Raw genomic sequence first — 541,696 nt, 5'->3', positions numbered from 1 at the left:
AAAGTACTCCTAGATACAACGTCAGAGTGTCTACACAACATTCAAAACCTGAATGTTTCTGTTGACTCTTGGGATCCACTTGTGATATTTTTGCTTGTTCAGAAATTGGACCCAGAGACGCATAAAGACTGGGAAGAGCATGCGTATAAGAGTGACTCTGAACCCTTACCGAAGTGGAACGATTTTAAGGAGTTTCTAGAGGCCAAGTTTCGTACGCTGGAACTATTGACGAATAATACAAAGGAAGTGAAGTCAAACAAGGAGCGAAGTACATGCCATGTTGCCACACCTACCTTTGAGAACAGGAATTGTGTAATGTGTAAAGAAAGTCATACATTATGTCACTGCAAGGAGTTTACCAAGATGGAACCTACGGAGAGAAGCGAATATGTCAAGAATAACAACTTATGTTACAACTGTCTAGTACCAGGGCATTCAGCATCAAAATGTCGAGTACCTGTGTCCTGTAGAATATGTCACCGACGTCATCACTCCCTTCTACATCAACTAAAGCAGACTGAGCCTGTGGCCCCCACGAGTCCCTCACAACCACTGGCTTCATCATTACATGTTGTAGAAGACATAGAAGAAGTGCAAGCAAACACAGTGATCGCGTTACATCTCAATACTAGACAGAACTCAGCACTATTAGCGACTGCTGTGGTGGAAGCAAGAAGCAATCAAGGTCACATCATTCCACTGCGCGCGCTGATAGACCAGGGTTCCGAAGAATCATTCATAAGCGAGAAAGCGGCTCAACTACTAAAGCTTGACCGACAACACGTAAGAGGAAGCATCACGGGCTTGGGTCCCATGAAAACAGAAATCAACCACGTCTGTGAGCTACAAATAAAATCACAGTGGGATAAAACATTTATCCTACCGGTTAAAGCTTATGTTATGTCGAAACAGCTGACCAAGAAGTTACCCAAAAAGCATATTGTTCAACAACCATGGCCTCATCTACAAGGATTACAGCTAGCGGATCCGAACTACAACAACTCGGGACCCATAGATCTCTTGCTAGGGGTCCGAGTATACGCTAGAATACTGCAAGCAGACCTAGTCAAAGGTCCACCAGGTACACCATGCGCACAAAGAACTGACCTGGGCTGGATTCTTTTTGGAGAGAGTGATAGCACGTCACAAGAAGATTCTTACCTCGTTATGCACCATCAAGTCGATATAGAAGACACACTGAAGTCTCTATGGGAAATAGATCCAGACACTAAAAGAAAATACACGAAGGAAGAACAGCTATGTGAAGAAATCTATGAAAAAACAGTCACTCGAAACCAAGAAGGAAGATACATTGTGAAGCTGCCATTTAAGACTGAGAATCCTAAAGTACTTGATGGCAATACAAAAGAGATAGCTACAAAGAGATTCATGCAACTAGAAAGAAGGTTTAAGCGTTCACCGAACCTGAAAACAGAATACACAAAAGGTATTAATGATTACCTTGAAGAAGGTCATCTAGAAGAAGTACCTGAAAGGGAAAAAGAAGATAAAGCGGTATACCTACCACATCACGCTGTAATTCGCGACGACAAAGAAACAACACGCACGCGTATCGTATTTGATGCTTCCTGCAAAGGATCAAACAACGTCTCATTAAATGATGAACTGATGGTAGGCCCACAACTACAAGATGACTTAAGAAATCTTTTAATGAGATGGAGGCTGAAACGAGTCTGCTTCGTGGCAGATGTCCAGAAGATGTACCGCCAAATATTGGTAACAAAAGAGGACGCAAATTACCAACGCATTCTTTGGCGACAAGACGAGTCTGAAGACTTAAAAGAATACCGTATGCTTCGAGTTACTTTCGGTACCGCTCCAGCTCCATACTTAGCGGTCAAGACACTTCAGAAGATTGCCATCGATGAAGAAGAGAAACAACTCGGTAAACAAACAAACAACCATAACGAAGTGGCAATCAAAACAATAAAAGAAGACTTTTATATGGACGATATGCTGTCAGGGGCAGCAACCGTTGAGGAAGCTATTGCAATAGCTAAAGAAGTAACACGCATCCTGAAACAAGGCGGATTTCAACTCATGAAATGGTCCTCTAATAATATAGAATTTATGAAATCTATTGATGAAGATAAAAGATCAGCAAATGCACAGATAGAACTGAACCTTGATGGAACTATAAAGGCACTTGGAATTGTATGGAACCTTGGTGCAGATCAATTTCAATACAACTTGTCACTATCATCAATGCCAAAGACCACAACTAAACGTGGGATATTATCAGATGTACAAAAGCTATTCGATCCACTAGGCTGGATCGCACCAAGTACTGTTATGGCGAAGATGCTGATGCAAAGGTTATGGCTTGAAAAGGTGTCGTGGGACGAATGTGTCAGCCCTGAGCTCGAAGAAGAATGGAAACAGATAAGAGATGATTTTGAAAATGTCAAAGATATAAAGATGGATAGATGGCTTGGCACAACAGACTCAGAAGAAGAAAAGATACAGATACACGGATTTAGCGATGCATCTATGCGCGCATACGCTGCCGTCGTATACATAAGAGTTGAAAGCAAGAATAAAATAACAACCAAAATCATCGCTGCACGAACGAGAGTAGCGCCTTTGAAAACTATCTCCCTCCCGCGCTTAGAATTATGTGGCGCTTTACTCCTGTCTAAACTAATGAAACAGATTGGACAAGCGATGAGAATACCAACAACAAACATGTTCGCATGGACCGACTCTTCGATAGTCATCGCTTGGCTTTGTGGAGAACCCAATAGATGGAAACCTTTTGTAGCCAACCGCGTCGTAGAAATCGTTGAGAACCTAAACAACAAACACTGGTACCATGTGCAATCTAAAGATAATCCTGCAGATATCGCTTCAAGAGGGATGAAGCTGACCACGCTTAAGAACTGTGATCTGTGGTGGCACGGCCCGAGCTGGTTATCTGAAAAGGAAATAAATATTAGTAAACAAGAAGATTTTACAACAGATGAAGAAATAAAAGTACAGAAAATTCAAACTTACCTGAATATTGAAGACCTGGAAAAACAAGAAAAGGCATTAACTACACAATTTGGAGATTTTGATAACCTAACTGAACTACTTAAAAGTATTGTCTATTGCCTAAGATTCTTAAAGCACAAGAAAAATCCAGATGACACTGATAAGGATATTACTACAATGGAATTACAAAACGCCATGAATATTTGCATAAAAAAGGTACAGCAAGAAGAATATCAAGAAGAAATAGAACGGTTGACATCAAATAAACAAGTAAAAAGAAAGAGCTCCCTAAGATCCCTCGCCCCATACGTAGATGAAAACAAATTCCTCAGGGTGGGCGGTCGCCTCAGATATGCAAATATAGACGAAGACAGAAAGCATCCAATCATTCTGGGAAACAAGAACTCTTTAGTGCCATTAATAATTGCTGATGCACATACAAGAACACTTCATGGCACTTTGGCTGAAATGCTATGCTACTTACGTTCTAAGTACTGGATATTACGAGCAAAGTCCTTAGTCAAAAGACACATTCAGAAATGCCTTACGTGTGCAAAACAAAATGCTACATCGAAACCGCAAATCATGGGAGATTTACCGGAGACGAGAGTCACTCCTTCGAGACCATTCCTACACAGTGGAGTAGATTTTGCAGGGCCATACCAGATATTGACGTCCAAAGGCCGAGGAGGAAAAACTGTGAAGGCGTACATAGCTATTTTCATTTGCATGGCCGTCAAAGCAATTCATATTGAACTGGTTGGAGACCTTACCTCAGAAGCTTTCATAGCAGCATTCAAACGCTTTGTCGCTAGAAGAGGAAAATGTACTCACCTGTGGAGCGACCAGGGTAGAAACTTCGTAGGTGCTAACAAAGAACTTGTAGAAGCCTGGAATGAAGCTAAATTGAAATTTACCGGACCAATCGCAGAGACACTTGCTATCGAAGGCACACAGTGGCACTTCATTCCAGCTTACAGCCCAAACTTTGGTGGCCTTTGGGAAGCCGGCGTCAAATCCATAAAATACCATTTAAAGAGAGTTCTAACAACAAATTTGACGTTCGAAGAGATGACGACCGTACTTTCAGAGACCGAGGCTTGTTTGAATTCCCGGCCCCTATGTCCTATCGATAACTCAGACCCTGAAAACGCTGAAATACTCACCCCAGGACATTTCTTAATAGGTGAAGCCCCTATCGTTGTTCCAGCAGCAGATTATAAAGAATGTAAAATACATACCTTGTCACGCTGGCAACTCACGCAGAAACTGTTGGCAGATTTTTGGCGTCGATGGCAAGATGAGTACCTCTCCAGACTCCAACAAAGACCTAAATGGCTGAAAAAAGAAAAAGAGTTTAAAATAGGGGACATAGTACTTATCAAAACTGATAACTTACCTCCAGGCAAATGGTCACTGGGCCGCATCATAGACAAACATCCTGCTGAAGACGGTTTTACTAGAGTGTACAGTGTTAAATCTGGTAGTGCTGTAGTGAAACGATCTATATCAAAATTATGTGCGTTGCCTGTTGATACTGAAACTTTGTAATGTCAATTTGATTCAATTTAAATTGTACTATTGTGAAGTTATGAAAAGGACGTAAGTGTCCTTTTGGTGGGCGGTATGTTGGGTTAAATTTGAACCTTATGCATGTATGATTAAGTATATTCCCGCCTTCTCTTTCTATTTATATCTGTCCTTTAGTCGCTCAATAAACCCGTACAAGATCACACGTCTTTCTGATTTATTTAAATACAAAAATCCAAAAATAGTTAAAGTGAACCTTATTACAACCATCAGCTAGTATAATTGTCCCAGAAAAGAGATGGATATAGTTCTTTTCTCTCCTGTAAAACGCTTCACAACAACCTTACTTAATTTAGTCGTTATAACAGCTTTTAGTCGTTATAAAAGCTGTTACAGATGGGATGGGCGTATTGAATCGCGATCATGGTCGATTGTGAGGAAGGTGTGGTCCGCCGTACCTACATCAAAAACACAGCTATAAGAGAGAGCGAGACAGATATCCAGGATGGGGTAAAACGTTGTACTACGTAACTAGGTAATTCGCAAATCGTGTCGATTAAAAACACTGCCTTCGGTCGTGTTTTAATTTATCACCACTCGTTACGAATTTGATTCTTACTTTCAACACTTGTATCGCAAATTACCTTATAAATTAATACTATACCGACTAGTTATCGATACCACTCATTTTGTCAAGCCCTAGCGTAGCGTGGCGTAACAATTTATGTTTATACACGAAATTATCTTGAGTATTGACTAAAATAATAAAATATTAGCACACAACGAAATAAAAACTTACATTTAACTGTGTAAACCGGCATCTTACACTATTTATGCTTAACAAAATACCTATCACTATCAATATCATACTCATGGTGTGTTCATATACGTGATGACTTCCCTTTTGCATACTTAAGCTATTCTTTAAGCGTAAGCGTCATCGTAGATTTGTGGTCTGCAACAAAATTTTCAAATTTGCCGCCTTTGTATACTGACGGAAATGTGTGTCCAACCTATATAGAATCGATTACATCTATATAAATAGTTAGAATTAACGTTTCAGTAATTAAATATTATGTAAGTAAGTATAAACATGAGTCTGTAATGTCTAAGGACTTTGGATTTAATTTTTTTGCAATTATATAGCTCTCATTACATGAATCGAATAATTAAACATGCCGAAATAAGTATATCTTTATTTATTTATTAGTATACTAGAGTCTGGCTAGCCAAAAATTGTTGACAGATATTTCGTTGTTGTATCACCAATTGTCTATGATTTAAAAAAAAGCTAAAAGTGAGTTGTCAATTTATGTCATTCATTCAAATTGTTTGCGGTTTATAAGGGGTTTATTGTTAATAATATTAATAATTTCCATACTGAGTGATGTTCGCAAACTATTATTTAAGCTCGTAAATAATTACGACAATGTGCGAAGTCGACGTGTAGCGTTGTATAACGAAAAACTGCAATGTTTACAACTCCTAACCAAATGTAAACAAATTAGGAGGTTGGTGCTCTATAAATATTTTGATACTTTAAGTACTAGTTCTAACATTTGCCTATTACTTTGATTAAGTACGTGAATTTATTAATGCCTGAATCTCATAAATAGGACAAGTGTATAAAAAAACGGATAAACTAAAAGTTCTGAAAAATATCTATAAAATCTAAATATTGGAACGTAAACATATGTGTTTGTTGTTGACTGTACTTTAAATAGTGGTAGAAATTATGTAAGCTGACTTTGAGTGCACGTAAACTTTTATTTAGCTTATTTCCATAGGTACCTTACTTGTGCACAGAATACCAAAAATATTATCTAGTATCAAAACTATAATTCCTACTAAGCAAAGTGTGACCAGCCCAAGATTTTTTGAATTTCCCGCCAATAATTTAGGTAAAATTTCAGTAGCCAGACTCTATTTAGGTAAACTTATTTTTACATTAAGTACGTAATAACAATTCTGTAAGACCGATCCAAATCGCACCGATATCATAGTCACCCTAATGAGTTTGACAGTGTTTTCTTGATTGTACACGTGTGTGTGTGTGTGTACACGAAAAATATGTCATCAAGTTGGGGATACCAATTAATATCCAAAGTTACTACAATTTCTACCATATTCAATTTAATGTTTTTTTTGTTATGCACATGCTTGGTTTAATCAGTTAATAATATTGACATCATAATGATTAACAAATTATTTAAAAGATATCGGAACTGTAATCGGAATATAGCACTAAAATAGTATATGAAGGTAATTACTTTCAGTAGTATATTGATATAAATACTGCCACAATGGTATCTTTTTTACATTGGCAACATGTGCGAGTGAGACACGGGGCTCTGGTTTTCTATCTCATGTGGACCGTTTTCTCTAGTCTGGTACGAACAACTTTCTGGCTCGGTGATAAGGTTCAATTTAGTATGACAAAAAAAGTGACAGTTCGCTCCCGATTAATATATAACTTCCTGTGCCAGACACGGTTAATTCAAAAATAATGAGCAATTGATCATTCAAATATACGTTTACTATACTTTATAATATATTTGGTCTATTTCATAGTAGCATTGGTCAAAATGTGACGGTTTATTTATATCATTATCATTAATAAAATAAATGACATACTAAAGTCATCATCTTCATCATTATGATCACATCACTAGATGAACCATAAATCCCGCGGACTTTTTTTGACATGGCTCTATGGCTTCATTATTTTGACATTTCGATGTCAAGCGCTACGTATTTCTTTGAAAAAGTCCTTTTTTCAATCGTTTTTCGCAATTCCTCTCCTTTCTTCATACGAATAAAAGCGTAGGGAGATAAGCTCGACAAACGGTCTACTGAAATTCGCATAAGGGCCCGAGAAATACGTCCACAGCCATGTGACACGAATACGAAAAACTGCTTCCATACCGTCAATGTGACAGAGATGTTTTCTGCCATCGCGACGAGTGAACGCCACCGCGGAGCCGAGACGGCCACGACGCGAGCTACCCGGACGGCGATATAGGGCAAGCGCGTCAAAAATGTGCGCGAGATGGCCAGTCCGCCTCCGAACCCTAGAGCTGGGGACGACGGCGGCGGGCGCGGTGCGGACGACGACTCCCCGCCCGCCGCGCCGAAGACGGTCCTAGCGCCGCCGCCCGCGCCGTCGCCGCCGCTCGCGCCGCACGGCACGCACGGCACGCACGCGCCGCAAGCGCCGCACGGCACCAAGCTGCACTACGTGGCGCTGGCCGCACCCGGGCCCAGCGGCATCAAGCAGTGCTTCCGCACCGTGAAGGCGGCGCGGCGCGTGCCCACGCTGCCGCGCCGGCGCGAGGACCCCGCCGCCCCCGCGCCGCCGCCCGAGCCGCGCGAGCGCCGCGCGCGCCGCGACCGCTCCAAGCGCCACGTCTGCGGCACCTGCGACAAGCGCTTCTCCAGCCCCGGCAAGCTCAGCCAGCACGTCCTCTCCCATACCGGCGAGCTCCCCTTTTCCTGCGACCTCTGCGATAAGCGATTCAACTCTAAATTCAAACTCGTCCGACATAATCTCATCCACAGCGAGGCCCGAGCTTTTGCGTGCAATGTCTGCGGTAAAACATTCAATAGAAAAGATCATCTCACTAACCATGTCAGAGTTCACAATCCCGTCAAAAAGCTATACACGTGTGAGAGGCCAGATTGTAGGAAATCATACACCTCCCTACTTAGTTATAGGAAGCATGCGGCGCTGCATTCGGCCGAGGAGGGCAACCTGCAGTGTAAGATCTGTGATGAAGTATTTACTACTACGCAAGATATAGTTTATCACCTAAAAGTCCATACAGGTAGTCGGACCGTCAAAAATGAGACTGACAAAAAATTTACTTGCACCTATTGCGAGCGACGGTTCTTTACAGCGAAAGACGTGCGACGCCACCAAGTCGTGCACACTGGCCGGAGAGACTTCCTGTGCCCACACTGTCCTCAAAAATTTGGACGAAAAGACCATCTAGTAAGACACGTTAAAAACGCTCATCCCGAAGAATCATGGAGATCCGCAGCCGTCGGCACCTCGAAGGACCCTACACCTGAAGCCTCGTCATTTGATGAAATTGTAATACCTGAGCCAGCGTCTTATACTGAATATGCAATAGAGAGTCCAGATTACGCTTGGAAATCACCCTCGCCGAAAGATCCAACCCCCGAGGGCCCCACCAGGGTGCCCTCGTCTGATATAATCGTGGAGATTCCGCCTGATTTTGATATAAAGATGGAGCCGGTGGAAATAAAGATAGAGAGGCCCACGTCGCCGAGCTGCGAGCTTCTGCCGATGGACTTCCCGGTGGTGTTTATGGTGCCGCCGACTTTCCAGGCCGCGCCGGACTTGCCGTACCTCACGGAGCCGCTGCCCGAGCTGCTGCCCAGCAGTTTGATGCTCGACGATCCCGGGGAAGGGCCGTCGGGGCTGGCGTCGCAGATGCTGAGTATTCTGCCTGAGGAGGAGCCTCGGGAAGAGCCAGGTCAGCAGCGGCAGCGGCTGCCGGCCTTCACGCAGGCGTTCCAGACCGCGCAGAGCCCCAAGCCGCCGCCGCCGCCCCCTCCGCCCCACTAGCACGTATGCTACCTCATTAGGTAAGTGGTCTAGCTATAGAGTATGGAAATGTTAACGGACTCCGTGTGAGACAGGTATGGGACCGGTTATTGCCAAATTGTATATTTGTACGTGTCGGGTATACCAAAATGTTTCCGAATTCTACATGAATAAGTGGTCTAGTCGTGTATGTACTTTCGGAATTGTATATTGTTTTATTTATAGCGTACATGTGGCGTAGCGTTATGGAGTATTATGGGACCAACTCTGAGCTAGGGTGCAGTAGAGTAGTTCTCGAGGGCCTCTGATCAGGCCGAGTTGATACTGAGCTAATTTTGGTGAAACGAGTTGTTGAATCTCCAGGAGCATTAACCAAACACTTGCAATTAAAGTGCAACTGATGCTATATTTTCAAGTTAAATTGTTTAATACAAATGTAGACTACGAAAATGGGGACTATGTTTGTATGGACAACCGGTCGCGAGACGTCCCTTTCCTCTTAACAGTTGGTGCTACCACGATCTATGGGTTGGTAATCCAACAGGTGCATCATCTAGATTTGGCGGACACGCCCAGTAGAATGCGCCTGTTTGCAATTAACTGCTCGCGTTGCGCGCAGTCCGCGAATTGGATCTCGGCCGAGGCATGTCTACACTGGCCATTTTCTGCTCGCTCCGTGTAGCGTCGTTTTAAATGCCTATATGAAGCGATGACAATATAAACCACTCAATAGTTCGACCGCATTGCCTCGGCCGAGGCACGTCTCCATCGACCGAGCTGCTTCGCGCGGCAATATCCTCGCGAGGCGGCTCGGATTGTGTGGACCCGTCTAATTATTTTGGCAACTTATTGAAATATCTGCGCCATTTGTTATTACTACCGTACTCATGATGACCCAGAGGTTCAACAGCTCGTATAAAGGCGGCATGCTATACAATATGTTTTAGAGGTGCTTGCCGTCTTTAGAGAAAATTATATCGAAGCTAGTATCTATTATATAAAAGATTAACTGCTGGAGTGGCATTACATCAGATCTGTTAAGATAAAGAAAATAGTCTTTCTTAAGTATAGTGATCAGAAAACTTTAAAATTGCATTTGTACTATTCAGTTCCACTTGAAAGCATGAGACACTGGATGCAATAAAAAAATCATAAATACCTCAGAAGCGACTGCTTCCTTAGAATTAAGACTTAATTTAATTGGTTCTGAAATTCAGCTACCTATTTGGCAAGCGAGTTTTCGAGCGATAGAAGTTCATTTCAGTGATGAATATTATTGACATGATGGTAATTTCAAACTACCTAATAAAAACATTGTATAACCATCATAAACCCAATAAGTATCATACAGTTTTGTAGTTTTGTTATAATTAGTTTCTTTCGCTCGGAGCTTGCTAGCATACTAGCGTGTATCCGCAAAAAACATTTTTTCGCACCATTTCGTTGCGAATAAGATTCACATAAAGGCTTCTACAGATCTTGCAGTGAATGGCATGCGATTTTCGATAATTGCTAAGTAGGAGCAACAAATTCAATCGAGCGATCAAATGCCTCAATGTATTGTAAATCGCATGTGATTGTCCGTGACGTTTGCAGAGGCCATAAGTCGTGCAGTCGGCAGGGTGCAAAGCTAGTATGCATATTAATCCGAATAGATGTTTCTCGCATATTTTGGATAGGAATGCCACTTTTGGCAAGCAAAATATTACAGCATAACATTCTCATACAACAAATGTGCCAAAAAATATAGAATCAAGAATGTTCTGAAATGGTTGATCGTGTTCTTTATTTTTTTCATGTGATGCTGTGATATCCCTGTCATATTAAATAGCAATGACAATAAGTATGAATGTTCTCTTGAAATAAATGCGATCGGGGATTTTTTTTGCTAATATTCTTTCAATAATTCTATTTCAAAACTGCCGTTGCAAATTGTCTTGGCATGTGTTTTAGGATTATAAGCCAAATTACATAATATACAATGACTCGAGCGTGTCAGATTTAGGTAGGGAAATTACAACTTAGATTTCGAGGAAAAGTGCGTCCATACCAAGTTAACGAACGTTCGCACAAACGTCTGTCTGGCGTCCGTTAGTCGTTCGTTCGCTCGGTTTGGACGCGGCTGAATGTTAGAAATTGTACTGGATCATAAATTCCGTTTTAAATTGCGGACTTTGGTGAAATCATAATTTAACATGTTTTTCGAACGAATCGAGAAATTTCGGTCGATGGATTTTTGATGACGTCCAAATATAATATATCAATCAATCAATCAGTCAAATAAACAGTGGGAAAGTCGAGCTATCCTCAAAGATTCAGGAAGGGGCGCTTTTGTAAAAACTTTGATACGCCAATTCTTAGGATTAAATGACCAAGCGAACCCTTTAGTCAACCATTTATTTAACACTGGCCTATGCCTTCGTTTTGCGTTGAATTATGATGATGATTGATATTAAATATCCTTTGTCCTTTCGCCTGCCTCAAACTATCTCCATACTAAATTTCATCTAAATCGGTTCAGCGGCTTAACCGTGAAGACTGAAGACGCAATAGACATAATTTTGCATTTAAAATTCATTACATAAATTACATTGTTTGTTGTTGGTTATTAAATTTGAAATTGAAACTTGAATTTTCAGTTAAACTTTCAAAAAGCTAAACTTAAAAATGGGCAATTTAATTAATCAAATAAAATTTGTAGCTTGGAGAATGTAACAAGAGCATAGAATTTCTAATTCATATGCCCTTGTTCTCATTGTTCTACCGACTAGAGTCTGGCTACTGAAATTTTACCTAAATTATTGGCGGGAAATTCAAAAAATCTTGGGCTGGTCACACTTTGCTTAGTAGGAATTATAGTTTTGATACTAGATAATATTTTTGGTATTCTGTGCACAAGTAAGGTACCTATGGAAATAAGCTAAATAAAAGTTTACGTGCACTCAAAGTCAGCTTACATAATTTCTACCACTATTTAAAGTACAGTCAACAACAAACACATATGTTTACGTTCCAATATTTAGATTTTATAGATATTTTTCAGAACTTTTAGTTTATCCGTTTTTTTATACACTTGTCCTATTTATGAGATTCAGGCATTAATAAATTCACGTACTTAATCAAAGTAATAGGCAAATGTTAGAACTAGTACTTAAAGTATCAAAATATTTATAGAGCACCAACCTCCTAATTTGTTTACATTTGGTTAGGAGTTGTAAACATTGCAGTTTTTCGTTATACAACGCTACACGTCGACTTCGCACATTGTCGTAATTATTTACGAGCTTAAATAATAGTTTGCGAACATCACTCAGTATGGAAATTATTAATATTATTAACAATAAACCCCTTATAAACCGCAAACAATTTGAATGAATGACATAAATTGACAACTCACTTTTAGCTTTTTTTTAAATCATAGACAATTGGTGATACAACAACGAAATATCTGTCAACAATTTTTGGCTAGCCAGACTCTATCGTGTGGCAAAAGATAATTTACAAATAAAATTACTATCAAAACTATTAATCCCGAAATCGTATGCGATTGACGTCATCAAATATCACAGCGATCGTGTTACCTGACTCTATAGCGCATAGGTATTTCTAAATTTTTAAGCATTTTATACGTAATTTTTCAGGGTTATTACAATCAGATTTTTTGTATTAATACGGGATGTGTCTTTTATCAGCAAGATTTCATTTTATACCGACGGATTTTGTTTTAGATACGTATGTAAAATTTTCAATACATTGAAACAAAATTTAGGCAAAGATATAAAACAGTAACTTGTAGGTTTTGTAACAATTTAATTATGATCCATGTATGTCTAAGAAGGAAGAATGGCGAGATCCAAGTTGTACACGCTTCGTAAATATAGATATATGTAAATAATTCAATCTTTCTAGGTTAATAGGACTGTAAAAAATTTGGTCAGGGCGTCCGCCGCACCATTTGCGTTGACATGCCAACGCGTCACTGTTTAGCTGCTGATATTTCGTTCAGTTGTCAATAACTGCCTAAAAATTGGAGTACCATGTATCTAACTGACACTAACGTTAAGAATGGCACTGATATCTACTGATGTGCGAAAGGCCTCTGAAAAATTGCCAAACTTCCACATGGTAAATTTCGGAACTTCATATTTTTGTATGGAAATCGAAATTTTCCATTTCCATTTGAAGTATCCTTTGTTTCCTGTGAAATTCTCCTGAAAATTTCAAGAACTTGTCGACTTTTTTGGAAACTTTCTGCAACTATTCGATGTCTGAATATTGCGCGTATTTAACCCTCATTATGACCAAAAGTGATTTAGCGTCTATATGCGGTAATTCTAATCTGTGGTCTATATCGTCATGTGACAAGCAAAACTCACTAATTACAAAAAAATAATTAAACAAATTTCAACCTCATGTTAGTACCAATATGCCTATGAACTATGAACTTGTGGTCGTAATTAGTGAGTTTTGCTTGTCACTTGACGATATTCAATGAATAAGACTGACATTCGACTGTCATTTTTGAACTGGCAGTTCAGATAAGGGTTAAGATGCTCAACCAGCGTCGGATTTAACGATTACAGGCGATTTTATACTTTTAAATATGCGCTTTTAGAAGCCCGATGGTTTTTGATTATTTTTACTAGCAATTCGAATACATGTTGATAATTTACATTTATATACCCACGGTTTGGTAACCGTGGGTAAGGCTAAAATTTTAATCTCGACCAAAATAATACACAGGATCAGAGAATCAACAAAACTCTTTAAAACTAATTACATAAACAACTTTAAAAAAATAAAAATACAGAGATTTAGCACCAAGCGGACGCCCTGTTAATCTACCTCAAAGCAAACTTATAATTACGTCTAGATTTTAATTGACTACGTTAGGTTAGTGAGAGTTAGGTTTTTCTATTTCTGAAGCGACCATACCGATGGTACAGGTAACGTAATCTTCGCTGTTAATTGTAATGTAAGTGTGTGCTGCAATGTCAGAAATCTTTATTGATATATCCCTTAATATGTATGATTATATACTTCGCTTTATCCTTATTGTTAATTTGGAATTTTTACTATTGAAATGGCCTCTTTTTTACAATAATACCTACATAATTTGTATTAGGTTCTTTATACATTTAACAAGCATGTCATACGTCTGAAATTTTAAATAAGTAGTTTTTTTATTATTATTATGAATGGGCTTACTCATGGCCACAGACTAGCCGAGGCGTAGACGTGGCCTACGATGGAGCTCGCCCTGAAGGTGCCTGTTCACTCTTGATTTGAAGGTTGTCGGGTTATAAGAACACGGAAATATAGACGCCGGCAAGGAATTCCATTCCTTGGCAGTGCGCATAAGGAAAGTAGAAGCAAAGCGCTTAGTGCGAATTGGCGGAATATCTACCATGTAAGGATTATTAAATTTTTTTACAAATTTTGATCCGTTTTCATAGCTCTTAAATGTATTATATACATTTTAGAAATAACAGGTATGTACCTACTTGAGTTCCATTTCAATGGTCTAAATTTCGTTATTCAAATTATCAATATTCTTGGCATCAAAAAGTCCAGGTTAAAATCACCCTCATTAAAAGATCGCGGACTAAAAACAAAAAAATATCTAAAAAATAATAAAATATATAAGTTAGGACCTAAAAAATTTAATTGCGCATTTCGTTACATTTTGGAAGTAAAAAATACATACATCCCTAGATAAAGATATCAGAAAAGATTTCCCGCAAAATGTTCTACAAGTACAATGTTCCATAATAGTTATTATTAGAGAATATGTCGCATTGTATTTGATAAGCTGGTTAGCCACCGAATGATCCGGTCGCAATTCGAAGATTAAAAGATGCGAGACTAGTGGTATAAAGTTGCCAAAATGTATGTTAAAAATGTTAAAGTGGCATCAAAAGTTGCTAAATTTGATCCGATCAGAGCGCTCTTGATGGTTCGGTGGCTATCCAGCCATAGATGTTTTGATAATTCCTGCGAGGGTGGACCGCGCACACATTATTATATTATCCTATGTGTTCACGTGTGCCGCGGTCTGCCCTGGCCCTAGTCATGTTCAATAGCAGCACATAAATTATTCTCAAATAGGCAGGTACACCAAGTGATATTTACCAATCTACAAGGGGTTTTCAAATTGGTCATACATAATGTACTATTACAGTTCCTTTGCAACAAATTAGTTCTTGGGGTATACCAGAAGGGTTTCGGGTACGTGATGCTATTTTTTTAACACTTATGATAGAGCTAAGAAGCCGACATTTGTCGTATTTAAATTCAACGTTATATCCTCCTAAGGCCCGGCCATACAAATGAAAAATCCATAATTTGCCACTGAAATTTGAACCTATAGTGTAGAAAATAGAGTTGATTTTGCGTTGTTGGAAAATTTAACGAAACAAAGCAAAAGCGTCTCTGTTCCTATTGAATAGGATTGAAATTTCATCGAACTGAGGAGGTACTATAGGTAGGATCCTGGGCCTTAGGAGGAAAAATACCGATTTCTGCAGTTTAATAAAGTAACTGCCATACGTGTCACGTTCCTGACAAAGTAGACCTTTTTGTGGGACTTACAATATGTCATATAATAGTATCTTGTGTCTTATAATACTATATTGTCGGGTGACAAGTAAAACTCACTAAGTACTATCAAAAAATTAAAGTAACAATGCACTTTATTACACTTGTAACACGGTTTATAGTCCAATAATTTCAATGATGTTAGTTAGTGACTTTTGCTTGTCACCCGACGATATGCTGACTTATAATATGTCAAAAATAAGTAGTTTCCAAGATAATACCAATTAGAAAACACCCTATATATGTTGGACGTGTAGTTTACGATTATATACGATCAATAAAAGGTGCAAGCCAGAGTACAAATGTAACAAGATAGCATATAACTCGCATATTAATAATAATTTATGTTTTCCTTGTATTTTATTAGTATTGATACAGAAATATACAACGATATATGCAATATATTTTTGTAATGTTTTAGATTTAATATATACAATAATCGTTAACATATCAAAGATACAACTTTAACAGTTTGTTACGTCTTGAATATTTAATATTGACAGTTCAGTTGTATTTATTGACAGCCGAGCGGGGCACATAGTGCCCCTGCCCTTTTTATTGGTGAAATTTGTTTATATGCATAATTATTGTTAACTTGTTTCCCAGTTAGTTTTTATGTTTAATCTGGTGACGAGTGTGACTCGTTGCATTTAATTACAAAAGTTGTGTAATACCAAATAATTATACATTTACTACGTTTTGTAAAGTTCGAATATTGGTAACTTATATTTTGTCTGTAGGTTGGTAACTGCAACGAAAACCATTTTACCTTGTGGTATAACGTAGGGGCCTTATTCGATAAAAAGTGTATTTGAAACAAATTACAATGAAAAAATATTTTTAGAGGTCTATAATATTTTAATAGAAGGAATCTATTTTTGTTACGCTTTTATGAGTAATTGAATTTTATATCGAATTAAAGATCAAAAAAATATGGAAGATAAATAACATGTTACATGTTGGAAATTGATTTGTACACTCGGACATAAATATAATGAAAATCTTTAGGAGCTTTAGTTAAACATAGACAACAGATTTTCCCAACATATAAAGCACCTAATAACTAAGATCTAGGTAATCTAAAACTTAGATTTTTAAATAGAGTTCTCTGAAAAAAAAATTGATTTTTAAATAGAGTTCTCTGAAAATGACTCAACTCTACAAAAGACTCGGGTCTCTACAAGTCGCAAAGAACTCGAGTTTCGACTTATAATGACTCTGATAAACTGAGTCGAGTTTTAAAGCAGAGAGCGGGTTTGAGTCCTAAACTCAACTCCTAACTCAAAGGAATCATGTCTAAATCAAATCAGTCTGCTTGTTAGTATCAATATCAAGTTATTAATTACTATTTAGGTCACGTGTTAGGACCAAACCAAAATAGCATTTTTTCAAATTACTTATTTTAAATTATTCCTAGTCTCACTGTATAATCAGTTTCCAACAAACAGTTGTAGTAGTGTGGGTAGTAATACTAACACGAACCCAAGGTGCCCGGCGAACAATAATAATTATAAACGTTGTACCTGGTTTATAATAACATGTAATATGGTCTTGTAATAAATATTTTGGACATCATTTTGTATGTTTTAATTGTTCAACCCAATTCGTTTTCAGAAAATAAGGTGTGATTCTATGCTGCTACGCTCGGGATTCTATTATAGAATCCTTCGCTTTTTCAAGATTCAATGTACTGCCATGCAGTGTTGGCCGAAAGTTAATGCGAATTGAAAATGCTGGCCATTAACCATAATAAATTGACAGAGATGTGAAAAATACTTTATAAAAAGTATTTAAATACAAAATACAAATACTTCCTTGATAATACTATTTCAAATGCAAAATACAAAATAAATTTTGAATTTGTATTTAAATACAAAATACGAAATAGGTATTTTCAAAATACTTTTTAAAAATACAAATACTTTGCGATAAAAGATACTCTGAGTAGTGAATACCTATAGTCTGAATTAAAAAGTATTACTCGGAATTTCCGAGTTGAAAAGACTCTATTCTTTGAAATCAATCCTCTATCTAAAGTGCAACTTTCTAGTTGTTTGCTCATATTAACCGGTAGGATGTAGATATGGATGATGGTTTTTAACGGCCAACTTTTAAAGCATTCATTTGTAATGTTTTACAGCTAGTATAATGCCTCTCGTTAGTTTGATGAAAACGTCTCGTTTGTGTTTCACCAGGGCTGAAAAGTGTGTTCTCCTCTCGTGCCTTGAAACCCTCGCAACACTCAAGATTCCACTTTTTTAACCACTCGCTACGCTTGTGGTCACGTGCGACGTTACTAAACAGATTCAACAGTTCCATGTTAAAATAATGAGAGAGTTGCCAGGATTGTAACATCAGAAGAGATTGTAACTTCTACCTACATTACCTACCTACTATAAAGTATTTTGCATTTTGAAAATAGAAAATAGGTCCCAAAAACTATATCATATAAAATACAAAATAGTTTTCTTGAAAAGGTATTTAAATACAAAATAGGTATTTTGTATTTGCATTTTAAATACAAGTATTTCAAATAAGTCACATCTCTGTAAATTGAATCGTAAACTGTAATCGTCCGTTACGGTTTAAGGTTCAATTTATATAATCGTTAATGGCCAACATTTTCAATTCGCATTAACTTTCGGCCAACACCGCTGCCAGGCCGATGTCACCATATTGCTCCCTTGTGATACAATCTACTACGTTGTCTAGTGAGACCATTTTTTGAGGTTCTCGCGTTTGTTCAAAAATAATGTTTTTGTTTAAAAATTACTAATATTTAATGCTTATACTAATGTAATTTAATGTTATATGGTAATACTCTGCAATAACTAAATCCAAATACAAGAAATACCGTTTGTACTGAAGGAAAAAAAAATATGATTTTTTATTTTTTTTTATTTACGGGTAGGATTACAACATATGTGAAAAGGGGTATTACTAGGGAAAACAATAGGGATCTGCCAATGTACTGACAATTTTGTTTCGAGCCCATGCATGAGCAGTGCTGTAGGAGAGCACAATATGATTTGGACAACGTTTTTCAAAAGTAATTTTTTTCAGCAATAAAAGTCGCATGCAATTTTATTATACGGTCAAAATAAACTATATTAAACATTGCTATTATGGTTCCCATTACTGGGTAATTTTATGTTCATTTGTAAAATTTATTAAAATAAACAGAATAGTTGCGTGGAACTAGACGAAATAATTTGCATCGACACTATCAGAATGTCATGAATAATAGTGTTGTTGTTTTTTTTAACCATTTGACATTCCTTTATAGTCATTCGATTTCGAACCGTAATTCTTATAGTAGAGATGCGTTTTTGTTTTAAGTATGATGGTAACATAGACTAGGAATCCTCTAGACCGAGTTTAGAGCAATTATTTCATGCAACCGATGATGCCAAAATGCGGGGGTGCGCGGGACGAGGTGAGCGAATTCCCGTGCCGTGATTGGTCCGTTCAAAGACACGGACGTCAAACAAAGACACTTTCGACTCGAACATGGAGTAAAATTACCGTATGCATGGCAGAGGGGGTAACGCGACTATGCTCAGTTTGGTGGAGTCTGTGGATACGTCTGTCTTTCTTAAGTACGTTGCCGCTACTGACTAAAGGGTTAACTTCAATTTTCCTATTATTTATTTTCATTCTATCACTGTACTGACAGTAAAGGTATTGACATTATTACAGATGGTGTCTGTACCGCATTTTTGTTATATAATGAAATGAATAAGTGCAGCCAATAAATTTTGTAATATATTTTATTGCTGATCAATTCTTTAACAAATAACACATAGACTTAGAACCAGAAACAACAAAATAAATACCTAATCCATGGTAAAACAGAAAGAAATGCAGACAGTAATTTTACTATGAACATGGATATATTATACAGGGTAACATTGTACAGATATACAGGTGTAAATATACAGTATTTCATTCAAGTATCTACATTCGCTAGACTTGAATTTGAACTAAAATAAATTGTACTAAAAATACTACCAACCCCAGGGGGCTCTCAGGCCGCTTGGCCGCTCGTGTGATCCGTCTTTTGTATTTATTAAAAAAAAATCAAACTGTCAAACTTCTTAAGTGGTTGGCAGTCATGAGGCCTCTACAGACTTTGCAACAAATCGTATGTGATTTTATATAATTGCCGGCTGATTAATAATTTTAGGTTCAATGAATTAAAATATTAAATCGATTGATTAACTCTAAAATTGGGGGCACAAGGACGTTTTTCGATCAATCTATCATCAATCTTGTGACTATGGATAGTACAGTTCTTAAATTGATATAAATAAATAAATAGCAATAGGTACAAGGTACAATTATAAACAAACCTAAAGAATAAATTCAATCAAATTCACACAAATTCTTGCATGTTTTTTTTATAGTCGAAATTACCAGGATAATCAGCTTTTAGTGATTCAGTCTGGATTTCTCAGCATTTATTAGATTGTAAAATACGTGTAAATTGTGTTTTATATACAGTTAATAAAATAAATATACGATAATCACCATCTAATTTAGTTAGCGATATTAAAATTTGTCAATGTATTTTTCACCCTGTATACAACAGATGGATCACCCGAAGCGTGTAATAGTTTTTAGAAAAATATATCACGAGACCAGAGTAACACCCAAGTTTAAATGCATTATAGTTTTAACACCTTTCACCGGGAATGTTCAACGTCACACCGTCAGCGCCAGACAGAGACGGCGCATCAGTTTAAACCGTGTTAGACAGAGACCGCGCATCAGTTTAAACCGTGTTAGACAGAGACCTCAGGTTAAATCTTTCGCGACCCGCCGTCTCAGCCTGTGAACGAACTGAAAAGCGAGAAAGAATCATTTCACTGTCCTCTTTCTTATTCTTCTCACTTTCCTGCTCTTCGAGGGTTTGCTCTTCAGCGATATGCTATCGAGATTGGGCAGTTCGACTTCGGGTTTATCGTAGTACACCGGGTTGTCGTTCGCGTCGTGGTCGGAGCTATCGACGCCATTTTCTTTGACCGAATAGTTCTCTTCCATGTCCTCGTCTGAATCATAGTTTCCGTTCTGTTCGAGTCTCTTATACCTCCTGAAGTCCTCATCGGAATCGATTCGGGCCACTTTCGAGTGTCTTAGATTTTGTAGAGATTGGTTTTTCTGTAACTCCCCGACTACTGATTCTCTGATGTTAGTTTCGGAAGTGGATTTGGTGCAGTAGTCCTCCTTGTCCTCGTCGTAGGTGCGGGGGGTGCGGCGGGGGGGTGGCGGGGTGGGTGTGGGCGGGGGTGCGGGGTGGGGCGGCGGGGCGCGGAGGGGCACGGCGGGGCCGCCGCCGTAGATGTCGGTGAAGAAGCGCCACAGCTCCTCGCTGAGCTGCGCGTGGTCGGACCCATGCTTCAGGACGTGGGTTGTGACTCCGTCGATCTCCTGGAATGATACAAATATTCAGTGAGAAGAGTGTATATAATAATAAAATGATCAACAATTCTTCGGAAAGCCGTATAGGCACCGTGCGCGTTGGAGGGTCTACCATCTTGTGGCCTGAATCGGAAACAAACAATCATGTACATTGCCAAAGCGAGTGCTACCATCTACCATTCTCGTACGTTTTCTTGTGCATAGTAAGATCTTGCCATCTTGTGGGCTACATCGGAAGCATAAACTTCACATTTACGCCCGGCGCCAAAAATCAACCGACTCATATGCTGCCCCCTATAGTTCATGCAAGCCCCCTATATCGCATCTGATCGCATAGATCGGGGGCGGTCTTACTTCTGTCAAGGTCTTGGTACTGTAGCCGTGTTAGCGCCTTCAGTAGTAGAACGTCTACGGAATCATACCTGGCTGGTGACAAAGCCCGAGTTGTCGACAGGGGGCGGTGGTACTGACTCCTGGTTCTCACGAAGGCCTGCCATTGGCGGAACCAGTGCGTCTCACTTCTGTCAAGGTCTGGTACTGTAGCCGAGTGTGTTAGCGTCTTATGTGTCTTGTGTTGGACCTGTGTTCAGTAGTGGAACGTCTATGGAATCATACCTGGCTGGTGACAATGCCCGAGTTGTCGACAGGGGGCGGTGGTTGCTGACTCCTGGTTCGCACGAAGGCCTGCCATTGGCGGAACCAGTGCATGCTGATGGCGTAGATCGCGCGCGGGCGGTCTTGCTCCTGCCGAAGGAAAACGTTGCGTTACATAAATCATAAATCCTTTATTTTTCGTGATAAACTTAGTGTACATACAGAAGTAACATGAAAGGCTTTTAATACAAACATAATTACAAATTGTTTACCACGAAATGGGCTCGCCTCAGCATAATGCTGACCCGAGAGTCGGCGCTGGTCTTCCGGCGAGTCCATTTTGGTGGGCCACGATCGCAGCTGTACGGCACGGCCTCGTAGAACTGAACGCAACCACTTGAATATCTAGTCCCACCACGCTCCACATACGTAGATTTCCCCAATCTAAGCGGCCAAAAACATTTTATCGTATAATCGAGTTTAATATGGGATATTTAATAAAAAAACCCTGTATTCTTTTATAATTAAATATTATTTCAATAAATAAGTAAAAAAAAAAGTAATAAATTTTTTTATATCAAAAATTTATATCAAAAATTAATTTAAGCTATAAAAATACACTTTTGCATCTTAGTCATTTTCATATACAGTATAAAATAAATAAAAGTATACAAAAAACATAAAATTTACAGAATATGAGAATACTTTTATTATCTATTCGGCTCAGCAGCCATTAATAATTCCATTGCTTCGCTGGAAAACGTCTTGTGTGCCCTTTTGTTTTTGGTCCTCGTACTGCTCAAAAGTGGGTCCGAGGTTAGCAGTAGCCTGTGGCAAATGTCCAGGTTACACGCTTCCCTAGAAAACTTTCTCGCATAGTTTTGCCTGTAAACTCCGAAAATGCTTATTCCGGGCTTCTGCCGCTTCCTCAGACAGTTGACCGATTGGCAATATCGCGTTTTCTATAATTTTCGCACCATGTATTAATACTTTGTGCATAGTTGGCGTCATGGGATGCCAACCATATTCATTAACGTACAGCTTAGCCGTGTCCAAGGCATATGCGTCGTATTTTGCTGCATCAATTTTGTGCCCACTTGAAATTGTCTCCAAAATCACTTTACACCTATGAATTAATTCGTGATTAATCCCTGTAATCTCAGCAGCCAACTGCGTGTTTTCAAAAAATCTTCGACTTGTGTTTCCGTCGTTAGTATTTCCAAAGTTTGCCTTAGGCATATCTATCAACAGGCCAGCTTCTGCCCGAAATCTCTCCTGAATTTCCGTTTTTCTTTGCTTTTCTAACTCTTTTTCTTCCTGAGTCTTCCTTTCTCTGTACTTTTTTACAGGTAGCCTGTACGCCAAATGTAAAATGCTTTCAAATATACGTATTCTCGCATGTAATACTGAAATGCCAAACTCTATGGCCTCGGCACTTGTAGCTTTACTTTTCGATAGGTCGTTAAAATCGTTTGATGTGGCTCCGCATATGTAACATTTTATGGTAGACTTCGTGTTTGTGGCCGCGTTGCATACTTTGCCATCAACCATTGTCATTTTTAAAATGTGTCCAAAGACATATTCTTGGCCGTTCAGGTTTACTTTTGTTGGATTAAGGGACTTGGCAGAATTTCGTATGTTCCTTATTTCTTCCTTGGTCACATCAGTAGATTCCTTCACAAACCGAAATCTTATAGGACGGCAAAATCGTGAAGATGAAGGAGTTGGATTTTGCCACAAGACTTTACTGTTTTCTTCTCCACAAACAATTTGCAAAGGTACAAAAGAACTTAAAAATATGTTTGCGTCTGAGTCGGCATCGTCGGAAAACGTTTGTTTGAATCGTGCTTGTTGTGATCCGTCACAACCCCATTTGCAAATTATCCTTAATGATTGCCTTTCACTTTCACTGAGTGTTATCAACACATCTTCTAAATATATAGATAAGCGCGTAATAGTATGATCTAATAGGCTTTGAAGTTCCATTTCTGCGCAGGTAGCAGAGACACGCAACGGACTTTCTGGTGGATAACATTCCTGTTTTGCCTTTAACAAGAGATCATAACACGGGTAATGTCTTGGGTTAGTAGCCCTTATTATTTCGTATTGTCGCCGAGTAAGATCGGCTTCCACAAACATCTGGAGTGCTTCAAAAGGAGACAATGGTGCGATTGATTCTGATTCCTTATTACAGCATTTCTTGTACTTAGTGGCTCGTGTTGGAGAATTCGTTATTTCCTTGAGGACTTTTGAAGCATCTCTTTTTCCACCTGTTTGTAAACACACTTGTGCAGCATGGACTATGATATCATCATCTACAGTAGCTCGGATTTCTTCTGTTTTCCTCCTTTTGGTCCGTTCACTCGATTCCGCAAATAATTTGTTGGGACGACCCTGCCGATGAATCGTTTCACAAGGGATTTCGAAGGTTCCTTCCAACCAAGCCTGATTTTGAGTTAAAAACAGATCTTCTCTCCTCTTTGCAGTTATCCACCTTTGCTTTATTTGTGCCTTAAAGTTCGAAAACTTACGTTTGAGGTTCTTTTTACTTTCTTCGGTGTGGCCATAACACTCCAAGAGATTATTTTCCAATTTCTCCAAATTTTCACTGAAACTTGGTAAATTCTGTTCTTTTATCTGTTCATACAAATATTTACGAGTCACTTCTTTAATACCAGAAGCACTGGATAACTCTGAAATAAAAAAAAACGAATTATGTTAAAGTAGAAAAATGTGAAGACGTTTTAGAGTTTTTGCCCTGTTAACTTAGATTGGTTTAGAAATTGCGAGTAGCACGTAGTAGCAGCCGTTTTCACCGGTTTTGTTATGTTTAATATGTAACCAAAATTTTAAAATATTAATGGTCGCTGAGACGGACTAAAATGCATTTCAAAACAACCTTTAAACTTTGATAACTAAGAAAAAGTATCATTAAAAAAGGTCTCAACTTTAACTTATCATTTAGTATGAAAATAAGGTGAAAAGAATAAATTTTATGAAGCAAATACATAGATTCTTACCTGAATTATTAGAATCCATCACGTTAACGTCACTTTAGATCGTAAAAAAATAATTATGAACTTTGTAAGTAAGAGTAAATTTAACGCGCTTAAAACTGATATGCACACTGCTAGCGATGATCTAGTTTTGAATACCTGTTGATAAGCACATGCTTTATCAAATAAGTTAAATAGGGTGGGGGTGGGTCCCCAGGAATGTCAACTATATAAGGTAATTAGTAAATTATACCGATAATGAATTTCACTAATTGGACTTTTGGCCGCCTAGATTGGGGAAATCTACGTATGTGCGCTCCGTGATTGTTGCGCCATTTAGGGACCTAGCTAAATTGGTTGTTGGTTGTTTACGCTATAGATTTTCCGATTTAGCAAGAACCCTAAATGGCATAACAATCCCGTGTGGTGATTGTACAATTGGCAGGAATTGCCAGAAATCGTAGGGAAGGCTCAAAGGGGCCTACCGTGAACCACGTTCGACGTGTTGCCATGTCACACGTACGAATTTACAAGTGCGACAGAGAGGCAACATGTCGAATGTGGTTCGCGGTAATAGACCGGGAGATAGTGACACATTTTACTGGGTCATTTGTACCTTGTTGTTTTGTTGTATTTGTATGGCGGTTCATCAGGGGTCTAAGCACGTAATGAAGGAAAGAAAAATGATGGTCATAGCGCTGGTACCGGCGGCCCAATCGCGTGGGCGTTAGTCGAACGTGTCGGATAAAATACGAGTGTCGAACGATTTGTTCCACAAAAATCCTCGTATTTTCCGATAGTCCATAAAAAAGAAGTAGGCGGTAGCGTAATGCCATACTTCTCCGGTGTGACTTACAGCCCGCCATACTGAGGCGAACACATTAATTTAAAAAAAACAATTCAACCATTTGTGCCAAGCTAATTTTTGCACAGATGATCATCGTCGAGCAGCCATTCATGGACATCACCATGCCATACTTTTCGGACGGTTCCAAATGGCCGCCATACCGCCGCAAGGGAGTTAATTTTTTTTTTTGCTAAACGATTTGTACCAGTATTGCATTTAAATTTTTGGAAAGTATTTGATAAAATGTGACCGTTATTATAATTGCCATACTTATAGTAGGGGGAAAAAGTGCTGCCATACTTGAAAAACTTATTTAATCGACACGTTTCAAAAATACGACTATGTATACGTAAAATATTTTTTTACAGCATGGCATCATCATATTCTGTTTGTTTGGATACAATTATACCTAAAAAAAAATATTTCAGATTATAACTACGGGGCGGACGACTGTGAGACTTAAGCCAAGACTTAAAACAAAAAACAATTTTTTGACGATTTGTACCAGTATGGCATTTGGATTTTTGGAAATTATATGATGCAATGTGACCATTATTATATTTGCCATACTTCTAATAGGGGGAAAAAGGGGCACCATACTTGAAATAAATAAAAATATTGTACACATTTGCCACCTCCTACAGGTATGGCATTATGAGATTTCCATTTATGATCACACAGAAAGTCTTGAGAAAAAATTACAAGATGGTACAAATCGTTTAGCAATAACAAAAAAAATTAACTCCTTTGCGGCGGTATGGCGGCCATTTGGAACCATCCGAAAAGTATGGCATGGTGATGTCCATGAATGGCTGCTCGACGATGATCACCTGTGCAAAAATGAGCTTGGCACAAATGATTGAATTGTTTATTTTTAATTAATGTGTTCGCCTCAGTATGGCGGGCTGTAAGTCACACCGGAGAAGTATGGCATTACGCTACCGTCTACTTCTTTTTTATGGACTATCGAAAAATACGAGGATTTTTGTGGAACAAATCGTTCGACACACGTATTTTATTCGACACGTTCGACTAACGACCACGCGATTGGGCCGCCAGTACCAGCGCTATGAACATCATTTTTATTTCGTTCATTACGTACTTAGACCCCTGACGAACCGCCATACTGGTACAAATGACCCAGTAAAATGTGTCACTATCTCCCGGTCTATAAGCCCTCTGCTTGCTAAGGTACCGAATCTCGGCCGCCGAAATACATTTCAAGTTATAAGGAGCTGGTATAGTTCATAGCATCGTTGCCACAAGTAACTAACTCTACATAGACCTTATTGTAACGTAATAAGAGCCAAGTATTACCTGGAAGATGGCGTGCAAGTCGTAGAAGGCCTTGAGCTCCCTCGCCCGCCGCGTGCGCAGGCGCTGCGCCGCGCGCGCACACACGCCGCACTCGTGCACGTGCGAGCACGCTGGCCCGCCGCCGAATCTGCCGAATAATAGTACATTACTACAGAGGCCGGGACGAAAGGGGTTGCCGGCCGAAGACATATAGACGGCCGAGCGAAGCGAGGCCGGATAGGTCTGAGCGCGGGCAACCCCATTTCCCGCCGAGGTATGTATAGTGCTTTTCTCAAACATGCAATGAAATAAATAAAATAAAAAATCCACGAAACCCAAGTTTTATTTATAGAAAAAAGTAAAAGTACTACACCCAAAATATAACCAACACGTACCTATATCATTATCACGCGTATATTTTACACGAGTCGTGTATTTTTACTACCCGTATATTTTCATGTATCTTAGATTTTTTCGCCTTGTATCCGTCTGACTGTCGTGTTCGTCACATAAGTTTACATAGTCTTTCATGTTGATATCATGTTTCACATACATCGTTGCTTTATGCATGGAGTAAATAAGTATAATTTCCACAGTGTTGACGAATTTGTAGTTACATTCATTTAAAATATGCCACAAAACTGTTTCTAATAAACTGTAAGCCATTTTTCTTAGTTTCTCAAATAATAAAATTGCCATAAGCAACCATATACATACTTCGTCTTTGACTTGGCGGCAGAGGCAGCAAGTTATTTAAAATCAATTCTGCTTACGCTGCCAATTCCAACACCTACGATTACAATTAATATTAATTTCATTATTTCGTCGGAACTCATATTAAACTCAAAAAATCAACAACGCACCATAAATCCAATAAAACAGAATTAATATTTTTCAACTTTACCTCCATAACAATTTAAAAAATATAACTACGCGTGTTTGAGTAGACCTTTTTACCGCTAACGTTTAGATGAAATATTTTAAATGTTGTTATTTGTGTAGTTAAATTTATAATTTAATATTATAAAATTATAGAATGTATTATTTATTAAGTTCATGTTGATTTTATACAAATAAAACTGCAAATCATAGCAAACATTGTTTTTTTTTTTTTTATAGGCGTAGTGGCAGTGTCATTACGAACCATAAAGCAAATACTGCCTCTAGTTTTTTTTAATGGATGAATGCCACGATGCTGTGTCACAAATATCTGTGAAATGAAAATTAAAAAAGAGGACTTTGCCGGCCTAGGCCTGCAAGATGTGTATGAAATTCCATTAACGACCTTTTGTCCTAGCCGCACCTGAAACGTCATACTTCGCAGCCTATTATAAGGAACATAACATCAATATTTCATTGCATGTTTGAGAAAAAGAAGTTATAGTATTAATGTGGAGGCGAAGGGTTGTCGTCTCACAGAAAATTTGAATTTCGCGCTTTTTTCTACTGACAAACTTGATTGACCGAGTTTATTCAATAGTAGAATATTGTCACAGCAGCTATAATGTGCCAACTTGCAGGCGAAATAGTAACTTAAATTGGACGACTTTGGTTCTGGTTAGTGGGTACAGGAAGCCGTTATACTAACTTAGAGTGGAGGAACTCCAAGAGCGGCTGTAGCACTTTTTTGAGGGGGATGAAGGAGGGGGGGGGGGCGCAGCCGTTATCCCTTTGACCGCCAATGACGTCATCAGACGTGCGCGGCGACAGCCCAATTTCAACCTTCGTGCATTCCGACAACGTTCAGCCGGGCTAGTACATGATTGGCGCAAACAGTATCTCGCCGCGAGATAGACTACCCGTCCCGCTTTAATTAATACAGTTAGAAAAAGACGGGTCTACTTCGCGGCGAGATACTGTCTCGCCAATCATGTGGTTAATGTAGAGAGGTACTGACTTCGGGCCGCAGCCCGCCGTGCGCGCACACGAAGTCGCCGTTGTCTATCAGCCCGGCTCGGCCCAGGTGTTGAACCATGTGCCTGGCTACAGAGGTACTGACTTGTCGTGCAGGAACTCCCACAGCGGCTGCGGCACGACGGCGGCGAGGCGCGGCAGGTGCGCGGCGCGGTCGGGCCGCAGCCCGCCGTGCGCGCACACGAAGTCGCCGTTGTCTATCAGCCCGGCTCGGCCCAGGTGTTGAACCATGTGCCTGGCTACAGAGGTACTGACTTGTCGTGCAGGAACTCCCACAGCGGCTGCGGCACGACGGCGGCGAGGCGCGGCAGGTGCGCGGCGCGGTCGGGCCGCAGCCCGCCGTGCGCGCACACGAAGTCGCCGTTGTCTATCAGCCCGGCTCGGCCCAGGTGTTGAACCATGTGCCTGGCTACAGAGGTACTGACTTGTCGTGCAGGAACTCCCACAGCGGCTGCGGCACGACGGCGGCGAGGCGCGGCAGGTGCGCGGCGCGGTCGGGCCGCAGCCCGCCGTGCGCGCACACGAAGTCGCCGTTGTCTATCGGGCCCGGCTCAGCCCAGGTGTTGAATCTGTGCACAATACGCACAAGTGTACTACACAATCAGGAATATTAGAGCATTGTCACACTGACGATTTGCAGGCGAGTTGAAAGCAAAGCGAACACACTTGGAGCGCATGTTACGCAATGCAGATCGTACACAGTGCGAACTTAACAGCACACCACACATTACTGCAAATGGGTACGTGTAACATGATGACGATTAACAAACTAATAGATGGCTACAGATGATGATGGTGAGATGGGTATAGATGGATACAGACAGTGGCGTTTTGTTGTAACTAGGGGATCGACAAACCGCGGCTCTTTGAAGGTACAGTTGCGGCTTCTTTAAGCCACAAAAAAAATTAACACTTGAGAGTTTTTAGAAGACTGAAAACCACACTTGTGGTTATTTGAGCTAAGTTTTGCTGTTTGGCTCTTTTTCTAAATTCCAACCGTTGGCCAATGTAGTTTGTGTTGACTACTTATGCTAAGTAAGTATACTTTTGAAATTAAGAAAATCACGTCAAATCACGGCATACGACGGATGTTTTGTATATTGATTTCTAAAAACGGTTGGCTAAAACATTACAGCTAAAATAGAAAAATACCTATATCATTGACATTTTTGTGATTAAATAAAACCTACATAATCAACACTTACTTGTTGATCCATTGCTTCGAGATATAGAACTTGATGTCATTAGGCTCTACCGTCGTCGACTCCAATATCTCGGCCGCTTTTTGCCGCAGCACCGTCATTTGGGGGTTCACTTTCCTGTAATAATGTCACATTTCTGTGTAACTTGTTTGTTAATATTAACAGCAGCTCATTTAAACGCCTTCTTTTACTACTACTACTACTACTACTACCACAGAATAAATAATAGTACTAGGTACAGAAGAGTGAGCTCTCTAACAAAACGCGTCTGTTACGTTCAGGACATATATGGCCGCTAGGTGGCGACAGCGCCACGCGCGCCACTTATGGCTTTCCCCAAAATTGGTGTGGAACGGATGTACTTTTAGCTACCTGTAGTAAAGCGACGAAATCGCGGAGTGAGCCTCACCTGCTACTACTAACTAAGCTTTTTACTAACTTGCCATGTACAGTCAGCAGCAATAGTTGCTAAGCGGGCGAGGTGTTCAAAATAATCTTGACGCGACTTTATTGTTAAGAGAATAAGAGCGCGTTAAGGTAATTTTGAACACCTCGCCCGCTTAGCAACTTCTGCTGCTGACTGTATCGATGTTTATGTTTATACGGGTCAAATCTTGCAAGTTAAATTTGACCCACTTCCCAACTTTCAATGGAGCTGAAAATTTGCATACACATGTAAGTCGGGTGACAATGCAATATTGTGGTATCATTGAGCTGATCTGATGATGGAGACAGGAGGTGGCCATAGGAACTCTGTGATAAAACAACGAAACGTGTTTGGGGTTTTTATTAGAATTGTCTCGATGAGTACCTATTAGTTAGTTGCCTGTGGAGAGCTTGTACCAATTTGTTTTGCTAAAAACTTATTGTAGTGATAACTTGATAATATCAAGTGCGGTGTGTGTGTGTGTGTGTGTGTGTGTGTGTGTGTGTGTGTGTGTGTGTGCGTGTGCGCGCGCGTGTGTGTGTGTGTGTGTATGTTACTTGTAGAACAGCACGCAGGCCTCGGTGTGGTCGAGCATGGGCGCTGCGAGCGGCGCGACGGCCTGGTCGTCGAGCGTGAACCATCCTCGCGGGTTCCGCGCCACGCAGGTGTAGTGTGTGTGTGTGTGTGTGTGTGTGTGTGTGTGTGTGTGTGTGTGTTACCTGTAGAACAGCACGTAGGCCTCGCTGTGGTCGAGCATGGGCGTTGCGAGCGGCGCGACGGTCTGGTCGTCGAACGTGAACCATCCTCGCGGGTTCCGCGCCACGCAGGTGTAGTGTGTGTGTGTGTGTGTGTGTGTTACCTGTAGAACAGCACGTAGGCCTCGCTGTGGTCGAGCATGGGCGTTGCGAGCGGCGCGACGGTCTGGTCGTCGAACGTGAACCATCCTCGCGGGTTCCGCGCCACGCAGGTGTAGTGTGTGTGTGTGTGTGTGTGTGTGTGTGTGTGTGTGTGTGTGTGTGTGTGTGTGTGTGTGTTACCTGTAGAACAGCACGTAGGCCTCGCTGTGGTCGAGCATGGGCGTTGCGAGCGGCGCGACGGTCTGGTCGTCGAACGTGAACCATCCTCGCGGGTTCCGCGCCACGCAGGTGTAGTGTGTGGGTGTGTGTGTGTGTGTTACCTGTAGAACAGCACGTAGGCCTCGGTGTGGTCGAGCATGGGCGCCGCGGACGGTCTGGTCGTCGAACGTGAACCATCCTCGCGGGTTCCGCGCCACGCAGGTGTAGTGTGTGTTACCTGTAGAACAGCACGTAGGCCTCGGTGTGGTCGAGCATGGGCGCTGCGAGCGGCGCGACGGTCTGGTCGTCGAACGTGAACCATCCTCGCGGGTTCCGCGCCACGCAGGTGTAGTGCCCGCCGCCGGCCGTGCCCGTGTGGCAGATCACCGCGCACAACGAGTACCGGCTTATTTTTGATGTGCAATCTGGAACAATCATATTTATTACATATAAGTATTAAGAACAGGTAACTGACGTATTTCACGTATTTTCGTATTTGTATTTCACGTATGTCACCGTCAACGCAAGCTCCTGATGAGACTCCTCGCTAAGGAGTGAAATATGTCGAGCGTTTCGACTTAAAATACGTGAGTGACATGTTCTTAATATATTTAATGTCTGTGTCTGAAGGAAGTTTTGTTATTAAAATTATGTTTATGTTATTTTTATGTACTGCAATCTCACTAAATTGCAACTTTGGATTTAAAGTAGTTTCTGCCCCATCTTCGTTCGTCTTATCCAAAATCTTCTTCTTCAACCTAGCATTTTTTCGCTAACACCAGGGCCGGATTAAGCATGTCGGGGCCCCTAGGCAGTGCGAAGCTCAGGGCCCCCTACAGTCAATTCTGCACACAGCACATACAGTACAGGGAAATAAAAGTTTGCGTTTTTAATTTCAATCTTTAGGCGTCGGCCAAGCCGATCCAAATCGAACGATGTCTTTTTCGCTCTTATTGCGTGGACATAAAGCTTTATTCTATCAGTTTTTGCCGATTCCGCATCGCGTCAAGTGTGGGGAGAGCCCTTTAGGCTTAAGGCCAATTCCCAGTGGAATACCAAAGATGAGAGCTTCAGCACCACTTTGTTATCTACCTCTAATGGCCAATTTTAAGCGAGGCTAAAAGCTAAGCTCACTAGTAGTAAGTTGATTTTCTCAATAGTCAATATTTTGAGAGGCTGAACAGCCATTGCCCGACCATAAGACCAAACGCCGAGCCACATGATTAGAATCAACCTAATAATAAAGAATTTCCATATATTAAAATTACTTAAATTACTATGAAGACAATTTTAAACGTCAAAACTTCTACGAAATTATGACGTATAATTAACACTTTCTTGGTTTAGGTATCTCTATTAATTCACCAGTCAAGCTAACATGTAGATACAGGGTCAATTTAAAGAACTATAAATAAACGCGAGCGCAGCGAGCGCGAAATTTTTTGAAATTTTTGAGATTTTTTGATTCGCAAATTGTGAAACCGTGTTAAAAGGCCGGGTATCGATCTTCATCGGGCCTAATAATAAAAAATTTACTCATGAATTTTGAGCCTATGGAACTAAATTTGATTTGGTGCGCGCTGAGTCGCCGGGGCCCCCTAGCCGAGGCGGGGCGCCCAAGCCGAGGCGGGGCCCCTAGGCTGTTGCCTACTTTGACTTAGGGTTAATCCGGCCCTGGCTAACACTCGTCGTCTCGTCGTCGACTCGTAACAGTCATTTGGGGAACTCCTTTTATGTTCCCCAAATGACTATGCCATACGGGAGCAAGGTAGAGAAGTAGCCGTAATCCGCACTTTTTGCCAAAAAACGTATTACGGCTACTTCTCTACCTTCCTTATTATGGGTATTCTCATAGCAATCACGAATATGGCAGAGTATTTTGGGGAACATAGTTTTTTACCTTTATTTGTATAGGGCTGCATGTTGTATGCAGAAATACATCATCATGGTTCATGAGATACTGCCTGGTGACAGACAGACAGACGGACAGCGGAGTCTTAGTAGTAGGGTCCCGTTTTTACCCTTTGGGTACGGAGCCCTAAAGCGTGCGTATTACGGCTACTTCTCTACTTCGCTTCCGTATGGCATAGTATTTTCGGGAACATAGTTTTTTACCTTTATGTGTGTAGGGCTGCATGTTAAGGTCATGCAGCGGGAAGGAGACGCGGGCGGCCACCTTGGCGCTGAACATGAGCTCGTGCCGGAAACGCTTCAGGTGCACGCACAGCACCTCCGGCAGCCGGACCACGCCGGACAGCTTCATGCCGTTGCTACTTCTCTAGCCGTAATACGCACTTTTTGTTCTAATTGTTGAGTTTTTACCTTTATGTGTAAAGGGCTGCATGTTAAGGTCAAGCAAGAAAAAACACTCCTTTTATGTTCCCCAAAATATCAGGCCATACGGAAGGAAGGTAGAGAAGAAACCGTAATACGCACTTTTTGCTACCCCTCTACCTTACTTATTATGGGTAATCTCATAGCAATCTCGAATATGGCAGAGTATTTTGGGGAACATCGTTTTTTACCTTTATGCGTATAAAGCAGGATGTTTAAGTCAAGCGGGATAAAACACTGCTTTTATGTACCCCAAAATACTATGCCATACGGGAGGAAGGTAGAGAAGTAGCCGTAATACGCACTTTTTGTTATAATTGTTGAGTTTTTTACCTTTATGTGTGTAGGGCTGCATGTTAAGGTCATGCAGCGGGAAGGAGACCACCTTGGCGCTGAACATGAGCTCGTGCCGGAAACGCTTCAGGTGAAGGCACAGCACTTCCGGCAGCCGGACCACGCCGGACAGCTTCACGCCGTTGCTACTTCTCTAACCGTAATACGCACTTTTTGTTATAATTTTTGAGCTTTTACCTTTACGTGTACAGGGCTGCATGTTGAGGTCAAGCAAGAAAAAACACTCCTTTTATGTTCCCCATAATATCAGGCCATACGGAAGGAAGGTAGAGAAGAAACCGTAATACGCACTACTCCTCTACCTTACTTATTACGGGTACTCTCATAGCAATCTCGAATATTGCAGAGTATTTTGGGGAACATCGTTTTTTACTTCTATGTGTATAAAGCTGCATGTTCAAGTCAAGCGGGATAAAACACTGCTTTTATGTTCCCCAAAATATTATGCCATACGGGAGGAAGGTAGAGAAGTAGCCGTAATACGCACTTTTTGTTATAATTGCTGAGTTTTTTACCTTTATGTGTGTAGGGCTGCATGTTAAGGTCATGCAGCGGGAAGGAGACGCGGGCGGCCACCTTGGCGCTGAACATGAGCTCGTGCCGGAAACGCTTCAGGTGCACGCACAGCACCTCCGGCAGCCGGACCACGCCGGACAGCTTCACGCCGTCGCTACTCCTCTAGCCGTAATACGCACTTTTTGTTATATACTAATTGTTGAGTTTTTACCTTTATATGTATAGGGCTACATGTTAAGGTCAAGCAAGAAAAAACACTCCTTTTATGTTCCCCAAAATATCAGGCCATACGGAAGGAAGGTAGAGAAGAAACCGTAATACGCACTTTTTGCTACTCCTCTACCTTACTTATTATGGGTACTCTCATAGCAATCTCCTTAGCAATCCTCCTCCTCAATAGCAATCTTATGTACCCCAAAATACTATGCCATACGGGAGGAAGGTAGAGAAGTAGCCGTAATACGCACTTTTTGTTATAATTGTTGAGTTTTTTACCTTTATGTGTGTAGGGCTGCATGTTAAGGTCATGCAGCGGGAAGGAGACGCGGGCGGCCACCTTGGCGCTGAACATGAGCTCGTGCCGGAAGCGCTTCAGGTGCACGCACAGCACTTCCGGCAGCCGGACCACGCCGGATAACTTCACGCCGTTGCGACTTCTCTAGCCGTACTTACGCACTTTTTGTTATAATTGTTGAGTTTTTTACCTTTATGTGTGTATGGCTGCATGTTAAGGTCATGCAGCGGGAAGGAGACGCGGGCGGCCACCTTGGCGCTGAACATGAGCTCGTGCCGGAAACGCTTCAGGTGCACGCACAGCACTTCCGGCAGCCGGACCACGCCGGATAACTTCACGCCGTTGCGACTTCTCTAGCCGTACTTACGCACTTTTTGTTATAATTGTTGAGTTTTTTACCTTTATGTGTGTATGGCTGCATGTTAAGGTCATGCAGCGGGAAGGAGACGCGGGCGGCCACCTTGGCGCTGAACATGAGCTCGTGCCGGAAACGCTTCAGGTGCACGCACAGCACTTCCGGCAGCCGGACCACGCCTAACCGTAATACGCACTTTTTGTTATAGTTTTTGAGCTTTTACCTTTATGTGTACAGGGCTGCATGTTGAGGTCAAGCAAGAAAAAACACTCCTTTTATGTTCCCCAAAATATCATGCCATACGGAAGGAAGGTAGAGAAGAAACCGTAATACGCACTTTTTGCTACTCCTCTACCTTACTTATTACGGGTACTCTCATAGCAATCTCGAATATGGCAGAGTATTTTGTGGCACATAGTTTTTTACCTTTATGCGCATAAAGCAGCATGTTTAAGTCGAGCGGGATAAAACACTGCTTTTATGTACCCCTAAATACTATGCCATACGGGCGGAAGGTAGAGAAGTAGCCGTAATACGCACTTTTTGTTATAATTGCTGAGTTTTTTACCTTTATGTGTGTATGGCTGCATGTTAAGGTCATGCAGCGGGAAGGAGACGCGGGCGGCCACCTTGGCGCTGAACATGAGCTCGTGCCGGAAACGCTTCAGGTGCACGCACAGCACTTCCGGCAGCCGGACCACGCCGGACAGCTTCATGCCGTTGCTACTTCTCTAGCCGTAATACGCACTTTTTGTTCTAATTGTTGAGTTTTTACCTTTATGTGTAAAGGGCTGCATGTTAAGGTCAAGCAAGAAAAAACACTCCTTTTATGTTCCCCAAAATATCATGCCATACGGAAGGAAGGTAGAGAAGAAACCGTAATACGCACTTTTTGCTACTCCTCTACCTTACTTATTATGGGTAATCTCATAGCAATCTCGAATATGGCAGAGTATTTTGGGGAACATAGTTTATTACCTTTATGTGTGTATGGCTGCATGTTGAGGTCATGCAGCGGGAAGGAGATCCGGGCGGCCACTTTGGGGGGCGGGAAGGTAGAGAAGTAGCCGTAATACGCACTTTTTGCTACTTCTCTACCTTCCTTATTATGGGTACTCTCATAGCAATCTTGAATATGGCAGAGTATTTTGGGGAACATTGTTTTTTACCTTTATAAAGCTGCATGTTTAAGTCAAGCGGGATAAAACACTGCTTTTATGTTCCCCAAAATACTATGCCATACGGGAGGAAGGTAGAGAAGTAGCCGTAATACGCACTTTTTGTTATAAATAATTGTTGAGTTTTTTACCTTTATGTGTGTATGGCTGCATGTTCAGGTCATGCAGCGGGAAGGAGACGCGGGCGGCCACCTTGGCGCTGAACATGAGCTCGTGCCGGAAACGCTTCAGGTGCACGCACAGCACCTCCGGCAGCCGGACCACGCCGGATAACTTCACGCCGTTCCGCAGCTTGTTGCAACGGGAACAGCTGGGGACAAATGTTTTTATTAACCCTTTGGACGCTAATGACCGATATATCCGCACCGCAGGTTCAACGCCAAAGACGCATTAATCGGTCACAGACCACAGAGCAACATAAGGGCTGTCCATAAATTACGTCATCGATTTTTGATCCCCCCCCCCCCCTAAAATCATCCAAAAATCATGCTTCGAAAGACCCCGTTTCCTCCTACGTCATCCTACCATCATCCGATGTCCAGACCTCCCCCTAATTTGAAATGACGTAATTTATGAATAGCCCCATTCACATCATGAAAAATATTTATTTAGTTTAAGTATATAAGTATCTGGTATAGTTTTCCAGATGATTCAATTGGTGTTGGAGCACAAGTGTTACCTGTACATATTATCTCCTTTTAATTCATCGGCGCTAAAGAAAGCCGCGAGGCAGTCCTGAAGTGAGACAACGGGGCCATAGAACCAGGACCGAAGCCAGCTTAATATCCACCACATCTGTATAGAAACAGTGATATTATTTTATTAACATTTCTGGCCGAAGTGTTTTGAGGGTTTCGGCGCAAACTGCCGTATCATACTAAAAGGCAGGCAATTTAAATGTTGCTTAAAAAGTGTGCGTTAATTTTTTTTTAAATACAGATATATGATAGTTTATATAAGGTAAATTTGTAACGTGGGTGTGATGTTTGGGGTGTCATTCTGAATCGCTAACAACGTTTGTCCTAAAGTCACTTGCCCTAACTGGTTTATCCTAATTTATTTTATTTAACCAACTTTACATTGACAGTTAAACCAAAGATGCAAGTTATGGGTTACAAATATATGTACTTAAAACTAATTATAATTCACTTATCACTAAATTTACCTAATTAATATTAATAGTTTTGGGCGTAGATACTGACTCTAGATAGCGGGCGCCGTGGCTAGGAATTTCGGTTCTGTTTGTGAGAATATGTCAAGAGTGGGATTATGTAAAATAATATTATTAATGTGGTTAAGTGCGACGTATAGTGGACTAGTGACTAGTGTCATTGTGCTGGTCTTGGGAATTACGAATAGGGGTGAAATGCGTGGTCTGAGAGTTGTTCTAAAAAATAGTGATGGTACCTTAAAATGAATATATTATAGTAGCAATGGATTAAATATTGAACCACGTATTAGTCTAAAAAAGTATATTACTGTTGCAAGCTGCCTACGTACTTCAAGACTTTGATATGAGACCATTCCCAATACAAACGGGCTAATAGGCACATGCCCTAACGATCAATTGTCATAACGATTATTTTCCATAATGTAAGGTTCTGAAAAATGGTTAGGTTTTTGAACTTGCTGCCACAAAAGTGGGTTAGGGTAGCATTACCTGCTACGCTGATGACACCCTCGTATCGGCCCGTGGCAGGACCTACAGGGAGGCCGCTTATGTAGCTACAGCAGGGGTTGCATACGTGGTGCACAGGATTCGGGCGCTAGGTCTGGAAGTCGCACTGCACAAATCTGAGGTTCTGGTCTTCCACGGGCCTCGGAACAAACCACCGGAGGGAGCCCAAATTACCGTGGGAGGAACTTCCATCGCCGTCGGGTCGACGATGAAGTACTTGGGACTCGTTCTCGATGGTAAGTGGAAGTTCGAGGAACATTTCAGGCGCTTGGCTCCGAAATTGCTGGCTGCAGCCGGAGCCCTTGGGCGGATTCTCCCAAATCTAGGCGGTCCAGGAGGAGCCTGCAGGCGGCTTTATATAAGTGTGGTGCGCTCAATGGCGCTTTACGGGGCGCCAATATGGGCGGGCACCCTGAGAACTCGAAGTGCGGCGCTATTGCGTCGGCCGCAGAGGGCCATAGCTCTCAGGGTGGCTAGAGCGTATCGCGATAACTCGCACGCAGCAGCCGGCCTGCTAGCCGGGAGCCCGCCTTGGGACTTTGAAGCTAAGGTTCAGTCTGCGGTCTATTGGCGGGTGCTAGCAGCAAGGAGGGAGGAAAACTGGCCCGCCCCTCAAGAAGTTCGCAAGTGGCGGGAAAAAGCACGAGAGGTGCTCTATGAAAAGTGGTCGGAGCGTCTGGAGATCCCGGGAGCTAGCCGGGACCTGGTGGCCGCTGTTCGGCCTGTCCTGAAAGAATGGGTCGAATGCAAGCACGGTGTACCCTCCTTCCACCTCACACAGCTCCTGACGGGGCACGGCTGCTTCGGCTGGTACCTGTGTGAGAGGGTGGGAAGAGAGCCGACGACAGTGTGCCACCATTGTGATGGAAGAGCCGTGGACACGGCCCAACACACGCGCGAGATATGCCCTGCGTGGGCGGAGCCTCGCGCTGCTCTGGCCGCGGCTGTGGGAGGAGACCTCTCACTGCCGGCGCTAATACGCCGTATGATCAGCAGTGAGGAGGCATGGGCGGCAGTGGCTTCCTTTAGCGTCACCGTTCTGACGCAAAAGGAAGCCGCAGAACGATCGCGCGAGGACGACGCGAACTCGCTTCCTCAGCGCCGAAGGAGGCCAGGTAGGCGGAGAAGAGCCTTCGCAGCTAGGATAATGCCGCCTTAACGGGAACCTGCGGGTGATGGATCGGGAGTTCCATCACTCGCCAGAAGAGGTTTCGAGCTGGAAGGCCCTCAAGTGTTCCGAGGTGCCTTCAGCGGAGAACGCTGCTAGAGCAGCCCCAAATGATGGGCTCGCAAGAGCAACGCCGACGGGGTATCGGAGGTCTACAATCGAGTTCCCGACACCCCAGGGGTTTTAGTCCGTGGAAGTCGGACATACCCACTGAGCTTCTCCCGGGCCAGTGGGATCCATAAGGATTCCCCCTGGGTCATCAAAAAAAAAAAAAAAGAAAAAAAAAAAAAAAAAAAGGTTGCGATCCTCGCAAAAAAGAAAATATGCTTAATAACATTAGGATAAGTAATCAATAGTAGGGAAAACAAAATTAGGGTTTTTAGTTTTAGGACAACTGATCATTATGACAAACAATATTAGGGAATGCGAAGATAGGAGAAAACTTTAGGGATTTAGATATAGATCCTGATGTTTGAATCCGCAACAAAATTATAATTCTTACAAAAAGTAAATGTGACCCAAGTTAAATATAAAGAATATACTTGGTCAAATTCATCAATAAAATAAATGAGATATTTATACAAATACATGTGTGCTAAGTTCGTAGCAGATAGTCAGATTATTTAAAGCTATGTGTAGTACCTACAGTTTATATGTGGTGAATTTGTCAGTTTGGGCAGGTGGAGTGAGAAAGTTCAGCAAATATGAGTTCAACGACTAATTGACTATAGTTTGTATCTTTAGGTATTTAAATGAATGTAAACAAACAATATTTACATTTTCGGGTAGTTCTAACATTTATTGGTTAACCAACCAAATACAAAACCACCTGGATCTGTCATTGAACAACCTGACTACCGATTCGGGGCTGACGACACGTCTGCCGTTTCATCAATGTTTTTTACGTGTGGCGTATGACACGGGAGGAGTGTCATCATATTCTATGGCGCATGGCATGGCTGCCATGAAATTATTGTTCCGCGCCACAGCCAAAAGTATTCGAAAATTGAACACGCAACGAATCGGTTAACCTACATTATTTGATCACGTAATGTTTTCATCTACCATTAACTGGCTTGGAGACATTTTAGGGTAGATTTTGTTTAAATACCTAAATATACAGAGTATAGTATAAGAAATAATAACATTGAAGCGTGAAACATTTGAGAGATATCAGACTAGGTTCCCTAATGTTACCCAGGACTCGTGGTCAGCCGGCAGATGGTCGAGCGCGGGCTGCGAGCGCAACACGGCGAGGTGCTCCCGCGACGGTATGGGGAGGGAGAGGTCCTGGAATGTCTCCACCCGCGTTGACACCTGCGTCACAAATTGTAACGCAAATTACTTAATTTGTAAGAATACTACTTAGTTTTCTTTACGGTTTAAATCCAATAAATTCAAAAACAAAGCGCATTATAAAAAAAAATGATTATTAAAAAAACTTGTTGATCTTGACACAAAAACAAAACATATTTTAACTATCAGAGTCACAGTTAGGTGTAGGTATAGACAGAGAGAAAATTCTCGTATCTATAAACTCTATTTGTATATCTTAGACACTATGGTGACAGTACGACTGTAAAATTGAAATTAGTATCTGCGAAAAAATTCAAAGGTGTATGTGAAGATTGTGAAGTCCCCAATCCGCATTGGGCCAGCGTGGGGACTATAGCCCAAACCCTCTCGCGAGTGAGAGGCCTGTGCCCAGCAGTGGGACGTAGATAGGCTTAATTATTCTTCATCATCATCTCAGCCATAAGACGTCCACTGCTGAACATAGGCCTTGGACCTCCATACGTGTCTGTTGGAAGCGACCCGCATCCAGCGTCTTCCGGCGGCCTTAACAAGGTCGTCTGTCCATCTTGTGGGTGGACGTCCTACGCTGCGCTTGCTAGTCGAGCACTTTTCGACCCCATCGGCCATCTTCTCTGCGTGCAATGTGGCCTGCCCATTGCCACTTCAGCTTGCTAATCCGGTGGGCTATGTCGGTGACTTTAGTTCGTCTGCGGATCTCCTCATTTCTGATTCGATCACGTAGAGAAACTCCGAGCATAGCCCTCTCCATAACTTATTTATTATTATAGCTAGCTTAATTATTATTTTCATTATATGTATAAATAAAATTCATTAAGATAAGGTACCCGGTCGCAGATGAGGCACTGCACTGACGACAACAGTTTGCCGTCGAACACATCGGATATTATACTGCGGTACCGCGCGCCACCACCATCGCCTCCTCCGCTCTGTTTCCTGTTCACAAAATCAGAATACATCACATATTACACAAACGGGTCTACCGCAACTCGACCACTACACGACTCACACTCTCAACACAACAACTCAGCTGAAACGTCGGAATTTAAGGTAAAAACAATGAAATTATATCGCGGTAGACCGGTTTGTGTAATTTTAAATATGTGACGTCCCACGGGTAAAGGTACCTTATGCCGGTTGGCGCTTAAGCTATTATTAACGCCGCTCCAATATTTTTGCGGCGCTATGCGACGTAAGCGCCGGCCGCCATAAGGTACCTTTTTCTGTTGAACGTCACATATGTGTGCAAAACGCGAGAGTTCAAAGTGTTATACAGAATACATCAGCATTTAGGCGTCGTTATTTTTATCGAAATAAAGACTTTCAATTTGGAGAAGCAAGGCAATTCAGGAGCATTCCACGGGCTGTCCCGTACAAACGCATTGTATTTCCTGTGTTGCGACTTTTTTCTCGACATTTAAAGCAGGCGATTATTTTTCTGTGCATATTTTTGACCATTTGTCATTGAAAAGGAAACTCTTATACCTTTAAATCTTCAGAAACTTCGCGTTTGTACGGGACAACGGTAGACAATTTCATGGAATGCTCCTTCATCGGAAACTACATTTAAATAAATGTATTGTATCTACTAAGACACTACAATAGGTGGATCTGTTATTATTTACATAATTATGTAAATCGTCGCCTATTACCCATAGTACAAGTTTTGTTTAGTTTGTGGCCAGGCAGGTAGATGTGTGTAAAATCCCGAAATAAAATATAAAACTCACGGTGGGTGGTGTACGGGTGGGTCGGGGGCGTCACTTCGCTTGAACACGACAACGACGATTCTGAGCCGACGTCATATCGTTCCGTCTCACTCGGGCCGATGGAGATAGACAAGGAGAGGTGTAAAGTGTAACTCACGGTGGGTGGTGTACGGGTGGATCGGGGGCGTCACTTCGCTTGAACACGACAACGACGATTCTGAGCCGGCGTCATATCGTTCCGTCTCACTCGAGCCGATGTAGATAGACAAGGAGAGGTGTAAAGTGTAACTCACGGTGGGTGGTGTACGGGTGGGTCCGGAGCGTCACTGGCGCCACTGGAGCAGGTTTCATATCGGTCTTCAGCTTCGCTTGAACACGACAACGATGATTCTGAGCCGGCGTCACGTGACGATGATGCTAAAGCTGTCAAAAATAATTTAAAAATCTGTAGATATTTTATACTTTTTTCAAAAATTCGACATGGTTGTCGTTTTCAGGGTTTTCTGGGGTACGCAATTGGAACTTTGTCATTGCAAAAAAGTTAACGATTAGTTAGTTGCTGTATCGGAAATGGTATAAAAATAAGGAAACTACAAATGTACTAATTAACTATGAAAGCAATCACTGTACTAAGTTCAAGACTTCAAAATTGCCACTATTATAGGTAGTTTTTCAACTATGATTCGTAGTACTTTTCTACAGATTTGTTTTGTTTGTGTGGTCCAATTTTAGTATTGGGTAGTTAATACAGTAAAATTATACATTTTGCGTTTGCGTCATATCCGGTAGTTCTGATTTTTTGCAGGCTTGTTTATGATGTTGGCCCAATGAATAATCCAAGTTTGTGCATGACCTCGAGCGCCGAACGCAACTTTGTCAAAAATCGAATAAACCGCAATTTTTTTAGTTTTTTGCGATTATAACCCTAAAATACTAGTTTTTGATAGTAACTTCCTAGGGCGTTTTTAAAGTAGACTAAATTTGCTACAATAAGACAGTAAAATTGTCTCTGTACATCTAAAATTTTCCGAGATAAAGCCTTTCAAAATTTTATAATTTACATCAGTTCTTAGCTACAATATAAGAGTTAGGTACGTAATTTATATTGAATTCATCACCGGCACGTTTTACAAAATATTATTTTTCCATAAAAAAATGAATGAGTGCTTATTTTGAAAAAAAAAATTTTTTTATGGAAATTCCATTTAAATTTAAATTACCTACCTAACCCTTATATTATACGAGATAAAGCCTTTTAAAATTATAAAATTTTGAAAGGCTTTATCTCGGAAAATATTAGATGCACAGAGACAATTCTAGTGTCTTATTGTAGCAAATTTAGTTCACTTTAAAAACGCCCTAGGAAGTTACTACCAAAAACTAGTACTTTAGGGTTATAATCTCCCAAATCTAAAAAAAATTGCGGTTTATTCGATTTTTGACAAAGTTGCGTTCGGCGCTCGAAGTCACAAACTTGGATTATTCATTAGGCCAACATCATAAACAAGTCTGCAAAAAATCAGAACTACCGGATTTGACGCAAAAGCGCCAGGTTACAAAATCCGACAAATTTACTGGATTAAGTGTAAATGACAAAAAATAAGTGCAGAATAGGAATGACAATATACTAACGGTTCTGGTGATGTACTTGTACAGAGTAGGCTGTTTGCTGCGTTCCCGCGAAGCTCGCCGACCGTCTATGCCTGTTCACGGTCTCCGACTGCCCTACCCTGTAGGAGATAAAATAAACTTACTTATTTATTATTTTACATTTATTTGTTTTTCTTCTTAAGTTAGGTTGTTTATATTATAACATGAATACAAAAGTAAAATACAAAAGCACATAAAAATACATATAAACATAATATAAAAAACCTAACCTAGGGTGCCGCCGGCAGCGGGACAGGGCCCAAGCTGCCGGTGGTCAGGGCCGCAGAGTGAGGAACCAACGTACTATACGCGCCGTGTCCAAAATTACAGCCTTCTGCATCTGACCCTTGATCCAACCACCCAGCGAGAGTCTCTCTAGGTGTTGGTCGAGACTCTTCGCTATGAGACCGTTCGCAGACACGACTATAGGAACAATGATCGTCGAGTCAACATCCCACATGGCGGTTTCTCGTGAGCCAAGTCTAGGTACTTGCTGGATTTGTCCTTCTCGGCTACACATATTGTTACACATATTGGGTTTCACATATTGTTATGAAGCCGATGGTCCCAGGGGTATTTATTTGTGTTATCAGCAGTTGAGCACAGATATTTGCTCCAGAGTCACGGGCGTTTTTTTATGTATTTAAAAAAAAACTAAGTGTACTAAAGGCGATCTTAATGCCATGAGGCATTCTCTTACAGTCTATTTCTATATTACATATAATCTTTTCTAAGTACAATCACCTGCAATAATATGTTACTCTTCGAAGGCCGCAAAAATATGTGACACGCTATTATGGCTCTACAAATAAGCTCGCGTCAGATATTTTTGCGGCCTTCGTAGTGTAATATATTATTACTGACTGTACCCACAACACAAGCCTTATTGAGCTTACCATGGGACTTAGTCAATTTGTATAATATTTATTTATTTATTTCAAAAATAAGCGCAGACTCTTCGATAATCAAGGGTGGCGCCACAGCCATGCACAGAGCAAATAGCATCGCTTTACAACGTGACAGTGCCAACCGGAGACCAAAGGTATTCCTTGGTCCAATCTGTATTTGCATCTCACATTTTGCTTAATGAGAGAGTGAGACGCAATGACATTGGACCAAGAAATTAGACAGGTGGAATACCATCCTAAGGGCCACTTGCACCACCCCACTAACCCGGGGTTAACCGGTTAAATCGTTAACCTAGTGTCAAAGTGTCAAAAACCATGGTAACTCCAGGTTTAACCGGTTAATCCCAGGTTAGTGGAATGGTACAAGTTGGCCTAAGAAGCGAAGTAAACATACACATTTACCTGAGGTGTGGGTCGGGCCTTGTGTCGCTGTAGGCGGAGGGCGCGGGCGACTTTCTCCGCATGCGCGCGAACAGCGGCGCGTCGCTGGCTGCAACAACCATCGACCAATTACACATCTTCTTCTTCATATTAGGGGCTATGTAAGGCTCCAAAGCCTATGTATCACTGCGATCATTCCTGATCTATTGTGATCGCCACCTACTACAACTCTCGATCCAACTCTGCAACTTCAAACAGCTGCAGGATCCTTTTGGTCTCGAGAGACTTTACCTCCTCCGGGCGCAATATGTGTCCGCCCAAGATTAGGTCCCGAGTACGCATTAGGCAAGGGCACTCTGAGAAGCAGTGGTGGCCGAGTGGATATGACGTCTGACTTTCAATCCGGAGGTCGGGGGTTCAAATCCTGGCTCGTACCAATGAGTTTTTCGGAACTTATGTACGAAATATCATTTGATATTTACCACTAGCTTTTCGGTGAAGGAAAACATCGTGAGGAAACCTGCATACATCTGCGAAGAAATTCAAAGGTGTATGTGAAGTCCCCAATCCGCAGTGGGCTAGCGTGGGGACTATATAGCCCAAGCCCTCTCGCGCATGAGAGGAGGCCTGTGCTCAGCAGTGGGACGTATATAGGCTGAAATGATGATGATGATGATGACTCTGTGAGGATGTGCAAGGACGTCTCCTCTGCCTCCATACAGAGTCTGCACCGCCCCATGTCACGTTTCCCCATGGTGTGCATGTGCTTATTTAGGCCGCAATGCCCAGTAAGCACCCTTACCAAGTTGCGCAGTTGGTTCCTAGACAGCGCTAAGGCGTTCGAGGACGCCTTTTTACTGAAGGCCTAATTGTTTTCCATCGTATTTTCTCTGTCCGTCTGTCTGTCACCATGAACTGTGATACTCGTGATAGCTAGACAGTTGAAATTTTCACAGATGATGTATTTCTGTTGCCGTTATAGCAACAAATCGCGCGTCGCTGGCTGCAACAACCATGCACTTATTACACATCTAGTGCTTAATTGATTCCCATCGTATTTTCGCGGAAACGTTCGTATTTTTCATGTTAATTCAGTCAACCTCAGTACTTTTCGTACTTAGACTGACACGTCCGTACGTTTCCGTGAAAAAAAAAAGATCTCTGTCCACTACAGCGTATCATACCATAACCGTGCTGTGAACGTATCAGGCACGGAATGTAACGCGATATGGGCTACTATAAGGGTTTAGTGCCCGTAGTAACCGCGTACTCGTATCATCGCCGTAGCATCCGCGGTTCATCCCCTTAGTACCCGCGTTTTATTCGCGAGAGCAAGAATAGTTATCAACCTGGCAAGAGCGAGCAAGAAATATGGCAACGCGTTTATAACGGACTTAGAACGGTCACCATAAGCGGATATAACCCGAATGCTCACCGTTCTGGCAACGTTGCGTGCCGTGCACGGAGCGTTTCGGCACCGGCAAAATATCCTCGCCGACTATTTTTGCCGGTCCGTGCATGGCACGTGACTGGTATAGTCGGTGATGGAACGGGCTATGTGGGCATAGTTTTATATTTTTTAATACAAAGAATATTTTTTTGCCTGACACGTTCCTACTGCGGTCATGGTATGATATGGTAGTGGGCAGAGACCCGATGAAAAATAATTATCCATACATACGTCATCAAAGTGGATAACGATTGAGCTCCTTGTTTTGAGAAGGTGTTTTCCCCAGACCATTAGCTAGCCATCATGACAAGGCATGTCTTGTGTCGGAGGCCAAGTCTCATTTTGGGTCGCTGAGCCAACGGAGTAAGTAAGTATTAGCTAGCCATACACGTCAGGATTTGCCCGCCGGATCTGCCTGAAGGATGTGTCTGACGGGCACATCCCGACCGTTGGTTCTTTAGCACGGACAGCGGACTGACATCCGGTGGACAAATCTGTGTCTATTTCTCGCCACACATGTGCTGACGGATGACGGATGTGCCCGTCAGACACATCTTTCAGGCAGATCCGACGGGAAAATCCGTACGTGTATGGCTAGCTATTAACTGTCTTTAGAGCAGAATGACAACAAAGATGTTCAAACTGTAGGTACCTCCGGATGAGGCGGCCCGGCGCCGCACATGCACATTCCTGCTCTCCTGGTGGTCGCCGTCCGCGTCCGTGCCCAGTTTGTCTTCCGGCATACTGTCCCATACCTAAACGCAAAAAACTATTTTATTCAACAACTATGGACAAGAAAGTAAAGACAAATAACGCTAAAAAATATGGTTGTCTGTAAAGTCGGTTTACGGACGATAATTTAGCGTGATAAAGTCATAAAAAAACATTTATGAAAAATTGCATACTTTGGCCATTTTTCATAAATGTTTTTTTACCATGGAGATCTGTCCACAACGTTACCATGGAGATCTATCCACAACGTGACGCTTTTCCGTGCATGCTACTGGTGTTCATCGATTTATAAGACGTTATCAGTTGATCAGATTAGCTAAATTAAATGCAAAAATATACATAAACAACCGAGATACCGAAATTCAATAGCGGTTAGTTTGTATGAAAAATATACCGGTATACGGTCCCTGCTATACCGGTACACTCTATTCTCTTTGATAGTGCGGAATATGAACACATACCGGTTCCTTTAACTCCTCATGCAGCTGGTCCATGAAACAGCGTAGGAACTCTTGTGTGTCGTGCTGTTGGTAACCTCGGAACATCGGGTGTACCTAAAACGTACGTTTGGGCATTATTAGGGTTGCGTACTGTCATATGGGGTACTTGGGAATCATTTTAGACAGTTATTTTTTACTATAAACCTTGTTTAATATTATATCCCACATTGACAACAAATGACAGAAAAATACAGGTTGATTTTACATTATTACATTTGAAAATTGTACTTTAAGGGGTATCCAGACGGGACTGACATAATCAGTCGATTTGTTCAGGAAAATAATTCGTCAATCTCATCTAGCGTCCACACGTACACAACTTAAATCACCAATTTGCATTCTGCTATGAAAATTGGCATTTTTGTGTCCGCACCTGCTGATGTGATCGGGGAATAAAATTGGTATTTGCGTCCGCACGGCCCTGTTCGATCGGAGAATTTCATCAGATTGGCGAAAAATTGTCTCGTCTGGATACAACTTTTTCCAACCGATCTGTCATTTCGGTGTCTAGGATATACTTACAATCAGACCTTAGATATTATTGATGTCTTAACTCTGGGAAAACGCGCTTTTTTGAGTTTTTTTTACGTTTTGTTTATGTCACCCAGATATTTATTTATTTGTATACAACAGTACTTACATTTCGAATGCCATATATGATTCCGTTCGGTACGAGGTATCCCCTAGTCTTCCTGCTCCACATTTCTTTTACTAGTTTTTGGTATGCTCTGAAACAAAAATAAAGGTACTATAACTCTAATATTTAAAGATTTTTGAGGGACGTATACAATAGGATTGTTTACTGTAGATACTCAAATTAAATTAACAGTTTTGAAACAATACAAAACAACACAACCAAAACAATACAAAAGGTAATCATCGGTCGATATAAGTCTTAAATTAAAATGTCTCGTAAGGGTAATAAAGTAATTTCTGGATTCAAAAGTCATATGGGGCATTATCTATGAAAAGGTACCTTATCGTCGATGGCGTCGCGGGTGAGGGGGGAGTCAAAAATAGGCCATATAATAGGCCATATTTCTGGACGACCCCTAGGTCCCGGTCACTCACCTCGCTAGTCCAGGTTTCTTATCCCCAGCAAGCACTGCGACCGCCGCAGCACACTCTAGAAAGTACGATGTAAACGGCGCCGTGTTGCTCAGAGCCTGCAGGGCCGCGTTCATGTAGCAGGTATTACCCATGTTCTGGAGACCCACCAGACCTTTAAACCGTATGCCGTTAGAGTTAAGGTTCAATTTCGAATATACTTCAACTGATGCGAATCTATTTGTGAAAAATAGCCTACGAATGACGTTTTCTGCCCTGCTAAGCCAAAGAGCGCTATCTCAAAAGAAAATTCATTGCTAATTTATACTGTAGTTTCTGTTACTGAGAATTCCATTTTCAAAATTATTTGTTTTGAGATAGCGCTATTCGGCTTAGGACGGCAGTATTGTATATGAACGAGACAGAATAAACACCATATAATATCCATGAAAGGTCCAAGTAGATGGCGATTTATTCATTGGTTAGGAATAATACGATACACGAAATAGTTTCCATTACATTTATATTTTGTTGAAATTTGTTTTCTTCTATCTCTATCAGTAAAAGTGACTTTATTTTATTCTCCACTTCCTACATCTCTTGGCTTTTTGAGATCTTGCATTGTAAAGCCAGACAAAATTATATTTGTAAGTGGACGTGTAAAATGTCAGGATGGCCGTGTTGAAGATAATTATATTGCTTTCAGCGCCATCTATAGACGGGGATATCATTATTGTTTGTGGCGTTAATAATTAAATGGTAGTTTCCGAAGATGGGTCATACCTCGTGGACGATCATAATCATCATCATCATCGTCTGTAGTGACAAGGCCCGAGGTGCCGACGCGAGCGCTCGCCGGTTCACCTTCCACTGTTGAGTCTGGACTTATCTGTAATTGGTTTGAAAGGATTAGAAAAAAATAAAGTATAAAAAAAAAGAAAGGATTAGAGGAATATTTTACTGTTCCAATGGCCGATAAAAACTAAACGTAGAAGTTGCTATGGACGATAGTACATCTTTGTAGTCGGACCAAAAAAAGTCTGCAGTGTATTTGATAGCTCACGCAGTGTCATTTATACGACATAATTTCATAGAAGTTTGACGTTGAAATCCACTGCAGACTATTCTTGGTCTGACTCTATACGATTCGATAAAGTCATAAAATAGATTCAAGTTGACAGTTGCGTTTCCCAATTACACAGTGAGCCGGGTATGTAACACTGACTCAGTGTTTCGTACCCTATTGTAGGCGACTGCTGCGCGAACGTGGACTTCCTTCTCACAGATGTAGCACCACACCCGTTCCGTGGACACGTTCATATGCACGCAGTGGGACGGCTGGCTCTGTAATAAAACGAAATTCAATAAATAAATAAATAAACCATTTATTCAGGCGAAATAAACCCTATTTAATTTTGTACAGTTTTATCTTCTGCCAAACTGCAGGACAGTTTGTTGCTAGAGGGAACTCACTTAGAAGATGGGATTAGACTTAGCTGATTGCCTAATTAATTGTTGACTTAATAGATAATCACATTAATCACACTTGCTCATTGTCAGTGGCGTAGCTAGCATGGGTGGCACCCGGTGCGGAAATTGTGGGTGTCACCCCAAAATTCAATCAAAATTGTAAAATATATTTAAAAAGAGTAATTGTACTCGTATTTTTTGTTAAAGTCAGCAGCAGAAGTTGTTAAGCGGGCGAGGTGTTCAAAATTACCTTGACACGCTCTTATTCTCTTAACAATAAAGTCGCGTCAAGATCATTTTGAACACCTCGCCCGCTTACAACTTTCGCTGCTGACTGTACGGTCAAGGAATTTAATTTCAGTACCATTTCGTACCTTGCCATTGTGACAATAGTATGAGGCTATGCGACTTTCATATTGATTAGTTTCTCACTGTGACAAGGTACGATATAGGGTAATTCGCCAGTAACTGGCCACCCTAATTCTCTTCATAAGGTGACTATGTAGTTATTGAAGGCTGGCCAGTTATGACCTTATGCTTACTAAAATGAATTCTGGTTATAGGTGAATAAAATTCATTTTTAGTTTAGGGTGGCCACTGGCCAGTTATGATTTGATTGTACACTTTTTTTCCAACTTCGGAATTGGTATGCTATTTCTACTCAGAATCACGAGCTCAGTGGCGGATTTGCAGTCTTTGCCGCCCTAGGCCCCAGGCCCTGTAGCCGCCCCTTTCAAGGCACCCATAATATTGACTACACCCATAATATTTGAGTTATTTCTTGTTACCATCAGCGAATTTTTTGTCACAATTTGCCGCCCCTAAATATCTTGCCGCCCTAGGCCCGGGCCTACTGTGCCTTAGGGCAAATCCGCCAATGCACCAGCTCCTTTATTACTAATAGGAGAAAAAACTGCCCAAAATATCCATACATTTTTCTTTCCTATTCCGTTACCGTCATACAAAGTCTATAAAAAGGGCAACGGAATAGAAATAAAAATCTTGTCCCACTTTTTCTTTTATTAGCATCGAAAGAGCTCGTGATTCTCAGTAGAAATAATCTAAAAATGTCTTGGTACAACTCAGAATAAAATGGCCCTAACCGTTAGGGCCTAACGTTACTCTTTTCAAAACAATAAAAAACCGGGCAAGTGCGAGTCGGACTCGCGCACGAAGGGTTCCGTACCATAATGCAAAAAAAAAAACAAAAAAAGCAAAAAAAAAACGGTCACCCATCCAAATACTGACCACTCCCGACGTTGCTTAACTTTGGTCAAAAATCACGTTTTTTGTATGGGAGCCCCATTTAAATCTTTATTTTATTCTGTTTTTAGTATTTGTTGTTAGAGCGCAACAGAAATACATCATCTGTGAAAATTTCAACTGTCTAGCTATCACGGTTCGTGAGATACAGCCTGGTGACGGAAGGACGGACAGCAAAGTCTTAGTAATAGGGTCCCGTTTTACCCTTTGGGTACGGAACCCTAAAAAAGCATTTCCATGCAAATTCGCATCTTTTAGACATTCGTCTTTCGTATTCCTCGCAACACTGACCTTCGATATATTCCAAGTATTTCGAACATTCGCTTCAACTCGCTTATCTTATTTGCTGTCTTTAAGACTTGTATTGAGAACGGAAATCCTCTCCGTACTTATATATACTCGTACATAAAGTGCTAGGTAAGTACTTTATGTATGCATATAAGTAAATTATTATAAGTTGTAAGCATACATAAATAAATTAGAGATGCCCCGAATAGTGAATTTGGCCGAATACCGAATATTCGGCCCCACCTCTCGGCCGAATACTGAATATTCGGCATGAAATGCGAACTTTTTGAGTCACAATTATTATGAAAACTGTTCGCCAACAAATCACAACGTTTGCTAACATATATTTTTATGTTGAACAGAATCAATTAATGTAGTTAGAGTCAATCAAATCAGACCCATGATAAAAATAAAATATTCTGTAATCGACAAATGCTCAAAAACGTACCATGGTATTTAACTAACTTTCCAAGAATACATTATATACCTAGTTTTTGGTTATTTTTGTGTAATTTTTCTTTTTAGGTATAGGTGCAACAGGTATTCGATATTCGGCCGAATAGTAGGCAACATTCGGCAGAATACCGAATATTCGGCAAAGTGGCCGAATAAGCCGAATACCGAATAGTTGCCGAATATTCGTGGCATCCCTATAAATAATGTATTTACATTACTCATGCGCGGGAAATTGAGCTTGGTTAGAATAACTTATTGTGGTTCAGTTCAAAGTTCAATAGATTGTGATTTATGTGAATTTGTGTGCATCAATGACATCACTGTACATTTAGTACTATACATAGCTTAGAGCTTATAGAAATCGGCAAGTGCGAGTCGGACTCGCGCACGAAGGGTTCCGTACCATTACGCAAAAAACGGCAAGAAAATCACGTTTGTTGTATGGAAACCCCACTTAAATATGTATTGAATTCTGTATTTAAGTAGTATTTGTTGTTGTAGCGGCAACAGAAATACATTATCTGTGAAGATTTCAACTCTAGCTATCACGATTCATGAGATACAGCCTGGTGACAGACAGACGGACAGTGGAGTGAAAAACGGGACCCTATTACTAAGACTTCGCTGTCCGTCTATCTGTCTGTCACCAGGCTGTATCTCATGAATCGTGATAGCTAGGCAGTATACGGAACCCTCGGTGGGCGAGTCCGACTCTCACTTGTCCGGTTTTTTTGAAGTCAAATATGTTCAAAGAGTATCTGTATATATTTCGCCGGTGCTTCTACACAATGTTCTACACATGTGTAACGAATAGCCATTATGTAACGAGACTACATCACTTTCAATTAAACAACAATAGCTCAATACATCGACCTCTGATAATCTTCGCATAACAATCATCCTTCCGAAATGTATAACAGAAAAGTCTTATATCAAATCTCTGGCTAAGTGAGACAAGGTTTTATTTTCATGTCATTAGAGTCTAATTTTGATAAATCTACCTAATTTATCTTTACCTAATAAGGACAACAGCAACTACCTATCTCTGTATCTTTAGGTACTTAAGTAAAAGTAAACAAATAATTTGTAAATTTTCGGGTAGTTACAACATTTTTTGACTAACCAACCAAATACAAAACCACCTGGATCTGTCACTGAACGACCTGACTTTCAGAGCCGGATTTGCAGTCTTTGCCGCCCTAGGCCCCAGGCCCTGTAGCCGCTCCTTTCTCAGCATCCTTCATATTATTCATATTGACTACATTTTGAGTTATTTCTTGTTATCATCAGCGAATTTTTTGTCACAATTTGCCGCTCCCAAAAATCTTGCCGCCCTAGGTCCGGGCCTACTTGGCCTTAGAGCAAATCCGCCACTGCTGACTTCAACCTACATTATTTGATCATGTAATGTTTTCATCTACCCTCAAATGGCTTCTTAAGCAAGAACGTAATAATGAGTGCTGAATTCTGTACGTATTTAAAGAATGCTGTCCTCGATCGAATGCCAAACTGAGTCATCTAAAATTAGAGGCAATTCACACAAAGATCTTTGTTCATTACAGAGTCCTTGTACCCGTTGTTATATTGTATGCAACATATGAGATAGTGTTGTAGATACAGACATGCAAATTGCGAAGTTTCAAATTTATTGCAAAAATAAAATAAAAAATCTTCAGATACATATATACCATCGGCCACACTGTTAACTGTACATGTGACCTTATGCCTTTTGTAATAAGGATCAATTTACAGTTTTTACAGCTGTTTGTACCCTTTTCGCACGAACTTTGTCACTAAAAAGAAATTAGAGCCAGAACAAGTTTTATACAGAGTGGCCAAAAAATAAGAGCATTCCCATTGCCAGGGAGGTTGTATTGTATTGTATTGTAGCTCGGGCGATTTTCCGCAACTCGACGTCTTGCGCCTATTTTGCGTGATAGGGGGTGGGCTAGTCTTGCCAGCCCAGCTCCTCGAGGAATCCTATCAAACCTTTGATGTTGAGTAGGACCTCGGGGAGGTCACTCGGGGATCCGAGATGTTTTGCCCTGTATGGGGCCAATCCGCTGCATTCCAACACCACGTGAGAGGCTGTTTCTTCTTCCTCCATGCATCCACGGCATAGGGGACTGTCTGTGACACCTGTTATAAAAAGATGTTTGTTAAAAAGTCCATGACCTGTTATGACACTGGTTACCATACTCAGTCGAACCTTTCCTAGTTGAAGGAGCGCCCTTGTGAGCTTACCGTTCATGCTAGGCATGGCCTGCTTGGCCTGTCTGCATCCAGTTTGGTTTAGCCAGTGTTCTGTGTGTAGTTTCCCTGTACGTGCCAGCAGCATTGAGCGTACCTTACTAAACGGTATCGGGAGGATCGGTTCCGGGCCTATCGCCCCCGCACCCGATCCTTGTCTGGCGAGCTCGTCCGCGGCGTCGTTACCTCGGGATCCACTGTGTCCTTTGATCCATTGTAAGGTGATCTTATTGTTCTGACATACCTCCATTAGTCGTTCGTGGCATTCGTGTATAAGTTTGGATGTGACTATATGGCTTTTTAGGGCCATTAAGACTGCTCTGCTGTCGGAGAGTATGCGGATGGAGGATCCTACTACCTTCCTTGCAGTGATGGCAGCCGCCGCGTTAATGATGCCCATGCACTCAGCCTGGAATACCGAGTTATGGGCTCCTAGCGGAGTGGTGATTGACATGTTCAGGTCTTCTGAAAAGGTTCCAGAGCCTGATCCGTAAATTTTTTTTCGCGATTTCGGGGTTGGTCCCATAATAAAAGTTGCTCAGTATAATTTACCCTTCTATTGAAAATGGACCTGCCAAAATGTATGAAACAGCCAAATTTTTTTTTCGTGATTTCGGGGTTGGTTCCATAATAAAAGTTGCTCAGTATTATCTCAAAACCTCCCTGGCAATGGGAATGCTCTTATTTTTTGGCCACTCTGTATAAAACTTGTTCTGGCTCTAATTTCTTTTTAGTGACAAAGTTCGTGCGAAAAGGGTACAAACAGCTGTAAAAACTGTAAATCGATCCTTATTACAAAAGGCATAAGGCTCTTATTGTTTGGTGTTTTAGTATAAGTTAGAATGTAATGATTTAATTTATTTTAATTTTAATGTAAATAAGTTATTTTAATCTTAATCTTAATTTTAATATCAATGTAATATGATCCTAAGTTGGTCGAAATAAACGATTTTATTATTATAATGTCAAAACCTCCCTGGCAATGGGAATGCTCTTATTTTTTGGCCACTATGTATATTGTGTTGTTGTTGTTGTCTGTCCTAGGACACCCCGGAGGTGCATAGGGCCTCCACAAGATCCTTCCACGCCTTCCTGTCTTGATGTATATTGTATACAAAGTAGAAACTTACCCTATTTTCTTAAGTACATATCGTCAGGTGACCACCAAAACTCATTAATTACCACCACAAGTTCATAACCATAGTGAACCATATCAGCACCACAATAAGGTTGATTTTTGTTTAACTATTTTTTGGCAATAAGTGAGTTTTGGTTGTCACCTGGCAATATATAAATTTTTACGACAGAAGCTACCAATCTCTCTTTCCCCTGCCCTTATCCCACGTCATGTGGGGTCGGCACAACATGTTTTTCTCTTCCATTCTCCTCTGTCTTTCGTGTCCTCAGCACTCACTCCTTTCTTTCTCATATCCTCTTTCACACAATCCATCCATCGTTTTTTGGGTCTACCATACGCTCTCCGTCCATCAACATTCATAAACCAGAAACTACCAATATATTTGGAATTATAATTTGTATAGGAGCGGAGCATAAAATTGAAATGAATGTTACCTTTTGGTGCAAAGTACTATGGTCATTGCTGACCTCGGAGCAGCCCACATGATGGCAGTCGGGCTGCAGGCAGATCCATAGGTTGGGGCCGGGACACCCACAGTCGAAGCAGGTTAAGTTCTGAAAAAAAAAACAATGGGTTGCACTCCGGGAGTGCAGAAGTGAAAACTCGATGACATTGTAATAGTTTTTCGATCAGGTCACGTGTCCATTTTACGGCTTACGAATCTTACGGTCACGTGACCTGTCGCGAGTTTAACATTTTTTCCCCATCGCAAAAAGTGCACAGCGCCGCTAAAGCAGTTTCCACTTCAACAACAGGGGTTAAAGTCCCAAGTCTGAATAGTGGCTGAGATTTTTCAAGTCACCTGTACACCATAATGAAGATAAGACTGACCATAGAAAAAAAAGCCATTTGAATTTCAAATTAATAGTGAAGGAAATAAGGCCTATTGCATACTAAAATACAAGATTAACCAATTAAACTGTTAACCCAGTGTCAAATTGTACTAGTAACCATGGTAGCTCCAGGTTTAACAGGTTAACCCCGGGTTAGTGAAAGTGTGCAAGTGGCCTTTGTGATGATTTTGTATGTAATGACCATCGGATTATCTTATCTGTGGTTGTGCACGCAAAGGGACGTCAAGTTGTGTCAACCCTAATAATTACTCGGAGCAATGCCGAGACAAACAGATTTAATTTAGATTTTTGTTAGCTTAGTAATATAATTAAAAATATATATATTATGCGCTTAATAGTTATTATAGTCAATGATTATGTTTACAAAAGCATTTTAACACAATTTTACGTGTAAGGAAATCGACTTTTGAAACGATCGAAGAGGAAACACCAATACTTTGTTGCTGACATGTAGGTGATGTAAACAAAGAATCCAGGACAGGTACTAGGCAGGCATGAGTTGCAAGCAGTAAACACATAGATTATGATGCTTGTTAGCCAGCCCCTGGCGAGTGCACACACGCCAGTGGCGTAACGTTACACAATGATAAACGAAGGTATGCCATAATTGCCCATTAAGTTAACTCCAGTGACATCCTCTTATAGGTTATGTTAGATACGACCGAAATACTTTCCCTTACCTCTTTCGACTGCCACAAATCCTTCCCGAGGAACTCCGCGAGCTTATTCAGATGTTCACACGTCACTCCCTTATCCATTATGATTATTACAACTTTAACACAAATACGTAAATATGAAGTTTATTGCTACACTGAGGACTTGTAAATAAAGGACATGTTTTACGCCAACGGTGCCTTTAACGGATTTTTATTACCGTCCGGGGTAGGAATAAAAGAATGTTGATAATTAGAATGAAACATTTCGGGTTAAAAGACAATAATTGAATTAGATTACAGAAATTTTCTATAACACGAACTCTTTTCGTGACGAGCGAAAAGACAGGCGGTGTTACCTGTGCCAAAAAATAATAAGAATTTAATCAGCTGATACCATGCTGATAAGTTATCGGTATTATTCATGATATAAATAATATTTAATTATAATAACAAATCAATCAGTTTATGTGTAGCATTTATGATTAATTTTAATTGTTCTTGTTTCGTATTGTAGAATATATTTTTTTTTAAATGAAGATTAACACTAATTTCTGGACGCATCTCAAATGTCAGACAAGGAACGTTCAAAAAGCAACCACTATTGTTCCTTCAAGTAAAGCTCGTAAAATGCTTTAAAAATATTATAATGATTTTTATAATTAATTTAATGTAATAAATTAATGTTATTGTATGATTTTTTATAACATATAATGGAATAAAATGTATTTGTTTTATGGAATACTGTAAAAGTAGTGGCAGAGCGAATCGATATCAGTATTAGAACGAAAAAAACATTTGACGTTTTGACACTTGACACTTGACGTTAGTTGAGTGTTGAGACTGTTGAGTTACTTTTACTTTCTGCTGCTCCTTCAGTGCTGCTGCATATCTATATTTTTATATTTGTTTTGTTTATAATCGATACATGATCAAAGAAGAAGAGTTTTAGTATCCCAAATACGTTATTGTTCAAGATGACTTCAGCTTCATCTAGCAGCGCTCGGTCCTTGTTCGCCGAATCGAAACAACGGCTTGCAGAGCGAGTACAAGTGAACATGAACAATATTTCTTCACTAACACGGCAAATACAGCGAGGATCTAGATCTAACGAGGTTGGTACTAACTACAAGTCTTTGAACACCTTTCACAAGGTCTTTTAAGATATATTTTATAGTGTAAACTTACTCAAATATGACATTCAAATTACAGCTCTTGACGAAAGCAGCCCGTGAGTTCGTAGCGATAGAGAACATTATGGAGGGCGCCGAAGAGAACCTGAAGAAGATGAACCTGATAGGGGTCCATATGGGGTACCAGTTTGAGAATATTCACAAATCAGCCCAAGTCTTAGCCGAGATTAATGAGCAGGTGGCATCCATGCAGAGATGATCTACGAGTTTTGATAAAATTCTCTATCGAGTTTGAGTGTAAAGCCCACATGCTGGGCTAAAGATTCTTTTTCTCTCAATTGTATAACTTTAGCCCAAAATGTATGTTCGACAAGACTTGTGTTCTTGTAGCTGCCTAGTATTAATTTAATACAAAGTAAAGTAAAATGATGCATATTGTATACACTCTTTGTAGGGCTGGTATTCCACCTGTCCAATTTCTTTGTACAATTTGTATTTTGTCTCACATTTTGCTTCATGGAGAGAGTGAGACGCAATGACATTGGACCAATATAATGTATTGGAATACCACTCTAAGCATTAATATGAGTAGTAACCTAAAATGTATATAACATGTAGGAGTATTCCACGGGCTGTCCCATAGAAACGCATTTTATTTCCTGTGTTGCAACTTTTTTTTCGACATTTAAAGCAGGCGATTATTTTTCTGTGCATATTTTTGACCATTTGTCACACAACAGGAAACTCTTATATCTGCAAATCTTCAGAAAATGCGCGTTTGTACGGGACAAACGGTAGACAATTTCATGGAATGCTCCTGTATATGTGTGTAAAATGTGTATATGCAAGTTTTCTGTTTGACCCAATGGTTGACTGGTAGACAATGCCGCAAGGCATTAAGTCCGCCATTTGTACATTTTGTTATCATGCAATAAAGTTTAAATAAATAAATATACACCAAAAAAAATGAAAATTTTGGTAATTCATCACTTTATATGTGTCATGTAACTTTCATACAAAAATACAAAATGGCATTAGCAGTTTATAGCATCAATACCATGTTGGTTTGTATTTAATTAACTTTTAAAAAGTAAAGTATCGAAAATTACATTTTGTTCTTAAACAATTATTTCACCAGAATTATAACATTATTATACCATCACTGCATCAGAATTATAACTACCTCTGGAAGAATGTTCTGTCTGCAATGTGGTACCTTTTACTGTAACAATTGTGGTAAATTTATGATTTGTTAATTATTTAGTATGTTTTGGTTGTTACTTAAATTGTATGTGGTTATCAGCTGTAATAAAATTTGGTCTAGATATTGGACAGTGTTTAAATTAATTAAAACTTGTATGTTGTAGTAATACTAGTAATTAGCAGTGGCCACACTGATACTTTTTCACTATTCAAAGCTTTAATCTTAATGCTTTATCTTACGCCGCGCGTCATTGTGAATATTATACTGTTTAGCAATTTGGTGCTATGACAATTATTGTAGGCGTTCGTTTTTAACTGAACTCTGATTACTCGGAATAAGGTTCTCAATACGATAGTAGGTATTTAATTAACTGACACTAGGCGCTGGTGGCCTAGTCAGTACGCTGGTGGCCTAGTGGTAAGAGCGTGCGACTTTCTATCCGGAGGTCGCGGGTTCAAACCCCAGCTCGTACAAATGAGTTTTTCGGAACTTTATGTACGAAATATAATTTGATATTTACCAGTCGCTTTTCGACGAAAGAGAACATCGTAAGGAAATCGGGCTAATCCCAATAAGCTCTAGTTTGTTCTCTGAGTTGAAAGGTCAGATGACGAGATGACAGTCGCTTTCGTAAAAAACTATGAGTGTCTGTCTACGCCAATTCTTGGGATTAGTTGCCAAGCTGACCCAAGGCTCTCGTGAGCCGTGGCAAAATGCTGGGATAACGCGAGGAAGATATTGAATTTATTAACTGACACCACACAGTGTTAGTTAAAATAATTACTGGCTCTGTGAGCTGTAGACCTCACGATTCCCCATGGAGCCGTCATTTTGAAATTTCCAAAAATGTAACCGACAAAAAGCTCTATCTAATTTCACGTAGGTGACCATTAACGATTGCGAGCTGGAAAAATAGATAAAAAAAACTGTTTATGTATCTACAAAGCTCAGAGTTAGGGAAACGTGATAAAAATCATACCTACTTAAGGAGGTCACAAAAAGGTTGAAAATGGTTTAACCTTTCAGCATGTGATGGTCTAAAAGCTGTGGATTCAAATCTCGGTCGTGCCGTATTAGAGCAAAACAAAATCGTCCTCGAAAAAATGCAAAGAGATGACTCTAAATTCGGTCATCCTTATCATAAACTAGCGACCCACCCCGGCTTCGCATGGGTTAACAAATTATACACCTAAACCTTCTTCAAGAAACACTATTGATAGGTGAAAACCGCGTGAAAACATGAAAATCCGTTCAGTAGTTTCAGAGTTTATCGCGGACAAACACACACACAGACAGACGCGGCGGAGGACTTTGTTTTAATAAGGTGTAAGTGATAAACAGACATTCTTATCATCATCATCATCTCAGCCATAAGACGTCCACTGCTGAACATAGGCCTGCCCCTTGGACCTCCATTCGTACCGGTTGGACATTCTTATATGAGCTTAAAACCGTGTTTTCATGTAGGGAGCTTAAGCTACATGGATCTGGAGACTTCGTTATCGATAGGAATTCAATTGGCCAACTGTACATGACAACATTTTGCTACACTTGCGAACAAAACGTGACTAGGTCTAGGACCAGGAAGTTAGTTTTGTCCGATCGGCCGGTGAAAGTCCTAGCTTTGTTGAATAGGTTACATAGCGGTCCAATAATTGAATGTGAACTAGCTATTTTGAATCTTTGGATAAAGTAGGTACCTATAGGACTTCAGGATTCTCAGGAGGTACCTATACAGGGTGTAACAAAAAATGTGGGGATCCGTTTAAGGGAATAAATAAATAAATATTATAGGACATTCTTACACAGATTGACTAAGTCCCACAGTAAACTCAAGAAGGCTTGTGTAATACTTAATCGGTATCGTGTTCAGATTATGAAAAAGGAAAAAAAAATTAAGCGAAAAGTTTTTGGCTTTTGTATGGAGGGATGGCCGTTGGACGACTTGCAACGCCTCATAGAAAAAAATAACCCAACCCCCACCTAAACCCTAAAAACATATATTGAGTTAATTCCTATCAATTATCTTTTCATCTGAAATGCACCTATACCTAATATAAAATCCATTAGAAGCACACAAAGCTAGTACTGAAGTTTTTAACGACCACAGAAAGTTATTATAGCAGAGGCTAACCTACAAACCAGCGTCGAAAATAGGTGTAGTTAATTGGTTATAGCTATATTTTTTCTTTTATACTTGCGTCTTACATCTAGTACCTACCTATAGATGTTTGGTTGTTAGTTGTATAGCTGTAGAAACTGGAAACCAGATGGAAAGGGAGACTCCAGATGTTCATTAAAAGTATGGGCTCGTAGGATCGTCATGATGATGAAGTACTACTACCTATTAGATCAAATAAATGGCAACGGCATGTAGGCTACACACTACAAAAGTTTGTATCGAATAATGTTTATTTGGTGAAATTTCGATGGGAGAATACGGCCCAGATAAAAAGTTAAGACCTCCGCTTTCCCACTATGTCGTACCGTCATGTATGTGAACACATCCGTTTAAATATACAAGCTACAACAGGATGATTTGATACGTACCTACCGTTATCGTGTGAACACCTCCAATTAAATATACAAGCTTAAATCAAGGTATAAAATGTTTGTTGTGGTTCAAGAGGTTTGACTTCGCTGCCATAATCGGCAGTGGCACGTGGCTCGTTAAGCCTGTTGAGGGTAGATTACACGTTCAAATAATTTAGTGACTGATCCAGGCGGTTTTGTAATTGGTCGGTTAACCAATAAATGTTATAACTACCCGGACTTGTACAAATTGTTTCTTTACTTTTATTTAAATACCTAAAGATACAGACTACAAGCGAAGCGAAGTCAAACCTCTTGAACCACATTCTCTGCGGCCAGACATTCGTGCGGACTTTGCCATTGTACCTATTGCCCGCTCTAATTCTTTCACTTTCGTTTTTTTTCTGCGACATCGGCCATTATAGTATCGGGCACGAGGTTATGCAACCACTTTGACGTTTTGATATAATTTTTACAGCACTTCTTGTTTTGTGTAACAACAAAGATAACTTTACCGCTTACGAAATGTTTATAACACTTTTATCTCCCTTATGTCTTTGAGCGACGGAGTAGTTTGGAATTCTTAGCGGTTTGTCAACGGCAAAATGTAAGTTTGTCTTGAGTTTTGGTCGTGACTGCAGAAGAGGCAGGGGTTACGCAAGCTGAAATTATAATTATCTACGTTGAAAGTGCAAAATTGGAGATGCTGGGAGCTTGTGGTCGGGTATATGGCACGGGATGAAAGAAAACTAGTACCTGCGCCAATTCTTGAGTTTTTTTTATATTATTTTTATGGTAAGCCAGCAACCATACTTGAGAAATGGTAAAAATCCGTGCTACAATAGATATCGCAAGTTTCGCGCCGCGCGTTATATCTTTTGTTTTCTTCAAATTTCTTTGCTTTACGAACCGTGTTAAAGATTCGTTTATCTATCGAGCAAATTTTATGTAAGTAACCGTATAAATTGAAACCGCCCACCTCACCTTAAATGCTCTCGTTAAGTTCGTTATGTTATACCTATCGGCACAATAACAGTGAGTAAACATCGTATAATAAGTATGAGAAGTATAATTAAAAATTCCTCCCAGTAATTATATGGCTATACCGCGATCACATGCTTAATGAGATGAATCAAGTTTCTCTAGTGAGAGCTTACATTGAGCAGAGAGATTTGCGGTTGGTAATTACATACCTATACTTATACCTAAGTAAGTACAAGAGCGAACCTATACCTTTATAGGTACCTAATTGACGCCTAATTATTTAGACAGAAAACATACCTACTTAATATAAATTTGGAAAATATTTTTTCGCCACACCAGCTCGGAAAGGCTTACTTTGCACTTCGAAAACGAATAGTTGCATTTTATCCACATGTGAGGCAAAGTAATCAAATGCAAATTTTGAGTTGTTTTCTTATGTTTGCTGGTAGAATTGACTTTTAAATGATGATTTTGGATGATAAATATTAATAACATTCATTTGGATTTGATTTGGTTTGATTTTATTTGATATTTAACATTTGCTTCGGGTTGGTGTGGTGAAAAAATTTGTGTTTCACTCGGGGGCAAATTTTGTTTAACCCTCGTGCTTTGAAACCCTCGCAACGCTCAAGATTCCATTTTTCGAACCACTCGCTACGCTCGTGGTTCAATTTTGGAATCTTTCGCTTGCTCGGGTGTCAATATTAGCACGAGCGGTTAAACAACAACTTTGCCAACTTGTAAAATAAATAACTATTATTAGCTTTGGAAAATACGAGTACCGTCTAGCACATTAAGCAGGTAAGGCCCACTTGCACCACCCCACTAACCCGGGATTAAGCGGTTAAATCGTTAACCTAGTGTCAAATTGTACTGGTAACCATGGGAGCTCCAGGTTTATCCGGTTAATCCTGGGTTAGTGGAATGGTGCAAGTGGGCCTAAGACTATCAACGATCTGATTTTTAGGTACACATATTTATTTACTTCACTTAGGTATGGAGTCACGATCCTCAGCATGAGCAGGCGTGGCTCACTCCGCGATTTCGTCGCTTTGCTACAGGTAGCTAAAAGTACATCCGTTCGACCCCAATTTTGGGGTTTGCCATAAGCCGCGCGTGGCGCTGTCGCCACCTAGCGGCCATATCTGTGCTGATCGTGACAGACACGTTTTGTTAGAGTGAGTCTTCTGTACCTAGTACTATTATTTATATAGTACTAGGTACAGAAGGTAGGTACTCTGTCGCATGAGAGACCGATTGAAGAGAGAGAGAGAGAGGTACCAAAGGTTGATAGAGGAGAAAGAACGAATCCCTTCCTTTCTGACTGTAAGCGAAGTACGTGTAAAAAATGAGAGTACTTGCCCTATGTTGATCTTCCGATTAAAAAAAACAAATGACAGTCTCCCCACATTGAAATATTTTAGCAAAATTCCATAGCTACTTTTAGTCGCTATGCCGTCGGGGCATCAAGTCCAGAAGACAATGCCGTGTTTGTAACAAAACTAGCATGTTCTTGGGATCTATACCGCCATGTGAACAGTCGCCATCAGATATATCGGAGCGGCCAAGGTGTTCACAATATCTGAGCACCCGCTCTAACTCCCTGACAATAGAGGCGTGTTCAGATATTTGTGAGCACCTTGGCCGCTCCGATGTATCTGATGGCGACTGAACAACCCGAACAACCACTAGGACGCTGACGCAACATCTATTGTTAGAGAATCACGGCTCTATTTAGTTCGTCTGGTTTAAACTGATATCTAGGACTTAAATACAAATTATTGAAAAAAAACCGGTCAAGTGCGAGTCGGACTCGCGCACGAAGGGTTCCGTACCATGTGGTCCTTGGTGACAAGGAGATCGGGCAACGCTTAATGGACGCAAAGACTCTTCGACCACGACACCAATCTTCTCACAAAAAAAAACAGTCGCTGGTCACTGTGTCGACCAAACTGTGTAATGAAACTAAAAAAAAATACTTATTTGCGTGATCTTAGGCACATCCGCTGGATTGTACGTCTTCTCTTATCTCAGTTATATCCGATTCAGTGGAAAGGCGGCCTATAACGTGGTTTATCATAATTCATAACTCTCGTAGAATGAAAGGAGACTTATGTATAGCAGTCGGACAACGGCTGGCTGCTATGTGCGAGTGTGGCGAAGAAATCCAGACTATGGAGCATATAATTCAGCGATGCCCTCTGCACTCATACTCGAGACCACCAGAAGACCTGCTGCGCCTAACACCCGACGGAATTGCATGGCTAAACGCACTGAATATTGACATTTAATTTAATTTTTAATTGTAATGTAATTTTTATCCTGTGACATTTATATAACTGCCTATTTTTCTATAAGCCATACGATTAAATAAATAAAAGGCTGGCTTTCTTTAGGTGTCGCATAACTGATACTACAGACACGAGTCAGGACACTTTTAATTTGCATTTGGTCCAAGTTATACTGGTTAGACAACACGTTAGGACGCATTTGAGAATACCGTTGTAACTGCACCGCATACCGCGATGTTATCTGTGAAACAATGTATTGGAGTGGATAGGATATTGTTTTGTCAACATGTTGCTAAAACTGCTTCAGGCTGGAGAAGGATTTCACGGGGACTTTGCTTGACATGTTTCATCATCATCTCAACCATAAGACGTCCACTGCTGAACATAGGCCTCCCCCTTGGACCTCCATTCGTACCGGTTGGAAGCGACCCGCTTTCAGCGTCTTCCGGCGGCCTTAACAAGGTCGTCCGTCCATCTTGTGGGTGGACGTCCTACGCTGCGCTTGCTAGTCCGTGGTCTCCACTCGAGCACTTTTCGACCCCATCGGCCATCTTCTCTGCGTACAATGACATGTATCTTGACATGTTTATTTTGGATGAATTGGACGTGGTAAAGTGTGACCTTAGGTACTATCGGTCTAATTAACCTTCAATAGGGAATATTATGCGAAACTCTTCTTAGGGGGCGCCACTACTAAAATCTATCACAATCTGGGGGTCTACCGCGAATCAAGAATATCGAAATTTCGTTATCTAACCTCTCTATCAATCTTCTATATTCGAGCGACACAGAGGCAGATAACGAAAATTTAGATTTTTGCGTTTCTTGGTAGGCCCTTGTTAACAAACCGCCTTGATGCATCAATGTCATATTTTATTATCTGCGAAAACTTGTCAAATATCTGTTGTCAATCAAGGCACAGTATGTACAAGTTACTCTATGGTATGCTAGCTAGCTTAGTGCTGCAGTCTGGCGGCAGAACATTGCAGTAATACCCCCTATTAATTCTCCACTCCGGCTGTTTTGATTTAACCAAGAATACCAAGATGGTACTCAGTCCATATAATCTTTTCCTTTACCTTAAAGGGGCCCACAGATTACCAGTTCGCCGGACGATATCAGTCTGTCAGTTGTTCGGAACTGTCACCCTTTGCGATTAACTGACAGGCTGATATCGTCAGGCGAACTGGTAATCTGTGGGCCCCTCAGTGGTAGATTGGCAGTTTTTGCTGCCCTAGGTCCCAAGCCCTGTAGCTGCCCCTTTCTCAGCACTTTTTGCATTTTGAGTTATTTCTTGTTATCATCTGTCATTTTTTTGTCACAATTTGCCGCCTCTAATATCTTGCCGCCCTAGGGACCCGGGGGTCTATATATATACTTGGGAAAATTCGCCACTGGGGCCCCTTCAGGCAACACCCAATGTTCCTCAACCAATAACCAAGAAACAGTAGACCCACATAATAGTTTACGCAAGACCAATTAAATCGTAACCGGTCGCGGTTACCGTCCGCTGCAGCGTACGGTCCATTTACGGCAAATCTACCGTGTGTGTGATTCTGTGTAATCGGTGCCAGTAATCGTGTAAGGGCCTGGTTTGATGCGTTTCGAACTCATCGATTCCCTAGCCTGGCCGCATTTACTTAACCTTCAAATCTGGCCAAGTGCGAGTCGGACTCGCGCATGAAGGGTTCCGTACCATTACGTAAAAAACGGCAAAAAAGACACGTTTGTTGTATGGGAACCGCAGTTAAATATTTATTTTATTCTATTTTTAGTATTTGTTGTTATAGCGGCAACAAAAATACATCATCTGTGAGAATTTCAACTGCCTAAGCTATCACGGTTCATGAGATACAGCCCGGTGTCAGGCAGACGGACAGACAGACGGACATCGAAGTCTTAGTAATAGGGTCCCGTTTTTACCCTTTAAACTATACCGGATAAAACTCTAATAAAAGAGCATACATTTTAACCAGGGCCAGCAACCGTTGCTGGCACCTGCAATATCTCTGGTGCTTACCATCAGGTGATTCTTCTGTTCGTTTGCCCCCTCTCTTTGTCAGGCGATATAGTGGCCTACATGATATCTTAAACTCTTTCGCAGTTTGTATAGACGACTCAAAGTTTGCATCAGTTTTTGCCACTCTTGTGGAAAAAATGCAAATGTTTTTGAAGTTCATGCGGTGAAGATCAAATGCCTTTACATAATTCGAGAAGCTATCATCAAAGTAGGTACCTACTCTTAAAGACATACAAAGCACAGGCCGCCGACTGTTTAAAATGCCCTCACACGTCAGGTTAAGGACAGCACACAATGGACACTTAACTTAGCACGTTCCTTTGACGACTCGAAAGCATCGTAGGCAGAGAGCCGCTCGCATGTTCGTCTAAGTCATCATATTTTTTCACAAAACCGTTTTCACTTTTTCATATCACCTTAACTAATACACGATAAAAGGAAATAGCAAATTATGTATAACAGTGGTTCTTAACCTTTTTAGTCCGGTCACCCCTATGACTAACTAGGGAACCTGATGTTACCCCTCCTCCCAATGGTAATAAAAAATAAAACGTGTACGTTTGTTGTATTGTTATATTAGGTTAGCTTATTATCCCCGTAAAATACCAGTTTTACCCCCACGGAGTTAATTACCCCCAGGTTAAGAACCACTGATGTATAAGGTAAGGACGGGTAAAGGCCTTTTCCATATAGGTAGTGAAAAAGTACTGCTCAAAAGTAGGTGCCTAATATAGGTAACTATCATTAAACACGTCGTCATCAACATCGGGAAGACAGTTATATGTTCCATACTCTATGCACACGCAAAGTGGTAAATTGTTATAACATCCACTAATATAGGACATCACAATTAAGTATATTTAGGATTAGCAAAGCAATATTTTTGTTCTAATTAATATGGTTATTCCCGCAAAGTAACGCCTGACACTATTGATTACTCTCATATTTTTACATAGAAAATAAGAAACGCCTTTAAAACTATTTTTGTTTAATTTAAATATAAATAAATTCTAATAACATTATTATCCTACTTCTCGCAGTTCTAGCATGTTTAAGGCCGTTATTGTTCGTGTACTAAACGATGTCAGGAAACTTACATCCGTGTCACTTACTAATTGCTATAATGCATACTATCACAGAAATTACATATTTGAATACCCTTGCCAAGCGATTATATAACTAATTCCCTTTCATTTGTAGTTTAAATTTGTTTGACCATTTGTATCTTTAGCTAGAATCATACGTTGTTTAGGATATTAGCACAGACAAGTGTAAAATAAGGTATGGTAATCTTTCTAAAAAAATAAAGTCCTTGTAAATGTTGTCACATCAACGAAATCTCAATTACGACATTTTGTAGGTAGGGACTGCCATATGCCTCTGCTTATGACTCGTATACCTGATGAATTACAATATCTTATTAGACAGGGAAGTAAGCAGCGTCAAAAATATAATAGCAGTGGTATTTTACTCAATCGCTTACTCGGATCAATCGGGGGCGCGCACATCTAACGACTGTTCCGAGTAGTTCTAAATTTACAAGTATATAATTATCTACATTTTCTTTTAGTAATACCACAGTATATAAATACCTACATATATTTGGAGACAATCGTACACATATTGATCCAGCCCCAAACTGTCAAACGTTGGTTTTGTTTGAGAGTTGGAAGACTGTACGTAGGTCAATTTTCTATTATGTGTCGACTCATGATGCAGGCCGCTGATGTAGGTATGGACTGTGTAAGATAAGAGACAATATGAAAAGGAGAGAAGCGAGTGATAAGATGCCATGCACCACAGCGGAGAAAGGAACGTGCTCCGCTAAATCAAGTAAATGGGACAAGGGCAATTGGATGGTTGCCACTCTTTACTTTTAACTCGTCTCTGCTATTAGTATGAAATATTCGCGAATTTGAATCGGCTAAAAGCTATTTTGAGACGTGCTGGTGTTTTAAGTGATTCATTGTCTTTTAAATTCATAATGCGCCTGAATTAAGTATTGTTACAAATCGCAAGGCGTAAGAATTGGGTTACATGCAAATGGCATTAATGCTCAAGAACAATGAAAATGGGTCATGTTTTATAGAAATGGTGGTAAAGTGATCAAGATTTATTTGTTTCATGTACACATATCTGGAAAACCGAGCTTTGCGCGGAAAAGAATAAAATCTAAAAAATTGGGCGTTTTCCCAGAGATAAGACTTAGCTAGATCGATTTTTCGCCCCCGAAAACCCCCTTAAAGCAAACTTCATCGTTTCAGCCTATATACGTCCCACTGCTGAGCACAGGCCTCCTCTCATGCGCGAAAGGGCTTGAGAAATATATAATATACTTAAATAAATAAATAATATACAAGAATTGCTCGTATAAGGTATGTATACATATAATTGGCATTTGAAACTGTTTCAAAAAGTCGATTTCTTTCCAATTAATGATACACAATTACAGATGTAGTGTACATACTTATTTTCTTTCGTATTTTCACGGAAACGTACGAACGTGTCTTGCTATTTCAGTCAGTCTCGGTACAAAAAGTACTGACGTTGACTGAAGTAGCATGACAAATACGAACGTTTCCGAGAAAATACGACGGAAAACAACGCACTACATCTCTATCAACGGTGTAGATATTTGATTTGGTAGACCTGAATAAATAACGTCATTGGTTACGAATACGTCGTAGGTACTTTATTGGCTCCTCTACACGATGGGCCAGCGCCGGCCTCTCCAAGGGACGCAGCCATGCGGTAGAATGAGATAGCAATATCACTAGCTCCCTCTAAAGCACAAATGCGTCCCTTGGATTGGCCGGCGTTGGCCCATCGTGTAGAGGAGCCATATAGTTTTTAGATTAGAGATTAGAGTACCTATATATCATATATATGACTATAAGTTTATGGATCTCGCGACCTCCTCGCCTCGCCCTTGTCCTCTCTCGTGTGTTGTTGCAAATAAACTCTCAGGAATACGGAAAACACCATAATTATCAACATTAAAATAGAATAAACATTGTAGTATACTAGCTTAAATGATTAGCTACAAACTACACAACCTTCCATACACTATTTACATGCAATTTTATAATAACATGTCAATGGCGATGAGACACCGGAAGAAGAATAATAATGATTAATAATAGTTATTATTGTGGTTCCTAGTTATGATTCAATAATTATAATACCTATGTGCTAAAAGGCTTGGAATCGTGATGTAAAATATTGTAAATGGTTGACTACTTTACAAAATTATGCGTAATATCAATTCTAATCGTCATATAAGGATTATATGACAATAATGGCATAGCATCTCTATAAATAGGCAAGGTTGAACATGTGTGCCCATAATTCCTAGTGTATACCGGGTGTGGCCTGTAACATGAGCAAAAAATTAAACTGTAGGCTGTACTCGTCATACTGACCAACATTTGTTCAGCGACTTTTAAAAATAACTTGTAGTTTGATTTTTAATACACTTTAAATTTTATTCTAAGACGCAACGTATTGCGAATTTTGTTATGTTTAAGGCGTGACAAGCAACGTCAATCATAATGATATGGCGTGGCGATGGCGTCCGTTGAACATACCTAATATTTATTTTGTATGAAAAATAGGGAGTCTAAATACTTCATAATTTTTAAAAGTTGTTGAACAAAAGTGTCACCGTTTGAGTAGTACAAGCTATGTTTTAATTATTTGCTCGTGTTACAGGCCACACCCGGTATAGTAGAAATAAAAGTCGATAAGTATGTCAAACTCATAAATATAACCAAGGTATAGTAGTAACGGATCAAACTTTAACGAGAGACGTCAAACTTAACAAAAAAAATTCTATTTGTAAAAATATTCCAACCGGCGTATTATGGATGGCTTTATCCACGTGATAAAATAACTGTCACTTTTTAACACCGTGGGATAGAAAGTGACGGATACCGTTTTACCACGCTGTCACGTAGACAAGACTGACCATCATATCTGTGCCGCGTTGTTTCATACGCTATTTGATATTGGTGGTAACTGTACCAAACCAAGTAAATCGAAGTATTTTGGCACCTAATATCGGCATAAAGTACATACGAGTATTTCTCTCAATTTTCTAGAGTCGGACCAAGCTAACTCTGCACAGGCTCTGCAAACACAGTGTTGCAGGATCAGCCGGGCTAGCACATGATTGGCGCGACAGTATCTCGCGGCGAGATAGACCGTCCCTCTTTTGTTAACATAGTTAGAAAAAGACGGGTCATGTGCTTGGCCTACAGTATAAAAGTGACATGTCTATGAAACTTTAACGACGAACTGCCTCACTTTTGTTATGTCAAAGGTAGAGCAATTACTAGGTACCAGCCGGCCTAGCCAAGGTTACAATCGCTATCGCTTCGACATCGAAAAGCATTATGTCTCTCTATCACTCTTCCATATTAGCGCGACAGTGACAGTTGCGTTTCGATCGCTACGGAGCGTAAGCGATAGGCATCTTGGCTACGCGGCCTGGGTGTGTCTCACTCCGCGATTTCGTCGCTTTGCTACAGGTAGCTAAAAGTACATCGGTTCGGCCCCAATTTTGGGGTTTGCCATAAGCCGCGCGTGGCGCTGTCGCCACCTAGCGGCCATATCTGTGCTGATCGTAACAGACGCGTTTTGTTAGAGAGTGAGTCTTCTGTACTTAGTACTATTATTTATTCTGTGTAGGTACTTATAAATATATACGGGCTAAATCAATAAAAGCTACGTGCTTAAATTTTTAATCCGTACCTATACCTACATTTAACCAATTTGTACATTGTCAATTTGTCACTTAGTTATTTGTTTTACAAGGGGGCAAAGTTGTTGTTTAACCGCTCGAGCTAACATTGATACCCGAGCAAGCGAAAGTTTCCAAAATTGATTGTGATTTGAATAGTGGAATCTTAGCGTAGCGAGGGTTTCAAGGGACGAGGGTTAAAACCCCTTACTGCATACGAAGCCATATATGGCGGTATTATATTTAACTCTATTGACAGCTATTAAAGTTCAAATTTCAACAAATATTTTCTACTATATGCAGTAAGGGGTTAAACAACCTTAGCTATACTCGTATTTTCTTACGATATTTCATCGCCTCTCACTTAAAAAGTGTGTTTCATGATTTTCTAAGAATATAACTGTTATAATCACAATTGACAACATATTGACGTCCATGTAATTCTGTCGGACATCATTTAACATGTTTGCCTAAGGATTTCCTCCATACGTTCACTTTATAACATATCATTATATTTCCCACATATGTGGTAAGCAGTAATATAATAAAATCTGTTAGAGTGTGTGTATACTGTGTACACAACATTGATATATTAGGTATACACGGTGACCGAAAAATAAGTGCATTCCCGTTGCCAGGGAGGTTTTGGGTTTATACTGAGAGACTTTTACTATGGGACCAAAACCGAAATCGCGAAAAAGAATAGCACTTATTTTTTGGCCAACCTGTATATTCACTACACCTTACAAAACAAAGTCCCCTGCCGCGTCTGCCTGTTTGTGTGTATGTATGTTCGCGATAAACTCAAAAACTACTGAACAGATTTTCATGTGATTTTCACCGATCAGTGGTGATTCTTGAGGAAGGTTTAGGTGTGTAATTTATTTAAGGTTTTGTGTAACCCGTGCCGGGGCGCTAGTTTATATATGTCGGCGGCCGATCGTAAGATCAGGCAGATCGTAAAGTTCCTGTGTAATGTTTTGACGATAGTCACATTAAACCAATATATAGGTAGGATAGGTTCCTAAGGTTGCTTCAGATGCCCGAAGGGCAAACTGCCCAGAAATAGGAGCCCCGCGTAGCGGGGCTCCGTCGACTCAGGGAGCGAGTCAAAGATTTTCAGGTTTCACGATTTGCCTAGGAATCTCACGATATGCCTGATCTTACGATCGGCTGCCGACATCTACATAGATTATCATTCCACTTTATCACATCAAAATCGGTGCATAAAGAATAGGACTCTACCAGTGTAAATAAATACCTTGAAGCCCGTCTAATTGTTTAATTAAATTGATTTGTCTTTTAAACCGTAAAGCGACATCGGAAACGGCGGAAACTTCGTCGGACCTACGGTTAACTCTTCCTCATTGGCTTCAAGTATTATGTTATGCACAGTCGCCACCAGATATATCGGAGCGGCCAAGGTGCTCATAATATCTGAACGCGCTCTAACGCGTTGACAATAGAGGCGTGTTCAGATATTTGTGAGCACCTCGGCCGCTCCGATATGTCTGATGGATGAACCTACCTAGGTATGTAATTTTAACGTTTACGAATCTGGAAAGTCTTGAGACAATGGTTGGCGATTATATGTATCCGAGTTTTTTTTTTTTTTTTCCGGATTCTTTTATTGAGAGTTGATTCGTAGTTCCTTGCGCTTTTTTACTTGAGGGCCATATTGCGCCTTAGAAACTTTCGTGGCCCGTCGATTTTTGCGGGGGAGGGTGTCTGGTTGCTGCTGTTAGGAACAGTTCCACTTTCCATGAATGCTGAACCCCTGGAGCCTGGCTCCCGCGGGCCGGATAATGGGCACTCGCTTTGGGTGTCGGCGGGCTGGATTGGAACGCGTCGCGGGCCGGATATGGCCCGCGGGCCGGGGTTTGGAGACCCCTGGTCTAAGCTAACTTTGCACCAACTTGCATACAAGTCATACAACAAAGGAAGGGATTGTCATTATAAAATGTGTCCAGTGGTATTAACAATTCGGTGGTAAAATCTTATTCATATGGGAATACTACGACTGTGAGCGAAAATTTGGTTAAAATATAAGAAGTTTTGTATCGCAACTGAATTTTGGTTTAAATACGTAACAATATTTCATTTGCACCAATAATCGTATTATAATTTTTAATTGATTCCATGTTAATTTTGTTATACTTACTAAGAAATAAAATTTCAAGGATTATACCACAATTATGTTACTTTACCTACTTACTAACATCGATATAACCCCGAAAATTGGCTTTCAACTTTAGTTTAAGGCAGCAGTGTTGATTTTTCTTCAAAAACATATAACAATGGTTTTACATTGATAATTATTAGCTAATTTACTTTACCTAAAATTCCATTTCCATATAATTACTCGTACTTACATGCAAAGTTAACCCTTTGATCACCAAATGCGACCAGTGTTGCCAACTCAGATTTTGAAAAAATTGCCAACTCAGATTTTGAAATAATCTAGACTAATGTCTAGATTATGCCAAAATTATGCCAAAGATTTTTGAAACACCTATGCTAAAAAAATGCTAAAATATCACTTGAAATTAGACACTTAAAACACATACTTTATTCAAATTTACCGCCTTTTTCTACTGATAAGACCTGCTCGACCAACTTTATATAGTCCGTTGACGTCCATCCGTCCACAAAAGTTAAAATTCATATGAAAATATGAACCACATAAAGCGATGCCGCATATTGTTGCTGCCAAGTTGGTGCAAACTTGGCTTAGACTAAATTATGCTAAAAAATATGCCAGATGCTAAATGGAAAATTTTGATGCCAAAGCGAGTGAAAATATGCCAGATCTGGCATCATTTATGCCAAGTTGGCAACACTGAATGCGACTGCTACATAATGAAAGGCATTAAAACTCGAGTGTGGGTTTATGAAATGAACGAAGTGCCGACGAAAGTCATAAACTTTTTAAACATTTTTTACGCTTTTGCGAATCAAACATGCAATGTAGCTTATTAATCGCTTTATTATTACTTAGGTACTTAGTTTTACTACTTAATTTTACAGTGCATTGGTGTTAGCTGTAATGCTGTAAAATTTGATTTCAATAAATATCAAATAATAGAATCACACGAGTCATACAAGAGATATTCCATATCACATACAGTGGAACCTGGATAATTGCAATCTCAAGGGACCGGCCAGTTTTTGTCAATTAACCAGGTTTTTCATTTAAGCAGGTCGTGTCAATTAACGAGGTTCAAAAAATCGTTGTGTCAATTATAGAGGTTTTCATTAATAGAGGTTGCGTTCTGACAAATTTCTTTTATGGAGGTGCAAATAACCATTTAAAGTAGATTTACACGCTTACGTTCTGGGTTTCTGGTCTATATATTGCTTCTGTCTATACTTGCACTTTTACACTACATTAATTACCACTTTATTTTCTTTTTTATAAATTCCCTTGAATTGTAGAAGAAAGTTGTATCAAAATGTAAAAATAAAAAGCATACTTTGTTTTTTATTGATCAAAACTATTTCACCTACTACAGGCTGTGATAGATACCCAATAAATAAATTGAATTCTGGATGGAGATATAAATAAAATGATCATTGCTATTAAAATATTGTTTCTGCTGTCTACAACAACATTATTTCAATTACAGAGGTAATAAGTAATACTCGTTTCAATAATAGAGGTAAAAACAAGAGCAAAAATAACGGATTTTTTAGAACAGTGTCAATTATAGAGGTCTTAAGTTGTGATGTGGTCAATTACAGAGGCAAAATTACGAAAAGCACTAAAATCTAGATTGCAATTATAGAGGCTCCAAAATTTCAATTATAGAGGCCTTTTGGTCTCAAGGGACCGGGACCGGACTTTTGGTTGCAATTATTGAGGTTTTCCATTTATCCAGGTGCCAATTAACCAGGTTTCACTGTATTAGAACATTTTCACAGATTAAGAAATGCAGAAAAAATCTTAATGTTGGCCATTATTTACGGATTTAGAAGGCATCATAGAGGGTTTATGATATGTGTGTAGATAAAAAATATTTACTAAAGCCCTTGTTGCGTGTGTGTGTACAGTTTGAAATTATACACGATAAGCGTGGCATTCTAAGGGTTATAAATAGGTATTAAATTAAATTATAAAAAAAACTAATACGGTAATTTTAAATAAACACGCCAAAATTAACCTTACTTCGGCATAACAATAGTCTCGGAGTAGAATTACCTAATTACCGTTATGTATGTACCACGTAATATTGTAAGGTCTTGTATAGATCTCGTTCGATCGCGTGATTACGTTTGAAACAATTAAAACTTGTAATCGGCTCTCGGTGACCCAGTAACCGGGCTTGGTTGGGTAAATCTAATCGTTATCGGCATCGCTATGGTCTTCGTTGTACCCATAGCAATGCGGAAAGTTTCTAAAAACTTGAAAACGTTAATGGAAATTTCAGGAAATATTTACACAGGATACAAAGAAATATCGTCGTCTCTTCATTTTTGACAGATTTGGATTAAAATTATAACAGAGGTTAAAATTATTTTTGTATAAAAAATAAAATAGACCCGTAGGTATTTGTGAAAATGAAGCATGGTGAATTTAGGCATCGTATTGTAAATATAAATTGAAAATTGTATATTTGAATGTTTCTTACCGTTACGCATAAAATTTTTAGACGTTAAGTTAAATTTTACCATATTTTAGGTTTCTATCATATTTTTATCTTCCCAGAGAAAGGTGCTATTGTCATCATCATCTCAGCCGAAAGACGTCCACTGCTGGACAAAGGCCTCCCCCAAGGATCTCTACAGCCAACTGTCATTCGCTGCGCTATTATCATAATACTCCTATTGTATATACATTGTGTATACCTATATAAATATCTTCTTCTTCTTGCTTGCGTTATCCCGGCATTTCGCCACGGCTCAATATACAGTGAAACCTGGTTAATTGGCACCTGGATAAATGGAAAACCTCAATAATTGCAACCAAAAGTCCGGTCCCGGTCCCTTGAGACCAAAAGGCCTCTATAATTGAAATTTTGGAACCTCTATAATTGCAATTTAGATTTTAGTGCTTTTCGTAATTTTGCCTCTGTAATTGACCACATCGCAACTTAAGACCTCTATAATTGACACTGTGCTTTTGTGAATATTGTTTCTGCTGTTTACAACTACATTATTTCAATTACAGAGGTAATAAGTAAGACTCGTTTCAATAATAGAGGTAAAAACAAGAGCAAAAATAACGGATTTTTTTATCAACAGCAGAAACAATATTTTAATAGCAATGATCATTTTATTTATATCTCCATCGAGAATTCAATTTATTTATTGAGTATCTATCACAGCCTGTAGTAGGTGAAATAGTTTTGATCAATAAAAAACAAAGTAGGCTTTTTACATTCTAATAAAACTTTCTTCTACAATTCAAGGGAATGTTTTAAACCCAAATGATGAGAAAATAAAGTGGTAATTAATGTAGTGTAAAAGTGCAAGTATAGACAGAAGCAATATATAGACCAGAAACCCAGAACGTAAGCGTGTAAATCTACTTTAAAGGGTTATTTGCACCTCCATAAAAGAAATTTGTCAGAATGCAACCTCTATTAATGAAAACCTCTATAATTGACACAACGATTTTTTGAACCTCGTTAATTGACACGACCTGCTTAAATGAAAAACCTGGTTAATTGTCAAAAACTGGCCGGTCCCTTGAGATTGCAATTATCCAGGTTCCACTGTATTATATATACATAAATATATTAGAGTCAAATTGAAAATCGTATACATGTTTTCAGATATGATACATTATTGTCTGAAGTGCTGACAATATGTAGAATTGGGGATCTGTAGAATTGGGAGTTTGTGGAAATTGGAATCTAGTATAGTTACGAATATGTAGAATTGGGAATCTGTAAAATTTAAACTCTGTAGAGATATACCTGCACACAGACATCTGTAGAACTAGGCCTAAACCCTTCAGCCTACGCTCGAGTTGATGGCGTTAATATTAATATTTAACAAGTTAACACATATCAGTGAGTAGTAATAATCTTCTGTCGAAAGATGACAGTAAATGTAAGTAGCTAGTGTAGCTACATAATTTACCATGAGAGTAACTCTCTATTTCAATTTCTCTTTGCCCATAGCAATCACCGATACACAATCCGTCAGCCAGACGTTACGTGTCTCTTACGCGAGGTTACGCCGGACGCACGAACCAAACCATAATCAGCTCAGATGTATTATACATCGTTGCGTGATATTGTTATCACCTTCGATTGATAACCGTTTAGATTTAGCGCATTCTGAGGGTCGCGGTGAAGGAGATAGGTATTTATTGAAACAAAGAAAAGGAACTAAGAAATAGAGTCGTGGAATGTATGGGGCCCAATACATTTCACAACTCTTCTCTTTCTGCATAGACTCTATAGGCTCCGTGCAGGCGTGCATGAACTATTGGGGGCAGGAGTTGTAGTAGGCGGCGATCACAACAGATCAGGAATGGTCGCAGTGATACATAGGCTTTGGAGCCTTATATAGCCCCTAATAAAGAAGAAGAAGAAGAAGAAGATAGGGGGCAGCATATGAGCCGTCAGATTTTTGGCGCGAGGCCATGGTATAATAATATACTCCGCCTGGTACTCTCTTCCCGTCTTTTCTAGGTCACCTGACTCCTAGAACTGAAGCCTACGTCATCATGCGACAGCGCTATATGACCGTAGTTCTGTAGAAAGCGACCAACTTTTTATTTTTGTCAAAGTGACTTGCACCCTAACTCAGTAGCGTTGGTCGCTTTCTGCATTGATAAAAATATTGAGTTGGTCGTTTTCTGCATAACTACGGTCATATGATAATATGCGATAACGCTATCTATAGCGGCCATGTTCGTGTGACGTAGGCCTGTGTCTCTCTGGGAAGAGAAGACCATGTTTTATTAGACTATGGTGCGAGGCGTAAATGTGTCGTTTATGCTTCCGATGTAGCCCACAAGATGGCAGAACGTATGCACAAGGAAACGTGCCGACGAGAACGGTAGATGGGAGCACTTGCTTTGGCAATGTACATGTGCACATATGTTTCCGATTCAGGCCACAAGATGGCAGCGCCTCCAACGCCCACGGCATAGATTTGTTTATAAGCAACTGTTTCGTACCATTTTTTTATGACATAACATGTGTGGACACCTAACAATTAGATTACTTCTGTCAAATACCGATACTCTGCTTTATCTATGACAAGTGTCAAATTAAATGTCACTCGGAGTTAGGTATGGTTACTTTAAAAAAATTGAATTTCACTATAGTTCGTTTTTTTAGCATTAGAAAGAAGGTAAGCGATCTTGACATGTTTTTTAATTGAAATCGCTTTTTGAAAATCAGTAACTATTACTTATGAAAGCAGAATAATATAAATGATCGTATTAGATTCATAATTGTTACATATTTGCCGTTGCTTATTTTTAAAACGTGTTTTTCAATTATAAGACACTGACACATCAAGATTATTTACCTTTTTTCTAATGATAAAAAAACGAACTATACTGTGACAGTTTTTTTCTTTATAATCAAAGTGCTGTCATTGCGGTCAAAGAGGTTTTATCTGTATTAATTAGATATTGTAGACCGTAGGGTGACCATGAATGGATCATGGGTTATTTCCATTTTAACTCTAAAAAACGACCAAAAATTGTTCCGTGTTCATGGTATCAATAGTTATTTACCATACAAGTGCGGAAAAGAGGAAATTCGAAACGAGTGGCGATAAATTAAAACACGACCGACGGGTGTGTATTAAATCGACACGAGGTGCGAATAACTTATTCGCACGTGTATAGTACAACGTTTTACAATACATAATTTGGCCCTTTAAACTTTTGACATACGCACGGAAAGTGCTGTTGAAAGTAGGAACATATGTGACGTTATCTATAAAAAGGGCCCTTATTGTCGATGGCGCTTACGCCATTATTAACGATGCTTCGATATAAATACAATGCTGCGCGACGCTGTGTGGTGAAGGTCCCTTTTCATAGACAATGCCCCATATGTACTGTAAAATAAATGATATCCTTTAGTATAACTTTCATGTTTGTTTAGGGTTCAGTAAGTTACGTAAGGTAATCATGTCAAACAAAACACTTGCACTGGTAAATTACCTAATTTGTTTACTAATGAGTACCTGATTATTTAAGACAGGTTTTTAGTCGTAATGTATTGTTGATTTTGATCGAAATTAGTCGATAATTAGTTTTTTTTTGTACCTTAAAACCTCCGAACTATAGTCAAATATGGTCTACAAGTTGAAAAATTAATTAAGTAGCTATGTTATTTTGTTAATTTTAGTATTTTTATGAAAATCTATGTATATGCCTTCACTGTTATTACCCCAGAAATAAGTAAATCAAAATATTTTGAATCATAGTTGGGAGATTCTGAACGATACATGAGAATTTTCTCATGAAAATTTCCAGAAATTTTCGGAATATTTGATTATGTTTTGTAACTTGCACATTTATTTATTTAATTTTAATCTTTATTGCACAACACATGAAGGTACAAATTGCGGACTTAAAGCCTTAAGGCATTCTCTACCAGTCAACCAATGGGTCAAACCAGAAAGATTAACACATTGCAAAATCCAGACGTATTGAAAGTGTTATTTTTTAGGCCGCAATGAGTGACTGGATGGGCCGGCTCGAGATCCCGTTGATGTCTTTTCTGTGGAGGACTGAATATTGACTTTTTTCGTGCAATTTATGAATTTTATGGTTTTTATCGCAACAAAATTATATTGGAAAGCTAAGTAAATGACTATCAAAAATATGTGAACAATATCACACTCACTTACACCTATTTAACATACAATAGGATAGATCTATTGACTAAATTAAATAAATTTTATTGCTTTTTGTGAACCATAAAATTGGCCATACAATTCACTGGCCAGTTTCCATCGCTATTACCTATCCCACCAAAAAAAATTTCATGTAAAATGTTGCCAAGACGAAAACATAAGGCTCGCACTGACAAAAAGTTATCAGATCTCATGTAGAGCCAAACTTCTGACTCTACAAGCCCTAACTTCACAAACTCTACAGCTACACCTTAGTTAAAATATGTGGCTAAAATAAAATAAAACAAATACAATTTTTACTGGCCACTTCACGCGGTTTTTTCATAACTCCTGAAAACTCCGCTTCCATTTTCAAAACCGTCGTTCTTTCACCCGCCGCTCGCTATTTCCCCTCTCAATATAATTTCAATTGACTAAATATAAAACAAACCTTAGTAAAAAAAACAAAAACAGCAACATCATACTAGCCCTAGCATGTTCACATGATTTTTCAAATCTAAATATCCTGGAAACTCCACTTCCATTTTCAAAACGACAGTCCCGTCACTCGTCGCTCATTATTTCTCTTCGTAACATAAATTGAATTAAACAAACCTAAATAAAAAAACAATGACAGCGACCTCATACTAGGCAGTTCACGTGATTTTACAAATTTCAATATCCTGGAAACTCCAATTCCATTTTCAAAACCGCAGTCCCGTCACTCGCTGCTCATTATTTTTCTTCGTACCATAAATTCAATAAAACAAACCTTCATAAAAAAAACAATCACAACACCATCATGCTGCCAGTTCTTACTGGCCAGTTCACGTAATTTTTCAAATCTCAATATCCTGGAAACTCCGCTTCCATTTTCAACCCGTCACTCGATACTCGACTTCAAGAAAACAATCCTCAATGAAAAAAAACAATGACAACGACATGCTGCCAGTTCTTACTGGCCAGTTCACGTGATTTTTCAAATCTCAATATCCTGGAAACTCCGCTTCCATTTTCAAAACCTCCGTCCCTTCTCTCAGCGCCAGTCGTCGGCCAGCGCTCGCTCGCGTCGGACGCGGCATTAGTTTCAACGGAAAAATTGTGCCGCGAACGTGTCATGGATTTGTGTGTATGGCTTGTATGTGCGTGATCCTTTACTTGTACTGTGCCCCGGGACCGCCTTGTTGATTCCTTTTTTGAAAACGTGAGTACTTTTTTAAGCGTAGGAAGTAAGCTGTGAAATTTTGCGTGTGCTGAGTTGACTTAGCTAGTTTGGTCAGTAAGTAAATGTAGGAATTTATGTAGTGTAGGAAATTAATGTTAGGTAAACTGCTTGCTTATAAATGTGATGTTAACCTTAGAAATAAAATGCAAAAATAAAAATAGTCATGTAAGAACTTAAATAAAAAAGAAGTTTAGCACAAAAGTTTATTAAGTTTTACTAAGTAATTAAAAGTTTATTAAGATTTTTGTGATCAGTTTATTGAGACTAAATGAATACTTGTTGTTATGACCAGTACCTATTTTACAAAAATGTATGTACAGTGTAGGCCTGTAGGGTTTCATGTTATACTGCACTTATAAAATGTATATTCTGTAATCTGCTCTGTCTATTTTGTTTTATTAAAAACAAACCTAACTTTTAAAAATCCCTCACATTTTTTTACGTTAACTGTCGTCAGAGTGTTACACAGGTTCAAAAATATCTGAATAAGTACTTACATGATTTATATTATTTTACAGTATGTTCGGAAAGAGAAGAGTCGTGTATATATGGGCCCCTTACGTTTCACGACCCTTTTATAACTTGTGGATTAAATTAGATAGAGTCTTTCCGAACAGACTCTATCTAATTTAATCCACAAGTTATAAATTTGCAATGCGAGCTCGTCAGGAGGCTAAAAAATAAAATAAATTCGTAAAATAATTTACTGTAACAAAAATACCTACTGTAGACAAATACCTAGTAACAACATAGTGAAATAACTGGTACTTATATACCTACAAAAACATATTAATCTATATTTAAAACTGGGCATAGCCAGTATAGGTATTGTGGTAACAAATTAATAATTTAATAGGGCGATTCGCTATGCATATTTCTTATGGCTCTTCAAAGTAACTGGCCAATTTTTATTTTGTTTTTCAACGGTTCAAAGTCATTTACCTACTATAAAAAATCAAAAGAGCAATGAAGACATAAGTCGATCAGGTACTTTATACACCTATATAAGTACTTTGTTCTTTTTCTTTTTTATACACCATAAAAATAATTATTTAATCTTATTGTAGGTATTTCAATAAGATTCCTTAACGAACAAAAATAAGTCCAAACTTTAACTAAATTACATACCAAAGACAAATATGAATAGTCTGTCTGTCTTACTGAAACCTTCGAGTCGACAGTTGAATGGTGTCAAAAACAATGGCAAACACTTTTTATACATTTGACAATACACCGTCATCTCAAACATTACAATTCCAACTTTAACACAATGTGCTAAAGTCCTTTTTTTGTTGAAAATCTTTTTAAATTTACAAGGAGTTGAGGATTTAGTGTAGTAACACTGAATAATGGTTACATATCATTGGTTACGAAGTGAAACTCTTGACGCACATCGTTTTAGTGAACACCTAATATTTCGTAACATTCGTACTGTAACGTGTTAATATATGGATGCTTTTAACGTCTTAGCACGGAAAGATTTTACTTAAAAAAATACTTTTAAAAACAAATAAATTTGTCTATGCCCCATAGTTAAAACGGATACAAGTGTCGCAACGTATTATGTAAAGGTCACATATAAACACATAGTGTATGAAATTAAATTGATTGTCAGCATCATTCTAGAAACTCCTTAATTTTTTAAAGCCTCTGTGATACGTAGATATACTAGAGATATACACACTTAGAGTATAAAAATTGATATAGATGGTCACATATCTTGTCAGTAGAAAAAGAGATAGATATATTTATTTATTGTTTCTGATCATACATTGTCAACATTGGTTAAAATTTACAATGAGATTAAAATTAATTACAATTAATAGTAGGTATCTAACTTCAATTAAATGTCAATTATAAAATAATACAATAGCAAATTAAGTCAGTACAATTAAAAATTACAGTTAACGAATTAAAAACAAAAAAATTATTAAACTATGTCAATGAGAATTATGTTAATACCTCGGAGGTTAATTAATACCCACACTAACCTAACAAAATACAAAATATCGCAAATTTCACCTTCAATGGTAAAATGATTTGTATAATCCCAATATAGCTGGAGTTACAGTCAGTATATATGTCGGCGGCCGATCGTAAGATCAGGCATATCGTGAAATTCCTAGGCATATCGTGAAACGTGAAAATCTTTGACTCGTTCCCTGAGTCGACGGAGCCCCGCTACGCGGGGCTCCTATTTCTGGGCAGTTTGCCCTTCGGGCATCTGAAGGAACCTAACGAACATATCCTGCCTATATATTGGTTTAATGTGACTATCGTCAAAAGATTACACAGGAACATTACGATCTGACTGATCTTACGATCGGCTGCCGACATATAAATGTAGACCATGACGGGCGGTCAGACGTTAGGTTCCAATGCTTCACTTGCTATCTAGGATACGACATATAGCACTGCAAGTTTATGTTCGTACAATTATGGGTGAAAACACTCATAAAAATATTCATTAATATGTTCTAAAGTTGCCTGGAAGAAATCTCATGAATTTCGTCTTTTTGGATATGTACATTATTAAATATTATGGGACAATATTACATAAATCAACCTAGACCCACTATAAGCTTAATAAGGCTTGTGTTGTGGGTACTACACGGCGATATAGGTACAGTCTGTGGCCTGTAATATGAGCAAAAAATTTAACTGTAGGCTGTACTCCTCATACTGACCAACATTTGTTCAGCAACTTTTGAAAATAACTTGTGGATTTATTTTTAATACACTTTAAAGTGTATTCTAAGTCGCAATGTATTGCGAATTTTGTTATGTTTAAGAATCACAAATGAATGGCGTGGCGATGGCGTCCATTGAAGATAATATTTATTTTGTATGAAAAATAGGGACTCTAAATACTTCATATTTTTTAAACGTTGTTGAACAAAAGTGTCATCGTTTGAGGAGTACAATCTATCAAACTGCACAACGGGACTTAATAACGGGACTTTCATAATGTTTAATAATCGTGAAAGTTTAAATCAGTGTGTTGAGTACAATCTATGTTTTAATTATTTGCTCGTGAGCTACACCCGGTATATATCACCGATAAATATTTAAATACATAGATAACATCCATAACTCAGGAAAATGAAATTAGGATGATCTGTAATACCATGGATTGCGAGAAATAAATGATTATGATTATGATAAATAGCTATAATTATCTGATAAACACACTTACAAATTATCTTACCAGAATTCGAACCTGAGACCTCCTGCTTAGCGTAGATACTATCGAGTATCGACTAGCCTACAAGTAGGGGCCATTATGATATCAACACATTTTGCAAAACACATCGCCAACAAAATAGTAAAATTGCAAGATATATTCGACAGTTGAAACCAAGGTGAGCGAAACGGATACCGGCTCAAACAACTTTTTACAGTTTTACGACCGAAGAGCGACATTTTTTTAACATAAATGTTATTCTAATAAGATTCATTAGCGTATTAGCATTTAATAGAAAAATCTCGTAAAGGAGAATACTGGTATACACTTGAGGTTTTATGTCATACACGTGATAGGTGTATTATTTAGTAGTAGAAGGTTCTATGTGTTGCTTCTAAAATAATTTTAAATTTAACCATAAAATTAACAAACTAGAATACTTATTACGTAGAGAAACATACCAGCTAGGTTTTCGTGTTTCGGAATTTTTGTATTTATTTCAGGAAAAACAATAAACGACTTCAATTTTTGCACGAACTAATTTTGATTTCTTATACCTAAGTATATAGCATTTAATTGACCATGAGCAAAACTCGGTGATTATATATCTAAATTGAGTACTCACCTACTTATTGTATCTATTCCTTGTAAAAAATTTTTTTTTTTCATTTTGGTACCTATATGTTAAGTAATAAAATAATAAATTATTTTCAATCGCTAAAAATCTGTTCTTCTACACTTTCATATCATATCATAATCGTTTATTGCCAACCATGGTACATATGTTGTTACAGATTATTGAAGTGTCACATGGACCCTGACAGGGCATAGCACGTATTCTTAAAAATAGTTCTTAAAGCTAGGTAGTTCTTAAAACTAATGCAATGGGGCGATAACAATTTTGCCATTATAGATGTTGATCTTCCAGGAACTCTGCAACAGAGTAGTATGCTTTCTGAATTAAAAGCGTTTTTAACTTTGTAGAAAATAAGTTGTTGGTTGTGATATTTCGTATATTTATCGGTATTTGGTTATATATTATTATTGAGCTGTAATATGGGCCTTTTTTGTATATATTTAGTATCGGTTCTGGCGGGATGAGTTTATCATTCCGACGAACGCTATTATAGAATTTAAATAAATGGAGGTTGTTTCTGACAAAAGTGGCTATTTCTAGGATATATAAAGAGGGTAAAGTTAAAATTTTGAAGTTTATGTAGTGTGGTTTGCAGCTAACGATTTGTGGTATGTTTGCAAGTATGCGGATACATTTTTTCTGCATTAAAAATATGTCATGTGCGTCAGTGCTATTTCCCCATAGCATGACACCATAGCGTAACCAAGCTTGGGCGTATGCGTGATAAGCAGAGAGAGCACATTCTATATGAGTGTTGGCCTTTAGTATGCTTAATGCAAAGAGGAAAGAGGATAGTTTCGTTTTGACTTTGGCTACATGATTTTTCCAGTCAAGGTGTGAATCGATTGTGAATCCGAGTAAGGTGGCGTCTGTCTTTTCGTTGATTTTGATCTCCTGTAGCAGTGGTTTTAAGTCGATAGAACTTTTTTGGTATGGTCTAAATTGTATTATGTGTGTTTTATTCGTATTTATTATTAGGTTATGGTCTTGTAGCCATTCGGAGAATCTACTAAATGTTTCTTTAATGACGGTGAAATTGTTAGAGTTATTGGGATGGCTAAACAGCAGCGAAATGTCGTCAGCGAATAGTACACACTTTTGGTTGGTAATCTTAGGGAGGTCATTAATGTACACTAAAAATAGCACACATCCCAAGACGCTTCCCTGTGGGATGGAGCTGTTGACAGTCACCGTTTTTGATCGCGACGTTTGCAGTAGTTGTCCGGAGTCTTCCTGGAGGTGTTTAATTTCCACGCACTGTTTTCTATCTTTCAGGTAAGATTTAATCCAATTGTAAGCGTTTCCGCGGATACCAATTGCGTACAGCTTATTTAATAAGATTGGATGCGAGACTCTGTCGTAAGCTTTTGACATGTCCAACATTAACCCGATAGCGTAATTTCTATTTTTGAGACAATCTAGTATGTTTTGAATATAGTTGTATACAGCTAATGTGGTGGAGTGTTTCTTACGGAAGCCAAACTGATTTTTGTCTAGAAGTTGAAATTTCTCTAAGAAAGAGTAAATACGGTCGGCCATGCATTTTTCATATATTTTAGAGAGTGTGGGTAGGAGGGCTATTGGTCTGTAGTCTGAGAGGTTATTTTGTTTCCCCCCTTTTTTAAGTATTGGCTTGACAATTGCAATTTTCAGTTTGTCCGGGAAACAACAGTTATCAAAAGACTGGTTTATGAGTGTCGTAATAGGTGGTGCTAGTTCGTCACTGCAGGCTTTAATTAGGACGCTGGGGATTTCATCTATTCCGCTCGTGTATTTATTCGGAAAGTTCTTGATGATTTTCTTTACCTCAAGTATAAATATATAAATTTATAAAACTTAGCTACCTCTTACAAAAGCTGTGGTAAATTTTGTCTCTTTTTTATCAAACAGAAATTACCAAAGATTATCAATGGTTTGTTTTTGGCAACATATATTTTTTTTTATTATGAATGGGCTTACTCATGGCCACAGACTAGCCGAGGCGTAGACGTGGCCTAAGATGGAGCGAGCTCGCCCAGAAGGTACCTGTTCACTCTTGATTTATTCTTCAATTCTTGGTTGTTTTGTTTTGCTGTCCTATGTCTGTCTGTCTGTGTGTTCTGGACCAAAAGGAATTCGCTAATTACACTCATTAATAAGTCAAGCAAGTAGCAACGATTCACTGCTCTATTAAGCAAATTAGCAGGAACTGTTAGGGCGTGTACTAAAAGCAACACTTCATTGAGCAAACTTGAACTTTATGCTCATGGCAATAAGACTAAAGTATGGTCACTTTTTGTGGCCATAATGGGTACGTAATTTCAGGTGAATGTGCATATTGCGTGATTAAACATTGTTTGGAGAAATGAATGAAGTTATATGTAAGTAATACTTATTAAAACAGACAGACTAATAATTATATACGTAGATACTATAAGAATTGCTTGTCTATGTTACGATTAAGACAAAACACGACGATTCAACATATGAGTTTCGGCCTGAACAAATATAGTGATTTTAGGGTGTTTATCAACTTTTAGCTAATTGTATAATCCGCAAAATCAATCTGTAGTACCTATTTTAGAACCAACCACCAAAATTACGAAAAAAAGTTGGCTGTTTTATACAAAGTGGGGTAATCAGATTTGATTTAGGGTGACCATTTTTTTCAACAAAAGGATGATTCATCTTCCTGAGTGTCCTCAAAATATTTTTTTCCTTCTTTACTATGTAAATACGACTCTACACGCAGTTTACTTACGCCTCTTTTCGTCCGAATGGCAAAAAACGTGCGACAGTCAGATGTTTTCGCAAGCATTTCGTCTAGTGATACGGATTACGTAAGTGGCGGTCTATGATTTTAAGATGGGTTTGAATTTAGAATCAAGTCGGATTGGCGTCAATCATGACACATGACTCGGTAGTAAAAAAGTTGCTATAGGTCTAACATTTGTCTCAGGAGGCTATTTAAGAACCCTTTTGGTACGGAACCCTAAAAATCACCCCACAAGTTCTGTCCGTCAAACAACCACCTCTGTCCGTCCGGCTGTCTGTCACCAGGCTGTATCTCATGAGCCGCGATAGCTAGATAGATGGTGTGACACCTAGAACAACAAATACTAAAAAGTACGATACCCTCGGTGGGCGAGTACGACTCGCACTTGTCTTGTATAAGTTAGCTGAGTTTTAGCCTTTTTAGGGTTTAAACTTGTCAATACTAAACTTTTTATAATATGTCTTTTGCTTTTGAAAATTTGGTTCTACAGCCAAACAGAGAAGGTTATTTGAATAAACTTATAACATTTTAAACAATTGTACCTAAACAATGATATCGAAATCGATAGTTTTACAACGATAACAGGTAGGTACTTACATCGTTATAATTGATATCAACTCCACGTGTATTTGACTTTTAGGGATTTAAACTTTAATCATAATAAATAAAAGTATCGGCAGGTGTTCATATTTAAATAGGGTAATAAAATAGTTCGATGTAGCGATAGATATAAAGAAACATGTATGTGGTTAAGCATATGAATATTTAACAGTTACATGTAGGTATATAGTTCAATAGGTGATCACTATTTAAGTAGCAATTCGCAAGCTGATTCATTATTAAATAAGTTAATTATTAATCAAGTATGGATCATGTGATTTTGGTATAGATAATATTAAAATATTTAAGTATTAAAGGTGGTGCAGCAGCAATAAAGAAAAAACTATGGATATTAATAAAAAATGTACGTAAGTATATTAAAAAAAAAATCAATATTCTTTTGGCAAAAAATCATTCGTTTATTTTTGTTAAAAGTCTCTCTGGGTGCTACTTCACAAATAGGCAAATTAGTGACGTATGAAATAAAATATTAAGAATATTTGAATATTGATGGCAAATAATTCGCTCATCTACAATTATAAAACACCTGACTAATGTAACTAATTCCACATGCTGTTTTATTTCCACTGTGATATATCATTATCACGAATAACAACTAAAAATCCGTAATACCTACATATAAGTATGTAACTAAATGGGTAAATGGCCATATCAGGTGTTTTTAGATATCATAATATCATAGCTTCGTAATTAAAATATCCAAAATATGAATGGTCAAAAAAAATCGGTTAAAAATTATGACCTGTGGTGAAGAACAACCAAATATACACGGTGGCTAAAAAATAACTGCTTTCCCGTTACCAGGGAGGTTTTGGGATTATACTGAGAAACTTTTACTATGGGATCATCCCCGGAATCGCGAAAAAAAAATACCCTTCCCATAAAAAAAACCAACCAATATGTATGAAACAGCCAAATTTTTTTTCGCCATTTCGGGGTTGGTTCCATAGTAAAAATTGCTCATAATAATTCTAAAACCTCCCTGGCCACGGGAATGCATTTATATTTTGCCACTCTGTATAACATCTCTCATATTGAGCCAGATCGCTTCGCTCGTTCAATAAGAGGCCACATATTGGATGATACAGCCGGCCTAGCCAAGGTTACAATCGCTATCGCTTCGACAACGAAAAGCATTATGTCTCTCTATCACTCTTCCATATTAGTGTGACAGTGACAGTTGCGTTTCGATCGCTACGAAGCGTAAGCGATTTGCATCTTGGCTACAAGGCCTGATACGTCAGATGAGGCGCCAGTGTGAAAACCGCCTCACACCCGAACCGGGTAGAAACCTGACTGACGGGTGACAAAAACAACCTTTGAACTTATTTAAAGGTTATTTTCTCATATCTTCGCAAATATAATGGAGAAATAGGATCCGGGCTAGAATTTTATTGTTTTAAGACTTTTTTAAGGCAACTGATGACGTCAATGACGTTGAGGCGACCGAAATCCCTACTAAAAATAATAATTATGAATGCGAAAGTGACTGTCTATATATCTGTTACCTTTTAACCGCTAAACAGATGTAGATAAAATTTAGTAAGAAAATAGTTACTTAAATACCCAAAGGGTAAAACGGGACCTTATTAAGTTATTACTAAGACTCCGCTGTCCGTCTGTCTGTCTGTCACCAGGCTGTAACTCATGAACCGTGATAGCTAGGCAGTTGAATTTTTTACAGATGATGTATTTCTGTTGCCGCTATAACAACAAATACTAAAAAGTACGGAACCCTCGGTGGGCGAGTCCGACTCGCACTTGTCCGGTTTTTTTCTGAAACTCCACTAAGTAACGAACATGTGTCCGTCGTCATAGTAAGACTGGTAAGCGGTAAACGCTCGGCTTCCACCGTTTCCCAACTCGGTTGCGCACTTCCAACGCTCTGCTGCGCGCGCAACTCGTGTTTTTGCCAATGCTCTAACCTGAATTTGCACATTTTTGGGGTTCCGTCACAGAATAAATAATAGTTACTAGGTACAGAAGACTCACTCACTAACAAAACGCGTCTGTTACGATCAGGACAGATATGGCCGCTAGGTGGCGATAGCGCCACGCGCGGCTTATGGCTAACCACCAAAATTTGTGTGGAACGGATGTACTTGTAGCTACCTGTTACAAAGCGACGAAATCGCCGAGTGAGCCACGCCTGGTTCCGTGCCTGTTATTCGTATAATGACGAAAAGTTTTCAGATTAGCGTAACTTTTCACACGGAGAGACCTTGAAATGTTCTCAAATTTTCCGAACTTTTTCCAATTCCTGTGATATTTTTTGGAAGGTTTTTTTGAAATTATTGCCAACTTTTTTTAAACTTCACACATTTGGCTGCCACACATGTACGTAGTTTCTTTTTATTTAATTTTACCGTGCTATAAAGACCCCGGATTGTACCCAAAAATTTATAATCTACAAAATAGAATAAAGAAAAATTATGGTCATATCGGTTATACCCATACCCATTTGTTCTATTCATTAAATAATTATTTACTTAATTTTGTAAATTCGTATGCAATTATGATAATGTTCACTATACCCTGCCAAACTTAAAGAATTACATACCTACTTATCTTAATAAGGCACGATACGTATTCAATAAGGCACGACATAAATAGTTTAGTTTACTTTTATGAACGGAACCCTTTGTGCGCAAGTACGATTAGCTCTTGTTCAAATATTAATTTAGCACCTAGTCCAAGCAACCAATTATACATTTAATATTATACACAATAAGCCTTTCGGCTTTCCATTTTTTACCAAAATGGTTGCAGTTTTCGCAGTTCGAAATGAAACAAGAAATAGTTGATTTGCGAGACCGAAGTGATCCCATAAATGTTTCGTGAACAAAGTTTTGCACGGAACACTAAAAAATATATGTTTGAAACTATTTTACAAAAATGGTTATTTGTGTATCACGAGAGCAAAGTTCGATATTTATTGCATGTGCTTATTTTAAGCCCTGCCCAAGCGAAAGATACCATAATCAAATCGCATTTTGCTCAATGTTTTTAAGCAGAGAAATACCCTTGACCGAGCAGCTGCAATGAAAAAGAAAAAAACGTAAATTTTATAACTATGGGCTTGTACTTAATTGGGGTTTTTTCCAATAATCATCAAATAATAGCAGGCAAAAGGTAATTTATCTTATGTTTTTGACAGTAAAGGAGTTTAGGACGCATATTAATGCCCTCAAAGTAAATACCTAATTTTTATTTCTTACCGGCATGTCATACATTTCGCAATCCAAAGGGGACTAATTATTAAACATATTTTGGTTTTATTTAGTAGTTATTACTTTAAATTTAGTTTTATTTAATCAATTAGTTAGTTTTTATATATACGTCATTCAAGTTATTTACAATTAATAAGATAAATAGACCACAAAATCGATGATTCTAGCTCTCAAATACGTGACTCATCTTCAAGTCAGTTCAAACATATTGCCCCACATAAATATTGGTTTGATAATTAAATGTCGCGTCAGCACGTGCTAATGATAATCGGTATTAATCAGTGGATGCATTACTTCCTTGATAGATCCAGTTTATAGATGTAAGTTATATTAAATGAAGATGATACTTCAGTCGTCACTGGGCCCGATTCGGATTTTGAAATAGACATCTATTAGATATCTTTTAGACATCACCAAGATACGATAACGATATGTTTAAGATCTAACCTGTCAAATTTGACATTTGCACGATTCTGGAGATACTCTGGACCGATTTCCACAGGATATGACTTAGAGATCCAATTCACATCTAATAGATATCTTACTCTATCTAACGTAAAAGTGACATTGGTTGCCCGAATTGCGATAAAGCAAAGCCAGCTCTAACCCTAAACCTCTGACCTCAATCTAAATCAACTTAAAAAAAAAGCGGCCAAGTGCGAGTCGGACTCGCTCATGAAGGGTTCCGTAGCAGCAAGTAAAATTGTGGTTTACGATTTATGTGTTGTATTAAAAAAAACTATTGACTAGATCTCGTTCAAACCAATTTTCAGTGGAAGTTTGCATGGTAATGTACATCATATATTTTTTTTAGTTTTATCATTCTTTTATTTTGGAAATTACTGGGGGGGGGGGGGGGCACACTTTTTACCACTTTGGAAGTGTCTCTTGCGCAAACTGTTCAGTTTAGAAAAAAATAATATTAGAAACCTCAATATCATTTTTAAAGAACTATCCATAGATACCCCACACGTATGGGTTTGATGAAAAAAAATTTGAGTTTCAGTTCTAAGTATGGGGAACCCCCAAAATTTATTGTTTTTTTTTTCTATTTTTGTGTGAAAATCTTAATGCGGTTCACAGAATACATCTACTTACCAAGTTTCAACAGTATAGTTCTTATAGTTTCGGAAAAAAGTGGCTGTGACATACACGGACAGACAGACAGACAGACATGACGAATCCATAAGGGTTTTGTTTTTTGCCATTTGGCTACGGAACCCTAAAAAACCTAATCACTCAGTTGTTATTCTAAATGAAATAACCGGAACAAAATGTCACTTAATTGATATTAACTATCCGTTATCAAATTTAATAAACTAACCGACATTCACACAACGCAATTAGGTTACAAGCTTATCAAAATTACTGATCTGACATATGTCATGTTAAATCGCTAATGTAGAGTTGTCACTGTAATGTTAATCAGATATTTTGAAATATATTTGAAGCGGAGTTAAATAGAATTTGAGAAAAATACAACAAATCAATTTAGACTCGCACTTTTTACGTGATAACGTCTTATAAATCGATGAACACCGGTAGCACGAAAAAGTGTCACGTTGTGGACAGATCTCCATGGTAACTTTGTGGACAGAACTCCATGTTTTCTTATGACATTATCACGCAGAATTATCGTCCGTAAACCGTCTTTACAGACAATATTTTTTTTAACGACAAGCAACGGTTCCACTAAGCTACCGAGGCTCCGCACGAATCAGCTGAACAGATTTCAAAATCTGAAGCGTATCGTCATAAATTGCAGTAAAAGTCATGAACTTTGCAACAGTTTTCGCCCACAAAGGTAATAAAGCGTCTTGCGAGATTCAGATCATTACGAAAGCAAAGGGCACTGTCACAGGAAAGTTAGTGTCAGAAGTTTAACTAGACACCAGCTTCTTTATTTTTACATACATATTTTGTCCCTGTAATCAAATCAAAATCAAATATCATTTATTATCAGATTATCACCAGGCAACTAAGGCCCATAGATACATACCTTACAAACTAACATACAATAAGTAAAGTCTTACAAGCTAAAATTATTTCGGCGACACGGCGGTTTTCAGTTGTGTCGCATGTTCCGGTGTAGGATTTGGCAGATTCCCACAGAACCGCCGAAACACCACACCCTTCGGCCAGAAGTCCGCGCCCGCGATGGTTTCCAGCAGCGGCCGCGGCACGCGCACGACGAAAGAGTCTAAATAAACGTCATATTTCTAAAGATCATGAATTATGACATCCCTACACATTGTCATTGCAAATGACATGCAGTATTAGCATGGTCTGACTCTATATACTTACTTACTACATACTTTGGCGCGATAGCCCATAATGAGCCCAAAATCTTGACCTCCAACACAACATAATATTGTCTCTATATGAGTCGATTTGTCTATGAAGATTGGGATACTGCTTTCTGTTTTCTGTGGCATTGCGGTTTCGTCAAAGTCATTACGGTGACTTTAGCACTTGAGACTATGATAATAATGGCCTGTCATTATTTTATTATCAAAACGACGTATGTCATGTAAGTTTTTTAAGAAGTCATGACGTTTTGGGCGCAATAGTGCAAGCAAATGAATTTATAAGAAGGTCGGGAAAAACTAGTTTGACTGTATTACATCCATTGGAACTAGGTACGACGAGTCACACATAATTAAGTAGCCTTAAAACTAAGTTACCTACATTCTGTTACATTATGCACATACATTACATTATTAGGGGTCGAAAAGTGCTCAAGTGGAGACCACGGACTAGCAAGCGCAGCGTAGGACGTCCACCCACAAGATGGACAGACGACCTTGTTAAGCCGGAAGACGCTGGATGCGGGTCGCTTCCAACCGGCACGTACGGAGGTCCAAGGGGGAGGCCTATGTTCACGTTCAGCAGTGGACGTATTATGGCTGAGATGATGATGATGATGTTACATTATATGGGTATGTTACAGCTGTTAAATTGTTATGAGTCACACAAGACACAAACCAATGGAAATCACAAAAGCAATCACAATGGAAGTTACCCTCTTATCTTAAAACCAGATCCTTTAATTTCATGAAACTTAGCATGAACAAAAAATTTTATATGTGCAAAGAAAAAAGAGTGTAGGTACAGTCAAGGAATTTAAATTCCGACCCATTTCGTACTTTGTCACAGTGACAACCGTATGAGGTCTCTAGCGGCTTTCATATTGGTTGTCACTGTGACAAAGTACGAAATGGGTCGGAATTTAAATTCCTTGACGGTACAAAGAAAGTAAATATGTAGTTATGTAAAACTTCTACTCGCTTCAATTTCTAGCAACGAAAACTAGTACCAGTCATAAACATAGGTATATTATACCGGGTGTGGCATGTAATACGAGCAAAAAATTAAACTGTAGACTGTACCGTAAAACGGGGTGAGTAGGTTTCGCGGGGAGAGGTGGGTTATGAATGGGGAGAGAAGGTTTGAGAGTGGGGTGAGAAGCGATTTTAAGGCTACTGCTACAAAAATAATGTATTCCAATTTAAAATGGAGCTATAGTAATACGCATAATAAAAAAAAAACGATCCAACAATCTTCCAAAATCACCTTTGTATGAAAAACCCTCTCACCCCAAATACGAGGCACTACGGGGTGAGGTGGGATTTCCTCTTTATCGTCAAAGTTATGAAATGGAACTACCCAAAATAAAATACAAACTAAAATACAAACGTCCGAACCACTTATTATATACACCATTCAGTTTTCACATGTAAAAATAAAATTTTATAGAGGTTTGAAAGTCAAATTTCAGCCAACTCACCCCATTTTACGGTACTCCTCATACTGACCAACATTTGTTCAGCGACTTTTAAAAATAACTTGCGGTTTGATTTTTAATACACATTAAAGTTTATTCTAAGACGCAATGTATTGCGAATTTTGTTATGTTTTAGGCGTGACAAGCAACGTCAATCACAATGATATGGCGTGGCGATGGCGTCCATTGAAGATAATATTTATTTTGTATGAAAAATAGGGAGTCAACATACTTCATAATTTTTAAAAGTTGTTGAACAAAAGTGTCACCGTTTGAGGAGTACAATCTATGTTTTAATTATTTGCTCGTGTTACAGGCCGCACCCGGTATAATATAAGATACTAATACGTCATTGTACAAATTACATGTAATTACTGTGTACTGTTTGATAAATACACGTGTAGATAATGTCAAAGAAATGTCAGTGCAGCTGTAAGTGCCCCAAGTATGCGGTAACTCGTCGATATTGGTCCACGCATTTGCATACACGATAGCCTCAAACATGGCTGTTAATCTTGTAGATTTAAGGGCCAGAGAGCCTCCCGTGAATCACGTTCCACGTGTTGCCTCTCTGTCGCACTTAGAAATTTGTACGTATCTAAGTGAGACAGGGCAACACTTCGAACGTGGTTCGCGGTAGGCCCTATGGATATTCTCATGCGCGCGCAGTTTATGTAAACCAGTCCTCCTGCGACCCAGTAATTGTTTTGTTTTTGAAATTGGAACCATTTGTTGCGCAATAAAAGTTCAAAATAGGTTTTGGAATATGTACAAAAAATTGTACGCAGGGACTTAGGGGGATAATATAACCTCACCACCACCAGGTTCATAATCTGCTCGTCATGTGGGTTCTAGGTCCTAGCAGAATTATCAGTGCTGAGCCCGAAAGAGTGAAGCGTAATGGTAACATTCCATTTCTAACCGTAGCTGCACTCCCGGTACTGAACGCGTCGTTGTCATTGTCAGCTGTCGTTGGAAATGGACTGTCACCTTAATAAGGTAAACGCTCGACGCGGTCCCAGTACATGTCATCTTGAAATTTTATTTATTCTCCTTTTTTAGCTCTTGATTCTTTTTTTTGCTTACCACATTTTGTGCCACAATATCGTATTGTGGCAAACGAATAAATGATTTATATTTATTCGTTATCTATCTTTCGTTTATCTACTACGACAACTTTGCCCTTCTCCATCAGATAAAAGCCTTAATGGCTAATGCCTCCTTTGGGCCCGATTTGGATTTTGAAATATACATCTATTAGATATCTTTTAGACATCACCAAGATACGATAACGATATGTTTAAGATCTAACCTGTCAAATTTGACATTTGCGCGATTCTGGAGATACTCTTGAACGATTTCCAGAGGGTATGACTTAGAGATCCAATTCACATCTAATATATATCTACTCTATCTAACGTAAAAGTGACATTGGTTGCCCGAATTGCGCTGCAAAAGAGAACTAGTTGATATCTAAACTATAACGTATCTGGAATGGATCTACTGCGTGTCGTCTCTTGTGAATGAAGTTCGAATACGGCAGTTTGTCAGGTAAAAAAATAATGAATTATTTTGTTCCATTAAATATCATTGTTTATGCTAGATCTACGGTGATAGATGGACCGACAGCTTAAGTATTTATATTAACGTTGATGTCATCCTCATTGTTAAAAGCTTACTTCCTTATATTGTGTTATTTATCTTAATTCTTTATTAATCTATTACTTATGCTGTTTTGCGAAAAACATGTCCTTCAATATTGAACGTTTAGTACTGCTGACGAAGTAATATGTGAATGAATTAAGTAAAATAAAAAAAAAACAAAAAGTGAATAGAATCAGGCGTTACTTTGCAGAAATCCATATTAATTAAAACCAAAAACCACTGATTACTACACTGGGTTAGTACTGATTGACTAGCACGTTATCTTTTCGCGGATTAGCAATGTGATATTCTTGGTTTTAATCGAAATCAAAAATCAAAAAATATTTATTGCATGGGTTGGGTTTACGAAGGTGGTACAAATTATTGATGTTCTCTGTCTATATCCTGCCTTACCAAGGCGTTTAATATTGGTAAGTTGTCTTAGAACTAAATACCCACAATTAAGACATAATCAAAGTTTTTATTATAGAAAGAGATTCGTTGTGAAAATAATTAAGAAACCTGCGAGATTTTCCACGTAAAAATTTCACATTTTTAACAACTTAAACTATGAATATTTTATAAAAATTCTGGAATGACTTTCAAATGACAAAAATATTGTTTTATTACCGATAATTTGAAGAAAACAAATATGTATACTTCTGTCTATTAAAAAATGGCAAGTGGCGCTTAAAATATTCAAAGTAAATACGATTTAATTACATAGGGCTAGTCTACAATTTAATAAATAATTCGTTGGATTTACTTTAACATAAATTCTACATAATGGAAATAGTTATTTGTTTTACAAGGGGGCAAAGTTGTTGTTTAACCGCTCGTGCTAATATTGATACCCGAGCAAGCGAAAGATTCCGTAATTGAACCACGAGCGTAGCGAGTGGTTCGAATAATGGAATCTTGAGCGTTGCGAGGGTTTCAAAGCACGAGGGTTAAACAAAATTTGCCCAGGAGTGAAACACAAAATTTTTCACTACACCAACCCGAAGCAAATGAAAATATCATACAAAATCAAACCAAATCAAATCCAAATGAATGTTAAATATTTATCATCAAAATTCATCATTTAAAAGTCAATTCTACCAGCAAACATAAGAAAATAACTCAAAATTTGCATTTGATTACTTTGCCTCACATGTGAATAAAATGCAACTTTGCTATTAGTTTTTGAAGTGCAAAGTAAGCCTTTCTGAGCTGGTGTGGTGAAAAATAACTAGGCATAGGCATATAACCAATCATAACACAAAAGTCGATTGATACAAAACCAATTATATTGCTTTTGTATTAAGAACCATTGTGCAACAGTAGAATGTAGTACAGTAGGTAAAAATGTTTGTGCGATTTGCCTTCAAAATTTATTGAAATTATTAATTTAAGCAGCATATTATGTTTCTCTAACAGATCTTTATTGCTAATATTATAATTAGGTAAATTAGCTTGTTAGGGGGCCTTTCTTAACATTGTGTTTTGTATGATTAGTGTTGCTTTATGATATAGTCCGGCTTTTAAGTTGAAAGAGTTCCAACCATAAGAAAGCATGAAACTAGGCATGCATGTAGGTAAAGAAACAAAATATAAGTGGTAACAACTTTTCAAAGGTATGTTTCCCCTAGGATATGTTTTTCATTGTTATTACAAAAAGGGTTGAAGTTACAATAAAACTGCCAATGAACAATATATTCCCCATTAAATTCTCTACAATATATGTCTGTGAAGTACGTTGCTAGGAATTAGTTTCTAACATACAAGCATGCCCAGTTACATGATTTCTTCCGGATGAGACTATAGTTTTGAAGTAGTTGATAGATAAAAAGTGATGCACCGATATTCGGTTACTATCCGGTATCCGGCCTATTCGGCCATAATTTTAATATCCGGCCGGATACCGGATAGTAAAATTGGTTAATTTCGGAGTAAACTAATTAGATTTAAGAAACAGTCTTGATCATAATCATACTTGATAATTATTTTAAAACAATTAAAACATTCCACTGACTTGCACGCGCACTCATTTCGAACCTAGAAATGCGTCCGCGCGAACGTTCACTAGGAAACAGGTCAAACCTGCAGAATGCGCACCTGTTAAACCGAAATGTAGGTATAGTTCCGCTGGCCGAATATTCGGCGGCCGGATACGGGATTTTCGGCCGATGGTCAGGCCAAATATCCGCAATCCGGCCAAACAACTATCCGTTGCATCTCTAATAAAAAGCCTTACTAATAGTATAAAATAAAAGCTAAAATATTGAGTACAGTTCGATCACCTTAGTTGATGCATGTTTCCACAGTTTAACGGTAAACCGCCATATTGGCAAACAGTTTTTTTGTTTCTGGCAAGGTTATTGTAATCTTGGTGTGATATTGATTTGTCATTGGGACCACAAATACCACAATACGCATTACAAAAAATATAATAATATTTACGAGATTCTGTTGATGTTATGTCCAGGTCTCGATCCTTTTCTTTACTTAATTGAAATTAAATAGTCGTGAGTCATACTAACATTAAGCTTATGTTACGGTTTACCCATGTATTTTTAGGCTACATTTGTTGTCGTTGTTGTCCTAAGGCACCCCAGAGGTGCAAAGGGCCTTCACAAGCTCGCGCCACGCCTTCCTGTCTTCAGCGACCGCTCTAGCCTCGCTCCAGCTCAACCCGACCGCTCGTAGGTCATTTGTGACAGACCGCTGTCAAGAGTGTACAGGACAACAGGGCGCCCGAGGCCATCCATGGCTTCCGTCCGGCGGTTTCCAGCCGAAAGCGATGGTTGCGTTATTTGTTTCCCCTCTTCGAATAGTATCTCCTATCCATCTCCATTTCCGTGAGGCTACATTTACCAAGCACTAACAGTGCATATGTATCACTGGATAGTAGGCAGGGAATATATTGGCGAATATATATTATACAATATATTGGCTGGTCCATTTTCTATGGAAGGGTAAATTAATTTTTTGGGATTTCGGGGTTGGTCTCATAGTAAAAGTGGCTCAGTATAATCAAAATACTTCCGTAGCAACGAGAATGCAGTAATTTTTTAGCCACCGTGTAGAGCGGACGCGCCAATATTACGGACACCCTTAGAGACACATATTTACAAGCTTTTATTTAGTTTCACCTGACCGTTGTCTGTCTGTCTGTCTGTCTGTCTGTGTGTAATCAAATCTTGCAAGTTAAATTTGATCCACTTCCCGGTTTCCGATTGAGCTGAAATTTTGCATACATGTATAAATCGGATGACAATTCAATATTATGGTACCATCGAGCTGATCTGATGATGGAGACAGGAGGTGGCCATAGGAACTCTGTGATGAAACAACGCAACCTAATTGTGTTAGGGGTTTTTAGAATTACAGTCAGCGATAAAAGCTTGTATCAAAAATGAAATTTTTGCCAAAAACTTATTTATTAATGTATGCGTAAGATGTTTATGCAGATCTATTTATTGTGCTTAATCCCAGTTAGGTTATCTAAGAGCAATAACTCGACCGATCTGCGCTTGCGCAATGCGAGCGAAAGTGAAAGCACAGTAGATAAAACAGTACGGGCATTTTGCAGGGCTGTTGTGTGTAACAAGTTATTATACATTTTATTAACAGTTCATTATGTAAATTCTTAATGAGGGACAACATTAGTATAGTTTTGAAAACAATAAAAAATAAAACAAAATATAATTGACACATCTTTATAGGTAGGTAGGGTAACCTACCCTATGTACCTACATAGTGTAAATGATATCATTAGGTATTATCTTTAAACGAGCAATTTTTTAAAGATAATACCTAATGATATCATTTATATTTATTTATATATATATATATATTTCGTGGATTTCGGAAACGGCTCTAACGATTTCGATGAAATTTGCTATATGGGGGTTTTCGGGGGTGATAAATCGCTCTAGGTCTTATCTCTGGGAAAAAAGTATTTTTTTGAGTTTTTGTATGTTTTCCGAGCAAAGTTCTTTAAAACGAGAGTGTACTCCTATCTCAAGCCGGCAACGCACTTACAACCCCCCTGGGTGTCTATGGGCTACGGTAATCTCTTACCATCAGCCGATTCGTCTGCTCGTTTGCCTCCTATATCATAAAAATAACCCCAAACATGAGATTTTAGGTGCAAATTAGTTCTAACTCAATATTACCTCAGCTCTGTTTGGTTTAGAACCGGTCATACCGACGGTATCTGTAAATCAACCATTCGTAAACCTTAATTCAAAGCACTAAGGTATATTATTAGTCAACCAAGTTATAAGTGTCGTTATTTGTATATGAAAAACTGTGTCCAAAGATTTCCTTTCCAGATCGTCACATTCTTGTATGATTTTTTTTTATTTGTATGTGAACGTGACGCACTGGAAAAACATTTTTTCATATAAAATTTTGGGACACATTTTTTCATGTATGAGCTGTGAATGTACAAATGATTTGGAGTAAAATGAGCCCAAGAAGTCAATATTTTGAAGACATGAATGAAATGTACACTTTTTTTGGAAATCGCTCATCTATGTTCACGAGATTTACAGCGCGCAGAGTCACATTTTTAATTTCTTCAATGTTTTTTTAATCTTTCAAAAAACAGCTATTTACAAATGAACCCCGATTTGCCGACCCCTGATCGATTAAAAAGAATATTACGACCAATCGAGCGCATATGGAAGATTCACTTTACAATGTTCCCATCCGATCACAATCTTATACAATCCCAGAACCTTTCACTGACCAGCCTATCCTGACCTCTACATCCATATTAATAGGCAGCGCACTTATACTGGTTCAGTTAAGCGTTAGCTACGCCAACGTTCCATGAGCGATTAGAATTAAATATAGAATGTGCAATCGTAGAGGTGAGAGGTGAAGGCTGTCCTTTCATCTTTATCATTCACAACACTAATAGCAACAGAACTGACCATAGGTAGACCTTATGTAGTCACTATAAGGTTCATATTCGGTCAATGTCGAAGATGGCACGGTAAACCAATGTAAGGTTGATCTCTGTATACGTAGACTCGTTAAGGGTTTTGGGGTCTAGTTATATCAATGATATTGTAATCTGGTTTAAAAGTTGATACGTTTTCGTGCGAATCGAGGCTGGATTTTAAGTACGGGTTTATTACTAATTGGATTTTAGGTATACGGACTTACGGGTGTAAATGTATGTATGTATGTATGTATGTATGTAAACAATTTACTGTACATAAGAAAGGTTAAGTAACAAGGTTAGGATGTACCGGATTCTTATATCGATGTGTAAATAATTAAATATTTATGCAAAGAATAGGTTTAAAAAATACTGAACTAAATGAATAGACAACACACACAAAACTGTTGAACTGAATTGAAGAAAACACACAATTAACATATACTTATGTTCAAAATTCAAATTCAAAGAGAATTTTGTCTTATAAGTCAATCCAGACGTGGAATATCTACGTTCGGGTTGTAGGATATCTAAATATCATGATCAAACTGTTAGAAGTATTAGATCAAATTAAAATTATTTTCAGAAAATAATATTAAATATCTAGGCTTAGGGGTGCCTAGGGGGCGACATAAGCCTTCAACAAGAAGTGCATACTTGGAAAAATTCGACCTATGCCCCTGTGACCCGGTGGCCGAATGGCACAGGTACCTGCCGCGATAGCAGAGGACGCTGGTTCGTTTCCACCCTGGGGCACTTGAGGCCTTGGTCACCTTTTATTAGTATAATGTGACGTTTATTTCAGTTTATAACACGATTAAAATTTGATTCTGATGTTAGTGTATATTCATATTGGCGAGATAGATTTTACACATATTATACAATCAATTGATCTTTAATATGAGCCAATACACTGCCTCATGCCCTACTTAAAGCATCATAAAATTACAAAGATTATCCCTTCAAAGTTCAATTGCCACTCATCAGCGAATGGTCACTTATGTCAACCTATAAAAGCGGACTTAACATTTAATACGATTGCGCAAAATCATTAATCTTGCTGGAATATGTCACGGATCATACCTTCTCTGGCACTTTGTCTTCGATTGTGTTCGTAAAAGGTCGTAAAATGATTCTCATCAGACTGGCTAGTATGAGAGAACGAAACTTATGGTTTTTTTTTGACATTTAGATTTTATTCTAGAAATTCTAGACTAGTATTTTTTTTATAATTTTTTTTTTAATGTATGTCGATCCTTTTGTGAAATTCTTAGAATTAAATTTGATATGTATAATAAACCAATTTTATTATGGAATAATATTAACATCAATAAATTGCTCTGATAATTAGATTAAGATTAATTACGATTCATAAAGAGCTTGTTGCTAGGCCTACATGAATAAAGTATATTAAAAGAAAAAAAAAACTCATGCTATAGTCATGCTGACAATTTCGTTGATGAAATGAGTGACGTTCGCCATCGCATTACTGTAGCGATTATGACATTCAAACTTAGAGCATTTAATACCTGGAGTCGCCTTTAAGAGCTTACCCCCCTGCCGAAAAACTTGCACAATTGTGCAAACTTTTTTATGGACTGACATGGCTATTTTTACGTTACGTACAAATCATGTAGAAATAGCAATACATTTGACGTCCCCTCCCCCGCAAAAATCGACAGACTATTTCGTAAAGAAAATGACAGCGATGACATCTCCAGTTACGAAATGCTCTAACTAAGCATTCAAATCATTACTCATTTTATCGAGGATCGACAGATACGAGTATAGCGGCGACAGCAACGCTACCGCAGTACTATTGCAACAGTGAGGCCACTGCAGTTACGATACGAACATCACCTTAAGATCTGCCAATTGAATATATATTACACATTGTGTCAACAACATTACTTTCTAAAACAAGTATTAAAATGCCAGATCGTCAATTGACTAACTGCCGTATTCGAACTTCGAGATATTCACAAGAGACGATACTAGATCCATTCTAGATACGTTATAGTTTAGATATCAACTAGTTCTCTTTTGCAGCGCAATTCGGGCAACCTATGTCACTTTTACGTTAGATAAAGTAAGATATCTATTAGATGTGAATTGAATCTCTAAGTCATATCCTGTGGAAATCGTTCAAGGGTATTTCCAGAATCGCGCAAATGTCAAATTTGACAGGTTAGATCTTAAACATATCGTTATCATATCTGGGTGATGTCTAAAAGATATCTAATGGATGTCTAGTTCAAAATCCGAATCGGGCCCTAAGACAACAATAGTATATGCAACCGGAAAGATGGAGAAATCAGGAAATAATTTCAGATAATTTATCATGTTTGTTTACAACATTTATTTCACCGTTATGTTGCAAACTGAATTACAGCGCAAATAAACATAAGTCTAAATGCCAAAACCTGCGCTTACGTCAATGGCCGTTACATAAGTGTAACCACAGTGTAACCTTTTCAAGTTTTGCAATTGGGAGCTTCTTCGCGTGACCCGACGGCCTGGCCGCTGAAACGCTCTTACTCGGTAAAGGACCGTCCACACAGTTGCGTTGCGTTGCGGTTTGGCCGCGCATTTGGCTTAGTATTGCGCATATGAAACCAAAAACCACAAGATTCGTCTGAAATAGCTGAAACGTAGGTTTATTGTGTAGGTTGGTTTAGAACGTTAAATAGATTCCAAACAAAACTTTAATACGTATCCATAATTGTTTGTGTGGGATTTAGTTTTATATCTCTTCTAGAGTCTATCTATGTCTGCTGAGATTTGGCAGAGCAAGTTAGGCAGTGAAAATTTCTACGAAAGTATGGCGTCCACAAGGTGGCTAAAAATAACTGCATTCCCGTTGCCAGGGAGGTTTCGGGATTATACTAAGCAACTTTTACTATGGGACCGACCCACCCAAAAAAAATTTCGCTGTTTCACACATTTTGGCTGGTCCATTCACGTGAGGGATTTTTTTTATTGCGATTTCGGGGTTGGCTCCATAGTAAAAGTTGCTCAGTATAATCCCAAAATCCCCCTGCCGGCGTATTATGGATGGCTTTATCCATCTTTATCCACGTGATAAAATAACTGTCACTTTTTAACACCGTGGGCTAGAAAGTGACGGACACCGTCACGTAGACAAGATTGACCATCATATCCGTACTGAAAAGGGGAATGCAGTTATTTTTTAACCACCGTGTATAGAGATGCTACTACAATTTATTGTTGCCATGTTGCTCCAAGTTATACTTAGACGGACTCTTATACCAATTTCTTTGCATTTCTATAGTTAGCAACATTCGTGTGTATCAATCAATATAAACATTATAAACTAATCCTGTGTTGCTCAATGACCACGCAGACGTGTGTGTAAACGGCCTTATTACTTGTGTAATAAAATAATTAAAAAAGTATCCGACACGATCTTATTTGTAGACCCATAAGAGCGTGTCACATATTTTCGAAGAGTAACAGATCATTACAGGTGATCGTAGAGATTCTTGAGTATGTGTGTCCATCAGTACACGTTTTCGACTAATACTTATGAATAAGGCATTTTTTGCTGCTAGCTTTAGCTGCTAAGAAAACTATTAACGGTACCAATTTCCCTTTCAAAAGCTAAGTGTTGGTACATTACGTACTTCAGTATTGCATTAACGTCACATTATAACTGTTTTGGAAGAGCATTGGCCTCTGGTTTTGGTAAATAACATTAAGTAGGTATTCATATGAGTAATGTAATGTATCTATAGGTATCCATAGGCGTAGTGTTTAAAAATAATTCGTATAAATTAAAAGTAAAGTAAACTTAAATCATTCTACGGTTTTTTTAATTACATATATACTTACACAAATATCAGAATTGAAAAGACAAGAGAAGAAGAAAGACCTACAATAATTTATCACAACCAAATAAAAATAAAATGCGTCGTAATGAGGAAATTAAAAGACTGGCACAAGAAAGAAATGATTGGCGATTACTCCACCTACAAAAGCAAAAGTTTTAAGTTATGATGATGATGATGACATAAATATTGCATTTACATATTTTTATAATTAAGTACATTTTAAATTGATTCGACATCATAAATAGTTAATTTTTATTTAGTACCTAAATTTTTTTGCTGAAACACTGTCATCTTAATTTTTTAACAATTTGACTACCTATACGAGAGCAATGTCGCTTGCGAACATTATTTGAAATCGGTTCAGACGTTTTGTAGCTAGGTGAAAACATAGAGATGGACATAGGTAACATTAGGTCAAACATATAACCTTCCTATTTTTTATCACGTCGGATCGGATGGTCTCATATTGTACCAGATTATTTGAAAGGGCGCTAGCACAGTAATTTAAACCTATTGATCATTTTCTTATATAAAGGATAAGGATAAGCAGGAGGATTTCTTAAGGGATAAGTCCGCCTTTGTACTTCTTACTAATTGTATGTTATTTTTAATGTCTTTTTGTACAATAAAGAGTTTACTACTACTACTACTACTAATTATTCATAGATATTTTAAATTAAGTACCACCGCCCACACTGTTTAACTGACAGTTCGTAAACCTTATTACCAAAGGCATAAGGTCCACCGATGGACAGTGAAGAGTGTTACCGTTTGTACAAGATATCATATTTGTGTCGATTTCATCCTGATCGAAATCGCTCATTATACGCGACGATAAATTAATTTATTCATATTTGCAAAATTTAAATAATCGTTAATGCTAAAATCAATATTTGTCACGAACAACGTTATTAAATTAATAGATCTATGAATATGATATGACAGCACAAACACAAATAGTTTTAGGTGTGAATATCATTTTTTATTGACATGTTTATTTAATAAAGACATTCATTAAGTATAATTATAAGGGTCCTTTAATGTCTAGAATGTAAACTATAGAACATTCTTGAGATATTTTGTATGTAGAATATTAGTTTTATAGGTTACTAGCCATTGACGTATTATATCTAAGGACTGGCCTTACGGGTACTAAAAATGGTACTAGTTCAGCGGTGTCACTCACGAATTCGAGCCAATCGTGCAGCATAGGAGCCCACTGATTAACAGTCCGCCGGACGGTATCGGCCTGTCAGTCAGAACAAAATTTTGACAGTTGCGAACAACTGACAGGCCCAGTGGGCCCATTAACGCAACTACATAGTTGCGACCAATGGCGCGCGTGACGTGAACTCATCAACTAATCGCGCGCGTGATGCGAACTAATCAACCAATCGCGTTGTAGCGGCGGTGTCACACCGCTGTACTGGCCCCATTCATTCCCCATTCTTATTGCCCGTAAGGCCAGTCTTTAGATATTATACGTCAATGTTACTAGCATATTTAATAGACAATTTAATGATCGTTGGTCAAGTTGATGAATGTATAATACTTATGTACTAATTGATTTGTTTGACATTACAGGTAAGTTGCAGTCAGAAACCAACATAGAGCTTTCTGGAAATGTATTTAGTCAGGTATTTGTTACAAACTTTTTATTAATTTGCAATGTACCTACCTATGTATGTTAGTACGGGTCAAATCTTGCAAGTTAAAGACCCACTTCCCGGTTTCCGATGAAGATGAAAATTTGCATACATATTTAAGTCGGGTGACAGTGCCATATTATGAATATTATGATACCATCGAGCTGATCTGATGATAGAGACAGCAGGTGGTCATAGGAACTCAGTGATGAAACAACACAACCTGTGTTTGGGGTTTTTAGAATTCTATCGATGAATATTAGTTACATGTGGAAGGAAAAGTACAGTCAGCGATAAAAGCTTGTACCAAAAATGAATTGTTTGCCAAAGACTTATTTTAAATGAAAAAAGGTCTGTTTGACAGCCGCGATTGATTGTCTTGGGACAACTAACATAAATATCCGTTAGAAGGATTCAATGACTTTCGATTAAACATAGCAAGTGCAATGACATACACAAAATACACATTACACACTGTTTTTTCAGTCATAACGGACATTTTACCGATATGTTTTTCGCACCTCTTATAAGTTAGTCGACTTTAGTTCTTATTGCAATGGGTGTAAATGTGTTTACAAAAATCGGTAATGTATTTTAAGTATAAGTGATTTATTGATTGACATATGTTTTTTGATTGCGGCAGTCGTAACTTCTTTTTATTGTTTCTTGGTATCTTATTATGTTCAATGAACTAGAATAACTATAGACATCTGACTAAGCTCCAAAATAGCATAGCAATCGACTCCACTCTACGCCAAATATTGACTCTCTTCCTCGCGTTATCCCGGCATTTTTGCCACGGCTCATGGAAGCCTGGGGTCCGCTTGGCAACTAATCCCGTGACATGGCGTAGGCACTTTAAACGAAAGCGACTGCCATCTGACGCAAAGGGTAAACTAGACCTTATTGGCATTAGTCCGGTTTCCTCCCGATGTTTTCCTTCACCGAAAAGCGAATGGTAAATATCAAATGATGTTTCGTACATAAGTTTCGTACTGCGCCAAATATTGTATAGGTAGGTTTCTAAGTATAATTACATATGTATAGCAACTTAATTGTAATATTTCTACGCCGATGGAGGCAGAATATGACGCACTTATTGTAATTTGACCATCATTGTACTACCATATTCTAAGAAATAAACATTTGTATTTGTAATGATTTGTGCAAGAGGTTTGACATAATAAATTGTTAGGGATGATAAAATTTATTAATCATTATTATTTTTAAATGTCGTTTGATTCTTTAGAAAACAATCTAATGACCTGGATACAATACGGAGCGACCTAATTTTTTTCCTATCCAAAAAGCTGTCCTTGAAATTTTGCAACGTCCGGCCATATGAGACTTTCTTAACAATAGGACCACCATCAGACGGTCATTTTCCCACGTTTAACCCATTTTCTCAAAGCCCGCCTTTCAGAAACAAATCAAAACATTACGTACCGTCGCCATCAGATATATCGGAGCGGCCAAGGTGTTCACAATATCTGAACACGCACTCTAACGGCCTGACAATAGAGGGCGTGTTCAGATATTTGTGAGCACCTTGGCCGCTCCGATATATCTGATGGCGACTGTAACTGGGCATAAGCTGGCCAAAATATTAGGCAACAGTTATTACCCATTGAACTCTCTACCCTACTTTTTACCGTCACGAACACTTGGTATCAAACAAAATTGCACTTTAACCGTATAAAGACTAAGTGCATATTTGAGTGCAAGTAACCAGCGAAGTTAGATTTTCGTTATGTCACAATGTTCTTGAGAATTTGCTCAAAATGGCATGATTCATGACATTTCCTATACGATTGTGCGTTGGGAGATCATACCACAATAATTTGTATGACCGTCTGAATTGAAATTTTATGAGTCGGTGATTTTCCTTACGTAATGTAAGAGTAAAAACACCAGACACCACTTTATAACAAGATTTATTAGGGAATCACAAATATGGGAATATAGAGTCTGTGCGGAAAGAGAAGAGTCGTGGCAGAAACGGGAACTAACATTTTAAATTTTATATGGCAATCAAACCTTTGACACCTGTCTTGTAAAAAGTAAACAAACTTCTGTCATTGTATATTTTTATTAACAAAAACCGCAAGTTTTATGTATATAATATTTTCAAAACACGATAAAACCGTACATAAAGCACAAGGAAAATTATATTTAACATTGTTCGGTTTTGTCAGCGGGAAGAAAACGGCTAAAAGCCGACTATCGACTTACAAAAAGTCGCGGAACGTGTTTGCGCTATTCGCGGGTATTGATGTTGTATTTAATATTAAATAACTACCTATTTAATAAGCCCCCTAAGTAACTTGTCTCCGGTACATAATCGGTAAGTATATTCATTCAAAATATATTAATTTTCATAAATATGCAGGTCATTCATGATCTTTAAAATAACTGACAAATAGTCTTGATACTTGCTATTTTATGCATATTTATATGTAATTTCTTTTTCAGGATTGTGTAAAAGTACCTACGGTATCTCGAATAAAAGACCGCTAATTAGGTGATATGCAAGAATTCGTAATCTACGTGCCGGATTCAAGCACATCCAGTTCAGATGAAGATAGTTCTATGAGTGTCCCCGGTTGTTCTGAAGCTAGCTCAAACATAAGTGACATTGAATATTTTAATTCTGAGATCGATTACAAAGAATAAAACTTTTTCTAATAAAACATTTCTTTATTTGTAAGTTCGTTTACTAGGTTCTGAATAAAACTTTTTCTAATAAAATATTTCTTTATTTGTAGGTTCTGTTAGTTACGAAATTATATTTCATATTTAGCAGTGACTTTTCGGCGAAGTAAAATATCGTGAGATGAGAGAACCGGACATATCCCAATAAGGCTTACCTACTTATGCACTATTTTTATTCATATTCATATTTATTATTAATAATGTACACATACATTACAAGTCAAGTTTACAATGGGTGAAATGTATCCCAGATAAAATTACAGTTCTATTGCCCAATTTCTACCCGATCTACCCGGTTTTAACAGTTTTTTAATAACTGTTGGACTGCACAGATTAGGCAGTACTTATGTACTGTATTATGTATTTATATGAGACTCAATCTTGTTTGGTACTAAAATTACAGTTGTATTGGGCAGATTCTTAACTAGTTTTAGCAGTTTTGTCAATCGCACTGTCACTTTTTAGTATCTACAAGTGTGTTTTAAAAAGAAAACTAGTGCCTGCGCTAAATCAGAGCATTGAGTTGACGAGCCGACACCACCACCAGGCTCCGTTTAGTAAGCCGTGGTAAAAAACCGGAACAAAAGGGATTCAAGTATCATGACCTTTAGTGTCGTACTATAATCACGTGACCAGTGTTGTCAGCATAGCAAAAACCATAAAATAGCACTGGCGCGCCCTCAAATCCCACGACTCTTCTCTTTCCGCACAGACTCTAGTTCTGAAATAATATGCCAAGACGCTCTCGCGTAGAACCAATCTAAGATGGACGACCACCTCTAGTGATGTGTCATTGTCGGTTATCGTAGTGATGTCAAACACCGATGGATGATCTCGCCGTTCAGCTATTTGATATTTGTTTGGTATGTTGGCTATTAGCATAATTGATATGGAAATGTGATATTATTTAATCAATAGTAAATATACTTGGTCAAGCAGATCTTGTCAGTAGAAAAAGGCGGCAAATTTGAAAAATGTAGGCGCAAAGGGATATCGTCTCATAGAAAATTTGAATTTCGCGCCTTTTTCTACTGACAAGATTTGCTTGACCATCTATAGTATGCTAGTTTAGTTAATAATAATACATAAATAGGTGACAATCATTGACACTTCGCGAGAGTTAAAACCGGCCAAGTGCGAGTCGGACTCGCGCACGAAGGGTTCCGTACCATTTACGCAAAAAACGGCAAAAAAAGAAATATGTACATCATCTGTGAATATTTCAACTGCGTAGCTAATATAGTCGCACCAATAAAAGTCTGCAGTTGATTTGATAGCCCACGCAGTGTAAGTGTTATTTATACTTCATAATTTCATAGAAGTTTCACGTTTAAAATGACACTTGCACTGCTGGCTATGAAAATCGCTGCAGACTTTTTAAGGTCCAACTCTTTCACTATCACGGTTTATGAGATATAGCCTGATGGACAGAATGGGGGTTTAGTAATAGGGTTTTTGTATCTGTTTTGAAAAAAAAAAAACTTGTGGATGGTTGTCGCACTTGTATGCGATAAAAAACTCACCGGCGTTTATTAATTATTCGAGTCGATTGATATTGTTGTATTTGTAAGATACAAATCAGTGGTACACCTTGGAGGTGACATCACAGTAGTCTAGGTATACAAAAAAATAAAAACGTCGGACTCGCCCACCGAGGGTTCCCGTACTTTTTGATATTTGTTGTTATAGTGGCAACAAAAATACATCATCTGTGAAAATGTCAACTGTCTAGCTATCACGGTTCATGAGATACAGCCTGGTGACAGACAGATGGACGGACAGTGGAGTCTTAGTAATAGGTTCCCGTTTTTACCCTTTGAGTATGGAACTCTAAATAAAAAAAGCGGCCAAGTGCGAGTCGGCCATGAAGGGTTCCGTAGCAGCAAATACCACAATAAAATTGCGGTTTACGATTTATGACGATTAAAAAAAACTACTTACTAGATCTCGTTCAAACCAATTTTCGGTGGAAGTTTGCATGCTAATGTACATCATATATTTTTTTTAGTTTTATCATTCTCTTATTTTAGAAGTTACAGGGGGGAGGGGACACACACATTTTACCACTTTGGAAGTGTCTCTCGCGCAAACTATTCAGTTTAGAATTTTTTTTTATAAGAAACCTCAATATCATTTTTGAAGACCTATCCAAACACGTATGGGTTTGATGAAAAAAAAAAAATTTAAGTTTCAGTTCTAAGTATGGGGGACCCCCAAAATTTATTGTTTTTTTTTTTCTATTTTTGTGTGAAAATCTTAATGCGGTTCACAGAATACATCTACATACTTACCAAGTTTCAACAGTATATATATAGTTTCGGAAAAAAGTGGCTGTGACATACGGACGGACAGACAGACAGACAGACAGACATGACGAATCTATAAGGGTTCCGTTTTTTGCCATTTGGCTACGGAACCCTAAAAACGAAATCAAAAGATAAAATACAATGTTAATCCCTTTTAAGTCCATGCGTTGGTAACCGATATGTTTAAAGACGTGGCTGAGGTAGGTACCAAACATACAAAATAAAACCGGGCAAGTGCGAGTCGGACTCGCGCACGAAGGGTTCCGTACCATAATGAAAAAAAAAACAAATCAAAAACCAAAAAAAAAACGGTCACCCATCCAAGTACTGACCCCGCCCGACGTTGCTTAACTTTGGTCAAAAATCACGTTTGTTGTATGGGAGCCCCATTTAAATCTTTATTTTATTCTGTTTTTAGTATTTGTTGTTATAGCGGCAACAGAAATACATCATCTGTGAAAATTTCAACTGTCTAGCTATCACGGTTCGTGAGATACAGCCTGGTGACAGACAGACGGACAGACGGACGGACGGACGGACGGACGGACAGCGAAGTCTTAGTAATAGGGTCCCGTTTTACCCTTTGGGTACGGAACCCTAAATAGGGTCCCGTTTTACCCTTTGGGTACGGAACCCTAAAAAACCGTCGAATTGATAACCTCCTTTTTTAAATCGGAAAAAAACTATAGTGCAATATAGTATAGCAACAACAATCGGCACAAACGGCCAAATTATGACACATTATCGCGTGATCGAAAGGCGATGGATGAAAGCGTGGGTTGCAAGTTGCAATACTGTTGCAAACTCCCGATTTGTTGCAAAAATGCAACCTAACGTCACTACGGAATCTGAGGGCCTGCCGCGAACCACGTTCGACGTGTTGCCTCTCTGTCGCACTTGTGAATTCGTAGGGAAGTGTGACAGGGAGGCAACACGTCGAATGTAGTTCGTGGTGGGCCCTCTGAGCCAAGCTACTTCGTTCTTCTATGCCTCTCTATCATTCGAATATTAAATAAGAGCGATAGAAAGGCATATCGAAATTTCGATAAGTACTCGATGTTCGCGGTATAATAAGCCGTCTGGCCAAAGTAAGTGGGTGATTCATTTCTAAATCACATTTAGTGTGAGTGCACGATTATTAGAGATGCCACGAATATTCGGCAACTATTTGGTATTCGGCCTATTCGGCCACTTTGCCGAATATTCGGTATTCGGCCGAATGTTGCCTACTATTCGGCCGAATACCGAATATCTGTTACACCTACCTAAAAAGAAAAAAAACACAAAAAAATAACCAAAAACTTGTATATTTAATATCTAAAATGTATTCTTGGAAAGTGGTTATATAAGAAGGCAAGTTTTTGAGCATTTGTTGATTCCAAAATACTTTATTTTTTATCACGGGTCTGATTTGATTGATTCTAACTACATTCATTAATTCTGTTCAACATATACATATATCTTAGCAACGTGCTTTGATGGCGAACAGTTTTCGTAATAATTGTGACTCAAAATGTTCGCATGTTATGCCGAATATTCGGTCGAATATTCGGTATTCGGCCGAGAGAGGGGGCCGAATATTCGGTATTCGGTATTCGGCCAAATTCACTATTCGGGGCATCTCTAACGATTATGTCATTGTGAGAGGATTATATTGTGATTAATGAATTCATTGACTGTTTTGGGCAAGATGGAGAGTACTTGCGAAAGAAACTGGCATCTATTAGTCTTAGATTTTTATCATGAATACTTAAAATATTAAGAAATATCGACTGAACAAAAATACTGCTAAAAAGAATATGTTTTGATGTCACTGCTTTACTAAAATTCACGTTAGAGATAGTATTACATCATGTACACATGATATTAATCTATCTAATTCAGAGAAAAGTAGTGACAGTAAAATATGTGACCTAAATATTTAAACCATTAACATAGACTTACACTTACTTATTCTAAATATGCGGTAGTCAATAAAGTGATATGCATCAACTTATCGACTTATGGACATTAGAATTTAGATTACTTAAAACATACCAGCAATAGCTTGCCTTGCGAGGTAGGTTAAAAAAGTTGAGTTTTACACATTTTTCGCACGGCTATACATAAATATGATTTGGATTAGTATAGTTACGCCATTACGCCATTTCGTATGTTTTTTTATGATAAATGAGGCAAACGACCAAACGACCAGAAGGGTTACAAGTGCGTGGCCGACTTTTAAGAAGAAGACCGTACGTCTTTTCTTGAAGGTTTGAAGGTACTTTATATTCACCGTAACTGTCATTGTTTCTATCATTTGTCATTCAATCGTCCCAATCATTAAACAGTGCAATTAGATACATTGTCATTACTTTGTCATTACTCCATTACTGAAGTATGATATTTAAACATTTTATACTAACTTCATTATTAACCGTCATTCCTTCAATCCAATCATTACACTGCCACTAGTAATGTCATTTCTAAAAAGTAATATCATTCTAGTCGTGATAGACTCTGGCTCGTAAAACAATAGTACATTACTACAGAGGCCGGGACGAAAGGGGTTGCCGGCCGAAGACATATAGACGGCCGAGCGAAGCGAGGCCGGATAGGTCTGAGCGCGGGCAACCCCATTTCCCGCCGAGGTATGTATAGTGCTTTTCTCAAACATGCAATGAAATAAATAAAATAAAAAATCCACGAAACCCAAGTTTTATTTATAGAAAAAACTAAAAGTAAACTACACCAAAAATATAACCAACACGTACCTATATCATTATCACGCGTATGTTTTACACGAGTCGTGTATTTTTACTACCCGTATATTTTCATGTATCTTTGATTTTTTCGCCTTGTATCCGTCTGACTGTCGTTTTCGTCACATAAGTTTACATAGTCTTTCAAGTTGATATCATGTTTCACATACATCGTTGCTTTATGCATGGAGTAAATAAGTATAATTTCCACAGTGTTGACGAATTTGTAATACATAGTTACATTCATTTAAAATATGCCACAAAACTGTTTCTAATAAACTGTAAGCCATTTTTCTTAGTTTCTCAAATAATAAAATTGCCATAAGCAACCATATACATACTTCGTCTTTGACTTGGCGGCAGAGGCAGCAAGTTATTTAAAATCAATTCTGCTTACGCTGCCAATTCCAACTAAATTTCATTATTTCGTCGGAACTCATATTAAAGTCAAAAAATCAACAACGCACCATAAATCCAATAAAACAGAATGAATATTTTTCAACTTTACCTCCATAACAATTTAAAAAATATAACTACGCGTGTTTGAGTAGACCTTTTTACCGCTAACGTTTAGATGAAATATTTTAAATGTTTTTATTTCTGTAGTTAAATTTATAATTTAAAATTATATAATGTATTATTTATTAAGTTCATGTTGATTTTATACAAATAAAAGTGCAAATTATAGCAAACATTGTTTTTTGTATTTTTTTTTATAGGCGTAGTGGCAGAGTGTCATTACGAACCATAAAGCAAATACTGCCTCTAGTTTTTTTTAATGGATGAATGCCACGATGCTGTGTCACAAATATCTGTGAAATGAAAATTAAAAAAGAGGACTTTGCCGGCCTAGGCCTGCAAGATGTGTATGAAATTCCATTAACGACCTTTTGTCCTAGCCGCACCTGAAACGTCATACTTCGCAGCCTATTATAAGGAACATAACATCAAAATTTCATTGCATGTTTGAGAAAATATAATATTGACCCATATAATTGACTATATAAGGCCTATTTTCCGTGTGTACTAACCTTTACATATAATTTTCATGTTACCGATGAGACACCGTTTTTATTGGTGTTACATAATCAAAAAGGCTTACTTTTAACATTCTGCGGCAATTATCTTTGCTAATTGTTCATTATTTAGTTTTAGCGGTCTCGTGTGTATTTCCTTGGTAACATAACGAGCATTGTTTTAAGTATCAGTTCGAAAACAGCTTAAGTATAATGCAGTTCTTATTGTGTTTCTGACAATGCTTTTAAACTGCGTTTTCTGAGGAAGTATCTATGGGAAATGTAATGTTATGACACTGGTATGAACATTTTATGGAATTCAAGTAAATGAGAGGATTTTTTTTTGTTTAATATACCTTGATTCGTGTTTTTGTTTCTTACTTCTTACGCTGAAATTAATTCAGATAAATATTTACTTATGGGAATGATATTCTCAAAAAAATCTTATCTATATTTTGAAGTCGATTTTTGAAAAAATATTATTTTCAGAAGTTAAACTCGGTCAGTATATAAAGAGTCCTAAAACTATTTTGGCTCAGCTATCCAAAGAGAATCTTGGCCTCCGAAACGAGAATCTTGGCCTCCGAAACGAGAATCTTGGCCTCCGAAACGAGAGCGTGCCACCTGTCCCGATCCTGCGCAACTTCCGATTCAGATGTAACGATTTGTTATGGTTTTGATACGACCTTCAAATTCGCTTAGGATGATTGGTGCATGCAAAATTCAGTGAAAGTCGTACAAGAAATGCGCACTAATCGCAAGAAATGCAACCAAGTCCTACAAGAAAGACGATCGTCAAAACCATAATAAATTATTCAAATTAGAACCAACCGTCTAGGTACTGGGTGTTTGCAAAAATCGATTTATTGGTCACGTTTTCCAAACGTGACAGTTCCTTAAATGGTGCTTTTAAGCTTTTTATGTGGAACTAACGGACTGTGACATTATGTATTACGTTAGTTATCATATAGGTACCTATTACCGAATCTCGAAGATAATTATATTGTATTATATTTTAATTGTATTGTAAGACTAATGAAAGGCATTCACAATTTAATGGTGATAGTTAAGGTCTTTGAGACAGACTGACAGACAAACAAACACACAGAGCTACTTACCCTTTCGGCACTATCCCTTTCGGCTATTTAGGGTTGTCAAAATTCATGTCATTATCTTATCTGTGGTCGTGCACGCAACGGACGTCAAGTGGTGTCAACCCTAATAATTGCTCGGAGCAATGCTGACCCGAACGCAGCCGAGTTTGCCCGAAGTCAGGAGTGTCTCCCCACTGGCTATACTTAATAACTGGTTAACCAGATTAAGATTACATTCCTAGTAGTGCTGTAATTTTCTTCATGAATATTTCTTGTTCGCCATAATGCTTTCATCAGTTGCCCAATGCGTTACATTATTCTCCGATAACTGATTACGTTTCAACTTCTTGTTAACTAAAACAGTTAATAGTGCGGTTAGTTAACACTTTGTTTATTAGTTATTGTAAAAACTTAAATTAAGCAATATATTTTATCACTACTTCCTTTATTCTGATATATGTATTTGATGTAATAAAATTATATGAAAAATGTATTGTTTGCGTACTTGTTCAACCGCATGAATACCAGTGCCCGTTTCTCAAAAGCTTGTAACTTGTAATACATACAAGTAGAATTTCCTTTTTGACAGCTTTTGTTAGAATGGGTCTTCCACTTGTATAACAAGTAACAAGCTTTTGATAAACAGGGCACCGGGGGCCGTTTCTCAAAAGCTTGTAACTTGTAATACAAAACGGATGTCACTTTTTGACAGCTTTTGTTAGAAAAGAACTTTCACGTGTATTACAAGTTACATTTATTACAGCTTTTGATAAACAGAGGGCACTAGGGCCAGTTTCTTGTAATACAAGCGGATGTCACTTTTTGACTGCTTTTGTTAGAAGAGGACTTCTACTTGTATTACAAGTTACAAGCTTTTGAGAAACGGGCCCCAGCGTGTAGCGAAGCTACTAATATTGAATTATTATCATATTAATATTGAATTTTCATGTCTGAATGCGCCTTAGGTTTTACGACCGTGGCGTAGTCTGGCAGAGCAAGAAGTTTTCCTGTGCAATTATCGTAAAAAAGTTGCTTCGATTAGAGTTTTTCTTCAGTATATAACACACTTTTATTGAGATACTTTATTTAGCCTGGGTATCGATTTAAAACGTTTAATTATGGTTTTTTACAAATAGGCATTGCAGTTTTTAGTGTCTTTGTTATAGATTTTTTTTTCTTTTTTTTGCGTTGACTTTGTAATGACCGTTCTGTTTGGTGGTATGATATTTATTCGATTTTCAATTGTTGTTCTCAACGTACATAGAGTCCACGCTAAGACGTCTAAATAAAAGTATACATACATATACATATATGACAATATATGTATTTCCAAGTTGACAACTTTTTTTACTACTAACCAATGGGTTTGCCAGACTAGGTATACTTATTTATTTTTCACCACACCAGCTCGGAAAGGCTTACTTTGCACTTCAAAAACTGATAGCAAAGTTGCATTTTATTCACATATGAGGCAAAGTAATCAAATGCAAATTTTGAGTTGTTTTCTTATGTTTGGTGGTAAAATTGACTTTTAAATGATGATTTTGGATGATAAATATTTAATAACATTCATTTGGATTTGATTTGATTTGATTTTCTTTAATTTTACATTTAAATTTGCTTCGGGTTGGTGTGGTGAAATTTATTTTGTACAGTTAGCAAAACTATTGCCATTTTTTTTATATTTTGCATTGTTAGATATATTATGTCTGCTCTATTTTTTTTTCCTGTTTAAAATTTTGATTTGATTAGTAATTTGATTTGAACCAAGTATGTTTCTCCGATGCCTATATACAGTCTAACTGTCTATATACAGTAAAAGTAGCCAAACTGACAACGTTATATAATACCTAAAACAACTACTTTGTAATTGAAATTAGTTCATGCTTATTATTGTCTCCACGCACGCGATCTACACTCCAGAGCTTTGAAAACAGGTAATTTTCTATAAAAATTGCTATGGAAAGTGTCTTGTTTTCAATGCTCTGGAGTGCAGTTAATTTATCGTGTTATGTGCTTTGTTTTTAGCCTACTGAAGAAGGGAGTGTTGTTTTTCAAGTGCGTGCGTGTATGTGTTAGTATGTTTGTTTCTTCATACCCTTTAGCCAAAACTCACTGACGATTTTGGGTGTTGTGAAATTCGTCTTATATATCAATTGAAAGGCTTTATTGGTTTGTTTATGTATTATTATTTGGAGCCTACCGAGTCCCACTGCTGGGCAAAGGATTCCCCCCAATTTCTCCACTGACCTCTATCCAGATCTGCGTCTGGCCACTCCTTCATGGAGTACAGGCACATAATAAATAATAGTACTAGGTACAGAAGACTCACTCTCTAACAAAACGCGTCTGTCACGATCAGCACAGATATGGCCGCTAGGTGGCGACAGCGCCACGCGCGGCTAATGGCAAACCCCAAAATTGGGGTCGAACGGATGTACTTTTAGCTACCTATAGCAAAGCGACGAAATCGCCGAGTGAGCCACGGCTGGTACAGGTCATTAGTCTCAAGGAGGCCAGAGTCCCGATTCGAGTTTTTATACAATATGTTTTTCATTTTTACAAAAGGAAGAGGGATCTTATGTAACCAGTAAAATTACTGATGACATGGTTACCATAATACATTATATTTATTTATATTTTGTCTATACTTTCCGATAAGTCGAATAGGCCCCTCGGATTAAATGTCTGACATGTTAAGTCTGCTGAGCAAATTAATGAAGTAATGGATATTGACACTAATGAAATGATGAATTTATGGTTATATATTCGCAATAATTACTACTTAACAATGACAAATTTGATAAATACATTCACACGGATTTGTTGCTAATATCCAGTCATTATTTAAAAGCAGAAGGTACGCATCCTTAAATACATTTAGAAACTTATATATTATGTATGTATTAGAACTTTATAAGTCAAAGGTTTCATTTAACCTGACTATTTTTAACAAGCTTTTATTAGGTCGACCTGTATGTAACTATGTAATGGAATCTAAGGTAACTAATTTAACCATCTTCCAAGGATCGTAGCGTCATGAAAATTGGCAGCTGTATGTAGTTCTGATGACAATACAATAATATGGTACTGTCGAACTGATCTGATGATGGAGACAGGAGGTGGCCATATGAACTCTGTGATGAAACAACGCAACCTAATTGTGTTAGGGATTTTTAGAATTGTCTCGATGAGTATATTAGTTGTCTGTCGTAAGAAAAGTAGGTACAGTCAGCGATAAAAGCTTGTACCAAAAATGTAATTTTTGCCAAAAACTTATTCATTATTCTTAACTTTTAACTGGTGACTGAAGAGCTGGCGGCTAACTGATTATTATTATCAGCTGAAAATTGTCTTTGTTGAAATAAGCCAGTATCAGGTTTGGTTTAATGCCTTTTGTCATTACCTGCAGTTATCATTTTAACCTTAAACAGTTGCAAGGTGTATTTACTTCACAGCCTTAATGTCTGTGTTTATTTTCATTTCACTGGCTGTTCCACAAACGTGTAGGAAGTATTACAAGCACGCGATCTGCATCTGTGTGCAATTCTTACACTTACATCTGTGTGTGTTAACATATGATACGCCGATGGAACTATGCTGTAAATCCGAAATCATGCGTATTCTAATTTAAACGTTAATACACTCTAAATTCAGTCCAAATTAGCGTAAACAGTAAACAATAAATACGTATATACTTAAGGAGGTGTGTAAAATCCTTGTATAAAAAGCCTTCATTTTTATACAAAACTGCGGCGCTTAAGCCCTTCATTGCAAAAGCGTAAAATCACGTGCGCCAGCGCAAGTAATGATTAGAGCAGACACATCAGTTTCTTTATTAGGGAAATTGTTGGATCACTCGTGCATAAAAACTGTAGCGAAATTTCTATTAACGAAATTGGTAAAGTTATGGTGGGATTTCTCTTTGCGTCGACATCGATGGGCAATTTAATGCAAATAAACCATTATGCAGTTTTATTCTATTTATTTTGGAACGTTGTTTTTTAGGGCCTTGGCCGCTATGTGTACCTGATGAAATTAGTCATGGGTACACTTTGATGTGCACTTTAAGGATTTTAATGAGAAAAAAACGTTAAAGACAATTAAGTAAAATATCGGTGTAAAAAATACCTAAATAAACCGTTTGTTTTTAAAAGGTAACCAAAAATAATCTCCATTTTGATGCGCAGCATCGTATTTATTTTGGTTAGATTTGACCGGGCAGAAGTATAACAGTGTATAAAAGGGTCAAAATATATGTAAATAATCAAATAATTGACTTCCTAACCTAGAAAAATGCGAAATTATACAAAGAGTACAATGAACTTAAAAGTAGTTTGCTCAGCTGTTTTCGAGTACGCATGCGTAGGTTTTGACACTATAATTTGTTTGTACTTACTTAATTAATTAGTGATTAATGAATGTTCTATCGTATTTTAATTGCACAATTGTGTAATGTAGAGTTTTAGAGCGAGTTCGCTACCAGTTTAAAGTTATGTTTAGATGGTCATTAGAATAATGAGGTAATGAGAAAAATTAAATACGTACGTGAAATTGCTCTCGTAATCCAGTTTAAAAACGAAACGAAAGAAGCGTTGGTGGCCTAGCGGCAAGAGCGTGAGACTTTCAATCCGGAGGTCGCGCGCGGGCTCAAACCCTCGTACCAATGAGTTATTCAGAAGTTATGTGTGAAATATCATTTGATATTTACCAGTCGCTTTTCGGTGAAGGAAAACATCGTGAGGTGACCGGACTAATCCCAATAAGGCCTAGTTTATCCTCTCAAGCTTGTACCTATATCTGCCCTATATTTTTACGTTGGTGATTAAAAAGAACCGCACTGTGGTGACCTCGCGGCCGTAAAAGTTTTGCACGGATTCTCTCTGAGACTGGTCCCGTAGACAACATGCCGATCGCTATCGATCCGTAGCGAAAGAAACGCAACTGTCACTGTCACACTAATATGGAAGAGCGATAGTGAGACACAAAGCGATTCGATGGCGAAACGCAAGCGATTCTCACCTTGGCTAGGCCGCCTGGTTCGATCGAGAATAAACCTGGTAGCAAACTTAAAACAATATTATTAAAATGGCATTTTACTATTGCACACATACAGCGGTTCAAGGTCGGGCTAATGACTGACTTGCGACATGCCTTCGCATTTATTTTGGCTCATCGATTATTTATTGACAAACGTGAGTTACCACATTGTTGTGGATTATAACTATTAATTGTAAGTAGGTATTTAGATGTATTGTTATGCTAAGTAAATAGGTATTTATCATAATTGACGGACTAACTAATCAACACAGAGAAACCACTGAAGCTAAAAGTTATATTATTCGGACTTATGGATTTTTCCTTTTTTTTTCTATAGCTGTAGGTAAATCCAATACTAATGGCTCTGTGAGCTGTAAAGTGTCACTCTATGGAACTTGCTAACTATGTAAACAAGCCGCCATATTTAAATTGTCTCTGAATTATTAGTGATTTTATTTTATTAGTGATTTTTATTTACATATTAGCAAGCTCCATAGAATGACACTTTAGGCAATGCGAGTCCAAGCTGCCATTTTGAAATATTTCCGAAAAGTGAATTTACAAACAAATCCATACTATCAAATCTGCCAACAAAACACGAGAATCGGATGAGAAATGCGACCAGGCCGCGTAGCCAACATGCCAATCGCTTAAGCTCGATTTAGACGCGTGCGAGTTCATACCATTCATACCATTGCGGGTTTTGATCGGCCGGTTGAATTGGACGTAACCAACAGTGCGCAATGTAACTAAAATCGCATACGAGTTCGCGCGCCGTCTAAATCAGCCCTTATACTGCGTAGCGATCGAATCGCAACTGTCATTGAAGAAGAGGAGAAGTGATAGAGAGACACAAAGCGTTTCGTTGTCGTAGCGGTAGCGATTGTCATCTTGGCTAGGCTGGCTGTACAGGCCATGCGGTCGAAAGCATTTTTGCCCAAGCTAGCGATAGATATAGACATAGACGCTTCGATTGCACTTCCCGCTCGTTCCGTTAGTTCAGTGTTTCATGTTGGATCAAAGGAAAATGCTAAGCTTTGGTATTTTAAATGTGCCTCAACGAAGCTGGGCTAGCTAGTATCGACGTCATTTAAAACCCAACTGAAAATGCTCTGTTGTAACTTCCTGGACATTACTGTGGTTAGAACGGCCATTTTGTCGCAATAGGCGATAAATCGATAATTGTCATTTGTCTAAAACCTTATACGTTCCCATAGCCTGTTAGTCGAGTTTTCGAACCCAGTGTAACATGACCTTCGAGATCTATAACATCTATGCATAATATGAAAGAGGACTTATACTGGCCCTTTGCCTCGCCCGTACTCTGCAAACGTTCGGAATGAAACAGCTAAGATTTTCTCCGTGAGCTGCGAGTTAGCGCTTAATAAGCATAGATATAGAGCTTGCTCCACCCATAATAGCACCTAGGCAGCCTAATAAATAAATAATAAATAAATAAATAAATATTATAGGACAATCTTACACAGATTGACTAAGTCCCACAGTAAGCTCAAGAAGGCTTGTGTTGTGGGTACTCAGACAACGATATATATAATATACAAATACTTAAATACATAGAAAACACCCATGACTCAGGAACAAATATCTGTATCATCATACAAATAAATGCCCTTACTGGGATTCGAACCCAGGACCATCGGCTTCGCAGGCAGGGCACTAGGCCACCTAGGCCAGACCGGTCGTCAAAGCCTAATGGTTATATATACCTTCTATTTAAAGTTAAAAATCATTTATATATACAGTGGTACTATTAAACTAAATTAATAATTAGCTTAAATCTAAAATAGGCCATTGAGGCATTGTACAAGGAAGCTGGCGGCATTTCCTCCCTGTATCGCAATGCTGATACGTTGTGCGAGGTAGCCGCCAGCTCTTCGGTCACCGGTTACGTCAGCCAGACGCTTCGCGATTTCTGCGAACAACTATAGGTACTGATCTTTCGTCAGAAGTATAGTTAAGTACCTAATTTTATGTCAACGCAATAAGAAGCGATACCTAGTTCATTAGTAATTTTTCTGCATGTATTCTTGGATTTAGATGTTATTTGTTAAACGTCTTTATGATGTTTCTTAGTTCAGTTTTTTTATGTTGTGCATATTTTCCTCAATGTGGTGACCAATTAGTGGAAACTTTGCTGGCTAAATGTACCTTTGTATGTTTGGTTTTCTGAATAAAGAAAATAAATCATGGACATGCACATGAGAAGTACAGTCAGGAATAAAAGTGTGAGTCACAAAAACTTTTTTTGACAGAAATTTGTTAAGAATTTGCTGCGATTATTAAAATTCCTACTAGCTTTTCGATGAAGGAAAACATCGTGAGGAAACCTGCATACATCTGCGAAGAGATACAAAGGTATATGTGAAGTCTCCAATCCGCATTGGGCTAGCGTGGGGGCTATAGCCCAAGCCCTCTCGCGCATGAGAGGAGGCCTGTGCCCAGCAGTGGGACGTCTATAGGCAGAATTATTATTATGATTTTATTAAAATACTGTCTCTTCCAGGGATGTATCTCCGCCCACGTCATTTCCGTACGCAGACATGCGCCCGCGCCTGTGTGCGCGTTCACTTTCGATCGTTGACTCGAGGTTACTATAGACTTCGTTTTGCTCTTGTTTTCATTGATGCTTGTTATAAGGTTTTATGGGTTTTTGTTGAAATCTTTGAAACTGATTATTCCGGTTAACATTGATCGGAGAGTGGTTAGAGTCGGACCAAGCTATCTCTGCATTTAATTTGTGCGGTAATAATCATCGTTAAAGTCTAATTTATATGAAAATATGACGACTTCCTCACTTTGTTGTACCTATACATATTCAAGTCGGAGAAAAATTAGCATTTTTTGAGTTGGTGTAAAAATTATTTATTTACATACACGATATAAGTATATAATGGTACTACTAAACGAAATTAATAACTAGCTTAAATCTAAATAGGCCCTTGAGGCATTGTATCAAGGATGCTGGCGGCATTTCCTCGGTGTATCGCAATGCTGATGCGTTGTGCGAGATAGCCGCCAGCTCTTCGGTCACCAGTTACGTCAACCAGACGCTTCGCGATTTCTGCAAACAACTTGATGATAGTACAGTTTTTTTGTCGTTTCAGTTTAAAAAAAATCTAAATGGCAGAGCTATAAATTTTTTCAGTTTTAAGTTATGCTGGCGAGGTCTACGGCTCACAGAGCCACTATTAGTGTATGTACTTACGTATATAGACTTTACTATATTATACACACTAATACATATATTTGCAATGCCGCAGGGAAATCTACATCCACGTGAGTCAAGATTTTTTTTTTATTGGAAATAGGTAAACAGAGAGTGCGGTGAGAGCGTGCGACTTGCAATCTGGAGGTCGCGGGTTCAAACCCCGGCTCGTACCAATGAGTTTTTCGGAACTTATGTACGAAATATCATTTGATATTTACCAGTCGCTTTTCGGTGAAGGAAAACATCGTGAGGAAACCGGACTAATCCCAATAAGGCCTAGTTTACCCTCTGGGTTGGAAGGTCAGACGGCAGTCGCTTTCGTAAAAACTAGTGCCTACGTCAAATCATGGGATTAGTTGTCAAGCGGACCCCAGGCTCTCATGAGCCGTGGCGAAATGCCGGGATAACGCGAGGAAGAAGAAGGAAATAGGTAAACATTTGACTACCAATCTCACCTGATGGTAAATGCCGATGCAGTCTAGGGTGGAACATGCTTACCTAAGAGATGTCTATTCATTCTTGATTTAAAGAGATCCAAGTTATAGTGGACTGGGAATACATTTCAAATTCATCAATATATTCATTTTAGAATTCATCAATATTAATAAGCATACTCGCATTTTTAGGGTTCCGTACCCAAAGGGTAAAACGGGACCCTATTACTAAGACTTCGCTGTCCGTCCGTCCGTCCGTCCGTCCATCTGTCCGTCTGTCTGTCACCAGGCTGTATCTCACGAACCGTGTTAGCTAGACAGTTGAAATTTTCACAGATGATGTATTTCTGTTGCCGCTATAACAACAAATACTAAAAACAGAATAAAATAAAGATTTAAGTGGGGCTCCCATACAGCAAACGTGATTTTTGACCAAAGTTAAGCAGCGTCGGGCGTGGTCAGTACTTGGATGGGTGACCGTTTTCTTTTTGCATTTTTTTCCTTTTTTATTTTTTGCTTTATGGTACGGAACCCTTCGTGCGCGAGTCCGACTCGCACTTGCCCGGTTTTTTGACATAACAGCCTCTGATTGATGGGTTGAGCATTTAATAAGCGGCCGCATGTTGCCGAAGGCCGACATTCACGATACGCATGATCGTACACGAAAATTCCTGATGCAAGTGTTGCAAACGAACTTGAAGGGCATTGGAAGAGCATTTTCAATTTAGAAATGAAATTAATCACCGTACAAAACGTCTGTGTCAAAAATTTCAGATTTTGTACCTACAACCTGCAAGTTTTTGTTGTTTGGTCAGGCGTGACTCACTCCGCGATTCCGTCGCTTCGCTACAGGTAGCTAAAAATGCATCCGTTCGGCCCCAATTTTGCCATAAGCCGCGCGTGGCGCTGTCGCCACCTAGCGGCCATATTTGTACTGATCGTAACAGACACGTTTTGTTAGGGAGTGAGTCTTCTGTACCTAGTCTACTATTATTTATTCTGTGCAACAACCTACAAGTTTTTGTTGTTTGGTCTATTTTTTTGCCTAAGTATAGTAATAATAAGGTAAGTACCTAAGACCTAAGTGTAGTAATTAAATTAAGTTCAGATTCGTATTCAAAAATATTCAGTAAATTTTGTAAGCACATTTATAATTCCATAAGCCTACTCCACGGCTAGCTCCGACTAAAGGAGGACTTACGTTAGACCGGGCCGTGTCCGGTCCGGAGCTTCGGGCGCTTACTTGACAGGCGATCACGTGATGCTTTCCATAGAAAACGATGCGCCGGAAGCTCCAGCCCGGACACGGCCCGGTCTAACGTGAGTCATCCTTAATTCCGACCCGGTTTAGTCATCCTTTAGCCTACTCCACGGCTAGCTCCAACTAAAGGCCTGTGCACACCGGCTGCGTGTGCGTGACGTGCACGTGCGCGTGCGGCGTTGTAGTATACAGATCCTTATGAGAGATGGCACACCGCTTGCGTAACGTGTGCGTGTGCGGCTCCAACATTTTAGCGCACGCACACGCGCACGTCACGCACACGCAAGCCGGTGTGGCTCGGCCTTAATTCTGACACCCTTCATAAATTTGGACTCGAAGTGTCTGAGGCAATGTCTAGTCATTTCCCAGTCACTTAGCGCATTGCATTTGCATAAGCTTTTGTTGCAGCATTGTGCGAAATTTCGTATTAAACATAAGTTGAACTTTGTATCAAAACATGGTCATTATGTTGCCAATTTCTTGCATACATGTAAAGTGCATTAGGGTTACATCGATAGCGGTATAATTTTAAAAATTTCAAATATTCTTGAATCATTTTCTACTATAACAACAGTAAGCAAGTTTCCATGATACGCATTGCAGTAGCGTAAATGTTGCTAAAGTATGATATGCCTCTGCTTTTATAGGTGTTTGCCATTTTTAAAATTAACCCGCATTCAAACCACTATATTAGTAATACATCATGTTCTTAGATGTTGCACAAATATCAGTTAACACATTCACTGCCCCCGACGCACATGTGCGTCCACCTCATACAAGTTTGTTCCTAGGCCACGCCCCCTGGCGCATAGGCGTACCCAGCATTTTTGAAAGGGTGGGGCAGAAGTAGGGTTACGTGCATAACTGTTCTTAAAAATTTGAAGCTTCTCGTCAGAAACAGAAGTTGCCCCACTTGCCCCACCGTACGTACGCCTATGCCCTGGCATCAGTGATTGCGTTAAGTTTTGAGAACTGTCATAATTTCTTAGTTTACTGTCTTACACATCCTGGTAGAACTGGAACGCCCGAATACCTATACATTAGCAGAACATTATGTATTTTATCATGAAACTCATTATTACAGAATTTGAAAAGAGCATAATAAATAAACTATAATCACAACCAGAGGCCAAAATCGATTCAGCGGAGACATAAGTAAAATCACCGAAATCGTGGAAATTGCTCTATTTACGTACGAAAGATCGTATCGGGCATGTGGTTACTTTGACAATGTTAAGGTTTTGGTGTATTTTGGTAGAGGTTCTTTACCAGTAAACCGACAAAATCAACCTCCATATCTAAAAAAGTAAAAGGAACACATCATATTAACACAAGAAGATGTCTAAGTATAATGTTTACATGCTAACTATTGCATCGCTGTCGATACTTCTTTTCAACAATTGCTTAAACCAACGGTCACCAACACAATACTTATAAACGTCTTTTTCCATAGCTTCCTGCGAAGTTTCGCAACCGCCATGATTATCATTGATTATGTGTGTCCGTCACCTAGTTGCCCACACGGCGTCGCAGCAATTCTTGCAATGTGTCTACAGTCTTTTAACTGACTACACATAACCTTTATTGCTAGTATATTAAGGTTCATGTATGATCAATTAAAAATGTTGCTGTTTGTAGGAGCTCTGCTGTTTTTGGTTAACTATATTTAGCTTCAATTATGATGTGTTTTGCATCACTTGTGAAGTGGAGTAGTTTGAGTTACAGCACTACTGCCTTGACGGTTCAAACACATTTATAATAAGTTTTTGGCAAAAATTTCATTTTTGGTACAAGCTTTTATCGCTGACTGTACTTTTCTTATGACAGACAACTAATACTCTTCGAGACAATTCTAAAAACCCCTAACACAATTAGGTTGCGTTGTGTCATCACAGAGTTCCTATGGCCACCTCCTGTCTTCATCATCAGATCAGTTCGACAGTACCATATTATTGTATTGTCATCAGAACTACATACAGCTGCCAATTTTCATGACGCTACGATCCTTGGAAGATGGTTAAATTAGTTACCTTAGATTCCATTACATAGTTACATTCAGGTCGACCTAATAAAAGCTTGTTAAAAAGTCACTTCTGTGGACATTACATTAAAAGTTAACGACTCTGGTACATATATATATCCCGATTTTCTTATTTGAGTCTCAAGTACTGAAAAAGTCCCGAAAAGTGTAAGGGTGCTTAAAAATTAGCTTTAGATTTTATTACCTTTGCGATGTGAACAGGAAAGACGCGAACGAGTATTGTATATAATAAAATGTATACGACAGATAGCAAACTTCGAAAAATAGTAGAACCCCCCCCCCCCTCCATGCCGTTGTACGGAACAGCGCATACCCTCTCGCTTTCGCAGCTCAAATTTATCGGATGTCAAGCGTGAATTAAGGAAACCGTGGTTTAGTATCATTACCCCGAATTTTACGTAATCTTCTACATGTTGTCTAATTGAATCAATTAAGAGGAATGTTATCCACCTCATTAAGAACTTTGTCTGTCTTTAGGGTTCAAAACCAATGGATAAACTGAGGCTAACTGACGCTTTTGCTTATATATTTACTTACTTACTTCTGTGGCACAACGATCTGAAGTGGATCTTGCCCTCCGATACCAAAGACCGCCATGCTTGTCTATCCGAAGCCGTTTCTGTCCAGTCGACGGCGGCGCCGAGTTCGCTAAGGTCTCCTCTACACAATGGGCCAGCGCCGGCCACTCCAAGTGACGCATTTATGCGTTAGAGAGAGCAAGTGATATTGCTATCTCATTCTACCGCATGGCTGCGTCCCTTGGAGTGGCCGGCGCTGGCCCATTGTGTAGAGGAGCCATAAGGTATTTTTGTCCTTCGTCTCTCCAGAGCGGTAGGTACACTAGTTATGCCACACTTAAAAGTTAAGGTAGTAAGAAATAACGTATTTATTTGCGTGCGCAAAATTATCATTATCTTGTTGTGTATTCCTACACATATACTCTAACATAAATTATGCCTAAAAAGGTCAGAAATGTAAATGACAACTGCATACAGAAAACTTGTGGAGGTGTAAATGCATTATTTCACTACTCAACAAGAGTCGCATACATACATACGTATAGACAGACATACATATATAAATACAATGCTCTGCCTACGCGTCGTCGCCGTCGGTGTTTGACTAATAAGCGTTTTGGTATGTTCCAGTTGTGACTTGGGGATTATATTTCAGGACCCCTATTCGACAAGCGACGTTTGACGTATCGTGTTGATCTCCCGTTGATGTGGGAAAAATCATAAGTTCTCGAATACGTACAATGTCAAAATTTGACATTAACAATCCACAGTTAGGGTAACAAGCAAACCAAACCGAACCACCCTTAGTTTAGAGTTGAGTTTTGGTTGTACCAAATGATATTATCCATCGTTGATGGAATCAACACTCAGTATGCAATAAAATCAACTGTTGATTTTACGTGGATGCGAAATCTGACAGTTGTACATGTCGAATTTGGCCCCAGTTCAACTTAAACAAATCAAATCAAAAATAATTTATTGTCAGGCAAAAAAGGGCCCATAGATACATACCTTTTTTTGGTAGCCTATAAGGTGTCCCACTGCCGGGCAAAGATCTCTCCCCTTGTATACCAAGACTCCCGGCATAGCACCTTCTCTGGCCAGTTACTGAGAAAGGTGTCTAGGTCATCCCGCCATCTCCGTCTGGGCTATCTTATAAACTACAAAAATTATAATCTTAAAAACTAAAAATCATTAAGACACAACAGTTTTTTGCGTCACCTGTTCTGGTGTAGGATTCCTAGATATAATATTTCACTGTAGGAATCAGTGGCAATCAGTTTGAAGAACGCGATAAATATTAGCTTATTATTTTTACCTTATTTCTCTTTCTAGCTAAAGAATCACTAAGTTAAATATTTGTATGAGACTCCTGCAAAAACCATATTTTACATGGAATGTGGACTATTTAACCTTTTGACTCATTAAGACTGCATCGAGCAAAATCAGCGAAAAAGGCAGTCACCGTTTAGTGGCTAGCGTCCACATCTCTTGATAATTTTTTTTATAATAAATATCATTATTATCCCAAAGAGTGTGTTTACAACGAATCACCCTTGAAAATTTGAAATCTTTTACAATATAATAAATACACTCATGCAAAGTTGTACCTAAAACGAGATGAACGAGTGTCAGCGTTTAGTAAAATTTGTATAAAAATTTCGATGCTCAAGCTATAAAATCGAGTGATTTCGAAAGCCAGATAACTGGACTACAACGAATCAGGCTTTTCCTATTTTTCCTCTTAAAGACAACAGAGAAACTCAATCGTAAACGTAAACTTTCGTAAAATTTCCATACATCCGCCATATCTGTCAAATTCTCCTTTGAATCAGATGCCCGCTGTGGGCCGTCCGGAGCGGACGCGTACTTAAAATCTCCCATTTTGACAGTTCATTTATGACATAAATTCATGTCCGTATACGAATGATGATACCAGTGAAAAACTGTGTTCAAAATAAATAGGGTAAATGAATAATGTCACACGGAGATCAAGAGTCATTAAAATTTTGATTTGTTTTTATTCATAAGTCATAATACTTTAAAAATATAACAAATTATATAAAAAATATACGAACACAACCAAATCAGTGTAATTAGTTTCTTCCTAATTCACTAAAAATGAAAAAAGTTTGAAGATTTGTTTTATCTTATTGGAATAAATTTTCATTGTGCTGGCATTCATATTACGTCATTTTAAAAACATATATGACATAATGTCAATATACTAGATAGACAATTTATCAACAAATTTCTTCACATTTTAACGTAAACAATATAAAATAAATTATTAAAATTTTATTTATGAAGACGAAGCAATGTTGTTCACATAATATCAGCAATAAAATTCTTAGTTTCAACCAGTTTTGTTGCTATTCTGAGAGCTATCACGTGCTTTGAAAGTTAATTCAATGATATATCATAAAGAAATTGAAATCAAGACTCGACCTGCAGTCTCAGCGAGTTTTTGTGGCTATATTATCAGTTGAAAGAACGATATTTAAAGCCAATACCGCAGTGGTCTGGTTTACGAGTACCTATATTGGTTCCATGTGACGATTTTTATATAAATGTATCTATCAAATTAACGTGCTTTTATTTCATTGATATTCGGTGCAAAACGATAACTCAGTAACGAAAAATAATTACTTATCAGAAATGCCTTAGGGTTTTTTTCAGTGAACGTTTATTTATAGGTATTTATGAGGTCTTATGTCTTATCAGTGTGGCTTTGGCCTTTGGACATTTTTGTAATGCTTTGTAATAAGGTAGGTGAGGTATCTATATCCCTAATTGTAGTAACCTTTTTTTGAATGAATAACAATTTAATTATTTAAATAAAAAAGTGGTCTACAAACATACATATCCGCTCGGTCCGCTAAAATAATTTAAGTGCCCTACATAATAGGTATATTTAAGATTAACAATCAGTAAACATCATTAATTACGCTCAAATGCTTGTTTCAAAGGTATAAAAGTACAATTTGCTAAGTAAACTGTCAATCTACATTAATTATAATAGATAGACTCCTAGAAGTCAGCTTACTGAAGATTATGAACAACATATATTATAAGTACTTTCTAAATAAAATACAATTTGTTTTTCCATGACTCATGTAGGCCGTATTTTACTATAGACCATTTTAAATTGAAGATGAAATTAATTCATGATAAAAGCTAATAAGGCCCGGTAATATTTTCTATTATTCTTGAACTTATGTTCAAGTCAGTGTTCAACTGTCAGTGCAAGTAACAAGGCCCGGTTCCGAACCAACATGGTATGGTTTTTTTTATAAAACGTGTATTTTTCAAAAGCGCCGGAATATTTTTATAACTATTTTGGTATATATGAAGAAACATTGATTTGGTAATAATATCCTGATTATTAATATAACTATTTCAGTTAAAATAAAGGTGGGCCTTTATTTTAACTGAAAGGTATTTTTTTTTCTCGTGTAGCGGGTTCGATTCCCGGTTTAACCATGAAATTATTTAAAATGCAATTCAACTTGTTTTTTTAAATCGAAATAATGTCTTCTTTCAGTAAGATGTTCATTTACAATAATTAAGGTACTTTTCCTCCAATGACGCGATAATTTTTTTCCATACATTTTTTTTCAAAAAAAATTAAAAAAGTATGAATGCAACTTTACTAAGTTTTAAAAATAAAATGAAGTCTTCTTTCAGCAAAATATGCTATCTATGATATTTAAGGTACTTTCCCTCCATGTGGCATCGCCGTGGGACGCCCTGTATAACACCTTAACTGTACCTGTGTTCCACAAATAAATTTTTACTTTACTTTACTTTACTTTACTTCATACAAATAAACTGATTTTTGCACAATAAATGATAATGATATGTAATTTTAGGACAATTTTGGCCTTTACAATCACAGTGTGGTGATTTGTACTAAATAAAAAATTGCAAAATCTAGGCCTAGCAACAAGCTCTTATGAATCGTAATTAATCTTAATCTAACTATCAGAACAATTTATTGATGTTAATATTATTCCATAATAAAATTGGATTATTATACATATCAAATTTAACACTAAGAATTTCACAGAAGGATCGTCAAACATTAAAAAGATTGTATAAAAAATACTAGTCTATAATTTCTAGAATAAAATCTAAATGTCAAAAAAATAAAAATAGGCACTCATATATTTTTTCTGAATATTAATTAGTAGCGCGTGGCGGTGATGATTTCTATTCAAATTGAATTATGGCCAAAGTCAAACATTAAAAAAAAAAACTGAATCTGGCATTTGAAAAGTGTGAATACAATGTTTTAATATTTTACAGATAAATTACAGGTGATAATTTTGTAGATGTGGAAGGTAGAGTTGTGCTAGGCGTGGTAAGCGGGTGCAGATGCAGGAGCAAATAATAGGCACCAAGCGTTCGTTTTCGCACACCGATTTATTGTCCGTTACGACACACAATACACACATCTATCTATCTTTATACAAACAGAAGGAGAAAGAGCGAAAGCCAAATAATAATTACAAAACACAAATTTAACGGGAAAAAGCAACTTAGTATGACAGCCTCGATAACAACGTTCGTATCTAGCTCTCTGCGCCTGCGGGAAGCGGGCACAATACATCGCTGTCAGCGCTGCAGCCGAGGGCGGATCGTTAGACCGTCAAACACGGCGCGCAGCGCTTACAGCTGCTCTAGGATTACTTACACAAAACAGAGCTCATACATGTGAAAATTATCTAATAATAAAATCGGTCGCTCTGTCCGCGGGTAATTTAATATATTTGGGATTTACAATAAACTATACATTCATCCCTACAATTTTACAAATGAAATGGGTTTCTGCCACCATTGCCACCCTATTATAAAGCAGTAGGCTTTTTTACTAATAAGGGATGCCCACCAAATACGCTCATAAGAACGATTTATTCTATAGATATAGGCTATGAATTATCTAATGATATACAGGGTGTAATCGTTAAGTGTAGCCGGGCTATAAATCCGTAAATATAACAGATATCAGAAAATTTCAAATTGATATCGAAAGTGCGTTATCCAATGAGTAAAATTACATTAATATATTTTTTTAATAAAAGCAGAAATATCCCAAACATTAACTTCAAACCCACCCATACATTTAGTACGACGACTCACCCCTCAAAGAACGTTGGTGTTGTAAGAGATAAATCTGCTTGAGATTCATTATTTGCGATAATAAACTGTAATAAAATAATAAAACTACCGTTTATGAAATAATAAATCTAACATTTATTTTTTAATCACGCCGCAAAGTTAATTTAGAAATATTTAAGGGGGCCCGTCAATGTATCGCACAAGAAGGGCGTCATTTCGAGAAACTACTGTAAACAAAAAATGTACTTCCTTAAAAAATAAGTGTTAGATTTATTATTCCATAAACGGTAGTTTTATTATTTTATTACAGTTTATTATCGCAAATAACGAATCTCAAGCAGTTTTGTCTCTTACAACACCGACGTTCTTTGAGGGTTGAGTCGTCGTACTAAATGTATGGGAGGGTTTGATTGGAAGTTAATGTTTGGGATATTTCTGCATTTATTTAAAAAAAGTTATTAATGTAATTTTACTCATTAGGTAACGCACTTTCGATATCAATTTGAAGTTTTCTGATATCTGTTATATTTACGGAATTGTAGCCTGGCCACACTTAACAATTACACCCTGTATAAGTTAATTCAGGACGCGTCATGGACCAGAACCCATACTATCCGGGACACAGTTCTTTAATATTATGTAGGACTAAAAAGGCCCTCTGTCGGTGCGGGTGACAAGGCCCAGTCCCGGGCCTTATTGAACGTATGAGATGAATTAGTAAATTTAAATATTTTAATATAGGTAGTTATGAGTTATTTGATTTCCCGATAAGTTTTAAGTAAGCATCACTTACTGACTTACAAAAGTATAAGTGTAGTACCTGAATTTTATTAGATGTTTTTAAAGCCTTATTATCAACAGAGCTTTAAAAATTAAGTTATAAGTGAAATATAATAAGCGTCTATAGTTGTAAAAAATGTTACAAGACCTATAACTAATGGAGGGATAATTTTAGATAGAGTCCACTTTTTTCGAGTAGGTAAAGTAGACGATTTCTTATATCTTTAATAATAAAACTCCTAGGTTTAATTTGGTCTATGTCTACAAACCGCATACCTACCATCGCACACCACCACACTGTTAACTGACAGTCCATAAACCTTATTACAAAAGGCATAAGGTCTACCGATGGACAGTTAAGAGCGTCGCCGTTTTGTACCTATCTTAATACAAAAGTCAACAACGAAAATAATTAATTACCTAATACGTCACATACCTATGACATGACATGAACAAACAAGGAAAGCTATATATAAAAAGTGTTTTTTCTCTGTCTTCTCACAAAGGAAAGCTTTGACAGTTTAAATTCCTCAAAGAAGGTCAGTAGTTAACACTAAACTCGAAACAGCACCTTTAAAAAAACATTAGGGGTCACTGACCTGTCCCAGTAAATTGAGGTAGTGTGCGTGAGCTGCGTTTGTGTGTGAAATGGGGTAATTTGACAGAATCTGAAAATTTACCCTCCTCGACGCCCTCTTAAGTGAAATCAAAATCTGACGTACCTATTTAGCGAGAAGATATTACTTATCTCCACATCACAAATCACAACATGCCTCCGAGCGTAAAATATGACTATAATTTACCGAACACTCAGACCGTGAGTTATGTAATCCGATGAACTTTGTAAGGGGGTCAATGCTAAAGTGCAGTGTGGAACTGACTCATCATTACATCTCGCCACTTTCTATCTAGACAATAGAGCAAAACGGTACAAAAATAGATTATGTCAGGTTCTGTTGTTACTAATTCGAAGATAATGATGCATTTTTTTACATAGTTTTCGAATCGGGAGTTCTTTTTTGGTATCATACGAGAGTTAAAAAAACTTGCATGGATTCATCACCCGCCTGGAGAGAGTCCTCTCTATTGCCCTCTCTACATGCTACAGGTACATGTACAACCTCTCTGATCTGTAAGATGGCTGTCTGTTCGGAATGAGAAGAGTCGTGGATTGTATTGGGCACCATACATTCCACGTCTCTTCTCTTTCACAGTAGGTAAATAAACAGACAGAGAGAGAAGTAGGCAGAGTGATGGCAGGTGGACCAAAATGTTGACGGATTGGTGGCCGCTTTCGGATGAAAGAAGCGCCTGGCGTCCGTTGACTCGTTGGGTGGATGACATTTGGAAAATCGCGGGGCACTTTTGGATGATACTGCCAAGGGCCGGGATACGTGGCGTACACGAAGAGAGGCCTGTGCTCAACAGTGGGCGACTGAAGGCTAGAATGATGATGATGATGAGGTAAATAAACTGTCAATCAATTTACTCCTTATTCTACACGTAATGTAAATCATTAACCAGTATCGACGTAATACTATTCTACTTACTTATACTACTTTCTGCCTATAACTCTCTTGACTCAGGCCTTCGAGGTTCGGGGGCTTGAGCTTTCAATAGGCCCGAGTTTTTAAAGCTTGAGCTCTCTATGAAGCCCGAGTCTTAAAGACTCTTAAGAGCTCATAAAAAGCTTGAGTCGTTAAGGTTCTGAACCGTTTCTGAACTCAAACCCAAGGTTGAGTCTTCAAAGCTTAAACCTTCAAGGTTTGCAAGTCTTTAAGGTTTAAAAGTCTTCAAGACTAGTCTTTTAACAACACTACGTAATAGTAATAATTTGCGAGATTCAAACTCAAAACAATGACATAATGGTGTTGTAACTCCTTTCCTTGAGATTGAGATTTTGACAGTGACAGCTAAGATGAATGTCTGTTGTGCAATGTGGAAGGAAAGCATAGCGTTATTCGATTAAAATATAATTAAGGAAGGAAGATATGCTGGTACGTAATGTAAATAATGTCGCAGACGATGTAGAATAATTTAATTAAGATGTGGACGTGAAGCTAGGAAATTAGAAGCGAACAAAAGATATGGCACGCCGCGCGAAACTTGTGTTTACAGTTAATCTCAATTACTTTGAAAATATACATCTCTTTAAAATAAATATCGTCAAATCTTTTGCCTATGTTACTAGCTATTTATAAAATTATATTATACGGGCTTTAAATCTAACTGAAAATGAGTAATGTTTTCGTTTACTTATTTCTAAATATTGTGCTATTTTTAACGCTTTAGGATTTTGTTTGGAGTCTATTCTTGCAAGTATAGTTTAGATTTCGTGTATTTTTTTATAAATAATAGGTATTCTTTCTGATACGCCTAAATTAATTTATTTCCAGTGGATACTTGGTTCTTATTTGTCAAAAAATACTTCAAGAATGTTGTTTGCGGGGCTGTTCTCTTCCATTTCTTCTAACTTCAGTCTTTGTGTCAAAAAAAAACTACTATTGGACTCGCCCTTTACTTTAGGCCAATCCATTAATGTAACAATAACTTAATTGATATTCACAAAAATGGGAGTTGAGAATGATAAAATATGCCGAAAGGTTTACAATCGTCGTAGATTTTACCACTGCAACCTTTATAATGCTGCACGGGAGCTCTAAAATGGCGCTTTGTCAGTCGTTGTTGAGTTGCTGACATTATTTGTGAAGAACATGTTTAGAACCACATTAGTAAATGATAATTTACTTGCTGAAATAAAGTCGAACTAAAAGTAAGCGAACAGAATAAAACAGACAAGCACTTTCCCAGCTTTCCCTCGCGAATATCGTACTTATACAAGATTTAGTGTTTTGACAAACTGGCTTCATGGTCGGTAGTTCGTATTAAATATAATTAATTAAATGATTTTTTTTTTTCAGGTAAGTGGATAATAATGGTGAATGAAGATCAGGACTAAACGTGGTACTTATAATTTTATTTATATGTCAAATATTCGTAATATTTCATCAATATGGCCGAATATGTAACAAGCGTGGTTTAAAAGAAGGTAGATGATAATTATTAAGCATTAGAGTCTGTGCGGAAGGAGAAGAGTCTACTGCATTCCACGACTCTTTTGTTTTTGCACAGATTCTTTGTGTCATGGCTATGGCGTGTAAACAAGGAAGGAAGCGACGAAAAGATTCATCAAGATTCGAGTAATTATTCGTTATTAGTACAGAAACGTCTGACAAACCTGTCGGACTAATGTTACGAAATGTCACAAGTACGAAACTTGCTCGAAGCGGTCCATTCTTAACCGATTTCAAATTTCACATTCATTCAAAAAACACCAATCAAATTTTTTCATAAATAAAAATTCAAAATACAATGGAACGGGAGGTCTTTTGTATCTCTTTGGGTGGCTAGAGTATAAAATAGATGGGATTTTAAACTTTGTAATCTCCTTACGAATTCATTATTTATTACGGTATACGAGAAAAATTACAACGTGTCAACGTAGCCTAAATGTTTGTGTAAAGTTGGTCCTTACGATTATGGTATATACACCGTGTTTTTTTTGAATTCCGTTAACTTCGGGGTATGGTTAAATACGTTTAAAAGAACTAAATGGCATAGTTAATTAAAAAAAAATCTTTTTGCTTTTTATAAAAAAAAAAGTTTAAAAAGTAATCAAATGTAGCATATAACGTTGTTGTAACACGGGCATTAAATTTTACTCAACCAAACAATTGAAATCTGTGACATATCAATGTCATTTCGAACATCGATCGACCAAGATTGTACTTAAGTTTAGTAGCAAATGTATGAACTCATTCTAAACACTAATCAATATGTAAAACGACCTTAAGGCAAATGTGCACGCTTGTAGAGGCCTTATAGGAAAAAAATAAATTATTGATTATCTCCGAAATGGAGTTAATTAGAATATCGGAGTCTTTGGGAAAGTTACTTGATTTAAGCTCAGGAATGCAGCCTTGAAATTAACGATAATAATAAAAAACACGGTATAGAAATGTAATGCGGCATCTTACGGCCCCCGTCAAGATCGTGCGACTCGTTTCAAAACTTATTGTTTGTCGTGTAATTACCGCGTTGGGCAACGACACGTCGCGAAGGTTGTCCATAGGAAGCTAGATACCTCCCACTAGATCCCGCATTGCGGTATGTTCAAAAGCTGTGTTATTCTCAGCAACGACCAACGATAAGCCCCCTCCAGACTATGTGCGTGAATCGCGGCGCGTCGTCGCGGAGCGAACATATCGCGAAGTTGACGTATGACTCCACACTCGCACACTTCATGGCGATTTCGCAGTTTGGTTTGCGGCAATATGGCGGAAAAGCATCAGCTGATCGAGTTTAACTGTTAGTTATCTATGGCATCATACGTGATTTAGCTGTTTTTCCATTTTGTTTTATTGTAAAACCGTAAAATATAGCTGCTTAATATAATATAATCATGATAGAATTAGTATTTATCTTGCCACAGAGGAGCCAAAATATCGTGTAATGTGGAGTCTTGCAAGTTCGCGCTTCGCGTCTCCTTTGACGCAGGCCGAAATACCGACAAAAAACGGAGAACAAGGCGCGAAGGCGTGAACAATCTGCGAAATCGACGCCACACTTGCGTTCGCGGCTTCGCCCGCGATTCACGCGCATAGTCTGGAGGGGGCTATACGTCGCGAAGGTTGTCCAAAGGAACTCCTACTAGATCCCGCATTTCGGTATTTTCTAAAACTGTGTTAGGGTTTCCTTGTCGACGTAACGACTTGTCGGAATTGGCGAAAGCCGATAGAAAAAAGCTTTATGTCTACACAATAAGAGCGAAAAAGACATTTGGCTCGGATCTGCTTGGCCGATGCCTGACGACGCGTCGACGTCGTTTTCGCTCTTATTGCGGAGATATAAGGCATTTTTCTGTCGGCTTTTGGGGTAATAGGTGTCGGATAATTAGGGGGATACCCTTATTATCTACAACCAAACGTCGTGAAGTTTGTTCATAAGAAGCTCGCCACGAGATACCTCCTACTAGATCCCGCGTTACGGCATTTTCAAATCTGTGTTATTATCTTGTTGAGCAACGACACGTCGCAAAGATTGCTCATAATATTACCTCATTTGCTATTTAAAACCGTACAAAGTGAACGAAAAAAGTCTGATGGTGAACGACCCCGGACTCTGAAGCCGTAGTGAGGACGCAACCGGAATAAACGCATATGTGACGTTCCATAGAAAAAGGTAACTTATGGCGGCCGGCGCATACGTCGCATAGCGCCGCAATAATATTGGAGCGGCGTTAATAATAGCTTAAGCGCCAACCGGCATAAGGTACCTTTACCCGTGGGACGTCACATATACATATAGTTAAGAGAGAGATCACTAATTAGCCAAGATGGCAATTGATATTGATAGAAAACGCCAATTGAAACTTAAATAATGTATGGAAATAGTCACACGACTTTTCGTAGCATCTGTCATCTTAGTACATTTCGACCGAATCTGGAAAGTGTGACCCCCCACGCTCAAGCGATATTAGGTATCAATTGACAGTTAAATTATGTAACGATTCGCCAAATGCTCTATCTAGCGGTAAGGACTGATCTGTAGAACATTACCTTCTTTGCTGCAGTCGGTTATGGGGGACGAGGTCTCTATAGCTAAATGACCGCGATTTTGTTTCTCACAATGTTCTAGTTTTGGAGACCTTGTCTTAACGACTTCCGAAAATACTTACCTACATAAGTATATTATAATTTATAATTATAGGTGTGGAATCTTTAGCGATAAAATCGCCTGTTGTCTACCATAATTTAAGGGTCACCGTTTAAGAGTTCGCAAAATTTTATTGTAAGGGAACGGCAGTCCTCAACTTGTGCGTCTCCAGAAACTTCGTGCCTCACACAGCTAAACTATGGAATAAACTGGCGGCCGCGGTATACTCGGATCGATACGATCTTCCGCCTTTCATGAAGAGAGCGTTACTCCCATCTTAAAGGCGGGCAACGCACTTGCTAACTCTCTTGTGTTGCAGGTGTCCATGGGTAACGGCAACTGCTTACCATCAGGCGATTTGTCTGCTCGTTTGCCTCTTATAACTATCATATCTTTCTTAGAATTCTCATTTAACTGACATGACAATTACACTCAGTTTACGACTGACTAAATGTCAATAAAAAATATTGACATTGTCATAAAACTAACAGGATTCTAAGTAGTGACGTGCGCATGCGCATGACCCTCTGTTTATTTGTAGGAAAACATTTCAAGTCATAGACCTAGGATTACATAGATGAGCTATAAGCGTGCCTCCGTGAGGGACAAAACATACGCAAAGCGACAATATTAAAAACACGTTTTAACATTCCTGATAAGATACCAAAAACAATATACGTAATTCGGTCGGGTTATTTGTTGCCCACCATAAACCATACTTTTTTGGTGGGGAACAAAGAAAAAAATGAGACTGTGACAAGGACAAGCAATAATACCGCTTTCTCTGCTACTCCTACTGAAATTTCCATAAGTGCATCTCATTCGATCTTTTGGCCCCTCCCCCGTGTCATCTCTATATTATTGTACCTCTTTGTTCTTGCTTAAAGGCGTGTCCAGACGGGGACACTTTTTCGCCAATCTGATTAAATTGTCCGATCAATTCAGGTCGCGCGGACGCAAAACGCACATTTTTGAGTTTATATATATTTTTCGAGCATAGCCTAGCCTCCCAGATATTGTTTACCTGCTTGTTGGACCATAAAATGTAAAGTGAATTGTCAATGTCAGGTGTGAATAGATGACAGTTACCAATATATGTTGCCTGATAATAAATGATATTTAATTTAATATACGGCTTCCCATCAGGAACCCTTTCCTAATGGAAATACATATGTATGTATGTATAAACTCTTTATTGTACAAAACACAAATTTATGGCACAGGATAGGCATATCGCAGATATGACAGGGTAGAGGATATGGCAGGATAGGATGTCGCATCGACACCTTACAGCGAAGTCAGCAAGTGTTCATTACCTGCAATAGTGCAGTAATTGCAGTCATTACAAAACGATTTCGCTTCCATTTAATTGAGGCTTCCTCCGGCTGACCATCTTAAAACTAGAATACCTAACAGTTCCTTTTCCCTTGAAATAATTATGACTATTTCACGGTTATCGGACTAAAGCGAATAGTCAAGCCGCTCCGTGTGTGCAAGCTTTAAAGAAGAAATGACATTTCGGAACACCGGTCGCGATCGCTCTAATGGCTCCTCTACACGATGGGCCAGCGCCGGCCACTCCAAGGGACGCAGCCATGCGGTAGAATGAGATAACAATATCACTTGCTCCCTCTAACGCATAAATGCGTCACTTGGTGTGGCCGGCGCTGGTTCATCATGTAGAGGAGCCATAAAAGCCGACCACTGACTAACAGTCCGCCGGACGATATCGGCCGGTCAGTTGTTCGGAGCTGTCAAATTTTTGTTCTAACTGACAGGCCGATATTAAAGGGGCCTTAAAGTTGGGTAGCCCAAATTGCTTAAAGGGGCCCACTGATTAATAGTCCGCCGGACGCTACCAAACTACGAGTTTTATTATAAAAAACCGAACAAGTGCGAGTCGGACTCGCCCACCGAGGGTTCCGTACTTTTTAGTATTTGTTGTTATAGCGGCAACAGAAATACATCATCTGTGAAAATTTCAACCGTCTAGCTATCACGGTTCATGAGATACAGCCTGGTGACAGACGGACGTTTTACCCTTTGGGTACGGAACCCTAAAAAATTGTATCGCTCGCATACATAAAGCTTGTTGAAAATTGTTTTTCATACTTGTCTCTGTTGAGTAAAATACTTGTTTGACGCGGCATTCGAATATTTCACAAAAACAGTTATTTTTTTACCCGAGAATCGGGTCAAAGGTCACAGATAATTTAAAATTGCAACTAAAAAGCTCAACCTTATCTAATGCCAAAGGTCGTTCCATCGCCCACACTGTCAACTGATTGTTCTTAGATCTTATTACAATAGGCATAAGGTCCACCGATGGACAGTTAGTGTTGTTATTCGTTCAATAACAGAGTTTTTTGTGAAATCAATTGAAACCCAATGCCCCATAAAGCTAGATTTCATAAAGGTTACCTAATTTTAATTTCTTGGTGCGCTGTCACGTACAAATCGAACAATCGACTGATTGTCAATGATAAATCGTGATCGGTATTGCGTTTTACGCATTGCCATGGGACGTTTTTGGACACAATTACGTGTAACTCCAACTTTCTTGGGAAAAAAATCAAAACAAAGCCGTTTATTAATTGTGTAACTTACGAAATTTCGCATTGATTACTAGGTACTTTAAGCCGACCACTGGCTAACAGGCCGCCGGACGATATCGGCCTGTCAGAACTAAAATTTGACAGTTTCGAACAACTGACGGGCCGATACCGTCCGGCGGACTATTAGTCAGTGGTCGGCTTAATATGTATTTGTAAATATTCTAATGTAAGTAAGTAATTGTTATCATTATGTAATTTGTCGATCTCTCTACTGACTTGGGTTAGATTTAAAAGAAAAAACCGTTTCGGCCAAGTGCGAGTCGGCCTCGCGCACGAAGGGTTCCGTACCATTACGCAAAAAACGGCAAAAAAATCATGTTGTTGTTCAATCATGGGAGCCCCACTTAAATATTTATTATATTCGGTTTTTAGTATACGATGTTGAACCGGTAGTAGAAAAACGTCATCTGTGAAAATTTCAACTGTATAGCTATCACGGTTCATGAGATACAGCTTGGTGACAGACAGACAGACAGACGGACAGAGGACGAGCCTTATGGTAACATTCCATTTCTAACCGCAGCTGCACTATCGGTACTGCACGCGTCGCTGTCATTATCAATTTCCAAAGTAAAATTGACAGTAGTGCAGCTGTCGTTGGAAATGGAATGTTACCCTTAGTAATAGGGTCCCGTTTTTACCCTTCGGGTACGGAACTCTAAAAAGTTACTCCTGAAAGTAATACCGATAGCTATTTTAGTTTCACAATAAACCCCCCAGTTTAGGCTTATTATAGAAAGCGAGCAGAAACAGATTCTAATGCAATTTGTCGCATTAAAGTTGCGCAATGTCCAGCCGTTTCAAGTTTCTGTAATCTATTAATGTTGTGTCTTCCGTCGCGTTGATAATTGGCTTTTGTTGTTAATTATTGATGAAATGTTGCAAAAATTTAATTAAGATATTGTTTAATTTGACTATTGGGGTCGTTAAGATGCTTTTAAGAATAAGAATAACTTTATGAATAAATAATACTTCAGTTTATTTTCAAAAGAACACGGTATAACAGAATATGTCAGGGGTCTTTAGGTATATTAAGGTATTATTTAGGTATATTAAGGTTGTCTGGAAGAGATCGCTCTTAAGCGATAAGACCGCCTGTTGTTACCTCTACTGTCTTTGTTTATGTTATTGTCCATTTATTGTAAACTACGTGTATGTGAGGTGTGCAATAAAGAGTATTGTATTGTATTGTATTGTATATTTTATTTCCAAATATAGTGATAAAACTGATAATTTTGGATCATATATTATTGTAGAGTCACCTGCAATAATATGTTACATAACGAAGGCCTCAAAAATATCTGACACGATCTTATTTGTAGAGCCATAAGAGCGTGTCACATATTTTTACGGCTATCAAAAAGTTATTATTGCAGGTGACTGTACAAATCTTTTTTGTATAGCGAGCTATATTTAGTTCATGAAGTGGCCATCTACTTTTGCGACTGAGTGTACGTTGAAATAGGGTAACTGCCCCAATATTTAGCACTGAAAATTACTAGATATTGACATTTATTTTTGTATAAAAGTCACGACTGCTCCTTAACATTAGGTTGAAAGCGCCATCTATTTGTGGGGTGCCAGCGATAAGGTTCATTTTGCCCTAATATTTATTGCGACTTTTTGGTAGAACAATTCTATTTTTGGATAATTTTGATCCCTGTACTTTTTTGGCGTATTTTATCACTATGTCCCAATTATAAAACTAATGCTCTCTTCTGATATTCTTGGACGTATTTTGATGTTGATTCATTAAAAATAAATACCTATTATATAAGTAATTACACCACGAACCAAACGTTTACATAATTATGAGGAAGAATTCACTGAACTGATCTTGAATTCTAAAGACATAATTGTTATGTTCACTAATTCATTGAATCCTTGACATTCTGTAACTTTTGGACTTCCGCGCCGAACCTTATGTTTGCTATACTGAAAGGTTTTACAAAAAAATAATAATGAATACATTAAAAGTAGATTCGAACTATTAAAGTTGTTCTACATGTTTTATTGTTCAGTGTAGATACAAGCTGAAGTTTGCTACTAATTATTCGTATATAATGAGGATAATAATGAGCATTATAATTACATCATACCACTGTTATAATATAGTGTCACTACAAAACTGCTGGTCCACATATAAGTCGACTAATCGCTCTACCAACATTACAATAACCACTCTCAAGTTATATCAAGTAAATAATACTTTATTGTACACTAGTTAAAAATACAGTACAGAAAATGAAATACAGTCGAAAGCTAGATAACAACAGGCGGCCCTATCGGTAAGAAGCGATCTCTTCCAGAAAACCTTTCGGTAGCAGGAAACTAAGGATTTACAACATTGAACGGGTATTAGTGCAAATAGTATATGTACAATTGTAGTACATAAACATAATATTAACCCCTAGCCCCTTAGAGACTTATAAGGCCCACTTGCACCATTCCACTAACCCGGGGTTAACCGGTTAAACCAGGAGTTTCCATGGTTACCCATACAATTTGACAATAGGTTAATAGTTTAACCGCTTAACCCCAGGTTAGTGGAATGGTGCAAGTGGGCCTAAAAAGGTTTACTACATATTCCATTTTATGTCGACTCGTCATTTTGTCAAATCGAAATTGCATTTGCTTCGTAAGTGTTACATTTGTGTGTGTGTGTGTGCGGGTAGAGATTAAATTTATTTTATAAATATAAGCACAGAAGTGTTGCTCATCTTTTATTGCCCAAATTTGCAATACTATGCGCAAGCTTGATTCATTATCACATCCTGCATGTGGTTTCGATTTTTATTGACATATCAGTGACGTCTTTTCATATTTAGTTTCATGGAACTATTGACGCTTACGTATGTTAATTAAAGGGCAACTGTCGTGTGAAACACAAACATCGTAAGTCCATTTCAACGTTATGGACTTACGCCCATATATTATTAGTTTAGCGACACATCTTTCCTTAGAAAATGTGAATGATACAGAATTGCTTTTATTGGCGAATGATCTTGAAATTGTTTATGGTTATGATTGTGTTTGATAATTAACTGTCAATGACTTCTTTTTTTAGGATCATTCTGGTTCTTTTTTGCTTAATTAGCACAGAGAGTTTTAAATTAATGGCTTCAGGCAAGACTTAAACTTCTTCTCTTGAATCTTTTGGAACACCAATCCAATCGATCTTAATCAACTGAGCTACCGAATCTTACCAGAATCGTGCGAGTAATTATGCCTGCTTAATAAAAAAGGTAGTGATATTATTGCACTTTTGTTTCCTAATAATATATGTAAAACTATGTTTTAATTCAGACTAATATAATAATCCTTCCTTTTATTAATGTCTCCTTACCGTAGCCGACTAACAAATTAATAGATTAATGGTGTTAGACAACAAATATTTCATTTGTGTATGAAAAATGTTTGTTACGTCATTTTGTAAATAACATTTAAAGGTGTTATTACATAGCTACTTTTTGCGGTTTCGCGTTAAAAAATATAAATGCAAAGTAATACAGGTGAGATGTTTGCCAATGTAATACAGTTACGCGTATTTACCTCACGAGTGTTGCTAAAACGTACTAACTGCCTATGAAAGTTTAAATACTTACTCTTTTTGAGATGTAGAGGAGAATGTGCGAAATATTATAAGTTTCGCATGTTATCACATCTTTTGCTCTATGATGTAAGTGGAAATTATGCGAACTTTGCTAATGACTAAAGGGGCCCACTGATTAACAGTCCGCCGGACGGTATCGGCCTGTCGGTTGTTCGGAATTGTCAAAATTTTGTTCTAGCCGACAGGCCGATACCGTCCGGCGGACTGTTAATCAGTGGGCCCCTTAAGGTTGCTAAGGTTTTGTTTTAATTATGTTTCATAATAATGTTCATTTTAAAATTTTTGTGTTTGTAAGTAGCTTTAATTTCCGATTGTGTTTTTCATTGCATAGTTGACGGTAATTCATCAAAATGCTTCGTTCGATTTCATACGAGATGCATTGTTGCGTTTGCTTTTTATAGTTGACTTGGCCATCCTTTCTCTGTCATTAGATCAGCCCAAAATATTCATCGACATCATCATCACTATCTTATATTTTTCTAAACTTGTGATAAATATTATTACGACCTATTTCTTAGTGTTTGTTAAAATTACATTATAAATAAATAATGATAATTAATTCGATTGACGATGATTGATGATCGGCGATGATTGAGTCAAAAAGTAAACTACATACCTATGTAAACTACATATATGTAGTTTACTTTTTGACTTTAATTGCTCACTATAAAATCAATGGGCCCACTAATTTTAGCAAAACTAATTGTAATATGTATATGTCTTGGACTAAAATATACAATATACAATCATAGGTACTTAACTCGATATACGTCCGAACTAAATATGGCATTCCCTATGAAAAGGTACCTTATTGACGATGGTGCTTACGCCGCTCTGCGTCTCACAGCTTTGTATTCGTATCGGAGCATCGTTTATGATGGCGCAAGCAACAATGAGGTCCCTTTTCTTAGATAACGTCACAAATAAGATTAACAGGCCACAACGCGACGTGCTAAGCACTTAACGCATGCCGAACTCATTAGTACACTTTAAATAATTAAACACTCTTACTAATTACGTAACCACTAATAGCCACGTATTTAACTGTTATTAGACCTTATTGCAAGGCAATAGAGTCCACCGACAGTGAGATAATTACTGTTGTTAGTAGGTACCATCGTCCACATTGGTAATTGATAATTTGTAAACTTTATTACATATAAAATAAGGTTCATCGATGTTCAAAGAGCGTTGTTGCTAGTACGGTACGAAACTATTACATAACATAAACAGATTCAATTTAGGATTTTGTGTTTGGAGGTCATTGACTGATATAGATAATTGAATAAATTATTTTTTTAGGTCGGTTTGTGTAGCATTGTCCTATAATATAATATTTATTTATTTATTTTCAGGTAAGTCGAAACAAACGTGTGTACAAGAATTTTTGGACTAAAGTGAAGTGGTGTAAGTTTTGCTCTCAATTAAACTCACTAAAAAGTATGTCTCCATGCAATACGTGTAAATACGGGCCCTGTTGTATAAGTCAGAGGAGCATCTTTGTCCAACATTGTGACATATCTAAATTATTATTATTATAATAAATTTGCGGACTAGACACTGTCAATAGTGTCAATACAATAGTAATGACAAGCACACAGATTATTTCCAGTCCGCAAAAATGGGATAGCGCGAATAATCTTATAATAATATAAACATGGATGCTTCCCGTTAAAAAGTCGACTTGGGTGGTTATTGGAAGTGGTCAGAAACAAATCTACACAATATCAGAATGCGTACGAAGCCTTAAAATAAATATTCAGCTAATAATCATCCGATTGTCCACAAGATAAAATACCCTTTAACCCGTTCAAATAAAGCTTCATTTAGAGTGAGGTCAGGCTGTGAAAAATTGGCAATCGTTGCAATTTTTAATCAGTGTACAGTTAAAATGCACCCTACCGCGGAGAACTATATTGCCATTCGAAATTAAGACGTATTTGTTATAAATAAGGTTTAATTTTGGAATACAGAAATTTAACGTTTGATGTAATAATTAAGGCCTTTAAGCTTTTAAAACTGTGTTCGATGTAATTAAATACGGTATCGGTAATGTTTGAATTCGCGAATGCGATAGCTTTTTGATTGGTACATATTTGTGATTCTGCCGATTCATGTTTTGCAATCTTAATTACAAGTAGATATTATCCAAATTTATAAGATAATTTGGAACGAATTATACCACACAGGGCTTTGTATGTTTCCGCAATTTTGAACGAGATAAAACTGATTCCCAAATGTATTAATTTTAAACTTTATTGCATTTCAAAAAAAGTACAAGGCGAACTTAATGCCTTGTTGAATTGATTAAAAATTGACCTTTTAATGCTTAACATTTGGGTTTTTATTTTGTTTTAAAAAAAACCCTAATGTTGAGTATGTTTTCACCGATTTAATCAAAGTAAAATAAATCATTGCCAATATTGCCATTCCATCGTTTCATCACAATATTCATTCCAATCATTAGGTACACTGTTAATAATGATGTCACTTTTACTGATAGTGTCTGGTCCGTATAAGAATACCTTTGAAATCAATGGATCCATCGGTCAGTTGCTTTTTTATCTTATTTTCAACTTTTTGCTCTGACAATTTTGATCACCCGATAAATCTCTACCAAAAGTCTCTAATTTAAATTAAGCTCTTAAAAATACAGAGTTTCTTTTTTCGAATCCAATCTTCTACGTTTAGTAAAGGCTCCAGCACACTTGTTTAAAGAAAATATAGACCACTTTATTTTTTAAGATTTTCTTACAAAACTAACCCATTTTTAACCGTATTTGACCTTATGTAAGAAGTAATATCAGTCGATAATAGTAGTCTTTTAATTCTCTTTTTACTGTTTTTGTGATTACTCGTACATATTATATAACTTCTTGTATTACTTAACCGCATTTAGTGTATTAATCTCTTTATACAGGTGTGGTTAGCTTATTAATTTATCGCGATAAGGCTTGATTAATGACGCCATATAAACAGCCTCTTCATTGAAAACTGACAAATGATTCGTTTGTTTAAAAGCTTAATAAAGTTCCTTGTTTTTTTGCGAATAAAAAATTGCATGAAGTATTGGGAGCTATTTGCCAGCCATCTGAGTTACTAGAAAAAAAAGCAGTAAAAAATTAGATGTGGTGTAATAATCCAGTGCAAATATTTTTAATAACGTTTCTTGTATGGGAGCCCCACATAAATATTTATTTTATTCTGTTTTGTTACACCATCTGTGAAAATTTAAACTGTCTAGTTATCACGGTTCATAAGATACAGCCTGGTGACAGACGGACAGTGGAGTCTTAGTATTAAGGTCCCGGTTTTACTCTTTAGGTAGGTATGGAACTCTAAAAAAATAAAGGTAGGTATATTTTTTTCCAATTTTAATTCGTAACGGATCTGAGTCTACCAAAATATTGCATTTAATTGTTTCCCATAAAATTTTTAAAATTCCTTGCGTTAACAGACTACCTAGAGCAATGCAATCTTGAAATGATTGCTAATTTTAACCAAGTTTTCAAAAACAGTTGACTAAATTTAATTTACTTTAATTGGCAGAAAACGTTTGTTTATTTGTTATATAATATTTTAAACTTTCGCGTTTTGAATACATATTAACTCACATTATAGACGGGTCTAACGCGAATTATATTCAATTACCTTTATTTACCGACGTTTCGACACAGGTTTCACTGGTCGTGGTCGCGGCTGGCTGAATAAAGGTAATTGAATATAATTCGCGTTAGACCCGTCTATAATGTGAGTTAATATGTTTATTTGTTATTATTACGAGTACTCTAAAGACCCAAGCAAAGATAAAGCATATCTATCAAACACATTTTTTTTGCAGCGTCGGCATAAAGGCACGTTTTATAAATTCAATATGGCGATTGGTAAAATGGACACGTACGAAACGTAATAACCAGAAGCTGTGTTTATTGTGATCGGACATTGGAAAGTGACAAAAAATATAATAAAATTATAGTTCGATACGTTCACAGGGTCAATTATTATGACTTGTCTGGATACTTATTTAATAATGACTCCTAGACTAGACGGTAACGACTGCCAAGCAGCAGGAGGTCTCGGTTTTAAATTTGTCCCATATTTATGTTTTTTTTTGTATACTTATATAACTATACATTGTAAGCATCTAAACGTTTAAAAGTAATCAAAACGAGCAATAACCCCATTTTCTCGATTTAGGACAAGTAGGTATCTCACGGAATACCTACCCAACTGGCGTGAAGTGGCGCAAAATAGGGCAAGATCCTTTTTGGGTCACTGAGCCAGAGAAGTAAGTAATGTAATGTAACCAATCAACCAATTTTTAACCATAATCTTACCTGAAAGCTATAAAATTCATCCAAAAGTATTAATACAAAGCGCCGCGCCGCGAAAACAGTTAAATTCGTACATGGAATATTTAATAAGTAAAATCTCAATATTAACTTTAACGGTTTCTAAAGGTGTTAACACAACGGCGATGATAAAATTGTTAAAAAACAATAATTATGAAGATTTTACACGAATAAATTTTACAAAAATTAATTATTTTTTAAACTCTTATCAGTGTATGATAACAATCTTGACCGAATTATCTTTTATCATTTTTAAAACGGGAAAAATGTGTCATTATGTGGGAATATAATGTCATTTTGTGAGTTTTGTGACGCATTTTCATATACATTTTGTATGGGCCGTTACTAAACAGACACCCAAAATTTGTATGAAAAACTGTGGACACTTTTTTCCTTTGTTTTTAAAACGGGAAACTTTTAATCTATATACTTAACAATATAATATCGATAGTCATGATTCTGAGTCAAAATAACCCAAAAAGTATTAGTTTTTCGAAAGAAAGGTACAGTCAACAACAGAGCAACAACAGAATACAGGCAAAGTGTCAAAAATATGTATACAGTACTTTATTGCCTGTACATTAAGGTCGTGTATACATATTTTTGGCACTTTACCTGTATTCATAGCTCTGTTGTTGACTGTACCTACTTGCTACATTTTTTTCTGAAACCCCCCGTACATAGTTTTTAGCTTTTATGTGCCCTACAATAAAATCGAGCATAGCCCCTATTTTTTTTTGAGAGCCGATAGAAAACTTTTTCGGCAATGTATGGAAGTATGGAGGTTACCAAACGATGTTATCTTTTACCGAAAAGTTTGTTTTTAAATATAAAATTTTTTCAACCATAATATGTAATATCTGTTTATTATTTTATCTCATTTGCAACAGTGTTGCCAGAGTTGCCTCAAATTTAGATAAAATATACCATATAAAAACCAGTCGGAGTGTTTGAGGTTCAGGTTATTTATGTTACGTGTCGTGTAATAGCCAATACAAACAGTTTTTGACGGTGTCCCAAAAAGGCTTGCCGCTCTTGCCCGTATAATACAGGGAATATAAGTAAATTTAAATTAAGCTGTATTCGATACCTTTTGTTTTGCCGACAAAGTCCTGGACCACAGATCACTAATCCATGGACAGAGCATAAGATTACTCGCTCTTACAACATCGCGCATTAACTTATCATACTATTAAAGTATTAGAGCGTGATTTTAATCTCAGTAGCAGTTGGACCCGCGTCAACGACCGGTGTGTGCGTAAAATTAAAAAGCTAAAAAAAAAACAGTTCTAATTAATATATGCTGATGTAATATAAAATAGTATAGTGTGAATAGTGCAATTGCATAGTGTTTTAGTGTTAAAACGTCTACACTCGATAGCAATAAAAACTGGTCAATTTTTTTATACACAAGATGACCCGATTTTATTGCTATTGAGTGTTAGTGTGGTGTTTGTGAGTTTTCGGATATTATGTCATAATGTGGAAAATCGAATAAAAAGACCTATAAGGTGAGTACTTGCACTCTGTGATTAAGTTTTATATAATTATAACAACAGTAACAGTTCATAGTTTAGCAACACTTACGCCGCTGTAACGCTTACATGGCATCTTGCGAACTGTTGCTACAGTAGAAAGTGTTTCTAGTTTATTAGATATTTGCCAGTTTCGGAATTACCCCGCCTTCGCATTTATCCCAATGCACCCTAGTAGATTTTTGTACTCGATGAATTATTGCTGGAGCGATATACACACAGAGTCCGTCTAAGATAACATTGCAATGATTTGAACAAATGACACCCTCGTCATTATAAATGTCATATTTTCATAGAAATTTGACATTAATGATATTGCCACATTTTGTCATTGCAAATGCAATGCTGAGTTAGCTTGGTAGTTTCCAAAAAGTTCGGAGAATCTCGTCGAGAATAAATTAGAAGAATTAAGTAATGTTAGAAATTATGATAAACTTTTGAAATAATTCCACGTGCAAAGTTACCCTATTTGCGGATTCTATGGGAGATCATCAATTCTGCGACTGAATGGGCACCATCTTCATTAAGGTCCAACGGTAAATATTCAGTTAAACTTATCAGGAGGTCAACATTCGCGTAATGGCGGATCGGTAGGGGGTACAAAGTGTTGATTCGACGCGGTATGACAGTAAAAAATACCTAAGGCCTCATGGGGCACTGCTTATTAACATTTTATGAACGTACCGAGATTGTGATTTGAATATGAGGACTTTAAATACAAGAAACTGGGGCTTTGAAATCAACGCTTTTTAAGGCACCATGAATGATAGTTACATTAATATTTTAATAACACAAAAGTGACAAAAAAGGTCACAATATATAAAAATGGCAAAAAAAAAAAAAACGCTCAACAAGACCCTGAACGATAGTCAAATTGACGTTTGACACTTCCCGCACCATTATTTTACATAATTAGTTAACCGATACACCAAGGGCATCGGTGTGTTTTAATGTTTTACCCATTAGCTTTGGAATGTATTTAAAACTCAAATTAATCTTATTATCGATTTAGGACTCCATTACGACACCCTGTCCTATAATAAGCACATTAGGAATTTCCTATTTTTGACACTTGTATAGTAAATAACTATTACCAACTTGTCTATCACACGAATTTAATTTTACAAATAATTTTGTAGTGTTTATCAGTTTTATCTTTTGCCATAACTCATGTTAACGAATATTTAACATAAACAAAACAACATTATGCAGAATATATATCAAGTTTGACAGTATTGATAACTCCGGAGGCCGTGACATAATCGTGACAAGCCCAAAGCCGAAGGGTCACAAGTCTCATTGACAACTCATAATTATTCAGGCAATTTTAAATAAGTTTGCTGTAGGAAGTAATTGTTTTTTTTAAATTATATTTTTAATCAAACGACTATTTTTTATATCAAACTAAAAAAAGCACGGTCGCATTGTATCTATTTTTATCTACTACGAGTACATATTTGTCATGAGTACGGCTTTTGTCGGTTTACAAGCCATAGCTTTTCGGATAATTCAAATCATGTACCTATATTCAGCAGCAGAAATAGCTAAGCGGCTTAGTTGCCTAAAATAATCTGAACGCAACTTTTAGGTTACGACAGTAAGCCTGCCTTTCCACTGAAGGAAGACATGTCTCCTACTTGCGGAAATCAACCAACGAACAGCATTGGGTGTAATTAATCTGTGGCGTCTCCTCTAGCTGTCACTGCCAAAGTCGAGCCATAATCATCTAACAGATGGCGTTAGGGAGCTAGAACGCACAAACTGCTAAGAAGACACAACGTCTAGAACGCAATTAGTATGTGAGACCTACATCGCGCTTACGGAGTTATAATGTCAGTTGCTATAGATATAGGTATCGCCTGGAGATAGTACTCTCTATTGCTTCTCTACCTTCTACAGTGGAATTTGTAAATTGATGTAAATAATATTGTAAATATATTTGTAAATACTCTCAGCGTCTTCTCTTGTACATGACATGGTTTCCCCTACATCATCATCATCTCAGCCTATATACGTCCCACTGCTGGGCACAGGCCTCCTCTCAAGCGCGAGAGGGCTTGGGCTATAGTCCCCACGCTAGCCCAATGCGGATTGGGGACTTCACATACACCTTTGAATTTCTTCGCAGATGTATGCAGGTTTCCTCACGATATTTTCCTTCACCGAAAAGCGACTGGTAAATATCAAATGATCTAATGATTCCCCTACATACCATCTACAAATCTGTTGTTGTACATCTCCTCTCATCTCCGGTCATCTCTGCTTCAGTGGAAAGGCAGCCTAAGAGCGTGTGTGCATTATTTTGAATACCTCACTCGCTTTTCTACTTCTGCAGTGTGTACTGTATTTTGCGTAGGTCTTTAACGTTTATCTTAAACAGTTCACTTTCATTATTTTCACAAAACGGCGAAACTTCGAACGTGTCAAAAATGTTACTAGGCGTAAATTTCAATGACAACTCTATTCCAATTTGAACTCTATTCCATAACAAATAACGTAGTTTTTGACCTGGTTTTTTAGAATTAATAGTAAAGGGATGCGATACATTTGCGGCACTTTGAATCGTATCAAAAGAAAGCCGATTTGGATTCCGCTCACACGAGCGAAGACGCACGAACGTATTATATTCGAGGCAAATGTGAAAACGGGGCGTGTTGGGCATCCTTAAACGTCGCGTTCACTTTCCTGTTTTATCGGCTGTTTTAAATATATATGACGTAAGAAGTGTTAGATTTAGAAAACGAAATGCCGTCCACAATTTTTCTAAATATTTTTGATATGTGGACAATATAAAATCTTGTGAATAGTCCTGAATAGTATGCACGTTAATTATGTAGATTATCGATTTTGTTATCTTGACCCCATGGAACCACCGCCATATTTGATAATGTGTTTCACACAGGATAAATTCGACTTATTGAAATGGTGTACCATCTCTTTCCACGGATAAATGTTCACCCCTTTATTCAATTTTTGAAGTGAAAACTTCTGTAGCGGCGCTGTGCTCTTTTTGTGATGGGGAAAAAATGTTAAACTCGCGACAGGTCACGTGACCGTAAGAGTGACATTCCATTTCCAACCGCAGCTGCAATACTGTTCATTTTACTATGGAAATTGACAGTGACAGCGACGCGTTTCCATAGTAAAATGAACAGTATTGCAGCTGCAGTTGGAAATGGAACGTCACTTTACGACGTAAGATTCGTAAAACGGACACGTGACCTGATCGAAAAACTGTTAGGTACAATGTCATTGAGTTTTCACTTCTGCCGGCACTCCCGGAGTGCAACCCGTTGTTTTTAGGGTTCCGTACCCAAAGGGTAAAACGGGACCCTATTACTAAGACATCGCTGTCCGTCCGTCCGTCCGTCCGTCCGTCCGTCACCAGGCTGTATCTGTACTCTGTCACCAGGCTGTATCTGTATCTGTACCGTGATAGCTACACAGTTGAAATTTTCACAGATGATGTATTTCTGTTGCCGCTATAACAACAAATACTAAAAACAGAATAAAATAAAGATTTAAATGGGGCTCCCATACAACAAACGTGATTTTTGACCAAAGTTAAGCAACGTCGGGAGTGGTCAGTACTTGGATGGGTGACCGTTTTTTTTTGGTTTTTTTTTTTGCATTATGGTACGGAACCCTTCGTGCGCGAGTCCGACTCGCACTTGCCCGGTTTTCTTTTTCTTTCACTCTCATATACATGAAGGTATCATCTTGAGGATAATGGTTTTTTCTTTAATTTTAAATGCCATTTTGTATAAAACTATTAGCAAATAAAAATCCTGAAATTATTTGTCAGGGAGCGCCAAAACCATGGAAGAGTCTTGCCCTTTTCATCTTATCACTGAATGTAACACTAACCGTTGATGACGCAAATCAAAGCTTTTTTTCCCCATTCAATTCATCTCCCATCAATCTTGGATTTAACCGTTTCTAATCAAAAAGAACTTAATTTATATGTATTTTGTCGGCGTTTAAGACCTTTTGCCTTGAGACCACTCGTACGGATTATGGTGTGAATGAACTGTGGTTAATATTTTATTATAATCGTAAAGAGCTGCAAGGTTAAAACAAAGTTTGGGTTTAAACCGAAGTGGCTTTAAAAAGACCATCTCCAAACAACATAAAAAAATACTGACACCTCCAAATAGTTACTATAAGTACAGAACAAAAACAGTCGATAAGTATGTAGTGTAAAGTTTTAAATTAAAATCTAAGAATAGGTACTTTTTATTTTCGACCAGCAACCGGCCCCGGCTTCTCACGGGTTAACAAATTATACACCTAAACCTTCCTCAAGAATCACTCTATTGATAGGTGACCGCATGAAAATCCGTTCAGTAGTTTTTGTGTTCATCGCGAACAGACATACAAGTACACAAACAGACAGACGCGGTGGGGGACTTTGTTTTATAAGGTGTATTGATGTTTATTTTCAATGTCATCCGGTAGTAGCGAGAAGTGCGAAATGTGTAGATATTTACAGAATAGAAATTTTATATATATGTCAGATGCTTTTGCTGCTAATATGACAACTTGACAAGTTCATACGCTTTCTTCCCGTCTCATTATGTACAATGTACAAATATAATCTGGGACCCGATTCTGATTCTGGAATCCGATCATCATGTTATGGTTTTGGTATGAACTTGACAATCGTCTTGGTGAATGGCGCGCACGATTTTCACTTCATTTCTCTTTCTCATGCACCAATCAGCGTATGTGAATCAAAATAAAATCCAAACCGTGACAAGTTGCTAAATCAGAGTCTGACTCCTACACTCTGTATCTTTAGGTATTTAAATAAAAGCAAACAAATAATTTCTACGTTTTTGGGTAGTTGTAACATTTAATGGTTAACCAACCAAATACAAGACCGCCTAGATCTGTCCTTGAACGACTTGACTTTAACCTACATTATTTGATCGTGTAATGTTTTCATCTACATTCAACTGGCTTTAAGAGCCATTTGAGGGTAGATTTTGTGTACTTTTTTTATTTAAATACCTAAAGATACAGACTATAGACACCTCTAGAATAAAGGAAAACTAGTATTGAAAATCATTACGCAACAAAAGTAGCTTCATTCTCGTGATCAGTAATGTCATTAAGTCCAAGACACAGAGATTTTCGAAACAATTGATACGATGCGAAATGCAATACAAATGATGAACTTCAATACGAAAAACAATGAGCCTAGAATCGGCAGTTTCGTAAAGTCGGACGTGTCGTAATGGCCACAAAAGTTCGCTGTTCACACGAGTGTTTTGTAACGAAACTGGTCTTTTGTTTAATGCAACTCTTCGTCTTTAGCGCTGCTGGCGGGATTTTTATTATTATTAAGATATCTAGGCCCAGACACCTAGTTTCAAAAGAGCAATTTTTTCATGAAACCGATGCTGCCAAAAATACGGGGGAGCGGGAGACGAGGTGAGCGAGTCCGGTGCCGTGATTGGTCCATTCAAAGACAAATGGAGGAAATCTACCGTATTTGTGGCAGAGGGGGTAGCGCGACTAGGTATTATGTAATGCTAAGTCTGGAGGATGTCTTGTCTGTGTATCTAGGTTTATATGCTTTAAGCGGCCACGAGACGATCAATCGCGAAATCACGTAAGTAACAATTGCCATTGACTTTTTAACAATCCTGAATAAACGATTGTCAGTTGTCAATCGCAGTTACGTGATTGAAGAATTGAAATTTTGATTAACGGCCACAGACAGATCTGTAAAGGGGCGCACTGATTACAGTGATTACCAGTCCGCCGGACGGTATCGGCCTGTCAGTTTTTCGGAACTGTCAAAATTTTGTTCTAATTGACAGGCCGATACCGTCCGGCGGACTGTTAATCAGCGGGCCCCTTTAGTATCAAATAAAAACAAATTTCCCAAAGCGCTTTAGATATGACGGAGTTCTGTACGGGCTACCATCAGTTTGGCATTGACATAAACGCTATCGTGAACGTAATTTACTTTCTATATATCTCTTTTGCACTAATATGTCAGTACGAGCGAGATGCATATAAAGTAAATTACGTTCACGATAGCGTTTATCGCCGTGTGCCTGCTACACTGCCACATCTCAAAAAACCGTTTTTTCGAGAAATCGCGTCTCAAAGTTTTGAGAGTATAGTTCAGGGTGTTTAATAGGATCTTACTCCTTTAGTTTTAGGTCTATGAATTTAAAATTTAGCTTTTTTTACTCGGAATGATATAACCTTCCTTATGACCACGCCACTTTTTAAAAGAAATGTATATTTTTTAAGACACAAGGCCCGAAAGACAGGTATTTAGAGTTGTGGCCGTATTGCAGAAACGTTTTTTAAAGATTTTGAGATGCGGCCAAATTTAAACACAAAATTATTGGATAAAGGTTACCATGCAAATATAAATAAAAACACCAAAATAGTTAAAATCCCTTTATTTTTACCCGACTACGGCAACGCAAAAGGAGGGTTATGATTTTGACCGGTATGTATGTGGGTATGTATGTATGTATGTATGTTCATTTGTTCCCTCATAACTTCTAAAGTACACATTATAATTTGACAAACGATATGTCATTCGAATTATCTTAATCGTCCGCTGGTTATAGGCTATATGAAGTCACAAAAAAATGAACAAGGCGTCCTCTAGAGGTCATAAAGTCACGAACGAAAAAAAAAAATAAGTAATGATTACGTGATGTATATCATTTGAAAGAGCTCAGTTAGCACATTTCAAATATATAAATATTGTTAGCTTTTGCGACCGGCTTTGCTTGCATGCACCCGATGAAACATTAATTTATCGGGTAGGTAATTCGAACTACGAATCTACAAGCGCTCTGGATTCTATCCGCGTATTACCCGACTACGGCGATACAAGAAGGTATTTGCAAAATAAATTTGTTTGGCCGCTATAAACATAGTGTTTTTTTTAATGACCTGCAATATTTTATAACGTGAATAGGTATAGAAGTCCAGATTAGCCAAAATGTATGAAACAGCCGTACAAGAGACGTAGGAAGCTCGCTGTACGCGTTCCAAAGCCGGGCGCCTTCGGCGCCCTCATACTAGAGGAGTCGGGCGTAGCCTGACGTACGTGGCCCGCTGCAAGCAGTCCAAAGCCAGGCGACTTCGACTTTCTCATAATAAAAGTGTCGACATACGTGACACGCTGGACGCTTACCAAATCCGGGCAAATGCATGAAACAGCCGTACAAAAGACGTGCGGGCACGCTGTACGTGTTCCAAAGCCGGGCGCCTTCGGCGCCCTCATACTCAACGCGTCGGGTGTAGCCCGTCGTCGTACGAGGCGCACTGTATGCGTTCAAAGCCGGGCGCCTTGGGCGCTCTTATACTAAAAGAGTCGGGCGTAGCCCGACGTACGAAGCTCGCTGTACGCGTTCCAAAGCCGGGCGCCGAAGGCGCCCTCATACTAAAAGAGTCGGGCGTAGCCCGACGTACGAAGCTCGCTCTACGCGTTCCAAAACCGGGCGCCTTTGGCGCCCTTATACTAAAAGAGTCGGGCGTAGCCCGACGTACGAAGCTCGCTGTACGCGTTCCAAAGCCGGGCGCCGAAGGCGCCCTCATACTAAAAGAGTCGGGCGTAGCCCGACGTACGAAGCTCGCTCTACGCGTTCCAAAGCCGGGCGCCTTTGGCGCCCTTATACTAAAAGAGTCAGGCGTAGCCCGACGTACAAGACACGCTCTACGCGTTCCAAAGCCGGGCGCCTTCAGCGCCCTCATAGTAATAGAGTCGGGCGTAGCCCGACGTAGGAAGCGCACTGTACACGTTCCAAAGCTGGGCGCCGAAAGCGCCTCCATGCCAAAGGATAGCGCAGCCCGATATATGTGGCGCTCTGCGTGTATTTCTGTACTGGGGATGCCCTCGAAAAAGTAATATAAAGTGACTTCGAATAGGTAGTTAGTAACGAAGTCATGGCCCCAAAATTAATTAAATAAAAAATAAGTTCAAAAACTAAAACCCGACTACTGCAAATCGCGCTCTAAAAGTATGAAACAAGATAGAATTCTTATCTGAAGTTATCAAACAGGAAATATTATAAATGTTATAATTTTTTTAATAAAAAAATACAACGTAATATGTATAATTTACTACATTATTTATATTTTTACAGAGATTCAGAGGATAGCTGTGGTCGTATGCCACTTTACCTTAAAGTTTATAATCGTGGCATACGACCATGCACGGCGATCCTTTGAATATCTCTGTAAATATATCAAAAATGTAATACATTTTATTACGTTGTATTTTTTTATTAAAAAAATTATAACATTTATAATATTTCCTGTTTGATAACTTCAGATAAGAATTCTATCTTGTTTCATACTTTTTAGAGCGCGATTTGCAGTAGTCGGGTTTTAGTTTTTGAACTTATATCAACTTTGATAGGAACAAGATCACTGTACGCGATAATAATAATATGTGTAACTCAGCTAATTATTATTTTCTAGGACGCAACTCAAAATCTTCATTTAAAACGTGTTCTTTATAGCCACAACTCAAAAGTGGCTGTATTGCAGGGAATTGTCTGACAATTTATGGTCAAATGCATAAGGCCACTTGTGAGAAAAAGGCTCTTAAAGACCTTTTTTGCTATGGCTCTCGAAATAAGGTCGTAAATTGAACAATTTTGAATACGAATCTGCAATAATCCAGAAAATCAAAAATTTTGAATTGTGGCAGTATAGCAGGCACACGGCGTTATGTCAATGCCAAACTGATGGTAGCCGTACTGAGGTACCCCCGAAATGAGAATTGAGAACCAGGTTTTTAAAATATTGAAGTCGGTTAATATAACTAAGATATTATCAGCTGGTATAATTTTATTCTAGGCAATCCGGTTGTTGTATAAAAGAGAGAATTCTATTCTCACAATGCCTCAAGGCAAACTTTATTAAATACAAAGTAAACATATTATGTTTAGATCCTATTAGATATTTATAAACTTCCGACAGTACTTCCGCATTTAGCGATTATCTCGTTTTAGGATTTCGCTTAGTTATTCATTAGAATAGCGATGATCAATACTATTGTGATTTATTTTGAAGATTATGTTTATTGGTTTTGTTGTTATTATACAGTATGTGTCTGACCATGGGACTTTAATTCCAGGGCTTGATTTTACTCGCTAAACTGAGCTACTTTTACTATGGGACCAACCCTAAAATCGGGGAAAATTTTTTGGCTTTTCCATAGAAAACGTCGACGCCAAAATGTATGAAAAACTAAAAAAAAATCGGGATTTCGGGGTTGGGGCCATAATAAAAGTAGCTCAGTTTAGCGAGTAGAATCGAGCCCTGGATTTAAAGCCCGATGGTCAGTAACACCCTGTAGAATGTATAATTTTGCTACAATACGTCTATGCAAGTAGGTAAAAAGATAAAATGTTTATAACTAACAATAAATACCTATTTACTTAGTGACAATACTTCTAGATTTAGACCAAGAAAAGTTTGCAGTGATTTAGATAGCCCACTTGGTGTAAGTGTTATTTTAAACGTCAAACTTCTATGAAATTATGACGTATAATTCGTATAAATAAAACTTGCACCGCGTAGGCTATCAAAATCGCTGCAGTCTTTTCTTGGTATGACTCTTAATTACTTTTGAAATAAAAAAATTGAATAATTTATCGGTTCGGTCATGGCTCGAACTTGCGACCTTTTGGAACACCTGTCCTATCGCTCTTAACCAACAGAACTAAGCTAGCGAAGCTTACCGTAGGTAGTGTGCGAATTTATCCATTCCTTCTTTTTTGTTTATACACCTTAGGGAACCGCACATCTATACCGTCAGAAACTCGAGGTTTAAAACAGCTCATAAAGCAACTAGTTTTTTTATTCCTTCTTATAATTCAGTATCCTTAACTTGAAATCATTATCTCGCTCCCACACGATGCTTCGACGCCGTACGAAATCGCGTACCTTTTTATCCTTAAAACAATATCAGTAATTGGATAAGGTTTTTTTGTCCAATTTAAACTGTTGCAAAGCTGTACGGAACCCTTTTTTGGTGCACCTGGTCAAGTGGTCATTGACAATTAGGGTTGGCTCTTTTGGTAACCGGGTTCCTAAAATAATGGTTCTGATTTCGATTATTTCCGTTATTTTCCGGACCAGGGGGCCGATTTTTGAATTTCGATCGCTCGATTTCGTCACTCGAAAGTCGATAGAAAACGGCGAAATGCTAATTTTGGAAATACGAGCGATCGAAATTTGGAATCTAATGCTATTAACCACTCGATATCAATTCTATTAGTAGAATTTAAGTCCCTAGTATTGGAGATATTATTTAACGAAATACACGAAATCGAGTGGTCGAAATTCAAAAATCGGGCCCCAGAGTTTTTTTAGACCAGAGACGTGAAATTAGTTTGAAATCGCGATCCATACCTACTTTATACTGATATAATATTAACCCTTTTTCAGGCATAGTACGATTTATCGACCACATACGCGCCAAGAGAATTTCAACCCTAGCAATCCGATTTAAGGCAAAAATTAGATTGGATTTTCCGGAAATTTGACTTTTTTCAAATGAATGATCAAAGCTGGATTAATTGGAATACATTTGGATTATTCGGGAAAACCTTGTAGATTGGTGTGGCCTGGAAAAGGGTTAAATAGGCGTGATGATATGAGCGATGTAGGTAAATATATCAACACTGGGATTAATGTTGATTGGCCATCTTCGATCATTGTAAAAGTGCCTGAAAATTGCGACACACGAAAATTAATCCAGGCCATCTCTTTTACCAGGCTTACGGCTCATTTAGACGATGCGAGAACTCGCATGCGAGTTGCATTACATTGCGGGTATTGGTCGATCGGTTGAATTGGACGTAACCAACAGTCCGCAATGTAACTAAAATCGCATGCGAGTTCGCGCGCCGTCTAAATCAGCCCTTAAACACTACGATACGATTTAATTTGTAACTTAAGCGAAATGTATTTATTTAACAAATCATCATCATCATCTCAGCCATAAAACGTCCACAGCTGAACATAGGCCTCCCCCTTGGACCTCCATACGTGCCGGTTGGAAGCGACCCGCATCCAGCGTCTACAAACAACAAGCGTATTTAACAAATAGTTCTTTAAAAATAAAACTGATTGTTGGTAACCCTATAGCGAAACACCTGGCCGACCATATATTAATATTTGGTCCCGCTGGCTTCCGAGAAGACTTTGCCGCGCGTGCGTCGACCCCGGCCGGGAAATTAGCATAGAGAATTATTGCCGGCCGAAGAAGTAATGCTGAGATTTTAGATGCTAGTTGTTGTATAGTTTAGTATGTATTCATATTTATTTGTGACGTTCCACGATAAAGATACCTTATGGCGGTCGGCGCTTACGTTCAATAGCACCGTATTATAGTTTATTTAGCATTAAAAAAAAAGGTAAACAATCTTGATGTGTCTCTTAATTGAAAAACACGTTTTAAAAATAAGTCACGGCAAATATGTATCAATTATGAATCTAACAAGATCATTTATATTCTTTTGCTTTCATAAGTAATAGTTACTGATTTTTAAAAAGCGTTTTTCAATTGAAAGACATGTCAAGATCGCCTACCTTCTTTCTAATGCTAAAAAAAACGAAGTACCTATAGTATTGGAGCGTGGTTAATATTGCCGCAAGCAAATAATAGAATCAGGCGTTGAGGAAATCCATATTAATTAAAACTAACGTTTAACGTTTTAATTAATGGCGTAATCGTCGACCGTCACTAAGTTTAACCGTGGAACGCCACATTTTATTTTATTTTCCGTTTCACTCTTGACTTGACAGAGTGGTCGGGGTCATCATTATAAGTGTCTTCACTGCTGGTCGTTTTTTTAAGCTTTTTTTTTTAATACTGTACCGCGTTGGCTGGGTAAATTAAATTAAATTAATTTATTTCATTATAATAGCATATTAAGGGTGACACTTGTAGTCAGTCATCTTTGTTATGAATACGGAGCTGCGGTGCAGAGTTTGGACCACGTTATCCGCGAATGCCCACTCACCAGATACTAGGGCAAACCGGGGGACTTAACCTCTAGCCATACGTCAAACCTTGCCAAGCAAAATGAAACTTTATTTTGTCAACACAAAGTTTAAATTAAAATGGAACAGGAGACCTTTTTATAGGTCTCTGGGCGGCTAGAGGCGCCCTAGACAACAATGTCACCCAAGGATCCAGCAATTGGGCGTACTACTATAACATATTATACTCACATACCTGTTACTTATGTCATATGAACGATTGTATTTTTGCCATACGAATAAATAAAATAATCTACCTAAGTCATAAGCCGATATCCGTTAACCTGGGTTAACGTTCAAATTGTACTGGTAACCATGGTAACTCCAGTTTTAACCGGCTGACCCCGGGTTAGTGTGATAATGCAAAATAAACGTTAAAATTTTCTCAATAAAATAACGTATCAAAACTCTTCCATCCCGCTTATCGGCGTCCGAAGGCCGAGGCGTGGGCCCATTCACCAACGAACGTGACATCGAGAAAAACTCGCTATCGATCGATATAATAGTGATAAGAGAAGTAAGGCATTGGGACATGTCTTATTTCCGCTGATGGTGATTAATGTTAATTTGGTATTGTCAGTTGCAATAAAATCTTATGCAATCAACCAACGTAGTTGTTATGATTGTAATGATTTTGAAGTATACGAACAGCGAATATGTTTTTGTTATTGACTGTAGAATGAATATGATGTAGGTTTGCGTATTTGTTATTCTTAACTGTGATAGTTAAATATAATTTTTTATTTTTTTATTTTATTTTTATAATGAAAACGAACGTAGATAATGTAGGTACCTATTGTACCTATGGAAGTCAATTTGTGTCCGAGACAAACATAAAGGGGCCCACTGATTAACAGTCCGCCGGACGGTATCGGCCTGTCAGTTGTTCGGAACTGTCAAAATTTCGTTCCTACTGACAGGCCGTTACCGTCCGGCGGACTGTTAATCAGTGGGCCCCTTAAGCCAGGAGCTCGTATTATATTCTTTAACCATAACATACTTGGGAAACACAGGGCGAGAGTATCTAAATTAAATTATGTTTAATAAGTAAGGTAGAAGTACTAGTGCTCGACGTTGCACTAGTATTCGACATGGGCACTTTATGTCAAAGTGACAAGGATTAAATTTGAATACAGAGAAATCTTCGCCGTTCAAATTTATCCTATATTACTTTGATAAAATAATAATAAAATAAAATGCCCATGTCGAATACTAGTGCAGCGTCGAGCACTAGTAAGTACTTCTACCTTAGGTTGCTTGTCGTACAAAGATATCAAAATTTGCTTACCAATGAACTGGCCCACTTCGCAGTGTTCGTAAGGACCCGTATTTACGAAGTAAATAATAAGTCAATGTTGTCGTATAGGTACCTACCTTAGAGTTTAAGGCCCACTTGCACCATTCCACTAACCCGGGGTTAACCGGTTAAACCTGGCGTTACCATGGTTTGTACCCAGTACAATTTGACATTAGGTTAACGTTTTAACTGATTAATCCCGGGTTAGCGGAATGGTGCAACTGGGCCTAAGGAGTTCAATGACGTTAAAAAATATGAATGAATCGTGTTATGGCAATCGTACCATATATATTTGTTATCGCCAATTGTGGAAACATCATTAACTATGTACCATCGCCCACACGTTAACTGTACATTGTTGGACCTTATGCCTTTTGAAATAAGGTCCACCGATGTACAGTTAGGAATATTGCTGTGTGTCAGAATGAAATCTTAGACATTTTTATCGATAAACGATACTATTATACGATCAAACAATATTTACGATAACTGTTTCATCGCTAAACGATCTCGTCCCAAAAAGGTTTTAATGACATATAAAGATTAATAGCATTTAACTTTTAAATCGTGTGAGGCCATTAATATGGCGAATAAGGCGTTTAACGATCTGTCAAATATCCATTTTGTGGTGTTACAGTAGAAGGTAAATGCGATTTATCAAATTTAGAAGTATAACGAACTATTCGATCGTTGACTTCTAAATTTACTATAAATTATATTATCTCGTAATATATATCATCTCTAAACAACCACTCAACACATAGTATTGAGACCCACCAGTGGGGTATGCTAAGGGCACTGACCTACTATACCTCGTTTTCTTAGCCTTAGATAAAGTGTAATTAATCTTAAGTATCTTTTTATTGAAAAACGCGTTTAAAAAAATGGCAACTACTACTTATGGAAATATGGAATGAATGGAAATAGGTATATGTCCTTGTTATAATATAATTGTTGTTATATATTTGCTGTGATTATTTTTTAAGTGTTTTTCAATAAAAACACACGTCAAGATTGTTTACCTTCTTCTAATGCAAATAAATACAAATACAGTATGTATAAGTTATGGACCAAGTGATAAATCGGGCATTTTTCATAGTGTCTGGGTCTGGGCATTATGGATAATGACCAATATGAGATGACAATTTGATAATTCTAGAGAGGATTAATGTTATCTAGACCGGGATGCACCAAGTCTGTTTTCTGTAGTAGACATTAGGTAAAAAGTTTAGAATCCCTAATATGTGTTAAGAGGGCGTAGAGGAGGGTAAATTTTCAGATTCTGTCAAATTACCCCATTTCACGCACAAACGCAGCTCACGCACACTACCTCAATTTACTGGGACAGGTCAGTGACCACTAATGTTTTTTTAAAGGTGCTGTTTCGAGTTTAGTGTTAACTACTGACCTCCTTTGAGGAATTAAAACTGTCAAACTTTCCTTTGTGAGAAGACAGAGAAAAAACACTTTTTATATATAGCTTTCCTTGTTTGTTCATGTCATGTCATAGGTATGTGACGCATTAGGTAATTATTTATTTTCGTTGTTGACTTTTGTATTAAGATAGGTACAAACGGCGACGCTCTTAACACGTTCGCGGACGCTCAGTCACACCAGTTGGACACCTAAATTTTGTATGGAAATATTGGGACTGTTATAGCATTCCTGTCACTACAAATATATCTTTTAGGTTTGTATATGACGCGTAATGCTATGCAAGGCGAATGCTATGCAATCCGCGTCAATATGAAGTATATTTTTTATACGCTATGTGACAACAAATGCTATACAATTCGGATGCATAAGCATGTCTGTCACATGACGTAGTCAAGATGGGATTTTATATGACATCGCATGTTATAGCATTCATACATCGTGCTCGATGGACTTGATGGCTGAGACTTCTGACTTCCTAAGGGCGCGATTTTTGCTCTAAAGACTCATTTGCTGACCTCTTCAAACAATGTTCTTCTTCTGTTTTGTTCCCTCTTTGCTTATCATTGTAATATTGAGTCCATCTCATACATGCCCATGCCAAGCACGTTCGCTGTTCATTCGACCTCAAATTATGTGATACTACCTACAAATTATGCGTTGGAGACCGGCTCTAATCTAAAGGCCCAGTCATGGGTCTCATAGCATGTTGTAGAGAGCCGAGTTGCAATGTTGAGCTCTCTTAAAATGAGAGGTTTGTTCTTCTAGCTGTCCAAGGTATACGCAGCATTTTACGCCAACACTACTTCTCAAAAGTGTCAATATGTACCGCATTACACTTTTTCAGTTCCCTGTAACGCACCGCCGCGTTAAGTTCTGGACGTAAAGCGTCCACCACTTTTCCTGCCAAGCGATGATTCACCCAACTTTATATTCTTTTTCGGATGCATCTGCACCAAATAGGTACAAGGCATGAAATATACACAGAATGATACCACAAATGCGTGTCATAAGGTGCTTACCTTGTGGGAGGTGATCATCGAGCGCCAACAGGCTATAATTCACAATTATATGATCAAAACTATGACTAGTAACGTAATTATTTCAATAATAGGTATACACATTCATGCCTCACTTTTTCACATTAATCGTTATCAAAATTTTACTGTTGTATAATTAACAGCAAGAAAACACGTTTGTTTATTAAAACACAATGAAAAACTTAAAGAAATTGTAAGAAAAACGTTAATTACGATTTTATAAAAATACGTCAAAATCGCTATCGCGCACGTAGCGGAAGCAGTTATAAAGTTGACCCAAAATTTTTTTATTAAGCTATGAGCCTCATCACATATGTTCCTTGAGTAATTCTAAGCATTTCAAGCCTGGGAGCCAATAAGAAATGTGTGTCTACTCGGATTTGTAATGGATTCAAACTTTCAACCCCTTTTTAACCCTGTTAGGGGATGAATTTTAGAAAACGCTGAAATTACTTTTCCTGTCTTTTAATAATATCCCCAAATACAAAGATTCAAGTCCCGCGTTCGAAAATTTTTTTGATATCCATACAAAGTTTCAACTCCTTTTTCACCACCTTAGGGGATGAATTTCCAAAAACGCTGAAATTAGTTTTCTTGTATTTTAATAATATATCGTTTTACGAAGTTTCAAATTCCTAGCTTAAAATAAAACTTGAACCCCATACAAACTTTCATCCCCTTTTTAACCCCCTTAGGGGTTGAATTTCTCAAAATCGCTTCTTATCTCTTGTACACTTTATAAATGTAATCTAGTGTGCAAATTTCAACTTTCTATCTTTTGTAGTTTCGGCTCCGCGTAGCAAAAATCTCCAACCAAATTTTTCACCTTTTTACGTTTTTCTTGTAAAATTACTATGAAATTGAAAAAACAAATATCAGCAATGAATTCTACGTCTTTGGTTTATACGAAAATGATACCAAACTTGCCCTAGTACCCACCAGGATCAGAGTAGATTTTTTTTAAAGATGACGGATGGCGGCCGTCTTTGTACCCCACCTTCCCCCCCACTTCAGGCTAGAAATGCTTAGAATCACTCAAATATCAGATGTGATGAAGCTCATAGCTTAATAAAAAATTTTTGGGTCATGTATGGCAGCGTTACATAACTGACTCCAGTAACGAAATTGACCCAAATTACATGTGTCCACTCCCAGACGCACCTGCCGGGCTACTAAGGGAGCTGCCATACAAAGACGAATGCTATAGCATCCGCGTCACAGAAAGGGGGGCCAATTTGGAGACGTCACAGGATAATTTTTAACTTCGATAAAACTATGTAATATGGCAGTACGCATTATTTGACTCTGGTGACTGGTAGAGGAAAAGTTGATGAATAATATTATACTGTGGTTAAGCGGATTGATAAGCATTTCAACGAAGAAATTTAAAAAGAATAACGGATGCAATAGCAGGCTCGTCACCAGGAGGAGTACAAAAACGGATGCTATGCAATCCGCGTCCGCGAACGTGTTAACTGTCCATCGGTAGACCTTATGCCTTTTGTAATAAGGTTTACGAACTGTCAGTTAACAGTGTGGTGGTGGGCGATCGTATGCGGTTTGTAAACATATACTGGAGTCAGTTATGTAACGCTGCCATACATAACCTAAAATTTTTTTATTAAGCTATGAGCTTCATCACATCTGATATTTGAGTAAATCTAAGCATTTCTAGCCTGGGGTGGGGGGGGAGGGTGGGGTACAGAGACGGCCGCCACCCGCCATCTTTAAAAAAAATCTATTCTGATCCTGGTGGGTACTAGGGCAAGTTTGGTATCATTTGCGTATAAACCAAAGACGTAGAATTCATTGCTGATATTTGTTTTTTTCAGTTTCATAGTAATTTTACAAGAAAAACGTAAAAAGGTGAAAAATTTGGTTGGAGATTTTTGCTACGCGGAGCCGAAACTACAAAAGATAGAAAGTTGAAATTTGCACACTAGATTACATTTATAAAGTGTACAAGAGATAAGAAGCGATTTTGAGAAATTCAACCCCTAAGGGGGTTAAAAAGGGGATGAAAGTTTGTATGGGGTTCAAGTTTTATTTTAAGCTAGGAATTTGAAACTTCGTAAAACGATATATTATTAAAATACGAGAAAACTAATTTCAGCGTTTTTGAAAATTCATCCCCTAAGGTGGTGAAAAAGGGGTTGAAAGTTTGTATGGACATCAAAAAATTTTTCGAACGCGGGACTTGAATCTTTGTATTTGGGGATATTTTTAAAAGACAGGAAAAGTAATTTCAGCGTTTTGTAAAATTCATCCCCTAACAGGGTTAAAAAGGGGTTGAAAGTTTGAATCCATTACAAATCCGAGTAGACACACATTTCTTATTGCCTCCCAGGCTTGAAATGCTTAGACTTACTCAAGGAACATATGTGATGAAGCTCATAGCTTAATAAAAAAATTTTGGGTCAACTTTATAACTGCTTCCGCTAGGAGATTTTTTATTACAGATATAAGAAATCGTCTATTTTACCTACTCGAAGTGAACTACTTATATCTAAAATTATCCCTTCATTAGTTATATATAGGTCTTGTAACATATTTTTTACAACTAAACACGCTTATTATATTTTACTTATAACTTAATTTTTAAAGCTCTATTGATAATAAGGCTTTAAAAACATCTAATAGAATGCAGGTACTACGCTTATACTTTTGTAAGTCAGTAAGTGATGCTTACTTAAAACTTATCGGGAAATCAAAAAACTCATAATTACCTATATTAAAATATTTAAATTTACTATTCCATCTCATACGTTCAATAAGGCCCGGGACCGGGCCTTGTCACCTGTACTGACAGAGGGCCTTTTTAGCCCCACATAATATTAAAGAACTGTGTCCCGGATAGTATGGGTTCTGGGCCATGACCATGACACGTCCCGAAGTAACTTATACAGGGCGTAATCGTTAAGTGTAGCCAGGCTATAATTTCGTAAATATAACAGATATCAGAAAACTTCAAATTGTTATCGAAAGTGCGTTACCCAATGAGTAAAATTACATTAAGGGGTCATCCATTAATTACGTCACACGTTTGGGGGGGAGGGGGTCAAGAAAATGTGACATGTTGTGACATGGGGAGGGGGAGTCACAAACACTGTGACGTCACTTTAACTTCACCACTATTCATCAGTAACCGAAAATTAATTTACATTTTTTTATTCGCAGTACATTTCAATAATGAGGTCTTGGAAGTAAGTAGGTAATTTTCGTTCCTAATTGGTTTTGTGTTATAAAATTATATATATTTATTTTACCAAAAATATATATTTTTTTAATAATGCCGAGTTAGTACTGCCGATTTCGTTGAAAACAAAATTACCTAAAATGTGACGTCACACCAGGTGGGGAGGGAGTTGCAAAATGTGACCAAGTGTGACAAGGAGGGGGGAGGGGTCAAAAAACCTAGAAATTCATGTGACGTAATTAATGGATGATCCCTAATAACTTTTTTAAATAAAAGCAGAAATATCCCAAACATTAACTTCAAACCCTCCCATACATTTAGTACGACGACTCACCCCTCACTGTAATAAAATAATAAAACTACCGTTTATGAAATAATAAATCTATTATTTCATAAACGGTAGTTTTATTATTTTATTACAGTTTATCATCGCAAATAATGAATCTCAAGCAGTGTCTTAGAGTAGAGTTAATGTCTGGGATATTTCTGTTTTTATTTAAAAATAAGTTATTAATGTAATTTTACTCATTGAGTAACGCACTTTCGATATCAATTTGAAGTTTTCTGATATCTGTTATATTTACGGAATTATAGCCTGGCTACACTTAACGATTACACCCTGTATATCATGATAGTTCATAGCCTATATCTATAGAATATATCGTTCTTATGAGCGTATTTGGTGGGCATACCTTATAAGTTTCAGTACAGGAAAAAGTACATATGAGCTGTATTTTTAATTGTTAGTACAATCGGTATCAAATAGATAGTGACGGCCAAAGTTACCAAATATAGCTATAGGATCTAAATGTGAACGAATAGTGTAAAGGTTTGCAACCTTTAAAGCCTTTTTAATCGGTAACTGGTTAGTTATGATATTTAAATTTGGAATATCAGCCCGCTGTCAAAGGGAACGCGGTGCGCATTCGGCATTCGATGGGAGGCAGCTACCTAGAATAGTTGTTGATCATTCATGTAAATTCTTTAAAAAACGTATTAAAAGAGGAATCTAAGAAAGTGTTTCCATTGCCCATGGTGTCCTCCTGCTAGGTCGCCCTCTTTACAATAGGGTTAGGTGAGGCATATAAGGCCCACCTTTATTTTAACTGAAATAGTTTTATAAATAATCAGGATATTATTACCAATTCAATTCAATATAGATTTCTCATTTGTTCATGTTTCTTCACATACCAAAATAGTTATAAAAATATTCCGGCGCTTTTGAAAAATACACGTTTTATAAAAAAACCATACCATGTTGGTTCGGAACCGGGCCTTGTTACTTGCACTGTCAGTGGGCCTTCTTAGTCATAGTACAAGTTCAAGAATAACAGAGAATATTACCGGGCCTTATTACCTTTTATCATGAATTAATTTCATCTTGCCCAGCAGTGGGACACGTAAGGCTCCAAATAATAATAATAATAAGCCCGCAGGGCAGCTTGTGGCGAGCTGTTGGGGAGTAACGACCCCACGGACCCGAGTGCTCCCGAGAGTCGGTCAGGGTCTCCGTCTCCGGCGTGTCTTCGTCGGTCGGAGTGGACCCCAAGGGGACCCGCAGGACTCTCAGCTCTGGCTTGCCTTCATTGGCCGTCCAGAGAGGAGTCGTTAGAGCTATATGCTCCAGGGGTGGAAGTGAAAGATGCATAAGACGCGAGTTGGCACAGTGGCTGTTATAACAGCCACTGGGTAGAAAGCGGCGCACACCTCTCGACACCCCTGAGCCGCTTACACCAGTGTTGCTCCTGGTCGTCTTTACGACGACAGTTTCGGGGGCCCACCTAGTTAGTGGCAAGTCACCGCCTGCCTCGATAACGTGTAGAACCATTGTTATGGCAGGTGTCCGGACCTTTCGGCAATAGCCCAATCTTTTGACCAGCCAAACTTCAACACCATAACCGGCACTCTTCTCCACTGCATTTACAATAGCTCCTATGCCAGCTGGGACCGATTTACGGGTATCTATTTGTACCCGTGAATGGGTTCTAGCTGGTGTATTACATAACTTGTCTTAAAGGGCCTCTGTGCTGTTGGCTTCGGCCCCACGCATGCCTCCCAAAGGTCCGGGACCCCATGGTCCCGAGATATGGAAAGACATACAAATAATAATAATAATAATTTCATCTTCAATTTAAATGGTCTAGTAAAATAAGGCCTGCATGAGTCATGGAAAAACAAATTGTATTTTATTTAGAAAGTACCTACCTATATGTTGTCCATAATCTTCAGTAAGCTGACCTCTAAGAGTCTATCTATTATAATAATTAATGTAGATTGACAGTTTACTTAGCAAATTGTACTTTTACCTTTATTTATTTATTTATTTATTTAAACTTTATTGCACAAAGTATATACAAAAATGTACAAATGGCGGACTTAATGCCAAATGGCATTCTCTACCAGTCAACCATAGGGCCAAACAGACATCTACAATTGGTGCAGAGAGAGAAATATACTTATTCAGTGAATAAAAAAAAAGCAAACTATACATATAAACTACATAAATAAATAAAATATATATGAACTTCTACATATTTATACAATACATACTATAAATATAATAATGATGGATATTATTCGAACTCTTGTTTACCTTTACCCTTTGACCTTTAGGTTTTATGTCGGAAATATCTCACCCAATTTGTACTGAAACATAAGCATTTGAGCATAATTAATGATGTTTACTGATTGTTAATCTTAAATATACCTACTTAATATTATGAAGGGCACTTATATTATTTTAGCGGACCGAGCGGATGTATATTTTTGTGGACCACTTTTTTATTTAAATAATTAAATTGTAATTCATTTCAAAAAAGGTTATTACAATTAGGGATATAAGTAGATACCCCACCTATCTTATTACAAAGCATTACAAAAATGTCCAAAGGCCAAAGCCATGCTGATAAGACATAAGACCTTATAAACGACCTCATAAATGTAAACGTTCACTGAAAAAAACCAAAGGCATTTCTCATAATTTTATTTCGTTACTGAGTTATCGTTTTGCACCGAATATCAATGAAATAAAAGCACGTTGTTGTTTGATAGATACATTTATATAAACATCGTCACATGAAACCAATATAGGTACTCGTAACCTAGACCACTGCCTTTCAACAGATAATATAGCCACAAAAACTCGCTGAGACTGCAGGTCGAGTCTTGATTTCAATTTCTTGGTGATATATCATTGAATTGACTTTCAGAGCTCGTGATAGCTCTTAGAATAGCAACAGAACTAGTTGAAACTAAGAATTTTATTGCTCAAATTATGTGAACAACATTGCTCCGTCTTCATAAATAAAATTTTAATAATTTATATTGCTTAGGCTAAAATGTGAAGAATTTTGTTGATAAATTGTTTATCTATTATATTGACATTATGTCATATATGTTTTTATAATGACGTAACATGAATACCAGCACAATGAAAATTTATTCCAATAAGAAATAACAAATCTTCAAACTTTTTTCATTTTAAGTGAATTAGGAAGAAGCTAATTACACTGATTTGGTTGTATTCATATATTTTATTAAATAATTTGTTATATTTTTTAAGTATTATGACTTGTGAATAAAAAGAATTCGAAATTTTAATGACTCTAGATCTCCGTGTGACGTTATTTATTTACCCTATTTATTTTGAACACAGTTTTTCACTGGTATCATCATTCGTATACGGATATGAATTTCTGTCAATATATATTCCAAAACGAAATGTCAAACTGGGAGATCCTGGTAAGCGTCCGCTTCGAACCAAGCCCAGCGGGCATCTGATTGAAAGGAGAATTTGACAGATATGGCGGATGTATGGAAATTTTACGAAAGTTTACGTTTACGATTGAATTTCTCTGTAGCCTTTAAGAGGAAAAATAGGAAAAGCCTGATTCGTTGTAGTCCAGTTATCTGGCTTTCGAAATCACTAGATTTTATAGCATGAGCATCGATTTTTTTATACAAATTTTACTAAACGCTGACACTCGTTCATCTCGTTTTAGGTACAACTTTGCATAAGTGTATTTATTATATTGTAAAATATTTCAGATTTTCAAGGGTGATTCGTTGTAAACACACTCTTTGGGATAATAATGACATTTATTATATTTTTTTTTATCAAGAGATGTGAACGCTAGCGACTAAACGGTGACTGCCTTTTTCGCTGATTTTGCTCGATGCAGTCTTAACTTACAAGTTAGTTGTTTTACCAACATATTAGTAACAACAGGGGTGCGAAACTCCTCCCTTGGGGCAAACTCGGCTCCACATTCAGCATTGTTCCGAGCAATTATTAGAGTTGGCCCAACTTGACGTCCCATTGCGTGCATGACAACAGATAAGATAATGGCTTGAATTTTGACAACCCTAAAAGCCGGAAGGGATAGTGCCATATATTAGAAAGGAACAGCATGATTCGACCCTGAACCGCTGTCAAACTTCGGTTTTGTAGGTAAGGTTACTCGGGTAATTCCGAATGTCAAAAACTGTCGGATAATTCCGAAAAGAGACTTTTATTATGATGGAATTTAGGGTGATTTTCATCTGAATTTCGGAATTAGCCGACATTCGGTATTACCCGAATACACCTTCGTACTATTATTTATTCTGTGGTGACGATATTTTTTGTTGCAGTTCCAACATGGAGCCGACGCGCAGCTCGCCGCACTGGTTGTCGACCTTCGTGCTTCTCTGCTCTTTCTTCTCCACACAATCGCTCAACACTAAGGTAAGCTCTCTCTTCCTCTCTCTCTCTCACTCTCTCTCCCTCTCTCTTTCTCTCTCTCTCTCTCTTTCTGTCTTTCTTCTAAGTAAGGACGCTACGAAGAATTTCGTACATTGAACCGCCTGTTCTTATCTCTATCGCACGCACATAAGGCGTTATGCGGTTAAGTGCGTTTAAGTTACATTCACTCATTCATTCATTCAATGCTGTTTTCGCGATTAGTACTCTGTTTAGCTGTGTGTGTGTAATCATTCACCTGTACTCTCCTGGCGATACCTATATTCTTTGAATTTTGATTAGTTCCGCGTTTACACAGCCAAAATAGTCTATGGTTTAAAAAAATAGAAAAAAAAATGCGCGGGAATCGTCTGTGAAGTTGACAAATGACCTCACATTAGCCGTTTCAAACGGAACTATTCGAACAATGCTACTTATAATCGAGACTTTGCAATCGTTACACCGCATAGTGTTATCCAATTTTGTGACTTAAAACTAAAGTGTTAACGTCTTAAATGGATCTTCGACTTTGAGTAGATAGTGCGTTTTAAAGTTCTATTGCCGCGTTTTCAGCGTTTTTTTTCGGAAGTCCGCGGGCTAGCGTATACATAATGTATTACCGCATTGCTTTCACTGCGCTCTTGCTGGCACTGAGATGTTTTGCAAATTTGTAAATAGACGTCGACGACATACTAAAATTCCTTGCGTTTCTGTGATTTATGCTAATTGTAATGGTAGGCAGTTTGTGAAAAAGTAGGAAGCCGGTTGATGACTAGTAATGTGTCTTAAGGCTTCTACAGACGTTGCAACAAATTGCATGCGATTTTTTTTAATTGCTGGATAAGTAGGAGCAAACCATTCAATCAATAGACCCTCGCTTTCAGCTCGTTTTATAAACACACTCGTATTTTAATGTCTTACATTATGTAGCAGTCACATAAACTAGAGTCAGACCAAGAAAAGTCTGCAGCGGATTAGACAACCCACGCAGTGCAAGTATTATTTTTAAACATCAAACTTCTATGAATTTATGACGTATAAATAACACTGGCACTGCGAGGGCTATCAAAATCGCTGCAAACTTTTCGTGGCTTAACTCTACTATTTAATATTCATATGTACACAATCTTTTACATTCTTCTACACATAGACGTCGTACACTCGCAACATTCAATTCTTTTTATATCTCCGTATTATAGCTGGTCAAGCAAATCTTGTCAGTAAAAAAAGGCGCGAAATTAAAAAAAATCTATGGGACGATATCCCATCGCGCCTATATTTTTCAAATTTGCCTTTTTCTACTGACAAGATCTGCTTGACCAAGTATAGATAAATTCTCACGCTGATTTTCCCATTCGCGAAGATTTTCCATTTATTATCTATATGACTAAACCACAGACTATAAAACAAATATATATTTGCCGTTCACAACCATTGTCACTGGCCAGTAATACACCATGCTACCATATAATGACGTGTATTGTGCCTTTACTAAGTTGCTAAACTAACTTTGTTTATAATAATTGGTGAGTTCAACTTAAAATTTATAGTTATTTTGTTCGGCCAGTTTTGTAGCTAGTCAGTATAAATTGTGAACAGATGGCAAACCGCAATAGTTTTTATGGTGTCGGTTTATTAATGAGTGGTATTATAGTTAATTTGGAATATTCGTCAAATGTATAAATAGGTACTTCTGCTAACGGTCCGATAGGGCTAACCGTACTCCATGTTAAATAATAACTTATTTTTCTGTTATTGTCAAATATGATTATGATTTTATATCATGGTACATTTTTATTTTGCTGTTTTTTTGCCATAATCCGCTATACTAATTCCAACGCTATTCTGAATATAATAAGCGCAAGTTAACTCTATATCCTACAATATCTACGTCAGAGTTACCAAAACTTACTTTTTACATAAAGGTATTATGGACTCAACGGAAAATTACATAATATTTACATGTTTTTGTTCTAAATTGAGAATTCGTATTTATTTTCTAAAGGTGGCTACGGACGAGCCTTCCAACAATCCAAATAGCGTGGCTGCAATCCAAAATCGGTCCGTGAATGTCAAAAACGTACAATGTTTAATATTAGGATGCCGTCCATTTGGATAAATCCATTGTAACGGCATCCATTTGGAAGGCTAGTCAGTGGCCTGCTTTACCAAATTTTAACAAAGCCGACGAATAAAAAATCTACAATATAATAAAAATCGCCCAATAAATGACGTCTTTTAACCTAAACCATCGTAAGTATCGACGCAGTTTTAATACTTTAGAAATCACACAAATAAAACATTATAACAAATAAAAAGGCATATTGCCGGAATATATTAAATAAAATATACCGTCAAGAGATTTAGTTCGCGGTTTCGTCAGAGATATTTGTTTTTTCGCGAATTGCGTCATAGAAAAATACCACAGATAAAAATTCAATTTAAACCTTGAACTCTTTATGGATGCCGAAATAAAGGAAATGTAATTGGCGATGGATTTATGACTTGTAGCGTAGAGTGACCGTTTTGATAACCGGTTGCCATACAAAGATAGAGATACATAATCTAGAGATGAAACATGCGTGTGCCCGTGAGGGACAGAACACGTTTACACGACTAAATTAAAAACACGTTTTGACATTCTTGACAACATACTAGAAACCACCTACGTAATTTAGTCGGGTTCACCGGTGGGCGACAACAATACGTCTATTACCGTTTTGACACTTTTGACGTTGCACTTAGGGCTTTTAGGCTAGGTAGGAAGTTCCATAAGACCATACCGTTCGATCATTTCATGTCTTATCCAGAGATCGTCGGGTGACAAGCAAAAGTCACTAACACCATTGAAATTATTGGACAATAAACTGTGTTACAAGTGTAATAAAATGCATTGTGACTTTAATTTTTTGATAGTACTTAGTGCCTTTTGCTTGTCACCCGACGTTATATTCATGCATACAAACGATTAATTTATAAACACACGTGATGAGTGATACTTTGTAATATATGAGAGCTTTATGGAAAGAATTGGAACAACACATGTTATATTTTATTGTCACTCTTAGGGTTATAAACAGGTTATTTTCCTGCCCCAAATCTTCCATTTCCTTTGACGTTCGGACAGAAATAGTTATTTATAGAATTCTAATTACAGATTAGCTTTGAGGTTTGACAAAAATACTTAAGGTTAATTGAAGGACATTATTTGTTATTAGTATACAGTCAACGGCCAACGGTAAAAATATGGGTGTACAAATCATTTCAAAAATATGTCCCATAACTCTTATGTCAGTGAATTAAGAACTATGGGACATATTTTTGAGTAAGTTGTCTACACCCATGTTTTTACCGTTGACTGTACCTAACGTAACTATAAATTTTCATGTTTGTATGTAGATATCTCTTTATTATACAGAATACCTACACAAAGACACACTTATGGAAACAGGCAGTACAAAGGTGAACTTATCCTTTCATGGTTTGACTCTCTCGAAAATAGATAATTTCGTCGGGTGACAAGCAAAAGTCACTAACTAACACCATTGAAATTATTGGACAATAAACCGCGCTACAAGTGTAATAAAGTGCATTGTTACTTTATTTTTTTGATAGTACTTAGTGAGTTTTGCCGTGGTTTTGCTTGTCACCCGACGATTTTGTATGGCAGCCGGCAATGTTGTTGATACCGTAGAATTTCGTCAGGCGCCACGCCCGGCCGTTTCATAACGAACCGGTACGTAGTGTCACAAGAAGTACAAGCACAACTGGTACAGTAGGGTTGTGCCCAATTCTACCTCAATTAAGAGTAATTGATTGATGAAGTCTAAGGGAGGTAAGTAGGTGCAGTCACCTGCAATAATCTTATTTGTGGAGTCATAAGAACGTGTCACATATTTTAGCGGCCTTCGAAAAGTAACATAACATAACATAGCTTAAGTGGCTCTCCTGTGATGTTGCTTATGTCCATGGGCGACGATGACCGCTTCCCATCAGGCGGCTCGTCTGCTCGTTTGCTGACTATTACATAAATAATAAAATAAAAATAAAAACATACTATTGCAGGTGACTGTACACGGCGACTTTTTGCGATGAAGCCGGGGTACAGTATCGATAGAGTTCGCACGTTAAAATCTTAAGAGCCCTTCAACGTGCACACTATCTAGTTTGATGTATTCAAAAGGTACTTAAATACACAATAGAGTACGTAGCGGCCCCCTTTTTTCAATATCTTTTGTTAAATTTAAATAATCACGATTATTTAGCTGTGGCGCTAGTGTGCACGTTGAAGGGCTCTTAATACAAATTATAATTTAAACGATAAGAGTCTTAGAACAAAGTTTCCAATTCGTTAACTTTTATAATGTGATATCACAGGAAAGACAACGTTTTTCCCAAACGTTTTTGGCTCAAATGTTTTGTGGTAACTAAATGTGACGTTCTCAAAAGGTACCATTTTTGTCGCTTATAATTATATAGGTACCAATTACATGTCAGAGCGTCCTTATGGTAAGCGACAAAGTACCTTCTGATTGAGAACGTCACAAATGTTCAACGTCGACTATTGAAAACCAGAATTACGGCATAAGGCACAAGGCACATTGAACATGCCGTGTAGTGACATCTACTGTCAATTTCGAGAAACGAAATATGTACTCTTAGATTTTTACCTCTTATTACATCGAAACATGGAAACGTCTTAATACGTTAACCGTTACTAAAAATAAAAACCTTTATTTTTAAACACATGATGATAATAAGAACATGTATAGTTCGTTTTTTTAGCGTTAGAAAAAAGGTAAACAATTTTGATATGTCTTTTAATTGAAAAACACGTTTTAAAAATAATTCACGGCAAATATGTAACGATTTTGAGTCTAATATGATCATTTATATTCTTCTGCTTTTATAAGTAATAGTTACTGATTTTCAAAAAACCGAACTATAGTTTACCATCCTTGACAACATCGACAAATTCATGCACACAAATTATACAAACTGATAACACGATGAGACAGCTACTATCAAGAATCGTTTAAGCTCGCGCATTCATACGATTCAATCCCACCCACGCACTATATCGACGCTTATCATGAATAGTGACACAAAACAAAATGAAATGCCATTCGACTTTAAATCTTACCAGTAAAAGATAGAATATTAAATGCAATAGCATTTCATTTTTAGTTGTAGCACTGTTCACGATAAGCAACGATATGTTAAGATTAGTGTGACATTTAGCATCCATTTTGTGTACTTTACTTTTTTGCGGCCGGAAAAAATGCAAGGACCTAAACAACTTGGAGTATCATAAAAAACGTCTAGAACAAATAAACCCATGAGATTTAACTAGGTACCTAATATCATTTGAAAATGTTATATGTAAGTACACATATCGACGCCTATCATTAACAGTGGCACAACTCAAAATGAAATGCTATTGCATTTAATATTCTATCTTTTACTGGTAAGATTTAAAATCGAATGGCATTTCATTTTGTTTTGTGTCACTATTCATGACAAGCAACGATATATGTAGGTAATAAAATAAAGCATTTGATAGCGTCTTCTTTGCGGTTGTTGGCAGAATCACAGGGCCTACTGCGAAACATTAAAATTTAAATTTCGTTATCTGCCTCTCTACTACTCTCTTGCATATTCGAACGATAGGGACGCAGATAACGAAATCTCAATTTTTGTGTTTCGAGAAAGAGAGAAATCGAGGGAACTCTTCAGATGTTATACCTCTTCTATAGTGAATGTGTGAGGAAGACCATAAAGATTATGTCAATTTAAACCGGGTATCAATATCCGTCCTCGCTTAGACCCCATTTCTAAATCCGGTTCGTGTCGAAACGACGCAAACCTGAACGATAAGTTCCATTTCCTGCATTAAACGTTTCAACATTGCCATATTTTACAGGAATTTACAATTTAGAACTGTTTTGACATAAAACGTTGTTTGAATCCCACATTATGCTTATTTGTATATTGAAATAATGTACATTTAATATGAGCTACAAAATCACCGACAAAAGTCAAATAGCGCCATCTAGCGAGTTGAGCGATCTCGACTAACAAAAATGCGAATAAAGACAATCAAATCGATTCGTCCGCTTGGGAACTACAATTATATAGACTAACACAGTTACACAAAAAATATCTGGGAGACCGAGTTTTGCTCGGAAAACTTACAAAGACACAAAAAAGCGCGTTTTCCTAGAGATAAGACCTAGCTACATCGATTTATCGCCCCCGAAAACTCCCATATAGCAAATTTCATCGAAATTCATGACGGTTACGCGTCTAGGTTGCGAGATTCACGCTCCGTTTCAATAGTTTGTTGTTGGCCGGCAAACAACTCATTGCGCACAATACTGGTTCTCTGTGCCGGTTCTATACAGTAGTAATATACACGGTGTAACATGAGGAAACCGAATAATTTTAACAGCGTATTCCTGATCATATTTAGAGACTTAATATGATCTGAATAAACTTTTTTAAATGCGCCTAGTTTCGGAGAGAATATTAATTTAAAAAAAAACAAGCTTTTATTGTTACATAGTGTAAAAAGCCTTTTTATTGGTGATCTTGCTGCTATGGGACGTAGTCTAAATATCCTTATTGATAGATGTCAAAAAGTGACAAGTAACACTTTGCAAAAAGTAGGCTTTACGAAAAAAAAAATGTAAAAATCAATTTTAAGTGACAAGTTTACCAATAACATTTATTTTTATTGTACAAATACATTAAAAAAATTGAAAAATCAAAACAAGAAAAAAATTTTTTTTGGCGAAATTGACCTAAACTCATATTACATTTTTTCTTTCTTTTCACCTCAGAAATGCGTGGTTAAAATTATTCGGTTTCCTCATGTTACATCGTGTACCTATTATAATAGTTCAATAGATAATTTTGGCATAGGTAAATTGTAACGTGTGGTCACATATATTTGCTCCTATGGTTTTGTTGCTTTCTGTCTATATAATATAGGTCTAGATTAATCTAATTTGCAAATCAATTGACGTATTATAACATAGGTATATAAAACATAATATTATTTTCTATTAAAAGCGTAAAATTAATACGAATTTGACATTGAAACAGTCTAAGTTCAAAAGCCTGTTTACTCATGTCGTTGTTATTGTCAGTCTCATTAAAATATTAATCGATGTTTCCAAGAAAAACTAAACTTGATTGATATTGATTAGATCACACGGTCAGAGGGGCCACACAATTCTATTCACGGGACAAATATAACTACCCGATGTTCACAAACAAGCCTTACTGTCTGACGACCGATCTGGTCTAATGGGTAGTGACCCTGCCTGTGAAGCCGATGGTCCTGGGTTCGAATCCCAGTAAGGGCATTTGTTTGTGCGATATCACAGATATTTGTTCCTGAGTCATGGCTGTTTTCTATGTATTTAAGTATTTATATATTAAATATATCGTTGTCTGAGTACCCACAACATAGGCCTTCTTGAGCTTACTGTGGGACTTAGTCAATCTGTGTAAGAATGTCCTATAACATTTATTTATTTATTTACTGTTAAAAATATTAGAATCCCTCGCTTCACTCAAGATAGTACTGAAGACATATTCACTCAATATACTTCACATCAAAATTTTGTTCTATTGTAAAACTAGATCCAACGCTTAAAACTGCGTCGACCGTCCAGTGGCGCCCTCATTGGGGGAATGGTGTTTTCTAATAAACCAATAAATTTCTGCATAAATCAGTACGTTACTATTGTTTTCCTACTGATTCCCCAAGTTTTGGTCTTTGCGTTGCGCATATTGGAAAATGTATGAACTGAAAATGTAGAAACTACCCTCGTTTACCCTCGTTTTTTTTAGCATTAGAAAAAACTCCACAGAAGCAAGCGTGCAGTTTTTATCAGGCTCTTTAATTGTTAATAATTATTGAATTATCTAATGTAGCATGGTCAGTACATATAATTTACTTCAAATTATTACCGCTAAAAGTGCCGGATTTGGAACCACAAGCTTACTTCTGCGAAGTTCTTTCTAATGCTAAAAAAACGGACATAATCATATAAACATCCCCTATGTGAAACCAAGCCACACTTATCCCACAGCCACGCTTATCCATATTAACCTTTACAGTATATGCGTGCGGCTGTCACCTAAACGGTTATGACGAATCGGAAATCATGCGTGTAAATCGTTTGGTCACCATTGACCGCGTTCGGCCCGGTTCGGTTACATAATGCTGGGTCACCGATGTCACCGCGTGTGAAGACGCCCTTAATGGGATTATATTTTTTTAAACCGACAATGGATCTATGGGGCTATTTAGATATGAGAATCGTCTTTCTAATCTTTTAGTCTATACATTTTAAAGAACTGTAATAGACTAAATACATCTCTAAGTATGTATATCAAAACGTTGTTAGTAAAGTCGTTATATGTACTTACGTTATTTCTTCTATTAGGATAATTAATTCAAATAAAGTATTTTTCAAACAGCATGAGACAGTAATACATGTCATCTCCATACATTTTTTCAGTTTGTAAAAGCTTTGTGATTTCGTTTGCAGTCGTTTCTGCTTAATACAAAATTATAACAGAATCCGTTTTATAATTACTGAACCAATATCCGGCACTAGCAATTTTCACACGCCCTCTTGCGTACTTTCCGCTCTAGAGGGATAAATTTGATTTTCGTAACGTTGCGATAAAATAACGTTATATTTATGAAACTGGCTCGTTAAAGAACGGATGTGTAGGAAATTAGAGATATTTTAAGATGATCTATAATGATCATTAATCTTTCCTAAGCGCCGTTTCGTGATCTATTATCACTAATGTGAAGGTCATTACATATGTACTTATCCTATATGGCATGGTCAGGTAATAATTGATTAACATTATATGCTCTATGAACTAAATACGAGTATATAGTCCTTGCGAACCCCAATGGCTATATAATTTTGAAAAAAAAAAGATAACTATCGCTTCGCCACAAAAACTAACACGAAGGGGTTTATGATTTTAGAAGAACTAAGAGTGACATTCCATTTCCAACTGCAGCTGCAATACTGTTCATTTTACTATGGAAACGCGTCGCTGTCATTGTCAATTTCCATAGAAAATGAACATATTAATTTTTTTATGACCGAAATGACATAGTATACATTTGTAAGCAGCTTCTTAAATAGTAATGTTAGGTAATTATCTAATTATGAACATTACTTTAACCTCTAGCCGCCCAGAGACCTATAAAAAGGTCTCCTGTTCCATTCTAATTTGAACTTTGTGTTGACACACTCAAAATTGCATTTTTCTTGGCAAGTTTTGACGTCTAGAGGTTAAAGTCTACGTTTAAATGCCACAGATATCAGTAACATAATACGCTTAATTGCTTATGTCATAACCTCATAACCGTTACCAGATAACAGCGAACCTATGTCTGCTTAGATTAGTAAATATATGTTAAAATGATCATTATGAGTGTGCTACTAGTATCGGGTATCAGTATAATTAGTACTAAAATCCATGTATGATGTGTCATATTACCAACTGTTGTCACTGTAGGAAATATCGTTAATAATTTTGCGTTGTTTTGCGAATAAATTAATTGTTGGTACGCCCATTGGGGTAACTTAGACGACGGGATAATTTTGATAATAGCAAATACAAATTATAATACACTTTGTGCTGTAGCAACGGTAAATAAGATGCTTTAATAAGGGCCACTTACACCATTCATTAACCCGGGGTTAACCGTTTAAACCCGTGAGTTACCATGGTTACCAGTACAATTTGAAACTGGGTTAACGGTTAAACCGGTTAACCCCGGGTTAGTGGGATGGTGCAAGTGGCCCTAAGGCCCACTTGCACCATCCCACTAACCCGGGGTTAACCGGTTAAACCTAGAGTTACCATGGTTACCAGTACAATTTGACACTAGGGCAATGGTTTAACCGCTTAACCCCGGGTTAGTGAGATGGTGCAAGTGGGCCTAAGCGTTGTAGTAGCGTAACTCAAGTCAAAGATAAAATACTACTGGTTTACCAGATATTACCATTTTTTTTAAATTAACCCACTTTCGAAGTTACCCAAAGTTACCTACATCTGACGCTGGATGCGGGTGGCTTCCAACCGGTACGAATGGAGGTCCAAGGGGGAGGCCTATGTTCAGCAGTGGACGTCTTATGGCTGAGATGATGATGATGATGACCTACATCTGATATATAATTCGCAATCGGTATTCCCTTATTTAGATGCCCAATCGGTATTAGGCTTAGAGCATTTAATAACCGGAGTCGCCTTTAAGAGCTTACCTCTCTGCCGAAAACTTTGCACAATTTTGTCAATTGTGTAAACTTTTGTATGGACTGACGTTTATCTGACATGGCCATACATTTGACGTGCCCCTCCCCCGCAAAAATCGGCAGACTGTTTTGTACAGAAAATGACTGTCTCCAGTTACTAAATGGTCTAAGACAATGGAATAGAAATGAAACACACCTACGTGTTTCAAATGCAAAAAAACCGGGCAAGTGCGAGTCGGACTCGCGCACGAAGGGTTCCGTACCATAATGCAAACAAAAAAAAACAAAAAAACGGTCACCCATCCAAGTACTGACCACTCCCGACGTTGCTTAACTTTGGTCAAAAATCACGTTTGTTGTATGGGAGCCCCATTTAAATCTTTATTTTATTCTGTTTTTAGTATTTGTTGTTATAGCGGCAACAGAAATACATCATCTGTGAAAATTTCAACTGTCTAGCTATCACGGTTCGTGAGATACAGCCTGGTGACAGACGGACGGACGGACGGACGGACAGCGAAGTCTTAGTAATAGGGTCCCGTTTTACCCTTTGGGTACGGAACCCTAAAAAGTACTTTAGATTCTTTAAGTACCTATTTTATAATTATTATAAATACTCGTACTACCACCAAGGTATGGTTTATCTTAAGACGGTATAAAACTTTAGAGGATCAAATTCTCATAAATTGTCATCCATATGACAAAATCTTGGCAAGTTTCACCGTAAAATTGTCATGGTGAATTCACAAAAGTCCCATGACATCATCTTGTGTAATATATTGACTTTAATACACGCCGCTCTGACTGGTCATTTTAATATAGATGGCCAAAAATATGTGTACAACTTTCTACCTTATTTGAACTAGTTAAGGTGAAGAAATGTGTACATATTTATGACCTTTTCACTTTTTTAAACTGACGCAATCGAGAAGTCGCGATATCGTAATATTTGTGGGAAAAGTAATAAAAATCGTTTACCTAGGTAATTTTTAATTTATTTGAATCGGGCTTCTTAAAAAAATAGTTCAATATAAGTACATATGTTGTTTGTTCAAATAAAAGATATTAAGTAGTATTTGTAAGTAAGAGATATATATTTCATTAAATCTTTATGCCAGTATCGTTTTATCGTTTTTCGAAGTGACTCAAACGTATCTTATTAGTTTTTACTGGACCACTGACACTTTTGTAATGTAATCAATTACAAAATTATAAGTGACACAAGCGCACTGTTGCGAAAAAAACAGGCATTTAAAAATAAATTATACACCTTTCACGCCTTCCGTTTTGGTATCACCTACTTGGCTGGCTTCAAGTGAATTGGTTAGTCGGTTAACCTGATAATGTGTGCTTAATAACATCAACAACCAATCTCATGAACACCAAAAGAAAACTTATAAACTACCTACCAATATTGACAAGTATTAGTAGTTAGAGTTAGACCAAGAAAAAAAGCAACCATTTTGATAAGATAACACACGCAATACAAGTGTTATTTTAACGTCAAATTGAATTGAATGAAAATATGACGTATTAAATAACACTTGCACTGCGTGTGCCATTCAAATCGTGGCTGACTTGTCTTGTTATAACTCTCATCATCATCAGTCGTTCCCTCAATGCTGAGGATCGTGACATCACGTCCTAATGTTGCTGACCAGTCTCTTCCATAGGCTTCTGTCACCCGCCATATGTACGGCTTCCTGCAGATGTAGATGCAGCGGTGTAGTGACTTGTGCGCTCCATCTAGCGGGGCGGGGATTATAACTCTAGTAGTATTGATAATATTTGATGTACATGTTTACGAGCTGTGGTGTATGTGAATTTTGTTAAAAAGACGTATTTAAGTACTAAAATTTAACATCAATGAGTCAGTAATACTCGTACTGACCCAATGGCGGTTACAAGATAACCACGAGGCTAGTACGATATTATTGTAATGTTATTCCGCCTAAGTATATGGAATTAGGCAGTAAGTGAACGCGAGACGAATAATAAACTGAACACCGTGAAATGGTTCACTCACCCCATGGCTTAGCGGACAACGGAATACAGTAGATCATTTCCAAAGAAATTGATTTGATATACCAATACCTGTCCAAAATGTAATCCTTTAACGGCCCAGAAAAAAAATACACGATTCGCCTTTTCGCCTCTTTTAAGTCCTAAAAATTGTGCATTAAGGTTAAAATAACAGAAAACTGCCGTATAATATCTACTTGTGCGCTATAAAAGGTTAGCTTATTAATAAGTAGCTTTGGCACGTGACTTCGTCCGCTTGAAGCACGATAATCGTAATCACATAATAAACGTTCAACCCAGGTTCTGCCACCAAAAAATTTTACATTTTAAAATACCGTTTTATAGTAGACCTCTACAATCTTAAAGGGGCCCACTGATTAACAGTCCGCCGGACGGTATCGGCCTGTCAGTTCTTCGGAACTGTCAAAATTTTGTTCTAACTGACAAGTCGATACCGTCCGACGGACTGTTAATCAGTGGGCCCCTTAAAAGAATGTGTTTCAAATCTTAAAAGGATGATTTAAAATGTACATTGTCTGTAAATATTAATTATGTAAGTACTGCTTTACTGTATGTTGTTAAATAAAATATGTTAGGTATATAAATATATCTGAAAAAATCTACACGAAACCAGGTTTTTTTAACTGACATGCTGCATCTTTCTCACATGTGTGAATAATTGAATATTGACCACAGATTAATCTGTGACAGGGAACACATTGTAATAATTTAGCGCGTTTTTATTGCGAGATGATAAATTTAAACAGGACTCCGAAACGGTAAGTGAAAGGTCATTAAAGTATACACGTGTATATTATTTATGACAATAATCTGTGTTTTTTCCTTATTTGGTTCGCGGAATAAAATTGATAGATGTAATAAATATGCTAAGTTGCGTAGCGAAATTCTGATGAATGGTATCAATCACCTACAGCTTAAACTGGGTGAGATAGTGATGTCATCGGCCATTCGAAATGTAAATACCTGATGTATATGGAAAAGAATAACTATTTTGGACTGTCATCGAGTTGTCAATCTGTCAAAAAACGCTTGGGATATTATACCGGGTGTGGCCTGTAACACGAGCAAATAATTAAAACATAGATTGTACTCCCCAAACAGTGACACTTTTATTCAACAACTTTTAAAATTATGAAGTATTTACTTACTTACTGCCGTGGCGCAGCGACCCGAAGTGGATCTTGGCCTCTGACACTAAGGAACGCCATGCTTCTCTGTCTGTCTGTGTGTGAAGTATTTAGACTTCCTATTTTTCATAAAAAATAAATATTATATTCAATGGACGCCATCGCCATTCCATATCATTTGTGATTGACATTGCTTGTCATTTATTAAACTTAAAAAAAAAATCGCAATACATTGCGTCTTAGAATAAACTTTAAAGTGTATTAAATATCAAAACACAAGTTATTTTTAAAAGTCGCTGAACAAATGTTGGTTAGTGCGAGGAGTACAGCCTACAGTAAAATTTTTTGGTCATATTACAGGCCACACCCGGTATAACAATCAAGAATATTGGGTACTAAGCAATGTAGGTATACTTATAGCTATCAATCGTCTTAAAAAAATTACCCATGCATAAGGTTGCACATCGCAATCTCTTGAAGGCTTGCCTGTATCTATCTTGAAATCTATTTTTTCGTCGGAAAACAGTTTCTAAAGTACGTACATCAATTTTAATAACAAAACTTCGGTGAGACACAGACATCCGAGTGTTAAATACTTCTATTAAGAACGAGTCACTCACGTGACTTATAATATATGAGTGGTCACAGTGATCATTCTTAATATATTTAAAGGGGCCCACTGATTAACAGTCCGCCGGACGGTATCGGCCCGTCAGTTGTTCGGAACTGTCAAAATTTTGTTCTAACTGACAGGCCGATACCGTCCGGCGGACTGTTAATCAGTGGGCCCCTTAATACGTTACATCAGTTTTCATACCTTTCATACCTTTCAGTTATAATGCCTTTAAATATAGCTTTTCCTCACTTAACTAGGTAATATTTACCTAGAATACAATACCTACTTGTGTATTCTTTGTAATTCGCAAAAGATGACATTGCTTCTTCATATTTCCGGGGGAAAATACACATATGACGTCTAACTAACCGCAATGTCAGTGTGCCTACGCGAAATTATAAATATTTTTAATGGAGCAATAAAATTATGTTTTAGAACGCTTTTGTATCGAAATTTTATTGCATTTAAGTTGTCAACGGTAGGGTAATAAATTAGTATTAATGAATAATCATAAGCTTTAATTTTATACAAAATAGGGAAAAATCACAATAAACGACACCAAAAAAACTAATACGCGAAAATATAAACCATATAAATACATATACAAGGTGTAATTACCAATGGGATCTAAAAGAACTGTGTTGGGTGCGAAATTAATTTTCAACTACCCAAAAGTTTATCAGGTATCTTTATTGGTTCATATATTTATTTATATTCCCTTATTTATGCAGAAATGCTTGTCAGCAATAAAAAAAATTGTGAACTAATCGTAAATAGGTACTTAGATCTAATGTATATTACGGCAAGTTGCATTTATTATGTAAGAATTAAAAAGGCGATGAAATGATATCTGTAATAAATGAAATAAAATGATTAATAAGAGTTAAAAAGTGCTATTTATAAACCAACCTATTATTGAAACTGACGATAGACCTTAGTTTAAATTGAACACGTAAATACCACGTGCGCGGGATCAGATTAAGGTCACAATGTCAACTAAAGTCGAACAGTTTAATACCAGGGGCCCATTCTGTTTTGACAATTTGATATGATCTTCATCTTATTTTGATACGACCGTGAGTCGGAGTGAGCCGCTAACGCTAAAGTGCTGATTTAGACTGCGTGGGAACTCGTATGCGATTTTAGTTACATTGCGGACTGTTGGTTACGTCCAATTCAACCGACCGATCAAAACCCGCAATGTACTGAAACTCGCATGAGAGTTCTCGCGTGGTCTAAATGAGCCCTAATTGATGCCTACTAAGGGTCGATCCAGACCAGCGTGATTTCGTGAGTTTTAAGCTGCTTAATGTCTGCTGCAGAAAATGTAATGTAGGTAGGTATTTCGACTGACAACTCATTTTGCGTCGCCGCGTGAACCAAAAGGCCTTTTGTATGAAACTGGATCCAATAGAAATTAAGCAACCGTAATTACGCGACCCACAACTCAAAAAATGCTCGTCTGGCTTTACCCTAAATGCGATGGTGTCGACTCATAAGGCATTACGCTTGCATTTATTGATGCCTTATGGCACAACTCAAGATCGCGTCAAATGAAATGAAAACCATATCAAAATGTTAGACAGAATCGGACAGTTGGTAAATTAGATAATAAATAAGTTACATGATCCGAATTCCATTAAGTTGTGCTTAACCGGTTGCCAGTCATTTACATATTAATTATAACTAATTAACACTTTTATTGAGTAAGATTGAGTAGTTTTGGCAGAATTGTTGACGAGGTCGTGTAAGAATAAATAGGTCACTAGATTAATTTTGTTTTTCCGCATTTAAATTCAATTTAGCCAGTAAAGTAAATAATAATAGTTTAGTTTAATAATCAGTTAGTTAATATGTCTCATTGAACTTAGTTAGAACAAGCTTTCATGATAACAGATACTTATCTACGTAGAAGCTTATCAATCTGGATAAGATCGTCTGTCAGATAAGACCGTCTGACCTACAAGCTCATTCCTCGCTACTAACTTTGCGTTTGTACACATCTTCACTTACAAAATGGCGTCTTATCATATAAGGGCCACTTGCACTATTTAAAGGGGCCCACTGATTAACAGTCCGCCGGACGGTATCGGACTGTCAGTTGTTCGGAGCTGTCAAATTTTTGTTCTAACTGACAGGCCGATATCGTCCGGCGGCCTGTTAGTCAGTGTTCGGCTTAATACTAACCCGGGGTTAACCGGTTAAACCTAGAGTTACCATGGTTACCAGTACAATTTGACACTGGGTTAACGGTTTCCGGTTGACCCGGGGTTAGTGGGTTGGTGCAAGTGGCGCTAAGTGGGAATTATATTATGAAACGAAGACATTGTGTCCGACAAATCAAGCTAATGTATTCGACCATGATTAATTTAAACCTAAGGTACAGAAATTCTGAAACCTGTCAATAGACAGGAAATTGAATCTATTATTAATAGACGAATCATTGATCGACGAGAAACCGATAGTCGTTTTGTAACAAGGTTTCATGAAGATGTCATATTTATGATCCGTTTGCAAATGATCTTGGGTTAGATTGTACAGAGTTACAATTTTAAACCCGTATTACCGGTCGAAAAGCATCTGATACTGACTTAGGGTCACTTGCACCATCCCACTAACCCGGGGTTAAGCGGTTAAACCGTTAACCCAGTGTCAAATTGTACTGGTCATCAACATCATGGTAACTCCAGGTTTAACCGGTTAACCCCGGGTTAGTGGGATGGCGCAAATGGCGCTTAGTTATATTTATATGTGTAAAATTGTTTTAGATAATGGTCAGAAAGTTACATTGATTGAATGATATAGCAACTTACTCTTAATTGTGTAAAATTAATCTGTGCAATTTTTTTAGTTCCCATAATTTAAATTTTTCATCGGCATAAAATATTTATATTTTTTAAAGGTATGTATTATTAGCAGCATTTTTTAATATATGTCTGGCGGCACGACCTAAACAAGATTGGCTTAATTTTATCATAAAAAAACATCCTGACCGTTATTTACACACACTTATAGATCACGTTTCAAAGTAAGTACTTACATATTTCAGTTCTGACATTTGGACATAAATTAAAAATTCAGAACCTAGTTATTTCACCTAAGGAATAGGTCGATCCTTGCGATTTATACCCAAAGGTCAAAGTTACCCTAGATAGACTCAGAGTTAATTAGTGCATTGTGTGATTAATGGTCCAGGTCCGGCCTCGAACCCTGAACACTTCCTCGTCTGACGTCGAAGGTCGAGGGAAAGGAGAGAAGGCTCTTTGGCAGATTTCGGTTGTAGATCTGAGAGATTGTAATCGATAAGTTCAATACCCGATTGACATTGGAAGGTAATTATAAACGGAAATAGATGTCATATACTAAAGAAAAACCGGGCAAGGGCGAGTCGGACTCGCGCACGAAGGGTTCCGTACCATAATGCAAAAAAAAAAAAACAAAAAAAAGCAAAAAAAAACGGTCACCCATCCAAGTACTGACCACGCCCGACGTTGCTTAACTTTGGTCAAAAATCACGTTTGCTGTATGGGAGCCCCACTTAAATCTTTATTTTATTCTGTTTTTAGTATTTGTTGTTATAGTGGCAACAGAAATACATCATCTGTGAAAATTTCAACTGTCTAGCTATCACGGTTCGTGAGATACAGCCTGGTGACAGACGGACGGACGGACGGACAGCGAAGTCTTAGTAATAGGGTCCCGTTTTACCCTTTGGGTACGGAACCCTAAAAAGTGACGAAGCCCTCCAGTGGCTTAGAGTTGGTCAAAGACGCCTAGTCTTAGTAAGATGGCATATAGTCGAGAAATTGGGACGGGTTCCACCGTGGCGGGGTGGCCCAGGGGTTCAAGACGTTAACTAGCCCGAATTACTAAAGACGCCGGTTCGAATCCGGCCTTCACCACTGGAGGGCGTCGTACTTTTATATGTTATATAATATTTACATAATTACAATATTTGCCTATCAACAACAAAAATTTATTACACTAAAACAATCATAAGTACATAGGCAAAGGGCTAGGTAATACATATGTGGGTAGGGTAGAGTATATAGAAAGGTGGTTTCAATCGATGTGTGGAAGGGCGGCACCGTCGTTGAACCCAAGCCACCTGGCGGTCGACTTAAAACGGTGGCGTGTGCCTCGGATACACATGCTGGTGGCGCGTATAACGGCGGCGTCGTACTTTTTCTTTAATATATGACATCTATTTCCGTTTATAAATTATATAGTAGTGTGACTACTAAAAAAACACAAATCAAAATATTTAATAAAATAATTTAATTTGTTCCCAAAGTTGTGTATTGGAAGATAATGTTTATTCGAGTACAAGCATATATATTTATATATGGCATTAAATATGGCCATATCTTTAAAGGTTCCACGGATTGTAACATACAATACAACCTATTCTTCCTCGCGTTATCCCGGCGTTTTGCCACGGCTCGTGGGAGCCTGGGGTCCGCTTGACAACCCATGAATTGACGTAGGCGCTAGTTTTTACGACTGCCATCTGACCTTCCAACTCGGAGGGGAAACCAGGCCTTATTGGTTTCCTCACGATGTTTTCCTTCACCGAAAAGCGACTGGTAAATAGCAAATGATATTTCGTACATAAGTTCCGAACAACTCATTGGTACGAGGCGGGGTTTGAACCCGCGACCTCCGGATTGCAAGTCGGACTCTCTTACCGCTAGGCCAATAGCGCTGCACAGTACAAACTATTATTGGATCAAATTATAACAACGGCGAACTCATGGTTTTGTCCATGCAAGCGAGTTCATACACAATACGAGTATAATATTATCTCAACGTTCTTGAAATACCTCACGAATGTTAAACCAATTTTAGCGCCGATGCCCGTACCACTTTACGCAGTTTACTTAACTGACCTTTCATAAATCTTATCGCAAATTAATAAGGTCCATCGATGGTTAACCCTGTGACCGTCAAAGATGTCAAATGTCGCGCAAGGCTACAGTCCAATATCAACCTTCGTGCATTACGGCAAGGTACACCATGACATGACACCGCGCACAATGGCACGTGCATGGCATGGCGCGTGGTGTTCAAAGGGTTAATTATAAGACTGTTGTTATTAGGCCCATTGCCAGAATATATATAACTGAATATTTGTTAACCTTATTCCAAAGCACTAAGGTCCAACATTATTAATAGTTGCTTTTACCGGGTTACGCAAAACCCGCGAACCTTCGCGATCTTGGTGCGGATAAACCATTGTGAGTCACGTGGTGACAGCCTTTGAGTCGCCGACGTCGTGTTCGGGTTGCAGTATTGTATTGGGTGACTAATGTACTGTTGTAGTATTTTGCGTTGCAAGATCATGCAGTATAGCAACACGCATAACTGTCCGTCGGTGGACCTTATGCCTTTTGTAATACGGTCCACCGATGGACAGTTGGACACACGGTACACGATATCAATCGTATATGGCTTCCAAATGAACGCTATTAAATATTTACATTCTAAATCATTACTTACTCGTAAAAGTAAATTTAACCAACTTAAATGATAAAACAACTCAAAGTTTTGGATAAAATGCAGCTTATCAGTTTTTGGAGAATAAATCTCTTTATTCTCCAAAAACTGATAAGCTGCATTTACAAGCTGGTGTGGTGAAAAACATTCGTCTAAGATGCTAAGATCTGGCATTGACGTATAATCCCTAAATGCGTATACCATCTTCCTTCATCTCGGTGATGGTAAACAGTGTAATTTAAATTAATAGATTTATGTCATCAGGGATCCTATTAAATTCGTTTTGTCATAGGAATGTGTCCGTTTGTGATAAGTCGCCTTTTATGATCTGTCAAACGTTTGCCATTCATCGTCAATCAAGCTAAAGATAGATTAATTGGGCAAGTGGCCGTGATATTGTTCACGCTTTCAAGTCGAATAATTGCCCTTTAGAATAATAACTGGTCTCACAATATTAACGCATAATTAAGACAATATAATCTCCAATAAAATATAGTGTACAATTTCTTATCAAGTCTCAATTGTAGACAAAAAACTCTTTTATTGTAAAATAAGTTTTATAAAATGAATACAAAACCAAAATTAACTACAACTAAAAACTAAAGCTAAAAATTAAAAATACCTATCAAAATTTTGCGCCCTTGGTAAGGTGCCCATCACGCAGGCAGCAATCCCGCGCTGGATTGCTATTATATTGCTATTGTAGATATCAATAAAACGTATATTTACCTACTCCAAGTCACTGCCAATCTCAATGCCACTATGACTCAATTCCTGTCCAACCACATAATGCTTAGAACAACAGACGTAGCAATTAATGACCAAGAATTGCCCCCTCACATTCTATATAAGCGCATATCGAAAGTTGCCCGTGAGGTTTCACAGGAAATACAACCAGCAACACAAGTTCAAATTATCTGGAAGAGTGCATCAATGTTTACGCGCCTACACCCTTGAAATAGAGATCGTGATTGTGGCATTGAAAATATGTGTCGCCGTCTGTTCACTTGCGCTGGCAACGAATGAGAGAAAATTCGCTATCGGCTACTGGTATTCTGCAGGTTCCGAGATGGATAGCAAGGTTGTATCTTTATAACCTAACAAACAGGTATTATACCTGTGTACTTATTCTAAACAGTATCTTTTTGAGATTTGCAAATACTATTATTACCGCAATGAAAATAATTTCTAAAGCTTTTAAAATTTGTCTTCCTTGTGTGACAAACTGCAAAATAGATCGTTGTGCAACAGTCTAGTCTAGAGCGAAATTTTAAAATTACTTCATTCTTTTAAACCAAAATCCTACTCCCGTCCCGCATAACAAGTTTCGCAAACCTTCAAATGAAATCAAGCTTGGTCATAAAGAAGCGAACATTAACCCTTCGGGTTTGCCACTCAGATAAAACAAGGAAAGGCTTAGGGCCTTGGCGGAATCAGGTATTTTAATGTGCTCTTAAGAAAGTATTAAAATTTAAATGACGCACTGTGTACATAAGTTTTTTTGTGTTGATTTTGCATGGATTCCAACGCGTGTCGACTTGGGCAACTCAACATAAGTGGTACCAGATTAGCAACGTCATGCCATTAAGACCAGTCTGCTCATTTGTGTATGTAAAATATGTAAATTCCTGCAGATAAAGTCATTAATGCATAGAAATGTGCGTATACTTTAACTTTACTGCAGAAATGTGTTGTGGGTAACCTACCGACTGTTAGCTATTAACGATAGCAGTCTTTAGAAAGGTATCGGCGTTTTTTGTTTATTTTTTGTATCCCTTAACTCCTCACCCTCTAGACTCAACTACTAGACTAGACTCAACTTACAACACTAGACTCAACCTCCTCACGTTCCAAATCAGTAGTGGATTTGCAGTCTTTGCCGCCCTAGGCCCCATGTCACCCATAATATTGACTACATTTTAAGTAATTTTATGTTATCATCAGTGATTTTCACAATTGTCAAAGTTAGGGGCGGCAAATTGTCACAATTTGCCGCCCCTGACTTTTTGTCGCCCTAGGCCCGGGCCTACTGGGCCTTCGGGCAACACCGCCACTGTTCCAAATAAAAATCTGTAAACTGTTATATCGGAAATCTATTGAATGACAATTTGGTCAACAATAATCAAAATTTTAGGATATATTAGGGAAGAAATTAATATAAAAGGGCTCTCCTATACTTACGACGTCTTTTCGCTGACTCCAAAAGTTGGTATATACAAACAGCAACACTCTTAAATAACTGTCCGTAGTTGGACCTTATGCCTTTTGTAATAAGGTTTACGAACTGTCAGTTAACAGTGTGAGCGATGGTATATATTTGTAAAGTATTCGGTGCGCAATAAGTTTGTGTTTCCCCGCTGTACCAGCAATATTTTCTTTCTTCTTTTATCTTATCACATTCTTTATCTTTCTCGCAGAAGCTCTTTGTCCCAGTGTCAAGAGTTTGGCGACCAACACGGGACCAATGACCCTACACGACAAACCCTAAGGTCCTCGCCTGCTAATGTTTTCCTCAAATAGCAGAGTCGTAACTACAAACATTTGAAATATTGTGATAAAATTAGCATGGGTCGTGGAATTTTCTGTTTGGATACTTAAGATGGTTTGGCGAAAGAATATTTAACGTTAACTTGGTAAACGGCAATGATTAATTTGGTAGTATCAAAAAAAGGGGTATTAAGGGTTCTTGAGCAATGCACAAGTGGCTCTTTTGATGTTGCTTATGACCATGGGCTACGGTGACCGCTTCCCATCGGTTGTCTGCGCGTTTACTGGTTATAACTAAAAACACAGTATTGCTTGCCTAATCAGTGCAGAGTTAGCTTTTAGCTTACAATTAGATGGACCTTAGAACTAGATATAAGCGCTACTTGCACCATCCACTAACCCGAGGTTAACCGGTTAAACCGTTAACTCAGTGTCAAATTTTACTGTAGCACGACCACCAATTTTGACATTGACATATTCACTCACGTCACTCATTTCGCTCGTACTCGCATAAGTCGCATATTGGTGCAAGCGAGATGTATAGAAAGTAATGGACGTAGACACGAGCTAATACACGTATGTCAATGTCAAAACTGGTGGTAGCCGTACTGGTAACCATGGTAACTTCAGGTTTAACCGGTTAACCCCGGGTTAGTGATATGACGCAAGTGGCAAGGGGCCCACTGATTAACAGTCCGCCGGACGTTACGGTATCGGCCTGTCAGTTAGAACAAAATTTTGATAGTTCCGAACAACTGACAGGCCGATACCGTCCGGCGGACTGTTAATCAGTGGGCCCCTAGATAACTTGTACATTTTATTGGACAAGCTTCACTTTTACTTGAACAACTCTGTTAATAAAACTCCTATTCGACATGGTGACATCGGGCCCTTCCACAATCTGCGAGAAGTTACACTTTTCCCGAATTAAGGTGTAATAAAACTTTTACCGGGCAATTTCATGCGGACGGTCATCTGGCTCAGATGTTAATGTCTGTGATGACAACGTTTCACTTCGCGTTCGATTGTTTTAGCCGACTGTTGAGAATGGTTGTTATGCTTTTAGATATTTTATTTATTTATTTATTTATTTATTTTTAGCCTTTAGTCGGACAATACATTATTCATGTTCGTATATTTCACTTTTTTTCCATTTCTGTGTGTCCGTTTGCCAGGTGGCAAAGGCCTCCTCCAGTCTTCTCCATTCTGGCCTTTCTGTGGCCACTCTACCCCAAGTTGTTCCTGCGACCTGTCTTATGTCGTCGTCCCACCTTCTCTTTGGTCTACTTTTCTTTCTGTTTCCATCTCTTGGGTACCATTGCGTGACTAGTTTGCTCCACTTGTCTTTTCCTCTGACTATGTGACCAGCCCATTTCCATTTTTGTCTTCTTATCTTTCTAGTTATATCCTGAACTTTAGTCTTGTGTCTGATGTTGCTATTTCTTACTTTGTCCGTTCTCTTGATTCCTATCATACTTCTTTCCATCGCATGCTGGCATATGGAAAGTTTACCTGACATGGCTTTTGTTAGAGCCCATGTTTCGCTTCCGTATGTTAGTACAGGTAGGACGCATGTGTCGAATAGCTTGCTTTTAGTTGATATGTGTAAGTTTTTGTCCTTCATTATTTCTTTTAGTCCCCAGTATTTATTCCAGCTGTTCGCTATTCTTCTTTGAATTTCTTTCTTTATACTGTTTTCTGGAGACATTAATTGCCCAAGATATATGTATTCTTCCACATAAGAGATTTGATTCTGGTCCACGATTACTGGATCCTTCTTGCCATTAGTCATAATTTTAGTTTTTTCAGGGTTTAACTTCAGTCCAGCTCTTTCACTTTCCGATGCTAGATCATTAACCATCTTGTTTAGGTCACCAGATGTTCTTGCGAATAACACAATGTCATCCGCGAATCGCAAATGCGTTAGTGTGCGACCACTTACTGTTATTCCTAGATCATCCCATTCCATATTTCTGAAGATCATTTCTAATACAGCTAGGAAAAGTGCTGGTGATAGGGGGTCCCCTTGCCTCACGCCTTTTTGTATTTGAAACATATTGCCTTTCTTTTCTAGTTGAATGCATGCTGAGCTGTGTTTGTAAATATTTCTTATAATCCTTATATAGCTTTTAGATATAAAGTACCTAAATAGAGGCAGTCGAGTCTTAGTACTCTTAGTAAGCCAATGTTACTGATTAATAAATCTAGAAGTTTGTAGTTTGCAAAATAATTTGAGAGGTAAGTAAATAACTACCTAAATACGCGCGGTGGTGTTGCCAATAACATTATGTCAATAAATAAGTAAGTATTGCACTTTTATTCGATTGTAATTGGACAATCAAAAAACTTCTCGATTCGACTTTTACGAAACCAAATTATATTAGGTCACATTATACCGGGTGTGGCCTGTAATATGAGCAAAAAATTAAACTGTAGGCTGTACTCCTCATACTGACCAACATTTGTTCAGCGACTTTTAAAAATAACTTGTGGTTTGATTTTGAATACACTATAAAGTTTATTCTAAGACGCAATGTATGCGAATTTTGTTATGTTTAAGGCGTGACAAGCTACGTCAATCGCAATGATATGGCGTGGCGATGGCATTCATTGAAAATAATATTTATTTTGTATGAAAAATAGGAACTCTAAATATTTAATAATTTTTAAAAGTTGTTGATCAAAAGTGTCACCGTTTGAGGAGTAAAATCTGTGTTTTAATTATTTGCTCGTGTTACAGGCCACACCCGGTATTAAAGAGTTAATTTGACCACCAATCTTTATCTTTGTCAATAAACCAGGAGCCTAATTCAGATTTAAAAAAAATTACGATTTTGGGCTTATTTTGATATGATCTTAAGATGGCTCACGCTGATTGGTTCATGCGAAATGGAGTAATGGCTCCTCTACACGATGGGCTGCGGCCATTCCAAGGGACGCAGCCATGCGGTAGAATGAGATAGCAATATCACTTGCTCCCTCTAACGCATAAATGCGTCCCTTGGAGTGGCCGGCGTTGGCCCATCGTGTAGAGGAGCCATAACAGTCGTGCGCGCCAATCACCAAGACGATCGTGTAAGACGTATCAAAACCAATTCAAAACAAAATAAAAAATTAAACCTCGTAGGTCAGGAAATGAATGCTCAAAAAACGTTGTAGAGGGAAATGCTTGGAACACAATTTTTGACTCCGTAACTTTGTTTGGACTAGTTAGGAGGTGAACATATCAAAAGTCCCCGGTTGTAGCCCCGGTGCTGGGGGGTAGAGGGGGGTAAGAAGGTCGAATTTTTCGGTTTTTCATTGATATCTTGGAAACTTTGCGTCTTAGCGACATGACTACTAAGACAAACCGAAAGCTGATAAAATTAGTTACAAGTTTTATTCAGTCAAGTTTTTCGATATCTTGAATAGTTTTTGAGATACCCGCTCTTGAAAGTTTATTTAGGGATTTTAATTTTATCTTGATATCTACATCAGTGAAGCTGTTAGGCCATGTTTGGTATCATTTTCGTACAAATCGGGGGTGCTGAATTCATTTATGGTATCACATTAACACTATTTCGAAGTAAAACCAAAATTTAAAAAAACATATTTTTTTAAATCCCTCTTCACGCTTAACCCGCTGAACCAATTTCGTTGAAATTTGGTATAGAAATAGTTTCAGTCTCGATACAGGACATAAAATAGTTTTTATAACGAAAAACATCTTTTGAGGGTGTGAAAAGTGGGGTGGAAGTTTGTATGGGGAGTCAATAACCGCTGAACCGGTTTAGATGAAATTTAGGATGGTATACATCTGTGATTTAGATGAAAATGATACCAAACATGACTATAAACCTTACCTTAAGCAGTATTAACCTCAGGAATGCAGTTTCGTCGACGAAGTTGAATTCCCCCCATACTCTATTTCACAACTTTAAAGGATGATTATTGAGATAAAAAGTATCTTATGTCCTGTCTTGGGACTCGTAATATCTGCATACCAAATTTGAATTAAATCGGTTGAGCGGTTTAAGCGTGAAGAGGAATTTTAAAAAAAAGGTATTTGTTTAAAGTTTATGTGTTATTTCTTAGGAATGGTGTCAATGTGATACCAAAAATGAATTCAGCACCCACGACTTATACGAAAATGATACCAAACAGCTTCACTAATGTAGATATCAAGATAAAATTGAAAGCCCTAAATAAACTTTCAAGAGCGGATATCTCAAAAACTATTCATATATCGAAAAACTTGACTGAATAAAACTTGTAACAAATTTTATCAGCTTTTGGTTTGTCTTAGTAGTCATGTCGCTAAGACGCAAAGTTTCCAAGATATAAGTGAAAAACCGAAAAATGAGGTCTTCTTTCCCCCCTCTACCCCCCCAGCACCGGGTCTACGGCCGGGGACTTTTGATATGTTCACCTCGTAACTAGTCCAAACAAAGCTACGGAGTCAAAAATTGTGTTCCTAGCATTTCCCTCTATAACTTCTTATTGCTTGGCCTATCGTGTTCAATAAATTGGCACGGGTACCGAGAATAGGGGAGACCGAGGTGAGCTGTGATAGAGGAGAGTTGGAACATCGTCGATATTTTGGAATCCATTAACTAGAAACTTAGGTCGCAACAGCGTGCGTTTGTTAGCTCGTAACTTGAACTAACAAACGCGCGCTATTTCGACCTAGTTTCTAGTTAATTGATTCCAAAAAATCGACGATGTTTCAACTCTCCTCTGTCACAACTCACCTCGGTGTCGCCTACTGATATATATATTATAGGTAGGTATTTAGTTCTTTATAATGCCCGTAGGGATTCAAGAGGCCAGAGGTCCAAGTTGTCTTGACAAGCTGTGGAACCCCAAAACACTCTCATGAATTATGCATACAATGTTGCAGTCTTGGAGAGCGAAATTATCTAAAGGATTATGTTACACGGTGTGTTCTTAGCCTCTTACACATCGTCTGAACGAACAATTACTAATAGGGCAGTTTAATGAAATCTAAACTTTACATAGCCGTACTTAAGGTCTAAAATGCTTTGGGTGTTTATCGCCAAAAGTGTGAAATATTTTATGATGTTGCTGCAACGCATGTAAGTTTTTTGTGCAAAAAGTAACTTATCATGTTTCTAAGTGTATGGGTAACGTAAATTCACATTCGTATTGAATGAAACGCATCGTTTTCCATTTGTCTGGCAATGGTTGTGTTACTTAATTTTTTTTTTGGTTCAGCTCTGACTCTGAATGAACGGTGTACTCATGGTTGTACCAAGACAATACTTGACAATCTAATGTCAAATATGTCTTCCCTAAGAAATTATCAATTTCCTAAAACCTAAATAGCATATTGCGGCTATTTTCTTAGTTATACAGACATACATATACTCACGCCTATTTCCCGAAGGGTTAAGCAGAGACCACGGATTTCCATTTGCTATGATCCTGACATATCTCTTTCGCTATTCACTTTCATAGCATTCCTCATACACGCTCACCGGTTTAGGGTGATCTTGACTTGGCCTTTCTTCAGGATTTCCCCGATCTGATCAGAGAAAGTCCGCCGAGGTCTACCCCTTCCAACTCCCACTTCTTCTTCTTTCTTAGTTATAAGAACCAAAAAACCCACCTACATGCTTCAAGATGTAATATTGTAAATTTAAATTACATTCGGACGGCAAGATGCAGCTTTCGGTGTCATAGGGTGCCTAACCAAGATGCCAATCGCTCGCTCCGTAGCGATGGTTAATCTCTATCACTCTTCCCTATTAGTGCGACACGGACATTAGCGTCTCGGTCGCTGGGGAGCGTAAACGATTGGTTTAGCTAGGCACCCTGAAAGCCTACCGCGAACCACGTTCGACGTGTTGTCTCCCTGTCACACTTACAAACGAATTTACAAGTGCCACAGAGAGGCAATAAGTCGAAACCCTCTGTTTATCCCGTCACCCGCGTCTACGCTACCAACAGTAACGTTGGTGCAGTCGTCATCCAAATGCTACTTAAAGAACACAGCTGAGAGTGTTATACGCGCTAGTTGCGGTGCGGTTTAAGAAAGCTGACCGCCATATGGGTCGCGGTTTCATATTACACCAGGAAATTATACGCTTGCGAAAGGGACGATGTGCCTTACTAGTTCTAGCCCTCTGGTACTTTTAGTTTAAATTTCAAATAGAAGGTCAAAAATACCTAGTTAATCCAGGATAACTCAGCACCCACTTGGAGAGTTCACTTCACGGTAACTGTGAAGTCGGCAGTCAAAATCCACAGAATGTCACAAATCCGAATATTATGTATATACAACTTGTCATTCATTGTGAAATAAACTATGTATAATTAGTTTTTCTATTTATTTACAGCGACTGTATATATTTTTATGTATGTGTATATTTACGAATATATTAAGTTCGATTATTAATGTTATGATTTTTTCTTTTACAGGTAAGAAACATTGTCATCGCTTCAAAATATTACGAGAAGCCAACATAACGTGGTAAAGTAACAAAAAAAATATTGCTTAGATATTAAAGCAAATGGTCAGTCAGTGGAACGTTAGTAAAAGGTGTTTCCTAGTGGTATAAATATGTCCAGTCGCCCTCAGATATATCGGAGCGGCCAAGGTGCTCAAAAATATCTGAGGACGCCATGCACTTTAACGTCTTGATAATAGAGGCTTTGGTCAGATATTTGTGAACACCTTGGCCGCTCCGATACATGTGATGGCGGCTGTCCCATCGCATTAATGTGCGTATTCATTTGTACAAGTTATGAATGCGAGCTCCGAAAATTTTAGTATATTGTACCATTTAAGGCTGCCCTTCCACCGAGGAGATTAGAAGAGACGTGCAGGAATCAACCAATAGTATTGGTTTTAATCCACATAGCCTCTTATCTTCATCATATTCGGCTAGAACGCCAAATCTTACGTAATATTTACTTACCATTATATCCAACGATACACATCTCGGTCTCGATTTGTTTGCTTAGCCTGTGGCCTTCACCTTAACCATAGACAATATGGCCGGAATAGACGGTTCCTGTTTCCGCTTGTCAAACATATCAACGATTGTCAATGGCTTTCTTTTTTTTAATGTCCTTAAGAGGTGTGGCTGATTAGATCTAAAAACACTTGAGGTGACGAGGTGGTATTGAAAAGAACGGCATTCCTTGATGAATTAACATTTACATAGCAAGGAACCTTCGATGCTCATATTTGTTCAGTGTTAATATAACAAAACGACTCAGTTCCCTATGAATTAGGGTTCAAATTTACATGACAGATGTATCAAATGTCTTTTGCAGTAGCAAATGTTCTTATTAAAAGCTTTAAATGTCAGAATGTAAATTTTACTAATAGTGAAGTTAATGGTTTAGCCTATAAGTGAAGAATCGTCTACGTAGTACGTACGTACAATCGTTATCAAATATATTGGAGCGACTAACTTATTCACAAATATCTAAACTAAATCTCTATTATCAAGACGTTCAAATGCATATTCAGATATTTCAATCAATCTAATGATGACTGTACTTATTTCCTTAGTATTTATGTAAAGAGACTTTACAATATGAGACGTGATATTCCTATTGGATTGCCTATTGATTAAAATAAGGCAGGCCAAATTATCTAGCAACGTACGAATCTATTTTACGCCCTGCCACTGCTTGGTGTATATACGAATTAATCCTGAAATGAACTGCTACTTCAGATAAGGCTTAGAAGACTGCATAATGTGACCGAAGATACATAATCAGAAACTTCCTGCCTCAGATAGTCATCATGTAGTCATCTATAAAAATCGAACCATTACCAAAGTACGAGTTGTGTTTGATGCAGCTTGTTCTTGCATAAACGAGAGTGGGATTTCGCTAAACTAATTCATGATAGAACCTACTTTTGGAGCTGGATTAGTGCCATTGGATATGTATTGTATCCCTACGTATTAGATAAACCCGTACATCTTGAAGGTCGGAAATGCACTTGTAATCCCTCTGGTGTCGTAGGTTTCCATGGGGGACGATCAGACGATTTCTCTGCTCTTTTGCCTCATTTATCGTAAAATGACCGTGTTGAGATGATATTCATCACTTCTCCCATTTTACTATATCTTTTAACTGTGTACAGGGATAGCTTTTTGATAAGAAGCTCTTTATATAGCCTTCTATTTTTTTTAAGTACACCAAGGTCCCCGCAGTTTCAAAACACCATGTTATATTAAATATCTCATAAGCCTACAATCGCAATGTCGAAACTAACAAGCAATTATTTATTGCACTCTTATACACGCTTATACAAAGGTAGTGTGTAACGTCGGTGTAGCATGTCTTTTAAACTGTTTATTGCACAGAGTCGAAAATGGACAGAGGTTATATTATCTTTGTGAAAAAACTAAGAAAACCTTTGCGAGCTTGCAGTTGACCACAAAATGCTCAGAAGATAATTTCCGTATACATACCACGTCAACATAATAACATATTTCTAAAGGGGCTTACAGTAGTTACAGTTAAACCAAGAAAAGTCTGCTACGATTTTGTGCTATCAAAAGCAGCGCAAGTGTTATTTTATACGTCAAACTTGTATGAAATTATGTCGTATAAATAACACTTTCACTGCGTATGCTATCAAAATCGTTGCAGACTTCTCTGGTACAATGCTCCTGATGGTGTTAAATTTTGAATATAAATGAACCGCTGTATCAAAATTTAATCGTATCTTCGCGTAAAATGTATATTTCAATGATTTAAGTAAAGTGCAAGTAAAGTGTAAAGTACATCGCAAACTTACGCCATAATCGTGGCAGCACTTTAATTAAAAAACATAATTTCTCTATGGTCGGTTAACCATAGACTATTCATAGACCAAACCGCAGCAAGAAGCGTTTTTAACGTATAATGGACCGTTTAAACACGTTTGCCCTTTACCCAGTAACACAAATCGTGACGTGCGTCGAATTGTCATTCGAAAACCGACTTTAGTGTACGTGGTTAGGATATATATTTGAACTGGCGAGTTTCGTACGTAGGTTTAGAAACATGACATTGGTTCTTACAAAGCGTGGCGCGAATCAGAAATCAGAATGAAGTTGGAGACATCGTTTCGGTTGGTTGCGTTTCGTTTTCAATGAATTGATTAGGATGTCCCTTTGTTTGCTAATTAAATTGTTAAGTGTGACAAGGAGAACGGGTTCAACGCATGTGCGTGAGCAGGACATGTATAATGTCATTTAGTATAAATTTAGTCTAAAAATATTTTAAAGACTTACCGGCCAATTCGAACGTACACTGATATCAGAATGATATTTGAATCATATTATTTAGTTTAGTTTGACAATGACAAGTCTGTTAGAAACCGGGTTCGCTACGCCACAAATAGTAGGTATACTTACATACCTACTTACTCGAGTTGTTTTTATTAGCCTATTTTAGTGCAGTAGCTGGGAAAATACTTCTTTTTCTTTTCCGCCATTCACTATAGTGCGCGTCCAAGTTAACACTCCGAAAAGAAAACTCGAAATGGTTATAAATAATTATACTAATGAGGGTTTCCGCGATCGAGTTTTTCCCTAGATGACAGCACCGTGGCGAGAGGTCTATCATAATCCACCAATCATGTTTAACCATGTTTTTTTATGGTGGATTTTGACAGCAGCTGTCAAAAAGACCTCACGTCACGGTGCTGCCATCTAGTGAAAATCTCGATCGCAGAAACCCTCATTGCAAGACGTAGGTAGTCTGTGCCGAACAGACTCTAAATTAGACCAAAATCAGAAACTAAACAAATGAGGCTGCATTCCAACATCGACCTAACCAAATTACCTCCATTACAACGGGGTAAAGAGTAATAATCAGCCTGTCAAGTGTCAGCTGTCGGAAGCAGGAAGGAAGGGTTATGGTTGGTTATGACAACGGTTGCGCAACCGCCATCTTTTTATGTGGATGTCGTGTACTGTGATAGGGACTGTGGAAAATCTGCCATCTTGTGGCCTGAATCGGAAACATAAATTTGCTACTTTACGTTAAAGCAGCCGCAGCCCTCTACTTCACGCACGCTACCTACGCGTTGATGATTCTGCGTAAATATGAAACATCTTGTGGCGTAAATATGAAACATAAGGTTGACATTAGCAATTCGCGCCAATAAACTATGCTCTTATGCTGCCACCTACAATTCATGCATGCTCCCTATAAAGATATGACTGCCGCAAAATAAGGGATTGCCGTCCGAAGATAGATTAACTAGCGAATTATTAGATTAAAGGAAAAAATAAAAATACACCGCTTCGGGAAACATCTGCACTTGCGATCTTTTGGAACGTCGGTCGAATCGCTCTTAACTATAGTGGGTCAAACCAAATTTGTCAGTAAATAAGAACAAAAAACTATACTCGCCCTTTTCTTTTGGGTGCTAGTACTAGTGTAAGATAAATATACTATGATTCTCTCTGTCTATGTTTGAAATAAGACAGTCCTTTGACAAACTATATAACTGAGCTACTGAAGTTTACCGCTTTAATAGGGAGGCGCATAGCGTAGAAATGTTCCAAGTTATATTGAGAATTAACTAGTAAAATGTACTAATTTGTTTTAGATATGTTAAGTTAGTTGGTGACGTCCACGTGCTTATTAGAATTGGACTCTGCTGACACGATGGTGACTTTATAGCCTTCATATTTAACATAACATTAAATTTAAGTCTATTTTAAGCATCGGTTGTTGAACCGGACTTAAAAATCGCACCCATGTCACAACCGAAGTCACTTAAAGTTCAACATTTGACACCTTTTGACACGCATCAGGTTTATTTTTATATCAAGTTACTTAATATAATGCATCCTCGAATGGCCAAGGTCAGTTGATCGATTTATGTATCACACCTAAATGAAGAACATAATTTTATATAGGTTTTATCAATCATCATTATCGTTCCACATATACTTAATTCCTAATGTCTGGGAGATCGAGCTTTGCTCGTAAAACATATAAAAACTCAAAAATTCGCGTTTTTCCAGAGAACAGACTTAGCTAGATCGATTTTTCGCCCCGAACATATAGCAAATTTGATCGAAATCGTTAGAGCCGTTTCCGAGATCCCCGAAATATATAAATAAATAAACATATATGTACCTGTGTTTATTAGCATGGTAGGAGGAATTTTACGACAGGGAAGTATAATATAATGATTAGTAAAAATAATGTCTAAATCGACTGATCCTTTTCCGAGAAATAGTTCACGTGAAACAAATTATTTAAATAAATCTATTCGTGTTGTTCTATGTTCGCATCTGTTCCTTCAACTCGTTTTTCGCTACGTCTTATATATGCCTCATGGCATTAAGTTCGCCTTTTGTACATTAAGTTATTCTTTTGTGCAATAAAGTTTTAAATAAATAAATAAATAAATATAAGTACATATAAAAATAAACAATGACTTATTGTATCTGATTTGCTTATTATTTAATGTCAAAGTAGTAAATATTGGTTAAAACATTTAATCGTAGTTTTTATTGATGTATTAAAACAGTATATGTGTAATTTTATGACATATTTATTGTGACGACACTTCCCTGATATAATCTTTAATTATTTAACTGCTCGATGATGCAGAAACGTGATATTATTAAATTGGAGTCCATGCACCACCTGTTACTTTCCATCTCATTGTATTTTGCATGTTCATTTTGCTAATAAACCAAACTTCATTCGTCAAAAATATACCTTTACCCCTAGTGTAGGTAAATTTTATTCGATGGCCTGACATGACGTACGCGTTTGCGTTAAGGAGACACTCCTGACTTCGGTCAAACTCGGCTCCGTTCGGCTCAGCATTGCTCCGAGCAATTATTAGGGTTGGCACCACTTGACTTCCTTGTGCGTGCACGACCACATATAAGATAATCACTTGAATTTTTACAACCCTAAATAGCCGAAAGGGAAGGGATAATGCTATATATTAGAAAGAGATAGCATGATTCGACCCTGAAACGCTGTCAAACTTCGGGATTGTAGGAAGTGTCCTTTCTGTACGGTAGTACTATTATTTCTTCTCTGGTTAAGTGTCATTTTGAATGGGATTTTGAATTTCCAAAAAGTCGCGCATGACGCGCTGTTCAAATTCCCATAGAAAAATAGAAACTCTAATGCGAACGGTAGTCACGTTATCGAATGAAATTAACACTACGAGTTCTTGAATTTGTTTCTGCCTTATACCTACTTTAAATAAATATTAAGGGACTTGCAAGAGGTTGTCTTGTTGTATTGAAATAACATAATAGAAGGAAAGATTGCAGGCAAGAGAGGAAGGGGAAGGCCGAGGATAAGCTACATAACACAAATAAAAGGAAAGGTAGCTGTAATGTCGTATAAGGAAATCAAGGAGGCGGCCCTGGATAGAGTCAAATGGAGAGAGCTACACCGACAAGAGTCCAATTCTTAAATTTACGACGAAGAGGTTGTCACGTAAAAAGTAAAAGTGAAATGTCACAAATATGTCATTCATGTTAGTATGCCAGAATTATTACCATCGCCTAGTCGACTCCACGTATGCAAACCATTTTAAGTCTGAGCCCGCGATCCATAGTAACTGTTCGTGTGTAGAGGCCTTTCGTGTACGTCTGTTTGTTTATATTTAGGAATAAGTGGCCTAAAGGCGGAAAAGCGGTTTATAATGACAACAGTTACACGCCAATCCATTGTATTTAGAACAATAAGAGTTAGCGCTTAGTTATTCGACTTTAAGGTTAACTAAGTCAATGCGGCTTACTAAGACATCTTAATATTATTTTAGCTAAAAAGTTTTAATTTCTTCGACTATTACTTCTTATGAGACTGTAAAGTAGGTATATTAAAGAGAAACATTATACCAACGTTAAACCATAATAATTCCTATTGAACAATATTAAAAACAAATACATTTGATTTAACTTCATTTCTAGTATTTTATTCAAAATGAGAACTGTCAATTGCAAACAGTGTAATTAAATGCCGCAATGGCGGTCGTAATATGCGGTTCCTGATCACATGATAATGAGCTTATGTGTCTAGAACTCTAGATAAAGCAGTGTATGTAACTGTAGATATATTATATAATTAGGCATTATGTAGCAGTCACACAAACTATTAATAATTTACCTGTGTCAAACGGACATATCTACTTTCTCATTTATTATTAAATCCGTAGGCAGACGGCCTACGATACTTAACACAATACTAACCTAATGTAATCGGACCATTATTTAATTGAAAGCCAGACATCTATTGAATAGAGCAGATAAAACCACCGCGAGTTACGAGTATGACATCACAGTTACGTTCTAGCGAATCTAGCGGATCGAAAGTGAGATCGAACGAGAACGAAAGTGGACGTAGACTAGATATACAAGAACGGACAGACGTTACCAGGCTGACAACCGCAGACTTTGATATTCCAAGATCTTCTCTACTCTCTATATATCACTTTTAGCTAGAGATACACGTACAAATATGTCCGTTAAGGGGCCCACTGATGGTTAGTCAGTGGTCGGCTTAAATGGGCCAAATCTGTCAATCTCTAATGATGGCAAATAGCGGAAATCTGTCCGAGGACTCATCTGTATCTGATCCCCGCTAGCCAACGGGGTCATCATACACTCCCCCTTTCTGGGGGTATGAGGAGGCCATTTCTGGACTGGGCCCATTTTGGCGGCTTCTGTGCGGGCCAGTGTTTAAGCTGGCCTTCTGATCTAATCCCCGATATATAATTGTCTGCAAAACAGATCTGAGTATGCTTACCCTAAAGAAGACATATTGGGCAGCGACGGAAACAAAACTTCAAGTTTGAATGAATGAATGAATGAATGGATGAATGAATGAATGAATAAATGAAATGAATGAATGAAATGAAATTTGTTGTTGAATGAAATAAAATGAAGTTTGCGGTGCAACAAGGTTAATGATGAATAGAAATTGGCAACACTTAGGAATTTAATTTTTTGAGAGCCCCTATGGAGTATGGGCGCATATATAAAACTTATTACAGCTTGTCCCGTCTGCTCCGTGCCCGCTCTGTGACGCGGGAAGTGGGCCACGCCCGCGTACAATTATTTGAGCCACATAAAATCGAGTTTCCATATTACGTGCCCGATGGCCTGGATCGAGATTACAACAGATCTTACAAGGCGCCATTTTGTACTTCACTCATTGACCGACGGTGGGTCTTATTGTCTTTAAAATATGGCCTACGAAAGGTAAATGGGGTGCCAGTTTGTTGACAAAATAGATTGCGAGTTTAGTAATTTTGGAGTAATAATTTACGTAGTGTAAGAGTAAAAACACCAGACACCACTTTATAACAACATTTATTAGGGAATCACAAATATGAGAGTATAGATCTGAAAATAATATGCCAAGACGCTCTCGCGTAAAACCAATCTAAGATGGACGACCACCTCTAGTGATGTGACATTGTCGGTTATCGTAGTGATGTCAAACACCGACGGATGACGATCTCGCCGTATAGCTCGGCCATCTTCTGACCCGACCTACGTCCCGTCAGGTCACTGTTATCAAGGCCGCCACTGAAGACTGCCGCAGCCAACGCAGTCGCAGCAAGCTGGGCCTTCACCAGGTGGCGGTAGCCTCCACCAGTTCATTACTGGTTGGCTCCTCAACTGGTGGGAGGCTAACGTGGGACACGTCTCATGCATGTGCATAGTTGCCCTCCAATACAGCACATGTAAACAGTACAAACTCTTATTCACAAAACTTTGTAACATACATGTGAAAAGCCTCAGTTCCTTAATATAACAAGGCGTTATAATTCACCCTAGCGCCATCGACAGGCTTTGACATTAGCATACCACAATGTTGTTCAAAATAATCATGATAAGGTTTCGATGATATATTAATGCGCAAATGGCACAGTTAGACCCTTTGATCACAGGTCCGGCTTGATAGCCATAAAATTATACCGTAATAACCATCACAGTCAAAAGGTCTACTTCTGTAAATACATGAGAAAGATGCAGTTATGATTGGATAGAACTCATGGGCGCTCTTTAGCAATATTGTTAATAAATTACATCATAATCACCCTTAATGGCGACGTAATGAAGTAGGTACTTCATGTCACCGCTTTCTAGCATCGTGAATAATGGCAGATAACCACAGATTATTAAACAAAAGAAAACATTACCGAGTTAAAATACCACATGCAGGCTAGAATACCACTGCCCTTGTAGGGACAGCGACCGTAGAAGTCAGCCCTTCACGATAAGGCTGTCACGGAGCCCATTGCACGCACTCGTTCTACTGGGCATCTTGAACCGGCACTACCTCAACCTCTACTGGGTCCGGAACTGCGCCAGCAATCTCTAAAAGGTATTAGTGCAAGCAACCCTTTCAAGGTAACCTTGAGATCATCAGTATTAAGGTCATTTAAATATCCTTTTGTAAACAAAGTCTCAAGCCAACCTCTCAAGGTCAACAACAAATAGTACGATATAGATAAAACAGTTATCGGTAGTAGAAATAATGGTCCTCTTAAGGATAATCTCATATCACATACAATGGACCGCCTCTTAAGGCCTACACTGCAGATACCAGGAACAAACTAGCATCTTAAGAATAGTACTATGTTATAAGCAATGGACCGCCTCTTAAGGCCTACACTGCGGAAACCAAAAACAACTAGCCTCTTAAGGATAGTATTGTCATCAGCAATGGACCGCCTCTTAAGGCCTACACTGCAGAAACCAAAAACAACTAGCCTCTTAAGGATAGTTAATACTATGACATAATTGTCATCAGCAATGGACCGCCTCTTAAGGCCTACACTGCAGAAACCAAAAACAACTAGCCTCTTAAGGATAGTTAATACTATGACATAATTGTCATCAGCAATGGACCGCCTCTTAAGGCCTACACTGCAGAAACCAAAAACAACTAGCCTCTTAAGGATAGTAATGTCATCAGCAATGGACCGCCTCTTAAGGCCTACACTGCAGAAACCAAAAACAACTAGCCTCTTAAGGATAGTTAATACTATGACATAATTGTCATCAGCAATGGACCGCCTCTTAAGGCCTACACTGCAGAAACCAAAAACAACTAGCCTCTTAAGGATAGTAATGTCATCAGCAATGGACCGCCTCTTAAGGCCTACACTGCAGAAACCAAAAACAACTAGCCTCTTAAGGTTAGTATTATATCATCAGCAATGGACCGCCTCTTAAGGCCTACACTGCAGAAACCAAAAACAACTAGCCTCTTAAGGTTAGTATTATATCATCAGCAATGGACCGCCTCTTAAGGCCTACACTGCAGAAACCAAAAACTACTAGCCTCTTAAGGTTAGTATTATGTCATCAGCAATGGACCGCCTCTTAAGGCCTACACTGCAGAAACCAAAAACTACTAGCCTCTTAAGGTTAGTATTATGTCATCAGCAATGGACCGCCTCTTAAGGCCTACACTGCAGAAACCAATAACAGATAGTGACAAGCAACAGACCGCTCCTTCAAGCCTTTGTTGCGATTACCGGCGCCAGGAATTAGCCTCTTAAGGATAGCATCCCTTGCCAAGACAAAAGTAACAGCCTTTCTTAAAGAGCACACAATAATTAAAGCTCTATAGCAGACATTGAAGCAACCGGTAGAATTATGAACCAGCCTTTAGAGTAAAATGGTTAACAGTGAGGTGGCATAAAATAACATATCGCAAGCATTACCATGGTTACTACAATATTTAATCAAGCACAATGTGTTTATTTTCTAGGTTTTGTCGGCAAACCCGTTAACAAAACACATTAGTATGACAACAGTAACCCAGTTCTAAATCTGGAATAAAACAAAATCACAACTCGGTTCCTAATCCGAGAGTATGAAATATAAATAATAACTCAGTTCTTAATCCGAGTGTTCAATAAAAGTATAACTCAGTCTTAGTCTGAAAATATAGCCAGTTCTTAATCTGAAAACGGTACCTGAAATAACAGCATTTGCCTTCATTAGTCGGGAAACCCGTTAACAAAACACATTAGTATGACTACAGTAACACAGTTCTAAATCTGAAATTAAAACAAAGTCACAACTCGGTTCCTAATCCGAGAGTAAGTAATATAAATAAAATAATAACTCAGTTCTCAATCCGAGTGTCTAATAAAATTATATCTCAGTTCTGAGAATATACTTGTCGTCAGTTCTTAATCTGAAAACGGTACCTGAAATAGCAGCATTTGGCGTTAATATGGAAAATATAGGATAGTAAGCAGTTGCTACTATGCAACCAATGTAAATGATCATGTGCAACTTGGCGTGCCTCTTCCGTGCCCCTAAATAAAGGCAACACTCTTACTATACCACGGTTGAACTACCGTAGAGCCTGAACAGAAGTTCATGTTATCGAGGTTCCTCTGTTACCCAGGTTCGCCTTACCGAGGTTTCACAAATTTGTATTTTCAACCATCATGAAAGTGTATATTGATAATGATCAATCAGCTGAATCAATGGCACATATGCTTAAACCATAAAGCTTTCAATCCCAAGACACATGGTTGATTTTCTTCAGCTGTATATGTGCATTTTATGTGTAGGTAACTCATCACATCATCTTATACCTGCACAAAACTAAATAATTTTGTTAAATGCCATGCAAGCACACATTTAAAGGTAAATGAGTTCATAACATAATAAACCACAGTTTATGCAGTTTGCAAAACAAGAAACATTATAATTATTATTGTTTAATTTTTTTTTAACTTCTGATTTATGAAACCCAGAAGCAATAAGTGTACTGTTTTATAATGCAAACAGTACCATAACACACTACAAGTTCAGACGAAAACCATTAATAACTTCAAACAGTAACTCATGATGACATGATATCCTTCGGTCAATGTTCAGCAGCAGTGAACGGGTTAAAATAGTTACTTAGAAAGCTTTAACCAAGCTATTTACCTTCGTTTGATATTCATCCATTTAACATTTAACTGACCGGTACGTTTAGAGTCCAGTAGCAATTGTATGTAAAAGACATGTACATCATGTAGACCGTCAAAGTCTATATTGACTCCTGAAAGAATTCACCTTGCTTACCATTAGCATCAACTGGCTTTACCAGTGTCATATTCAGCTCAGTAAATAAATATCTAGTTCAATATGTCCATCTCTTCGATAAGATTTAAACATTGGAATCTCCTGTAATCATAATTCATAAGTGCAAGTATATGATTACAACTTATGGTCAAAACTTCACCAGCAATCAAGTTTTGTTATAAGGAAATGCATCTGAAAAATACTGCTAGAACACCAAAGATAATCATTGTCAATAACTCAAACACTTGACAATGTAATGCCAATAAAATTTTCATTAGTTTGGTAAGTCTGTTTAAATATATGTCTTTGGTACATTTTATAACATGACATTTTGTGAAAAATATTTGCAATGCAAACATAAACCAACATCCCTATGAACAAAACAATCACAACACAACATACTATAAGTTGTATGGAACGGTTGGATAAACATTTTATTCATAATTAATAAGATAATATGTACAGACAGACAGAAATTATCCTTGTTACTTTCCTTGCCATTTTTACTGAGATACTATAGCAGTATGTCTCCAACTTAATATGAATTGCAAGGATGTATGAGGTTATATGAGATATGGAACATCTTTTTTTAAATATTCAGCCTGAGTAGGCTCCGGAAACATGGAGTGACTAAACCTGTCACAGACAATACTAACCAGCTACAAATAGATGTCAATAATTCCTTTTGCTTATTCACAAAGTGCATTTTACCAACCCAGTCCATGTAACACATACTAACCATTAGTATCCATGTAAAACATGAACAATAATTTTATTTCTAAATAAATACCTCATTTTCCATGACATCAGAGATTAGTCACTTATCAACATTTTCTGCATATAATGAATTACTTGAACATAATATAACTGGCATCCATAACCAACTAACTTTGAAATATTATCCATGTCGATTTGGGTTCATTATAGAGGTCTGAGCTCTAATGCCTTCAACGGTATGGTAATTCACTTCAAGAATCATTGCTGTCAAATTTCTGGAAATTACACAACTCAAAAACATACTAACAAAGCATTATTTCAGTTGCAATAAGCATGTTTTACACACACACTTATGTGAAACAACAATTCACTTTCCTTACCGGTTTGAGATTTTGAAAACTTGGAATCTATTTTAATTAGACTGTAAAGGGAAAGTATTAAGTAGCACTCATTGTTAATTGTGAGAGCATAATATCACCATACACATAGTATCAATCAAGGCTAAATTTATATTACCAAACTTGTTTGTATGGCTTTTACTTGAATATAATTCTCACACCGGAATACAAATCTTAGAAAATGATTATAGCATTGTGTTAATGTGTCAGGTGTATATAATCACATTATGTTATGTATCTGAAAGCACATGAATCACAAAAATAACACAACATATAAGAGAAGCAGTGAATATTTACCACTATGGCCGGGGCCATTCCGGGGAACGTTCCAGGGAACATTCTTATCTGTTGGATCAACGACTTCTTACCTGAGTTAACTTTAATTCTTACTTTGTAATCCCAAGGATTTCCTTTATTCATACCATACTGTCAGCCTATGTCTTGTAATCTTCTGCTGTGAATATTGTAATACATATTCATCATCATCATGGAATCAGCTTTATTACACTGTCCATATGTATTTTTTTTTTAGCCAGACATGTTCATTTATGATGGACAGTAAACTGAAATAGATATCTGAAAGTAAACACAACAAAAGGCAAAGGTACAGTACGTCGGCAGCCGACAGTGGTTTAGTAGGTTAGTTAGGTTATCCTTGTAGGTCTTGGACGGTAAGACCTTGTATATTTTAATCCCTAACTGATGAGTGGTGTTGATGCGTTTACTCATTACAATCAGTTTCATTATTTTATATAACGATAACGTTCACAACAATGAAACAAGGAATGACTTTTCCGACAAATCATATCGTAGTAGGCGAGGAATCACTATCGCACTTCTGAAGCTGTAAGAGTAAAAACACCAGACACCACTTTATAACAACATTTATTAGGGAATCACAAATATGAGAGTATAGATCTGAAAATAATATGCCAAGACGCTCTCGCGTAAAACCAATCTAAGATGGACGACCACCTCTAGTGATGTGACATTGTCGGTTATCGTAGTGATGTCAAACACCGACGGATGACGATCTCGCCGTATAGTAGTTATATAAATTGTTGTTGTGCGTTACAGTTCAATGGGCAGCGTAAAATGACGAAAATATGAAGTTTTCTGGGAAACGAAAATTTCGTGAAATGGAACGCACGTGACTTTGTCTACCAAAATGAAAAAAAAAATACCGCCTATTGAAATTGGCTGTTTCCCTCAATTAATACAAGAGCAACAAAGTCGGAGATTTAGGTTTATGGCTTTATTTCTGACAGATTGGCTACAGAGACCTTGTTTTACCTTAATATAGGTAATAGTTGTGGTATCGTCTTGGGTCGTCCCATTCGTTTTTCGTCAAGTTCTTAAATTAGTCCTATTCTGCTTTTGTCACGCGTTCTACATTGAAAGCCACCGACGATTGTGACGAATGTAGAATGGGTGACGAAAGCAGAATAGGACTATTTTAAGAACTTGACGAAAAACGAATGGGACGAGCCAAGACGATATTATATTTGTGTTCTTGTATCTGTACCTAACTAGGTAGACAAATGAGAGTTCTATGAGTACAAACCATAGACAAATAATATAAAATATAAACCACATTTTAGTGTTCTGACTTAATTAGCTCTACAAAACTATAAAGTTTCATAAGGACGTTTCGTTCGAATCCGGAAATATGATATTCTTATCAAGGAAAGTATATCTTGTCCGATCGACTTTGCCAAGTATCGCCTGACATATTCCACATTTCCTTTCACGATTATATCGATTACTTAACCTTCACGATTATCGATATAAAATTATTAACTTTATATCTTTATGTCTATGTAGGTCACTGTCGATGCATAATGAATTGTTAAAGGAATTGGAGCCTTGTTGGAATGAATTTAAAGTGACATTTAGCATATGACGATGTGAGCTTTTGAGTAATAATTTCTGTTTCCACCTTATAAGAATGTACGTAATTAGGTTTGCGGCAAATGTCAGCTGCTATTGATTCGCAGAATTTGCAAAAGCCTTTTCTTTATTAAGAAAAATATGGACTAACACTATACAACAGAGTTTTGATAACTTCTTGGTGCTTCCCCAACTGTCCCCGCCGGGCACAGATGGGAATAAGTGTTTTCATTTAAATCATTCCCATTTGTCCCCGCTTTGTGGAGGCGGTCATGTCAATCAACTTCTTTGATTGTAAATATGATCATCAAAATTGTGATGCCTTTTTAAACCAGGCCATATGGTTTAATTCTGGTAAAGTGGAAAAATCTTATATTAAAAAGACTCTTCTTTGTCCGTAAGTTATTTTATTTATTTTACTAATACCTTTATAATACAAATTCAATCTCTAATTCTAATTAGAATCATTACATGCAATCAGTCTGTTGCCTTATTGAGCAAGTCATTGTAACAATACCAATGAAAAAAAGGTAATAAAATTATGAACAAGTTAATATCGAACGCAAAATTGATTCTATCACAATATGATATTAATTATTGTTCACAGTTTTGACACTGATAAAAACATAATGACCTACATACCATTATTTGTTATCGCATCAGGATATAGAAATAATCGAATCATAATCTTTTTTTTTTTACTTCCTGTCTATGGTCGATTGTTTCTTTCTAATTTCAAGACCAAGGTCCTATTGTCATTCGGCCAATTTTATAATTGCACGAAAAGGCACGAATGTGCAATTTTTTATTTAATATGTTGGGCAGCGGAAGTATATTATGTAATAGTAAACGTTATTGACATTGTGTTGAACAATGTAGTCTTGCGGATTATTCGGTTGCATTAAGTAATTTTTTAAATATACAGGTATTTTAAGGGACATGGTAGTGCTCCCGCCAAGTGAAACCAGTACATAAATAGAATTAACACTATAATAGTTGTCAAAAGTAAATCAAAAAGTTCGGACTATTTTTGTGACGGAAGGTTAGCCAAATTTAGCATGATTTTTTAACGACAGACGAGTTAGTATACTTCGTAAGTTTGAATTAGTTTTAATGCGTCCAAGTCTACTTGGAAAAACGTTCTACCGAGTAGTATAAGGAACGTACCTAGTCAAAATGAATTTCTTTTCTTTTGAGAATGAATGAGCTTTCTAACAATTAAATTGGTAATCTATTTAATAAGCTCACGATTAATCAAGCGAATAAATTTCCCTTTGCAACCATAGGCGTAAGCGATTGATCACAAAGCTCACACCTTTACTAGCACTTTCATTCACATTGTCAAAACGTCAGCCGACAAAAGATCGTAATGGTAATCGTATCAATAAAAATAATAGTAATAGTCTATGATGTTATGAAACCTTGTCAAACCTTATTGCGAGGGCCTATTCAGCTTTTGATCGGAACTATAATTAAAACCTCCTATAAAATCGATTTTGATAAAGAGCTTTGATATGTTGTACTGTTGCGAGACAATTGAGTGATTAGAAAAGTACGCAATCTTATTTTATAGATTTATAACAGCTGGAGATGTCGCAAAAATACTTACTAATTTTGTAATGCCTTTGCCGAAATAAGATATTTTGTCGAACTTTACATAATAATTTACCTACAAAAGGAACTAGGTACCTATTTAAAAAGAGTTCAAGGTTAACTGCCTGAATCTTATTGGTATGTGCTTCGAATCCTAGAAACAGTTTTATTACCTGCTCAATCTTAATCGTTTAAAACTTAAAAACGACATTAACAAGTTCGTAACTACCTAACTCGCTTGTAATCGTATGTTTAATGACTATCATTCGGCGACAGGAAGCGGAGTGAACTTGGCCTACTTTTTACAAGACGCCGGCTGACAGTAAAAGTTTTAATATCTGTAGTTGAGACTAGTAAATAATCATTTATGGATCCATGCTTATCTATACATGTAAATATTTCCTTTAATTATATTTTCGTTTTCTAAAAATAATGTGTTTCCCTACAGAATAGATGAAATAAATGAATATTATCCTTAGGACATTTTTGCACAAATTAACTAAGCATTATACTTATGTAAATACATAGAAAAGAACCATAAATCACAAACATATACCTGTGCTCATGACACAAATAAATGCCCTTACCGGGATTCGAACCCGGGATCATAGGCTTCATAGGACCCTGCCAATGAAGCCTATATGGTCCCGGATTCTAAGTGACCCTTCACTATTATTCGTGGGTTGATCCTTACACGAATATTTTTATTACAAGCTTTTATTTAACTTGCATTGCAATGTACCTATGTAACTACTTAAATATGTTAGTACGGGTCAAATCTTGCATGTTAAATTTGACCCACTTCCCGGTTTCCGATGAAGCTGATAATTTGCATATTGTATTGTAAGTCGGGTGGCAATGCAATATGATGTTACAATGGTATCGTCTTGGGGTCGTCCCATTCATTTTTCGTCAAGTACTTAAATTAGTCCTATTCTGCTTTCGTCACTCATTCTACATTCGTCGGTGGCTTTCAAAGTAGAATGAGTGACGAAAGCAGAATAGGACTAATTTAAGAACTTGACGAAAAACGAATGGGGACGACCCAAGACGATACCGTACAATCGAGCTTATCTGATAATGGAGATAGGAGTTGGCCATAGGTGCTCTGTGATAAAACAACGCAACCTAACTGTGTTTGGAGGGGTTTTTAGAATAGTCTCGATGGGTATTAGTTGCCTGTGTAAAGAAAAGTAAAGTATAGTACCGCTTGTACCAAAAATTAAATTTTTGCCATAAACTTAATTAACACTGTTTCTACCAAGAACTCGACCAATGGACACAACCTGATCCTTCTTTATAATATCAGTACCAATTAGCACCTCGCTTCCCTTCATTGTACCAAATACACATGCATTGTTGTACGGTCATTGTCTTCCATACATTTACATACAAACGAATATATTTCTCATAAGACACGTAATAAATTATGTAAACGGACACACAATGTCATCGGTTGATTTTATCTTATGTACAAACTTATCAGTTATCATCGTTGCCATGGTCAGGCGTGGCCCACTCCGCGATTTCGTCGCTTTGCTACAGGTAGCTAAAAGTACATATCCGTTCCACACCAATTTTGGTGGCTAGTCAAGTAGCCATAAGCCGCGCGGCGCTGTCGCCATCTAGCGGCCATATCTGTCCTGATCGTAACAGACGCGTTTTGTTAGAGAGTAAGTATTCTGTACCTAGTACTATTATTTATTCTGTGCCATGGTATCTATTCAATACCGTGACCGATATCCTAATTGATGATGACCCTAAACGAATGACCCTGGATTTGTCGCGGTAAGGGTATTTATTTGTGTGATGACAAAATTCGATTTGATTTTCTCCTTATAAATGGAACTCGAGACTTTAAAGGATGAGTCGGGATTTGAACCTAAAGACCAATCAGCTCACTACTACCTAGTCAGGTATGGCTGTCAGCAAATTTATGTAGTAACGAGTCTTTTGAATAAATATTATAATATATTTTATTCAATTTATGACAGTTTGTATGGCAAATAGATACTTATAAAATAGCTCTAGCTTAGATAAAATTGTAGCAAACCAACATTTAGAGTTATAAGATATACCTACTGCTGCTACAATTATGTACATATAAGTATGCGTTTACAGATATATAATATCATATAGTAATGGTCAATGTTACACCACAAATAATTTCCTAATAAACATTTAAAAATGCCGCAGATCACATAAATACCGCGGTCCCATTCGTCATTTGGCAAAACTCTGTTATCTACATGTAATTAATTATGTGACGGTGCGGTGATATATATGTTTTTCGACATACTCTATATATTCTCTGGTTGCTCACATAACAAGAGATAAAAAGGACATTATGTCATAGACAATAAATAATAGTGCAGTAACTTGACTGCCTTGAGGCAATGAAAATTTGTAGGCGTTCCAATTACACGAAATAACTTGACAACGCGTAGTTATTATATCACTTCACGTTAACGTTATGAATACTTATTATGTGTAACAACTAATATATAGGTACTGTTCGGTGTTTGAACCGTCTGTGAAGTTGTGTTTGGAATTTTGATTACAGTTGTTACGTAACTTATAGCAACGTACAGTTTCCTTTCGGCGATTAGTATTATCAAGTAAGTTGTCAAATAACTATTATAAAAGGTAACAAGAAGGCGGTTCAAATTCAATAAATGCCGAAGTACCATGTCCAAAGTATTAGTTGCGTTGTTCTTTTGTATTGAAATTCCTTCAAACCGGGCTTGAGGATTTTCGATTACGATCTCATTGAAAGACGCGCCAATTCATGCTTTATTAGAACACCTTGCTACTTACGTTCATAAATCATAATTTCCATTAAATATTCATAGTTACAGTTCTGTTCTCTGCAGATTTCTGCTATCCATATAGAGTGGAGACATTAATAGGTCCATTTAGGGATGTACAATAATTACAATAGAGGTTCGTTGACTTGATGCCTTATTTGCCGTGTGTGATATGATTTATGAATTCGATTATGGAGTGCTACTAATTAAATGTGGAGCAAGTTTAATGGTTTATTTTATAATATAAGGCGGAAGGCGGAGTTAATAGCTTCATATTTGCCCTTAGGAAAATAAGTAAAACAGTCTCCATGCAAGCTGCGCTAATTGCTTATAACGGATATGTCAGCTCTGTGCTTCGTTACGGTATCGTTATATGGGGAAATTGTGTAGAAAAGGAGAGAATATTTAGAGTACAAAAACGTTGTATCAGAGCAATTTTCAATATAAAATTAATGGAATCGTGCCGTCCCTACTTTATAGAACATAACATTTTGACATTTGCATGCTTGTACATTTTTGAAGCTAGTGTTTTTGTGCACAAACATAAACATCTTTTTATTCATAAACAAGATATGTGCAATCACGAGATTCGTAACCAATACAGGCATAGAATTTATAGGCCTGCTGTTAAGCTAGCTATAAATTCCAATAATTCCTATATTATGTGCATCGACATTTATAATAAGTTACCTGACGTATTTAAGGATGATAATTTGATAACATTTAAGAGAAGAATTAAAGAATGGCTGATATCGAAATGTTTTTACTCGACCAATGAGTATTTTAGGTGTGAAATAAATGAACTCTAATTAATTTTTAATGATATGCATGACTATGAAATGTACTTTGACTTACCTAATTATTATTAATTTATTTTTATTAAATTCATTGGATTTTGTAGTATATACCATGTAATAGCACTGTTTATTTGAATGGAATTAATTGTTTTGTTAGTATTAGTTTTATGTATGTGTAAATGCCTGAAAAGGTAAGATTTTAGTTATATAAGTTATTAATGAACTTATAGTGCTGTACATACTTAGCTTTAATCTATTACACAATAAATTACAATTACAATTACAAAAAAAGTTCGAGGTCAAATTCGTTACTTAGCTTTAAAATAATCTTGGTCCAAAGTTATTCAAAATAAAAATAATTTCTTGTATTTTACGTGTACGTTACATAAACGGTTACCGGGGTGTTTATGAGTTAAACGTGTGTATCTGTGAATCTGTATGTAACAAACAGATTTTTATATTTTTAACTGACATTTTTTTTTAATAAAATATTATTTTGATAGAGATGCCCGTTATTATTAAATTTTAGATATTCATAAAAATGTAATAATTAAATACCTATTTATTTATCCTGATTTCTATTATATTGAGAAGGAATGGGTAACTTAGGGCAAGCGAGCAGTGAATACAATGAAGAAAATTTACTTTATAATTTACTCCAGTTACTTAAATATCCATTTATATAAAACATAACCTGCTTAGCTCAACTACAACCTTATAAACTTATACATACACATTATGATAAGTGCAAGATTATTACCAAAACGCATCTTGAGATAGATCGATAAAGAGGATTTTTCCCACTGTCTTGCGAAACGAACCGGCGTGTTACTGGAGCAAGGTCACGCAAGATGGCCGCCAAACAACATGGCTGCGAATGTCATAGACTTTGGCACCAAAACCTTTCTGCCGGCGTATTATGGATGGCTTTATCCACATCTATCCACGTGATAAAATAATTGTCACTAATTAACACCGCGGGATAGAAAGTGACGGATACCGTTTTATCATGCTGTCACGTAGACAAGAACGACCATCATATCCGTGCTGGTGTGGTTTCTGTATGAAAAGCGAGCTATTTTTATTAAGGATATGAATCAGATATATTAGGTTAAACGCGGGTCTCACAAATATCTGATCACGACTGTATTGTCACAGTGCCTGTCCAGAGCTTTATTGTGGTTACACCTGAAAAGTTTGGTGCTAACTGTAGCGGTAGCCAAAAGTTGACCAAATTAAGTAGGTAGTGCGTGATTAGTAATGTACAAATTGCAGAAATGTTCTCAGAAATTTCAGAGAAATTACATGAAAGAAACTTAGAAAGTTCTCTGTGAGAATGTTCCCATGAGAACTTTAACGTTTTGTGTAATATATTATATTACACGCCACATAACAGTAAAGCGGGCAGGCGAAATATTTAAAATGGCATGTGTCTACGTCGGTCTTGACACGATTAGATTGTTTATTAAATTTAAGTTCCAGAGAATATTCTTCATAGAAGTTTCGCAACTTAAGAAACTTCTCCTCGGTGCATTGCTATGCGTGATGCTTGTTGGAGTGCGAAATTATAATACAGATTTTAGAAGAGTAGTTAGGTATGCGAACTAATAGAATAAATTCAGCAATCATACGATCAGACAGTTTAATAAACCAGATTGGTTAAAAACAAAAACTGGAGCATAAACCTACATGTATAATTTCAGCATCTTTAATGATTGATTGATTATATTTTTAATGATTGAGAATTAAGTAAATAATTCTAATTGCACAATTTATTCATTTCAATTTCATCCTTGATTATTTTTTCGCCAAAATTAGTGTAATAGCTCAAATTTTAGCATTACAAAACTTCGATCTAGGTCAATATAAAAAGGCGAAATAACCAATTGCGCTGATCAATTAGCGAAATGAAACAAAAGCATTTTCTGTGACTAATGGCGATTTGTTGTGTAACAAGGTCGTTTGACCAGACCTAGACTTAGTTGACTTACCTACTTGACTTATTGTCCTTTTACTATGTCCCCTAGATGGGGCAGAGGGCGTCCACAGTAGACTTAGTTAACTAGTCAGAAAAGATGTGATTGTCAATTATTATTTTATGGAGTTTGATTTTGAACTATTAATTGAAAGGTGTGACGTTACTGGTTCTAAGATTATTTTTTGTAAATCTTTGTTATTAATTTAAGAAAATCTCACGTAGATTCTGGTTAATGATGGGTTACAACTGTAAATTCTGTTCACTATATTGTCGGCATCTTCAACCTTTCAATATCAGCGTCAATCATTCGTATTCTATTATTATTCTCATTAGTTATGTATGGAAATTTCCATAAGTGAATCGTTTTTAGCTCATATTAGCTCATTGAGGTGTATTTCAGAGAGGTGCATTTGGGTTCAAAAATCTCTGTTGTCACGACAATCGTCAGTATAATGCCCTTACTCATAAACACCTGTCAAATATAACATACCGCTGATAATCACTTGTTTCTGGTTCCGTTTCTGTTATTTTCACATTTATGCAAGTATTTAATATATAAACTGCTTAACAATTAAAGTTTGTAACTGCTGTACCTATAGTTTGTTTTTAGCATAGAAAGAAGGTAAGCGATCCTGACATATCTTTTAATAGAAAACGCTTTTTAAAAATCAGTAACTAACTATTACTTATGAATGCAGAAGAATATAAATGATCGTATTATATTCATAATCTTATTTAAAAATAAGTTTTTAAAACGTGTTTTTCAATTAAAATACTCATCAAGATTGTTTACCTTATATCTAATGTTAAAAAACGAACTATATAGATGGTCAAGCAAATCTTGTCAGTAGAAAAAGGCGCAAAATTCAAATTTTCCATGAGACGCTATCCCTTCGCGCCTACATTTTTCAAATTTGCCGCCTTTTTCTACTGACAAGATTTGCTTGACCAAGTATATAATGCCTATTGTAATGTTAGTAACAGCAGGATAACAAGATCGAGACAGACAGGCGGCGCGTGCGCCGATACGTTCGGAAACCAAATGCTTTGTAGCTTATGCTAGTAACTAGTAATGAATGTCCCGCCATATCACGAACTCGAGCTACAATGAGATGGTGTTTAGTTGCGCAATGCTTTTGGAATAGAAACAATGGTATAAAAATTAAAAGTTACTTCTGTGTTAAATATAACAAATAAAAAGGTGTTCTTAGTTAAGGTATGTCCATTCATGTTACCTTAACTAAGAACACATTTTTATTTGTTTATTTACTTGGCTTTTCCAACAAACATGGAAGATATTTCGATTAGTTGAAATTATCCCGCAGTCGAAATTGCCCCGCTGCACCTTAACTATAAGTAATTACAGTTTATTGAATCCCACGGTGTATAATAGTTATCATCGATTTGTTCGCCAGTTGCGTAAACCTCAAATCTAGTGTTGCCCCGGAGCTGTCTAGGCAGCCTTCACTAGAATGTTTTATTGCCTGCCGCTTCCGTTGCGACTAGTACATACGAGTAGTACTGGCGTTGGAACTAGTAGTAGATATTTTCACCACACCAGCTCGGAAAGGCTTACTTTGCACTTCAAAAACTGATAGCAAACTTGCATTTTATTCACGTGTGAGGCAAAGTAATCAAATGCAAATTTTGAGTTGTTTTCTTATGTTTGCTAGTAGAATTGACTTTTAAATGATGATTTTGGATGACAAATATTTAATAACATTCATTTGGATTTGATTTGGTTTGATATTGTTTGATATTTGGACGTAGTTTAGCGTAAAAGATCCATCCTCTAAAATTTGTCATTTAAATGAATGACTTTTCCGTTTGACAGAAAGTTCAAATTTTAATAACTGATTTTTGTGGGTTGGATCTTTTACCCTAAACTACGTCCATTTTACATTTAATATATTGCTTCGGTGGTTGGTGTGGTGAAAAATTGTGTGTTTCACTCGGGGGCAAATTTTGTTTAACCCTCGTGCTTTGAAACCCTCGCAACGCTCAAGATTCCATTTTTCGAACCACTCGCTACGCTCGTGGTTCAATTTTGGAATCTTTTGCTTGCTCGAGTATCAATATTAGCACGACCGGTTAAACAACAACTTTGCCCCCTTGTAAAACAAATAATTATTAATCCATATCGTCTAGACGTAATATCAAAATTCGAATCGAGCCGAAAGTTGCAAATAGCCTAGTAATTATAAAAGAAAACTCTTTCTATCTCTGTAACACTTCTCGCAAGGTCGTAGTTCAATTGAGCAACTATGAGACAAAACATTATTACAATCTAATATAAATCTTATTTCATTATACATAAGGTTAGTATTATAAATTGTTAGCAAGTATAATTAAAGTTAGCGTTGATGTCTAATCCTTAACAAACTGAAATGAACGTTCACTAATTCATTTTAAAATTTAAATTCCATTATAGTTAGTCTGCATAGTCTAGTAAACCAACTAAGTGCATTGCAAATATTATAACAATCAAAAATTGACTCTAAACGTATACAATAAAGTTCACATTACATTGTAGCGATAGAGCAACCGTTGATAAGAAATGCCACTCCAATCGCTGTCTTAACACGCGCGAGTTACTTACTCCGTAAACCAGTATAAAAGCCATTTCATTTTACTCATTGTTTATACAGATCTCCAGATCAGAGTACGCTGGTTTTATGAACCCATGACTTCGACTTGTATATGTTTCGTGTAGACAATAGGACGAGCAAGAGTGTAGTAACTCGTTGGGCAAGGTCGTGGTTCGTAGAAAGTTTGCGGAGATAAGTTGAAACATTAGTGCGGCGGATATGGTAGATTGCAAACTAGTTAATTTTGTATGTGTGAGAGACAATGCTTTATCATGTAATGTACAGTAGAATCCGCTTATAATGACATCGAAGGGAAGTGACAAACACGTCATACTAAGCGGATGTCATATAAAACATAGTTGTACTACTTATTATTTTTGTTATGTTTGCCAAATTAATCTCAAATTCCTTTGTGAGAAATAAGTTTTATTAAACTTGGAACAAATATCAACTTGTCACTGATGATCAAAACTAAAATACCTTACACGCCACGAACGCATTAAACGTTATCGCAGGGAAAGACGTGGTGACGGCCACGAAAACCAGCATAAGTGTCAGTATAACCGGACATAATTTCATGAAAACGGGGTATTTCGGTCATAGTAAGCGATTTGTCACTATAAGCGAAGTCATCTTATCCGAATTTGTCACTAAGAATTTTATATGAAAACCAAACTTCGCACAGTAATTATGTCATAGTAAGCGGTTGGTCAGTATAAGCGGAGTCATAATAAACGGATTCTACTGTATGTTCTTAACATATTCTTTTCTTCTCTACTTTATGGCAACACTTTCATATGTCAATCTCATTTTTAATGCTCCATGCAAAACTTCGTTCAGAGAGCATTTATAGGATCATTCAGAATCATCCTCTAAATAGTTCATTATTAAATTCATTAATATTTATTTTTAATTAAATATGACGCTTATAATGACATTCCCTCACTTTGTTTTATTCAACAAGGTGTAATATTAGCTTAGAATGTTTTCTACTATACTGACTTTACCTATTTCTTAGCTAGTGTAGGTAAATAATACATTTCCACTCCCAAAACCCTGGAGTATGTTGATAACCCCATAGTTATTCTACTGTTTTCTCACTTAAGTATAAATGGTCTATCTGTCTATAGTGTCTATTCTATCTATCTGTCTTGTCTATAGACTATAGTTGCCCTTAGGGTTTGCAATCCGGATCCAAAATGTATGAAATTATCCGGATCTGGATCCGGATCCGCGGATCTTCCCATACATTTCGGATCCGTCGTGCAAACCCTAGTTGCCCTTCTCGCGCACAATACGATAAAATAACAACTGTCACAAACTGACACACTATTATATCGTATCGCGCGATAAACGCCATTACGTATAATATCGCAGAAGCGTCGAAGCGTGTACTTTCAATCTATATCGGACATTTAAATAGCCCGATTTATTTTAATGCCTCCATTAGTTGGTTACGCAACTGCTTTCCCAGTTTCCTGCTCGGTAAATCATAGTTACTATCAATTGTTGTAGGAAATTGCGTCAGTGTTTAATCTAGTTTATTTGTAGCCCTAGGCTGGACTTCGCTAGGCTTGAATTAAACCTTGTTAAATTTTGTTGCTTCCTTGTTTCAGTCAGAATCAAAAGCAACGTATTAAGCCTCCTCCACACTCGTGCGCGTATCGCGGCGCGAAGCCGCGAACGCGAGTGTGGCGTCGATTTTCACAGACAGCGAAATCGACTCCACACTCGCGTTCGCGGCTTCGCCCGCGATTCACGCGCATAGTCTGGAGGGGGCTTTTGACTATGAGTATCTACCATATGAACAAATCAGCAACACTATGGTACCCAAGAGAGGGCAAGAGAAAGAGAGGAAAACCTTTCAGAAGATGGGAGGATGATCTGGTAAAAACAGCTGGCAAAACCTGGAACAGACTGGCACAGAAGAGAGAAGATTGGAAAGTGTTGGGGGTGGCCTTTGCCAAAGGGCACACAGAATAATTACCAATGGAAAATAATTAAACAAACGATACGTCACATATTCTGATACAAGGCTATAAAAAAAAAATGTACCATTCTGTAATAGCTTAATGAAAATATAATATATAATATCTCTCAATATGTAGAGCAATTAGACTGTGGCCGATATTTTTGAACGCAAACTTTAAAGGTACCCTACCTTTAAAGTGGAAAACACTATATGGAAAAAAAATCGAGGGACGGTTATACTTTTGGACGCATATGCGTAAATTCTATGAAGAATTCCTTGAATGTATTAAAAACTATATTATTTTTACCCTTTACCCGAAACTTAAACTATCTCCATAGCAAATTTCATTTAAATCGGTCCAGCCATTAAAGCGTGTAAGATAGCAGACTGATAGAGCTACTTTCAACGATGTCATATAAGTAAAGATATTCCTAGTGTGTGCTTCAAACACAAACAAAAAACTTCGCAATAAATCACATAACTATTGCCTTACTTGCCTTAATAACTTTCAGATACACAATAATTCACATCATTAGTTACATAACTGAGATGATACTGATAGGTACACCAAACTCAATAACGTAATAACACCGTAATAAATACAATCAGTGATATGTAACGTAACAATACGATTCAGGGTTATAATTCCAATTGGTATCGAGGAAAGTGTTACTTAGCTGAACCAGTGTAGAATGATATATATAAGTTCTATGATAGTATTAACTATCGGCACAAAAGTGATGTTTCTTCAAACAAAAACGTCACTTCTGACACTGACATATCCGATCCATATCTTTAGGTAATTTTTGACGTAGGTATCTTAATATTCGAATCAGGCTGTATGACTGTTTTCCACCAGGGGACCGATTTTTGAAATTCGACCACTCGGTTTCGTGTATTTCGTTAAAATGATATCTCCGCTACTAGGCGTTTAAATTCTACTAATAGAATTGAAATCGAGTGGTTAATACTACTAGATTCCAAATTTCGATCGCTCGTATTTCAAAATTTTCAATTTCGCCGTTATCCACCGATTATCGAATGACGAAATCGAGCGATCGAAATTCAAAAATCGGCCCCCAGGTCCTTAAAATGATTATTATCATACATCGTTATCGCGGGAGCAAATACGATTTGACAATACTGAAAGATTATAAAAAACAGTCAAAAACAGAAATGACATTCGTATAGAGAAACGTTTATACCTACGACCTTAAAATGTATAATTATTTTATTGAATATCAATGCTATCTTACCTCCATACTTGACTTGATTGGTACTTAAAAAGATTACCTATTAGGTACGCAACCTTATCAGTCAATTTAGACATTTGTCAATCTTGACTGATCTTTATTTGTAACAACATAATCAAATAGAAGTTGCCTTTAAAATGCCTCGAAGGAAAATAACATGTGATGAATTTGTGGGGTTGTTTATACAGGATTATCCTGAGCTAGAGGCTCGCGATACAAATCTATTTTGCTCGAAGTGCAATATTAGTTTTTGTAAAACTAAATCTTCCGTGAAACGTCATTTTAACTCTGAAAGACACACTTCTCTCAAAAAAGATTTTAGGTTGGAACTGACAAAATTTCTAGTAAGCTGTAACATACCGTGGTCTCAACTAGAGAACCCTGTATTTAAAAATTTCATTGAAGATTGTGTATCTGGAAAATTTGAAAAAACTGTTCAGGTCCCTTCAGAATGTTTGCTAAGGCAGACTTGCGTGAATGAATTATACGACAAAGAGATGGATATAATTAGAGACGAATTAAAAGACGCGTATATATATGTAAGTGTTGATGAAACCACAGATGCTATAGGTCGTCAAATCGCTAACGTTATAGTAGGTGCTATGCTTGAAGATGATGTTGGAACTCCACACGTGCTGTCAAGCAAATGTTTAAATGAAACGAACAATATCAGTATAACTAATACTGTAAAAAATGCCCTGGATGATTTGTGGGGCCCTGGTCACAATAAGCATGACAAGGTGTTGTTGTTATTGACTGATGGTGTGGGGTATATGTTGAAAGCTGGCAGAAATTTGAAAACACTTTTTCCGAACATTGTCCATGTTACATGTTTAGCCCATGCTCTTAACAGAGTTGCCGATCAAGTTCGTGTTCTTTTTCCAGAAGTTAACCTATTAATTTCAAATGTAAAGAAAGTATTTCGCAAATCTCCGAAAAGAGTAAAAGCATTAAGAGAAATGTTTAATGGAATTCCTTTGCCTCCAAACCCAACAATTATTCGCTGGGGAACATGGATCGAGGCTACCACTTACTACAACAAGTATTTTGATGAAATAAAAAGCGTTATAGACACATTTCGTAATTCAGACGCACAGTGCATCGTCAAAGCAAAAAAATCTTTACTCAGTGCAAAAGTTCGAAAAGATGTAAATTTCATAGCAAAGTATCTGCAAGTAATACCAGATGCTATAAATAAACTGCAGTGCCAAAATCTATCTCTTAGTGAAAGTTTGACCATAGTACAAAATACATACAAACATATATCCAAATTAATTTTGAATAAAGATGGAAAACAGATTTTAAAAAAGTTCAAAGTGGTTTTGCAGAAAAATGCCGGATATGAAGTTATGAAAAAAATGTGTGAACTGATATCGGAGAAGGAGATAGTACTAGATTCAACGATATATCGTTCTACATTTGATTACTTCCGTCGTTTTAAAAACGCACCCATTACAACAGTAGCAGTCGAAAGATCATTTAGCCAATTAAAATGGATATTTACTGCACGACGCCGCAGATTAAGAGTAGAAAACATAGAGAAAATTTATGTCGTATATTACGAAAATCACTTAAGATCAACAAAAATTAAATAATGTTGTACAAAATAAATCATGAATATTTATTTGATATGTCGATTCCGGGTCATTATTTACTAACAGAGTGTAAAGCAAGATTTATGAACATTATGCAACAAAAACTTCGTGCTATGTATGATGAACTTCTTGGAGGCTTATAATGTGTAGGCAGAAAGGTCTGTTTTTACTAAACGGGCAGTCTGTTTTACCACTTCTTTAATAAATTTATATTTGCTCCCGCGATAACGATGTATGATTATTATTAACTTATTTAAGAGTTACCTACTTGTCGGTGGGGTATCTTCCAGCTTTCCCTATCTTGCGCCAGCTCTTTGACATTTTGATATGACACGATTAAAATGAATGTAAACAATAATAATTTGTCGTACGTTACCTCAGCTAATGATATAATTAAACAGATACAAAAAGTTGTATCTCATTGGCGGAATAGCTGAGCCGAGTGGTTTAGTTTGTTTAGTTAGAATTTTAGACTATATACGGGGCGTTCTACCTATATAACAAGTGTGGTTACATACCTATACTTACTTAAAATACTGTGGATATTTAGACAGACTATATACCTACGGTTTTAGAATTAAGTGATACTTCATTTAAATAGATGTAAATTTAATTAAATGTGTGAAATCGCCATTTGAAAGTATTGAAGGCCAAACTCATACGAACTATAATATAGTTAGTCATAAACTACGATCAGCCAAGCGACGATAACAACGTTCGTTCGTAACGTTTTTACAATTTGTTTTTATTTTATCGAAAGCGAATCTATTGTAGAAACAACAATAACGCGGAAACGTGTATCGATTTGTCGAACGAGGTATTCTTTAAAATATAACATTTGGAGAATAATATAGTTATTAGTTACAGAAGTTACAGAACGGAAACGTAACGCCATTTTGAAATCCATTGTTTTGCATTTTTTATGCTACTTATCTTAGAGGAAATAGAATCGGTGGATGTTAGTCAAGTCAAGGATGATATCTCTGTATTTGGGCTATAAACCGGCCATTCGAACGTACACTGATATCAGTATTACATTTAACTGATGTTATTCAGTTAAATCAGCCGGCGTATTATGGATGGCTTTATCCATCTTTATCCACGTGATAATATAACTGTCACTTTTTAACACCATGGAATAGAAAGTGACGGACACCGCTTTATCACGCTGTCACGTAGACAAGAACGACCATCATATCCGTACAGAAGCGGTATCATGGTCTCGTTTTTATCACCTGTCATATCATGCGTCACTTTCGCACTTACATATTTGTTAGAAGTTAGAACGTGACAGACAGGGTGACAAATGATAAAGAGCTGACCATCTTAGCCCTACAGTTATCGTGAATTTCGCTCGTACTTGTCTGTAAAAATATTGGTGCGGGCTAGACCCATGATTATTAAATAATATGATTCGAATATCATTCTGATTTCAGTGTAATATCGAATTGGCCTGTAAATCCAGGTTAATGACATATGTGACGTTCCACGGCAAAAGGTACCTTATGGCGGCTGGCGCTTACGTTGCATAGCGCCGCAATAATATTGGAGCGGCGTTAATAATAGCGTAAGCGCCAACCGCCATACGGTACCTTTACCCGTAAGATGTCACATATTGTCTTACACTTCTTTCAGGATGGTCCAAAAATACGTTGAAGTTTTTTAACGAATTTTCTATTAAATATAGACTAAATAAATATAGACTAAGGAATACAGAATTATAGACTAAGGAATACATAATTATAGACTAAGGAATACAGAATTATAGACTAAGCAGTGGCAAAACGCGTAAAAGCATTTTACATATTTTTTGTAAATGGCGTTATATACAAAGCCACACTTTTGTGGTAACTGGATTGTTAAACGAAAACGCTTGACAACCATAATGTTTGGGGCCGTACTGTGTCATCTATAGCTTGGTAATGAAGACTATAGCTGGTCAAGCAAAACTTGTCAGTAAAAAAAGGCGCGAAATTCAAATTTTCTATGAGATGATATCCCTTCGCGCCTACATTTTTCAAATTTGCCGCCTTTTTTTACTGACAAGATCTGCTTGACCAAGTATAGAAATACTGTAGTGTCGTCCCTTTCAACCCAATATACCTATATATGTAAGTAAACGGGACGACACTACAGTGTTGCCATTTTTTAATTTCTATTTTTTTTTACCAAGCGGTACTTCAGCTGTCAAAATGTACGGCTGCATTATTTTCACTACTTTATATTGTTAAGTATGTAACTACATGCATTGTAATACTATTATAGTATACTTAATACATACGAAACCGAATATAATCTAATTTCATTGATAAAGATCTAATCAGCGCCGTAATTGCGAATGTTACATAACTTTGACATTTAAATATGTATAGTAGTTACATGCCGAGACTGTTGAATAATCAACTCTAATACAATAAAAATAATAGCTATAATCACTTAATCGGAAGGAAGTTACTTTCGTTACAATTATCATATAATAACATCTTAAATATTACTACGAACAAGTATTCAGGATGATACGGGCGTAATGGTTCAAGATGTTTATAAACCTTAAGGGGAGTATATTTGATGGATTAATAAATCTTAGGATAAACTTAACCCTTTAATGGAAATATACTTTAGAGAAATAATTTACGAAAGACGACAAGGGGGCTTAAATAACTAAAGTTTATCCTGTGCCGCCTGCAAGTCCATCAGCTGGCATTTCAATATTTCTGTAGATAATCTACGATATCGAACTCTTATTTTACTAAGAACTATATCGGTGAATATTTATAACACCATCTAGCGAACAATTCATGTAGGGGAGACCGAGGTGACTTAAAACAGATACCTCTGTTGAAACAGCGTAATTTTTGAGACATATATAACTGATATCGTGGTGGAAAAAACGATGTTTAGCCGCGTCCTAGTAACCCGTTGGTTCCTCAATAAGTATCCTTGCCTCAAGACGATTATAAATACCGCAAAATTCTCGTTGTTTCAACTTACCTCTGTTTCAACTCACCACGGTCTCCCATACTAAGCTGAACAAACATTTTCCTGGCAACTGTCATACGAGTATTATGGGTTTTTTGTATGCGTGGGTCACCCTGTATGATGGAATGTTAATTGTAGTGATAGTATTATACAATTTGGAGTGTAGGCATAATTTATGCACGTATTTATTAATGCAATGTCAACGGGGCTGTCACGGCTTAATTCAAACTGTCAAAACGTTACTATGTATCTATATTCATTTATAATTATATCATGGTAAATGCGCCTACTTTCGTGTAATTTTTATGTTATTATTTTTATGTTGTTATTTTTATGTGTTGTTTTTTATGTTATTTTTATGTATATAAACTTTATTTTAATACAAGGTGCTTTGTTATTAAGGGTGACAATTTTAGTCGCTCTTAGCATTATAGACAAAACAGTCTTCATTTTACTTGTTTTTAATTGCCACGTTTGAAGATTTGTACAGTCAATTTCCCATTGTCCCATTTCGTACAGTCACCTGCAATAATATGTTACTCTACGATGACCGCAAAAATATGTCACACGCTCTTAATGGCTCTACAAATAAGGTCGTGACAGATATTTTTGCGTCCTTCGTTGTGTAACATATTATTGCAGGTGACTGTATCTTGTCGCAGTCATAATCAATAGGAAAGTCGCTAGCGACTAGCGACCTTATACTCTTGTCACTGTGACAAAGTACAAAATAGGTCGGAAATTAAACTCTTTGACTGTACTTCAACATGGTAGGTATACCTTTTAAAATCTTAATCTCAATCTCAGAATTATCTCCATTCAGAAAGGCGCATTGGTACATAGACACCTTTCGCCGAATGATTTTCAAAAAACAAAAACTTAGACACTGAGTTTTGACACTTTTTGCGTGTGTGACCCTACTCAGAAATATAAGATTTTCGAACTGACCATATATTATTATTGACTATCCCAGATTTGTTTAATAAAGGCATGTTTCTGTTTGAGTTATAAAAAACCCTATGCATGTGAAGACTGTAAACATGCTTACAATGACCGTGACGGTGCCTCGGAAGTGTCAACCCTATGGCTATTAATCATTGACATTCACAGCTGTCAAAGTTATATAACACTAAGTAGATCAGTCGGGCGAGGACATCGCACAATGCGGACGGACAGAGAGACGGACGGACAATGTGTTTCCGGTTATTAATTGATTATCGGATTTGAATAGGCAATGTTTCTATTATATAAAGCAGATAAACAAATGTTGATATGTAGGTTTCCTGCTCAAATGGTGGTATCTACCTATAGGCACAGTCGGTTCGAGTTTACAAACATCTTTACAAGCCAATTCCTAAAATATATCGACCCATCTCTAACCTTCTCACAATATACGGTAGTGAAAGTTGAAAAAGTTTTCACTACCAGGCAGGAAACTTTCCGATACCCATACAAAAACATGAGAAATTTCTGAAATTTGGCATGTGGATATTGTGCTATTTTGGAAATGTTCGATGGCAATGGCACGTCGGTAGGCATACAGTACAAGTTTGAAATGTTTTCATGACATTTGGTCAAGGATATAATCAGTATTATCTTTTATTTACGCCTTAATGCAAAATTTGGCAGTTTCATTGCTGGTAACATATCCTTATAGTATTGATGTTATGACGATGTCACGATTTACATTAAGACATTTGGAAAATGACCCGATATCGTCTTAGTAGTATAAATAAAAGAAAGATGGCATTTCCTTTCTTCCCTCAATATTTCAAAAGCAATACGCAGAAACGTACTTTAAAATTATGACAACAAAGATTTATGTGTATTTTTAATGTTCCTATAACACTACGTTCAAGTACTCTCAACTTTACATGCACACTGTTAAAAAGACAAAGTAATACAAAATATTGTCGACATGGTTATCTGAACATAAACCTTATTGTAATGAAGTAAGGCCTACCTATAATCACTGACTTATGTATCAGGAGAAAGGTATGGCTACTGACCGACGCCAAGGTTTTCCACTTTTGTAGACTTTAAACAATACAACGGATGATTATCAGAACCTCGTATACGCATCAATTTTACAAAGAAATTTATACCTTACGCAAATGATACAAGGTCTTGATTTGTGAGACGGATTTTTATATATAAGGGCTTGAAGGAGTTATGGGATTACCAATACGGATGTTATGGATTGGTTCGTGACTGCGAAATGTCAATTTAATTGTTGGCTTAAGAACTACGGTGCTTTTGTTTACATTTTTTTTTGGTCGTTTGTCATAATCTCAAGATACATCCTTTATGCAAATGTATCGAAATCATCTTGAAATACAATTGTATAAAATGTTATTACACTAAGTATTACACTAACTTATACTGCAAAACGTAATTCAAGACCAACAAAAGTATGACAATGTTGCCACTGCAATAATTTGTTTGTAAAATTGTAAATTCCTTTTGATAAATAATCACGCTAAGATAATTTATTAATTAGTAATTATACTCCTACTAGTTAAAAAAAGTACTTTTAGTTACTTATTTGTACATAAATACAAGACGCGCTAGTAAAAAAGTGGCAACATTTCTTACTTTTTTTGGTTTTGAATTATGTTTTGCAGTTTAGGTACAGTCGCCATTAGATATAACAGAGCGTTCAAAGCGTTCACAAATATCTGAACAAAGCCTCTGTAATCAAGTCCAAGTTTAGTTTTTTTTTTTTGACCACTTTGGTTGCTCTCATGTGTACCGATATTATTAGAATCGACTAATTGTGATATTAGCCACTATATCACTTGTCTTATATTATGTAAGTGTTGATTTGGCGATGGCGGCTAATTTGGCTCCAAATATGTAGAATTATATTTATTGATAAATGTTTATTCTTTTAGTTTAACTCTTTGACCAAAAATATCCACCGCTGATTAAGATCATACATCCCCAATTAAGATATCAAAAGAGAATAGCAAATCTCTACATAGGTACTACCAATAACCATTAACCGTTTCTAATGTTTACATTTCTCTCTTTACAGATTCACGAGCACATGACAACAGACGAGCTGCGCCATGTTTTTCACGTAGAAGACCACAGTAGCGTCCCTCAATACCATCCAGTTCTCCTCACTCACCACCTCGCCCGGCGGTACATTCCTCCCACCAAAACCAACACACTACCAGGCACCTCAGGCAAAGTTCCTCACGAGAAACACCATGTCTACAAAACGGAAACCAGCCCACCATCTTTACTGAACGATGAAATGTTCAAAGTACCCGAATTAAAGGATGAATTAGAAGATTTAAATAGCACAGTTAGTGTTGATTTTGATGTGAAGTCAAGTGAAAGTGTTAGTGATAGTGATGTGCATAGGATCGAGCTTGAAGCTTTTGGGAAGCCGTTGAAACTGGTGTTGAGGAAACAGGAGGGGCTGGTGAAGAAGGAGGGAGTGAAGCTGTTTAAGGTGGTGGGGAATGAGACGGAGCCGCATGGGGTGGACTATGAGGAGTTGTCATCGGTGAGTTGGCCTATCTATTTATCTATAAGCCATTTTATCCTGGGTATGAATCTATAGATTATAAATATCTTGTGCCGCTTGACCAAAGCAGGACTCTTTCCACTGTAGTCTCTGTTATTGGCCAACGGCGCCAGTTAGATACCAAGATGAAAGGATAAACTTAACCTACTGAGTCATTAACATTATTGCAGTTTTGAATTTGGAATCTTATATTCCATTTTAAATCAAAATTCCATTTGGATTAAGTAAATCCTTTATATAGGCCTCAGGGACTCAGGAGGTGATCTAACGGGGGGACCGAAATACAGTGTATTATATACTAAAACTTGTATTATAATAATACAATAAACTGTATTTTATTAGTTTTTTTTCGTACACAAAACTAGTGTTCTAAACTCTTGGGAGCCGCATTTATATGGAAATATATTAAAAAGTAATAGCTATAACACAACTGTTAGTATCATAAAATGAGATGCACAGAAAGAGCACTCTCCAAGGTAGGGAAAAATTATAGGAGCTGATGACAATTATTTAGCAATTTCTCTCCACAGTTTTTGTTCAAAAGTATCTGCCACTTACTGTTTTACATATAGATATTATATTTTTATGAAACGATAACGATAGGCACTGTCATCAGACACAGAAAGGCACCCTTGTTCATTTATGTAGGTACAGTCGACGTCAAAGATATGTTCACACTTTTGCACCTTACTCCTTTGTAATAAGGCGAAAAGTGTACACATATCTTTGACGCCGACTGTAGGTACGTGTTTGGAAACACCTATCGAAACTGTGCCAACTTAAGAAATATATTGTTTCCGACAACCGGAACTTTCTAGACCGGTCCGATCATAGCTAGCTTTATAGTTTAGCTAGGAACTAATTACATCTTAGATAAGCCGGGTTAGCTGTAGGAAATTCAATAAAATTGTATAACTCAATATCATAGGGAAATGATCAATCAACCTATTTATAATAAAATAACTTAACCACGGCTTTTCATTTAAACACCCCCATAACATCATATCTGGCATTATATCACAATACAAATTCCTAAAAATTTACCATGTGTAATTTTAAGTGACATTGTACATTGTGAGATAAATAAATCATATCATATCATATCATACTGATGAGTGACGTATGGTTTATAAACAAAAATGTTTATAATACACGGTGTTTGGTACAGTCATCAGCAATAGTATCTTACACAACTAGGGCCGCAAAAATATGTGACACGTTCTTATTTGGAGCACAATAAGAGCGCGTCATATATTTTTGCGGCCCTAGTTGTGTAAGATACTATTACATCGTGTATATGTACATCGTTTGACAAATTAAAACGGCAGATAGCTTGAGTCCTTTGCTATCTTCTCATGCCTAGAAAAACCAAATTGGCCATGGTTTTTTTACTACGCCAGTAAAAATTTGAAATTTACGTAAAACTGTCATAGAAGTGAAAAATTTTTTTTGCACTAAATTAAAAATATCTAGGCCTGAGAAGATAACAAATGACTCAACCTATCTGCCGTTTTAATTCGGCAAACGATGTACCAAACACCCTGTATACGTGGCTTTAAAGTTATCGATTTGCTCTAGACTGTACTCTCTAGACAGAGCATTTTCTTCGATACTTACTGTCAATCAAGCTGCCACATTTTAATTTACATACATGCAAACTCTTACCCCAATAAGAACTATATTCCCATTCGATAAAATCACCATATGTTACTTTATCTCCATTGCTATTACAAAATCAACCTTACGCTTAAATAACACGGTTCAAATTTATATGTATGTATTACTCTTTTAAAGGATTGTTAAAATAGGTCTTAATACATAGTAATAAGGGTGAATATTGATCGTGAAAAGCGAAATTGTCACGTGACTTGACGATGACAATGGCACTAAAAACTGACACCGTTGAAGAGAGCTGGGAACTACTCTCACTGGATCTATAATGTGTGTGATGTAGGGAAAAGCTGATACTTCTTTAGATGTAGTAAAATCTCGTTAAGATAATTCGAAAAGGATCTCGCCAAAGCATTTTACTCGTAAGCTCAAAAACTTATTAACCGTGAAAAAATGTTGGAATAAATTGCTTTTTCAAGTCGCTTTTCGTTTAAGGAAAACAATGTTTGGGAAAGAGACTATTATTAGTGATCCAAAGGACTCGAGCCTTTTACCTATTTTTTTAGGGCTCGCCTTATCTCTTGACGCCTAAAAGGCTAAAAGCCTATTTAGCCCTTTAGCCCCGAGCCTAGTTATATTTAAGAGCTTAGACTCTCGGGGCTTACTAAGGTTATTAGCCCCAAGAGTCTAGGATCTCGTGGGCTAAAGAGCTAAAATAGGCTTTTTTTAGGGGCTTAATAAGGTTATTAGCCCACGAGTAAATAGAATTTAACTAGGCTTTTAGGCTTTTAGCCTTTTAGGCGTCAAGAGATGAGGCGAGCCCTAAAAAAAGAGCTCCAAAGGCTCGAGTTATTCATCCAAAATTATCCTAATATACGTCAAATTACGTCAATGTTTAACATTTATACGTCAATAGCTTTATTGTAGTCTCTGTCACTAAAAAACCAATGTGGACATTTTACAGCAATTTTTAATTACGTTTTAGGGGTTGCTACTGCACTTTGATCATCGACTCAATTTGAAACACCCAAGAGATTTAAGCACAGGTTTAAGCAAAAAGGAATAAGGGGAGAGAAGAGGCGAAGAAAGCATATATGGATCAAGTAGAAGAAAAACTCAGCATAGTATCGTATCAAGCTGTCAAGGAGAAGACAGAGGATACATGGAAATCGATATACCAACAAGAGTTTAAGGGCCAGTTGCACCAACTACAGTTAACAGACTGATCAACGTCACGCAGCAGAGATCTATGAAACTTCCAATACAATAAAATTTAGCCAACGTTTTAACGGTGGCAGACGGTTTCGTGCAACCGACCCTTTAGTCTTAAATATATGACGATGACGATGATGATAATATCCTTAATACTAACCTAAAATCTGGTGCAAATTCCTTGTGTCACATAAACTCGGTTCAGGAAATCAGTTAGATAACGGCGTGGGAAACTTTCACCGCGCGGCACAATGCGGGCAATTAGCTATGTGGGCTACTGCCTTTAGGATGCTGGCGAATTGTCATCTTATACTCCAATTCGAGTTTCAGATCGCGGGGCGATTCGGGAAATGAATTAGAGATTAACTAGATACGATATAGTAAAGATATGTGACGTCCCACGGGTAAAGGTATCTTATGGCGGTTGGCGCTTACGCTATTATTGACGTCGCTCCAATATTATTGCGGTGCTATGCGACGTAAGCGCCAGCCGCCATAAGGCACCTTTTGTCGTGGAACGTCACATAACTTTACTATTTCATATCTAGTGAATCTCTAATTAATTTCCCAAATCGCGGTGACAGCCGCCATAAAGTACCTTTTGCCGTGGAATGTCACATATCTTTACTATTTCATGTCTAGTGCATCTCTAATTCATTTCCCGAATCGAGCCGTCGATCTGTTTCCGATATGATACGGATCTGCCAGTTTCAAAAGTGATGTTTTTGGTTGATGACATGTTACTTTTGACACTGTCGGATCACTATCATATTGGAAACAGGTCGAATAGGTAACAAAACCCGAATTGGCCTGTAAGCGATTTCCCGATTGTATTCTAAGAGAAATTAAAAGCGTGACGAAACCGGAATGATGTCTTATAGCGTTGGAAGTATTGAATTCAGAATAAAATTACTGTGTATATTATTTGCTTTTTAACCGACTTCCAAATCTCAAAAGGAGGAAGGTATCAATTCAGTTATATGTTTTTAGGGTTCCGTACCCAAAGGGTAAAACGGGACCCTATTACTAAGACTTCGCTGTCCGTCCGTCCGTCCGTCCGTCCGTCCATCCGTCTGTCACCAGGCTGTATCTCACGAACCGTGATAGCTAGACAGTTGAAATTTTCACAGATTTTGTATTTCTGTTGCCGCTATAACAACAAATACTAAAAACAGAATGAAATAAAGATGTAAATGGGGCTCCTATACAACAAACGTGATTTTTGACCAAAGTTAAGCAACGTCGGGAGTGGTTAGTACTTGGATGGGTGACCGTTTTTTTTTTTGCTTTTTTTGTTTTTTTTTGCGTTGTGGTACGGAACCCTTTGTGCGCGAGTCCGACTCGCACTTGCCCGGATTTTTTTTTTTTATGTAACAGTTATATCCCACGATAAAATCACCACGATGGGTGGTTATATGATAACCACCCATCAATATTACCTTAACCTTACCAAACCTCGATAACATTCTATTTTTACATATGAAAACTGAATGGTGTATATACATAATAAGTGTTCCGGACGTTTGTATTTTAGTGTTTATTTTATTTTGGGTAGTTCCATTTCATAACTTTGACGATAAAGAGGAAAATCCACCTCACCCCGTAGTGCCTCGTATTTGGGGTGAGAGGGGTTTTCATACAAAGGTGATTTTGGAAGATTGTTGGATCGATTTTTTTTATTATGCGTATTACTGTAGCTCCATTTTAAATTGGAATAGGTACATAATTTTTGTAGCAGTAGCCTTAAAATCCCTTCTCACCCCCCTCTCAAACCTTCTCTCCCCATTCATAACCCATCTCTCGCCCCGAAACCAACTCACCCCGTTTTACGGTAATGGAAGAGAGTAGATACTTACGAGTATAACGCGTTGTTTCATTCACTAATGTCGATGCTGACTATACTTTAATGTTGTAAATTACCGATATATGTATGTATGTATTAATAAAAACATGGTGACACATTCTAGCTGTCGGCATAAACAGATCCTGTTGAATTTAATTAAATTAACTTACAAATAAATCGTTAATCATGGTGGAGCAAGCGAGAATGCAGGAATGCCAGCCCTGAGATGTGAGAAATCACTTCCACACTAGAGAGAGCATAAAGCCGCTTAAATAAAGTAGAGCGACCGATCCGTTCGTTTTCAATTGCATCGAAGTTTTGGTAAAACCAATATACGAGTTTATTGCAGTTAAAACAAAACCTTTAATTGACTATAATTCGCGTGACCGCGTATTTACTTCTTATCTTAGTGTGCATTAATGTCAGCCACCGATGATTCATTAATCCATGAATACATACACGACACAATAAAACATGTTTGTACTGCTAAAATCGTAAACATCACTTTTGGCATTTTACCCAACTACGAGTACGTAGGTGAGCTACAAAGTATGGTTACAGTGAGAAATAGATCTGTACCGTCTTTTGGAACGTTATGGAATGCAATTGAATAATGATAATCACAGCGTAGTATGTAGTTACGTCTAAAATATGCGGTATAGCCCATAAGAAATGACATTAAAACAAATTAAAATATTTTCTGGAAATAATTTATTCTTTTTCTAATACTTCTAATAGCATTAAAAAATCCTCAATTGGAAGTGTCATTTATGTGATTCATGATACTTTATGTAGGTAGTCTTAGGTATACTGCGTAAGAGCGCGTATGTGTGGTGAACGCGAAACAGCATAAGCATAATGCGATCTCTAAAGTAGGTAATCTGTTGCTATGAGTCAAATTATGGTTAACTATGAATGTTCGTTGTTTCGATCGCGGCCTTGGGACCAAATTATTGCCTTCCCTTTGGACAACTGTGATTATGTCCCCCGTATAAACAGTCTTTATGTGGCCTTATTATCATTATAATAAGGTTTATTTTTAGGGGTGGTTTAACTTTCTTTTTTGTTTTGAAAATGTTTACCATTGACAGCTTATTAGTTTATACATTTCAATCATATATCAGACAGTCAACAATAATATATTAACATAATATTGAAGCATCTCGTCATGAACTAATGAATATGTCCCAAGAACGGGTCTACCGCGATATAATAAAATATGTAATTAAATATGTAGGTATGTATATGTATGTGTATATGTATGTAATAGGTTTGTGTATGGGTAATTAAATATGTGTAAAAAACGCGAGAGTTTAAAATGTTATATGTCCCAAGAAATTAGGAGGACAAAACCGTGTGTTATTGACCCACGTACTGGCTGGAGATTGGCCCTTAGTTTCATTAGGAAGGTATTTTATTTTCGAAAATATTTGCTTCTGCCTCATAACTATCATAGCACAGCGTATTTCGTTATCTTAGGATATACCTAAAGTATTTCATTACACAAACGGGTCTACCGCGATATAATTTTATTGTTTTTCCGTGTCAGTCTTTCCGTGAGCTGGTGCAACTCAGCTGAATCGTCGGAATTTAAGGTAAAAACAATGAAATTGTATCGCGGTAGACCCGTTTATGTAATTAAATGTGTGTACAAAACGCGAGAGTTTAGATAACTAAAGTGACGAAATATTCACGTACAGTCGCCATCAGATATATCGGACCAGCTAAGGTGTTCACAATATCTGAACGCGCACTCTAACACCTTGACAATAGAGGCGTGCTCAGATATTTGTGGGCACCTTGGCCGCTCCGATATATCTGATGGCGACTGTACGTCGAAACAAATAGTACCTACTTATCTTTATAACTCTTCAGTCGTAAATACTTAACAGCAAAACTCTTAAGAGCCAACAGGAGTGGTAATTTCTCCATACAAACGTACTCCTCGTTTTCCTCCGTGGTTTTTGAAGCTAGAGCAATAATTTTTTCAACACAGATTAATATTGTCAATATCTGTGTCGGACCGTTATGCTTTTTTTGATATTTTTGTTTTTTAAGGCGCTAGAGCCCTTCAAAAATGGCCAAAATGGCCTAATTGACTATGCCGCAATGAGAGGCGTGGCATTCAAAACTGATATCAATTAGCCAAAAAAGCAAAAAAGAAAATTTCATAATCATTTAGATTTCCAAATTTGGGAATGATTGGTTAAGTTTTGGAGGAGGAAACAGAGGAGTACGAAACCTCGATTTTTGAGATTTTTACGCAGGATTTTTCGCCTTGTCCTTATCGCACTACTTTTAGGTGCCGCTTCCGTTAGCGAAACGGGTATATTTACCTAAAATATTTAAAACTCAGCTCCTGTTTCGTCTTAACTGCCCACCAGACCCATCAATCGACCTTCTTACTTCGAAATAAGGTTTAGACACGAACTATCAGTTATCAGTACATGGTTTCAATTGAGGCCTGTAGTAAAATGATCATGGCTGAACAATAAACCTAAATCGTTTTGGCACGTATGGTCGTAGGTATCGTATATGTAACTGCGTTCTGTGAAATTTAAGTAACTTACATGTAACAAAACTTACCAACTTCGCTTCGAGTCAACTAAGTTCACGTAAACAAAGCTAAGTCGGCCTTGCAATGCCCTATTTCTGACAAGTAAATTATTTACTACATCAGATAATTCTGACATTGCTCGAAATATACATTTATTCATAGCGATGCAGTTTACGGCTGATTTAAAGCGATCATGTTATTATGTTGTATTTTTGACGTAAATCGTATAAACCCTAGTTTATAACCTAGAACGGTATTCGACTTGCAAAATCTGTTATTAATGTGTTGCTTGCAGCGCATCTCGCTCGTACTTATTTATTGGGTTGGCTCAAAATGAGATCAAATAATAGACTCCTTTTTAGGGTTCCGTAGCCAAATGGCAAAAAACGGAACCCTTATGGATTCGTCATGTCTGTCTGTCTGCCCCGTCCGTATGTCACAGCCACTTATTCCGAAACTATAAGAACAACTATACTGTGGAAACTTGGTAAGTAGATGTATTCTGTGAACCGCATTAAGATTTTCACACAAAAATAGAAAAAAAAAACAATAAATTTTGGGGGTCCCCCATACTTACAACTGAAACTTAAAAAAAAAAAAAATCATCAAACCCATACGTGTGGGGTATCTATGGATAGGTTTTCAAAAATGATATTGAGGTTTCTAATATATATTTTTTCTAAACTGAATAGTTTGCGCGAGAGACACTTCCAAAGTGGTAAAATGTGTGCCCCCCCCCCCCCCTGTAACTTCTAAAATAAGAGAATGATAAAACTAAAAAAAATATATGATGTACATTACCATGCAAACTTCCACCGAAATTTGGTTTGAACGAGATCTAGTTAGTAGTTTTTTTTAAAACGTCATAAATCGTAAACCGCAATTTTATTATGTTACTTGCTGTTGCGGAACCCTTCATGGGCGAGCCCGACTCGCACTTGGCCGCTTTTATTGAAAGATCGAATCGGTGTAAAGTTTATGGAGGATGATTGTAATATAACAATTTTTTAGCGATAACATGGAACATTGGGCTTTAAAGTTAATTCATTCTCGATGTCCACAAGAATCACATAGGTTACCTTTTTAACTCAAACGACCGACCTTATGTGTAACCAGTCATCATAATTATAATCATAATCATTTTATTCGTAAAGCTAATTTACATGTCAGTCTGGATACAAATCTAAAAATATACGGAAAAATAAATAATCCTTACATAGCAAGCATAATCCGATAAAATATCAATTATACAATTCTATATTATTCTAAATAAAAAAGTCAATTATATAAATCTAATAATAAAAAATGTCAACACTTTCAATAGAAAATAATCAAAATAATTATTACAATAAGTATACGTGAGCGATTGTCAAGGGCGTATCAAAACAAGATCAAAACCTTATTAGTTAGATCAGAATCGACCCCAGCTCTAGTTGGCTTACAGAGCGAGTTTATGCGTCTGTCGGTCTTTATGTAAATCTATGTCGAATTAACTCCATTCGTACTTGCAATTTATGGAATTACGTCTTAATGAAAATTTAGTAGAAATGCTGGGAATTAGGTCACTCGTTTAGTAAATCAGTGGGTATAATTAATATTATTCCTAACAACACGACGAAACAACAAAAGCATCACTGTCTGTCTGCTGTTACTTAGAGGATTTAACCAACGGAGACGCCATGTCTATAATTTGCGGTACAAAATAGTCTGCCGTTTTTTTTGCGGTGGAGGGGCACATCAAATGTATAGGTAAGTACGTCATGTCAGATAAACGTCAGTCCATACATGTGGTTGACACCTGGTTGACCATTGGCCGCCTATTTTCGACAGAGGGGAACGCCTGTTAATGACCGCTCCGTTTGGTTATATTCTCTAAGGTTTGTTAGGTACTTGCCTCTTCACGCTTTAGACAAAATTTGGTATGGAGATAGTTTAAGGCCTAGGGACATAGTTTATGTCAATCATCATCATCAGCAAACTAAGTCTGAATACCAAATTTATTTTAAACTGGTTCAGCCATTTAGGCTTGACGAGGTAACAGACAGACAGTTACTTTCGTATTTATAATATTATTAGGGATACATAAACCTACTTTGTTTGTATCTTAAAGGTTAATTCGAACTTACTGTGAAATCAGAATGATATTTGAATCATGTTATTTGTCTATCGTGCTTCTCGCCCGCGCTAATACATGTACGCCCAAGTATGAGCGTAATGCAAGATAACCGAATGACATCAGTTAGATGTCATTCTGATATCAGTGTACGTTCGAATCCGCCTGTTAGCACAATTATTTTTACAAGCACGCGTTGATGTCACTTACTAGAGGGTTTCGCTCAAAGTTACACAATGAGACAATAGTTACTTAAGATACAAGTGCGGAAAAGAGGAAATTGAAAATTACCTATTCGCACATGTATCGTACAACGTTTTACAGTAGGTACATATGGCCCTTTAAACTTATGACATACGCACGAAAAGTGCTATTTTACGCACTAATGCGGGAAAATAGAACCATATGTACTGTAAAATTAATTTCTTAACTATTTGCTTTCATGCTTTGTACAATAAGGTTTAAAATTAATTTATATACAGGCATACATACATATATATTAAAACTGGTTTCTGCTTGTACCTTCGTTTTCGTGTGATAATGATAATGATTGATATAAAAAATATCTTAAAGGTCCATCCTCGGGCCTCAAACTATCTCCATACCAAATTTCATACAAATCTTTTGAACGGATTAAGCGTGAAATATACAGACAGAGTTATTTTGACATTTATAATACCTATAGGTATTACGAGTAAGTAGTAGTGATAAAATTCGATACCATTTGCCTCTAGAAAACCTGCATGATAGTTATAAAATAATAGACGCGGCGACTCGCGATTGGTCAAACACACATAAAACGAATTTGGTAGTCAAATAACCTTATTATAATAATCAGGACACTTTTATTCCATGTACCTGCCACGTGCCCTAACTTTATGGGATTTTTGTGAATGGATTAAAGTTTGTAACCGTCATTTGTTTATAACCGACTTCTAAACTTGAAATTTCAGCCTTAGGATTGATAGATGAGGATAGGAGGGATAACCTCCCTGCTAATCTAATCTAATACCTTTAAACGAGGAATTCTTGTTTATTTATATATCTCGGGGATCTCGGAAACGGCTCTAACGACTTCGATGAAATTTGCTATATGGAGGTTTCGGGCGATAAATCGATCTCCCAGATATTATTATAAATGCGAAAATAACTCTGTATGTCTGTCTGTTAGGTACCTCTCTACTCTAAAACGTCAGAACCGATTGAGGTATGGAGATCATTTGAGGTCCGGAGTCCTAATAATATCTTAATAAAATTATCATAAAGATACCAGGACGGATGATGGTCGTTCTTGTCTACGTGACAGCATGATAAAACGGTATCCGTCACTTTCAATCGCGCTCTGTTAAAAGAGACGGATATTTAGTCATGTGGATAAAGCCATCCATAATAGGCCTGCTGGACTCAGTAGAACGAATAAAAGGTTTTTTTCAAAAATGTCCTCTTATTCTTATATATGTTTATTTTTACGTCTATGACTGACGTCATTTACAATAAATTATTTCCTTTTATATTAAAACGTTATTCATTACGGTAAGAACAGAGACAATTAAATGATAAAGACTGCAATCACCATATACGTACTCCCGATTGTAGTGAATAGCTACACTTTGACACCACTTAAGCGCAGAAATAAACACGCATCGCCACCATTCTAGCGTGCCCTTTTTGTGTTAAATTCGATGGAGAATCAACAGTGATGAGGCATGCCTGTGTTTTTATGATATAGGAGGCAAACGAGCAGACAGATCGCCTACTCGAAAGCGATTACCGCCGCCCATGGACACCCGGAACACCAGAGGGGTTGCAAGTGCATTTCCGACCTTTAGATGTACGGGTTTGTCTAATGCGTAGGAACACAATACATATCCGGTGGCGCTAATCCAGCTGCAAAGCAGGTTCTATCATGAATTAGTTTAGCGAAATCTCACTCTCGTTTATGCAAGATGCATCAAATACGACTCGTACTTTGGTAATGGTTCGATTTTTATAAATGACTACATGACGACTATCCGAGACAGGAAGTTTCTGATTATGTATCTTTTGTCACATTATGCAGTCTTAATGCCTTATCTGAAGTAGCAGTTCATTTTAGGGTCATATTCAAGATGGGAAGACGCTCTGAACAACGCGTATGCGCACGCGTCTTTGTGTGATCTACATCGCATCTTCAGATTAACAGTCATTTTAAGCAACTTGTCTTTGTAAATATGTAATTTATTAAGATACCTATCGTCTGACTAATCATGAAATATCTGATGCAAATTGTTGTCCTGGCGACTATTTACGACTAAGATGGGTCACGTGACAGGTCACGTTTAATGCTCATCTTTTATCATTATTGTAATAGACTAAGAGAGATCTTTAAGAGTCATTTGTGGGATCAATCGAAATGTTGTTTTAAAGTTTATTCCCAGATTACTCCAAGACAGCTGGACCGAATTAAAAAAATACTTTTGGACAGAGCAAATGCAAAGGGTCGGCAACGCTCATGAAATATCTGTGGTGATACAGGCATCCGTAGGCTACGGTGACTGCTTACCATCAGGTGGCCAGTATGCTTGTTTGCCTCCGACGTGGCACTTAAAAAGGGATCCATACAGCTGGGGCAAGTATGCATTCGCATGTCTTTCTGGCTGTGCTCCTCTATAGTTTTTCAAAATGGCGGGCTTGATCCCGCAAGCTGCCGGAGTCTCTAGTTTATCCTATTTGTTAATACTTATGTTATAAGATGCAGTATATGATCATAAATTATTTTAATGGCATCTTAAACTGTTAAAGTCTATGTTTTATCAAGCAATTATAATACATAGAAAATGCAAATATCTAAAGTCATCAATGATGATTGAGAGGACAATTATATCCACTTCCCGATGAGTCACCGGTCATAATGTATATTGGTTTAATTATTTGAGTGGCATATAATGCAGTCACAGTTTTATTTACCTGATGACACAGCTATAGGTTTTTGTTTGTATGTCCCACTGCTGGGCGTATGTCCAAAAGGGTTTGGGCTATACCCAAATGATCAACGTGAGTTCAGGAATTCACATACACCTTTAACCTTTTGAATTCGTACCTTATTGTATATACCTAGTATTGGGATGAATAACGGTTGTTTGAGAAAGCCATGAAATATAAGAAATGCTAGTTTATCTAGCTAATACCTTTAAACGAGCAATTCTTGTTTATTTTTATTATTTGAATGAAATTTGCTATATGGGGACGATAGATCGATCTAGCTAGGTCTTATCTCTGGGAAAACGCGCATTCTTGAGTTTTTATATATTTTTCGAGCAAAGCTCGGTCTCCCAGATATTTTGGCTTATGAAAGATTCTAATAAGATAAGATTGAGACGAAGTGTACTTTGTAATGCTCACTGGGCTTTACGAGGTTAATATTAAACAGTAAGTACTCACGCCCTTCTGTGGCCATCTTTGCTGGTCGAAGGGGTACATTTCTTCGCAGATATACCCTACTCAAGTTTCGTCACGATACTTTACAAAATCTCATCAAAGCATCAAAGGCAAACGGTTACAAATATCAAATGATATTTTCATTTGTATAATTAGGCGTTTTTTATAGACTACTATCACTTGGCTACGATTCTGATGGTCCTCTTACTTTTGGGCGTCAAGTGAATAAATTATAAGTGTGGCAGTTTATTTCCGAGAGCCGCACGCAAAATGCCCAGCATCTGATAGCGGGGTCGACATTACTTAGAGTCGTGCCGCGATACCAATCTTGTTAGAAACTGCTGGCTATAGTGGCTATGCAGTGAATCTGCTGGTGAATCATCATTTAGGATAGCAAATAAATTTAGCTTTAGTACTTTTATAGAGCTAGTTATTAAAATTATTTCTTTTCACCACACCAGCTCGGAAAGGCTTACTTTGCACTTCACAAACTGATAGCAAAGTTGCATTTTATTCACGTGTGAGGCAAAGTAATCAAATGCAAATTTTGAGTTGTTTTCTTATGTTTGCTGGAAGAATTGACTTTTAAATGATGATATTGGATGATAAATATTTAATAACATTCATTTGGATTTGATTTGGTTTGATTTTGTTTGATATTTTACATTTAATATTTGCTTCGTATCAATACTAGCACGAGCGGTTAAACAATAACTTTCCCCCGTTGTAAAACAAATAAATATTTCCTCGTCAGACTCCATCCACTTTACTAAAAGTAATTCTTCCTACTTTTTAAAATTAAAAATGTATTTTTAACAAAACTATTAATTACAGAATACAGCGATGTAGGTTTTATCTAAACTGAAAATCGTAAATCAAGACCAAAAAAAGTAGGACAATGTTGCCACTGCAATAATTTGTTTGTAAAATTGTAAATTCCTTTTTATAAATAAACACGCTAAGATAATTTAGTTATTGGTAATTTTACTCCTACGATTATAAAAGTACTTATTTTTACATAAATACAAGACGCGCTAGTAAAAAGTGGCAACATGTTCTTACTTTTTTTGGTCTTGAATTACGATTTTCAGTATATCACGGGGAACCAGATATAAAACGATTAGCAGAACCAGAACAACATTACGAGTACAAATTGATATCTTATACTTAGATTTAAGTATCGTCTTAACTGTGCTATACATATCATATTCTGTAACCTACTGTTGGCGAGATCTCTATATATGAGGGTATACTTAGTGAAAGATATGGCGCTGTTATTAAAATATTTTTACTTATTTTTCTGGTAATGTGACAGTTCCACGTAAAACAGACGTTATAACACTGGAGTCGACATTACTTGAGTCGTGCTCTGATACCGATCTCACGGAGGTGCGGAAGGCACGCTGGCGATTTTATTGCCACGCATATACAATCGTACGTCATCTGTGATCAAATCATCCGTGCAAAGTCAGGCGACGGAAGTTAGGCAGGTATATATACTTTTAAGACTGAACTTGGGACCAAATAAACTGGTTTACTTTGCTATAAAATTAGGAGTGGAGCTTTGGGATAAATTCGAAACCAGTACGGATATGATAGTCGTTCTTGTCTACGTGAGAGCGTGATAAAACAGTGTCCGTCACTTTCTAACCCACAGTGTGAAAAAGAGACAGTTATCTTATCAAGTTATCACGTGGATACAGATGGATAAACCCATCCATAATACGGCAGGTTTAAGAAATTGGTCCCACCTGGCACAGATGAAAATAGATGCATATTCCGTCCACGCCTCGTGTATAGCACCCAGATACATAAATTAAACGTCTTTAATGCCGTATTCTTTAACTATTGTTTTTACGAGTGTTCGTAACGCATTTAACACTTCACCATACATTTTAGAACCTAATTACATAAGCATTAAAAACCGTATTTGTTTGTATAATCATTGTCACATTTAACCACAAAGATCGTGTTAATAAGACTGAATTTCCTTTAACAATCTTCATCCTTAATAACCAAACAGCTTATCGTTCCTTTTCAATTTTGAACTTTGTAGCTATTAATTTAAGGTCGAATTTAGAATGGTAACGTATGGCGTGCGCACGAGTTCGTGTTTATCACGTAATCGCAAGTGAAATGGTTGTATTCAAGCACGCTTCCCACGATCAGCTGTTCCCTATTAAAAGACGTAATTGTTTGAAAAAGTGCGCATTGTCTCCGTGTATATGTTTTGTGGAAGTAACCGTCCTGAAATAATATGCCAAAATGTATTATTATTGCTAGTTTTTAACTCCTGACGCAAAAAGAGGAGATTGTAGTAGGTAGTAGTAGTAGTAAACACTTTATTGCACAAAACAAGTACATAACACGTAACACAGAGAGATAAATGTGTATAGGTACAAAAGCGAACTATTCCGATTGTTTATTATATTTCTGCCATTGGGAGCAAAGTTTCGTTTAAAACAGCTCTAAGAAAATGTTCACGTTTGATCCACTTAAGAGGACAAGTGTAAATAAATAATTAATAAATATTATAGGACATTCTTACACAGATTGACCAAGTCTCACAGTAAGCTCAAGAAGGCTTACATACATAGAAAACACCCATGACTCAGGAACAAATATCTGTGTCATCACACAAATAAATGCCCTTACTGGGAATCGAACCCAGGACCATCGGCTTCACAGGCAGGGTCACTACTCACTAGGCCAGACCAGTCGTCAAGTATTAACCTTAAAATATGACCTCATAAATATTAAAGGATACACCCGAATCCCTGAACAGATCAAAACAGGGGGGCTACCGCGAATCACGTTCGACGTGTTGCCTCTTTTTCGCACTTGTAAATTCGTCATCAATGATTATACATGAAAGTCATGAAACGCCTTGTCTTGGACGCTTATCCATGTCTTGGACAGTTTGTACAAAATGAATCATGTATTGATTGTCATTTAACCTTTCGTGTGGAGTGGTCAAAAATCGTGGGTTCAAACCTCGATCGTTCTATAAGTACCTGTAGCAGAAAAAAAACATTCTCGAGAAAAACGCAAAAAGTTGATTAATAATTTGATCAGCAGGCGTATTATGGATAGCTTTATTCACGTGATAAAATAACTGTCACTTTTTAACATCGCGGGATATACAGTGGCGGACACCGTTTTATCATGCTGTCACGTGGACATAAACGACCATCATACATATCCGTACAGGATCCTTATCAATCTTATCAATATCATACACAAAGGAGAGGTTAAACGATGCCTCTGGTTTCCTGCTAATTAACATTTCGGTAGTTTTAATTGTAATGTCTCTGGCCTCGTCATTTCTTCCGCCAATTGTGAAACTTGTCACCTTCCTCATTTAAGGTGTTTTTGTCACCTTTCTTCAAAAGTCGTAAGTGTATCATTTTCCCTTTGTAACATAGGACCGTTTGAATTGAGAATGTGTTGAGTGTGCAATTTATATTTTGGTCTGGTAGCTGAATGCAACTGGATCGGAATTATTTTATGCAGTACTGTCAGTATCAAAACTACCTAGGTTTTTATGACTCTTTTGAGTCTAGAGTCCGTCTAAGCTAACTTTACACCGACTTGAACAGGACTAACAGGGAGGAAAATTATGGATATTTAATACCTTCAAAATTATATTTAATTAGAAAGCGCTGGAGCGTGCGACTTTCAATCCGGAGGTCGCTGGTTCAAACCCCGGCTCGTACCTATGAGTTTTTCGGAACTTATGTACGAAATATCATTTGATATTTGCCAGTCGCTTTTCGGTGAAGGAAAACATCGTGAGGAAACCGGACCGTTTTCAGTTTCTCGAGTAGCTTAATACTAATGCGTTGAGCGAGGAAGCTACCATTGCCAGCTCTACGGTCACATGTAATATTGTAATATTAGGCCACTTCATGCTTTAGACGTAAACGTTTTTGTCACCGACTGTACAGTATGATCGCAATAGCTGTATAGCAATGTAACTTCATCAGTCTTCCTCCTGCCGCAAGGTCGGTTGCACTCGAAGGAAATGACCAAACGGAATCATTAAATGCATCATTCTGCATAGTCGTAAGGCTAGACGAGAAAGTGTATATACCTACGTCACAATTTTTTTTTACGATGTTGTGTTGAATACTTTATCTATTTATATAATAATATCTTTAAACAACCAATCCTTTGTTTATTTATTTATATATAAATTATATAATAGGATAAATAATTCGGGGATCTCTGAAACGGCTCTAAAGATTTCGATGTAATTTGCTATATGGGGGATTTCGGCGGTAAAAAATCGATCTAAGTCTTATCTCTGAAAAAACGCATCTTTTTTGAGTTTTTATATGTTTTCCGAGTAATTCTCGGTCTCCCAGATATTTAAATTATCATAATAAAGCATTTATAAACATGGTTAGCCATATAACTTCGACATTCAAATAATAGCCACACCTGAGCGAAGATGTTCGAGTTAATTTTGGACCATACATTGAAAGTTTTTGGACTCAAGTTGGACGGTTTTACGATGTAAATACTGACGCAAATATAGGGGTATTCTGTCTCTAACATTATAGCGTCAAAAGAAACTAGTGGCTCCGTGATATCTAAGCTTAAAAAAGTTAAAAAAAATTAAGTAACTTCTTTGAATTATTCACATCACAGCCAACTCTCAACAATTTTAACAACCTAGGTGTGTTTTTTATAGACAATCTCCTTATTTTTTTCTTGTTAACAGGAAGGCGAGGAGGAAGTCGGCGACCTGTACCAAGATGAGAAGAACGGGGCGGCCCTCCTCATCAGGAGACATCCCAAGCACGGCAAACTCATGGTGGTGAGTGTCTAAATACTACACCCTTCGGCCAAAAGTCACAAACGCTAAACTTCAGAAACGAGCTTACATATACGGTACGGTGAACGCAGCTACCCTCAGCAAGCACAAGCAAACAAAGCAAGGGTATCCAAATTACGGATTGCTCCGAGTCAAATTCCGATTAAAGAAGAAAATCACCAATTATAAAAATCTAGGGTAACTATTTAAAGACGAATGAGACGATGCAGTTCGCATTCTGGGGTTTACAGAGTTCTGATAGATTATTTATTTTAATATTTAGTTTGATTTGGATAGTTCATCCACGTCCATGCCCTAAACTCTTTATTACAATCGTTTAAACCAACAATAGCTTTATAAGTTCTTTAAGCCGTCATAACAAAACAATAGCCAAACGCTTGTAGCGCTGAACGAACGTTGCGTAAGGCGACCTTACTCCAAATGCAGGCATCATTGCTACTGCTTACTGAACCGCTGTGTCGAATGCTTGGGAAAACCAGTCTACAAGGACTTACTGATTGAAGCTTTAACCGCCGATTTTATGCCAAAAATGCCTTACATCATTTTGGAAGGCCGCTGATACTCTTCAAACTGCTGGATCGATTTTTATCAGACGTAACTTAGAAACACCGAAAGGAACTGGTTTTCATGTTTAAAACCGCATGGTAATCGGTCCAACCGTTTGAGAGCTAGGATGCCACAGACATACAGATTACAGACACTTTTGGACCAGACCTATTTAGTAGAACTGTGCTTGCGAATTACGCGAAAAATACACATCAAAGAACGTTGACGTGCACCCAGAAAGTTCATGTAGTTTTACACAGATTCGTGCGATCAAATAAGAATTAGCGAACCGACAGCCCCTCATGAATAAGCGTGCAAACATTCGCATTCGCACAATTTCTTTCTCTTCCTACGAATGTAAATGCCCGGATACAACTATGCAATTTTCGGATGTTCACTTTTTTTCCTTGGTCAAAGAACCAATTAGATCCTGGCGTATCAAATCTTATATGCTATTGATGGTTAATGAATTTGATTCATTTGTTCATTTCTATAATATTTCCAATAAAAAGTGCAAATATACTGGTCCATTCTAAATGTAGACTCACACATGCTCGCTCAGCTATTGAAATATTCTTGGCCATTCTTAGCCGTTGCAAGCCGTTATCTACTACTAGCATTTTATGATCTGTGATTACACTAACACCTTAACGAACTTCGTACAATGACACGCATATTCTAATATTATGAGGTAGATAAGGTCAGCCGGCAGTTGCAACTACTCTAAAATACAAGAAGTGAGTCTAAAGGGGCCCACTTGCCGGACGATATCAGCCTGTCAGTTAAACGCAAAATTTGACAGCTTCAAACAACTGACAGGCTGATACCGCAAGGCTTCCAGCGCTTAATGGTAACATTCCATTTCTGACTGCAGCTGCACTACTAGTCCTCAACGCGTCGCTGTCATTGTCAATTTCCATAGTAAAATGAACAGTAATGCAGCTGTCGTTAGAAATGGACTGTCACCTTAATGGTAACATTCCATTTCTAACCGCAGCTGCACTACCGGTACTGAACGCGTCGCTGTCATTGTCAATTTCCATAGTAAAATGAACAGTAGTGCAGCTGCTGTCGTTGGAAATGGACTGTCACGCTAATACTCCTAGTTTGTCAAATTACTCTCATTTCCATACATCGGGGTTTTCGGTGCGGGAATGATTTCGTGTAAGTATTTATAACTTTGTTTATTGTAAAATAATAACCAAACTATGAATTACACGTAGGTAGTAAGGTCCAAATGTGCTTAGAAATGTTAAATTAGTATCGTTTTTTACAGTTTTTACCTGTTATTAGGCTAGTTTAAAACATTCCCGCACATGATTGAAATGAGTCATTTCAATCATGTGCAATAGACAGAGAGGATATAGTACATTTCGATGCTAGTGCGGAAGGTATGTCATTACTTCACGAGTACCGAGATATCTTGCCACGAGCCGCAGGCGAGTGGCAAGACTCGGGACGAGTGAAGAATGACATTTCCGCACGTGTATCGAACGACGTTTTTTAATACAGTTGCGAAAAAATAAGAAAAACATTGTTAATCGTACACTAAACAAAAGTGGTAACAGTGACAGCTCGGTTAGACGTCGTCTTTAAGTATATTATATCTATGGGCGTTTGGCAGCTATTCCGTTCCATTCCAGTCAACTTATTAAGAACGGAATTTTCAATATTGAATATTAAAAAATAAACGTGTTATAATCATGAAGAGGTAAGTAATTAAATATGAAATATGTAATATTTTTCGTATTCTTACATTAACGGTAGGTTTTTATGCTGATTACGACGTTTAAAGGAAAGTAATATTAACACTCATCAATAAGTAGTCGTGAATTGGAACAAGTATAAATTTAAAAAAATTGGAAAAGTAAAAAGCACTAGAGTCTGGCTAGCCAAAAATTGTTGACAGATATTTCGTTGTTGTATCACCAATTGTCTATGATTTGAAAAAAAGCTAAAAGTCAGTTGTCGATTTATGTCATTCATTCAAATTGTTTGCGGTTTTTATGGGGTTTATTTTAAATAATATTAATAATTTCTATGCTGAGTGAGGTTCACAAACTATTATTTAAGCTCGTAAATAATTACGACAATGTGCGAAGTCGACGTGTAGCGTTGTATAATGAAAAAGTGCAATGTTTACAACTTCTAACCAAATGTAAACAAAATACGAGGTTGGTGCTCTATAAATATTTTGATACTTTAAGTACTAGTTCTAACATTTGCCGATTACTTTGATTAAGTACGTGAATTTATTAATGCCTGAATCTCATAAATAGGACAAGTGTATAAAGAAACGGATAAATTAAAAGTTCTGAAAAATATCTATAAAATCTAAATATTGGAACGTAAACATGTGTGTTTGTCGTTGACTGTACTTTAAATAGTGGTAGAAATTATGTGAGCTGACTTTGAGTGCACTTAAACGTTTATTTAGCTTATTTCCTTAGGTACCTTATTTGTGCACAGAATAGCAAAGATATTGTCTAGTATCAAAACTATAATTCCTACTACACAAAGTGTGACCAGCCCAAGATTTTTTGAATTTCCCGCCAATAATTTAGGTAAAATTTCAGTAGCCAGACTCTAGTTCGAGATAACCAACTTTCCGCACACTAAACAGCTACGTAAAGTAGCACTTTTTGAGCAACTGTATTAAAAATACTATTTTTGTCTTACACCAGTACTAGCACCCAAACCCATGAGTATAGTTTTCCTGATTCTTACTGAATGACAAATTGGTTTGACCAACTATAATTATCACACAAATTCCGTTAAGTTTGACATTGATCGGTACGGATAGGACAATCTAACTTTGTTTGGAAATTCGTCAAAACCGTATGTTGCTGTGTCTAAAATTAAATCAATGGGAAATCCCATCAAGCAAGACTTCATTAACATAATTATATCACATGTAAAAACTAAATTATTATTCGACCCAGACATGATGTCAACGTAGACATTACATTCAGAGCACGTCCCAATGACGTGGTGGACTTTAATGTAACGTCTCCTAAATCTTGGACGTGGTCTCGAGATTTAGCTAGATCTTAGATTATCTGGAAGCGCGGCAGTGCCCCCGCCAAGTTGGGCATACGACAGGCATAGCCGTAAAAACCTTTATTCGAAGAAACTGATTACGCCTTTCCACCCTCTGACGGTCTAGCATGAGCTTTGTTCTCGCGCGCTACTCCATGCATCAAGCGCGACTTCAAGTATGGACTCATGCGCAACAACGCAACTTATTCTAGACCGCCGATCTTTGATGTAATTAGAGATATTTTTTTATTAAGTACCTACTAAGAACACTTATATACTGAATTTATCTAAATAGATCCCACAATCCTGGTAAAGTTCACTGCCCCCTGGTCACTAACACTGTCACTCATTACCACCATTCAAGGATTCTCATTAAATATCGTTACGTAATTGATACTTTATTTATACGAGTAGTTTTGTGTGTAAATAATAACTTCAACTCTCCTGCTGATATCTATACTCGTACATATATCTATAGCACACAACAAACTGTCAGACCGCAGTTTTACCATTTTTTTTATTATGGCCCATTCTTACTCATGGCCACAGACTAGCCGAGGTGTAGACGTGGCCTACGATGGATACGTGGCCTCCATAAATAAATATGACTAAATAAATTTCGTGACTATTATGTTGTTGTGTTACTTGTTGTTTTCTTTTATTTTTTGTCACGAACAAACGCTCTCTACCGAATTCGTCATGTGTTTTAGATTTTTGTGTTTTGTGTTCAGGAAGGTTCAATCGGGCACGAGCTGGTTATCCGACCCGTGGCCGACTCCATGACGACTGCGGCTCAAGACGACGAGATGTTCTTGGACCCCTCCAGCATGGCTGATATGGTGTCCATAGACACTGGTCTGCCACTAGGTAAGGAACTCCTCATCATTGGCATTTGAGTCTATTAGGGCCAAAGCGAAAAAACGTAGTGACGTATCAGGAGCTCAAAACAGTGGCAGAGACAAGAACGGAATGGCGATTGCTCCACCGACAAGAGCTAGGCTCTTAAGAATAATGATGATGAGGGTCACCCCAGTCTCCAGAGCATCGGCGTCTAACCAACTATATGGCTGCTGCTCGACGCAATGTTGGCGCAACTGCGCAATGACTGCATTTCCCATGGTGCTGACTAGACGCTGACGCTAAAAAACGCCAGTGCGGGGTTGTCTTACAGACGATTTAAGTAAGACAGTTTTTAAAGACTATAAAGACCGATACCATACGATCTTTTATACTTCTTGTAGAAGTTCACCACAAAGGCTCCATCAGCGGTTAGTTTTCTATGCACCTTTCCGCCAAGTACTGTTTCATACCAGGATTTGTCACAGATTTTTCTGCCGTCCATAATACGATTGCAACCGTTGCTACCCTGGTGGTAATTAACCCCTGGTAGTTATACCTAATCTTTATACTATTGAGGAGGTTTTGTGTAGGTAATATTTAAGTACTTAAATATCTTCATTCCCCCCCAAAAATTGATGTCCACTGTCCATATATACAGGGCCCGCTTCGTCCATTTTAACAGTAGACTAGAACTAAATTTGTATTTTTATACCTCGTACGTTTTACGGATGGTCATTGCAGGTAGTTCGAACGAGTATTCATGATTTGAATATCTATGGTCTCTGATTATGGTCAATAACAGATTTCCTTGGCCACAGACAATTCTAACATATTCATGAACCATAGACATTCCGATCATGAATTTATGGGTGTACACTCCCGAGATCCGGAACATTAAAGGTAACAACAAATAGTGTATTGCACTGACTCGAGAGATATAGATGACATTTTAACCGGTTCAAAAAAAAGATTACGCTAATTTTTTTATAGTAACTCATTACTCGTGCATTTGCTCTCTGAAAGCATAATTTTGAAAAGACTAAAATAAAATGATGGCATTTTAAACTGTTTTGTGAAGTCGGTTTCGGTTCTTTATTTTGAAAGTTATAATATAGTCTGTCAAACAACTTTGTCAGGAGAAAATGGCGCGAAATTCAAATTTTCTATGGGACGATAACCCTTCGCGCCTACGGTTTTATAAATTTGCCGCTTTTTTCTACTGACGGAAATGGCTTGACAGGCTACATTTATAAAATAACATTTGCTAACCCGTAACTTAGCCTTCTGAGGCTAGGGTTGCCATATGGAAGAATTAAATGTCCTGATAAAAATCCTGACATCACCCTAAAAATACGGACATCTCTTGTAAGAGAGATTTGGCGTAGGCGTGTGTAAACTTTGTGATAATTATATCACGTAAACCTTTTTTTATAAGGTCGTTCCTAAAAATCCGGACACTTGCCAAGTAATGCCGCAATCCGGACAAAGGGTCAAAAATCCTGACATATCCGGACAAATCCGGACGTATGGCAACCCTACCTGAGTCCCTGAGGCCTTTGTAAAGGATTTAAATCAAATCGAATTTTGAATAAAAAAGGAATATAAGAAGGTTCCAATTTCAAAACTGCAATGACAAGGGTGGCTCAAGAGGTTAGACAAGTAAACTCCTAGTCTTCTTTATCCAATGCTTATGTACCCAGTTGATAAAGGTATATTTGTGTGTTGCAGTAAAAAGAAAACGGGAACAGCAAGCGGAGCTCCTCCGTGCCCTGAACGGAGCCCACCACGTCATCATCAAGCGAGACCCCGCTGCCGGCGACCACGAGAGTGACTACGGTAAGACCTACCTACAGCTCGTCTTTATTTATTTAAACTTTATTGCACAAAATATATACAACTATGTACAAATGGCGGACTTAATGCCAAATGGCATTCTCTACCACTCAACTATAGGGCCAAACGGATTTATGTATCTACAATTGGTGCAGAGAGAGATATATACCTATTGAGTAAATAAAAAAAAGCAAACTTATATACATATAAACTACATAAATAAATAAAAAGGATTACATTTTATATTACATTACATACCTGGCCATAAACCTAATTTTGGTAACCGGATGTAAATAAATAGCTACGAAGTGTTATCTGTGAAAACTTTAGGGCTGCATATTTTTTAGAGTAGACACCAAACGATTTAGATATAACGGCGAGGACATTTCCAAATAACCGAACTCTTATAATTTGTTATTATAGTTAATACCGGATACAAATTATTAAAACGCAATAAATCAATCAAGAAGTTACAATTATTCAAATGATCCGCACGTTGATGCACGTGTCTCACCAGATGGCGCTAAATCAAAGCGAGACTATCCGTGACAGATCAGCCGATCGAAGCACAGATAAAAACAATCGGGTGAGGTTGTTTTTCATGCAAGCTTCTGTGCTAATTTTAATGAGGTAATAATTAATTCATTTGCCACTCGCCTTGTGATGATTAAATCTAAATAACTTTATTTTAAATGCAGTGTTTTGTTATTAAATTTATTCATTTATTCGAGATCGATGATGAATTCAGTTAGTCTGGTTAGGTATTTAATAGTCGTTGTGTTGGTATTATCAAACTATTTTAATGGCTGGCTAGTCAAAATAAGCATTTAGGATCTAATAAATCTAGTGAGTGTTCGAGATAAACTAAACTGAACTTTAATTTGGGATGATAATATATTCTGTGAATATATAATAATGAATACCACTCATAGTTTATCAAATGATAATACATTAATTTCGCAAATTTGACAGGTCTTCTGAGCAATGTTGCGCCATGAAGCACTGGGCGCAAACATTCTAAGATAATTTTAATGGATACATATCAAATATTCATAATTTTATTCAGTATTCCACCATAGAAATATTTAGTAATGTGGTTGTGGTACGCACCGATAATTTGATTAACTATTTAGGCCAAATCATATATTTATTAAGCAGGTATTTCAGTTGCAAATTATGTACCTAATACCTAAAGATATGTTACGCATAAAGGACTACTGTGAGCATTTGAAATTCGAAATTCGTTGATAAATGGGAGACGAAAACGTGCGAATTAGGAAGGGATAAAGTCGGAAAACAATCCCTTAACTTAAAGCAATCGGGGTACTCCCATCTTAAATGCCGGCAACGCACTTACAACCCCTTTGGTGTTGCGGGTGTCCATGGGCGGCGGCAATCGCTTACCATCAGGCTATCCGTCTGCTCGATTGCGTCGCGTAACGCGTTACGCGTTACGCTGTCTCGAGTTTATCATTTTTTCCCCACCTCAAAAAGTGCTCAGCGCCGCTAAAGAAGTTTTCACTTTAAAAACCTAAGAGCGTCTATTGAATGTTATTACTATGTAAAATAGTAGTGACGTATGAGAACTGTTTACAAAACTCTGTGATCGGTTATGTGTTCATTATCGTCTCCGTAATCCGTAATGCCTCTTTTGAGTAATCAACCTGTTTGATATTTACATATTTGTCACCGATTCATTAGAGCGTCTGTGACCCAAAGTAAATACCTACTGGCTTCGTTGAAAAGAAGTCGTCGAGTAACATACAGCTCACACACGTGTGTGAGCTGAAGAATCTTGTAGCTGTATGTATATAGACGTCAAAGTCATTATGTTTACACGTTTAGCTTACCCCTCTGTAATAGGGCGAATAATGTAAACATATGATTGACATCGACGATAGTTTTCATCATTTTACAAGCTTTTATTTAGTTTCACCTGACCGTTGTCTGTCTTCTGTCTGTGTGTAATCAAATCTTGCAAGTTAAATTTGATCCACTTCCCGGTTTCCGATTGAGCTGAAATTTTGCATACATACGTAAGTCAGGTGACAATGCAATATTATGGTGTCATCGAGCAGATCTGATGATGGAGACCGGAGGTGGCCATAGGAACTCTAACAGTGTTTGGGGTTTTTAGAATTGTCTCGATGAGTATTAGCTGTCTGTGGAAAGAAAAGTACAGTCAGCGGTAAAAGCTTGTACCAAAAATGAATTTTTTGCCAAAAACTTATTCAGGGATAAGGACACTTTTGTTTAGGCTTCCGATTTATTTATTTTTTGGTTGGAAAAAATAAAAGCTAGTTATTTCATTGCACCGTTGGTGGCACATTTCTTTTTCAGTCCCTGAGACTCGAATAAGAAAAACTTGATTATGTACCCGGGTCGTTAACTTTTACTGTATTGTCAAAGAGACGTTTTTCTACAATATGTGTTTGGCCCAGGAACACTGTTAGACCTTTTTCTACAGTGTGTTTGACCCAAGAACACTATTTGAACTAATAACTTAGTTCAAATAGTGTAACTTAGTTCAAAGAACACTATTTGAACTAATAACTTAGTTCAAATAGTGTAACTTAGTTCAAAGAACACTATTTGAACTAATAACTTAGTTCAAATAGTGTAACTTAGTTCAAAGTTCTTAGTTATATATAGTTATATTTGAACTAATAACTAAGAACTTTGAACTAAGTTACACTATTTGAACTAAGTTATTAGTTCAAATAGTGTTCTTGGGTCAAACACATTGTAGAAAAAGATTTCTTTGACACTTTTGTTGTTTATTAAAAACATTGGCCAGGATAAGATTGTTAAACAAATTCTATCTATATGTAATCATCAAATATTGTTGCAAAACCGCCATTATTTCGCTAACAATGATAAGCTTCCACCCGGATATATTGAGTTTATTAATTTGCATCAAAATATTAAAATACAAATGTCGTCGTAAAATATCATAATAATAATCATAATAATAATAATATCTTTATTGCGTTCATGTTGGTACAAATAAATACAGGTGGAAACTTACAAAATTATGGCGCAACATGAGACCCTGTTAGGGTATTGCAAAACTATAACTAAAAACTTACACACAAAAAATCTATACAATAATAAATAATACAATTATTTTTGAAATTTATATAGGTCAAAATACTCTTGTATGGAATAAAAACAGTTCTCAATTAAATATTTTTTCAAATTGTTAACAAATTTACCATATTTTTCCTCTTTGGTTATCTCTTTAGGTAGGTTATTGTAAACTCGTATGGTTGTCATGTGAGGGCTCTTACTACTCATTTGCAAGTTACTACTTGGTAGGGCTAATCTGTCTTTATGACGCAGGTTCATGTGATAGGTGCAATGATCTTTGGCCTTAGAATATAGGGTTGGGTGCTTTCGGATGAATTTACAGGCTTCTAAAATATATAAAGATGGTAGAGTCAATATACCGAATTTCTTGAAGAACGGTCTGCAACTATCGGGGGTTCTTATATTGGCGAGGATCCTGACGCATTCCTTTTGTAGAACAAACAGGTCTGAAACCTCGGTGCTGTTACCCCATAGAATAATCCCATACAGGAGCCAAGATTGTGTGAACGCGTAAAAAGCACTCATGGCCGTTTTTAAATCTGTTGTTTTTTTTATGTTTCTAAGAGCATAGGTGAAACTAGAGAGTTTTAAAGCAACTTTTTCTACATGCGCTTTCCAATTAATGTTTTCATCAACAGTTATACCCAGCAGACTACAATTGTTTATTTGTTCAAATTGGAAATTTAAATATTTGTAATTTAATTCTAGTGGTTCTCTCTGATAAGGTCGAAAATGAATTAAATTTGTTTTTGTTAAGTTTAATTCAAGGTTATGATCGCCAAGCCAATTTATTATGATATCGAGCGTAGTATTTAATTGGGAAACTGCGGCATTTTTATCCTGGCTAGATAATACAATGGAGATATCATCTGCGTACATAAAACACTTAATATTATTTGTATTCAATATTTTTGGTAGGTCGTTCACGTAAATCAAAAATAAAATGCACCCCAATACGCTGCCCTGTGGGATAGAGCATGAAATTTGTCTCTTTTCCGATTGTACTTGTGCTATCGTGTTCGTGTTTTTATCGTGATGGCTTATTTCAACATACTGTACTCTATTTTCCAAGTAAGATTTAAACCAATTATGAATAATACCACGGACTCCTATCCCATACAGCTTATTTAGCAGGATGTTGTGTTGGACCCGATCATATGCTTTGCTCATATCGAGCAACAAACCAAATGCATATTGCTTTCTATCGATAATACCAATAATTTCCTGAATAAATTTGTGGACAGTTAAGACGGTTCCCCTTTCTTTTCTGAAACCATATTGACCATCATCAAAAATATTAAATTTATCACAAAATGATACTAATCTTTTGGCCATGATTGTTTCAAATAATTTCGAGAACGTTGGTAACATAGCAATGGGACGGTATTGGCCAGGGTCGGTCTTGTCACCTGTTTTAGGGATCGGTTTTATAACTGCTATTTTTAGGGCTTCTGGAAACTTTCCTGTCGAAAACGATTGGTTTATCAAAAATGTCAATGGCACAGTTAGCTCGTTCGCACATTTCTTTACGAGCGATGGAGGTATTTCATCTGTCCCGTAGCTGTGTTTGTTTTTTAGTCCGCGTATACATTTGTTAATTTCGTCATGAGAGGGCGGGAATAGATACATGGTATTATTTGTTGGATTAAGAACTGGGCGTCCATGCGTATTATTGTTGTTAGCGTTTACCCCTATAGACGAAAAGTAGGTATTAAAGGTATCTGCGACAACAATTGCGTCCTTGATTGACTTATTATTGACCTTAAGGGTAATATTTTTAATCGATTGTAATTTTGATTGAGGTTTTTTTCTTAGTTCCGCTATTATCTTCCAAACTGTTTTAATTTTGTTATTTGAACTATTTATCCGTTTTTTGTTCCAAATTTTTTTAGCAATTGTCACGGTATTCTTAAGAGTTTTAGTATAAGTGTACAGATACTTTTTTAGTATTGGGTCATTTGACTGGGCGGAGAGAATATTGAGAAGGCGTTTATGCAAGCAAGATTTTTTTATTCCTTTAGTTAGCCATTGCCTCCTTCGCTCTATTTTTATTCTTTTAACTTTTTTAGGAATGCAAGAATTAAGTAACGTATTGATTTTACTACTAAACTTATTAAAATTATCATCAATAGTTTTGTTAGGAGAGAGAATTGTAAGCCAGTTAATGTTTTGTAATTCGTTAATATGTAATGTACATATTAAGTTTCGCTCGAAATTAAACCTTAAATACTCGGATTCTATTACAAAGTTTAAATGTCAAGGTTCATCCTTTTGTTTTTAGGGTTTCGTACCCAAACGGTAAAACGGGATCCTATTACTAAGACTTCGCTGTCCGTCCGTCCGTCCGTCCGTCTGTCTGTCACCAGGCTGTATCTCACGAACCGTGATAGCTAGACAGTTGAAACTTTCACAGATGATGTATTTCTGTTGCCGCTATAACAACAAATACTAAAAACAGAATAAAATAAAGATTTAAGTGGGGCTCCCATACAACAAACGTGATTTTTGACCAAAGTTAAGCAACGTCGGGCGTGGTCAGTACTTGGATGGGTGACCGTTTTTTTTTATGCATTTTTTTCCGTTTTTTTTGCATTATGGTACGGAACCCTTCGTGCGCGAATCCGACTCGCACTTGCCCGGTTTTTATTTTCGCTGTCACAGAGGCGACAGAAAAAAAATATTTAGCCTAATATGCCAATGACACTGTATAGAAGAACATTTTGATGACTTCGGGGACGGGTTTAAGAAAATTGTATAAATATATTTTAGTTTTTAGCTCCCCATGTTATAATAATACAGCATCACATAATAAATTGTATACGAGTACAGATGTGTTAGTCAGATCTATTACAGACTTTCTTTTACTTTTGGTACCGTCTTACATTTTTAGCTACTTGGATTCAAGTTTTTGTTAATATATTTGGTTATCGTCTCTATACCTACATATATCCTAAAAATGTATCATATAGGTAACAAAAACCGGCCAAGTGCGAGTCGGACTCGCGTTTCTAGGGTTCCGTACATAAGTCCGACTCACGCTTGACTGCACATTTGTAATAGGTTTTCCTGTTATCTACAGGTACAGAACTATTTTGTGTATTTTTTTCAAAATTTTAGACCCAGCAGTTACGGAGATAAAGGGGGGGTGGTCATTTTTTGGCTAATTAGGGTTCCGTACCCAAAGGGTAAAACGGGACCCTATTACTAAGACTTCGCTGTCCGTCCGTCCGTCCGTCCGTCTGTCACTAGGCTGTATCTCACGAACCGTGATAGCTAGACAGTTGAAATTACCCGCATCCAGCGTCTTCCGGCGACCTTAACAAGGCTTAACTTAATTGGTCCTGCAGTTTCCGAGAAAATAACCTGTGACGGACGGACGGACAGACAGACGCACGAGTGATCCTATACGGGTTTCGTTTTTTCCTTTTGAGGTATGGAACCCTAAAAAGCATGGTTTCCATACTTACACGTGAGTTTACACATAAGTATGTATACTTTATCTAGTATTAACTATACCTACCTAGTAACGAACGACATCAATCACTCGTCAAAATCGCAGTTAGTTGGGTCATCTATGAGCTATTGTGTCATTATATTATTAAATATAAATACAGCCTTACACGTGTAACAGTTTCCTAGTCCGCAGTAATTTACTTGATAGTTTCAATAAAATGTTTAGAAATGTATTACTAAATACATTTAAAAATCTAAGGATTTCATTTTTTTCATGACATCAGGAGCGAGTAGCGACATAGCAGATCGTTTTGAACGTTCACGCTTTAACATTATGTAGCTAAGTTACCTAATTAATGTTTATTTTAAATACTTGATAGTTTTTTGTTGAAATTGCCATATCGTTACATATACGGAATATACACGTGCCAAAAGTCATGTCACGAACGTTCAAAAACAAACCGAAATCCGGTCCTCGTATACGTAATAGGCGACAACGTCAACCTATTTTTGCACCACCAACCAAACAAATTGCAATAAATGGCACGAAAAACATCGACATCAGCAAGCCTATTATGGAGCGCTTTATCCACATTTATCCACGTGATAAAACAACTGTCACTTTTTTAACTCTGCGGGATAGAAAGAGACGGATACACCGTTTTATCACGCTGTCACGTAGACAAATACGACCATCATATCCGTACAGGCCGCGTAGCCAACATGCCAGTCGCTTACGCTCCGTAGCAAACGAAACGCATGAAACTAATATGGAAGAGTGATAGTTAGACCAAGAAATGTCTGCAGCGAATTTCGTAGCCCATGCAGTGCAAATGTTATTTATACGTCATAATCTCATAGAAGTTTGACGTTTAAAATTACAGTTGCACTGCGTGGACTATCAATATCGCTCCAGACTTTTCTTGGTTTAACTCTAGAGACACACAAAGCGTTTCTATGCCGGCTGATCAGCTAAAATTGTATAATACCGCCATTTTTTACTTACCTATAGGAAGCGACAAAAAATTTCAAGGACATAAAAAATAGTACTTAATTAAATGGTGAACTGCTTTTAAAGCGTATGATAAGATCAATGACAAATAAACATGATATTTTAATGAATCGAGGAAAAAACTGGACAGTACAAACAGATCTATATTGTTTGCCAATATTCCGACGCGTGGTTATGATGCTGATAAATCTAATACATTCCTTTAAAAGCAATTCTTGTTTTTATATGTTTCCCGAGCAAAGCTCGGTCTCCCAGATATTAAAATCATTAAACTAAACAATAGTCTGTTAGGTAATAATAGTGTTTTCATGATTTCTTGCAGTGAAAATTCCTTAGATTAGTTACTATATTTCTCCATTGATAAATTATCAATTTATTTGTATAAGGATTGAAATTTTCCATTTACAAAGTGTAAGTTTCCTTAATTTTGTATAATTTTTTCCTAAAATTTCCAAGGACTTTATCATCTTTGCGTAGGTTAACTTGCTTGCTTGTAGTTTAAATACCGTTTTACCGTAGCATCATATTTTACCACCTCGAACGCCCGGAACGGCGGAAAAACATCACAATGTAAACAGAGGAAAATCTTACCATCAGATACGTACTAGACTCAATTAAACACATGTTTACAAACAAGCCCCACGACAAACATCCATAGCCGATCAATTAAGTAACCATCCATAAGTAAATATAGCCGTGACAAAACAACAAGCCGTGCAATAAAGATGGCCGCTGTATAATGTGACAGCTACATGCTTTCGACGCACGTGAGTCCATCTGTATAGTCTGCATTAATATTAGTGGATTAAACAACGCTCCAAAATTATCTGCCGTCCTGTACGGATGATGGTCGTTCTTGTCTACGTGATAGCGTAATAAAACGGTGCCCGTCACTTTCTATCACGCGATAATAAAAATTGACAGTTATTTTATCATGTCGATAAAACCATCCATAATACGCCGGCTGGAATTATACGTCACTTTATTTGCTATCAAAATTGGATCTATCACCGACCAAGACAGATAGTACCGCACCGGTTACAGTATTGTCAGAATTTGAGATATTGACTTACAGTAATGTCATTATTGTGTAATGACATCGCTCCCAACCCTTTAAGGCGCAATCTGTATTGTAAGGCAAAAATGACCACCCTATAACATCTTTTTTACGAAGATTTTTTTAGGACTATCAATAGAAGCAATCCTCAAGTTTGACATCTCTTTAGGTAACACTTTGGCCTTTGTACTCGCTCCGGAATACAAATATACCTCTGCACGTGAGTCAGCCTGTAGGTAGTTCTAACGTCACGTGTTAATATCGGAACTGGTAGCGTATAGGTGTGATATATCGCCATGTTTGACCACTACTCATAGACAGCAGGTTTTTTTCGTTTGTTGCAAAAATGTAATCCATCTGATTTTTAAAAGAGCTTTTTGTGTTTTTCCGTAAACTCTGGCTATCTTAGGGCCACTTGCACCATTTACTAACCCGGGGTTAACCGGTTAACCGGTTAAATCTGGAGTTACCATGGTTACCAGTACATTTGACACTGGGTTAATGTTTTAACCGGTTAACCATGGGTTAGTGGGTTGGTGCAAGTGGCGCTTAGAGTGTTATTCCCAGGGCTCAGAACCGGTTATTTTTTAAAACCCTAAATAGCCCAATATTTTTAATTATTTTATGCCCGTTTTTTATTAGCCTGTTCAAGTGTCCCACTGCTGGGCAAAGACCTCCCCTCGCTTCCTCCACTCAACCCTGTCTTTTGTAGTTTCCCGCCAATCCGGACAGAATACGTATAAGTCGTCACGCCATCTCCTTTTCGGTCTGCCTGCACTCCGGCTAGCACCATCTATGGTGTTCCGTGGGTCCCACTCCGTAACCATTTTGACCCACCTTTCAGGGTGCATGCGGCAGACATGTCCAGCCCAGTCCCACTTAAGCTTCACGTAGGACTGAATCATGTTTTTAGGTAACAACTTCGTATTATTAGACTGAATCATTAGAAATGAAATAATAAACTAAAGAACGAAAAAGAACCTAATAATACCGGTATATTTGTATGAAGAAACCGGTTCCGAGCCTTAGTTATTCCATCTGTCCAATATGTATATGAGTCTCACGTTTTGCTTATTGAGAGAGTGAGGCAACGCACATTGGACCAAGAAATAGGACAGGTGGAATAGCAATAACCTTACTCAGAAAAAAAATACCTACAGTTTGGTTGTGGTCTTCTTGAAAATGGATGTCTCCGATATTTATTTGATAGGTATTTGTTGTAGTTTGTTATAAAATTGTAGGTTTAAATATTAACATTTTAAAAGCATATAAAACTTTAAATTTGTATTTTTACGATTACGATATTTACGATACAATAAAATATTAACAAGAATTATAAATTCGTCATTAATATTGTCGCGACCTTTAAATAATACGATCGAAAAGTTCATGCATTTGTTTTGATTTATTTAAGTTTTTCATGTTGGCCATTCTTCAATAAATTTATTAGTTTTGCTACCTACGAAGTCGTGTTCTCCGCACGCAATAAAATAGGTATCCGGGCTATAACCGCGAAAATCGAAGTTCGCAAATTGCGGGGATTTTTCTCTGTCACTCTAATTACGCCTTCATTGGAGTAAAAGAGAAAGATCCCCGCAATTTGCGAATTTCGGTTTTGGCGGTAGCCCCTCCGTTTTACAAAGTTTTTACGGGCTTTTATTTAGCTTCACCGCGTATATTTTGTATTAGATAACTATAGAGGTAAGTATATAATAAATAAATGCTTCAATCCTTAACATAAATACACGGTGTAACATGAGGAAACCGAATAATTTTAACCACGAATTTCTGAGGTCAAAAGAAGTAAAAAATGTAATATGAGTTTAGGTCAATTTCGCAAAAAAAAATTTTTGGTTTGGGTTTTCAATTTTTTTAATGTATTTGTACATAAAAAATAAATGTTATTGGTAAACTTGTCACTTAAAATTGATTTTTACATTTTTTTTTCGTAGAACCTACTTTTTGCAAAGTGTTACTTGTCACTTTTTGACATCTATCAATAAGGATATTTAGACTACGTCCCATAGCAGCAACATCACCATCAAAAAGGCCTTTTACACTATGTAACAATAAAAACTTTTTTTTTTTAATTAATAATATCTCTGAAACTAGGCGAATATCAAAAAAGTTTATAGGACATTTTTGTCTCTAAATATGATTAGGAACACGCTGTTAAAATTATTCGGTTTACTCATGTTACACCGTGTATGAATATTCCTCAGGGTATCAGATACCTCTGATACTGTTGCAATTTGGTTTGGTTTGGGGATTTGTTTACTTCGTTAATTCCGATGACAATGCAATATTTGAAATGCAGTGCAACATATAGGTACTTAGCTGTCTTAGCTGTTCTGATGATGCGGTCGGAAGGTAGCAAATGAAACTCTTCGGCCGAAAAACATACCTAAATACTTATATCGAGTTTAGGCTTGTTAGAAAAACGTCTTGAGAAGTACCTACTTAGCCTAGTGTGGGGGCCGCAGGATACCTATTGATATTTGTAAAGGTTCTTTTCAAATACTTAAATATTATTCTTATTCTTCTTAGTAGAGATGCAACGGATAGTTGTTTGGCCGGATACTGGATATTCGGCTTGACCATCGGTCGAATATCCGGTATCCGGCCGCCGAATGTTCGGCCAGCGGAACTATACCTACATTTCGGTTTTTCAGGTGCGCATTCTTCAGGTTAGACAGCCTGTTTCCTAGTGAACGTTCGCGCGGCCTCATTTCTAGGTTCGAAATGAGTGCGCGTGCACGTCAGTGGCATGATTAAATTGTTTTAAAATAATAAACAAGTACGATAATGACCGTGTCTGTTTCTTAAATCCAATTTGTTTACTCCGAAATCAAGCAATGTTACTATTCGGTATCCGGTCGGATAGCAAAATAAAGGCCGGATAGGTGTAGAGTAGGTACGAGATATAGAAGTGTGTGTCAAAAAATATGTTTGACAGTAACTTGTTAATAAACTTTTTTTTTTGTTCACAGCATTCATGGAGCCAGACCACATCGGGAAAAGGTTCAGGACGAAACGGTCAACGGAGCATTCGCGGAGAAAACGGGACGCGCCTTACGTCATCTACCCGGAGATCCTTGTCATAGTAGACTATGACGGTTACAGGTAAGTGGAAGCCTGTTCCTGGTGTTCTATGGTATCCCCTATTTGTTCTAGCTAGTACTTAATACCTCGTATTTGTAGGTCTTGTAAAAACCTATCCCATCTTTGAAATGACAGCGTTTTACACAAAAATAAAACGCTAATTAAATAACTTACCCTATTCGGAACCTAATAATAATATTGAGAATGGCAACATTGCGTTGTTGGTCGTATTGTCCTTTTCTAGCATATACGTCCCTCTCTCTCCCACGCTCCCACCACACAGCAGTTTGCTTTTTGGCGGTTGTCGCAAAAAACAAATTTCCAACTCATTGTCTCAAAATTATACATATTTACACCAGGCAGGATTAAAACTTTAGGTTCCGAATAGGGTAAGTTATTTAATTAGCGTTTTATTTTTGTGTAAAACGCTGTCATTAAACAACTGTACCGCTATTCGGAACCTAATAATAATATTGAGACGTGTTTGTTATCGCCTGGTGGTGGGAAGACGCCAAGCCAATGTGATTAATATACATGTACTTATTATGTATATTATGTAATATTATTATATTATGAGTGTTTAATTAATTATGCAGTACACCCTTTATTTTAACACCTGTGAGGAGAGAGGTATTTAGTAAAGCATACAATTTGATATTCATATTTCATATTCATTTTTATTATTAATAATGTACACATACATTATATTATGATACTAACTTAACATTTTATATACGTACTTAATGTACTTATAAATGTTCAAAAAGAATAAGTGAGTCGCAACAAGGGTACTTAATTACATGTATGTGAAAACTAGGTAAAACAAGATGTGATAAGTCAGTCTACTCTTCAAGGAGCATACAACATCTGTTATAAAGGAGTAATGTAATTCAAGTGTGAAAAGATAAAAATAATAAAGTACTAGAGTAGTATTTATTTATAAGTAGCAATTATTATCAAATTTGATAATAATTATCTATAATAGTAAAGTGAGCAGTTGCAGGAATATAACAAGGACAGGACCTTTCCTATTTCCAGAATCCCTCGGGATTAAATAGACGAATATTTTAATTATTCGTTATATCACTACCACAAGCAAAGTTAATAAAATTAGATACTTGTTGAAATGTCATAGGGAATCACTAAATTTCTTTAATGACTGTAAGCCATATACTTGGTTATAGGTTATAGTTATAGCTATAAAATGCATTTAACCCTTTTAAACGCTTTACTAACGAGAACGCGAGTCAATGTACCTAAATAAACCTTAATTAAAAGTGTAAAGGTTACTTTGAGAGCTTAAGCCACAACACTCAATGTGTTCACTGCGCTGTGGCACTAGTTATGACGCTTTTTTGGTGTTCTTGGCGTTCAAATGGTTAATGTAGAATTGCCACAGGACTTTATCAATAATATTTGCCGAGTTATTCTAATTAAATTAATGTTTAGCTATCATAACCTTAATTTTACTCATTAATTTGTATATATGTAGTAAGAGTAGTTTCTCAGTGGTTTACTTTATCTGGTGCCTACTGGTAGACATAAGCCTTAAAACTTTATTGGTTCTGACCGCTAAAGTGGCTTGATTTCTGTAAACTATTCATAAACATTGCTTAATTCTGAATATTCAGTGTGTAAATTATAAGGAATAAGATACTTAATTCGAAACCCTAGCTCATCGCATAGGTGCTTTTAACCGAAATACAAATTTATGTGCTTATTTCGTGATTTTACGTTATTTGCTCTGGGAAACCAGGGGGTCCCCGACCTTTGCCGGGCGCCCGTGGCCCCAAAGCCAACAGCGCAGAGGCCCTTTAAGAGGGACCTATTTCATCCAATGCTAGAATCAACACTTTGTCGAATCTATTAGATATTTAGGTATACTTATCCTCCTTATGAACTAAGGATAATTATATATTACTTGTTTATATTTCAATAATAGCAAGATCTGAAATATAATATTACTTAATTTGGGCCCATTGTACTTTTGTATACTATATCTCTGGCCTACTATATAGGTTAGTCTAATAACATCCCGCCTTCTGGGAGGCAATATACAGAGTTCTTGGATATATATTCACAATAGCGCTAAGTGTGTGGACCTAGTTTTCCGACACGTGACTGCATGAAATTATAGTGTAAATTTTTTACAGGTCTCGTGCAAGAAGGGTACCTATATATAGGTTGAGGTCCTTAACTTGTAGATTTGGTAATAGGAGCAAGACACAGACGGGGTGTAAATTAATTGATCCACCATGTTTCAAGAGATTCATGTGCATTGATGCCTTTTTAGGTTACACTGTACATACAGACTATATGACTCTTTGGCAGAGTTTTGCCAACATATTATAATAAATGACTGCATTTGTTTGGGTGTACTTGTTCCACGACAAAGACATATTTATATGTATAACAATGTATTTTTGGAAAGTACTCGCGTTTCAAAATAGCTTCGCCTTTTCGCAAGGCTTGCTTCTGTTTCACATTGTGCAAAGCAAATAGTATCACAATGCTATAATTTTGTATAAATTGAGAACTAGAGGGTCATGCTCTAGACGTGACCGCCCAGAAGTTATACTAGAACCGTTCGTGCAAACCGTTAAGTCATTGTTTCTTAAAAACCTTATGTAGTGGGTACATTACATTCCACGGTGGGTACATTTGTTAAACGTATAGAATCAAACTATGACGAATAATGACAAGTGAATTAAGTGATACTTAACAATATTTGGTCCGTGCATAGAAGCACGTGCCCTTGAGATTAGAGCATGGGTAGTTTAAAATAAACTTAATCTGTGCATAGGAGCACTTACGATCAAGGTGGTTCGAATCCTCAAGGGTCACAAGGCAGACATAAGGGTGAAAAATAAATCATTCATAATCGCCCCGTTAGGTCAGTTTTGTATATTTTTATTTCCAACATGCTTGTGCAGCACATGACAATTTTTCTATTCCATGCCAGTCAGGGATATAATAATTAAATAGGTAACCTTGGTTATGTCGTGTACCTACATAGGTAGGTACTCGTAAACATGTTAACTGAAAGACTAGTGCTCTCGAGGCAAATATAATTTATATTAATTTCTAATCTGCCATAGCAGGCATAGACTTCAAAGGTTTTTAGATATTCATAGGGCCGCTAAACGGAACCCTTTGTACACCTTGAGCAGGCTGTTTGTGCTCTTGTAATTTGATTTTCACACCATGGGTGATATTAACCATAGCTTATTTCAGAATTGAACCGTAAGCTATGTCGTGCGTGAGCTTAGTGAGCCCGATTTAATTAAGAGTCCACAGGTTATCTGGACCTTGGAGGATTGACCACACCTTATTCTAATTATCAATATTCTGCCTGGGCTTATGGTTGAATTTAGGTGACTAAATCTCTTACTATTATCTATGCCACCCACGTTATGAGGCTTAGCGTCTCCAGACCACAATTTTATATTTTTCTTCTTTAAAATAAAAATGAGTCGAGATAGGCCCGGAATCTTAGATTATTTTATACCTATTATAATTTTAGAAATGTTCAAATTTGGGTTTAGCCAATAGGGTGTTCGGGACCCTTAAAATAGATTGGTAAACAAAAATGAAACCTCGAATAATGAAGCCTTGCCTATTTCGACTGATTTTTACCCAGAACATTATTTTGTTAGAACCCTTTTCACTTTGTCTAAAAGGAGGTATTTACATATTCATCTTTGTTATATTTTATGATTGTGGCCTATTCGGTCGCCTGTGTTATGACCATATCATTTAATTTCTGACATGCCTTGCGCAGGCTTACATAGGTTGTAATATCATCATCAATAACTTGAAATCAGTTCGTGAATGAATCAAAGATTCTTTGGCACACCTTACGCAGGTGGAAACATGGCAGCCTTGCGCAGGCTTAGATAGGTACACAACATATTGGTTTCATCACAAACAACTTGACGTTAGTTTGTGACTGAATAAAAGATTCTCTTAGTGGAACCGTAACAGACATAGGCATAAGAATATCATTCAAATGAAGTTTATGGGTAATATTCCCTTAGTTGCGAGTTCTTCGCTCAACAAGGGGAAAGGATTTACTTTAAGGTGGTTCGCCTAGGTTACTCAAAACTTAACTCTCGCTAGATGGCACCACTTTTGCAAAATTTCAGATTTTATTTTTTTGTGAAATGGTCTTGGTATTTGTATACTTAAAAGTATGTTTCGCGCACTCTTTAAGTAAATATTGAACTATTAAAATAAACATTGAATACTTCATTGTGCAAAAACCACCTTTTTAATTCGACGGAGTGTTGCTGTCACGCTTTTTCCTACTATTACTCACACATGCAAACAGTGTTTCCGTGATCCTTGTAGTAGACAATTTCACACAACATAAGTATGTTGCAATAGCGTAACGGTATGTTCGTGGAAATGGGTCAAACAGATCACTGTGTTACGTTCTTTCCTGTGGACATACACAAAGTTAAGGGCTATAAAGGTTAATTTTCTTATTTAACCCTAACCCACGTAAAAAGGTCCTCCTTTTATTTACAGAACTATGATAAAATCATTACTTACATGCCCACAAGCTGTTAACTATTGCCCACAGGGGAGAAAAATGTACAGTTCGCGCGAACACGCTAGTTTTCTCTCCTGTGGGCAATAGTTAACAGCTTGTGGGCATGTAAGTAATGATTTTATTATAGTTCTGTAATTAAAAGGAGGACCTTTTTACGTGGATAAGGGTTAAATAAGAAAATTAATCTTTATAGCCCTTAACTTTGTGTATGTCCACAGGAAAGAACGTAACACAGTGATCTGTTTGACCCAAATACGTGCAAGAGGATTGGGGTTCAACACTGGTGGCGAGTAGGTAATTTCTTTTTGTTTCTCCTTTGTGTTATCTTACCTTTAAACGAGCAATTATTAGATATATAATTATTTATTTATATATTTGGATGATATCAGAAACGGCTCTAACGATTTCGATGAAATTTGCTATAAGGGGTTTGATCTCTTAGCTAGGTCTATGAGAAAACGCGCATTTTTGAGTTTTTATGTTTTGTAAGCTTTGGTCGGTCTCCCAGATATTCAATCTCCGCTTGGCAACTAATCCCAGAATTGGCATGCGCACTAGTTTTTACGAAAGCGACTGCCCTGACCTTCCAACCCAGAGAGTAAACTTATTTGGATTAGTCCGGTTTCCTCACATTGTTTTCTTTCACCGAAAAATAGGTATCGGTGTATAAATAGGTAGGTATCAAATGCTATTTCGTATAAAAGTTCGAAAAATCATTGGTACGAGCCGAGGTTAGAACCCGCGACCTCCGAATTGCTTTCCGCTAGGCCAGCAGCGCTTCCCCCACATACTCAGTGTTATCAGGTTTTTTAAAAATCAAAAACGATTACTTATGAAAGCAGAAGAATATAAATGATCGTATTAGATTTATAATTGTTACATATTTGCCGTAACTTATTTTTAAAATGTGTTTTTCAATTAAAAGACACGTCAAGATTGTTTACCTTATTTCTAATGCTAAAAAAAACAAACTATAGTAATAATTGTGTTTTTCATTCATAGACAAAATCCATTATTTTTAACCACAGGAAATTTTATACACTTCTTTTTAGGGTTCCGTACCCAAAGGGTAAAACGGGACCCTATTACTAAGACTTCGCTGTCCGTCCGTCCGTCCGTCCGTCTGTCACCAGGCTGTATCTCACGAACCGTAATAGCTAGACAGTTGAAATTTTCACAGATGATGTATTTCTGTTGCCGCTATAACAACAAATACTAAAAACAGAATAAAATAAAGATTTGAATGGGGCTCCCATACAACAAACGTGATTTTTGACCAAAGTTAAGCAACGTCGGGAGTGGTCAGTACTTGGATGGGTGACCGTTTTTTTTTGCTTTTTTTTGTTTTTTTCTTGCATTATGGCACGGAACCCTTCGTGCGCGAGTCCGACTCGCACTTGCCCGGTTTTTATTGCAGTGAGGATGTCCTGATTGTAAAAATCAGAGAGATTAGGAAGAGTATAATTTCTAATTATCTTTGTAAAAATAAAAGAATACGTGTAGCCCATACTTAATAATCGATTTATGATAATAAGAAAAATTTAATAAAAATAAAAAAACAATACGAAATTTAGGTGTAACAAAAATACAAAAAGTTATGTTCCAGCATACAATGACTGGGGATCGAACCGGGAATCTTCCGTTTGCAAGCAAAAAAGCGACTGTTTGCATAACACGCCATGATAGTTCTTAGCTAAGCTGACGAACTTCTCGCTTAGGTCAATTAACTACCTGTCAAATATCAGTGTCAACAAAATTGCACTAAACATGACGGCACTCCAAATTCGAGCCGTGGTCAGCCCGGCAACGTCGGAAATGGTATGGCAACGTCGCAAATGTATCTGTACACGACATTTGTGACACACACATACGTAAAATTGATGAAAAGTTAACTATGATTTTTGCATGATTTCTGTATGAAACATTGTTTTCCTGTTAATTTCGCGCAAACGAATATTCGAAAGAAGATAAATGCGGAAATATTTGTGTACTAATAGTGTGTAGTTACTTAATGAGCTTTGATTGAATTTTGTATGAAAAGCGAACCACCTTAATAGGCACTTTTAGAAAGTGTCATTCACGGTGACGCGCAGATTTGCCATAACTAAACTTTAACTCCACAGTTAGGTTAGCGAATAGATAATTTGACAATATGAAACAAACCATGCGTCTTCGTCAATGAGTCAATCTAAAGATTCCCATATTGTTAATGCCCTTTCAAGTCACAGGCTTCCGATTTTATTTAAAACGTTTACCAGTGTAGGTACTATTTATGTAGGTAGGTAGGCAGGCTTAAAGATTGACCCTCTTGTATGTAGTTACATATAGCATGAATAATCAAGTTATTCAAATCCAAAATAATACCAGCACATATAGCAACTACATGCAAGAGTTCTTTTCGTTGACCTTTTAAGCTACCTGTTATTTATTTAAAGATATACCTATCTACCTACATTTTAACTTTTTTTTTTTCTAAATCAGAGATCTAGTTAGAGAGATATAAGTTGGAAGATAAGGAGTGAAATACTTAAGGATTTCCATGTAATTCTTGCGCAGAGCCATGCTAATCTCTCTCTTCGTCTAGTCAGATTTAAATTTACGTACTGCCAAAGTACTCACTTTCCACAAAAATAAATGCAATGCTTGCGATGTAGGTTTGTTCGTTACCTTGTGTCCCTTAGAGCGGAAATAGAAGCCCCGCGAAGCGGGGCCTCGTCGACTCCTAAGCGGGTACACGTTATTTATCAGCAAGTTGATTACCAAAAAATTCATTTTGCAATATTATATTTAACCCGGAACGGGATAAAACGAAAGTTGCTGATACATACTTAGACAGATAAACCCTACACGTCTATAAGCTTCTACCTTAATACGTATTAGGTTCTACGTAACACGTATTAACTATCCGATCCTTTCGAATTCGAAAACACAAATCACTTGAAAACTGAAGGGTATGCCTCCACACATCACCATTTAAGCGTTATAATTTTAACCGTTATTATAGACACACAAAGATTTAAAGTAATGAGTAATAATTAAGGCTCAGGAGAGACTTAATGTAGGTATAAAATTAATTAAATTCTAATGGTGACAAGTGCATGCTTTACCAGCTCGATGTGTTTTCTAATAACATTATGTGTTTTAGTATTTTCATTAGCATAGCCACGGTGCGCGCAGGCAGCCTTTGAAAACTTACACATTACTATTCCGGATCGTTTTTATTTGCTAGATAGTTTAACGGACACTAAATTTAAATATTTATTTCGAACGGCAAAAGCCGTTAGAAACTGTTTTTCAATATAGTCAGCTAAACTGGGGTACAAATTCAAAAACTCACCAGCAGTTTAGCTTCACGACCTTCCAGATGGAAAAACAGCAAGCCAATGAGTTGGAAATTTGTTTTTTGCGACAACCGCCAAAAAGCAAACTGCTGTGTGGTGGGAGCGTGGGAGAGAGAGGGACGTATATGCTAGAAAAGGACAATACGACCAACAACGCAATGTTGCCATTCTCAATATTATTATTAGGTTCCGAATAGCGGTACAGTTGTTTAATGTAGTATATAACATTAACAACGAGTAGTAACTTGAATAAAATGAAGAAATTCGAGTCTTATTTAGTGCTTTTAATTTTTAACAATGTAGTCTTCTACAGGCTTAGATCATTTAGTAACTGGAAACGTCATGGCTGTCATTTTCTGTACGAAACAGTCTGCCGATTTTTGCGGGGGAGGGGACGTCAAATGTATTGCTATTTCTAGATGATTTGTACGTAACGTACAAATAGCTATGTCAGTCCACACAAAAGATTGCACAATTGTGCCAGTTTTTCGGCAGAGGGGTAAGCTCTTAAAGGCGACTCCAGTTATTAAATGCTCTAAATCTGCAGGCCATGTGGTTCATTTAGGCGATTCACACACTGACGCCGCAACCTAACGCAACGAGCGGAGCCACATTAGAATAGAAACATATTTAGTCCATTTGTCCTTTGTATGTTTACAATCTAATTAATATAAGTATATATAGTTCGTTTTTTAGCATTAGAAAAAAGGTAAGCGATCATGACATGTATTTTAATTGAAAAACGCTTTTTATAAATCAGTACTTAAGTATTACTTATGAAAGTAGAAGAATATAAATACTTAATTGTACTATACTCATAATTGTTACATATTTGCTGTGACTTATTTTTAAAACGTGCTTTTCAATTAAGAGACACATCAAGATTGTTTACGTTTTTTCTAATGCTAAAAAACTAACTATAGTTACTAGCTACTTACCTACTTACATGCATACTTACATAAGTAGGTACATTGTTAAATGTCGCTTATTTGCTAGCTTTTCAGTGTGCGAAACACCTTAAACCCTTAAAATAAATAGTTACGTCTGATACTGCTGACTATGCCTAAACCTACCCAGAAGATAACACTACTATCATACCTTAACAGCGTAAACCTTGGCTTGCTAAATAGGTACTAATCCTACCCTATAAATATAGTTATTTTTACTATACTACACTATAGTCACAGAATAAATAATAGTACTAAGTACAGAAGACTCACTCTCTAACAAAACGCGTCTGTTACGATCAGCACAGATATGGCCGCAAGGTGGCGACAGCGCCACGCGCGGCTTATGTATGGCAAACCCCAAAATTGGGGCCGTACGGATGTACTTTTAGCTACCTGTAGCAAAGCGACGAAATCGCGGAGTGAGACACGCCTTCTATAGTTAGTTACTTGTCACTTTTCAAGTAGCTAATTTAAATAGATTTCGCAATTTTACCTAAAAAACTCGTAATAAATTTATAAGTTAACCTACAGAAAATTAATTAGGCAAGTTCGATTAAATGCATACCTATCTAGACAGACAGTCTGCGTTACTTTATATTCAAATAGGTATAAAAGAATGACCTATCCAAAGCTTATTAATTATGCCCAGTTGAAAACCGCAAAATGATATATTTCCAGTCCTGATTCACACACCTGTTCTCACCGCATTTTCCTTGAATTGACCATTTGGGATTCCCGTCACACTTTAGTACAGTCAACGGTAAAAATATGGGTGTAGACAACTTACTCAAAAATATGTCCCATAGCTCTTAATTCACTGACATAAGAGTTATGGGACATATTTTTGAAATGATTTGAACACCCATATTTTTACCGTTGACTGTATCTAAAGCCTGACCAGTAATATGATCATTGTCAAGAGGGCGCTGTTATTTTCATGTATAGGATGACAGTTCAGTATAGTATGGAAAAATTAGTTCCAGTGAAATTCCGCAACATGGCGCGTGATCATATATTTCTGGTCAGACTTTACTAATATATTATTATACATTTTGCACTATATTTTAAGCTCGATTAGGATTTAAAGTGTACAGTGAAACTTTGTTTTAATGAAAGCAATTGCCAAAACTCCCTTATCTTTTAATAAAATGTAGGTATCTTATCTTTTGACGACCGGTCTGGCCTAGTATAGTGACCCTGCCTATGAAGCCGATGGTCCCGGGTTCGAATCCTGGTAAGGGCATTTATTTGTATTATGATACAGATCCTGAGTCATGGTTGTTTTCTATGTATTTAAGTATTTATATATTATATATATCGTTGTCTGAGTATCCACAACACAAGCCTTCTTGAGCTTACCGTGGGGCTTAGTCAATTTGTGTAAAAATGTCCTATAATATTTATTTATTTATTTATCTTATCTTTTTATAATAGGCAGTCAGTTACCCGGATACGTGTGAATCCACAACTGACAGACAGATTGGTAAAACCGGCGCCCTAACTCTAGCGCCCTATGTGAACTATATCGCCATTAATTTTTTTTATTACAGATTACACAATGGCGACAACGTTCAAATAAAACGATACTTCGTATCGTTCTGGAATGGCGTGGACCTGCGATACAAGCTGCTCAAGGGGCCCAGGATCCGGATATCCATCGCTGGAATCATAATATCTAGGGTGAGTCCTTAAAACACAGAATAAATAATAGTACTACCGTACAGAAAGGAAACTTCCTACAAAACCGAAGTTTGACAGCGATTCAGGGTCGAGTCATGATGTTCCTTATGGCACTAACCCTTTCGGCTATTTAGGGTTGTCAAAATTCAAGCCATTCTTATCTGTGGTCGTGCATGCAATGGGACGTCAAGTTGTGTCAACCCTATTAATTGCTCGGAGCAATGCTGAGCCGAACGGAGCCGAGTTTCGCATCCCTGCCTAAGCTATAAAACATGACGCAATATAGCGATAGCGCCATCTATTTTGGCTGTTTAACTGGGAGAACGATTTTTTCTCACATTTTACAGCTTTTCAATCAATAATAGGTTGCTAGTAGTAAATATCAAACGATAATATTTTGTATTTATCTAAGTACAGAAAAACAAGTAGATATTTAAAAAAAATGTCATGCTATCATTACTTCAATTCAATCAATACTTTTATTACAGTAAATCCTCACATAACACAAATTAACATAAGTACATAGTACTTTTCCAAATTAATTCATCAATTTAAAATTAGCCATTTCGTCTGTCTCAATACAAAGTTCTTCCAGCAAACTCTTCTTAGATTTAGGATAGCCCTCCAGTACCGCCTCGATAATGTCGGTCGATATTCTTTTACGGCTCCTGCAAAAAAATTAAGGCAATGTTACATAAAGATTATCATGACACATAGAAGTAGCATCCTATAGAAGTGGTATACGCGTGCCTCCGTGAGGGACAGAACATACGGAAATGCGACACTGTGATTGATCGAATTCATTTGTTGCCCACCATTATCAATACTAAAAAAAAGGTGGGGAACAAATAAAATGTGAGACTGTGACAAACAATAATAGCGCTTTCGCTGCTACTCCTACTGAAAGATACATAAGACTATCCCGTTCTGTCAGTTATCCCCACCACTCATGCCCAATCCAGTTTAATACTAGATTCATGTCATGACACTTCGCTTACCATTAGCAGGCATAGGTATTATTATTCATTTCATTCATTTCATTCATTCATTCATTATTAGAGCGCTTATCAAATTATCACCCATGATAAGCCCGCTCCACACTATACGCGAATCGCGCCGCGATTCGTGCACGAGTGTGGAGCGAGCTGTAAGTCTATTTTAGGTCAATGGGATTGGGATTTGCAACTGTGTAAGGTTTGTATAGATGGCGCTAGCATAGGTTTTCCCTGTCTCTAGAGTCTGTGTTCTATGAGATTTGGCTGTAAGGGCTAGCTAGGACATATAATTAAAAAGAAAAGAATTTGACACTTCCTGGGATTGACAGGTAAAGGCCGAGCCACACCGGCTTGCGTGCGTGTGCGTGACGTGCGCGTGTGCGTGCGCTAAAATTTTGGAGCCGCACACTCCACGTCACGCAAGCGGTGTACCATCTCTCATAAGGATCTGTATACTACAACACCGCACGCGCACGTGCACGTCACGCACACGCAGCCGGTGTGCACAGGCCATAAAACTATGCTGGCGCCATCTGCAAAATGCTTCGACCGACCAACCTCATTCTATAATCACGTTATTTTATGGATATATCCAAGGATTCGCGGTGTTAAGGGATACAAATATGTCAAATAAAGACAGGGAGCAATCTTATACCTTACACTAATTCTAATAAGGTCTAAAATTACTTGAAGTGTATTTGTTGCAAATTATATAAAAATATAAATGTGGAAGACTAATTAAGTTATTTTTAAACGATACACGCTTTTTCCAAGAATCTTCTTTAAGTTTTCATTAACTTGTTAATAAAACTGTTTACATTTTTAAATTTTTATGATACCCATTTTATGGTCTTTGTCAGATAACATCAATAAAATGTCTTTTCTTCCTTGAATTTTATAGCTTTCCTTATGGTGTATATTAGCCAAGACATAAAAACATTCAAGTGTAAACCTTTACAGAGAATTAGTAATTTTATTACTTACTCTGCATATTAATTAAACCCATCAACTAATTAATTATTCTATAAGACTATTAAAACTGCATAAAACAGCAAATTAAAATTCATAATAATTTTACAATGTTCCGTGAAGTCAGATATAAACATTAGATATTTCAATATGATTATTTTCTTGTTTGAATTTAATAATTAAGTATATTTTATTTCTATTTTACTAACATGCTTAGACACAATCTAATGTGGAGAATATTTAATTCAACAATTTTGGGAGTGTATTATATTTTCCAACAATTTTGGTGACATCATAATTTACAATCTTATATAAATAAATTGAATACTTAGTCTCACTAACTTAGCAAGACAGCATAATACTATGTATGTGCTAGGGTATCATGGTCTGTTACATAAATGCTTGTAAACTGTAATAAAAGTAAGGCCTTGTAATAAAAAAGATTTAAAAATAAGCTTGTATTTGTTTTACATATTACAAGCTTAAAATTAAAGGACCTTCCTTGTATAATACTTGCATTTATCATAAGTAAATATATCCTCCTCAGTCCCCCTTGTCATTATTGCAGTTTTGAATTTGAAACCTTCTTATATTCCATTTTAATTCAAAATTCCATTTGATTTAATCCTTTATAAAGGCCTCTGGGACTCAGGAGGACACAAGGACAATAATTTCATATATCTTTTACCTTAATCTTTTGAAGGACCTAACTGATTTATTACTGGGTAAATTCCATGTACAATATTGCCTCAATAATACCTATAATGTAAAGATAAACACTATTTATTTCTTACCTGTACTCTTTCAAGAATTTCTCATGCTGGCTCATAATAGCAGCCTTTTCCTCAGCACTAATCACATTAGTAGAAGTACTCAACACTTTCAACTTGTTGTCAAAACCCTCTATTCTCCCTTTCAGCTCCTCTATTTGGGACTTGGCTGAATCTGTTGTGGGAGCGGTCAAGATAGACTTTAAGTTTACTTCTGCTGTTTTTAAAGTGTTGGTTTTTTCCAATAATTCTTCAGTTATTGACTTGCATTGAGCATCATAGTCTGCAAAAGCAATAACTAACAATTAGGTTTTAAATATTTATTAAGTTATGACTGAGAATCCCCCGAATTATTATTGTTTTTTTGTCTGAACTGAATACAACTAACTTTGGCCGAGACATTTTAAACGTCAAAACATATTACCTTCGGTATCTCCCTCTTCTATAACATTCTCCGGCTGTATGGCTACGTAAACTTTCTGTTTTCCATACAATTTACAACGAATTTTGGCATTTTCACTCAGATAATCCAACGCCTTCTGAACAGCGGATTTCGAAAAAGCACCACGGAGGTTAACTGTTACGTCTGCACACGAATATGGGCGATTGGTGTCCACTAAATATTTTAGCACTGCCTCATTGGCCATTGTTGTATAATATTTTACCAAGTATTGTCAGAAAGCAAGATTCGCCTCGACAAAAGTTTTAACCACAAAACTTATTCGGAAAATACCGCCATTTGTAGGTGACAGTTGACGTTTTTACATCCTTTTTACATCATGTGACTAAAGCGTGAGTCAAACTGCCAATTTTCTCGATTTAATTAAATCATAATCGAAAATTATTAAGATCGTTATCGAAATAAAAGAGCAATAATATTTTATCTAAATGTCTCGCAATGGTTATTGTCTCAAACGCGTTTATGCATATCAATAATTTTATCGATAGGTTATTACAAGAAGACGTGCATGCATTTGAATAAATTAAAAACAACTGCAATTTTGATGAAATAATTAACGTCCGAGTGCTCGTTACTATCCCGATACTTGGCATCTCTAAACTTAAGTAATTGTCAATAGAGGTAACAACAGGGTGTCTTTTGGGCATTAACATGCCGAGCACTACCTTAACGTCTCTTTGTAGTCATTCATATAGTTTAGTTGAAAAATATATTGTAATCGGTGACATGATATGGATACAGTTTCATTAAACACACCAGTTTTAAATATGTTTAGGAATACAATGAAGTATTTGAACAAATTAAATTATTTCCAGGAAATATTTTAATTTGTTTTTATCAAGTAGAAACACTACTATATAAATTATAAACTGAAATAAATGTCATATACTAAGAAAAAGTGACCAAGGCCTCCAGTGCCCCAGGCTGGAATCGAACCAGCGTCCTCTGCTATCGCGGCAGGTGCCTGAACCACTCGGCCACCGGGGTCACAGAAACGTTAGTCAAATTTTCCAAGTATATGCACTTTTTTACTGAAGGCTTGTGGCGCCCCCTAGCCATCTCTAAGGTAGAACAGTATGGTTCGAAACCACCTTACCTTACTTACCTACCTTAGAGATGGCTAGGGGGCGCCACAAGCCTTCAGTAAAAAAGTGCATATACTTGGAAAATTTGACTAACGTTTCTGTGACCCCGGTGGCCGAGTGGTTCAGGCACCTGCCGCGATAGCAGAGGACGCTGGTTCGATTCCAGCCTGGGGCACTGGAGGCCTTGGTCACTTTTTCTTAGTATATGACATTTATTTCAGTTTATAATTTATATAGTAGTGTTTCTACTTGATAAAAACAAATTAAAATATTTCCTGGAAATAATTTAATTTGTTCAAATACTTCATTGTATTGATGGGCAGCGCCATCTCTCTCGCTAGCTCGGTATCATCATGGGAATGATCCAGCTAGAAGGGTTCGAACCATACTGTTCTACCTTAGAGATGGCTAGGGGGCGCCACAAGCCTTCAGTAAAAAAGTGCATATACTTGGAAAATTTGACTAACGTTTCTGTGACCCCGGTGGCCGAGTGGTTCAGGCACCTGCCGCGATAGCAGAGGACGCTGGTTCGATTCCAGCCTGGGGCACTGGAGGCCTTGGTCACTTTTTCTTAGTATATGACATTTATTTCAGTTTATGTTTAGGAATATTAAGAACACGAAAATGTAAATTGAGATTGATGTCTTTTATTTATAAATAACATTCATATTTTTAAACATTGACAGGGCCGTGATGCCACACCCTACTTGGAAAGAAATAGAGTTGGCCGTGACGCTATTGACTCGGCCGCCGCGCTCACTGACATGGGCAAGTATTTGTTCAGAGAGCGGCGGTTGCCAGTCTACGACATTGCTGTTGCAATCACCAAGTAAGTACCTTTCGGACTCGACTTTTTAACCAGTGTAGTAGCCATCAATCATTATTAATCAGGTGCGCTGAACGCGACGTATCTATCTAATAGAATAGAGGGTTATATACATACCTCTCGCTCTAACAGATATTATACATCCATGCACTGCTCATCTGATAAGTAATGAATGATGCTCAACTGCTAAAAAATATACAAAAGTGTTTATGCCAGATAATTAGCAGAACCTTATAATCGTTACCGCCGGTTTAATGGCATTAACCTGGTTAAAAAGTCGAGTTTTATTTTATTTTATAAACTAATAATAGTGTTGTGAACATATCGTAGATTACACACACGTAAAAATATTTTTACATATGTGTAGCTACACATTATTGTTTTTTTTTATATATAAATTACACAATGTTTTGAAGGAGTTAAATAGAAATGAAATTACCTTTTCTCATGTTACACTTAAACTAAAATTGTTATAGATAATATTAATACATTATTTTAAAAACTATAACTATACTGAACATTTGTTATCGTTCACGCATCACGCACCAGGATTTCAGGTAAGTATATCTAATATTTTAAACTTCAATTTGGCGCCATTATTAGAATATTAAGTTTACATTAAAATTATGCCAATGCCTGGCAATTCGAAGCAATGAAATGAAGACGTGGCAAATGATTTCATCAACAGATACGACATGTGCCGTCGACGCAAGGGTGGTCGCTGTACCAAAGGCACCGCTGGTAATTCATTTTAAAAAGAGGTCTTTAAGGATTGCGATTGGTTTTACAACAGGCGCGGCATTAACAGCTTAAGAGTGAATATTAAATGCTTCATAATTTATAATCTAAGAGGTAAAGGATTTGGTAATGGCGCTAAATGTAAGACACGACACATTAGATTAACAAATTAGGATTTGATAGGTCCGAATTGTATTGAACTTGTGTTGAGTTATATTTTCGTGCGCTTTCAGACTAGACATGTGCAGAAGACAATATGCGAATGATGCGTGCAATAGAGGGACAGCAGGTAGCGTGTTAAAACCTAAAAGATCCATCCAAAAGCACGCCTGATTCATCTAGTCCCTCACCTATGTGTACACGTCACTTTGACCCCACCTGTCACTTTTGCCCCTACCTAAATCCGAGTCATTTAGCACCTTGTGAATAATATCTGTCTTTCCGCCGCAGTTCATTCTTCTAGATACATGTAAAATGAACTTTTCCAGTTAATGTTTTATATGTATATAATTCTGTTTTAGATCATTCGACTGTACTGTAAGTAGTTTAGATTCATAATGCATATTTTTTATAATGTTTCTTCGTTCATATCCATTAATAGTCTCAACATGTAATTTTTCTGTGCTGAAGTAGACTTGTAAAAAGTAGTGGTTTCTATCGTCATCAATTTTAATATGTAATCTAAAGCATGCATATCTGAGACATATTTTATAGGTATTTATGTTATTTAGTATGTTGTCATTATAGTCATTCATCACCCACTCGTAAGAATATCGTCGTTAAATTCGCGGTTTGACTGACATACTGACAAAAAACAAATCATGTTATGCCAGCCAAGTATCCCTTGCAATGACTATTCTGACCTTTATTTAATCAAAATGAAGTACCTACTTTTATGGCAACAAAGTTGTTTTCTTAATGAAAAACTATAAATCACCTGACCATAACATCGTAAACTTCAAGATGATCTTTAGCTTTTGACTCCGCCGCATCCAAAGATCACTGGAATACTCACTTGTATCTTTTGCTATTACAGTAAGAAAGTTGCGTAACATAGAGACCAGTCGGCCCAACCTTACTTAAATGACAAGGGGTCAGTGGGTACGGAGTAATGCGTAAATGTAGACATCGTAATCGACGCTAAAATAAAATCTCGATTTAACACCGTTCACAATCGAAACTTTAATTTGTTAATTTGGACCGCAATAGAACTGTCAATGTGAAATAAAAAAACGCGGGAAGTTTTATTCTAAATAGCCATAAACAATAGAAGAATGTTTTACTTTTGGTTTAAAAACGTTGGTTTTGAGCATGTTATGGGTTTATACTCTGGCAAGCCAATTTCATCTGTAGAAAAAGGCGCGTAATTCAAAATTTGTATGGGGATTGATATTTCACGCCTACTTTTTTTAAATTTTCTGCCTTTTCTACTGACAAAGCTGGCTTGAAGTAGTATATTTAAATGCTGCGTGCTTGTATAAAAAACATTAACCCGCTTGAGCTTTTGCATGTGTGCTAACACTAGTATTAACTTCCTACTTCTAATATTTTGTACAGCACCAATTATTAATTATACGACCTATTTTTAAGTATAATAAGTACCTATTATAATGACTTTTTCTAAGACTACATGATCTGTGTAAGTACCTATAGAACTTATAAGTAGATAAGGATGCTTACCGGCTTTAACCAAAACCCTTACAATCCCATTACCCTAGCCAAAACATCCACTTGCTACAAATGCTTTCAATTCCCTTTAAATTTTAATTAGTACGTGCCGATGTTTTACTTAAAGATTAAAAAAGAAATAATTTCTCTAGAAAATATATTTAACTATTAATGAAACAATAACGTGGTCGTAATGCTTTAATTTAGATACCTTAAAAAAGTCTTTTTCGGCACTGTTTTCTTTATTGCCGCGTCCACACTAAGCAAAGGAACATTTTTTGGGTACAGCTACATAATATAGCTGCATCCTTATTTAGCTTTGTTGGCCTAATGTGGACGCACAAAAAAAAGTTCGAATATTAAAAAGCTCTATGAACAGGTTTTGCGTACGTCGGTGGCGCATGCGTGGTGAACAAACGACTGGAGAAGGTCAACTCTGTGGCCATTATTGAGGATACTGGTGGATTCTCAGGCATCATAGTCGCTGCCCATGAAGTTGGTCACTTGTAAGTATAGTCTGCTAAACTCTGACGGTAGAAAATGGTGCTTCTTCGCTTGTAAAAAAATATCTTCAAGAGCGACTTTTCACGTCCGTGTTTCATACAAAAGGTTTACCAAATAACACGTTAGATGGCGCTGAATGAAGCGCGGAGGTTGCTACATCGCGCTAACGACGTTTTTATTTGATTGTTACGAGTCTCGATTGCCTCTGGAGAGTTTATCAATCACTACGGCCATATGATATCGTCGTGAGGTTATCACGTATTTAAATAAAATAAAATCACTTTATTTCAGACACATGTTCATATAAAAATTATGCTAATCCTTTTACTATACTATACTATTTACTAGAGTCGACTAAGGTCGCGTTATAAGAGTTTGTTTCTAATTAATTCCAAATTAAACATTCAAAAATCCCACAGATTAGGAGCTGTGCACGACGGCAGCCCCCCTCCTTCGTACCTCGGCGGCCCCGGGGCCGAGAAATGCAGATGGGAGGACGGATTCATCATGTCCGACTTGCGACACACCGAGAAAGGGTTCCGATGGTCGCCGTGCAGTGTGCAGAGCTTCCATCATTTCCTAAAGTAGGTTAATTATACATATATTTAGCGTTTAGTCCGCCGATAGCTTAAAAAAAGTTGACATTCGGTCAAAGCCGAACAAGATCACCTGAATTATTCAGACCCGTAGACATTGACGTCGTAATTTATACTGATATCAAACAAACAAAGGTACCATAACGGAAATTTATTGCTCTTGCATAAGCGGTATAGAAACAAATAGACAAACCAACGACTGAAAATGAAGATATACAGGGTTATAGCCATGGATCCAAATTTTGAAGTCTGTGGTGATCCGAATGGGGTTAGCAACTGTCAAAGGTTTGCATAGATGGCGCCATCATTCATTCCCCTCTTTTTATGAGATTTGGCTAAAAGGGCTGACATCCAGGGCATAACATTCCATTTAAAAAAATTGACACAATTCTAGGATTGATAGGGCGCCATCTGCTAAATACTTCGACTGGCCAACCCCATTTCATAAATATTATCATCCATGCAAAATGCATTTGTGTATTATCGCATGCCACATTGATACCGCAATATGTCAGACTTTTTCAAGTGAAGGCAGGATCAAGTTTAAAAGTTATCGAAGACTTTTAATACTCTACTGAGCCCCCATTCGCACGAGAGCTTTTCCAACGCGCGTTAAAAAAGCGCTTGTAACTGTCCGCACTCTAAATTTGATTTAACGACCAAGGCTTAAAGTCGAAAATCTAACAACGCTTAATAAAAAGCGCCACCGCCATCGTGTGATAAATACACATGTATCCATTTGTGCCATTCGAACGCTTTTTTAACGCGCGTTGAATAAGCTGTCGTGCGAATGGGGGCTAAAGCCCGCTCCACACTCGTGCGCGAATCGCGGCGCGTAACGGCTTGATAATAATTTCTTAGTGGCTTTAGTTTAGCTTAACCAAGACTTGTATAATTCCAGTGGCGACACAGCGACGTGCCTATACAACTCGCCGCACGAGGACGACTCGTTGCCGCGCGTGTTGCCAGGCCGTTTGCTCACGCTCGACGCGCAGTGCCGCAAGGATAGAGGCACCAGGTGAGATACAGTTTATATAGGTACCTAGTCTGACAAACTAGTTTTCAGTAATTTTTGGCAAAAATCAGATCAGCTCGATGGTACCATAAAATTGCATGTCATCCGATCCGCAAGCAAAATTTCAGCTCAATCGGAACCGGGAAGTGGATCGAATTTAACTTGCAAGATTTGATTACACACAGACAGACAGACAACGGTCAGGTGAAACTAAATAAAAGCTTGAAAAGCTGTAAATATGAAAAAGTAATTTGACCATACAAATTTTGAATTGCGCGCCTTTTTAAATTTTTTACGAGGAAGGCTTGTTGCGTTGCCAGGCCAAGTTTTTTTTAATGGCCTGGTTACGAGACCTTCGTGCCACCAGGCCATGTGGTTGGTGCGTAGTGCTGCAAGGATATAGGCACCAGGACTAGTGATCCAAAACACTCGAGCCTTTTAGCTTTTTGTAGGGCTCGCCTCATTTCTTGACGCCTAAAAGGCTAAAAGCCTATTTCTATGTAATTAGTAAAATAGGCTTTTAGCCTTTTAGGCGTCAGGGATGAGGCGAGCCCTAAAAAAAGAGCTAAAAGGCTCGTATCTCAAAACTTAACCTAGGGTGCCGGCGGCATCGGCAACTACCTATCATCGTTAATATTGCTTTAAAAATTGACTGAGTTGCAGAACTATAAATACTACTTACATAGGCATAGGCACGGTGGGGCAAGTGGGGCAACTTGCCCCACCCTGGTCTGTCACACCACAGTGGTCTGACAAGAAGCTAAAAATTTTTAGGAACAATTAAGGCACGTAACCATACTTCTGTCCCACCCTTTAAAAAATGCTGGGTACGCCTATGACTACTTATAAGCTTATATAGACACTGTCTAAGAAGAATTAAAATTGAAACCCCTCCTTTCTGTTACAGCGCGTGTTTCAAAGACGAGCGAGTGTGCGCGCAGTTGTTCTGCTTCGACGCCGCCAGCGGGTACTGCGTCGCCTACCGACCGGCCGCCGAAGGGTCGCCATGTGGCGACGGACAGGTACCTGTCTTCGTATTCTTCATGTTGAGCCCACTCTACACTCGTGCGCAATTTGCAAAATCGAGTCCACACTCGCGTTCGCTGATTCGCACACGAGTGTGGAGCGGGCTTTACTTCAGTCAGGCGTGGCTCCCTCCGCGATTTGGCCGCGTCGCTACTTATGGCTCCTCTACACGATGGGCCAACGCCGGCCACTCCAAGGGACGCATTTATGCATTAGAGGGAGCAAGTGATATTGCTATCTCATTCTACCGCATGGCTGCGGCCCTTGGAGTGGCCGGCGTTGGCCCATCGTGTAGAGGAGCCATTACATGCGGTTCACACCTATTTCGGTGTCTAACAGAAATAGTTGCCGCACACCGCTACGGAACGGGCGACTGTTCGCGTTTGCTCTGTGCCGTCATAACTGTCGTAATAGACGCGTTTTGTTAGAGAGTGTACCTAGTACTATTATTTATTCTGTGCTTTAGTTAACCTTAGTACTTCTTGTACTAAAGATTGCTTGTAAGATTGACTGAAATAGCATGACACGTTTTAACGTTTCCGTGAAAATGCGATGGTACTCGTAAAGGATTAGGCACTACATTCAATTTGTAAGATAGTTCCCAAATTAAAGTAGAATATACCAATATTAAATAATTTTACGGTTTAGACTCATTTGTTTTAAGTCACTCGCGCGACATGTGTGTGTGTCGCACCCATAAGTGAGAGCAAGAATCAGATATCTCTTCCTCGCTCTCACTTATGGGTGTGACGCATCAAGGTCGCGGTGCGGTGCGATAGTGTTGTACCACTTCTAATTCGGAAATTTACCAATGTCAGGCGAGGCTCACTCCGCGATTCCGTCGCTTTGCTACAGGTAGCTAAAAGTACATCCGTTCCGCCCCAATTTTGGGGAAAGCCATAGGTAAGCCGCGCGTGGCGCTGTCGCCACCTAGCGGCCATATCTGTCCTGAGGGCCTACCGCGAACCACCTTCGACGTGTTGCCTTTCTGTCGCACTTGTAAATTCGTACGTAAGTGTGACAGGGAGGCAACACGTCGAAAGTGGTTCGCGGTAGGCCCTTTGATCGTAACAGACGCGTTTTGTTAGAGAGCGAGTCTTCTGTACCTAGTACTATTATTTATTCTGTGCCAATGTGTTTGTTTCAGTACTGCATAAACGGTAGATGTATAACCGAGCACGAGAACATAATACCGGACTACTCGCAGCACACGCCGAGCTACGTCCGTCCGGACACGAGCCCGTTCTACGGCAATATTACCAGGTAATTATTGCACACACATTTTATTACCTGTGGTAATCATTATTACTACACGTGGTATACAATATTAACAACTAAGGGCCACTTGCACCATCCCACTAGGGGGCTATTCATAAATTACGTCATTTCAAATTGGGGGGGGGGTCTGGACATCGGATGATGGTAGCATGACGTAGGAGGAAATGGGGTAATTTGAAGCATGATTTTTTGATGATTTTAGGGGGGGGGGGTCAAAAATTTATGGACAGCCCCTAGCCCGGGTTATCCGGTTTAACCTGGAGTTACCATGGTTACCAGTACAATTTGACACTGGGTTAACGGTTTAACCGCTTCACTCCGGGTTAGTGGGATGGTGCAAGTGGCGCTATTGCCGTACGCATTTAATACCGGTGTGGTAATTAAGTATCGTACTTTATTACCGGTGGTAATCATTATTACGAGGTTACTCACTTTATTACCAGTAATTGTACCATGAGTAATTAAGTATATTAGCATATTATTCCTGTAAGTATGAAATAAATTTTTAGAGTTTTGGTATTTGATTAGTTGATAAGAAGTTTTATATTTTAACCTCATGAGGTTCTATGTAATTCAAAATTTTACTTTCGATGGCATGAATAGTAGATAATTTCAAATTAAAAAACCAAGCCCTTTGCTTCTGGAACTCAACTCAGGAGGTTAAAAGATATTGAGTACCTACCTACTGATTTCATATTTGTAAAAATGAAGAATTTAGCATGAGAATTGATAAACAAATAATTAAAAAAACACAACACTGACGTCATAAATGAGAACACAGCACACTCTCGTTTAAGTCAGTATGTGGACAAGCATTCACACAACAAGTCAACAACATACTAATACGACTTATTTTACAATAGTTACGAAGAAACGACTCAGCCAATAGTACCTAGCACGTCGACATACAAACCAAAATACCAAACATACAAGACCACAAACTCAATATATACAACAACGACCACTTCAACAACAGAAAACCCGCCCATATACTACTTCTACACGACAAAGAAACCAATAGAATACACAGAAAGACAAACAGTCACGCAACCAAGTAGTATAACATACCCGCCATCTTTCAATAAATACTCTATATCGACAACGAAAAGTCCATATGACTTCCACGATTTCTTCTCAAGAACAACGAAAGAAGTCAACAGAAGCGAACCGAAGAGAGCCGGATTTTACAGCAAAGACGATTTCGATACCTATTTCGGAAGATCTACGACAAAGAATCCTTATCCAGAAAAGGGTTCAAGGTCTAGCTACAAATTCGGGACTCATTACTCCCTAGCGAAGTCAAGTGATAACTCCATAAGGCCAGACGCAAACGTCCAACAAGTACAAATAGAACCAGCGAGATTGGTGTTCTCTTACCAAAGGAATTTGACGAGTGGGGAGATCATACGACAGTAGTGCCAAAACACAATATTGGTAAGGAACGGGTCTCACCGGCGGCATTGGAGTCATCCTTCTACCATCGATGTTTCTGTTACATAGCTCATTGTGTCTTCTACATCAGTATATCACATGTCTATACTCATTGCAACCAAAAACCAATAATGAAAATTACAATTTGACTTCTGTACACGATTACAATTGTTATCTAGGGCTAGGCTTGTACACGTACAGTCACCTGCAATAATATGTTACACAACGAAGGCCGCAAAAATATCTGACACGATCTTATTTGTAGAGCCATAAGTGCGTGTCACATATTTTTGCTGCGTTCGAAGAGTAACATATTATTGCAGGTGACTGTACCTACTAACCTACCTAAGGTTTATTAATCGATAATAGTTTTAATCAGTTAATAAGTACACTTAATTCTGTTTTTATGCGACTGCAATACCAATGTAATTAAAAGTGTCAAATTGTAATTTTTCTACCTCAATATCGTGTACATATTCACACATTACAGATCTTTCAACGTTGTACATTCGACTCAACACATTACAATCTGTGAATGCATACGTGTTTGTATATAACTTATCAATCAGGACATTTATTACCTATCACGTTTCCAACCTTATAATAATTAATGTGGCTATAATTTTTATATCGATACATATCAAGCTTAATTAAATGCATGTACAGTCACCACACGGGATTGTTATGCCATTTTGGGGTTCTTGCTAAATTGGAAATAATACATATAGCGTAAGTATTGTACAACCAATTTAGCTGGGACCCTTAATGGCGCAACGATCGTGGAGCGTGATGATACTTACATTAAGTACATAATAAGTACCGAATGGACTAAAACTTAATATTGAAAAAACGTAAGGTCCAGTAGGACCACCGATGATCATTGTTTCTATCAGTATTGACGATAATTTCGATTTTAGAGTATTTTGATATGCGTCGATACTCACTCATATTTAATTACTTTGTAAATACATCCCAAGTAGTTCAGTTTATATTAATTACAGTAATTGTAAAATAAAAACATTTGTAGATCTTTATAAAAGTATGTTAAGTTTATAACTAAATTCATGTTGCGTTAGAGAATTTAATTCCTAAATTGGTAATCCTTTGGAAAAAGCCAAAACATAACTGTACATAATTAATTACAATAAGTAATTATAAAGTCTTTAGAGTACGTGTTACTTTATACACTTGTAAATAGTAATTTTAATTACTTACCTAGGTACTTATTGTCAATATTAACGCCTGTAATTATGTTTCAGCCGCCATTAGCGAGAGCGAGCGGGCCGAACCATGAAGACTGCCAAGCTGGATGCCAGAGACTATTAGAGCGTACTAGGTCTAGACTCTAGAACCTAAAGCCTACCTGGATAGTCCGTTTCCAGCCTCTAAGCTACAATTACAGATTGTGAAACGAGCGCATGTCCCGTAGTATTGAATATTACACGAATATTAATTCCTGTAATCTATAAAAACCTCGAAATAAATGCAAGCAGAATTATTACTTTGCCTGCATTTATTTTCATTAATTACGAATGGTAATAATTAATATTCAGCGGGTAATTACGGGATGGCGTCGTGTGTGTGTCAAATGTGTCTGAAGACAAAACTTTTATGTGTGTCGGACACAGTTCTGTGTGTGATATTACAATGTGATTGTGTTACTATTAATATTGAAGTCTATAAGTACATTAGGTTGTAGTTTTGTAAAAACTGAATGGACGACGATTATTTTTTTAATCCGAAATAGATCGGTTTTTGGATTCAATGTAGAAATACTCCTTAGACTATTTTTTTTGTTGGTTGTAAAAGAAGCCTCTTTATAAGGTTACTTAAAAGAAACTGCCACAAAGTGCCTTTTATACAATTATTTTTAAGATTGTAATTGATTTAAGTTTTATATGTATTTGACTGTTGAAATAAAACTAAAATGCGACTGGCTCGCGCTTCGAAAATAGAACAGTCCACTCAAAAAGTATTTTTTATCTATGGAACACATTTTTATAAAATAAAAATAAACATTCCCATAGTTTTTGTAACTATACTTGACACGAAATTTAGTTTTCTAATTTTAAGCCTTTCTATATTAATAAAATTATTTATGGCACCTAGTTCTTTAAAAAAACAAAGTTACCAATAGAATTAAAGAAAATGACGGTTGACTATGACCAGTCACATCACTTGCCGGAAACTTTACATCACTGCTATTTATTATGTTCAAACTATTTATGTATGGTTTTTAGTTTTCCCAAATTGTTTAAATATTAAGAAGAAAATAGAAAATAATGAAATCTGTGTACGTTGTTTTATTTCCATTCAATATTACCATATATCATGTAGGTTGATTACTTTAGTTATTGACCCCCTAATAGCATTTTCTTGTAGGGATTTTGTTGGGCCTTTGTTTACGTATTAGTTGGGCAACCGTTATATTTGGCCGTACGATTTGCTGGAGGGCCCTCGACAAAGGCCCTCCCGAAGATTCCCAACAGAGGGCCATAAGAGTAATTTTTTCGTTGGGCCTATTTAAATAAATCATACAATTATTCAACGGTGGTGGTTTTGGTTGGGCCGTGGTTGGGCCTATACACATTTGTTTGATGGTTGGTTAATTGTTACATTTGGCCGTACGATTTGCTGGAGGGCCCTCGACAAAGGCCCTCCCGAAGATTCCCAACAGAGGGCCATTAGAGTAATTTTTTCGTTGGGCCTATTTAAATAAATCATACAATTATTCAACGGTGGTGGTTTTGGTTGGGCCCCGTGGTTGGGCCTATACACCTTTGTTTGATGGTTGGTTAATTGTTACATTTGGCAGTATGGCTTGCTGTAGGGCCAACTGCAAAAAAATAAAAAAGGGCAATTTTTTCGTTGTGCTTCTGTTTGCAAATTCAACAATTACCCAACGGCAAGTCAGGTAGGTCGGTAGGTAGTCGTGCACCAGGTTGAAGGCCCAACACAGCTTGTCCCACAAAGGGCCAACATTGTAACTTTAACGTTGGGCCTTGTGTAGGATTCTTACAATACTACCGTAGGTAAATAGTTGTGTAATTTATAGTGTGCCTACAGTCTAATTATGTAATGGGCTTTTGTTTACGAGTCCTACAGTTACCCTACGTTAAGTAAGTGGTTGTGTAATACGACGTTGGGCCTTTGCTGATAAATATTACAATTACACTACGGTAGGCATTGGTTGTATCCACATGAAGGCCCTAGGCAGCAGTTGTTGTTAATCTTCTCTGTATCGTTCCAATTTTAGTATATGTACTGCCGAAGCAAGTACACTTACTATACACTCTAATTTGTATATATACTAACCGCCCTTCGAAACTTCGTAAGCGAGATTTATGTTTTTTGAGATTTAAATTGAGGAAATGTTGGTAAAATACAATTTTTTAAATTTATGTATAAATTTTATAGTTATAGCTATTAGATTTATAAGTTACTTTAAAAAAATATTATGATTATATACGGAATAATCGAAAAAATAACTATAACTTCGATGTTTGGAGACAGTAACGCCATCTAGTGACGCCACAAGCAAACTCAACTGGTATTGTTGGGCATCAGTACCACAGCCAATGTTGGTAAACGCGATATATGTGCTCACTGGGCCAACGAATGTTATCGTTGTTTAGCCACCGGTACCAAAATACACAAAGGCCCATTGTTAGGCGTCAGTGCCACAGCCAATGTTGGTAAATACGATATTTGTCATCATTGGGCCATCGGATGATATCTATGACTAGCAAACGTTACCAAAATACACAAAGGCCCATTGTTGGGCATCCGTGCCACAGCCAATGTTGGTAAATACGATATTTGTCATCATTGGGCCATCGGATGATATCTATGACTAGCCAACGTTACCAAAATACACAAAGGCCCATTGTTGGGCATCCGTGCCACAGCCAATGTTGGTAAATGCGGTATTCGTCACCATTGGGCCAACGAATGTTATCGTTGTTTAGCGAACGGTAGCAAAATACACAAAGGCCCATTGTTGGGCCTCAATGCTACAGCCAATGTTGGTAAATGCGATATTTGTCGTCATTGGGCCATCATATGATATCGTTGATTAGCCAACGTTACCAAAATAAACAAAGGCCCATTGTTGGGCATCAGTGCCACAGCCAATGTTGGTAAATGCGATATTTGTCATCATTGGGCCATCGGATGATATCGTTGATTAGCCAACGTTACCAAAATACACAAAGGCCCATTGTTGGGCATCAATGCTACAGCCAATGTTGGTAAATGCAATATTTGTCGTCATTGGGCCATCGTTGATTAGCCAACGTTACCAAAATAAACAAAGGCCCATTGTTGGGCATCAGTGCCGCAGCCAATGTTGGTAAATGCGATATTTGTCATCATTGGGCCATCGGATGATATCGTTGATTAGCCAACGTTACCAAAATACACAAAGGCCCATTGTTGGGCATCAATGCTACAGCCAATGTTGGTAAATGCAATATTTGTCGTCATTGGGCCATCGGATGATATCGTTGATTAGCCAACGTTACCAAAATACACAAAGGCCCATTGTTGGGCATCAATGCTACAGCCAATGTTGGTAAATGCGATATTAGTCGTCATTGGGCCATCGGATGATATCGTTGATTAGCCAACGTTACCAAAATAAACAAAGGCCCGTTGTTGGGCATCAATGCTACAGCCAATGTTGGTAAATGCGATATTTGTCGTCATTGGGCCATCGGATGATATCGTTGATTAGCCAACGTTACCAAAATAAACAAAGGCCCATTGTTGGGCATCAGTGCCACAGCCAATGTTGGTAAATGTGATTTTTGTCATCATTGGGCCATCGGATGATATCGTTGATTAGCCAACGTTACCAAAATACACAAAGGCCCATTGTTGGGCAATTGTGCCACAGCCAATGTTGGTAAATGCGATATTTGTCATCATTGGGCCATCGGATGATATCGTTGATTAGCCAACGTTACCAAAATACACAAAGGCCCATTGTTGGACATCCGTGCCACAGCCAATGTTGGTAAATGCGGTATTCGTCACCATTGGGCCAACGAATGTTATCGTTGTTTAGCGAACGGTAGCAAAATACACAAAGGCCCATTGTTGGGCATCACTGCCACTGCCAATGTTGGTAAATGCGATATATGTCGTCATTGGGCCAACGAATATTATCGTTGTTTAGCCAACGGTACCAAAATACACAAAGGCCCATTGTTGGGCATCTGTGCCACAGCGAATGTTGGTAAATGCGATGGTGGGCCAATACAAAATTAATGTTGGGTACGGAACGAACCTCATCCCAACGTTTTCCCTACCGTTGGCACCGTGGGCCCCAACGAAAATGCTACTAGGGCCACTCTTAACACATTCATTACCACTAAGTGCTACGGGTTACGCTCGTAGCGCGTAGCCACGGTTTCGCCGTATGTAGCGCGTAGTCGCTACGAACAGTGTACCCGACAGTCGGGTTCTTGGTGTTGAATGTGTTAACAATAAGACTTCTTTTGGCTTGTTTCATTCTGATTTGTTAGGAAAGGCCACTTACTATGTAGTGGCCAATAACTAGCAGTCACCCTATGCAGGTATCTAGGTAAGGTAAACTATCCAAACTATATTGAAAAGCGCCATTGGTCCCTATTTCTGTTAATACATATAGTGCGACATAACATAGGGGCTATTCATAAATTACGTCATTTCAAATTAGGGGGGGGGGGGTCTGGACATCGGATAACGGTAGCATGAAGTAGGAGGAAATGGGGTCATTTGAAGCATGATTTTTGGATGATTATAGCGGAGGGGGGTCAAAAATCGTCAAAAATCGATGATGTAATTTATGGACAGCCCCATAGTAGAAATTAAATAAAATTGAACTAAAAAAAATCCATACTAAATTGTTGCCATGTTTACGTCACAAATATGACAGTCACGTAGAAAGTGGCGCCCTCATTTAAATTCTACTATTTTATGTCACACTGTAATTAATGAACAAAACTGTTTTCAGTCCCAACACCTTTATTTGCCTAATTTCGAGATATAAAAAAACATCAGGCTTCTTCTGGATCACCTAGAAATAACGTCATAAATAAACGATACAGTACAGCCTGGCAAAAAAAGAGTATAAATTAAAAAGTGGCAACACTTTAGTGTCGTCCCTTTCAAACCAGTATACATAAGAAAACGGGACGACACTACAGTGTTGCCACTTTTTAATTTCTACTCTTTTTTTCCAAGCTGTACAATTAATGTGAAAACTACAGAATACAAATGCAAAAAATAAAAATATACTCTTTGGACCATCCTATAGTCTGTATCTTTAGGTATTTAAATAAAAGCAAACAAAATCTACCCTGAAATGGCTCCTTAAGCCAGTTGAGGGAGATAAAAACAATCATGATCAAATAATGTAGGTTAGTCAGGTCGTTCAGTGACCTGACCTGAGTTGGGTAACCAATAAATGTTATAACTACTACCCAAAAATGTACAAATTATTTATTTCATAGAGTATATAACCAACGGAGACGCCATCATGTCTCTATAATTTTCGGTACAAAATAGTCTGCCGTTTTTTGCGGGGGAGGGGCACATCAAATGTATACGTACCGTAAACATAGCCATGTCTGATAAACGTCAGTCCATAAATGTGGTTGACATGTGGTTGACCATTGGCCGCCTATTTTCGACAGAGGGGAACGCCTGTTCATATGACCACTCCGTTGGTTATATTCTCTAAGATTTGTTTACATATATTTAAATACCTAAAGATAGAGTATAAGTTTCACCAATGGGACGATTTTAATAGATTTAGACCAAGCTAAGGTGACAGCGATTTTGATCCCATACTGCAAGGGTTATTTAAACGTCATATAATTTCATAAAAGTTTGACGTCTAAAATAACACTTGCACAATCTGTGCTATTAAAATCGCTGCAAACTTAGCTTGGTCAAACTCTATTACCGTTGGAATTGGAATGGACTAAGACATACAACTTTAGGGTCAGACAACAACAAAAAAACTGTTGTGCAAATATCTCTTAATGTTTAACTTAATCTACATAAGTTCAATAATATGTCCCAATTATGCTACGAGTACAGTAAACTAAATTATAGTAATAATATTACATTATGACATTTACAAAAGTCAGAAAAGCTGATTGGTTATTAAATTTGATCTTGTGCTGAGTTTCAAAATAATTTTTACTTTCTCAAATCTAAAATACCGAGTTTGTGTCAACTTTGCCCACTTTGAAAAAACCTCAGGAACACATTTAACAGGAAAACATTGTTCAAAACTTCAAAACTATACTTTAAAAGCGTTAATTAGCACATAAATTAATTTAAATCACTGGGCATTGTCACAGTTTGGCCAAAGAGAATAGAGTGTATAGAGACGGATTGTCAAAGTAAATTCTGTATCCGCTGTAAATTTACTGCCATCTTTCGACAGAACAGAAAACTGTTAAAACGCCATTTGAATTTAATTCTTACAGTAACTCTATTTCAAATTCTCTTTGGTATAGCAAAGATGGCAACAGTTCAATTTAACCAGATTTGATGGGTACTGGCGACGAGCCGACATGCTTGGTGAGTATCTTGGCTAGCATCCCGACTGACAACACGAACACTATGCCCGCTGGCATGAACTTTCTGCTGTTGTAGAATCTGAAACATGGAAATGTTCGTAAGTATGAGTAAGGCTGCACTAATATTCGACATGGGCACTTTATGTCAAAGTAATAAAGGTTAAATTTGAACGGCAAAGATTTTTCTATATTCATATTTAATACTTGTCACTTTGACATAAAGTGCCCATGTCGAATACTAGTGCAGCGTCGAGTACTTCTACCTTATACGGCCTCACATGATAAAAAATGGAACGAAAAATAAATGGAGATTCTAAATTTATAATGGCGTATAAATTTGTATTTACGTCTTTGTGGTGTGAGTTAGAGCCAGAAAAGTCTGCAGCGATTTCGATAGCCCACGCAATGCAAGTGTTATTTATACGTCATAATTTCATAGAAATTTGACGTTTAAAATGACACTTGCACTGCCTGGACTAACGAAATCGCTGCAGACTTTTTTTGGTCTAACTCTAGTGCATAATTATTTTCCATCGTATTTTCACTAGGGCATGCTCCCGGGAATTCCCGAGACTGATTTTTCTCGAGAATTCCCGGGAACGGGCACTTTCAGCCAGTATCGGAACTGGAGACAAAATTCCCGGGAAAATATCGAAATTTCGGGAAATTTATAAATGTTATGTTATATCGATTTATGTCTAATTGCGAATTGGCTACAAGGGTCATTCTAAGTTAAGAGGTAATCGCTTGTATGAAAAAGTGGCACAACATAAATGTTAAAATTTTGATCTAATTATACAATATTTTTATTGAAACAACTCTTTTATGTATATTTGTAAGCTTATCAGTCATTTTTTTAATTTTTTACCATTTTAGAAGACACCAGGGGAGAGACCGTACTTTTTCTATGTAATAAAGAGAGAAGGGTCTCTCCCCTGATCTCTTTAAAAACATAAACAAAATCGAAATTTTGACAAGCCGTCTTACAAATTCCAGCAAATTAAAGTGTAATGATTCATTTAAACAAGAATTCATACCTGCACTGTACATTTTGGGAAATTATGCGCCAGGGGAAAGACGCCAGGGGAGTGACTTTTTCATGTCAAAACACATATAATTGTGAAAGTATTTATTGTAAATAATTAAAATAAGTATTTATACAATCTATGCATAAACTATAGTAAATATACAAATACAATTAAGTATTTATATCAATAATTTTGAAATAAAACTGACCAGGGGAGATACCACTTTCATAAAACAACATTGTCAAGTAAAGGGGTCAATGATCAAAATGACTGACAATTTGGAACCAAAAGATGACTGTCGCAGGGTTGGTTGTTAGTGTTGAATCAAATGCATTGTTATTGGGATTAAAATCTCAATAATTAAAATGATAAACCCAATATTTTTACATTTACATAATAACCAGGGTAGGAGACATAGAATTTGGGGGACAAACTTTAACATAAATATTTTTTATGAAAATGAAAAATTTAAAGGATTTTATTAATAACATTACAATAAATATTTATTTTAATTTATGAAGTATACCAAATTTAATGGATTAATGGGAATTACATCTGGATAAAATTACTGATTTATTGTAAAACCTGCAAAGGGACAGGCCAGGGGAGGGGACTTTTGCATGTTTGAGGGGCAATTGTGACAGAACTGAATTAATTAATTAATTGAAATTGAGTGTCTATAGAGGAAATGCAATCTTTTAAGGGAAATTACCATAATTTATTTAAATAGTTTAAGAAAAGTATGAATATGTATCATGGACACCGTTAATACCTCTTAACTTAGAATGACCCACAAGCCAAAATTATGTTGTACATATATATATATATATATATATATATATATATATATATATATAAATTTTTTTTTTCTAAAACAATACTTTGTTCAACAGAGCAATGGTATATGAGTACGTTTTCTTCGACTGGTTACATTTGTAACAGATTAAGATCCAGTTTAAGTGACAGAGTTTAGATGCGATCAGTTATTTACCGTCAGTGTCATCTGTCCAGTCCACAAAAAAGGCTCGAAAAAGAGATGCTCAAACTATCGAGGAGTCGCTTTACTCACTAGGTACAGCGTAGAAAGTTTTGTCCGACGTAATGCTTAAGAGGTTGGAACCATATTCTGAAAGAATCCTTGGGGATTACCAATGTGGTTTCCGCAGAAACCGCAGCACGACGGACCAGATTTCCTTGCTCAAAGAGATTATGAAGAAGAAGTGGGAGTACGCCCAAAGCGTTCACTCTTTGTTTTTGGACTTTACTAAGGCCTATGACAGCATAGATAGGGACACTCCGTATGCCATTCTTGTACATTTTAATATCCCTAGAAAACTAGTAGTACAGCAACAAAAGAGTGTAGGATGCGTGTCAGGGTAGGCGGTGAGCTGACCGAGGAATTCAAGGTGATGACCGGTCTAAAGCAGGGAGATACCTTATCACCCATGCTTTTCAACTTAGCCCTTGAACATGTTGTCCGAAAAGTGTTAACGTTGGACATAAGGCTGGAATTGAGCGGCAAGCACAAAGTGATAGGGTACGCGGACGACCTGGCTTTATTAGGGGAAAGCCGCGATGAAGTAGTACAGGCAGCCAGTGTCTTGGAGAGAGAGGCCCCTAGGATAGGTCACAGGGTTAACCAGTCAAAAACTGAATACATGAAGCGCTACAAAAATACACGAGTTCAGCGCGGAAGTCTCCATGTTAGGGATAGGAGGAGATCAATATTCGCATCTAAAACGCCATGCGATGCAGCGCAGCCCTCCATAAAGTGTTGATGTCCAGGCTTCTCAGCAGAAATACTAAGTTAAGGATATATAAGACCGTTATCCGACCAATCCTTATGTATTGGTGCGAGGCCTGAACACTAACACAAAAAGAGGAAAGTCAGCTCCTGGTAGCGGAAAAAAAGATCTTTCGCAAGATCCTGGGACCTATCAAAAGAGACAACGGCACGTGGAGGATACGGGAGAACCCCGAAATCGAGGAGTTGGTGGCTGGACCCAATATCATCGTCGAAACGAAATCCCACAGACTTCGCTGGTTCGGTCACCTATTAAGAATAGGAGAGGATCGGGCTACCAAGAGGGCATACCTGGGAAGACCGACTGGTGGCCGCCCGGTAGGTCGGCCCAAGTACCACTGGGGAGACAGTGTGGAAGCAGATCTGCGTCAGCTTTAAGCCGATAATTAGCAGGAAACGGCGCAGGATCGGGAAAAGTGGCGTGCTTTCGTTTCGGAAGCCAAGACCCTCTTTGGGTTGCTGAGCCGTATTACTCGTATTAGTTACTTAGTTAGTTGATTCTTAGAAAACGTCTGAATTTGAATATTGACATTATAGATAGGTATATTTTAGTCGAAATATCAACCGTTAAGTATGATTTAGTTTAAAAACTAATAGAAATATTAACTAATCATTTAGTTATAATAATTTCAATCAAAATGTTAACTTTATTAATTTTCCCGAAATTTCCCGAATTCTCGGAACTGGTCCTGACCCAATCCCGGGAAATTTGAAACCTTTCCCGAGACTGACATTGCATGCTCTAATTTTCACGGAAACGGACACGAACGTGTCTTGCTATTTCAGTCAGTCTCAGTACAAAAAGCACGTATGTACGAAAAAGTAGTAAGTACGTTTCCGAGAAAATACGTTACACTATGTTCGCGTACTAGAATATTAAATATACCTACTTAAATTAAGAAAATTTCTTTATGGCAGGCGTGGATCACTCCGCGATTTCGTCGCTTTATTGCTACAGTTCCATAATACAGTACATGCGTAGCTAGAAGTAAGTACATCCGTTCCACGCCAATTTTGTTGGCTAGCCATAAGCCGCACGTGGCGCTGTCGCCACCTAGCGGCCATATCTGTCCCGATCGTAACAGACGCGTTTTGTTAGAGTGAGTCTTCTGCACCTAGTACTATTATTTATTCTGTGACTGGTACAACGTGTGAATAACCTACCTGTATCCCATAAGACCTCCCAAGACGGTGGTGGTTCCAAGCATCAGCTGGTAGTTAGAGGGATCCCTGCTGATTTGATATGCGCCAATACCTGTTGATTTAAATATTTAATTCACTACACGTACTTGTTTATTATTTTATATATTTCTATAACAATACCTCAATACGTAGAAAAATAGAAGGGAGGCCTATGCCCAGCAATGGGTCAATCATAATAATAATAATGTCTTTATTCTTTTAATTTAAAAATTAATTGGTTAATTTCCATAGACAGTGGATCTTCGAGACCTTTGAAAAATAGGCCCAAATGCCAGTATATTTTTCACACAAATTAACCGGTATTCAATTTCGATATCTTGGTTGTTTACGTATATTTTTGTACTCAATTTAGCTAACCTGATCAATTTATCCTTACCTAAATACTATTCTATAATACCAAAGAAATAATGTGAAAGCTATGAGATATTTTGATTTTTAGTTATACCGGTAACAATCTTTGAAAATAGGTAATTCACTAGTACTGTGGTAACTGCATGGTGTCCAGAATTAAATTAAACAAACACCGTTTTTAGACTTATGATAAGAATAATAGTTGATGCACATAAATGACAATTTATATTCTTACCTAAAATGGAACCAAAGATGAGGCCAGCACCAAGAGACGGGATGGATCCTGGAAAGAAGAACAAAGTTTGAGGCAATAAAATCTAAAAATATCCTATTTTTACTATTTTACAACTTTGCCCACTATGTTTACGGACAGATGGAAGTGTTCCTTCTTGATTTTATAATCACACAACACATTCATTGCCACCCAGCCAAACAAGTAGTCCGCGCCAGGTATCAACAATTTCGTCATATAAAGCAGTGGTACCACGATCCCCATTATCGGGTCGTCCAGCCTGGGAACGAAATCATAAAATACCCGATAGTCGGGTTTTCGGCACTGAATGTGTTAAGCTAGGAAACTTTATCTATTATGCAATAAACCAGTTTGTTCTAGTCTAGTGTACAGTAATTTATTTTTAGTTTTCCTTAACAAACACCTCATAAGTATAAGTCACTACTATCTATGGTTACTTCTCTTTGTTATATTGTAGGTATAGGTAAGTGTAAGTAATGCAAGAATGACTGTTTCAATATAACCCTCTTATAAAACAATGCACTGTTATGCCTTGAATGTTATCATGAGTATGACCACACATTCAATTAAGTTTGTTTTCATTGAGACTGCATAGACTAATCAAAATTATTGTAAAGTCTATATTACCACACGGCAAAACTTGCCAAGACAAATGCAATTTGGATATTGATTTGTTGAATTATTTTAAAAAGTACAGTCGCCATCAGATATATCGGATCAGCAAAGGTGCTCAAAAGTATCTGAACACGCCTCTATAATCAACGCATTAGAGTGCGTGTTCAGATGTTTTTGAATACCTTGGCCACTCCTATATATATGATGGCGACTGTACTTTTTGAGGATACTTAGAAGAGGATATTCATAGGGATTTCATGGGGACTTACAAGGTTAAAACTTTTATTCAAATAGTATAGGCTAATATTTAGGTAGGTACAGTCACCTGCAATAATATGTTACACAATGAAGGCCGCAAAAATATCTGACACGATCTTATTTGTAGAGCCATAAGTGCATGTCACATATTTTTGCAGCCTTCGAAGAGTAACATATTATTGCTGGTGACTGTACAATAATAGATAAAACTTAACTCAATTTTTTTAGGTCACAAAAAACAAAAAAACAAAAAGGAAGGAAGGAAGGAGGGAAGGTGACAAAGGCCGTCAAAATACCATCCATTATCATATATATCATTGACCGTCTCCCTTCCACCAGCTACGATATAGCACGTATGATTTGATACACAATATATCAAAACTCGCAAATGCCTGAGAATTGGTGGGTTTTGATGTTTCAAAGTACTATATAGTTGATCCAAACAGCTTGAGCTCTCTTTTACGAAAGTGAACTTAATTAAGATAAGTATGCACTTGTATAGATAAGTTATCAAAGATTCTTCACGCTTCAGATATTATGATCAGTATTGAAATAGTGTAATATTACCTAAACACAAAACATCACTGTAAAACCTCTTTCATAAAACTGGTACAACTTTTTTTTTTCTAGAAAATTCTTAATGTTTTGATGAAATGCTAGTTTAATGGACCGGAATAAATTATAATACTAACCTGCCTTTGCGTAACCCATAATACCGCCAGCGGCAACAGTTGCGGCGTACGCAAAACCGAAAAAGTCAACACCCATGTTTAGTTTTATTTAAAATTATAAATTCAAAGTTTTAGCAATTTATTATCTCTTATCAAATCTATCTAGAGCAGTCCGATAACCACAAATTCGCTGAATGAAGTGATTTTCAATATTTGCGAGACAATCAAATCAAGCGATTCGCTGTGATGTTGTGACGTTTGCACTTTTGACATTGACACCTGACTTGACAGCAAACCAGAAGTTTGTTTAAGACCTAGCTTATATCGCCGATTGGCAGATTTGATGTGACAAGATTTGTACTAATTTGTAATTTACTCATTTTGTGGAGGAGAGAGTAGTATGAATTTATTTCTCTAAGTTAGACTTTAAACCCTTGAAATAAGAGGTAAGGCAGAAGTAGAGTAAGCATTTGAAGTTTTAAAGCACTTACTGAATAAAATCCAACCAAACCAAACGTCAAATACAAAATTCCAGTCCACAGTTTTTAAATTCCTGCAAAATCTTCACTAAACCATGCCTATCAGTTAAACAATCCCGCATAGAATGCACGCGTCTTTATTGACCATTGCTAAGTAAATTCCTTGTCAGTAAAATAGGCACTGACAAAAAATTTCATCATAATTTCTTATCAATACTATACCTACGTCACTCCTATTTCTTTCACGACTTAAAGTTGTGTGTTTCACTGAGCAAGGCCACCGTTTAGTTATCCAGTGTTGCTGAGAGTGCTCGGTCGCTTTGGATTTATAACAAAAAACGTCCGATCTTATTTCAGTTTTTTTTTCTTAGTGTCTAAGCCCGGTAACCTTGGTGTAGGAACGCGAGTTTTTTCTTAAATTAGTGTTTAATCTATTCAGCCACGATGTTGAAAAGTGCTTCGAAGGTGACAATAAACACTGGAAATGTGTTGAACTTAATTGATATCAAGAAAAAGGCTGGGCAGAATGTTACAGAGGAGGTTAGTATTAACCTAGATAGTTACTTTAAGTTACCATTACTTTATCACTTTAATTAGTATCCACTGAGTTAACCACTGACGTCGATAATTGCATACCATACTATTTAAGTTAAGACAACATGTCACATATTTTGTGATTTAAAGAAATGCTGGAATTATTTTGGGTTCCATACCGTAGAAGGAAAGATATCCTACAATACTTCATTTATAAAAAAAAAACACTTGGTAATGGCTTATAAAAACCTTGAAACATAAGATGAACAATGAATGTATTATATGCAATGAATGTGCAATAATTAATAAATGCTTAAAATGAAAGAGGGTCAAATAACTCATTACAATCAATACAAACATTGTGGTCATTCATTCAGACCAATCGTACAAGTATAATAAAAGTATTATATTGGGTGGCGTGAGTATATACTTGAATCAAAAGTCGATTGTTCAAATTGTCTATGTTATTAATTCTGTACATGTGTCTGTATTTTTAAGAGCAATAAATATTGCAGATTTTTTCTGTGTCAAAATAAGCTATTTTGTGTGGACCCGGCTACTATAGTTGTTTTTTTTTAGCATTAGAAAGAAGGTAAGCAATCTTGACATGTCTTATTATTAAAAACTATTATTATTAATTAAAAACGCTTTTTAAAAATCAGAAACTATTACTTATGAAAGCTGAAGATTATAAACAATCATATTAGATTCGACATTGTTATTTTTAAAACGTGTTTTTCAATAAAAAGACACATCATCATTGTTTACCTTATTTCTAATGCTAAAAAAAAACGAACTATAGGCTGGTAATGATGATAAAATAATACATGATCATATATTTTTGGTATTTTAACAGTGACTGTGCACATTCTGAGACATATTATTAGCTATGACTAAGCTTCAGTAAAATTGTTGTCAAGTCACTCATGGCTTAATGTACGTTCAACAAATCAATACCCATTAATCTTTATGCCATATCCTTAAAATAACTGACCAAGTGCAAATCAAACACACACTTACACATTAGTACATAGCATTGTTGCACTTAACAAATCTTATATGTGTGAGATCTTAATCAGATGAATTAATACCTTATGTATTTTGTTGCTAGGTAACTATTTGTCAATCAAAAATCGAACACATATCAGCTTTGGAAAGCGCAACGACGATAGCCAAAATGGCAAAAACGGAACCCTTATAGTTTATGTCCATCTGTCCGTCCAGTCAATCAGACATTTAAAAATGGTGTTCAGCTCAACATAATCATCCCCTAGTTACACAGGCCTATAAAAAGGTCTCATGTTCCATTCTAATTTGAATCTTTATTTTCTTCGGCTCGAGGTTATTTCAGAATTTTAAAAGGAAAAAAGACATTATAATCAAAGCAGGTATTTCTTTATACAAAACTTATCCTCAGTTGCAGGTAATAATTAAATGACATAAATTTATATTCCGAATTCCCCAAGTGTTTCCTATACACTACATTAAAAATACATTATTGTTGAATATAAATAACAATTAACATTATAGAATGACTAATTAAAATATAACAATTAACATTATACGGCATGAGTATTAAAATAAGGGGTGTAAAAACTACAAAAGGCTTCTGTTCTTTTTTGGGAATATGTATATTTATTTTTATTCAAAATAATTAGCTACATGTTTCCGCATTGGGCTAGCGTGGGGACTATAGCCCAAGCCCTCTCGCGCTCGAGAGGAGGCCTGTGCCCAGCAGTGGGACGTATATAGGCTGAGATGATGATGATGATGAGCAACATGTTTTTTAGGGTTCCGTACCCAAAGGGTAAAACGGGACCCTATTACTAAGACTTCGCTGTCCGTCCGTCCGTCCGTCCGTCCGTCTGTCACCAGGCTGTATCTCACGAACCGTGATAGCTAGACAGTTGAAATTTTCACAGATGATGTATTTCTGTTGCCGCTATAACAACAAATACTAAAAACAGAATAAAATAAAGATTTAAATGGGGCTCCCATACAACAAACGTGATTTTTGACCAAAGTTAAGCAACGTCGGGAGGGGTCAGTACTTGGATGGGTGACCGTTTTCTTTTTGCTTTTTTTTGTTTTTTTTTTTGCATTATGGTACGGAACCCTTCGTGCGCGAGTCCGACTCGCACTTGCCCGGTTTTTTTGATATTAGTTTTTATTGCTGACAGTACTGTAGCCTAGTCAGTGTTGTGGCCTACGAAACTGGTGGGTTCCGGGTTCGAATCCCAGTAAGGGCATTTATATGTGTGCTGGTCAACAATTATGGTCTAGTTATATCTAAATATTTATTCTAAATAACTAGTGTTTATCTGTGCATATACAGCTAATAGCAAAATACTACTTCATATAAAATGAACAGACATACTAACAGTAACAAATAAATAATTGCTGTCGTTAATTATATACATAGAAACATTTACCTACTATTAATAGTTACTATGCATTGTTACCATATTGCTGTCACAATTAACTGATCCTTCATAAACCTTATTACTAAGAAAATAAGGTCTACTTAAAGTAATTATGTAGCTATTGGTACGTGCTTGAAGTTAATTACATAGTAGTTATTATCTACATCTACCTATGCTTACCACTACTGCAAACGGGAAAACGCACCAATCAACCAATTTTGAACTTTATTACAAGGAATTAACGTATAAAACGTCTAGTGTCGGTAGTGCTTAATTGCTTATTATTTACCTAGTTATTCCTACGACTACTGCACAAATTTAATGGGGAAACACACATTAACCAAATTTGAACTCTAATGCAAGGGTTTAGAGTATAAAATTATAGTTTAAATATGTCCTCGGTTTTACTAACAGCAGCACTTTTTGATCATTGTTGGACCTTATGGCTTTGTGATAAGGTTTAAGAATTGTTAGTTAATAATGTGGAAGAAGGTAGCTCGGTAGGTAGGTATGTTATAATGACATGTATTGTGTAAATTGTGTAATGTAAATGAATGAATGGGTACATTTTAGTATTATTTATTATGCTGTTTGGTACTTAATTGCTTGTAAAACAAATAATAATGTTTTTTTATTGAGCTATAACATTGAAAATGCTATAGTACCTAAGTACCTACTTTATTTGGTAATTAAAAGTTATTAAGATCGATTCACTGTAGCGTACCCTGATTGGAATAAATTAAAAATACGAAATAAGTACAAACATACCCACCAATATAGACTGACAACATCGAAAACAAAAAAAACCGGGCAAGTGCGAGTCGGACTCGCGCACGAAGGGTTCCGTACCGTAATGCAAAAAAAAAAACGGAAAAAATGAAAAAAAAAACGGTCACCCATCTAAGTACTGACCACGCCCGACGTTGCTTAACTTTGGTTAAAAATCACGTTTGTTGTATGGGAGCCCCATTTAAATCTTTATTTAATTCTGTTTTTAGTATTTGTTGTTATAGCGGCAACAGAAATACATCCTCTGTGAAAATTTCAACTGTCTAGCTATCACGGTTCGTGAGATACAGCCTGGTGACAGACGGACGGACGGACGGACGGACGGACAGCGAAGTCTTAGTAATAGGGTCCCGTTTTACCCTTTGGGTACGGAACCCTAAAAAAAAGTATCGATTTCACGAAATAGTCCAGTTGGACAAATGAAAAAAAAAATGCAATGTTAATAAAAAATGTTGGAAATGGTGGCAAGTTTGCCATCATTTTATGGTCTTCATCAGCAGAATTCGACTACACAAAATGGTGCATTCAATGAGAAAATCCACGAGTTACTGACAATAATATACAAGTCACTGTAGGTGTATCTGTAATACCTATTAGGTCATAACTACTACCTATAATATTTGAAGAATACTCAAGAATACTCTAGATTTATACAAGATCCTGACCTGACCTTATAGGAACAGGACTAATTGTTAGAATATCCTTACAAAAAATACAGAAATTATTATCGAAATCTGCCCAGACGTCTCCAACGAATCGAATAAAAAAATCCAAACAAATCAAGAAACTCCTTCGAAATTTTGCATTCAGTTAGTCGGGCCGAACCACGCTAAGTTGTCATATCAACTGCTATGTTAAATATGGAGTTTATAGTGGTGTATGCATTCTTACTACCAAGTTTGTACAAAGTTAGCGTAAAATCGTACTTAATATGACTGTAGAAATCTTGGCAAGTTCGTAATCTGTTGCCACAGACTTCCTACAGCACCTACCCACTGTGTCAACACAGTAAGTTGACAATGAATGTTGACAAAACATATCATTACAGCGCTTGCACGGCGCTGTATTACAATTAACATGGCTGTTTTATCTAAAGCCGCGTTCAGATTCACACTTAGTGTAAGGCCTGAGTGGACGCTCGGAGCGGAGCGTTCGGCGGAGCGTGCAGCGTGGCGTTAGGCTCACGTGTGATTTGAGCAGCGTGCACTAAGGCCGCTCCTATACGTTTGCATTTGGTTAACATGCACGCCCAACTCGAGCGTCCACTCAGGCCTTACACTTACGCACAGGGCCACTCCACACTAGCGTCTTTTGAACGTCGGCATCTAATCAGCGCTATGGAAAATGACGTCGCTGTGCAGTTGCGTCAACTTTGAGTCGAGCTCTTAAGTACCAAATTCTAGCTATAAACGTTAAACTTATTCTCATTCCAGCTATCAGAGAGCATCAAGCTAACCCTCTCAGAATGGGGCTCCCAAAACGGCGTGAAGCTCCAAAACGGCACCGCAGACCCGGACGCCACGCAAGACTCCGACTACGAGGTCCAATCCTCCGTAGTCACCGGCACCAGCTCCGAAGTCGTAGTCAATATCACGAGGCCACACGACGATGTGCAGATAAAGATGGCAGAGGAGGAACGGAAGAATCTGAAGATTGGTGTGAAGATATTTATTAATGAAGATAGTACGGCAGCGCTCGGTGAATGTTTGGAGAGTGGTATGTTATTGTTTGTCAAAGGACTGTCTCATTTCAAACAGACAGAGAGTCATACTATCTTTGTCTTACACTCGTACTAGCACCCAAAAGTAAAGGATGAGTATAGTTTTCCTCGTTCTGACTGACAAATTAGTTTGACCAACTATAGGTACTTATGGTGGTAATTTTTGCTCAACGCCAAGTACCAGACAAAACAGAGGGCCTAACGCGAATTACGTTCGATGTGTTGCCTTCTTGTCACACTTACGAACGAATTTACAAGTGCGACAGAGAGGCAACACGTCCAACGTGGTTCGCGGTAGGCCCTCTGAAAACTCACTATAAAGACTGGCCATTAGCAGTCAGCATCTAACCAACTTGCACGTCTTGGCCTCGAAAGGCACGCTCCTAAGTGTAAGGCCTGAGTGGACGCTCGAAGCGGAGCGTTCAGCGGGGCGTGCAGCGTGGCGTCGGGCTCACAAGTGATTTGAGCAGCGTGCACTAAGGCCCCTCCTCTCCTAAAGTCGGGTTACTTTACCCCTAGGGGGTAACTTTGGCCATTGAGATTTACTCGGTCTAGGTTAATTATGTATGGAGATATGCCATGAGGTTGATTTTAGCTAACCTTTGGCGTTTTTATGTTTTTATTAGACACTTTTAAATGACGTTTTCATGTGGATCAAAGTTACCCTCCATTGGGTCAAAGTAACCCGTGTTTGCGGTACGTTTGTTTGTTTAACATGCACGCCCAACTCGAGCGTCCACACAGGCCTTACACTAACGTATACGTTTAACGCTGACATCGACCGCCATACATTTGTTTGAATCAATGAATGGCGGTTAGCGTCAGCGTAAAGCGTACGTTTTGATTAAGGCTCCTATATAATTGTAAATAAACAAGAATATATTGAATACGTGTCTCGATTATGCATTTATATTGAAAATTGCCTTTTAATAAGAGTTCATATTAATTTATTATTTATCGGTAATCTCATAGCTACACATTGTCCGCGTGTGGTTTTTTTTTTAGTTATTTATTTAGTTTCTCTTAGAAATATGACAGCCCTGGTACATATATGTACATGACTTTGCCTGCATTTTATCAGATATTACCTAATGTTAATAAATTGAATCATGAATCATGAATGAATGATACATGGAATAATTGATAATTGATTTTTATCAGCTTAACGTATGCAGAAATCTACATCTAGGTATGTCACTGATTTGTAAATCGATATCGGTATTCGATATGCAACCCGGAACCCCCTAATGTATGTTTTTAGTTTGATAATATATGAAATTCAAAGAGAACGTTAAAATTTAACGAAATCTTTTAGCTAAGGAAATGATGAGTGCCGAAGTGTTACTATTAGTTAAAATAAATAAATAAATATTATAAGGACATTCTTACACAAATTGACTAAGTCCCACGGTAAGCCCAAGAAGGCTTGTGTTGTGGGTACTCAGACAACGATATATATAATATACCTACTTAAATACATAGAAAACACCCATGACTTATAAATATCTGTGCTCATCACACAATTCACACAAATAAATGCCCTTACCGGGATTCGAACCCAGGACCATCAGCTTCACAGGTAGTTTCTAGTATCTATTATAATTATACCTACTGTTGCGATACTATTATAGTCACACGTACGTATTTATAGATAAAGTACCTAATACACTTATTATGTTCTCTTCAGCTGTTATCATTATCAGTGTAATAAACACTTATCTTACTGCTTGGATCAAATAGATAAAATCTGAAAAATCACTCTTCAAACAAAAATATGTCGTTTTCCTTTGTCATAAAATCTTATTTCCAAATATTGTAGTTTAAAATATAATTCGTGTGGGGTATGAGTGTTTTGAGAGGATTGTAAGAATAAAAATAAAATGTATTAACAAGATGCGACAAAGAAATCTAAGTTATTCTCTTCGCAGTTCAGGATTTAAATAACCTACATCTAAATAAAATAAATCTTAAAATAAATAAATCTGGTAAACCAGGATTTACCAGAGGTAATTGTTTTAACACCTTTGTCGTCACGATTCTTTATTGTTGAGTCATTTAGGGTTTAACCCTTTGAACGCCTCTCGTGTGCGTCGCGTCATCGTCAACCTTGTAAGAATGCACGAAGGTTAATATTGGACTGTAGCCGCGTGCGTAAGTTGACACCTCTGGTGGTCAAAGGGTGAAGCTAATTTGGTCCAGTGTAAAGAAAACCTTAAATGACAGTTTTGAATGATTCACGGTTAGTCTCACTAGACTTATATCGACCGGGATATGAACCGCGATTACCTTTTGTATTGTTTTCGAGCTCCCGATAACTGCGTCGAAATATCGGGAGCTCGAAAACAATACAAAAGGTAATCACAGTTCATATCCCGGTCAATATAAGTACGAGTATAGTGAAACCTTAATTGGCATGATTACAGTCAGTGACTGATTTTAGCCAATAGTCCCGTAGTCATCTCTTCTCATGCCTGCTGTTAAACTACATTAAAATTCTAACTTAAAACTATCTTATTCCAGTGTTCACGGCGCTACACACAACAGTGATAGACAACGTGATACTAGCATATAACCCGGAGGTCCCTCCCAAAGAACAGACGGAGCCCAGGACAGCATATTCCAATAAGGCATCGCCTATATCGCTGAGCAATAATGTTGGTAAGAATGGCAGGGTCGCCCTGTAAGGCATAGATAACCCGGACACACCTCTCAAAGACCAGACTGAGCACATGGCAGCATATTCCAACAAGGCATTGCCTATATCGCTGAGCAATAATGTTGGTAAGTATGGCAGGGTCGCCCTGTAAGGCATAGATAACCCGGACACACCTCTCAAAGACTAGACTGAGCACATGGCAGCATATTCCAACAAGGCATCGCCTATATCGCTGAGCAATAATGTTGGTAAGAATGGCAGGGTCGCCCTGTAAGGCATAGATAACCCGGACACACCTCTCAAAGACCAGACTGAGCACATGGCAGCATATTCCAACAAGGCATCGCCTATATCGCTGAGCAATAATGTTGGTAAGTATGGCAGGGTCGCCCTGTAAGGCATAGATAACCCGGACACACCTCTCAAAGACCAGACTGAGCACATGGCAGCATATTCCAACAAGGCATCGCCTATATCGCTGAGCAATAATGTTGGTAAGAATGGCAGGGTCGCCCTGTAAGGCATAGATAACCCGGACACACCTCTCAAAGACCAGACGGAGCCCAGGACAGCATACTCCAACAAGGATCGCCTATATCGCTGAGCAATAATGTTGGAAAGAATGGCAGGGTCGCCCTGTAAGGCATAGATAACCCGGACACACCTCTCAAAGACCAGACTGAGCCCGTGGCAGCATATTCCAACAAGGCATCGCCTATATCGCTGAGCAATAATGTTGGTAAGTATGGCAGGGTCGCCCTGTAAGGCATATATCACCCGGACACACCTCTCAAAGACCAGACTGAGCCCATGGCAGCATATTCCAACAAGGCATCGCCTATATCGCTGAGCAATAATGTTGGTAAGAATGGCAGGGTCGCCCTGTAAGACATAGATAACGTGATACTAGCATATAACCCGGACACACCTCTCAACGACTAGACTGAGCCCATGACAGCATACTCCAACAAGGCATCGCCTATATCGCTGAGCAATAATGTTGGTAAGTATGGCAGGGTCGCCCTGTAAGGCATAGATAACCCGGACACACCTCTCAAAGACCAGACTGAGCCCATGGCAGCATATTCCAACAAGGCATCGCCTATATCGCTGAGCAATAATGTTGGTAAGTATGGCAGGGTCGCCCTGTAAGGCATAGATAACCCGGACACACCTCTCAAAGACCAGACTGAGCACATGGCAGCATATTCCAACAAGGCATTGCCTATATCGCTGAACAATAATGTTGGTAAGTATGGCAGGGTCGCCCTGTAAGGCATAGATAACCCGGACACACCTCTCAAAGAACAGACTGAGCCCAGGACAGCATATTCCAACAAGGCATCGCCTATATCGCTGAGCAATAATGTTGGTAAGAATGGCAGGGTCGCCCTGTAAGGCATAGATAACCCGGACACACCTCTCAAAGACCAGACTGAGCCCGTGGCAGCATATTCCAACAAGGCATCGCCTATATCGCTGAGCAATAATGTTGGTAAGTATGGCAGGGTCGCCCTGTAAGGCATAGATAACCCGGACACACCTCTCAAAGACCAGACTGAGCACATGGCAGCATACTCCAACAAGGCATCGCCTATATCGCTGAGCAATAATGTTGGTAAGTATGGAAGGGTCGCCCTGTAAGGCATAGATAACCCGGACACACCTCTCAAAGACCAGACTGAGCCCATGGTAGCATATTCCAACAAGGCATCGCCTATATCGCTGAGCAATAATGTTGGTAAGTATGGCAGGGTCGCCCTGTAAGGCATAGATAACCCGGACACACCTCTCAAAGACCAGACTGAGCACATGGCAGCATACTCCAACAAGGCATCGCCTATATCGCTGAGCAATAATGTTGGTAAGTATGGCAGGGTCGCCCTGTAAGGCATAGATAACCCGGACACACCTCTCAAAGAACAGACTGAGCCCAGGACAGCATATTCCAACAAGGCATCGCCTATATCGCTGAGCAATAATGTTGGTAAGAATGGCAGGGTCGCCCTGTAAGGCATAGATAACCCGGACACACCTCTCAAAGACCAGACTGAGCCCGTGGCAGCATATTCCAACAAGGCATCGCCTATATCGCTGAGCAATAATGTTGGTAAGTATGGCAGGGTCACCCTGTAAGGCATAGATAACCCGGACACACCTCTCAAAGACCAGACTGAGTCCATGACAGTATTTTCCAACAAGGCATCGCCTATATCGCTGAGCAATAATGTTGGTAAGTATGGCAGGGTCGCCCTGTAAGGCATAGATAACCCGGACACACCTCTCAAAGACCAGACTGAGCCCATGGCAGCATATTCCAACAAGGCATTGCCTATATCGCTGAGCAATAATGTTGGTAAGTATGGCAGGGTCGCCCTGTAAGGCATAGATAACCCGGACACACCTCTCAAAGAACAGACTGAGCCCCGGACAGCATATTCCAACAAGGCATCGCCTATATCGCTGAGCAATAATGTTGGTAAGTATGGCAGGGTCGCCCTGTAAGGCATAGATAACCCGGACACACCTCTCAAAGACCAGACTGAGCCCATGGCAGCATATTCCAACAAGGCATTGCCTATATCGCTGAGCAATAATATTGGTAAGTATGGCAGGGTCGCCCTGTAAGGCATAGATAACCCGGACACACCTCTCAAAGAACAGACGGAGCCCATGGCAGCATATTCCAACAAGGCATCGCCTATATCGCTGAGCAATAATGTTGGTAAGTATGGCAGGGTCGCCCTGTAAGGCATAGATAACCCGGACACACCTCTCAAAGACCAGACTGAGCACATGGCAGCATATTCCAACAAGGCATTGCCTATATCGCTGAGCAATAATATTGGTAAGTATGGCAGGGTCGCCCTGTAAGGCATAGATAACCCGGACACACCTCTCAAAGAACAGACGGAGCCCATGGCAGCATATTCCAACAAGGCATCGCCTATATCGCTGAGCAATAATGTTGGTAAGTATGGCAGGGTCGCCCTGTAAGGCATAGATAACCCGGACACACCTCTCAAAGACCAGACTGAGCCCATGGCAGCATATTCCAACAAGGCATTGCCTATATCGCTGAGCAATAATATTGGTAAGTATGGCAGGGTCGCCCTGTAAGGCATAGATAACCCGGACACACCTCTCAAAGAACAGACGGAGCCCATGGCAGCATATTCCAACAAGGCATCGCCTATATCGCTGAGCAATAATGTTGGTAAGTATGGCAGGGTCGCCCTGTAAGGCATAGATAACCCGGACACACCTCTCAAAGACCAGACTGAGCCCATGGCAGCATATTCCAACAAGGCATTGCCTATATCGCTGAACAATAATGTTGGTAAGTATGGCAGGGTCGCCCTGTAAGGCATATGTGACGTCCCACGGTCAAAGGTACCTTATGGCTGGTATGGAGTTATGCATACCCCAGTAATCTACAATAAATAAGCTATCGATAACACAAAGGATCAACCTCCTAAGTTGTGTAGTTACAGAGATATGATTTTTTGAAAATAATGTTGTGAAATGAGCAACTTTACGATAGAGAAGTTTTAAGTTTAGCCGCCTAAAAAACTATGTTCCTGAAGTAAGTTACATAGTTGACTACAAATAATAATACCTTATACATCGGAGATTAAAATAATGTTGCGACTTGTTCTGTAATGCGAATTGAAATTTAAGCAAAAAACAATACCGATTTAGAGGTGAAAATGTATTTTCTGACTTTTTCATGTAAAATCGCAAAATTGAATATTTTTACTTTTAATGTGACACACAATCAATTTTTCTGAGCACATATGAAAGAAATTCTGTCATTCAAATGAAATAAATCCTAAAACCCCAACTAAACACTATATTTAACCTCTTAATGCCACTTTACACTTACATAACAATAACAGTATTTGCTCCATACATTTACGAGAAGGTACCTTATGGAAATAAATCTAAAATTAGTTTTGCAGAATGCTTTTTTGGGAATTTTAAATTTTTTTTCCATAAGGTACCTTTTCTACTAAACTCTGAGACGACATTACTAGGCTTATAATTAACTTATAACAAAAATAAAAACAGGTAAACAAACGTTACGTATTAAGGTTTCAGATCACACAATAAAAAAAAATTGAGCATTTTTTCACCTTTTTACAAAACATTTCATATCTCCGAAACTAGAAACCCTCATAAGGTACCTTTTCCCGTGGAACGTCACATATATTATATAACCACATCAATTTGCCGAAGTGGTTTACCAAAAACTCTCGTTCAATTGAGAACTCTATTTTTAAGCTGTTAAATCACATTTTCCAGGAGCCAAAAACCCAGAGGCGGATGCAGATAACGAAGCCGACGCGCGCAAGTGTGAAGCCATACTGCCCGGGATCAAGGTGTTGTGGGCTGTGTTAGAGGACTATGTCAAAAACGGTAAGTTTCCTGCGTTTTAAAGGGGCCCACTGATTAAAGGCCTGTGCACACCGGCTGCGTGTGCGTGACGTGCACGTGTGCGTGCGGCGTTGTAGTATACAGATCCTTACGAGAGACGGCACACCGGTTGCGTGACGTGTGCGTGTGCAGCTCCAACATTTTAGCGCACGCGCACGTGCACGTCACGCACACGCAAGCCGGTGTGGCTCGGCCTTAACAGTCCGCCAAACGGTATCGGCCTGTCGGTTAGAACAAATTTTTGACAGTTTCGATCAACTGACAGGCCGATACCGTCCGGTGGATTGTTAATCAGTGGGCCCCTTTAGTACTAATCTTTCAATCTTTAAATCCTCAATCTTTTAATCTTTCTTTTTTTTCAGTTTTCTTTTGTATTGTTTTCTTTTACTGAGGTGTGCAATATAGAGTATTTGTATTGTATTGTAATGTTGTATCTCCAGGTCGAGTGAGCCAGCTAGGCGTAGCAGATGTGGGTGGCGGATGCCTGTACAAACTCCACGCGTGGGCCAAAGTTAAGCCGACCATCGCCCAAATAAACCTGGCCTCTTGCTGCGTCGTGCCGCCTTCCCTGCACGCCTTCTGCCGCGCCAACGACGTGCAGCTGCTGACACATGCTGACCCCCCAGGTTTGTGTAGTGCCCAGTATTAGAGACTGAAGGGCTGCCTGTACAAACTCCACGCCTGGCCACACTTAAGCCAACCATGGGCCAAAGTTAAACCGACCCTAGTCCAAATAAACCGGGCCTCTTGCTGCGTTGTGCCGCCTTCCCTGCACGCCTTCTGTCGCGCCAACGACGTGCAGCTGCTGACACATGCTGACCCTCCAGGTTTGTGTAGTACCCAGTATTGGACACTGAAGGGCTGCCTGTACAAACTCCACGCGTGGGCCAAAGTTAAGCCAACCATGGGCCAAAGTTAAGCCGACCATGGGCCAAAGTTAAGCCGACCATTGCCCAAATAAACCTGGCCTCCTGCTGCGTGGTGCCGCCTTCCCTGCACGCCTTCTGTCGCGCCAACGACGTGCAGCTGCTGACACATGCTGACCGCCCAGGTTTGTGTAGTGCCCAGTATTGGACACTTAAGAGCACCAGTCATGGACACTATTCAAAAACTATTAGCGCGCGCTGGCGCACCAATCTGGTCAGCTTTGTTTATCAGGGCTAAAGTTTTACAAGACAATTTTTTATCAAAATTCAATCACTACACCTTATATAACAAAGTCCCCCGCCGCGTCTGTCTGTTTGTGTGTTTGTATGTTCGCGATTAACTCAAAAACTACTGGTACCGAACGCATTTTCATGAGGTTTTTACCACCCAAAATATTCAAACTTCTATATTAGAATAAGTAATTCCGTATTTTATTTTACAATACATATTATGGTCCTATTTTCCCGCACTAGTGCGTGAAATAGCACTTTTCGTGAGTATGTCAAAAGTTTAAATTGTCATATGTACTATAAAACGTTGTACGATACACGTGCGAGTAGGTAATTTGCTCTAACGTAAAGGTCGTGTTTTAATTTATCGCCACTCGTTGCGAATTTCCTCTTTTCCGCACTTGTATCGTAAATAACTATAATCCCATCTGGTATTTATTTCAGATCTACTCTCCCTGGCTGCCGTAAAGACCCTGTCAGATGCCGGTGTGGGCTGCGACAACCTGGACTGGTGCGCGCGCTACCAAGTGCACATCAAGTGTCGCGGCGTACTCGCCTTGAAGGGGTACGTGTGTAAGGCCACGCTCGGCAATAAGGTTAAATAGGTTTATTTTGTGTGATTATACATTATACGCTACCAAGTGCACATCAAGTGTCGCGGCGTGCTCGCCTTGAAGGGGTACGTGTGTAAGGCCACGCTCGGTAAAAAGGTTAAATAAGATTATTTTGTGTAATTATACATTATACGCTACCGAGTACACATCAAGTGTCGCGGCGTACTCGCCTTAAAGGGGTACGTGTGTAAGGCCACGCTCGGTAAAAAGGTTAAATAGGTTAATTTTGTGTAATTATACATTATACGCTACCAAGTGCACATCAAGTGTCGCGGCGTGCTAGCTTTAAAGGGGTACGTGTGTAAGGCCACGCTCGGTAAAAAGGTTAAATAGGTTTATTTTGTGTGATTATACATTATACGCTACCGAGTACACATGAAGTGTCGCGGCGTACTCGCTTTAAAGGGGTACGTGTGTAAGGCCACGCTCGGTAAAAAGGTTAAATAGGTTTATTTTGTGTGATTATACATTATACGCTACCAAGTGCACATCAAGTGTCGCGGCGTGCTCGCTCTAAAGCGGTACGTGTGTAAGGCCACGCTCGGTAAAAAGGTTAAATAGGTTTATTTTGTGTGATTATACATTATACGCTACCGAGTTCACATGAAGTGTCGCGGCGTACTCGCTTTAAAGGGAACGTGTGTAAGGCCACGCTCGGTAAAAAGGTTAAATAGGTTTATTTTGTGTAATTATACATTATACGCTACCAAGTTCACATCAAGTGTCGCGGCGTGCTCGCCTTGAAGGGGTACGTGTGTAAGGCCACGCTAGGTAAAAAGGTTAAATAGGTTTATTTTATGTAATTAATATTGACTGAAGTGATATAAAGTAGACAAAAGTATACTGAGACGCGTGAAGTGTTATATTGTAACCGTAAATTTGATAGCTAAAGAGTAACAGCACCAGGGGGCCATTCAAACTTACATCGTGACATCAAATTGATATCAGTCGCCCGTGCGTCTCGCTCGTGTCAATACATGCACGGACAAGTACGAGCGAAATGCACGCGCGACTGACATAATTTAGATATCATTTTTATGTCACAATGAAATTTGAATTGGCCTTGAAGTGGACCCGGGCTCAATGATATTATTTTGCGTTTTTTTAGCTACAGATCTTTTATAGGTATGACCCTATGATATTTGAATTAAGAATGAAGTGTCCATCACTGGTGCTTGAAATATTAGTGTCCAAAATTGGTGCCGTTACCTTAGATAGTATACAGGTTGTATTTTTTACTCTCATATTTTACGATATGAATATTATTATGTCATACTGAACAACTTTTAATATGGGACCAATGCAAAAATCTCGAAAAATATTGCCGGTAAATAAAGAACCGCCTGTTTATAGTACATAGTACAAGTATTGCACTGTAAGGCACTATTTACTTAAAGCTGTTAAATTTGCGAATACATACAATATTTAACAAACTTACGTGTCTTACTATTACTCTGTCTATGATTAAAACAAAAGCAATGCAATAAAGCTATAGCCTCCTAAGGCCCAAGGTCCTACCTAGTACATCTTCAGTTCGATGAAATTTCAATCATATTCAATTGAAACAGAGTCGCTTTTGCTTTGTTTCGTAAAATTTTCCAACTACGCAAAATCAACTTTATTTCTTACACTATAGGTTCAAATTTAAATAGCAAATTATGGATTTTTCATCTGTATGGCTGGGCTTTAGAATTTAGGAAGTTAGTATTTTCAAACTCGATGGGTAGGATGACAGGTCATCTCCATATAATTTATAACCTAAAAACGCAAAATCTCGGAAAATTGTATTGAAATGACAGCTGTCATCCTACCCATCGAGTTAAAAAATAATATAAGAAAGCGGCCGGTTACATATGTGTAGGTATTGGACTTTTTTTTGGCTAACTGTATCAAAAAAATTACATGACAGTAAATGCCCACTTCTATTATTGTATCCATACCGACATAGGGTAATTGCGTCAGTTTACCGTCCGGAGTCAGTTTCCGTCCACTTGACGGATTAGCAAATAATATGTTTCATTTATAATTTGCTACTAGCGACATATTTTTTTTGTAGATAGATAAATTGTTTAGATATTAAGTATTGCACTAAGTCCAAATTTGTGCACCAATGAAGGTTTACTTTCAAATTTCGTCAAGTGGACGAAAACTAGAGCCGGACGAAAACTAGCGCAATGACCCTATATACGGAGAAAATCCTTAAACAAAAGTGTAATATTTTTTTATGTTAGTATTGGTATGGAATAGTACTTAGACATGTAACGTTAATGCCCCAGTGCTGGACACTGTCCCAATAATGGACACCTAATCTTTATTCCAAGTTTGTACTACAACCCTGTTTTTATCTAATTTCAATTTTAAGTAAACTAAAAATGCAACTTGTATTTAAACTAAATGTAAATGTTATATACTTGGTCAAGCAGATCTTGTCAGTAGAAAAAGGCGGCAAATTTGAAAAATGTAGGCGCGAAGGGATAGCGTTTCATAGAAAATTTGAATTTTGCGCCTTTTTCTACTGACAAGATTTGCTTGACCATTTATAACTACCCGTAAACCTACAAATCGTTTGTTTGCTTTTATTTAAATACCGAAAGATACAGGCTATACTTTGTCAAATACCTACATATAATACACCCAAATTAAATTAAATAAAGTTGTGATTAAAATAAAGCTTGAATCTGCTTTATTAATGTGATATAAGTTATATATTTATTAAAAAAACGTACAAAATACACAAAAAATTAATTTAGTTTTAATTTCACATTTGACAACAGTTTTAAGGTGATATAGGATGTTTTGTTTTACATGAAAGTGCCAGCAAATATGATAATTTAATTTTAAACTTATTATAAATTACTAGTAAGTATTAATTTTAGTTCAAATTAATATTGGTACTTAGATGGATGCCAATATTCTTTACAAATGTAATCTCATTAAAATTTAGGGGATTCCTAATGGGGTCCATATTGGGTCGCATAATAATTGATTGTCCTAATGTAATGTTACGCATAAAACTCATTTCGCATAATTGTTATTGTGCTGAAAATATTAACATTTCTGAAAAATTATAACACAAACCTAACCTAACCTACCCTATTCTACACAACCTATGCAAAATATTTTTTAATACAGTTGCTCAAAAAGTGCTACTTTACGTAGCTGTTTAGCGTGCGGAAAGTTGGTTATCTCGAACTAGTGCTTTTTACTTTTCCAATTTTTTTAAATTTATACTTGTTCCAATTCACGACTACTTATTGATGAGTGTTAATATTAGTTTCCTTTAAACGTCGTAATCAGCATAAAAACCTACCGTTAATGTAAGAATACGAAAAATATTACATATTTCATATTTAATTACTTACCTCTTCATCATTACACACGTTTATTTTTTAATATTCAATATTGAAAATTCCGTTCTTAATAAGTTGACTGAATGGAACGGAATAGCTGCCAAACGCCCATAGATATAATATACTTAAAGACGACGTCTAACCGAGCTGTCACTGTTACCACTTTTGTTTAGTGTACGATTAACAATGTTTTTCTTATTTTTTCGCAACTGTATTAAAAAACGTCGTTCGATACACGTGCGGAAATGTCATTCTTCACTCGTCCCGAGTCTTGCCACTCGCCTGCGGCTCGTGGCAAGATATCTCGGTACTCGTGAAATAATGACATACCTTCCGCACTAGCATCGAAATGTACTATTACAGTACATATGGTGCTATTTTTCCGCACTAGTGCGTAAAATAGCACTTTTCGTGCGATGTCAAAAGTTTAAAGGGCCATATGTACTGTAAAACGTTGTACGATACACGTGCGAATAGGTAATTCGCAACACGTGTCGATTTAAAACACTCCCTTCGGTCGTGTTTTAATTTATCGCCACTCGTTTCGAATTTCCTCTTTTTCGCACTTGTATCGTAAATACTATTCGAAAATACTATTTTTCTAAAATACTATTATACTTTTTGTTTCTTTTTGTTTTATTATTCGAAAATATTTTCCGTTTCAGCTGGAGAAAAAATATGCGAAAAGAGATTTATGCGTAACATTACATTATGACAATCAATTATTATGCGACGAGATAGGATCCCTTCCTAATGAAATGTTCTATTTATTAGAAACTTCTAGGTTTATGTTTTATCATAAGGTAAATAACGATTGTAAATTATACGCCGAAGAAAAGTTAAGTACTAGTACTTAATGTTGTAATTTCTTTTTTACAGTATTTTAATATGTAGTTACATTCCTATTTAATATTTCCACAATTCAATGAAGCGTTAAAATGCGTATATCGCCAATGGCAATACATATAGTTTTCGGTTAAAATATACCTTAACGTTGTGGTAATAAAGACGCATGTGGGTTGACAATGTTGACAAATATTATGGTTACTTAGGCCTACTTGCACCATCCCACTAACCCGGGGTTAAGTGGTTTAACCGTCAACCCAGTGTCAAATTATACTGGTAACCATGGTAACACCAGGTTTAACCGATTAACCCCAGGTTAGTGGAATGGTGCAAGTGGGCCTTACTGTTTAACTTCTTAAACCCCCAGTCAATAAACGACCTTGTTGTATGAAATTAGAATTTAATTTTGTAGATCAGATAGAATCTACAAAACTGATACATTTGACCATAGAAATATATACGATATAGGTAGTAAAAACATTGTATTATAATAGTATTGGTTGATCCAATAATCTTTAGAACGAATGATTGATTCTGTATCAGTAATGGACACATATTCTGCCCTGCTAAGGCCCACTTGCACCATCGCACTAACCCGGGGTTAAGCGGTTAAACCGTAAACCTAGTGTCAAATTGTACTGGTAACCATGGCAACTCCAGGTTTAACTGGTTAACCCCGGTTTAGTGGAATGGTGCAAGAGCGCTACCTCAAAATAAATTTAATTGCTAACTTATATTTAGTTTCTATAACTGAGAATTCCATTTTCAAAATCATCTGTTTTTGAGATAGCGCTATTCGGCTTAGGCCCACTTTTATCACCCCACTAACCCGGGGTTAACCGGTTAAACCTGAAGTTACGAGGGTTACCAGTAAAATTTGACACTCGGTTAACGGTTTAACCGGTTAACCCAGGGAGGGCAGTATTGTAGATGACGTAATAGCATACAATGAATGATCGTGTACCAGTAATTGACACATAAACATAACCAATGCCGTTGTAATACGCATTTGAACTTCCAATTTTAGGAGCAATATTTTAACTACTGGTATCAATTTCGAAATACTAGCTATTTTTGACTGTGTAAGAATAAAGTCACAAATAAACTGACTGATATCCTCCTAAGGCCCAAGGTCCTACCTATAGTACTTATTCAGTTCGATGAAATTTAAATCATATTCAATTGGAACAGAGTCGCGTTTGTTTTGTTTCGTTCAATTTTCAAACAAAACCAAAATCAACTCTATTCCCTCCACTAAAGGTTCAAATTTCAGTGGAAAATTCTGGATTTTTCATTTGTATCGCTGGTCCTTAGGAGGAAGCAGAGCGAGTAAGAAAGGCTGTTAAAGTTCTTACAGAGCAATTTCCGTACAAATCTTTTTACATAGGTTGTTAAAATGTATGTATTTACCTAAGTTATTTTATTTTCCCAGAAATAATGAAACGCGCATTTCTTATTAAATTTTGTAGGTACTTTTCATCTCAATTGTCGATTTTTGTGAAGAATTTCAAGATGACAACTTTTGTATGGAAATTTGGCTGTTTAGAACTGAACATTTATAGTCGAAGTATGATCATACAACTTATGAAATGTCAAATAGGTACAGGTTTTCTTTTACCAAAAATATTGCGGCATTATATAATTTTCGTGAAAAAATACTTCATTTAGAAACAATTAAATACCTACGTGCACTTAAATACTATTTAAAATAAGTTATGTTTAAATTAAATATAATATATTTATTGTACAGCATTGGCTTTGTTTTATTTACCTAGGTGAAGGCACCTTATTAAAAGGGGACAAATTAAAACCGGACAAGTGCGAGTCGGACTCGCCCCCCGAGGGTTCCGTACTTTTTGGTATTTTTTGTTATAGCGGCAACAGAAATACATCTGTGAAAATTTCAACTGTGACAGACGGACAGTGGAGTCTTAGTAATAGGGTCCCGTTTTTACCCTTTGGGTACGGAACGCTAAGAACAGCCTGCTCCTAAGCATACTCGTACCAAGGTTAAATAAGAGGTCATCCATTAATTACGTCACACGTTTAGGGGGAGGGAGGGGGTCAAGAAAATGTGACATGGGGGAGGGGGGAGTCACAAACATTGTGACGTCATTTTAACTTCATGAGTAACCGAAAATTAATTTATATTTTTTTATTCGCTGTACATTTAAATAATGAGGTTTTGGAAGTAAGTAATTTTCGTTCCTAATTGGTTTTGTGTTATAAAATTACTATTTTTTTTTACCTCGGTTTCCATCCTTACTTGGTAGATATTCCACCAATTCGCAACAAGCGCTTTGCTTCTACTTTCCTTATGCGCACTGCCAAGGAATGGAATTCCTTGCCGGCGTCTATATTTCCGTGTTCTTATAACCCGGCAACCTTCAAATCAAGAGTGAACAGGCACCTTCTGGGCGAGCTCGCTCCATCGTAGGCCACGTCTACGCCTCGGCTAGTCTGTGGCCATGAGTAAGCCCATACATAATAAAAAAAAAAAAAAAAAAACCTAAAATATTTTTTTATTAAAAAAATAATGCCGAGTTAGTTTTGCCGATTTCGTTGAAAACAAAATTGCCTAAAATGTGACGTCACACCAGATGGGGAGGGATTTGTAAAATGTGACAAGGAGGGCGGGAGGGGTCAAAAAACCTAGAAATTCGTGTGACGTAATTAATGGATGATCCCTAAGGGTAGTTGACTACGGAACCCTAAAAATAGATAAGTAAAGTATTCGATTTTAAAATACGAGCCCAAACCGACCACCCTCACCTTATTAGTCAATTTAAATTCAACACCCCGATACCGAATCATCCGAGACAGAATTACAAATTCAAATAAAAAGGGTTCCATACCGGATATTACCTTCCGACCCCGGCTTCCGTTGTGGCGATTTCTTAACGGACTGTCCCAAGTAGCATTGCAAGCTGTATATAAGCTGTATTGAAGTTTATTTGTATACTATAAGCTGTACAGTTAGGCTGTACAAAGGCTGTATAAGCGCTTATACAGCCCTTATAAGTTAAAAAAGGGCCCAAATTATACAGCCTTTCGCGTTATTAGAGCTGTAGAGTAGCTGTATAAGCAAAACATAAGCTGCATAATAGCTGCATTACAGCTATATTTCGGTGTAACAGGAAACCTTAACACTACAGATAATCTCTTATAAGTACAATATAAGAATATGAGTTTTAAATGAGTTTTTAAAAATGATTACAAGAGAATAATAATCATTTAGGAAACTAAAATGTCTTAATCTTGTTCATTCGTAACGTAATATAGTAATGGCGACAATAAAGTGTTATAGTGGATGGTAAAAGTAAAAGTAAATATTATAGAGGACTTAAGTGGAATATTATACTATTTGTAAGTGCCGATTATTATTTATTGTGAACCTATGTATCTTTTCTGGCAAAATATTCACGCGCCTGCAAAATAACAAAGAGAAACCATAAGGAAAATATCAAAAATCGGTAAAGTTAGTGTTTGTTTTTAACAAAAAGTTTTATAAATATTAATTCTAAGGCTAAAGTTAATTTATTTTAGCTGGTAATCATAACACGATATTAGTCTGCTTAATATTTGCAAGTATTTCCTTAATTATATTTACAAATACTTTTTTTTTTCATTGGAAAATGGCGACAATTTTTAAACAGCTTACAGGATAGTTGGAGAGCATTATAATCTTAGTAGCTGTGCTGTGTAATAAATGGAGTGTCATTTACAGCTTTTGTAATTAAAACAGCTTTAGAATAGAAGATTTGTATTCGTTTGGCTGTATTTCGGTTCTCCGTACATAAGTTATACCTAAGTCTCTTTAGAGATCCGTATAACAAATAAAAAAACCCGTAGGTCCAAATGTATTTGGTCTATTCTTCGTTCCATTTCATAATTTTCTAAATTATTAATTTTGTTCATTACAATTTTTTATTTTCGTGGTCGAAATATATACTTATACGAGTGTAAAATTACGCAGAAATAAGCGACTCTGTCAGTAATACAGAAAAAAGCTGTACTATAGCAGCCATTTATTCGTTTAGTTTTATAATACCCTTACAGACAGAAGTTATACAACTACTATTCTTATAGGAGAGTAAAATTACGCCATAAGAAATAGCTTTAAAACGGGGTTGACAGATACATTTTGTACAGCTACAAGTGCCAAGTGATACTACAATACAGCCTGTATACAGCTCTTACGATAAAATCAGCTTGTAGTGTTTCACAACACTTAAAGTTTTAAAACGGAGTTGACAGATACTTTTATACAGCTAAAAGTGCCAAGTGTTACTACAATACAGCCTGTATACAGCTTTTACGATAGAATTAGCTTGTAGTGTTTCACAACACTTTTAGTTTTATAGTAGATTTTCTATATTCTGATAAAGCACCCCATGATTCCGCAGAATCCTTTATAATGATTTTATACAGCTTGAACTGTATAATGTCTGTAAAATACCTTTTATACAGCTTAAATCTTTTATGACACTCTTATACGTCTCTTAAATCACTCTAAGTTCTAAATTGGCTGGTATATTGATGTTGCCGACACTTCCATGCTACTTGGGGTGGTACAGACGTCAAAGATACGTTTACATTTTTCGCCTTATTACAAAGGAGTAGGGTGCAAAAGTGTGTATCTTTGACGTCGACTGTACCAAGTTAGAAAAAATTGTTTCTTTTGTGACGTCTGTACCTATACCTACTTGTACAGGTAGGCATCGGGACAAGTTTTGCAATGAGCACCACAGAATAAATAATAGTACTAGGTACAGAAGACTCACTCTCTAACAAAACGCGTCTGTCACGATCAGCACAGATATGGCCGCTAGGTGGCGACAGCGCCACGCACGGCTTATGGCAAACCCCAAAATTGGGGTCGAACGGATGTACTTTTAGCTACCTGGGGGCCGATTTTTGAATGTCGATCGCTCGATTTCGTCACTCGAAAGTCAGTGGAAAACGACGAAATACTAATTTTTGAAATACGAGCGACCCAAATTTGCAATATAGGTAGTGGCATTGGCCACTCGATTTCAATTCTATTAGTAGAATTTAAACGCCTAGTAGTGGAGATATCATTTAACGAAATACACGAAATCGAGTGGTCGAATTTCAAAAATCGCCCCTCTGTAGCAAAGCGACGAAATCGCGGAGTGAGCCACGCCTGCCTATACCCACTTGTATAGGTAGGTATCGGGACAAGTTTTGCAATGAGCACCTACAGTCGCCATCAGATATATCGGAGCGGCCAAGGTGTTCACAATATCTGAACAAGCACTCTAACGCCTTGACAATAGAGGCGTGCTCAGATATTTATGAGCACCTTGGCCGCTCCGATATATATGATGGCGACTGTACTAGGTGAGGTTAGGTCTACTAGGTATACCGTTTAATTTAGCTGAGAGCTGCTATTTTCTGTAGTATGCATGCAGGATCCCGCGAACAGAATCCTTGTGTGAAAGTTACTATTTAGCACCTATACTACTAAAACGGGATCCTGCAAAAAACCGTACCCGCAAAAACTGGGAAACAGCTCTGATGACGTCGGTATGAACAACCCACGAAGTCAAAGGACGCATATCGCAAAACCCATCAGCAGTGGCGGATTTGCCCTAAGGCAGGCGTGACTCACTCCGCGATTTCGTCGCTTTGCTACAGGTAGCTAAAAGTACATCCGTTCGACCCCAATTTTGGGGTTTGCCATAAGCCGCGCGTGGCGCTGTCGCCACCTAGCGGCCATATCTGTGCTGATTGTGACAGACGCGTTTTGTTAGAGAGTGAGTCTTCTGTACTTAGTACTATTATTTATTCTGTGCCTAAGGCCAAATAGGCCCGGGCCTAGGGCGGCAAGATATTAGGGACTGGAAATTGTGACAAAAAATTCAATGATGATAACAAGAAATAACTCAAAATGTAGTCAATATGACGGGTGCTGAGAAAGGGGCGGCTACAGGGCCTGGGGCCTAGGACGGCAAAGACTGCAAATCCGCCAATGCCCATCAGAAAGTTTTCTGTATCTCCGTGCTGTATATGGTAAGTATATCCGATATTTGTGGTTATGCAGCCATGTCAACGGTGTGAACAACCCAACAAGCGAAAGGACGCATATCGCAACCCATCAGAAAGTAAGAGTGTTCACGGTGACAGACGCGCGTGCTGAACTTGAGCTAATGTGTACGGATAGCAGAACAATCTAAGCAAAATAATAAACGTTTTCACCACACCAGCTCGGAAAGGCTTACTTTGCACTTCGAAAACGAATAGCTAAGTTGCATTTTATCCACATGTGAGTCAAAGTAATCAAATGTAAATTTTGAGTTGTTTTCTTATGTTTGCTGGTAGAATTGACTTTTAAATGATGATTTTGGATGATAAATATTTAATAACATTCATTTGGATTTGATTTGGTTTGATTTTGTTTGATATTGTTTGATATTTTACATTTAATATTTGCTTCGGGTTGGTGTGGTGAAAAATTTTGTGTTTCACTCGGGGGCAAATTTTGTTTAACCCTCGTCCTTTGAAACCCTCGCAACGCTCAAGATTCCATTTTTTAAACCACTCGCTACGCTCGTGGTTCAATTTTCCCCATATTACCTACTACGTACACCCAGTCAACACTGACAAGAACCCGAAGGTGGACAAGAAGGCTCATGACAATGACTTCCCATATAACCATTCCAGTCGCAGAATCATCAAAGTGGTAACTAAATGTCAGATGTGTCATAACAGAGTCCACACAATGTGTCTAGAATTGTTTCGAAACAAAGTGTCGTCGCCGTGTCTACACTTTTCCGTAACAAGGTGTCGACACATTTGTGTGCACTTTGCGTGCGGTTTGCGACTAAATCTGACAGCAAATTTGTGACAGCAAATGTCAATATAAAATACCTCTTGAAAACCAAGGTGTGTCAAACTACTATTAGTGTCTCGTGTGCTCATAATTCTAGTAAGTCATCATGGGCGATGCGAATGATAAAAATCGACCAAAACCATATAAACACCCAACACCCGTCAACCTTTTACAGAAAAGTTTTTAAAGAAATGCAATACGCTACTAGGTCAGGCAACGAATGCCCAATAAAGTTGTAGAGGGAAATGCTCGGAACACAATTTTTGGCTCCTTAACTTGGTTTGGACAAGTTAGGAGGTGAACATATCAAAAGTCCTCGGCCGTAGCCTTTGAGCGGGTGGGGAGAGAGGGGGCTTTGAAGGTCCCATTTTCCGGTTTTTCGATTATATCTCGGAAACTATGCATCGTAGCGACATGGCCACTTATACAAAATGAAAGTTAATTTAATTTGTTACAAGTTTATTTAGTCAATTTTTTCCATATATTGAATAGTTTTTGAGATATCCGCTCTTGAAACTTTATTTAGGGCTCTCAATTTTATCTTGATCTCTACATCAGTGAAGGTGCTAGGCCGTGTTCCACAAAATTTAAAAACAATTTTTTTAGGGTTCCGTAGGGACCCAAAGACGGACAATAATAATATAACGTAAACAAATTGATTTTATACCCAAAAAATTACCATTGCCCCCCCCCCCCTTTATCTCCGAAACTACTAGGTCTTAAATTTTGAAAAAAATACACAAAATAGTCCTTTACCTATCGCGATTATTAAGATGACAGGAAAACCTATTAGAAATGTGCAGCCAAGCGCGAGGCGGACTTAATGTACGGAACCCTTAATACGCGAGTCCGGCTCGCACTTGGCCGATATTTTTTAAACTCCTCTTGACGCTTAACCGCTGAACCGATTTCGTTGAAATTTGGTATAGAAATAGTTTGCGTCCCGGAACAGGACATAGGATAGATCTTATAACCAAAATCATCTTTTGAAGGTGTGAAAAGTGGCGTGAAAATTTGTACGGACAATCAATAACCGCTGAACCGATTTATATGAAATTTGGGATGGTCTACAATTCTACATCTTTGATTTAGTTGAAAATGATAAAAAACATGACTTCAAACTTCAAACCTAAACTTAAACAGTAAGTATTAACTTCAAGAATTCAATTCTGAATTCCCCCCTGCACCACATTTCACACCTTTAAAGGATGATTTTTGAGATAACTTATTATGTCCTGTCTCGGGACTCAAAATATATGTGTACCTTTAAATTAAAACTGTTCAGCAGTTTAAGCGTGAAGAGGAGTTTAAAAGAAAGTATTTTAATAAGTTTATATGTTTTTACTTCGGAATGGTGTCAATGTGATACCATAACTAAATTTGGTACTGTGAATTTATACGAAAACGATACCAAACATGGCCTCGTAGCTTTACTGATGTAGAAGTCAAGATAAAATTGAGAGCCCTAAATTCTTATTACTTGGCCTAACTTGTGTAGAAGGAAAAGGAAAAATAAAAGTCTTCGGCAGGAATATAAGACACAAATATAATTTTTAGAGTTACTATTTCAACCATCAAACATAAACATACCTTGATTATATTATTCTAGTGAGATACGCATATATAAACAAAAACATAAAAAAAATTAAAAGGTCGAAATGTCACGGAGCTTGTGTGAGTTATATGTGAAAAATAAAAACTTTTATGACAAGAAAATCTGGACACAATTTAAGAATCATCCAATTGCGTCGAGGAATCATCAGTATTTTTGCTTGTTTCATTACCTCCTTGCTTCTTTTTTTGTCCTTTGTATTCTGTAGCAATTGGTTAGATCTGAAAATAAAGATAACTTGCGTCGTCACGGATGTCGATTTATAGGTTTTAAGGAGTGCAGAATTCGAAAATGATGACCATTTTATAATCCAAGATGGCGGCTACGCATGTTGTCATAAAAGTCGTCATGAATATTGTTTTATAGGTTTTAGGACGTGACAGGTCCAACAATAGGGTATATTACTGCAATGTTCTGCCGCCAGAGTGCAGCACTACCGACTCAGTAAATTCATAGACTAACTTATACATACTGTGCCTTAAACTGTTTTTTGACAAGTTTTCAAAGACAATAAAATATGATATTGATGCATCAAGGCGGTTTGTTAACAAGTGCCTACCGGTAAACGCGAAAATCGAAATTTAGTTATCCGCCTCTTTATCGCTCGAATATGCGAGAGTGATAGAGAGGCAGAAACCGAACCCTCGATTGTCGTGTTTCACGATAGGCGATATGTGAGTGACGTAGTGACGCATGCTTGTTTACTGTATGTGTACTACTAGTGCCACCTACGCAGAGCTTTGCCTAATATTCCCTATTGTCTACATCACTGTAATTGAAGTCACAGGCCTCCATGGGCTACGGTAATCGCTTACCATCAGACGGGCGGTGTGGTTGTTTGCCACCAACATGTTAATTAAAAAAAAAACTCCACTATATCGCCAGTTAATAAGTACTTATTTTGCGAAGCTAATGACATTTGTCACAAGAAATACGACAATTGTCACGAAATTCCGACACAGAACTCAAGAATTACCGAAAGTTCTTTGAAATCTTGTGACAATTTCCATCATTATCATCATAAACATCGCAAAAGAAATACCTGTTTTTGCCGATATAATAAAGTTTTTAAAAATAATACAATGATGGTGACAAACAGGAATACGGCCCGCCCGATGGTAAGTGATAACCGTAGCCCATGGATGCCTGTGACGTCAACAACAATGAGACTTGTCGAAATGTCGCACCTGTCACGTTACGTCACATTGTCACGCCAGGGAGTCCATCTGAAAATAGTGTGTTCCCATTTGTCCCCATCCCGATAAGGTGGGAAAAAATGGGAAATATTTACATGCAAATCCTATTCCATCTGTTCCCTACGGAAATAAATGGGAACACATCCGAAAATTGTGTGTTCCCATTTGTCCCCACCCCGATAAGGTGGAAAAAATGGAAAATATTTACATGCAAATCCTATTCCATCTGCTCCCTGCGAGGATAAATGGGATTACATCCGAAAATTGTGTGTTCCCATTTGTCCCCACCACGATAAGGTGGGAAAAAATGGGAAATATTTACATGCAAATACTATTCCATCTGTTCCCTGCGGAGATAAATGGGATTACATCTGAAAATTGTGTGTTCCCATTTGTCCCCACCCCGATAAGGTGGGAAAATTGGGAAATATTTACATGCAAATCCTATTCCATCTGTTCCCTACGGGGATAAATGGGAATACATCTGAAAATTGTGTGTTCCCATTTGTCCCCACCCCGATAAGGTGGAAAAAATGGGAAATATTTACATGCAAATACTATTCCATCTGTTCCCTGCGGGGATAAATGGGATTACATCTGAAAATTGTGTGTTCCCATTTGTCCTCACCCCGAAAAGGTGGGAAAATTGGGAAATATTTACATGCAAATCCTATTCCATCTGTTCCCTACGGGGATAAATGGGAATACATCCGAAAATTGTGTGTTCCCATTTGTCCCCACCCCGATAAGGTGGAAAAAATGGGAAATATTTACATGCAAATCCTATTCCATCTGTTCCCTACGGAGATAAATGGGAATACATCCGAAAATTGTGTGTTCCCATTTGTCCACACCCTGATAAGGTGGAAAAAATGGGAAATATTTACATGCAAATCCTATTCCATCTGTTCCCTGCGAGGATAAATGGGATTACATCCGAAAATTGTGTGTTCCCATTTGTCCCCACCCCGATAAGGTGGGAAAAAATGGGAAATATTTACATGCAAATACTATTCCATCTGTTCCCTGCGTGGATAAATGGGATTACATCTGAAAATTGTATGTTCCCATTTGTCCCCACCCCGAAAAGGTGGGAAAATTGGGAAATATTTACATGCAAATCCTATTCCATCTGTTCCCTACGGAGATAAATGGGAATACATCTGAAAATTGTGTGTTCCCATTTGTCCCCACCCCGATAAGGTGGAAAAAATGGGAAATATTTACATGCAAATCTTATTCCATCTGTTCCCTGCGAGGATAAATGATAAATGGGATTACATCCGAAAATTGTGTGTTCCCATTTGTCCCCAGCCCGATGAGGGGGGAAAAAATGGGAAATATTTACTTTCAAATCCTATTCCATCTGTTCCCTGCGGGAATAAATGGGAATACATCCAAAAATTGTGTGTTCCCATTTGTCCCCGCCCCGAAAAGGTGGGAAATATTTACATGCAAATCCTATTCCATTTACGTACAAAAATGTCCCCCTGTAAACTTTCAATCGAGATTTAATCGATAATTTATTCGATTAATATTCAGATTAATGCAATTTCAATCTATGTTAGGTCGACTAAATTAATCGCGATTAAAATATGAGGATTAACTTTTTTTTATTCCACGGCATGGCTCTTACACTTTGAGAATATCTGAAAACGAATGAACACAAGGAGCCATTTTGCAAATCCAGTAACTTTGTTATTACTTTTGACAGCGCGTGTCATGTGTCAACACAGAGTCGACACAAAGTCGAAACATTTGCGACTACTTTGTGACTGCAATATTTCTCAGCCTTAAACCATATTTATACATCATAATTAACAAGTTTCGTAGTATGTAAAGCGTTATTTCTGTTATTTAAGTATAGTATACGCATCGAAGTACTAAAAATGCATCAAATAATATAGTTATGAACACAGGCACTGAGAAGTAAACAATTTCATTTCCGGCTAAACTAAAACAATGTGGTGGCGCGTTGATTATATTACACTTAGTTTATCAAATCACTCGAGCAGTTTAATTCCCCATAATAATTTAAGTCCTATTGTAATATAAATGCAAACAATATATAATTACGTCTTGTAATCCGTTTTAGAGATGGCGTATTAATGTCACTTATTTTTATTTAAGCATTTTTCCATCTGACAGTTTCCATTTGACAGGAACAAAATGAACGAATGAACGAATGATTTTGGCATAAAGTAGTCGCAAACCCGAAACAATGTGTGCACACGGCGACCACACTTTATGTCACTGTGTGTCATGTGTCGACCCTTCCCCATTTCTGGTAACTGTGTCGACACGGCGACGACTCTGCGACTGGAATTGTGACCGAAACAGACGGTGTCGACACAAGATGTGTCAACACCGCGTCGTAACGGCGACTAGAAATGGTTGTATGGGTTGAATCCGTTGCATCTTTTCGAGCGGTGGCGTCATACCTTTGGCCCACTCTCGAGTAGATGGCGATTCTTTTTGACATTTAAGGCCCTCCCCCCCATCTGGCGTCTTTCGAGCATCGGCGTCTGTCGGCGTCGGTCCAGCGCTATGGAAAATGACGTCGCTGCGCAGTTGCGTCGACGCTGCGTCGACGTTGCGTCGACGTCGGCCATAGAATTGTAGACGCCGACGCTCGAAAGACGCCCTAACACATATCAGTGAAAAAATAAGGATGAAAGTCAAATGGCGTTCTAAGTTTTAATCATTTGTGTCGAAAGATGGCAGTAAATCTACTGACTACCGTAAATTGGTCCTACTTTGCTCCTTTGTGGGTAACTATGCTCCAATTTAAAAAAATACTTAACGTCTTAAATATATCCAAACATAATTTATCTATATTATTATTTATATACTCAGACAAAAGAAATTGTAGGTATATATTTTTTGAATTGCTACTTTAGTCATAAAAATAATCTCTCTTTTCGTGGTGGGACCTATTAATTTGGCACACAATAGGGGTAACTTTGCACCCCTGAGTGAACTATAGGTAGGAGCAAAAATACCCCCAACAATGGGTATCTTGTGTGTGCAGAGCTTCCTTTTATATAAAACAAAATTTCATAAAGTTGATTTACCGATAAAATATGTCACATGTTATGTTCTTCTTCATATTCAATTTGTCTAAATATTTAAATAATGAACAGTTTTAAAAATATTCAAAATATCCTTAAAGTGGAGCCAATTTTGGAGCAAAGTAGGACCGTTTTACGGTACATTATTTACTTTGACAATATTCCTTTAGTCTAAATTCTCTTTGAATAGTGAATAGAATCAGGCGTTACTTTGCGGAAATCCAAAATATTACTTTGCTAATCCGCGTAAAAAGATAACGTGCTAGTCAATCAGTGCTAACCCATTATACTTACTTGTTGCTTGTTAAATTCTCTTTGGTAATATCAGAGATATATATAACTCCGTATAAGATAAATAAAGTCTAAGAAAAAAACGTGCCTCGGACGGCCAAGGAAAAGTCGTTCTCGAATAGATGGCGCCATTACCTTTTTACTATTCTCGGCTAGATGGCGTTAACGACACCGTTTGGTATTTGACAATTTTAACACATATCAGTGAAAGAACATGGGTCAGTAGGGAACAATAAAAATTAAGAATCATTTATCCGTAAACATATTTTGATTATTTTATACATTTTCAATTTTATTTTAAGTTTTAATCTTGTGTCGATAGATGGCCGTAAATGTACCGTGACTACAAAATTGACAATGACAGGACCCCTCTATACTATCTATTCTTTTTGGTAATATCGAATAGTGTAAATATCTGTCCCCTTTAGAAGTTTACGAGTAGATGCCATGTGTCGATGTACGTTGAAATTAGCCTGTAACTCTACTAAATGAATTTCGCCAGTCCATTCTGCCGGCGCCAGGCGTGGCTCACTCCGCGATTTCGTCGCTTTGCTACAGGTAGCTAAAAGTACATCCGTTCGGCCCCAATTTTGGGGTTTGCCATAAGCCGCGCGTGGCGCTGTCGCCACCTAGCGGTCATATCTGTCCTAATCGTAACAGACACGTTTTTCAGAATCAGAAAAATATTTAGTTTTGTTAGAAAGTCTTCTTCATCTTCTTTACCTAGTACTATTATTTATTCCCGGGCCCGGACCCGGGTATGTCCTTAAACCACATCCAAGACCACCGGTGGACGGCCAGCAGCGTCCCTCAAATTCGATGTACTCAACTGCGATCGCCAACCCGCCTGCCAAGCGTGGCGATTATGGCATTCACCCCCCAAAAAAGGGGGAGGCCTATGTTCAGCAGTGGACGTCTTAAAGTGACATTCCATTTCCAACTGCAGCTGCAATACTGTTCATTTTCTATGGAAATTGACAATGACAGCGACGCGTTTCCATAGTAAAATGAACAGTATTGCAGCTGCAGTTGGAAATGGAATGTCACTCTAATGGCTGAGATGATGATGATGATTATTTATTCTGTGCCGACGCTACCCGAGGTGCCGCATGCGCGCGCAGATCTCGCCAAAATTGTCCCCGCTCAATTTCCCGCGGCTTTCCATATTGTGTGGCTTGCGTAACGCAAGTAATTCGATTACACAAGCCTCAAGAAATTGGAGCAATGATTACATTAGTTCAGTTGCGAATCGTCATTATGTGGATGGACTTTTCAATATGGGAAAATAACTTACCGCCTTGAGCGACACTCGGCCCAAAGTCCGACTAGCCACTTTAGGACGCAGGGCCACTGCTCAATCTCTCTCAAGAGCAACGGTTGTTTGTTTGCATCTCTAATGGTGTTAGGGGCTGTCCATAAATTACGTCATCTATTTTTGACGGTTTTTAACCCCCCTCCCCCTCCTAAAATCATCCAAAAATCATGCTTCGACTGACCCCGTTTCCTCCTACGTCATGCTACCATCATCCGATGTCCAGACCCCCGCCCCTAATTTGAAATGACGTGATTTATGAATAGCCCCTTAGACGTAAATTGCCGATAATGCCGATCCTACTCGAGCTTATAAGGATTCATCATTGGGAGTACTGGCCGCTGGCGGTTTTCTATGGAAAGCACCACATCATAGAAATTAGAAAATGTCATGTCGGACGCCTCGGCTCGGACCCGGTCCGGTCTAGTGTGAGTCATCCTTTAGTACCTATGTATGAAGGGCGCCGCGGGCGCACTGTATTGTAAGAGCGCGCTGAATGTCGGGCTTCGCCCGACCAGTGTGAAGGGCGCCGTGGGCGCCCTGTATGTATAAGCGCGCTGAACGTCGGGCTTCGCCCGTCCTTTTAGGGTGACGACCTGACGCCCCATTTTTGCTGGCCAGTCGCTGACTATAAATGAGACCAGGGGGCCTACCGCGAACCACATTCGATGTGTTGCCTCCCTGTCACACTTACGTACGAATTTACAAGTGCGACAGAGTGGCAACACGTCGAACGTGGTTCGCGGTAGGTCCTCAGAAAGAACGAACGTGAAGAACTGCTTTGTCCTTATGAGTTTATAATAATTATAATGTAGCTAAAGGTACATACGTCATGTAAAAAACCGGGCAAGTGCGAGTCGGACTCGCGCACGAAGGGTTCCGTACCATAATGCAAAAAACGGCAAAAAAAACGGTCACCCATCCAAGTACTGACCCCGCCCGACGATGCTTAACTTCGGTCAAAAATCACGTTTGTTGTATGGGAGCCCCACTTAATCTTTATTTTATTCTGTTTTTAATAGTAGGAGCATTCCACGGGCTGTCCCGTACAAACGCATTTTATTTCCTGTGTTGCGAGATTTTTCTCGGCATTTAAACCAGGCGATTATTTTTCTGTGCATATTTTTGACCATTTGTCATAGAAAAGGAAACTCTTATACCTTTAAATCTTCAGAAAGTTCGCGTTTGTACGGGACAACGGTAGACAATTTCATGGAATGCTCCAGTATTTGTTGTTATAGCGGCAACAAAAATACATCATATGTGAAAATTTCAAGTGTCTATTAGCTATCACGGTTCGTGAGATACAGCCTGGTGACAGACGGACGGACGGACGGACGGACGGACGGACGGACAGCAGAGTCTTAGTAATAGGGTCCCGTTTTACCCTTTGGATACGGAACCCTAAAAATGAGGATGGTCATGGTCATAAAGTCGTACGATAGCGAAACCCTGACGTGTTCTGACGTTCTTACGATTCATTTTTACCTTACTCATCTAAGGAAACTTCACATCAATCTTCAATCGTTAGCTATAGTTGTGAATTAGCTATGTTATTTCTTGCGATGTCTTCTTCTTTAAGTTAGTTCAGCGAGTTTTAAGTAACATAGTCAAGATTGACTTCTGATGATGGATTCCAAGAGGAATTGAGGGAACTCCTTAAACCTTATAAACATAGGTACCTTCTTAGGTACTACTTAGGTAATAAAAAAAAACCGGGCAAGTGCGAGTCGGACTCGCGCACGAAGGGTTCCGTACCATAAAGCAAAAAAAAACGGAAAAAATGCAAAAAGAAAACGGTCACCCATCCACGTACTGACCACGCCCGACGTTGCTTAACTTTGGTCAAAAATCACGTTTGCTGTATGGGAGCCCCACTTAAATCTTTATTTTATTCTGCTTTTAGTATTTGTTGTTACTTATAGCGGCAACAGAAATACATCATCTGTGAAAATTTCAACTGTCTAGCTATCACGGTTCGTGAGATACAGCCTGGTGACAGACGGACGGACGGACGGACGGACGGACGGACAGCGAAGTCTTAGTAATAGGGTCCCGTTTTACCCTTTGGGTACGGAACCCTAAAAACTATAGATAGAGTCACTCCAAGAAAAGCTTCTGCAGCGATTTTGATAGCCCACGCATTGCAAGTTTTATTTATACGTCATAATTTCTTAAAGTTTGATGTTTAAAATGACTTGCACTGCGAGGGCTATCAAAATCGCTGCAGACTTTTCTCGGTCTGACTTTACCTACTTAGGTACCTAATTAGGTAAAAACCAAGCATTTGCATTTAAACAGTGCTATTTGGTGAAATGTTCTGCTCATTAAGCCCCATGGAACTCATCCACGACACGACAAGTATTTTTTAACGTCTTGGGACTACTTTTATTGTAAATCTTAATAATTTAAATAGCATTTAAACATTGTGAAGTCAGTTTGGCGTCAAATGTATAACAGTCCTCTTAAACATAACTGCTTTTAGGTGTCAGGAAGAATGGCAAGTAGAAAAAAAATTACCTAACTAATAACTGCAGACATCGTAAATATTATAGCATTTTCGGTGCAGCGGAGTAGTGTTAACGGAATTGGTATAAACAATTTCAACCCTAATGATTAATTAGCGTTAATTACGTTAATATTAACCTTAATTTACCATTTCAGTTAATTATCTATACCAATTCCGTTAACATCACTCTGCTGTACCAAAAATGCTAGAAAATTTACCTCCGATCTCTGCTATTAAGCAGTGATCGGACAATTTATCGCAAAAATAAATATGGTATGGAACATGTTACAATTTTATAACATATTTGAACTGCAGTTTTTGAGTATAATCTGGAAATTTATAAAGATACTGTGTACACACACAACAACACACACACAAGGTGGACTGATGACCTGGTGAAGGTCGCGGGAGTCCGCTGGAAGCGGGTGGCGCAAGACCGGTCATTGTTGGACTCTTTGGGGGAGGCCTATGTCCAGCAGTGGACGTCCTCTGGCTGATATGATGATGATGATGATGACTGCATCATCATCATCATCATCATATCAGCCAGAGGACATGTACATAATCTGAGTTTCATAAATCTTGTCCTGTTTTGAGATATAAATGTTTTGTGATGGTTTTGCGATGATTTGTCCGATCACTACAAAATAATAAGTAATTTCCTTAGTTATATTCTCGTCCACCCACAAAGGTAAAGGGACGGCAGGTTAACGCCACCTCGTCATTGCCCGTCCTGATCCGCGATAACATATCACATTATTAACGTTATCCTTATCTAAATAATTTAATAAACAAAACAACATGTCTGGAACTCTGGACATTGGAAAGTGTAAAGTAATTTGTGTCCTGATGTTTTCTTGAAAACAAAATAGCTTACGCCTGCAGCTTCCTTTCCTTGCAATGTCCTTTCTTTGGACTCGCACCTTTTCTTGCACCATAACTAAATTTTCGAAAGGGTCATTTTGTAAATCAGACGGATATAAGGGACTAAAATGGGGGCTATTTAGGGCCGGTACAGACGGACTGCACACCGACTGCAACTTGTATGGGAACTGTACACCGACGTTGCAGTTGGCGTGCAGTTCCCATACAAATTGCAGTCGGGTTGTAGTCCGTCTGTATCGCCCCTTAGAAGAGAGATTACCTACACCTTTACAAAACCTAGGTAAGTAAAAAGATTAAATAGAAACCTGGCTGGCGATAATCATGGTTGTCAATTATCTGACGTGCTGTGAAAGTTGTTTACAAACATCTAAAATCTTATCAATTAATCTTTACAACTTAATCAATATACTTAGCATTAACAGTTGTCAACGATTGATAAAGTTTGACACGTCACAATTCAATGGAACATCCGTTACACTTTCTTTTCTTTCTTTTTTTTAATAAATAAATAAATAAATATTATAGGACATTCTTACACAGATTGACTAAGTCCCACAGTAAGCTCACGAAGGCTTGTGTTGTGGGTACTCAGACAACGATATATATAATATACAAATACTTAAATGGGAAATATTTATTCAATTTTACATATTATGTATGTATAAAACTTAACAAACTAAAATACATAGAAAACACCCATGACTCAGGAACAAATCCTTCCATTTACTGGGATTCGAACCCAGGACCATCGGCTTCGCAGGCAGGGTCACTACCCACTAGGCCAGACCGGCCGTCAAAACTCCAGTTTTTTCAGAACTCCAGAATGGTATAGTCGCACCAATAAAAGTCTGCAGCGGATTTGGTAGCCCACGCAGTGTAAGTGTTATTTAGACGTCATAATTTCATAGAAGTTTGACGTTTAAAATGACACTTGCACTCCGTGGGCTATCAAAATCGCTGCAGACTTTTTACGGTCTGACTATAAGCGAAAAGCGGTGACCAGTACTTGCAATATAGGTAAATATGGATGTTCTGAAAAGACATAGAGTTAGACCAAGAAAAGTCTGCAGCGGATTTGATAGCCCACGCAGTGCAAGTGTATTTTAAACGTCAAACTTCTATGAAATTATGACGTATAAATGACACTTGCACTGCGTGGGCTATCAAATCCGCTGCAGACGATTTTTGGCCCGACTCTATGAAGAAATGCAAACAGCCCTCTGACAGCGAGTGGAAGGCAGCGCAGCGGCCCGAATGGCGGCGCCTCATTCATGGTGTCAGCGATTTTGAGACTGAACGCCGCAGTGAGCTCGACAGAAAACGAGATGAGCTTTTTAAGGCCCGGTCGCCAACGTCAATTCCCTACAACTATGTAGGTGGTGTGCTGACGTGCCTAGGGTTACCAGATACAAATTTAGAATTTCCTTACGAAATTCCTGATTTCCGAATATTTTTCCTGACATTAGCGATAGCGTCAACGCGGTACGCGGCCCTAAAAGCATGAGTAAAGATGTTAATTAATAATTACGAAGTTATTGATAAGTTGAGTGGATCTCATAGTTATTATTTTTCTACAATGTTTTTGGATTAATTTAAATCAGTAAAAAGGTACTTTATACAAAAGTCTATCAATTCAAAAAAATCCTGACATTTTCGTGTTCCGACCACATTCCTGACAAAAGGCCAAAATTCCTGACATGTCAGGAAAATTCCTGTCATCTGGTAATCCTACACGTGCCCAAATTGCGCTCGAGTATTTTGCAAGAAGATAGGGTACGTCAGCCACCTAAGGGCACATCAGAGAGCTACCGTGTCACGCCTCTGTTAACTCGAGTTACATGAGTTAAGCTTACGAATAACCAGTCTAAATCGTCTTAAAAACCATTAAAGATGGATTACTAATATGTTGCATAAAATTTATTGTCATATTTTACTTTCGCATAGCAACCCTTGGCAGAATCATCATTTCGCAGAATTACTTTTTGCATAAGTTTCATGGCATACTGTTGTTTCGCACAATTTTGTAAAGCAGAATAATGCAATGGCATAATCTCAATTTGAAGAATAATACTATAATCGAATAATTGTTTTGCCGAAAATTGCGTCGCATAATATGTACTTGGCATACTGTCTTTTCGCACAATTTCCTTAGGCAGAATAATTCATTGGCATACTATTGATGAGAATAATATTTTGATGGATAGTTAGTTTCTCTACCCTACCCTACTACACCAATGAATACCTACTCCAACAGTACCTATTGAGCAGGGGTCGCAGTTCTAACCTAACCTAACCTACAGTTCTGGAAGCAGTTTCTTTTGAGTAGGGGTCGCAGTTCTAACCTAACCTAACCTACACTTCTGGAAGCAGTTTCTTTTGAGTAGGGGTCGCAGTTCTAACCTAACCTAACCTACACTTCTGGAAGCAGTTTCTTTTGAGTAGGGGTCGCAGTTCTAACCTAACCTAACCTACAATTCTGGAAGCAGTTTCTTTTGAGTAGGGGTCGCAGTTCTAACCTAACCTAACCTACAGTTCTGGAAGCAGTTTCTTTTGAGTAGGGGTCGCAGTTCTAACCTAACCTAACCTACACTTCTGGAAGCAGTTTCTTTTGAGTAGGGGTCGCAGTTCTAACCTAACCTAACCTACAGTTCTGGAAGCAGTTTCTTTTGAGTAGGGGTCGCAGTTCTAATCTAACCTAACCTACAGTTCTGGAAGCAGTTTCTTTTGAGTAGGGGTCGCAGTTCTCACCTAACCTAACCTACAGTTCTGGAAGCAGTTTCTTTTGAGGGGTGTGTAATGATCCGTATAACAATTTTTGATATATTTTCAAAATATATAATAACTTTTGATATCATTTCATGGTGTATAATCACTTAAGCGGTATAATGAACTTTTGATATAACAACAAAATAACTATTTTCATGGGATATAATGTTTAATCGATATAAAAGCTATTCGATATAACGTTTACTGGATATAATGAATATTTGTTATAAGTATTTATGGTATAATGTATTCAAATGTATAAGTTGAGGTTATAATAAAAAAAGTCGGTTCTGGCGCTTCGCCGGCCGCTACCGCGGCACGCTCGCTTCGCTCGCTCGGCTCGCGCGCTGTAGGGTCGCAGTTCTACCTAACACTCCTCCTCGCTTCGCTCGTCGTCGTACCTAACTGAGACCTGCCTTAAGTTCGAATACGTAGGTTGTTATAATAGTAGTAAATATTACAAATTATACCAGTACTACATTATGCCAACTGAGCGTTATATCGAACTTAATTATATACGCTGTTAATGTTAGATTAGAAGTTGTTATATTACAAGTTCATTATACTTGACGATAGTTAGACTCTTTAAGAATATACCATGTATTGTTATAGCAAAAGTGCATTATGTCCCTCAATCGTTATATCGACTAAAAATATATCAAAAGTTGTTATATGGACCGTTACGCACCCTCTTTTGAGTAGGGGTCGCAGTTCTAACCTAACCTAACCTACAGTTCTGGCAACAATTTCTTTTGTGTAGGGGTCGCAATTGTAACCTAACCTAACCTATAGTTCTGGCAGCAATTCCTTTTATGTAGGGGTCGCAGTTCTAACCTAACTTAACCTGTAGTTCTGGCAGCAATTCCTTTTGTGTAGGTTCAGTCAGCGACATGAGTATTATGCGGTAACAATTTCGGCAGAACTTTTATTCTGCTGCATAACATTCTGCGAAATTCAAGTCTACAATATGAGCAATATGCCATAAGAAATTCGGTGGAATGTAATTTATGCTACATACAATTCTGCGTATGTAAAATCGACGATAGTAGTATTCTGCTATTCAAAATTCTGCCAAATGAATGTTATGCGACATGACAGTTATGCTAATTATACAATTATGCAAAAGTATCATTCGGTTAAAAATGTTTCTGCGAAACCTGCTATGCGAAGTGTATTTCGGACAATCGATATTATGCAAGATAAAGGGAAGCCGTTTTTACGACAATAATATTGATCAAGTAATACGTGTCACGATTGATCACGCGTATGCCATGTAACTTGACTTACATGACTTCGTGTGACCACTATAATATGGAAGAGTTGATCATGCATCATGCGGAACCATTTAAAAATTAAAGGGCCTATTCTGTGACCATATTTCCTACTTAAATGTAGATTAGAAAAATTAAAAAATTACATCGAACCGTCAACGATAACAGCATTTGAATCTTAAAAACTTTAAACGTATGTACACAAGACCTGTCATCGTATGTCAACTTTCTCAGCTGAAACCATGTTTCGATTTCGTATCGGGTGAAGACGAGTGTGAAAATTCGACTTGTCGGCCACGCCCTAGATAACATCTTGATTGTGTTATGTTCGGCACATTGCCACGATGCATTGGCAATTCGTTGGAAATGGTGACTTAGGCTCTCTGAATTATATGTTGCGTTTAGAGGCGGTTAGTTAGTTTTGCTGGGCATTTTTCGCAAATCGACATCCACTGTGCCTATTTTGCGTGAAACGAGGTAGCCCTAGTTTAGAGACTACCTACATGTAGTATCTAGGCGTATTTATGTTTCACTAAAGTTTAATCTGATTGATGAACATAGTCCTTAAAACGCAGCAAGGGACGTCCAATGCGGCGCTTTTGAAATGTTACCAACCTAAGTACTAAACCTATTCTAACTTTGCTTTAAAAAAAATAGTTTCTATTATATTCACAGGTATTCTAATTTCTAAGTCGATTTTATTCATTTCCATAAGGTAGTTAATATAACGATAAAATAGTATGTATACCTACCGCCTACGTTTACAATTTAGGCTATTATACTATTTATTATTATTATTTATTAAAACTTTAACCGGGACACGGGACGTGTATGGGATAGGTACGCAATGCCTATAGCTAGAGTTAAGAGCATATTACTCAATCCAAGATTTTTTGTCAGCCAGTGGAAACTTTATAACCTTTTGATTTGTCGTGTATTACCTATTTTATTTTATTAAGTTTAAGTTTTAAATGCACGCTGCATGTCTTTTGTAACTATTTGTATGCCATACCATATGGCGAAGCATAGTGATACATACTTACTATACGTAAGGGGGAGGCCTATGTTCAGCAGTGGACGTCTTATGGCTGAGATGATGATGATACGCATATTTAGGACCTATGTTTAACAATAAATAATTTGGAATTGAAATTGGATAAAAGTATAGGTACAACTTTTTTTTTAATGTAATAGTCAGCAAACGAGCAGACGAGCCGCCTGATGGGAAGCGGTCATCGTCGCCCATGGACATAAGCAACACCACAGGGGCCACTTAAGCGTTGCCGACCCTTGAAAACCCTAAACTTTAAATAAAACGGCGCCTATCACATCATATCTTCACAAAGCTCTGAGGACTGACTGAGGACTTTTAACCACATCAGTGTGCGGGTGTGCAGTAATGGGTGCGCGTGCGCAGGGCTCGAGAAAGTGGAAAATCACCCGTAATGCGCCAGCGACATCGCAGATGTTTATATAAATACCTTACTATGCATACATTTTACTGTACTTATTGTTGGATAAATAAAATAACTTTCAATTTAAAAAAAAACCTGCATATCAAGGGCTCTACTGTTAGTACCTGAAAAATAGCTCTACTTACAGTACCGGTATACCGTAGCTCTCACTGATGGACAGATTTCGATGCGGTTTTTTTACGTGAAAGCGAGTTTCCTAGGGGTGGTTAAGCTATGTTTGATAAAAACTAGTGATGTACCGACTATTGATTTGGCCGACTAGCCGACTAGCCGACTAATCGGCGCTCGAATGGCCGATTAGTCGGCCGACTAGTCGGCTAGTCGGCCAGATCATTAGTTTCGTATAATTTCAGGTGAAAAACAATAGTTTTGCTCCTTTGGTTGCGCTATTCATCATATTATATTATTAGCTTAGCTAAAAGGTGTTCTCTACAGGTTCAAAGACCTATCACAAGAATCCTCGTTCGATTTCTGTATTTTTAGGGTTCCGTACCCAAAGGGTAAAACGGGACCCTATTACTAAGACTTCGCTGTCCGTCCGTCCGTCCGTCCGTCCGTCCGTCTGTCACCAGGCTGTATCTCACGAACCGTGATAGCTAGACAGTTGAAATTTTCACAGATGATGTATTTCTGTTGCCGCTATAACAACAAATACTAAAAACAGAATAAAATAAAGATTTAAATGGGGCTCCCATACAACAAACGTCATTTTTGACCAAAGTTAAGCAACGTCGGGAGTGGTCAGTACATGGATGGGTGACCGTTTTTTTTCTTTTTTTTTTCTTTTTTTTTGCATTATGGTACGGAACCCTTCGTGCGCGAGTCCGACTCGCACTTGCCCGGTTTTTATTTTTATTTTGCGATCCTGAGCAGACCGTCAGTATAACTTGTAGGAGGTATTTCCAAGGCTCTATTTCCCGTACGTAGTCGCCAGTTAAGAACCTATCACCTATGGTCAGCGTCTTTACGAGATTACGAGCAACGTGCCCTGTTTATAAGTCTCTAAATTTTGCAATAACATTAACAGTTCCCCATGGCTCCACCATTTAAAAAAAAAACAAAAACGGAATAATAATAAAATCATTTAACTTTAGAACATGGCCATGAATTTACACGAGAATCAGTTGAGATCGACAACACGAGAGGAAAACACCAGCCCACCAACATACGATGATGATCAAACGGCCAAATTATATGAACAAAAGTTTTCGTCTGCACCCTGAATAGGTATTTTGGTAAAATAGACACAAAACGGTTTACTAACGAATGGGCCAAAATCGTTTCCCAAAGTATCACATCCCAAACTATGTTTCCCAAATTATCATTTCCCAAAAAAATGTTTGGCAAAACAACTTATCGCAAATTTTCAGTTAGCAATAGTCTTTTTTGGCAAGTTATTGTTTAGCAAATAATTACTTGGACAAGTTTCATTTTACCAAATATTATTTAGTCAAATGTATCATTAAGCATAACTTACATGTCCCAAAATATTGCATGGCATACAATTTACATACCAATAAAGTGGAGGCTGCAGAATTTTATTTGTCTAGTATTTAACTGATCATTACATATACATAATAAAATGTAACGTCAAAAAAAAAACATTCTTACTGCCAAAAATATGTAGTAAATGATCAATAAAATTAAAACTCCATTTTAATGTAAAATGACAACGAAATTTGTTACATCTTGCTATTCTATTAAAACAAATAACACCAAAGTAATCATTGTAACCCAAAAATACTAAATAACCACCAATATTCAAACCACATTTTAGTTTAAAATGTCATGCAATTTTCTTACATCTCGTTATTCTATTAAATTAATTAATCCAATTCGATGACCTTTTTTTAGTACATAGAATTTCGTTTCTGTAAGGACCGCAGTTCTAACCTAACCTAACCCACTTTTCTAATAGCATTTCGATTCTGTGAGGGTGACAGTTCTAACCTAACCTAACCCACTTTTCTGATAGCGGTTCCGTTTTGTGAGGATCGCAGTTCAAACCTAACCCAACCCACCCAAATTACGTAGAACTTAACGTACCTATTATAACATAACAAAAAGTACTTTAAATAGATATGCCTATTTGTCAAATTTGCGAAGTGACAATTTTGACCAAACATCTTTTTGGAATATAATATTAGACAATAAAAAACGTTTGCTAAATAAGTTTTTGTCCTAATAACATTTGACAAAGTAAAATCATGCCAAATGATAATTTGACCAAATAAATTATATGCGAAGTGTAACTATGCTAAAGGTTCCTTTGGGAAATGAAACTATTGCGATAAGTTTGTTGGGAAGTGAAATTTGGCGAAATGTATTTGGCCGAAACGAAAGTACACCACACAAAACATATGGCAAATATTGACTGTTGATTTCTTTTTTTTCTGTTTTCTTTCACTAATAAAGTGCCGACTAATCGGCCATTTTTGCCGACTAGTCGCCGACTAATCGCCGACTACAAATGTGGCCGGATAGTCGGCTTTCCCGACTAGTCGGCGACTAGTCGGTACATCCCTAATAAAAACCGATCCAGTCCAGCAGTTTGATGAGTACCTACCTATCAGTTTAAATGATGTAAAGTATTTTTAGTAAGTACAAGTATATAAAATGGATATTTTTGGTTCGTCAGCGCTATGTAGTTCTGAAAAAATCTCTTCGTATCCTGGGGCACTATTCTGATTTTAGTTTTTTATTCTTGATCATGATCATCAGAAATGACACTTTTGACCATCGGCTGTATTCGGGAAATGAATTAGAGATTCACTAGATATGAAATAGTAAAGATATGTGACATTCCTCTGCAAAAGGTACCTTATGACGGCTGGCGCCGCGATTCGGGAAATTAATTAGAGATTCACTACACTATGAAATAGTGAAGATATGTGACGTTCCACGGAAAAAGGTACCTGATGGCGGCCGGCGATTACGTATCATAGTGCCGCAATAATATTGGAACGGCGTTAATAATAGCGTAAGCGCCAACCGCCATAAGGTAGTACCTTTAAGTACCCGTGGGACGACACATATCTTTACTGTATCGTATCTAGTTAATCTCTAATTCATTTCCCGAATCGCGCCGCATATCTGCATAGAATTGAGCGTATAATAACTTACATACATACTTACGTACATACTTGTAAGTACTTGTACAAATTCAGTCGAAACTCTGAAAGGCAGTCGGAAACAGTGGTAGCTCCCCTAGAGACTTTTGTTAAGGACACTGAAATCTTCATATCAAAATTTTAAGATATTTTACTGAAACCACATTTTCCATACTTTAGGTTCGGGGTCCTTTCACCAACCATGTTAATGTTACCTACTTTTAAAAGTTTTAGACTACATTGTTTACTATTGAAACTTAAATTTTAAACTTTTTAACTAAGCTTTTAATTAATAAAACTTTCTAGTAGCCCTGTCCACGGCTAATATAAATATACTCCCGTTTTGCGACCTGTAGAGGAGAACATCCGGATATAGGTACCAAAGCTGAAACGAAGACCTTAGCTAACGCTCGGTCAATAAATCATGGCTATAAAAGTAAAAAACCGGGCAAGTGCGAGTCGGACTCGCGCACGAAGGGTTCCGTACCATAATGCAAAAAAAAAACGAAAAAAAAAGCAAAAAAAAAACGGTCACCCATCCAAGTACTGACCACTCCCGACGTTGCTTAACTTTGGTCAAAAATCACGTTTGTTGTATGGGAGCCCCATTTAAATCTTTATTTTATTCTGTTTTTAGTATTTGTTGTTATAGCGGCAACAGAAATACATCATCTGTGAAAATTTCAACTGTCTAGCTATCACGGTTCGTGAGGTACAGCCTGGTGACAGACGGACGGACAGCGAAGTCTTAGTAATAGGGTCCCGTTTTACCCTTTGGGTACGGAACCCTAAAAAACAAAGCGTATCTTCAGTTGAATCTGATGAACCGTTAATGTGTTCAGTACCCAACAAAACAGACAAAAAAATATTTATCACACATAGGTAGGTATTAGGTACAACTATGATGATCATTGCATATAGTATTAAAAAAAAAATGCTTTCAACAAATAATAAAAGCTTAGTAACTCGTTAACAAACTGTATCATCTTATTACAGGCGAGAGCAATTAACTGACACTATTTATTAAAAAAAAACCGGCCGGCAAATAAGATAGCCGCTCCGATAAATAACATAAAAACTGGCCGCTATGTACGTAAACTACAATTTCCTCCTACCGAAATTATTGGGATCGTCCCTTCACTGGTCCACGGTAAACTTGGTGTCGTTTCGCTCTAACGCGGGCTTAAATGATCTGTGGAAGCGAGACGAAGCGAAGATGCAGTTTCATAGCTAATCAGACGTGTCCACTGTCCGTCGCGTGCGCATCTTTTACGGATTTTTAAATTTAAACCGATTTTTCAATTGGAAAAATGATTTTCTGTATTTATTTGGCTTGAGAATGGAGTTTAAGATTGTTTTGAAAGAGTTTAGACTACTTTCCAATAGTATCTTAGTGTTTAACTATCTGTTGCTCACAACTCTTAAAGTAGAGATGAGCGTAACATAAAATAAGCTCTACATCGTTTAAAATACGGTTTAAAATTGTTTGTGTCAAGGTGATTGGACTTAGGATGTTCTGATGTTGTTTGGTATAAGTAAGATCAGTATGAAATCACCTGTAACTGTAGTGCTGTCCCTTTCTAAACTGGTATCGCTTGTGGTACTAGTGAGGTGGATGGCTATATTTTTGTATTTGTGCTTCATACTCTTGGTGCGTACATTTGCTGACTTAACAGGTTTTTACAGGGGTAATAAACTGTTGATGTATTGTTCATTAATATTTTAATTATTGATTTATGGTAAAAGGTGTCGTCGTATATTTTGATTAATTATTCATTTAATTATTTAATGAATAAGATTAATGTTTAATGGTGTAGTTATTTGCGGCCACTACTTTCATGGTCAGATAGCAATTTCAAATACCTACTTGAAACTTAAATATAGTTTGTTGTCATATAAAAATGAGGTCAAAAGAATGCTTCAGATATTATTATTATTATGTGGGTAGGCCCCACATTTATTAAATTTCTTTGAATATAATAGTGACACCAATATCTGGAAAAACTATATTTAAATACCTGTATGTAGGCATGAATATGTAGTATATTTTTGGCAGGTTTAGAGTTAATGTTTTTTTCATTTTGATTTCTATTAACCTTTTCATCAGTTCTTAGAGGCTTATAAAGTGTTGAAATCAGAAAAGTAACTAATAAAACGAATAATTTACATTTTTCTTAAATTAAATAACAAATGGTAGACAGTAAATTATATAGGCTTAGTTAAGAAAAGATGAAATAGATAATTAATATACTTACATTACTGTGTGTGACTGGTAGTGGTATGCACTTAAATTTAAGTCAATAATTCCAACACTCATGCATTTCTCATGCAATATAAGATGCGCAATGCGACTAAAATTCAATTAGCTGCAATAAAACAGTCACACTATTGTCGCTAAAACTGCGCATCAGGAAAAGGTTGGCGACACCTGCATTCAGCGCAAGCCCCCGTCTGAGCCGCGTGCGCCGCCAGTCGCTCGTGTCCCGCGCAGCGCCGCGCAACGTTCGAAATTCGAATTCAAATTTCAAATTTCGAACTCCGGACACTTCGAATCCGTTATATTCGTATTCAGACTCTCGTGTGTGTTATGTTTAGAATTAGACCGTTTTTTGTGAATTTGTGATAGTCAGTTTGAAATTTATTGTGACAAGTTGACAACTGAGTGGTTAAAGTTCAATTCGCGACCTTTGGGTTAAATGGATATTTAGATTTTAAAAAACTTTGTGATATTACATTTCAAGTGGATTGTGTGTGTTTGAGACTAAAGTGACTTGCTCATTATAATATTTGGACAGGTTTGTACTAATTATTTATAATACAATAATAAATATACAAATAATAAATACAAATACAAATACAAATACAAATTCTTTATTTGCCAGAATACAGTGAATATGTAGATGGTGACTTAAAATTAGTAGTACAGTGTACTCTACTCACAATTGAGCATGCAAAACTTATAATAGGTACATAATGTCATGCGATCAAATTAAATAATTGAAATAGCAGAAACCACAATAAAATAAATTACAAATCATTAAGTCAATCAAGCTGGATAAATTATTCTGAGACATTTAAAATTACATACAATTAGTCAACATCATACTCGTATTCGTCATTATTCATATTCAAGAATTCACTTATGGAGTAAAAGCATTTATTTAATAGCCATTTAGATAGTAATTTTTTAAACTGGTTAGGCGTGCAATTTCTTAAATCGCTCGGTAACTTATTATAGTTATAATTATTATAATTAAAATATAGTCCGACAAAAAAACTAGAAATTAAAAAGTGGCAATACTGTACTGTACTGTCGTCCCTTTCAAATCAATTGTATAAGAAAACGGGACGACACTACAGTATTGCCACTTTTTAATTTCTACTTTTTTGTGAAGTAAAGTAAAGTAAAGTAAAGTAAATTTTATTTGTAGAACACGGGTGATACAGGTCTTAAGTAAAAATAGGTAATCTAAGTCCACTAATTAAGTAATTATATCATTAATTATAAAAAATAGTTCTCAAACAAATAGTCGAAGAGTCAACCGTTAATTCATGCAACCTCATGAGATAAGCCAATTTATTGCTTAAAAAACAATTTATGGATAAAAATGGATTTCTCAACTATTAAATACAAGTGTTCTCATTAGGAAACTCCATTGCGTTTACTTTTAATAGTTTTCGTAACGCCATTTTGATAAAGTTAAAATTTTCTTATTGCCCTTTTCCGCTTATTTAAGCGTAAAATTATAGATTATTATATAAAAGTTAATGTCTGATTTAGTGATAACACAATCGAACGTATTTATACAAGTATTTATAATATTTCAGACATTATACTGTATTTAAACAAAATAAATAAATAATAATAATTTATATGACAAAGCTCTCCAAAGGGCCTCTACGTGTTTGATCCTTGGATCTATACTCGCATGCAAGCCTATCTAAAGAGTGGGATTTATAGGTAAGGTAAGGCCCGTAAAATCCAAAATGGAGATACCAATACAAAAATTTAAATTATTGGTTATCAGTGCGTCGCGTTCTTACATTTATTTGACAGATCACTAGCGATAGATAGCGCAATCAATATGTTGTGGATAAAATCTTAATGCGACATTATTAGAGGATTGAAGATTAAAAGATAAGCAATATGCTTAGGTATAGTAAATATTGAACATAGTGAACCTATTCTGTAAACTAAGATTTGAAACTTCTGCGTTTCACCTGCCGACGGCACTCGTCCAAAAACTTGCGTGAAACGGAACACAAAATCTGTAGGTATAAGGCTTCTACAGACGTTGCGATAAATCGCATGTGATTTTGTATAATTGCTGGCTAAGTTGGAGCAACGAATTTAATAGATCAACCGAATGCCGCAATGTATTGCAAATCGCATGCGATTATCGGAATTTGGAGAGGCCAATAGGTATTCTACTTATGTATATCCTTTCTTATGACTTTTTCTGCTGAGAGGGACAGAGATATGTTGCTTCCTTGTCCCTCTTGGCAGCAAGATAGCAGAAACTGCCCAATTCAATTCAATTCTAACTTAATCTGCGTGATATGATGATGATGACTGATAAAAACCTGCTAAGTGCGAGTCGGACTCGCGCACGAAGGGTTCCATACCATTACACAAAAAACGCTAGCTAGCACGGTTCATGAGATACAGCCTGGTGACAGACAGACGAATAGACAGACAGACAGACGGACAGCGAATTCTTAGTAAAAGGGTCCCGTTTTTACCCTTTGGGTACGGAACACTAAAAACTATCCTACGTCCTTTATCGGGCCTCAAATTCTCTGCATAGAGTTAGTTATTTTTGCAGTTTTTAGTAAGGAAAGGATTTAGCGAGTCCGTCGAAAAGATGTAAAGTCAGACCGAAGCTAAGTTGGCAGCGTTTTTGATAGCACGATCTATGCAAGTGTTATAGTAACATTCCATTTCTAACCGCAGCTGCACTACCGGTACTGAACGCGTCGCTGTCATTGTCAATTTCCATAGTAAAATTGACAGTAGTGCAGCTGTCGCTGGAAATGGAATGTTACCCTTAAGCAAACGTCAGAATCACTACACCTTATAAAACAAAGTCCCCAGCCGCGTCTGTCTGTTTGTACACTATGTAAGTTCGCGATAAACTCAAAAACTACTGAACAGATTTTCATGAGGTTTTCACCTATCAATAGAGGTTTGGTGCAACGCGTGCGAAGCCGGGGCGGGTTGCTAGTTTCATATATGCTTGTCGTTTCAAATAACACTTGCACAGTCTGTGCTATCAAAATCGCTGCCAACTTAGTTTGGTCTGACTCTAATAATAAGATTAACCCCCTAACTGTTAAGGCCGAGCCACACCGGCTTGCGTGTGCGTGACGTGCGCGTGCGCTAAAATGTTGGAGCGGCACGCGCACACGTCACGCAAGCGGTGTGCCGTCTCTCATACGGATCTGTATACTACAACGCCGCACGCGCACGTCACGCACACGCAGCCGGTGTGCACAGGCCTTTAGTTGTCACTCGCAATTAATGTCGTCAGCTCACTTGTGACATATTTAGAGTTTGAAGCATTTATAAACTACGGTGTCTTCTTACCATCAGATGAGCCGTGCGCTTGTTAACCCATACCGTTTCGTACTTACCTTGTCACAGTGACAGTCAATATGAAAGTCGCTAGAGTCAGACCAAAAAAAGTCTGCAGCGGATTTGATAGCCCACGCAGTGCAAGTATTATTTTAAACGTCAAACTTCTATGAAATTATGTCGTATAAATAACATTGGCACTGCGTGGGCTATCAAAATCGCTGCAGACTTTTTGTGGCTTAACTCTAGTCCTCATACGAGTACTATTGTCACTATGACAAGGTATGAAATGAAATTCTGAAATGAAATCCCTTTGAAAATGATGCTTGTTCTCTGTTTGGCTCGACGGTTAACTGGTAGAGAATGCCTTCTGGTATTAAGTTAGCCTTTTTTATAATTTTTACTGTGCAATAAAGTTAAAATAAATAAATATTACTTACATTTGCAAAGTGTAAAGTGAAATTGACATATAGGATGAGCGCGGTGGGTCCGTGTACTGACCCCTCACCTATATTTGAATAATGAATAAAAATAAACGTTACTTTGTACATTTTGTGACGCCACGAGTGAATAAACTTTCATGTTGTGTACCTACAATACCTATATAGTTTTACATTGAATATTGGTTAGTGTAACTAATAAAATCTAAAAAAATAACTATTATGTGGACTTGTAGAGTTAGTTATCGTAGAGTTATTGATTACACTATATAAGATAAACGTACTAGTGCTCGACATTCTAATGCCCAATAGATGACACCTTGCTGTCACCTCTAAAGACAATGACTTAGGTTTCAAGATGACATGCACTAGGACCGCGTCGAGCACCAGTACGTTTACCTTACCTAGAAACAAAAAAAAATACCACATAAAAGTTTAACGGCTGAAGTAGATGGCGTTGTAGGTACATGTTTTGTGGCGCCTGAATTATGAAATGTCAATTTTTGATAACCACAATTACCTAAATCTTTCACAATCTTCTAAAACAGCGGTTTTAGTTAAAATAACTATAGTTCGTTTTTTTTAGCATTAGAAAGAACTTGCAAGAAGGTAAGCGATCTTGACATGTCTTTTAATTGAAAAACGCTTTTTAAAATTCAAAAACTATTACTTATGAAAGCAGAAGAATATAAATGATCGTATTAGATTCATAATTGTTACATATTTGCCGTAACTTATTTTTAAAATGTGTTTTTCAATTAAAAGACACATCAAGATTGTTTACCTAATTTCTAATGCTAAAAAAACGAACTATAGATTTAAACCAAGAAAAGTCTGCAGCGATTTTGACAGCCCTCGCAGTGCCAGTTTTTTTTTAAACGTCAAACTTCTATGAAATTATAACACTTGCACTGCGTGGGCTATCTAAATCGCTGCAGCTTTTTCTTAGTCTAACTATACCAACTTACCTGGCCTAGGTTAGTATATAAAAAAATGTGTAGTTTATTTTAAAATCCTCGATTTGTAGGAATTGTAGGTTTCATGTGAAATGAGATTCAAAATGACTAGGGTCCGATTCGGATTTTGAAATAGATATCTATTAGATATCTTTTAGACATCACCAAGATACGATAACGATAATATGTTTAAGATCTAACCTGTCAAATTTGACATTTGCGCGATTCTGGAGATAGGTACTCTTGAACGATTTCCACAGGATATGACTTAGACTACTTAGAGATCCAATTCACATCGAATAGATATCTTATTCTATCTAACGTAAAAGTGACATTGGTTGCCCGATTTGCGCTGCAAAAGAGAACTAGTTGATATCTAAACTATAACATATCTAGAATGGATCTAGTACGTGTCGTCTCTTGTGAATATCTTGAAGTTCGAATACGGCAGTTTTTCGTAATATGTTAAAAGACATCAACGCGCAACACCGAATTTTGTTTATAACATTTCTTCTTAACACCTACCTATAATGCTAAGCTAACCATTTTGCTGACCGGCCATTTGGACAGATTTATGTTATAAAATCAGCACAAAACATAATTAGGTACAACCTTGGTCAACTATAGGTACTGAATAAAAACTAGGTTTTTGCCTAATGTATTCAGAACCTCAGGTAAATTGCATTACTATCTGATGCACCTTGATTTTTTGCACCGACAATTTTATTAAGATTGATATCTGAACAAGTTGTACAGCGAAAAAGCTATAATGCGTTTCTTGTGCGTTGCTGCTTATGGCAGAAATATTATGATTATTTTTACCGTATTTCAATGTGATAAAGTACAAAATGTAACTACAAATCATAGCTCAGAGAGTTGCCAGACTTAACCTTTTCGACGCTGTGTCAAACACAAAAGATGTCACGCGGACGCCACGTCACCGAAGTGTCAAAACTGAAATTGAACTTTATGCATATGCATGTAGGTCTATGTTGCTCTGTGGTCTGTGACCTATTAATCAGTCTTTGGTGTTGAACCTGCGGTGCGGATATATCGGTCATTGGCGTCCAAAAGGTTAACCTTGTAAGGCCCAATAGTCCTACCCGCGTAGCACTAATTCCTTCTATGAAATTCAAAGTTTAAACCATTTTAAATTGGAACAGTATTATCTTTTGATTTGTTCGATTTCAAAACAAAAGAAATTCAACCACATTTCCCTCATTGCTTTTAACTTCAACTGACAATTTTTGTTCTTTGGTGGGCCTTTAAGAGGTTAAGCGTTATGTGGCTATGGGTAGGACATTGCTCATAGAATCATGGCCGCTGTGGCTGAATGGTTCTTAAGCTACGACCATGAACTGCAAAACAGCAGGAAAACGCCGATGTCTGCTGACAACTGTTTCAATTGAGATTTCAGATAGGATCGCCATATGCAAAATGGAATATCTTGCCAAAAGATTGTTTTTTACCCAAAAAAACCTGAAATTTCCTGGACCATTCTCCATCCATCTCTTGTCGATTTTATCGCTGACTGCAGAATATTCATAATTTGTTAATTTCGAATCGTTTATCGATAGATAGGGAAGGTCTCCTAAGACCATTACCGCGTACTTAGTTGCACGGATTCAGATGCGCCTTACGCCTTCGTGGCATATGGTCTAACCGCCTAAAAGGAGCTTAAAACAGTTAAAACCTTCAATGAGGGAATGTCTTATAGAAATAAAAACCGGGCAAGTGCGAGTCGGACTCGCGCACGAAGGGTTCCGTACCATAAATAAAAAAAAACGAAAAAAAATGCAAATAGAAAACGGTCACCCATCCAAGTACTGACCACGCCCGACGTTGCTTAACTTTGGTCAAAAATCACGTCTGCTGTATGGGAGCCCCACTTAAATCTTTATTTTATTCTGTTTTTAGTATTTGTTGTTATAGCGGCAACAGAAATAGGTACATCATCTGTAAAAATTTCAACTGTCTAGCTATCACGGTTCATGAGGTACAGCCTGGTGACAGACGGACGGACGGACAGCGAAGTCTTAGTAATAGGGTCCCGTTTTACCCTTTGGGTACGGAACCCTAAAAAGTCGGATTTCCGCTCAAGCGAAGTCACGGGGCACACCTACTTGTAAACATATGTACATAGGGCATGCATGAAGTCATTGACATGAGAACAATAAGTGTCTTGTGTCTCATTGTAGCGTCGAAACTCCGACATTTGACGCTTAATCGCGATTTTGAGCGCTCATCGGCCATTTTAGCCACGACCTAAAGTGTCAAATTGACACGATGCGATACGACATGCGGTTAAACGTTATGAGTGGTGCTAAAAATAGATGTTTTTCATATATATGTACATTTTATAAATAAATAAATATTATAGGGACATTCTTACACAACTGACTAAGTCTCACGGTAAGCTCAAGAAGGCTTGCGTTGTGGGTACTCAGACTTGGGTTCTGTTGTGTTGTGTGTGTGAGGGTTTTTGTATACACGGTGTAACATGAGTAAACCGAATAATTTTAACAGCGTATTCCTGATCATATTTAGAGACAAAAATATCCTATAAACTTTTTCGAAATTCGCCTAGTTTCGGAGATATAATTAATTTAAAAAAAAACAAAGTTTTTATTGTTACATAGTGTAAAAGGCCTTATTGATGGTGATGTTGCTGCTATGGGACGTAGTCTAAATATCCTTATTGATAGATGTCATAAAGTGACAAGTAACACTTAGCAAAAAGTAGGTTTTACGAAAAAAAAATGTAAAAATAAATTTTAAGCGACAAGTTTACCACTAATATTTATTATTTATGTACAAATACATTCAAAAAATTGAAAAAACTAGACAAAAAAATATTTTTTTTTTGGCGAAATTGACCTAAGCTCATATTACATTTAACTGTAACTTCGTTTAGTTGTACCACTGTATATATATTGTTTGTAAATAAATGATTTTATGTAAAAAAAAAACTGTAACTTATATATCATGTATATAAGTTATAACTTATATGTAACTCATATTACATGTAACTTAAATACATAGAAAACATACAAGACTCATGAATAACTATCTGTGCTCATCACACAAATAAATGCCCTTACCAGGACTATTTAATATTAAAAATAATGAGATTGTCGTCTTGACATTATTATTTTTAATGCTGACTTTTTTACGAATTGGTGTTTTTAAAATTCGGGTCCACGTCTATTATGATCATCATCATCATCTCCACTAGTGAACTGTGATAGCTAGACAGTTGAAATATTCACAGATGATGTATTTCAGTTGCCGCTATAAAATACTATAAAGTACGGATCCTTCGGTGGGCGAATTCGACTTGCACTTGTCCGGTTTTTTACGTAGGGTAACTTGTTGATCAATGAAACACCAAAAGCTCAAACCTTCCTATTCCTGGTGTTTTTAAAGTTATTATATAGGGAGGTGCTGGGGGTCCCTGAGCCTGCCCTTGCTTCACAGGCGGCACTAGCTTGTAACAACTAGTTTCCGAGATATCGTAAAGTTTCACTGTGTCCGCCGGTTTCAATGTTGGACAACTGACCCTATATCTACCTAACGGTACCGTTCAGAAGTTTTTCTTCACCGTCCGCGGCTTACAGTTTATATAAAATGATACATTAACATTATACATCCCCGCCCTACGCGGATGTTTTTAATTTCCTTGTATTCGCTTATCAAAACACGAATGTCTGCCATGACACCGTGATTAATAGTTTGACATATACATGTATATGGAATGACATGTATTACCAACATCGTATAAGATGAATAAAGTCTAAAGAAAAAACGTGCCTCGGAAATCAAGAAAAAATCATTCTCGGATAGATGCCGCACACACCTTTAGCCTATACTCGGCTAGATGGCGTGACGACACCGTTTCATATTTAACAATTTTAACACATAGACATCAGTGAATGATCATGGATCAAAATGATATAAAAATAATAAAATAATTTATCCATATATATACTTACATTCTTTTGATAATTTTATACGTTTTCATTTTGAGTTTTAGTCGTGTGTCGATAGATGGCAGTAAATTTACAATGACAGGACTCCTCTAGTGCATGAACTATAATAGGGGGCAGCATAGGAGCCGTCAGATTTTGGCGCGAGGCGTAAATGTGTCGTTTATGCTTCCGATGTATCCGACAAGATGGCAGAACCTACTATGCACAAGGAAACGTACCGACGAGAACGGATCTACCGTACTTGCTTTGGCAATGTACATGTGCACATATGTTTCCGATTCAGGCCACAAGATGGCAGACCCTCCAATGCGCACGGTCCCTATATAGTATTACATTTGTTTTGATTACATTTGCTTGTTGGTTTTTAACCTCCGACGCAAAAATGGGTTTGTGTTAATATAGGTAAGTTTGACTGCTATGTGTGTGCGTATGTCTGTGACATCGTAGCTCTGAAACGGGTAAACCGATATGGATGTTTTTTTTAAATAGAAATCGCTCAAGTACTGTATCCAATTTGCACAATAACTACATATATATGAGTAGCAGCCACCTATAACAATAAGCCACTATTAACAATAAGGTTTCAATTGGCTTGTTTCTTCCTGATTTGCTAGGGGTGGCCAATTACTATGTAGTGGCCAATTACTACAACAGTCACCTGGATTATTTCTTAATTTTCGGATCCTTCGTTTAAATAAATACTTGTGACAAATCTTGCAACGACATCTTACTTAGATCTTAATATACATATGATACTTAAGTCATTACTCATTAAACAAAGACCTCAATCCTATTTCTATGAATGAGTATGTTTGTATGGCAATGGCAACCCTATATTATATTGCGATAATTAAACTTTGGCTTAAAGGTCTCGTAACCAGGCCATAAAAAAAAAAACTCGGAAACATTATTTAGAGCATAGATGGGCCCCTGTTGTATGTAAGCATGTAAGTAAGTAATTACATATTGTGGATTCTATAACTAGGCCATGAAATTTTACTCTTTAAAATAGGTGCACCTAATTAATAGCTTATTCACGAACATCTGCTGACGTTATAGACAGTCTCGTTATATAGCATACCATAGACAAAAACGCTGCAATTTTTTCCCGCGTAATAAAGGTAGGAATTCTAGTTACACGTTGTCTAGATGTTATCTGTGGTAGCGTAGTGCTGTGACGGGTTGTCGATAAGTCAGATTTTATCGATGGAGTGACCAGGTGATGAAACCGAAAGTGGGCCGCAGCTGTGAGATATCGGATTGAACTATGGTTATGGTGATTGTTATGCACATTTTTTAAATTGGGTAATACTTAAAGGAAAATGGGAACTTAAATTTGTTCGTAAGTGCATAATTATGCGTGGTCACATATAAAAAATATATATATACTCGTCGACTTGAGAACCTCCTCCGTTTTTTTCGTCGGTTAAAAATAAGCTTGATTTAAAAAAAGTAAAACTCTTAGAGCCAAGAATTTGATAACTCAACCAGATTTTAGTAATCTAGAACATTTTTTTTGTTTTGGTTAAAGGTGATTAGTACAATATTTCTAATACTTTTTTAGGTAGGTACCTTACCTAGTAGATGTAGGTTGGCCTACTTTTTTCCAATTGCAATATTCTCAGGTAAGATCGAAATTTGGTAATTTCTTAGCTTAAAATTTCAATTATTAAAATGATGATCAAAATATATAATTATAAACTTAGTTCTCTTTTTTGCGTAAGTAATAGAGTAGTGCTATCTATTTAGTTTAAGCTAATTAATGCCGTTATCTACCTATACATCTCTTCTTCTTCCTGGCGTTATCCCGGCATTTTGCCACGGCTCATGGGAGCCTGGGGTCCGCTTGACAACTAATCCCATGATTTGACGTAGGCACTAGTTTTTACGAAAGCGACTGCCATCTGACCTTCCAACCCAGAGGGGAAAATAGGCCTTATTGGGATTAGTCCGGTTTCCTCACGATGTTTTCCTTCACCGAAAAGCGACCTATACATCTATTAAATTAAAATCTTATTAGTTTTTAAACGCCTTCAGAGACACCCCTCAGTTTTCAGGCTACATTTGACAGTTAAACACAAAAAACAGCAAAGTAATTGATATGTTTACGTTTATGCAAAATTCATTTTTTTGAGTAGGTAGGTACCAATTTTTTTGCCAAGGCGTCATTGACTTTGAAAATCTAAAAAGTTAGCTTTTTGCAGTCTAAGGATTTATTTAGGAGACATGGGGGCGTGGCTCTGTTACAACCATGCTAAAATTGATTTGCTTGATTACTTTTTTTTAATTAAGTACTTGCTTATTCAATATATTAAGAACGGGTCACTCAATATATCTAATAATATATTTAATATGTAGGTACGTCTGTGTCTCACAGTTTTGTTATTAAAATTACTTGCTTGGTTTTGTTTATTTTTTAATTGTTAGTAAAAATATTTCAAGGGCTTTATGCTTAGGTATTTTTGATTGACATCGAATATAGTACAAATTATGTATTATATTTAATACATTAAATTTAAAATATATACCTATGTACTTATGTGTTTTAAACGTCATTTTACTTAATTTTAGAAAGTTATTTAGGCCTAATTATAAAATTATGTACGTAATAAATATTCAAAAAAATGGTTTAGGTAGTCATTTTAATAATGAATAGACCAAACTGTACCTAACTCGGCAAATTGCAAATTTAAGGAATTCAATAGACTTCATGAATTATATTACATGAGGTCATTGACACCAGTTGAGACAGTATTGATTCATCCACGAGACAATGGGGTGTAACTGAAGCCTATCCATAGTATTACGAATTACGATCTTAGTTCTACTTTTCGATGTTCTTCGTTTGTCCTCTTCTTTTTTTTTTTCGTCCATCTGGACAGGCTAAAGCTCTAAGCCATACTGCCTTGTCATAAGTAGATTTTTTTGTCTTTTCAGTATGTTCAATCGTTTGTCCTCAACTCTTGGGCTTAATTTACTTCAAAACTTTTTTTTTACTTTTTTTAATTGGATAAATGTAATTATTTGACCACAACCTCTCCTGATGATAAGTGCCGATATGATCGAGGATGAAGAATCGCTTTTTTTAAATTAAATACGTATATATAAAATACATGTAGGTAATGTCTATTTTTTAATGTTGAGTGCTTATCAAGCGCCGATTGAGGGGATAAAACCGCAGTAAAACATTCCTAGAACCAGGTATTCTGGCCATCCTGATATTGACATGACAATGACAATAATGGCTCCCCAAAGATTAACATATTGGCCTACACCTTTACAGCTTTCGGACGCCTTTAGGAGTTTCTTTAACAAATTATTTATTATATTATATTATGGTCTTGTTTTCCATGCGTATATAAATGTAGATGAATAAGTTATAAAAATACGGTCAAAACATATTTCTTCAATTATTTTTTTAGTGGAAATCAAGGGGAGAGGCCTTTGCCCAGCAGTGGGACACCATAACGGGCTAGTAAATAAATCAATAATAATATTTTTTTTAAATTAAGACCAACTAAAAGATACTTGAAAATATAATTAGGTATAATATAATTAAGAGGACGATAGGGGAAATTATGCAAATGAAACGGAGTGTAGGTACTTTTTTGGGTTTTGGCGTGACGAAGACAGAAACTCCCCACAGCACGTGCGAGAGTGATGTCACTCCAGCAATAAAATATTATTTATTAAAAGTAATAAAACGGTAATTTATCGAGTGGTTTTCCTCTATTATTAATTATTTATTTCCTTGCCAATAAATCGCAGCTCTGAATTATATCATGTGTGAAATTAAGTCTAAGTGTATGGCTATTACGTAGGTAAAATTAAATAAATGAGGTTGTTAAAGGGGATTTCCTTTTAGAGAAAAAAAAACAGTTTAATTCCTGTATTAAATTTTGTTAGGAAAATAAATTGGCTTAACTAAATAACCTGTTGTTGCGTAGTTATCTTGTGTACTGTTTACAACAAAATTTCAACATCCTTATTTTATAAATTGAGAACTTATAGTTTTACTTAACAAAGCGAAACAACTTCGCTTAACTTAACAAACGTCTAGGTTAAAGAAACAACATTAAAAAATAAATCTCATTTCCACCAGCGCAAACTGTCACGTCACAACGCCGTAAAAAACTTAGAAAAAGTTTAGACCATCGACAAAAAGCATTTTTTCTATACGCGCGCTTTGTAGCGCTGCGCGCAGGCGCGGCGACGCGTCGCAGGGCCGCCGACATTGACAGCTGTCAATCAGATTCAATATGGCCGCTCGGCCGGTTACACGGGCCGGTATCTCAAATCTGATACTGGTCCGTGCGATGTTAGATGTATTTTTTCTTAGTTGACACGATTGAAGGAAAAACTGCGACTTTCATGGAACTAGTTATGGATTGCTGGTGTAATAAGCGCTTGGCCATGACTTACGAACACGCGATGTATTTCGAGTCTAAAAGACATTTTAAACAAATAAACGCGTAGATTATTATGTTTATACAGCTTATAAATCCAGAATAACACACTTGGAGCGTGCATAAAAGTAAAGAATGTGCTATTGTAACTTCAAACATGGTTAATAATTACCCGAATCAATGGAAATTTTTAGATTTTTTTTTTCATATTTACTTATTTTATTATATTAATACGTGAAGGCTCCAATCCGCATTGGGCTAGCGTGGGGACTATAGCCCAAACCCTCTCGTGCTTGAGAGGAGGCCTGTGCCCAGCAGTGGGACGTATATAGGCTAAATTTATATATATATATATATATATATAATATTATATATTAATACGAACTCCTGTGGTAAGTACGGGTCCTTTCTCCAACTCATTAACATTGCCTATAATAGTACTGCTGAAGAAGATGTTTCATTTACGTCAGGTACAGGTTTTCTAAAGTTTCTGTTACTACACGGAAAAAAAATATAGGTTTCAAAAATAACCAAGTCTACCGTCCGTCGTATGCTTCACAATCGTGACATTATGCTTCACCATTCATAGAATAAGCCATCGTAACTCTAATTTTAACCACACCACTGTAATTTGGAACAGAACTTAGTAATTGTCTTATTATAACGTTTTAAATCCTACTATCCTACATAAAAGCTAAATATTTTATTTTACACCAACGTGAACAGAACAGGATGTGTTTATTATAAATACGTCAATGTTTGATAGAAATTTGACATTAATGATGATTTTTTCAGACTTTGTTATTGCAAATGCAATGCAAACTCAACATTAGCCTAGTCTGACTCTAGGCAATAAGGAAGCAAATAAAATTCGGCTGCTCTAGTTACTCGTATTAATCGTAAATCATCCGACATTTCATCTAGGGTTGCAACAAACGGAATTCAACAAACGGTTTCTCACGACCCAACTCTTAACGAGATTGTACTTCTACTTATATAATTGCTCTCAGGGAATGTTATTCTTTAATTTATCATAACAATTTGTCAGAGATTTATGTAACAATTTTGTAATGGAAATGGATCCATTCGAATCTCACATAGTTCATGTTTAAAGCCACTTTTAGGGTTTGCACGACGGATCCGAAATGCATGAGAAGATCCGCGGATCCGAATCCTGATCCGGATAATTTCATACATTTCGGATCCGGATCGCAAACTCTGGCCACTATCAAAGAGGACATTATTATTTCCCGTCTTACCGCAATAGCAGTAAGTACATATAAATATTAAGTACATATAGCATTATATGTTTTCTAATTTCTTGTTTTTCTATACAGAAGTATATACGGCTTAAACAAGCCCTTGAAAAACTTTCCACCAAATACGAGACATTTCTCAAAACCAGAGAGAAATAAATCTACCCTTTTTTTTTCAGACATGGGACGGCCGCTAGTGACGTGACATACGCGATGCAACGCGTCTCCGTGACGCAGTTATCGACCGTCGAACTAGTGTAGTGCTCCATCGATACGTCAGGCTATACCACGAATGAACACACTAATGCTGACGACGACTGGTACGGTAGACGATCAGCCTTTGGACAGCAACATGTCATTTTCATCATACAAGTAAGTTCTTCTCTCCGTATTTTTTTAATAAGGCCAATTCGAGCGTGCTGATCACATCATCGAACCGATATTTGAATCATATTGAAATATCACTTAGGGCCGCCATACACGGACTGCTTTGAGCAGTCAGTGCCAACAGTTTCAAGCGGTCGCCGTTGGGTGATCTGCAGTTTCAATACAAAATCGTCATTCGCAATACACGAACCGCTCAAGCAGTTGCAACTGCTTCGGGCGGTTGGCTGCGCGGTGAAATTTCACCATGCGGCCAAGCTGCAAAAGCAGTCCGTGTAACATGTTGATCACTGGGTTACTGCTCGAGCAGTCCGTGTATGGCGGCTCTTACTTGTCATTGGCGCGGGCGTCTCGCTTGCACTAACACATGTACTGGACAAGACAGAGCGAAATGAACGACCGAATGACAGCTAACTAATATGATTCCAATATATTTTTAACCGACTTCAATTTCATAGAAGGAGGAGGTTATGTATTCGGTTGTGGCTATATTCTTTTGTTTTCAAATATAGGTTTGATGTTAGGTGCACGTTTAAATTGGCCTGAATATCGTGATGACGTAGCTCGTCGGGTACACATCGTATTTTATTTAGAGATATTCTTGTGACTTGACTTTCCGAAGTTAGTAAAACTATTTTCAACCGTCAACAATGATGCGATTAACGTATATCAAGGTAGTATTTATCTAGAGGATAATCGCTTCTATGAATTAATAACGGCGGTAATTTTCTTTCAGTCTTGGCATAATTTTACACGAGCTATATTTAAACTACGATTTTATAGGGCATGAACCATATTTGGTCAATACAAGGATTAAGATTATATATACACTGGGTGGAAATTTTCATGAAAAAAAAGCAGATTGCTTAAATAAAAAGGTGGACAATCCATAGATTTTTAAAGTTGCTGCCTTTTTTAACCGACTTCAAAAAATGAGGAGGTATTAGCAACACTAAATATTTTTCCAGACTATCATAAATTCAAATTCTCCTTGTTAATGACTTTATAACTATCATAATAGGTACCAATAAACCGTGAGCGTGATGTATTATGTGTTAAGGAAGTATGTACTTAATGAGATACTTTTGACTACCGACATTGAATAAACATAATATACTTGTGGCAAAAATATGTAAACTTATCCTCCTACAGCTTTGACTTGTCTTCGTAATAAATTTAATCGTTATGGTGCATTTTTGTGTTACGTTCAATCGAGTAAACAATCCGGACAAACAATAAAAGTACCATGGTTCCCCAGAAATCGCACGGAATCTTCATTTTCGTTCCAACTTCATTCCGATCACGTTTCCTCATCAGGAATAACTTTTTAATTATATTTTTTCATTATCGTAACTGTATTCTTAATGATATAATCAGCCAGTGTCGCTTTACAAAAAAGGCATCATGTGATCGTAAGTTAAGTCACTGGCTACTTGCTAGTGAGGGATGAAGCCATTTATTCAAAAAAACATACGAGGACCTTTTGGGCAATCGAATGCAGAATTCAGATGACAAGATTACTTATACTTGGAAATGGTCACAGGCTTGGGTACATCATTAACAGCATTACTCGCATTTAATTATTTTTTTGTCATGGCAACATTGCCGTCCTATGTTGATGAGTCTGTGGCGTTTCCCGCGCTTCGGTTTCGCGCGGACGCCCATTCCATTTTCAAATTTGTTAAAATTTAATTACGTTGTTTTAAATGTAAGATCAAAGATGACGTTGGTAATATTAATATGGCATTGGATGTTATGTTTTCAGTCATAAGAGACGAGATTTTATTTGCGGTTAGCCAATAAATTCATGTTTATAGCTGGCTATATAAATGCTTAGCTTCGAGGTTCTTGTAATCATCCTTGATGTTTTAAACGCACCTATACGAACATATCTATGTGGCAGCTTAGTGACATTAAATATGTATAGGTACCATATCACAATTTTAAACTTGTGGTTACCATCTTGTGATTGATGAAATAAGTATAAACTTACGAATAAAAAAACTCATTAGAAGTAACTAATATACTGAGTAATCTACTATTACATATTAGCAATAACAACTGAAAGACTAAGGTGTAGAAATGTTTTGTTGATTTGCTTGGTTTTTATTACTTATAAAAAATAAATTGCTATCGGACATTATCGGGATAGAATGTTTGAACAAATAGGTTATTGCTCCTATTAGTTTGAGTTAGCTTCAACTTATCAGACAAAGATGCTGGTTACGTATAAGATTGCGTTCATTGTGCAACTTTAGGGTAAACGTATGATTCTCACTTCTTAGTTATGACATGATGAGTGTTCATTCACCTACAATAAAGAATATAAACATAATTAAATGCGTAATTTGCAAGAATTGGAGTTACTTTATACATTTGAAACTGTTTAATGTGTTATTTGATCTGAACACTTTTACCAATGCGTGCCTTATTTGAGTCTGCGGGCGCTACTCATGTCAAACACAAAAATGATTTCGGAGCAGGCTCTCAGGTAAGTTTTTTTGATACCACGCTTGGAAGTTTAAGTGTTCTTCATTTGAACTTTTTCCTCTGCGAATTTGTTAGCGATTTGAAGTGGCTGAATCAGCAATCTCAGATGACAGCCGCTTTCGGGAGTCTATCACGCTCCCACATCAATTTCATAATCTATAAAGTAATACAGTAATTACGGGCCGCAAAAAGCCGTTGCCCGATGAATTCGTCAGACGGTTACAGTCCTCAATCGGGCACCTTTCATTTAAAAAAAGAACCATACGCCATTTCATGTCAATTTTTGAATTATTCATTGTGCGAATGCGCAGCGCGAGCGCATCAATTGATGCAAACAAAAACTCACGCTCGCTAATCTTCGCCCGCTTTCGCCGCTCTTCGGGCGTCTTCGGCTCCCAGTGTTGCCAGACTCGGCGTTTATTATTCAACTAGTTTTTGCAATCACGCAGCGCAAGGACATAACAGGGAATGCATTTATTTGATAAATGATTATTTTTTCCCGGCACACAGGCTTCGGGCATTTTTTTTCTGTAATTTTTCGGTGTCAATATTGGGCGTGCTGTTAATAATAGCTTCATTCATGTCCATTCAATCAGAAAGGAAACATTATGCCGTGTCATAATAATCTGCCGCTCTCATAACATACTGTGATTTTTATCGGAGTTTTAATTTTAAACAGATTGATTCGATAAGATAAATGGTTTACTGATTCGAAGTGTCAATTTATACTTTTTAAAGATCAGATATGGGTGTGTCGATGATTAGCTGTTTTATGAAAGCTCGTTTATGCTTTAAAAGTCATAATCAAAATTAATTTCGGGCTACGTTGGTCGTCAAGCCAATTACAAGTATCATCGTAATGCTTTAAGTGCAGAAAAAATATTCGAATTTCCGACCGTTCATCCCCCGGCACCCGCGCCCGCCGCGCCGCGCCGCGTCGCGACCGTACGTGATTGGTTTATTAATTAGACGAATCATCGGCGGGTTCCATTTTTAAAAATAGGCGGGATTCTTGCTGTGGGACTTTTCTTTTTAATTTCGGCCGGCGTTGAGCGCAATTAGACCAGCCAGTGTACTTTTTTGGCGTCCCCTTGAGGCTGTAAAAGTCGTTATAAGCGCTGTTTAACATACCTAATTAATAAGGCAATCTCGCTTACCGGCTTGTTTCTTGCGTTTCCATTGTCAGTTTGCCTTGTGATTCATCATTTGATATCCAGTTTGGCATCTTACATGGTTTGCGGAAGTTATGACCATTTTTTTGCGAAATGCAGCGAGGCACATAACATCTACTAACTCTCGATTTTAACTAGGAAAGAAATACACTTCTAATTATGCTTATATTATAGCTTCATGTACCGATCTATTATTAATCAATCCATAACGAGATTTGAATATGTATCAATAATATTTTACATACAGGTATGCAAGTAGGTATGCATTTTTGACATGTGGTGGGTTTTTTTTAAATTGAGTAGGTATGTACATATAGATATACAAATATAAATTTAAATTAAAAAAAATTATACATACCTACATATTTATAATAATGAATATGATGTTTGGAAATGAGTTTTAACTGTTAAAAAACCGGGCAAGTGCGAGTCGGACTCGCGCACGAGGGGTTCCGTACCATAATGCAAAAAAAGGCAAAAAAAACGGTCACCCATCCAAGTACTGACCCCGCCCGACGTTGCTTAACTTCGGTCAAAAATCACGTTTGTTGTATGGGAGCCCCACTTAAATCTTTATTTTATTCTGTTTTTAGTATTTGTTGTTATAGCGGCAACAGAATTACATCATCTGTGAAAATTTCAACTTGGCTAGCTAGCCTGGTGACAGAAGGACGGACGGACGGACGGACAGCAGAGTCTTAGTAATAGGGTCCCGTTTTACCCTTTGGGTACGGAACCCTAAAAATGTACCTACGTGCTATTTAGAATTAACTGGGATTGTTAAATTAATTATTGTAAGTCAGAATTATCTTAAAAAGATTGCCAGTTACAATGCACTCATATGCGTCATATGGATCAAATTATCATTGAGCGTCAGTTAGCAATATTTCAGCACTCATATTTTATGTTTTAAAACTGAGCCAAGTCGACGACGATTAAAAAGATAGATTTCAAAAATCGAACGCAGCCGAGAGTTGAGGTCAACAGCAAAATAATATAAAAAGTTTGTTCGCGGACCGTCCCAGAGTTATGTCTCCTGGTGAATACCGTTAGGATGCCTTCCAAACTTAAAAAGATTAAAAAAACTGAAAACTATTCCAATTGCCAGTATTCGGAATCCGTTTTGTCTGCCAAAGAGATTTTTAGAAATGTTTTGATCATAGTTTTGATCGTGATACGAAGTCTCAGGTGTAAAACAAATTTTGTTGTCTAGAAAAGATCGAAAACTTCACAATATGAGGTTATTTAATGACATGAACTTGACTAAAACCTTTTTAAATTTGCCTTGAAACGTTTTATAGTCTGGCAAGCCAACTTTCTCAGTAGAAAAAGCTGAAAAGGCGCAATCTATGAAAACTGATGTCGTGAAGGGTCAAACTCCTAGGGTCATTGCGTCAGTTCACCGTCCAGTGCCTGTTTCCGTCCACTTGGCGCAGTTGCCACAAAGAATTAGTATAATAACTACATATATATTATCATTTTAAATTTAAGTACGTAATTTCCTACGACAAATTGGTTTGCCGGACTATAAATATATTTTCTTAAATTAAAAGAAAAATGAGAACTTTTTGCCACTTCAGCAATATGGCTTTCTGTCGTCCCTGCTCAATACAGAAATTAAGTTTTCAAATGTTGTATTTCTCAAACAGCAGGAAAACCTTAGAATAACACAGAGCATGAATCCATGTTGCCATTTTCATGTAAGTAGTAATCATGCCTCCTACGCACATGCGTATTTTCTTAATGTATTCCAAACGATTTCAGTGGCCAGCACAGATTAGCAAAAAGACGCGCTAGCGCGATCAGATAAGTTTGTCATGCTACCCGGAGCCGCAAATAATACCCTGTAGTGAGTGTAGACAATCCAGCCAGCGAGCGAAACATTTCTGCGAGTCGGGCACCCGACAGGCCCACTGACCGCCGTTACTAAGTAAGACGGGACATAAATTCTTCAAAGGGCTAAACAAAAATAAAAAATCACAGAAACCCCTTTAAGAGAGCTACCGAACTATAATTTATGGGAGGGGACCCGCGATGGTCCGCAGAAAAATAAAAAATAAACACAAATTCAAAAAAAAGAACGTTACGTTTCCGAACGGAGACGCAAAACGGTGAAATTGGAAATAATTTTGCGATAGCATCGCGCTCGCCGGTACCTTTCAATTTCTTTATACGTTTGCAAATTTGTTTTTTGTTTTGTCGCAAAGTGGAGTTATGGTCGGGAGCGGTCAGCACGAGTCGCCGATATTAGTAGTAAAGTTATTTTTAACTTGGCAACATTTTATTTTGTCGTGGCAACACTGACATCCGCCGCCGTTGCGAAATAATTGTGGGTAATTATCGTATCTTTAACATTTAATACTCGTAAATACGAGTATTTTAGACATCATAAAAATAAGTAATTAAGTTTTTGTAGGAAACTTACTTAGTGGCTCTATTTTAAGGACTGTATCGTTTATTATAAATACAAATAAAACCTGGTCTAACTGTTGACGTGTGTATTATTTTGTATTACTATGTTCTTAAGGTATACTCTGGGGGTATTTTTAAGCCATATCTGATATAAGAAGGTTTTACATTTATTTTATTTTAGGGACTTTATGATGATTTTAATACCGTCTAGCAATTGTAATTTGGACAAGCCTATCGAGCTTAATTTGAGACTATTTCACCGATTCCTTGGTACGATTTAAAGAAACAAAAGGTTAATATGCTGCCAAAATATGCCATCTAAGTGTCCTTTTCATGATTGCTCAATTGAACATCCACAGAATAAATGTGATGATTTTTTATCTTTACATGAAAACGACTTTTTATGCAACATTTTGGATGCCCGTCAATTTCTGACGCCAGCGAAATGAGGGAAACAGCTAAAAGAATCTACCGAAATCCAAAGCCTAACGGACATTCATGGCGTTGAACCATGGCTAGAACAGGTCGATAGAAACGCTCCATGATGGTTATATTGTATACCAAAGTCGGGGTTGTCGTAAGTAACATGCCATATTCTCTAAAAGGCCACCAAGCACAGATCCAAAACTTTTTTTCCAACTAAAAGAAATGATTAGACTATGCCCAGATGTTTCGCTTTACGAATCATATGTAATTGCTGTTTACATAGTACGATTTTTTTTGTGTAATATCTCGTCTTGTTCGCAAACCGTAAATTTTCTTGTAGTATTTGTCCAAAATCGTTGTAGTTACTCGGGAGGATTGGGTAAATATTGTCCAAACCATATGCTTTACGTGATCTCCCAGGACGAAATGTTACTTATTATTAAAGCACTAATTAAACTATATGTGTAATTTTTTAATAAAAATATAATACCAGAAAAAACGGCTAAGTAAAGTTGTATTTATAATAAACGATACAGTCCTTAACATAGCACCAGACACTGAAGTATGTACCTATTTTAAAAAAGGTGGTTTTATTTTTTAAATGCAGGACACGTAGGTGCCTTCCGTTCGTTTTATCATCTTCCTTTTGGTTTAAAGTGAAGTTTCGAACATCGCATAGTACGCAATATATTAGCAAAGTATTTCGATCAAGTATCTGTAGTTGGTCAAGCAAATCTTGTCAGTAGAAAAAGGCGTTATATTCAAATTTTATATGGGACGATAACCCTTCCCGGCTACATCTTTTAAATTTGCCGCCTTTTTCTACTGACAAGATCTGCTTGACCCAGTATAACTTAAATATTTACTTCTTAACTATAAGTTATAACTATGCCATATTCACGTCAGATATTTTGAGTACTTCAGCCTCTCCGATATATCTGATGGCGACTGTACCAACAATATAGTGAATTATATTGCAACCTATACATGTAGATATTTTCATATCTTGCATAAAATGTCAACCACACTGGCGAAGAGAAAGTAATTCTTTTTTAATTGCGTCTAAACGGCATCATTATGCCATTACACGGACAGATTTAGATCTAGACAGTGACAGTGAAGGGAATTTACACGGTAAGGTAAACGCCCCACTGCCGTATTCGAACTTCAAGATATTCACAAGAGACGACACGTACTAGATCCATTCTAGATACGTTATAGTTTAGATATCAACTAGTTCTCTTTTGCAGCGCAATTCGGGCAACCAATGTTACGAGATAGAGTAAGATATCTATTAGATGTGATTAGATCTCTAAGTCATATCCTGTGGAAATCGTTCAAGAGTATCTCCAGAATCGCGCAAATGTCAAATTTGACAAGTTAGATCTTAAACATATCGTTATCGTATCTTGGTGATGTCTAAAAGATGTCTAATAGATGTCTATTTCAAAATCCGAATCGGGCCCCCAGTGATTGACACTGCCCCATTAGACACTTTCAATCATTTATGGCATTCCAGAAAAGTATCGGGACGTCGGGTACACTATTTTCTAACACTTCTGATAAAGCTAAGCGGATATTTGGCATGACGTTTGATAAATTAGCTTTCAATTTAAATACAACTATAATACCGAAATCTGCAGGTTATTAAGGTAGCTGCCATACGCGTCACGTCCTTACAAAGTAGACTTTTAGAATACCAAAGAGGTGACAAACAGGGTTTCAATGGGATTATAGTATTTACAAACTTTTATTTACCTATTAACTCACATTTATAGACGGGTCTATCGCGAATTTATTTTATTACCTTTATTTAGATACCGACGTTAGCCGCGACCACGACCAGTGAGGCAGGGAAACATGCCGGCCTAGCCAAGGTTACAATCGCTATCGCTTCGACGACGAAAAGCATTATGTATCTCTATCACTCTTCCATATTAGTGTGACAGTGACAGTTGCGTTTCGATCGCTACGGAGCGTAAGCGATAGGCATCTTGGCTACGCGGCCTGTGTCGAAACGTCGATAAATAAAGGATAAAATAAATTCGCGATAGACCCGTCTATAAATGTGATATGTGTTCAAATCGCGAAAGATTCAAATATTTTATTTACCTCTCAATGTTCGTTGTATAATAGATCAAGGCGTGATATCAAGTGAACTTTTCGGGTTGGGCTGATGAATTGAAAATAAGATGCATTTGGGTAGTTAACTTCAAAAATTGCCAATGTGTACTAAACTAGAATCACTTTACTGTAGCAGCAGTAAGCAAAATGCCTTGGTAAGGGTTGCAATAGTAAACTTAATATAAATTAAATACGCTACCAGCCATCATATCACAACAATAAATTGTGTAATTTTCTTAGCAACTTCCTTACCTGTTATGTTATAGGTACTAGCACAGTATAGATATAGATAAACGTTGATATATTGCATGTAATGCAGGAAGGACAAAGAGTGTTTGCCCTAACAAGTGCAGTGATAACGTTACACAAGCTATGTCAATACCGTCCGATAAGGAATATGGACCTTTTGGCAATCTCACTTGGAATTACGACACGAGGAAATAACCTAAAGGGCTATTTTACTTCCGACGAATTTTCATATAGTGTTTTATTTAATAATATTTTCTGTTAAATTAATAGATCCCCACGTTGTCAGGCTAAGCTTAATAGTGTGAGGATCACTGTACTGCCTCTCTTGGAATGCTAATTTATAGAAATAAATATATTGTGTAATTTTTGAATTTAACACTTTATTCTCGCGTTTTGTACACATATTTCTTTAATTTACATATTTAAAAGAAACCTTTATCAATAAGCCATGACGGCTCCGTTGGGCCTCTACATTACCTACAGAGTTACAATAAGTGTTACTAGTTATCAAAAAACTGTACACATATTTAATATCATTCTTCTGTCAACCTTCCGTGACTACAGCTATTAGTGCATTCAAAATGCATTCGGGCAAACAATAATTCTGCAAACGAAAATCGGGGAAAGATTTTTCGGAACATAGTTCCTATGATTACTCCGTGGAACAAGTGATGATGACCTGAAATAACTATTATATACTAAGAAAAACCGGGCAAGTGCGAGTCGGACTCGCGCACGAAGGGTTCCGTACCATAATGCAAAAAAACAAAAAAAAAGCAAAAAAGAAAACGGTCACCCATCCAAGTACTGACCCCTCCCGACGTTGCTTAACTTTGGTCAAAAATCACGTTTGTTGTATGGGAGCCCCATTTAAATTTTTATTTTATTCTGTTTTAGTATTTGTTGTTATAGCGGCAACATAAATACATCATCTGTGAAAATTTCAACTGTCTAGCTATCACGGTTCGTGAGATACAGCCTGGTGACAGACGGATGGACGGACGGACGGACGGACAGCGAAGTCTTAGTAATAGGGTCCCGTTTTACCCTTTGGGTACGGAACCCTAAAAAGTGACCAAGGCCTCCAGTGCCCCAGGCCGGAATCGAACCAGCGGCCTCTAAAACAAATTAGTATATTTTCTGAAAATAATTTAATTTTTTCTAATAGGTAAGTACTTCTAATAAAGTGATGAAAACGTTGCTATGTCGATACTGTCCGATAAGGAACTTCATAATAGGGACCTTGCGCGTTGGAGGGTCTGCCATCTTGTGGCCTGAGTCGGAAACCTATATGTGCACATGTACATTGCCAAAGCAAGTGCTACCATCTACCGTTGTCGTGGGTACGTTTCCTTGTGCATACTAGGTTCTACGTACGCCTCGCGCCAAAAATCTGACGGCTCCTATGCTGCCCCCTATAGTTCATGCACGGGGCAGATAGTCAGTAGTCGCAAATCTAATCTGACTTAGATGCATTCGGACAAACAATAATTCGGCAAACGAAAAACTTATTCCGTGGAACAGTAGCTATTTGTTTTACAATGGGGCAAAATTGATTTTGAATGACAAATATTTAATAACGTTCATTACATTTAACACTAAACATGCTGATAATTGTCAGAACTCTCTATGAATGCTTGGATTCCACGGCTTTCCGCGAAGAAGTTGTTGACACTCCGTCTCCCAGTAACGCATGTTTTGATCGCGCAACAATGATGTTTCTCTTCGCGGGGTAAACTGTATTTCTTTAATATACGTGAATGATAATCTATGTTGCGCGTCAAGTGTTGCTGGGTATTAAACAGACTTTTAAAAGGAAAGAGGAGATCGTCAGCCTGCCTTTTCACTGAGACGGAGATAAGAGGAGACGCGCGGGAGTCAAACAATAGCATTGGTTGAAATCCAGCGGAGTTAGGATTACCAGATGACAGGAATTTTCCTGACATATCAGGTATTTTTGCCTTTTGTCAGGAATGGGGACGGAACACGAAACAGTCAGGAATTTTTTGAATTGATAGACTTAACTAATAAATTTAAATAGAGCTACGCGAACGCGGCTATCGGCTCAATCGGGTGGCCATCGTAACATTTTGTCAGGAAATTCTAAATTTGTATCTGGTAACCCCAAGCGGAGTGGATATGAGATGTGGATAAATATCAAATGGTTGATTTCTCAAATTTTAAAGTTTATTTTCATTAATTAATGAAACTCACTGATGAAATTTATAGTGTAATGGAAATAAGAAAGTACTTACATAATATAAATATCAATGGCGGCGCGTCAAATATATCCATAAGCAAGCCGGGGCTAAGGGGTCATCCATTAATTACATCACACGTTTAGGGGGAGGGAGGGGGTCAAGAAAAAGTGACATATTGTGACATGGGGGAGGGGGGAGACACAAACTTTGTGACGTCACATTAACTTCATCAGTAACCGAAAATTTATTGAAATTATTTTATTCGCTGTACATTTAAATAACAAGTTTATAACCGATAATCGTTTTTAGTCGTTTAATTTTCTTTCCTAAGCAGTTTTGGGTTATAAAATTACTGATATTTATATCGTCAAAAATATTTTGATAAATTATTAATAATACTTAGGTACTTACTTAATTCGATTTGGCGATTTCGTAGTAAAAATGTGACGTCACACTAGGGGGGAGGGGTTTGCCAAATGTGACCAAGTGTGACAAGGAGGGGGGGAGGGGTCAAAAAACCTAGAAATTCGTGTGACGTAATTAATGGATGACCCCTAATTTGTCTTACATATTTCATTTACAACTATGCTCAAACGTCCAAAAACAGGCAAGCCGGTGGGCTTTTATGGACGCGCCGCCACTGATAAATATTAAAATTAAAACTAAAGTTAAACCTAGACATAAAATAAGTAAAAGCACGAACTACAAGTTCGTTCCTACATGTCTTCTCTCATCTCTACCTAAGAGAAAAGTCAACCTTAGTGCAGTGTGCCGTGTGGTGCCGGCATCAGAAAAGAATAGCACCACCCCATTTCGTCCCGTGGGTGTCGTAGGTATAAGGCGACTAAGGGAAAACTGGCGACAGATATGCATATGAGCAAGGCTCGCCCGTATCCTTAGCGGGGTTCTTGCCCACAAGAGCTGTGCGCGCGCCACATCAAAAAAAAAAAAACCTTAGTTTGTTGGGCTTTTTTGTGTATACCTATATTTTGTGATATCTTGAAAGGGTTTTATAGTTCGTCTCATTGTAAGTAGGTCAGGATCTGATGAAGATCTGATGATGAAGATGAAGGCGTCTGTCTGTTTGTGTGTTTGTATGTTCGTTCGCGATAAACTCAAAAACTACTGAACGGATTTTCATGCGGTTTTCACTTAACAATGGTGTTTTTTTTTTTAGGAAGGTCTAGGTATAATTTGTCAACTCGTGCGAAGCCGGGGCGGGCCGCTAGTTTGAATATAAGAATCATTGGGTATTCTGTGGCCAACCATTTATAAATGTTTAATACCGTAAAATGGGGTGAGTAGGCGCAAAGCTGACATTAAAACCTCGATAACATTTTATTTTTATATGGGTATGCAAACTGAATGGTGTATATAATAAGTGTTTCGGACGTTTGTGTTTTATTTTGGGTAGTTCCATTTCATAACTTTGATGATAAACAGGAAATCCCACCTCACTCCGTAGTCCCTCGTAATTGGGGTGAGATGGGTTTTCATGGATCTCCATTGTTTCCCAAATAGTTTTAAGTCATAATGTATTGTTTGTCCGAATTTTCGTTAGTCATAATTGGTTTTTCTCAGAAACGCGTAACTTTTCAGGATTGCCATAAAACAAACCTAACCTAACCTAATCTATCTACAGAATAACCTTACGAAAACCCTGAAAAGTTAATGGTTTCAGTTTTATGAGTAACGATAATATGACAAACAATACATTATGACTTAAAACTTTATGGGAAACAAAGGGACCCCGGGTTTTAATACAAAAGTGATTTTGGAAGATTGTTGAATTGTTTTTTTTTTATTATGAGTATTACTATAGCTCCATTTTAAATTGGAATACATTATTTTTGTAGTAGCAGCCTTAAAAAGCCCCCTTTCATGCCTTATCTCCCCATTCATAACCCAACTTTCCCCGCGAACCCTACTCACCCCATTTTACGGTATAAAATATAAATGTCGTAACGTTACATATTCATCTCTTTAATAAGGGTTCAGTCGTTGCATATCCGTGCTTTAAAATAATATTTATATTACAGTAAGTTTAATATAAACTTTGACAGAAGGTAGAACCAAAAGCAAACGATGTGTAACGTGGGAAACAAAATACAGGTTTAATTATAATTTAATTGATAATCGATTAAATATTCAATATACGATTTATTCATTCATTCATTCTGCGAAACATTCTACCCGAAATGGTGGAGAAAAGCCGATGACAGGGTCGAGTGGAGAAAACGAGGGGACTGAGGGGAGGCCTTTGCTCAGCAGTGGGACACCAAATTGGCTAAAAAAATTAAATCTAGTAATAAATTGTAAACTAGGAACTCTGTAATAAAACAACGCAACCTAATTATGTTTGGGGTTGTAATAATTGTCTCGATGAGTATTAGTTGCCTGCGGAAGGAATAGTAAACTCAGCGACAGAACCTTGTATTAATTTTCATTCATATTCTTACTTTCTGGCGACTACGTACCGGAAGGCGCAGCGTGGGTAGACCCCCCACAAGGTGGACTGACGATCTGGTAAAGGTCGCGTGAGTCCTCTGGATGCGGGTGGCGCAAGACCGCCAAGACCGGTCATTGTGGCACTCTTTGGGGAGGCCTATGTCCAGCAGTGGATGTCCTCTGACTGAGATGATGATGATGACTTAAGGGGCCCACTGATTACTTCACCGGACGATATCAGCCTGTCAGTTAAACGCGAAATTTGACAGCTCCGAACAACTGTCAGGGTGATATCGTCCGGCAAACTGGTAATCTGTGGGCCCCCTTTCTATTACAGTTTAGGAATTAAATTCTCCAAGTTATTACGTTTGAAGGAAAATATGGTGGAATTATAATATCAAGTGATATACAATGGTTAAGTATGGCGAGTGCAATGTGCAACTGATAAGGTATCAGCGAGATAAGCATCTGTTATCAGGGATGCAGCGGAGCACGACGTATAGTTTAGACAGCGGGTGATGGTCATGTTTAAATGGTATTATAGGTACCTACTATATATGTAATATGCACCGATAGTTCGTTTTTTTTTAGCATTAGAAATAAGGTAAACTTGATGTGTCTTTTAATTGAAAAACACATTTTAAAAATAAGTTACGGCAAATATGTAACAATTATGAATCTAATACGATCATTTATATTCTTCTGCTTTCATAAGTAATCGTTTTTGATTTTTAAAAAGCGTTTTTTAATTAATAGACATAAGATCGCTTACCTTCTTGCAAGTTCTTTCTAATGCAAAAAAAACGAACTATAGATTTAGGCTGGTTTTAGTGTCACGCGGTCCGTCCGTGCGGATCGCTCCGCACCGGACCAATATGTATTAAGTTCAGGGAGCGTTATAGAGTAAAGCTGACGGGTCCGCGCGGACGGCTGTCTCATACATTTTGGCGGTGCGGAGCGATCCGCACGGACGGTCCGCGTGACACTAAAACCAGCCTAAAACCACCCTTACTAGGGAACAAATGTCCTTAAGGCACTTGTCCCACCAAGAGCGAGTAAGCGATTAACTATCGGCGATTTTCTCGCCCAAGAAACGAACAAAGGATTAGGATCCTGTGTTAGTAAAAAAGACACATATATTAATAGTTCATTGCTGGCTGTTCACACTGCCAGGGAGAACACTCGCTCTACTAGTTTGTCGCCGTGATAAGATAAAACTATTAGCTCAGCGGTACTCGCTCGGCGATGCTCGCTTCGTAGTTAGAACTCAAGCTGCGAGACCAATCAGTCTGCGTGTTCGGCTACGCTGCACCGCCCGAGCGAGTGACGCGAGTAGTAGCCACTCGCCTATAGCCGAGCGACAAAACTAATGGAGCTAACACTCGCTTTTCGCCGCTCGCCCACTCGTTTCTAGTTTATCGTTCTACTCGCTCATCGTCGGCGGTGGGACAAGTGCCTAAACTACGTCCAAAAGAGAGGTATGGATACTGAATGTCATCTCGCTTTGTGTGGGTGCACAGCACAGCGGATGTCATTCCAGATCTGTGCAGAGATCAACTGGGAAAGTACCTTACAGAAAACCGCATAATATTAGCAGGAGAAATTAAATAACAATTTTGCCCCTTGTAAAAAAATAACTAAGAGAGCCTTTATCCCAGTTCAATTGAGTTCATGTATTAAAAAAAACCGGCAAGTGCCATAAAGTCGTACCATAATGCAAAAAAAGGAAAAAAAACGGTCACCCATCCAAGTACTGACCCCGCCCGACGTTGCTTAACTTCGGTCAAAAATCACGTTTGTTATATGGGAGCCCAACTTAAATCTTTATTTTATTCTGTTTTTAGTATTTGTTGTTATAGCGGCAACAGAAATACATCATCTGTGAAAATTTCAACTGTCTAGCTATCACGGTTCGTGAGATACAGCCTGGCGACAGACGGACGGACGGACGGCCAGCAGAGTCTTAGTAATAGGGTCCCGTTTTACCCTTTGGGTACGGAACCCTAAAAACGATATTAGATATTATCCAAGGAACCAGGGTATTACAAAAAAATCTTGGTAAATGCTGATTTACCAAGAATAATTTCATGGCTGGATGACTCACTGTGAGTCCGAATTTCAAGAGATCTCAAATTGAGTCATCACACGTAAGTGAGTGTCAGCTAAATTGTGGAACAATCAAAGTTTTGTACAGTCAATCATAAATAAATTAGTAGGTAGTAACTTAAATTGGTGTGCGAAAATTACTGATCTGCAAAATTAACTTCAAAATTTACGAAATTTCTGCAGAAAGTTGAACATTTCCGTTGTAGTTGAACGTTGAAATGTTGGGAACATTTCCGAAACTTTCCATATTATTGTATTGGCATTGAAATTTTCCATTTACATAAAATGATAGAGCCCTTTATTTCTTTTGTCAATTTCCCGTAATTTCAAAAAAAAAATCAACCTTCTTAGGAATTTTCTGCAACTTTCTTCTTAAAATGTAACAAGTGTAATTTAGGTAACTTAAGGGGCCCACTGATTAACAGTCCGCCGGACGGTATGGGCCTGTCAGTTAGAACAATATTTTGACAGTTCAGAACAACTGACAGGCCGATACCGTCCGGCGGACTGTTTCAGTGGGCCCCTTTAAAAAAGTAGGTTTTTTCTGGATATTTCCATACATTACATTACCTATATCTTTATCGAGAATCTGCATGAATAATATATTATTACGAAGGCAATTTATTTTGTATTAAAGTAGTTGTAAAGTTAATACACAGATAAGCAATATAATCGGAAGCGAATATCTTTTAAATCAACTTCAGCGCATAATATATATAAAGTACCTATGGAGCTGCAAGATTAATACATATTTAGATATAACTATGAAAACCATGACACACATTTTAGAGCTGTATTTATTAAGTGTAGGTATATATATATTCTGCTTTTGAAGGCCTGACTATTGCACTAAAGGTTAGTATATATTTAAAATTTAACCTAGGGGGCCTCTGATTAACCCCAGTTATTATACTTATTATACATACGGCGTTCTAACGACTATCAACGACTGGGTTTTTGTCTGAAAGGGACAAAATTTAACAGTCTTGCTAAAGGGGGAAAATGATAGTCAGTTCCAAATATAAATAACCCCATTACCCCACTTAAAAAAATGTTTGTATATTGATGTCCTGGGCTAGCGTGGGGACTATAACCCAAGCCCTCTCGCGCATGAAAGGAGGCCTGTGCTCAGCAGTGAGACGTATATAGGCTGAAATAATGATGATGATGATATTGATGTCCGAATCGTAGAAAAAACCGGGCAAGTGCGAGTCGGACTCGCGCACGAAGGGTTCCGTACCATAATGCAAAAAAAAAAACAAAAAAAAAGCAAAAAAAAACGGTCACCCATTCAAGTACTGACCACTCCCGACGTTGCTTAACTTTGGTCAAAAATCACGTTTGTTGTATGGGAGCCCCATTTAAATCTTTATTTTATTCTGTTTTTAGTATTTGTTGTTATAGCGGCAACAGAAATACATCATTTGTGAAAATTTCAACTGTCTAGCTATCACGGTTCGTGAGATACAGCCTGGTGACAGACGGACGGACGGACGGACGGACGGACAGCGAAGTCTTAGTAATAGGGTCCCGTTTTACCCTTTGGGTACGGAACCCTAAAAACAACATTAGGACATCATGAAAGATTCTAAGAATACGCGGCATTTATTTAGCAGGGGCTAAATAAATATAAGACACTGTGGTACATCGATATCGCCGATGGCCTAGCGGAGGGGAGGATCATACATTGTATGTAATGGTTGATCTCTGCTGCCCCCTCTGGCGACGCCCTTGGCCATACTTTAGGTATTAAAAGACACGTTACTCGACCAAGTGATGTACCAATCATTCGGAATCTGCGCGTCTGCTCTGATTGTGTGCGATGCTGACACGGCGCCGTCAACAAAGACCATTGTCTCCATGTGATCCGTGTTTGAAAACACGCACCCTTCCACGTCGCTTTTTAATTTGATTGATCTTTTGCTGCGCTTGTTTTTGCGGAAAGCAAATTTTATCTTGCGAATTCAAGGTACGGTTCACGGCAATATTTTGCGCAGTACCGTAAAATGGGGTGAGTAGGGTCAAAACTGAAATTCAAACCTCGATAATATTTTATTTTTACATATAAAAACTGAATGGTGTATATAATAAGTGTTCCGGACGTTTGTATTTTAGTTTTTATTTTATTTTATTTTGGGTAGTTCCATTTCATAACTTTGACGATAAACAGGAAAACCCACCTCACCCCGTAGTGCCTCGTATTTGGGGTGAGAGGCGTTTTCATACAAAGGTGATTTTGGAAGATTGTTCGATCGTTTTTTTTATTATGCATATTACTATAGCTCCATTTTAAATTGGAATACATTATTTTTGTAGCAGTAGCCTTAAAATCCCTTCTCACCCCCCTCTCAAACCTTCTCTCCCCGCGAAACCTACTCACCCCGTTTTACGGTAAATGATTTGGGGTCCCTTTGTTTCCCATACTGTATAGTTTGTCATATTATCATTAGTCATAAAACTGACTATCTTTTCAGGATTTTCGTAAGGTTATCCTATGGATAGGTTAGCTTAGATTTGTTTAATGGCAATCCTGAAAAGTGACGCGTTTCTGAAACAATAGAGACCCAAATAATTTGTTTGGAAAAACCATCATTCTTGATACAAGCTTTTATCGCTGACTGTAATTTTGTATTAACAGGCAACTAATAGGTACTCATCGAGACAATTCTAACAAACACAATGATTGCGTTGTTTTATCACAGAGTTCTTATGGGCTTATGGCCTCCTGTGTCCATCATCAGATTATTAAAAAACATATATAGTAGTGGACCCTATAATGGACGTGGAACCAGTAATGGGACAAAAAACCACAATTCCTCTAAAATAAGTATCTTAAAGTAGTTTATAAACACTGGATATATTTTTATCATAAATAAGAGTCCTAGAGCTGTTTATGTTTCAATTTTTATTAAATTCGGTTATCTTTTAAGAAATTGGCATCAACCCAAAAGTTGTCGTGTCACTGAAAAAAAAGACCACTACGAATTCTTAACAACTTCGCTAAGAGAGGTGAGTTAATTTATTAAATTTTAATTAATTAATACTTGATGAAAACTAGAATGTGTTTTTTTAATTGCATTTATCATGAGATAAGGTATACAACACACTATGTTGTGACTCCACAGATGTAAAAAAATAGTGGTATTTGGCCCAATCCCATTATAGGAGCTGTAAAACTGCATACCTCCTATGATGGGACAATTGACATAATGATGCTTGCCATGCCATAATATCATGTTTTTAAACAATACAGAAGTAAAATGTAGTTACGAAATATGTCAACCAGGAGGTATTCTCGGACTTCGGATAAATTAATATCGTTTTTCCAAACTTTTATTTTTTAACTTGCCCTGTTAGTTAGTGTAGGTCAAATCTTGGTAGCTGTATTTGATCCACTTTTCGATTTCCGATTCAGTTGAAATTTTGTGTAAGTACGTAATTAAGTATGCAAATCGGATGATAATGCAATATTATGATAACATGGACCTGATCTGATGATGGAGACAGGAGGTGGCCATGGGAACTTTATCGCAATAAACCCTAACTAATTTTGTTTGGGTCCATTAGAATTGTCTCGACGGATCTAATACAATAATAATTGGCTGTGGAAAGAGAAATACATTCAGCAATAAAAGCTTATACCAAAAAATTATTTTTTTGCCATAACTTATTCCCCATTTCAATATTTTATACTGATAGAGCAATGTCCATTATAGGGGGCCCATTACTGGATCCACGTCCATTACCGGGGGCCCATTACTGGAGCTTTGGTGTCCATGACTGGAGAAAAAAAACATAGTTTTAATTTGTTAAGTATGTGGAAACTCCTTGCAGTATCTTTGATACAACACGCCTAAAACATGAAAGACGGATAGGACTTTCATCTTTTAATACGCTAAGCGGTAGACCATTTACATTTATAAGATAAATACGCCAAATTTCTTCTTAAATGTCCCATGACTGGTGCTGTTACTATATGTATTTGTAATTGGCACATAAACCCTTTCATTTTATAGGAATACATTTATAGCTACCAAGTTAAAAACAGCAAGGGGTAAAATTTCGAGAGACACGAAATTACATTCAAGAGCTACGAAAGTGGGTCGGTTTGTATAGAATTGTCATACATACATATTAACCTGATTTAGCTGTTCTTGACCAACTGGGTCCCACATCAAACCCGGGGTCGCGGCAAACCTCGACGGCGCTGGCGAGATGACCTTGAAGCCTTTGATAGGAACTGGTGGGAGACGGGTCAAGACAGGGATACGTGGAAAAGGAGGAGGGAGGCCTTTGCCCAGCAGTGGGACACTCTAGACTCATATAAATAAATAAATAAATAGCTGTTCTTGACTGTATTCTACAATTAGGTATAACAAGTTAGCATAGTTTAGCAAAATGAAATAATAATTCCGTCATAGTCTTTATTTTCCCAGTTATTGTAAACAACAAGCGGCATCTCTATTGTATTATTCTATTTACACATAAACATCAATAATAAGTCAACACGATAGTTTACTCATTAGAAAACTCGCATTCCGTAACGTCTAAACAAGAATTTTATAAAACAACATCTTTTATTATCTCATGGGTGTATAAAATAACTCTAGTTGAAAATGTAGGTAGTATAATAGATATATATATAATCGTGTTATGTTGTATGAGTATTTACCTAGCAATGTACAAGTTGCAGAACGTTCTCAAAAATTCAGTAACATTCTCGGGAATTTCCGGAAACTTACACGAGAATTTAAATTAAATTTCCAATGAGAACATTCCCTATGAGAATTATCAAAAAATGTACTATTAGTATTATTTTAATAAACTCGTAAATAAGACAATCAGTTAAAATAATTGATAACGGCGGTGTCGAGAGACTTCTAGAATAATATTTATGGTTCGTAAAATTTAAGTTTTGAGAACATTCCGTATGGAAAATTTCGAAACTTTGGAAACTTCTCTTTGGTGCATTGCTATATCTACCTAGTCTTTTGTACCTTTCACATAGCTACATGAAATCCGTGTTTAAAGGTAATAGGGCAAATACTTACATATACATTACAACTATTTTAAGTGACACTGTTATTTTATTAATTTTTTCTACTCCCGTACTTCTATTTGTCATTTAAAGGGTTGTGCACATACCTTTAAACCCCTATCTTATAGTTGTCAAGACAAGTCTTTAGTCTATTCCCAAAAAAAGTATTGGTGCATACACGCAGTATCTTTTTGGCACTTTTACGATACTTCGTGTAATCATCACTTAAAAAATATTGTATGAAGTACATTGTTGCCAACCTAATTTTAATTGCCATCTTTGACAGATGAGTGAACCATAGACATGTCTTGTTTATTTAATTCATTCTTTTCCCGCCCGTACCCTTCATTCTTTGCTATTTCTTGAATGAAAAATATTCGTTAAATTTATAATTTTATTTCAAAGTAAGTGATTTATCGTAGAAAATAAATTTTTTAGGCACCGTCTTCTTCTTAATGACCCTTTTTTGGATATACGTATGCCTTAAAACCTATAATTATTGTATCATAATTTTTTTAAAGTCGCAGTTTTGCACATTGTAATTGTGACAGACGTTTTTCCCCAGTCTCCCATTGATCACGAGCTCTGTCCCGACGTTCCCGTCGTGTGTATTAAATTAATTATACTTACGCGATATAATCCGTATATAGATTTCTTTATATAGAATACTTAATTAAAAATACCTTTACCAAAATATTTAACATACATAGACAACACGTACGTAACTAAGTTGCTACTAGTAAAAGGTCAACTGAACTTTGAATTTGCAACAAAATACCTGAGTGTAATGCCATAGATACTTATCTACTTAAACTACGTAAACGTTTAAGCCAAGAATATAAAACTATAAGAAATAAAATTAACTTACGTCATCTTAAATATCAGCTAAAACTTATAATGACTGAATATAAAAACCGGGCAAGTGCGAGTCGGACTCGCGCACGAAGGGTTCCGTACCATAAAGCAAAAAATAAAAACGGAAAAAAATGCAAAAAGAAAACGGTCACCCATCCAAGTACTGACCACGCCCGACGTTGCTTAACTTTGGTCAAAAATCACATTTGCTGTATGGGAACCCCACTTAAATCTTTATTTTATTCTGTTTTTAGTATTTGTTGTTATAGCGGCAACAGAAATACATCATCTGTGGAAATTTCAACTGTCTAGCTATCACGGTTCGTGAGATACAGCCTGGTGACAGACAGACGGACAGACGGACGGACGGACGGACGGACGGACGGACAGCGAAGTCTTAGTAATAGGGTCCCGTTTTACCCTTTGGGTACGGAACCCTAATAATAGGGTCCCGTTTTACCCTTTGGGTACGGAACCCTAAAAAGGAATTCTGGCCAAGATGGGACACTCTGACAACACCGATTGCCGTATGTGTGATGAAAAGGAAGATACAGTGAAACACTTAATGTGTGAATGTCACGCCCTCGCCAGACAAATAATGAAGGACTTTGGAGCAGGATATCTGGAACCAAAGGACTTTAAAACGCTACCCATGAGCTCCATCATCCGACACATGGATATGGTGGGAAAAGCTCTTGAGTAGCTGACGGATCTTCTCTAGGGGGTAACTGCACAAAAGATCCCTATGGGTCGAAGTGTATCCGCAAGGGCCCCCGAAAACAATAAGATAAGAATATAAATAAGCTCATAGCTTCTACAGACCTTGCAATAAATAAGCATGCGACTTTAGATAATTGTCGGCTATGCAGGAGCAAATATCAATAGGGGGTATTACTGCAATGTTCTACCGCCATAATGCAGCAGTAGCTCCTCTAGTAAACCATAGAGTAACTTATAGTTACAGACTGTGTCTTAAGCTGTTTTTTGACAAGTTTTCACAGACAATAAAATATGACATTGATGCATCATGGCGGTTTGTTAACAAGGGCCTACCGGCGCGGCGGGCGGAAAAATCGAAATTTAGTTATCTGTCTCTTTATCGTTTGAATGAGCAAGAGTGATGGAGAGGTTAGATAACGAAATTTCGGTTTTCTTGTTTCGCGGTAGACCCCCAGATTGTGACGGATAGTGGTAGTGGCGCCTCCTACGCAGAGTTCCCGTAATATTAGAGGCCATAACTTTTATATAGTATTGCTAAAGTTTTATTAAAATCGCTATTCAAACAAATAGCAACTTTATCTCCAAAGACATAAGATAGAGATTGTAATATACTCGCAAATTGACGGTCAACTCAAACAATTTCAAATGCTCCTCAAGTGATAAGTTATAATTTTTATTGCACAATAATTTCAACTGTATGTGGTAAAGTCAGTTAATTTCTTGCTGCTAATTGTCTGACACTGTACTTTAATATGTTGTAGTTGTTAGCTAGTTGTCGTTTAGTTCTTCATTGTTTTAAATTAACTTCGTAGTTATTTAAAGTTATTATTCGGCTTCTCTTGTTGATCATAACCGCTATGTCGACGTGGACAGTATATCTATAAAAGCTCTCATACACATTAGTGTATCTGTCGTAGTCAGATCGTATAATCCGCCGTATTACATTACGGCTAGCCGTTTTCAAAAACAGGGGCGTTTTGAAATGCGGCGGTACGACGATTAGCCGGATTGTCACTGCGATACGTTCTTCAATAAGGCGGCCCACGTTTAGCCGCATCGTACATTGTAGAGTGACCAGTTCTTTCGGTCGCCTACGTAACCGGAGTTTGACAATGTTTGCAATTTAATTTATTTCTACCATGGTCCCACCGCACTACATGTGTTTCTTTTCCAAAACATTTCCTTCACAACTTAAATAGACGGAGCCCCGCAAGCGGGGCTCCTATTTCTGGGCGGTTTGCCCTTCGGGCATCTGAAGTTACCTAACGAACCTAACCTAATTACCTACCTACGCTTTTTTCCCCAAAGTGTAATGTTTTCACGGACGTCTCACTTAATCAATAGGTAGGTAGGTTAGGTTCGTTAGGTAGCTTCAGATGCCCGAAGGGCAAACCGCTCAGAAATAGGAGCCCCGCGAAGCGGGGCTCCGTCTAGTTAAGTTGCGAAGGAATTTTTTTTTTGAAAAGATACAGTCCGACAAACTCAATTTGATGGACACCCCAGCGTTTGTCAGGCAGCGCCACGAGTGTTAAAAATGGGAACTAAAAACTGTCAAAGCGGCGGCTAATGACTCGCTGTATTACATTACGGCTAGCCGTGTTGAAGAACGTATGGCGCCGAATACATTCCGGCGGATTCTCATTCAGCCGCATTCAATACGGCTAATCGTTAAACCGCCGCATTTCAAAACGCCCCTGTTTTTGAAAACGGCTAGCCGTAATGTAATACGGCGGATTATACGATCCGACTGCGACATATCTATTAAAGCTCTCATACACATTAGTGTATGAGAGCTTTTATAGATATACCTAGCTTTTATTATGATAAACAACAGAAGCCGAATAATCAAATCTAATGATTCTGATGGCAATTTACGTGTTTTTGGAAATGTAGGTAACCCTTCGGAGGGGGCTGACGCAAAAATTTATCAAGGGAGAATGTTATGAAAAAATTCACAAAAATGATATTCTGGGCCGACTCCAATCAAAACTTGAAACGGCTAAAGTTGGCCCGATAAAAAAAAATCACGAAACCATGACTAATTTTCATTTTTTTTTCCAGTTGTATATCGTTACCCTACATTGAGAGACTTTTATAACAAAAACACACTTAGAATTACAAAAATAAAACTTAATCCGGGGACAAGGAGAGTTAACTAATAGGAACAAATTGACTTTTGCAATTTCTATTAGTTCTTGAAATTTCTATTATCTGTTTGTTGAAATTAGATTTAGGATTACTGAGCTGTTTGTAGAAATAAATAAACTTTATAGAAATAGTGAAACTTCCATAATTATTACTAAACTTCATTTTTTCCCCCAGTACAGAGCTGTTTTTTAATGCCTGGTGATGATTTTTCTCTCAGTGTATTATTGTTGATGGATCTGACAAGCAAATCAAACATATTATCGTGATTTTTTTCTATTAAGCCAACTTTAACTTCTTACAAGACAGATATACTCGAAAAGCATAACCCTCCACACTTCGTCAGTCGAGTAAAAAGCGTCTTTATGTGTCTCCGTTCCCACCGTGGCGCCTTCGCGGAACGGCTCGAGTCATGTTCCATTACTGTTAGCAGCAATTTAGGAATTACTCATTTCGTAGGTAGTAGGTAATATGTTATCTGTAGACTTAAGTGAATAATTCAGTAATAAAAAAAACATTAAAACTAACTATGGATTAAAGATTCAAAAACTAAACTAAAATTAAAATAAACCTACTTAAAAATTAAACTAATACTTATAATATTATATAAAAACTAAAATATACTAGTAAAATATATGAAAATAAAAAGAAGTTATAAAAAGAATACCTCTTCTAAAATCTCCGCCTGCGGCATTGAGCCTATAACGCTGGCTGCGTTACCTCTCTGCCATATTGCCAGTAGGTAGGTAGTTTTATAAATAGTCCCTGGGCGACCGAGCTTTTCTCGGAAAATATATAAAAACTCTAAAATGCGCGTTTTCCCAGAGATAAGACCTAGCTAGAACGATTTATCGGCCCCGAAAACCCCTGTATAGCAAATTTCATCGAAATCGTTAGAGCCGTTTCCGAGATCCCCGAAATATATATAAACAAGAATTGCTCATTTAAAGGTAGGATTAACTAATAACTTAGAAAATTTATTAGAAATACAGCATTTAAAACTTAAGAACTTATTTCGTATAGTTTCATTTTGACACTTGGAGTACCTTTACACCTCAAAATCTTGTACTATTATTATTCGTATTTCTTTGACATTGGGGACCTTTTACATCTCCAAATTTAATGTATTATCATCTATACATCTCTGTTATGTTGTAGAATTATTGATTTTAAGATATTATAATGTACCTAATGTTCACCCACAGGTGATCTATAATTAAATTAATTAATATAGGTTTTTATATTGTGTTGCTATGTGTTTTTCACGTCACTTTAGATGCTGTGACTGTAAATGTAATATTGACTTGTAAAAAAGCCCTCGAAGCCTCATTACAGAATACGTTTTTGACTTTGAAACATATCTCTGGTACCTGTACCTATAATTACCTATTCAAACATACAGATTATCTAGTAAATCGTGAAAATTATTAAGTATACTTAATGCGTATAACTTGATGGCCATTTCAGGCTCGGACTAATGACGCTCAAGGGGCCCACAGATTACCAGTTCGCCGGACGATATCAGCCTGTAAGTTAAACGCAAAAGGTGACAGTTTCTAACCACTGACAGGCTGATATCGTCCGGCGAACTGGTAATCTGTGGGCCCCTTGATTGTATTCGCGCCAAAATATCTCAATTGCAATGGGTGCCATTTAAATCTCAGTATAAAACCTAACTATGGGCTTCTCTTATTCCAACATAAAAAAATATTCATAACATAAATACGTGCATATATTGACCAGGCCAAAGAGAAAATCAACTAGGGATTGCAATCCGGACTGGTTTTGAATCCGGTCGGATCCGGCCGGATTTTGGCCTCAATCCGGCGGATCCGGCCGGATCCGGCCGGATTGGTATTGCGGATAAAAATTCATCAAGTCACGTATTTTATCATGTTTTTAGCGATATATGCGAAGTTAAGGATATTTTTTAATGGATTAATAAAACGGGTGTCTTAACTGGAGACCTAGGCTCTCCGAAACATGTCGCGCGAGTGACTAAAAACAAGTGAGTCTAAACCGTAAATTATTCAATGTTAGTATGTCTCACAACAGTTTAATTCGATGACTGCTGTTTTAAGTTTCAAAAATCAACGTTTTCATTCTTCTTCTTCTACTGCCATGCCCTAGCGGGCGTCGGCGGCCACCTTTGCAAAGTCTTCTCTATTCTCGGCCAGTCTTGTTAGCGTGGCCGCGTCTTTGATGTTTGTCCATTTTTTGATGTTGTCGAGCCAGTTCATCCTCCTTCTTCCCCTTCCCCGTTTTCCCTCTATTTTTCCTTCTATTATAACTTTTAGCAGATTATACTTTTCATTTCTATGTAGATGTCCAAAATATGCAATCTTTCTCCGCTTAACTGTGGCTAGTACTTCCTTCTTCTTCTTCATTCTTTTTAAGATCTCTATATTCGTTATTCTTGCGGTCCATGATACTCTCAGCATACGCCTGTACAGCCACATTTCGAAGGCCTCTATTTTCTGTTCTATTTTTTTTATTCAAGGTCCATGTTTCAACACCATAATAAAGTATGGATAATACATAGCATTTTACTAGTCTCCACCTTAAATTTAGCTTAATGTCTTTATTGGTATACAATTTTTGCATTTTAATGAAAGCATTACGGGCTATTTCTATTCTCACCCTGATTTCCTGTTCTGGATCCCAGTTTTCACTCAGCCAGCAGCCCAGGTACCTATATTTAGAAACTCTTTCTATTTGTTTACCATCAATCAGAAGCCTGCCTGTTGGAAATGTTGTTTTGCTTATTACCATCAGCTTGGTCTTACTAACGTTCATTTTAAGGTTGTAGTGTTTTACCTTGGTATTTAAGCGGTCCAAACGTTTTCATTACTTAACCACAAATAAAATCTTCTTTTTCTCTTAAAATATCTATAGCCCAACCCACATTTCCAACAAAAAGGTGCTCTCAATTCAACCATTTTAGTTTTAGCAAACAAAATCAATAAACGTGTATACCTATACAAGTACATTTAGTAGCATAATAATAACAAAATAACGAACGAACGGTCTCATAGCGAAGAGTCTCGACCAACACACCTAGAGAGACTCTCGCTGGGTGGATGGATTAAGGGTCAGATGCAGAAGGCGGTAATTTTGGACACGGCGCGTATAGTACGTCGGTTCCTCACTCTGCGGCCCTGACCACCGGCAGCTTGGGCCCTGCCCCGCTGCCGGCGGCACCCTAGGTTAGGTTTTTTTATAATGTGTTTATATGTATTTTTTATTGTTGTGTAAGTGTTTTTATATTTTACTTTTATATTCATATTATAAATGACCTAGCCTAAGAAGAAAGATAAATAAAGAGAATAAGGGAAATACAAAATAACATATAAATAATAATAATAAATAAATATTATAGGACATTTTTACACAAATTGACTAAGCCCCACGGTAAGCTCAAGAAAGCTTGTGTTGTTGGTACTCAGACAACGATATATAATATACAAATACTTAAAATTAAATACATAGAAAGCAACCATGACTCAGGAACAAATATCTGTGCTCATCACACAAATAATTGTCCTTACCGGGATTCGAAAACCCAGGATCGCGGCTCCACAGGCAGGATCACTACCCACTGGCTAGGTCAGACCGGTCGTCAAAAGTCAACATATATTTCTCTATTTAATTTTATAAATATTTATTCATTATATTTTAAATGCAGGTAACACTTATTATAAGTACAAAATAAAACGAAAGAACATGTACATTAAATTACAATGTAACAACACAATAAATTGAATATAAACCAATCCAGTACTTACGGTGCACGGAAATCTCACGACACATATTTCGTCGGCTAGAAGACTGGCGTCAACTAACAAACAAGTTGTTGTGTTGCTGTTTGCGAGCGAGAAAATTCGAATACTGGCGAGAACTTTTAAATTTTAGCAGTGTTTTAAGCTGTTATTTTATATTTTAGCGCTTTATTTCACTTTACCGGATCCGGGACCGGATCCGGTGAATTTTGCCGGATCCGGTATCATGAAAAATGTGCCGGATCCGGCCGGATTACCGGATCCGCCGGACCGGATTGCAATCCCTAAAATCAACGTAGTGACGTACCAGGAGCTCAAAACAGTGGCAGAGAGAACGGAATGGCGAGTACTCCACCGACAAGAGCTAGATTCGTAAGAATAATGGTGATGTAAATAAATACAAGGAATTTCCGTTGAAAAATACATAAATGTATTATTACTATTTCATTAGCTAGTAGTTAATTCGGTCACGGCATCGTTTGTAACCTAAGACGTATTAAACGATACTGCCACCCAAAGTTGGCTCCTATTTCACGTGTGTCTTATGACGTGTCGTTATTGCCCTATTATTTCTTGTGTTCCACGGCACGCGCCTGACATTTCAAATAAATATTTTCAGTTTGTGTCGATACATGTAAAAATTCTAGTTTTTTAAATGGTCCGTCTGAAATGTAGCTAGGTATGTAGCTATACCAACGTAACAAAATCTTTTCAGTAGTTGAGACTCAAGAACCGGACAAGTGCGAGTGGGATTCGCCCACCGATTCCGTACTTTTTAGTATTTGTTGTTACAACGGCAACAGAAATACATAATCTGTGAAAATTTCAACTATCACGGTTCATAAAATACAGACTGGTGACAGACAGACCGACAGACGGACAGTGGAATCTTAGTAATAGGGTCCCGTTTTTACCCTTTGGGTACGAACGAATATGTACCAGAGTCGTTAACTTTTACGAGTATAATATTGACCAGAGAAGTGACCTACTTAGCTGTTTTTCTAAAATGTGTTTGACCCGTATGCGTGAGCTCAACCCTGGTGGCGATACATATAGGTACAATACACTACCAGATATCAATATCCGCTTATCAAGTTATCACTAGTGACTTACGACGTTCCGTCCACGGGAATCGGTACACGGAATCTGAAATGTCCAAATGGGGTGTCGTATGCGCCAGTTAACGCGAACGTGGCGGATCGCAGGAAGGTAACGGGAGTCCGACACCTAACGCTGGACCTGCGGGTGGCAGGCGCCTCTAGTCTAATGATATTTTAATCGTGCATACATAGGTAAACACTTTTTTTTATGATATTATATATATATATAGTCCTCCATGTCGTGTTCGACAACGGCGATCTTTACGAATTCCTCTGATGAGCACGGTATATGGATCGCAAAACCGAACTTAGTTTTAAATGATGATATGCCCCTTATGATATAAGAGGCAAACGAGTAGACGGATCATCTGATAGTAAGCGATTACCGCCGCCCATGGACGCCCGCAACACCAGAAGGGTTGTACGTGCGTTGTCGGCATTTAAGATAGGAGTACGCCTTTTCTTGAAGGTTTGAAGGTCGTATCGGTCCGGAAATACCGCAGGCGACAGTTCATTCCACAACTTCTTCACGTCATTTTACTTGAATAAAGGCACTCTTGTGTTACAATCTTGTAGTTTGCCCTTAAACTAAAAGGCAAGCCAAATTAATAGAGACCTTTGGTACCTGACTTATTTCGGAGTTATATTTTACTAAGCTGTATATGTATATCCCAACTAGCGAGTCGCCCCGGCTTCGAACTAGTAGGTACACAACACCTTAACAAATTATATACTTTTCACCACACCAGCTCGGAAAGGCTTACTTTGCACTTCAAAAACTGATAGCAAAGTTGCATTTCATTCACATGTGAGGCAAAGTAATCAAATGCAAATTTTGAGTTGTTTTCTTATGTTTGCTGGTAGAATTGACTATTAAATGATGATTTTGGATGATAAATATTTAATTACATTCATTTGGATTTGATTTGGTTTGATTTTGTTTGATATTTTACATTTAATATTAGCTTCGGGTTGGTGTGGTGAAAAATGTTGTGTTTCACTCGGGGGCAAATTTTGTTTAACCCTCATGCTTTGAAACCCTCGCAACGCTCAAGATTCCATTTTTCGAACCACTCGCGACGCTCGTGGTTCAATTTTGGAATCTTTCGCTTGCTCGGGTATCAATATTAGCACGAGCGGTTAAACAACAACTTTGCCCCCTTGCAAAACAAATAATTATTAACCTTCCTAAAGAGTCACTCTATTGATAGGTGAAAACCGCATGAATATCCGTCCAGTAGTTTTTGAGTATATCGCGAACATACATACAGACAAACAGACGCGGCGGCTGACTTTGTTTTATAATATGTTGTGATAGTAAAATGATAGCACAATTGAATACCGTAAAATCACCCGACGTCAAAAATTTCCCAACTATGATTTATAAACCGAACAAGTATCTTAATTTAGGTGAGACTTATTTGAATTTGGCAATTCTAAGGCGAAATGTTTTTGTAAATGAGAGAGGAGACAAAACTGAAAACAATAGTGATATGGATACTTAATTACGTATTGAAATTACGGACTATAGTTGTAGTATTGGACAATACCTACCTTGAAGTATTTTTAGGTTTAATATTTAAGAATATTTACTTCTAGATACCTACGTCAATGAATTTTATTTTATAACGTCACACAGAAATCATATTCCAATCATACCTCCAATCATGGTATAATAATATAGGTACTTACTCCGCCTGGTACTCTCTTCCCGTCTTTTCTAGGTCACCTGACTGACACAAGCCTACGTCATCATGCGACAGCGCTATATGATAATATCCGATAGCGCTATATGTATATAGCGGCCATGTTATTGTGACGTAGGCTTGTGTCACTTTGGGAAGAGAAGACAATGTTTTATTGACTATGCCTCCAATAAACATATTTCCACAGTCACGTTTCTCTGACATTAAACTCCCCCTCTTTTCCAGCATGATGGATTCCGGCGGCGCCATAGACTCCCCCCCAACCTACCACCGGAGCTACGAGCAATACGTTCAGGGCGGCGTCGAGAACAGCACCGACTCCACCCAAGAACAGACCAGCCCTGAACTAGTCGTCTGGTCTACCCTACCCTACGGCCTAGACTACAGAACGCAGTACGACTACCGGCCCTATGAGACTAGAGACTATTCTCCGCAGCAATACGTCCGGGCGCCATTTGCAACGAAGATGGGGCAGTCGAAAGCGCTCAAGGAGGCGAGGATACGGAGGCCGATGAACGCTTTTATGGTGTGGGCGAAGGTCGAGAGGAAGAAACTTGCTGATGAGAATCCGGACCTCCATAATGCGGATTTGAGTAAAATGCTAGGTGAGTTTTTTATTTATTACATTGTATAGGGGCCCACTGATTACCAGTTCGCCGGACGATATCAGCCTGTCAATAAAACGCAAAATTTGACAGCTCGAACAACTGACAGGCTAATATCGTCCGGCGAACTGGCATTCTGTGTGCCCCTTAACATTTTTAGTTCTCCATCCGTACAACTTTTCACGGAACACTTATGGGACCACTTCGAGCTTACAAATCGGATAAATGCATTTTTTTTCAGAAACTGTTTGACGCAGATACGTACTTAGCTAAAATTTGGAACTATCTAATAGGTACTAACCCTATGAGTAGGTACCAAAATAAGTCATAGTCGCTTAAAATTTCTTATCATTTATTTCGTATTTGAGTACTTTAATGGTATTTGAGGTGTTTTCTTAAAGGATCACGTGATTACCGATCACCCATCATAGTAACTTTTTTCACTATTTTCCTGAAAGCTTAAAACATAACTAAAAATAGTCTTTGACATTTATTCAAACTCATTCGCTTACCGTTAAAAAAGAAGGATACAAAACAAGGACTGTACAAAAAACCCTAATACCATGACTCTGCATAAAGTGGCAATCTTCTTTGGAGCATATTTGTAATTCAAATCAACTGAACACCATCGGTTAGATTTAAATGTTAAATTTAAACCCTTTTTATTACATTTTTAATTTTGTCTTTTAAAAGTTAAATTCATTTAGTCAGTCATCAGTGTCGCATGATCGGTCGTTGGTAGAAAAAAATGTGTAGGAAAAAAGCAAGGTAAGCGCGTTCTATAGCTTTCCCATCAGCTTGTCTATTTTAGACTATTTTACACCTTATAGTATAGGTCTAAAAGAAAAAATCAGGCCAAGTTACTCAGCTATTACACAATGAATATTAAAATTGGAAAGCCCACGAAATATCATTTTTTTTCACGTCGATCGATCATAGCTCTCCCACCATTCAGTTCGTACCAACATTTGCGTAATTTAGTTTATGTGTCACGTAGAAGCATACGGGGTTTAATATTAAAAAAAATCTTAGTGTGGCTCCTACATCATTAAAAGAATATGTGCCTCCAATGTCAACCTTTAAGGTTGCGCTTTGTCTGTCAGTGTACGGGTGTAATTTTTAGGGTTCCGTACCCAAAGGGTAAAACGGGACCCTATTACTAAGACTTCGCTGTCCGTCCGTCCGTCCGTCTGTCACCAGGCTGTATCTCACGAACCGTGATAGCTAGACAATTGAAATTTTCACAGATTATTTATTTCTGTTGCCGCTATAACAACAAATACTAAAAACAGAATAAAATAAAGATTTAAATGGGGCTCCCATACAACAAACGTGATTTTTGACCAAAGTTAAGCAACGTCGGGCGGGGTCAGTACTTGGATGGGTGACCGTTTTTTTTGCTTTTTTTTTGTTTTTTTTTTTGCTTTGTGGTGCGGAACCCTTCGTGCGCGAGTCCGACTCGCACTTGCCCGGTTTTTTTTAGGTGATACAAGATACGAAAATGTACAATTTATTATTGTACACTGGCGTTTAAAAGTGCAACCGTAATATTAAGGCATTAGGGGTCATCCATTAATTACGTCACACGTTTAGGGGGAGGGAGGGGATCAAGAAAAAGTGACATATTGTGACATGGGGGAGGGGGGAGACACAAACTTTGTGACGTCACTTTAACTTCATCAGTAACCGAAAATTGATTTAAATTATTTAGTTCGCTGTACATTTAAATAACAAGTTTTATAAAATGAAAATAGTTTTTAATCGTTTAATTTTCTTTCCTAAGCAGTTTTGGGTTATAAAATTACTAATATTTATATCGTCAAAAATATTTTGATAAAATATTAATAATACTTAGGTACTTACTTAATTCGATTTGGCGATTTCGTAGAAAAAATGTGACGTCACACTAGGGGGGGGGAGGGGTTTGCCAAATGTGACCAAGTGTGACAAGGAGGGGGAGGGGTCAAAAAGCCTAGAAATTGGTGTGACGTAATTAATGGATGACCCCTTACGGTCGACATCTATCCATTCACTTTTGAACGCCACTGTACATAAGTGACTGTACGTGTACTCATTAGTGTAAGAAAACTTTTTCTATTATTAGAACTGTCCTGATACGAGTATCACAAAAAAAAATACTAAATATGTTCTATACTAAAGTTCATTTCGACAATTGTATGGATACCAGCATTTTTATGTGATTTAAGAGCTACTGCTTTAGTAAAAGGAGCATTCCATGAAATAGTCTACCGTTTGTCCCGTACAAACGAGATTTTCTGAAGATTTGCCGATATGAGTATTTCCTTTTCTATGACAAATGGTCAAAAATATACACAGAAAAATAATCGCCTGCTTTAAATGCCGAAAAAAAAGTCGCAACACAGGTAATAAAATGCGTTTGTACGGGACAGCCCGTGGAATGCTCCAAAAGTTGCTTATAGCAATTAGTACAATCGTGTGCTTTTAACCTAAAAAATGTCGCTCAGCAAAGTGTCATTCTATAGAACTTGCTAACTGTGTAAACAAACCGCCATATTGAAATTGTCTCTGAATGATGAATTTACTACTGACTTTTGTTTACATAGTTAGCAAGTTCCATAGAATGACATTTTATATTAAAATAGATAGAGGGTATGCCCAGAAGTTTTTCGCTCTCAGGGAACCCTAAAACCGTTAATTAAAAGTAAAACCTTATCATTGCGCCCTTATTTGGGAGGCGCTCCGAGTCGCATTCTGGAGCTACAAATAGCGAGCTAACAACTTCATTAAAAACCTCTAGGTGCCAGTTTCATAAAAGTCTAGAAGTTGTAGAGACTAGTAGATGATAGACTATCAATCTTTATAATATACAGTGTGGAAAGATAAGTCGGGCCCTGGAGGGAAACTACCTTAAATTCTTAAGCTAGCTCATTTTACTTAAAGGAGACATTCCTTTATTTTTAAAAATAAACAAAACTGCATTCAAAGATTTTCTAAAACTTGCTTGCCTCGCCCGGGACTCAAACCGACTAAAGATTCCAAAAAATAAACACTCGCAATTTTATTCTACTAGTCGATACAGTTAATGTTAATGATAACATTTCTCCAAGTAACATTAGGTCTTACACTCGTCTGTCATACAAAATATCCATAAAATCTAATATTTTAGTACTCATAATTTTTTTAGACAAGCCTAATTGAAGAAAAACACGAAAAATCTTTGAATGCAGTTTTGTTTCTTTTTAAAATTAAAGGAAGGTCTCCTTTAAGTAAAATGAGTCAGCTTAAGGATTTAAGGTAGTTTTCCTCCAGGGCCCGACTTATCTTTCCACACTGTATATGTCTCAACATCGTACATTTTTGACAACCCGTAGACGGAAAGAGCCTAACGGACGCCAGTGCCCTGTTTATCAAAAGCTTTTAACTTGTATAATACAAGTGGAAGTCCCTTTCTAACAAAAGCTGTCAAAAATGGACTTCCACTTGTATTACAAGTAACAAGCTTGTGATAAACAGGGCACTGGTAACCGGAGCGCTAGGATCCATCGGTGACTCAGTGTATTCCTGAGTCATGGTTTGGTGAGTGAAATTCCTAGGCATATCGTGAAACGTGAAAATCTTTGAATAGTTTCTTGAGTCGACGAAGCCCCGCTACGCGGGGTTCCTATTTCTGAGCAGTTTGCCCTTCAGGTTTGGTTTAATGTGACTATCGTCAAATCATCACACAGGAACATTACGATCTGCCTAATCTTACGATCGGCCGCCGACATATATAATAATACCTAGCTATTAAAATGTATAATTTAGTACGTTGTCATGTCGGTTAGTAAAATTCAATAGGAGTGAGTTTATAAAAATAGCCAATCTAACCAAGTAATATGCTTCTATAATCCCGATACACGTGTAATTTTTCGATTGACGTTTGTCATTAAGTTTTCAGTAAATCAATCAAAGCATTTATTTTTAGGCTACTAAGGTCCATAGATACATACCTTACAAACTAACATATATCTATATACAATCATAAAAATAAATATAGTTTTCATCTGAGCTCCGGCCCAGGTGTGCCACATTGAATGTCTGCTGTAAGATATGCGTCTTTGCCGGTTTTAGATCAGTATTTTTCATAAAATGGCATACCGATAAAATTGCAGTCTATACTCTATAGACAAGGAATAACTGCCGTTTTTATTTTATTCTGTTGATGAATTACAAAAAAATATAAGTTTTTAGGGTTCCGTACCCAAAGGGTAAAACGGGACCCTATTACTAAGACTTCGCTGTCCGTCCGTCCGTCCGTCCGTCCGTCTGTCTGTCACCAGGCTGTATCTCACGAACCGTGATAGCTAGACAGTTGAAATTTTCACAGATGATGTATTTCTGTTGCCGCTATAACAACAAATACTAAAAACAGAATAAAATAAAGATTTAAATGGGGCTCCCATACTACAAACGTGATTTTTGACCAAAGTTAAGCAACGTCGGGAGTGGTCAGTACTTGGATGGGTGATGGGTGACCGTTTTTTTTTTTGCTTTTTTTTTTTCATTATGGTACGGAACCCTTCGTGCGCGAGTCCGACTCGCACTTGCCCGGTTTTTTCCTTTGGCACATAGTTTATCATGATCTGCCATTCGGTAGCGAAATTGTATTTAAGAGGTCTTAAACAAAACATAGCCCCAGTGTATTGTAGTATAACTGTGTTGACTGTACATACCTTGGCCGGAATAGGGATTACCAGTCTCGGGTTACTGACGGCCTCGCTTCTCTCGCTCCTTAATATCACACTTGGCGGGTAATTCGGAATATAAAATGAGAGCGTAACTTCTATTGAACCGTTAGACGACCGGTCTGGCGTAGAGGTTATAGTGACCTTGCCTATGAAGTCCCGGGTTCGAATCCTGGTAAGGGCCTTTATATGTATGATGATACAGATATTTGTTCCTGTGTCATGGTTGTTTTCTATGTATTTAAATATTATATATATCGTTGTCTGAGTTACAACACAAGCCTTCTTAAGCTTACCGTGGGGCTTAGTCAATTTGTGTAAAACTGTCCTATAATATTTGTGTCATTTATTTACTGAATGGCGGCGGCTACAGATTCTGTCTAGCAAAACCACCAAATGTCAATAAGCAAAACAGCTGTAGCTACACGAGTTGACCGTGACATGTCGTATGACAGCAGACATTACGTTTTATTGTTCTAATTAACTTTCTCCGATAAGCCCCAGTGTAGTATAACACCGTACTGGCGCGCTCGAAAGTGGACTACCGTATAATGTGCCTCATTTGCCCCAAAATTGTAATGTAAATAATATGTAGTAGATATGCTCATGTATATATTCCATTTTGAAGTAGACGATCACTACTATCATGTTGTAACACACAGATTGTTATATAGGCCCTGTGCATGAACTATAGAGGGCAGCATAGGAGCCGTTAGATTTTTGGCGCGAGGCGTAAATGTGTCGTTTATGCTTCCGATGTAGCCCACAAGATCACAAGATGGCGGGATGTAATATGCACAAGGAAACGTACCGACGAGAACGGTAGATGGTAGCACTTGCTTTGGCAATGTACATGTTTCCGTTTCAGGCCACTAGATGGCAGACCCTCTAACGCGCACGGTCCCTAATAGTTTTCACATCTAAAAACCGGGCAAGTGCGAGTCGGACTCGCGCACGAAGGGTTCCGTACCATAATGCAAAAAAAAAACAAAAAAAAAGCAAAAAGAAAACGGTCACCCATCCAAGTACTGACCCCTCCCGACGTTGCTTAACTTTGGTCAAAAATCACGTTTGTTGTATCGGAGCCCCATTTAAATCTTTATTTTATTCGTTTTTTAGTATTTGTTGTTATAGCGGCAACAGAAATACATCATCTGTGAAAATTTCAACTGTCTAGCTATCACGGTTCGTGAGATACAGCCTGGTGACAGACGGACGGACGGACGGACGGACTGACGGACAGCGAAGTCTTAGTAATAGGGTCCCGTTTTACCCTTTGGGTACGGAACCCTAAAAACTATTGGAGCACAAATTATGGTATTACGTCAATTGAGTAGCGAAGGAATTTATAGTAGCAATGGTTTAGTAAAAGCACTGTACATAACTACATAGTATATCCTTATATGCCGGAATAGGGATTACCAGCCTCGTTTTACTAAACGGCTTCGTCTCTCGCCCTTTTATAACACATGGCGGGTAATTCCCTCTTTCAATTTAAACTAATTAAAAATAGTGATTTCAATGGTAAACTTTTGCTTAGATCAATATTCTTCTAGTACATATTTGATGGCTCCTCTACACGATGGGCCAGCGCCGGCCACTCCAAGGGACGCAATTATGCGTTAGAGGGAGCAAGTGATATTGCTATCTCATTAGTATGCGGTAGTCCGCATGGCTGCGTCCCTTGGAGTGGACCCCTGGCCCATCGTGTAGCGGAGCCATGAGCTTGCTAACTAGTTTTTAACTTTTCACGTCACAGTCATTTTAGACGTCATTTCATACTAGTCCTTTGTTTCACTTATCTTGCCAGGAGACGTCAATATGGCGTAATATTATCATATCCTACCCTAGGTCATTTTATGACAGCCGTATGAACGTCAATATAGGTGATTGCATTTGTTATTTACCTACAAACCTACTACGACAACTAGTTATACATAAAATGTTAAACGAAAGACGCACTTAAGTAAGTGACCATAGTTAGACTTTTTCACATTGTGTTAAGGTCTACAATTAGCAGATTTGTGTTACTCTTAGTTAAATGTGGGATGATTTATAATTATAATGCTTATATTTTGCGGTTATAATGTGACGCGGGGATCGCCTGTATTATGAAATGTGAACAAAGGGGAATATGAATAACTTTAAGTTTTTTGCAGTTGAATTACTTCGGTCAATTTGACGCGCAACTCAGAATATGTAGTCGTGCGACACAATTTTAAAAATACCAGGTAGAAGAACACCAAAATAATATACCGTCAGGTGACAATCACAACTTACTCGTACTAATTTCTATCACAAGTTATACCATAGTGAACCGCGCCAAGTGTTGGTTGTCACCTTCCGATATTCTCAAAAGATATGCTGCGCGTCTGTCCTGACTCTTATCTGTCACCTCTTCATATTAGCCGTTGAAACTAATATTAATAATTGGCATGAAATATTTTGAGTCCCAGAGAACCTAGGATAGTTTTTATCTATCACGGAAATCATATTTCGTCTTCTTCTTCTTCTTCGTTACACTCTTGACAGAGTGGTCGTGGCCATTATGTAGCCTTTTGAGCGACCTGTTTAACGACACGTCGCCATTCCTCCCGTAGAGCTGCTTTCCGTGCCGTGGCCGACACACTGGCTTTGATTTGGTCGGTCTTTCTCTAGCCATGCCCTTTTATATCTATAATCCTAAATCATATTTATATAATCATAATTCCTAATCCTTATTAATTAATAATATCCATGTGGCTTTCGTCCGCGACTCTCCAGCATCTGTTATGGCAAGTCATTACGCCGCGTGGGTGGCTGATCTTATCAGTCTTAATGAAATAAAAGTACTATAAAAAATGCTAGGCATGGCTTGTACGGAGCCTAGTTGAGATTATTGTTGTAAAATAATAGCCACTGTGTATTAAATTGACGTAAATTGTAGGCGAAACGGGCGTTTTCGAAGATTTAGAACGTCCCGCTCTTGTTTTCGCGCGTATTAAAGAATTTATAAGAAAAAAAAGAATAAAAAAACCCCAAAGCATGCATCAATAAATTTTCCGATACTCTAACAAAAAAGTTCACAACATTTTGGCTTCAATAATATTTTATGCAACAGTGGTGCAAGATAGGTGCAACCTAACCTGGCACTATCGTGATATAAAGGATATCCACGGCGATGTAATAGTCTAATAATACAGCTCAGTCATGTATTTACTAAAGATGTTTTATATATGAGTAGATAATAATAATATTGTAATTGTAAATGACCAACATTTTTTTATGGGTAAAATTGGCTAACGCGTACTTGTTCGTAACTGACGTGACTACCTATTTGTTTTTGTTTTAAGCTTGTTTTTGCATTATGAATGACGCGTGTAAGGATAATCCTATCTTAGGTGTACTAGTTTATGAATGAATCCTGTTGTTTTCTTGTTAATATTGACGTACTTCGGTTCCTCTCGAGTTTAACCTCAGAAGAGTCGTAAGATATTTTTAGGACTGTAGTAAATAATCTACAATGCGAGCGCGAGTAGGAATTCCCCTGACTATTGTGCTTATCATCAGGCCTACCGTTAACCACGTTCGACGTGTTGCCTCCCTGTCACACTTACGAACGAATTTACAAGTGCGACAGAGAGGCAACACGTCGAACGTGGTTTGCCGTAAGCCCTCAGGGGTGCGCCCTCGTGATTCGACAGTAGAAATCTAAAGTATGCCATGAATATGGCGTGGACATCTGTAGATATGCTATATTTGGAGTTCAATCTATATGCATCCTACTACTAGGCACAGAAATCCCTTCAATGTATTTACTCCCGGTAGGGTTGCCATTGGAACAGGATTTTCCCTGACATTTCTGGGTTTTTGGTCCTTAGGATTGCGGGAGACTTGGCGAGTATCAGGGTTTTTACAAACTTTAACTAATTGCTATTAATACTTAGAGAACTTAGCCAAGTCAAATCATCTTTTGCGGCTCCTTGGCATTCCTAAAACTGATGATTTCTACTGTATTTGGCTCTTCTCTTCAAAAGTTTGCCGATTCCGTGTCTAACCAACTACCAGGGCTGTTCACTAAAAATATTCATAAATATTCACTCGCGTAACACCACGTCCCTTCAATAACAAGCCTCGACCTTGAGCCATCCTCCACATTAATTGGCTAAATTGCACGCCTTTTAAGGCGGCTCCACACTCTATAATGACATCCTTGTGGCGTGCCGCTCGTCGTACATACGCAGTGTTTAATTAAATGGGTGAGCAATCTGGTAATCAGTATCAGAGGTTGCAAGGTCTATGTCCACCTTTAAAGTCAGGTGCAAGCATCCCTACGGCCTACGAGCCTGTAGATGACAATCGTTGATAGAAAAGCAATCGAAACTTAAATAATACCGGGTGTGGCCTGTAATATGAGCAAAAAATTAAACTGTAGGCTGTACTTGAAGAAATGTTGGTCAGTATGACTGACCAACATTTGTTCAACGACTTTAAAAAAAAACTTGTCGTTTGATTTTTAATACACTTTAAAGTTTATTCTAATACGCAATGTATCGCGAATTTTGTTATGTTTTAAAGTGACATTCCATTTCCAACTGCAGCTGCAATACTGTTCATTTTCTATGGAAATTGACAATGACAGCGACGCGTTTCCATAGTAATATGAACAGTATTGCAGCTGCAGTTGGAAATGGAATGTCACTCTAAGGCATGACAAACAACGTCAATCACAGTGATATGGCGTGGCGATGGCGGCCATTGAAAATAATATTTATTTTGTATGAAAAATAGGGAGGCTAAATACTTCTTTTTTTTTTAAAGTTGTTGAACACGTTTGAGGAGTACAATCTATGTTTAACTATTTGCTCGTGTTACAGGCCACACCCGGTATATGGAATTAGTCACGTGACTTTTCGTAGCATCTGTCATTCTGATATAATTTTTCTTTTCGTTTGGCATTTATCGATGTACTGTTGTTATCTTGGCTAGGCCATCGGCCGTCTTGGGATTAGCCTCGGATTTTGCCAAGCACAGATCAAAACTTGCCAAGGAAAAATACAGTTTTGATATGTCAATAAGTATGTGGATTCAAACTAAGGCTTTTTATAGGCCTCAGGGCAGCTTGAGGCTGTAGCTAAATATTTGGCGACAATGTTATACAGACAATATTTTGTGTAGGTATTTACCTATGTACCTACATTGGCAATACTTTCAGTAGCAGTTTGGATAAAAATGGCGCGCGCTCAACATATGGTCAACTTACAAAATATTTCCGTCTTGCTATAGGAATTTATCATTATTAAGCCATAAATCATAGCATGAATTGTAACATATGATAAAAACTAACCGTCCCGATGTATGTAAGTGGACGCACTATATAAAGACATAATTTAAATCGCTGCCGACCGTATTAAGAGAGCTTTTATTTATTGCCGACTGAGAAGCAACGAGAAATTACTTATAACAACATTCTTGCTTGTACTTAATTGTGTCATTTATTAGGGTTCTGTGATGTATAAACAAAGGAAAACTTATTGGAAATCTTCTTCTTCTGGAATCGTCTCTGCCGTTTCTTTTCGACTTTCTACAGTCTTCAGCAGTGACTTTGTCCACAACTCTACAAGGCATTTATGAAATGGGACCAAAACCTGTGTGTCCCTGTACTGATTCTTGTAATTGTAGGTTGAGGCATACGTTATCAAAACAGTTTGCCTGTCTTTTAATATGTAACGCAAAGTCAGTTGACGAAGGATCATTAATATCTTAATTTTGATTAGGTGCATTGAGGTAATTACGAAAGCGGGATAATTTTAAACGCGGCAAATAGCAATAAAACCAGAAGCACTTCATACGTTAGTAACACTTACGTTAAAGCAACGCTTACTTTCTTCCGAAGTTAACCGAAAGTTTCCTTTTGAAGTTACCACTATATACCTTACCAAATAATTTACTTACTTATTACTTCCTTCTTTCGATTGAAAATTACTTACTTACTCCGTTGGCTCAGCGACCCAAAATGAGACTTGGCCTCCGACACAAGACAGCGCCACTTTTCTCGGTCTGGTTGGTTTTTAGTCGGTCGGTTTTGGTCGGTATAGAAAATTATTTTATTTTATTTCGTATGAATATTACATTTTCATACTAATTTTAACCTGTTCACTCCCCAACCTACCCGATAGTCTTGTCAGAGCGACGAGATTGCGAAGTATAAATTATGATGCCTTATAGGTAATATAATGTAATGTATGTGTGATTTATTAAAGTCAATTAAGTTATTATATAATTCTTCCTTCCTTCATATGCGTCATACGTTCATTCACAAAGAGGATGTTTACTCACTTATGCCAATTTATCCTCTTTTCGTGGCCCTATGAATCAATATTGAATCATATACATAATATACTATACTTACATATGTGACATAATAATAGCAATATGAATATAGGTAATTTGTTATTTTAAATTGGTATTAAGTAAGTTATTTCCTTCCTTACTCAATACTTAATGTGAGAAATTTATTTCCTTATGTAACTGTGTTTTCCTAAATTTGAAAACAAATAAGGAAATTGTGATCTTAAAAAAAATCAAAAATCAGTTTAAAATATGAATAGTCATATATTCTTTTGATTAAACTAATTACAAGACATTTCACTGCATTTAGTTTAAAGCAAATCGCACATGATATATATTTTCCTTAACTCGTAACGAGAGCTAAGCAATTAATAATAAACCTACTTCCATATCCCTTGATAATAAGGTCGTAACATGGTAGTAATTCCCTACAACTTACTACCATTTTCTTCTAAACATCTCGAGCTACTGTTTAGGCGTTATCTCACAAACTACCCATTTTGGGGACCCCGTTTTTACTCGCCTTGTAAGGCAGTCGCTTAAATGAAATTAATCTTGATAAGGCACCTTAGAGTCGTCACTAGCAGCGTTTTGGTTTATCGTTGTTGTAATATCTGAGTTGCTGCAACGGATATGAGACCTAGTTCTTTTTGGGATGGGATTCGTAGACTTTTACCACCCAAAGCTTTTTACGCGTTTATCACATAGAAAAACTTACTCCTTACTGTGTAGAGTAAGTATGTGTAGAACGTTGTCTGAGGGAGACAACATAGACTAGGAATCCTCTAGACCGAGTTTAGAGCAATTATTTCAAGTAACCGATGATGCCAAAAACGCGGGGGTGTGCGGGATGAGGTGAGCGAAGTCCCGTGCCGTGATTAGTCCGTTCAAAGACACGGACGTCACACAAAGACACTTTCGACTCGAACATGGAGTAAAATTACCGTATGCGTGGCAGAGGGGGAGCGCGACTATGCTAAGCCTGGAGGATGTTTTATCTGTGGGAGACAACTTTTCCTTGCCAACAAGCGTACGGTTACGCGGAAACCCTAGTCCTTAGGTTCTTACAACCACAGGTGTCACTAGCTCATTGCTAAGTCTACATATGTGGCCGAAGATTGTAACTGATAAGCGTGTATCTAAAAATTGTATAAAGTCTTTTTCTGTCCATATCATAAACAACAAATGGTTCTAATACTTTTAATATTTACGCCTCGGGAAGATATTTTGACTATACGTATCAAAGTGACATTTCATCACGTTACGCACAGATTATTTCTCTAGAAATCTGTATCTAAGAATTTTGGACAAAACTATACGTGAATACATATCACCTAGGTTCGATTTCCGTACCAATAGCAAGAACGAAACAAAAACGCTTCTTCGAACTCTACAGACAGACCGACACACGGCTTATAATTCTACACACGTTACATTTAATAATACAATTAATTCCGTTCGTCGTATCTGATATCAACAAACACAATGTTATTCTTACCGTCACTGAGGACTCTATTTTAATGCGCTTAGAGTCGAATATCCAATGGATGCGTGTGCGCATAAGCTGGTTGTGTCTATAAAAGAAAATCTATATAGGTTGGGAGCGACATGGGAGGTATTCCCTAAGGAAAATTTGATATCTGCGTAGTAGCTTCCTTGATTAGAAGGTCATTCAGAGACTTGTATGAAGTGTTTATGCCAAAATTTTATAGTATTAAATGAGTACCGACTTACTATAAAATACATATTTGTATGGATTGTGTTGTCTTCCAGTAAAATCGCTTTTTTAGAACACGGTTTTGTAACAAAGTTTTTATAAAATTCCCTTCACCGAGAAAAAAAATCGTTTAAAACAATTGCATTTGCATTAACCTTTAATGTTACATTGGAGCCTATCAAACCAAGCAGTAAAGTTTACTGTTTGTACCTACGTTATGTACGAACGAACGTACATTAGTTGATATTGTAATACCAGTCACTTAATCTTAATGAAATTATTTAAATGTGTGCTCGATAGATCATATTTCTTTCAGTGTTATATCAATGACACGTAGACCAATCAGAAAGCCGCTTATCACTGCCTCAGTAGACTCAGAGGTCCGCGTTAGTCAAATGAAACTGCTTATGAAGACCTTAAAATACTGACATTTTAAATAGTGCAGTAATGTCGGTATTTTAGTTATTTTTGAAGTGAAAACTTCTTTAGCGGCGCTGTGCACTTTTTGTGATGGGGCAAAAATGTTAAAACTCGCGATAGGTCACGTGGCCGACAGATTCGACAGATTGAAAATTCGCAAGACGGAGACGTGACCTGATCGAAAAACTGTTACAATGTCATTGAGTTTTCACTTCTGCCAGCACTCCCGGAGTGCAACCCGTTGTTTATTTTTAATCTTAGTGGTTAGAAAAACCAGGGGCCTTTACAAGGCAAGAATCCCTATTATTCAGGTTAATGTTTGCACTATCTGCAAGGGAATACCGTAGCGGTATGATTGAGCACGCTTGGATATGTCTCGGTCCTGTTTCCCAAACAAGTGAATCATAGAAATACCAATGTAATATTCCATGCCTATGTTACATAATTTAACTATGCTAATGTTCAGAAAGTGTCCGTTTTTGTGAGTCAACATAGGCACCTACTCGTCACCTAGTGATGTGCCATCGGCAAGTTTCCAAAATTGCGAAAAAATCCACACAGATGACACGCGATTTTGGAATTATTCGTAAAACAGTGTTGCTAACCCGCGATTTTTGAAATTTGCCGCCTTTTGCTACTGACAAGATTTGCTTGACCAAGTATAATATTACAGATAGCTAAAAGCACTAATATGTAACTGACGAACCCACAAACTAGGGGCCTGCCAACATAATTAACTAGGTGTGTGCGTGGGCCAAGTGTCTGCAAGCACCACTTAACGGCGGCTTAATTGATCGCAGTTTGCATATTGAACGGTGACGTAATTATTTAATATTTCAGCCAAGTTTGCATTCTGGTTACATTAACTGTCAATAGGTTATCCATCATATCAGCCGAAACAAATTTGTTTTACTTAGGAGTCACACGAACGCAGCGCCAGAAAGACGCTCCTATACAATCTAAGTTACGCTCTTATTATAAAACGACATGCTTAATTAATAATTGCATGCAACTATAGTCTGTATCTTTAGGTACTATTTAAATAAAAGTAAACAAACAATTTGTAAATTTTCGGGTAGTTATAACATTTATTGATTAACCAACCAAATATAAAACCGCCTGGACCAGACACTGAACGACCTGACTTTAACCTACATTATTTGATCGTGTAATGTTTTCATCTATCTCAACTGGCTTAAGCAGCCATTTGAGGGTACCTTTTGTTTACTTTTATTAAATACCTAATGATACAGACTATACAGTCCGTTTTTTTTAAGCATTAGAAAGAACTTCGCAGAAGTAAGCTTGTGGTTCCAAATCCGGCACTTCAAGCGGTAATAATTTGAAGTAAATTATATGTATTGACCATGCTACATTAGATAATTCAATAATTATTAACAATTAAAGAGCCTGATAAAAACTGCACGCTTGCTTCTGTGGAGTTCTTTCTAATGCTAAAAAAAAAACTGACTGTAGGCATGAACAATTACATAACATACACCTACTCGTATGTCTGATTCGTTGCTAAATTGTATACAAAGAAATTAGATGATTAGTATCAGATCAAAAACGGACTAACATTTATAGTTCGTTTTTTTTAGCATTAGAAAGAAGTTGCAAGAAGGTAAGCGATCTTGACATGTCTTTTAATTGAAAAACGCCTTTTAAAAATCAAAAACTATTACTTATGAAAGCAGAAGAGTATAAATGATGTATTGGATTCCTAATTGTTACATATTTTTGCCGTAACTTATTTTTAAAATGTGTTTTTCAATTAAAAGACACATCAAGATTGTTTACCTTATTTCTAATGCTAAAAAAAACGAACTATAAAACTAAATTAGGTTATATAAAATCAATTGTTGCTCCTCAGAAATGTGACAAGATTATTATGGGTCAAACAGAAAACTGTGTTACGTCTTTCCTGTAGACATACACAAGAGTAAGGGCTATAAAGGTTAATTTTCTTAATTAACCCTTATCCACGTGAAAAGGTCCTCCTTTTATTTAGAGAACTATGATAAAATCATTACTTACATGCCCACAAGCTGTTAACTATTGCCCACAGGAGAGAAAACTAGTGTGTTCGCGCGAACTATACATTTTGCTCTCCTTACCCTTATATTAAAAAATGTAATCTATTTAACCTACTTACCCAATGCTATTGACTGTAAATATTTAATCATCCTAATAGAAGTACCTAACAAACAAGATCCTTCCAAAGGTCTTTTCGCATAAAGGGGCGACAACAAAACATCAATCGATATAACTATCGATTACTTTATCGATTAATTCGCAATAACAATTTGTCGTCGGCGTCATATCTATCGAGTCCTACTTACAATATGAATGTATTCGGGCCTACGTGCGGCGTAGGCGCACGTAACTACGACGGGATCGTCTTGATACTTGATGACAGCTAAGATGGCTGACAGCCGACCTTTTTTTCACAACGTTGGCATGCAGTCACGCTAGATTGTAAGTTTTATTTATGCAGGATGGTAAAGAAAGGAAATTTAGTTCTATTCCATTATTGAGATCTATCTCGTCTGTTTATATATTAAATTAAAATAAAGATTTAAAATGGGATACTCGTAAGAGACCTTTTAATAGGCCTCTGGGCGACTAGAGGTTATTATTAAAATCCATATTTTGATCAGTTAGTCAGTAAACTGGTCAGTTAGAAATAAAAATTGCGTATTTTGTAGCCTGTACGAGTGTACGTACACAGCAACTTAGGTTTAATTATATATTAAACCGTGTACAACCTAGGAGTTGTAATCTATAAAGTAATAATCCTTAAAATCCTTAGAACGAGACAGAAATACGGGTAATGGCCAACAACAGAATCATCAAAACCTGTCAATCCGCGTATGTACACTTACATAAGTTTTCAACTAGGCTTCGCCTGTGCATTCCCATGGCTCCACAAAACGAGCGAAAGTCACCAGTGTATCCTAACCTCTACATCTCTACAAGGTGGCACGGCACGGCAGTATGTTTCTGTTGACCGTTCATTTTTAGGGTTCCGAACCCATAGGGTAAAAACGGGATCCTATTAATAAGACTCCACTGTCCGTCTGTCTGTCTGTCACCAGGCTGTATCTCATGAACCGTGACAGCTAGACAGTTGAAATTTTCACAGATGATGCATTTCTGTCATAACAACAAATACTAAAAAGTACGGAACCCTCGGTGGGCGAGTCCAATTCGCACTTATTATATAGAGCAGCTGTCCCTTAAAATGTTTGAGTGCCATTTTTTAATTTAGCACATTCATTTATGTAGAAATGTAATAGTTAAGTAATAAAAACACAGTAAAGACATATTCCTTAAATTATTTTTTAAATTAACCGAAAGTGTTTTGAAGGAACTGTCACAGGGGGAACTGTCATCATCATTTGTCGCGGGAGCAAGGGTGCGAAATAGGGAATGCAAATCGGTTATTTTTTGTATGGAAATAATCGCTTTTTACCGAAACCGCGGTTATTTCCATACAAAAAATAACCGATTTGCATTCCCTAGTGCGAAACTCCTCCCTTCGGGCAAACTCGGCTCCGTTCGGCTCAGCATTGCTCCAAGCTATTATTAGGGTTGACATAACTTGACGTCCCTTTGCGTGCACGACAGACAAGAGAATGGATTGAATTTTGACTACCCTAAACAGCCGAAAGGGATAGTGCCATACATTAGCCTCGTAAGATCCATGTACATTTTTACGCTTTTGAATTTGGAACTTTCTTTTATATCTATAAGAGTTTAAACTCGAATTTAATTTGTAGGTACTTGTACAAGTATGCGGGGACTTACGAGGATAGAAAGGGACAGCATGATTCGACCCTGAACCGCTGTCAAACTCTAGTTTTGTAGGAGAGAGCTCACTTACACTGGTAGCATGGAAGCAGTTAGAATAGCCAGAAGAGTGCAGCCATGGCGCTGTGCCCGTGTAGTGACCCTAATATTGCGTGTGACTCATGTAGCGCGTGCGCAACCGGCGACGTTTTAAATTTCGAATCCGCGTTCGATTTAAAGTTTTTGACGTATTTTACGCACTTTAATTCCTCTATGCTAAAACAGTTATTTACGATACAAGTGCGGAAAAGAGGAAATTCGAAACGAGTGGCGATCGACCAAAGTGTTTTAAATCGACACGAGTTGCGAATTACCTTATCGCACGTACCTATATCGTACAAGTTACAACGTTTTACAGTACATATGGCCCTCTAAACTTTTGACATACGCACTAAAAGTGCTATTTTACGCACCAGTGCGGGAAAATATGACCATATGTACTGTAAAAAACATTTGACGTTGCTCGTAGAAGAAACATTTGAGGCAGTTGCTAGTTCCAAGGGAAATTTTATCTTTTTTAATAGTATTAATTTAAAAAAAAAGCTTTATCACTGACTGTACTCATTTGGCAACTAATACCTTCTCATCGAGGCAATTCAAACCCAAACACAATTAGGTTGTGTTGTTTTATAATAGAGTTCATATGCCCACCTTTTTGTGTCCATCATTAGATCCCTGTTTCACCAACGTGACAGGTACGACGAATTGTAAAATCACTGTTGCTGACGTCACAGGCATCCATGGGCTACGGTTACCGCTTACCATCGGGCGGGCCGTATTCCTGTTTGCCACCATCATTGTATTATTAAAGAAAACTTTATGATATCGGAAAAAAACAGATATTTCTCTTGCTAAGTTTATGACAGTTGTCACAAGAAACACTACAATTGTCACGAAATTCCGACATATAACTCATTACCTGTCAAAAATTACCTACAATTCTTCTAAATCTTTGACAATTGTCAGAAACTTCGCAGGAGAAATATCAGTTTTTTCCGATATAATAAAGTTTTTTTAAATAATACAATGATGGTGGCAAACAGGAATACGGCCCGCCCGATGGTAAGTGGTAATCGTACCCCATGGATGCCTGTGACGTCAGCAACAGTGATTTTACAATTCGTCGCACCTGTCACCGATGTGAAATTGGGGCCTGCTCGATGGTACCATAAAATTGCATTGTCACCCAACTTACGTATGTATTTGTAGTTTCAGCTCAATCGGATAATAGGAAGTCGGTCTTATTTAGCTTGCAAGATTTGACCCGAACATAGGTACAGACATCCATACAAAAAATGCAAGTTAAATAAATTAAATTTCATTTTTGGTACAAGCTTTTATTTTTTTTATACTAATCGAGACAATTCAAAAAATCCCAAACACAATTCACAAATAGGTTTCGTTGTTTTATCACAGAGTTCCTATGGCCACCTCCGGTCTCCATCATCAGATCAGCTCCATGACACCATAATATTGCATTGTCACCCGACTTACGTATGTATGCAAAATTTCAGCTCAATCGGAAACCGGGAAGTGGATCAAATTTAACTTGCAAGATTTGATTACAGACAGACAGACAGACAACGGCCAGGTGAAAGTAAATAAAAGCTTGTAAAAAGCGTGAATTATTGTGATGTATTTAATAAAAGTCTTGTTTCCTTGCATCATTTGTTTTGTTCTACGTGAGACCTCTAGTGTTTAATTAAAACAAATGAATCTAAAACATGCTAGCCTAGCGGATAGTGGAATATCTTTGTTAAGTACGATCGCATACAAGTAGGTACCAGACAATCAGACAGACAGACGGACAAAGCTCTCCAGATATCGTCATTGCCATTACATTAGATATCTGCTACCGTTTAAGCATTCATCCACCGTATCCTGATAAGATCAAAAAATTATCATCCAATGCTTTCACAAATTCACAAATGGAAAAACCGATATGCAATGCACCCAAATTTCCGCATACCAAGTGACAATATTTTAAAAATAAAACGAAACTGACAGCTGTCACCGAGGACTGAATACGAAACAACTTTTTAAATTTTTGTTTCTTAAAAAACACGATGTGTGGTCTATAGTGGCTTTTGGAGAATTAAGATTTTTTGGTTTGGCCTCTGTGCAGGTTCAGAATGTGTTTTGCATAAATTATGTTTCGTGTATGTTATTTATTTTGGCATGTGTGTCACTGCCATCAAATTGTAGATGAACTGTTGTACTAAGTAACGGTTGAGACTGGTGTCTAAACTGTCTAAAATCTAAAATTGTGATACTATATTTTACAACTTATAAAAACTTATAAATCCAAACAAGTATCCTAAATCACCTCTAGGATTTTGAAAATTTGTAGATTGGAGTTCGGATCAAGCTTATTGCATACATTTGCAATAATCAGGCGTGGAATGTCATCTCAAATGTAAAATTTATATGTAAATATATGACGTTTAGGCCGACTTGCACCATTCCACTAACCCGGGGTAAAGCGGTTAAACCTGGAGTTACCATGGTTACCAGTACAATTTGACACTGGGTTAACAGTTTAACCGCTTAACCCTGGGTTAGTGAAATGGTGCAAGTCGGCCTTATAATGATATTAAAGTATAAGTACTTACTTTACTTTTTGGATATCACTGTTAGTGCGAAATTAGATAGAGACTCTTATCTTCAATTGACTTGCGTTCAATGAAAAATGTAATGAACTTAAAACATAAACGGCCGTTTTAACTTTGGGCGCATAGATTGACGAATCCAGCAACATAAAAACTAGTTTGATGTATTCAAAAGGTACTCAAATACAAAATACAGTACGTAGCGGCCCCCTTTTTTTAAATACCTGTAGTAAAATTTTAATAATCACGATTATTTAGCAGTGGCGCTAGTGTGCACGTTGATGGGCTCTTAAGTATAAATCGGACCGTCGTCGATAAGAATGTTTGACAATTAGGAGTTTATAGACTAATAAACCGTTTGTTTAAATCATTTATAATATTCTTTCCGTACTGCTGCGATAGTTTATTTATTTATAACAAGCCTCTATATATATACAACAATGTTAAAATAATACTAACACAAAACCTAAAACTAAATATAAAAATATATTACTAAATATAAAGTAATTGACAGTATTTATAGTACAAGCAATGTAACATCTAAATTGCAAGAACGGGTCTCTAAATAAGTCAGATAGATGGCAGTAGTTTCCAGGTTTCTCCCTCCATATATTCGTAATGTTGCCATACCAAAAAAGCAAAGACGAAAATCGAAAAAAATATATAAATGAACAAACGGTATATTAATCTTTGCACTACAGATAATACCAGTTGAAACTGTAAATCACAATATTATTATCCGCGTAGGCGCCGACAAATCGGGCTTATCACCGGCTCGGGACGAAACTATTATTAAATATCGATTATTGTAACTTTCGCGTATTATCGACTCGACTCGATTGAGTTTTATCGAGGTGGTTTGTGGGTTTCGATTTTAGATACAGCTTGATCTAATAATTATTGGAACATTTAGGTATTATTAGTAGGTTTACTGATATTATAGGTATAATTTGTTTTACGGATTGTATTTAAATTATTTTTGCTCCCGAGCTAAAGAATTGTTTTTATGAAGTGAAAACTTGTTTAGCGGCGCTGTGCACTTTTTGTGATGGGGGGAAAAAGTTAAACTCGCGGCAGGTCACGTGACCCTGACCATAAGATTCGTCAGATGTAAGACCGACACGTGACCTGATCGGAAAACTGTTACGTCATTGAGTTTTCACTTCTGCCGACGCGACACTCCCGGAGTGCAACCCGTTGTTTTTTTTGTTCACATAAAGTTCAGGCATCCAGGGATGGACTGTTACTAGCTAGAGTTTGTAACAATAGTAGAAGGTCATAGATGATCCATGGATATATCAAATTAAATCTGTTCGAAGTGTTCATGAAACGTTTGAAAATCTACAATTTAAAAAAATACCGTGTGTAGGAATATTGTCATCGTTGTTTTACGTTATGTTATGTTAAAATATCTCCATTAAGTTTGGCGTAAATCCGTCCCCCACTCATAAGTGATAATAATTTGAAGATATTATTTTATATGACGGCAAGACATGTAATAGTTGAAGGTCACCACTACTACATTAAATAAAAATGCCCGCGTTATATCTACAGCGGTTAACATTAATTTAACACAACTTAACCTCACACGAACACATGTCTAGCAAACAATAGAAATTACACAGAAGTTAATGCCCTAACTCACGTAGTAACATGAGTCAAACGCGAACCAGACAAGCCATACAAGCACTCGCAACTTATCAATTCAAAGACAGTGCTCCGTCGCGTGCCAAACCAATGCTATTCGCGATGGCATACGATTAATTTATTTATTGAAATCAATACTAATATCTGAAAACAATGGACCCAAATGAAAATGCGTACTCTGTTATGGCACGTCGGAATGCTAAACGGAGCCGCGTCATTACAATACGCCATTTTGCATTTGATTTTGAGGTTATTAGATGCAATCGGAATGCGTGCGGCCATATTTGAATCCGTTCGGCTTTGTTCGGACGCCGTCGGCTTCTGTGGCCGCCGTTTTGGTGACGTTTGACGTATGTTGTGTCAGTGTTGCCATAGATTTCGTGGAAGATTGTTAATTTGATGTACGGCGAAATGATGAGACATTTTATGCAAATTTATACGGTGTTGGTGACTTGTGACCACCGAGGGGCGCTTTGCTTATTTGGAAGCGTCATACCATTTACATTAATGAGGTGCTAAAGAACTATGAACGGGTAGTTTAGAGTTCAATAGCTTGATGAAAATACTTAATGAGAATTTTTCTCTTGTACCCACTTCCAAGAGCATATTTGAGAGCATAAGCAAATGATATGGGGTATACTTACTATACTTGTAAACATGCTCCAAACACACTGGTTATAAAGATTTCTCGACAATGGGCTAGAATGTAGCAATGGCATCAATTGCCAGTTTAAATTTTGAAATTATAACTTGAACATAAAAATAAGAAGTTTAAGTAAAACAAAAGATCTCTGTAAGATTTGACATCTAGTCGATAATGAATATGAAGAGACTCCACAAGATTCCTGATTCCATTCTACTCCTGATATTCATATAAGTTTAGCGATCTTATTTTTTTCCATACTACGGGAACAGTTATGTTATGTTATGTTATTTTAGCAGACTTCGTATGTTCGTATGTATCGTGTGCTCCACCTTAGCGTTAACAGTACAGAGGGATTTTGGTGTCTCTGGATCTGTTTTTTGAAATGAAAGGTTAGTTTGATTCCTAGTCGTTAAAGGGTTTTCTTGTAATTCTACAGATAATATCTGCGATCTATTACTGTCAACCTTAGCCTGGTTGTAAACTCATCTCTGACGTCACCACAGTCCTTGCCGGGCTGAGATTAATAAACATGGTGATTAGCATGAATTAATTCATAAGTGGCCTGGGTACTTTGTATTGGCGCACGCACTTGACTTGCTGATCATTTAAAAGTCGTTCAAGCTAGTTTTAACCCCCGACGCACCAAGAGGGGTGTTCTATGTTTGACGCCAATGTTGCCAAAGATATTGGCGTCAAACATGGCATTGTAGCTCTCCAACGGATGGACCAATTTCAATGCGGTTTGTTTAACGTCAAAGCGAATTTCTTTGCGGTGGTTCTTAGCTATGTTTGATAGAAATCGACCCAGCAGTTTCAAGAGTCTCTTTTGTAAAATGATGTACGGCATTTTTGGCATAAAATTTTCAATTTTATCCCGGTTTCGAAAAAAAAATTAGTATTACATTAGAATTTTAACTTATTTTTTTTGTAATTTTTTTTATTTCAAATTCCTTACTTATGCTTCTCAATTGGTCCGATTGTTAATAATGACCCATCATAATACAGGGTGATTCAGGAGACGTGAGCAGGACTAACACTGCGCATTTCGTAAATTATAAGCAACTGTTTCGTATCAGTATTAGTAAGGTTAACGTTAATTTTCTAGTCGTGTTGAAAAAAAAGGTTATTAATTTATTTACGACATGCATGGGCACCCTACAATTAGAATCCTAAACTACCGATATTCTGTGTCAAATTGAATGTCATCACGGTCTGGTTACTTTTGAAAACTCGTATCTCACTCAAGTTTGACAGTTTATTTTCTTCGTAATCATAATGCTGTCATTACGGTTAAAGAGGTTTTATGTTTATTAATTAGAATTAGGTCTTGTAGGGTGACCATTATTGTAGAGAATTAAATTTGCCCTCTGCAAAAAGTAAAAAAATAGGAAAAAGTATGGTTGTTTCACCTAAATACGACGGTGATTGATCAATTATCAGTTACTGAGTGTGCAGGATTAGTCCTGCTCACGTCTCATGATGATCACCCTGTATAGTATAAAAAATACTTTTTTGGTACTGAAACCTTAATTATTAAATTCAAAGATTATCTTGGCCGTTCAATTATTTACGTATTACACAGCGATGTTATGAAATGGATATATAATATGTATAATATACAGTTACATATACCGAAAACATTCAGCTTCGCTTGACTTTTAACATCGATATTTACATTAACCCACGTCAACCAGACGTCGGTCGTGACTCATGCTAGTGATGTATGGTTTTCTTTATGGTTATGGGAGCCTGGTAATTTAACAGCTTTGATTTTGTGATACGCTTCCAAATATTTGCGATAAGGCTCCTGTTTCATTCATACTTAGCAATAAATGCAATTGAGCTACCTACCTCTAGAGCAGCGGTCGGCAACCAGCGGCCCGCGAACCTCTCACTTGCGGCCCGCGAGCCTGCCTGTCAATTTTGTATGTAATATTGACAAACTACAATGTCTGCTAAAATCACAAATATTACCAAAGTGCGGCCCGCATCAACTTCGTTAACTACTATGTGGCCCTTGGCTGTTAAAAGGTTGCCGACCGCTGCTCCAGAGTCAAGAGTGATAGGTGTGACTAAGGTTGCCGTTCAGGATTTCCCCTGAGATCTCCTTTACTTGGCTCATATAACTTTTCCTTGGTCTTCCCCGCCCTCTCCTTCCATTTGTTTTGTCGTGTCGTAGGTGGCCTCTATCATTCTTCCTCTTCTATTTTTTTAGTAAATTAGGGGATGAATTTTCTCCGAACTGTTCGATATATCATTTATTTACATAATATATATACAGTGGTACTACTAAACGAAATTAATAACTAGCTTAAATCTAAAATAGGCCCCTGAGGCATTGTACCAAGCATGCTGGCGGCTTTTCCCCGCTGTATCGCAATGCTGATACGTTTTGCGAGGTAGCCGCCAGCTCTTCGGTCACCAGTTACGTCAACCAGACGCTTCGCGATTTCTCCGAACTGTTTGGTTTATCAAAATGGGGTTTAAAGAAGTCGCTCGCTCGCAGAGGCTATTATAGTATAATAATGGTACTTTACTAAGTACTTAATGTGTTTTACCTACTGTTAGTACAGTGAAAGAATTTAATTTCAGTACCATTTCCAAATGGTACTAAATTAAATTCCTTGGCCGTACTTCACTAACTAATGTACTCTTATATGCTTGGAAATTTCCAAAGGGAAAGTAAGGAATTTTAACCCACGCGGACATAATCGCAGCTCCTTATAAAGTTAATAAGCTAAACGCAGCAATAAATAGTAATTTGAACGTAAACTAAGTGCACTTTGGTGTTTAATATTAATATAACTATGTCCATATAATTAACTTACAAACACTTACGAAATTACAGTGTTCGATATTACTCATTGGAGAAACGATGACGTAATGACAAGTGTTTCGATTTAAATTGTCCCATGCTATATTGCAAGAGCAATTGCCCCATTTTAGGACTAGATGCACTGTTATGTTAGTTCGTTTTCCTGGGTATTTTGTAAGTCTCCATTAGCGTGAAAGGAGGTAAGTTTTAAGTCATAATGTATAGTTTGTCATATTATCATTAGTCACAAAACTGAAACCGTTAAATTTTCAAGATTTTCATAAGGTTATCCTATAGGTAGGTTAGGTTAGGTTTGTTTTATGGCAATCCTGAAAAATTACGCGTTTCTGAACCAAATAAATTATGACTAACGAAAATGCGGACAAAATACATACATTATGACTTAAAACTTTTTGGGAAACAATAGATACCCTTAGTGCTATTCTTACCTAAGCTAAAAAGCTAGTCTAACACAAAGCTCTAGTATAACCTAAAATCCACGAAGCATATTAATGATTACACTTATTAAATTAATCAGTAAAATGATTTTTTTCACCAAATTAAGAATTACTTAATTGATCGATAAGTATTAATTGCTATTCAATTCATAATCTATATTTAAAAAGTGCGTGTTCAAGAACTAATTATATACGAATTATATTATGGTCAACGAAATTACCTGTCGGCCTTTATAAAGCATTTCTACAGAACTGAAACCAGCTTCTTATTTACAGTACATTATTCTATATAACACACAATAAAGGGACCAAAGGGAGCCGCGTCGACACTCCATCCGATAGTACACAATTAGACCGAAGCCAGGCACAGATAAAGGGCTATATTCCGACCACAAACCTAGCAAGCCCTTCAAGACAACCAGTATACCATGATCTCTGTACAATCTATATTTTTGACATGTTTTACATTTCCTTTTTTTTTAATTTAATTGGTTTGATACTGTGTATCCACTACTGCATGGCCTATAGTTAGTTTTTTTTTGTTTTTAGCGTTACAAAAAAGGTAAACAATCTTGACGTGTCTTTTAATTGAAAAACACGTTTTAAAAATAAGCCACAGCAAATATGTAAAAATTATGAATCTAATACGATCATTTATATTCTTCTGCTTTCATATGTAATAGTTACTGATTATTAAAAAGCATTTTTCAATTAAAATACACGTCAAGATCGCTTGTTCAAAGACACGGACGTCATACAAAGACACTTTCGACTCGAACATGGAGTAAAATTACCGTATGCGTGGCAGAGGGGGTAGCGCGACTATGCTCAGTCTGGAGGATGTTTTGTCTGTGGTGTAAGCGATCGGAATACAACGGCAGGCTAAGATAAAAGCCGACATGTGGAGACAAAACACGATCGTATCGTCAGGGCTGTCGTTTAACGATACATATCTGATAGGCTTTTTAATGTGTGTAATTGACACTGGATTTTTGCCGTAAAGGTCACTGGCTTTTTTAGGTTTTTTAACGGTGTTGTGAACGTCAAGAGCGGATTTATTTTACAATAGAAAACGATAAAACTCTGCCATACATCGCTCTAGCCACCTCGGCTACTATGCTATACAAGCAAAGTTTAATCTCCAACCACTAAAGGTACCGTTCGAAGTCACACTGCTGTAGTTACGCGCCACATTTCTACCGCCAATGTCAAGATCGCTGCCCGAATTTCCAATATTTGCAGTAACAACGTCGCGCTGCCATAATGCCGGTGCAGTCTGAATCCGATCGGTACTTCAAGAATTTATGGCAGTCTTAATATAAACATACTGCAAAAAACATGCCAATAACGATTAATATCAAAGCATTAGGTACCTTGTTTTTTCGTATTTACGTTACCTGTCATAAAATTTTCCATGAGGTTATTTATTAATAGTCTACAAAAATAAAATGTTATTAATTTTATTATAGTAGGTGTAACTTCCTTCACGAGATGAATTTTATAACAGGTATAGTTAATTTAAAATACAGGTCATCCACTAAAGAACACAAAGGCCTCCTAAATCCTAATTGTGTATACGGTATACGGTTGTTTTCGATTTAAACACCCAATTACTCCCATATAACTGCAATACCCTGCAGCATCCCTGTCGGCCATTGGGCGTGCGCGCGCGCCGCCATTGGCGCGCTGCATCAAAGGCAGGGAGTGTCCGACTGTCACTGGCCACTATGAATATGGATGCAAGCGGGCATTAAACGCAATTTCTTGATAGTGATATTGAGTGAGGGTAATGATTTTGGTATGTTTATTTGGGTAGCTTAAACCGCTTAAAAGATATGCATCGTAGTAAACGCCGCGTTGCGAAATGTCAGCTATTTATGAGGTCTTTTTAGATAATTTACACTGTGTAAGGCGCAGACCTTGTTAAAACCCTCTAAACTAACCTTCCCTCCCTCCCCTCAACCCCACCCCCTAACCCTCTAAACTTATCTGCTTTGCCTAAAGGTTGACTGGTAGAGAATGCCTTATGGCATTAAGTTCGCCTTTTGTACAGTGTATTTCCTTATGTGCAATAAAGATTAAATAAATAAATAAATAAACCCTTAATCGAGATGCTATACTCAGATTTTCTTAAAATAAACCATATATGTGAAGCCTAGGACTCGTGATTGGTTTAATTATTTTAGTGTTGATGGTTCGCCATGAGTTCTAAATTGGCCAACAGGTTACCAGTTCGCCGGACGATATCAGCCTGTCAGTTGTTCGGAACAGTCACCTTATGCGTTTAACTGACAGGCCGATATCGTCCGGCGAACTGTTAATCTGTGGGCTCCTAAAGCTCACGACAAAATTAGTAGTGATGTAGTTTGCCTCCGATAAAGCTTCAGTTTCAAAATTATAATTGTATGCTTCCCGTTTAAAACCGATTTTATAATAATATGTCCATTTTACAAATGGATCCTTCAAACAAATTCCTCTAAAATAGCGAATACTTACGGCGTGATACCATTTCCTGTATATTATTTGCAAATTTAAAAATCGTTGAAAGCAAATTTTCGTTTTGTTCAGTGTATTTTGTGTGATTTCATGAATGCTAAGTAACATTAAATGTACCTGGGCGACTAGCTTTTTAAAATCCGAAATTTAATTTAAAATAACAACCCAAGGAACTCCCATAAACCCTTGCGCGCGCAACTCGATTTCCTGCTACGTCACCTGACCGTTTTGAATTGCAAATGTGTTCGGATTTTGAAATTTCGAACGCCTCTCGCGTGGGCGTGTATGAGTTTTTTTTTCGTGACTCGGGCGCATGCCACCAGCCGTGTCGGGAAATTAAAAATATGTTTTTGACGGTTCTAAGGTCAGTTTTGACATGTTTTAAATAGGTAAGTACCTTTATTTAGTTGACTAAGTTATATATTTTGTTTTTTTTTTTACGCCCTTAATATGCTGGCCCTGATTAAGTTAAAATATGTAAGCCTACCTAATTATAATGTGTACTATGTATTATTTTTCTATTGACTTTTCTCCTTGTCTCGCTAATTACCAGCCAAAAGAGATCAAAATTTTGCTCCATATCTTTAAATTACACTTACAAACCCGTACATATAATTACTACATTTTCTCCGCAGCGTCTCAAATAACACCCGCCATATTGCCTTCGTGCCGTTGACTCCACGCATACATTACCACACACGAAAACTATATGTTTAAACGAAATAAAATATGCAAATGGTCGCATATTAAGTGTGCGTGGGTGTATGTCAAAACGTGTATGAAAAAGTACCGTTACGGAGTGGGAGGTGGGAGGGGGACCTAATTGGCCGATTTTATTGGAGATATACGCGTGAGCCAGTTTTTGCTCGGTCTGTAGAACGTTATACGGTAACTACGTACAGTAAATTCATTTAAATCAGATAAATAATTGACATTAGAGTTAGAACAAGCTAAATTGGCAGCGTTTTTATAGCCCAGGCGATGTCATACAAGTTTGACATTTAAAATAACACCGTCTGGGCTATCAAATTCGCTGCCATCTTAGCTTGGGCTCTACATACTTTAGAAGCACAAAATGTTGACTGCGGTTTTTTTTTAATCATTATGTATAAGCTAAGGCATCTTCTGGTATATATTACAAAGACTTAAATACGTATGTATAAATAAAATTGTTCCAAATGACTTTAAATAAAAATAAACTCTGATTCACTAAAACATAACCTTGCTCTACTTATTCTTTCTTCTCAGTAAATAATTAAAACCTAGTTCTTATCTAATAGTTTTAGTTTAATAGTTTTTATTGTAGGTAACATAAATGCATGTCTATGAGAATGCAGAAAATGTAACTTTATAGATAAGCATGTATAATGTAACTATTACTTATGAAAGCAGAAGAATATAAATTATTGTATTAGATTCATAATTGTTACATATTTGCCGTGACTTAGTTTTAAAACGTGTTTTTCAATAAAAAGGCACATCAAGGTTGTTTACCTTATTTCTAATGCTAAAAATACGAACTATAGTTCATTTTCTGTTGATCAAGCTGACCTTCATTCATCCTCTTGACATTTCAAAGAAAAAGAACCAATTTCACGTTTATGAATTCTAACAATATCCAAAGCTAACGGAGCTTAAATAAGTTCACAGGTTGCATACTAAATGGGTTCTTAATAACAATAAATATTCATTCCTTAATGCACGTACATAATTTTAAACTTCGGTATTTTTTAACATTAAGTAAATTATATTAAAATGTAATTTAGATTCAGGTTAATATGCTTACATGGTTTGAATTGCTAAGTCCTCTTACTAGAAAGTACTTATTCAATTACACAATATAATGTTTAATACGAATAAAAACTAAGTTTCATTTGAAGTAAATAATAATTTTCACATGTTATTGTGTTTTTAGGGTTCCGTACACAAAGGGTAAAACGGGACCCTATTACTAAGACTCTGCTGTCCGTCCGTCCGTCCGTCCGTCCATCCGTCCATCCGTCCGTCCATCCGTCCATCCGTCCGTCCATCCGTCCGTCCGTTTGTCACCAGGCTGTATCTTACGAACCGTGATAGATAGACAGTTGAAATTTTCACAGATGATGTATTTCTGTTGCCGCTATAACAACAAATACTAAAAACAGAATAAAATAAAGATTTAAGTGGGGCTCCGATACAACAAACGTGATTTTTGACCAAAGTTAAGCAACGTCGGGCGGGGTCAGTATTTGGATGGGTGACCGTTTTTTTTTTGCCTTTTTTGCATTATGGTACGGAACCCTTCGTGCGCGAGTCCGACTCGCACTTGCCCGGTTTTTTTTCCTTTTCATTAATAAAAATTATCAGCCATTAATCAGTATTTTACATTAAAACATTCTGTGACTGTACGCTAAGCTTTATGAACTTGATATTAGAAGAATTTTTCCAAAAAGTCTTTCAATAAGTTGTTGGAGCATTTTCTCCCTTGTTATCCTTCCTTTTATTAAAAATTTGAGGTGAGTTTTGTAAAATAAATCATATAATATGTACACTTACGTTACTTAGTAGAATGTTTCTTGGTAATTTCTACGCACCATATCTCTAAGCTCAATATCTAAAGGTGTGAATACTTGACACAGATGACTGTCACTACTGTCAGCTAACAGCTGTCAAGTGTCAGATTGTCAGATGGTCTATAAAGGTGCAGACAAATCGGGCTGCCGTCCATTGTTTCCCAGTGAATTGATTATGACGTAGATACTAGATACACGCGCGGGTCGTGTTCATTGAACTAACTTGCTGTGGAGTCGTTTTCATTGAACTATCTTCAGTGTTAATAGTTCCTTGGATATTTTTTATGCACTTTTTAGGGTTCCGTACCCAAAGGGTAAAACGGGACTATATTACTAAGACTCCGCTGTCCGTCCGTCCGTCCGTCACCAGGCTGTATCTCACGAACCGTGATAGCTAGTCAACTTCTTCAACTGACAGTTGAAATTTTCACAGATGATGTATTTCTGTTGCCGCTATAAAAACAAATACTAAAAAGTACGGAACCCTCGGTGGGCGAGACCGACTCGCACTTGTCCAGTTTTTCTAGTAAAGGGGCCCACTGATTACCAGTTCGCCGGACGATATCGGCCTGTCAGTTGTTCGGAGCTGTCAAATTTTGAGTGTAACTGACAGGCCGATATCGTACGGCGGACTGGTAATCAGTGGGTTCCTTTAACTATGATTCATTTGATAAACCGGAGTTATCTATGGCAATAATTACGTCAATTGAGTATACCGTATACTAAAAATGGAATTGGCTTTCGCAGTATTTCTGTATTTATTACCTATAAGTACTTAACTTAATTTACCTACCTAGGACCTACTTGTATTAATTATTATCTTTATTTATTTCAGGTAAGTGATTGCTTTCTCCAAGGCTACGGTACTTTGTGAGTTATTACATTAAAAAAGTTCTCAAAATTTTCATGTCATACTACTTTTGTGGATATCGTACTTCGCATATAGCGTCAAACGTCTAATTTTATAAGAAGACAACAACGTTTTAAGGGTCATTATCTGAGAATATATCTGCGGTTGCGTCTAATTACCACGACTCTATTCATACATTTTGTATGGGTTACGGCAATTATATCGCAGACATATTTTTTGAGAACGACCGATAATACAATATGATACTGTATGCAGCGTACGATATCAACAACACAACGACGAGCGGAGCGGCAAGCGTCCAGCGGAGCGTTTTGGCCGCTCGCAAACATTTCCATGTGTTTCAATTGAACGCCACTCGCTCCGCTGCATCTACTCAAGCGTTCACTCAGGCTTACTAGTAGGGTAGGTACAAGTTACTCATTATAAAACTTTCCATAGACGTGCAAATAAGTTCGCGTGCGAGGTCGCGCCAAGGCCACAGTTCAATCAGCTAAATCGCTGTGATTATGTCTGAATTAAATCATCGGACCGTCTCTGACATCTGGACTGTTCTAAATTGATTAGATTAGATTTGATTAGATGATTTACCAAGAAAAAAACTAAAATGCTTATTACTATGAAATTACGCTTTAAACATAGATTCAAGAGGAATGATGATGTTATTAGGTATACTTATGCATCATCATAATATGGTATTTTATATCTACTAGGTAGGTAATTATTACTCGGTACAAGCTGAAAATAGAAATAAAGAGAATCATAATTTGCATTTTATTTGTTTACAATTCTTTTACGGCAGAGTTATGAGAAATAGATAAAAATGAGTGTCTTACTTAATATGTAAAGAAGTAATAATAAATGAAATCTTCCTTTATTAAGTTGTGTGCATCTACTTAGATACGACACACAATACGAGAATTAAGAATATTTAATTAGTGTTTAAGGAGAAATTACAATTAATTTATTTGCTTGCAATCTTAATTTTTGGCCAACCTTATGCGGTCTCTGGGTACCAAGTGCGGTCTATCAGTCATTTTATTTTTTATACTTTTAAGTCCTATATATAACTGATAATTATTCATCTTAAATCGATTAAAAAAACCCTTATAATATCTAAAGATGGCAACAAAAGCCATTCATGACAGACACGCGTCACTCGTTCTGTCGGACTCAGCACAAAATAATCATAACTCCATTTGAAAAGTCGTTTAATTTTCTACCTTACAGTGAAACAGACAAGGTGCAAGTTCGGATAAATTTTCAAAGGCACATATGGTTACGCTTGCGCTGTGTGTTCTAATGAATGGGTCGCCTTAACAAAGGTTGGAGGTTACCTTTTGTGGGATCTGTCAACTGCTCGTTGGGTTTCATGTGGAAAGTTTGAATTTGGAACATGCCTAATCGAGGTTTTTTTTTAATTTGAATATGGCTTTAGCTATAGGTTTTTAGAAGTTAATGCATAGCTACTTTGACTAAAAAAACTTAGATATCTGAATAGTAAAAAGAAAACGCGGGATGCAATAATATATTTTCTGTGGAAGTATTTTGAAGTGGTAACATTCGAACATAAAAAAACAACTCAAACTGTTAATAGTTAGTTTGTTATAGGTAAGTAAGTAGTTATAATTTACACAAACCATACAAAACCTGTGATTTGATAGATCGATATAAACAATTAAATAGTAAAATAAGTACAGAATTATTTCGCAAATACGCCAGCAAAAAGTTACGCGGGTCAATTTACATAAAACTTTTGCTAATATAGATTTTTTAAAAGTTATGTTTTTATTTTACTGAAATCCACTTACCATAACATAATATTAATATCATGTTTATATAATCAATATTATGTTTAAAATACCTTACTCGCTAAGACGTTCTAAATACCCTTCAGTTAATTTTAACATTCATTAACATTTTTCATTCACTCCCATACTGACACGCAACGCCGCTCAGGTTTCGCTCATTCATTTGAGATCAGTCTAAACACAGCTCCTGTATGTATAAACATTCGTTCGATATTTAAATAACCATGTGACGGTTAAATTATAGGAAGTGAATGAATGATTATATTGATTACGTTATTCAGTCTTGAGTGCTGCAAGGTGATGCCACACATTTAACTTACAGGCCAATTCGTACGTACACTCATATCAGAATGACATCGTATCGTGCATTTCGCTCACACTTGTCCGTACATGTACTGTTCATTCTTCAACTAGGCCTAGCAAATAAAGCTGGAACATAAATTCGATGTACTTAAAAACTTAGTTCGACTTTGGGCCCGATTCGGATTTTGAAATAGACATGTATTAGATATCTTATAGACATCACCAAGATACGATAACGATATGTTTAAGATCTAACCTGTCAAATTTGACATTTGCGCGATTCTGGAGATACTCTTGAACGATTTCCGGATATGACTTCGAGGTCCAATTCACATTTAATAGATATCTTGCTCTATCTAACGTAAAAGTGAGATTGGTTGCCCGAATTGCGCTGCCAAAGCTAGTTGATATCTAAACTATAACGTATCTTGAATGGATCTAGTACGTGTCGTCTCTTGTGAATATCTTGAAGTTCGAATACGGCAATTTTATAGTAAAAAGCGTAAAGTTAAATCACGACCCACGACGAGTCGCTTCTTTGACGCCCACATCACTGGTAGTATCACAGTTGAGTATCATGCGTCCTTTAGAAAAATAAATGGACCTCTAGCCACAGAATAAATAATAGTACTAGGTACAGAAGACTCACTCTCTAACAAAACGCGTCTGTTACGATCAGCGCAGATATGGCCGCTAGGTGGCGACAGCGCCACGCGCGGCTTATGGCTTTCCCCAAATTTGGGGTCGAACGGATGTACTTTTAGCTACCTGTAGCAAAGCGACGAAATCGCAGAGTGAGCCTCGCCTGCAAAGAAGGAAGGTCCCGGGTTCGAATACTGATATTTTGTGTGTTTATTATTAGTTATCCCATATATTTGTTCCTGAGTTAGGTTATGGTCATTTTCTATGATTTAATTAAGTACCTATATACATATCTTTAACTATTCATTATTGTATATATCATCGTCTAGTATCCACAACTCCCACAACATGCCTTATTGAGTGTACTGTGGGACTAGATCGATTTGTGTAAGATCATCCTATGATATTTAATATTTATTTAAAGTAAGTAAAATGACAAGTTAACAACAGAAGAAGTACTTATCTAGTTAAAGTACAAGTATTTGACAAAGGAAATATTTTAAATATCATAAGTATATATTATAATAAATTTATGTTGGCTAGACTTATTTATATGACCAATATTTAACATTGCCGGCGAGATCTATATCAAACTTAACAAATGAGTACCATCTCATCATGAGAGGTGTCTGTCCATCTGTCACAGGCGAGTTTTTACGCGTCTAATAAAACTAAACGATAACCATTTAAATATTCTAATAAACCTAATAACATTTCTCATAATTATATGTGAAACGTCCAAACGTGCCTGGAGAGAGCAAAGGGGCAAAAAGGGGCAAAAAAGGGGCAAAAGGAGCGCAAATGACCGCGCCGCGGTGTTAAATTAACGTGCAGTATTTTGCTCAAAAATGGCGGCAGGCGTCGGGTTGCGCTGTTTACTGCCGGGACACACGGGCGCGGAAAATGGTGAGCTTAATTCTTAGAAAATTTATAATCATTTTTTTTAATTCTAATTAATATGAATTCATCAGAAACCTACTATATGTAAAACCTTGAGTAAAGTATACTTATGAGTTATGATGGTCTCTAAGAATTACTCCTAAAACCTTATACCTATATATGCACGATATTTAGGGAAAATGATTCATTTCACAAAAATCTATCATAAAATTAGAACTCTCTGCCAAAAAAAAGTCATTCATAGTGACAAATTATAGAAGAAGGAACTACGTCCATTTTAAGCCAACAGTGGTGACTTTCCTTTCTAAAATCGCCAAGGACGCTTAACGTATATTTCCATTATTTTCAAAAAAGGTTAAATAGTTCCTTAACTACCTTGAATGCAAGTTAACACGTCGAGTTTTAACCATGTAGATCCTCTTTTGGTTAGTCAACCAAAACTCCTCCACTACACTAGTCAGTGTAGAAGGAGAAGGAGATGAAGCAGGACTGCCTAACTACTCAGGAAATCTAGAACAGCGGTCACCTGTGTTTATCAGGATACCGGATCCCAGAAGTAAAATGTCGGCCAAAGAAGGTAATGTACGAGTACCAACAGAGGCACTTTCCTGACTATTGGTAGACACGGTTGGCGATGATACAATTGCATATAATAATAAATAAATAAAAACCCTTTTTATTCTGTAACCACTTACCTATACTAACTACTATGAAATTAAATACTATTTTATGCCAATTTAATAAAGTGTTAAGACCCCTTCCGGGTATAGGTCTCCTCCAACCTCTTCCACCGTTCTCGGTCTTATGCCTCTGTGTGCCAGTTGCTCGACACTCTATGTCGTCTGCCCAGCGAGCGTGGGGACGCCCAGATCCTCGTTCCCCACATGGTCCCTTCCAGTTGCCTATAATAGCGTAGATAGATAGAATACTCTTTATTGGCACACCTCAGTAAAAAGATACAAAAGAAAAATACAATTGATTAAATGTAGAGGCAGACAACAGGCGGTCTTAATAGTGTATCAAAATGTCCGCTAGTTTACATCTCCGTATGTCCAACCAATAACTAAGTGAACGCTCACCTTTCTTACGAACGGATTAGGTACGGACCCGTCGCCTTTTCGCAAGAAATTACTTCAAAACCACTCCATGCCCTCTTTCCATTTGACGTTTTTATACCGCGACGTCAGTCAATCGATAATCAACCGAAACTGGTCACAGTGAAGGCCGATTTTGCATTGGTTGGCGGAGCGAGGTGGCCGTGTGATATTTTATAAGGCAGTATTTCCGTCATTCCTGCCGTATTAGGGATGTCACTTGCAAATTTTCTGACGTCCGCAAATTGCAGGTTAGTAAAAAATAGCAGTAGTTAGAGTTAGACCAAGAAAAGTCTGCAGCGATTTTGATAGCCCACGCAGTGCAAGTGTTAATTATACATCATATTTTCATAGAGGTTTGACGTTTAAAATAACACCTGCACTGCGTTAACTTTATACCCATAGTTCCAAATACAAGGCTACTAAAACAAAACCAACAAAATATACAGGTTAGCTAAAAAATAACTGCATTCCCGTTGCCAGGGAAAAAAAATTACCCTCCCATAGAAAATAAACCAGCCAAAATGTATGAAACAGCAATTCAAGATAGTTAAGTGTTGCTATTAGTGCATAATAATATGCACTGTAAATATGATGAAATGTTCACCCCTAGCCGCTACCTAGTGTGAACTGTACTGTATTAACGGAAAGCCGAGGTTATGGCCAACTGAGGTGGATTTATTAAAATACTTATGCACGCCCGTTTCCGAGAGGTTTTAGAGTTCCGTGGCTAGAAAGTTAAAAAAATACAGTTTATTAACAAGTATAGCATATTTTCTGGGTTGGGGTTGATAGTATTGATAGTCAAAATTAATAATTAAAATTATGTTTATCATTTTTCATTACGAGATTTCTGATCTCTAAGACGAAGAATTTGAGAGAGAACATTTTTTCATTAAGCCCTTTTCAAGTGATCACCATTAGGTATGAAGCTCAGAGATACAAGGTACAGTTATGTCATGAAACGCAACGCTTTCCCTATCTATGTTTCAACTTGATATCAAAATTTAAATACCTACCTACCTATTTACCCAGGTCTTGGTACCCAAATGTTAGGTTAGGTAAATACCTACATATTTATTCTCTTTCTCGAAACCTTACCAAAATCAAGTGGTTGTCATACATAACACTAAAGAACACCCAACCAAGTAATAACTAATTAGTTTTAAGTTACAGCCACCGTAATAAAACAGAATAAACCCAACTTATTACACTTCAACATCAATCAAAGAAATTCGCCTACAAAGTATCCGAACGCACTCAGTGTTGCCATTTCATTGCACGGCTCGCTATAAATCACGCTACGCGCATGGCAACATTGTTGCACTCGTAAAAGCACACATAAAATTATTCAGGAGATAATTCGATCGGTTCCTTGAACGGGTTTCGGTAAAAATGGATTAGTTTTGACAGAGGATGTATGATGTTCAGGCTGTCAAGTTTGACATTAAAGTCAGAGCTTTGCACACTTTAGCTCCTTCGCCTTAAATCATTGATTATGCAGCACAAGAAATGCTAAAATGTTTTGTTACTTGTTTAAATACATTCACCGTCAATATACAATATTTTTTTAAATTACAGTGGGCGTTTAATTTGTATTTTCTTCAAGTAATTTATATCATTTGGTTCCCGAACAGAGACCTCGCGACGTATACAGGATGATGATCTTTCTGGTTTCTTAACTCCTAGGTTGAGGTTCTTTTATAATTAAATTGTATATAGGTATACTATCAGCCTCAAAAATTTGATGAATTTTGATTAAAAATATTGTTTTACGATCTATGAATATAATAATCCGGAAAAATGTGATAATTACTTAATCATTTAAAATCATAACAATGTCCGGTTTGTTCATATGTTTACAATAATTTAACAGTCCGAAACTCATAATTATACTTGCAACACCAACGCCGTCGTAAAAGAGTGGCAGTTTAGTATTTGGGGTTGGTCTCTGTCAATATATCAAGATTTACGTGTGGTGTGACGTCAATGCCAGGTGGTTTTACAATAAAGTAAGATATTTGACTGCTTAAGAAAGTGTTACTTTAATAGCTTTTCTTGAAATAACGGTTTATTTTGTCAAAAATGGGTTCTTATTCGTCATTTTGAAATAATCTTTTAATGTCATGATTGAGCATTATTCTTAGCAAATCTACTGTAGTTTTGGCTCGTTTTCACTACATTTGAGATTTAATTTCAAAAACACCTCATAGTGGAGCTCTACATCTTGGCTTAAAGGACTCGCATCCATGCCATAATTGTTAAAAATAAGTTTTTGGCAAAAATTTCATTTTTGGTACAAGCTTTAATCGCTGACTGTACTTTTCTTTCCACAGGCAATTAATACTCATCGAGACAATTCTAAGAACCCCAAACACAATTAGGTTTCGTTGTTTTATCATAGAATTCCTATGACCACCTCCGGTCTCCATCATCAGATCAGCTCGATGACACCATAATATTGCATTGTCACCCGACTTACGTATGTATGCAAAATTTCAGCTCAATCGGAAACCGGGAAGTGGATCAAATTTAACTTGCAAGATTTGATTACAGACTAGGGTCAGGTGAAACTAAATAAAAGCGTGTAAAAAGGAGCTCTACATCATTTGAAGAATAGTTTATGTTCATAGCTGGTATTATTCAGTAATTACAGATATTCTAGAAACTTCAAGGCGACGTAAACAGGCGAAGTTTACCTACGCTCAGGTCATATGTGAGTTTACCGTTGTTGACGAGCGGAGGTGTCGGTGGAATATGTGGGAATTTTACATGAGTCTGACTTTATGTTGAAGTACAGTTCGGATTGGAGGTCGTTTCGTGTCGTTTTCAAGACTTAACTTTCTTAACTCGCTCACACGCACCCTTTTTATTTACAAGGTTTTATTTAGTTTCACCTGACCGTTGTCTGTCTGTAATCAAATCTTGCAAGTTACATTTGATCCACTTCCCGGTTTCCGATTGAGCTGAAATTTTTCATGCATGTACTCGTATAAATCGCATGACAATTCAATATTAGGTATGGTACCATCGAGCTGATCTGATGATGGAGACAGGAGGTGGCCATAGGAACTCTGTGATGAATCAACGCAACCAAATTGTGTTAGGGGTTTTTAGAATTGTCTCGATGAGTATTAGTTGTCTGTGGTAAGAAAAGTACAGTCAGCGATAAAAGCTTGTACCAAAAATGAAATTTTTGCCAAAAACTTATTTACAAGCTTTTATTTAGTTTCACCTGACCGTTGTCTGTAATCAAATCTTGCAAGTTAAATTTGATCGACTTCCCGGTTTCCGATTGAGCTGAAATTTTGCATACATACGTAAGTCGGGTGACAATGCAACATTATGGTGTCATCGAGCTGATCTGATGATGGAGACCGGAGGTGGCCATAGGAACTATGTGATAAAACAACGAAACCTTTGTGTTTGGGGTTATTATAATTGTCTCGATAAGCATTATAGTTGCCCGTGGAAAGAAAATTACAGTCAGCGATAAAAGCTTGTACCAAAAATGAAATTTTGCCTAAAACTTATTTTCAAGCGTAAGCGTCATTGTGGTACTGTGTCAAAATGAGTTCCGTCGGATGCCGCGACCAGACACCAAAGCCGTAGTACTACAACCATTCACTTACGTAACCAGACAAAACAATATACCTGACAAAGACAATGCAAAGTTCACTACCACATTCTCTTTCTATCAGATCATCTGGATACAAACGAAACCTATTTAAGTTGATGTGAATGACCCGCTCCTTGGAAACAATGGCCCTATTGTTGGTGACGTCACGGATATAGGTCAGAAGCCCGAATAACAGCTGATCGTTCCTTTGTTGATGTGATTATGATCGCGGTTTAATACAGAGTTTTTGCGCGAAAAGTTTCACGCTTTTTTTATGCGTTGGAAACAAATGAACATCTCTCATCTCCTGAGAATTGTCTGCAATGCAGACACGGTAAGTAAATATTCCTTAAAGTGGACCGTTTTACAAAAGTATATGTGACAGATGCCTTGATACAGTCGCCATCGAAAATATCGGAGCTGCCGAGGTGTGCAAATATATCTATGCACTTAAACGCCTGGATACCTAGAGGCTTTTAACAGATATTTGTGAACACCTTGGCCGCTCCGATATAGGTATCTGATTGTGACTGTATCAATTATTTACAATCTTAATCTTGATGTGTTGTAAATGGAATACCGAGTGGCAAAAGTGCATACTCATTGTATGAATGAAATCCATAGTACATGTCGAGCAATCCTCAACTTACTTCCGTACCTATACTTAGTTTTAATTCCAAAACTTAACAACTCACAGTCCAACGCCTGTTTAGAATTACTTAAAATCATCGACGAAAAATCGGCGTAAACTGCAATTGGCACTTTAGCACCAAATCGACCGATAAAATGCCCTTTAATAACACTAAATCACTTTTTTCACACCACACATAAAACGGTCACATTTCAGTCCCGATTCAGATAAAATCCGAACAATCGCATTCAAAAAACGCATAAAACTCCCATTAATTGCAACAATCACACCAGCGGACCAATTAATATTCTTCTCGCTCTCCCAAACCCTCATATCGCCCAATTAAGCCGAAAGATTCTCGGGAATTTCGAGTTTTCGCGCCACAATTTCTTCGTCGCAACACAATAGCATTGTTCCGAGCAATTATGGCCACGTGGTTGGTTGTTTACCAATTGTTCTTATCTGTGACATCTAGGCACGTCCTTGTGACAGCTTCCGACAAACGTCAGCCGATTGTTTTCCGTTTCCGTTAATTTGAATTTTTGAATGTGTGTGATCTGATTCTATGACTTGAGGTTATTAATCGATGCCAATGTACTGAAATTTAATGAAAAGGGATTGAGTTGCGATTCGGTTTTGTTTTACCTATGTGATTAACAGTTCAGATTATTTTAATTTATTGCCTGCAATGAAACAGAGTTTGTCAAAGGACTGTCTCATTTCAAACAAAGACAGAGAGAATCATACTATCTTTGTCTTACACTAGTACTAGCACCCAACAGGAAAGGATGAGTATAGTTTTTTTTTTTGTTCTTATTTACTGACAAATTTGGTTTGACCGACTATATTAACAAAGATGCTATTGTAACTTCTGAAAACGATTAGACTAAGGTAGTTATAAAGATTATAAAACAATACTTATTTATAAATAAAAACTTTCCTTGTTCAATAAAGTAGCTACACACCCGGTCACAGAAGCCCGAAACTTTTCAAATTTCGAATCTAATTCGAACTATCAATCCCAATCAATTCGAAACTCGAAACTTTTATTTTCTCGCTGGCCAGCAATCAATTCTGTCGCCAGGTCTGCGCGTCCCATTGCCCTCTGACCAAGCGAGCATTCGCTTGACTGACCAGTATAAGTTACTGTCAGTTGACCACCAAATTTCACTAGAGAATAGTAGGTACCTAGTGTTCATTTCTAAACTTGCAACTTAAAATTTACTACGCGAGATGGCTTAAAAGAGTTCCATCCAGGACATAATTGTTTAAAAAAAATTCAACACAACATCGTAAACAGTTGAAGAAGTTTTCGAAGGTCACGCTTATGCGTTTTGTTTTTAAAAACAATTTCGCTCTGGATGAGAGTCCTTTGAGCCATTTTATGCGTCCTCCGGCATGTATGTAAGGCGCGAAATTCAAATTTTCTATGAGACAATATCCCTTAGCGCCTACTTTTTTCAAAATTGCCGCTTTTTTCTACTGACAAGATCTGCTTGACCAACTATATTTAGGTTTGGTTTCTAAAAAGGGATGAAGTATGATTACCAATCGTTACAGTGCGACACAAAATAGTAGAAATAAAATAAAATGCAACTAAAAAAAAACATACTAAATTGTTGCCATGTTTAACCATTTTACGTCAAAAATGTGACAGCTACGTAGGAAGTGGTGCCCTCAATAATTTTCTACAATTTCTTGTCGGACTTTAAAGTCACGAATACGCTGGTTAACAGAACCGCGTGTTTTTTTAACCGTAGCAACACAACCAAACAAGGAGGTCGTCTAAAGAGTGAGTGAATGATAAATAGTAGTTGTTAATCCGGCGTTATCGCGGCCTCCCGTGCGGTCCGAAAATGAGAGATGGTCCGTGCTGCTAGATAACGCTTCTGGGTAATGGGTTTTATGATATTATGATGCGTGGAGGCGACTGTTTGGTTTACTATGATTTATTAAAAAAATACAGTAAGACTAAAATGAACTTGGGAATGAACTGTCGCCCGTATTTCCGGACAGATACGACCTTTAAACCTAAAAAGCTCTCGAAAAGAGCGTACTACGTCTAAAAATCCAGCAACGCACTTGCAACCTCACTGGTTATTCACTTGCTTCAATTCAACAAAGACTTAGTGCCAGTTCAGCCAGTTGCACCATCCGCACCATCCGCACTTGACAGACTGATCAACATCACTGGGCGCGCCGCGGCGGTTTACAATGAAAGTTCGCTAAATTGTATTATATGAGAATTTTCATAGTTCTCTGCTTATTGGTGTTGATCAGCCTATCAAGTATGGTTGGTGCAACTGGCCCTTATTAATAAAACTTAGAAAACCCCAGTTAAATTTGGTCCCTTTCTAGCATCACAAGATCTCTTGTATGAACACCGGCGCAAAAAATGCAAGGGATGATTAAGCGCTTTCAGTTACATATGTTATTTAATGTTGACTAAAAACTCTTTAAATAAAAAAATACGTCACTACCTAACTAGAACTTCACTCACAATTCCTCTGCTTTACTGTCACTGGTGGTTAAATATAAACCTCATTATATTCAAATATTTTATTAAAATAAATAATAAAGGATTATACGTAGTCTCCATACTTTCCAACTGCAGCTATGACAAATGTAGTGAATGTCGAGTTAGCGCGGCCGGCGAGCGCTATCGACTAATTGTATCGGTATGTGCCTCCAATAGTGACGTCATTATATCGATAAAACAACATATAGTTTATCGTTAAAATACCACAAATAGTTTATTGTTAAAATACCGTAGTGTAAGGGCGCAACTGAGGAGCATGCAAATTTAGAAGTACTAATAAGGGTACAATAATTTGTACCCATAACACACGTTGGCCAATTAAAATCAGGACATCGCGGTAGATGCTTCATCAAAACTTTTGTTAAATTCTGTCTCTTTCTAACATGAATAGAAATGTCAAAATGACGGATTAGGAAAAACGATTATCAACGGTTTGTAATAACGCCATAAGTACCTCTTAAACTCTCCTTGTATCGCTAGAATTTGCCTTATACTTACATAGTAGTAGTTAGTCGTTTCAACGAAACGAAACGTAAACGTCGAAGTTGTCAACTAAGCTAGTCCGCTTAAAGTCATATTTAAATTATTATTAGATTTGTAACAATAACTCATTTCAACAATATACCTACTTCCATTGCTTACTTGTATTCACTCACACTCTAGATCTTATCGATATCGGACCGCAGGTACCTTTGACGGATTACGGAGCATCGACTCGCGACTACCGACTGTTATCGACTGATCTGCCAAATCGATACGTCATTTTTATCGACATGTCGGTAAAACGGTTTCTTATCGATGCCATTATAACTTTAGGTTCTATATTGCAAGGAAAGTGAGGTTTTTTTTTTTTTTCATTGATATAATAACATAAAATAATTTTACACTTTTATCATTTAATCCTGGTAAGCATTTATTTGTGTGTTCATCACGAATCTTGTTCCTGAGTTATGGATGTTAATCTATTTAAGTATGTATTTATCTATAAATATGTATATCGTCGCCTAGTACCCATAGTACAGTCGCCTGCAATAATATGTTACACAACGAAGGCGGCAAAAATATCTGACACGATCTTATTTGTAAAGCCATAAGAGCGTGTCGCAATTTTTTGCGGCCTTCGAAGAGTAACATATTATTGCAGGTGAATATATAAGTTTTGCTTAGCTTGGGGGCTTAATTTGACGACCGCTCTGGCCTAGTGGGTAGTTACCCTGCCTGCGAAGCCTGTGGTCCTGGGTTCGAATCCCAGTAAGGGCATTTATTTCTGTGATGAACACTAATATTTGTTCCTGAGTCATGGGTGTTTTCTATGTATATAAGTATGTATTTATCTATTAAAGTATGTATATCGTCGCCTAGCACCCATAGTACAAGCTTTGCTTAGTTTGGGGCTAGGTTGATTTGTGTAAGATCCCCAAAATAAATAATTATTATTCATCTATTAATATTTATCGATATTTCCCCTCCCTAGCATGATTTGTCGACGGTATCGGGCGCGCGCGGATCCATCACTGTTGAGATAGCCCCCTTATTAACTGCCGCGTCCGCTGCTACCGCGAAAGAACTACACTATTAATTTGAGACTAAATCTCGCTTCTGAAACGTCATAAAGGCTAATTTATGGTAACATTCCATTTCTAACCGCAGCTGCACTACCGGTACTGAACGAGTCGCTGTCATTGTCAATTTCCATAGTAAAATGAACAGTAGTGCAGCTGTCGTTGGAAATGGACTGTCACCTTTAGACGGCGCACGTATAGTTGGCATCAAAAATCAGATATGCGTCAAAAGTATCCACCATTCTCTAAAAAAAAAGAGAAGTAATCAGTTATTTTAACTGATAAAACCATGAGCGATATTTGCGAGATATATGATTTTAAGACACAGTAATCTTTATAAACGATATCGAAACCAAAAAAAGGCCAAGTGCGAGTCGGACTCGCGCACGAAGGCTTCGGTACCATTACGAAAAGAACGGCAAAAAATCAAGTTCGATGTATGGGAGCCCCACTTAAATATTTCTTTTGTTTTGTTTTTAGTATTTGTTGTTATAATTAGCGGCAACAGAAATACATCATCTGTGAAACTTTCAACTGTCTAGCTATCACGGTTCATGAGATACAGCCTGGTGACAGATAGACGGACAGTGTAGTCTTAGTAATAAGTTTTTACCCTTTGGGTTCAGAACCCTAAAAAAGATGAACACAGTTACTTATTTGAACCGATAAAACTATGACCGATATTTGCGAGACATATAATTTTAAGGCACAGTAATCTTTATAAACGATATCAAAACCAAAAAACGAGTAATCGTCTTACACCTGACCGTGACTTTCAATATCGAGACCCCCTTCGAGTTAGAGTATTAATATAACCCCTGAATGACGTATCGATTTTTTTGTATGAACCTTTTATATGGAAATAATTGGATAAAATGCTAATAAAAGCCACCTCCTTATGTTTGAAAACATTTGAAGGATAACTTTTTATTGATTTATCGATCGGTACCTGACTAATCAGAAATTAGTGGGGAAAAAAATGATGGGTTGACACTTTTGCATAAATACATTTTTAATAAGATAAGCAAATGACATTCTGTAGTACATCATCATCATCATCAGGCTATATTAGTCCACTGCTGGACATAGCCCTCCCCTAAAGAGCGCCAAAGCGCCCTGTCTTCAGCTTGCCGCATCCAGCATCTGCCCAGTCTTTCGCAGATCGTCATCCCACCTGGTTGGAGGGCGTCCTACACTACGTTTGCCGAGTCGCGGTCTCCACTCAAGAACACCCCAAAGACGCCCCAGCGGTTGTCGGTTCTTCGTGAGATATGGCCAGCCCACTGCCACTTCAGCTTGCTAATTCTTTGAGCTATGTCGGTAACTTTGGTTCTCTGTCGGATGTATTCGTTACGAATTCTATCCTTCAAAGAAACCCCGAGCATAGCTCTCTCCATAGCTCGCTGAGCTCTTCTGTAGTACACTCATTTGTAATTATACCTTACAAAACTGTCGTGTCTTCCGACCTCCGTGGCAATCTGACATAGACCGACTGACTGACTGGCATACATACTTGGAACCACGGACATTTAAATTCACAATTAGATATGACAAACAGGATAAAATGACATCAATTCACGATAGACAGCCGAGCAAGACAGACGACCAGACAGACTGTTCAACAACCAAGCGTGCAAAGGTATCTGACACAGTCTTACGGCTCTATAAATACCTAAGATTGTGTCAGATAACGAAAGACGAGACTCTTCAGTGCTTAGATGGTTACCAATGACTTCCTGCCTTGCACAGGTGAACTGTGGAATGAACTGTCGCGGTATTTCCGGACCGATACGACTTTCAACCCTTTAAGAAAAGTGCGTTCTCCTATCTTAAAGACCAGTACTGCAATTACAAGCCCTCTGGTCTTGCAGGTGTCCGTGTGCGCCGATAATTGCTTACTATCAGGCGATTCGTCGAACAACACATACCAAGTTTCTCGTTTTAGGAACCGCAACTAAAACTCAATTCTTACCTAGTCATTTGGACGCTCAAAAAAACAGCTTAACATATTCAATTTATAACAAGGATAGACAGCTCTAGCCTGCCTTGTCACGCGCCAGAAAAAAACAATAATCTGCATGCAAATAAGAACCGTAATCTCTATTTTATAAGCCGTATTTTACTTTGTAAGGTCTTCGTAAGATTTTTATTGCAAATTGAGGTCGGATTATGCATTTGATTATTAGGAGACGGGTTAGAAGAATTTTATAGGTAGCTATGATTACAGGCGGCGTAGCACGGTCGCGTTTTTATCCCTTGTCACCATGCCTGTCACGTTCTAACAAGTATGTTAGTGCGAAAGGGACGCACATAGTGATAGTCGATAAAAATGGAACCGTGCTGCGCCCGCAGGTTTCAAAAATATGTTACTCATTTAAAAAGTTTAATTATTGGAACGTTTTTAAATTAGGTATAACCAGTTAGTTTTATTAAACTGACCACTACATAAATGAATAATGACATTTTGACCAGAAGAGAAATATTTTATCTGACATTGACTCATGTGATTCTGACAATAACTTAAATTACTTACATCGAATAATGATTTAGTTCATTTGATTATAAAATTATTATAACATTAAACAACCAATATTATGAGAATTACGACGCAAAGACACCGTACCGTGTCTTACTTTACTTCATAATCTTATCGACATCGACTTATTGTATATTTCAAGTCCAATCGGGGTACAATTACGATATATTTGACTAAGTACTTTATTCATCGCTAACAACTTGATTCTGACTGTACCTCTGATTTCTTCTGATTCTGATAGGTACGGTCACTATCAATCAGATGATAGAGTCGAAAAGTGGTAGACCACTTTCTTGGCTGACTGTACCATACCGGTTAGCCAATACATTTAGCGTCAATGACTAAGGGTCTCCCCTGATATATCGACGCGCATTCGGCAAAAGCCGATAGGAAAAAGCTTTATGTCCACGCAATAAGAGCGAAAAAGCCGTCGACGCGTCGGCAGGCGCCGGCCGATGCGAGCCGAGCCGACCGACGACTTTTTCGCTCTTATTGCGTGGACATAAAGCTTTTTCCTATCGGCTTTTGCCGAATGCGCGTCGATATATCAGGGGAGACCCTAAGAAATCTGTCAGGAAATATCTTGCCAAGCTCCCGGTTGTCGTTGAAGATCTCGAGGCAAATTCCCCGAGGAACCTGACGTGTACCGTATACGTGTATATTGAGTACACACGTATTAAATACATACTAAATCACACAAAGGTTTTATGCGACTTCACTATAGTTTATTGCCAGGAACCTAAGTACGGATGGCAAAAAAGTTATTTTTAGGGTTCCGTACCCAAAGGGTAAAACGGGACCCTATTACTAAGACTTCGCTGTCCGTCCGTCCGTCCGTCCGTCCGTCCGTCCGTCTGTCACCAGGCTGTATCTCACGAACCGTGATAGCTAGACAGTTAAAATTTTCACAGATGATGTATTTCTGTTGCCGCTATAACAACAAATACTAAAAACAGAATAAAATAAAGATTTAAATGGGGCTCCCATACAACAAACGTGATTTTTGACCAAAGTTAAGCAACGTCGGGAGTGGTCATTAGTCAGTACTTGGATGGGTGACCGTTTTTTTTTTTTGTTTTTTTTTTGCATTATGGTACGGAACCCTTCGTGCGCGAGTCCGACTCGCACTTGCCCGATTTTTTTTTTGAGATGATGTTATCAGTCTATAGAGCATTAAAAATAGCACCTATATAAAACGTTTACTTACTGCATAAAGCTTATTTTCCTATAGTAGGTATTACTAACAGCGCAAGGTTTAAATTGTATCAATGTAATACGAAATAATAGTCTTTTCCGTGATATTTGACGTGAAATAGCCGTGATATTTGACGTAGCTTAAAGTTCGAATCGGGCCGTAAGTTCCATTTTTAGGGTTCCGTACCCAAAGGGTAAAACGGGACCCTATTACTAAGACTTCGCTGTCTGTCCGTCCGTCCATCCGTCCGTCCGTCCGTCCGTATGTCCGTCCGTCCGTCCGTCCGTCCGTCTGTCACCAGGCTATATCTCACGAACCGTGATAGGTAGACAGTTGAAATTTTCACAGATGATGTATTTCTGTTGCCGCTATAACAACAAATACTAAAAACAGAATAAAATAAAGATTTAAATGGGGCTCCCATACAACAAACGTGATTTTTGACCAAAGTTAAGCAACGTCGGGAGTGGTCAGTACTTGGATGGGTGACCGTTTTATTTGCTTTTTTTTTTGCATTATGGTACGGAACCCTTTGTGCGCGAGTCCGACTCGCACTTGCCCGGTTTTTTTGCCGTCGCTACCGACGTGTACCGCGCGGTAACGGCGCGGCTTAACGATTCTCCGACCGCCGCGCCGATTCGCCTCCGAGCGGTGCGGCGCGGGAGTCGATGTAAATTGTAAACCACCATTTTATGCACGCTAACTTACTTTTTCGAAAGTATCACGGTGTTCTGTGGAATGTAGGTATATAATAAAAGTCTTGAAATTCAATTAGAAATAAATGTTATAAAAAAAAATAGGTAGAGTGACCGAATAAGTAGTACTTACCTATTTTATATAATAGTACATTATTGCAGAGGCCGGGAAAGGGCAATTCGTGGATGAGTTTCGATTTTGTCGGATGACGCGAAGCGGAGTCCGACAAAGAAGACGAATCCACGAATTGCTATTCCTGCCGAGGCATATATAGTGCTTTTCTCCAAACATGCGAGGAAATAAGCTAAAATAATTATTATTTAAGCATCAAGCATCACTCAAATCAAACCTTCACATCCAAAATGTCAAAAACAATTTCCCTCTTTAATTAATTTTTAAAAGTTAAAGGCACAAACTTATTCTGCCATTCAGTACCATTCAATATTCGTTCATTCAATATAATTGCGCAATATAGTTTGTCAAACCAACTTTTCAGTCAGTAAGAACCAGGAAAACTACACCCATCCTTTTCTTTTGGGTGCTAGTACTAGTGTAAGACAAAGATAGTATGATTCTCTTTGTCTATGTTTGAAATGAGAAAGTCCTTTGACAAACTATGTAAGCTTTATGAACACGGATGAGATTTAAAAAAAATATAAAAATAATCTTTGATTTTATTAAGCAGTATTCGCACGATCATACACGTGAAATGATAGCTGATCGGGTCGTGTAGAAGCGGCTCGCGGCAATAATAATTGGCTGTTTGCGTTTTTTATTATTAAAAAGTAAAAAACACTACAGTAATAAGTTATTACTGTAGTGTTTTTTTACTTCCCGTCCGCTAGAACAGGACAGCGATAGTTTGATGTTTTTTAGTTAGAGTTTGACATTAACGAAGAACTTTCCGTACTATTTTTGCTACAGTAAGGTGAACATTTCCGAGCATATTGGAGAAAAAAATATTTTCATATCACGCGACGGCAATTTGGATTGAAACTTGACTATATCAGATCGATTATCGACGCAGTCTTACGGCTGAACAGCGATCTCTTGCTGTGTCTTCTCGTTAGATTGTTTCAGTTAGGTTCAACGTACTATATGCTGCAAAAGTGCATACCTACCCACGTTATGAATGTTATGATATTTTCTTATGGTCATAATGGTCATTTTGGTATGGTGGTTATGGTGGTTATGGTATACAGTGGGCACTTTTGCAGCTGGCTGTAACATACCTACTCGAATGATGTGTCGAATCTTGTAGATTTCTTGTTACGAGAAACAATTAGAATCATTGAAATTGTCAATTGGTCAGGTCAGTGCCTAAGGGCTTTTCATGATTTCGAGATACCTGGTGGGTATCGTCTTGGGTCGTCCCATTCGTTTTTCGTCAAGTTCTTAAATTAGTCCTATTCTGCTTTCGTCACTCATGCTACATTCGTCACAATCGTCGGTGGCTTTCAATATAGAATGAGTGACGAAAGCAGAATAGGACTAATTTAAGGACTTGACGAAAAACGAATGGGACGACCCAAGACGATACCACCTGGTGAAGCAATACCTATACTGTTGCCCTGTCCTTTCTTAAAGTATTTCAGCGCAAGACTCAAATCGGAAACAACATTCGTCTAACGCATACACGTTCCATCAAAACAAGTTATGTTACTGTGAATGAAAACTGGTACTGCCCAAACCAATCTCGAACACCTTCGGAAATCAAAAACTCAATCAAAATCCCGCCTAACGACTTATATAATAAAGTACATTAACGTTTTTCAAGACCGCAAATAACTGTGGTTTGGGAAGCTGGTGAGGAAAAGACGTAACACCCGATATTTTTAAAGGAAGATACAACCTTCTTGTGAATAAGGATTATAATTGTGTGTACTAGTCGATCACCGATATATATGATAAATGGTTTAATGTCAAAGCTGAACGGATTGGTTGTCGCTGGCAAAAAGTCAAATGTAACGTAGGTTCATTCACCATTTTTTTGTCGGAGGCATAATGGTCCAATTTAATTTGCGGGCATTGACTGTGGTCCATTGATAGAGACTCATTTGCATATTGAGGTCCTATAATCACTGTGTAATCCCAGTAGCTTTAATACGATCTACAGAAACATGAAGGTCTGAAACCGATTGCCGTTAGGATTCAAGTTAAGACTCCGAATAAAGATTCCATTAACAATTTTGTAAATCTTATCTCTCTTCTTTTTCTTTATAAATTAAATTTTAGCTCTCTGAAGAGGACTTAAGTTTTAAAAGACTTTAAAAATAAAAAAAATAAAAGTCATTTATTTCAAGCTTTCGCTCATAACTAACTTTGAAGTTATTTTGAGCGTAAAAACGGTTGCGTTCGTGGACACAAAATGGTCTCGCCTTAAGATCAGCGCAGTCAGCGCTATCCTGAGGGTCAGTATTATCCTAAGGCGAGCCCATTTTCGTGGTAAACTTACCAATTTTATTAATATCTATAGTTTCTATCTACACTTATATGTAATTTTAGAGTTTAAGTTTACCATGAATAAAATGCTTGATTCTTGATTCTAAAAACGAGTGGAGTTCTTTAAATTTAGAATCAAAAGACTCTAGTTTCTACCAACACTAACTATAGAGATCCTGTCTAAAATTTTTCAATCACCACATCCGGCCCCAAAATTTTACCTTTACCAGTATCCCTAAAAATCGTGTTATGAAAGCACTGTCGAACTTTCTATAAACTCCAACCTATCTCGGCATCGTGATATGATGCCCTTCATATCTATATCGTTATCTGTAATCGGTATTTGAGGTCGCGACATCTCGAACTGGTCTTGCGGCTTCTGGCTCTGGCCAGGAAACATGTTGCTAACTATGCCAACATTTAGGACACTTACGACACAAGCCGCCGACATACATGCGATGTTACGCTCTCATTTTTAGATGACATTCTGGAATAACATGAAATTTGACGTGAACATTCATGTTACATGTATCTATGTCGGGTACATGCTATATAAAGAAAACGAAGAAGTTTTACGTATGGTAGAAGAGAGGAAGAGTTTGTTAAGAACTAGAGATAATAGAAGAGGAAGGATGCTTGAGCACTTGATACAATACGACGATTTTATCAAAAACATCATAGAAGGGAAATTTGAAGCAAAGAGGAAAAAGGGAAGACCAAGGAGCGCGTACATGAATCAAATAAAGGAATAAGTTTTTGGCAAAAATTAAATTTTTGGTACAAGCTTTTATCGCTGACTGTATTTTCCTTACGACAGACAACTAATACTCTTCGAGACAATTCTAATAGCCCCTAACACAATTAGGTTGCGTTGTTTCATCACTGAGATCCTATAGTCACCTCCAGTCTCCATCGTCCGATCAGCTCGATGGTACCATAATATTGCATTGTCATCCGATTTATACATGCATGCAAAATTTCAGCTCAATCGGAAACCGAGAAGTGGATCAAATTTAACTTGCAAGATTTGATTACAGACAGACAGACAGACAGACAGACAGACAACGGTCAGGTGAAACTAAATAAAAGCTTGCAAAAAATCAACGTCGTGTCGTATCAAGCTGTCAAAGAGAAGGCAGAGGACCGCCAAACATGTAAATTGCTCCACCGCCGAGACACACTCTTAAATATATGATGATGATGAGAAATTTTGTATTTAAAACCAAAAGCTTAACGTCTTTAAAATGTCATACCTTCTTATTCACCAGTGTAAAAAGTAGCAGATCTCGTCTGTCAAACTAGCCCCGCGATGACTGACAGCAACAACGAAGTACAGTTATTTCCTAACACGTCTGTTGTAGGTATAATATGTTAAACGAATTAGTTAACCGTTGTTCGATTTCCGGGGTGGGACCAAGTCACGAGTCATCGTTGTGGGCGAGACGGGGTTTCATTACTAATATAGCTTTAGAGAATAAACGAGTTGACGGCTCCAGAGGGACCAATATAAGTGAGATCTATAGGCAGTTAAGGCGTTAATATGTCGAAGTTTCGACTTAAAATTCTACGTGAGTAACCAGTTTTAATATATTTTTCTACCCGACCGGCAAGCCTCAACTTTCGGCCCGTATAGACATACAATTTTTATTCAATATCATATGAAATGGCATATAAATAGTGTAACATATTTAGTACCTTACAGACCTTAACTAAATTTAGACTTAGAAATCTAAGAAATTGAATTGCATATCTAAGAGGGAAATTCATGAGAGTTAAGTAGGAGCTTCACAATGTTGCAGAGTATTTACTACAACGCTGGTTTTCAGGCAGACCCTTGATAAATGTATTATCCCTTACTCGCTGTTAGTTTGTTCTTAGACTAGTTTATCCGAGACCACGACTCGCTGGCGCCTTGGAATACACGGCGAGACCGTGTCGGACGCATTTACATTCAGAAAATTGGATCAGAAATTATTATGAAGAGTTGTCTTTGACACGTTTTAATCATAGGTTGTTTGAACAAAAAGAGACTATACTGTTTAGTCAGGTAGTTTAAATCTTCGTTGAAAATAACAAGGCTGACATAGAGACACTTGTGAAAAAACTGTGAATTTATGACAAGCCGACTTTACACGCATATTTTCTTATCGGGTCTGACTTCTTTCAACAATAATAGAGTTACCTGTGGATGTGTGCGTGTCGCGCATAAACAAGAGACGAAACCATGAAGAAACGCGGCATGTTATATTATATATAGTTTGTCAAAGGACTGTCTCATTTCAATCATAGACAGAAAGAATCAAACTATCTTTGTCTTACACTAGTAGTAGCATTCAAAAGAAAAAGATGAGTATGTGAGAAGGATGAGTATAGTTTTCCTAAGCTGGTTCTTACTGACTGACAAATTGGTCTGACCAACTATAATAACAGTTTTGTGTTAACCACCCTGCCTCTTTTTACTTTTGGCTGAAAACCGGTGATTTGACCCCCGCCGCAAAAAGAGGGGTGTTATAAGTTTGAAGCCAATGTTTGTCTGTCTGTGGCATTGTAGCTTTCAAACGGATGGGCCGATTTCGATGCGGTTTTTTTTACGAGAAAGCGAGCTTCCTTGTAGTTCTTTGCCATGTTTGATAAAAAATATAAAAATCGATCCAGCAGTTTCAAGAGTGCCTGTAGTGTCTTACAGGTATTTTTGGAATAACATGAATTTTTTGGCATATTTTATTTATAGTTATCTAAAATTACTTTATTATATTACTTACCGAAATTAACATCCGGTGTATAAAAAGCAACTCATTATACTATAAATAACTATAAATTGGATGTCCTCCGCGTTCGCGGTTGATTTCACACATTGCCCGACATTATATCAAAACCTAGTACAGGGTGATGTGACAGAGCATTTATTCCATTATTAAGTTGGAAACTTAATTCGGTCACTGATAACAAAATAAAAATAGGTACCTACCTCCAAAGTTCAAAATTGACACGGCTGTTAGAAGTTGATTAAAATATAGCAAGATTTTATTACATTATTAGTTAGTTATAAGAAAAACTAAATGAGCCCACAGATTACTAGTTTGCTGGACGATATCAGCCTGTCAGTTAATCCAAAAGGTGACAGTTCCGAACTGACAGGCTGATATCGTCCGGCGAACTGGTAATCTGTGGGCCCCTTACACTTATGTTAAAATGAGCTGTTAAATGAATCTGAAGTGAGCTAAAACGTGAAATCACTTAGTCTTTTTCTTCTTAGTCGTGACCTCATGTCTGAGGGACGTGACTCCTATGGGGTATTCTTCTATTACTGCTCTCCAGGCCTCTTGATCTTCGGCCATCTGCATCGTTGCCTGTAGCGAAGTCTGGGTAATATTAATCACTCTGTACGCAATGGCTTTAACGAAAAAGACATTTAGCTCTCAGATTTTTGAAGTGAAAACTTTAGCGGCGCTGTGCTCTTTTTTTGATGGAGAAAAAATGTTAAATTCGCGACAGGTCACATGACCGACAGATTCGACAGATTGAAAATTCGTAAGACGGACACGTGGCCTGATCGAAAAACTGTTTTCATTTCTGCCGGCACTCCCGGAGTGCAACCCGTTTTTTTTAAACAAATGAAACTGAAGTGATATATGAAACATGCTGTAGTATGTGGGTGGGGCAGGGCGCGCCGGCGGCGGAGCGTGGCACCTCCAAATACTATAAAACATCTCGATGGAGTTTATGCTCGTTGGAGTTCCAATGTCAAACTTTGAGTCCGAGTTGAGTGGTGAATTGGTGATGCTGATTTCAAATGCGTAATAAATGCAGCCTGTAATATTATTAATTAATTATTATACCGGGTGTGGCCTGTAACACGAGCAAATAATTAAAACATAGATTGTACCTACTCCTCAAACGGTGACACTTTTATTCAACAACTTTTAAAATTTATGAAGTATTTAGACCCCCTATTTACCATACAAAATAAATATTATCTTCAATGGACGCCATCGCCACGCCATATCATTGTGATTGACGTTGCTTGTCACGCCTTTAAACATAACAAAATTCGCAATACATTGCGTCTTAGAATACACTTTAAAGTGTATTAAAAATCAAACCACAAGTTATTAAAGTCGCTGAACAAAAGTTGGTCAGTATGAGGAGTACAGCCTACAGTTTAATTTTTTGCTCATATTACAGGCCACACCCGGTATTTTACATACAGAAAAACAGCAAGCCTGGTATTGTCGTCGGTCAGACGAGGAGTCTACAAGGTTACTTGTCTTAGACTCACATCATCATGTAGAAAATATGTTTTGGAAAATAGCCGCGTCTTATGAATATGCGGCCCCAAACGTCCTACGAGGAAAATATTAATTTTTTAGTTATTATTTAGCGCAGTTTAAAATCATTACAATAAAACCCTGAAAAAATGAGGTTCCTGAGATGCAGGCGTTGATCTTTAGATTTCGAAAATTAGGTAGACTCGTTCATTTGTTTAGGTTGGTAGGAAAATGTTCCTAGTTATGTCTCGATGGAATATGTTAATTACACACCCTGGCTTTTTTGGCTTTTTTATTATCTCAAATCGGGTACCTTTTTAAACATCAAATATAAAAGCTTTAAAAATCCGTTTTTACCGTCCCTTTAAAACTTTATATTTGGAGTAAGTAAGGACCACCCTAAAACCCTATTCTGGTCTCAAGACCTCAAAAGTCACAACACAGGAACAGAGGTGAGCGGCAACCTCGTGTCGTCACGGGTGGATGCGCGAGGTGATGGCGCGCCGCGACCCGTGACGACAGTTACTCGGCCCCACTAATTAATATGGAGAAATGACCATCTTGGAGAAAAGCTCCATGAGGTGATTGACCAAGGAACTAAAGATACACTTGTATAGCAACAGCCACCGGCAATAAAATATACCTTCAGAGAGATGATTCACGATATTTTCAATAAACTTTAACGGAAAGATAAAAAACAGAAGCGTGCTGTGTTGTTTTGATATTTTGCACAATGTGTACAACAATTTTCTGATTCCCTTGCACAGTCAGTGATACAGCATTCTTGCCATGAATGGGGTCATTTTGAGTTAGACCCGTGGTGGTAGTTAATCAGCCTCACAAATTAATTTTGTAAAACACCATTTTTTTAGGAAAGCCAGAAGTAGCTGAATGATAGAGTTTTCCGCTTAGTCCAGATTTAAGAAAATTGAATGGAAAACTCCACTGACCAACTGTGGATGACGGCACACTGGCCACATATAGTAAACTCTAATAAAAACAAATGAGGCCATGAACCGTTGGAATTTCAAACCATAGATCCTTTGGATTTCGAATGTAACGCACCAACGCCTCTCGGATGTATCAGTTGAATTCGGTTGCGCAAATGGAACGGATATTGCTCGTTCCTCTCGCCGCCATTCTGTTCGAAATTTGAATTTTGCCGGTTAACTGGCTGCTTCCGGTAGCTTTGTTTCTGTTGGGTAACCGTTAAGATATTGGGCTTTTGGGCGCTTACTTATATTTGCAAATGTGCAAAAAATAAACTTGTATTAGGTACATTTGTTTTCAATTCAAATTAAATGAGTCTAATATTTGAAAACAATACGATTTGTTGCGTTATCTATGTATAAACTATGACTACGCAACCAAAAGCAATAATTCTATAGAAAACAATAATGTAGAAAATGTCTCGACCATAAATTGATTGTTTCAACTCATTTACTCCGTGGGAAAAGGGAAATATTACAATTTCCTAACAAGGCTGACATGCGACTATAATTTAGTTTTAATTCGGCCGGGAATCAAAGCAGCATTATGTGGGCTGTCGACCGTGCTTCGAGACATTGGGGCCTAAATACTTAAGTGTTGCCTTCGTAAAGAGTATGGGGACTGTAGTTGCCACGTAGTAACAGTAATGTATGCCGCATACCTCGTGCTTTTTCCCTAGAAATACTTTCCCCCTCCTATTGAGGTGCTCCTCAAAAAAGAGGATTAAGGGGGCGTAAGTCAGGAAATATGAGGAAATAAAAGATGTGGTGCGATCTTCGCGACGTTGCGACGGAGATATGGCAATCGCGCGGGTTTAAAAATCTTATTTACTCTGAAAATATAATTCTGTTTAAAAATTTTGCTCGTCAGATCCCTCTGCAATATCACTAGCTATTTTATACGATATACAGGTTTTGACTAGAGGCATCATCCTCATCATCATCATCAGCCTACTCTCGTCCACTGCTGGACATAGGCCTCTCCTATTGCACGCCATTGAGCATGAGTTGCGGCAACTCTGATCCAGCTCTTGTCTAAAGTCTGTCCATGCAAATCTAATCTAGTTTCCATGTGATTTTCTCATAACATTTGCATTTGTAATGTAAATACGTGGACATATTGTATATTTTTCTTTTTTTTTCTTTCCAGGTAAGTTGGAGATAACCTCTAATGCTCCAGGATGGTAAATTTATCAATCATATAAGGTGGTAAGTCAGTTTTTTGGTCATCAATCATTCAATCAATCATTTTAGGTAAGTTTCTAGTCTGTAAACACTAAACAGTTAAGTAAACTTGATGTAAAAAATAAGTAAATGGCATAAGTCAACACGTTCAAAACATTTTAGTTACTTGTCTTGTAAGTTAATTATAGTTTAAACAAGAATATAATTTATGGTTTAACAATACAGACGAAGAATGATATTGCATGTAGTTAAGTAATCATGAAGTTTTTGAAGTAAGGCAAACATATGTATTTATATATTATCTGATACATATAGTCATGTAGCTTACTGGCTAGGTCGATTTGAAAAAGATTCTTCTTCTTCTTCCTAGCGTTTGTGCCGGCTTAAGCAGGCCACTGACGAGCCTTCCAAATGGATGCCGTTACAATGGATTCATCCAAATGGACGACATCCTAATATTAAACATTGTACGTTTTTGACATTCACGGACCGATTTTGGATTGCAGCCACGCTATTTGGACTGTTGGAGGGCTCGTCAGTGGCCACCTTGATTGCCACGGCTCATGATAATTTTGAGGCGTAGTCTGATCCACTGCTTTTGAATGTACAGTCAGCAAAATGATTTTGACGCGACTTTATTATTAAGAAAATAAGAGCGTGTCAAGGTAATTTTAAACACCTCGCCCGCTTAGCAACTTCTGCTGCTGACTTTACTAAAACTCCAGTAAATTGAAGCGAGCGAAGTATTTCACAATAAACATTAACCCCCTCACTGAAAACTCGCGACCGTTCAAGTACGAAATACGCGATGTTCTCGCCAGATGGCGCGATAACAGGCTCCAATGGCGTACAATTAATACACTTATCTCGGCTAATTAACGATTGCGACCTAGAATCTCGAATGAGGCTGAGGCAAGATCCGCTCTTGCGTCGCCACGCATCGGTGCTGTGGTACTGTGGTATTAATACCTACCCAAAGTAACACAGAAGTGTTGTATAAAGGTGTAATAACTGTCCACTGAACAATAAGCTGAATCTGACAAGGTAGACTAAAAAAAGTTTCAGTAAACGTATACTCAGCTATAATTCAGGCAAATTTGCTACATTTTTAAATGCTTTAATGTGAATAATATGTAGTTTGTAAATTCTGAGATAGAGCAATGTACACATAGCTTAATAACGCCTGAAAACAAGCTGGCGTTATTGATATACAAATGTTTCAGAATATTTTATTCTCCGTCATGCTACTAAATATGGCCCCGGGATAGTGGGATGGACAAAAGTCAAAATTCATATGAAAATATGAACCACATAAGGCGATGGCGCATATTGTTGGGGCAAACTTGGCTTAGACTAAATTATGCCTAAATTTGTTTGTCATGCAAGTGACGCTTAGAAAATCTCAGATATCTTTACGCGGAATTATTAGATCAATGCAAGACACTTGAAAAACATTATCCACCTATCTTACTGTCGGGTATCTACAGAGCTATTACAGTTGCAAACAAGATATACAGCAGTAATTATTTATTTATATTTATTTATATGAGCCTAGAGTGTCCCACTGCTGGGCAAAGGCCTCCCTCCTCCCTTTCCACGCATCCCGGTTTTGACCCGTCTCCCACCAGTTCCTATCAAAGGCGTCAAGGTCATCTCGCCAACGCCGTCGAGGTTTGCCGCGACCCCGGGTTTGATGTGGGACCCAATTAGTTGCTGTTTTTGCCCACAAGTCATCCGGCATACGGCAAACGTGTCCCGCCCAGTCCCACTTCAGCTTGGCGGCTGTTTCAGCTACGTCGGCTTAGTAATTATACTACTTATAATTAGCATAGTGCAGTGCATCAACATTAACTATCAATAAAATATTTCCAGATTTAGTATAATGTCCCCTTGTCACGGCACGCGGCAGCTCCATTGCGGCCTTGGAAAACGATCCAGATTCAACAACTTGTTACGGTTTTGATTTTTGATTGAACTGATTTTGATACGACCTTGATAATTTATTTATTTATTTAAACTTTATTGCACAAAATACAAATAAAATGTACAAATGGCGGACTTAATGCCTAAAGGCATTCTCTGCCAGTCAACCATAGGGCTAAACAGAGATGTAATAAAAATGGTGCGAGAAGAAAAGTAAGAAAATTTAATTAATCATCATAATAATCTTGGTGATTGGCAGGCATCTCACGCACGACTTTCACTTCATTTCGCATTAATTTGTAAATGTTTGTAAATGTGCATGCACCATCTGGACAATATTGGTATGCCTAATGGCTAAACACCATGTTGTTGTTGTTGGCATGTTGTTACCGCGTTCTATTGTTCGATTAAAATTTCTTTGTAGTTTTACATTTATGTAAAATATATAATTATTGGTGCAATAAAGTATATTTACTTACTTACTTACTTAAACATAGTGATACTTTCTTTAAGTATACAATTTTATGACCTATGAAAACCTATGTTTACAAATAAATACATGATTTATAGATGGTAAAGCAAATCTTGTCAGTAGAAAAAGGCGGCAAATTAAAAAAATGTAGGCGCGAAGGGTTATCGTCCCGTAGAAAATTTGAATTTCGCGCCTTTTTCTACTAACATGATTTGCTTGACCAATGTTGCGCTTCGAATAAATTTATTCATCATCATCATCATATATTTAATAGTATGACTCTTGTCGGTGGAGCATGTTCCATGTTTGGCGGTCCTCTGCCTTCTCTTTGACAGCCCGATACGACACGACGTTGATCTTTTCCTTTATTTGATCCATGTACGCTCTCCTTGGTCTTCCCTTCTTCCTGTTTGCTTCAACTTTCCCTTCTATGATATTTTTGATAAATTCGACGTGTCTTATCAGGTGCCCAAGCATTTTTCCTCTTCCATTGTCTATAGTTCTTAACAAACTCCTCTCTCCTACTGTGTGTAAAACCTCTTCGTTGGTTTTCTTTTCAGTCCAACTGATCTTTGCCATTCGAAATGCATTCATTCACCTCATAATGGAGCTATGCAACACCCAGTATCATACACACTTCCCAATCATCAAACCAATTTGCAATTGTCTTAACGCTCAAGTGAATCGATTCTAATTAATTCAGAAAACATTTCACCCCTTAAAACGTCAAGATGCTATCAACCTGACAAATTGGGCTTAAAATTCGTTGCTTAACTCTTGCGGAATACTATGCGTAGGCACATGCCACAGACATATATGTAGACACCGGTCACGAGGTATCAGATATTCGAAGGCAAGTCGGAGCTTATATTTGTTCAAGATCCTACATGAATGACGCTAAGTGCCAAATCAAATTATCTTTATATTCATAATTAAAATTAGACACACACACACACTTCACAATATGCATATCTTAAAAAATATATTACATTTACATATATCAATAAAAGTAACCTAAAAAAAGCATACAATTCAAATATAAACCCATGTCAAATAATTTATGAAAAATCGCTAAACTAAAAAAAACGAAAATCTATAGATGCATGACTAACTAGGAACTAGGAGCAGTCGCGTCGCAAACATCGTGATAACTAAATATCTGAGCTTGTGTTCCACGGTGATGCTGTATTATTTGTATTGAAGCACATTTATTGGTAGGTTATTTTCTTATATCGATAAACAAATGAAAAATTTATATCATAATCTAGAGACAAGACAAAATACAATTGTAAGGCCATTTTAATGAAATTCTAAAAGAAATCATTAAGTCTCGTAACAAAATATTTGATACAAAAATGTTATAATGTGACGCATAATCGCTGTCCTAACCTATTTGGTTGATGTACATAAATATCGTCTCGATTCGGAAAATTAATTAGATTTCTACTAATAATAATAATAACTCCACGGCCGACTTCGGCCACGGCGACTGCTGTCAACTCCTTTGCTGTCGCTGGTGTGCTCGCAAGTGGCTGATGTAGCCGATCTTGTTAGTAAAAGTTCGCGAACATTGCGGGCATGTGAGCACACCGTTAACATAGTTATAGGGTATTGCCGCAGGTTGTCTGGCTTTTATTCTATCACGCTTGGCGTCAAGCTCTAAGCGCCGCCGAGATTCAAAATCTGTTATCTTGGTATTTATTGCAGCCCGCCATTCCGTACGCATGGCTGCCTGCTGCTCCCATCGCGAGGGCTCTACGCCACACTTTTTCATGTGACGCTTAAGCACATCTTTGTACCTGAGGAATTGGCCGCCCTGTTTCCGCTTGCCCTCCTCAACTCTTCTACTAGACTTCAACAAGTTACGATATGGATAATTTAAAGATATTTGTAAGATAGTTATGTCAAATTTGACGTTTCCGCGATTCTGGAGGTTCTCTTGAACGATTTCGACAAGTTATGACTTAGATATCCAAGTCACATCTAGTCGATATCTAATGTAGATCTAGTTGATCTCTAAATCGTCTAGATCTTGTGATTATCTCGAAATCCGAATAGGCCTGTATATGTCTGTGGCGCATACATATGCGCATATGTTCACCATGTTGCAAACAACGTTATATTACCACAGATAACTATATGTTCTTAAGCCCTTTCCATAGCTGACTTAATACGAATACGTCCGTCCGTCTATCATTAATCTTAGGCTAGGCTCCTTGTATTTTATTGTTTTAAAACTCGTATTCATCAAAGTATGAGTAATAGTAAGATTTGCTATGTGTGGGAGGGAAAGGTCAACTATGTTTATTAGCAATATTTTGAATGATTAGTGAGACGTGGGTTGTGGGTTTGATTGGCTATTTCAAGTAATGGGTTAATTCATATTTTAGCATTAATTTTACGCTATATCGCTGCCAATAAGTAGAGGTCATGCATTTAACGACACGTAGAGATGAAATTGTCAACACCACGCATATTAAAATTATTATTTCCATATTAAACATACGAAAAATGTTAAAAACTATACGTAGGTTCCTATTCACCTTACCTCAATTTGCCCTAACATGATGTGGGATGCCTCTTTCATCTAGCTCTTTACTCTTTATCGCGTGGGTAATAAGCCCAAAGAATTTGAAGTCCTCGCGACACGGCGACATATCATTAAAGCCTCCTAAAAGTACGGGCTGCCCCACCAGAAAATACCATGTAGTCAGAGGGAGAAACATCAGTTGGGTCTGACGAGAAAAGAGTAAGAGGTCTGGAATTTAAAATCGACTCAATTTGCGAAAATAACCTGTTCAGATCCTCAAACGTCAGACTCGCTTTAGGTGTCATTTGACCGATCTGACAGCTTCTTCCTAAATTCCACCGAAAGCAGGAAGGTAGTGCAGAAAATACTCATTTAAGTGTGTACATATCGTCGCCCCCATGCTAAACTAACATAAGTGTAAATTTGTCAAAATTGAGTTATTGATGTAATTCTGTACCAAATATGACATCATCAACATCATCAACATCAACATCAACATTTATTCAGCAAATAGGCCACAAGGGCACTTTTACACGTCAACATTGAATTTACATAAAAGCAAAAATAATAACATCAACAATTTTATAAAATAAAACTAACAATTCAATCTAACGTATTACAATTACTAAGAGATGTATATGGTCTCTTAATGTCGAATTACATACAAAATACAGATAAAAAAACACACACAAAAAATCTATAATATTTAGAGGTGTAAATGTCTCTAGGTGTCAGAACTATAAGATTATATAGTTTATCAAGTTATCCTTAGAGATGTATAGGGTCTCCAAGAGTCAATATCCTGTATAATTAATACATTCATTAAAAGAAAAGAAACATACGAGAACAGAATGAGGCGTCTCAATGCACAATGTGACCAATTTTCAGACTTCTATCTTTTAAGCTTTCAGAGTTACCATTGTACCAATCTGACTTAATAGTTCTTTTACCCCATGGTAGACTCGCGAAGTGTAGATAAGGTATTTTTCCTTGGCCGACACCAGTAAATAACTAACGAATCTGCCATTTTCGTTAACTTTCTATGGTGGCAATTATTATTGACCGGTACGATTAGCCTATAGAAAACTTGCGAATCTGGCAAATACGGTAGTTTACTATGGTGGCATTTATTCCTCATTCATATTAATAAACTATAGCATAATTGCGAATCTACACATTCGTTATTTTACTATGGTGGCAACTATTACTCAACCACATAAGTAGACTACAGCAAATTTGCGAATCTGGCACATATGTCAGTTTACTATGGTGGCATTTAATATTTATCTACATTCATAACCTTTAGCATAGTTGCGAAACTGCTCATTCGTTAATCTACTATGGTGGCAAATAGATATAACCACAAAGTAGCCATAGCAAATTTGCGAATCGGGCATATTCGTTACTTTATTATGGTGGCCATTATTACCACATCACATAAATTAGCCTGTTAAAATTTACGAATTTTGCATTTCCGTGAGTTTGTAAGGTAAATAATTCGTTTGTACCTTTAGAGTAACTTACAAGTAAATATGCGAATCAGGCGTTTTCGTAAGTTTATAATAAAATTATTTTTGTACTGTTTACAAGATTACTTGAAACGCATTTTTGCTATATTTTATACCACGTCCGTAGCTAGCTTCAGAGTTAGACCCTTTAACAGCCTGTACACTTCTTTTTTTAGGGTTCCGTACCCAAAGGGTAAAACGGGACCCTATTACTAAGACTTCGCTGTCCGTCCGTCCGTCCGTCCGTCCGTCCGTCCATCCGTCCGTCTGTCACCAGGCTGTATTTCACGAACCGTGATAGCTAGACAGTTGAAATTTTCGCAGATGATGTATTTCTGTAGCCGATAGCGGCTACAACAACAACAACAAATACTAAAAACAGAATAAAATAAAGATAATGGGGCTCCCATACAACAAACGTGATTTTTGACCAAAGTTAAGCAACGTCGGGCGTGGTCAGTACTTGGATGGGTGACCGTTTTTTTTTGCATTTTTTTTCGTTTTTTTTTATTATGGTACGGAACCCTTCGTGCGCGAGTTCGACTCGCACTTGCCCGGTTTTTTAAGAATCGGGAAAAGCTCGATCTCGGACTCGTTCTACAGCCGGAACCCGCGGGAGGAAATATCTCTTGAACTGCACAGTGCGCGACCATTTAGCTACTACTAGTCTAGGGTGTGAGGATGAACACCCTGCCGATGGCGAGCGGTGCGGTGATAGAAGCTCGCCGTTGGCATCATGTCAAACTATTATTCAGAGCATAGATCATCGTACAAGCGGTAGAACACATACAAGGAGGTAAAGTCTCTCCTTAGACTTAATACCGAGGCTCAATACCGCTTGTGAGTTTGGGACTGTTCATTTTGTATTGGGAAGGGGCGCTTTGGCACTGGAGGTGTTAAACACAACTTCTGGTATGCTGTCTGGCCCGCTCGACTTATAAACGTTGAAAGATAGCAGCTCCCGCCGAATATCTCTCTGCGTGATAGAGATTTATAGCATAGAGTCTGATCAGGGAGTCGTGACACAAGCTTTTTTTTTTAAATTCTTTATATGGCAACATTTTTCTATCACATAAGCTGTCAGTTTCAAACTGTCATTTATTTTCATAGTAATTTTATTGCCAGGTGCAGTTCTTATTGAAATTCCCACGTTTTTTTTTGTGACACGACTCGCTGGTCAGACTCTATGAGTACCGCGGGATGGTGGGCGGCACGGAGTACCGTTGTCATTCGAGGCAAAAAGAGTACCAAAGATCGGTTTTCTCTTTTACACTGTGAGCCAGAGCACCGTCAGATTTTCGCAGTGGTGGTAAAGAAGACTGACAAAAATTTCTTCGGCAGCTTTGGCAAGTGCTTAGAACGCGCGACTCCCCACTGGGTAGCCCGCTAGATTTTCAGTAATCCTGCCAAAGAAATCGTATTTGGCTCTGATAATGGCTTTTTTACTGAACCTCGAGGCAGCATTTAATTTGCGTTTCACATCGGAGACGTTCGGATCCTTATTAGCTACGGCCTTTGTCCAAGCCCTGTAAGCGGCTTGCTTGCAAACTGTAGCTTCTTTACAGGGCTGGTTAAACCAAGGACGTCTCTTTCCTCCCGCACCTATTACCGAATTGGGAATGAAACAATCCATTTTTGTATTGCTGTTGATGCCCCAAAAAACCACCAGTATCGTCTCGGGGATATTGGCTGCGCAGGATATTCTGATGTGAATCAGAGCTACCTACACGGGTACGACGCGTAGAATTCACGCAGTCCGTTCCAAACTGCTGATTTATACTGCCGTACGCGTCGTGAGCTAGTTGGCCGTGGTGGATCGCATGGTGCAAGTGTCCGGACTAGACAGTGATTGGATGAACATAATTTTATAAAAAAAAACCAGAGGCAGTAATCGGATGAACCGAGAAGCGCGTTCACTGAGACGGAATATCCGTCAGGACGAGTGGTCTGCAGAAGGTCTAGTAGAGAGCTTGTATGGTATTGGTTTTCTCGTGGGGGAAATTACCAGTGGCGAGAGTTCATAGGCCAGAGACAATTCGTAAGCAGACCTTCCTGCGTGGTCGGCGGACCAGGACCCAAGCCAATCAATGTAGTAGGCGTTGAAATCCCCCAAAATCACCGTAAGACCTGTACAGGCACGCGTAGACGTGAGTGTGGCCACTGTAGTCTACGCACACGCCCACCCACAGAACTGAAAGGTCAATAGCTGTCTACATAGGCATCAAGGTGGTGACAGCAGACATCCTGCCGGACATACACTACATATCCCAGCGTGTCTCATGAACTTGTGTTCAAGTGTATAGCCGGGATATATTTAATAAGTATGCAATGTCTGCCGGGCAGGATATCTGCGTCTCCATAAGAAACACGATGGTCGGCTGCACAGATTCTAGGTGGTGATGGACTGGGATGGACATAATTATTATAAGGCCTTGTCAAGTAAGTAGGTAATGGTTATAAAGTCTGACAAAAAAGAGTAGAAATTAAAAAGTGGCAACACTATAGTAAGGTCAGGTTTTTCTTAGATTGATTTGAAAAGGACGACACTACAGTATTGCCACTTTTTAATTTCTACTCTTTTTTGCTTATAAGTGTTTGATTATGCAAAATATTCTTGTTGAAATCAAAAATAAATACAGATTCGCAACTCAATTTCTATACAAATGAATAGGAAGCATTCACATACACCAGAGTAAACACACGAAAGTGTCATTTTCGTAACTTTACCTCGGTCCAAATGTTTTAAATTGATTTATAATTTGCGAAAGTGGTACTTTCGTGAGTTCACTATGGTGAAAAATCTTATCTTTTTTTTGCTATCTATGGAGATGCAAAATTGCGAATGTGCTGTAATTCTCAATTCCAATAAATTAATGCATATCTGACAAATTGATCATGTAATACATGCATTTTGAAAACACGGTGTGTATACTATATCAATACAACTGCAACGACTACTTCAAAAAAAACAAAATGGAATTTTTAGGAGCTTCAAATCGCTCTCCTCAAAAATGTGTTTTTTACAGTTATGTTAGTTTAGCATGGGGGCGACGATATCCACACTTTTCTACTGCACAGTCGGTGGAAGGTTACGGACGCTAGCAAATTGTCTCCATACGTTAAAGTTAGCACTAAAACGCAAGGAAAGCTCAAATATTTGTCTCATCTAGGCCAAAGGTCACAGTTATCAATATCTATCATCATCGTCTTCCTCGCGTTGTCCCGGCATTTTGCCACGGCTCATGGAAGCCTGGGGTCCGCTTGGCAACTAATCCCAATTGGCGTACCTAGACACTATAGTTTTTACGAAACCGACCTTCCAACCCAGAGGGTAAACTAGGCCTTATTGGGATTAGTCCGGTTTCCTCACTGTTTTCCTTCACCGAAAAGCGACTGGTAAATATCAAATGATATCACAGCTATCATATATTATATATTATTCTATGTGTCCGCCATTTTTTCGCCTCCCGGTCAATTACCTCCATTCACCACAACCACACGAGTATAACACGAGTGTCGCAAGAGGTTTCGACACGGCGTACCGTAAGTTTTCCTTTTTTCGTGAGAAAATACTAACGTTTTCACTGCCAACACAATGCATGGTCTGTATAGAAAATTACATACCTTAAACTGCCGTTTACAACCACCTTATAACAAGGATATAAGTGTGAAATTTGATTGGTTGGGTGAGCATATATGTTGGTTCGCACGATGTTATCGTATTAACGGTGTATAGAGTAATTGCATGTTGGAATTAAATACGTTTACTGCTGATTTGTTAAATGAAGGGTCAAGAAACTTGGTGCACTGTATGAAATTATGTTTTTATATTTCAAGAAATTAATTTCGCTCGATGTGATCGTCTATGCCAAGCTACACCCAAGAGGCACCAGGATTTAGAAATACCTATGTATGTATTTATGTTATAAATGTTGGACTTAAATTCACTGAAAAATGAATTCTGATACAAGAAATAAAACATGTTATTAAGGGACAGGAGTAGGGTAGTGGAGACGATTGAGCAGGAAAACGGACCCTGGCGCTAGGCCGGGAAAACGCTAGGTTGAAGAGAATAGAGTAAGGGTAACATTCCATTTCCAACGGCAGCTGCAATACTGTCAATTTTACTATGGAAATTGACAATGACAGCGAAGCGTTCTGTACCGGTAGTGCAGCTGCGTTTAGAAATGGAATGTTACCATAAGGGACAACCCATGGAATGGTTTTCCTTTTGTTACGGCTGTTATGCTTGGTGTAGCAGTTATACTTGGTGTAGTTTGACGACCGGTCTGGCCTAGTGGGTAGTGACCCTGCCTATGAAGCCGATGGTCCCGGGTTCGAATCCTGGTAAGGGCATTTATTTGTATGATGATACAGATATTTGTTCCTGAGTCATGGTTGTTTTCTATGTATTTAAGTATTTATATATTACATATATCGTTGTCTGAGTACCCACAACACAAGCCTTCTTGAGCTTACCGTGAGGCTTAGTCAATTTGTGTAGAAATCGTATAATATTTATATTTATTTATTTATTTATATTTATTTATTTATACTCTCAACAACAGTTCGCACTCCACGTAGGTATTTATTGCGAACCGTACTCCAAACCTGAAACACTAAACAGAATTAACCACCCAATTATCTCATAAGCCCAATCTACTCACATGACAATGAAAACCGTTTTAATAAGAAAACTTTTCGCACGGGCTTGCACGCACGGCTTGCGCAAACTGTTGCGAAAAGCCGAAGGGCGGACATTGTCTGTGTGGACGTTTTTATGCATCTTTTGTCCAATATCATTATGTGTTGCGGAATATGTTTTTGCGGGCCCTTTGGCCTCGAATTAGGCGGAATTCCTCTAGAACGTTGGACTTATTGGAGTGGTTTTGTGTATAACTTGTGCTTAGGGCCTGTTTATACTTTGATTAGTGTTAAGTGCGAGTACGAGAGATTTAAAACTAATCGCAAGCTGCTGATGTATGATCTCGCACCACAGACAAGACATCCTCCATCCGTGTCTTTGAACGGACCAATCACGGCACGGGACCTCGCTCACCTCGTCCCCCTCACCCCGGTATTTTTGGCAGCATCGGTTTCATGAAATAATTGCTCTAAACTCCGTCTAGAGGATTCCTAGTCTATGTCTCGCACTAAACACTAATCAATATGTAAACAGGCGCTAAAATTTCGAAAATTTTATGACTAACATAGCCTAGTCTTGATGAGTATTGAGTAGGTAGTAGGTACCTAATATTACATCATACAAATAAATCACGTTACTTGGATTTGAAGCCGAGTATAACCACCTTTGCAGCTAGACTCACTATTTAGTCTATATAAATGCAAAAGATGGATGAAAAATTCAACTCTGACGCTTTAAAATCAAGATTTCATGTAGTTTTGATTTGACACCTCTAATGTTAGTAACTGAGGGCCTACCGTGAACCACGTTCGTCGTGTTGCCTCCCTGTCACACTTACGTACAAATTTACAAGTGTGATAGAGAAGGCAACACGTCGAACGTGGTTCGCGGTAGGCCCTCTGACCATTGTGAGACAGCTCTATAAAAAAAACCTACATCTTAGTACTTTTAAATAATATCTCCTCTGCTATAGGTACTATCGCATTGTGTGATTGTTATGATAAATAAATTAATGTCGAGAAAAGTTTTTAACAGTATAGTTTTCTCATGGCGGCTTCCAAAATAAAACGGTTGAAATGCTCCGGAAAAATCATCCTTCAAAATTACATTCTTACGATGATCCATATTCAACAAACTACTAAGAACAGCTGACGTTCAAATTATCCCTAAATTTTGCACCTTATTCCTTTACAATAAGGCGAAAACTGTCTACACATCTTTAGCCGTACATTTCCACGGTAATTACTGGACCACGCACAGTAGCTTCAATGACGTCGCACTTTTCCGCGCGGACCAATCGCAGCCCGGCGGTCACAACTCGCTCGGATGGACCAATCAATGACCAGCAGCTTAATCAATGGTTATATTGAGTGACTAGTGCCAAGTTTAGCGACAAATTCATTTGAAAACCAAATCATACAAAAAATTACTTTATAGGTAAGTATATCAAATCAAATCAAATCAAAGCATTTATTTTCAGGCTACTAAGGCCCATAATAGATACATACCTTACAAACTAACATATACATAACATATACATGGGTGTTTGGTACATCGTTTGTCAAATTAAAACGTCAGATAGGTTGATGATCAAATTTTTACTTGCGTGGTAGTACAAAAAAACTATTTAACTGATTTGCAAGACCGAAGTGATCCCATAAGTGTTCCGTAAACAAAGTTTTGTACGGAACACTAAAAACCATGGCCAATTTTCGTTTTCTAGGCATGAGAAGATAGCAAATGAGTCAACCTATCTGCCGTTTTGATTTGGCAAACGATATACCAAACACCCTGTATATACACTAATAAAAATCTTAAATACTAAAAAATCATTACCGTGACGCAGTTTTCTCTTGCGGTGTCACTTGCTCTGGTGTAGGATTCGGTAGATTCCCACGGAACCGCCGGAGTATAGAGCTATATAGAGAGATGATAGAATCGGACCAAGAGAACTTAGCAATAACAAAGTGTATACTTAACTATCTTCATAAACGTAATTTTTTTTTCTCAAACATGCAATGAAATATTTATGTTATGTTCCTTATAATAGGCTGCGAAGTATGACGTTTCAGGTGCGGCTAGGACAAAAGGTCGTTAATGGAATTTCATACACATCTTGCAGGCCTAGGCCGGCAAAGTCCTCTTTTTTAATTTTCATTTCACAGATATTTGTGACACAGCATCGTGGCATTCATCCATTAAAAAAAACTAGAGGCAGTATTTGCTTTATGGTTCGTAATGACACTCTGCCACTACGCCTATAAAAAAAAAACAAAAAACAATGTTTGCTATAATTTGCAGTTTTATTTGTATAATATCAACATGAACTTAATAAATAATACATTCTATAATTTTATAATTTTTAATTATAAATTTAACTACACAAATAAAAACATTTAAAATATTTCATCTAAACGTTCGCGGTAAAAAGGTCTACTCAAACACGCGTGGTTATATTTTTTAAATTGCTATGGAGGTAAAGTTGAAAAATATTCATTCTGTTTTATTGGATTTATGGTGCGTTGTTGATTTTTTGACTTTAATATGAGTTCCGACGAATATTGAAATTAATATTAATTGTAATCGTAGGTGTTGGAATTGGCAGCGTAAGCAGAATTGATTTTAAATAACTTGCTGCCTTTGCCGCCAAGTCAAAGACGAAGTATGTATATGGTTGCTTATGGCAATTTTATTATTTGAGAAACTAAGAAAAATGGCTTACAGTTTATTAGAAACAATTTTGTGGCATATTTTAAATGAATGTAACTACAAATTCGTCAACACTGTGGAAATTATACTTATTTACTCCATGCATAAAGCAACGATGTATGTGAAACATGATATCAACATGAAAGACTATGTAAACTTATGTGACGAAAACGACAGTCAGACGGATACAAGGCGAAAAAATCAAAGATACATGAAAATATACGGGTAGTAAAAATACACGACTCGTGTAAAACATACGCGTGATAATGATATAGGTACGTGTTGGTTATATTTTGTGTGTAGTTTACTTTTAGTTTTTTCTATAAATAAAACTTGGGTTTCGTGGATTTTTTATTTTATTTATTTCATTGCATGTTTGAGAAAAGCACTATACATACCTCGGCGGGAAATGGGGTTGCCCGCGCTCAGACCTATCCGGCCTCGCTTCGCTCGGCCGTCTATATGTCTTCGGCCGGCAACCCCTTTCGTCCCAGCCTCTGTAGTAATGTACTATACTTTAATTCAATAACACTTTCACGGTGAATAGTTAGCATAAATGGATTCTAGAGGATTTTGCTGCTTTTTTCAAGCTTTTTTTATGAAAAATGTTTTTAATACAGTAAATAAAAGCTTCTACAAATACAAAAAATACAAATACAAAATCGTTTATTTGTCCAACATAGGTATGAATAGTACATAAGTACAGATCTTATAGTATTACTGTTGTATCACTATGTTGTGCCATAAGGCGTACAATTATTTGTCATTAATGGACTGTGGCTACATGCTGTGCACAGTTACCATTAATTATAGTCTAACAAAAATTCTACAAAAATTTCTTTCGTATGTATATGATTTACAGTTTATAATTTTTATAATACCTAATGTTTCTACTTGAAATAACACAAATTAAATATTTTCATAAAATAGTTTAATAAATTTGTTTCCTCATAGTAAAATAGAAACTGTTACAAAAAACCTAACCATTAAAATACCGCGTACAGTTTCTCAATCTTAATTAGATTACTGCATTTTAAGAATTAGAAAACTAAATTAAGAGCACAATTAAGCCAAAAGTCGGTACATATGGCCGACCCATTGTTCCGAGAAAAAATATTTCTTACATATACATAAAACGTGGTATCAGATTTTCGCACGGTTTTAACAGTACTTATGAATAGGGTGTTCCTAATACGGTGTCAAATTGTAAATTGCGGAAGGTTACGCGCCTTTCACAAATGACTCATTTATATAAATAAATAAAGTAACATTTTATTAAACCTATACTTTGAAAAGAAATTCATTTAAGAGTTAGAAGAGTATTGAAGACAGATCACTTAGTTAGTGACCACATGACACACACCACTATGTTACCATGTGATCACATGTTTTTGTCATCTGTGTTTGTTTGTCATAAATAAATGTATTTCTATTCTATTCTATTCTAGTATAGATTTTTTATATATTTATTATCCAATTTGAATTCGACTTTGACCAAACATGAACGCCTTTTGTACCTACTTAATTTATTACCTAAGTGAGTAACTTTACTTTTTGCGTTATGAGCTTAAAATAGTTAAAATTACGATGACAAAAAAGCACAGACTGATGAAACAGGTGGGTCCATGCGGGTGTCATTTTCCAAATTTATATAGCATCAGCGTCACTAGCACAATTCTGACGAATTCAACGACACCTCATATGTCAAAAACCGTCAAGCCATTTGGTCTGTAGCTAGGTCTTATCTCTGGGAAAACGCGCATTTCTGAGTTTTTATTATGCTTTCCAAGGTCTCCCAGATTACATACATACGCTCGAAAGAGATTACCCTCCTTAGGATGCAGTCGGGTAAAAAACCAAAAAAGTACTCATCAAGAGATCGTAATAAGCATTCACGCATGATTCGTTAACTGTGCCGACGGTAACTCATACGTGTAAAATATAATCCCCCTGTAGGCCAGCCTCCCAATTAACGAGTTTACGCCACGCCTGCTGCCGTTGCAACACCGGCCTTGGGGCTTGGGGCCCACTGATTAACAGTCCGCCGGACGGTATCGGCCTGTCAGTTGTTGGGAACTGTAAAATTTTGTTCTAACTGAGAGGCCGATACCTTCCAGCGGACTGTTAATCAGTGGGCCCCAAATATAATCCCCCTGTAGGCCAGCCTCCCAATTAACGAGTTTACGCCACGCCTGCTGCCGTTGCAACACCGGCCTTGCGGCTTGGGGCCCACTGATTAACAGTCCGCCGGACGGTATCGGCCTGTCAGTTGTTCGGAACTGTCAACATTTTGTCAAAACTGACAGACCGTTCCCTTCCGGCGGACTGTTAATCAGTGGGCCCCTTAAAATATAATCCCCCTGTAGGCCAGCCTCCCAATTAACAAGTTTACGCCACGCCTGCTGCCGTTGCAACACCGGCCTTGGGGCTTGGGGCCCACTGATTAACAGTCCGCCGGACGGTATCGGCCTGTCAGTAGTTCGGAACTGTCAAAATTTTGTTCTAACTGACAGGTTGATACCTTCGGACGGCTGTTAATCAGTCATCATCATCATTTCAGCCTATATACGTCCCACTGCTGAGCACAGACCTCCTCTCATGCGCGAGATAGCTTGGGCTATAGTCCCCACGCTAGCCCAATGCGGATTGGGGACTTCACATACACCTTTGAATTTCTTCGCAAATGTATGCAGGTTTCCTCACGATGTTTTCCTTCACCGAAAAGCTAGTGGTAAATATCAAATGATATTTCGTACATAAGTTCCGAAAAACTCATTGGCAGGATTTGATTTGTTAATCAGTGGGCCCCTTAAAATATAATCCCCCTGTAGGCCAGCCTCCCAATTAACAAGTTTACGCCACGCCTGCTGCCGTTGCAACACCGGCCTTGACTCGACCATCTGCCCCTCTACAATCTAATTAAGCAACACTAATATAGTGTGTGCACTAGAATTTTAGTAGGCTAACCCACTCAACCGTTTGATGCTAAAGTTCTTTGAAATTTTGTGAAAGACGTGTAAGTAAGAGTAAATAATATTTTAATTTTTGATAACCGTACTTTTCTTTCAACGAGCAACTATAGGTGTTACCAAAAAGAATAGATAGTATAGAGGGGTCCTGGTAAATGTTGTAGTCACTGTAAAATTACTGCCATCTATCAACACACGACTAAAACACAAAATATACATGTATAAAATTATCAAAAAAATGTGTATATATGGATAAATGATTTTATTATTTTTATATCATTTTGACCCATGTTCATTCACTGATATCTAATTATCTATGTGTTAAAATTGTTAAATATGAAACGGTATCGTCACGCCATCTAGCCGAGAATAGGCTAAAGGTGTGTGCGCCATCTATCCGAGAATGACTTTTTCTTGATTTCCGAGGCACGTTTTTTTCTCAGACTTATACGAAGTTACAGTTATAGTTGTATGTCTTTTGTATTAGTCATTGAGACAATTCTAACAAATACAAACAAAATTAGATTGCTTTGTTTTATCACTGAGTTCGTATGGCCAACTCCTGTGTCCATAATCAGAGGGTTTACCGCGAAACACGTTCGATGTGCTGCCTCTCTGTCGCACTTGTAAATTCGTGCGTAAGTGTGACAGGGAGGCAACACGTCGAACGTGGTTCGCGGTAGACCCTCAGATCAGCTCGATGGAACCATAATATTGCATTATCACCCAACTTAATTGTAGGTATATGTACAGTTTCAGCTCTTGAGAAGTGGGTCTAATTTAGCTTGCATTATTTAAAAGCTTGTTTAAATAAAAAATATTTTCCAACGTATTTTAAGATTTTTAAGCCATCCTGTAATAACGTCGTCATCTACATTTATTTTACCCTATAAACTAGGTATAATAGATTGGTGACTAGGTGTCACCAATCTATTTTTAGTCTACCTATGCATTTTAGTAAAACGCGCGACCGCGGCCGACAAGGCACGCATACAATTATAAGTACATTCCATATAACAGGAGCTAAATCGCCATCAAAGTAAAGCCGTATCCAAACACGCGCGGAATATAAAGCGGGGACACACCTGACGCAATTTCCGGTGAGGACGTGCCTTAAAAAACTTACATATCCAGTGGGAAGGTGCGAATATAAAGAAATAAAGTTCTCGAGGTAAATTGAAATGCGTTTAAATTATAAGCAGTAGTATCCACAAACAAAAATCAATAAATAAAAGGGAGTGGGAAGAAGTTACCCCAGTATACGATTTTAAACGAACATGGTTATTTCATCATGGCCGAGTCGTGTTTCCATTTTACAAGCTTTTATTCTTGCAAAGGTTTCTAATATTTTTCTTCGGGTCGTATCTTGTAAGCTGAATTGTACTCACTTCCTATTATTTGAATGAGCTAAATCTTCACATATTCGTACATGGGTCAGTTGGATGACAAAGCAATATTATGGTACCATCTTGCTGTTATGATGATAGACACAGAAGGTTGCCATTTGCCAAGGAACTCTGCGATAAAACAACGCAATCTAATTTTGTTTGGGGTTGTTAGTATTGTCTCGATGACTATTTGTCTGTTGAAAGAAAAGTAGCGATCGAAAGTTTAAATAATAAAATAAATAATAAATAAATATTATAGGACATTCTTACATAGATTGACTAAGTCCCACAGTAAGCTCAAGAAGGCTTGTGTTGTGGGTACTCAGACAACGATATATATAATATACAAATACTTAAATACATAGAAAACACCCATGACTCAGGAACAAATATCTGTATCATCATACAAATAAATACCCTTACTGGGATTCGAACCCAGGACCATCGGCTTCGCAGGCAGGGTCACTACCCACTAGGCCAGACCGGTCGTCAGTTTGCGTTAAAATGTTGTAAAAACATTTATTGCATTAAATAATACAATTTTAAACGTATTTAAAAACAGTTGTATGGTAGAAAGAAGAGAAATCTAATCAAGGATGGATATTCCACAGCCGTCTTCAGATCCAAATCTTTCTATCCTTCTTCTCGTTCCTCTAATTCTTAGAGAGACCCCTCTGATGATTGATACTTGTATTTTGACTTTGATCCATTTTTTTGACAAAAAACTTATTTCCTCAATTTAAAATTAAGCCAATCTGGTTTCCAGTGAATTAAACATCACCGATAATGAATGTAAACAGTGCATCGGGGCCGGCATTCAATTGGGCAAGCGATTTGCATAGGTCCCGACCCGACCTGTTTGGGTAAGGTATTCAAACGTTTACCAATTATCTGTCCAATTCCTTGCACGCCTGGGGAGGTGAACCAATGTATCTGGGACTTTCTGCCGTATTCGAACTTCAAGATATTCACAAGTGACGACACGTACTAGATCCATTCTAGATACGTTATAGTTTAGATATCAACTAGTTCTCTTTTGCAGCGCAATTCGGGCAACTAATGTCACTTTTACGTTAGATAGAGTAAGATATCTATTAGATGTGAATTGGATCTCTAAGTCATATCCTGTGGAAATCGTTCAAGAGTATCTCCAGAATCACGCAAATTGCATATTTGACAGGTTAGATCTTAAACATATCGTTAACGTATCTTGGTGATGTCTAAAAGATATCTAATAAATAGATGTCTATTTCAAAATCCGAATCGGGCTCTTTGAGATCTATTTTGAAAGAAGTAAAAGCCACAATGATTTTTGTATTTTTTAAACAGTATATAGTAGGTAAGTACCTGAAAAAAACTTGTAGAATTATATTAAAGTTTATTATTTCCAGAAGCACAAGAATAAAATAAACATTATGTACAAGGATTATATGAAGTTGGTCCCATTTACACAGAATTGACATACGAAAAGTGTCTGAGCGCTAAAATTATTGAGAATTACCGTTTCCAACTTAATTATTTATTGAGATCAGATGTAAAAAAAAGTCGTGTTGAAGCTCTTTCCGAAAATAAACTTGAAATTCAAAAGGGATGATAATGGGGTTGAATATTTTTTAAGACTTTTAAACGGACTAAATCTAGTTTAAGTAGGTAGGTACCTATATACTGATATCATCGTACCTATATGTAATAAAATAAATGCATCATAGTTAAAGTTTTTTTAGTTTAACTATGACTACCTACTCTCATTATTATCAGATATTGAATAATTTTACGGTTTAGACTCACTTGTTTTTAGTCACTCGCGCGACATCTTTCGGAGAGCCTAGGTCTCCTTTCATTATCAGATATTTGTGATTTGTTAGAGAAACTAAACCACTGTATCACAAGTATGTGATGTCGCGGTGATAATTGATACATTTTAGATTACTTTCAAGAGCGTTGCATTGCAGCAAAAAACTATCTACTCCGAGTTTCTCTTTGCACCACTACCTTAACACTAACACTTATAGACTATTTTCCAACGTCTCAGCCGTATTAATACCGTTGCATAAATGTTCTTTCACCTTTGTACCTCATCAGTTGTGGTCGTTGTTACATCGGATTAAGGTTGATTTTTCAACAACTAAACTGTGTCTCTGCTGCATAAATTTAACCACCAAACGCAAGTGAGTCGAACGCTAAAAAACCAGTATTAAAAGCCCCCCGCAATTACTTAGTTACTAAGACATCAAAGTCACGATTACACTAGACTCAACTGTGTTCTACTTATCTACGTTATGAATACGAACTGTCTTTCACCTTTGCACCGAATGCGATTGAAGACACCTTTAATGCTTTATAACAAGGTCGTGATTTCTTCATTTTTACCGCATCAAGCTTAGCTATCATTCAGCACATCGCATCTGCAGTTGTAATAGTCGTTAACGCTCGTTACTAAGGTTCTTTTTGTCGTGTACTGGTAGTATATGGAATGTTCTTTCACCTTTGCTCCAGTTGTATGAGCAGCCACCCGTGACGGGAACGCACCATCGCACCAGTACTGGGGGTGAGCACATATTTGTTGCGTACGCGCAAGCGAGGCGAGATCTCGCACGCACCGGGGTAACGTGACCTCGAAAACCTACTTATGCGTGATAGATGATTAAAACTGTTTGTTGTGAAATTTTTAATATAAGTATAATAATACATAGGCAAATATACATTGAAAATTTTAGGGTAGAAAAGGGGTTTCAATCGACGTGTGGAAAGGCGGCACCGTCGTCGAACACAAGCCACCTGGCAGTGGACTTAAAGTGGTGGCGTGTGCCTTCTGATCGCTAACTGTTATTTTTTCTTTCCACAAGGAAGTAATATTCATCGAGACAATTGTAACTAACCCAAACACAATTAGGTTGCGTTGTTTTATTATAGAGATCCTATGGCCACCTCCTGTGTCCATCATCAGATCAGCTCGATGGTACCGTTATACAGGGTGTTCCTGACCATCGGGCTTTAAATCCAGCTTGATTCTACTCGATTTTATTATGGCACCAACCCCGAAATCCCGAATTATTTTTTACTTTTCCATACATTTCGGCTGATCAGAATGTCGACGTTTTCTATGGAAAAGCCAAAAAATTTTCCCCGATTTTAAAAGTACTCCCATAGTAAAAGTAGCTCAGTTTAGCGAGTAAAATCAAGCCCTGAAATTAAAGCCTCATGGTCAGACACATACTGTATCGCATTGTCTCCCAACTTACAATTACATGTGTATGTATGTAAATTTTCAGCTCAATCGAAAATCGAGAAGTGTTAAATTTAGTTTCCAAGATTTGACCCACACTAACTAACCAAGTACAAAAATTGTAGTCTTTTGCAGATGTGCTTATAAAATACAGATTTATACTTACTGGTTCATGAGAGACTAAGGCTCGGTTTTCTATCAGAATGCACCCCAGATACTAAATTGCTGAGATAGCCAGTAAATTACTACTTCCGCCTGAATTTTAATGAGGATAGAGTTGGGATTTTTCGCTATCATGGAATGTTTACTACCTACACTTAAGGCCACTTGCACCAACCCACTAACCCGGGTTAACCATATCATATCATATAGGGGAGTATTTCAGGGACAAAGATGTTTAGTGCGCATAAGATTTGTATTTATTGTTATTTATTATTTTATTGTAATTAGGATAATTTAGTTAGTACGAAGTAAGAAGCTATTTCGTCACAGGGGAGATGGTCCTCTTAGCATTGTTTTGCAATCCATCTAGAAGAAGGATACTCCAAAATAAAACCCGGAATGGAGTTTCCGTAAGGCGCGAGTAGGGTCCAACCTGAAATATGCGGCAGATTCCTATCTATGATGGGTATGCCTAGTTTTTAGTGCATTTACGTTTGAAAATTTGCTAAAGTCGCTCTTGATTGGGCAAGGAAAGGGACGTCAACTACGGGTTCACACTAATTTTGCTTTTTCTAAAATTGATACAGAAAAATATCCGAATACTTTTCTTTTTCTGCAAATAGTTTTCAATTAAGATCTTTCGAAAATATGAACTGCCCGATTCGAACTTTAAGATACGTCAGTTAATAGATCTAAAAACGGTATGGATTAGATATGTCAGTGTCAAATGTGACGTTTCTTCAAACAAAAACGTCACTTTTGACATTGACACATCTAATCCATATCGTTTCTAGATCTATTCATTGGCGTATCTTAAAATTGGAACCGGGCCGGTTGTCAGTTACTAACAACCTTAAAAATTCCGACACCCAAAAGAACCGTGTCACAACTGTAAAAAGCAATTAAAAAGTAACATTAGCTAAAGCTCTCGCTTATAAATAATTAAGCGAACGGAGACACCGAGAAAGTTGGCACAATGGGTCCCACGCGGGGACCCAGTAACACCTTATCATTCTGGCTAATGAGATTAGTGCTCGAATTTGCTCTTAGATGGCGCTGGAAGAAATGTTACGTATTCTGAAACACTAAAACCTTCAAACTTCAACATTTATTCAGCAAATAGGCCACAAGGGCACTTTCACACGTCAACATTGAATTTATATACATACTTGCAGACATAATAACAATACATCAACAATTTTATAAAATATAACTAAAACCCTAATATACATCTACTTTTACCTGAGGAGGGTTAAGTTTTTGCATGCAACTACCTATGTATTAACCCCCATTAGTTAAATTACGTTATATCCCTTTCTTAAAAATACATAAGTCAAAATGACAGATGTATTTTTAAGAAAGGGATAAAACGTACTAATCGTTTCTTTATAAGTCAAAATGACAGATAAAGAAACGATTAGTAACTAACTGAAGTTTGTAGCGCGTTTATGAATAAGGGGTAAGTCTATCACACTTCGTGTTCGAAAATATTTTAATTTGAAATCGGAAATCTTCAGCTTGACGCACTGGCAGTTGTGGGACTGACATTGAGCATACGAAAAGTCCTTGCGAAGTCTACTAAAGGGACCCACTGATTAACAATCCACCGGACGGTATCGGCCTGTCAGTTAGAACAAAATTTTGACAGTTCCTAACAACTGACAGGCCGATACCGTCCGGCGGACTGTTAATCAGTGGGCCCCTTAACCTAGTCGGTTTTTCTACTGGTTTGTCATCACTTAATAATACCATACTCCAATGAAATCCAGAGAAATCTGCTTCAAACTACTTTAACTACTAAACTACTTAAACTACTTTATTATAATGTCTAAATGTAAATTTTGAATTTTTGAATTTTAATAATTTAAATTTAATTTTATTATGACTTAAGTGTTAATTTAATTTAAGGAATTGGTGGCAATTAACTATTTATTTTTAGTTATTTTTGTAATTATTATGTATATGGACTGTTTGTCTGAAATAAACGTTACATTACATTACATTTAACAGTTAGCATAGTCCAATCAGTTTTACCATTTTACCAAGCCGAGATGACTTCACTCTAGTTTATCTAACCAACTATAAACTACCACCCACTTGTACTAACATTAAACATTATGATATCTATCTGCTATCATAACAAATTAGAAAAACAAACATATCCTAGCATCAACAAGTGGTTCACACTTTTTTTTAATTGCATCAATTAATTAAACTGACCATAACCACCTTTTCATTTCCATAAGACTGCCCATTTATGAAGAGCCCAGTCGAAAATCTATCATTATCACCTAGAAATAAAGTTAGTTTTACATTATGAATTGAATAGACCGGTCAAGCCCATATCGCACCGTGTCTTCAATACAATTTAAACTTTAGATTAATGTAGTAAAGATTAAAGTGCTTTGTTATACAGAAATGACTGACTAGCCCCTTCCATAGTAGCGTTAAATGACCAACTACATGTACTAATTATAGCAAGAAATGTGTAGAATTTGAATAAAAACTTGTGGATAGTAATGCACCAGATGTTTTATGAGTTAAGGGCAGCTATGCGCGTAATGGTTTGAGACCACTTTGAAACATTTGGGAAAGACCGCTTATTAAAGGAATTTGAACTTATTAAAGCATGCTTTAAACGGCTTTGTCGAATATGTGTGCTTTATCGAAAATAATTGTTCATATACCTTGTGAAAAGTTGGTCCTATTTTCAATATAGTTGAACAAAAGTGATTTTTTTCGTTGTCTTGTTCTAATGACAAGGGAAGGATAATTTTGTTTTATATGTATACGTAATAGCCGAGTTTCTGAGCAATATGTTTAAGATTAGTTAGTAAGCTTAGTAAATTTATATGTACAGGGAATCTCTCAAAACTTATAATTATTGTTTAATGTTTATATAGGTAAGTCGTTGATAAGTAAAATGCATAACTGTAGTCACCATTGAAAATAGCTTGGCTGGTTTTTGGAAGTACTTATTCTATCAAATGAGTGCCAATCATCGGTATTTTGGGTGTCCATAACATAGTTTGAATAGCCTAGTTTTATCTATAGTTTCTGAAAGAGCACTAAATAAAAACACACCTTATAATGAACTGTACAAGTTCAAGCAAGTCAGAACAAGCATATATCCACCACCTTCACTCGAAAACGCCTTATAATAATCGCCTTTCCTATCCACATTCACCATTTCAACTCTACGCAAAAAGTTTTAAGCATTTCAAAAAGACCTAAAGTCTTCACATCTCCAAGGCGCTTGCGTCTTTTTTAATATGTGTTAAATAGAGTGCGCGAGCGCTGACCTGAAGCAATTAATGCTAAAACCATTATAAATATGAAACTCAATCACGGCATACAGTTAGCTGGTCATGGGAGTGAATTCTCATGCATATTGCACTAGTTTTTTTACGCGCTTTTCTTACTTGGTTGAGCAGCTGATGAAGAAGTATTGGAATTTATAAATGAATGTATCGAAATTACAGCCACATAGGATGAGATTGATGACCTGGAAAAGCGTTCTTTTTTCGAAACCGAAACTTTTACAGACGTTAAAATCATTGAAATGAATGTCGGTGATCTTTTAGATAAACTATGAACAATGAAACGTCTATAAATTGCACTTGTCTATAGTGTAAAAGACCGACCAAGTGTGTGCGTACTGCGTACATTCTAATTAATAAATACTAAGTATATAATTATACCTATTATTAATTATTCAATGGAGTGCAATAGAAGAGGCCTATGTCCAGCAGTGGACGAGAGTAGGCTGATGATGATGATGATGATGATGATGAATTATACCTACTTCCTTATAGAAAACTAGCCGAAGGCACAACACAACGTCCGATCCGAAAGTACAATGTAATGTTTCGGCTCGGCAGAAAAGACCGGTCCTTCGAACATGATTTTAATAATGAAACCGAAGAAATGTATAAAAATCATGTTTGTACACATACACCTATAGTTAACAAAAAGTTATATAGTCACACCAATATCACAGAATAAATAATAGTACTAAGTACAGAAGACTCACTCTCTATCAAAACGCGTCTGTTACGATCAGCACAGATATGGCCGCTAGGTGGCGACAGCGCCACGCGCGGCTTATGGCAAACCCGAAAATTTGGGCCGAACGGATGAACTTTTAGCTACCTGTAGCAAAGCGACGAAATCGCGGAGTGAGACACGCCTGCTAATATCATGATAAAGTCGGTGACCCAAGAAATCAATAGAAAGATTTACAGATTTACACGCATGACTGTGCGCCGAACATGGCTACAAGCATGCGCCTGAGCAATTATTCGTAGTAATGCAGAAAGAAGCAGTACGCAAGCGCGCTTCCCATGACCACCTAACTGTACCCAAGATTGAGTTTGCTTAAAATAGTCATAAATCTGTAGCAATGATGCGGAAATTTTACAGAGGTGTAAAGAAGAGAGATTATAGCTGGAGTTAATTAAAGATGGGTTTTCTAAAATTAAACAGCTTCGGTGTGTTTGAAGGACTTCGTTATAATCATTACTATCATGAGTAAAATCATAAAATGACTAAGCAGAATATGCCATTTGAAATCGACTGTACTGGAGAACCGCCCGGTTGAAAACTGCCAGCCAGTTAAGTGGTGAAGATGGTAATAATGTTTATTATGGTGGATGGTGGATTAGGCTTAAATAATCATTCAAGCGTTTGACATATTCATACACATCTAGATTCTTATAAAATATGTGTTATAAAATAAATATAGGTATATTAATCCATGCCCTTTTCCTAGAGTCCAAGATTTTGATGATAACTCGTCATATCTAGTACAGTATAGTCTGCAATATCTAAAATCTAATAATACGTAGATAAAATAGCAAATGGAAATGATTGTAAACTTGAAATATTAGGCCACCCTTGATTATCAAACGAATCAGTAACCGTGACTGTGCTTACAATAACACAATTACACAAATTTCGGTGATAAACGAGTGTGTTCTTTACTTATAGGACTTTTAAGGACTATGTTTTATCCTGTAACCGCCCACAAATCAAAATTTGCCAAAATGAATTCAATATTGATTCGTCAAAATAAAGACTCAAAATAGAATGACAGACCTTATAAGCCCTCTGGTTGGGTGCCTAGCCAAGATAACACCGCTGTTGCCTTATCGCACTAATATGTAAGTGATAGAGAAACAGGTAGTGTTTCATTGTAGTAGCTAAAACGATTGGCAACTTGGCTAGGCACCTTGGGCGGCTAGAGGCTTTGTGGTGACATTACCAACATGAGAAACATAATGTTACTCCCTTATCTCCCTGACAAGTTTCAAAATTAGCAACATTTGACCTCCAAAAGGCTTACCGCTTATCAAATGACGTAATCTATTTTCGGGAATCGAACCCCGTGTTTCGTTCCTCGTCGTATTCTCGGCACGCACTGCGCGGCGACACGACTGACCGCCTATGTGTTATACCTAGAAAATCATTATATTTGGAGTTCCTTGGGTCCACTAACTTTGTTGGCTTGGCGACCGAAAGTCGACGCTCTTTCTTGTGCGATTTCCTCCCAGTTTTCTACGTTGTGTGATTTCCTTGGGTCTGAAGCCATAATAACACAGCGTGAGTACGAAGAAGGAGTTTTTGATATGAAAGCTTTTTCGGGAACTGTTACGTAAAATTTTCTCTGGAATTCATTTACTCCAGGGATACTTATGTAGTGTAAGACGTAATTCCACAATCTATGCTATATATAGTTTTATTGAGTACCTAACGAAGGGATAATAATTCAAAAACAAAACTGTGTCTGGGTTTCGGGAAGTTAAAACCAAAAAACTTTAATACGGATTTTCACCTGTTTTGCCCTGTTATAATTATGCTTGTATAATGATCACCGCTCCTGCCGGCGTATTATGGATGGCTTTATCCATCTTTATCCACGCGATAAAATAACTGTCACTTTTTAACACCATGGGATAGAAAGTGACGGACACCGTTTTATCACGCTGTCGCGTAGACAAGAACGACCATCATGTCCGTATTGGAGTCGCAAGTGTAGGTAAACTACGGTGTCTAAAGCTATTCAGGCGTTCTTCTATCACCATATTGTAAAAAGGTTCCTCCACAATATAGAAAAAAAGCAACATCACTTTTCCACTACGGAACCGCCATCACAAACTCCAGCGCAGTTTTCGTAAGACGCGCGCGCCGACCCGTGACTTGGCTTCCTGTTAGGTGCTATGACCCCAAAGAAATGCTCCATAGCCCCGTACGGAGTTTTTTTCTAATTGCCGACAGGATATCGGACTCTATTTAACGGTCTGATGGGTTGGGGACGGCGTGCGGATTTTTGATTGGATTTGGCCTTTTTGGGACTATTTATAAATTAAAAACAGAGTTCAAAACAAACTGTACTTTTTCAGCCAATCTACTAGGAGGCCAGAAAGCGCCGTAAGCCGTTCAGAGATTGCATACTTGTGAAAATTCGACTGCATGTCGCCATGGCACCGATGGTTTAGGCAACCGCAGAGGACGCTGGTTCGACTCCAACCGTGGGCACTGGAGGCCTTGGCCACTTTTCCTTGACATCTATTTCTGTTCAATAAGTAACAGTTTCTTGAGTTAGTTGCCCGCCGGATTACTTCTGAATTCCATTTAGTCCATAGTCATCTGTGGTCGGCGCCAAAACGTATTGTTTCTTTGCCGTCCACACATTCTATTATTTTAAGGGGCCCTTAGTATTTGGTTGAAGTCCTTTAGGCCCCCAAGTCTAATTTTGCCAATCTCATCTCAAAAATTGGCACACACGTAGGCATATGATCTTGCCCAAAGGGCAAACTAGACTGGGATTAGTCCAGCTCCATCACCAATTCACCTAGCATCTTATCCGTGGACTATCCAACCCGTTAGCTGAGGGCTACTGCGAACGTTCGACGTGTTGCCTCTCTGTCGCACTTGTAAATTCGTAAGTGAGTGTGACAGGGAGGCAGCATGTCGAACGTGGTTCGCGGTAGGCCCTCTGGTCATTAGTCGTGCGTGTGAACCCGCGGGTCGCAGGGAGTTCACGCGTCACGGCGCGCGCGCAACTAATTGCTACGAAAGGGCGTAAATTATATGGAGAATGTCTCTTACGCCAGTTGGTCAGTTATGGCTACCTAATCGTTGTACGATTTGTACTAAAAGGAGTTGATTGTGTTGGATATTATGGCGCTTACGCCGTATTAGATGATCAGTTCTGGTGGTAAAGGGTGCAATTATTGTCTATGTCATCTAGTCGTGAAGGCGCAAATCGAAAAGTTAAGAAGCGCACTTCATTTATGCATGTTACTATAGTCCTCATCGATTTCGATGACGGCGACCTCAAAAAATTACCGATTACGCCTGTTATCTATTATGTTGTGTGTTATCTGTTATGTGGTTTGCATGTTATTTTGCATCACGAGTCATATAAGTACTAATAAGTAGTTTGCTTTTATTATATTTGAATTGGTCAGCTTGATTGGCTGAAAATTACAATATTTTAAGTTGCCAAGCTCCGCCCAGTACAGTCGAGTCGCTCGTGGAATACACGTGGGGTCATTTTTGAGCTCTAGTCATACAGACTTCTCTACCTAGTTATTTTACTTCATTTATCTGAGCGGCTACCGCGAAAACCGAAATTCGCAAATTGCGGGGATTTTTCTCTTTTACTCCAACGAAGGCGTAATTAGAGTGACAGAGAAAAATCCCCGCAATTTGCGAACTTCGATTTTCGCGGTTATAGCCCTGGTCCAGCGTGGCAATGTAGCTAGCATATTTGGGACGTTTGAGCCAGGCAGGGAACAGGTCGGGGCTTAATTGTTAGAATAGCATTTTATTTTGTATTTTGACGAAGCAATGTTGTGGTATTTTTTGTGTAGCAACTAAGACGAAGCTTGCTAACAAGCGCTGCGCTGGTGGCCTAGCGGTAAGAGTGTACGACTTTCAATCCGGAGGTCGCGGGTTCATACCCCGGCTCGTACCAATGAGTTTTTCGGAACTTATGTACGAAATATATTTTGATATTTTGCCATTGGCTTTTCGGTGAAGGAAAACATCGTGAGGAAACCGGACTAATCCCAATAAGGCCTAGTTTCCCCTCTGTGTTGGATGGTCAGATGGCAGTCGCTTTCGTAAAAACTAGTGCCTACGTCAAATCATGGGATTAGTTGTCAAGCGGACCCCAGGCTCCCATGAGCCGTGGCAAAATGCTGGGATAACGCCAAGAAGAACTAAGACGAAGCTTGCATTATGGAAATGTAGTAATGTTTTACTTCGTTAACATATACATATATACCAAGAGATAGTAAAGACCAGATTTATAGTTATAATTAGTCTACTCTTTCGTTATGGCTTTTTTGTGTATCAAAGTCCTAATAATTGTCTAAAATGTTTTAAACAGAAGCCGCAAGATTGCACAAAAACAAAAGACTATAAAAGACCATTGCTCCTTAAGAGGCCTTTAATTGTCCCCTTGGAAGGGCATAGTTGAGGGAAGCCCCCGCCCCTTTTGTGTAAGCCTTAGTTAAAGGGCCCCAGTTAATGAAACAATGTAGTTAATGTTGGGCTTTCAACAATGCGCAGGAATGTCCTTAAAGATGGGAATCCGGAAAGCTATTATGTAATGTGAGTTTATATCATCATCTTTCTAGGGTCGAAAGAAAGAAAGGCCAGGTCAAGAGCACCCTAAACCGGTGAGCGTGTATGAGGAATGTTATGAAAGTGAAGGAAGCGAAAAAGGTATGTCGGGATCGTGGCAAGTGGAAACGTGGTCTCTGCCTACCCCTCCGGGAAATAGGCGTGATAATATGTATGTATATATGTATCTTTCTCGGGTCACTTAGAGAGCCTGGTGCGCGCTTGGCAACCTAATCCCAAGAATACATATTATTATAAAAAAGATATTACACAAATTGACTAATTTCCACGGTAAGCTCAAGAAGGCTTGTGTTATGGATACTCAGCTTAAAGCATTTAGTAAATGGAGACGCCTTAAGGTGACAGTCCATTTCCAACGACAGCTGCACTACTGCTCATTTTACTATGGAAATTGACAATAACAGCGACGCGTTCAGTACCGGTAGTGCAGCTGCGGTTAGAAATGGAATGTTACCATTAACAACCAAACAGTCTGCCAATCTTTGCGAGGGAGGGGCACGTCAAATGTATGGCTATTTGTATATGATTATATTTTTATAACATACAAATAGCCATGTCAGATATACGTCCATCCATACAAAAGTTTGCACAATTGTGCAAGGTTTTCGGCAGAGGGGTAAGCTCGTAAAGGCGACTCCGGTTATTAAATGCTCTAAGGTACTCGGACATTAGTTGAAGAGAAGTTTTAAGAATACCTAGCATGGATAGTATATCTACCAGTTATTGACTATCATTTAATCTTACTCGAGTTTGATTCTCATACTTCGGGTCAAAAATGTTCGGGAAAACCTTTTTATAAGACTTTAATTACTTATACATATTTTAAGAAGTAGGTTTTAACATACTTAGAAGGATAAAGTACAAAAAATAGGGTTTCAAACTCGTTTATTTTATGATAATGTCCACAGAATAGTCTCATAACCTTAACTAAAAAAAGTTGTTGACGCACGGATTTATTTGCTAAAGCTAAAACATCCAAACCATAAGGTCATCGTCTCAATAAAAAACCATACATATACACCCGGCCAATAAGGAAGCCATGAAAACATTGCATGCGCGAGAGCATAATAGAAAAGAAAGCTGACCCCGCACATTTTCCCATACCCGACTACATATTTATGACGAAAGCACCTATTAACTGATACATCATAATCTAGTTTTTTTTTTCAATCGATAATTGCGAGCGGCTTCCGTGTTTTTAATCGAATAATCGATGCTAATTGTGGTGATTCGTTGAATCGATTACATGTTATTTTTTCGTGCCGCGCGTCATTATCTTGCAATAAAAAGGGTAAACGTAAAAAATGTGGCGAAATGGAACTTATCAGGGTAAAAAGCTGTGAAATGGTTCTATGAAATTTTTCCTACATTATTAGCTTGACTTTCTTTCTCGAGTGAAAATTAATTTTGTGAAAAATAGTTCAATTTATTGGAATGTAATAAGATACCCAATGGTGGTCCCACACTGGTTGACAGGAACAACATAATAAAACCCTATCAATACTATCATGGTCTTTATGTCACACGATTTATATAAAAGCCAGTGTGAGACCACCATAAGAAAAGAATTATTTGCAAAAACAACACCTGTCGTATTATAACTATTTAGTGATCACATTTTACTGAAAGTTTTATTAATTTGCTTAAATTCTAACACGCAATGTAACTAAAATAAATAGATTCTATTACTTATAAAAATATATCTGTAAATAAATTATTACAATATCTTTTAAGCAATTATTTACTAGGTACTTCATCAGATCTTTTATCCGTAAGATCAATTTTCCTAAAATCAACTTGTACTCGTCATCATTAATACTTTCAAATATTCACATTATATCTTTACGCATGTTTATATTTATTGCATAATGCACTTTTTCGCACTGTCGCATAAACCCATCCTTTATCACGCGACTCGTGTAAACAGCTCATTATAAAGCGATAAATAAAATTATCGCGTATTCACGACGTCGCCGTTCCGGTTTATTTAAACACCGTAAATATCGCCCAGTTATCCCTGTTATTTAAATATTTTGATAAATGTATCATCTTTTTATGATGTACATATTATTATTTCACCGAGCGCCTGCTTAATGGTTTTTAGAGTCGGAGCAAGCTATCTTTCCATGGTAAGTACTTATTTGCAATGCAATGACAAAGTGTCACCATTAACAAAATTCGATAAAAAATATGGCGTTATTATGACACTTCTGTTCAAATCAGTGCAAAGTAAGCTTAGGCGGAATCTCTAAGGGGAATACTTTTTCTTGTCACCTGTTGCCTTGGTTACGCTCCCCTGGACAACTTTTAAAATCCTGATTGTATATTATTTAAATTTAGTAAACATGCATTTTTATGGTAGATAGAGTCAGACCAAGAATAGTCTGCAGCGGATTTGATAGCCCACGCAGTGAAAGTGTTATTTTATACGTCAAACTTCTATGAAATTATGACGTATAAATGATACTTGCACTGCGTGGGCTATCAAATGCGCAGCAGATTTTTTTTGTTCCGACTCTAGAACCCAGAAAATGGGCCATGTCATGTACTAAGTATGTTGAGCATGAACGTGACACATTTCTTCCAACAAACTGTACAACTACGAGTATCGTCCCTTGGGCAACTAAAAAAATCTCTCTGTTTATTCACTGGTTGAACTGTGACAATGTTAGGTGATCTTTCTTACAGGCGAATTGAACATACACTGACATCAGAATTAGGTATGTCATTTAGTTTTAGTTATCGTGCATTACGCTTGTACCTGTCCGTACATGTGTTGGCGCGAGCGAGATGCATAACCAAATGACACGTTCTGATGTTTTGATGTCAGTTCGAATGGCCTGTTGGTCTCAGAAGTAGGTATCTATTTATAGATAGCATTAGGTACCAATTTTTCAAGGTGACTTTACATGTTTACATTATCGCTAGAGAACTGTATAATAACTGTATATCAATATAATATTAAGGGCCCTTTCGTTTTATAGTTATATACTAGGGAATTTCTTGTAATGCCGTCTCCCCTGAATAAACCTAAATTAATATTCAAATTCAGAATTCGACCCTAATCACGTAAAATTAGCTATCATTGGCCCTCGGTACTAATCAAAGGGCCTAATAATGTTATTATCCCAAAAACACGTTGAATAAGAAATTAAAAACGAAAAACCCATATCGCAAAATCAGTTTACTTTGCCCGCTCGATAACCACAATGACCGTAATCCAAAGAGGTTTAAAAAAAAGAAAATGTCACGCATTCGCAACTCATAATTTCATGCCGAAAAACCAAGATACATTTTCAGTCGGCAGAGTCGCTGCAATCAATTATTAGTGCGAAAATAGTACTAAGAGATATTAGTTCTGGGGTTCCCCGGTTGGTTGTTTAAGTTTGTCGAACACCCACCTCGCGCCAAAAGTGAGGGGTATAATTAGGGAGGCGGTGAGAGCACGTTTAATATTTAGTAGAATAATGTCGTATGAACTTGTGTGTTCTAAGTGTTATATGTCTTTGTTGAATGTGTGATATGTGGACGATATTAAAGCAATAAATACGTTAATGTGCGATTGTGATTTAGGCGTTTGCGAGCTATGAGTTCATTATTTAGGTCTTGTATTAAGTGCATTCAGTGGAAATGTTCCGCGTTCGATTATTATCAATTTATCATAATACCAAGAATGGGATTAATGAAGGAATACGAGTATATATATAGTGGGATATAAAGTGTCACTTAGCACCACTTGCACCATCCCACTAACCCGGGGTTAACCGGTTAAACCTGGAGTTACCATGGTTACCAGTACAATTTGACACTGAGTTAACGGTTTAACCGCTTAACCCCGGGTTAGTGGGATGGTGCAAGTGGGGCTTAATGTATTTTAGCGGTGAAACTACAGCGCTCTATGTAGATAGATTTAATTTCGAATTTGGTATTAAGGGCCCCACTGATTAACAATCCGCCGGACGGTATAGGCCTGTCAGTTGTTCGGAACTGTCAAAATTTTGTTCTAACTGTCCGGCGGACTGTTAATCAGTGGGCCCCTTAAATACCAATATCTTTTATATTAAATATACGTGTTGGGATTTATTTTTCTTTTGAAGTATACCTACTTCAAGTGGGAAGGTAAGTTCGTAAGTGGTAAGGTAAGGTTACCGCTTTGGCTTTTCCAGAGTGACTCAGTACCGGCACTTCCATAAATCATAATTAATTATATTTCCGTCCGTTAGCTCGTTGGGTGGATGAGTTGGATGACATTCGGAAAATTGCGGGGCACTTTTGGATGAGACTAGCCCAGGACCGGGATACGTGGCGTACACGAAGAGAGGCCTATGCTCAGCAGTGGGCGACTGAAGGCTAGAATGACGATGATGATGAAATTATATTTGTACAAAATTATCGGTTGTACACCAAAACGTAATACTCGCTTCCATTCATGGAACTTCCGCGAATGCCCAAGAATTTCCAGCCCACACTTTACCACACAAAATGATCAATGTTCATTCACAAAAAAAATAATACCATAGACTATTGATATTCAATTTCGGAGCGACCACCCGCAGCATTATCGATTTAAAAACAAAATATTCGAAATTCAAACCGAGCACTCTCTAATTCTCTTCCCCGCCTATAATTGACACTCACGCGCTATTTTTCTTCTCGCTCTGAGTAATACCTTGCTGGTAAGTCTGTCTTTGTCATCGTGTTGTCACGTGTCAACGCTATTTTGACAATTATGTCATTTCGGCGACGATAGGTGCCCTGTAATTTTGTATGGAACGGTGGAATCTTGAGGTCATTGGACGACTTGTATGGGAACAGATGGATGAATGAACTGACAATGACCTTTGATGCTTGACATTACCTGATGCCCTTCAGTCAGATTAATGTTTTGGAATATTTTGACCCATTTTACTTGACATGTGACAGTCGCTGTCAAAAAGGAGTGGAAGCCTTCAAAAACACTACTTTGATATGTTAGTACATAATTATTATTTTTTTTCTCAATAAATTTTATTCAATTTTACATATTATATATACAATTATACACAATTGGATTTATAGAGATACGGTAAAAGAAATATAGAAGGTATTTTGTCAAAAGAACAATATATTTATATATACAACTTTTCAAAATGCTTTCGGCCACTAAGCATAAAAACAGACATCTAAAAAATTATTTCAATGTATAACAATTTCGACTTACAAGAAGGTTATAAATAAGTATTTATTTATACTATTAAACGAGCAATTCTTGTGTGTATATATGTATATTTCTTCAATAAAGTTTGCTATATGAGGGTGTTCGGGGGCGAAAAAACGATCTTATCTCTGGGAAAACGCGCATTTTTGAGTTTTTATATGTTATCCGAGCAAAGCTCTGCCTCCCAGATATTAAGTATTTATTTGTATATTTACGTTGCAAAAAAGGACAGAATTATCTACACGCCTTACGCACTTGAGAATAAAGTATCCGGATATTTTTGCCCTTGAAATACTAAGTACAGTCAAAGAAATTAATTTCAGTACCATTTCGTACCTTATCACAATGACAATCAATATGAAATTCGCCATACCTCATACTATTGTCATAAATGGTACAGAAATTATTACTTGATCGTACATTCAGCAGCAGAAGTTGCTAAGCGGGCGAGGTGTTCAAAATTACCTTGACACGCTCTTATTCTCTTGACAATAAAGTCGCGCCAAGATCATTTTGAACACGTGGCCCGCTTAGCAACTTCTGCTGCTGTACATAAATAAATTGAGGTCTCAATTATAATAGTATTTTATGCAACCGTTGTTTAAGAGAGGTCAAAAAAGGCGAGTGGCGGGAGTAACAATTTTAGGCGAAGCCGATAATTGTTAATGAAGACGCCACGAGTATTTTTTGACTCAGTTAAATAACGTTGCATACAATACTTTTTCTACGACCAAGCACTTACTTTGAAATAAAATTGAAAATTTAACAAATCTTATTAATTCAAGAAGTAGCAAAAAAGGAGGGTACGGGCGGGAAAAGAATGAATGAATGAATGAAATTAAAAAAAAACATGTCTATGGTTCACTTATTTGTGAGAGATGACATTTAAAATAAGGTTGGCAACACTGTATTTCATTCGACGTTTTTTAAGTGGTCATTACACGAAGTATCGTAAAATCGCCACAAAGATACTGCGTGTCTGCACAAATTCTTTTTTGGGGAATAGACTAAAGACTTGTCTTGACAACTATAAGGTAGGGTTTTAAAGGTGTGTGCACGACCCTTTAAATGACAAATAAAAGTACGGGAGTAGAAAAAATATATAAATAACCAGCTCCAAAAGCTCCGTTCAGAAGCTAAGCTAATATATAATGCAGGAGCGGCGACGTCTCAATCCGACTCTATGGTCACGAGCAGATTATATAACGATTTATGGTATTGTCTATGGACTAATCGGAAGATACGGGGCGATGTATTGTTACTATGAGATACAATAAGTTTATGCTTATAGTTTTGCCGCAAATATAAAAAATAGTCTTAAAAGGCGCTTTGGGATAACAGTCGGCTCGATTCGGAAAATGAATTAGATTTCTACTAGACTCCAACAAGTTACGATATGGATAATTTAAAGATATTTGTAAGATAGATATGTCAAATTTGACGTTTCCGCGATTCTGGAGGTACTCTTGAACGATTTCGACAAGTTATGACTTAGATATCTAAGTCATATCTAGTCGATATCTAATGTAGATCTAGTTGATCTCTAGATCTTGTGATTATCTCGAAATCCGAATACAGGCAAGTTTCACTTAAAAGGTGTTGGCAAGATAATAATTATAATTAAGACAATCATCATACGCTTCAAATAGTAGTCGATAATATAAACATATAGACATGGTTTGTAACAGTCAATATAAAATTTAATTAGCAAAACGTATAGGTGCAGTCAGCGTCATATAGTAGGTAGCATCCAAAGTATTCAAATAGTTCGGTACGCCATACAAATTACATGGTGTACCGAACTATTTGAATACTTTGGATGCTACCTACTCTATGACGCTGACTATACCTCGATGTAAATAAGTTTTTGGCAAAAATTTCATTTTTGGTACAAGCTTTTATCGCCGACTGTTCTTTTTTTCCACAGGCAACTAATACTCATCGAGTCAATTCTAAGAACCCCAAACACAATTAGGTTTCGTTGTTTTACCACAGAGGTCCTATGGCCACCTCCGGTCTCCATGATCAGATCAGCTCCATGACACCATAATATTGCATTGTCACCCGACTTACGTATGTATGCAAAATTTCAGCTCAATCGGAAACCGGGAAGTGTATCAAATTTAACTTGCAAGATTTGATTACACACAGACAGACAACGGTCATGTGAAACTAAATAAAAGCTTGTAAAATATTTTACATCAGAGCCTACATTTGACAACTCGCTGAAAATTCCCTAGTCAAGTTAAGCACATGTGTGTTATATAGTTTTATCACAAATATATCCTATTTTCTACTAACAATAGTAGCGTTAGGCCTGAGTTACACTTGTAAGTTTTACTTACGTAAGTAGGGACACGGCTATACTACAGAATGAGAGATGAATATCGTTATCTCATTCTAACAAATATCTTTGTCCCTACTTACGTAAGTAAAACTTACAAGTGTAACTCAGGCCTTACTATAACTGTATTTACGGGACTGATTTAATTGAATTATGTTTTATCCCTTTCTTACAAATACATACCTAAGTCAAAATTACAGATAAGTACAAACCATTATTAGCTAATTGAGGTTTGTAGCGCCTTTATGAATAAGGGGGGTGAGTCCGTAGCGGCAACATATTTTGCCATCATACTTAAATTAAAACAAAAACGCATCTCTACAGTAAGAATTACGGTTCGGAATCGAATGACTAGAAAGGAATGTCAAATGGTTAAAGGGTAAATACTCTATAATAAACAAATTCTTAATTTTTATCGGAACCTACAAAGCCCTTACCAAAGCCGACGGCACTAAACCTGTCAAATCAATATATTCCAGCCAACGTACGAGCGCTCGTGACCGTTACGTGGTACCGTCGTAGAATCGTAATGCCGCTTCAAAACCACCGCTTTTCGTCTATTGATTATGCTAATTTAATACAAAAATAGAGAGTACCTGGTAAAAACGGTAAATTACAAAAAAAAATCGATTATGCCATTTAGCGTTACTTCGACGTTTACCAAGTCTTAGTATTCGAACTTCAAGATATTCACAAGAGACGACACGTACTAGATCCATTCTAGATACGTTATAGTTTAGATATCAACTAGTTCTCTTTTGCAGCGCAATTCGGGCAACCAATGTCACTTTTACGTTAGATAGAGTAAGATATCTATTAATTAATTAGATCTCTAAGTCATATCCTGTGGAAATCATTCAAGTGTATCTCCAGAATCACGCAAATATCCAATTTGACAGATTAGATCTTAAACATATCGTTATCGTATCTTGGTGATGTCTAAAAGATGTCTATTTCATAATCCGAATCGGGCCCACAGATGGCGCTAGCATAGGTTTTACCTGTCAATTCTTTTCGTTGTGTTTTCATTTTGAAATTTTATGCCCTGGATACGAGCTCTTTAAGCCGAATCTCGTAGAACAAAACTAGATATAAGTAAACCCTATGCTGGCGCCACCTAGGAAACCCGTTGACGGTTGGGTTGCCAACCTCATTGAAATAGGTAAGTACGGCCATTAATAATGGGCCCAATAGAACCCTCAAAACTTTGTACAAAAAAAAACTTGTGGCAAAATTAAGACGCCCCATACAAAAGACATAAACGCACGTTGTTAAAGTGTCGATTTACTTGAAACATGTTTTAACTTTTAGCTTCCTACCTATACAGGGTGATTCATGAGACGTGAGCAGGACTAATCCTGCACACTCAGTTACTGATAATTGATCGATCACCGTCGTATTTAAGTGAAACAACGACACTTTTTCCTATTTTTTAACTTTTAGGTGAGGGCAAATTTAACTCTCTACAATCATGGTTACCCTACAAGACCTTATTAATAACATAAAACCTCTTTAACCGTAATGACAGAATTTTGATTACGAAGAAAATAAACTGTCAAACTTGAGTGAGATACGAGTTTTCAAAAGCAACCAGACCGTGATGACAGTGATGACATTCAACTTGACACAGAATTTCGGTAGTTTAGTATTCTCATTTTAGGGTGACCATGCATGTCGTAAATAAATTTATTATTTTTTTTTCAACATGAGTAGAAAATTAACGTTAATCTCACTAATACTGACACGAAACAGTTGCTTATAATTTACAAAATGCGCAGTGTTAGTCCTGCTCACGTCTCCTGAATCACCCTGTATAAAATTTATACAAGAAATTCCTCAATTTATTTACTTTTAAAAAGCAACGGGGTATTCTTAGGAAATAGTTCTAACACTAGTTTTGCTAAGTTTGTGGCTAAGTCGTTTAATGTATAGACCAGGGTCTCTAGAACTGTGTCGTATGCATAATTATTAGACCCCAGTTTGGCTTCTGATCCTTATAGTGGTGTACCTGGGCTTCAAGAAACCGAATGCTGTCAGGCTGAAAAGTGGTGCCAATGCCGTTAGACTTACCCCCACCAGCCTTGAATTTCCCCCATAAGCCGACCGACCAACGACCAGTCTGGCCTAGTGGGTAGTGACTCTGCTTATGAAGCCGATGGTCCCGGGTTCGAATCCCGGTAAGGGCATTTATTTGTGTTATGATACAGATATTTGTTCCTGAGTCATGGTTGTTTTTCTATGTATTTAAATATTTATATTAATATATATCGTTGTCTGAGTACCCACAACACAAGCCTTTTGAGCTTACCTTACTTGGTCAATTTGTGTAAATATGTCCCATAGTATTTATTTGGCCTGGAGGCCGAGAGGCCTGGAGAGCAGTGGTAGGAAGAATAACCCATAGGAGTCACGTCCCTCAGACATGAGGTCACGACCTCGAAGAAGAATATTTATTTACGTATAAAATTCTCATACTTTCGCTGTCGAAAAATTACATCCACATACAGCATACTCGTCTCACTATTCTATTGTCTACGGCCAAGATCTACAGCGAACATCTAATTCAGTAGTTGATCTAACCTATAAAACGGTAAGCGTCACGACGCGGCGGCGCGTGCGCAGGACGTGACCGCGGCGGCGCGCGCAGCGGGCCTACCGCGAACATTCGATGTGTTGCCTCCCTGTCACGCTTAGGTACGAATTTACAAGTGCGACAGAAAGGCAACGCTTCGGACGTGGTTCGCGGTAGGCTCTCAGGCCATGTTGAAAAGTCTTATGAGTAAACATATTGTTGATAGGAACTCGAGTGTTTTAAGTCGAAACTTGAAGAACTCGGCGCGTTTATTACGCGACTCTGCGTTTAAAATAGTTATTTACGATACAAGTGCGGAAAAGATGAATTACATACACGTGCGAATTACCTATTCGCACGTGCATCGTACAACGTTTTACAGTACATATGGACCTTTAATAAACTTTTGACATAGGCACGAAAAGTGCTATTTTACGCACTAGTGCGGGAAAATAGGACCATATGTACTGTAAAACTATTAGTCGCGAGTCGAACTTTTATTGAGACTATTATCTTAGTAAAATAAATATCCTAGGCCCTCTCGACAAAAGGCCTCTTAACGAGCTAACTTTTAATATAATTACCTCTTAACGACCCCTCGCCCATTCACACTTGACTCCCTTTAACAAAAACTAATCCTTAACTAACGTTTAAGAACCGCTTTTTATGGTTTTTCTTGTTATAAAAAAAAGAAACGACGTCATGGCACGCGCGCGTCCGCAGCGCACGCGCAGAGCATCTTAAACTAAAAGACAAAGACAGATTTATAGATTCAACGCATGCGGGAAAGAGGCAAATATACGATCGACGCTCACGGCTTTAAGCCGAGAAATTCAGTCAAATTAGGAGAAATAAATATCGGAGTTAGTACGGTACGGAATAATGATTTTTTTTTAGTTTTCGAACGGATTTTTTGAATGAAATATAAAGCGCGTGGCAACGGTGCCGTGATGTGAATTTTAATTGGATTAGGTTTAGGACCTAATAAAAAGCAATTGTAGGTTTAATGGCGTTATTATAGAGAATAATATAGGGGATATTACTGCAATGCTGTGCCGCGAGAGTGCAGCACTACTACTCTAGTATAATCATAGACTAACTTTGACGACCGGTCTGGCCTAGTGGGTAGTGACCCTGCCTATGAAGCCGATGGTACCGGGTTCGAATCCTGGTAAGGGCATTTATTTGTATTATGATACAGATATTTGTTCCTGAGTCATGGTTGTTTTCTATGTATTTAAGTATTTATATACAGTGAAACTTGGATAAGTGGGATCTCAAGGAACGAGAAAATTTGTCTCACTAGAAGGTTTTCCACTTACCCAGGCTCCCAGTTTGCCAGGTACAAATAAATTTCTGTCTCATTTACAGAGGGTTCCATTAATAGAGTTGAAAATAGAGTATATTTCAGTTCCAGTGTCGGGACCGCACCATGAGTCCCAGCTAAAGAGGTTTCTCACTTATCCAGGTCCCACTTAACCAGGTTTCACTGTATTATATATATCGTTGTCTGAGTACCCACAACACAAGCCTTCTTGAGCTTACCGTGGGGCTTAGTCAATTTTTTTTATTTTTTTATTATTATGAATACTCATGGCCACAGACTAGCCGAGGCGTAAAAATGTTCTATAATATTTATTTATTTATTTTATTTATACATACTGTGCCTTAAACTGTTTTTTGACAAGTTTTCAGACAATGAAATATGACATTGATGCATCAAGGCAGTTTGTTAACAAGGGCGTAGGTACCGGTAAACGCCAAAATCGAAATTTAGTTATCAGCCGGCCTAGCCAAGGTTACAATCGCTATCGCTTCGACAACGAAAAGCATTATGTCTCTCTATCACTCTTCCATATTAGTGCGACAGTGACAGTTGCGTTTCGATCGCTACGGAGCGTAAGCGATCGGCATCTTGGCTACGCGGCCTGCCTCTTCATCGCTCGGATATGCAAGAGTGATAGAGAGATTAGATAACGAAATTTCGATTTTCTTGTTTCGGGGTAGGCCATGTGATTGACGTGACGTGTGATGTGTCAATGAGGTCTGTTTACTGCATGTGCCACAAAGGTGCCACCTACGCAGAGCTTTGCCTAATATTCCCTATTGCAGTCCCAAAATCGATACTGCAATGTTTTTAACTTTTTAATTTTTGACTGACCATAAACTACGCACTTCGTGACCTAACTTTTAAATGGCAAAGTCGACTTTGCTGTCCATTTTTGAGAAAAATGCCTTTTCTCCTTTAACAACCAACCGCTTAAATACTTTATTCTTCGTAATATAGCTATACAATTTTGTCCCACGGATTCACCTATAAATGGTCACCCTAGGAATCTGCGGACATTCAGTCGAATCCTATAAAGCGGCATAGAACGCGGTAGGTAGCTTAGGCTTTTTGCCACAGTTTCTACTTTTACTTTGAAAAGGTTCTACGTTTATGGTAAATTCTACTAAGATAGAACCTTTTACTACTACAAAAAGGCGATGGAAACTAAAGGCATTTACGCCTTTATGTTATAGCTGAAAATATTTCAGATTAGCTAAATAATCCGCTCAAATGTCAACCTTATTGTGTTACTACAAGATTAAATTTGCAATAACAAGCTTTCGTTCATCTCAAGCAATTTGAACTATGGGTGTCTTTCAGGGAGGCACTTTAGTCTTAAGCGTTTAAGCCGTTTTCAACCGTATTCCCATAATAATACAATGCTTTTTGACGTAAGCGCATATTGTACTAAGGTCGTGTTTAATATTTGAGCGTTTTAAAGCATAGTGCGTGCGTTAAATAGATTATAAAGCCGGTGGAAACGTCAAGGGCGGGACGGTTGTAAGAAAATCACAATGCGATGCCTCGGGCTTCGGTTATGGCGGGCGGTTTATTACTGGCTATCTGGTGGGGGATAGGGCAGGGGCTTACGCGGGAGCGGAAAGCGGGTGCCGCACAGGTAGACAATTCTCCTTCTTCCTCGCATTATCCCAGCGTTTTGCCACGGCTCATGTGAGCCTGGGGCCCGCTTGATAACCTAACCCCAAGAATTGACGTAGGGACTAGTTTTTACGGATGGGACTGCCATCTGACCTTCCAACCCAGAGGGGAAACTAGACCTTATTGGGATTAGCCCGGTTTCCTCACGATTTTTTCCTTTCCCGAAAAGCGACTGGTACATATCAACTGATAAGTATTTCGCAGGTACATAACTTACATAAGCCCCAAAGGTTGGGTAGGTTTTCCGCTACTCAAAGGTTGTCTGGAAGAGATCGCTTTTTAGCGATAAGACCGCCTGTTGTTTACCTCTGCTTGTATTTCTGTTTTCTTTTGTATTGTCTTCTTTTGTTGAGGTGTGCAAGAAAGAGTATTTATATTGTATCGTATAAGTTCCGAAAAACTCATTGGTACGAGCGGGGGTTTGAACCCGCAACCTCCGGATTAAAAATTGCACGCTCTTACTGCCAGGCCACCAGCGCTCAATACCACAGCTCGCAGGCGGACAATTACCGGCCGATAAAGCATTTGGCCAAGATTTTATGCTATTTCTACTAAATCACGCAATTTTTAACAAGGTTTGAAATAGCAGCCTTAGGCCCACTTGCACGATTCCTCTAACCCGGGGTTAAGCGGTTAAACTGTTAACTTAAAATCAAATTGTATGGCTAACCATGGCAACTCCTGGTTTAACCGGTTAACCCCGGGTTAGTGGAATGGTGCAACTGGGCCTTAGTAGGTAAATAGTGCTTTATTAGTTTTACTGACACAAGAAAAGTGAGTTTTGGTTGTTATCTGACGATATATCTGTAGACCTACCGTTATACCTGTAGGTATATTACGAATCAGCCTCAAAAAGCTTGAAACTTAACCCACACGCCAAACATATAAAATTTCGTTTCCGCCAGCATACGCGTAAGACCGAATAAAGGTTTATGCATTTCGGCAGTCCACAATTCCGCGAAACAAAAAATACCATAGACAAAGTAAAAGCGTTAAGCACTGCCCTTTCTTCAAGCTAAAAACGCACTTATACCCTACATTGTAAAGTTTATTCTCGATAAAGAAAACAGTTACGACCCAACATGTAATTTCAGATTGTAACTTGAATGTTTCTAGCAAATTTTATCTGTGACATAAAAGCATCTGTCCTTTTCGTTGGTATGTGAAACGAGTGAAAGAGCTATTGTACAGTCAGTCAAAGGTAGTTTGCTTCTGTTTATATATGAGTAAAATAACTGGTGAATGCGAAAGGGAAGCTTGAAATTGTTTTTGTATTGCAACTGATTTAGTTAAATGATTTTAAGAGTTAGAGAAAGCTGTTGTAAAAGAAATGGTATGTGCCCATGAATGTAGGTATAGTTAGGTAAGTACACTGCCGTATTCGAACTTCAAGATATTCATAAGAGACGACACGTACTAGATCCATTCTAGATACGTTATAGTTTAGATATCAACTAGTTCTCTTTTGCAGCGCAATTCGGGCAACCAATGTCAATTTTACGATAGATAGAGTAAGATATCTATTAGATGTGAATTGGATCTCTAAGTCATATCCTGTGGAAATCGTTCAAGAGTATCACCGGAATCGCGCAAATGTCAAATTTGACAGGTTAGATCTTAAACTTATCGTTATCGTATCATGGTGATGTCTAAAAGATATCTAATAGATGTCTATTTCAAAATCCGAATCAGGCCCACAGACAGCAGCAATAATATGTTACTTTCGAAGGCCGCAAAAATATGTGACACTCTCTTATGGCTCTAAAAATAAGATCGTGTCAGATATTTTTGCGGCCTTCGAAAGTAACATATTATTGCAGGTAACTAAGGTTTTTCGATTCGTGTTTACGGTCGCACAGATAAGACAAACTCAGTTTTTCAAAAATTATGATTAGGAACTATTTTAATACCAACAGTATTAATAATAACTGAGAGTTCGAGCTTTGTTCGGAAAACATATAAAAACTCAAAAATGCGCGTTTTCCCACAGATAAGACCTAGCTAGATCATCAAATTTCATCGAAATCGTTAGAGCCGTTTATCCCCGATCCCCCGAAATATACATATATAAATAAATATACGAGAATTGCTCGTTTAAATGTACAAGATACTTTTCTATAACAAAAACCCGTTTAACAACTATAGATTTAGTTTAAAATCAATAAAAGCGCAACAAACCGCTACATCACACAAAAAACGACAAAAATGACGCACACGGAATCGAAATGCAATAAAAAATTGGTTAAAAAGAGATGCCCTTACATGGCCCGCTCTAGTTCGAGAGGGACGGTGGATATTCGAATTTAGAATGCAGCGCGTGCGCGGAGCATCCGTTGCGGCGAAAAACCACGGCGACGCCACCTCGCGGTCGGCGAGGGACTTACAATAGATATTATTGGACATAGGTACACATTTAATTCCGTACTATGTTTTTTAAGCCAGCCTTACGGAATACGATTTATCGAAACTCTATGCTGTAAGATTTAAATAAATACTTTAGCCCTAAGTACTACGGTGTTGTCTTATAAAACGTCTTATCGATTCCTACGTTTTGAAATAATCGATTAAATCAATTAACTCGATTAAATCATTTAAATGCCATGTCACCCGGGCCACAAAAGTACTGAACTGAATCCTCATAATTACTCATGTGTTAATATCGACATGCAAACATAAACATGTTTGTGTGTTTTCATGTTTTATTACCTCATGTTATAACATCATCCTCGATTCTAGTGAAGAATTCATAGGACTATGAAGTAATATTAGGCTTAAATTGTAGATTTTCTACAGTCCGTTTAAGGGCTAAAGTAGATTTAAAACGTTTAAACAAAAATGTTAAATCACTATTTGTATATCAAAACCCTGTTAATATGAGCGCATCATTAATCATTATTTAATTAATGATAAAGATTGCGATCTAATTAATGATATGATGAACGAGAGCCGGGACCACCGCGTGTCATAATATCATGTTCCACTTTGCACCCGTATTTACTAAACTACATGATATTGTCCTTACTATAAGTACATACCTACCTATATTAAAACGACTGCATAATAAGCTGCAGTAGAACCTCGATTATCCGAACTAATTATAACCGAGACTACACCGGATAATAGGAATAAGTAACCGTCTAAAATATTTACATTTTTTTATTGCCGACTGTACTTTCTCTCCTTTGCATGTCTATCAAGTACTTCTCGAGACCTTCCCATGAGCCTAAACTCAATGTGTTTATGCTTTTCCATCGAAGAGTCCCTTTGGCTACCTTCCGACTGCATCATCAGATCAGCTCCATATTAGCATATTCATCGGAAATATGGAAGTGTGCGAAATTTCAGCTCAATCAAACACCCGGAAGTGATTCAAATTTAAATTACAAGATTACCTTGTAATTTAAATGATTTGAAAATTTCAACGCTATGTCTTTTTTTTCTATATTAAAATATTTGAAGTTATAATTTCAGTATCAATCTCTGAAGTGAGAAATCGGCAGTTTTAAACCCCATTAACTGATAACGAGGTAAAAAAAGGAACCTTTTCTTAAACGACCGAATCCGGCGGGTCTCAGCGGAACGGACCCTTTTATTATGATCGATTGGGTCATTAATGTTATCATTAGAGTTTTCGTTTTGGGGGCTCCTGGATTCTATACTAACGACCGTCTATATAGATTGGTGGTTGAGGTTTTGATGATAGCTTTAGCCTATACTCTGTACTTGAGGTGCTTGAATAAAAGTATACAAATAATTTGTGAATTTTCGGGTGATTATCATTTTATGGATTAACCAACCAAATAGAAAACCACCTGGATCTGTCACTGACCCACCTGACTTTAACCTACATTATTTGATCATGTAATTTTTTTATCAACCGTCAACTGGCTTAAGAAGCCGTTTGAGGGTAGATTTTGTTTACTTTTATTAAATATGTACCTAAAGATACACAGACTGTAGTTGGTACCCTAAAAAGTTATGTGACGTTCTACGAGTAAAGGTTCCTTAGGGCCTTATTCATAAATTACGTCGTTTCAAATTAGGGGGGGGGTCTGGACATCGGATGATGGTAGCATGACGTAGGAGGAAACGGGGTCATTCGAAGCATGATGTCTGGATGATTTTAGGGGGGAGGGGGTCAAAATCGTCAAAAATCGATGACGTAATTTATGGACAGCCCCTTATGGCGGTTGGCACTTACGCTATTATTAACAACGCTCCAATACTAATGCGATGCTGCGTGACGGAAGCGCCGACCGCCATAAAGTACCTTTTCCCATGGAACGTCACATATTTATATCATTATTAGTATTGATGCCTACTGACTCTTCAGAAGTTATTACATTACATAAAGTTAATGTGTACCCATTTGGCTTGGCATCGACTTGCGCATGGTATAAGGATAATATATGATATTGAATCCTTTTCGAAGTAAGGTACTTGCACCTAATAAGGCCCAGTTTTAAAGCTTGCTCAATTTCAAAATTTCATACTTTTATAAGTGTAAATGAGTTTAAATTTCTCGCCCATGTTTGGTTTGCAAAATTGCAAGTTCATATCAGAAATGAAAAACAAAATTTAATTAAAAGTGGGCCTTATTAGGCGCAAGTACCTTAGGTCTTCTTTTCTTAAACTTTTATGTCACAATCTTACCAAACTGTGCAAATATCTTTACAAATGTATTATTACACTTTAACCCAGGTATTCGTAGAAAACCACCCAAAATGTCAGAATGTTATCGTTAAATAAATTGACACCATTAACCATACAACGATCGGATACGGGACGACTTTGGTAAATGACAGGTATCAATCAAATCTTTCTATCAAGTTGAGTTGCGGAATGGTGGAAAAAAATGGGAAAGCAAATCGGGGAACTTACCGAAAATAGAAATATTGGTATTTGCCTCTCTATCGCTCGATTATACAAGAGTGATAGAGATGCAGATAACGAAATTCGATGCTCGATGTTCGCGGCAAGCCCTCAGACTAAGGTGTTCCCCGTTCTAACACCAGGGCCCGATTTTATAAAGCTACAAGATACAGTTTAAGGGCCACCCCACACTAGCGTCTTGAGCGTCAGCGTCTAGTCAGCGCTATGGAAAATGGTGTCGCTGCGCAGTTGCGCCAAAGTTGCGTCAAGCGGCAGCGCCTGCGGCCATAGAGTTGGTTAGACGCCGGCGCTCGGGAGGGACGGGAAACGCTAGTGTGGAGTGGCTCTTTGAACCGATAACATTGGTAAAAAGCTCACGTATGTATGTATCAAATCATCATCATCGTCAGGCGAATCATCAGAGGACCTAGCTAGCCTAATGTGATGATCGTAGATATAATAAATAGAAAAGAGTTCTAACAAAACTTGAATGTACATAAATAATTACGTAACTTCGTAGCATCTTCGTATCGTCGTATTTATGTACGATTCTCCCCTTGGCTAGGCTCCTATGTGAGACTCCTATGGTCAATCACAATAATATTTTTTAAACTCGAAGGGGACGCCAAATCTCGCAAAATTGTATTGAAATGATTGGTGTCATCCTTCCCTTCGAGTTTGAAAAACATTATAGTATTTGACATTTAGCGTACTTCTCATGCATGCGATAACAATATCTATTTAAAATTCCCAAAAACAAGTCCCATTTCCCACGCGACTCCCTTTAATCTGTTAAATTATAAAGCTAATAAATCATTAATTATAGTTGATAAGGCTCAAGCCGATAACCAAACACCGGTTTTAATGGGACATCGGGTGCGCGCCAGGAAGCCGGCCCGTCGTTTGTCAGATTGACGTTTGACATCAGTCAACGGCGTACCTGACTTTTTGTCAGGCGCGTACGCAAAAACGGTGCGGAGTTGGTGTTTGGCTGTATGTGTTTTGACACGCTTTAGACTATTATAAAGTTAGCGTCGACCCAAAAATCATTGACTCCTTAAAGCCTATATGAAATAAAACGATTGAAACGGATTATCGGCCCAATTCGAACTTTAAGATACGTCAGTTAATAGACCTAGAAAATATATGGATTAGATATGTCAGTGTCAAATGTGACATTTCTTCAAACAAAAACGTCACTATTGACCATATCTTTTCTAGATCTATTAACTGACGTATCTTAAAGTTCGAATTGGGCCTTATATCGCGTATATTGAATAGGTACATACTACGAGTATATCCCGACGTTTCGAACCCTTTACAGCGGCAGCGTTCGTGGTCAACGGGTGACTGAAGAAAAAAACCGGGCAAGTGCGAGTCGGACTCGCGCACGAAGAGTTCCATACCATAATGCAAAAAAAAAAAAACAAAAAAAGCAAAAAGAAAACGGTCACCCATCCAAGTAGGTACTGACCCCTCCCAACGTTGCTTAACTTTGGTCAAAAATCACGTTTGTTGTATGGGAGCCCCATTTAAATCTTTATTTTATTCTGTTTTTAGTATTTGTTGTTATAGCGGCAACAGAAATACATCATCTGTGAAAATTTCAACTGTCTAGCTGAACGGTTCGTGAGATACAGCCTGGTGACAGACGGACGGACGGACGGACGGACAGCGAAGTCTTAGTAATAGGGTCCCGTTTTACCCTTTGGGTACGGAACCCTAAAAAACTACTACCTTAAAGCCATACTATAAGTTACCAGGGTTCCCTACAAGAAAGGGTCCTAATAGAGTAGTATCAATTTCATGTTATTTTCTCAGAATTAGATGAAGTTTTAGCAATTTCACCGTAAAATTAAATATACATACATATAATGAAGTAATAGACCAACTTGACATTTTTTGTAATAACACCTAAAAATGTACAGTCTCGAAAAGCAAAACTATGTTCAACTGTGAACAGTTTGAACCTTTATGAAATAAAATTAGAATGATAAATTAACGTAACTTGACGTGGCTGTGAAAGGATGATAAAACTGTCAATCGATTCGCATAACTCGATAAATACAACAATTATAGATACTTTTTGCCATTCCTATATATAATTATTCATAGTTTTTATCTAACAAAATCGTCGAACGAAGATCAACGCAAAAGTCTATTAATAAACCCCCGAAATCTTCCAACACCTCACCTTTGACACATGGCCAATGACATCATCAATTAATCGACAAATCACCGTTAAACTCATTTTTCCGCTAAACACCTGTAAGATGGTCTATCGTACAATATTAATGTAAGTAGCGAACACGTAACATAACACGCTTACGAATATTACACCATATCAAGATTACCGAGAATAATATTAGAGAAAATAAAATGGACGCCCTGTCACGGCGGAGCTAAATAATCACGATGGTGTTCTATCAAATAACTCTGAAACACAGCAATGAACGCATCATAAATAACCTTATATTTCTACCAAAGGAATCTCAACTCTATATTTAAGCTACAAGACTTAAAATTGAATGGAGATGGAAGTGTTAGTTGTATAGAGAAATTATCGAAAATCATGGGCAATCTTTTAGGATATTTATCAAGAGGACATTGCTGGCTACTGACAAAACAAACAATTTACATTTGGAGACGCGATGCATTTGGTATGTTATCGGTTTGAGGAGACATTTTTATCGGATACTGAGTATTATTTTTAAGTACGATATGTGATTAGTGCTGTAGTGTAGGTCATTTGACGGTATATTGTGTTGACGTACTCGTATCCGGTCAATAGATATTATTCATTTATATTTATACTTCGTTTTTTTGCATTAGAAAATCTTAACGTGCCTTTTATTGAAAAACACTTTTGAAAAATAAGTCACAGCAAATATGTAACAATTATGTAGCATATATGATAATTTACTTTCTTTTGGTTTCATAAGTACCTAATAGTTACTATGTTTTAAAGCGTTTTCTCGTCAAGCTTGTTTACGCTTTTTCTAATGCTAAAAAAACGAAGTGTACTAAATACCAGTGGCGGCGTGTCCATAAAAGCCGATTCCCACCGGCTTGCCTGTTTTTGGACGTTTGAGCAGAGTTGTAAAGGAAATATGTAAGCCTAATTAGCCCCGGCTTGCCTATGCATATTTTTGACGCGCCGCCACTGCTAAATACCAACTTTTTAACTCAAACTTTTATATTTTTATGTTATTATTTATTTGTCTTGTTCACGTTAGGTATATTGAGACAAAATGTATTCATATTTCTGTAGGTAGTAATAAAATAAATCATGTCTTTTAGAAACATGAACGCTGTTTCGTAAAGTTCTTTTAAATCTCGTAGAACTTTTTGTATTTTGGCTGATAAAATACCTAACTAATACTAAATCTCTTATTTCCAGGTAAAAAATGGCGCTCGCTGACACCGCAAGACCGACGACCGTTCGTAGAAGAGGCCGAGAGGCTCCGAGTCATCCACATGACGGAGCACCCCAACTACAAGTACCGGCCGCGGCGGCGGAAGCAGAACAAGACGCGGCCCAACCAGCCCGCGCCCCCCGCCAGCGCGCCCCCCACCTCCGCCGCCCTCGGCTCCCCCTACGCCACCACGACCGACTCGCCCGACGCACGGTTCTCCCACAATCCGGGCGCCGGCTTCTCGCCTTACAGAACCTCCCCCCTCGCCTCAGACTACCAGTCCAACCAGTTCAACGGCCACGTCCAAACTCCAGAGTCTTCCCCCGCGAGGTCACCCGAACCCCAAGGACGGAGGAGCGCCCCGGCCGAAGCCCCGCTCCCTACCCCCGACGCGTCGCCAGTAGAAAACGAGAAGGAGAACTTCCAGTACGAGGAGCGGCGAAGAGCCATCAACGCTTCCTCCATGTCCGATTCCTACTCCCCTTACAAGACATACAGGACGCCCGGCTCGTTCTCTCCGGCCCCTGTCGCCGCTATGGGCATGGCTAATGGCATGTACGTCATGTGCACGCAAAGGACTTTAGCGGAGCAGCCGCCTCTTGTCACCGGAACGTTCTTCCCACCCGTCGCAACGTCCCAAGACCAGCAGGCGCTGGGCACGTCCACACCCAGGGTATCCTCCGCTCCTAGCGGCCCGATGAACGCGGAATACAGCATCCAGTACCACCCGTACGAATATGAGCAGATGTACAAACAGGAGGACTCCTACGTCGCGCAATCGCACTATCCTGAACAGCCTAAGACCGAGTACGATACCGGAGGCGGATACTTCTCAGAAGAGCCGCCCGCCAATCAGGAGTCGGAGCAATTCATGAACCAGCGGCCTGAGATCAGGACCGGCTCGCCAGAGTCCGATGTGGATGCGAGGGAGTTCGATAAGTACTTGGACTACGCTCCTGAGCAGATGGAGCAGCACCAGTATAGATACGAGCAGCAGCAGCAAGGGTACAGGCCGCCGTACTGCCCGGAGCAGGCGCCGGGGCCGGAGTACTGTTCTGAGAGGATGTACCCGTCGCCGTACGCGTCGGTGATCTCGGGGCCGCCGCCCGCGGGCCCGTACCCCGCGCCTGCCGCAGCCCTGGCCGAGGCCCGCACGGAGGACGAGTTCAGCGTCATCTTAGCCGGCGTCCGGCAGACGTGCTACAGCAACTGATCCTCTCCAGCCTTCCTATTAGTAGCCCAAAGAGTATATATCCACAGTTTTGTGATCGAATCAATGTTTAAATTCCTAGTAAGAATTAAATTCTGAATTATGACTCTTGCGTTAGTTAGTAATTGTAAATGCCTGAAACGTTATAAAGTTTTCGTATGTGTTAAGTAGGATGTAGATTTTGTATTATATTGCCGGTTGTAGGCGACAATCGTGAAGTATACTGGATATTTATAATAAAATTAGGATTTATTTTTATGTTGAACGCAGCATATTGACCAGTGATTTAGAATTTATCTGTGAAAATATTTGAAATAGAATCTGAGTCTAAATAGAATTTTGTTTTGTTAGAACCGAAAAGAAATTCTTGTAACGCTCACGCAAAATTCTTTGTCGAGAATCGAGCACTTAGTGATTATTTCGTAATAAATGTTAACTCGTTGGCCTGGTGGTATAATATGCGTAAAATTGGCAAAAAGTATCATGTTTAAATTCAATTTTTTGACAACTGCACTTTGGAAATAATCTAATATTTGCATTTCGTCGGCTAAGGTCGTCACAAACCTCTTAACTCCTCTGGGAAAGTGGGAGGAGGTATTTTTGGCTAAGGTTGCATATCCCTAATTTCATTGAATTGGATTTACGAGGTTTGCGTCTTTAGCCGACGATTAGCCCTTTGAAGGCCGCGTCTAATCGTGTGCGGCGCGCTATCGTGAACCTTGTCAGAATGCAATAAGGTTGATATTCGGTTGTAGCCACGCGCGCGGCTTGTCGCACGCAGTTGACGTCTTTAGCAGTCATAAGGTTATGTATCGTCGGGTGGCAAGCAAAAGTCACATCAAAAAATGAAAGAAACAATGCACTTTATTACACTTGTAACACGGTTTATTGTCCAATAATTTCAATGGTGTTAGTTAGTGACTTTTGCTTGTCACCCGACGGTATATAATAATTCATTCTGATTTAAAGACTTATATTGCAGTTTGCCAATGATTGAAAAATCGTGATCTTCGTATTATATTGGTGCTATGAAAATGTCAATAATAACATAAAAACTGTATTAGCACTATGAGACAGCAATTCCTATGTAAAAGATTATTTATTTGTAGCTGTCGCACTTTCTATATTTCTTAGGTAAAATGAGTTTCGAAATTAATGTAACTCTTAATAGAGTTCTGCTGAAATTCTAATTTAAGACGAGAAAGTATTTTTTACTAGTTTTAAAACTTTTGTTGATGATTATATCTTTAACTGAGATTTTTGAATGTCTGCCAATATTTACTTTCAACTCAAAATAAAATTAAAGTATTGCATAAATTAAGTTAATTTTCAATCTTTCAATATGCAAAATTTGAACGTATACACTTTACTTTTTCTTTATTTTTTAACATATTTTAATATGTATATTATTTATAACGGGTTTGACATTAAGTTTAGACCAAAATTCACGAATTTGCGAAGGTGACCCGTTTGAAATATATTTTTTTAAATATGTTAAACAAAATAAGTCGCATATTAATTTGATTACAAGGTTTAAAAATGGCATCGAATCAATAGGTAAATGTGTTGACCAAGATTTCTGGCTTTAAAAGTAGTAAAAAATACTTGACTAGAATAATCAAATCAGTTCTTCCAATAATGCTACAGCCACACATATCTTTTTTCATGCATATTTTTCATTAAGATAAATTCAAAAAGATAGGAAAACACACAAGTAGGTATACAGAGTGGCCAAAAAATAAGTGCATTCTCGTTGCCAGGTTTTGGGGTTATACTGAGCAACAGCAACTTTTACTATGGGACCAACCCCGAAACCGCGAAAAAAAATTGTCTACTCGTATTTCATACATTTTGGCTGGCCCATTTTCTATGGGATAGTACTTTTTTCGCGATTTCGGGGTAGTAAAAGTTGCTCAGTATAATCCCAAAACCTTCCTGGCAACGGGAATGCACTTATTTTTTGGCCACCGTGTATAATGTACCAATACACTATATTGTGTCTATTATTAATTATACAGTGTTCCTAAAGGCTACTTGCGCGTTCCTGGGTTAGCCAACTAACTCAGAGTTAACCGTTTATACAGAGTTCAACTGCACTGTATAAACGGTTAACTCCGATTTAAGGATGACTCACGTTAGACCGGGCCGTGTCCGGGCCGGAGCTTCCAGCGCATTGTTTTCAATGGGAAGCATCACGTGATCGCCTGTCATGTCATAGAAAAGTAAACGCCGGAAGCTCCGGCCCGGACACGGCCCGGTCTAACGTGAGTCATCCTTAACCCCTCGAACGCTAGTGTCAAAAAATTTGCTACTGAATTAATAACCTTTCAACTGTTTATTACAGTCCAAATTATCTGGGACAGATACGGGACAAGGCAGTTGAGGGGTTAAATCGGAGATAACCGTTTATACAGTGCAGTAGAACTCTGTATAAACGGTTAACTCTGAGTTAGTTGGCTAACCCTGAAACGTGAAAGCGGCCCATAGTGATTTTCGAAACTACACCGTTTTGTTACTACCCCGATGCACAATTAAGTGAGAATATGAAAATTTCACTTGACTTTTGTTTCTTTTTTTCGTTCTTCTTAAGTGTGGCTCTGTAGCATATGCTTGTAGATACTAGTTCATAAGCCGTATTTTTATATCAATTATTTTAGCTTAATTAGTATGAATATCTGTATAAATTGTAAGATCTAAAATATCTCATATTGTACTAAAATATTAGAACTTGTTAGTTAATATTGTAATTTTAACAAAAGACACTCGCACTGCGAAATTAAGTTTTTCCTATTTTTAAGAAAATTTATAAGGAGCAATAAAATTTATATTCTACAATATAGCCTTTTTTATTATGTCGCTTTTTTTAGCCGAGTCCTGGAAAAATATATTCTTTAAAGGGCCAATCATTAGGTAGTTTACCGTACCGATATTACTATAAAGGGCCAGTCATTAGGTAGTATACCGTACCGATATTACTATAAAGGGCCAGTCATTAGGTTGTTTACCGTATATACCGTACCGACAGTACTTTAAAGGGCCAGTCATTAGGTAATATACCGTACCGATATTACTATAAAGGGCCAGTCATTAGGTAGTATACCGTACCGATATTACTATAAAGGGCCAGTCATTAGGTAGTATACCGTACCGATATTACTATAAAGGGCCAGTCATTAGGTAGTATACCGTACCGATATTACTATAAAGGGCCAGTCATTAGGTTGTTTACCGTATATACCGTACCGACAGTACTTTAAAGGGCCAGTCATTAGGTAATATACCGTACCGATATTACTATAAAGGGCCAGTCATTAGGTAGTTTACCATATATACCGTACCGACAGTACTTTAAAGGGCCATTCATTAGGTTGTTTACCTTAGGTTAATATTTTTTTCATTTACGAAATTTTTTCTCCTGGTTTACAATAAGTATACATAAATAACAATCATTTAAGAAAATATTATTGAAATCTTAATAACCTAAATAATTTTGCAGCATTCAAATTATATTTCTTAGCACAGAGTTACAAAAAAGTTGAAAATAAAAAAGAGAATTATTCAATTCGCCTCTAACAGAAATAAAAATAACTGTATTTGCTTCCAAAAAATAAAAAAATATATTAAAATAAAATCTTAGTAAGTAGGTAGGTACGTAAAGGTCACTGAACTATTGGGTTAGAAGGTTAACACATAAAGAACACTAAACATAAATTACATAAATGTTGACGTACTCGAGAAACATCAACATTTAATAAAAACATAATATTTAAACTAAATAATTAATATTTTAAATATTGCTTTAAGTTAACTTTTCTATTTATATATTTTAAAATTTTTCATGAAGACCTTCAACTCTTGAAGAATACCTAAGTAGCTACGAGTATTATTAAAATAAACTGAAATCATAAATACAGGGTGCTTCCTGTAACAGGAGCAATAAATTAAACTAAAGGCTGTACTCCTCAAATTGACCAAAATTTGTTCAGCAACTTTTAAAAATTATGAATCCTTTAGACTTCCTCTTTTTCATACAAAATAAATATTGCCTTCAATGTACGCTGACGTTTCTTGTCACGCTTTTAACATAACAAAATTTGCAATGCATTGCGTCTTAGAATAAACTTTAAAGTGTAATAAAAATCAACACATGAGTTATTTTCAAAAGTTGCTGAACAAATGTTGGTCAGTTTGAGGAGTACAACCTACAGTTTAATTTATTGCTCCTGTTGCAGAAAACACACTGTATATCGTATAAAACGTAACATATTAAAAGTAGCGGATACACGTCAAAAGTATCTATTATTCTCTCATAGCTTTAGAAAAAGATATCGTCAGGTGACAAGCAAAACTCGCTAATTACCACTACAAGGTCATAGCCATAGTGAACCATATCAGTACTCAAATAAGGTCGATTTTTGTTTAATTATTTTTTAGTAATTAGTGAGTTTTGCTTGTCACCTGACCCTGAATATAGAACAATTAGACTACCTACATATTTCTGACAATAGATAGAGTCGGTCCAAGCTAACTCTGCAGCACTTTCATAGCACAGACTATAGAAGTGTTATTTTAAACGTCGTAATTTCATAGACATTTGACGTTTATACACTTCAACGCTCTGTGCTATCAAATTCGCTGCACAGTTATCTTGGTCTAACTCTACTTTAGAAGTGTAAGACGATACCTCTGTCACGACATCTTATAAAACAAAGTCCTACGCCGCGTCTGTCTGTTTGTATGTTTGTTCGCGATAAACACAAAAACTACTGAACGGATTTTCATGCGGTTCTCACCTATCAATAGAGTGATTCTTGAGGAAGGTTTAGGTATAATTTATTAAGGTTTTCTGTAACCCGTGCGAAGCCAGGGCGGGGCGCTAGTTTGGAAATAATTCCCGGATGGCAGATTCTTTTAAGTAGAGCAGATATTAATGCTGACTGTACATGCCAATTCCAAGCTGTGTCTGGTGCTGAATACCTATTCATATGACGTTTTTCTACATAGCCTAAAATCATTGTATTTAGGCATCAATATCAAAATGGAGAAAGAATTTAGTGTCGGCAAAACGGTGACTTTTTTTATAAAAAAGAAATATAAATATTTCTTTCACGTTTATAATATTTCGACACATAGAAAACTTTGTAGTGTAGGTATTAGGTACCTATCCTTCTATGGTCAGATCTAAGCAACGAATGTTTAACTGAGAAGGTAGGCAGATACCTAAAATATGTAGGTAAGTAAAAAAATACGAAAAACTTATGGAATCCTCTCGATGTGCCCTTCTGGGTTTTAACATTGTCATCTCATGAATATTAAAATAAAATTAAGATTTTATCATCAATATTAATAACCAAATCGCACATTTACCTCATTATAAAATAAAAAAAACGAATTTATTCCGCTAAACAGCTTAATTCATACAATTATGCAATAAATTGCGAATCCATACCTCACACGTGCCGCAAAGTATTGACGCCCCCACGCCGGCGGACAGAAACGATTGAGAAATAATTATAGTCTCAATTCATTTATTTAGTTTAAGGCTTTTAATAAACTCAATATCAATGGTCAACATACTCAATATCAATACCCGAGATAGACGTAAGCGTTAGTGTGGAAATCAAAGCAAATAAATTACCTATTCGAAACAGTGACTTCGCATTGGCACGTCTATCGCTCAAATACGCAAGAGCGATAGCGAGGCGGATAGCGATTTTGGTTTTTCTCGATAAGCCAAATAAATGTACAACAAATAAAAATTAGTCCCCAGCTAAAAAATAAACGTGTGTCCCTTTACAAGTTAAGATTCTAAACCGCGCTCATACATCATGCGCGGGGCGGGGCAGGCCCATAATTACGGCGCGCCGCCCGCAAATTATTTCACTTTTAATTTTATTTCCTCCGGCTGCGTGCAAACGGAATTTTGGTGTCAATAATAAGTATTAATGTAAAAAATACTTAGCTGATTGTTCTTATACTGAAATATTTTTTATTTAGGTACAAAGAAATTTACAGAGAACAATAAGGGGCCCACCATAGAGCTAGTTACTTCAGACGCCTTAGCTGTCATTTTCTGTACGAAACAGTCTGCCGATTTTGCGGGGGAGGGGTACGTCAAATGTATGGCTATTTGTACATGATTTGTACTTAACGTACAAATAGCCATGTCAGATAAAACGTCAGTCCATACAAAAGTTTACACAATTGTGCATGGTTTTCGGCAGAGGGGTAAGCTCTTAAAGGCGACTCCGGTTATTAAGCCTGTCAGTTAAACGCAATATTTGACAGTTCCTAACAACTTACAGCAGCCTGATATCGTCCGGCGAACTGGTAATCTGTGAGCCCCTTTAGAGTTAGATCAAAATAAGTCCGGAACGATTTTGATAGCACTTCTTCTTCCTCGTTCCCTCAATGCTGAGGATCGCGACCACTTGCAACATGTCTCCATTGAATGCGGTTGTAAGCCAAGTGGACTGCACGGTGCAGGCTGCCGCCACTCGTTTTCTTCATGGCGTCAGACCATCTCTTACGAGCCCCACCTTGAGCGCGTTTGCCATTCATTCGCCCCAAGATACACTTCTCCATATCATGCATTGGTGATCTCATAATGTGTCCGAAAAATCTAACAGTTCGTTCATGACATGCTTTGGAGAGCCGTGTGGTTATACTGAGTTCTTCCAAGATAGAGATGTTCGTTCTTCTAGCTGTCCAAGGTATACGCAGCAGTCTTCGCCAACACCACATTTCAAAAGCGTCAATCTTAGCAACATCACAGCCTTCAGGCTCCAAGTTTCGGCACCGTACATAAATATCGAGAAGACAAGAGCTCGAACCAATCGCACCTTAGTCGTACGTCGAATACCTCTGTTCCTCCAGATCTTGTCAAGGTTAGCCATAGCACTGTTAGCCATACCAGCTCTACGGCGTATTTCGTCAGTGCTGACTGATAGCACACGCAGTGATTACTTGGCTTTTTTTTGAATGCAAATGTTTGCTGCGAACTACTCTACGAATACGTCCTTGGTTCTTTTGCGGATTTTCTTCTGAAGGCGAGGTAGGTATGTAAGTATAATAACTAAAGTTCCGAACTACGGACATGATGAAATGGTTTCATGATAACAGAAAGTTCGCTGGAAAGGAAAGCTAATTTAAAATACTATCGATTAGCAGCATAGACCTATATCACCGAATGCTATGGGGCATTCCACAAAAAGGTTTACTTTGTCGGGAATGTGAATGTGAAATGAAGAATGGGAATGGGAATGGGAATGTGACGCGTATGGGTCATGTATGGGTCAAGTCATTTTACTCTTCGAAGGCCGTAAAAATATATGACACGCTCTTATTTATTTTATTATGTGTTCCGTACTCCACATCGGATATCTTCATTGAGAGAGTAACGCGATCGTTGACCAATGATGCCGCTAGCGTCTATGTAGTCGCTCCGCCCCACGCCGTGACGTAGTTCCGCTTCCACTTCCTGCGAACCGTTGCTCGCTCCCCGCTACTCGCCACCGCCATGTCATTGTTTCGTCGACCGTCTCGACCGATGGTCCGCAAATATTTTTTGCGTATATTTTTGCAGCATGGTACTTTAACATTTCCGATCCAAAGCTCGGTCGATTAAATAGTGAGATACGGCAGAGATCGCCACTATTAGTCTTCTGGCGGTCTCGCGATCGAAGTCATCGAACGGTGCTTTTCGATTCTACCCACTTTTTTTTTTTCTTACTAAATTAATTTTCACATTCCATGCTGCAAAAATCGTTACCGTTAACTCGCATTTTCGAGATCGAAGTAGGAAGTGCGTCACTGGTTTTTGTTAACAAGTGGTAACAAGTCGCTCCGCATCGGAGAGGGAACGCGCGGTCATCGTGCCTGCGGCGGCGGCGGCGGCGTGGCGGCGGACGGCCTGCGCGCGCCGCTGTCGGGTGCCGCGCTTCGCCGATAAGGAGGTTTGGATTGTCTCGAACCATCCGGTGAGCCAGTTTAAGATATTCTAATTTTATTGGCGTTCAGAAGTTACTTCGTCACTCGCGGAGGGTTCTCAGGCAGTAGCCTGGGAGTACCTCGTGTTGTTAGTTGCGGCGCGACCGGGGCGCCCCGTCCCCCGGCGCGGGGGCGCGGGCCCGGCGCCCGCCCCCGCCCGCGCGCGCCGCGTCTTCTGCTGTCGTCCAAGGTGACTCCGAGACACCGCGACGCTGCGGGCCACGCCTCCAGGCCGCAGGACTCGGAGAGACGTCACACGCCCGCTCCTGTTGCTGCAGTCGCGGTGCGGACGCCTCCAGTCCGCGGGACCCCGAGAGACGTCACACGCCCGCTCCTGTTGCTGCAGTCGCGGTGCGGACGCCTCCAGTCCGCGGGACTCCGAGAGACGTCACACGCCCGCTCCTGTTACTGCAGTCGCGGTGCGGACGCCTCCAGTCCGCGGGACCCCGAGAGACGTCACACGCCCGCTCCTGTTGCTGCAGTCGCGGTGCGGACGCCTCCAGTCCGCGGGACCCCGAGAGACGTCACACGCCCGCTCCTGTTGCTGCAGTCGCGGTGCGGACGCCTCCAGTCCGCGGGACTCCGAGAGACGTCACACGCCCGCTCCTGTTACTGCAGTCGCGGTGCGGACGCCTCCAGTCCGCGGGACCCCGAGAGACGTCACACGCCCGCTCCTGTTGCTGCAGTCGCGGTGCGGACGCTTCCAGTCCGCGGGACTCCGAGAGGCGTCACAAGCCCGCTCCTGTTGCTGCAGTCGCGGTGCGGACGCCTCCAGTCCGCGGGACTCCGAGAGACGTCACACGCCCGCTCCTGTTGCTGCAGTCACGGTGCGGACGCCTCCAGTCCGCGAGACGCCCGCTCCTATTGCTGCAGTTGCGGTGCGGACGCTTCCAGTCCAGCGGGACTCCGAGAGATCCGCGTGGCTCTGCGAGACGTCACACGCCCGCTCCTGCAGCTGCGGGCGCATCGCGGGTGGATCGCGCCAAGGTGAAGGCGGACCGCTTCTGCGTCCCGACTGCTCGAGCGGAAGGAAGGTAAGTTACGTGTAAGCAGTGGAAATGCTACGAGTACAGCGACGATCGCCGCGTTGGTTGCCGCCGTCATGACGTCGCTGGTGACCTACGCGCCGGTGGTGGCCACCACGATGGCACCGCCGAGGGCAACAGCGTCGCCGTGATGATGCGTGCAGCTACGAGCCTAGCCATCGGCGCCTCCCGTGCCGGTAACGTCCGTCACGCGCACCGGCGCCTGTCGAGCTGGCCGCCACGACGGCGCCTCTCGCACCTGAGCCTGGCAACGGTGGCCGCCATGATGGCGCCGCCCGCTCGATGACGCCGCCTGCCCCCCGAGCTGGCCGCCACGATGGCGCCTCTCGCATTACGCATCGACGCGGCGGCGGCGGCTGCCACAATGGCGCTGCCCGCCACGATGATGCCGCCCGCCACGATGGCACCACCACCTGCGCACTGGCGCCTCTCGAGCTGGCCGCCACGATGGCGCCTCTCGCCTCACAGCAGTGCCTCCCAGACCAGCCAGCCAGACGGCGACCGCCTCATGCACCGGTGCCTCCCGAGCTGGCCGCCACGATGGCGCCTCTCGCCGCACGCACCGGCGCCTCCCGAGCCGGTGGCGGCGGCCGCCACGATAGAGCCGCCCGCCTCACGCGACAACGCTTCTAGAGCGGGTCGCCACTATGGGTCCTCGCCTCACGCACCAGCGCTTCCCGAACCAGTGGCGGCCGCCATGAGCCGCCCGGCCTCAGGCACCGGTGCCCCCCCGAGCCGGCCGCCACGATGGCGCCCCTAGCTTCACGCACCGGCGCCTCCCGAGCGGCGGCGGTTGCCACAATCACGCCGATGCTGTCCACCGATGCTGCAACTACGACGATGTCGTCCCTTGCTCGCTGGGCGCCACAGTATCAGTTTTGTCCTGTCCACATGGTTCCATTGAGGTACGCAGGCGCCTATAGCTATGGTGCAGGTATAGGTATGGTATGGTACAGCACGAACAGACCGCTAAGCTCTTGGTTTCGGTTAAAGAATCCTCCGGCGACGGCAGACCCCCGTCGTAAAGAGCCCCGTCCTAGCGCGGCTCGACTGCCCGGAGTTGAAAGCGGTAAGATATGTCGATACTCAGAGGAAAATACGTCGTGTTCCCGGGTTTCATAAAGGTGCTGATCGACTTCGCTGTGTCGCTTCGAAATTCCTACGACTTCTCGAGGCCATGGAGTGGTCCAACCGGAGAACAGCTAGCGACAAGGCCCTGTGCGACCGCTCGAAACCGAGGTGAAAGGCATCGAAAAGGTCTGCAGACTTCACATAATTATCTCTGCTTGCTCGCGCTCTCCAGCTTAAGTTCCGTCTTACAAAGACGAACTCGTGCGAAAAGCCATAATAAACAAAATGGGACAAATAAACCCGCTGCGCCTGAACAAGCTTGAGTTTCCGGTGCTAAGAGAAAGGGGCCAGGAGGACTCCAGCAGTTTCCATCTGTCTGTATTCGACTTTATCGAAACAGTTTTGTTACGCAAAGCGCCAAAATCGATTTTAGACTTGATTTCATCAGTTCGATTTCCTTAAAAGCATGCTACTAACTCGATGCCCTATACTAACTCGATATAGGGTGTCTCTTCGGATAAAGCGAATTAGACCATCACGCTCCTAGACATCACGTGGGACACGCGGCACAACACACCGATTGAAAGTTTTCTTTTTCGCGACATACAGGCCTGCCTTGCTGCAGAGTTTCTCGCAGAAATGAGACTCAATGCCTTCTGTTCAGTCTCAAATTCGCAAACTTTAGTTCATGGAGGAAGGTGAAGCCTTTGCAGTCCCCAGCAACACGGAGCTGCCGAAAGCCTCGCACCACTTTCTTCCTCATCTTATGCAAGCAGTCCGTTACAATCTCCAATATTGGTAGACAATGTACGAGGTAAGGCCCTCTCAGCGAAGAGTAAGCCTTAACGGGCCGCATCTGCAGCGCTGACGACAGAAGTGTAAACATACAACCGCACCGGTACAGTATATATACATAAAACGACGGCGACACTACATCCCTTCCGTTACTACGGTTGTCGCAAAAACTGCTGATGCCAGCAGATCGTCTACAGGTCGCGCTGGTTGCTTGCTACTTGCCAGGTCGGTACAACCCCCGAGGGCGACGGTTTATCAAGAAGTCACTGCGCGCCCGAGTGGCAGCTGCGCCCAGCAGCCGCCGAGACTGTCTTCGCCTGACAGGCGCCTTGTTGGCCGGCCTCCGCTTTCGAGAGCCCTCGCACTGTGCCACGGTATTTCTTAACAGACTCATTGAACTGCTACCACGACCTTTGACAGCTGCCTGTGAGACTTGGCATGGATGTCTCCACCTCCCAGCCTAGTCTGTGTACTGCGACGGCGTGATAAGGAGTCTTAAAGTAGCTGTGGTAAGCTTGCAATTTACTGGCGGTCCTAGTGATCACAACGTCAGACCGCCCTCCCTTACGAGTCAACGACCTTAAGAATGAGGCGTAGCTCCTGTCAGATAGGACGCTCCAACACCGAGCTGGCGGGATCAGGAGTGACGTCCGCTACTGGCGTGACTGGCGCATGCATATAACATGCCAAGGTCTAACGCTACGTAGCGAACGAAACGCAACTGTCACTGTCTCACTAATATGGAAGAACCGGATATTCCCGATTCCGGTACTGTGTTTGTATAGAAAACAGTAACGGGAGCCCCTAGATCGTCCCCTTGTCTAGGCTGCATGTACGGTCACAATGTAGAAACGGTCTTTATGGTGCATCAAAAATAAGATCAACTGCCAGGTACCTCTATCCAGTGAAGTAGCGAGCTATCTCAGACGTCTATTTCTATTATCCATGTTAGCTTTCAGAACGTTATTCGTTCATAAGCCTCTCACAAGTGCTGTGTATGAACCACTATCGGACACTATGCCTTCTTCCAACGCCATTATTAGCGAGACCAGCGCCTCCCAAAGCACCAGCTTGGGACGCGAGACATCTACTTGCCCTAATTTAAATAGCCCTACAACGTTAGGTACGTTAGAAGAAGTACGATAGAATAGCTGCCGCACTTTTGCTGTTAGCATCAGGCCGCAGGGTCAATGACCTTACACTGTAGCCCGGGCAATTACATAGATAACTTTAACGCTATTATTTTGTGTCCGAAATTCGGCTCTAAACCAGATAACGTGTCTTACCGACTGGACTCTTAGAAGCTCCGGAATAAAGTATAGACCCAGTATAAGTAGGTAATCTGGGTACGTCACCTTGCGAGAATTACACAAAATGTTAGGGGACACTTCGCTTATTTCTTTCAGCCACAGTCTCATCCAAGCCGGCCTCGCCTACGATTGCTTTCGATCCACGATGTACTTAATAACTAAATTGGCTGGAAAGCTATTCACTTAGCGATATTTTCGCTTATGTTAATTGGGAACATGACTCGCCGAGATTCTGCGGATCGGATGCGATTTCGAATGAGAATCCTCTTAAACCAGTTTAACGTCAGATTCGAACCTGAGATTACAGCTTCAATTCTCAATTTCCTGTAATTCACATTATAACGAGTCACTGTGATTTCATGGGTTGCAATATGGTGTATACATATTTATTCTTTCTCTGAGTTCTATGACAGTAGGTGTAGCCCTATCGCTTGCGCGCCCGCTAACTCGCCACCAGGAGATAATAAACAGGTCTCAATGAAGATATCCGATGTGGAGTACGGAACACATAATATACAAATTTTACCTTCCAATAAAATTATTATTATGTTTCCTATCCACATCGGATATCTGAGTAATGCCTTCCTGGCAGGCTACTAGGCTACTTTTATGCCGACGGTACTTCTCCTCAACAATGACATGGCGGTGGCGAGTAGCGGGGAGCGAGCAACGGTTCGCAGGAAGTGGAAGCGGAACTACGTCACGGCGTGGGGCGGAGCGACTACATAGACGCTAGCGGCATCATTGGTCAACGATCGCGTTACTCTCTCAATGAAGATATCCGATGTGGATAGGAAACATAATAATAATTTTATTGGAAGGTAAAATTTGTATATTAATTTAAGGTTTACCAACAGTGTAATGTTGTATACATTACAGAAATTACAGATAAAAGCCAAAAGTACATGAATAAGTGTCTATCCAATTAATAGGTAAACACGACATGATCTACAAATAAGATCGTGTCAGATATTTTTGCGGCCTTCGCTGTGTAACCTATTATTGCAGGTGACCAACAACCTGCAGAAATCTGTATTTCATACCGTTGAATATACATCTCGGCTTTTTAGCTTTATCAAAAGTGTTAAAAAATAGCGTACCCGGCACTTTTCTGGAATGTCTCGGTTATATTTTTAATTAAATCTGTGGATACCAGAAGAAGGGCGCGGACGCGGCAGGCCCAGACGGAGATGGCGGGACGACCTAGACATAGACACCTTTCTCAGTATTAAATGGCCAGAGCAGTGGAAGACAAGGGGAGAGTCCTTTGCCCAGCAGTGGGACACCATAATAGTCTAGCAAAAAAAAGTGATGGGTAAGTACAAGTTAATGCAGACACATGTTGCGTCCATATGCTACTGCCACTAAGACAACTTGATTACTAATTATTCAAGACCCTCCAACGTTCCCGATCTAGTACTTGAAACCGCGGCACTTTGGTATTGAAATCACTTAAATAAACTATTTCAGACTCTGAGTTAAATATGAATGGCCACTAAAAACAATGCGACAGCCGACGCTGGCGCAGGCAGCCATCTTGAAACCATAAAGTCATATCTACATTAAAACAAAATGGCGGATACCACTTTTGACATTCGTAGTGTCGGTGCACCAAAAGGTCGGTAGGGGGCAGCACTGTTTATTTACTTATTTAAATTTTATTAAGCCGGACAGGTGGACAATGAAATTGTCATTTGTGCTTTTTATACGGTGCAATGACTATTAAATTTATTCTGACGGTAGAGTGAGACGGACAAATATGGATGGATGGACTGAAAAGTACCGTAATATAATGTTCATACTTGGCCCCCTACTGGGTCAACAATTCTCAACAATTTTAGGGTTCCGCACCTCAAAAGGAAAAAACGGAACCCTTATGGGATCACTCGTGCGTCTGGCTGTCTGTCCTTCTGTCACAGCCTATTTTGTCGGAAGCTACTGGACCAATTAAGTTAAAATTTGGTACACATATGTAAATTAGTGACCCAAAGATGGATATGTTTTATTTAATAATTTTAAAATACATAGGCACAGAATAAATAATAGTACTAGGTACAGAAGACTCACTCTCTACCAAAACGCGTCTGTCACGATCAGCACAGATATGACCGCTTGGTGGCGACAGCGCCACGCGCGGCTTATGGCAAACCCCAAAATTGGGGTCGAACGGATGTACTTTTAGCTACCTGTAGCAAAGCGACGAAATCGCGGAGTGAGCCACGCCTGACATAGGTACGAAGTTATTTAAGAAAATCCATTCGGCCCTTTTATCTCCGAAACTACTGGGTCAAAAATTTTGAAAAAAATACACAAAATAGTTCTTTACCCATAGATGACAAGAAAACCTATTAGAAATGTGCAGTCAAGCGTGAGTTATTGGCATTCATAAACGCTTGTCAAGTCTAACACGCCCTTGATAACCTTTTGTCCTTGTTTTTCATTTTGAAATTTGTGTTCGTTAGTAAGGTACAAAATTTAACAAAGAGTTGTTAAGTTTCATGAATAAGGGGGTGGAACTATATCACAGCCTCATTATGTGCTACAACTTGATAGTAGACGGTTTATTTTTAAATCGAAACTAGTTTTTATTAAGGCTTTCAAATTAAATTATGTTTTAATTTATTAGGCAAACATTTAACGGCATAATTGTGAAATATTTCTAATTTAACAATAAATTTATAAAATTATAATTTGTGACTTAGTAATTAGTCAAAATGACATCATAATCATTTATAAATTCCGAGAGCGTATTTACGTTTCTTGGCTTCATTACAATAGATATAGTACATAATTATAAAAACTTATTTTAAAATTCGAATTTTGGAGAAAATACTGAAGCAAAATAGGCACATTCTACGGTGTGGGTAGAGTCCTGGTAGAGTCTACACTAAATTTGCATCAACTTGGCAACGAATAACTATGGTTTTAACCTTTTGGACGCCAATGACCGATAAATCCGCACCGCGGGTTCAACGCCAATTAATCGATCACAGACCACACAGCAACATAGTCCTACGTGCATATGCATAAAGTTCAATTTCAGTTTTGACACTTCTGTGACGTGGCGTCCGCATGACAGCTTTTGTGTTTGACACGGCGTGGAAAAGGTTAAAGGTTAGGTAATTTTATTATGAATTTAGCGTTTAGGTATATTGTAGCGCTCCCACTGTCACTTTCCAAGTTGGTGCAGAGTTAACTTAAAATCTGCACTTCACAGACTCTACTAATGTCAAAGCAGTGGCGTAACTAGGGGGGGGGGGGTTGGAGGGGGCACGTGCCCCGGGCGCCGTCCAAGGGGGGGCGTCAAAATGGACAAAAGACTACCTCTCCGCCTTGCCAAAGGTACTTTCGTCAGTCGTATTTACCACCACTGTGAAGTGTGAAATGCGGATGGTAATCTGGCCCTCCGGCAAATTTGGTGCCTGCCCCGGGCGCCATATCCTCTAGCTACGCCACTGTGTCAAAGATTATACAACAGTAACTGCCGTATTCGAACTTCAAGATATTCACAAGAGACGACACGTACTAGATCCATTCTAGATACGTTATAGTTTAGATATCAACTAGTTCTCTTTTGCAGCGCAATTCGGGCTACCAATGTCACTTTTACGTTAGATAGCGTAAGATATCTATTAGATGTGACTTGGATCTCTAAGTCATATCCTGATGAAATCGTTTAAGAGTATCTCCAGAATCGCGCAAATGTCAAATTTGACAGGTTAGATCGTAAACATATCGTTATCGTATCTTGGTGATGTCTAAAAGATATCTAATAGATGTCTATTTCAAAATCCGAATCGGGCCCTAAGTACTTACCTATATCTACATTACAAAATTGGTTTGGTGAGTTGGGGATGGGGTGAGGGAAAGCTACCCAAGCTGCCCAGGACTGAAGTTATTGGAAGAATATGATTCCAGCCCTACACCCCAACAGGGGGACACAGGGTGAAAAGAATTAAGAAAGTGCCTACATTACTGATAGAACTATTGACAGAGAATCTCATGATTGGGACACATTTTCAAGCATTCTAACAGCCTCTCTTTTTTCGACATATTTTTTCAGGCTATTTAGTAAAAATCCTGTGTACAACAGATACTCGTAAGCTCCGTCAAAATTTTATAATTTTTAACCACAGAGGTACAATAATATAGAGATGACACGGGGGAGGGGCCAAACGACCGAACGAGATGCACTTATGGAAATTTCAGTAGGAGTAGCAGAGAAAGCGGTATTATTGCTTGTCCTTATCACAGTCTCACTTTGTATTTGTTCCCCACCAAAAATTTAGTATGGTTTATGGTGGGCAACAAATAACCCGACCGAATTACGTAGATTGTTTTTGGTATGTTGTCAGGAATGTTAAAACGTGTTTTTAATATTGTCGCTTTGCGTATGTTTTGTCCCTCACGGAGGCACGCGTATAGCTCATCTATGTAATACTAGGTCTATGTTTTTAACATAACTAAAAAAAATGTTTTGTATAAAATATGTACCATTACGTTTCGCGATTGGTGCGCCATTTAGGGTTCTAGCTAAATTGGTTGTTCAATACTTACGTTATAGAATTTCCAATTTAGCAAGAACCCTAAATGGCATAACAACCCCGTGTGGTGACTACAAGTTTTAACATTTATTTTATTATTATTCAGAGACTAAAACTCTTTCGACCTTATTACAGAAATGACAAATGAACATGCAACAATGGGTACCTACATTTACTTAAATAAGTAATCAACCACATACTTCGTAATTTACGCTTAAAACAACCATAACATATAAAAGATGTACAGTCAAGTAATTTAAATTCCGACCCATTTCGTACTTGGTCACAGTGACAACCGTATGAGGTCTCTAGCGGCTTTCATATTGATTGTCACTGTGACAAAGTACGAAATGGGTCGGAATTTAAATTCCTTGACTGTACAAGTGCTTCAATAGAAGTCCAAGCGTTAGAACATTACAAAATGAGCTAATTTGTTTAGTTCTCTACCACTGAAAAAATTACAATAAAATCTACGGTCTATATGTAGCTTACAGATTCATCAGTGCCTATTGAAATGTGTTAACGAGACTGTGGGCCGATTTTTGAATTTCGATCGTTCGATTTCGTCACTCGAATATCGGTCGAAACCGGTAAAATGCTAATTTTTGAAATCCGAGCGATAGAAATCGGGAATCGAGTGGTATTGACCACTCGTTTTCAATTCTATTAGTAGAATTTTAAATGCCTAGAATTTAAAAGCCTTAGAGATATTATTGAACGAAAAACACGAAATCAAGCGGTCGAAATTCAAAAATCGGCCCCCTGGGCGCTGAAAACACTGTTAGCGAAAATCCCGAAAACCGGGTGAAGTGGGAGAGAAAAAGTAGGAAAACTAACCTAACCTAACCCTGGTCTCCGAAGCAGAAAGAAATAAGCGCTGAGATTATTTGAGAGATAAGGATTTGGAATATAAATTTGTAATAAGGGTATTTATATATACCCATAAAGAATCTAGCCAAAAGTTTGCTCTGTAACATTCTGCGATCGTTATAACACGTATATACAGGGTGGAAAGATAAGTCGGGCCCTGGAGGGAAACTACCTTAAATCCTTAAGCTGGCTCATTTTACTTAAAGGAGACATTCCTTTATTTTTAAAAAGAAACAAAACTGCATTCAAAGTATTTTTCTTTTTTCTTCAATTTGGCTTGTCTAAAGAAATCTTAAGTACTAAAAATTAGATTTTATGGATATTTTGTACGACAGACGAATGTAAGACCTAGTGTTTCTTGGAGAAATGTTATCATTAACATTAACTGTATCGACTAGTAGAATAAAATTGCGAGTTTTTATTCTTTGGAATTTTTAGTCGGTTCGAGTCCCGGGCGAGGCAAGCGAGTTTTAGAAAATCTTTGAATACAGTTTTGTTTCTTTTTAAAAATAAAGGAATGTCTCCTTTAAGTAAAATGAGCCAGCTTAAGGATTTAAGGTAGTTTCCCTCCAGGGCCCGACTTATCTTTCCACCCTGTATGTATAAGTTCAACAGGGACACCCATAAAACTACACTAATGCTTAGCCTAACCATTCTATTACCCTTTACAGATAGTAAAGTATCACGATTGATGCGAAAAATCCAGGCAATCTTAACTACCGGTAAACGCAATACAAGCCTAATAGAACTCCCATCTTACTCAAAACCAAACGCTTTAAGAGTCACCGTTCAGGTCAAAGATATTTACACAATTTTAGCTTTATTACCAAGGAATAAAGTCTAAAATGATTGTATATCTTTGAGGTTGGCTCGAAAGGCTTAGGTCTTTGTGTTTAAAGCCTTTTAGGACGGAATCGCGGTATGCAAAAGGCGAGTTATAAATGTATCGGCGCTATCTTCAAAGGCGCATCTCTTTATAGCGCAGTCCGCGCTCCTGTCGCTGTTAGGTTGAAGACACACTGAAAGATATGCTATCTATTCCTTCTTTTACATCCCAGGTAGATTCTATCTTGCCTCTCGAGTGCGTGTTTAAGCTCTCAGCAGATTTGGATTCCTTACAGTTTAATTGACGGATCGATCCATCCCAATTTGCTATGTTGAAATTACCCAATTCGGTAAAGAAAAACATCGTGAGGAAACCGGACTAATCCCAATAAGACCTAGTTTCCCCTCTGGATTGAAAGGTCAGATGGCAGTCGCTTTCGTAAAAACTAGTGCCTACGTCGATTCTTGGGATTAGTTGCCAAGCGGAACCCAGGCTCCCACGAGCCATTATGAGCCGTTGCAAAATGTCGGGATAACGCGAGGACGAAGATTAAGTTTATCAACAGTACCAAACGTAGATGTCATTTTAATGCTCATGCCAAGTATTATAGCATGTCGTTTTAAAATGAGACCGTTACTTCGATTGTATGGGAGCTGCTTTTTGGCGACGGGTTCGAGTGGCTCCTAAGCTTTTAGCTCAGCTTCCACAATACCCAATCCTAACCCAATGGTCAGCTCAATATTTATCGTTTCACTAGTGACCATTACGACTGCGGCCGCCATTTTTATTTCAGCCCGGACTGGCACGTGCACGCTCCACTGTTTATGTGCTTGGTCTTATATACACTGAAATGTGAGCTTTAAGTATATAATTATTATGTATTACTCTTATCTCGAACCTAGCCGCCGCCTTATAATCGAGTTACGCTCTCATTTTAAAACGTTATGCTTATAGGTATTAGATACCTACATCAAACTAGGCATGAAATTTTACGGTATAGGTACGTTTATATACCTATTCCAGTCTAGTTTTCATTGCTGAAAATGGATATAGGTACAAAGAAAATAAAGTTAGTAAATGTTTCTACCTATGTAAAATTATAATTATTAAAGTTGATCAAGCAAATCTTGTCAGTAGAAAAAGGCGCGAAATTTAAATTTTCTATGGGATGATAACACTTCGCGCCTACATTTTTTTATTTGCCGCCTTTTTCTACTGACAAGATTTGCTTAACCATCTATAGAAATCTTGAAACTCCCATTCATTTAAATATTTAGATCTTCAAGTGTAGGTAAAACTAAAGCTAATAAATATGCATACAACGAAATAGAAATAAATAATCTGAAACGCATAAATCTACACACAGTCCACTTTAAACAGAAACCTATAAGAATGCCCAATAAAATTTTATTCTCACTAGAAAACAGAACTACTAACTTCCGAATAATATCTCCATGCAAATCGATAGGAAATACCATAGACAAGAACGGGAATCGACTCGGCACGTGCTGCGTATCCAGACAAACTTTCGATTAAAAAAATAAAAATGAAGAATTTTGTCTATGCCCAACTTTTTTTTTATCGCCCAAAACACAATATTTAGTCTTTATTACGCATCATTAAAGCCTGTTTTCGTTTAATTTTGTATTTTATGAGCGGCAAAGTTACCATGGTATGTTTATTCGTGATGAGTATGAGTAAAATCCTTGTACAGCTAGGGGTGGTCCTTTGGACTTTTTTTATGAATTTTTAATGTAATTTATGAGTGTGCAGGTACGTGATGATGCTAGATGATTTCTGATGATTGAAACACTTAAGTGATTCATATGAATCATGCTCGTCAAAACATGTCTTGATGAAACTCTAAAATGATTATGGTTGAAATTAATATCCTGGTGTCCTGGTGTGCGATAACACATATTCTAGTATCATTGGACTTTAGGTTTATTGATAAGGTAGATACAAATATTAAAAATGAAAATAAACTAACTTATCTGTAAAATAAAACTAAAAACTAATACTAAATAAAATAAGATAAAATTAAAATATATCTAAGTAATTGGGCCCCTTTGGCATCATTTAATTAAGTTACCTCGGTATTCGTTTGTATACCTAGTTTTATTGGAGACAAATTTTAAATATCTTATGTCTTGAAAAAAATGATCTTGTAACCAACTGTTCGATAAGTACATCTTACACAAACTATTTATCCATATCTATTTTAATAATAGTTTGTATAAATTTTGTTATTGTCAAATATAATTTTGTTTGGTTAATTTATCCATATATATAGAATTAATTTGTATTTTGATACATTTACATTTTTAGTTATAATCGTGTGTCGATGTCGATAGATGGCAGTTAATTTACTGTGACTACAAATTTTACTACGACAATAACTCTCTACTAATAGGGATAGGGAGTGCAATAATTAATTATTACTTTATAACAAAGAGAATAGATAGTACATATAGAGGGCTATTGCCAAAGTAAATTTTGTAGTCACGGTACATTTACTGCCATCTATCGACACACGATTAAAACTTAAAATAAAAATTGAAAATGTATATATTAATCAAAATATGTTTACGGATAAATGATTTTTAATTTTTATTGTTCCATACTGACCCATGTTCTTCACGGATATGTGTTAAAATTGTTAAATATCAAACGGTGTCGTCAACGCCATCTAGCCGAGATTAGGCCAAAGGTGTGTGCGCCATCTATTCGAGAATGACTTTTTCTTGATTTCCAAAGCACTTTTTTTCTTAGACTTTATTTATCTTATACGGACTTATATATATCTCTGCTTTATAATCAAGGTTGACATTTATCATGTTTATTCTAAATTTTGTAATTTAGTTTGTCGATGTA

At 37.8% G+C, this 541,696-nt stretch overlaps 8 protein-coding genes across 11 annotated transcripts; 5 read left to right on the top strand and 3 right to left on the bottom strand.

Moving 5' to 3' along the window:
* Positions 1-7,573: 7,573 nt before the first annotated feature.
* Positions 7,574-9,616, top strand: LOC134674135 (zinc finger protein 628-like). The gene has a single exon (XM_063532191.1). The coding sequence runs from the start codon at positions 7,574-7,576 to the stop codon at positions 9,113-9,115; it is 1,542 nt and encodes a 513-aa protein (XP_063388261.1). The 3' UTR covers positions 9,116-9,616.
* Positions 9,617-19,443: 9,827 nt separating this feature from the next.
* On the bottom strand, positions 19,444-57,990 carry LOC134673785 (ubiquitin carboxyl-terminal hydrolase 20). Its single transcript, XM_063531812.1, has 21 exons — positions 57,631-57,990; positions 56,531-56,650; positions 50,471-50,575; positions 50,015-50,120; positions 49,256-49,406; positions 48,825-48,912; positions 48,146-48,238; positions 47,605-47,707; positions 45,524-45,611; positions 44,196-44,293; positions 42,857-42,986; positions 41,682-41,790; positions 40,738-40,857; positions 37,374-37,489; positions 36,826-37,004; positions 31,682-31,868; positions 29,965-30,078; positions 29,185-29,328; positions 26,867-26,993; positions 21,728-21,856; positions 19,444-21,121 (listed from the first exon to the last, which is right to left on the bottom strand). Exons 1-21 carry the CDS (start codon positions 57,706-57,708, stop codon positions 20,552-20,554), a joined length of 2,955 nt encoding a protein of 984 aa, XP_063387882.1. The 5' UTR covers positions 57,709-57,990; the 3' UTR covers positions 19,444-20,551.
* Positions 57,991-58,464: 474 nt separating this feature from the next.
* LOC134673819 (BLOC-1-related complex subunit 7) lies at positions 58,465-60,063 on the top strand. Its single transcript, XM_063531846.1, has 2 exons — positions 58,465-58,718; positions 58,816-60,063. Exons 1-2 carry the CDS (start codon positions 58,581-58,583, stop codon positions 58,993-58,995), a joined length of 318 nt encoding a protein of 105 aa, XP_063387916.1. The 5' UTR covers positions 58,465-58,580; the 3' UTR covers positions 58,996-60,063.
* Positions 60,064-82,342: 22,279 nt separating this feature from the next.
* LOC134673729 (A disintegrin and metalloproteinase with thrombospondin motifs like) lies at positions 82,343-304,647 on the top strand. 4 transcript variants are annotated; one of them, XM_063531732.1, is made up of 17 exons: positions 82,343-82,523; positions 178,594-178,687; positions 242,403-242,882; positions 260,383-260,478; positions 264,813-264,948; positions 266,650-266,757; positions 278,357-278,489; positions 288,865-288,994; positions 293,960-294,102; positions 295,071-295,126; positions 296,885-297,011; positions 297,429-297,593; positions 298,507-298,623; positions 299,528-299,642; positions 300,794-300,909; positions 301,788-302,358; positions 303,615-304,647. In XM_063531732.1, exons 2-16 carry the CDS (start codon positions 178,601-178,603, stop codon positions 302,338-302,340), a joined length of 2,562 nt encoding a protein of 853 aa, XP_063387802.1. In that variant the 5' UTR covers positions 82,343-82,523; positions 178,594-178,600; the 3' UTR covers positions 302,341-302,358; positions 303,615-304,647. The 4 variants fall into 4 exon arrangements, with proteins under 4 accessions (XP_063387802.1, XP_063387800.1, XP_063387801.1 ...); XM_063531730.1 differs by lacking the exon at positions 82,343-82,523 and adding an exon at positions 108,750-108,823; XM_063531731.1 differs by lacking the exons at positions 82,343-82,523; positions 295,071-295,126 and adding exons at positions 108,750-108,823; positions 294,788-294,840.
* On the bottom strand, positions 289,475-292,521 carry LOC134673959 (homologous-pairing protein 2 homolog). Its single transcript, XM_063532003.1, has 3 exons — positions 292,153-292,521; positions 291,753-292,011; positions 289,475-289,662 (listed from the first exon to the last, which is right to left on the bottom strand). Exons 1-3 carry the CDS (start codon positions 292,373-292,375, stop codon positions 289,533-289,535), a joined length of 612 nt encoding a protein of 203 aa, XP_063388073.1. The 5' UTR covers positions 292,376-292,521; the 3' UTR covers positions 289,475-289,532.
* Positions 304,648-308,346: 3,699 nt separating the features above from the next.
* On the bottom strand, positions 308,347-316,378 carry LOC134673775 (transmembrane protein 14C). The gene is made up of 4 exons (XM_063531799.1): positions 316,137-316,378; positions 314,554-314,601; positions 313,929-314,019; positions 308,347-310,011 (listed from the first exon to the last, which is right to left on the bottom strand). Exons 1-4 carry the CDS (start codon positions 316,210-316,212, stop codon positions 309,891-309,893), a joined length of 336 nt encoding a protein of 111 aa, XP_063387869.1. The 5' UTR covers positions 316,213-316,378; the 3' UTR covers positions 308,347-309,890.
* A 535-nt stretch (positions 316,379-316,913) lies between these two features.
* On the top strand, positions 316,914-330,930 carry LOC134673799 (glutamate--cysteine ligase regulatory subunit). Its single transcript, XM_063531828.1, has 6 exons — positions 316,914-317,134; positions 321,774-322,056; positions 324,581-324,718; positions 329,022-329,135; positions 329,594-329,779; positions 330,755-330,930. The coding sequence occupies exons 1-6, from the start codon at positions 317,039-317,041 to the stop codon at positions 330,913-330,915; spliced, it is 978 nt and encodes a 325-aa protein (XP_063387898.1). The 5' UTR covers positions 316,914-317,038; the 3' UTR covers positions 330,916-330,930.
* A 33,017-nt stretch (positions 330,931-363,947) lies between these two features.
* Positions 363,948-523,208, top strand: LOC134673736 (transcription factor Sox-17-alpha-A). Its single transcript, XM_063531751.1, has 4 exons — positions 363,948-364,269; positions 378,276-378,468; positions 409,677-410,056; positions 519,146-523,208. Exons 2-4 carry the CDS (start codon positions 378,389-378,391, stop codon positions 520,372-520,374), a joined length of 1,689 nt encoding a protein of 562 aa, XP_063387821.1. The 5' UTR covers positions 363,948-364,269; positions 378,276-378,388; the 3' UTR covers positions 520,375-523,208.
* The last annotated feature ends 18,488 nt before the right edge of the window (positions 523,209-541,696 follow it).

Source organism: Cydia fagiglandana, chromosome 19, assembly GCF_963556715.1.
Source record: "Cydia fagiglandana chromosome 19, ilCydFagi1.1, whole genome shotgun sequence".
NCBI classification, from domain to species: Eukaryota; Metazoa; Arthropoda; class Insecta; order Lepidoptera; family Tortricidae; genus Cydia; species Cydia fagiglandana.
This window is presented reverse-complemented; position numbering and strand designations above follow the sequence as displayed.

Bases quoted from the DNA above. Each gene is read 5' to 3' on its own strand.
- LOC134674135 (XM_063532191.1), top strand. From the start codon at position 7,574: ATGGCCAGTCCGCCTCCGAACCCTAGAGCTGGGGACGACGGCGGCGGG.
- LOC134673785 (XM_063531812.1), bottom strand. From the start codon at position 57,708: ATGGATAAGGGAGTGACGTGTGAACATCTGAATAAGCTCGCGGAGTTC. The intron at 50,576-56,530 runs GTAACATTCATT...GTTTTATTACAG, and splicing joins ATAGTACTTTGCACCAAAAG to AGCCAGCCGTCCCACTGCGT. The intron at 21,122-21,727 runs GTATGATTCCAT...GTATCATTCCAG, and splicing joins CGGGCATTGTCACCAGCCAG to GAGATCGACGGAGTCACAAC.
- LOC134673819 (XM_063531846.1), top strand. From the start codon at position 58,581: ATGACTTCAGCTTCATCTAGCAGCGCTCGGTCCTTGTTCGCCGAATCG. The intron at 58,719-58,815 runs GTTGGTACTAAC...TTCAAATTACAG, and splicing joins GAGGATCTAGATCTAACGAG to CTCTTGACGAAAGCAGCCCG.
- LOC134673729 (XM_063531730.1), top strand. The intron at 242,883-260,382 runs GTGAGTTGGCCT...TCTTGTTAACAG, and splicing joins ACTATGAGGAGTTGTCATCG to GAAGGCGAGGAGGAAGTCGG. The intron at 297,012-297,428 runs GTAAGTATAGTC...AAAATCCCACAG, and splicing joins GCCCATGAAGTTGGTCACTT to ATTAGGAGCTGTGCACGACG.
- LOC134673959 (XM_063532003.1), bottom strand. From the start codon at position 292,375: ATGGCCAATGAGGCAGTGCTAAAATATTTAGTGGACACCAATCGCCCA. The intron at 292,012-292,152 runs GTAATATGTTTT...TTGCTTTTGCAG, and splicing joins AGAAGAGGGAGATACCGAAG to ACTATGATGCTCAATGCAAG. The intron at 289,663-291,752 runs GTAAGAAATAAA...ATTTTTTTGCAG, and splicing joins AAATTCTTGAAAGAGTACAG to GAGCCGTAAAAGAATATCGA.
- LOC134673775 (XM_063531799.1), bottom strand. From the start codon at position 316,212: ATGGGTGTTGACTTTTTCGGTTTTGCGTACGCCGCAACTGTTGCCGCT. The intron at 314,602-316,136 runs GTTAGTATTATA...TCTTCTTTCCAG, and splicing joins TATGGGTTACGCAAAGGCAG to GATCCATCCCGTCTCTTGGT. The intron at 310,012-313,928 runs GTAGGTTATTCA...TCCATGTTTCAG, and splicing joins GGAGGTCTTATGGGATACAG to ATTCTACAACAGCAGAAAGT.
- LOC134673799 (XM_063531828.1), top strand. From the start codon at position 317,039: ATGTTGAAAAGTGCTTCGAAGGTGACAATAAACACTGGAAATGTGTTG. The intron at 317,135-321,773 runs GTTAGTATTAAC...TTCTCATTCCAG, and splicing joins GGCAGAATGTTACAGAGGAG to CTATCAGAGAGCATCAAGCT. The intron at 324,719-329,021 runs GTAAGAATGGCA...CACATTTTCCAG, and splicing joins ATCGCTGAGCAATAATGTTG to GAGCCAAAAACCCAGAGGCG.
- LOC134673736 (XM_063531751.1), top strand. From the start codon at position 378,389: ATGAACACACTAATGCTGACGACGACTGGTACGGTAGACGATCAGCCT. The intron at 378,469-409,676 runs GTAAGTTCTTCT...CCTCTTTTCCAG, and splicing joins ATGTCATTTTCATCATACAA to CATGATGGATTCCGGCGGCG. The intron at 410,057-519,145 runs GTGAGTTTTTTA...TCTTATTTCCAG, and splicing joins GGATTTGAGTAAAATGCTAG to GTAAAAAATGGCGCTCGCTG.